The sequence below is a fragment of the Onthophagus taurus genome, chromosome 6 (assembly GCF_036711975.1).
Source record: "Onthophagus taurus isolate NC chromosome 6, IU_Otau_3.0, whole genome shotgun sequence".
NCBI classification, from domain to species: Eukaryota; Metazoa; Arthropoda; class Insecta; order Coleoptera; family Scarabaeidae; genus Onthophagus; species Onthophagus taurus.
Genome location: NC_091971.1, coordinates 20,714,001 through 21,256,482, shown reverse-complemented (window position 1 = coordinate 21,256,482; position 542,482 = coordinate 20,714,001). Strand labels below are relative to the sequence as shown.

General features: G+C 33.0%; 22 protein-coding genes and 1 long non-coding RNA gene across 35 annotated transcripts; 11 read left to right on the top strand and 12 right to left on the bottom strand.

The window, feature by feature from the left end:
• Positions 1–7,841: 7,841 nt before the first annotated feature.
• Positions 7,842–76,064, top strand: LOC111422679 (Dual-specificity tyrosine phosphorylation-regulated kinase 2). 5 transcript variants are annotated; one of them, XM_023055890.2, is made up of 10 exons: positions 7,842–8,007; positions 51,313–51,447; positions 52,230–52,425; positions 56,164–56,327; positions 63,630–63,907; positions 63,968–64,106; positions 64,918–65,089; positions 74,757–74,900; positions 74,961–75,443; positions 75,845–76,064. In XM_023055890.2, the coding sequence occupies exons 1-10, from the start codon at positions 7,927–7,929 to the stop codon at positions 75,976–75,978; spliced, it is 1,926 nt and encodes a 641-aa protein (XP_022911658.1). In that variant the 5' UTR covers positions 7,842–7,926; the 3' UTR covers positions 75,979–76,064. The 5 variants fall into 5 exon arrangements, with proteins under 5 accessions (XP_022911658.1, XP_071053228.1, XP_022911659.1 ...); XM_071197127.1 differs by lacking the exon at positions 7,842–8,007 and adding an exon at positions 19,716–19,919; XM_023055891.2 differs by lacking the exon at positions 7,842–8,007 and adding an exon at positions 40,597–41,113.
• A 7,863-nt stretch (positions 76,065–83,927) lies between these two features.
• Positions 83,928–91,044, top strand: LOC111422685 (dynamin related protein 1). Of its 2 annotated transcripts, XM_023055904.2 has the most exons (7): positions 83,928–84,278; positions 84,349–84,493; positions 88,417–89,771; positions 89,836–89,943; positions 90,093–90,333; positions 90,384–90,595; positions 90,647–91,044. In XM_023055904.2, exons 1-7 carry the CDS (start codon positions 84,177–84,179, stop codon positions 90,701–90,703), a joined length of 2,220 nt encoding a protein of 739 aa, XP_022911672.1. In that variant the 5' UTR covers positions 83,928–84,176; the 3' UTR covers positions 90,704–91,044. The 2 variants fall into 2 exon arrangements, with proteins under 2 accessions (XP_022911672.1, XP_022911671.1); XM_023055903.2 differs by lacking the exon at positions 89,836–89,943.
• A 6,943-nt stretch (positions 91,045–97,987) lies between these two features.
• On the bottom strand, positions 97,988–99,876 carry LOC111422693 (nessun dorma). The gene is made up of 2 exons (XM_023055911.2): positions 98,343–99,876; positions 97,988–98,283 (listed from the first exon to the last, which is right to left on the bottom strand). Exons 1-2 carry the CDS (start codon positions 99,797–99,799, stop codon positions 98,100–98,102), a joined length of 1,641 nt encoding a protein of 546 aa, XP_022911679.2. The 5' UTR covers positions 99,800–99,876; the 3' UTR covers positions 97,988–98,099.
• A 351-nt stretch (positions 99,877–100,227) lies between these two features.
• On the top strand, positions 100,228–100,947 carry LOC111422687 (ADP-ribosylation factor-like protein 2-binding protein). The gene is made up of 4 exons (XM_023055906.2): positions 100,228–100,293; positions 100,344–100,623; positions 100,682–100,778; positions 100,829–100,947. Exons 1-4 carry the CDS (start codon positions 100,287–100,289, stop codon positions 100,898–100,900), a joined length of 456 nt encoding a protein of 151 aa, XP_022911674.1. The 5' UTR covers positions 100,228–100,286; the 3' UTR covers positions 100,901–100,947.
• LOC111422686 (nuclear pore complex protein Nup93-1-like) lies at positions 100,942–115,975 on the bottom strand. The gene is made up of 8 exons (XM_023055905.2): positions 115,886–115,975; positions 115,595–115,761; positions 115,070–115,538; positions 108,659–108,801; positions 107,872–108,602; positions 107,450–107,820; positions 101,166–101,606; positions 100,942–101,112 (listed from the first exon to the last, which is right to left on the bottom strand). Exons 2-8 carry the CDS (start codon positions 115,756–115,758, stop codon positions 100,993–100,995), a joined length of 2,439 nt encoding a protein of 812 aa, XP_022911673.2. The 5' UTR covers positions 115,759–115,761; positions 115,886–115,975; the 3' UTR covers positions 100,942–100,992.
• A 438-nt stretch (positions 115,976–116,413) lies between these two features.
• Positions 116,414–143,947, top strand: LOC111422682 (MAGUK p55 subfamily member vari). Of its 4 annotated transcripts, none has more exons than XM_023055894.2 (8): positions 116,414–116,602; positions 130,045–130,166; positions 132,800–133,378; positions 133,436–133,904; positions 133,960–134,129; positions 143,268–143,441; positions 143,533–143,607; positions 143,686–143,947. In XM_023055894.2, the coding sequence occupies exons 1-8, from the start codon at positions 116,524–116,526 to the stop codon at positions 143,860–143,862; spliced, it is 1,845 nt and encodes a 614-aa protein (XP_022911662.2). In that variant the 5' UTR covers positions 116,414–116,523; the 3' UTR covers positions 143,863–143,947. The 4 variants fall into 4 exon arrangements, with proteins under 4 accessions (XP_022911662.2, XP_022911661.2, XP_022911663.2 ...); XM_023055893.2 differs by lacking the exon at positions 116,414–116,602 and adding an exon at positions 123,063–123,254; XM_023055895.2 differs by lacking the exons at positions 116,414–116,602; positions 143,533–143,607 and adding an exon at positions 123,063–123,254.
• Positions 143,948–145,092: 1,145 nt separating this feature from the next.
• On the top strand, positions 145,093–380,318 carry LOC111426445 (pseudouridylate synthase RPUSD2-like). 3 transcript variants are annotated; one of them, XM_071197032.1, is made up of 10 exons: positions 145,097–145,408; positions 304,523–304,609; positions 349,532–349,619; positions 366,284–366,506; positions 366,826–366,913; positions 373,474–373,694; positions 373,757–373,947; positions 374,003–374,230; positions 374,284–374,591; positions 380,083–380,318. In XM_071197032.1, exons 1-10 carry the CDS (start codon positions 145,166–145,168, stop codon positions 380,158–380,160), a joined length of 1,755 nt encoding a protein of 584 aa, XP_071053133.1. In that variant the 5' UTR covers positions 145,097–145,165; the 3' UTR covers positions 380,161–380,318. The 3 variants fall into 3 exon arrangements, with proteins under 3 accessions (XP_071053132.1, XP_071053133.1, XP_022916743.2); XM_071197031.1 differs by lacking the exons at positions 366,826–366,913; positions 374,284–374,591; positions 380,083–380,318 and adding an exon at positions 367,199–367,286 and having other exon boundaries at positions 145,093–145,408; positions 374,003–374,256; XM_023060975.2 differs by lacking the exons at positions 145,097–145,408; positions 366,826–366,913; positions 374,284–374,591; positions 380,083–380,318 and adding exons at positions 220,492–221,097; positions 367,199–367,286 and having other exon boundaries at positions 374,003–374,256.
• Positions 298,075–299,099, bottom strand: LOC111426459 (peptidoglycan-recognition protein SC2-like). The gene is made up of 3 exons (XM_023060986.2): positions 298,786–299,099; positions 298,400–298,726; positions 298,075–298,348 (listed from the first exon to the last, which is right to left on the bottom strand). The coding sequence occupies exons 1-3, from the start codon at positions 298,838–298,840 to the stop codon at positions 298,164–298,166; spliced, it is 567 nt and encodes a 188-aa protein (XP_022916754.1). The 5' UTR covers positions 298,841–299,099; the 3' UTR covers positions 298,075–298,163.
• On the bottom strand, positions 299,610–300,738 carry LOC111426469 (peptidoglycan-recognition protein 1-like). Its single transcript, XM_023060998.2, has 4 exons — positions 300,645–300,738; positions 300,292–300,506; positions 299,895–300,006; positions 299,610–299,840 (listed from the first exon to the last, which is right to left on the bottom strand). Exons 1-4 carry the CDS (start codon positions 300,697–300,699, stop codon positions 299,659–299,661), a joined length of 564 nt encoding a protein of 187 aa, XP_022916766.2. The 5' UTR covers positions 300,700–300,738; the 3' UTR covers positions 299,610–299,658.
• Positions 333,360–334,752, bottom strand: LOC111426478 (uncharacterized). The gene is made up of 4 exons (XM_023061018.2): positions 334,420–334,752; positions 333,998–334,120; positions 333,767–333,944; positions 333,360–333,707 (listed from the first exon to the last, which is right to left on the bottom strand). The coding sequence occupies exons 1-4, from the start codon at positions 334,535–334,537 to the stop codon at positions 333,593–333,595; spliced, it is 534 nt and encodes a 177-aa protein (XP_022916786.2). The 5' UTR covers positions 334,538–334,752; the 3' UTR covers positions 333,360–333,592.
• Positions 380,319–394,779: 14,461 nt separating the features above from the next.
• On the top strand, positions 394,780–428,249 carry LOC111426589 (Protein kinase, cAMP-dependent, catalytic subunit 3). Its single transcript, XM_023061197.2, has 6 exons — positions 394,780–395,118; positions 425,997–426,165; positions 426,707–427,062; positions 427,475–427,656; positions 427,756–427,833; positions 427,888–428,249. Exons 1-6 carry the CDS (start codon positions 394,938–394,940, stop codon positions 428,011–428,013), a joined length of 1,092 nt encoding a protein of 363 aa, XP_022916965.1. The 5' UTR covers positions 394,780–394,937; the 3' UTR covers positions 428,014–428,249.
• A 5,681-nt stretch (positions 428,250–433,930) lies between these two features.
• On the top strand, positions 433,931–435,384 carry LOC111426656 (retinol-binding protein pinta-like). The gene is made up of 5 exons (XM_071196687.1): positions 433,931–434,171; positions 434,226–434,385; positions 434,443–434,812; positions 434,881–434,989; positions 435,054–435,384. Exons 1-5 carry the CDS (start codon positions 434,033–434,035, stop codon positions 435,203–435,205), a joined length of 930 nt encoding a protein of 309 aa, XP_071052788.1. The 5' UTR covers positions 433,931–434,032; the 3' UTR covers positions 435,206–435,384.
• A 5,672-nt stretch (positions 435,385–441,056) lies between these two features.
• Positions 441,057–449,161, top strand: LOC111426650 (uncharacterized). Its single transcript, XM_071196524.1, has 9 exons — positions 441,057–441,273; positions 441,340–441,499; positions 441,554–441,923; positions 441,983–442,091; positions 442,148–442,298; positions 447,935–448,161; positions 448,212–448,371; positions 448,420–448,786; positions 448,843–449,161. Exons 1-9 carry the CDS (start codon positions 441,135–441,137, stop codon positions 449,101–449,103), a joined length of 1,944 nt encoding a protein of 647 aa, XP_071052625.1. The 5' UTR covers positions 441,057–441,134; the 3' UTR covers positions 449,104–449,161.
• A 53-nt stretch (positions 449,162–449,214) lies between these two features.
• On the top strand, positions 449,215–450,840 carry LOC111426684 (uncharacterized). Its single transcript, XM_023061317.2, has 6 exons — positions 449,215–449,401; positions 449,462–449,684; positions 449,748–449,828; positions 449,891–450,097; positions 450,155–450,295; positions 450,344–450,840. The coding sequence occupies exons 1-6, from the start codon at positions 449,319–449,321 to the stop codon at positions 450,563–450,565; spliced, it is 957 nt and encodes a 318-aa protein (XP_022917085.2). The 5' UTR covers positions 449,215–449,318; the 3' UTR covers positions 450,566–450,840.
• Positions 450,841–457,990: 7,150 nt separating this feature from the next.
• On the top strand, positions 457,991–460,973 carry LOC111426606 (triple functional domain protein-like). The gene is made up of 7 exons (XM_023061218.2): positions 457,991–458,140; positions 458,327–459,388; positions 459,484–459,556; positions 459,606–459,758; positions 459,808–460,453; positions 460,512–460,631; positions 460,698–460,973. Exons 2-7 carry the CDS (start codon positions 458,337–458,339, stop codon positions 460,766–460,768), a joined length of 2,115 nt encoding a protein of 704 aa, XP_022916986.2. The 5' UTR covers positions 457,991–458,140; positions 458,327–458,336; the 3' UTR covers positions 460,769–460,973.
• Positions 460,801–474,698, bottom strand: LOC111426597 (rhoGEF domain-containing protein gxcJ-like). Of its 2 annotated transcripts, none has more exons than XM_023061207.2 (9): positions 474,355–474,696; positions 473,982–474,125; positions 472,481–473,856; positions 472,257–472,427; positions 472,116–472,202; positions 471,722–472,060; positions 471,423–471,657; positions 471,317–471,370; positions 460,801–461,097 (listed from the first exon to the last, which is right to left on the bottom strand). In XM_023061207.2, exons 1-9 carry the CDS (start codon positions 474,452–474,454, stop codon positions 460,991–460,993), a joined length of 2,613 nt encoding a protein of 870 aa, XP_022916975.2. In that variant the 5' UTR covers positions 474,455–474,696; the 3' UTR covers positions 460,801–460,990. The 2 variants fall into 2 exon arrangements, with proteins under 2 accessions (XP_022916975.2, XP_071052607.1); XM_071196506.1 differs by lacking the exon at positions 460,801–461,097 and adding an exon at positions 465,008–465,217 and having other exon boundaries at positions 474,355–474,698.
• Positions 474,699–474,799: 101 nt separating this feature from the next.
• LOC111426663 (rho guanine nucleotide exchange factor 25-like) lies at positions 474,800–483,830 on the bottom strand. 2 transcript variants are annotated; one of them, XM_071196507.1, is made up of 6 exons: positions 483,537–483,830; positions 483,339–483,483; positions 483,141–483,287; positions 482,996–483,085; positions 482,140–482,170; positions 477,674–482,082 (listed from the first exon to the last, which is right to left on the bottom strand). In XM_071196507.1, exons 1-5 carry the CDS (start codon positions 483,632–483,634, stop codon positions 482,141–482,143), a joined length of 510 nt encoding a protein of 169 aa, XP_071052608.1. In that variant the 5' UTR covers positions 483,635–483,830; the 3' UTR covers positions 477,674–482,082; position 482,140. The 2 variants fall into 2 exon arrangements, with proteins under 2 accessions (XP_022917062.1, XP_071052608.1); XM_023061294.2 differs by lacking the exons at positions 477,674–482,082; positions 482,140–482,170 and adding an exon at positions 474,800–475,258 and having other exon boundaries at positions 483,537–483,824.
• Positions 483,831–483,851: 21 nt separating this feature from the next.
• Positions 483,852–484,976, bottom strand: LOC111426633 (uncharacterized). Its single transcript, XM_023061246.2, has 3 exons — positions 484,847–484,976; positions 484,452–484,770; positions 483,852–484,394 (listed from the first exon to the last, which is right to left on the bottom strand). Exons 1-3 carry the CDS (start codon positions 484,921–484,923, stop codon positions 483,852–483,854), a joined length of 939 nt encoding a protein of 312 aa, XP_022917014.2. The 5' UTR covers positions 484,924–484,976.
• A 4,790-nt stretch (positions 484,977–489,766) lies between these two features.
• On the top strand, positions 489,767–490,597 carry LOC139429992 (uncharacterized). The gene has a single exon (XM_071196523.1). The coding sequence runs from the start codon at positions 489,767–489,769 to the stop codon at positions 490,595–490,597; it is 831 nt and encodes a 276-aa protein (XP_071052624.1).
• Positions 490,598–492,559: 1,962 nt separating this feature from the next.
• Positions 492,560–495,128, bottom strand: LOC139429981 (uncharacterized). The gene is made up of 5 exons (XR_011640563.1): positions 494,988–495,128; positions 494,786–494,936; positions 494,641–494,730; positions 493,794–493,824; positions 492,560–493,736 (listed from the first exon to the last, which is right to left on the bottom strand). It is a non-coding gene; the product is annotated as an uncharacterized lncRNA (long non-coding RNA).
• A 60-nt stretch (positions 495,129–495,188) lies between these two features.
• LOC139429991 (uncharacterized) lies at positions 495,189–496,572 on the bottom strand. Its single transcript, XM_071196522.1, has 3 exons — positions 496,546–496,572; positions 496,106–496,453; positions 495,189–496,048 (listed from the first exon to the last, which is right to left on the bottom strand). The coding sequence occupies exons 1-3, from the start codon at positions 496,570–496,572 to the stop codon at positions 495,506–495,508; spliced, it is 918 nt and encodes a 305-aa protein (XP_071052623.1). The 3' UTR covers positions 495,189–495,505.
• An 8,767-nt stretch (positions 496,573–505,339) lies between these two features.
• Positions 505,340–507,937, bottom strand: LOC111426675 (pleckstrin homology domain-containing family G member 4B-like). Its single transcript, XM_023061306.2, has 4 exons — positions 506,953–507,937; positions 506,387–506,904; positions 506,085–506,336; positions 505,340–506,031 (listed from the first exon to the last, which is right to left on the bottom strand). The coding sequence occupies exons 1-4, from the start codon at positions 507,068–507,070 to the stop codon at positions 505,420–505,422; spliced, it is 1,500 nt and encodes a 499-aa protein (XP_022917074.2). The 5' UTR covers positions 507,071–507,937; the 3' UTR covers positions 505,340–505,419.
• Positions 507,938–518,444: 10,507 nt separating this feature from the next.
• Positions 518,445–520,462, bottom strand: LOC111426430 (centrosomal protein of 78 kDa). Its single transcript, XM_023060946.2, has one exon. It carries the CDS (start codon positions 520,371–520,373, stop codon positions 518,553–518,555), a length of 1,821 nt encoding a protein of 606 aa, XP_022916714.1. The 5' UTR covers positions 520,374–520,462; the 3' UTR covers positions 518,445–518,552.
• Between the last annotated feature and the right edge of the window lie 22,020 nt (positions 520,463–542,482).

Genomic DNA, 542,482 nt, shown 5'->3' with positions numbered 1-542,482 from the left:
AAAAATGAGGTGTGTTTGTAAGAAACTGCAAGAAACCAGCGATTCTCAAAATGTTGTTTCTCTCATTTATTCCGTATAAATAGTTATCGAATTTTCTAAGAAACATTATTTGAATGTATCATTATTCTATGTGTTATTTTGGTATGTTCATATATATTATAAAAGTGTGTTAAACTTTTACTGCTTTAAATGGATTTATCATCAAACATTTTCAACGTATTTTTATGCAAAGCAAATTTTGTACTTGTTTGCTCAAGCCGATCATATCCGCATGTTTGTATGCATTGTTATGTACTTATGTACTCAAGACGAATTGTTGCAAAGTGAGGTTAAAGTAAATTAGGGTTTCCATTCGGCTCAAATGCCGAAGATTGGGAGACGGGATTTACTTTTTACAAAAAAGAATGTAACATATGATGAAAATTTTTTTAAAATAAAAGTAAGAATGTGTTTTGCAGAAGGTTATAGACGAATGGGTAAATAAAATCAAACAGATGCTAAACATATTTGAAGACTGTTGTATGAATAATGATTTGACAGTATGGAAAAGAGTGTGTCCAAGAATTCATTCGCCACCTGAACTTGTAACACCCTATGACAAACAAGTAACACCCTAAACAAGAGGAAAATGAGTTAAAGGATTACCAAGGAGTGGAGACACAAATGGAGAGCATCAACGACAGGTAGGAGCGTGTATGGTTTTATGGGCAAGGAAAGGAATGAAAAAGTCATGATGGCAAAGAGTATATCTCTTGATCGCTTAAAAGCTTCGAGTGAGATGTGTATATGTCAGGTAAGGGAACATACTCTACAGCATATTCTGCTGTAGTGTAACAACTCTAGGAGGATAGAGTATAGGAAGAGGGTGATGAATGAAAGGAAGTACGAGACGAAGGGTGAGTTGATGAGAATTACAAACGATCGAATTTTGAATAAATTGGCCACAGGGATGGTTTTCATTTACGAGAAGGTAGTGTAAATAAGTAAGTGTAAAGGAGAAAATTATTATTATAGGGAAAGTGGTGCTTCCCGCGACTCCTGTTCTGAATCGGATGGTAGCGCATGGTCATCGCATCCTAATTTTTGTTAAATTTTCTTAATTCTCATTTTGTAATTTAGTTCATTTTCAGTTCATTGTCATTTTTGGTTTACATGATTTTGTTTGAGTGTGCTAATTAGAAGTTCATCATATTGTGCGCAAATTAATTTTGCAATTATGTAATTTATTTTAGTTTAGCTTCTTTTAAGTTATTTACTCAATATTTCAGCTGAGTTATGCATTAGATTTGATTTTGATTTATATGTTTAATTTTAATGTTAATTAATATTTGATAGGCGGAGGAAGTGGGCGTCGGCTGTGACAACGCCTTGAGTGAGGCACAAAGCTACTATATCAGAGGTCAATCCATTATCGATATTATTCAGGCCTCGATGAATATCTTCCACGAGATGAAAGATGCTACACCCGTTACCAATTCGCATGATTAAACTGTTTAATAACTGTGGGTACGAGACTGATTATAAACAATTTTCCGACGTTAAAAGCCTCTGGGTTGGATGGCGTTCCAAACATGTATACTTACCTGCAGATTTAACTCTAAAATTGTCAGAAATCAAATTGCTTTTAGATCTACATCCAGATGCTTAAGGTGCACGTCTTGTTTTATCAACGCTATGTCCGTGCAAACTCGCAAAATCAAATTTGGTCATCCAAGGTCTGTCCCATTCCAGATTTGTGAAACACTAAAACATGTCAAAGAACTTAAAATTAAAGCTAAAACTATTTACCTTTTCAAACAATAGTGTGTTTGAAAATAAAAATTCATATATGACACATAATCGATATATTAAGCAATTATGGAGTGCAGTGACAACGTTTCCGTGTTAACGCTACGAAAAGTTAAAATAATGGGAGCAGAGCAGCTGAATGTAACGTTGTCTATCGATGCCGTATCAGCAATATACAACAATCCACTATCGTTAAAGATTGCAAAATATAATGATGTCATTATTTTGGCACAAAAATATGTGTAGAAAAACGAAATGCATTTCTATAAGACATTAAAGGTAGACGCCCGTTTCGGTGCAAAAGATGTCTATAAAACGACAGAGACGAAAATATAGTCCAAAAACGAGTTATAAATATTACGCCAAATATCAAATAACGAATATCGCCAATGTTTTATTCTGTTATTCTTTTTAAAAGCCTCCACATTTCTATATTTATTTTACAGTTGTCGATGTAAGAATTTAGGGTCATAATGATATACTTTTATACAACTAACAAATATTTACATATAAAAAAATATGTCAAAATATGATATCAAAAATGATCTACCCTCTTAATACTTTACAATTTTTTCGTATAACTTTCCAATAGCTTTTCATACAACAACCAAAAAAATCATAAAATCAGTTCAAAATTAGCGTTTTACCAGCGGATTGGATTTAGCTGGATGTACCAGTTGACGACTAGCGATTAATCGTAAACTTATACAAAAAAATATCATTTACCGATGAAGATGTTTTTACTGAGAATAGATTCAATAACAACAACAATACACACAAAAGATAAAAACCTTTCTGAATTATGATGAAGCAGATTTAGTAATTCTAAAGAACTAAAACGGGCATATTAATTACTAGAACCATACTTTATACTAACAATAAGGATCTACAGGGCCAAATTAGACACTTTTAAAGGGAAACTCCTCTTTTTATAAGAGATAGAGGAAAAATGATATCAGTGTCTGAGGCTCGATTTTTATAACAAACTTAATGGAGAAAACCGCATATAGATATCTCTTACGGTTTCAGAGATACAGGGTGTTTTTCAAAAAAGTGCATTTTCGAAAAGTCGTCATAACTATTTTCTTATTGGTAAATCTTCCTTTCTGTGAAAACATTTCCAAAGCTACTTTTTATGTAGAATTCGATGGAATAAGTTAGCTTTCCCTCAAAGTAATATTTTAGCAGTTATTGACATAAAAATGATTTTTTTTTAATGGAACATCCTATATATTTTTGCAAATTCGACGAGAGCATAAAATTTCCTTTCCATTTCCATCTCGTTGATATCTCTCACACATCGATATGCGGTTTTCGCCATTAAGTTTCTTATAAAAATCGAGCCTCAGATACTGATATCATTTTTCCTGTATCTCTTATAGAAATAGGAGTTTCCCTTTAAAAATGCCTAATTTGGCCCACCCTGTACACTTAAGAAAGTTGTAAAGACAATATATTAGAAGATATCTAATATATACACGACACCAAAATATTTCACCGCGCTATCACTACACTAGAACTAACACTAGACCTAGAACTAGAAACCTTCGGATGAACTTCAATCTTGTTTGTAAAGGAGGTTGCAACATGGCATTCGAAAGTCATCCGGTTTTTCAAAAACGCACTGATCAACGTGAAAGTTTCCAGGTCTAGTGGTAGTTCTAGTTTTAGTTTAATAAACACCGGCCGTGACGGAGCCATGAAAAAGCCTTCGTACTTATAAGATTCCAATATGTTTTCCACATACTGTAAGTCGTTTTACAGTATATAATGCCCTGTGGGATGGCTTTATATACTGTATTCAGCAAAGTTATTCCTCTATAGGTAATGCTGTGGAATATATCTTCTTTCTTTTATACTGAGCATATAATTCCAGTGTTCCATTCCTTTGGTAATATGTGTTCCTATAAAGTGTATTGTGAATGTCTGACCGCAGTGTTTAAAAAATTCCGTCGGTAAACTGTCAGATCCCAGTGATTGTGTGCTATTATTATCAACTAAGAAAATAAGATAAAAGAAAGGTAAAAAACCTTTCTAAATTCTGATAAAGCAGATTTAGTTATTATAAAGAACTAAAACGGGCATATTGATTACTAGAACCATACTTTATATTAACAATAAGTATGTACACTTATGAAGGTTGTAAAGACAATATATTAGAAGATATCCAATACATCCACGACACCAAATATTGAAGAGATTCTCTATTCTTCTCTTATTCAGGGTTTCTTAGTTTTCCGGCATTATTATATCTTTGACTCCATCTTTCTTTTTCTTGCATTAAATGTTTAAACACTAACAGTCCCTGCAATTAAATAGTAGTTTCCTCTATAGTTTCTGCTGTCGAGAGGTTGGGTCCACGTGGCTTACTCATCTGGTGAGATTCACTTTATTTTATGTATCCTTTTATGTGGGAAATTAGTGCTTCTCAATGACATATTCATGAGAAAAAAACATTTCCACACCACCCTACAGATTTAATGAAAACAAACAATATGATAAAATCTTTATCATCAAGGTGACTTATAAGTACAACAATTGAAAAGTCATAGTAAACTGTGTAGTAAACGTACAATCTGTCAAAACTGTTGTAAGTGTTTCTTATCGATATTGCCCATCAAACTGATAGTTCATGATGCGTTTAAGTGAAAAACAACGAATAGAGATTCTTATGATGATTGGCTTCGGAGATCAATTGCTCAATCTACTGTGAGTAAGATTGAAAAGAAATTTAGAGAGGTTGACCACGTCAGGGATTTACCAAAAGGACCCAGATAAGATTTTGGAAGATACTAAACTAAACATCCTCTTAGCAGCTGAAGAAAATCCGCATGTCGCTCAGAGATAAATATCACGAGACTTTGATGTTGGATTAGGCACCGTTTCAACTACGTTGCGAGCACCTAAGTACCACCCTTACACACCACATTTGGTGCAGAAATTACTTGAAATCGACTTTGGCAGAAGTTTGACAATGTAGTTCATTGAAAATATCATTTTTTCTGACAAGGCGACATTCATCCTTAATGGTTCTATTAATAGATAAAATTGTAGGTACTGGGCGATAGAAAATCCACATTGGATGCTGGAAGAACACACTCAACATGGAAGTTAAGGTGTGGGCGGGAGTTGTTGGTACCCGAATTCTGGGACTTTATTTTTTTTATTTCTCTTTGGAGTTTCTTCAGTTAGAATTGGTTCCCACTGTAGTTGCCATCTTTCCCAATTAAGAGGATGGTGACTTACCAGATAACCGAATATGGTTCCAGCAAGATGGTGATTTTTAGATGCGATTTTGACTAACAGATGGATCAGAAAAAGGGAAAGTATCGATTGGCCGCCTAGATCACCCGATATAACCCCATTAGACTTTTTCTTGTGGCTGTTTAAAATCCAAAGTCTATTTCAACAGGCGGAATAATTTTAATGACCTAAAAGATCGGATACGTAACGAGATTCGTTTAATTCCTTCCGCAATGTTGAAGAATGGGCGACAGTTTGGGCATCTGCTTTAAGTTGAGTTTATTTGCCACGTTAGTTATTATTTGTTTTCTTCTGTTTTATTTAATTTTTGTATTTTTGATAATTAACCTAATAATAATAAACCTGATAATGGGGGATTTACTGAAAAGATTATTTAATTCTCTATCAAAATCCATGAAAATATACAGGATGTTGTATTTGATATGAAAAAGTTACTATCACTTCCGCCTAAACCGGAAGTGATATTTGGTTGTACTATACAGTACTATACGTAAAAAAATTACAAATCAAAATTTAAAATTGACCAGTTTGAACATTTTTGCCGAACAACAATTACTATAATTTTATCGAGCGTTCTAACATTCCAAGATTTCATTCGCATGTGCTTATTTCGTTTGCCAGGTCATCATTTGAAGTTCCGCCAGGCATTCTGCTCCTTAAGTTTCGTAGCAATGTCCTTTGTACGTTGTTGGACTCCTTAACCGAAGGGACTCAGTTTTTTATATGTTCAGATTTAACGAGAGCTAGACATTCATGAACTGGCTTTATAAACCTATTGATACCTACTCGACATTAATGACCACACTAGTGCTTCACCGACCATTTTTTAGCTGCTTTTTGGTTCACTCCTCCCGTCCCATCCTGAAGGCTGATGGCGGGAAGGAGTTTGTAGACCTCCAGCTCCAATAGCACTGTAGCAACTCTCAGGAGTGGAGTTCTTTTATATGGTATTACATTTTGGACCATGTATCAAATAATTATCTGATCTAGTTCAGCGGATCTTCTTCTTTATGAAAAGTGGTTCACCCAGTAAGCCCTTGAAATATTTATCATTCCTCCTGAAATATCTTACATAATTAAAAAGAATGATTTATCAAATCAAGCTATGCAATAAAATGCAAAAACTTTTCATAATAATCGCGATTAATTTTTTTAAATTATCTACATATACTTTACACCAACCAAAATAAATATTATTAATAATTTTCGACCTTCTGGAACACTGTTTTCCTTCCAATGATTCATTTCGGGTGTTTTTAAAAATAAATTACACCAAAAAAAATGTTTCATAATTATGTGCGATAACGAAAACAGTTTTATTTAAGATAAAAAAAACAAAAATAATTAAGAAATTAGAGGGCATTGAGACATAGGACAAATTTTTACGCATTAACTTATTTTTGTGGAGACCTCATGGATTACTTAGGTTATATAACCTTAAAACAATTTTAAATTAAACAAAAATTTCAATTTAAAAAAGAATTGGCGACATCTTGTGGAAAGTGACCAAAGTATTTAAAGTATTCAAAGTAGTGAAAAGAACCCTACCTCTAAAAATGTTTATTTAAAGTACTTTATTTCTAGATAGCGACAAAGTGTGTTTAAATTTGTAATCTGATATAGAGATATTACCCAAAATCCGAAACACTTTAGAGATTTATTTTTTGATTATGAAGGAGTAAACAACTTTATTACTCACAATTTTATATCTCCTCCTTTTTACATAAATAGGACAAATTAAATATTTACAAGAACCAAAACGACTTACGTCTGTAAAAAAAAAATAATAAGAAATAGGTGATTAAAATCACGTTAAGTTAATGACTTTTTAAAAATCTTAATCCCAACTAAATATTTATTTACTTTCACTAATTTTTGTTGTTATCTGAAATTCCATTCTAAAAATCTTTTGTATTTATTTTTTTATTGATTACGCATGTTTGTACGTAAGAATAAAACCTCGGTTAAACTTTCACCGTGTCAGGTAAACTAAGGGCTTCAGTCAGGGTTTCAGGAAGCCATCGAAAAGATTCGGTTTTAATTTTCAGTTGATGCGTTCTTGTGTATCGACAAATTCGTTATGTATTTATTTATTGGCGAGCACGTTTATATCTCATATACTCTTAGGTTCTCTCGCGTACAGTAATGAATAAATAAAAAATCATCGAGGCGATTGGGTTTAATAAACTTCTGCAGCAATAAGACTTCAATGTGGTCAACACACTCAATTACAAAGGCGACATATGGTTCGCAGCGATCACGAACAAGCGTCAATGACACGATTTTTATTATTATTTAAAAGATTTTTTTTAGATAATAAAAATAAATTGTTATAATTTTTTTTATTTCTAAGAAAATGTTTGCGATTATCTAATTGGAAAGAAAGAATAAAATTAACCGTCAAATTACTCATCGAAATTCTTTTAAATAGAAACACTCATTTTGTGTGCGTGGTTTATCACGAAATTTTTTGATGCTAGATAAAATTGTTATCTCCACACCGAATCAAGACCAGAGTCGAGTGTTATTCCTCCGTGGGATCTACTGTCGTAGACGTTTCAGAACGAACACATGTGCTTCCAAAAAATACAACAGAAGGAAAACCATAGTTCGCTTTCCGGTTGATGAAAGAAACAAAACCATTTTTAAAATATACAATGGAGGGATAAGGACCACGTTATCCCGATTTACTTTAACTCTTCATTTATACATCGAGTGTCGCTGAAGGAAGAACGTTTTCTCTCTCTATACTTATATGTAGTGACTGAATTAAATCGAACTTACAGCTGAAGTAGTTTATAAGTGTCGTTTCATAGCTTTTGTGATATTTTTGTGATAAAGTGGTTGCGTTTGATAAGAATAACTTTTTTAAACATGAAATATTTTTGTATTCCTTATTGCCAGACAACAGTTCCTGAAGATGTGTATATGAAGAAATCACTACCGTCTTGTTTGGTAAGTATTTTCTCATAGGATTTATTTATTTTCGTCTACCTTGTAAAAGATCAATTATACAAACGCAGAAAATATTTGTACTTCTACAATACACATACAGTGATGTGCAAGTTTATTTTCGGTAGGCGATTCTCTAAACAAAGAGTTTTCTCGTTGAACCGTTGAGCTGTTTGCAAGCTCGTTAAATAGATCAACAACAGTTCAACAGAAAAAAAAATTGAAAGGATAAACTCTTATCTGAGTTGGTGAGGTCATGTTCTTTGTAAACCTTCAACTAACAGAAAACATACAATGTTATTGTTACCATTATTATTATAACTGGAAAAAGAATTAAAAATTTAAAACATATTTTTTTTATTGCAAATAAAAGAAGTTTAAGAAATTTCAAAATCGTTTTTAAGAAAAGTTACTCAATTAAATTTTTACTTATCAATCAATCTATAGACTTGATGACGCAAATTCACTGCACCTAATTCGTGTCTATTGTAGTAACCGTCAATGGTGCCTAATATCACAAGTCCTTTTGTCAGTGAACGTTTTACGTAATCACTTGAACATGTGTGTGCACGCGAAAGCAAACGAGGGGGCTCGGACGCGTTCTAAATAACAGTACAATGATACGATAGATAAAAAGAAGTTAGAAAGCCGACGCAACTCGGAGTGTATTTAGGTACGAAATTCAATTCAATAGAAGCAAAGAATAAGTTGACTAACGAATGAAGAGACTTTAAAAAAATGTTAAAATTATGATTAACTAATTAAAACTAATTAACTAAACTCGTTTATAACTAAAAGTTAATTACACCATAATTTTCTATAACTAAAAGATAATATGGTAATATTACGTTGGGTGGATATTAAACGGAGTATATAGGTCGATGGTTACCGCTCCAAATGAGTGTAAAAAAAACCATCAATTAACACCCGTGTCAGAACATCTGGTTGAACCGGGTGTATAAACAGTTTGTAGTAATGTTGGAAATAACCAAATAGATTGATTATTTTTTATTGTAATCTGACTCAATATTATGTAATTTAAGATTTGGTTTTTCTACAAACAAATTTGAGATATCTAAATTGGGATTTGAAATATCATTAATTTATTCTTAGAAAATAATAAATTTACTGAAAATTTCGTTCTTAATTAAACGCCATATTCAGAGTCTCATTAACAATATAGTTAAAGCAATGCTTAAGCTTTCTTTTTAAAAACTATAAAACTTCTTCTTCAAAGCCCACCCCATTTATGTCAACAGAATCACGAATACATCAATTCCTTTTTTCATCCTCTTCATTTTCTACCATATTTTGGACAACAGCTACATATTGGTATAATTTTTTTCTTGGTAAATACATTTTCTTGATGTAGACGTTGGCTGCAGAACCGTCTATATCCTTTAAAACGCCTTCATTCGGAATTTTCTTGAAAACTTGTTCAGGATCTGAAGGAAGAATACCGGTTGCATAAACTTATTAAAACTTTTTTTATTGACTTTTCGAATTTATAAAGTAAGCGTAAAAGCTAATATGGAAGCTTATCATATGTAAAGACGTTATCTTTGACATTATCACCTATAAATATCTTGCGACCAGGTAAACGTTTAACGCGTGACAAAAAAGAACTGTAGGGCCAGTCTGTGTATGTTCCATTCATTCATAACAAATCATAACTTATTTACTTGTAACGGTTACTAAGGTTACAGCATCTATGATTACAACATATTTTACCCATTTGACCTAACTCAATACATTGTTGCCACACGTTTTCATCTTCTATAATCCTTTTTATAACAGCTTCAAGGGTTTCTGGTAGGTAATCTCTATAAAGACTCCCCCTTTCATTCATGTTTTCTTGACATGATTGCAACCTAAAAAAAATACTAGTATTCATCTGCTCAATAGTCATCAATATTTATGACATTGTTTCAATTTTTACAATGTTATGATTTTTCTGTCATATGGTAATCTGGAAATCGATGGATCAATGTCATCCCACATACCTGAGTAATCTGACTTCACATTATAAAATTTTATGTAACTCCGAAACTATAGATTCTATAGGTCTGCTCGATTCTCATAGAACACATGAAGATTCACCATATCATGGATATCATGTACAAAAAATACGGTTTATGAATATTGTTTAGATTCTAACTTACCAAACAAAGTTCGAGATTCATCAGCATATGTGGCGCTATACCCTGTGCGGTTCCTGGTCTCCCAATGTTTCCTCCTCCATTCATTCTTATTCCGTACAGCTGTCCTCCAGCCTCTAAATCCAACCATGGCCACAACCTCTGTTATCCTGTCCTCCTACCTGAGTGTATGCCTAGCATGTTTCTATCTTCCTTATGATTTGACATGCATGATCCTCTTCGGCATATCTGCATCTGGTGCTCGTTCTACATAGCCACTACATACCCATTGCAATGGGTGGGCTAACACTGTTCATGTTGGCGTTATAATCTACAATATATTTTCATTTTTTTTTCTTTTACTACCTTTCGTGCAATCTTCAGGACTGTGGTAATTTGATAAAAGGTACGTACATTTTATCTTTCCATTTTACTGCAAATTGTTTTGTATCATTTGTGTACCAGTCGAATTCACCTCTTTGGAGCTGCTTGTTCATTTTAAAATTAGGTAAATACTTTCGAAATACATTCACTTAGTTCCACATTGTTAAAAAAATTATCAAAAAATATTGTATGTTTTTTTTTGTTCAAGACTCTCAGCAATCTTGTACACAACTCTAGCACCTAGGCTCTGTCCCATAAGTTAATCCTGGTATTTTCCAACATAAATATCGAATTTCAAACAGTACCCGACTTATCGCAGAGGTTTCTTAGGCATATACTGTTTTAGCACACTTCTACCTTTAAATTTGATCATCGACTCGTCCAAGGTTAATACTTCACTTGATAAAAGACAATACTTAAAAGCTTTTTCTAAATGATCTAACAACGACCATACTTTTTTGCATCATAAGAAAGCTAAGGTATGACCTTGATTCTAGTCATGACGCAGAAAGATCAGCAGAATTAGTCGGCGTCTCGCCTGCTAATAGTCCATGTCTCTGCACTATAAGTAACTACAAGTGGTATAAGGGTTTTGTAAAGTATTAACTATGTTTTCCCACTCATGTAAAAACTGGAGAGTTGTATGCGCAACAGTTATTTATCAAGTTCACGCACCACTTCGAAATTCTCAGTGCTGTTTGCAAGGTTTTCTCTGATGTCATGACGGATACGCATCGAGGCAGTTACTGGCATGACCTTTATGTTTATTCCTGTATCCTCTAAGATGTCATTTTGTATTTTTATGCAGTATCTGATGTTTCTCATTCTTACCACGGTATCCGAGCTATTTACTGACTGTAATTGAGATACTAGGTATATATACAGGGTGTGAGACAGGGGCCAATTCTCTGTATTCGCGCCATGAATTGATGGTTTGGGAGAAACAAAAATACCAACCCATATTTAACCTTTTTATTAGAACAGGATTTTAGAATTCGTAAACATTTTTGGATCAGAACCCGAGATTTTCTTTCAAGAACACTAACTATCTCTAAGATAATTAAATGATTGTTTCTGTTTGATGCTAAAACAAGTAGTCTCTTATTGATGGGATTCATAAAGATCACACCTTACTTCTTGAAATTAATGATAAGATTCATGCAATTTGAATGCATATTTCCGTAAGTGAAACTGTAGCTCTCTAATACGTATTATGGCCATTGTTTCATTGATAAATTCTTCTCTGATTTGATATTCTTTCGCATACGTTAAACTTTTTGCGTTCTCAAACAATATAGTCAGAACATTCAATTACTTCTTATGGGATTTAAATTACCTGTTTTTTCTACAATCACATGTTCTTACACGTCTTATGGTTTTTGCCTCAGAGTGCCGATGATTTGGAAATATTGTCTAGCGGAATTTAATTAAAACTAAGAATATTATTATGTATTACATTTTATCCTAATTTATTATATTATTTTTTCATCTTCCATGCCTGTGCTTACTTGTATTCATTGATTGGTCTGGTATTTTTGTACTTCTCTTTGTATTTCTTTATTAAGTCTAACTTTATCGAAGCACTAACTTCTGTTGTCAGATGTGTCTTATTAAAAGTAATTGAAAAAAATGATTCATTTGAATGATACAATTTAAAGGAAGATATAAAAAATAATTTCGAAAATGGTTTCAAATTTATTGACACATTTCGGCGATGAAGCACATAAATATTTTATAATCTGTATGATATATATATATATATATATATATATATATATAGCATTTTATTGTGTCAGAACCAAGATTACAGAAGCAAAGGAAAATCATTAAAAGTTCCATTTTTGGAACACAAAAATCGAGACACGATATAATTAAAATAAAATGTAATACTTTCGGTAATTTGGCTTTGCAATATTCCACGTAAAACACTTGTTTAGAAAAAAAATTTCATTTAGTTATCATTTTCAAGATATTCGTTTCTAATGATTTCGATATACTTTAATTCTTTTTACGAAATCGAGATAGTATTGTTAAAATAAAAAATAACATTTTAAAAAGAAATATTTTGGAAATGTATTGCTCCTTATATTCGCTTTAATAATATTTGTCTAACGAAAATGCCTGAATTTCTTAACAAATAATAACTAATTTTTTTTTGTTGCGAGAATCGCTCATATAACAAAAGTAGTGATTCATTATTAATTAATCAAGATACACGAATATGTCCTCAAATAACAGCTCAATAATTTTTCCACTTAAAGCAATTTTCCTAACTTACAAATCACATTAGGTGTGGTTTTCCTACTTTTGCAATTAATAATGGAATATGAAACAATATAACCAACTTATATTGTAACTCATCTGTTTACAAAATATGCAAATATTTCCATGAAATTGTAACAAACTTTGAATTGAAAACGTGTTCAAAATGCGTCTAGTTATACTTTTTCCCTTTTTCATTGATCAAGTCACCTTAAAGAGAGATTTTATTGTTACATCTTAGATTAGAGTTAATGAAAAAAAGCTCTTTGCAGCATAAGTAATAATTGTGAAATATCTGTGAATAAAGTTCTACCGTACCGTATGTTAAATCATGATGCGTCAGCCAAGTAGAAAGCAGGAGTGTGTAATCAACATCGATTGAAGCTGCAACTAACTTAGAAGACTAAAGTTAATTAAAAAATGGCGTAGTCGTTTCAAAATACTACATTACTAAATATCGAATAGATTTTCATAAATAAAAGTAGCTTCTTTCAAACATAAACATTTCTGCATACAAATTGCTGGATAATATGAATATATATGACATGTTTATTCAATATTAACAATTAATTTCAGAACAAATTATGAACGATTATTATGCGATAGAAATGTTGTAAAGCATAAATTTAGTTCTTGAACACAAGTTTTTGATTAGAGCATTTCAGAACTCAACACAAACTAATATTGTTAACAGAAGTCATATTTATTTAAGAACCACGTCCATGACGCAATGATTCCATTAAGTTCCAGTTAATTACAGTTGCATCTCATCAAAATAACTCATCAATAATGCACAAAAACATAACCTAACCCAACCTGATTTCCATCTAACACAACATAATTTAATACCATCTGTAAGCTCAACTTAATAATTCCAAAATACAACTTTAACCCTGATTACAACTTAGCCCAATTAAATTAATAATTTCCAAACCACCAACCTAACATAATATTACAAAAATCCTAACATAAAATCAAACGTAATTCCAACTCAATCCAACCCCATCCCTACCCAATCATATATAATCTTACTTCACCGCTACTTAAAATGTATGCTTTCAAAATTTAATGGCAAACCCAAATTCATTTAATAATTTGCAAAACCGTAATTTAACCCTAAGCAACCTAAGCATTCAACTTTACCACTTCCTAAAATGTATACTTTCAAAATTTTTAAAGTTGTAGAGTTAAGACTTTCATTAACTTAGTAGACGTTCACGGCCGGTGATATTACAATTAAAACTAATTGTAAGACTAGAAATTTTCGGGTTATGCCCAGCGTCTATTAAAACATTATTTGATGTTTCGGATGCCATTTTTTAGAAACAAGGTCAAGACTAACAACATCGGTAGAAAGTTGAAATGCTGTGGTAATTAAGTTGTAATACCCAACCCATTTATGTATTATTGCGTACCTCACACTAATCCAACCCAACCTAACCCAACTCAAGTCCATCCTCACCCAAAGCTAATAACCCACCAAATAAATAATTTCTGAAATACCAACTTTATCCATCATAGCTAATTCCACCTAGACAATAATTTTTGGAACCACAACCTAAAAAACAATTTTGTTTTTTTCTCAGTTTGCAAAATCCAAACTGAGACCGCCCATTAAATAGCCGAATCAAACTTCATTTTTCCAAAATCCAAACTTAACTGTAAACACTACCTAATAATCAGCAAACTAATAATAAGCCCCATACAATTAATTTTATCTACACCGAAACTTAATGTTAAAGAAATCCGATCGTAAACCTAATTATAACTAAAGCCTAATTATTTTGATGAACACAAGATCGGCATCGGCGCTTATCAAAATTACTGATGACATTAGATCAGTAATGTTGTAATGACCACCGTTTGACCTTATTGGTGTTGCTTGATTTCAAGAAGGCATTTGATTCTGTTGATCATAGCTTGCTAGTGGCAGTTCTGTCTTCTGTAGGTTTTTTTGCCGAGCTGTGTCGCTTGGTTTCAATCATACCTCTCTAATCGTTCCTTGTGTGTACGTGACTCTCTTTTCCGTCTTCATAAATTTCATTACTAAGATAATTAAGTGCAACTTTCACCTATATGCAAACGACCTCCAAATTTATACATCTGCAGCTGCGGATAAACTTCCAGCAGCGGTAATGCGGCTTAATAGGGATCTGACTAGTGTTCTAGACTGGTCTACATGCCGTGGCTTGAGTTTGAATACAGCAAAGTCTCAAGCTATTATATATATTGCTTTCGGATCAAGACCTAACAAAACCTTTGCTAACAAAATTTTATTCTATCAATTCATATCAATGTCATACAATTCTCTTAAACAATTAAAAACTTGGTGATGGATTCTGCATTGCCCTGGCAGCTCCAGATTCAGTCTGTCTGCAGGAAGGTTTATTTCTGCTTCTATTCCCTACGCACACTTGGTGGTTTCCTTCCACCTATTGTTCGTCGCAAGTTCTGTTACTCTTTAATTGTCCTTTCGATTAGTCTCCGTAACAAATTAGAAAGGTTACAAAATAATTGTTTGCGCTTTATTTTCGACCTGAGAAAGTATGACCATGTTACACCATATCGTAATCATCTCGAAATACTCACCGTTGAGAAGCGTATATCCTTTCGCATATTAACTACCTTATAAAGATACTTTGCTCTTAATGTCCAATTTACCTGTTCACTGCATTTCAGTTCATGGCATCTCGCGGTCTTCCTACTAGAGCATAGTCTGATGTCCCACTCATGTTTCCCGTTCATCGTACTAAAATATATCACAGATAATTTACTGTACAAGCTATAACTCTATGAAATAATTTACCCTAAGAATGCTCGTAGCTTTTCCGTATTCAAAGCTTTGCTAAGCAATCACCTGTTGTCCCTCCAGTTGTCTGAGACTGATTTTTGAAGTCATCTGCTTCTTCTCTTTTTCTTCTTCAGCTTCCTCTTTATTTGAGACTGACAGCTTCTCTTTTTCAATCATTTTTTTTTCTCCTATCTTTTTCTATTACTTGACATGTAGACTTATTTTTTTTTGTCGGATGGCTCTTTTTGAAAACATCGCCTCTAGCGATAAATTGACCTTTTATTAACCTTGTGTTAATGTTATAAAATACTGTATATTTTTCTGTTGTTATTGTAAATCTTGGTGGCAATAAACTTATTATTATTATTATTAAAGCAACATAAAACAAAAATGTACAAAATCTCAACATAACCCATCTCAACTCAACTCCATCCATGTATTCAAACTCCAAACCTATATCAGAACACTGAATTAAACTAATATTTCCAAAATCCAATTCTAAATCTAATAATTTCGAAAATCATAACTAATCCATGTAAAATAGGTACTTTTTAGTCAATATCACATTTTTATGGACATGGTCCAAGAATAACAATAAGTAAAACAAATAAAAGTATAAATAAATGCTTATTCTAATGCTAGAAGTACTAGTTTTCCACCCTAGACATCATTTTGTAACACACAGTTTCACGTAACAATAACAAATATATAAAGATACGTTTGTTTACGGGATTACTTAAGATGCAATGGTACAAGGACGTACTTTCGAGATACAACTGTTTGCTTCTGCACAACTGTTTTAACGTTGTGATTTAGGAATAATTTAGAAAAGTCATTTTGAATACAGGATTTGAAGTCAATCAAATCAAATTCAACTACAAATAATTTTTTTTACCTAATATACAGGATGATTTATTAGTTCACTATCAAACTTTGACATATGATAGCTAATCCAATTACCAAAAAAATTGTTAATGAACACATGTCCTATTTTAATTATTTACGGAATTATAACACTTTAAAGTTTTAATTTTTATATCATAATTAACTGCTACATTTCTTTAAAACGCATAAATGTTACAAATATTGCTCAAAATAGCCTCCTTCTGCTAGAATACATGCTTCACAACGACGAAGTAAAGAGTTCTTTAGCCGAATTAAAATGTCTGGTTGATTTCTTATTTCAGTATTTTTATTCTGTTTAATAACTGTTCTCGTGTGTTAATTTCCACTTGATACACAATTTGTTTATATAACAAAAAAGAAATATCACAGACTTATGTTGAATATTTCGGTTTTAGAATGAACAAACTAGATAAATCATGAGTTCCTCATAAAGTTTATAAGTCCTGTGTTGAGTCTCTACGGTTGTGGAAAAAAGGAGAACGTACTGGATTAGACTTTGGTATTCCTATGATCTGGATGGAGCCTAAGAATCATTTCGATGATTGTTACTTTTGTGTAGTAGATGCTAAAGGTTTTAATCGAAATCAAACGTGGAGATATCCAGACTTACAGTCTACAAAATGGCCTGTTCTGCAGTGAAAATCTCCCTCCACCTATTTACGTTTAAAAAGTAATTCCATTGCCCTCAGAAACAATGATGTTTCCAAATTCACAGAAATCGGGACAGTCTACCAGTGGAAGTGAATGGGAGGGTAAAACATCTACGCCAAAGTTATTTTCTCAAAATGAACTCAGTGATTCAATAGGTGACCTCAATTTATCAAAACAAGGATCAAAACTGTTAGCCTCAAGATTGAAAGACAAAAATTTATTGGCTCCAACAGTAACAATTACAACATACAGAATGCGAGAAAGTGAGTTATTACAATTTGTTGTGAAAATGAAGGACTGGTGTACTGTAATGATATCGCGAAGCTGCTTCTAGACATGGGTTTAAAAGAATACAAACCTACTGAGTGGCGCCTTTTTATTGACAGTTGTAAAAGAAGTTTAAAATGCGTTTTACTGCACAATGGAAATAAATTTGCATCAATTCCGAAGAACTCAACAAAACTCAAAGAAGAATATGAAAATGTAAAATTAGTTTTAGAAAAAATTTATTACTCGGAGCATCAATAGCCGATCTGTGTGGATTTGAAAATGGTTAATTTTTTACTTGGTCAACAAAGTAGATACACGAAATACCCTTGCTTCATTTGTATATGGGACAGTAGAGCAAAGCAACTGCATTGAGAACAAGATGTTTGGCCTGTAAGAAATTCTTTAACTGTCGATAAAGCCAATGTAATAGGGAGTACATATTAAGTTAGGAATGATAAAGCAATTTGTAAAAGCGTTGGACAAGGAAGGAGATTGTGTTAATTACATTTGCAAAAAATTTAGTAAAAAGGTTAGTATGGAAAAGTTGAAAGGTGGAATATTTGATGGTCCTCAAATACAGCAATTAATAAAAGACACAGATTTTATTAAAGTTATGACCGTTCCGGAAAGTAAACCTTGGAAAAGTTTTGTGTTGGTAGTCGAAAATTTGCTAGGTAACCATAAAGCAATAAATTATGAAGAAACTGTACAAAATATGCTGACAAACTTTCAGACTCTAGGAGCAAATATGAGTATCAAGTTACACCAATATGAGCGCGGTTCCAGCAGGATCCAAAAGTGATGGAGGAAAGGTATCAGGGCCGATGGGATTGTCACATGATGGCAGATTACTGCTGGTCTTTAAAAAGAGATTGTCCCCTGAAAAATTATAAAAGGTGTTTTATAGAAGTATAACATATGTTTTCGACATTTTCTATTTTCTTCGATGTATCCTAATTTTTCAAAACAAAACTGAGATTATAAATATATTTGTTATTTTGTTTCTTGTTTTCCGATTTTTGTAATATAAAATGAAAATAAAAATTAAAAAAAAAAACGACAGCAAAATCATTGTTAGTTTCATGAATTGTGAGTATAAATATATCCAAAATCAATCTTATATCAAGGGCAACAAAACCACTGTAGACCAGTGTTATCTCCTGGCTGTAGAGCTTAAACATTCTGTTTGCGATACGGATGAAGGACTTCGCGGTTCAATACGCGCCATGCAAAATGTTGAGTTACATGTATGTTGTGTCAATCAATTGTATCAATGACAGCATTAATTACAGCTTCTTCGTCCTCTACATTAAAAAACTGAATAATATGGCAAATGACGCTGTGGAAATCATTCTTCATATTCTCGTACTGATTGTCAAGCATTTCCATTGCAAAAACCATACAAGAAAATTATATCAGCATACTCTTCAGTGCTATAAGCGTACATTTTGAGTTTCTTCTTGTATGTAATAATTAAACCTTATTTTGTTGACAACTTTGTTTTTGTTGAATATTTCATTTTACTGACTATTAATAAATTCGCTGCAGAAAACTTTAAAGTGTTATAATTTCGTAAATAAATGCAATAGGACATATGTTCATTAAAATTTTTTTTTTGGTAATTGGATTAGCCATCATATGTCAAAGTTTGATGGTGAGCTAATTAATAAATCACTTTGTATTTTTCCCAAAAATCTTATAATATCGAAATTTAAAATCAATACATTAATTATTTTGTCATCCACATCTTATCAGTAATCACATACTTTTAATCATTATTTTAAACAATAAAATTGAATGCTCAATAACAATTTCACAACCCAACCCAACGCAACAATAAATAATTTTTCTTCACATTCTTGTCTGAATCCAATTTAAAGTCAACTCTTTAATTATTATTCTGTCATCCAAATCTGATTGACGATCAAAAACGTTTAATAACCATTTCAAACAAAGAAATTGAAAGAACCCGAATCTCCGAGAAAACCAAAACAAAAAATTCTGAAAGAATCGTCTGATTCCGGACGCCTACCCGAAAAGAGTCAATAAACTCGGTAAAGGTTTTTGGCAAGACAAAAGATCCCGTATAAAACTTCCTTCCCGGTCCACTGCTTGATGCAGAGAAGAGGACTTTGTTATTACAAAGAGTGAGTTGGTTTGGTTGGTGTAGATATCGTCAGAACGGTGCAGCCGTGTTTCAAAACTTAAAACTCTTACGAGAGGATGAAAACGAATCAGCCGGAGCCGACGTTCAGTCCGGGTTTAGTTCAGTTCAGTGCGCGGTTTTCAGTCAGTCAGCGTCGAACGGTCGTTCGCGTAGCATCGTAAAGAAAATACTATACGATAAATAGAAAGGTTCAATCAGCTGTTGTAAACATTGCTCAAACAATATCGTTTGATTTAAAAAATTTAATTTACATCATTTTCGTGATTTATACATTAAAAAACTTTTAAAACATTTTTTTTAATGAATTAAAGTTGTGATTACTTTTGAGAAAATGTTGGTTTTTGAGGTAAGTTAAATTTTATTCAAAAACAAGTTTGTCTTTATTTTGAATTTATTAATAGAAATCGTAACGAAAATATGTACATTTCATACAATGTGATTGTATGTGAACGTCACTTTATTTATTATTGTTTATATCACGATGAACTTTAATCTTGGTAAATAGGAACTAAAAAATATAAACGCGTGTAATTTTTGTTTCTATTTTATCTTTTTTGAATTAACCTTTTTTTTTAATCGTAATCCGATCCAACAATACACAGTATCGATTTATTAGCAACATTGAAACAATGTTGTTTACCAAAAAATCCAATTCAATGTGGTTTTAATGAAAACGGGTTCACGTTTAGTTGAAGTGATTTGCAAAACGAGTATTTAATTACAATTTTTTTTCATCTTTTTTAAATTCAAGGGTCAAAAAATTCATAATTTTTTGCCGGCCAGTTTCCTCTTGGGCTTTGCCCAGGTAGTAGCAGACGTTTTATAACTGTTCAAGTCGTTTAGACCGGTTTTACAAGTGTCTGCCTATATCTCGTGGCTCTTGTGAACCAACCTGTAGGGCAGATGCGAAAAATTTTCAACGAAAGTTTAAAAGAAATCTGGAAAGATTTATTCCATTTTTTTTTTGTTAAATCATCCAAAATTGTATACACATAACTAAGACGATTTTGGATAAAACAGCAGAGAAAAGATTTTATGGCAATTTTTGATTGTATTTATAAATATTATGATGTGATTCCTTAAATTGATACTTATTCTGATATTACTCAATTTAATCAGTAATCTTTAATTTTTGTTTTTCGAGGAATATTTTGTATCAAATTCCATTATTTCTATACCTTATCTAAAAATACAGTTTTTTTAGCTTCAATTTAAAATACAAATCATTTTTAACTTTTAAAAATAAGTGAGGTGCCATTTTTATTTATTTATCAGCTATTGATAGTCTATTGATGTAATATTTCTTAAAATTTTGTTATTGGAAATTTTTCATTAATTACATGCTAAACTTTATTTATCACTTTTTAAATAGAGCTTTTTGTTTTTGTGAAAATGACTAAAAGTAATGAATTTAATACCACCATCCAAAGATTACCATCATTTTCATAAATTCGTATAAAATTGGTTTCTTAAAGCATCGTTATAAAATTTTTACTAACAAACAAACATTTTATTAGCTTTTCAGTGAAATATTCCATTTTTTAAAATAGCCATTAGTTTTTGAGATAATAATTTTTGAATATAATACCTACAGTTATCACCTTCAGAGATAGCATAATTTGCAAAAATTCGTATAAAATCGGTTTCTTAACACATCGTTACAAAATTTTTATCAATAAACAAACATTTTATTACCTTTTCAATGGAACATGCAATTTTTAAATATCTATCAGTTTTTGAGATAATAATATTTAAATTCATTACATACATTTATCAAAAATTCGTAATTTCTTATCGCATCCTTATACAAGTTTTACTAACAAACAAAAACTTTATTAACTTGTCAATGAAGCATACCGTTTTTAAAAATAGTTATTAATTCTTGAGATAATAATTTTTCAACCATATCACAATTTTTAGTTAATCAATTTTTGTTGATTATTTCAAAAAATTCTTCAACATTGATTTCAGTACAGAACGTTATTGACATTCTAAAAAATTGTTGAATTTTACTTTTCAACAGTACAATTCTTGAACTTAACACACATTTTGTTTTCGAAAATTATAAGTTAAAAGTTATAATTTCTTAAGACATCTTTATGAAATTTGGTTAAAACATGAAACATCTTTTCAGATTTTTAACAAAATTGGCCATTTTCAAAAATCCTTGTTAGTTTTAGAAATAATAAATCACTGTTGTAAAAATAAAGTAAATCACATTTTGTAAAAGTTCACCATTACTTAAACAAATCTTACTAATTTTACTACACTTTCCAGTAAAAGCATTTAAAAGTTGTTAGATATTTTGCAGGTGGTTATAAAGTAATTCCTTTATTCCGCTGTGATAGATTGATTTTAATTTTAATTGATTCCGTATATACTATATAACCGATATTCTGTATATACTTAATGTTAGCCTTACAAATCGTAAAACAATATGCTAAAGCGCAACAATATGTTAAAGCTATTTTTTTGCTCGCCTCCATTAACAAAGGAGGCATAATAAAAGAAATTGTTGTTAGGTATTATTATTTATTTACAACTATATTTTATTGTTTATGTGATAACGTACTGAAATATTTTGTAGCTTTGTCATCGCAAAACCTTTTGAAGAATTGTGTGTTTTCGTATTTATCGACAGAGGTTGGGACAAAATGAATTTTTTCGTTAAATCATAATATAAGTACTAAAGTACAATAAACATTAGGAAGTAGTTGCTGATGAGGTTTTAAATGTTTTCTTTTAAGACGTGTGATCAAATCATTCAACTAGTACTTGGAAGAAGCTTTTGGAAAATTTCAAGCTATTCATTTGGATGTTCTACCCTCGTTTTATGGTTTACAACACTCACGTTCTTATGATATTCTATGCATAAGTGTTTCCTTATGTTGTGATGTTTATCACTTATAATCTTCTCTTTGTTTTTTTAACAGTACTTTCTTTTATAGATGCAATCTTTTCCCTTCCTATGGGTTAATAACCTCAATTTCTCAGCAACATCTTTAATTTCAACTTTTAATTTCAAAATCGTTTTCTTTTTTTTTGTCTCCATTTCATTAAATACACCACTTTCGTCTTCACTTGAGTTTATAGAAAGCCTTTCAAACATGTTTAAGAACAATTTATTAAGCCACTAGAAAACACAAAACTAGTGAGTTATGACACGCATTCTTTGATAGCTTCAGGTGAACTTACCACGCCCTTCAATTGTATCCGCAAAACTTATTTGTTGAATAACTCGGGACTGCAGCAACGCAGAAACAACAAGTCTCCTTGTGCCTTTTATTCACATCTTAGAAAAGTCAAAACCTTTTTATTGCAATAGAACTGGATTTACAAAATTAGTCGTGGAGACTGTAATGGGAACCATCTCACAATTCTTATCACTTAGACATGGGCTGTTCTTTTGGTTTTGAGAATCCTAGTATAGTGATCAAGGTTACATATCAAAAAAGAGTTCTGAAAATGATATTAATATAATAATTCCATTCAGCATATACTGCCACTTCTGAATTAACATTATTGGAAAGATACAGATTACCTAAATAAAGCTATTATGGGGCATTTTTTAAACATAGCTTTATAAATTTAATCATATAGTTGACATTTATTGTTTATTTCAAGGTTATTTCAACCTCCCTTAGTATCGTCGTGATATTTCCCGATATAGTTTGTAATTACTTCCAACTTCACTTCTTTAACAACGCATTCACAACTTTGAATGCAGTTTCTTACAGATCATTCCTCAACATTATCCTTCATAAGTTTTAACATCGACCTTAACTACTCATAAATCGTCCTCCACATCTGCCGTAGTCATCTTTCATCTCTTTCCTCAAGATCATAATTTCATAACACATGATTTCTCAACCTCATCTGTGACACCTTTCAGTATCATCACTAACTATTGAAAACATCTGTAAAGGAAACCAAGTACCTTCCTTTAACATCGTCATCAACCACTCTTAATCTTGTTTATAACTGTTCACCCATCACCTCGGTCAATATCGACCTTAATATCTACTCTAACCACTTTCGACATCAACCCAAAAGTTTTCTTTCTGTAACAGAAATCCCAACGTCCTCTCAAATCTTGGCTCCCTAAGACCCTGATCGTCCCTAACCATTCTCGAAACTATCCCGGGCATTCTACTAGGCAATCCCTTAACATTGCTTTAACATTATTCTGGATTAGTGTTTGGTATTTCGGAACTTTGCCATTCTCAATATACATATACTTCCATTAATAACGATCAAGGTCTTCCTCAACCCTGTCTTTTTCGGCCACAACATTGTTCCAAACTCCTCAAAAAACCTCCTTGATATAACTCAAAATCATCACTTCATTTCCTCAGTACATCTTTCCTTCGATTATCCGAAAATCTTCTCAGACACCTCTCAATATTGTCTATAACTACTCTTAATAATATTGCAAACATCTGCTAAAATGATACCTAAGCCAATATATGATTCTTCAATAATAATTATTATTCTTCAGTGTTGCAGTAATGACATTAAAACTCAAGTACATAATCTTGGACCACATATAAATCGTTATATGTTAGTAAAGAGATTATGCAGATGGTTCTTTCCTTATGAAATAAGAAAACCACATCTTGATCTGTTCCAGATTACTTCCTACATGTGAATTACTGCTTTATAAACACGATGTTGGGAGACAAACAGCAAGACTGAAGTTTATTTTAATACTTATCTAGTTTATCTATGTTAAGCTTGATTGATGCAGTCACCTGTGGTTCAACTAGAATGTTTTTTCCCTTATTAAATATCTTCATTGTGTTGAACATTAGTAATGAACATGATGTATAGTTCTCTATATAAATAATATAATGCAGTTTGTGTAAGGCAGAACTTTAGAAACTAGAAAAATTACTTCTAGGACTTCACTACTTGTCATCAACGTTATTAGGCTTTTAGTTTATTGACTGTATACAATAATAACATCAGTTAAACTTTGAACACTGGAGTAATTATGGCAGAAGAAATAAGACTGTGCAATGATTTGTGTCTAATAGCTTAAAATTAAATGTTGTTAAGCTTTTAGGCCATCTCGTCCCATCTCCCTCTGTCCTCAGCCTCTATCATTCAACACGCATAATCCTTAAATTTTCCTCTGCTGCAATCTGTCATGTTTTTCGTGGCCTGCCTCGCCTTCTCATCTCTGTCGGCTTCTCATCATGCTATTCAACTCGTGGTTCATCCTGATTCTCCAGCAACCGTCTCCCTCTTAAGTAGGGCTGAAAATATGACAGAATATCTTTCGCTCAAACATTCACTCAGCGTGATCTCTTCTTTTATCGACCATGTTACAGCAATTTTTTCACGTTACAGATTTCTTACAGTAAATTAACACTTTGAGAGGTGTGATAAATGCACCAAACAGCGAAATAAAGTGATCTACACTGAATTACTTAGCTTATCCCACCAATAACTGAAGTTCTTCTGTCCAAGTTCTAAACTTTTGAAGTTTATCAATGTTACTTAAATACACTTTAGTATTATAATGATATTTATTTTAAAATATTCAATTGCTAGATTTAAACAATTACCTTGATATAAAATAAAAGAATTGTTTAGATTAGACCTCTGTTTATAAGTCAAGACTAACACAGTCTCGAAACAATCACAAAGAATCATTGGACATAGCAGAACAATAGTTCAATAATAACAGGTTGACAATAATACAGAATATAACTAAACACGTACGTTTAATAAAGGTTACAATGAAACAAAGCTATAATCCATCTAATTTCTTGGTGTACATCTCGACCACCACTATTTGTTGCGCAAAAATACGAATAACATTTTAAAAAACTATGTCATAATTTTGATTTTCAAACAATTATAAATGTGTGCTGAAAGTTACTTCTTGAAGTGAAACTAAAAACATTCTTCTTTTCTTATATACGAAAGTTCACAGATTTCCAAACATGACTTGTTTTTATGATTTATCTACAATTTAATTTTCATTGCGATTAACACCACTCATAAACGAATGGGAACAAAATAATCCTTAAGTAAATTGCGCAAACGTGTCTTTCCACCAGCAATTAGTATCCGCTTTTAATAATAATGCCGTTTATTTCACAATAAGGTTTTACACAATACCTAGTTTTAAGTTTCCCATAAAGAAATTTTTTATTTATATTTATTTAAAGAAAAAATTATTTAAAAAAACGTATACAGATATGAAAAGAATACAATGACTCATTTTCAAGTTAAAAAAAAATAAAAAAGTAAGTAAACAGTTATTTATACAACAATTATTATTAAAGCATTGACGTGAATCTGACTCAATTGAGAGTTTTGCCTGTGACGCAATTTAATCCGAACAGACGTCCAAGTTTTAATCATAGGATATCCAATGAAAATATGTACGCACCTTGAAGTTGACTGACTGGGAAGCGATTGTATTCTTTTTATAGTTTATTGGATGCCCTTGAAGTGTTAGCGTGATAATAAAGGAAAATTAAGGTGTTATTAAAAATTGATTTTTTTAATTTTATCTATTATTTTGTTAAATCAAGTTGATTTTTCGTATTCGTTAAAGTTGTAAAAGAATAGAGTTACAAATAAAGTTTACCAGACACTTGAGATTACGGATAGATTAATAACTCTTTCTATTAACTGTCCTATATGTTGTAATATGGATTAAACGCCAAGTGCATTTTGATTACTCAACCTACACGTTAAACACGTTCGAGCTTAGTAATGTTGATTGAAAAGAATGCCAATTTCGAAATGCGATCTATAAAGCGCGAACAAAGAGTTTTCTTTATCCGTTACATATTTCTTTATCTTCATTTTTTTAAATTAATGCCTATTTGTTTAAAATCAGATTTCGAAATTTTTTAAAACCTTTTAGCTGTATCAGATCAAAACGAAATCCCATTGTCGAAATCGATAAAAATTTCTTGTTCATTTTCGAAACAGAGAATTTCAAAACGGGTTTCAGAGAAAATCACCAACAAACTAAAATTTCACCGCTTTTCCAACATCCTGCGTTTAGAGTCACTTTCACACGTGTAAAAATTATTTTCACATTTTGCTTTTATGTGGTTAGCATTGTTAATTTTTTTTTACTAGTTTATGCTAAGTACATAAGATATAAACTGATAACGAATAGAATAATTAAATGTTTTGGAACTTATTTATAGCAAAATCTATAGATTAACCATTATTCATTCTTGGTTACACGCAACGTTGTTTGACTGGGAGTTTGATATAAAATGTTTCATTCATAACGGTTATTTGATTTATTAATAAAACTTAGCTTGTATTTTTTAAGAAGTATACCATGTTGTTAAGCAATTAATAAATACTTTTTAAAGGTTATTTATAATAATAACCAATACTTTATATCTTTTATCAGAAAAACTGATAAATGAATTGTGAATTCTTGCTGTTAAAATCAACAACTAACGCGTAGACTTTGAATTGTTCACTTTTGAATTCAATTACTCAAAGCATTTTGTGTTTGTTGATTTGTAGCACGAAATATGAGTTGTTGGGGTGCAATTCTCGAGTCATATTTCAATTGCGATAGATTCCAAAGCATTTATATTTCATGCTTTGTGAATAATTTGATATGAACTTCTTGCTAAAAGCAGTTTAAACCCATCATTTCTTCGTAGGCACTTTTAAATAAATCTTTCGACGCACAAAGATAAACATGTCGAGTGCTTTAGAAGTGAATTAGCAAATAATAGAAAATGTGTTAAGTAAGATCTGCATAGATACATGAAATGCAGAAAATTTAATTGCTTGTAGGAAAGGAAGCAAAGAGAATTGACCTGGTTCCTTTATCAAATACTACAGTGTCGCACAAAATTCATGGTTGAGTAAATGTTACGGTTGGTGAACTTACGAAAATTATAACATTGAATTATTATGCGATCCATCTTGATTAATCGACTGATGTAGCAAACGCTGTAGTCTCGAATCCAGTAAATGAAAACAATAATAAACTTGTTAACTAACAAGGATTCTCAAAGTCTTTATGGGCGTACCAAACAATACAATCTCTCATTAACTTAGGTGAACTTACAAAAAAAGATTAAATTGAATTACATTGCGGTACGTATTGATGAATCGATTGATGTAGCAAATACTGCAGTCACGTATGCAGGAACCCAAAGGAATCATAAACTATAATGCTCGTAGAATTAATCAATAAGAAAAGTAATTGAAAGAAAGAAAAAGCAGCGATGTTTGCTAATTACTCGGAAAATGCTATAAATAAATGGTATAAATAAAAATGCAAACTAGAATATAACGAATCTCATTGTCAAGTGAAAATTACGTTGACAAAATATGCAGAATATTCTTTATACAAATCGTACAAACAATTTTACCTTTACTCACATAGTAAGATCTATTTTCAAATATTTCCAACAGCAGATTATATATCGATTACGTTTTTTGGCATAAAATAAACATCTGTCCAAGTAACTGTGAAACAATTTTGGTCCGATTTAGAAATTTACATAGATTTAGACTTCGAGAATTCCACCTAGTCGAACGAGTTTACAACCAGTTGATACGCCTTGTATTATCTGGAAATCCCACTTCATTATAAAATCAAACCAAAGATATGACAGATTAATCTCTAATCCTTCACGCTTATCCCTTTCGAAGCAACACCGATTAAGAATTTGAAGATAATTCAGCCTGGAAAATAAACTTTTAGGTATTGCAGTAATGATGACTTCATAGAAACGACTTTTGATGTCATTAAGTTAAAGCTAGATAAATATTATAGTGTCAAATCACAACGCAGCAATGATAAACCTGCTATAATTTGACTTATATCTGATATTTTCTGTATAAAATTGCATGCAATATTATAACATCGACAACCATCAACTGTATAGAAATAATTGATGCCAATAACACAGGGGCAGTAAGACATTATTTAATTATTGTTCTAAATTATTTTTGGGTAAATGCCACAGAAGTGATTATGAATTAAAGAACAACAAGGCAGTTTTAGCGTTACTGTAAAGCTAGAAGTACTTGAGGGCGAGATCATGAAAGGACAAAAAAACACGTGCAACTTATTGATGTTTAGATCACCTTGTATGTATGCAAACGCAAATTTTTCATATCTGAAACAGATGGTTGCCATGGTTACGCTATGGCAATTAATCATTGTCTTAATAAAATATCTGAAACAATGTTTCAGCATCAAAAGTGACTTAACCCACCACCGATTTCTATTATATAAGAGGTTTTAAACCACTAAAAAAGCATGCATAACAAGCTGCAGTACCATGGTGTTAAGATTAGTTAATTTACATTAACTGCTGTAAGTCAGAACAAAGAACTTAATCAAGGAGTAACAATTTTGCCTATTGACTTGTAACTTATTAATATTAAAATCCTCCGATCAGTATATAATTTGCAGGTTATTTAATTAAAGTGTCCCGAATCTGTGATGTCTTGTCATAACATACCTGTCGAAACCAAAATGAAATAATCTGGCTCAGATTTTACGAAAAACAAAACAAAATAATTAAATTCGTAATGTAAACAATCAATATGTTAGATAATAATATAGTAGATTGCACAGCAGATTAAATTAGTTTATAAAAAGAGAGAAATTAATTAATGATTAAGTTAAAATTTCCCATTTAATCCATGGATGAACCCAAAAACATTAAAAAAGTACCTGGTATGACGATTTCGATAATAGAAATCTTTGTGTTCCGTGAATTTCAGACAGTTGTTAGCTTACAAGTCTATATCTTCCACTTTAAGTATGTTATTCTACTTAGGTGCACCTGGTGAATGTGCAATAACTACAGCTGTATCAACCTTGGTTCAGACCAAAATTTTTAAGAACATTATCCCACACTAAGTATGTCACTTTATGAATTCTGCGTAGTTGAGAATGTAGTATATTTTAAACTTAGAGATATTTTAAGATACATCATCCTCTAGAATCCTGTATTGAGGCAATCATAGACTATAAAGTGTGCTTCACCACATTACTCTAAGAGCTGGAATACTAGAATAAAGTAGAATCCACAGTGTTTTATAGATTCAGTATTGTTTAGAATTGGGGCTTATATAGTATTCGGTACACTATGCAAAATTTAGATTGTATCAGATTTAGAGTATACCAACGTCTAATTTTGCAAATTTAAGGTATTCGCAACTATGTACGTTATATATATGCACTAGTATTCGTCGTGGCTATCCCCAGACTACTTTAGGATGGAAAAGGATACTGTTCTGGGACTGCTCAAAGGGCGAGGTAAGAATAAGAAAGCCATGATTGAAGCTTTCTTAGGATTTTCATATTGCACGAAACAATATCGGCTGGCCAAAGTAGCCTGTCAAGTCACGAAATGTGGCATGCTTTAGAAGTGGACCCAGGGAGCGACGTAGCTCTTCGTCTAGTTTGTCAAAATATCTCTGGACATTATTGGATTCTGAGGAGATGTGGTATATTGCTGGAGTAGGAATTAAACGATTTGACTTAGCGTTACTAAAATAAGGAAATTAAGGGCTAAACCCAGATACTCCATCGTAGTATTGACGAAAGGAAGTGAACCTCAAACTCTAGTCATGTATAACGGAGGAATACTACCTCCGTTCCAAAATAAGTGTCCGAAAATGTAATTATGCATTTATTTACATAGAACACATATTTATTCATCATAGTATTTTTATGACACTAGAAATTTAAACCAGTGTCAATTACTAAATCTTGGTAAAAAAAAAGTTATTTTTATATATTCTCCGACAAGTATAAAAATTGAAAAAAATCATGTCAGAAAATATACGAAATTATAAAGGAGCGTTGAAAAAAACCAATTTAAGCAACGAGCAGCGACAAGGTGTCTTACAATATCCGCTGATGAGCAATGAAAAGTTGAAACACGGTGCAACTAAGCACTGCAGCACTAAATTCAACGTTTGTACAATAAACTGAATTTGGAATACAGCAAAACAGGATTATAATGTCGGATCTTGTACAGCTAACGTTGACTCAAAGAAAAAAGGAAATTCTGGAAGGAAACGTAAAGACAGAAAAGGTATAAAAAAGAAAATCTCGGAAGTTCTCAAGCACAAAGATCAACCATCTGCAGTCTTTGTAACAACATTAACGAGTCATTGGGAAGAGTGCACAGAATTTTGAAAATTTCAAGGACATTGAAACCTGTTTTGACTGATAACAATAAGAAGTGTCGATTAGAATTTGCAGTATGTTACAAGAACCTGACCTATATTTTCAAGAAATGTTAGAGTTTGTTCATATTGATGAAAAATGGTTTTACATAACCAAAACTAAGACAAACTGCTATCTTCTTCCCGAAGAAGAAACACCTCATCGAACATGTAAGAGTAAAAGATTCTTAACAAAAGTCATGTTTCTAGCTGCAGCGGCTCGTTCAAGATATGATTATAACAAAACCTCTGTATTTAATGGTACAATAGGCTTATGGCCTATTGTAACTCAAGAACCAGCAAAACGAAATTCTAAAAATCGTGTACGTGGAACATTAGTGACAACACCTGTTGAAGTTATTCGTCAAATTTATGTGGACATGATTACCAAAAAAGTTATTCCAGCTATAAAAGAAAAGTGGCAAAGCGAAGGGTAGCAAAAAGTTGCCCATCAAAATTCAACATGATAATACACAACCACATTGTAGTACAAATGATGGTGAAGTAATTCGAGCCGGAACAGATGATCAATGGAATATTTGTTAGCCACCAAACAGCCCTAACTTTAACGTTCTTGATTTAGGCTTATTTGATGCAATTCAGTCTATGCAACATAAAAACACAATGCATAATATAGATGAATTAAATGCTGCTGTTTTGAAGGCATGGGATGATACACCTGCACATAAATTAGACAATGTTTTTATGACACTGCAGAAATGTATGAAGTCCTCAATGCTTCATAAAGGAGGTAACAATTACAAAATCCTTCACACAGGGAAAAAAAATTACGGTCTACTGGACAATTACAAAGAAATGTAATTTGTTGAAAAAAAGCTGTTGAAACTGCGCGGATGACATTAAATAATTTATAATTTTTATTTAAATTATATTATAAAAATTTTAGTTCAATTATAATTTAATACAGTTCCGTTAATAAATTAAATTATAATAGTACTTATATTTTACTTTTTCCAACAGCTGAGAGTTATTTTTGGAACAAATAAAATATACAAATCGGACATTTATTTTGGAACGGAGGTAGTACGTGCAATCCATAAACTCAGATACTGTAAAGTCTTGCTTGTCAGAGTGTTTGGAATATTGTTGATATAAAATAAGTTAACTGGCTGTGATTATTTGAAAGCTAGTATACACTATCATATGCAATGTTATGTAAACTCAAGAGTTAAAAAAGAATTCATTTAGGAAGTTAATCAAAACTTGAAACGGAATGAAAAAGATGTTAAAAAATCAGAAATATAAATTCCTGTGGTAATCAAAGCTAGAGCAAGGATAATTATAATCTGAATTACCATGCCTCTAATTTATGATATAATTCAGAAAGAAACTTAAAAGAGGATTCTAAGAAGCCTGTGGAATGAGACCTTTATAAATAAGATTTCGGATTACTTCATGTCGACCATGGATAAGTTGCCACTTATCCCTGGTCGACTGTATTATAAAAGCGCTAGAAGAAACTGGAGGATAAGAGAGAATTTTTACTTTAATGTAACATTTAAGATGTGTCAGAATATGAACATAAAGAGTTCGAAATGACTGCAATAAAATAAATACTATCATCGTTATTTTGACTTTTAATTTAAATTATTATAATTCAACGATACAAATTAACTAAAATCTTCTGATTATAACATAAAATTTACTTTATGTGCGTGAAAAATTACATCAATAGCAACAAGTGAGTTTTCCTTTTCATTTTATTTTTTACAATTTAATTGATTTGCGCAAAGTCACATATTTTCTTTTACACAACATGTGCCGCCCGTATATCCTGTCGAAGTCGACCTTTAAACGCATTACTTCGCAACGCAAACTTCCTGTTATGCGATTGAAAACCTACTTAAAACAAAGACTTTGCCGCGAAATCGTCGAAAATATTTAACACGCGAGGCATTTCGGTTTCTTTCTAAAAAGAAGAGTTGACTGTCCTCGTATAAAAGAAATAGAAATCCTGAATTGGCAAGGCGACTTATCACTTTTCCTGGAGTGAAAGTCATCCGACCTGAACCGCTGACTGGTCACTTTGCTAGTGAAAATGTTTCTCTGTGTTTTAGAGATAACCTACATTACGAAATTTTTTTTATAAATACTTTTCTATTTGTTTCTTTTTAAGTAGGTGTAATCAACATTGACGAAATTACTAATCGGGTTTTTGTTTGAAAATTTGACACTGACACAAAAACCTATTTTTTTTGTTATTTGTTTCAATTGCAATTGATAAATATTTCGTAATTGATAAAGATAAGCGATAACCCTTTTGTTAGAAAATTAAACGAGTCGGTTTCTTTGTAAAATTCTCTTTTCCAATAACCGACGGGGACAAAGTTTTCTTTGTCCTCGCTCTCGGAAAAGACACGGAGATTACTGAAATGCACGTCAAGGACGATGTCTTTAGCCGTTTCCAAGTCTACTGCTGCGACCCACGCGTTTTACCTCCTGCTTTGTTAATTTTAGGCGTGCTTCTTGTTGCTGCTTACTCAGTTCTATCCTATGTGCTTCTATACATGTAGGTCAATGTCCCTCAATGTCATTGCACCGCCACGCATTTCGTTAGATTACGTCAACTGGAAACGTGTTTTCATTTTAGCGGACGTAACTGTACCGATTTTTCCATTCAACACTGAAGTATCAGTTATATTCAATTTAATGGAAAATAGAACTAACAGTTTCAAGGCGTCTCAAGTTCTTCTTTTTTTCAATTCGATAAGATACGCTACTGGGTTTAAATAAAACACAGTTAAAATGTACAATAAATTAAGAGACCAATTAATTTTTTTTAAGTCTTTAAGCGAGGTTGATGACCTATTTTATTAACGAATTAATTCGGGTACATCAGAAGAAAGGCCACTTAAGAGAATAAAGTGGGTTTATGTATGTGAGAAAAGCAAAGTTAACAAGTTTCAATCGCAACAAAAAAATTGTTTGACGTGTGCTCGCATGTTTACATCGTATTAACCCCCAATACCTCTTCAAGAATAAATAACAGTAACGATCTTTGAAATAGGACACCAGATAAATAAACGATAGAAAGAGGTTTCGTGAGTGCATTCAATTTCACCAAATTTTTTATTTAAATATTCCCGTTTCATTCTTTTTAACTTGTTTTATTTATGTATTTATATATTTCCCAACACCGAAAAATAACAAGAAAAGTGAACAGAAAAAAATACTTTCACTAAAAATTCCCCCTTAAAGCATTCAAATTGACTAAAAAGAAAGTTGTTTCTTACAAAGTTATTCTTAAGTCGAAAGAGTAAACCAATGCCAAGGTTAAGAAAACTAGTACAGTTCTGTGTACGTGAAAGTGTACCGGACAACTAAACCGTTGTTTACATCGTCCTTATTTGGGAACAAATTATTATTATTGGTCAGTTTTGTCAGTTATTTTCCTTTTTTAAATTTTTAACGATAAAACCAAATGATTAACCTTTAAACAATTTGAAAACCGTTAAAACCACTTCCATGATATTTTCGAAGAATCGTATTGCACATCTTCGACTTGAATGAAACAGCTTCGAATGTACAGTTTCTAAGTAAAATTTGCCCTGGAGGTGCAATATTTAAATTTAAATTAATGCAAGTAAGATTTTTTTGATCGAATTGAATCGCAATTCCATTTTCATTGTAACGGTATTTTAATGATATTCAATTACATTAAAGGCGATCTTTAGACGAATTCGATTTCGTTTTCATTAGGATTACAATTTTAGAAAATAATCCAGCAAAAGTTTTATTTAACATTAAGTTTAATAAATCTTATTAACAAGACTGTTTATTTTATACATAAGAAACGCTTTACGTTAGTACCATCATAAAGTTTAAGGCAATTACAAGCAAGATCAAAACATTTTACCCGCTTTCACCTCTCGTAATAAATTGGGATTCTCATTGTTCAATAATAAATATAAATTAAAATACAAACAAAAGAGTAGTGTTTATAAAAGTTATTGTAGTGATAAGTTCTATATTGGACATTCTGGCACGAATATCCCATAAAGATCTAAAGAACACACTACAAATAACTCTCCTACCTTTTATAAACATTTATAAGCAAACAATCATACAACGTATAGCAATAACATCATGTTCTTAAACAATTAAAAAGGTGTAAAAAGATGGATTCATTTCTTTTACTACAAATTTAATGTTATTAACTTTATTTATTTAGTAAATTAGATTTGGAAAACCATTCGTTTAAGTATTAAACCCGATTTCGCACATTTTGCAAGGCAAAGTGATAGTTACTGCGACCTAATCCTATTCGTTACCTTGTGGACAGGTAGCGTTACCTGATTATGCTTCAACTCCAAGTCAGTATTTGGAACCGAGTCAAAGGGCTCTCGACATGTCTCGTTTCGATGCAAAATATCCCCTACACATTTTCGTCTCGGTCGTAAGTAAATTTGAATGCAATTCAGCTGTCGTTTCCGTTTTCCGCTTTTAAGGGAGCTCTATTAAGACATGAATGGATATTTATAGAATTGTAGCACTGTGAGATATATAGCATCCAAAGTATGCTGATCATAAAGATCAAAAAACGAAAGAATGCGTAATATTTCTCCCTTTGTATGAAGAACATTAAAGAACCATCAAGTGAGTGTTCTTCCACGAAGTTCGAGTATTAAAAAAGATAACTTTGAACAAGTTTAAGGTAACAATAAGATCAATTGGTTGTGAAGTATAGTTGGATATTGCTCCATTGCAAAGTGATATTAATCATCACCAGTTCAAAGAGTATTTGATCAACCTATATGTCGCAGGCAAATGGTTATTTCAGCTTTTTCCTAGTCAAATACTGTCTGCCTAGGCAAACAGTAGTTCGTTACAGGTTTATCATTAAATGTTTATGCAAATACTATTGGACAAGACAAGAATAGTATCTGTCTAAGCTTGTCTTAGCCAAATACCATTTATTCGATACAATAAAAATAAAAATAATTCACAATAAAATAAAGTAACTCCTATCGTTATCAACCTACTTTTCTTAAATTAAAGTCACTAATGAGTGAAGTAAATTTATTTCTTGAAGGCTTAAATACTAAATACAAAAATTTACTTGTTTTGATAATTGTTGCTGCAATGGCATCTACTATTGCACATCATCTTATTTTTGAAACAAGTACACCTTTTTGTACTGCACTGAAATTTCGAAGGCTGGCACATATCATTTTGACATTCCTTGCCCAGTAAACAGTGACTGTGAAGCAGCCTGCAGCCCCTCTTAAAGAAATAAAGCATTCCTGGGGTTCGGTTGGGTTGAGTTGAGCTATTTGCCTGAAAATATTTTAGCCATATGCTATTTGCTTAGGAAAGTAGAATTTAGACTGAAATAAATGGAATAAAACTATTTGCCTAGGCAGATAGTATCTGACTAGGAAAAAGCTATTTACCTGAAACAACCATTTGCCTGCGACATATACACAGATCATGAAGATTTGTTTTATTGTCGTTTCTTCCTTACGTTACTTGGTAATATACTTCAAATTAAACTAATTTCATGACAATCAATGACAAAATTAATTAAACACGGTGAAATCTATCAATAATCAGTGATTAACGTGCTCTATTGTACGCAGAAAGAGAGTTTTTACCAGCACTTGAAAAGAGTATATGACAAGACAGCAAGAAATAATATCATAATGGGTTAATGAAATTATGAAGTGGGTATAAACTCAAACCAGTCTCTGCAAGAATAAGAAGAGTCAAAGAGTTACAAACAAGACGTAAGAGAGTTTGGAAATAATACTTGTAGTAATATGGGTGGGAGAGAAGAGATTCGAAAACTGTGTCAAAGATGTCACCATCTCAAAATTCATCAAAATACAAAGGCTGAAGGAAAACACAAGACTTCCAAAAAGATCGCTCAATGCACGAATGTAGGGAAAGAAATAATCTGTGGAGAAAGCACAGAAAACGCAATGAGCGATGACGCACGAGATCTTGTGGGTCTTCGGAGTTGAAGAAGAGTACTTGTAATCTCTTCTTTGTGTGTACAATACAAGAACACTTTCGGTGTGATTTCGTTTTAGTTCTTGGCAACAATACCACCTTTATAACGTTTCTTAGACGACCTTGCATTTCACAATCGACGTTTTGGCACACATCTAAGATTATTTTCTTGAACAAATAGTGGATCTACTTTTAGCTATCCTGGAGAGATTAAGGTCAGAACTGTAATATACGTTCTTAAAGAAGCAGGTAGTAGTTGCTTAGATATATTAAATGGAGATACTGAACCGACACCATCATTTATTTTAGACTACTATGTGGAAACACAGTTGCATTACTTTCAATTTGAATTTTGGAATGATTGTTAAAACGTTGAGTGGTAATACAAAAACTACGGATGCATTCATTGGAAAAAGCTTGTTTCTTGCTTTCGGACACAGATCCTAAGCGTACTAAGACGGATTTTAACAAAGCTAATTATGATTCTCACTGGAACCTATCTCTATAAACACAAGATATTGAAGATTGGCGGGACTTTACTGTGAACCTCGTGCCATGAATTCATATTCATATCACTAGAGTATAATCCGATTTTATCGAAAGGACGATTTCCGACGATTTAGCAAACGTAATGTTGTGTTACGTGTTTGAACGTGGCAAATTCCGGGATGCGTCAATTGATGCTAAGAATTGAACGCTATCCGTCTGAATGCGTGGGTAGCGAAAGGTTGGATTATAACTTTCTCTACATTGCAACCTGCATCTGGTTCCAAGAATTCAGCCAAGTCATCGTTGTTTGCTTGAGTTCGGACCAATGTCTCCAATACGTGTAACAGTTTCTGAAATTGCGATAGTATGTCAACAAACACATAACCGTTTCCAGTCACTTGACGTATAACCATTTTGAATTATCCGACAAAGTCTAATTAACGGAACTATCTTGGCGAGCACTTATTCGGTCCATCAAAATTATGTTATGAAATTATGGAATCGCTTTGTATTCAACTAGTTGTCTGTGTCGTAGACACCATATTTTTTCTACGTGGTTCACAATTTTTTAGGGAAAAACTCAGTGGTTGCCACACTTCATCAAGTTGCTATTCTAGGGTTATCGTAATGTTCCTTACAGTTGCTGAAAGATCGAAGTGCCTATTTCGTCCATTTAATTTTAGCTTTGCCTTTCAAATTCTCTTTTAGCAATTCGGTCAAATGTGATTGGATTTAGGCCGCTTGCCTTACAGTCTCATGTGTTTTTGATTGTGCTCATCTCTTGATAGTTAGATATATTTGAGTATAGGTTTTGTCTCTTCGCTGGAAACGCCAAATCACGGAAAGTTTAACTAGTTTTCCACAGGCGCATTTCGTAGGAATTACAAGGATTTCATACTCCTCCGATTGCTCAAATTTCCAACGCAGGTTGATGATCCTGGGTTCAGTGAGCATTTTTCAACGCAAGTGCAGTCATTGATCAACACGATCACGATGTCCTCGACTCATCCTGAGGATTACTTCTTGCTTCTTCAGACCTACTGATGCTGAGTCAAGACATATATGACTTTACCGTTATTATGATCAAGGAAGTAGCTGAGGTAATTGCGCAGCCACTGGCTATAATTTTCAATAAACGATGGAATGTTTCCGGACAAACGTTTTTGAAGGTTTGAACAAATTATCAAACGCCGTCTCTTAGACTATCTAGAGAAATATAACATTTTTGAGAATGAACAGCACAGCTGTAGAACGGGCAAATCAACAACATCGATGAAGCACACGATGATCATGATAGGGTCAGAATAATCTGTTGTGATCTTACAATTAGTCGGGCTTTTGATGCGGTAGATCATGCCATCCTGTTGTCTAAACTTGATTATTATGGCATCAGGGGAAAAGCAAATAGATTGCTAGAATCGTATTTATCCGGACGATGTCAGTGTGTCAGGTAGAACTCGGATCTCTCTGAGAAGACAAAATGCAAATGGAGTGTTCCCCAGGGATCAATACTTGACCCCCTTCTATTTATAGTTTGTATAAATGATCTCCCAAAAAATGTAGAGACATAACATAGCACTATGTTATGTCTCTATGCGGATGATACCTCCTTTGTAGTTTGAGGGCATGCTGCCGAGGATATTGAGAATAGTAGTAATGATACACTCGTCACTGCTGGTGACTGGTTATGTGCAAATTGGTTAATAATAAATAACGAAAAGACTCAAACACTAGACTTCTTCTACAAACAAGATAAGAATACTGTATAGCTTCTGGGCCTGATATTCGATACCTCATGAAATTGACACATTGTGCTACGCTGAAAGTCGCCAAAACGGCTTATTTCGCGTGTTTTCCGTCCCATCGTATCATGGCACGAAATTTTATAACAAGTTACCGAATTGTATAAAGTCTTTGAATTGTGTGAAGTTTTATAAAGAAATTAAGCAATTATTTCTAACTTGCGAAAATTTGTTTGATTCTGTAGTCTAGAGACTTTGCATTGTACTGTATTTTTGTATTGGTCTGTGTTCTTTTCTAAGAGTGTCGTATCTGTAGGTCACAATAAGTTTTGTCGCGTAGGGGTTGTACGAGGATCGGTGTCTAAATCGGAGCTGTTGCCTATCACCTTATAGCGTTTCTGCACTGATTTTGCTGCTGATTTATACACATACTTACATTTCACAATTATATACATATATATTCCCGAAGATGTACCACAGAAGTAATAGTACATCTTCGAAGATAACAATATCAACCAATGCTCAAAGATATCTCAGAGTTTTGACTGTATCCGATCTTCTGGTTCTCGAGTAACGATCTTGTCTTTTGGTTTTGTGTTACATCAATCAGATCAGTTTGTTTTTGAATTTTTTGCACCTCCCTGACGGTGAAGGGTTGGATTTACAATATTATTCTGATTAAATCAAGAATGCAAGCAAAATGGTTTTATTCAAAAATTATTTAATTCCTATGAAAGTTAGTATGCAGAAATATAGGTTCTCTTGTTATTTCTAAAATTAAAGAGGTGCCGTTCAAACACGTAATGATCCAGCGACTAGTGTTGTGACTCGCGGTGTCCAGTCTAAGTTTAGTATTGGCTTGCTTTGAACTTGGGGCTTTCCATACCATACATAAAGGATTCCCGTCAACTTTTGAAGGTTAAATAAGTTGGATTCCTTTGGGTTTCGGTTTGCATGCATTAGAATGTGTTAGCTTGCTTTGTAGTTAGGGATTTTCTGTTTTAAGTGTTAAGTACTTACTTTACTTTAGAATTTAATTGGAATTGTGTCAACAATCGAAGTAAAAATTGCTAGGGTAGGTTTATTTTGGAATTGGAGTTTCTATAAATAACTAAATGATAATAATTAAATGAATTGGATTCAACATCCTACAGAAATATTTCAATTAAACGTATTTTTTTGTACAACTCTGTAGTTGGAGTTAAATTTAATCACTTTATGTTCGTTAATTTTGTTCTTAACGACTTTATTCATAGTTAAGTAACGATGAAGTGCAGATTAACGCGTCTCCAAAACCAATTTTAAGAGGATACAAGAAGAGCCTTTTCTACACCTAATTGCTTTTCAAGAGCACATGCTTCCGTTGGTACGCCAACTATTTATAGATGCGTATCGTGTACAAAACGTCGACGAAGATGGTCAGGATACTAAAGTACCTTGGTAGGATACGGTTTTGTTATGCAAAGAAGGAATATATTTTTAATATTAGAGAAGGTGTGTTATTAAAATAAAAAACAAATTAAAAGGAAATTATAAAAATACACATTTCGAACCCGTTAAGTTGTTAAGTTTTCGATGTGTGTGGAATGTTCCTCGTTTTATTTTTCGTTTGGTACTCATGTAACGCTTGGAGAGCTTTTAGTTTTATTTACCACGCTAAAAATACTTGCGTTTGGATCGTGAAGCAGCCACACCAAGAGGTACTAAACTGTAAACTAAATCAGATTTTAGTTTTGAAGGTTACAAATCAAAAATCTAGAATCATCGAAATTTATAGTGAGTTTTTTTTGTACTAGATCCTTCGGGATGCTGCCACTAGTATCAGGTTCTCTCCAATCAGGCTCGGTCATGCGCCCCCATATTGATCGAGGTGGTTCTCTCTGGAGGTTGGAGTCTCCTCTAACATCTCCAGTTCAGTTCCATCTGACGAACGATACGGTTTACCCCATATAGGGGTAGTTGTTGTTTCTTTTCTTTTTTATTTTTGAATAAACTACAGATTAAAATCGTGACGAATACATCTTGGTGGTGACATGACGAAAAGATCGTCTCGTTGGTCTCATGGGCATTAATGAACGCCTACCATACATATCCGAGCCGCGGCGCGCGGAAGATGGGCTGGACCCGTGCCAACAACCCGGTATTCTCAACAATTGTTAGCAAATCACACTCTTAGCTCGTAGATGTAGTGGGGCGTGGAGCTTTTACTATCAAGGTGTTTCTTAGAAATTTCCTAGAAAATTAAATCTTTGATCATTTTTAAGAAAGTCTTTAAAATCGAACGTTTGTTGATTTAACTTAAAATTATCTTAACACAAATAAATTGAAATGAAAGTTAAATCTTAAATGTTTTAGGGGTTTTGAGAATTTTAAATTTGAAATTTAAATTTTAAATTTTAAAAGGAAAGTTCTAATATACACTAAGTTTGTTATAAATCCTTGTAATTTAATGTGAAAGAGAATTTTAAGGTAATAATGAGAAAATGGTAATCGATATTCTGGGAAAACTTGATTATAGTTTAATAAAAGTTGTATGCAGTAGTACCAAGGATATAACGGTTCAAGGAAAATACGAGTAAATTGAGTTTATAAAGTTGCCCAAAAGTTCCAAAAGTCACTTAAAGTTGAGTACTTTAAGCGAAGAAACGAACAGTCGATATACATATAAATGTTTGGATTTATGGACGGGTTATATTTTCCCAAAAATTATTATTGATGTAATCTTTGAGGTCGCACGTAAATGCATTAAACATGCAATATTGTAATTAATACGGTATTTCGTTCAGTTTATATTATAGGTATTATAGGTCACTATTTCATTTTTTTGTGGTTAAAAAAAATTGGAAAGTTATTATACCAGGCAACATCAATTATTTAGAAAACTCTTGCGTTTTCTAAAACGTAACATCAATAAATTTGCTACTAGATTTCGTGAAAGAACAATTAACGTCTAATTTCACTGACAATTAATAACGAATCGTATAAATTAAATAGAACCGGAGTCACGCCAGTTATAGAGAAACAAGCGGAAAACAATGATGAGATTTCGTTGAACCCACAATAACCAGTCTCCCTCTCTATAAATAAAACGTAACAAGCGCTGCGGAAAATTATTTCTGGTTCTATCCAGGAAAATGCAAAAAGGAAAAGGGAAATCGACAAACATTTTGGTTTTTATGAGTCACGAACTTATTACCGGGGAAGGAAACCATTTTGTAAAACAGCTTTGTTAAGTAATTAAGAAACGAAAAAGAAAGTATTTTTTAATATCTTCGTTTTATATGATTTGGATGGGAAGAACAAGAATCGCAGAACAGCTGTTATCGAGGTCTTCAAGTGAAAACTTATAATTCAGCCCGCGGTATAGAAATTTTCAACCTCAACTTTTGTATTGTAAAGAAATGAGATTTTAAAACTTGTAGAAAGTAGTAATCAACTACAATAATTAACTTGAAAAAAATAATCGAAAAACAATTTATCGACAATTTTTTATTTTATATTGTTGTTCTAATTCTTAACACCAGAAGCTTCATTTCAATACAAAATAAATTAAAATATAGTAAAACCTCGATATAACGGATTAATATGGGGAATAATTTTAATGATAAAGAAAATTATGTGTTAACAAACACTAAAAATCATTATATGTATAGGGGATATATTTATTCCGGGGCTTTATTAGTATTTTGAGTACATTTTTGAATTCTTTGAAATGTTAATTAAAAATGATACTCTTTATTAGAAGTTGTTTCATTAACTGTTCTTGAGATAAAAAGATTTTGTGTTAACAAGCACTCAAAATCGTTAAAATGGGGGATATTTTAGCCTATATCTTTTATAAAACTGAATATTCTCGAATTTTGAGTACATTTTTGAATTTCTCGGAGTATTTTACGTAATAAATCACTTTTAATCAAAAGTTGTACCACAAACCGTTTCTATGATAACAACGATTTTGTAGCAAAAATACAAAAATTGAAGATGTTGTAATTCTACAGCCCATAACATCTATGCCACTGACACAATTTTAATTTTGAGTACATTTTTGAATTCTTCGAAGTGTTTTAAATAAAAAAGGTACTCTTTGTTAAAAGTTGTTTCATTAACCGTTCTTGAGATAAAAAAGAATTTGTGTTAACAAGCACTAAAAAACGCTAAAATGAGGAATATTTTCATTCTGGAGGTGTATCTTTTATAAAACTGATTATTTTCGAATTTGGAGTACATTCTTGAATTCCTCGGAGTATTTTACGTAATAAATCACTTTTAATCAAAAGCTGTAGCACAAACCGTTTTTTTGATATCAACGATTTTGTAGTAAAAATACAAAAATTGAAGATGTCGTAATTATACAGCCCATAACATCTGTACCACTGACACAATTTTAATTTTGAGTACATTTTTGAATTCTTTGAAGAGTTTTAAATAAAAGAGGTACTCTTTGTTAAAGGTTGTTTCATTAACCGTTCTTGAGATAAAAAAGATTTTGTGTTAACAAGCACTACAAAACGCTAAAATGAGGAATATTTTTTTCTGGAGCCTGTATCTTTTATAAAACTGATTATTTTCAAATTTTGAGTACATTTTTGAACTCCTCGGAGTATTCTACGTAATAAATCACTTTTAATCAAAAGTTGTACCACAAACCGTTTTTATGATAACAACGATTTTGTAGTAAATATACAAAAATTAAAGATGTCGTAATTATACAGCCCATAACATCTATACCACTGACACAATTTTAATTTTGAGTAAATTTTTGAATTCTTCGAAGAGTTTTAAATAAAAAAGGTACTCTTTGTTAATAGTTATTTCATTAACCGTTCTTGAGATAGAAAAGATTTTGTGTCAACAAGCACCAAAAATCGTTAAAATGAGGGATATTTTCATTCTCGAGCCTGTATCTTTTATAAAACTGAATATTTTCGAATTTTGAGTACATTTTTGAACTCCTCGGAGTATTTTACCTAACAAATCACTTTTAATCAAAAGTTGTACCACAAACCGTTTTTATGATAACAACGATTTTGTAGTAAAAATACAAAAATTGAAGATGTCGTAATTATACAGCCCATAACATCTATACCACTGACACAATTTTAATTTTGAGTACATTTTTGAATTCTTCGAAGAGTTTTAAATAAAAAAAGGTACTCTTTGTTAAAAGTTGTTTCATTAACCGTTCTTGAGATAAAAAAGATTTTGTGTTAACAAGCACTAAAAAACGCTAAAATGAGGAATATTTTTTTCTGGAGCCTGTATCTTTTATAAAACTGATTATTTTCGAATTTGGAGTACATTTTTGAATTTCTCGGAATCTTTTACGTAATAAATCACTTTTAATCAAAAGTTGTACCACAAACCGTCTTTATGATAACAACGATTTTGTAGTAAAAATACAAAAATTGAAGATGTCGTAATTATACAGCCCATAACATCTATGCCACTGACACAATTTTAATTTTGAGTACATTTTTGAATTCTTCGAAGTATTTTAAATAAAAAAGTACTCTTTGGTAAAAGTTGTATCATTAACCGTTCTTGAGATGAAAAAGATTTTGTGTTAACAAACACAAAAAAATCGTTAAAATGAGGGATATTTTCATTCTCGAGCCGGTATCTTGTATAAAACTAAATAGATTTCAATTTCGAGTACATTTTTGAATTCCTCGTAGTATTTTACGGAAAAAATCACTTTTAATCAGTAGTTGTACCACAAACCGCTTTTATGATATCAACGATTTTGTGGTAAAAATACAAAAATTGAAGATGTAATTCTACAGCCAATTTTAATTTAGTTAAAGTTTGAATTCTTTGGAGTGTTTTAAATAAAAAACGCAACATTGTTAATAGTTGTATCATTACGCGTTCTTGAGATAAAAAAGATATTGTGTTAAAAGTAACAAACTTTTAGTTCAATAAAAATATACAACAATCTAGTGCTAAATAACAATTAAAACTAGAACTACCCTCCTATATTATACATCGTATAGGCAACTGAGATAATATATCGAGGTTTTACTGCATCTTTTAATTTTGCAATTTCCACACAAAAAAAAATTATAGAAACATTCCTTCAATGATAAATCCAGCTATACGCTACCATGACATTTCGCGAAGCATATCTATGCAATCATGTTTAAGATGGGGTCGGGTATTGTCTTCTCATGTGACATTACGTCCCGTTTTAAAAGTTCAACATCGACGAGTTTAAACGTGTGTAGAAAATATTATTCTTGAATGCACGCGTTCAAAATTTTTTACAATTACAATAACCAACCCATACACATATATCAAACAATAACATCGTGTGTTGTTATTTTTGTTACATCACTTCGTTTAACACACGCACTAAACCAACTGCAATGAATTAAACGAAGAAAGTAATTAAAAGCGAGTTTTTAACTCGGCCAGGATTAATTAAAGCCGATTGTGTTTAAGTTCGTAACAGTTTTAGATTCAACGCTGTTTTGTATCAAACCGTTTTTCGAGAGAAGAAGGTCGGTTAATGTTATGCAACTTGAAGTGGTCTTTGGTGATTTTTTTGGCACAATCCCGAGGAAATGAGCAATGTAAAGGTTACAAAACACTTACTAGGCACCGGGTTAAAGCCGCTTTTATTACAGTGACCTACTTAGGTGTGATTCCCCTCTTTAGATGACATTAAAACAGGTCAAACATGTAACCCTGATATTGTATAATGCCCTTTTATATTTAAAGAAATCTAAGTAATAAAGTAAATAATTTACTATACAGTTATTTTTTTTTTGTATTGGTGTTTATTTAGGTTTCGACCAGCTGGTATTTTGAATTGGGGAATGTGGGTCACAAAAAGAAACGGTTCCTAATATTTACTAAAAATTTCTCATATAAACCAAGAATATATCCGGGAAAAGTCAAATAACCCCGGAAATAGTCGAGTTTAAATTGAGTTTATGGGATTGTGGTTGGAAAAAATCTCATTTAGCGTGTGCATGTTAGAAAGCAACCCCCCCTTTAACTCCCTTTGCGGTTTATACGAGTGTAGGGCAAAGGTTAATTAAGCAATTTGCATGGGGAATGTTCGCACAATTTACAAACGATATGCATGTGTACGTCACTATTTCAAATTATACAGCTAGATCGAAAATGACTGACTGGAAAAATTAGATTCTATATGTATACTAAATAAAGGTCTGAACAGCTAATAACTTAACAGCTAAGTGTATCATAGCAAAACCAATAACTGACATGTTATAACTATTTTTGTATACTTTCTTTAATACAGGTAAGTATATTTAGTGTAATGATTTTTCACAACATTATCTCCAAACTATGTTAAGTAAGAAACCATAAAAGTACTAAACTCAAAACCATTTTTGAAATTAATTTTTTTAAGTTAACAAGTTACCGATTTACATACCCAATTTTTGGGGTTGTTTTTATAAAGTAGTTTTATAAGTTATAGGATATGGAATTATGTTTATTACAAACAATTTTCATCCAGAACATTTTCTAACATTTTTAGTTAGTATTATCCAAAAACGAGAATGATGCGCAATAGTTGGAATGAAATGGTTTATAGATTTATTTTTAGTTTAATATTATGAACAATTTTTATTAATATTGTATCCACCGACATTAATTTTATAGTTATACACCATTGTTAAATGTAAAAGGTTTAGAATGTTTAGGACGTTAAATCCGTTAGGTTGGTAATAATTATAATTGAGTTATAACCGATTGCGGATTATATTTTGTTTATTGATTTTGTTCGGTTTGACTGTTTTAATTCCATATAATCATTGCATGATCAAGCTTCTCCAGATATAGTTGACGAATTAACTGAACGCGATCAAAACGTTATTATTTGTTATTAAGGTTGTTAAATAAAATTAGACACAGTTACGTGATAGTATTTTTTTACAAGATTTATCATCATTCTATCAATTACTAGCAAGCATTCATCACTCCAAGCATTCGTAAGAAGCCTTAGAAACAGCAAGACACATTAACTCAAATATATTTATCGAAATAAAGTTGTAACTTAAACTTTATTTCGATACTTAACTACTTGACTAAAGCGAAATAATAATTTGGATTCGGCTTAAAACTATAAATCTTAAAAACGAAAAGAAAATCTTGAATGCGGTTTTTACCATTACCAAGAACACACTTATTTGATTTATTTAAGACCTCTATAAAATTTTAAGAAATGCAGTGAAAGTAGAAGAAATTTATGGAGATCTATAAAATACCAAGATAATTGATACAAAATGTTTAAAAGAAAAAGTGGATTTACGACAACATTGTTCAATCATATATCAAAAACCAAATAAAATTTATTTATAAATTTGTCATAGTATCTTTCAAAATATTAGAATTTGAAGATTGAGGAAAGCCTCACATCATTTGTAATAATGGCAAGAATAGAACAGAAGAATATGAACTAAAGATATTAAGCATCAAAATATCACTATTTGTACCGCTAATAGGTACCAATGGTGTTGGTATAGAAGATCAGGCGATGTCTAAAATTGGTTTCATTCCTTAATTTCTTAATGACTTCAATTCAATCAACTTTCAATTTTTACATTAGCTTGTAAACTTATAAGATTTAGCTTTTTGACTTTATTTTTTACTGAAGCGTTCCATAACATTTTTAAGAAGTGCTTGTACACACAAATGCAGCCGGTTGGTTTCTTTGAAGTCTGTGATTAGCTGGTAGTTGTCCAAGAGTTAAATGGTTCCATCATTGCTGAGATGACTATTCTTCCTTCACCATAGCTACCCCAAAATCACTGTGGAAGTCACTATTCTTTATATACCAAGGCACATATGCAATGTCCCTTAATACACCTTAATGAGTTGCTCATAAATCAGCAATTTATTATGCATTTTCAGCACATATTGTTTAACCATGTGCCAATACATTGTCGTACATTTTAGTTCTAGTTCTGTTTTCTTCATTTTCACGTGCTCTTTCCATCGTAATTTAGTATCCAAGGCCATGCCTAAATACTTGGCCAATTACTGCCAAGTGGCATATTGATAGCTTTTTCTGTGTTTCTACCCATAGCAAGTAGTGCACTATTATCTGTAAAGGTAGTCACCGTTTCAGATGATTGGGTTAGATCTCTCGTGAACAACAGATATAGGATTATAGGCCTGCTTACTTCTAGTATTGCGATTAAACGTTCCAGAAATAGTTGTTCAAAAAGTTTAAATATGCTCGGGAGAAATGGGGTTGGTTTATAGAAGATGGTCTCGTTTTGAGGTTTTCCTGAATTGGATGTCATTATATTTATTATTATTACTGCCAGAGTGAAGGGAGCGGCCTCTGTCGTCACAGCGACCTATAAGATCTATTGTAACTTAAGCCCTCTAAAAGTTTAGGGCAAATGCAGGTCTTTAATCAACCTTAGTATTGGTCCAATGTCTTGTTCCTTTATGTGGATAGGTGTCTAAAGAGCTTTACGGAAAATGTTGTGTCTTAGGCGGCCAAGTTTGATCCTCAGCTTGTCCAATGTGGAAGAGGTGGTATTCTAGGGGCGCTTAGCCGGTCAGGAAACCTGAGAACGTCCTTAGATCCCCTTTGCTGAGGCATAAAACATCTTTGGTTTTGTTTTGCGACGGAGTTATCATATTCTTCGCTTGTCTGTGAGCTGGAAGTTTTTACCAGCGTAAAGCCACATTTAAAGCCTCCCAACTGTTGATTACTTGCTTTAGGTGGCTTTTTGTAGTCCAAAATCGCATTGGGGTCTAATGAAGGGTGTTTCCGCAGCGTCTTTGGCGAGCTTGTTCGCTATAGAGTAATATCATTGCCCCTAGTGAGTTCTCACAAGTTGTTGGTACACTCCCTGATCAGTGCGGAGTAACATGTGAAGGACATGTTGGGACAAGTTTTAACTGGAACGCCGAAAATAAGAAAACTTGAAGAAATGTTTCCGGTTCTTAGATTCTCCATTCTTTCTGAGTCATCCATACTTCAAATCTGGTTTGAAATATTTGTGGAGACACTTTTTCTAATGAGTCAGTGTGGTCATGATATTACGCAATGTTCTTTTGCTATTGGAATCATTGTAACATTTGTAAATCTTTAATTTTGCTGCAATATCAAAGATTTTATTTCTACGCCATCCAGTCAGCGTTGCAACATTAAGTAGTTGTTTTATTTTGTTTTTGCCAAGCAGTTATTTGGTAAAGACAAGACATTAATATGACATGTTTTCCTATCTTTCATTCGTTTATTGTTTAGAGCAACTTTGGAAGCTGACAACAGATTATGTGTTCCAAAAACATAAAAGCTTCTTTTATGTACAGTTCTAGTTTAGCAGTGCAAACTCTTAGATAGATTGGGAAGATGTTTATTCACATGAATTGGAGACCACGTCCAGTCCTGAAGTGGAAGGCAGGTTCTCCATTCTTTCTGAGTCATCCATACTTCAAATTTGGTTTTCTTTAGATCATTGAAACATAACATTTGTGGAGAGATATTTTCTAATGAGTCAGTGTGGTCATGATATTACGTAGTGTTCTTTTGCTATTGGAGTCATTGTAACATTTGCAAATCTTTAATTTTGCTGCAATATCAAAGATTTTATTTCTACGCCATCCAGTCAGCGTTGCAACATTAAGTAGTTGTTTTATTTTGTTTTTGCCAAGCAGTTATTTGGTAAAGACAAGACATTAATATGACATGTTTTCCTATCTTTCATTCGTTTATTGTTTAGAGCAACTTTGGAAGCTGACAACAGATTATGTGTTCCAAAAACATAAAAGCTTCTTTTATGTACAGTTCTAGTTTAGCAGTGCAAACTCTTAGATAGATTGGGAAGATGTTTATTCACATGAATTGGAGACCACGTCCAGTCCTGAAGTGGAAGGCAGGTTCTCCATTCTTTCTGAGTCATCCATACTTCAAATTTGGTTTTCTTTAGATCATTGAAACATAACATTTGTGGAGAGATATTTTCTAATGAGTCAGTGTGGTCATGATATTACGTAGTGTTCTTTTGCTATTGGAGTCATTGTAACATTTGCAAATCTTTAATTTTGCTGCAATATCAAAGATTTTATTTCTACGCCATCCAGTCAGTGTTGCAACATTAAGTAGCTGTTTTATTTTGTTCTTGCCAAGCAATTATTTTGTAGAAACAAGACGTTAATATGGCAGGTTTTCCTATCTTTCATTCGTTTATTGTTCAGAGCAACTTTGGGAACTGACAACAGATTATGTTTTCTAGTTTAGCAGTACAAGCTATTAGATAGGCTAGGAAGATGTTTAGTATGTTTTATAGAGACCACGTCTAGTCCTGTAGTGGCAGTTAGGTTAATGTTAGTAGTAGATGAAGGTAAAAAATCTGTTTTTATGAACATGTTCTTATCAAGATAATCCATAAAACCATTCTTCAAAAGTCGTTAATAGCAGTTAACATTGTGCAACCAAGCGGTTAACGTTCCAAAATGCAAATTTGAGCTGGAACTAAGTCACAACTTTTTCAGCCAGCTGCGTAGTTCATTCTTATTTCCTTTTATATAAATTATAGCTGCTAAGAAACCTTTGTCCACAGTTACTTTTCATTTTGGTATTATGTTAGAAAATCTTTTTACATTTATCTTTCACACCTGTCTTTTCTCATTTTATTACCATATTAAATTATCATTCCTACGGTTCCCAAATTTTATTTAACAACTGATATCCATACATTTTCCTCACTTACTCAGTACAAAATAGGAAAGATAATCTTGGATAATTTTAGAACAATCATATTTTCCTTGATAAGTCTCACTTTTGTCTCCCAATCATTCCTGTTCGCTCTGCTATTCTAGAGACACAAAAATAAGGAAATTTTATGTAGTTGCTTTACTGCCCAAGATGAGAATTAATTGATTAACCCATTAATTTTTGTGATGTCTTATCTTCTCCATCATTAAAGCTATAGTGTCATATTCTTCTTTGATTTAGGTTCAATAAAAAGTTGGCATGCTTATTACCATTATTAAAAGGACACATTTCTGTAAGATCATGGTGTGGAAATGAATTAAGTTTCAATTATATTATGAAAAGTAGCTGAAGTTGTTGAAGATGTAATGAAAATAATTTTGAACTATTTTTTATAAAACTAATTATTTATTTTTGAAAATATTTTAGTCAAAACATTTTCGATCAAACTGTATTTTCATAACCAAATTTCATTTTGACATCAATCAAAACAGTGATAATTATGACAATAATACAATCCAATCAAAAAATGAATTATTTTGATTGGAACATTTTAAATGTACATAATTCTTATAATATATACAAAAAAAATCTTCCGTCATAATTAATTTCTTTTTTCTTCGTTTTAATTTTAGAGTCCAGCCTCGCATCATCATAAAGACGTATTAAAATACGGCTCGAAAACGCAATCGTCGTCGACGGGAAAGTACTTGAAGGTGTCTTCGAGAAACGGTATATCGTCGTCGAAGACGTCCTTGATTAATTCTGAGGTAAGTGAATAGAGGAGTCGTTAAGATTAACGTAAAAAATTGTGGTTAAGAAAAATTAAACGCGCCTCAACGAGTTGCACGTGAACCTAGGTAATATGGACAAGCCCAAAACACCCACTTTCTTCTTCTACCATCATTTTCCTTTTCAAATGGAGCTCGGGCGTCGATCATTTGCATTTTCCCGGTCGAGCATGAAACGAACTCGATTTCTAAGAACCGTGTGAATTAATACCGTTAATATTTATGAATAGTATTTATTAAACGTAAATAAACGAGGTTGGATTTTTGATGAAGTGTTCAGGAAAACCTATTTTCACATCCGAATTATTACTCATTGGATTTTCTTATCTATTTCGTTTAATAGTAGTTTGTGTGTATTATTTTTATGTACAAAGTGGTTCACTTTTTTTCGAATGAAAAGAATAAAAGTTATCGCAAATATTAAATTAGTCATTTGCCACTCGTGTTAGATAACGATATTACAACCATATTTTTCGTAGGAAATACATTAATTGCGTTATCGAAATAATATGGAACTCTTTTTGTTCTTTTTTCCTCTTCCTCTTTTTAATAGAGATCCCATCGTCCTACATTTATTCGTTTATCGACCTGTTATCTTCCATTCGCTTCCGCCTGACTTTCCCAAAAAACAACGTTTGACTTCCGCTTCTAACCCTTTGATGTTCAAAGTATTCACTGAAATGAATACTTAATTGAGCGGAAAATTCAATGAAAATGTTGTTCATAAATAATGACAGTTTATTTTTTCTATTTTATTACAGTTACCGCTTTTAGAAAACGGAAAAAGCGGTTCCAGATTAAATTTGCAAGTCGGTAGCACGAAATACGATCTTTCGCCAATTTCATCATCAAGAGATCCTTTTCCTTCATTAAATAACAACCAGAGGAGTCACAACCAATCATCTAATAATAATAAAGAAGAGGATAGTGTTCCAAATCTTCCATTAACACCTCAAGGTAAAAATTATCAATTTTTGCTTAAATAAGTATGAATCATATCGTATTTCCCAAAAATTAAAAACATAAAGATATAAAAGGTATGACTAAGATGAATTACTTCATAATAATAAATTCAAAGAATCTTAAAACTATTTCGGTTATTCACTTAAAGACGAACTATGGTCCGCTATCGAAGATAATAAGAGTTTAACCGAGAAGCAGATGTTAACCGCAATTTGCAATCTGTCGACCAATGTGGTTGGTTGTTTTTTTCAACCCATTTTAACTGGGCCTTCGTTGTTAACGAAGACGTTGAAGAACGCTAAACTTGTTATCATCTCATTTTAAAGTCGCCAAATGAGTCCTTAAGCGATTGCGAACGGCGTTACTGGAATGCTTTAACGCCACAAACTACGAATGTCTCGATTGCATAAGAAAGACCGAACCCAAGTGGAGCGAATTTCTTTGAGTTGGTCGCACGGCAAGGACGTTTTCTTGCATTCATTAACCGGAAGTGTTGTGAATGAAATCAACATAGAGACATACCATTAAAATTACATCAGAATATAATTTTGTTGTTAACTTTTTTTCTAATTAAGAATAAAACAATTTTTGTAGTTATTGAGATTACTTTATTTTTATTATTTTACTCGACCGGTTTCGTTGCTATGCGCAACATTTTCAGGAGAAATATTTGCATTTAAAGGACAATGACTTTTGAAGTTGTGGCAAGGATTTCTTCTCTATGCCATACTTAAAAGTTCACACTTTCATGTATATTATTATTATGCATTAATATAATGACTAAAATTATTACCAATGGAAAAAGTAACAAGTTGATGTAGCTGTTATGTTATCTTTTCCACTCCAATATACAAACAAATCATCAAGAGGATGGGTAGCAATATTATGTTTTGATTTGTACATTGATAAATGCAATGTTTGAACAATTAATTTTTCCAATACTATTGAAGTAGTTAATACTTATACCTACTAACTAAAAGGAAGTGTTTAGAACATGAATGGCTATCGTCTCATATTGATTCATGTCGTATTCTCCAAGATACTTAAAAAAAATTGAGTTCAATAGTCTCATAGCAGACATATCTCAAATCACTACTTTATATTCAGCGTTCATTTCGGGTTCAACCGAACATATAAATGAAATTAATACTTCCTTTCCAACCTGAACTTGATATTATTAATGATGTTGGAACTTCTCCAACACATATTTTCAATTATTCCATGAAAACATGTTTTCCAATTTATTTCGAAACTGGTCCAAGTCATGCTTATTGCTTCGTTATAAACACCTATTTGTCTTTGTGATTTTCGTATTATAGTTAATCTTTCTATTATATTATTTAATTTGCCATATTCACTCAAATACACGATTATCTCCAGGAACATCTTCACTTGCAATCTCATAATGATATAATTGATAAGAGTTACCGGCAATATAAGGACCTTTCCCATCGCGTATTGTGTGTACGTGCTGAGTCAACTCTTTCGCCTAGTCATTTTGCAACCATTAATGTTAGCTCACTTCTTGTTGTGCCCATTCTTGATATTTGATTCAACCCAACACTCTTAGAATTAAAGCTGTCGAAGTATCTTCCATAATATCAGATGTAGAGCATTTACATCTTCCTTAGGGTTAAGAAGAAACGGTGGATTTGTGTTGGAGGGACAATAAAACTAAAGCTGTGTTGTGACTTTTTTTAGATGTCAAGGCAGAGTGTAAAAACAAATAAAATGTGTCATGGATAAACAGTTATGGAGAATTAACTTGAAATGAAGATTCAGTTTGTTTTGTACAATTTGTTTTTTTTAATTTCGCCACTGCTATAACTTGACGCTCTTAAGATAACTTCAGGAAAGCACAATAACCACTTTTGGGGCCATGTTCTCGACGTTCCTCTCAGAAAATCTTCCTTTTAACAAGCGCATTTTGGTCTTCAATCTATTGTTCACGTTGAGCTGATCGGTGTACAAAAAAAAATGCAGAACAAATTGCGATCAACAGTATCGCCTTAATCAACTTGAGCAAGAAAATTAACGTCTTGAGACATTGTCATGGTATCACGCTGCTTAAAGCTGATAAACTTCAAATTGGTGGTATTAAAACTCATAAGAAGAATCAGGACTGCACGATCAATTACTAACCTTTGCTAAGGAGTAGTCAACCCGCCTGGCCAGCGTGACAAATTATTGGCCAAAAGTTTAAAGTACCTACATTTTAAGGCCATGAGGTTTACGAAAGGTTTAGGTCCAGCAATGGACGAAGACAAAGCCTTAGAGAGAAAAGCTGGCTTCCAGGACTACTGTTTCACACTTATAAATATTGCCGAGATTCCGAGATTCGAATAATTTAATTTGCTTCGGCTACAAGTGACCTGGGCTTCGTCAAGTGTAATTGTGCAATCTGTGTTGTAATGTTAGCCGAAGTTGCTTGCAGTCGAGGCATTGCAATGTGTGTTGTTTTCATCAATATCATTGTATAAAAAAATCACCTTCAATTTGCAGCATAAGGCAAATATTTCGGATTTATCCCAAATATAGTTAAAGAGCATTATCTATCCTTACACTAACAGAAAACTCCTCAAGCTATTTTGTTTTCATGGACCAAATCAAAGCATCATGTTGCAAGTTTTTAATTAGTAAACCTCTCAGATTTTGTTGAAAATCTACGTTGCCAGAATACGATATGTCACGATAAAGACCCGCCTTCTTTTTTCAACCTCAAGAAGTTAAAACTAATGCTAATTCTGACTGGATGACATTGTGAAGGTTATTCCATCGCAACACATGAATTATGCCAAATAAAGTCTCCATAAAAGTATTTAGAAGAGTATTGAAAATAGCGCTGAACAAATGTAATTTGGAAGAATACCATATTTAGTGCAAAAAATATGCAAATTTAATGTATATAGATATTAATTACATGTTAGATTCTAAGTTATCATGCAAAAATTCACCTATGTAACTCAGAAAAAGGTTATGTAGATCAAAATGCGGTGAGTTATATGGCAGAGATATTTTGTAATACTTACTTAACAAACATAATTATGACCACATTGAATTAACTAAACATTAGTTGAAGAACGTCAAGTGAATCTTGACTTGCCATTTACGGATGTTAACATATTTGTGGCATGTCCTGATATTCTTCTAAATTCGGTCAATGTATTTGTCATGAAGGACTTCAATTTAAACTTTTGAATGCGTCCAAGAATATAAATGAGGCCATTCACCAGTTCGGATCGCTATTACTTGATACTATAAATATGTTAAAGCAACTATAACAGATTTTTTATAGATTTTGAGTGCTGCTTACTCTTAATAAAGTATATTATAACCTAAGATATGAGTTATATCGGATCATCGAAGAAGTTGGGATACAACAAAATGAAGTGGGTTTTCGTTTATATAAACAATATAAAAATGAGTAGACGCAAAAAATAACTAAAAGTAACTAAGGATCATAAATTCATAAATAATGAACGAGCAAATAAAAATAAAATGAATCCAGTTTATCAATATACTTGTGCAGATTATTATTTTTTACGAATTTACAGAATTATAATGGCTTATGTCGCAAAACCCATATTTTTATGATGAAACTTGCTGAATTAGAAAATAAGTTTGAGTATATGCAAATTTGAGCTAATCACAAAATTTTGATACATTATGTATAACATTATTTTAAAATAATTATATTTTATTTATTAATATTTTCAATTTTTTGTTTTGCAGAAGCTTTAAAGCTTTATGGCCACAAACTAACTGAATACGAGCGAAGTGAAATTGAGAGATTTCCGAAAATATGGTATTTGGGTTTGGATGCTTGTAAAATCCATGGGGAACACGGAGGTTCTCAAAATGGGGGTTACGATGATGATAGCGGAAGTTACAACAAGGTAAGGTTTTTAAAACATATAAATTACAACATTTAAAACAAATATGTAGGAATTAGATAAAGGATCTTTCAATAAGAATACTTAAAATCGGCCATAACATGTTGTTAAAGCGACATTAGAGTTTATAAATCGACATGGAAGGTTATTCCGCTGAACAACGTGTGCAAATTATCAAGTACTATTTTCAAAATCAATGCTTTATTCGAGAAACTTTCCGCGCCTTACGTAATTTTTGTCATTGCCACAATCGTTCTGGCGAGTCGACTATTCGATATAGAGTAGCCAAATTCGAATCAATCGGTTCAATAAACTTTCAGCCGAAACTCGTATGTCACCAAAACGTTAAAGCCTACTGAAAACATCATTCTGTGCGCGAGAGTATTCCGAGGTAAATTTCTCGTAATTCACAAGTACTTCGTCTTTTTGAGATTTAACATAAAAAATTTTGCGGTGGGGTTAGCACTGCATTGATATAAAATCCAACCATCTAAGGAACTTGAGGTAAATGACCATAAAAACACTGAAAATTTACTAATTGAGCTGTCCACACGAAATACACCAACACCAAATACATTCCTAGAATGTGACAGTTTGGTGCGAATTTAAGTCTGGTGGAATCATCGGTTTATACTTTTCCCAATACGAAAATTTCATTTCTATAACCACATAACAGCAATCGCTACAGGTTGATAATAACGAACGTCATGTGGCCCAAACTGGATGATATGGATACCGACGACATGTGTTTCCAAAAAGAGGGTGCTACATGCGACATCTGCACGAGATGGTGCTATTTAATACCTTTACACCTCTTCGTTTTGGGCTATCTTAAATCACAGGTTTATTCGAGTAACAATTAATGCCATAAAAAGTTATTTCAAATAAAAGAAGTTGGGTTGAAATTGGAGACTCCGTATTAATTATTATTATTTAATTGTTTTTTTACTTTCTCGCATATACGAAATGTATAAAGTAAAAGTGTTGTAATCGTGCAAAAATTCAACCTTGAAATTTTGATGGATCTATTCGTATTCAGAGACCCTGAATCTACTTTAACTATTTTTAGCATTATATCTGTGTAAACACGATAACTTAGGAACGCAATTAGCTGGGAAACGAAATTTAGTTTACGGTTATTACGCTAAAATCGTACCATAGATCAGTATCAACTAAATCCGTCAACCGGAAGTAGCACTTAACCTGAATACATATCAAATCGTTTTCATACGAACTTACATTTTAAATAAAATTTCATTCAAACTGGTTATGTGGTACTTTATCTGAATGCACAATTTTTCATGTGAAGTAACTTTAGATTCATTCAACGAGTTGAATATTGCATAAACCTTTATCATTGTGAAAAACGATCAGATAAAAAACTTAATTAAAATCGTGTTACGGGAAGTAGTGTAACATATCTTGAAGTACCAATGATTACCGCTGAATTGGTTTAGAAACATAACGTATCGTATCGATATCGATACTGAGGAAGTGTTAACAAATAAATGAGAGAATAATTTAGTTAATGCATTTCAAAATCTAAATGATCCTGTAGTATAAAGTGCTCTTAAAAGCTCTAAAATAGGAAAGATGCCATGAAGAGGACCAATTAAAAGTACATCACGTTTAATATACGTTTTTACTATAATTTCCATAAAAAAGACTTCATTCAATCCTTCATTTTATCTTAGTTTTTAACTGAATATTTGAAAATGGGGAACAGATATCAGGGAAATAAGTTATAAGAGAATGGTCATAAAAGATGCCCTTTTACAATGTATATGCAGAATGTTCCTATGATTCCACACATATAATTTAACCATTTTTAATTAAAAAGAATTTGACATCCATTGTTGCTTATGTCATAAAAGATGTTCTCGTACTTCTATTATAGTTTAAAAGTAACTCTCAGAGTTAAAAAGGAATCACTCAATTTTTGCGTAAGTACATTGCCAAAAACTATGGCAGTCAATTAGATTCTTTAAATAGTTTTCCATGCTTTTTCATCTATATGTCTCATTCTTTCCTTTCCATTCAGTCTCTCTCCTCTCTACTTACCGTCATTTCCCGTTTTCAAATTTTTGTTCATGTTCCTGCTATTATGACTAGACACTTTTCAGTCTTTATCTTGCCTGTCTAGCCTCTTCTTTAGCCTTTACAAGTCATCCTCTCTCTCTCCAACAAGAGTGTTCAGTCCCTGTTAGTTTCTTTTTCAGTGTTCCTTCTCTCTGAGTAGTCTCTTTTTTCTGCTTCAGTTTTTCTTTCTTCTATTATCAGTGTCTTTCTGTTATTGCCAGTCTCGTTTCAGTCTCCATCCTCTCTATCCAATCTTTTTTTCTCATTCCAGTCCCCGTTAATTTTTTAACTAGATCTGTCAGTCTTCTCATCTTTCCAATCTCTATTTAGTTTCTTTCTTGCTATACCAGTGTCGTTTCTGCGGTGCCAGTCTCTTTCCTGGTATACCAGACTCTTTCTCCATCCTCTTTGCTTAGTCTCATTTTTTTCTTTTCAATTTCTGTTCAATTTTTCGCTTTTATTATCAGACACTTTCCAGCCTTAATCTTCTCTGTATAGCCCCTTCTTGCTTTTATAAGTCATCCTTCTTTCTGTTATCAGTCTCCTTCTTTTCTACCTTTTCTCTATTTAGTTTCCTTTCGGACATCTTGGTCTACGCCCAGTTTCCCTTTTTTTTCTGTCTAGTCTATATCATGTCTTCACAATCTATTTCCAGTTTGTATTCAGGTGCTGTATTCCCTTTCTAGTTCTTATTTATCATTACCAATCTCGTTCTAGTTTCCTCCCTGTTTACTCCTGTTTTTCCAGTTTTAAGTCTCTTCTTTATTTTTCAAGTCTCTGTTCAATAAGATTCTCATATTATCAGTCTCTTTTCAGTTACCTTCCTCTCTGCCCAGTTTCTTTCTTTTCCAAGTATCTGTTTAATCAACAGTTATTCTATAGAACAATGATAAGATTTTTATTGAAACAATTCTGATGTTGCAACATGGGAATTTGTACTTCTCGAAATCTTAGAAATGTACATTTCTAACAATGGTAAATTGATTGAGCTGGCTGAGAATTTTGAGTAACTTTGTTTCTGTACGGTCACAAGCTCATTACTGAAATAAATACAAAAACAGGAAATGAAGTAATTAATAAGTATAGTTATCATTAGGCAATGTTCTGGGACAATTTGTATGCAAGAGGTAGGAAACAACATTGAACCATAAAAAAGTATTCGATTCAAAGTTTCATTTGGCAGATAGTGTTTTACGTGAAAGATATACATGTGATATACTTCATCCCAATGGGTCATGTATATGCAAGATACTTGTGGTACTTTCAAAATATAGCACAACCATACATTTGGAGAACTAAAACGTCAGATAGTCATAATAGAGAATTTATTTAAAGTTTTGAAACCGAATAATAAGATGAAACTTTCCAAGTAAAGAATCCAACGATAGTAAGGAATTTAAATGAATGAAAGTGCAGGATAAGGAACATAGTAAAAAGTAAATGAAATGAAAGCTTAAAGAGTCATTTATAAACTGCAATATCTTTCTCAAAAGTTTATTTTATGTGTAAGAGAGGATTTGTGTGATGGAGAAGGTGATTAAAGTTTAAGAGATGGAGATAACCTAGAAATACCAAATCTTAAATGTCGAAAATCTAATAATTCAAAATAGAATCTGGAACTATTTCTGATGTAAGAATGATTTATATAGCAATAAGCCGATGTTAACGTGTGAGAGAATTAAACGATATAAAGAAGTATATAAATAGGAAAAAATATACCAAAAAATGATTGTTATATACCTCATACACCTTAAGCAATTTTTGATAAACTTACAACACTAGGAAAATGTTAGTAAATGAGAAAGTAACAATATTAAGCATTCTAAGAAATTCGTGAATCAACAACGGATGAAATCAAACTGCTAATCATTTCCGTATTTTTAAGCACTTCACGGATATATTTGTCATGTAGTTCAATGTTAAGACGAAAAATCGTGATTCATTCCTTAGAACAAAGAGTGATTGATCTTATGACTACGGTTAATCAAAAAAATAGAACAAATTGTTTGATATTAAACCAACCATTCAGCCATTGATCGTAAAACTGAATATAGTGAAAAATCGAAGCTGTTAAATGAGAAGGTCACAAAATAAGAAGACGATGTCGACAAGTTAATGAAGAAATAAAACATGTTCAAGAAATGTCGAGTGATGAGATTTCTCAACAAGACGTTTTAATATTAATGAAAGAAACGGTGTAATTTGAAATCCCAAAATTATCAGTTTTAGTTAAATTATTGAGTAGTAAATTGGTATTTATTTTCTTCGTTAAAGCCGGTATTACACTATTATAGTTCTATGTTATAGATCTATTATCAAATATTTGTAATATAAAGTTCAACAAGAAAATATTACAGAAAATATGTCGTCGATTTATACTACGTAATCATATTGTGATCATATTATTATACAAAATGGATTAGGCTTTGATAGGTACCTGTTTGAATTCAATAATTACAATATGTTTATTATTGTAAAATCAACGTAAAAAGCAGGAAAAACGACGCACGTCTCAAGACGGCTAAACCAGATACTTTCTAGTTATAGGTATAGTGTTAGTTCTAGTTTTACACTAACATTATCACTAAAACTAACACAAGACCTAGAACTAGAATCATTCGGGTTTAGCCGTCTTGAGAAACGTGTGGCTAAACCCGAATGTTTCTAGTTCTAGGTCTAGTGTTAGTTATAGTTTTACACTAGCACAATCACTAGAACTAACACAAGACCTAGGACTAGAATCATTCGGGTTTAGCCGTCTTGAGAGACGTGCGGCTAAACCCGAATGTTTCTAGTTCTAGGTCTAGTGTTAGTTCCAGTTTTACACTAGCACAATCACTAGAACTAACACAAGACCTAGAACTAGAATCATTCGGGTTTAGCCGTCTTGAGAGACGTGCTGCTAAACCCGATTGTTTCTAGTTCTAGGTCTAGTGTTAGTTCCAGTTTTACACTAGCACAATCACTAGAACTAACACAAGACCTAGAACTAGAATCATTCGGGTTTAGCCGTCTTGAGAGACGTGCGGCTAAACCCGAATGTTTCTAGTTCTAGACCTAGTGCTAGTTATAGTTTTACACTAGCACAATCACTAGAACTAACACAAGACCTAGAACTAGAATCATTCGGGTTTAGCCGTCTTGAGAGACGTGCTGCTAAACCCGATTGTTTCTAGTTCTAAGTCTAGTGTTAGTTCCAGTTTTACACTAGCACAATCACTAGAACTAACACAAGATCTAGAACTAGAATCATTCGGGTTTAGCCGTCTTGAGAGACGTGCGGCTAAACCCGAATGTTTCTAGTTCTAGACCTAGTGCTAGTTATAGTTTTACACTAGCACAATCACTAGAACTAACACAAGACCTAGAAGTAGAATCATTCGGGTTTAGCCGTCTTGAGAGACGTACGGCTAAACCCGATTGTTTCTAGTTCTAGGTCTAGTGTTAGTTCTAGTTTTACACTAGCACAATCACTAGAACTAACACAAGACCTAGGACTAGAATCATTCGGGTTTAGCCGTCTTGAGAGACGTGTGGCTAAACCCGAATGTTTCTAGTTCTAGGTCTAGTATTAGTTATAGTTTTATACTAGCGCAATCACTAGACCTAACACAAGACCTAGAACTAGGATCATTGGGGTTTATCCGTCTTGAAAGACGTACGGCTAAGTCCGAATGTTTACTATCTAGTGCTAGTTTTACACTACCACAATCATTAGAACTAACACAAGACCTAGAACTAGAATCATTCGGATGTAGCCGCCTTGAGAGACGTGCGGCTAAACCCGAATGTTTCTAGTTCTAGGTCTAATGTTAGTTCTAGTGACATTGGTAGGTAGCGCTAGTTAGCATAAGATAACTAACACAAGACCTAGAACTAGAAAGTATGCGTTCTAGGTCTAGTGTTAGTTCTAGTTTTACACTAGCACTATTACTAGAACTAACACAAGACCTAGAACTAAAATTATTCGGGTTTATCCATCTTGAGAGACGTGCGGCTGAACCCGAATGTTTCTAGTTCTAACTCTAGTGTTATTTCTAGTTTTAATTGTTATTTAGCGTTAGATTGTGGTGTATTTTTATTGAACGAAAGTTATATGCCTTCCACATGCCTTCTTTATTATTATCTTCAATAGTTATATAGAACTACTACAAAAAAAGAAACATCCTATATATAAACGTATATGACCTGCCGTAAGTTTTTGTGTATACATTTCGGTATTTAATTTAAAACGTGTTACGTATCTGGTTTTCGTCGTTTGCTAAATGTTAAGTTTACGAGACGGTTTCAGTGTTGGGATCTCGAGATTGAGTCACAGGGTGGTGAATAGTTTGGAACGTTTCGTCGAAAATAGAACCGTACGAGCGTTGTCGTGTAAAGTTTTCGGTCTTGCTGCCGTTCAAGTTGACTGACTCCAAGTTATGTGATCTCTCCTCTTCTCTCAAGGGGATGGTTCTAAAGTTGCACGTTTAATTTAAATCGAGACGAAATTGAAATTCTAACCGACACAGATCGATTAGATATACATATAAACCAATTTTACGAGTTTGCTTTACAAATTAATTTGATGTGATATTTATTTTTATGAGAGAGATTAAACGAGATAGTAAAAACGAGAAAATCTTGATGGTCGTTGAAAGTTGATTGATTTTAAGTCAATAATTTAATGTGCAATTTCATTTTTTTTGTGGTTGTATTAAGGTTTATGAAGTTTTTTATTTAATACCTAACAATTTAGTTTTCGTGTTAAATGGTAATTATTATGTTGAATAATCGTCCGCAGTATCGTAAAAGTGTTTCAAAACTGTACAAACCGTGAAATGTAGGTCACGCATGCGACGAAATCTCCGCACTGTTAAAGATTCCCTTATATACATTTTATGGGTGAAAATTACCATCAATTAATTCACCTCAAAAAAGAAGAAAAAAAAATAGTTTCCTGAAATTTTTTTGAACTTTCGATTAATCTTATTTGCTTCTATAAATTCCCCATTTAATTTTTGATATATTACATACCAGTAACAATAATAGAAATACCACTCGCAGCAGTCTAATTTTATAGCAAATTTAATGGGAGGACTCCAGGAGAATTATGGTCGTCCGTTCCCGAGAAATCCACTTTGTTTGCACGCATTATTCACGGCCCTATTATCTTGTTCATTTGCGTCTTCTCCGTTTCTCTTTCTCTCTTGCCTCGTTTCTCAGGATCATCTTTTTTATTCGCAGGTTCTTCACGACCAGATCGCCTACAGGTACGAGATATTGGAGGTGATAGGAAAAGGAAGCTTCGGGCAGGTGATCAGAGCTCTCGACCATATGACCAATCAGCATGTTGCCATAAAAATCATTAGGAATAAAAAGCGGTTCCATCATCAAGCGTTGGTCGAAGTAAGAATTTTGGATCATCTGAGAAAAAGGGACAAAGAAGCTACGCATAATGTTATTCACATGTTGGAGTATTTTTATTTTAGAAACCATTTATGTATCAGTTTTGAATTGATGAGGTAAAAATATTCTATTCTATTTTTATTTAATTAATTTAATGCGGTAATTTTTTGTTACAGTTTAAACTTATATGAACTCATCAAGAAAAACAACTATCAAGGATTTAGTTTAAATCTAATAAGAAGATTTGCAACTTCATTATTGAAATGTTTAAGGCTTCTTCAAAAGGAAAATATAATTCATTGCGATTTAAAACCGGTGAGTGTTTTATTTTTCGTTATTATCTATCACTTTATTAATATCCCAGAATTGGTTTCTGGTTGCCGTAATATAATTGTGTATTGTGATTCGTGCTATCGTTGAATTCGCGCGTGTGTATATTATCATCGTGGCTCCAACTTTTATCAAAACAAATACACACACCACTCGCGCCACGATCTATATTTTGCGTAATCGCCCTTACACGTGCCGTAATTAAATTTCACCAAACACAGGAAACAGAAGTCTATTTTCTGAACATTCCTAATCTTAAAATATCTTTAAAAACATTTGATACATTGACTTCAACTTTATTCTAATAGATTTAACCTCAAAAACTTGTGGTTTTTTATAGGATCTTTGACCCCAAAAAACAAATAAAAATAATTCTACACCCAATGTTTTATCAATTTAAACTCGTCTTTCGTGCTTGATTCGTGCTTCCTTCGTGGATCTTTCGTGGTTTCTTCGCCCACCATTCAAATATTCTTATTAATTCCTCGCGACCGTGATCGTGACATCATCGGGATGACTCTTTTCCGACTGAAGTTCCTAATTGCTTCCACGAACCCGTGCAGAGACACGCGAACCAAGCAAAACACGGTCTTCTTAGAAACAGAGGAAACGTTAATGATGGCCCCATGAGGCATTAATAACGCTTCTTCGGCCCGGTTTTCAAGTCGTATTGGTAAGGGCCAAGTGGCTATTAAAGAGGCATTTTGCGATACTTTCATACATGTTCGCGTGTTCGAAATGTAATTTTGCCTAGTTATTTAGAAATCACCCCTCTTAATCGTTTCCTTTCTCATAGGAAAACGTCCTTTTAAAACAACGCGGTTCTAGCAGCATCAAGGTCATAGACTTTGGAAGTTCATGTTATTCGAATCAAAGGGTTTACACTTATATACAATCAAGATTTTATCGTTCTCCGGAAGTTATTCTTGGACTTACTTATGGGACAGCTATTGATATGTGGAGTTTGGGTAAGTTCAAAATCCTTATATTTTATATTAAATAAATACATAAATCATTCGTTATCACCACAAAATTGAAATCACTGAAATTAGCACTAATAACTAATTTAGATTTCCTAAAAAACGATTATCTCTTAAACAATTTATTTTAACTTATTAATTTATTGATGAAAAGTTATTTACTTTTATCTTAAAAACTAAAAGATATTTTCAAAATAATTTTGTTTTGGCTAATAATAATTTTATTGGGACGTCATCGTACTTTGTTTTTGAGTTGGTGGAGTCAGTCGCGAATTGATTACTTTTATCTAATAATTTGTTGTTAGAGGTTCGATGTTAAATTGTTAACTCTGATAACTTAGGTTCACGTCATGTATAATACCTATTATGCTAAATATTGATTGTACGACTAAAATAAACGCAAGTTTTGCTAAAATTTTAATTCCTGCTTATTTGAGTCGTTAGATTAGCTTAACTATGCTTTTACTAATCATTATCTTCTGCAATCATTGTCTTCAAACTGATAGATCAGTTTTCTTCATTACCAGATTAATGGGTCAATGTGAATGATTAGTCAAAAGAAGTAGGTGAATTCTTCGTAGGCATTTTAGTGTGAAATTTTAGATAGGGTTAAGGGTTATGTTGCGGGCATTATGCTCTAATAGGTGTATGCGAATCCAATTATGTATTTGTAAACAGAGTGGTAGGTAATGAGCGTTAATGAACGTTACATTAAGTGTTAAGATAGTCGTTCTATAGGGTTACCACTTGCTACATCGAGAACCGATGAATTATATGACTTAGTTTGAAGTGCGCAACCTTTTACATATCTAAAGCTTCAGGTTCACATAAAAAAATTGCGTTATGCGGACTGTATGCATTGTATGCGGTTTATACGCATGGTAATGAGGATGCTTTGACATGCAAGCACACACACAAATATTTGTTGTCGGTTGTCGGTTTGCTCGTGAACATCAAAGGAATTTGCGACGCACGAGATTTGTATATGGATTATAGTTAGAGGATATCCCATCAAGTTATTGCATGGAAGAGAAATTCTGCTGCATACATAATAACGCACAATTTAATTAAAAACATAGCAGAAAAGGCTTTATTGGATGAAGCATTTGCACCAAAGCAGAAGGTTTATTGGACATTGTATCGCTAGATGAAAGGCACTTTAAGAACTTTTATACAAGATTTTTAATTGATATTGTTAAAGATGGTGTGGATGCGTTAGTTGAGTTACTTTGTAATGAAATACGAACTAGCTATCAAATATTACAATTCATTAAGTTTTGCATTAAGTCTTCACAATTCTACCCAAATATGAAATTATTTATTTTTAAAGTTAGCATTTTCTTGGTAAACGGATTGAACTGACTTATTTTTCTGTTATATGTTTAGCAAATATTTGGGTAAAATCTTCTTGCTCCGCTTATGTTCTTCATTTTTCTTTCCTCACATCCTTTTGCATTTACTTACTGGTATTGGCGACCGTGGTGAAGCGACGAAGCTTGTACCAAAACCATTTAAATTAAGACCAATCTCAACACTTTCACCTATATTTAAAGTAGGATCAGGTCCAATTTCATCGTTTATATTTAAAATAGAACCAGGCTAAGCTTCACCATTTACATTCTCCTTAACGCTGGAAAAAAAATATATTTTATTATTACACCTGCTAGAACAACCTATTCAAACCTACTAAGAACATATTGCACATCCAAATGAGCAGTGCGCACAACACACACAACACAATTACTTCTTGATAGTGTGTGGTAAGTTGCGTATATAAAATTTTCGAAGCACATTAAATTCTGTGCTCTTTTAACAAAAGTACAAAGTACAAGTTTATTCAAAGTATTTGCAATTAAAAAATTAAGTAAATAAATTATTGCACAAGTAATAAAATTTTTCTCTTATCAAATCTAAAGTGCCTTTTATGGCACTTTACGAGATCAAATTGATGATTTGACCGGCCTGTTACCCGGTCAACTTTCAATTTTCAATTTTAATGATAAAAAGAAATGTCAAAAATCATATTTTAACCCATCTCTTAAGTTCTCCTTGGTATTGTGTTCGATGTATTTTGAGACATTTAATTAGTCTCCTTCTATTTATCCTATGTATCCTGAGGAAAAATGTTCTTACTTCAATTCCTCGGGGAATAATATCCACTCTCCTTGCTCAGAATATGTGGTCGTTTAAATCGATAAAAATTCTGAAGACTACGACGCTTAAAGATCTAGGTCCAGAAGAAGATGGTCCTAATCACAACCATCGCCTTAGCTTCTATTTCACAGATGCAGTCGTGCAAAATCCATTAACTATTTGAATCTGTAATAATTGATGACAAGATGCTTTTTTGCAAAGTAAAACAAATCTTTGTCAGTCGAGAAAATATTCTCTCTAAAACAGCATTTAGCAAGTATAACACATATTTATAGCACTTGTGAACAGAAATAATGAAAAAAAAATGTTGCACATGATGCACGTCCAAATTAAAAGATGCTCAATTTGCAAAAATATTATATAGCGCAAAATGTCATGTTTCCGCTGATATACTTCTATATAAAATACGAAACAATATGTTAGTATAGTTCCTGGAAACATACACAAAGTACAAAATAACATTGGAAAGTGCTTTTCGTACAAAGCATGTTAAAGAACTTTACAAAATTACCATAGACCACATACAGAAATGCATTCAAGATTGCTTCTTATGGATTTCAATCGACAAAACAACAGATGTAACGGAAAGATTTGAGGCAACTATCATCATTGGTATTTTGGATCATGATGAACTGACTAAAAATTTTTTTTGATAAATACAGCCGTACTTAATAAAGCGAATCAGAGCACTATTACAAGACTTTTCGATAACTCTAATAAAGACATGATTTTACTGTTTGTATCGCATATTGCTCCCTACATGATAAATGGCACCTTGGCTAAATGATGAGATTAGGTCTCTCAGGAACATTATCGTGTGCTGCGCAACCGTTGTAATCATCAATGCAAAAACGTTACAATAAGACATTTTGGAAAACAATGCGATTACTTGGTGTTATAGTCTCCCACATCTTGTAGTGGTTGGTAACATAACAAGGCAGAATACTATTAATGAACTCCTTGCATCTACCAACGTGCTTTCTCTTTCATTCAGCTTGGTTACAGATGCTGAGGTCCGGAATAGTTTAACTTACTCCAAGTCCACTAGTGTCGGTGCAGATGGTATTGGACTCAGATTCCTTTTACCCATTCTGGATATAGTTATTACTCCCTTAACACATATTTTCAACTGTTCTTTTGAACAGTCTATATTTCCATCTATCTGGCGAATCGCCCATGTTATTCCTATCCCAAAAATTAAATCTCCGTCCCATGGTGGTGACTTTCGACCCATTTCTATTCTATCTACGCTGTCAAAAGACAGCGTAGATAGAATATAGATTGAGAAATATCTTGAGGAGTTTAATCTGATTAACAAGTTCCAGCCTGGTTTTCGTGGAAGGCATGGTACTACTACAGCACTGATTAGGATCACCGATGATATTAGATCTGCTTGTAATAAGCGTTGTATTACCTTGCTAATGTTATTTGATTTTAGTAAGGCCTTTGATTCTGTGGACTATGCCCTCCTGTTAACTAGGCTCTGCTATTGCTATTGAATGCTTTGTTGCATCTTAACAACGATCTCTCTAGCGTACTTGACTGGTCTAGATGTCATGGACTTAACCTGAATTCAGGTAAAACGCAAGCCATTGCATTTGGCACTCGCCCCTTGCTGGCACAATTTAATTCCTTAACTACCCTTCAACTGAGGCTTGGCGACTCCGTTATTCCGTTTTCTAATACGGTCAAAAATCTTGGTGTGGTAATGGATTTGGCGATGTCTTGGCGGCCACAAGTTCAGGGAGTCTATAGGAGGGTTTACTTCTGTTTCCATACTTTGAAAAAACTTCGCTGTTACCTTCTTCCTGTTGTACATCGTAATCTTTGCTATTCCCTCATTTTCCCACACATTGATTATGCCGATGGTGCGTATCCCGATCTGTCCACAGCACTTCGGGGTAAATTGGAAAAACTTCAAAACAATTGTATACAGTACATTTTTGATTTAGGAAAGTTTCAGCACATTACTCCATATCGTAACAACCTGCAGATGATGACTGCCAGAGTCGTAGATGATTTCGTAGACTTACTATGTTATACAAAATTGTCCATACCCGCACTCCTGCTTATTTGTCTGATGTCTTTCACTTTTTAGCATCACATGACTTACCCACTCGATCAATGTCGGACTCTACAATGTTTCCAGTCCATAGTACTGAAATCTACCACAGATCTTTTACAGTGCAGTCGACTGCGTTGTGGAACGATTTGCCTGCCGTTGTTCGCAATGCAGCTAGTTTAATAAGTTTTAAAAATGCCTTGATGTCTACATTTGTTATGAATGTACATATACAGGGTGGTTCAGTTTTTAATCGGGAAACTTTACTAGGACGTAGTACTTGCCAAAATAATACAAGTTTTTTATATAAACATAGGGTCGCAACTCTTTTGTTTTCGAGCTATGAGCGATCAAAGTTGAGCTAAAAATTTACATTTTATTATTTATTTCGGCTATAAGTAAACCGAAGAATTTGAAATTTGGTATGTATTTACTACTGGTTAACATCTTGTTTTCTAGCATACCTTAAGCTTCCCTAGCGCCCTCTAAGGGGATGAAATTCACCACCCCCTTGGTTCTTTTTAGAAGAACTTTTTAACGCAATGCAATATTAACATAGAAAAATATGGGTTGTACAGCTCATTCTTTAGTGGTTCTTTTTTGTCTCTTTAGTTTTTCTCTTAAAATTGATAGTTTTTGCGTAAAAAAATAAAATATGTTACATTGCGCGGCAAAGCGCTACCTACAAATAAAAAACAAAATTTTAAGTTGGCTATGGAAGATGTAAACTTACCAGGATTTTGGGCTAACACAATAACACAAATTATTTACGATTTCGTCTCTTGACTTGTTTTCTCATTAAAGTAATAAAAAATTTAATTAAATTTAAGTTAAAATAATCATTCAAAAGATAAGTAACATTTAATAATAAATTAAATAGTATACTAAAAAAATGGAAATTACAAGAGAAAAATGTTAAAAAACAAACAGAAAACTAATTAAGAATCAAAATGAAACAAATTTATCAAAAAAACTCATTACAAAAATAAACACAATTAATTTAAAAATTGTTCAAAATGCATGCCATTGTTATCAATGCATTTTTGGCATCTTGTAACAACAGAATTAACTGCTGCTAATATTTGAAACGGATTGTTCCTTAAAGTGTTAGCAGCGTCTTTTATTTTTCCCAACAGTTCTTCCCGAGTGTTTATTGGAGCGGCGTAAACTAGATTTTTCATATAGCCCCACACAAAAAAATCTAAAACGTTAAGATCAGGAGACCTTGGTGACCAGGCAACGGGACCTCGGTTTGCCTCTTGATAATTGACAGGACCTAGTCGTCCTATCCGTCTATGACCATGCACGTACGTTAGCGCTGTAATGCGATGGTGCCCCATCCATCTGAAGCCAATGTTGCTCCAGATCACCTAGAGGAACGTCCGATAAACATTCCGCCAAATCGTTTTGCAAAAAATTTAAAAACATCGTTGCGTTCAAACGAGGTGGCAAAAAATAAGGCCCACAGAGGTTATTATTAATGACACCCATCCACACATTAAAACTAAACTCTGTTTGGTAGGTTTTTGGACGTATTGCATGGGGATTTTCATGCTCCCAACTATGTAAGTTATGGTAATTTACGACACCCCTTCTTGTAAACGTGGCTTCATCTGTCCACAAAATCTTCTTACAAAAATTTTGGTCACGTTCAACAGACTGTACAAATCACCTACAGAAAGTTACTCTTTTAGGACCATCATCAGGTCTTAAATTTTGTACAGGTTGAAAACGATAGGGTTTCCTGTGGTCCTTCTTCAGAGTTCGTAAAATTGTACTTCTTGAGACTCGTAAATTTTGAGCTTGAAGTAGTCTAGCAGCTATGCGACTGCTTAATGTGCTGTCATTATCAAAAAGGTTTAAAATTGCTCTTTGGTTTCTGTTATTTTGATTATTTCGATTATTTTTTAGAAGAACTTTTTAACGCCATGGAGTATTAACATAAAAAAATATTGGTTATAAAGCTCATTCTTTAATGGTACTTTTTTGTCTCTTTAGTTTTTTTCCTAAAATTGATAGTTTTTGTGTAAAAAAATGGAATGTCGTGCCATGTACCGCCATGCTTAGCTAAAATTACTCTAAAAGTTGGCTTTGATTTTCAAAAAACAATTTATGTTTGTATTGAGACGAGCTGTTAGTTACGTTAAATCCTCTTAATTGTTGACAATTATTGAAAATATTTGTTGATTGTTATTAAGTAAAAGTATCATCATTTTTTTATTGTTGATCATTGTTTAAAAAACTACGAAAAATTGATCATGCCACGATTATTTTCGACAGAAGAATACGCAGACATTCATTTTATTTATGGTTTTTGTGATGGAAATGCGGAAGCGGCATCTAGAGAATACGCTAGAAGGTTTCCTAATAGAAGATGTCCTGATCCTCAGGTATTTATCAATACACATCAACGTTTTCGACAATATGGTTTAAATACCCAGCAAGTACGAAATAATCAAAATAACAGAAACCAAAGAGCAATTTTAAACCTTTTTGATAATGACAGCACATTAAGCAGTCGCATAGCTGCTAGACTACTTCAAGCTCAAAATTTACGAGTCTCAAGAAGTACAATTTTACGAACTCTGAAGAAGGACCACAGGAAACCCTATCGTTTTCAACCTGTACAAAATTTAAGACCTGATGATGGTCCTAAAAGAGTAACTTTCTGTAGGTGATTTGTACAGTCTGTTGAACGTGACCAAAATTTTTGTAAGAAGATTTTGTGGACAGATGAAGCCACGTTTACAAGAAGGGGTGTCGTAAATTACCATAACTTACATAGTTGGGAGCATGAAAATCCCCATGCAATACGTCCAAAAACCTACCAAACAGAGTTTAGTTTTAATGTGTGGATGGGTGTCATTAATAATAACCTCTGTGGGCCTTATTTTTTGCCACCTCGTTTGAACGCAACGATGTTTTTAAATTTTTTGCAAAACGATTTGGCGGAATGTTTATCGGACGTTCCTCTAGGTGATCTGGAGCAACATTGGCTTCAGATGGATGGGGCACCATCGCATTACAGCGCTAACGTACGTGCATGGTCATAGACGGATAGGACGACTAGGTCCTGTCAATTATCAAGAGGCAAACCGAGGTCCCGTTGCCTGGTCACCAAGGTCTCCTGATCTTAACGTTTTAGATTTTTTTGTGTGGGGCTATATGAAAAATCTAGTTTACGCCGCTCCAATAAACACTCGGGAAGAACTGTTGGGAAAAATAAAAGACGCTGCTAACACTTTAAGGAACAATCCGTTTCAAATATTAGCAGCAGTTAATTCTGTTGTTACAAGATGCCAAAAATGCATTGATAACAATGGCATGTATTTTGAACAATTTTTAAATTAATTGTGTTTATTTTTGTAATGAGTTTTTTTGATAAATTTGTTTCATTTTGATTCTTAATTAGTTTTCTGTTTGTTTTTTAACATTTTTCTCTTGTAATTTCCATTTTTTTAGTATACTATTTAATTTATTATTAAATGTTACTTATCTTTTGAATGATTATTTTAACTTAAATTTAATTAAATTTTTTATTACTTTAATGAGAAAACAAGTCAAGAGACGAAATCGTAAATAATTTGTGTTATTGTGTTAGCCCAAAATCCTGGTAAGTTTACATCTTCCATAGCCAACTTAAAATTTTGTTTTTTATTTGTAGGTAGCGCTTTGCCGCGCAATGTAACATATTTTATTTTTTTACGCAAAAACTATCAATTTTAAGAGAAAAACTAAAGAGACAAAAAAGAACCACTAAAGAATGAGCTGCACAACCCATATTTTTCTATGTTAATATTGCATTGCGTTAAAAAGTTCTTCTAAAAAGAACCAAGGGGGTGGTGAATTTCATCCCCTTAGAGGGCGCTAGGGAAGCTTAAGGTATGCTAGAAAACAAGATGTTAACCAGTAGTAAATACATACCAAATTTCAAATTCTTCGGTTTACTTATAGCCGAAATAAATAATAAAATGTAAATTTTTAGCTCAACTTTGATCGGGAACATGATTGAAGTGGTAACGAACCTCGAAAAAATTGATGTGTTTGATACATCATACAAAGATGATAACAATAAAATCAGACTTGATTTTCTTTACAACAAATTATGGATTCCTTAGCGCATCGATAAAAGCATCTGGTTTTTCTCTTTCTACACAGACTGATATACTGACACATGCTCAGGACTTAATAGCATGGCATAAACAGTGAAGTTGCTGACTTAGTCGAGAAAATTGTTATGGTCATTTTAAAAAATCATGATTTTTCCATTTTAAAGGAAATTTCGATAAGTTTGTGTAAAGAATCCAGAGAAATATACAAAGAATAGACTGTTATTTTTACAGCTATAACTTCAGTAACTATGGAACGAAGTTTTTCCATGTATAAAAATGTCTTACGAGCAAATAATGTTTCCTTTTTGACAATATAATTAAGATGTCTGTCATTATTGTAATCAAAATTTAAGTTCTGTTTTATTTTCTATTTCTCTCTAGTTTTTATAAGTCGAACTAATAAATATCTCGTATATATCTTGCGTTCAGGTAACTTTTAATGATATTTAAAAGTCTAAATCTATCCACACGGTTACGTTTATCTATGTCTTCATCGATAGTATTGATCGTAGAAGTTCTTTTCCTGAAGAGCTTTCCTGATACTGACTTTTTGTCCTCCATTTTCTGTTTTTCTACAAATCTGGCCTTCAAGATACCTGTACATCAATTGTTAAGTAATTCGAAATTCTTCGTTAGGAACATTAAACATTTCTGTGCTTTTTGGTGTGTCCTGAATGTAGTTTATTTTTGTTTGGGTACACTTCTTCACAGACAAGTGCATTAGTAGGGGAGCTTGTCAACAAGTTCTTCTCTTCTCTTTTGTTGTTCATCCTCGTAATTTTGCTTCCATATCAAAAACAAGTCTTAGTCTTCTCTTAAGAAGAGAAAAAGATTTAGTCAACTTCATGAACTTATAAAAAATTTATAAAAATAATTAATTGTTTAAAATAGCATTATTAAGTAATAATATCAGACTCCAATGGAATACTACTATAATACATAGTTAGTTAACAAAAAAATAAGAAAAGCAGGTGCTGTGGAAGTTGTCTCGAGTTCAGACTCGACAAGAAAGGTCTTTGTTTTGAAACTGTAGCAGCAAAATCGGCCGGGTTTTCAATAGATTCGGGGCCACCAACAACAGCTGGCAGCTGCAGCTGTCGCGACCACGACTACAACTACGACGACCACGTCGTGAGGTTACGTGGGCCCTCCATTCGGAATTGCATTAGGTCGCCCACGTGCACTCGGTGTCAACTACACTTGCCCTAAGAGGCCGCGAAAGTGTGGGAGAAATTACCCAAGAAATACTATCGCTTTGAATATGCTTAAATAAAAAGTTCAAAAAAAAATTAGTCATTATTTTAATTTTTTTCTTTTAATTTTTTAGGTTGCATCTTAGCAGAACTTTATACCGGTTATCCCCTATTTCCTGGTGAAAATGAATTAGAACAATTAGCTTGTTTAATGGAAGTTTTGGCACCACCACCTGATGATATTATCGCAGCGGCAACAAGGCGTCGTTTATTTTTTGGTAAATCAATTTTCAATCAACAAATTTTGTTTAATCTAAATCTTTTTATAAATATTTTAGATTCTCGTGGTAACCCACGTTGTACAACAAATTCAAAAGGTCGAAAACGCATCCCGGGTTCGAAAAGTTTACCATTAGTTTTACGATGCAACGATCATCTCTTCATTGACTTTATAACACGGTGCTTAGAATGGAATCCCAAGAACCGGATGACACCAGATGAGGCTTTGCGGCACGAATGGATTCAATCAGCAACCTCATCATCCTCGAATCATCATCATAAATCGAATGATTTGCGGCATAGTCAATCGGAAGCAAGTGTAACCCATGAAAGCAGCGCTGGTGGATATTCACATTCGAGTGGGAGTCGAACATCGGGAAGTAGTTTCGCACCAAGACCACATAAGTGTGTTGCTTCTGTGACAACGACTGCAACGGCGGTGGCTGTTCCGCCAAAAACTGGTGATAAATTGAAGGCCAAAATCGTGGAAACCAAGATGCACGATAGTAGTACTTCGATAGATTCAAATTTGAACGATTCTGGTACGTTTTTACCACCGATTTTGTAAAAGAAAAATTTCTTTTTGTTTAATTAAAAATTTGTTTTGATGTTGCATGATAAAAAAAGTGAAAAGAAAGAAAAAGGAAACAATAAGTCCTCTAGTACAATCAAATAGATATATTTCTATTTAAAAAAATTAAATAAAAATGCAGATGATAAAAAATATTGAGATTTGATGTTGATGATGATTAAAAAAATTGATGTGAAAATAATTTAATTTAAAAAGAATTAAATAAAATTCTTCCCATAACCTAAATAAACCTTTTCAACTTTATTATATTATAACAATCTCTTTTTAATTTATACTTATTTATTATTGTTTCTTTTTTTTTAATTCAAGTTTTTTCGACCTTAATTAATTTTTTTTCTTTTTTATTTTCAGGTTTTTTTACCAAGTACCCTTTCAACCCTTTTTTACCTAATCCCAATAATATAAGCAGTAGTAGTATGAACAAGGACTGTAATAAGAATGTTAAGCAAAGGTGTAAATTGTTGAACATTTACATTGAGGTGTAAAACGCTAACAGAAAGAGTCGTAAGAAAAGAGAAAACTAAAATGGACAAGTCGTCGCTCGCTATTGTCATTTCTCATGTTACTTCCTATGGAATTACGTATCTCATAGAATTATTCTATGATGTACCTATACTGTATTTAATTTTTTTTTAATTAGTTTTAGATTTTAAGAAGTAACTTTAGATTTCATGCTATTATATTTAAAAAAAAATCAAGAAGAATGAACCACCGTCATGTTGTTCTTGAAATAAGCTTTCGTTTAATTTTTCTATAACGTTTTTTAATTTAATTTGTAATTCTTAATAATCGAAACGAATATGATATTTCATTGTAACAAAACCTTGAATATAACTAATTATTAACATTGTCAAACAAAACGAAAAGGTTTTGACTAATATATTAGTTTTATTATAATAATTAATTAAATTAAAAGCTAATACAAATAATATGAAACGAACTATGATAAAAATCGTTTATTAAATACTTTTCCTTTAGTTATTTATTTGATCAAACAAAATGTGTTGCCTTACACACCACTTAGACGAAAAAAAAAAACATAAATTATATACGCATTAATATTGAGGAATAAAGGACATTAAAACAATTGTTGTTAAGAAGATATAAAAGATAAAAGAAATAAAGCAAGATAATGTAAAGCCCCATCCCCCTCCCTTAATGTGATATCTCTGATAATATTTAAGTAGATCCTAAAACAATCTTTGAAAAACATCATAAATAGGCGATCTGATTATTACGAAAATTACACACTTTTATAAAAAAATAAAAAGATTATAATGAAGATGACCACCACTTGAAAACTTTTACAAGTTTCTAATTACGCCTTTTCCTCTTTAAGAAACACGAAAAACTTCTGTTGTCGTTTGTAGCTTAACTTGTAAATGTAAAATATTTGTTGTAAGATAAAAAAGACTGAAATAGAAAAACTTGTGTTTTACTTACAAACCCCTTGGGTTATATAATTACTTTCACAAAAACAGAAAAATTATCAAGATGAGAACTCTTAATATATGGATGTATTCTGGGCAGATGTTACGCACATTTTGTTGAAGAAATTGCGTTTCCAAGCATCCTATATCCAATGAGGAAGCATAATTTATTTATTTTATATTGAAACAACTTTTTGTGCAAGTATCTTAAAAAGTGGTAATGCAGAAAAACCAAAAATACAAGAAAATAAAAATTAAAAGTGTAAGTAACATAAACGCAAAAGTGTAACAAAACGCCTCACTTTAACGCAAAACGCATATATAAATGATAATTATGCAGCTGTGATAAACAACAATGATAATGCAGTAATTTTGCAAGACTTCTTTTTTAACAAAGAAGTCTCACTTGTTCAGTTAATCAGGGTCGGATTTGGAGGTGTGAAAAGCAACAATTTTTTTCCGTCAAGTCTTTAAAAAATTTATTTCCAATAAATAAAATTATTTCAACAAAGAATCTAGTAATTAGTTAGCCGAGTTTTAGGGGTTGAAAGTTTGGGGAAAAAGTACATTATTGCATATATTTCGAAAACTAAAAGTGCTATCAAAATTTGATAAATTAAAACTGTTCTTCATTTTTAAAAAGCTTTCATTTGATGTATCATACATATACCACAGGGTGAAAAGGGGCGAACTACCCTTATTTTTTCGGATTTATTTAAAAACCACCCTATCGCAGCGATGTTATGAGGGTTAACATGTAACTACTTTTCGTAAAAATGATGTGATAATACAGTAAAATTTTTTGTGTAAAGTAAGGCATATACGACATTTGAGGGTAGTGGGGCTTAATTACCCCCTAAGAATTAATTCTATTCTAGGCGTTACTTGTCGAGTTTGGCGAAATATGTCACGGTATTTGTTTTATATGTGAAGCAAAAATGTTTGAAAACGGTTATAAGGGCTGGAAGTTAGTGGAAGAGGTAAATATAAAACTTATAGATAAATAAGATATTTTACTTTTTTATGAGTTAAAAATCAACTAACAAAAGAAATGTTAGAAAAATTCTTATATTGAATGTTTAACCACTTAATGCTACTGTTCTTCTATAAAGATATGCAGGTCGAGCGAGAGCGAGAGCGAAATGGTTTATTTATTTATTGACACACACTGGGGTAGCAACAGGACACAGTCCCACATAAAAGCTACTCCACTATAATACATTTTATATACAATAATTGTATGAACACAAAATTGAAAATCGATCAATTAATGGTCTTAAGCATATGTAACCAATCCACTTCAAGGCAGAACTCAAGCCGCTGCAACGAGATAATGTACTCAAAATCACACAACTGGTAGGGCGAGCACGGCATTACGAATAATTTTTTTTCAATAGGTTGTGGATATTTACTTTGACAGTAAATTACATACAGTGTAGCTATGTATTATTCATCTTATTACTGACAAGGCTTTAGCTCCTTTAGCTATGTCCCGATGTAACAGATAAAACACAGTCAATCAACCTTAAATGCTTGTTGGAAAAAAATATTGCCAGCATGCGTCAAAAGTGAAACTTTTATAGTAGAAAATCAGCTGTGTGTTCTGAAATTATAACTCATTCAAACGGCTGATATTGATGAATTGATGCGAGAAAGCCCTTTGGATGAAGATGATTTGATCGAATTTATGACAGTTTGTGAAAATAAAGAAATCGATAATGACAAGGTAGAAGATAAAGTTCAGCTATTAACGGCTGATTTAATTCGCGATGGCTTGAAATTTGCTACAAGTATGGAACAACATTTTCTTACTCATGATCGGCGAGTGTGGAAAGACATACAAGTTAATGGAAAATATTATACACGTGTGCTGTATAGCGTTTTGTTCAATCCTATTATTTAGAGAAAACCGTTCTTAAAATTCGATAATTCCTGAGCAATTTCATGTCGACATGTCGGCGATGACAGCAGTTTTTGACATTGTCATGCTCTTAATTGATATAAATATGTAAACATTACAGGGTTGGGCATTTTTGCACTACCACTAAATTGCACTACCACTGTTTATTCAGTGGTAGTTAAAATGCAAAACCATTACCACTGAAAATTTAGTGATAGTGAAAAGAATGCAATATCACTAAACTTTTAGTGAAAAAAATGCACTATCACTAAACTTTTAGTGAAACATGATCTTTAACTAAATACATTTGAATTTATATTTTGTTCGCTATTAGTTATCAACTATTTTGTTGATAAAAATGCTTCTTGATGTATAGGCGGTGTAACTAAACGATGACATTAAACCAATCTAGCGAAATAAATCACGACTTCTTGAGTTTCACAATTATACGCCAATTTTGTCAAAGCATTTTCGATGTGCTAGCCATACGCTCAACCTTTTGGCCACTACCGATTTTATAAAAATATTAGATGGCTCAACAAATCAGGCAGTTCATAGCATTCATAAAGCTACTTTCAACAGGTTAGAAATAAAAATTCGAGCTTAAATTTATTAAGGGTGCTCATTTAAAGCGCAAATCTCTCGAAAACTGGACAAACTGTGCAATTTTAAACCCTCGCAAATGAAATATCCAAATTTGTATGGAAAGTCTTTTGCACAAAAGGGCAACTTTGCGCGTCAATTTTGTCACGCAAATTTGTGCAGTGTGCTGTACAGCCCTTAATCAGCAATTTTGACGAGTGCCCTTATTATATGTGTATTAACTTTTTACATTTTACTTAACACAGGTGTACAAAACTATGGAATAAATGTAATAAGCCAAAATCTGAGGAAATAATAAAAACAGTTTTATCTTCGTATCTGGTTACGCCTTGCGTTACAAGATGGAACTCACTGTATGATTCGGTTCAGAAGCTAATAGAAGTCAAAACCAGATTAGGTGAACTATGCTACAAGCTGGAAATTTCTATTTTTAATGAGGAAGAAATTGAATATTTGGAAGAATATTCAAGAGTAATGCAACCTATCGCAGAAGCTATCGACTTCCTTCAAAGAGAACAAAATATGTTCTTTGGCTATTTCATTCCTACTTTCGTGTCCATCAAAATAAAAATGCGACGTTTAGCTTCCGAAAACTTGAAATTGCTTACGGAAATTAATATTCAAATGCAATCAAAGTTACTGGAGAGGTTTGAAAAATATTTTCGTTTGCACTCTGACTCCCGGGATGCAGTTATTGCAGCAATCATCATTCCCGACATCAAATTAAAATTTTGCAAAGTTTTGCTGGAAAGTGCTGAGTTATACACACTAGATGATGTTCGAGATAAAGTTAAAGACTATACGCTACAATTTAAAAGACAACCGGTAGGGGAAGAAAATAATTTACAGCCTTACATAAGTGCTAATACATCATTTCTCGAATTTGAAGACGAGTCCACAGGTGTTCGATTAAAAGAAACCAACCTACGAAATTTTTGTAAATAACTTCTTTTTTTTAGATGAAAATCAATATACATATAGACTCCCATGGCGGAGCTATAGCAACGGAAGTAATTTTGTACTTGAATGACGATGATAGAAGCATTGATGCTTTGCACCGGTTTCTTATTATAAAAAAATGTTTTTAAAATACAACACGCCTCTTCCTTTCTCTGCGCCAGTGGAAAGACTTTTTTCCTTTGCTGGTATTGTCAATCGATCGACAAAGCAAAATGATGCCGACCGTAATTTTGAAATGTTGGTATTAAAAAAAGCAAATAAAAATGAATTATGTTTTCCTACTTTTGGTACGGCATAATTAGAAATGTCTACTCAAAAATATGGTTTATTTTGAATAAATTTCTTTATACTGCTTCAGCTTTAATAGTCTTACTTTTATTCTTCAGCAGTGTTATGTTACTGACAATGAATAATAATGTTAATTATCACTAAAGGTTTTCACTATCACTAAATATTTAGTGGTAGTGCAATTTTTTTTTACTATTACTAAAGATTTAGTGATAATGTTATGATAATGTTAATTATCACTAAAGGTTTTCACTATCACTAAATATTTAGTGGTAGTGCAATTTTTTTTTACTATTACTAAAGATTTAGTGATAATGTTATGATAATGTTAATTATCACTAAAGGTTTTCACTATCACTAAATATTTAGTGGTAGTGCAATTTTTTTTTAACTATCACTAAAGGTATAATATTCGGTGATAATGAAATTCGTGTTTTAACTACCACTGAAGAAGTAGTGGTAGTGAAACGCTCATTGCATTTATTTTTAGTGCATTATGCCCAACCCTGGTAAACAACCATTTGTGTCAAATTATTAATTGTCATCATTATGCATAAAATTAATAAATTGATTAAAATTAATAATTTATGCAAGTGAAATACTTAATTAACTTTCCACGTGTGCTGTCCACCATTTTTTAGTTAACATCCGTTATGTTTAAACAAAGAGTTCTTCCTTTAAAGGTTTTATGTTTAGCTAAAAGTGGTTGAAAAAATTAGAGTGTTTCTATGAAAGTCAGCAGAGTGAATGCAGATAACAACTTTCAACACTCGTATCTAATTGTAAGTTAGAAACTCAAAATTTCGAAGGTAGGATTGACCAAAATAATATTGATTTCAGTGAATTTAATGTTTATACTTAGCGCCTGGAACAGTTAAAATACCTCTTTATTAAAAAAAATTGTTGGTAATAATGTTTCAAGAATACAGTGAAAATGGCAAAAAATGAAATTTTGCACAATTGTCGTAAATTAACGATACGTTCGACCATGGTGTCCAATGCTTCGAAATTTAGAGAATTAAATGTTCTACAGGATAGAATAGCTAACTTTTTTGTTCATATATAATTCTTTTTCGTTACGGTGCGATTAAGTGATTAAAAAATGGGAAAAATGCCAAAAAATTTGCTTTTGTTGAGTTGTTTTAGGCTGTAGCAAAATAACGGAGAGTCCGATTTATGCCATCAATCAGACGCGGCGCTACCGGGGGGTGCAAGGGGTGAACTGCACCCGGGCATCGCCTAAAAGGGGGTGCCGGCGCCTTTTTAATGTTTTCTTCAACAATATCTTATCTTTCTTTTGCAGTATTTAGACCTGTCAGCAGTAGCTAGTCTTCAAAAAGCAGTATTAAGTCTCCGCAAAGCAATTTTAGTCTTTAGAAAGCAGTATTTAGTGTTCCAGACGCTGTATTTAGGCCTGTCGGCAGTATCTAGTCTTCAGAAAGCAGTATTTAGTCTTCTAGAAGCAGTATCTAGTCTTCTGCCAAAGTTATGTATGTTTTCTCCAAAATATTTTATCTTTTTTTTGCTGTATTTAGACCTGTTAGCAGTATCTAGTCTTTAGAAAGCAGTATTTAGTCTCCACAAAGCAATTTTAGTCTTTAGAAGGCAGTATTTAGTGTTCCAGACGCTGTATTTAGACCTGTCGGAAGTATCTAGTCTTCAGAAAGCAGTATTTAGTCTTCTAGAAGCAGTATCTAGTCTTTCACCAACGTTATGTATGTTTTCTCCAACAATATCTTATCTTTCTTTTGTAGTACTTAGACCTGTCAGCAGTATCTAGTCTTCAGAAAGCAGTATTTAGTCTCCACAAAGCAATTTTAGTCTTTAGAAAGCAGTATTTAGTGTTCCAGATGCTGTATTTAGACCTGTCGGCAGTATCTAGTCTTCAGAAAGCAGTATTTAATCTTCCAGAGAAGTATCTAGTCTTCAGAAAGCAGTATTTAGTTTTTTAGAAGCAGTATCTAGTCTTCTGCCAAGGTTATGTATGTTTTGTTCTTGATACTGACAGCTACTTCTTTCTGGGTGTCTATCATCATCTTTTTGGGAGCCTGTTATTATCTGTACGGATCTTGTACTACCCGGTACCTCATTTCTCAACTGTTACTTTGCTATTGTGCTTATCCTGCATGGGCAAAGTTTCCGTATTGGTGATTTCCTGTCCTGTGCAATAACAAGACAAGTCCATTGGTTTCTTGTTCATATTCTACGCGTTCTTTTATTGAAAAATCATGTTTGGTTTATAATCAATTTTTTGTTTTCTCTGAACAGTAATTTCAGACCTCATGTGGACTTTGAACAATGTAATTCCTGTTTTTTGCTGAAGTCTAGTTTATAACTATTGCAATTTCAGACTTTTTCCTTCAAATTAACCTTCTGACCAGAGTATTCCCGACTATTCCCTTAAGTTTGGTTTTTCACCAGTATAATTCTTAAATTTTTGCTGAAGTACGGATTATGATTATTCCAGCCTTTTTTAAGTTTATTTATATTTCTTTGATTTGGGCGCTCCCGTCCCGCATTCCGCCCAAAATGCTTGGGGGGGGCACTCCGGTTCCCGCACCCTGGCGCTTCATTTGCTAGCGCCGGCACTGCCATCAATACCTCAAAATGTTCATCTGGATCTCTACTTTCATGTTCATATCACTACAGAAGCACACTATGCAAAATAAAAAATATACTGAACATGAACCGTTACAATGTTTTTTAATTTACGATTTACCACATTTTTGGGTATATCTCGAAAACTGGACGTGATGGAGAAAAACTGAAGACAGTTTTAGAAACAGCACAACATTCTACGTTATAAAAAAAATTAATTCATACTAAAAAGTTAATTTCAAAACTAAAACTTGAATGAATTGGTTTATGCAACTTACATTACATATAATAGTTAAGGTAAGAACCACATTTTATAGAATATTGGCAGCCTCTTAGAAATAAATTTGAGTGTAGATTATTTTTTATTTCTATTTTTATTTATTAGTAATAATGTCAATAAGATTGTCGAAATTGACAAAAATAAATATATTAAAGGTGAATTTTAATTTTGCCGTTTTAAAAATTTTAGCCTTATTAAGTATTAGCAAAAAAAGAATATATAATCCACTTATGGTTATTCTAGCAAGTAGTTCCACCGCATTATTTTATACAATAAATACAAAAGTACGTATAGCAATATTTATTTCTTATTTATTTCATTTTTAATAATTTTTTAAATATCCCGCTTTATTGCGTAACATTTTGAAGGCTAGCCAATATTGAAAATACCAAAACCCAACCTCAATTCTATAACCGTCAAGTCAACACAGAAATAATTGTGCTTTTTCGGAAATTACTTGAATTTAACAAGTTAACCCGTTTTTATTAACACGGTTAATTTATTATGGTGATTTCACCATAATAATACACGTCCGTTTAAAAAAAATCGATAGAGACATAACAAAGCCAAATTGACAAAGAGTTGCGTTCGTAAATTGACCGGTTTTAATTTTAACAGACCGAAATGGAAGCCCTAATTCCAGTTATTAACAAACTCCAAGATGTTTTTAATACAGTTGGATCAGATGCCATACAATTACCACAAATTGTTGTCTTAGGATCGCAGGTATTAATATTAACTTACAATTATAGAAAGTTTATTAAATTAAGTTTTAATTTTCTTTATAAAATTTTAGAGTTCAGGTAAAAGTTCTGTTATTGAGAGCTTGGTTGGAAAATCTTTTTTACCCAGAGGAACTGGAATTGTTACAAGACGACCACTTATTTTACAATTGGTTTATTGTCCCAAAGAAGATAAGGAACATAGGAATGCTTTAGATGGTAATGTTTATTGCTTATATAGAATGTATCGAGGTCATATGACTTCATAAATTGATTAGTTAAGAATGTGAAATAGATTTGATAAGCATTGATAAATTATTGAAAAAAAATTTTAATTATGCTTACTTTATATTGGATAGCAATGTTTAATAGCTTACCAATCTTCTCATTGGAATTGTTTGTACTTGATTATTTTGCACATAATATTGGATCAATTTGTGGCAAATTTTATCTTAATTTATTAATATCACTAATTAATTGGGCTCATTTTGGCACTTGTGTTATCCTCATTAGGATAACAGTATCTGAAAAAATTGTAAAAATAAATTAATACATTAATTCCATAATATGCCATTAAGTTGTAAAAATGAGATACTTTGGAACCATCTTTAGATTATTAAATTGAACTGCTATTAATCATGTATTTCATTTTGAAAAATTAAATAAGGCGTGTTTAATCTAGGTGGTATAAATTGCAATTCAAGCAGTTTCTCATTGAACACTGAAACAGTATTCAAAACGCAATTGTCTAACAGTATGTAATATTTGAAGATTTTATTGATTCATGATTCAACCCTGTATCAGTTATACATGGTTGCTTATAGACTTAATTGTTATAGAGTCACAGTTGCTTGAAATAAGAATTAGTCCAGGTTCCCTGAGTTGTTGAAAAATTTAACTGAAACCCATAAGAGAAGCTCATAAGAAAGCTTTTTCATGATGACTTGGAGTTCAACCTCAATTGTCAATTTGAGGTTTGCTATTTCAGACGGAAATAACGAATTTGATTGTTTATCTTGTTAAAAGTGGTAGATGGCATTCAGAACTACTTACGAATCAGCTAAAAAAACATGTTGATCTGAATATTTAAAATAAGGCCATGAAGTCTTCATTAAAAGTACAGGCTGCTAATTGTAAAATTGGTTTAATTTTGGAACTGATTTTTCAAAAACGGTGGTTTATAAATTATTCTATTGAGGTATCTTGGAGCACAAGGCTTTCTTGTTTCTCCAGATTTTTGACGCAGTAAAACTTCTCTCACCTCTTTCTGACGTTTTACAATTGAGATATTACTTCCTTTTCTTCAGTTTGAATTTTTGGCATTTCCAAAACTCTCGAAAACTTTGCATATGATATCTGCGGTATTGGCGGTGTTTAGATTAAACATCAATCTATCCATTATGTAATTTAGCAGTATGTTGGATACAAAAGATTACGCAGCAATACTTGAATTACCCTGCAAGGTTCTTTTTGGCTATGATTTATACTAGGCTGTGAAGGATAACCTGCTTTACTTGTCATTCGCGGCTCTTTATGAACTTGGGGTTCCAAACTCATCGAAAATCTTCCACTATTCTCTGGTATCTTATCTACTTTGCCAACGTCTTCTTTTCTTCTGGGTCATTCTAACTAGTATCCTGATCAAGTCCGAATCTTTATTCAATCGTTCGCGGGCAATCCATTATGAGACACATCGCAGTTTCTTTTACTAGGCGATATTCTTATAACAGCATATCACGACGACCTATCTACTGCCAATGTTCCTTTGTGCAGTGATTAGATGAATGCATGACTAAACACTTCCCAATTTTACTCACTTTTGGCAAAACTATCTTTCCACGATGGATCCATCCCGACGATTTTTTTTTCCATACTAAATCTCCTGTTATCGATAGGCAGACCATCTACATGAGCTGTAGTCCAATGTTAATCTGCTTCTTCACGTTAAATTTCAAGTTTCCTCAATGCCTGTAATGACGACCTATTATATGAGAAAATCGTGCATTGTCCTATAAGACGCATACCTAACTTTGTTAATTGTTAGCATTTTGGCTTGGCAACCAACTTTCTATGTCATCTTGAGTAATCTCAAAGTTCTTGGTTCTCTTGATATCATAGTCAAAAATGTCCCTAACCCTTTACATAATAAATAATTTTCTAAGCGTAGAATTCACGACTCTCCTGACCTGTTATTTCCAAACCTAATTTATATTTCTTTCCTGCTCTACTGCCACGACCTCAAGTCAATGTAGTTATCGACCCAATGCGGTTTGAGAGGTGACAGGCATTCCTGTGGCGTAGTTTCAATGTGCCCAGTCTTATTCGCTACACCTAATCGACTTCCTGTCTTACTTGAAAGTAAGCTGCTTTTATCCGAAGTGTATCTCCTCCACCTTCTCAGCCTTACATTGTAACTTCAGTTTCTTCCCACAGATGAATCATTGATTCTTTCTCGTAATACTTTGTACAGTCCTGTTCTCACTAAAAGAGTGGCATCGTCATTGAATGCAAATATCGAATTGAACTGGATATTTAAAAAATCTGGATCCAATCACGAGTCTTGCGAAACCTCCCTATCTTTTACCTGGCTACAGTAATTGTCCACCACAGAGTTGCATTTCATATTTATTTTTAATCTATTGAGTAGTTATCCTATTATTGGTAATAAACTAATTTGTCAAACTAACTGTTGCAATATTTTTTGTTGGTTAGTTAATCTAATTACATACGTCGTAGATCTAAGTTCTTCTTTTATTCCTGCTTCAACCCTGGGTTTTTGCCTGCTCAATTAATTTTCGACATTCCGCCCTTTCCCGACATCGTCTCCCTCCATCTTCTCCCTCGCCAACGTCTTACTTCCATTGTTTTCAGATCCTCCTTGAGGATCCAACCACACCCTCAATCTCCTGTCCATTGGTTTCTAGTCAAGAACCCTTTTTGGGATTCCGTTATCGCTCATACGCATTATACATATATCCCGAGTACTTTTTCTGCGTAATTAGTTAGTCTATTGTGTTATACCTGATAGAATTTTATAGGATACACATTTTAATCCGTCCCTTTTTTATGCATTGGTTATATGATTCCCATTCTTCAGGCAACTTCTGATATATCCTGATATTGTTGCTTAAATTGCGAATCCATTCCTCTCTAAGATGTTTGCCTCCGTGTTTCAATAGTTCAGTTCTGAATCCATCTGATCCTGGTGCTTTACGGGTTCTTCAAACATTTAATTATTTGTATCACTTCATCATATGTGGGTACTTTGTCTCCGTGTTAGGCAGTATATGTCGTCTGTTCTTGATGGCCTGTATTGTTTATTAAAACTGTTATGTTGTAAACTGTGTCTCCCCACGACTGAATATCTCCGAATATTCGTTATTTTCCAAGATTCGCATTGCAGTTTTCTGTGTGATTTTGACGACTTGCCATCTGCCTCCCCATCTTCTGAGTCTTTGTAAATGTATGTGCCATTTGCGAAAATAATGTTGTGCAGTTTTGCTTTTATCCTCAAAATGCTTACTCTACAGAGATAGACGAAAAACCCAATACTACTTTACCGCCGTTCTTTGGTATCATAAAGCCCATTCCAGGAACACCCACCGATGTTTCCTTCCTGAGTAGCACAGGATGAAATTAGAAGTTACGATTGATCCTAAACCTATTAATACCGTATCAAGGACATGAGAGTAGGATTTGTTGGCAAATCTGCTTACGATTCCTCGAGAGTCTAACTATTCAGTTTCAGTGGGCATTTCTCAGAATTTTGATGCAGAGTAGACATCAGCAACCTACCCCGCGTATGAGACTCATTGCAAACCTTCGACACCCACAAACCAAGGTTATTCACATAAATATTAATAAGCACAGTTTAAGCGATATGTTGACTATCATCATGAATAGTTTATTGTTTTAATTTAGGTCTACGAAGTTTTCTTTTAAAACAATAATGTGACAATCTCACCAATGCATTTGGTAGCTTATTACTGAGCTAAACGCATATTTAATTTTTAATTGACTTTTCTGTATCTTTTAACATACAATTCATATGAACTTTTCAACAAACAAATGGGTTCATAGTGTAATATAAAATTATTTAACCACTACATATTTGTAATTTGTTCTATAATTGTTTCATTTAGGAACAATTGAATTAGAAGACTGGGGAGTATTTCTTCATACAAAATCTCGTATTTTCCGTAATTTCGACGAAATTCGTAAAGAAATAGAAGATGAAACTGATCGAATGGCCGGCGGAAATAAAGGAATTTGTCCAGAACCTATAAACTTAAAAATTTTTTCAACAAAAGTTGTTAATTTAACATTAGTTGACCTTCCGGGTATTACCAAAGTTCCTGTTGGCGACCAACCGGCTGATATCGAAGCGCAAATTCGCGATTTGGTAACGAAATATATTGCGAATCCAAATTCGATAATTTTAGCGGTTGTAACAGCCAATACGGATATGGCCACATCTGAAAGTTTGAAAATAGCTAAAGACGTCGATCCAGACGGTCGAAGAACCCTCGCGGTCGTAACAAAATTAGATTTAATGGATGCTGGGACTGACGCCATCGATATTTTATGCGGACGTGTAATTCCGGTGAAACTAGGTATAATCGGGGTGGTTAATCGATCTCAACAAGATATTATGAACAATAAAAATATTAAGGAACAATTAAAAGACGAAGCAACATTTTTACAAAGCAAATATCCAACATTAGCAACTAGAAATGGTACTCCATACTTAGCCAAAACTTTAAATCGATTATTAATGCATCATATAAGAGATTGTTTACCAGACTTAAAAACTAGAGTTAATTTAATGATGTCACAATTTCAATCACTTCTTTCATCTTACGGGGAAGATATTTCTGATAAAAGCAAAACTCTCTTGCAAATCATTACAAAGTTTGCATCTGCTTATAATTCGACAATCGAGGGGACTGCTAGAAATATAGAAACGACTGAATTATGCGGTGGTGCAAGGATATGTTATATTTTTCACGAAACGTTTGGCAAAACTTTAGACTCCATCCACCCTTTAGCCGGATTAACAAAAATGGATATTTTAACAGCGATTAGAAACGCTAACGGTCCCAGACCCGCTTTATTCGTTCCTGAAGTTTCATTTGAATTATTAGTAAAGAGACAAATTCGAAGACTCGAAGAACCATCTTTAAGATGCGTCGAATTAATTCACGAAGAAATGCAAAGGATAATTCAACATTGCGGAAGCGAAGTTCAACAAGAAATGTTAAGATTTCCGAAATTGTACGAGAAAATCGTTGACGTTGTAACTCAATTGTTACGTAGAAGATTACCAACAACAAATATTATGGTTGAGAATTTAGTTGCTATTGAATTGGCTTATATTAATACGAAACATCCCGATTTTTATAAAGAAATTGCTATGGTTCCTACGATGATTAAATCTGGAGATAATAGAACTAACAGGCCAAAATCTATGTATGGAAAAATTCCAGTTGATGATCCGGTAAGTTTATTAATTTTTTTTGGTAAGAATAAATTTTATGTTAAAGTTAAATTCTTATTGTTAGTCAACAATACAAATCGCACAACCAAGCGTTGATCCCAACGACTTTTTTAATTATTTATTTCACATCTTACCTTCAACAAGTTATAATGAATTCATCAGTTTCGTTCAGGTATTTTTTTTTTGTTGGCGTTTTTTTGCAAAACTAACTATTTACCCAACAAACTAACTCTCAAAAAATTAAATAATAAAATCGATTGCTTGGTTGAGATTTTCACAGTTAATTTTAACACATTAAGTGGTTTTTTAATAAATTATTAGAGGCGTTTACCGACTGACGATAGAGATCCAACTAATTGGGTATCAAACCTAATTCCAAACGAAAATAAAGAAATGCAGAACCACCTAATGAATAATGGTGCTGAAGAAAATTCTCCTGAAGGTGATATAAGATCGGTTTTAAGTCCAGTAAAACCAGTAAATTTATTACCGCAAATACCACTTAATAATAGCAACTTTAGAAAACTTTCTGAGAATGAAGAACATGATTGTGAAATCATTGGTATAAAATTTAAATTTAAAAAGATATAAATACTAAAATATTTTTTCTAGAACGTTTAATTAAATCATACTTTTATATTGTACGAAAATCTATACAAGATACTGTACCTAAAGCTGTGATGCATTTCTTAGTAAATTTCGTCAAAGATAATCTTCAATCTGAGCTTGTTACTCATCTTTATAAAGCTGATAATGCCGATACTTTATTGGATGAGTCTGAACATATTGCTCAAAGAAGGAAAGAAGCGGGGGATATGTTAAAGGTAATTATAAATGTAAATATTTTTTTAATTTAATTATTATGTATTTTTTAGGCTTTACAAAGAGCTGCGCATATAATCAGCGAAATAAGAGAAACGCACATGTGGTAAAATCGATCGAATAAAATCACAAACTAGTCAAATACTTGTTGTGCAGATTACCACCAGTTATTTTCTCAAAAACTTTTAAGAAAATCTTAGATAAAATGAATTTGTTATTGTATCTTTACTGTTAATAAGCAATATGTGTGAACACTACTTAATATATTGCACCAGTTAAATTTGTAAACGAAATTTGTTGATTTAAGTGAATACGCTGAAATATAACTTTTTTTGTTGGTAATATATTTATAGAAAATTTGTTGGTAACCTGTGCGCAAACCAGAAATAAAGTTGTAACAAGTGTGTTAGTCACGATTAGAGTAATAATTGCAAAAGATTGAAACCGATTTTTTTTTCATGATTTAATTCTCTATTTTTTTGTAAGCTTCATAGTAAAATTAAATTTTTTCACGTATTCATTCCTCTCAACATTCATGAAATCATTAAAATCGATGTAGTCACGTATTATTATTGCATTTTTTGTATTATTTGTTTTGTTTTACAGTGATTACATTAAAAAGTAATTATAAAAAGTGTAAAAGTCTTATATTCTTTTGTTTAATTTTCATTCAAATAATTTAGAATCCCTGCTATTAACTATACAACCTATCAATTATTTTTGAAGCTCAACATCTTACCCACGAAAAATAAACAATCATTAATTATTTAACAGTTTTAAAATAACAAAGTTGTAATCTACTTTTTAACTAGATCTACTAAAAGATCAGGATTTACAACCCTTACAATCTGAATTTTAAAAAGGTCGCGCCATACCTGTATAGCAAATCTTTGACATATCTTAATCAGTGCATTAATAGGACCGCGCTTAGTCCGCACGAGGAAAGAATGCTTAGTCTAATTTGGTGTTTAATAAAATCGCATTGCAAATTGGCAGTATACAAGTTTTAAATATCGGTGTCAACGTTACAAGCAGCAGGAACCTCAAAGATGAAGTAATAGCTTAAACAAAAGAAGCTTGATACTTGGTTATCTGAAGGACATACAGCAGTAAAGGTAAAACAAGTATACAGCAGGGTGTTTCACGAGGAATGGTACATACGTTAATATGTTATAAATTTGTTCATTTTAAGCAGAAAAGTTTCTAAAAACATGTGCTCAATTCTCAAAGGTAACAGATACAGCCAGTTAATGCATAAATTGATATCACGGCTATTGTGTAACACTCATTTGTCAATTTTTGACATTTAACATTATTTGGTTGACGTGTCGACTAAATTATTGATAACCGGTTCTGTTCCAAGTACAAGTATGCATTCTCAACGTGCAGGTGCGCAAACTTAGAATGAAGTTGAACAAATTCTTCAGTCGGCAGAACGCAGTCCATCTACCAGTACAAAAAGACTTTCTGCTCGTCTTGGTATTCCTCATGTAAAAGTATACTCATGGCTTGTATCCATCCATGTTCAACCAGTACAACACCTTGAACCAACAGACTTTGCCAGGAGATTGGAATTTTGTGGATGGGTAATATCTAACCGCCGCTTGGTTCCTGTGATACTTTTTACCGATGAAGCTACTTTCACCCGTAATGGAATCAATAACGGTCGAAATGATCACCGTTGGTCTGAGCATAATCTGCATGCCAGTGTTGAAACAAATTTTCAGGTAAAATTCTCTGTGAATGTATAGTGTGGAATGATTGACAATAACTTAATTGCGCCTTTCGTACTACTCGGGTGTCTAACAGTGGACAGATATTTAGAGTTCTTGCGCAATGAGCTTCCAATACTGTTAGAAGATATTCCTTTGGCTACCAGAGCCAATATGTTCTTCCAGCATGATGGTCACTACGGCCCTGAAGTGACGCAATACCTGAACCAAACCTTTGCGGTACGGTGGTCGTGGGGGTCCTATCAGTTAGCCAGGTCTGTCATGGGACCTTAATCCGTTAGATTACGAAATGTGGGGATGGCTGAAAAGCGATGTTTATCAAGTAAAAGTAAATACGAGTGATGAGCTAATCGCTCGTATTACGGCCAGTGTTGCCCGAATCAAGGCACATTAGAATAAATTACTCAGCACAGTGCGTGATATCTTCAAGCCAAGTGCATCGAGTTAGGCGGTGGGATATTCGAACTCTTCCTTTAATGTTGGAATTTCGATTACACATTTAAATAAATCAGTTTATGCAGTAACTGGCCTCCAGTTTATGGAGCACTAGTTTTTAGGAACTTTTCTGCTTAAAATGAACAAATCTATAACATATTAACGCATGTACCATTCCTCATGAAACACCTGTATGTCCCTCGAAAGTCCGCATTTATAGAGAGAAGGGCAGAAAATGCTACCGCATAAAGAATCAGAACGACGGAGATGAAGACGTTAAGATCACTAACAGAATACAATTTGGGGGACCATAAAAGAAGTGAGGGTTTATATCTTTATTATTATTGCGCAGTATCTCATTGGGTTCTTTCCATAAACCTGTTTTGAATATCTGATTATTAAGATTTTCTTTAGGGGAATGTACTGTACCTTGGACAGGTAGTAGATTTACTTATAATACAAGAATCTATAAACTTAATATTTACTCCACTGCAAGGTATACACGACAGATGAGGTTATATTGTAGTGATAGTAAAAATATAGGTTGGGTTTTTGATTTTCGTTATTTTTAACGTTTTTAGTGTCGTAATAAAGCAAATTTTTAAGTTTGTTTAAACTAAGTATTTTCGCTCTATATTACAAGCTAAGTTAAAAATTCTTGCTCAGCTAAGTTCTGCGTCCATTTCTCTGTAATTTAAAAATAACGGCGATGCTTCTAAATATAACCTAATAAAACAAGAATGATTTTTAAAAACGTTATCAATCGTGTACCTTAAACCAATAACATGTTTGACCTTAGACCAGGCCAAGGTAATTACATTTAACCTTCCAGTACTAACATGATTTTTATAACACCAGTACTAACATCTGTTTGTCAGACCGCACCCACCAAAAAGTAAGGTAATTTTACGTACATAAGATGTTAAATCATAAGAATAATATGTTAATACGTTGCGGTAACATGCTCTAAACATAAAAAATTTTTACATCCAGTACACTTATATTTTGTTTTGCGATTCTTTTTTGCGCTGCATAAGAAACATCTACCATACTCTCTGTTTTGCTCTTGGGCAACAGTTTCAGGTCCCATGTTGCAGATTTCTTTTATGCACATTTGGGTTAAATATCGTACTTGTTGAGTTGTTACACGCCTCTTCAGATGATCTGTTACCAAATCAAATGAAACTTTTTCCAGAAAAACTCTTCGAAGAATATTTGCACCAGGATTTCTTGAATTGAACACAGAAAAAGCATTTATGGCAGCTATGATCAATACTCGATAAAAAATTACCATAGGCCACCTTCTTGTGTTTATGGCATAGTTATAGTTGGCACATAATTGGTAGAATGTGTCAACACCATCCTCCGTTTTGTCAACGAAGGACGCTCAACATTTGCTTTTTCCCTGTTCTCACAAAAGTTCTGTATCACAAAAGGGTCCAGAGGGTTGTTTTCCAACGCAAACCTCATTGTGTCATGTGTTATTCATTGTATAAAAAGCTTTAGCATCAACTAAAATAAATATTTAGATGCCATACCTCTCGAGTTTACGTGGAATATACTGCATTTCATCGACAATAGTATACTCTAATGGGGAATAATTTTTCTAGCAGTTAGAAATAAACAATTCGAACAAATCTCTTTTTATCCTCTCAAATCGGGTATTTTTATTATCAAACCTCAAATGTTTCGTTAGTCATCGTTAGTCTGAACATTTCTATGGATGTGCCATTAGTTTGCCATAAATCTTCAATGATTGATTTTACGCACGGCGGAAAGGTAAATGAGTCTGATCAATGCTTTTATTTCAATTATATTGGTAGTACCTAGTTTCTTTTCGATATTCACTAGAATACTGATGTTGATGTATAGATAAGTTAGTACATTCAACAAGAAGATTTATAATGTCATCAGTAAAAAAGCATAATCAAATATCCAAAATATTTTATGAAATACATGCTGGTCCTTTTACGCCTGCTAAGGTTGTATCATTTTATTAGATTCCATTTTGTTAGGTTGTCTTTTCCGATAAAGAAGGGTTCCATCAATTTTACCTTTTTGTTAGGTTAATTCTGATTGCAGTTCTTGCGCCGACTCAGAATTTTCTTCGCGCTCCTCTACATTATCTTTCTCCCTAAAATGATCATGATCATCTTGAACACTATTTTCATTTTCCTCCTCTTCTAATTGTTTCTAAAGTCTCCTCAATCGTCCTGATTTTTTTCATAGCTCCTCTCTAACAAACTATAATTTACTATTATTACGTAAACGTTTTATCAAAATATAACACAATTATCAAAAAGCGGCGTCATTGATGTCATTTGATGAGTCGAAAAATAACACAGTTTTGTCTTCAATTTGTGTTATAATCTCCCATACTTTACGTCTTCAGTAATAGTTTTGTAAATTGTAGGATTCTGTTCTTCCTCTTAAATTATGCTTTCTTGCAACCCAACTACATATTTCTCCATATCCGCTTAACTTTCATGTTAGCACTATGGAATATGCTTAAAACACTATTAAAAAAATATTTCTGATAATAACAAAACTGTATATTATACATAAGACATTGGCAATGAAATATAAAATTTTTAAGACATGAGTTTTCTAAAGATATTAAGGGGGGAAGTACATTTAGACGAGCTAAAATCAGCGTATTTTCAAGTTATTTTTTCGTAAAGTTGAAATTAGTTACAAACCTTTTTGATACCCACTACTATTTAGTGATGCTTTGTACTATAAAAATATGTACTCACATATTCTAAAACTCTTATAGGCGAACGGCAAATAGTGATCAGATAGGGGAACGTTACGGAGTGAGCGGTTCCGTTTCAAACATTCTAGCATCCGCTACAGTGGTTAGAATTAAAAGCACGTTAATGTTTCAAGTCGTAAAAACAAATTTTTTTCAATCACAAATAACTTGTTGGCTAGTCTGCAATACCCGGACCATATAACAGACCTTCAGCTTCTTCATAAAATTCACTTTCGATCGCCAACTTGTCTTTTTGTGCTTTTCGAGCTTCTTTAAACACAGATTCGTTACGTCGTTCCTGCAGAGTAATTTGATGTTCGTCCATTTGTTCAGCGTATATATTTTGGCTTGCCTCCCAATAATTAGATTTCATTTACTCATTATTTCCAATATGCTACTGTGTCCTTCATTAAATAAACTAGCCGTAATATATGTACTAATTTCCACTATTTTTAAGTCAGAATTCAGGTACTTTGGAGCCAATCGCCAAATAGTAGAGTTGAAACTTTCATTGGCATTTTGAGTGTAGCCCCCCAAACATCTTATTAATAAATTTTCTCTGGATAAATCTTCATAAATTGAATATATGTGTTTCTGAACATCTGGATGCTTCATCAAGGAATCCGACCTATTTGATTTAGCTTTTTGCCACTTGCACCAGCTCGTAGAGCACATGTTACCATTACCCAGATACTTTTAAATTCAAGATTGACCTTTCTTGCCTTTCGTTTTCTTTCTTTTCTTCTTCAACAGCTTTTCCGCTGAAATATTCGAACACCGATTTGGTGGCTGAATGCTGATGTTTAACAATATTATTGTTATATATCCATAAAATTGCAAAATAAATTTATTCCTTGCCTCCCAATGCCCAGCAGGCGCATAACAAAAACAATTCTACGATTTATTTCATAACCAGTTTGAATTAACGGTCCTGAATTTATGTCTTCGGCCACAACGACAAAGCAAAACGAGCTTGAACCCAAGACCTCTCATTCCATCTACCTCAAATTGTATGGTATCTTTACATTTGCAACAAATAACAACATTAGCCAAAGTATTGAACACGGTAAAAAAACTCTATCAAACGAAACGAATGTTGACTATTCGGTGCAATATGTTCAGTTCTTCCAGTGGATAGTTTTTTTTGCACTTGAACTATGTCCTGCAACTTCTTCTTCTTCTTTTTTAGTGTGCTGATTCCCAAGAAAATGGCGTTTTCGCGCCCTAGACGCATTACTACATTTCGGATAGGAAGACATTTTGAATATTAAGAGTTATATCTCACATTTAAGACTAAAGAAACTCAAATTTGGTGTTTTGAATTTATGCTATCAGCATAATATCCGATTTAGTGGGAGGGATGAAAATAAAAGCAATAATAGATTTTTCCCAGCGATAATTATTGCCAGTACAATTTCTCAGGGTCATAAAAACCATGAGAAATATCGGAAACTATACGACAATTTAAAACATCGATTTTTATGACCATCATAAAGAAAAGTCGGGCAGACAAGAACAAGATCTAATTTAAATTCGTTGAAACTAAAATTATTAATAAACCTATTATTTCTCTACAATTTGCAATAAAGGTGTGTTCCTTAATGCGGCCCTTAGTGAATAATCCCGTTTTTGTCCGTTTTATTCCCCCAGAAGTAAAGAGACGGAGTTATAAAAACCGGGAAGACTTGTAAATTGTTATCTATAACGTAGTTGTTAAAGGTTTATAACTTCTACAATTTAAATCATTTGAAATTAAAACTTCATAGAATCAAGAGCTTAAACAAGATATTGCTATAAAAATAATCGATTTTTTTTATCACGTGATCATGCGTGAGTCACATAGTTTATATGTATGATATTTACGAAGAACACGCACCTTTCGCTTTAAAATTTTGCTATCACATTTATATGATGTTCAGGCAACTTTTATAATTAAAATTAAATTTAATTAATTTCTTAAATTTTTAGTTTTTTGACGGTTCTAAATGAATTTCCCCCCTTAAAGCTTCTTGGTATGCTATTTAAAATTTTAATGGTTGTTACAATAAAAACTCAATATTTGAACATTTTGTTATATAGGGTGTGTATGTAGCTAATCATTGACTTTTGGTTATGATATTATATGCTTTGCAGAAACTTCAAGTAATTGGCTGTTTTGTCATGTGTTGTAAATATCTGCCTCGTGGAGAAGTTGAACCCTTAATTGTTTTCACAAAAATTAGTTCTATTATGGTACTTCATTAATCATTGTAATGACCAATGATTGTAGTTTTGTGGCATCGAGGTAAATCTGGTTATTGTAATTTAATTCAAACACTTATACAATAACTTGAGAATTATATCTTTCCAAGATCCATCATAAAAATATTAAGATTAAAATTAATAGTATTAACTCAATATAATAAAGAAATCATGTTCAAGATCAATATTTAAAACACCATAATAATGAAAAGACAGGAATAAAAAGGATATTTTGAGTGTTGAATAAAATATCAACAATTTTTTTTTAATAATTTAAATATTATTTTAACATTGCACTCACCTTGGGTGATTATAAAAAAATAATCATAAAAAATATAATTTTTAATTTACCACATGAATAACGGAATTATTTAAAGTTTCATCTTCAACTTCACTTTCCATCTCATCCGATTGTAAATCATTAAATAAATCTTTTACAGACATCAATTTAGCCATTCTATTTAAACTAACATCTCCTTTACCATTTTGATGTCCAAAAACATCATTCAATTTAACATTAGATAATCTAAAATTTTAAAAAAATCAATCAATTAATTAAATTGATATTAATGTATTAATAATTACTCTTTTAAAATCTCAAAGTTGCAAATTTGATGGGCATTAACCAACTTTGTTGTTTCAACACTTAACCCATACTCTCTGCAATAAGAGAAATTACTCTTTTCGATTTTTAAAGCACAACCTTCATAAATTTTCATTCCAAAATCAACATCATGTATTTCAATCTCTTTCATATTGATTTTTGAACCTGAATTTCCAACTAAAGCAGTTGAAAATCCTCGGAATTCGCAATTTTCCAGTGTAAGTTGACATTCGTTTAGCACGATAATCCCTTGATGATTTCCGATTAGTTTACAATTTCTAAGTGTTACATTTCCCCAACGTACTAAAATAGCACATTGGGATTTTTTCGTTTTTATAGTTAAATTTTCCAAAACAACTTCTCCCAAAAAATCTAATGCAATATCATCACTTCCTGAAGTTATTATTGTTGATTCTGGGGTTGAAATTCCTTTAATTTGACCACCCCACATAATTTTTCCCACACTTTCTAAATGATGAGTTGATTTATTTAAAAGGATTTTTTCAGAAGATTTTAAAGAGTCCAATGTATTTGTGAAGTTATAAGAAATTTTTAATGGTTCATTTGGGAGTAAATTATCGATTTCTTGGATTAATTCTAAATATTCTTTAGTTTTTTTTACTTGAGTTATAAGCCAAGTTGTTGGAGATTCATCAGAATTAGTTTTAATTAGCTCTCTTTCCATTTGTTTTATCACAACACCTCTTAATAAAGGATTTTCTAATATATCAATTTCTCCTTTTATTCTCATTATTCTAACATGCCATTCAACAAGTTGTTGAACACGTTCATCTTCTACAGAATCAGGATCAACATCTTCCTCTTCTAATTCAGCCTCAATTTGTTCTTTTCTTGTTTGTAATCGACGAGCTTCAATAAACAATGCTCGAATATACTCAGCAATAGGACGTTGAATAATTCCGTTTTTCATATCATAATATAATCTCAAACGGTTCTCTAAATGTTTACGAACCCAATCTGAAGTGGTATCATCTTCTTCAAAATCCCATGGGACTATTAAATTGTTATAAAAAAATCTAAATAAATCGAGGGCGTTTGCAGTTGATTCCATGTTTAGGGCCACCGTTTTCGCTTGTTCTTTCATTGGATATAAATGTTTTAAAGGCACCAAGTGTTCTTTAGGCAAATCTATATCATCTTGAACCGCAAAAATTTCAATGTAAGCGCTATGTGTTTCCACATCTACATCTTTAACGTAAACTAGGACTAAAGTAGGAAATGAGATCTTTAACGACTCGCACGTTGTCCTGCAAATCTTCCAAATCGCCTGCCAGCCATTGGGATCCAACATTAACTCTAAATAAGTGGACCAAACTTTTTGTATTTGCGCAACAGGTAAATTGCAACTACTGAAGATGTCTAAGTATTCTTGGAGACGTTGGTGAAGACTTTTATCGTACACAATAACATCTTCCATGATTATTAAATTATTTAACGCTTAAGAACGTGAAGAGGAACCGATTTTGTAACTGACAAAACTTTTTGAATTTGACGTTGACGTTTAGAAAATGATATAAAATTTTTATTATTTAGGTTGGTACTAAAAACGATAAATTATTTTTAAATTAATTAATTCGCACTAAAAACTCAACATAACGTTTATAATTATTCTATTTATGTATGAAAATAATTATATTTATAGTTATTTATTTATTTAAGTTACTTAATAAATTAAGTTGAATTATACTATGAAGTTGGTACTTCTAGAAATTTAAAAATTGTAGTTTATATATTTCCAAATTAATAATTAATCTAATTAAATTATAAAACAATTCATTATAATAATTATAAACATTTTTAAAATCTTTAAAACGTAATTTTATCTTGGTTGTTATGGCAACGTAACGGCATTTCAACAAACGTGAATTAAACGTCAAAATTTTGTAAAATCAACAGTTTAAACCATGAACGGTAAATAGCGCAAATTTCTTAATATATTAATAAAAAAAACCTTTTTTTAGACGATATCAACTTTACCAATCTGTGTATTAACGAATCAGATAAAAGATTCAATTCGATAATAGGGCATATAGAAGATATGCTGATGGAAGATGAGTTTTTGCGACTTCACGATGAGTTTATGGAAAAATATTGGCAAGAATTTGATGATACAGAGGAAAATAAGTTTGTGTACACCGATATATTCAAAGAGTATCAAAATACTATCGAGAAATACATTGAAAGGGGGTTAAATAACAAGTTGGAAGGGTTCTGTATGAAGGAATTCGAGGATGAAATGAAGTTTGTTACACAACTCCTTTTAATTAGATACAATATTAAATCTTTTTGTTTCATGTAGAAGTCGACAAAATGAATTTGATGGGGAGATCTTTGATTTGTTATCGTCTTTTTCGGATTTTCTTGAATTTAAGCAAAAATTTTTGGATTATAAAGCTGTAAGATTATTTTTATAATCACCTACAAGTTATTTATTTTATATTTACAGGTGAAAGAAGGGCAAATTATCGATTTTTCCAATTACTTTTATATCTCAAAATACGTAGGAAATGATAACTGATTTTGATGTTTAAATCAGTACTTAATAAAAATTAAAAAGAATTCTTATTAAGAAACTTTTATTCAAAATACAAAAGAAATATATAACAAATTTTAATGCATTAATATTTCCATTTGAACTAATCTACTATTTGTATCCCCTGGCATCCTATATGGTAGCATTCCAGTAAAGTTTGTAATGACTTTAGCTTGTTCTCTCAAATAACTTAATTGCTAGAAACAAATAAAAGTAATAAAAACGAAATAGACAACGAAAAAAATAATACCTTGTCAATATTAGAATCAATTCTTCTTTGCGGTAACAACTCTGTACTTTTCAACTTTTGATATTGATCGTATAAAATATTCATTGTTGCTAATAAAACATCGGGTAATACTTTACAAACGCTCACATTTAATCTCTTAAAACTGTTCACTCGTTCGTTAAGTTCGTTGGCTTGTAATGGAACCAATTGAAGTTCGTTTAAAAGTTTTATAGCCTGATTGAATTGTTTTGAATGATAAAAATCGAAAAATAGCATTAAATCTTTTAACGTTGTGAATGAGGCTGCGATATTTGCGGGACATTTGAAACCGTCGGAAGCGTATCTTTCAAAAACATCTTTTATTTTTCCTTGAATTCGTTCTCTTATTGATCCTTCTTGGGTTTGAAGATGAACTACTTGTGATAAGAGAGTGCAGAGAATTGTTAATACTTCAACTTGATTCTAAAAAAATAAAATGTTAATGTTAAGATCATGTAATTTCTGAGTTATGTATTTTAATTTTAAAAAATAAGTAAAGCTTCCTTATCAATAAATTATTTTTTATTTTGTTCATAGATTAACTAATGAAAGAATGTAGATTCACCCTCTAGAGTAGAGACTCTTTGTAAGGTAGAAAAATGTACAAATATTGTCTTAACCCTTTCAGGATCGAACCGAATTTGGTAACTGTACCTCAGGGACCAGCACCAAAGGCGATGTCTGTTCGTGCGGTTCTGGTAATTTGGTACTCACTGAATCCGCATATAATAATAATAATCTTTATTACCCCCACAGACATAAGTCCCATAACAAAGAATTACAAAAAATATTTGAAGAAGGTGACAATACATGAACTAATTTAATAAGTGTTATATAAACAGAACTAACACAATCTATTATCTACAAAATCGGCAAATCGGTAGCGCGCATGATTCTATTGATAGGCGAATGTAGGCCCCAATTGGTGTTACCCCTATGCGGTAAGAAAGTGTTAGTGCTCCTGGACTCCATTCTTGGTACTTGGAAATTTAATCGACATAGGACTTCAGGTGCTGTCACACGGCCAAGCAGTAAGTTGTTTACAAACGAAGCGCACAGTTGCTGTCACTTCCTATAGGAGGATAATGCCCGAATTCTAGGAAGTGTATATATTTAACATATTTCTTCTGCACCCTTTTTATTGCGGAGATGTTATTCTGAGTTGTTGGTCACCAGACCATTGCACAATACTCTAATTTACTTCTCATGAACGCTTTATAGAGAGTGGACACTGAGCTCAACCTGGCAAACTCGCAGCTGTTTATGACAGAAGACAGCTTACTTATGTGGCCGCTGAACAGCAGTTTAATGTCGAACCAAACCCTCAGATCTTTAACTTCAGACAAACGTTCAAGACTTGTATCTTCCAACCGATAATCATAACGAATATCTTTTCTTTTATTTGTATAAGTCATGATTTGACATTTTACAACGTTCAATAACAACCCATTTGATTGGCACCATGAACACAACTTGGTACAATCATTGTCCGATTCAATTGTTCTGAAAAGCTTCAGATCGACGGCATACATTAATGTTGAACTTTGTTCAAAAGTGGCAATTCATTCACAAATATCGTAAACAGTAAAGGTCCTAAACATGGCACACCACTAGTGACCATTATTTGCTTCGACCTGATTCCGGACAGCTCGATATATTGCGTTTGATTTGATAGGTACCATTTTAGAAGCAACGAAAGACTTAAATCGCAACCAAAGACCTTAATTTTTCGAAACAGAATATCATGGTCGAGTTGATCGAATGCGTGTAAAAAGTCAGTGTAAATAACGTCCGTTTGTAAACGGCAATTTAAGGCTTCGCAAACGTTTTGAGTGAAAACTGTTAAATTGGTGCTAGTGGAACGGCTTTTGCAGACTCCGTGCTGTACTATTGATTTTCCTCACAATGATCTGTTCAAGCAACTTAGCGAAATTATTTATAATAGCAATGGGTCGGTAATTTGCGGCACAATGTCTATCACCTTTTTTAAAAATTGGACAAATTCTGCTCTGCTTCCAGACCGGCGGAAAGTATGATGCCTTGATAATCAAACTGAACACAGTCTCTGACAAAAAAAGCCGGTATACCGTCCGGGCCTATTGTGGATTTCAATTTAAAACTCCTGAGTGACCCCCACAATTCCTCTTTACTGATCTCAGATATTCCAAAGGTGCATTATTAAAACTTTTGGAATTCATAAAGATTCCCCGATAAACTGTAAGAACTAGCAAAATGAGAAGCAAATAGATCTACAATGTCTTTGGTAGCGGTCGGTATAGTATCGCCATCCGATAATGTAATGGGAAGGTAATGATATTTGCGTGATGAATTTACAAACGACCAAAACTTCTCTGCATCGGCATTTACATCTCTCTCCACACATTTACATTACGCAATTTACATTCACGTCTGTAACGGGAGTACATTTGACGGTGAAACTGTGATTTAGTTTTTCTATACACTTTATGATGTTTTTTCTTGCTGAACAAGCGCCTCAGACCTTGTTGGATGTTTAAATTCAATTGTTCTACCACGTTGCTTAGGGATGTACTCATCCAGTAATTAACAAAGAACTCTGTAAAAATGCTCACAACATAGATTGACTGAATGCAGTGTTAATAATTCACTCCAATCAACCCTCGAAACCGCTGAATACAGCCCAACCAAGTTAGCTCATCGAAATGCATAGCTAGATTCTTGACGAATTTGATAACGACCCACATCCCCAGAAGGCATAGTCATGTCGATCATAAGTGCAGGATGGTAACTGTCGCTGCTGACAAGTTCAAATAAAGACTTAAATACGTCTAGTTGTACATCTGAAGAAACAAACACCAAATCGAGTGTGCGGTTCATATTGTGTGTCACATGATTAAATTGATCTAGATTGTTGTAACTAGCGAAGTTATCAAGTAAACAACTAAAGTCGCAGCATGGATCGGGATATTTTGGGATATTAAAGTCACCAAGAATAACAAACCAGACGACAAAACGAGTGCAGTTTCCAGATAAGACAGGAGAAGCTTAAGTAGCAAAGAAGCAATTTCAAACAGTAACCTGAAGTCTTAAAGCGAATTTTGGCAGAAACAAGATCAGTATTGACTAGAGAAGATAAGTTAAGACATAACACATCAGCGATCCTAGAGTCAACCGCCAGCAATACACTACTTCCACGACGTTCGCTGCGATCTGCTGTAAACATTGTGTAAGGATTAGGCAACATTTCATAATCAGGATCTCTCAGTATCTCTCAACCACGTCTCAGACAATGCGATAATACAAAAATCAGAAGCACAAACGGAGCTTACAAAATCTATCAGTTTGGTATTAAGTCCACGAACATTTTGATAATAAAGTTGATACAGGCTCTGTTGGGTAGTATTCAGTTTTTCTGACTGCTTGCTGATTTGCTTATAACTGGTATGTCATTCACATACTTGATGTAGAGATCATTTTCTACGAGCTTGGTACGTCTAGTAAACTCAATACGAAGATTTCGATCATATAATTGCTCACTGGGTGTTCAGTCACGATGAATGTAAATGATGAGGTAAAAATTGAGCCATTTTTTGCAATTATATTCTCCAAGGAAGTTATATCCACTGTTATTGCTTTGCAGTGGTGGATTTCACAAAAAAAACCTTCCTGATATTGAGAAAGTTCTTGAAACTTTAAAACAATCTTTATGTGTTGTTTGTTCTTCAGCTTCAATAGGCAGGGGTCTTCACAACATTTGGTCTCGTCCACTCCAATGTGTACAACAAATAAGGAGTAGAAAAAACCAGCAAATTAGTGTTTTTATAAAAACTTTATAATTCCTGAGTATTGTTTTTTTTTGATTATTTATCGTTTTTGTCTGTCTTAGTTTTTAGTTGCCTGGTTTACCAGTTTTTATATAAAGAATATGTTTATTTTCATTTTTCTTCAACCGAGCGAACTTTGATTGAGTTGCCACTCTTTTTAAGAATCTTCCCTACCATGTCTTCACAGGCCTCATGTGGTCTTCTTCTTGCTCTCCTCATCTGTATCCATGCCGTCCAAAACTTGTTTTATTTGCTGTTCTTCTTTAATCTCACTAGATGTCCCACCAACTCAAATGTGTACTCTCACACTTTAAAATGTTCTCTACTCAGTTTCTCAGATCTCGCTTTTGTCCCTCTCTGTAAGTATTCATGACTCGCTTTCATATGTCAACATTGGTCTGTATACTGCTTTATATACACTAGTATTTCTTTCTAATCTACCTATTCTTTCGTTTATATCCTTCTCCTGTTTTCATCAATTGTAACTTCCCAATACACAATACAGTAGTATTCAACCTGCTCTAACACTTCATTCTCAATTTCGATTTTCAGATTCCTCCTCGAATCTTCTCCTCTTCTTTTAATCGCCATCACTTTAGTTTTCTTCCTATTTATTCTCTTAATACTTGATTCCATATTGTGATATTTCTCCGAAGATCATCTTTATTCCCTGAAATTATCACATTATCACAAATGTACACTCCACAGTCTCTATTGTTCTTAAATTTCTTATAACCCAACCTTTGACCATACCTTGTTCTTTTGTGACATTCCCTCACTATATCATTCATTAACACTGTAAACAGGAACGCACTTATACATTACATAATGGGTAGGCGGACCAACCAACCTTGCACCGCGATGCTAATGCCCTGGCCACGAAAATATCGCCGCAAGCGTCAAGTCGTTACAGGCGTCATAGGGAAGTTCGCTGCTACTTGCAGCGCTACTTTGTGGTCTTGTAGATATAGACTTATACATTTGTTTTTGACGCTTGCAGCGCAAAGCTATTATACCCAGTAGATAATGTTATCAAATTTCACCGTGCAGTCCAATGATCTTAACGATCCTTAAGACTTTGATCGGTGAAAAATCATTCAGGTCCGTTGGGAAGACAAAGTGCGACCCAAAAATCAAGAATTTGATACAATTAACACCAGGGCAGTGGCATAAATCATGCTCAACCATTTCCTCATCCTCTGCACATATCGTCGGCTAGACACAACAGGTGTATTTGAGGTGTATTTTTAATCGACAGTACCCAGTGAAGACAACCATTAGAACTTTAATGCTGCTCTGAGCAAGTCCTAAAATATTCCCGGGTTTGACAGTGTCGATGTTAATAAACACCTTAGCATGTCTCATTCCAGGAGAACTGATCCACAGTAGGTGAAGTCTCTCTTCAATCCACAGTCCAATCCTATGTTTGGCCATAGCAAATGATACACCAATTGCTGGTTCTGGCCCTACAAACGCTTTAACGCTGCCATATCGTGCTAGCTCATCTGCCGCTTCAGTGCCAGCAACCCCAGAGTAACCTGGGATCTAGAATAGAGAAACTCTGTTATCACAACTCAGTGTGTTTAACGTTCTTTTAGTCATTAACCAGAGCCGACACGGTTTTCACGGCCTGCAGCGCCAGGAGAGCGGCTTGACTGTCTGAGAAAAATCGTACTGTCATGTTCTCTGTACTGCCAATAGCAAATACTTCCACCTGGATTAAGCTTGCTTAACCCGAGGTGTCTGGCAGTATACTCCTGTTCCGACCCCTTGCGGCGTTTCTCTTGTGGCTCCTCCTTGTGTCAAGCATTCTCTGGTCATCAAGTTTTCCAATTGTGCATTTTGCTTTATCACACGGTTCACGCTGTTTCTATAAATGCTACGGATAACTTTAGTCGACTAAGAAACAACACGTGAAGTCCATGCATCAGGTATGTCCCTTTTTCTTAGTTACTCTAAACTTATTTAATCCCGCCCTTGTAAATTCATCACTAAGTTCATTTTCTATCCTCGATAAACCTCTAATGACCTCTCTATGTTTATCAATCCAAATATTATGTTCTTCAGTTCCAGATTTTACTATAAGATTGATTATTTTACCGGTGTGTTTCCAGTTAAAGACACAGTAATTTCTGTAGATAAATTTGCATTTTCACCATATTTAATTTTCTCTTGTATTGCTTTTTTCTTTAATATATCAAACGCTTCTTTTGATTCTATGTAAATGTTTTCTAAAGCCACGTGATATAAAGTTGAACTAAATCCTGGCAACACGACCATAAGACCACAAAATAAATTTAATCACTCTCTGGTCACTTCTAATAATCTAATAACTAACATTAATTTTCTGTTAAACTAACAGAAAAAAGTTATGATAAAAAACACCTCAATTCATTTCTTAATTATTGTATCAGAAAATTATCATATTATTTTTAGATATAAAATTAATAGAATCATACTTACATTTGCAATATCATACATATCAACAGCATCCTCAAATAAACCTTTATGAACGAGTTCCCCAGCAACATAATCGGCAATAATTTCTGGTGTAGCTTCACAATTAGGAAATTGATCGAGTAAACCTTTCGTTCTAATTCCATTAGGTTGGATTTTCCCAAACATTCTTTCAAATTCGCGCGTTTCTTGAACTAAATCGCTAACACAAACCATATACATATTTTTATCATCTTGATTTTTAACTCTATTTAACAAATAAAAATAGTGTAAAGCTTCTTCTATTGCGGTCACCTCAAATTTACGAACATAAACCATGATTAAACGAACTATATTTATTCGACGACTTGGTTTTGGATCTGCTGGATCAATAAAAACTAAAAACAAATAATTAAAATAAATAATTTAAAAGTATTTAATTTATTTACGTAAAGGTGATGAATAATCACTTGGACCAGCCAATAAATAAATTTCGTTTAAAGCAATAGCCATATGAACAGCATGTACTTTATAACGTTCGATTCTTGCTAAAAATTCAATGGCAGCTTCGAATTGTCCTGTTAACATTAAAACTTGAAAATATAAATGGGGTTGGTTTAAAGCATCATAATGAGCTTCTCCATAATCATCGATAATAGTCCTTTGTAAATCATTATAATCGATATGGTCTTCTCTATCATATCCAGCCCTAACCAAACTTAATTTTAACCATAAATAATCATCAGCGGTTTTTGCAACTTCTGAGTGCTCGTCGCTAACATCGCAACAACCCAAAACAGACCAAACAATTCTTTTAAATGGATCAGTCGCGTTTCGAACAAATCTTCGATATTGAAATCGAATGTTGTTTTCTAACTTTTCAATTTCGTTGGTTGGACCTTTTGAAAGTCTCATTTCCAATAAGCCAATTAAATCTTGACATTCAACAGTCGATTTTTTAAGACAGTGTAATGTTGCGGATAAATCCCCGGCTCTTAAGCAGTAGTAGACGACAGGCCAAAAGGGTCTTTCTTCTATATAACCATCTTGAAGGCCTAAATAATCACCTTGAAATCGTACACCAACGAAACTTTTAACTAAAGGATATGTTCCGGGAATTCCACCTCTTTGAGCTCGTAATAAATTTTCGTTTATTATGTTGTTCATGTAAGTTTTATATCTAAATTGTGAAAAATAATTTATAATTAAGATTTTTTTTATTATTTAAAAATTAACCTATATTCAAGATATCTTCTTCCTTGACTTGCTAACATTAACACAACAGCATCTGTATTTCTACTTGCAACGGGATCACTTTCTTTAGGAAATGCAGGCATTTCAACCATATATCGCACAATTTCCCACATATCATTAACTTTCTAAAAAAATTAGGTACAATTCAATCATCATGTCGTTTAAAAATCGCAAATTTTTTTAATCGACGTGAAATCACTCAAGTAAGCCGTTACAAATAAAAAAAAATGTGGAAAAGTGCAAAACTCAAAAAATACGCATATTTTCGCGTGAAATACGATTATTTCTTAAGTTTTCGATGCACAACGACTAAAATGTAGTTGTTTACCATCTAAACTACAGCTAACTTAAAAGCTATGTATACCTGATGCCTTACCTCCCTCTTTAAACGTTACATTCGGATCCACCTAATTTACTGATTTATTTTAGAATTTTGTGTAGAAATTCCACTTTGAGTTAGGCTAATTAACATTTAAACCAGTGCGAATTTCTCAAATGTCGGGTTGAGCATGGAGCAGAGGGTGGGTTGTAAATTCTAGGTTGGGTTAGCCTGGAATTTGCGTCTGAAGACGGCTAAACCCGAATGTTTCTAGTTCTAGATCCAGTGTTAGTTCTAGTTTTAGTGCCATAAAAAAATGCAACATAGTGATATCTAATGCATTCATCATTCGGGTTTAGCCGTCTTGAGAGACATGCGGCTAAACCCGAATGTTTCTAGTTCTAGATCTAGTGTTAGTTCTAGTTTTGCAGTAGAACTAACACAAGCCTAGAAGCTAGTGCCTTACCGAAAATTAATTTTGAGCCATAACCGAAATTTAGTCACGGTCGTAGTTTCGGCCGCAACTGAAAATTTTCCTTTTTCCTGTCGTGATCATGTGTGTTGTCATGCCTTCCTTTCCTGGGTGACTAGTGCAGAGTTTAGAATATAAATCAAGCTCTTCATTCGGGTGTTTTTTCCTTTTTGTGGTTCAAAAAGTTTTTCATTTCGGCCATGGCAATATCTACATCTGCAGAAACCAAGTATTTGGATTTAATACTTGGGTCGAGTAACGTAGATGATATAAGAAAAGAATTTCCTTTCGCATAATCAAATTGTTTATTTAAAAATTCATATAGTTTTCTTTTTACTTCAGTAATGTCTTCATTTTCGTCTTGAAGTTGTAGTTTATTGTTTAGTACAGCTAATAATGGAATAATAATCGAAATACAGGCAGTACCAGAGGATATGTCGAGTGTAGCCTCATAAAAATATTTTAGCACTTTATTAAATTTTCAAAATGTTTCCAGTCAGTGCAGAAGAGTGTAGGTCTATGGAGGTATCTCCATGCTAGAGAGATTTATTGCTCTTTTTTGCTCTACAAGTCGCTGCAGCATTAAGTAGGTGCTATTCCATCTGATTTCTATGTCTTACAGCAAACAATGAATCAGAGGCCCACAATGACTTTGACAATCGGTCAATTTTCTGGATGCCTACTCGCTTCGATGAAAATGGCTTACACTTTTTCTCCAGTTACATACTAAAATTTTGTTCCGCTCATTTTCAAACAAAACATCTTTTATGACTAATTGCAGACTATACGCCATACAACCTAGGGATTATATTGCGTTCTCATAGCACATACCATATTGGCTGTATTATCAAATTATTATTCGTTCAATTATTCCAGTCGTTCAAAATTTCTCTAATATTTCATCTAATATTGTTGCGTCCAATTTCACTTTCATTCTTTGTGATAAAATGTCCTGTAAAGCTTAATAAAATTATCCATGCTTTATAACTTATCCATGCACATTTATCAACCAAATTCATGACCTTGGTCTTTACCTTGTCATACGTTTTTGGCATTACCGACGTTCTAAAATATTTTTCACTTTTTAAATTATATTTGTGAATAGCGCTAGGATCGCCAAAATTGAGACGTTTAAACGCCTCACCTTCCACCAACGAATACGGCAGCATATCAACCAATATAATATCCATGATAGCTATCATCCGTCCATCTGTGCACCTTTCGTCATTATGTCAGGTAAGATTGATAGCATGATAGCACAGTGAACTGTGAATTGTTACTTGTAAATGACTCTTCACGCTCACGTTTTTTCTTTGATTTGTTTTCGTCATTGTGGTATCTTAACATATGTTGTTTTAATCCGGACGTGCGGCTAAACCCGAATGTTGCTAGTTCTAGTGTTTATTCTAGTTTTAAATGTATTTCGTTTTTTATTAGATTGTGGTCTATTTTTACTGAAAGAAAAGTAGAACTAACACTAGACCTAGAACCAGAAACATTCGGGTTTAGCCGTGCGTCTCATAAGACGGCTAAACCTGAATATTTCTCGTTTTTGTCTAATGTTAGTTCTAGTGACAGTGGTAGGTAGCGCTAGTTAGCATAAGATATCACTATTTTTATTGCAACCTAGAAGATCTAGTGATAGTTCTAGTTTTACACTAGCACTATCATTAAAACTAACACAAGACCTAGAACTAGAATCATTCGGGATTAGCCGTTTTGAAAGACGTGCGACTAAACCCGAATGTTTCTAGTTTTCGGTCTACTATTAGTTATAGTATTAGCACAGAGTCTATTGACACACAGTCTATCTAACAACAGGTAGTCAATATAAGTACGAAGGCTTTCACGGCCGATATTAATTAAACTAAAACTAGTGACTTCACTTCAAACTTGTTTCTGAAGAAGGTTGCAACATGGAATCCGAAACGTCAAACATTTTTTCAAAAAACGCACGGCTTTACCCGAAAGATTCTAGTTCTAGTGTTAGCTCTTGTGATAGTGCTAGTGTTAGTTTAACAGGTAGTCAGTCATTATGCATCGAAAGCCTAAGAAAAACAAGGGTGTTTCATCTGTAAATATACGTTGTAATGTCACCTAGTTTAGTGAAAATAACTTTAGTTTTAAGTTGATCAGATTGATATTATGAATATCGCGGCTATAAAATAAACAATTCGTAGGTTAGGTGTTGACCGTTTTAATCGGAAAATGCATGGTGAACATTGTTTGTGACGTCACATCGAAACTTTAATGTGATTTTTCGGTATGTTCTACACTTTCTTTTTATTTTTAACGTGTTTTATGGGTCATTTCACATTGATTATCTTATATTGATAATCGTCGATATGATGATTCTTGAATTTTTCCAAAAATTATTTAACCCATTTAGTCCCATTGCTGTGAAAACGCACCAGCATTTTAAAAATTATTTTATAGCCATATATTTCCAGATTTGATGGTGCTAGCTGTTTGTACAATAACACTATAAGGTTGTTAGGCTATACATGGCAAAATATTTCATAATTCTTGCTATTTAAACCGTATATGCATCAATTCTTTTCTATTGAAAATTTTTGTTCAAAATATACAATGGAAATAAAACTATTTTTGGAGCATAAAATTCTTTAAAATTTTGGCATTTGCAAGTTTTTAGTGCATACTTTTCTCATGTATATCTTGAAACGCAAAATAAAAACTTGAATTGAATTTGAAAAACACCACTAGGACGATGTATGATGAAATATAAGGATTACATCATCTTTCCTATTATTTGCCCCTTTTAACCTAATAGATAATCACTTTCCTTAAATATAATGTGATAATCTGTTACGTTGTTGAACAATATTTTGAAGAAAATCATAAATTAGTTGCAAATTAAGATTTACGCAATAAAATAAGCCCTATACGACACTTAAGGGTGGCTGGGGTTAACTACCTTAACCAGTTATAGACAAATGTTTAAACGTACCATTCAATGGAGTTATTTCACTAATAATTTCAGGGCAGTGGTCACTCCAAGAATAAACCCATAATAATCAACCCATAATATCTGCTGATGGAAAACTTCTTTCCCTACTTTCAGTTGTTTTAAAAGAAACCTCTGACACCTTTGGACTGAGGGTAGCAAATACAATGTTTAAGCCGATAATATTTACGTTTTGGCATCAAAATCTGAAAAATTAACGTCAGCACATAAGACAAATTGGCCACAAAATGTATATTTTCCAAATACTGGTTCCAAATCATTATTAATATTTGATTTTTGGGTTGACCATTATCTTGAAGTTATTAGTAAAGTAACTCCATTAAACAGTAATTTTAAACACCTATCCATATATGTAAGAACAACCGGTCAAATACAGCCCTTAGATGGATTTGGTTTCAGGATATGGAAAAATTTTATTAGAAGATTCTCTGACCAAGTTATTTTTTACCAGTATGATTTCAATTTACATCAGAGGGATAATATATTAAAGTTGTAGTCCCTAACGCATAACCAATTGTCTTCACCTAGGTTTACAAATGCTTTTAAATACGCATGATTTGCAAGATATCTAGATGAGACCCGATCATTTTGAAAATCCCGTGAAAGTTTGCTTTTCGAGTGAAAAGCCAACATGTGATATCTGTGTGGATGTAGCGATCATAACATGTACATGGTAACGCCTAGAATAGAATTAATTCTTAAGGAAGTAGTTAACCCCCACTACCCCCAAATGTCGTACATGCCTTACTTTACACTAAAAATTTTACTGTGCGCCTAATTTTATTTATGGTTTTGTTTAAAATATTTTCAAAATACCTGATAGTTTTATCACATCATTCTTACGAAAAGTAGTTATAGGTTAACTAACCATGTGTAACACAGCAAAATTTGCTGCGCTGACACACTGATACTGGCGCACCTAAGTGAGTTAGCGCAATGTATCAACTCACTTGCGTCATAACGCAGTTGCTGATGCATTACATCCAAGGTCTATAGAACATAAGGTTACCTAATTCCCTATGCCTGTGTAGTATCGATTATTACACCGCAGATTGACGTCACTGGTTCGATACAGTCAGAGTAAAAGATAGCCTATAGGTGGCCTATACTGTGGTACAGTCTATATAAAATATTTAAACTTCGCATCGTGTTGTGTTGTTCATAGAACCAGCTACGTCACTGACCCACCTTGCCCCTCAGAAGAGGAGAATCGGCATTGGGTAACCTTATGTTCTATAGACCTTGCATCACATCTATCGCTCGTCGGTCAGCTGCGCCGGCGCCGCCTGCTGTCTCGTTCGCTTGTGCACCTGTATTATTGCACATGTACAGAACTTCTATGTATTATTGACTATAAGTTTTCCATGTTATACATGTTGTTTAATTGAATGCATTAAAATATGATTCATTAATTCGTGTATTAAGTTCTAGCAAATTCAGGTTTTATACGTGATTAAAGGCTAGTATTTTCACCTACATATCTGTGAATCTTCAATAGCTATTTGACAGATCTGTCAGATTTTTAGCCTTGTTAATCTCCGCAAAATGAGAATATGTTACGGTGGCGGTGTACAGGGTGTCCAAATTTCGATGGGTTTGCAGGGTATCTCAGTTATTATGAAAGATAGAAAGTTGCTTCTTTCGCGAACCTGAACTATTTTTTTGTGAAACTTACAATGGCGCAAACCAAATTTTGCCCTCTTCGTTTTTGATATACAGGGAGTGTTTCAAAATTTACGATTTTCAGACACCTCCTGTATCTCGGCTATCTGTAAACGTAAAAACGGGTTCTAATAGATTTTTTCACGTAGAATCCAATGGTGCACGTAGAATTTTTCTAGTCATCACGATTTTTGAGTTATAAAGAGCTTAGTATTTAGTATTTGAGTTGTGTTTATAACTCAAAAACCGCGATGATTAGAAAAATTCTACGTGCACCATTGGATTCCACGTGAAAAAATATATCAGAATCCGTTTTTACTTTCTTAATAAGTTTGCGAATAGCCGAGATACAGGAGGTGTCTGAAAATCGTAAATTTCAAACACTCCCTGTATATCAAAAACGAAGAGGGCTATGAAAATTTGGTTTGCGCCATTGTAAGTTTCACAAAAAAGTAGCTCAGGTTCGCGAAAGCCGCAACTTTCTATCTTTCCTAATAACTGAGATATCCTGCAAACCCATCAAAATTTGGACACCTGTACAGAACGTGAATATAAGGAGTACATGACGCGTTTTGTACAATGTCGCCTTATATTTGCTCATTTGAAGGGCTATAATAAGGTGATAGTTTATATTGCGATAATTTCGCAATATATGCAAAAATGTACTTTTTCCCCAAACTTTCAACCCCTAAAACTCCTTATTTTGGTCCATTCTATGGCTGTACTTGTTAGTTAATAAATTATGATCAAAATTTTGTTGTGTTGTTCGTTTATCTTACTAGTGGTGAATTTTTGCACCATCTCATATCTCAAAAACAAATTTTTTTTCAAACACCTGTGCGCATTTTTATATTTTTCATTCCATCTTAAGGAAAATTATGAAAAACCGATTTTTTTTTAATATAAAGCAGAGTGGGACTAAATGGGTTAATTTAATTTAAATCAATTTATTACCGTATTTTTAAACTCTTCAGCAGCTTTTGCAAATAAACTAACAGGATTTGGTTTACGCCCTTCTCTCATCAAAGCCATATTATACTCCATAATTTTTGCAGCATACATCGCCTCCTCTTTATCTAATATACTTGACACAACAACCGGTTCCATAAAAAGAGTTCGCTGCTTTGGCAAAGTTATAAAATTTCCAGATGGTCCAATCATTGCATTCAAAATCTTTAACTTTTCTTGTTTCCACTCCCCCATTTGATGCTCCCATGCTTGTTCTGATATAGTATTAAAGCACTTTTTATGCTCATCATTGATTACACTCAAAATACAATTTCTTGTTTCATTTTCTAAACAAGCCGTAATATCTACATCATCTACAGGTTGGACTGCTTCAAACGTTCGTTTTGAACTTATTAAATCAAGTTTTTGAGCTATTCTTGGCAAATCAATCCCTTTTGAACCCAACAACAGGTTACTACAAAATAAGTTATTTAAGTATATAATTAAAAAGGTTACAAATGATTTTATTACGCTTGGATATCTTTAGCACCAGTTTGTGCAACTCTATTATACAATTCATTTGAAGCTTCTAATACTTGTCTTAAAGATCTATCGACTTTTGGAAGTTCACTGGCATCTTCTATTTCTTGCGTGAGCTTCTCAGCTTCAAAAAGAAGATCTGAGAAGTCAGACATTCTCTAAAGGCGGTTTAAAAAGTGAGGTTAAGAATAAAAAGTTCGTTTTATTAAGTTGTTTTAAAGTGTTTCAAAAAAGTGGATATTTATATAATTATAACATGAATGATTTTAGTGATAAACTTACGATTTAATTATGTTTGCGGCGTTATTTTGAGAAAACTTTTAAAATCTTATAAACGGCTATATCGAAGTAGATGACGCTAAAAAATTAAGGTTATGTTAAATAAGTTGCATACATTTTCTGTTATTTGTAAATAAAAAAACGAATTTTATTGTAATTATAAGAATTTATTAATAACAATGAAATTTTTAAATTAAAGAATATTTTTGAAAATAATTTGACGTTTAAATGACAATCTTGTGTTGCTATGACAACTAAACAAAAAAATCTAAATGTCTAAAAATTGACATTTAAAAATGTTTAAAAAATTTCTTATATAATTTTAATAATTATTATAAAGTGTAATTAATTTTCAATATCTAAAAATAGATGTTTCAACGCTCGTTGAAATGTACACGCCGCTAATACAAAGAGGACAAAAATGACATCAATGACATTAGCTCATCAATAACATTGTAAAATGTAGGTCACTGAAATCGATCGTCGGGCCCTTTAAATATACAACACGTGGTCATATCTCAGATCGCGTTTAAAATCGCAAGAAATGCAAGCAATAACGACTCGACGAGAGAACGGCGAGATTCGTTCTAGAAAGAAAAAACGAAAACTTTTCAAAAATTCTAATTTTTTTCAAATACCAGATGGCGTCACTGTCACCACACGAAAGTTTGCGCTTTTTTGACCGGAAGAATTCGAACGGAAATATCATCACCGGATTTGGTAAGTAAACATTAATTGTTCTTATTAACAAATATTTACATTATAAACTTTGCAAAGTTGATTTTATATTTTAAGGAAAGGTGGTGTTGAATTTCGATTTTGTTTTAATCTTTTGGCGCCGATGTTTGTTTTTTGTTATTGAAATTCAAAGCCTACTTGGTGTGGTGTTTTAATGTTTTTGATATAGCTTACGATTATTATTACGAATTCTTTTTTCATTTCGGGTTTAAAGAAAGTTTTATTGATTAAACCTGGATGTTTGAAAGAAAAACACGTTTCTGGGTTGGGAAAAAAATTGGGGAAGAAAGTTTCGTGAAACTGTTAAATCGATGTTGAGTTTCGTGTCGATTCAAATCATGGCACGAGTCACGAGATTTAAACTCATAAAACAATCTTGAATAAGTTGAGAATTTCTTTAATTTTGTTGATTTAGGTTTTAATTTAAGCTTTTAATACTAAATTCTAATAACGATAAGTTGCAATCAATAACGTTAGTACGTGAATTGTTTTATTTAGATGAAGATCACTGTAATGATGCATGATTGCTGCTTATCAACATCATGTTCCACGAGTTGGTAAATATACTATGATAAATCGCCACACGCATTATCAACTTCCGCCTCTAGTTTGCTTAATATCGTCTTTAAAAGAAATATAATTCCATTTTAATATATTATTCCTTATAGAATTATTGTTGTAACATACATCATTCATACGTGCAGAAGGTGCTGTAATAGCACATTAAAAAACTAGTTTCGTAAGACATGATTGAAATGAACGAATTCAAGTTTAAAATCGAGTGGCAAAGCCACGAGTTTTTTAATTAATGAATGCTTTAAGTCTTATGAAACGTGTTTTTATGCTATTTTTTGTAATTCCCCCTTTAATCTTTTTTTTAACAAAAATAAAATAAACTTAACAATGTAGGGAAGTAGGTATGTAGCAGTTGGTAACACCGGAACACTTGAAAATAGAAATTTGAATTGACAATTAGAAATTGTCAAAACACAAAATGTGTTCACCTGAAAAAAATGTTTCATGGACACCTCCCAAAATAAAAGAAATTGCTCAGTGTTCAATGTTCTCATCATTGTGGACCTTGTATTCGATGCTAAGAACGTGTTTAAACATCCACAGACAAAAATGGCCACACTGACAACTAGAAAAATTAATGACCCAATGTCACCAACTTGAACTGGTTCCATAAAAAAACGATCAATATACAGGGTGTATCAGCTATGAGTGGAAAAATTTGAGGGGTTATAGGTCTCCTCTTTCCGAATAAAAAATTCTTATAACACAATGTTCCATTCTTTGCCATTCTTAAGATATGATACGATAAAGTTAAAGGTTCGAAAGTTTAAGTACTGCTTTATAAAGAATTATATTAAGCTTTAATTTGACACATAAAAGTCAGTTTTGAGATATTTTTTTAGAGGTTGTTACTTGTTTACTTTATACGAATAAATTTATCACTTCTTAATGTGAAAATTTACAAAAATTGAGGTTTTAATAAATAAACTTGCTTATTGTATCAAAAACAACAAAATTACAAAACTAGAAACAAATTACAAATTGCAAAGCAAAGCCTGCTTAGTATAATTCATTAACCAGTAGTACTCAAACTTGTAAACCCTTAACTTTATCGTATCCTACCAGAAGGACAATGAATGGGACATTGTGTTATGAGTATTTTTTATTCAGAAAGAGGAGACCTATAACCCCTCAAATCTTTTCTACTCATATCTGATACACCCTGTATATTGTCAATAAAATATTGTCAATATGGCCAATAAATATTGACAAACTATAATTGCCTCAGACTATCAATATTTATTGACAATCTACTTAGTTTTACGTTGGCATTCAAAGATGTCATATCGTCAAAAAGCTTGTGTAGTTATACTAGTTATATAGAGACACGTTTTCACAAATAAATTTGTTGAATGAGGTTTGCGTATCTACTCCAAAAGATTTTCAAAACTTCTTTCGCATGACTAACGCTTCTAAGATTATCAATACAATAAAGTCTACATACAGTCCGGAAAATGATAATATCTCAGCTCCCGAAATGTAATTCAATGAAATTCTTTAACAAAACGTGTAAGAAGTCCATATTATATCCATATTTTACATAAAAGCTATATAAGTTATTATTAATCAAGGAGAACACAAAACATAATCATATCTTTAACTTAAAAAAGTCTACATACAGTCCTAAAAAAAAGTCTATGAGTGTCCGTTATAGCTCAATAAAAATATATAACTATCTAGCGCTGAATAACGAATAAAACTAGACTAACACTAGCACTAGACTTACAACTAAAAACATTCCGTTTAGCCATGCGTCTCTTAAAACGGCTAAACCTGAATGTTTCTACTTTTAGGTGTATTGTTAGTTCTAGAGACAGTAGCGTAGTTAGCATAAGATATCATTATGTTGCAAATTTTTATTGAACTAAAACTAGAACTAACACTATCACTACAACTAACACAAGACCTAGAACTAGAATAATTCGGGTTTAGCCGGCTTGATAGACGTGCGGCTAAGCCCGAATGTTTCTAGTTCTAGGTCTAATGTTAGTTCTAGAGACAGTGGTAAGTAGCGTAGTTAGCATAAGATATCATTATGTTGCAAATTTTTATTAAACTAAACCTAGAACTAACACTAGAACTTGAAAGTATCTAGTTCTAGGTCTAGTGTTAGTTCTAGTTTTGCACTAGCACTATCATTACAACTTACACAAGACCTAGAACACTCGTGTTTTAGCCTACGAATACGCAATCAAGCTGGAAAAGGAAACACCCTCCTTCGTGGGATACAAACAAAATGGCAGGCGAAGACTGGATAGCTGCTTTTATGAAAAGAAACCAAGAGTTATCCCACCGAAAACCTGAAAATACTAGCCTCGCAAGAGCTATTGCTTTTAATCCAACTAATGTGAAACAGTTTTTTGACATGGAGAAATACAACTTCATGCCAGACCGGATTCTGAACTGTGACAAAACAGGAATAACAACTGTTCTACAGGCCCCTAAAGTAATTGCACAAAGCGGAAAGAAGCAGGTTGGGCAGGTGGTTTCTGGGGAGCGTGGTACATTAGTAACATTCTGCGGAATTATAGCGGCTTCTGGAGTTTCCTTGCCTACTATTTACATCTTTCCCAGGGTAAGAATAAAAGATGAATATCTGTATGGTTCAGCACCAGGCTCCGTGTGTTTTGGATCAAAGACTGGGTTTATGACTGCTGAAATTTTTGTAAAGGTGTTGGAACATATCAAGAAGCATAAGAACTGCAGTGCCGAAAATCCAATATTTCTCATAGTTGATAACCACGAGGCGCATATTAGTCTTGCAACTATTTATATTGTAGAGAAAACGGTATTAAACTACTTCTATTTCCGCCGCACTGCACTCATTAAATGCCGCCCCTAGATGTCATCATTCAACGACTTTTTAAGCATCAATCCTGGGACAACGATTAAAATAAATGACATTCTTCAACTTTCACGTGAACCATACTTGTTATCATTTACCCCTATAAACATCGTGAAAGCGTTTGCTAAAACAGGAATTTGGCCGCTAAATTTGGAACGAATTGAGGACATTGAAAGGGAGAAAATGATGAAACAAGCTAAGAAAAATGCTACAAGATAAGTGTTTCCAACAAAACGTAAGAAATCAGAAAAAAAGAAGGTGGTGTCAAAATTAAACACTGAAAAGAAAGTAAGTAAAGAAAAGAAATGGCAAAAGGAAATTCAAGATGATACATCTTCATCTGATTCAGATATCGAGGTTCCAAATACAAAAAAAGGCAAATATTCTTCTGATTCATCCCATCTAGAGAACATGGACCTAGAAGATGAAGAAACTGTTGTGCCAGGCTTACTAGAGTTTGAAATAATAATTGAGATCGATAATTACATTTTGGTTAAGTTTCCTACAAAAAAAAGCATCAAATATTACATTAGTAAAGTCCTAGCTGTTGAGGATCGATCTGATGAATATGAGGTCAGCTTTTTGAGAAAAAAGTGAATACAGGTTTTGTTTTCCCGAATATCTTGAACGTGTCAGTGGTCCCTAGGTTTGATGTCATTTTGAAACTGCCACAACAGCAAGATCCACTCAAGCACTACAAATGCAATAACTAAGTTTCCAAAATGCAATAAATAATTTTGGTGTCTTAGGTACCACACTGTCCGAACGTGCCCGGTCTCCCCTAAACTTAAAGTCTTTTTTAAATACAATGTTAACATTAAATTGGCCCCCATCTGGTCTAACGTCCGTTATAGCTTCATTTTGTTATAAACACATGATTTGTTTGATTGCAGCGCTGACTTCCTGCTACATTCCCGGTTCCCTTGCGGTTTCTTTTAACTTTTTCGCATTCGCTTTGAATTGTTGTGTACTAATAATTAATAGTATTAAATAATTTCCCTTTCGTTTTGAGCTTCCATATTCGGTCATTTACCGGAACGAAACCAATTATTGCGTTTTTATTAATCGATTCACCATAAACGCCGTTCCGCGATGTTTCCGCCCCACTGTAATAGAAATAGTATGTTTGTTTTATGATCGTGCCATTGCCCTTCCATTTTATTTCTTGTAGCGCCACTATATCTACATTATATCTATCGATCTCATCCGCAATTATCTGCATCATTCCGACCTGCATCATTATTTGTACATTCCACGTTCCAATCATCATATCCTTATTTCCTTGCCTTGTGTGTTTTATTTTCTCTTTTCAGAAAACCATTTATCCCGCTTTCTGTTGGCCCTGACCTTATCTGCCAAATGGGTTGGTTAAGACATCTTAGGTGAGGTTGCTCATCGCTTCTCGACCTATGGCTAAGATCAAAGTGTAGGTGAGGGTGTTCAAGTTACGAGGGTTAACTGCGTGGAAATATGAGGGCTTGAGAGGTTATGTACAATCTCTGGCTATGCAATTGTTGTGCGGTATCTCACTTGAACCTTGGTCGATTTGCATTACGTGAGTTGGCTTAATTATAGCAGGTGTATTATTTGAATTATGTTTTGCGATTTTATTTGTTTCTGTAGTTTCATCTTCTTCTATGAGGTTTCGAATCGATTGTCCATTTCTAGTGGTTTTGTTGCCAATAGTGACTGAGGTTTGTTTGATTTCTACCGTTAGCCATCTCAGGGCTTCTTAATCGTTTTTTGTGATGGATAGTTGTTCCCACATGAGTGATTACGCAAAGCGAACAAATATTTAAGAATTAGAGTGTAAGAATTGATGCTTATAGTACAAAATTACCAAATTAACGCATGAATCTCTTTCTAAAAATTCAGTTTTTTGTGGTAGCTGTATGAATACACGACTATATAAATCTTACAACGACTGCAGAAAATAAATATTGAGAACTAAGGAAAACATTTACTTACCTAATTAACGGAAACTCACCATAAAACTACTATCAGTTTATTATAATAAACGCTTCTGGTTAAAGTTTCTGTTTATAACGCTATACATAACTAATCATAAAGGTATTAGGAACCTCTACTAAATGTATATGCTAAAAGAAACGACTTTATCGTTACTATAGTTTGTTATTGACACTTTGTATCTATTATTATGTATTAAACATGCAAAATTAACAACGAGATAATAGATGTCAGAAAAGCTTTTGATGACGTCACTCCTTACTGTTGTATGTTTTATCTCGATGACATATTCAGGTAAACTATGAATATGTCATAAACGTACTTCGTATAGGCTACGATCAATATGTACGACAACTTATCTAGACATTTTCTTTGTTAACGATAAAATGAGGGGTTGTCCAGGTGTAAATTTATTACTGTGTTATTCTTGATTTACACATTTTGTTAATAGAGGTTATTTACAGCTAAAAGGTTTCTAGCTTTGATCGTACCTTGTTCTTAGAATAAATAAAGAGTTAGCAGCTTTTTTTCGAATGACTAAGATATATAACGTTACGCTATAAATGTCTTCGGAAGTCAATGTACTCACTCTAACTTCGTAATAAAGTTACAATCGTGACTGTGGCATAAATATTTTATTAGTGTTTATTAAATTTTACTCTACATATACAGTGCGGATGAAATATTTATTTGTTTTCCATTTCTTTATATATGATGTAATTTCTTATTATTGCCAAAAAATTTTATACAAATAAAACTTTTATATTTTTCTTCTATATTGTTATTATAACTACTTTTTATATTATTATTTCATAAAATGGGTAAATCAAAATCATGTTTATTATTACATTCGAACACCTCAAGATATTCTTAGACACCCCTTTAAGTACTGAAATTCATAGATTTTGGATTTTCCAACTCAATACTTTCTGAATACGCCTCTGTGTGGGAGCCCGTATCTATAGCAACGGACGGCCCATTTCAGTATCAGTCTGAAGCCAAACCGTGAAACGTAAAGATTAAACTCGCGTTCACTTCGACTACAAGTCTATTACTGAAAAGGTCACCTGAAACGGGTTCATTTGAATGATTACTGACATGAAGTGATACTAAATTTGAACAATTTAGCACTAAAAGTGCCCAATTCGTTGCGAAATATGGTAGGATTAAGTAAAAAACATCAGGATCAGAGGGATCTTTTAGCTGGGCTGAAAGAAATGAGCATCTGTAATCGATCTGAAACTGGTAGGTTAAGTTAAAACAAAATTTTTTTTTAATAATTTGTGCTTTATGTAAATTAAATTATGTGTATAAGTAAAAGAAAGTGTAATAATCGATTCTTAGGATTACCAATGATACAACAATGAATCGTTTGAGTGAGAATTGATAGCTGATTTTGAAACGTTTCAAGACACGCTTTCAGCACCGTGACGTCATTAATGGTACAAACAATAAGCAACGGTGTTCCATAAACAAATAGTTTCGTACGCCGTTATTTATGTACGATACATTCCTCCCAATGTATTTTTTTTTAATTTTAGTACTTTTTTATTCCAAAGGATATTAAATTTTGTAATCAAATAATCTTGCTCAAGTTAATTTCATAAAAATGACGGATTTATTTTTTTAAGTTTTATTTTGTTACCCAGAATTTTTTTAAAAGTTGTTGAAAGTCTTGGAAAATCGTTATAAGGAGACTCTTTGAAAAGGAATGAATGTGTTAATATGTATAAACTTCAAAGTTAATCTTAAGAAAATATACAGATGCTATTGGATTTTATCTCTCTGGTCGATAAAGCGTTAAGCGATTTGGCTTGGTTTGAGTCTCGTAAAACATGATACTGCAATAAACGAATTAAAGATCAAGCTTTAAATTGCAAAATGTTTAACATTGGAGTGTCGAAATCTTGTTGCAACGTGAATTAAATTTGTAGTATGATTTTAGTTTATTTTCTTTAAAGTCTTATTATTTTACCTTATTTTGATCAAAACAAAAACTTGTTTTTATAACTGAAAGGTTAGTAATAATAAGACGGTAAGATTGAGTTTTTGATTTGATTATCTTAATTTATTTTGGTATGTAAAATAAATATGGTGCCTTTCAAAAAATTTACCTGCGTTTAAAATCTATACTTTATACACCGGTCTTGTTCCCAATTTTATTTTTGGAAACAATGTAACTTGCATTTTACAGCTTTGCATATAAAATTTGGTTACCAATCTATTTTCGGTCAGTTCGTATTGAATTGTTCAGTTATATCCAGGGTAAAACACAAAATTTTATTGTTTTAATCAAAAAAAGCCAAGATAATCTAAAAGGTAATTATTTTTTATTGTAGTATATTTTTTTTAATTTATTGATATAGAAACGTCTCGTAAAAAGATTTTTGAAGCATTCCAGAAACCAAAGAGAGCTTTGTTTAGATTAATAAATTTTCATTTTAAAATCCATTTTTCAAAACAACTTTTTTTAAAGAATAGATCTAACCAATACCACCATCACTGTATTAGAACAAGATTCGTTTCCTCTTTTTTTGCTTTGGAAAAATAACCCTCCGTCCTATTTGTGACGTATCGGTGACGAAAAAATCTCTTCGAAACCTTGGCACCGAAATATGTCCGAGTAGTTAACTCGCTTATATTTGAACACTTAAACGTTGGTGGTTTGTTATCTTTCTTTTTTTACTTTTCGTAAACTGGAAGAGACTCGAAATGTATAAATCAGGTACGATTTATTTAATGTCGTTTACATCTCTTCGATAGACAGTTGTTTTCCCTTTCGATTTAAAAAAAGAACGTTTTGTTGCGTCAGCGATAATCAATTCTATGTCGACATCTACTTGTTAATACCTGGTCAACGATCAATCTTCAAAGTATCTTAATAACATAATATATATTAGTGTGTTGTGGAAAAATTGGAAATGTTTTGAGATTTTGCCATTCAAATAAATGAAGTGAAAATCTTTTGTGACGGTGTCTTTCAATCTCATTAAATAATTTCTTTAAAAAATAAATACATATTTGGACGACGAATTTATTTTTATTGTATAAATTCTCAATGTAATTTGTTTCCAACACTAACACAAAGTTGAACTTGTTTAAACACGACGTCAGCTGATGTTAACATCGCTTTACTGACGTCGTACTTGAAAAAATTTACACTTACAGTTTTATCTATGCGAAACAAAGTTCAGAAAAAATACGGGTTAGTAATAAAATTGCTGTGTTAGAATGATTCAAAGATCTATTATCGGAAAGCAAATTAGGTATATTTGAGTCTTATTAATTAAATTTTACATATGTGAGAAATAAAAAGATTAGTAGGTAACTTATCCATAAATGCTGACTCATTTTCCGATTTTTAAATAAACTTTGGAATTAGAAATCATTATTGTTCACCACTCCCAATGTTCATTCTAATGTTATATGAATGATAAATAGAAGTATAATTTTTGCCACATATGTTTATTGTGAAAATAGAAGGATGGTTCTATTGAAATAAAGTCAAATATTATTTATTGTTACATTTAATAAATTTTAATTTAATATCTTTCGTTGTTCCTATTTCATATGCGATTTATATAAGACTGCAAAATCCAGTAGATTTAATAGATTTCACAGTTAATATTATTACTGAATTTACTACGAGTAACAGGCGCGTTACTTACCGATTTCAGCTCTTTCCGCATGCGGAACAGATCATACTCATAACTTAACATCCGTTAGAGCGGAATGGTTCCTAATATACACTAATTACACATACTAATGAATATTTCATGTCGATGATGATGTGACTACTAATGATTTGATGGATCGTTCACGGACTGGAAAGTGTTGGACTTTATAGAGCTCTGATTAGCTCAGTGTGGCGAAGTTTAGAGGTATTCATGTATTTTCATCCTGCTATTCGGTTCTATGTTTATGGCTTCAAACAGAACCGTACTCTTCTCGAAAGCTGATGGACCCAGTCGATATCAATAACTCTTTAGTCCTCAACTATTTAGCCATAGAAAATCTACACCATGTATTCATAGAAACTCTTTGATCATGTTTTCTTTAAAACCCTCTTTAGACCGCCTAAAAACAGTTCGTTTTTGTTAAATAATGCTGCCTGAGCTACCCAATTTAGTTTTGAACAATGTTTTATTCTCGTATCTATACCATACGGGTATAAATCACGGTAGTACCAGCAAGCCGATAGGTTTATGGTACACCGTTTGATTGACCGACATTTAACTTAGCAAAGTGCAAAGTTCAATCGATTGGAATGTTGTTGGGAAAAAAAGTATTATACAATTATTTATAGTTTTACATCGATGTTCGCACAAATTACTTCAGTTTTTAGTCCGTCTTCTCCGTGTCGTGGAGACACTCTGCACAAACTCTATAGTGCGACATCATAGGGTAGGCCATCATCTGACGTAAAGTATTTTTGTAGAGGAGTGGTTTGAGAAAAATCAGACAAATAATATAAAGAAGATAAGAATATACAGGTGTCCCGAAACTCAACGTCAAGCGGGCGCCTGGTCATGAGGCCAACCCATACCTGTTCTGGTAAAAATGAGAAAAAAATTCCATGTCTCTTAGTTAAGTGGTAATAGACACACTTTTGAAAATGTTAAAAATCGGTCCCATACATCATATCTTTAGGTACTACAGTCAGAAATGTTCGCAATTTAATACTGATTTTTTAAATAATGTATTCCTTGTGAACCATGCTACTGTAGAAGTCACAAATCGTTAGTTTTGCAAAAAAATATATTAATTTGATTGAGTTCAGGTTGAAAGAATTTATGTCTATCAAGTTTGACACACGATTTCTAAAAAAAGGAGTAGTACAACACCCTTGGCAAGTAATTTTAAAAGATGGCTTGTTTAGTCAAGTTTCCAAAATGGTACAACACTTGTCATTGTTCTTGTCATAAAAAATGTTATGGCCTGTTTTTCTGCAAAAAACACGTACAAATAACATACGAAAGTATGAATTTTTTAAATAACGCGTTTTTTTGCAGAAAAACAGGCAATAATATTTTTTAGGAAAAGAAAAATGGCAAGTGGTTATACCATTTTGGAATCTTGACTAAACAGGCCATCTTTTAAAATAACTTGCCAAGGGTGTTGTACTACTCCTTTGTTTAGAAATCATGTGTCAAACTTAATAGACATACATTCTTTCAACCTTAACTCAATCAAACTAATACTTTTTTTTTTTGCAAAACTAACGACTTTTGTTGTTCGATTTGTGACTGCTATAGTAGCATGGTTCATGAGGAATACATTATTAAAAAAATAACTATAAAATTGCGAACATTTCTGACCGTAGTACCTAAAGATATGATGTACGGGAACGATTTTTAACATTTTCAAAAATATGTCTATTACCATTTAACTAAGAGACACAGAATTTTTTTCTTATTTTTACCAGAACAGGTATGAGTTGGCCTCTCACCTGGTGCCCGCTTGACGTTGAGTTTCGGGACAGCCTGTATACTTACTTTTGTTCAAGAACGTTAGAATATTTGTCTACTATTTAATTATTAAGTGAGAGGGCCCCAGTCTCGTGTCGACTTCTTATCAGAAAAAGGGACCTAAGACGATTGCCGTTATAATACTCGTTAACATTCGAGGCACCTAAAAAACTAAAAGGTGAAGCAACAAAAGAGCTGTGATTATCCAAATTCGAGGTGGGCACATTGCAACTGTGAAGGCATGAATAAAGCCAATTGAAAATAGCATTAAAGATTGCGCTATAAGCAGAAACGTCTTTGTTCTTGCCATGATTATATTCAAAGTAGCTTACAGTAATTTCACAAAATTCATCTATTACATACATCAGCATTGAGCTATAATTTAGTTTTTATTTAGTTTCAGAACATCCATTTCCGAATAGGTTCGTTTCACTATTTTTTTATTTTCACTGTCAATTCCACCAGTGTAGATCACACTTTTCATTTGTGTTCTACACATTGTGTCAAATATACTTAGGTTGATGAAGAACATGTTTTTTATGGCAGTGTGAGGCTCTCTGTTTATGTTCATCGTGTATATCAAAGTATGTGATTCAGTTTTCGTAATTGTTGGTGACTTATTTAAAACTTTTATGTTTTATTAGATCTGCACGTTATAAGTGACGGTAATATTCAGTGATAAAAATCATCGCTTCAAACTTACTTATATCCCATTTTATTCATTTTTTTTCATGTGTTTACACGAGAAAGGGAATAAATAAGAACAGAAATACAAAGTTTTTATTTAAAATTATCATTCTAATAAAGGAGCCAATTAGGTACACATTCATTCCTTTGTTTGATTGTTATCTTTCGGGTTTCAATCAAATGGGTGATACCAAAGGTGATGCAGTATTTATTTAGTAAACTACACTATTAGCGCAATACTAGTTGCCTATGCCACCTGCTTATGGCCCATATATCTTAACCATTAGGTATTTACACCTATTATTTCTGATTCATGAAGAAGATTTCCTTATTGGATTGTTCAAAAAATGAAACTTCCGCAAATAAGAAAGTCTATGGATAATCGTCATGCACTTTTTTAATGATCACTAACATTGAACGTATATAAAAAACATCATTATGTTGACGTAAACATAGATACTGATGCGGCCAAAAAGAGCAGCAGTATAATATGGCAACATTATCTGATACGTGCTAAGTTGATGGTTATTTCATCAGTATTTACGCTAATCCATTCGTTGTATATGAAATCCTCAAAGATATCTTAGGGAAGATTTGTTAAATCTAGTATGAATTCCTAGCGTTTTTAATTGATGATCACAAGGAATTGGAGATTTCTAATATTTGACGTATATGTGTATTCTACAGAAATCCTAGAGTTTTGTATATTAATTTTTCAATTTTAAAGATTTAATCTTCAGTTTATACCTCCTGTTTATGATGAGATAAAGATCTTGTAACCTACCGTATGTCTTATTTAGCGTTTTATTGATATAGTATTTCTATGTAGGTCTTTGGTCTAAATATATATCTAGATATTTGACAACACCATATTTCAGATTCCAATTCATGAGATGTTTAACCTGTCGAAAAGTAAATATTATGACCTCACATTTTCCCAGGATTTTAGTGAAAGAATTATAATCGAAATCCATTTTACCAGTATTTATATAAGGAGAAAAATATATATAGTTTTTGTACTTTTAAACTGGTCTTTAATTAAACAATAACATATACATATATGAGTCGTACTAGTTTCGGCTATGTGCCATCTTCAGAGCTTAATTTTATAATGTCGTGAAGGAGATTAAGATATCAAATTTTGTTGTATATATAATAAACGTACAGAACGTTTTTAAAATGTAAACGTGTAACTTAATTTATTTTATTTTGTAACTTCAACATTTTATAATGAATTCAGAACAGAATAAACTACTGAATGAAATTCTTAGAATTTGTATCAAAAATTCGTAAAGTTTCACGGTCGGTGTTATTAGAAATAAAACTAAAACTAGAACCGTACGACTTATGTCTTGGGTTAATGAAAACACTGTTCAAATTCAAAGCAAATTCGAGCAACTTTTGAACTTGTTTCATGGCATAACTGGGAAGGTTCTAAATTTAGTTATATTTCTCATTATTTGAATTCTAATTATAATTAATTATAATCACGTTAATTCACAAATAAAACATTTTGGCCATTTTCATGAATCTAAACATCACGTAAACATATATACAATAGCGGCCCTGTTGATTTTTTATGTATCGAAATTTACACTGACGTACTACTTCCTATCTTTGAGAAATGAATAATTAACGCTTTGAAATATTCTGCAATATTACTTTTTAAGAAATTATATTTTAATTTATAAAATTTGCAAATGTTTAATGAAATATAAACGCGTGATAAAGATTATATATTTTTAAATGTAATTTACTTAAAATAATAATCACCACATCAAACAACACATAATGACTTCGATTCTATTAAAAACAAATTAATGCAATCAACTAATTATTATTTAGAATTCTTTATTAATTAATTTAATTTTATTTTACAGCTGCCCTTCAGCATGTTAAGAAGAACATTGAAGCGTTCGATGCTCATAATGGCATAAAAGAAATCGATCTACTCTTTTTAAAAGCACTAATGGATAGTCCAGTTTTACAAAATTTAATGAAGGTATGTTTATTTCGAACGAATCTTAAAAAAAAATAAATCATCAAATTGAAAATGTTGTGACTGAAACTCATCAATTTCTTCCGAGTTACTACTCCCAATTCCTGTCAACAAGATCGCCTAATAAATTTCAGAGGTCACATTTGACGTCCGTTTATTATTTTTAGTGTTTGATTTATTCGCGAATATCCAGGCGAGTTTCCATAAAATCGCTAACTTAGGATGAAGATAAAAGGTGGTCTAAATTCTCTTTTACTTTTATAATAGATTTTTAATTTTCCCTTTCTTATTAACTTTCTTGGTAACTTGTAGCGCGAAACTCATTAAAGATTAAAATGTGTCCCAGTTTGTGGTAATTCTTAAACCCATTTATAATGCGCATGTCCGCGGTTTCTATGGAATATAACTTTCTCTGGTTATTTGAATTAGACGCTTCATTTGTAGCGATGCTAGTTTTGTTTAAGTGTTTAGTATTGTAAAAGCTATTTTGTTTAGTTTGTAGTGGATTTTAATAAAATTGGAGTGGTTTCGTTTAAAATTACCGCAACCTGGTTAGTATTGATCGAATTTCACCCAGTTCTGATTGTGTTGGGCAGTTTTTGTTTTGAAACTGGGGTAGTTTAGTTACCAATTGAGCGAAAAGGTTAGAATTTTTTTTATTAAACTTATTAGATTATAATTTTGTTTTTGCAATATTCAAGTAATTCAAATTTCGCGTTAATTTCAATAATTAGAATTACAAAAAAAAATTGTGTAGACAAAAATACCTTCAAGATGATTCAACGTGGTTCATTGGCAATTGTGAATGTGGTGACTCTTTCTGTCGGGTTTTTAATCATTTTAAACCGAGTCCATGGTTTGGATGAGGTGAAGTCACCGCGTGCCCCCACCTTTTGACTTTTCACTCAGTGGCCAAGCGGTTTGAACTAAGCTTGGAATCCCAACCAGTGAACTGAGCACCTTTGAAAACGACGCGGACAGGTGGTTGTTATTTTATTTACGCGAAAATCAAAAAAATTTTGAAAATCATTTCCAAAAAGATCACTTAAATTTAAAGGGTTTTTTTAGTATTCTTTTTGTGGTGTGGGGTTTCGTATGTGGAGAATCATTCTTGTGTGACCTCTACGTTGGAAATAGTGTTTACTCGCCCACAACTACGTAGACTGCTACCTGTTGGAACGGATATTTAAAAGGTCGCCTAATTTTGGTATGTACAAAAATATCCGCCTATTATTTGTGTAAAAGAGAAATTACGACTTTTTTTGTTGATAAAGTTGGAGTTATTACAGTAATAATAAAGGTAAAACAAATTGTTTTGTGAGAGAGCGTATCTTACTGAGCCACACCTGTGAAAGTCGCTTCAAAATTGTTGGCAACACTGTAAAATTAAAGTTGCGATTCTATCGGCGTTGCCTCTCTCTAAAAATTTATTAAAAAAATCAAAATTCTCCTAATTTATAATCACATGATTATTACTCATTTTTAATTACACATACTTTATTCATCAGCACAACATTCCTATTAGGTTACTCAACACTAACCTCTTTTAAGTCACATTAATGATTTAATTACCTTGGGCACTAATAACAAAATGAAGAGTAACTTATTAAACAGAAACAAAGGTGTTATGATGTTTTAATTATGTTGCAATTTCCAATAGTAGATCAAGGTTCTAAGTAATCGTGTTATTATCGAACAATGACTCGGTTAACGATGAAAAATAAATCAAAACTCATTTTGAGTTTATTATTTCTTGGAAGGAAATGCAACAGGAAACCGACAAATACACGAGCGGGGAATAATAAGCTGTTATAGTCGGTTTTTTTTTAAAAACCATCTTTTAAAAAATTCTACCTGACTACGACCCTAACGTTGCTTTATAAAGGTGTAACGTTCGTCTGGCGTCTGTTTCCTTTTTTGAAGAAGCCAAACTTCGGGCAGACGAAGTTCCAGACGGTGTAAAGCAGGTGTTAAAACTGTACTCATTGTTTGCCACAACCCCCGGGGTGTCTTCACCTAACGAAAAAAAGGGCGATTTGTTACAAATTTCTGTGTAAACAAATCCTTTGGATTTACAACTCCTACTAGAAGTAGTAGCTCGTAATTCATACCTGGAAAGATTATAAAGTAGAGTATGTTTATTTCTTTATTTAAAACCTTTTTATGATTTATAATTAACAATCCAAAATTTATTTCTCCTCCTGGTTAATGTTAATATCTTTAAATAAAAACCACTTTTATTGTTTTAAAATAAAAAATACCTAGAATTGTATTTTCTCCTTTAAAACCTAAACTATCAGCTATAAATCTTACAGTCACCCTATAAACAAACGTTTCTAATAGGGCGATTCGATTATGTTAAAGTCGTTTAGTGAAGCGATTAGCTGTTCTAATTTTCTCATGACGTTCTTAAACCCGAATGATTCACGTGTTTAGTTGTTATTCTTGTTAAGTCTAAGACAAGCTTAAACTTTTTACGTAGGTAGAACTATTTAATTTGTCACTTATTCGACGTAATCATGTAATATAAACGTTGTAAAAAGAGGAGTCAAGGTCGATTTTGTTATGAAAACACAAATACTTCTTTACTGACAATAAATTTTCTATTTTTATTCTTATTTTGTTTTGTTAAAAAGGTACAAGATCGTTTAGAAAATCCACCAGAATTACCAAAACCGGTGTGTTTTAATTGTGCGGAAACATCACGAGATATCATCACACTTTGTACTAAAATAAGAAATAGAGATACTAAAGAATTATATGACTTATTAAGAACCCCCCATTTAAAATCGCTTTTAACGATTCACGACGATATCGCGAAAATCTCGGAAATGCCGAACGCGGAGAAAGATTCTCCCGATGTGGAGACTTTGCCCGAATTTAACGGAAATGGCGAAACTATTAGAATGGTTGGATTGAGAAAGAAACAAGGACAACCTTTGGGTTTAACCGTGCAAGTTGATGATAATGAAAATTTAACCGTAGCAAGGATATTAGAAGGGGGAATGATTGATAAACAAGGATTATTACACATTGGTGATGTTATCTTAGAAGTTAACGGTGTTCCTGTTTATACTCCAGAAGATTTACAATCCGAAATTGCCAAAGCTAAGGAATCCGTATCTTTAAAAGTTGGACAAACCGATGGAGCCTCAACACACGCTTCATTAATTTCAAACGGAACATCCAAAAATGGAACAACTAAAAAATTAACCGTTAGTTTAAATTTAATTTAACCCAATAATTTTAATTATTAACTTAATTCCTTTTAGTGTTACATGAGAGCTTTATTTGAATACGTACCAGAAGAAGATACATTACTCCCATGTAAAGAAATCGGTCTCAGCTTTAACAGAGGAGACATCCTCCAAATTGTCGATCAGAAAGATCCAAATTGGTGGCAAGCAAAGAAAGTTAACGGTGATGGGAAAGTCGGTTTAATTCCATCAATTGAATTAGAAGAAAGACGAAAAGCTTTTGTTCCGCCCGATTACGACTACGTTCACAAAATTAGTATTTGCGGGGCAAAAATATCTAAAAGGAAAAAGAAAATTATCTACAAATCCAAAGCAAGCAGCGATTTTGATAAAGCCGAATTATTACTTTACGAAGAAGTTACGAAAATGCCACCGTTCAAAAGGAAGACTTTGGTTTTGATTGGATCGCAAGGGGTTGGAAAAAGGACCATTAAAAATCGATTGGTTAATAGTGATAGTTCTAAATTCGCTGGGGTTATTCCATGTAAATATAAAAAAATGTTTTATTTTTTTAAGTTATTTAATAAAAATTCTTTTAGATACAACAAGGCAACAAAGAGTTTTAGAAGAAAACGGACAAAGTTACTGGTTCGTATCTAGAGAAGAAATGGAAAATGATATTAAACATCATAAATTCTTGGAATATGGGGAATATAATGGAAATTTTTATGGGACACATTTGGATTCGATACGAGATGTTATTAATTCGGTTTGTTTTTGTTAATTAATTCTTTATTTATGTTATTGAAGCCGCGGGACTGGATGATATCATCTACACTATTTTTATTTTCGATTTAATCTAGCAATGAATAATTTAATTCAATATTAGTATTCTATACGCAATGGAAAATTTAGTTCAATAACAGGATTAATTGTGTAGTCGAATCAAATTCAGTTATTGGAGTATATATATCAGACTAATTTCAATGCAATAAGAAATTTAGTCTAATCGTATTAACTTAAAGAATACCGATTACACGATGTAAATTTATTAATTGAATTGTATTTATTGGTACTTTATGGTGGAAGTAGCACCTTTCAAACGTTTACTATCTAATTTTGCATTAAATATCGAAAGTAATTATCCTGATTGATATATTTACATTAACAAGAATTAGATATAAAGCTAAGAGAACCAATCTTTGCAAAGCAATCACTAAGATCTATTTTACCTGGATAGATAGCTGGGTTATATTTTATTTCTATTAAGGTACAAATATGTTGATTGCAGAACAGTGCTATGAAACATATTCTGCTGTTTTCCTATCCTCTAGGTACTCTACATATCATTAAATGGTTGTCCTCTATATAAACTCTCATTAGAACCTTGATGCGCTACCATGGTCTTGGATAAATCTATATATTCTTAGTTTCTACTATAGAGATATTGATATTAAAATTGCCATTTGTTAGCTTCGCCCAAGTAAATGTTTGTTACAACTTATGGATTGTAGTGCCAGGAGATCGGCTTGACTGGGTTTTAGACTGGGTTTAACCTGGAATTAAATTAAGCAAAGATCACGCTTTCTAGTGTTTTATTTAATATTCTCCAAAAATCACTAAGATAGCGAGCCAGTAAAGCCAGTTCACGCAAAAATTTAAACCTTTGAATATTTTAATACATAAAAGAAGTGTCATAGGCACATACAAATAATTTTGTAAAAAATGCTAGTTCTTCCTCTATCAAGCTACTACTACATACGTACTTATCATCTGACCACAATCACCTAGAAAAAATAAAGAATCTAAATTCTCTACAAATAAACTTTCCATGAAGTATTATGTTGTGTCAATCCAAAATATACAATTTCCTTCGCAATGATGTACGTTCACCTTGAATAGTTAGATGAGTTAATCGTCTCCACTATCTCTTTCTGGTGAGAGGCACAATTATTGACTTCAGTAGGCGTTCTTCTAACACAAACTTAATGATCATTAATTTAATGGTTCTCGGAAGACATTAAATATCTTCGATATGCATTCACCTTTGACTATTATGATAATTATCGGCTTCACATATTTATATTTATAAAGGATGTTTAAAAATATATCCGATGTTATTTATATCTTACACGTTCAAAAACAAATTATCGGGTATACATATATTCAAATATACTGCCAGTATATAAGTTGTACTTATTATACATCCTCTAACGTTAAAGAGAGATACATGATTGAAAGAATACAGAAAAACTTTTACTACAAAAGTTGGAGCAAATTGTGCCCTTAACACAATGGTCTGTAACTTTTTTGCTCCCAGATGCATCAATGTGGAGATTTTTTGAAAATGTGCAAATTACAAGAGCGTTGAAAAAAAACGGTATCCGGAGCAGAATACAGAAAAACTTTTACTACAAAAGTTGTAGTATTCTCTGGCTGTAAGAATTGGCTATGTTAAGACAAAATCTAGTGTTATTTGAAAATTTACGGGCCAGGCAGATCACAATGATGGTGTTATGAAGCCATAATAGTACACTGTTGACAAATACCAAATAAGGAGATTTTATACACTTCAACTTCGTGAAGTTCGTACTTATATTGATAAGAAACCCCAAACTCCATAGGGACTTCTTTACTATAAGTAAAATAAATGATACTCAATATGATGATGATATTACAATTTGGTTATAATGAACGTTAAGAGTATAACGATTCGGAGAGTATATTTTTTTAGCATCTGCCGAAGATTAGGTAAAGTATGTTAAGATATCAATAGACCCTATTCTTGTATATATTTTATCATCGTCGGCATAGATCCAAAATATTGGGACGACGAGCGCCAATTTCCACATGTTTGGAAAAGTACTTTCAGTCATTGAAGACTTGGAAAAAATACAAAATAGTGGCAGGTTGCTCAGCAATACACCCTTTTAGGAATAAAATTGAACTATTATCCGGACTAGGGTTAGAAAACTAGCTAAGATGCGATAAAGTATTAAGAACCGTGTCGGCAGTTCTTGATTGAATTGTCGATTGTACCATGAAGACTAGCATCTTGGACATGTACACCTTTGGATCATTAGTAAAAGTCGAAATCCCCTGAGATATCTTCAAAACCATTTCCACAACAAAAACTGTACAAATGGTAATGTTTGGTGATACGATCATCTTCGTCTCTCAGCCCTCTGTGTCCACTGCTGAACATAGGCCTCTCCTATATCTACCCATTTCTTCCTGTCCGGTGCTGCCTGCATCCAGTTACTAGCAAATGTCTCGATGTCATCCGTCCATCGAGTTGGTGACCTCCCTCTTCTCCGTTTGTCAGCTCGAGGCCTCCATTCCAACAGCATTTATCGTAATTTCTTAGCGATACTCCAAGTATTGATCTTTCCATTTTATGCTGTGTTGTTCTAACCCTGTTGGTAATACGATGATCATCTCCAATTCATATCTCATTACACTTTCTTTAAAATTTTGGCTATCAGCTGCTGTACCGGCAGGGTTTGTTTCTGTTTCGTCTGCGAACGTCTGTGCTGCTCGTAGCACAAAAGGATCACGAATTATGGTTCCCTGTTCTTGAAATGTTTCGATATTTTTAACATTTACAATAAATGTTTGCTGTTTTATACTCTTTTATATTGAGTCAACAAATATTGTAATAATTGTTCTTATGCGATGAATACCTTAGCTATCTTTGTGCTTACAATTCGGTTGATAAAGGTCGCGATTGCGTACTTTTCGATATTTGATCCGATAACATTGTACAGTATGAATCATGGTTATCTTCGGTGTTAATATTTGAGTTGTTTCTACCGATTATCTAAAATCCAGAAAACTTGACCAGCAATTTGCGTCCTATTATGAGTGACTATGTTTTTAGGACAAATAAATATTGTGATAACGCCTATGTAACGCCTATGTAAATCATGGTAAATAACTTGGTAAATCATATCACTTTTTGATCTTGGTAACAACCCAAATAGATCAGCATTTCATCACTTCTTCTTTATCACTATCTTATATTTTATCACCACTTCTTAGAGATGACTTGATACGATTTACAGTTTCGCACATATTTTGCTATGTCTCGGAATATTCTTGATAATAATAATAGTACCATGCGATTGTTGTTGTAGTTTTGACAATTTTTAGGTATTCAATGGTTGGTGCGTGATAATTTTCCTTCAGCACTTTAATTTTAATTAGTTTTGGGAGATAAAGCTATTATAGATTAAAAAGATAAAATTTAAAGTATCCCAAAAATGGCGTTACACAGTAGTTTGAAAATTTACATTCACATTGTTATTCTGTATTTACGCTGGTGGTATCTTGTACCTTGTTTAACTTTGTTTAATGGCTCTCGATATTTCATCTCTAAATAGAATTGTTGAAGACACTTTGCTCCTCTCCCAATTCTTCCTGATGGACGTTTGGAGTGCATCCACTGAAGAGAGAATCGGTAATTATGATAAAATCACGCTCCTTAAATATCGATCGCATCTTTTGTGTTCCACATACCACTGCGAGGCATTAGTAGCGGAATAAATTTTTTTGGTTGTAAAAAGATCGGGTCGCATAACCCTCCATGTACACTCAGTTGTGTCAATGCCCCACAAAAGCTTTGATCCAAAGCATTGCTTTGTAAGGTGAATTTCCTCGAGAAATGAGGCCTTGCCAAAGGGGGCGTATCGGTAAGTACGATTTTAAGAGAATTAAAAGCTTCATTTTGTTAAAGGGATAGAGGTCGAAACAGTGATGGCTCTGATTTTTGCGATTTCAAAGTTCGCAAAATCTAACTTTTCCATCCATCAATCGCATTATTACTCATAGATTTCGGAGATACGAACAGATTCTGTGGACGGTAGCTTTCTTTTATCGCTCTATAATACCTACATTTTGGAATAAAACATGAACAGGTATATTTCGTTGTATCATCGATAAATTTTGTATACTTTCAATAATGTTTTGCCCAATCATTCAGATTTCAGCAAGCGAGTAGAATTTTATCTTTATTTCATAACTTTTCCCCGTTTTATTCTATTAGCTATTAACCATTTAGTTTCGAACGACGGCAGCAAACGTTATTTGATACCTGATTCAACACAATCGAGATTTTCTTGAGGCAGGTTCTGCGATATGATGACGCATAGAAGAAATGTGCTTACCATATTCAATAAAGACATTTCTTTCATTTGTGTGACAACCTGGAATATTTTGGTGAACTCTATGTTACTCTTAACTGAATCTACTAGGTAAGGAAATATTTGATAATTTTTGTGTATCGAATATGTCGTCCATGCAACTATGAAAAATAAGTTTGAACAATTAGCGTTTAGCTCCATTATGGCTAGGAATGATAAAAAAAATAGTCTAATTAGTGTTTCAACTCCTGTTGTGCTGGTACCAATAAAAATTCCAGTTCAATAAAAGTTTTGGTCATTCATAAAGCTCCAATACAATGCATTGTATGGACTAAGTTTTCAATCAATGACAGCCAAATGCTGTGAATCTATCTAGAATACTTATATATTGTAACTAAAGTACTCATTCAAACAACAATCTAGTTATTGAACACGTCAATTACTGGAATTATTGCATTATTATTTTGTAAATGATTTCATCCAGCCATTTTTATCTGATCTAACATTGGAGATTAAAGGCAAATAATAGGATTGTCTATTTACACATTAATTCACCACATTGTACTAAAGTTAAAAACTTGTTCAGACAAGTCCCGTGGTAACGCAATGTTAGATTATATCTGCGATCTATTTAATATTACAGCAGACTAGAATGTTCGCTGGAATTATAGACTTGCTTGTAGAACTAATTGCTTACTGGTATTAATGTGTAATCTTCCTAAATCTGGTGCTTTACGAATAATAATCTTTATACTTTGACCGTTTGAGACGCAACTGGAATAACTGTGTACTTTTTAGAAGAGCCACCACGTGAGTAATTATTAAAAATGAAATTGTTGTGAAGCTCAGCGTCACACGAATGGAATATTTTTCTGTTAATTTAATCTTTCGATAACTTTTAAGCACATAGAATTGTCTGGTCGATTAGATCGTTATTGTAATTTCTTTGTACTTATTGTAAACCACAAAACAGTGGTTGTGAGCAACGATGCATAGTGTGGCTGCACCTCATAGAAAAAAAAATACTATGTATAGCTATTTTGTGGTTTATTACAAATTTTTTGAGTTGAAAAAATTAGGTGAAGCTAAATGACATATCGCAGTCCTAAAAGAAAACTGCCACAACTTAAAACATTGTAAATCGTTAATAAGATCGGATGAACAAGCCCATCAGCAGTGTCAAAGTTCTTGTTCGATTCTATATTTAAAAATAAGTTTGTCATAAAAAATATTATTTGTACTGCAGGTAAGAATCTTTTTACTACAGATCATATTGAAACTTATTTAAAACATCCTCCGAACCTATGCTTTTCTTCATCAAATTGAGATGACGCCAAAAATGGAAGAAATAAACTGATTTCAACAGGTAGCTTAAAAAAACAGATATATCATTGCGTACAGAACTGTAAGCAAAAACAGGAGATTTAAAAAAAAACCTAACTTTTTCGTTATTGTGCTGTCATTTGACAGATCAAAGGAAATGATTAATGCGTCAAAACACTAGTCTCTATGTCAGTCATGTGATGAAACTACACATTTCACCCCACTCTGATGTTTAACGAAAATTAAACCTGAACAGAGATTGTAATTTTTCTTAAACATTGGGATTTGTAAAGAATTCAAAGAATTGGCATGAAGATGTGGCTTCTTTGCCAATTTTGTTATCGATGACGAATTATTCCTTGCATTAATATTGTGAATATGAACATTCGTACAGTTACCTCATCGTATACAATGAAATCTGTTGTGTTCGTCAGTGGGAGGGTCCCAAATAGAACAATAACTGTTTATTTTAACACGTTTATTATAACAAAACGATAAATTACATATAATTTACTTTGTATATCATTTAATGTTATTCTTGACCTAGCACTAACACGCGGCAGACCGAACGATTCTTCTTGAAGCCCTCGAAACGTAGCGAACACGTTTTCTTTCGCTCATGCGCATATATGACACTCCTCCCTCCCGGATTTCTCGAACATTACAAACGTAATCTTCTAAATACTGAGGTTTTTTTCGTTTTCTTGTTGGTCCCTCTCTGGTTTCTCTTGGCCTCTATTGCTCCTGGTGGACTGGATTCAACGTTCTCTGATTGCTGATCTTGGCCATTCGTCTTGCTTGCAGATGACTCTTCCACTCGTCCACGTACTTGATCTGTGTGTCGCCTGGCAATGCTTCCATCCGAAAATTCCACTCTGTAGCTTACTGAACTAGTTTTCTCTGAAATTGAAGCCGGATCCCTTTCGGACCTGGAACACAACATCTAGCATATATTAAATTATCTGTTGCAAAAGTTCGGAGTTTTGCTATCCATCTTCGACTCTTGTTTTGCTTTCATTGATCGGGAGAAATCGGGTTTTATTTTATCCAAGAATGTTGTCAATCTTCGTCCCATCAATATCTCCGCGAGTGATTTTCCAGTTGTACTATGAGGTGTACAGGTGTCCCAATTTCGTTGTCCGCATAGGTTATCTCCGAAACTAAAAGAGATAGAAAAAAAAGTTGCTTACATGTCATGATTTCCTTTTTCGAGAAAATGCTAATGTCGAAAAACTCAGGTAGATACCTCAATATATTAAGGCAACACATTGAGCCTTTGGTCGACAATTTGCCATTAAATATGTCTCAAATGATATATTCTCAATATGACGGAGCACTAGCATATAATGCCAGAATTGTTAGTGAATTTTTAAATACAAACTTTGGCAATTATTTGATACATTATTTTCCATCATAGTATGTATGGTTATCGCCATAGCAACATTAACTTTTAAATACATACATTAGTATTAGATAGAACAAAAAGAATTGTCGTTAATTATTCAATAACAATAAGAAATATACTCAACAAACTATATATATTTGTTATCAGAAGAAAAAAACAAATTATTTTAGGTCATAGCCAACTACGATTTCTATTTAAAAAAATAAAGTTACTAATACTTATCTGATGCCATTCTTCTTTAGAAAATCTTTAAATTCTGCAGTGGTAAATGCTGTACCGTTCTCAGAGACGGTGAGCTCTGGCAAACTGTGATAATTGTCTCAATACTGAGATTGTTGAAGCACTTGACATAGTCTGAATTTGATGAACCTCAGCCATTTTGAATAAGTATCAACTGTAATTAGAAATGTCCTTCCTTCTACCAAAATCTACTTGTAATCTCGACCAAGGCGCTTTTGCCCACTCCCATGGATGTACTGCAAACTTTGCACGTATTGGCTTTTTACTCAATCTGCTTATCTATCCCCGGCCACCAAACATATGATGTTGCAAGGGCTTTCATCTTCACGATTCCTGGATGTAAAGCATGAAGTAGTTCTAGTATCTCTTTCCTCCCTCCTGGGGGAATCACATTGTTCCCCATAGGATACAATCCATGTAACATAATAATTCTTTGGCTTTTGCCACAAATGGTTGAAATTCTACACACACTTCCTTAGGATTTCGAAGCCATCCTTACCAACTCCATTCTCTTACCATGGAAAAGATTGAATCCTTTGCCGTAGCAATCGCTATATCTTTTTCTTCTATCATTTTTTCAGGTAAGTTTTCTAAAATCAGTACTTCCAATGCTCGTGGTGGTTCTCTACATTCAACTTTGAGTGGTAACCTGCCCAACGCATCATTTGCTAAATCATTCACATACAAATACTGATAATAGGCAAGAAAATGGACAGACGACGCTTGATAAAGTTTAAAAACGCCAAACTTATGATGTATTATCTGTATTTGTGTGTGAATGATTTAGCAAATGATGCGTTGGGCAGGTTACCACTCAAAGTTGAATGTAGAGAACAACCACGAGCATTGCAAGTACTGATTTTAGAAAACTTACCTGAAAAAATGATAGAAGAAAAAGATATAGCGATTGCTACGGCAAGAACCAAATTATTCAAATTTAATATATTGTTTGAGTTGTGATACTGTTCTCTGCTTGTTTTCAATGACAACAATAAATGAATATGTGGGTTTAAGGCAAGGACAGTAGAATCTAACAGGACTGATGTAGCATTGTTGTGACAACGTGCCCGCACACTACGTCACACCATTTTCCACGCCCAGTCAGCTGTTATTGTGTTCTATGCGTTTGCTGTATATTTTTAATGTCTATCATATAACCTCTAAAAACACACAGCAAACGAATGGAACTCAATGACAGTTAACTGGGCGTGGCAAATAGTGTGACGTAGAGTGCGGGCAACCAACCCGTAGTGGTCTACAAAACAACAATGGATGACACAGTTTAAATTTAAAAATTGTCTCATTTCCATGAAAGCTGTTTACAAAATGTGATAATGTGCTTATATTTCTTATATTAACCGTTACTGCTAACTGTTGAAGTCAATTAAATTTTCATCTTCTCGAAAGTAAATGGCTATTTTCTGGTTTTTTAAAAATATTAAATTTGTTGAAACGCAATTCATAAAATTTCCAAACTTAAAATCATCTACGTTACATTTATATTGTACAGTTTTTGTATAAGATTGACGTGGTTGGCCAGATTCCACAAAATATGAGAATTGTGCGTCAGAAAAATCAAAATAGTTTGTAGCTCCGATAAAAAATTACTCCGATGATGGTTTTTAGATTGAAATCGGTTTTCATACAAAATCACAAATTAGTTTACCGTGATAGTTAAAAGATAATTGGCATATGAAACAGAAAGCAAACAATGGGTGATTAGTTCTACGAACAAATCTATTACCAACTAATGTAATATTTTCTTACAAACAACCTTTTCATTATTTTATTTTTGTAGGGAAAAATGTGCGTTTTAGATTGCAGTCCACAATCGTTAAAAATCCTTCATAACAGTTCGGAATTTTTGCCATACGTCATTTTTATAGCTGCCCCAGGAATGGAACATTTAAAAACTTTATACGACGTAGGAAGAAGCACTACGAATTTACGATATTCCAGTAGAAACTTAGCGGTAAATGATTAAGTCTCAATAATTGTTTGTGTTTGAGATTGTTTTTTTTTATTTTCTCCATTTTAAAATTTATTTTATTTTTGCATGGTAGTTTGATCGCCAAAACTCGTTAAGGTACAGCTCGAGAAGAGCAAGAACCCTAGAATCTCTAGCTTCATTATACGAGGTAAATAATTTTCTTATTTATATAAAATTTTTAAGATTTTATGATGTATTTGTATTTGAAATAATTTTTTTGTAACAGGAGGATGATTTGAAGAAAACTTTAGAGGATAGCGCTAGCATGCAAAGAATGTACGACAAATATATCGATTTGGTCATCACAAATAAAGATTTCGATTCGACATTTAGACAAGTTATTGAAGCTTTGGACAATCTAACCACTGAGCATCAATGGGTACCGGTTAATTGGATTTATTAACTGCCATATATTAAAGAATCTCATCTTCGCACACGAATACAGCGAAAATAGTGATAAACAAAAATGGAATTAGATTAGATTTAGATTTATTTAAGATTTACTAATATTAATTTTTAAAGTTATAAAAACTTAATCATATACAAGATAAAAATGTACAAATATATAATATGTACAGATTTAATAAAATAGAGACGTTAAGCTTTAGATTGTATCCACACTAGAAAAGTCTGATTTTGAGAATATATATTTTTACATCACCAAGAAATCACCTAAAAATGAATGTAAAATCATTTATGTTATGTAATCTTTGTGTTAGAGTAACAATAACATCTTTATTTAAGCTACACATGTAGAATTTAGCAGCAACAGAAATAAATACGGACGAATAAGTTTAATTCTAAGTTAAGCTTGATGCAAAAAGAAAATGTAAATACATTCTTCTGCGAGTAAAAACGTACTACATCAGTTAAAAATTATTTTTTATTAAATACTTTTTATTCTAGATTTTTTGTTTTTTAAGTAATAATTAATTGTTATTTAATTTTATATAGTGCTATATTATTATACGATTTTTTTACAGAATATACTCTATCGCTAACCGTCCATGTGTTCAGGGATATCGTTCAATTTTAATATTTTTAATTATCAAATTATCATTAATTTTTGTTATCATTCTAACACTAGTTTAGATGGTACTCTTTTATTGTAGTTTATGTATTTTGCCCTGATTTTTATATCATCATGTATAAAGGTAATAATAAAGACTTAATTATGTTAATATTGCTTTTTATTGCACTTAATTTTTAGCAACACTTTTAACGTCAAAATTATTCCAGTTTTAGGTTAGATATCTGTCAGCCGTGTTTAAACGTCATCCGGTAGACGGCGTTAGTGCTGATAAATTTAGCAACGTGTGTTTCTAAAGTGAATACTCATTTTTATAGTTTATTGAATAAAACGTAGTGGTTTTAAATAAAAACATCTTCAAAAATGTTTAATTAAAAGTTATCGAGTGAATATTTGAGTTAACATTGTTCTTTACCGTTTTAGTAAGTTTGTTTTATTTTGACAACTGTACCTAACCTAACTTTTTATAAGATATAAATATCGCGGTTTTGTGGTAGATTAAGTTATCGAATATAGATAAAACATATAAAATAATTATTTTAATTAGATTTAAACAATAAAGTAAATAAAATTTCTTTTAAATCAAAATAAAATAACATCGTTAAAAAAATAAAGGTTCGCAGCTAACTTCACGTGTATTTTGGATTTGTTTAAAATTTAAAATTTTTTTAAGGTTATGATTTTTAATTTTCAAAAACAACCCAGTATTGTATTTAAAATTTGTTACAAATTCCTTAAAGGCTTTAAATTAACCACTAAGATGTCTCGTGCTAATGTTTACGTACAAACTTTTAATAATTCAAAATACTTTTCAATTAATTGTGAAAATAACGAGGAAGACGACGAGATACTCATAACGGCCAAAGATATGGTACCAAAAATTCAAACTGACGACATCGAATGTGGAGACGAGAGTCAGGTAAGAATGTTTTTAATTATATTTTGTTTGCCAACTAGATATCAGAAACAAGAACTTTTAGTAATAACTTATTCAATGGTTTTTGGTCCAACGAGGAAACGTGGCTATTTTTGATTATCCCGATAATAGCCCATTGTTGTCAACTCAAGCGTTACGCTTTATGTGAAATATTAACACCCTCACTGTAATGTGTTTCATCCCCTGTATATACGGCTTTATACTTTGTTGCGGGATGCTGAAATATGAAATAAATTCCCTCTTGGTTCGCTTTCACACGCGTGTTTCGTATATCATGAAGCTCTCAGAATGATTATGGTCGTTTGGAACGTAATGTTGAGTATAATAAATTCGCGAGTTATAACATCTTCTTGAAAATTACATTTTTTTTTGTATTAATACCTTATTTAATCTCTGGATACACGCGCGGGGAATCAGTTCGCGCAATTAAAAAAATAAAATTAATTAAAATTTCGTATTATTGCGTAAAATTTCTAATTACGCATTAACGCCATCTTTTGTTGACTAGCTGTTCAAATGACAGTATTTAAATGAATATAAATATTCGATATTGTTAACAGACACCAATAACAATTCTTGTGAAATGTTATGTATATGTTACAGACCATATATGTAAACAAGACCGTATACAAAAGGACTAGTCCATATGTAAATGGACTGAAATTATTAGTCTATATGTGTAAGAAGCTTGTTCTTTAATAAAAGGACTAGTCTATTTATAAACGGTCCATCTGCAAATACACGATATACATATTACTGTAATATTTTAAACAAAGAAAAAAATGCATTTTTTATTTATTTGTACAAGTTAGACTATTGTGGCATTTTGAGTTACATAATACATTATTTTTTCGACAAGCACATTTGTTTGACTGACATTTAGTCTTACAGTAACATTTTTTGAAACCTTGCCCATGCCCAGTAGATTGACTTGTAGCCCCCGATCTAAGAGAAACTTCCTTATCTTTGGTGATTTCTTCAATTTTCAAAATGTTAGCAGGACATATACTAAATTCTGAACGACTGTAGTATTTTGACATGACTCCTAGTTTTGTACCCAAGCGGTAAAAACCATCTTCTGTGGCTTCTAACACTACCGGTAAAACTGACCGAGCATCTCCCCTGCCACGATCGACATCTGGAACAGGAATCCTCACAGTTGATCCAATCTGTGGTTTTGGATGGGTGCTATTAATTTCATTCGTTTTGCCTGTGCTTGTAATCCATCATAAGCGCCCTTTCTGGCATTTGCTATGTTTCTATTGCAAAAATTGCAAATATTTTCCAAGGACGTGCTCTCATGTGAGGCATCACGATTAGTGGGATTGAAACAACTACCGCATATTTCATACAAGAGTGTTTGAGTGTTATTGTTATTTTCTAGTGGTACATTTTCGGTCGTTGCTGTTTGGTGCAATTGGGATTGTCCGGTTTGTGTGTTGTCAGTAACAACCAACGTAACCACTTCTTCTAAATCTTTTTCTGTTGAAACACCTTCCAGCGCTGGTTGCTCTGTTTCCAGTTGAACGGTTTCTGTGTTTTCAATCAGAATAGAATTAATCACATTTTCCAGATCTTCTTCGGTTGTTACGCTATCCATTGCTTCTAATGGAATATTAAAAGTTTTTAATCCAATTTTCTGTTTGTCCCCGAACATGGCCTCATATGGAGTCCTTTTTATTCCAGAGTGCAAAGATGTGTTCTTCATAAATTGTATGAATCGTAGACTTTGACTCCAATGCTCTGTTTCGTTTTCCAACATCCAAGTTGTTAACATGTTCTCCACGTCTTGAATAGCGCGTTCGACGCTACCCTGACTTTGACTGTGACGCGGTTTTCCATGGACCAGTTTTAGTTCAGGCCACAAACTTTTTAATTCTTCAATAATTCTATTGCAAAATTCGCGTCCATTGTCAGATTGCAAAACTACAGGAGCCCCAAATTTGGTAAAGATGTCTACAAGGTGGTAAGCGACTTCTTCTGCGCGTTTACTTTCAAGTGGTCGCAGAATAACAAATTTTGTTAAGTGATCCTGGTACACCAGGACAAATCTGTATTTACCATCAGCATGCGACTGATAATCGATTAAGTCTACTTGACATCTGGAATTCAGATCATTGAAGATCATCGGTTTTGATATAATTCCCTTCTTTTCCCTTTTTTTTTCATTTGACATGGAGCGCACAAGTTAATAAACAATAAAATTTCAGTACGCACTATATTCTTGTATTTTTCCTTTGTTTTTTTCATCATGCGATCTCTACCACCATGACCTGCAAGTAAAAAGTGATTTTATTAATTACCTACTCCATATATGACTCCAATTACAGAACATACCTGTGGATGTGTGTAGTTCTTGAAGAATGTTAAACAACTCGTCGTCATGGACGTAATATATTACATCAACTAAATCATTGTTAAGAGGCACTATCAGTTTTTCTACCCCCTGAACAGATAACACATCATAATGCTTTAAGAGCCAGTGCATTCTTGGACTTTTTTTTAGCAGCCTTAGCAATTTTTACTTCTTCAATGAGACTACTATATTTTTCTCTCGTTGAGCCGCGGTTGTTATCGGCAACGTCTTTTCTTCGTTCATACAGTTGTTCATAAAACCTATTTTATTTTTTTAATTTTAGGTTATATTACTATGTAACAAGTAACTATAATATTAACGTACCATTGTTTGTGTAATTCCATTGTGGAAATCTATTGCATTAAACAGTAAAAACGTTTAAATTTTTACGAATGTCACCACTGTGCTTATTTTGCTGCAAAATATTTTGTAAATTGGAGCAAAACGAGACAAAAACTAAACGGCAACTAGACACTTGCGATTGAACATATAGTCTAAATTACGGTAGTCCGTATGTAAATGGTCTAGTCCGTATATAAAATACCTCGTTATTTCCATACGGTCTGTGCCATCTAGACCGTATAGATACCGCCTAGACCGTATACTTACGGTCTGATTTCATGTACGGCCTGTAATATATATAAAACAGAACTTCTTTTTATTAAACTAATACTAGAACTAACAGTAGTTCTGTGAACCTGAAACCCGAGTTTGCGCGATCAATTTACAATCACATTCTACGTTTTTCAAAAATGTACTTAAACTCCCTTATGTTGCAAGTTCAGACTCTTCTAAGTCAATATTTATAATATATTCATCTCCAATATTGTTTACGTCGACATTTATTTCGCTTTGTGTTATAATATTAACATCTACTATATCCTTTTCAAACTCCGATTTAATCCCCTGAATTAATCGTTTGTGGGCCCCATAACAACCTTCATTTAGATTTACATCTTCAGTTTCTGAAAACGCTACAGTTAAGGTGTCACGTAACAGGGATTCAAATACTTTGAAAATAGTACATTTTGCAAGAAGTCCAACACACCGCAGAAAGAATTCTTTGACACGTGTAGAAGTATTACAAAAACATTTCCAGCGAGTGACAAGGAGAGAAGAATTCGAAGAGACGAGGAAAAAAGCTAATCAAATATGTAGAAGAAAGAAACGACAGTATTTGAATCATCAGGTAGAAGAGATGGAAAGGAATTTTATAGATAATAACCCTAGAAATGCATACAAGTACATAAAACTACTGAAAGGGGGTTTTAAACCCCATACCACATTGATGAGAGACAAAACTGGACATATAATCGCAGATCTGGCAAACACCAAACAAGCATGGCAAGAATATTTCCAAGATCTTCTCGGAAATCCAGATAACCCAGAAGAAATTCCCCACCAACAAGACCAAGAGCAACAACAACCAGAACAAGAGCAACAAGATGCGAACCGTCCTCTGATAGAATCACCTACATTACAGGAAGTCGAGTTAGCTCTGCCAGCCCAAAAGAATAACAAATCATCTAGATTTGATGGAATAGCTATGGAACTATATAAAACAGCAGGGGGGAAACTCTTAGAGCATTGACATGCAAAAACTATCTACTAGATTCACTATATTGAATCTCCCTACTGTGTACAATGAATACAGATATACACATAAGACATCATTGGTGATTACCACGCATGTTTCAGGCCAGGCAGATCCATTATTGACGTAGACTTTCGACAAGCCTATAACTCCATAAAAAGTGATAGGATATATGACATTATGAACGAATTCGGATTTTATTCCCATAAAATTAACCAGATCAGTGAAAACTGTAATGAAGGATACCACAGCATATTTCAGAATATAGAATCAGATGACCAACCCATTTGAAATAACAAGCATTGAAACAAGGTGATGGAGTAGCCCCCGTTCTCTTCAATATCGCATTGGAAAATGTCATGTCATAAGAAAATGTCGAACAATTCTTCCAACATCTGAAATAATAAGTTCTTCCAAATAGCAGCGCATGCTGACGACATCAACATAATGGGAAGCGTAACAACGACAGTGAAGGAAATATTCATCGAATGCTCATGAAAAGTGCTCAATGAAAAGTGGGTCTATCAGTAAATATGCAGAGAAAATCAAAGTATTAACTGAAACACGCTCAGGCAGAACTCTGCAAAATCTAACCATCGGGGATACTAACCTGGAAAGAGAGATATTTCAGCGATATTCTGAAGAATCAAAAAATCGCTGTATTTTGGAATCGGTTCAGGTACAAACGAAACCAAAGTGGTACAAACGGGTACAAAGGATTCTCTACTGAATGGTATTAATAAAATTACAATATCAAAAAGTGGGGTTCCGGCAATTTTTCAAAATGTTTTTATCTCTTTAGGTCCTGAGGTACAAACGAAATTAAAGGTGATACAAACGAGTACAAACGATTTTCTATCGAATGGTACTAATGAAACCAAAATATCGTAAATTCTGGTTCGAGGTTCACAGAGCTACTAACAGTAGACCTAGAATCAGAAATATTCGGGTTTCTCCTCTTCAGGCGGCTAAACCCGAATGATTAGTAACAGTGCTAGTGAGAAGTACAACTAACACTGACCTACAATTAAAATCATTCTCCTAGATCTAGTTTTACACTTGCACTGTTACTAGAACTAGCATTGTTACTAGAACTAACATTGTTACTAGAACTAACATTGTTACTAGCACTAACACTATACCTAGAACTAGAATTATTCGGGTTTAGCAGTAGGTCTTTTAAGAGGGCTAAACTTGAAAGTTTCTAGTTGTAGGTCTAGTGTTAGTTGTAGTTTTACACTAGTACTGTTACTAATCATTCGGGTTTAGCCGTCTTAACCTTCATCCTCCCAACCTATACTTCTTACGACAACTACGAAGTGGGGTGCATTTGTACCCCAATGTTTGAAGGCCTAAAACAAACTAAAATAGTCATTTTTTGTTATTGCAAGAACACTGAACTGTTATTAAAATCTAGAAAGACCAACGCTATGGAACGAAAACATTAATTAGCAGAAATATTAAATACAAACATTTAACAAGTTGAGCATTATAATTTTGCCAAAACATTTTTTTTGGGGAATGTGCATCACAAATAAACTTTTTGCACAGAGTACAGGCTGTCCCAATTTCGATGTCCGCATAGGCTCTCTCCGAAACTAAAAGAGATAGAAAAAAAGTAGCTTACATGTCATGATCTCGTTTTTCGAGAAAATGCTAATGCCGAAAACTCCGAACAGCTATCGTCTTTTGTTTTGCGAAAACGGCATTCGCGAATATCTCACTTATTATCAAAGATGGAGTATTATAAATAAAACATTACACATACTGCTACAAACTTTGGCAATAAGTGGAAACAATGTTTTCCATCATAGTGTGGTTATCACCATAAGGGTTTGTCGTTTTCGCAAATTATTCAGTTTTTGCTGATAGGGCGAAAACAAAAGACAATAGCTGTTCGGGATTTTCGACAATAGTAGTTTCTCGAAATACGAGATCATGACATGTAAGCTACTTTTCGTTTATATCTTTTAGTTTCGGAGATAGCCTATGCGGCCACCGAATTTGTACTTCTGGTACAACGTGTATCATAAGCTCTTTTAGTTGGTGTTGTATATATTTGTTGTTGCAACGACGAATGTTGTTTTCTTTTACTAAGTTCTTTCCCAACTGCAGCAGAAATTTTCTTCGTGCATCTTTATCATCCTGAATGCATTGATGGCAGCTATATCGAGAATATGACAAAATAGCGCCATGGGCTACCTGTTGGTCTTTCTTTGTTTTGAATATTGTAGAGCAAGCTGATCACCTACATCAACAGCTCCTTTGGTTTTGTTGTATGACAATATAATTTCAGGCTTGTAATCGTCATCTTCTCCTCCTACCTTATCATTGATATGAACGTTTTATTTTTCCTAAGAGTACCGCAGAGGGTCATTCCCTTCAGCTAAAGTTTATCGAATAATATCAGGCTCGTGAAAAAATTATCAGTAGTTATTCCATGTCCTGCTGGTAAGTGGTTTACTAAGTCTAGTATGACTCTCTCCTTGGGTCTTTTCTGGTTGCGCATTTTTTCTAAAAAATACCTGCATATTTTGCAGGTATTTTGCAGGTATCTTCTTCATATACACACGGAATGGACCTTTATCTCTATACGGAACAAGTTATATATGGAACACGCATATATGGGCACCTGGATTGCAGCTAATTATACATTTTGCAAGAAATATATAAAATATCTCTCTAATCGTGGCCAGTATGTCGTTTTCTTTTCTTTTTTCTCCAGTTTCGAAATTATCAAAACGAAGAAATCTAGCTAGAATGACAGCTGTATGGTAGACAGGATCGGCACGCAATAACACAACGACAAATACCTTATTACTTTTGAGAGCACCAATTGTAACTACAAGTCCAATATAAGCCAATATTTCATTATTACTTGTTGGAACAAATGTTCTTGGTTTCAGAGGATTGTCAGCATTCCATCGTTTGTAGAAGTCAGTAGCCTTACGGTTTGTTTCGGTTACAATAATATTTATAATTTCTGGCGTAAAAAGCACCAAAAATTCATCTATGATGCTGCAAATTCCAGAATTGTAGGCCGTTAGACCAGGAGTAATATTCAATATATTTGTTCGAGATCTCCTAACATTTATATTTTCTTTTTGTATTTTTTCACCATTCAGTGGCATCTTTAGCTACATACGTATATCTTTCGCTGCACCATCAATTTCATCTAAACTATCACTAGAAATTTCATCATGTGTCATCACTGACACATGATCAATTTCTTCGTTGCTGTTTTCTTGCAGAAAATCGGCGAATTCTGGATCATCATTATCCAGTAGTATCAACATCCCCTCTTCGGTAAGGTTCTTTGGAGCACGTATTTTCGGAACAGCAGCCATAATGTTCAAAACATAAGGCACTAATAGAAAGCATTACGAAGCGTACAACACAAGTAATACGTGAAATACGTGGTCAAGTAGAATTTCAGGAATGGGTATTCCCCGAAACCAAGCTGGGAAGCCCATAAAAACATGAGTGCAGTTTCATACAATCAGTGAATTACTATCAGAGAAATCGTACATCCATGTCCACGTAACATAATTCTCTCTACAAAAATAAATTTTTATATTTCCTACTTTGGCCCGCTTTTAACCATCTTCCTGATAAACCATCTGAGGGATAATTACCAGGGTTACAGCGATTTTAAGCGTTCTCATTGGTCAAAAGCTGGATTTATCTATCGGATAAATTTATCCAGAGGTGGTAAAAGTAGCCCTTACTGGTATTTTTATTAAATACTATTTATTTATAGGATGAGGGTTAAGAGACGTACGGCTAAACCCGAATGTTTCTAGTTCTAGCTTTAGTGTTAGTTCTAGTACTAGAGATTAGTTGACGAGCGTGATATAGTGTGTGAACACGTGTACTATGAAAATTAAATAAACCTCTACATTATTTGGTGATTTAAGAATTACCTAAATTATCTGAACGAACAGAGTAATAAAAAAGAATGAAATAAGAGGGGGCAAGAGACGTTATATTATCTCCTGTTCGTGCTGACTTGGTGTAATTTCCTAAATGGATTCGTTTTAATTTTCTTCCTTTTTCTTGACTCTTACAAAATCGTAGCTGCTTACGATTGATATTACAAAAGTGTAAATTTCAAGATGTTTTTTTTGCTTTGCAGTATTTTTAGAAGCAATTATTGTAATGGATAACGAGGGCCAACTTTTCTAATTAAAAGATAAATCAATGAAGTCACCGAGTTGTTTGTGAAACGCCGGTTTAAAAAAAATTGAATTTCAAAAAATAAACTTTCCTAATTATAAAAATTCTTTTATGCACCCGCCTTGTACCTATCTACTCTATTTTAGAATAGTGACGTTATCACGAATAGAAATCGAGAATTTTCCATTTTCTCGTTGCTTTATCCTCGATCTTCAATTCACGATGCGATCGCCTACACGCGTGCCCCATTTCCGGCCGGAAGTTGTCGGTCGAACCGTTGTATAAAGCTTGAATTTATCTTTACTTGATGTTAACTATCGACTCCTTATACAGGTATGTACATTAAATTACATTGTAATTACATTGTTTGGTTCACAGCTTCAATAATGTTAAATTTCGATACCCTTTGGGGATAACTCGGTTACATTTAGTACATTAGTTCGATGATATATTGAGTTCAATATTGATGGTCCGATGCGAATATAATGCAATCCATGCCAACAGTTCGAATTAGAGTTACATACCTGGGTTGTATACCGGTCTTTTGAAAATCGTCAAGCTGGTTGATGTGGCCAGAGTGTTTACCCTACAATAAGTTATCGCGGCATCTAGTCGAGTTAGAATTAGTTTATCTACATTAATGGACGAAGTAATCATTAATACCAATGCTACTATAATAATAATAATATAATAATATTATAATGTTTAAATTGCTTATGAGGTCGAGAGACAAGGGTCTTTCAGAGATCAAATTTGTTAAAAATGCCATTCTGGCCATTTTTAATATTATAAATAGCTAAAGTTGTAGTCTTATGATCTTGAAGTTTCAATGGATTTTAACACGATCTTAAAATGTGTTATACAAGATCTCTGTTACGCTGTTATGGGTAACTTTACCAAGTTAGATGGTATCTCCTTCTTGTCCTGTATTAAATACAACAGTGATATTTTGTGCCTGATAACATTTTGCAACTCTTTTCACGTCAGTTATTATTTCGTACATAATTTCGTAGAATCAAAGTTGAATCACTTTTGTTTTGCAGGAGTCTCATCACATTAGAAATGTCTTACTCTATCAAATGAAATTGTTTTCAATGGCTTTCTTGGCAATCGGTCTCATTATAAATATAAGGTCTATTGTTCATATATTTTTGAAGCCATGCTGCTCCTCAAAGATGCCGGAAGCGGAAATTTCTTCTTAGAGAATCTTAGCTTCAGTGCCGAGCTTAGAAGATTTATTCCTATATTTTGTTGAACATTTCTTCTAGGTCGTTGAGTAGTGCGTCCCCATCATCTTTTACCATCTCATTTGTTATTTCCTGTAAATTTTTGACTTTTAATTTGATGATTGCTTATTTTGTTCTTGCTCTAGTCTTGCGCCGGTGTTTTCTGCACTGTTATAGAGTTTACAAAACTGTTCTTCCCAGTCATTCAGTGCAGTTTTTGTATGTTTCACATGTTCTTTATTTATAATGAATGTATAATTACTGGTAATGAAATAATATTAATGAGTACACTTTTTTTCCAACCAACACATGGATGAGGCGATCTTACGTCATTAAGAACCCCGGGTAAAACAAATATATCTATAAAATAGCAAAAAAAAATGGAATAGAAAACGAGAAAAACATCACTGGCTTTCTTTGATGTGGACTGAGAGCTGTGTAATATCTTGTAGAATTGTTGTATGTCCTAATAGGAGATCGATATTGGTGAATTGGAATTTTCGCAGTTATCCCAGTAAAAATATTCTATGGCAAAATTAGAATATTGCTGGAGCATTCTTTAATCAAACGGATATGGCGTGGAATTGGTACATTGCGCTGTGAAAGTGATAAAAGCGGTCATATAATATTACTGGATCGTAGGTCCAAGTTATAGAGAACATCTTTACTTGGCTGAGCTTTCTGAACTCGTCTCGGGTTAGTTGTTCAGGCGACGGTAGTGCACACAATGTTGAGGCTCTTCATTCTCATTGAATACTACTCTTGTGAAGAGCATTCGGTTGAAGGAATATTTTGCCGTTGAATATCAGGTGTGAGACGACATACCTTTGCTTCTTTGACCAGATCGAATTAATGATGGATTGTACCAGTTGTCAAACCTAAGATTTGCAAATACATTTCGGAAATGTCGAACGATCTTCTTCAAGTGACTATGATATTATTTCGGGAAGTCCACATCAATATTGACTACTTGGCCCAACTCTACACAACCCAACTGTACATTGGTGGCACAATTTCTTGCCTGCCCTAAAATGACTACAGTTTCACTGTTAATGTAGAACTACCTCGCATGGAGTAAACCATTCTTTCCCGAAGATGAGTGGGCAGAATGAGAAACCACGAGGACTTTTCTTCGCACTGGACATCACAGAAGCAGTATTGGAGTCGGGTTTTATCTAGGACTAGCAAGGGGTGTTTTGTAGTTTGATCGTTTTTTTTCTTCCTTCTTTCTAATATCAATCCTTCATTTTTTCCAGTACGTGATTGACAGCAGTTTTTCATTTGATTGTTTATTTTTAAAAACTGGATGTAGAAGAAATGTGTAGTTACATAATTATTCTATGGCGTGTGATGCAAGTAAAATCTATTGCCAAACACTTAAATTACTTTTATTAGTACCAGTTTTGTTTAATTAAGTTACCTTTAACGTTATTGGTATTATTGTACCATTTATAGCAAAATAATGTAGGAGACATTTTTTTGTAAACATAATTTTTACAAATATACCTATTTAGAACTTCTTTTTGCCTCAGCTCCATAACGAATAACGCATTACTCCATTTCTAATAAACTCCTTAAAATTACGTAACTAACAACGTGTTAAAATACTCAAACCCGCACGTGCCTAATGTACCAAAACGCTATTCCATTAGACAGGAATCCACATTCATGGAGCAAACGGAGTTGTTAGGTTTCGACGTTATTCAAAACAAGACTGAAGTTTGGAAATGCATAGGAATAGACATAATTTGAGAGCAAAAAAACCGTTATTAAAAAAACGATAATAGTATTCGATGTCACCAGAAAAATGTATAGCCTTTAGATATGTTATGATTGGTTCAAAATAAATCTGGAACTATTTACGAATTACGTACGATAGGTTCGTTGGATGTTATCGACAAGTTAATTAAAAGTTGTTATATAGTGATTTAAATCAAATTAAAGTTATTTGCAGTGTCACCAAGTTTCTTCAGCTTTATCTCAAGTTGATAAATTGACAAATATATCGGTAGCCGGTCCAGAAGTTTATGACAACGGGTCAATTAACGCTGAAAGCCTTACCGTGTAAAGCTTTGTCTTGTGCAGAGCTTTAAAAGAACTAACAACTGCTACGACGACAACGACAATGATAAATTTTCGTATTATATATTTCACACACGTTGACATGTTATTTCTACAAATTGTTTCGTGCATATTTTACAAGCAATTTCTCTCAGCGTAAAAATCAATATGTGATTCGGTGCAGGAGGTTTATGATGTCAAAGGTGAAGAAGGTAGTATTGAAATTTTATGATCTCCGGTACGCCGTACATGCATTCAAGTTTTCAAATTCGATCAACTTTTCACGATTGAACTATTATCTATATTTTACTATTTTTACAAAATGAATAGAATTCTAATATCTATTACGGTTTTTTGGAGACCTTTATGGAATGTACAGGTGAAAGAGCTGTCGTAATGTAAGCCACACCAGAATACAAAATGTGGAAGGGTCTTTTCAACTTTACCGACGATACGCGAAAAGCCCGACGCGAAGAGCTTTTAACTGGCACGGTCCGGCATTTCACGGTCTTGCACAGCAGACAGTTTGAAAAGCTTTGGACTCGAAACAGGCGCCCGAGATTATTTATTAAACGGGATTTTTTTTGTGTCACTTTACATTTGAAATATTCACAAAACAAATCTGGTGTTGTCTACACTTAATTCTTGCATTTTTTTAAATATTTTCTGCATATTTCAAACTAGTATTTGTCTTAATCAATCTCGAATGTTTTTAGTTTTAGGACTAGTGTTGGTTCTACTTTTATACTAGCACTAACACTAAACCTAGAACTAGAAGCTTTCGGGTTTACCCGTCTTGAGAAACGTACAGCTAAATTTGAATGTTTCTAGTAGTGATGGAACGGAATCCGGCAACTATCCGGTATCCGGCCATTTTTTAAAATCCAGCCGGATACCGTATAGTTACCTAATATCCGGCTTTGACCGGATATTAAAAACCTATTACTTAGTACTCCACTATTACCATGAATTAGTATCTCTTTTACGTGTTGGAAACTGCACATAATAATCAAGTTCAACCCCAATAGGACTTTTTTCATTGAATACAACATCATTTATCATCAGCAACCTCATTGTAACAATCCCAATATGATATATAAAATCTCTTGTTACAGTTTCGTATAGTTTTCTTCTCTTCGCTTGTAATTTATCATCATATTCCATTACTAACAGAACTGTCGCTGTTATCACTTTCAATTATTAATTAAGGTATCCTCTTTTTAATGCAAAAAGCCGTTTTGAAAAATCACTTTCAGTTCTTGAGAAATAAATTTTTGAAATGATCGACAAGAAGAAGAAAACAAATTTTATTCTGTACCCACTACATAAAAAAAATAAGAATAACAATAAAAATATCTATATGTATATACAACAAAAATAAAAAAGTTAAGGGGTGAGAATAGGGCTACCGACCAAGGTCTTTCTGCCCGTGATTTTTGTAGTCGGCGGCTTGTTTCAGTCTTCTCTGACGGCCAGGAGTTTTTGGAAGAGAAGTGGTGGGTTGTTGCGAGGGTGGAGTAATCGAGGCGATATAAGCCTATGTTGCAAGGCGTTGGTAGGAAAATTTAGAATGGATTTATCGGACAAAGATTGAAGACGGGTATGGACGGGGTATATCGGTAAGTTGGTATAGCAGATCATTACTAGGGTTAAAGAGGGGATTACGGGGGTTCCTAATTCGGGTGATGGATCTCAGTGCAGATCTTTCCGCTACTTCCAGGTGGTACTTCGTTCTTCTTGGTGCATTGCTTAGCAGTATTGATCCATATTCTATGATGGGCCTGCATATGGTCTTGTAGATGTGCGAGGCACATGAGGTAGATTCCGCGACCGCTGAACGAGAGAGATTTAAAGTGTTTGGCGCGTGTCTTTACTTTCATCTTCACCTTGGTTGCATGAGTGGAAAACTTAAGCGTTCTGTCAAGTATTATGCCAAGATACTTGCAGGTTGGTGAGACGGAGATTGCCGTTGATTGGTTTGTAATTGTGGGAGAGGGAGCGCGGGGTGAGAGGAATGGGACAAAAAATTGTGTTTTTGTGGGATTGAGTAAGATGCGCCATTTTCGGTACCAATTTTCCGTTTCGTTTATGAGCGTCTGCAGCTTACGGACCGAGGAAGTGATATCCCTACTGTGCGAGACCAATGCTGTGTCGTCGGCGTAAAGAAGTGCGTATGCAGTGAGGTTAAAGGCGTCTGGGTTGTCGTTGTAAAGATCGTGGCAGAATAGATTGTATAGAGCGGGAGAGATAGGCGAACCCTGAGGAAGGCCTTGCTGAGCGGAGAAGCTGTGGGAGGAGTGATTTTTCAACTTCACGATGGAGGAGCGATTGGACAGGAATTGGTTTATCAGGGTTAGAAGGTAGTATGGGGTTTTTAGCTTATCCAGTTTAAATAGCAATCCTTTGTGCTACACGGAGTCAAAGGCCTTTCGGACGTCCAGAAACACTGATGCAGATTTTAGTTTTACAACACGTGCCTGGTAGTTGGAAACCAGAATAGTTAGTGGCTGGGACGTTGATTTGCCGGATTGGAAGCCAAATTGGTAAGGCGGAATATTCTTAGCGTCTCGAAGAGTTTTCCAATTACGGGGAGCAGTGAGATGGGGCGATAGTTGGCTGATGATCGACAATTTTTTCGACTTTTGCAATTTTTATCGATAACTTGCAAAATTCGCTATAAAATCAATCTCTTTTAGGATCCTTCTGGAAATATCACCAATTATTAATTAAAGTATCCTCTTTTTAATGCAACAAGCCGTTTTGAAAAATCACTTTCAGTTCTTGAGAAATAAATGTTTGAAGTAATCGACAATTTTTTCGAATTTTACAATTTTTGCCGATTAAGTTTTAAAAATTCCTATAAAATCCAGTTCTTGGAATATGAGTATGAAAATTTCCCAAAATGTTAATAAAAGGGCCCTCTTTCCAATGAACCAACACGTTTTGAAAAATAACTTTTAGTTTTAGAGAAAACAATATTTGAAGTTTTGATAAAATTTTCGATGTTGCAATTTTCATCGATAATTTTCAAAATTCGCTATAAAATCAATTTCTTGTAGGATCCTTGTGGAAATATCACCAATTATTAACTAAAGTATCCTCTTTTTAATGCAAAAAGCTGTTTTGAAAAATCACTTTCAGTTTTTTTGAAATAAATTTTTGTAATGATCGACAATTTTTTCGAACTTTACAATTTTCGCCGATTAAGTTTTAAAAATTCGTATAAAATCCAGTTCATGGAATATGAGTATGAAAATTTCTCAAAGTGTTAATAAAAGTGTCCTCTTTCCAACGAAACAATACGTTTTGAAAAATGTAGCAATTTTTATCGATAATTTTCAAAATTCGCTATAAAATCAATTTCTTGTAGGATCCTTGTGGCAATATCACCAATTGCTAATTAAAGTATCGTCTTTTTAGAGTTGCTTCGTTAGTTAAATAAGCATCCAAAAAATTTATTTTGTATCTTGGATCCAAATAAGTTGACATATCTTATCAGCTTTCTTATTAATTTCATTTTTATACAAATATCGCAATAATGTGCCAATATAGGGTATCACTTCAGAAATGCACCAGAAATTGTAACTATAATGGCCGAATTGATATGCCGGATAACCGGATATCCGGTCGAAGGAGATGCCGAATATACGGTATCCGGCTTTTCGCAAAATCACTATCCGTTCCATCACTAGTTTCTAGGACTAGTGTTAGTTCTAGTTTTATACTAGTATTGTTATTGGAACTAAAACTAGACCTATAACTAGAAACTGTCAGATTGAACCGTCTTAAGAGACGTACGGCTAAACCTGAATGATTCTAGTTCTGGGTCTAACCAAACAGCCACATTAAACAGCTTGTCAGCTCGGACATAACAATTTTCCAAGTAGAAGTTCACAAGTTTCACAGGACGCCTTAAAGGCAATTCAGGCGTAGACGTGTGACTCTGCACTGATCAGAGAGTGTACTAGCAACCTGAGATAACTCGCTAGGGGCAATGATGTTACCCTATGGTGGGTTCCAGGTCACAACAACATTGAGGGCAATGAGAAGACGGACAAGCTGGCCAAAGAGGCAACGAACACGCCCATCATTGGAGCTCAACCTGGCTGTGGACTACAAAAAAGCTACCTAAAACCAATAATCAACAATTGGGAGGTCTTACAGGTAGCCTTACGCTGGAAAGAACTTCCAGCTCACAGACAAGCAAAGAATATGATAACTCCGTCGCAAAACAAAACCAAAGAGGTTTTATGCCTCAGCAAAGGAGATCTAAGGAAGCTCTCAGGTTATCTGACCGGCCATGTGCCTCTAAAATACCACCTCCTCCACATTGGACAAACTGAGGATCAAACTTGTCGATTTTGCAACGACGAGTCAGAAACAGCTGAACATATACTGTGCAATTGCGTCGCCAGAGGACGTCTAAGACACAACATTTTCGGTAAAACTCTCTTGACACCTACCGACATAAAGGTTCAACACCTCAGGGCAATACTAAGGTTCATCAAGGACCTACATTTACCCTAAACTTTTGAAGGGCTAAAGTTACAATAGATCTTATAGGTCTCGGTAACGAGAGGGGCCGCACCCCTCAGCCCGGCAGCAATAATAATAGTTATAGTTTTATACTAGCATTGTTACTACAGCTTACACCAGTCTTAGAACTAGAAACTTTCAGATTGAGCCGTCTTAAGAGACGTACGGCTAAATCTGAATGATTCTAGTTCTAGGACTAGTGTTAGTTATAGTTTTATACTAGCATTGTTACTAGAACGAACACCAGTCTTAGAACAAGAAACTTTCGGATTTAACCGTACGTCTCTCAAGACGACTCAATCTGAAACTTTCTAGTTCTAGAGCTAATGTTAATCGAAGTTTTATACAAGCACTGTTACTAGAACTTACATTACTAGATCTAGTGTTACCTCTAGTTTTAGTTGTTATTGAACGTTAGATTGTTATATATTTTTATTGAACTAAAACTATCTAGTTTTAATTGTTATTTAGCGCTGATGTCACGACCGGGCCTCCGAGGTATGCACCTGTTCCTTGGATGTAGCAGTTTTCTTAGATTATACCGTCCTTGGTATAAATATAAAGCTACGTACACTGAACGCAATTTTGTGGATAGCAGTCCGAATTTGTATGAATTAAAATTATTTATCTACGACTGCTTGGATAAGTCATCATTATCGCACTCATTTGGGGTGATTTGAGTTACGTAATGAAGCTCATTACCGCACTGGTTTCATTACGTAACGCATTTTTAGCCTAATCAGAACAGACTTAATTTATTGAAACGAGCAACAATACAAAAGAAAAAGTGCTATCTACTTACAGAGAAACAATACTATTTATTATAAACATTAATTGTTATGTTTTTACATTTCAAAACACTTATTCCAGATGAGTAAACATGTTGTTGAAACTGTTAATTCAAAATTGTCAACAATCATTTTTGTCATCATCAAATATTTTTATAAATGTCAAATAGACTTTTCTAAAGAAATTGATTTTTTAGTAATTTTTAGCAGTCGTAGATAAAATGCTGTATATCACACGTGGACTAGAGCATAATTACAGTACTCGTGTGATTACACGACTCGGTCTACGACCTCGTCGTGCAATTCTCCTCACTCGTACTGTAATTATGTTTCTAGCCCACTTGTAATATAAATAACTATTATATAACGACTTTTGGGTATAACGAACACTCGCTTCCTCATATTAATTCGTTGTATCGAGGTTTTCCTGTACTTCATTCCGATTAAGTGGAATGTTGTTTCAACTAACAATAAGCTATGAAAATATATCGGATGAAATGTTAAATTAACACGTCGGCAATAAACCAATCATATCTCTGAACTGAGTGAGTTATTGTTTGGTTGTTTTGCAATCACAATCTACTAACATCATGAAAATCCGGAGTTATTCACACCACCAAACAGGTAATCGAACGGTTATTGTTATGCTGCTTTGGGGTGAAACTAAAAAAAATTATCTGCATAGAACGTTAACGCTGATGATGGCAGAAAATAACCAAACTTGATACTGAATACGATTTGTTGACATTGTGAGGTACACATAATGGACTATAGATTTTTTCAGTTGGTCGTTAATTTTCGAATAACCGGTAAATTTTCCAATTCGCATTCTCTGACGACCGGCAATGGCGTAAAACGATCGCGAAATAACCTATTAAAATTGATTTAGGAGTTAATTTTTTTACATTTCCAATATTTATAGTAGCTTGGTGTAAAATTGTAAAACGTTGTTTGACACAAATTTGTTAAAAACAAATTAAAATAGAAATAACAACAAAATTAAGGTTCGTTTAAATTAAATCATGACAATCAACGGGAGTCATCTACGTAAAGCAGAAGGTGAATATTTTCAATCAACGTCTTCTAGGAAGGAACTAATTGCCCGGGCGTAATGAGAAAGAGGCGTAACGATGAGGGGGAGCCCGTAAATGGGCGTCGCGGCGCCTCCGAAAGACGTTCGGTCGAAATGAAGGAGTCTTTGTCCCGATTGTCTCGATGACTGAGACTGCTTCGAAGCGAGTCGCGGCAAATGGGGTGTTTATGGGTCGTAAATTTGCGTTGGGGCAAGATGAATGAAGATGGCGACGGTTCCTGGAATTCAATGAATTGAAATCGGGGGCGCGCGCTAACGCTGTAGGCTTTTGGGATGTTTATCCATTTCCATTGCTGAGAAACCTTGTAAGGTGTTTCGGCATCTCGCGCGAGCACACAACTACTCCCAAGGATTATGTAAATTCCCGTAATGGGTTTAGCAGTAAGCGAGTAGAAACCCTGTTTTGTTATGGTGTGTGAGTGTTGTAGCTATAGATGTTGGTGTTGACACATTTAAGAAAATCCAGAGAATAGCACGTAGTAACACTTAATTTAAAACGATTTTTTATTGAGAGATGTTCTTTTGAAACGATTTCAAGAAATTATCATGGGGAGAACATCCACAAAACGTGTTCAGATTTAGAGACTAACCCCGGACAGTATCTCTAACAATTTCGAGTAATTCCGAATAATTACTTCCGGGGTACGAGTCCAGAGGACACTCGAGGTCCTGCCATGGAACAAGCACGTCCTTCGGAGGTCCCGACGTGAGGAACGCAATGATTGTCCACGGTTGAACGTAGCAGTAAACGTAAATTGTCCGAAAGTTCTGTTCCGCATACACTATGTGATTCCTCAGTTTAAGTTACTTTATGTTAATTCGTATTTTAAGGAAAGTTCAAACATTACCTCGGTATTCATATAAAATTAGTTTTAAGATACGATCTCGTTGATGAGTAAGACTTAAGATTGTATAGGATAAAACCGTCTTTATGACAAGAAACTTTTATAAAACGATAATAGAGTGTATCCATTTTATCCATCCCTAAGTAATAATTTTCAAAACTTCTCAACTACTTTGTTAATAGTTTGCCTTTTTGCCGTTTGTGGCTCGTACCCAGAAACTTTTCGGTGGAAAAGTTGGGCCGTTTAAAACAGCGGACACCGTCGTGTTTGCAATTCTCCAGGTTCGTTACGAGGAGTTTTCTACTGCTGTAAGTATTTTGACCCTTGTTCTACCCGCGTGTAATTAATTGATTTTCCCGCAGACCATTTCGAACGCGTTATAGGGGTCTCTCTACCTATCTGGTTGTAATCCATTAATAATAAAAATCATACGATGAGATAGTGCCATTAAAGGTAATTGATATAAATTTATGTGATACGTTGACTCGACGTTTTGGTATTCACTTCCATCAACTTATAACCGCAAATTTCTAACTGATTTCAATCCAGTGTTTATCTTCACGACCGGAACCCACAAGACGAATAATAAGGGTTTTTGAGCTGTGTGGTCAAGGCAAATTTGCATCGCCAACGAGAAAACGTAGACGATAAACACGTCATTAGGGCGAATTGCTGTAGTTTGGCGACCGGCTAATCGCCGGTACACCATCTTACTGGCCATCCTTCAAGCGGCGCTATGGATATTGTTTAGACAAATGGACGTGCGATTAAAAATCAATTTGATTCCCTAACGACTCGCCTTATGGAGGTTAATGCAAACTGAAGGTGACTAGAATTTCAATGGCCGTCCGCCGGCATTTAAGGAGTTAATCGACTTAACTTTGTCAATGTCTCTCGGTTGACTGCTCACCAGGCGAGCAAATAGAATTGCTACGATAAGCTCCAAAAATACATTGCCTTAATAAATTCGCGGGGCAGGATTTTCCCCTCTTCTTTCAAGTGGACAAATTATAGGACATTCATCTTAACAGTCACTATCCTTTATTACACAAATTAGCACTCTCTATTTTAGACGCTAATTATCTCTCTTTTGTATGATAATTTTTCTTTAAACATTAATTTCTTGTTTACATTTTCATTTCAAAAACTTGTAAATTATTCATTCGAGAAAAATTCAACATCCCGAAACCTTTTAGCCTTTTCTCCTGCGTGTTTTCTCTCGTTACATATTTTATAAGAGACGTGCATAGCGAATGTGTGTATTTTTCTCACTTCATAGAGTACGTGCGCATATTTCACCGCGCACTGTAAAGAACCGAGCAGGAAAGAATTTACCGAGTTACGATCCGAAACTCTAAAAAGAAAGAATTGAACGAGTTTTAGTCAAGGGGTCAGTTTAAAAATGGAATATTAGGTTCATGTTTTGTACGTTCAAGAACAAATTCCAAAACTAAACTATAAAACGGACCTGCACGGCATATTTTACGAAATCCCTGCACCATTTCGGATACCAACTTCAACCCGTCGTACGTCTTCTTGGAGAATGTCGTGCAGACGGTTGATAATATCTTGCATTATGAACGATCGAGGTCGTGTATGACTTACACGCCACCCTCACATTCTCGTCCAAACTCATTACCAGTTAGATTAACCAAGTCAAAATTTAAGATTAAAGCTTCTAACAGATTGTTATTTTCTTTTAACTACTTCGCATATACGAATTATGTAAAGAAAAAGGATTGTAATCGATCAAAAATTTTACTTAGCGGTTTTGATGGATGTATACATTTTAACGTCAATGTATGTGCGATAACTCAAAAAACAATTTAGGTGGGAGTATAAAGTTAGTATATGCTTATTACACTAAAATCGTAGATTTATATCAAACTCGGGTTAAATAAATTATTTCATCTACATTTGCACTTTAAATGAAGAGAAATTAATTACTTTAATGTTGTATATGCTTTTATAATTATGGTATACTCAAATTGGAACTTCACAAACCTTATGGTGTTACTCTGTCCACACTGGCTTTGGTTATATACTACATTTACATTCCCTAGATGTTTCTGTTACATGATTAAATGGTGAGAAGTTTGGGGAGTTTTGGGGATCAAGCTCTTTCTCGCCCTGCTATAGTAAAGTTAATTCAAAAATTTTGAAAGTCTCAAACAAGTTAGTGATGTGTAGACTCTAATTCGTGTTCGTTCGGTATCTGAGAGTGTACAAAAACCCAGGTTTGTCTATTTCAAGATGTTCATTGGACTTCCAGTTTGCACCATATTTAGCTTTGCATAACGATTTTGCCATAAAGACTTGCAGAATCCAGCTGATGCAAGAATTAAAGCCATAAGATCACGGAGAACGCCGTATATTTGCTGATTGGAGGCTCGCAATTCATGAACCAGAAAAAGATTTTTTTCATAAAATTATTCTGAGTGATGGGGCTCATTTTCATCTGTCTGGTTATGTCAACAAACAAAATTGTCAGATTTGAGGTTCTGAAAATCAAAGACAAGTGGTCGAGCAAATCCTACTTCTTCGAAAATGATTGTGGCGCTACTTTTGCAGTAAAAGGATTGCCTTACCAAACGGTGATAACTGATTTTTTTGACCAAAATTGATGTTATGGATGTGGACAGAGTTTATTTTGATCAGGATGGCGCAAGATGCCATACTGCTCGTGAAACAATTGCTCTATTGCGTGAAAATTTTCCTAAACGTGTAATTTCTCGAAACATAGAAGTCAGGATCTTGTGATTTAACAACATTCGCTTTTCCTTTAGGGCTATATTAAAGATTCAACTGCTCAAAGACAACATAAGAGCTGTTATTCATCAGAAGAATGGCCGGCTTTAAGAATAGCCAGATATCATGTTCCATTATTAACGATTATATCTTTGGCGTCAACTGTTTTATAATCGTAGTATAATCGTATAATCCTCTTGGCTCTTATTTCATTTTTAACTAATCCATCAGAGGACTAGCTGGTGTACGGCATATTTGTTACATACTACGCCGTTTTATCTTCAAAACGTCAAATGTAGCATACTTCAGATTAGCCCATGTATTAAGATCGCAAGACTTATACCGGCAAAGATGAGATAATATAAACAACCATTAGACGAATTATGTCGTATGTTAGAGAAACATGGGTCCTGTCGAAGAGATTAAGTGATAAACTTGACATCTTTGAAAGAAAGGTATTGCGTAAAGTCCTGGGATCAGCGTGTAGAGCTTTTCAAAGATACTACATTCTCGGAATTCATCAAAATACAAAGATCAAAATGGGCCGTACATATGGTGAGAATGGGGGAAAGGAGATTTTCAAAAAGGGCACTCATAATGAGCGAATGCAGGGAAGGTGACGCTGAGGAGGCCAGGGCCCGACATACGCTATGGAGCCATATAGGAAAAATGATATTTTAAAGAAGACATAAACGCTAATAATGTTTTGGTTACAAGAGTTAATATTATTTATTCAAACCTCACAGTACACAACCATACCTACTTTGTTAGCTTTAAGAACATAATCCCTAAAATATTTCATTCGTTGCCTGTTTTAGAAAGATTTTCTATAAAATTTGTTCAATTTAAAGAAACAAGGTTCTTTTAAACATCAAGGTTTAAAAGAATATAAATTAAACGAAAAGTCACATTTCGGAAGACGCATGCTCAACTAAAATAGACAAAACCTTCAAATTGAAACTTTACGAAGCATTCAAAATTGAAAAAGTCTGAACCAATACAAAAAATTAGCATAGACTTAATGAGATGGTCATTTGGACAAAACCATTAACCTTTTCTCCTTTTCCTTGCTCTATATTCACGATCTCTTAATGTTAGTAAATCGGAATTGCAACGAATCCACTACAGTAAAGCCATTCAAATCAAAATTTGTGCATACCTTCGAAGAAGGCGATGAACGCCGTAGATTATTATTTGGTCTGACTATCGGGGAAAAATGCATTGAAGAACGAAATTTTTATAAAAAGGTTGTGTTTTCGGACGAAACATCTTTAATAATAAATTATCGTTACTAGTCCACGGAAAATGCAAATTTTCGCATCAACAGTAAAACACAGTATCACCAAAAAGTGAATGTGTTTAGGTATTATTGGGCCTTTCTTCATAGAGGGGCCGTTAAATCAGTATTCTTATCTACAGCTACTTGAAAGGTTCAGGGAAGAATACTTAGATGACATGCCGCTGATAGAAAGTCGGGCAATTTACTTCCAACACGATGGATGCCCTGCACATTCTTTAGCACGTGTACCTGAATGGTTAAATTTAATATTTCGAGAAAAGATTATATCTAGAAATAGTCCAATTGCGTGGCCTCCAAGGTTTCCCGATCTTACAATATTAGATTTTTTTATAGGGTCGCCTTAAACAACTAGTTTTCGTTGAACCAATACTGAACAATCGAGAAATACTAAAAGAACGGATAACAAATGCTATACGACAAATACGCATTGAAGAAATTCAGAACAGCTTTAGAGAATTTAGGCATCGTATAGAAAAGTGAATAAATAAAATAAAATTATACAATATTTATGTTATTTAAACTAAAATGTGATGATTATGTAAATAAAAAACTTTGCTTTTCAGAAGGGTATTTTTTATTTTCGGCTCTACCGGTTTCGACTAATTCTTTTTAGTCATCTTCAGGAGCAATAGCCACCTGTTATACAATTTAAAAAATCACATTAAAAACTAAATTAAAATATATAATAAATTTTGTTCTTCAAAAAATACATGTTTTTAGGTTATTTCAAAAATTAACTTACGTCTGTTATACTTTTAATTTTCGAAATCTGGAATCATCTCTTCTTTCATCAGTACTTTCTTGAATTATTCGTTCTTAAATGTTGTTAAAATTTTCTCTATTTTTATGTTTTTCCTTATTTTTAGTTCACGTTGAATGTTATTATTAGTAATGGTTGCTTTATCTTTATTTTTAGGTTATGTTCAACCTTGTGAATGTAGTCGTGTATTCTTTAAAAATTTAAATAGTTTAAAATATTGTGGTAAGGTTAGGTTGGCTGAATATATTTTGTTATCTTTGTGGTCACAATTAGCATAAATATTATTTTCCTGTTATTATATGAAGCTTCGTTAATGTCGAGTGAGTTCCTGGTGCTTGAGTCAAGGTTTAAAAATTCAATGTCATGTTATGTCAAGTTAGCGTTTTAGTTAGGGAAATAGGGAAAGAAAGGATAAAAGGCAGGAGTAAGGAGAGGAGTAGTTGCCATGGGACCCAGATAGTTGCGATTTTAGAGTTGCAACCATGGCTTTAAAATCCTCGTTCTTCTGGGGGTTTCTTTTTAGGGAGGGGTGTATGGTGTTTTTGGCTGAATATATTTTGTTGTCTTTGTGGTCATAATTAGCATAAATATTATTTTCCTGTTATTATATAAAGCTTCGTTAATGTTGAGTAAGTTCTTGGTGCTTGAGTCAAGGTTTAAAAATTCAATGTCATGTTATGTCAAGTTAGTGTTTTAGTTAGGGAAATAGGGAAAGAAAGGAGAAAAGGCAGGAGAAAGGAGAGGAGTAGTTGCCATGGGATGGTTCATGGGATGGTTGAGTAGTTGCCAATAAAATGTGATGGTTCAACCAAAGTAGATAGATTGTTCTGAAATTTTCTATAAGACCATAATTTCTCATTTTGAACAACTTTTTTTAATAAAATTTTTCTGTATCCTGAACAAAAAAACTAAAACTGTTTTTGATTCACTGTCAACGCCGACTTTGTTCTTCTTCACACCAAGAAGGGCTTAATTCCTTAGCCTTAAAATAAAATTCAAAAATTTGTAAGTCATTATACCTCTTGAAACATCTATTCTGGGACACACTGTATACCACGCATGTGCTAAACATGTCTGTGGTTTCATATAATAATGCGTGACTTAAAAATATTGTCTAACACGTATGTTTTGTTGAAAGGTTTTATAGTTTATTATAAGAACAGCCATCGTAGCTTATATAATACAAACTTTCATAGTATACATGAAAACTATATGTTTATTCGCTATACTGACGAGATACATAAATAAATATATCTTCAAGATGATTTAATTTTTCATTTTCTTATTATTTAATGCGTTTGTAGATCTTGAAAAACACCATTTTAAGAATAAGAAACATGCCTATGTTGTATGAACTATGTTTATAAGGTAGAGTAGAAGTACCGGCTGTACTTGTTAACTAATTGTAGTGTAATTAATATCGGGTATAGCAGCCAAAGCGCTGAATTAAAAGAAAACTATCCTTTTATAACGTTAAGCTTTCGGTCTTTATTTAGGTCTTCATCAGAACATTACATCTACAATAAATCAAAAAATGAACAATGACAAAAATTAGACGCAATAAAACTTACGGACAGAGCGCCAAAAAAGGTGAATGGTATTTGATATCTCCCAATACTACCAACTGTAAGACGGCCTTTCTAGAAATACTCGAGTTCCTCTTCGCCTCCTCGACCTTCGTGTACGGTGGTCAGTGTTACCAACAACTGTTCGGTACTCCCATGGGCAGCCCCCTAAGTCCCATTTTAGCTCAGATTGTCATGGATGATCTGGTCACTAAAGCCTTGTCTGGGCTATCCTTCAGTCCTCCCTTTATTTACAAATATGTTGACGACATTGTCTGTGCTGTCCCTTCTGATGGTGTCATCACTATTCTTGATGTGTTCAATGCATATAATGTGCGTCTTCAATTCACTGTTGAGACTGAGTCCAACTGTTCAGTTCCCTTTTTGGATTGTCGGTTGTTCAGACAACCTGACGGTGCCCTCCTTATCGACTGGTACCGTAAAGAACAGCATACATTTTATATATTATTTCTCCGGCCATCCTTTACACCAGAAGATCAATACCGTGACTGCCATGAGAGACAGAATCACCAAGATCTCCCACCCATCCCTTCGAGAGAAGAATCTGAGAACTCTTAGCCAAATGTTTTATAATAATGGTTTTCCCAGGTCACTTGTTAACAAGCTCCTGTTTAATGTTATCGGAAATATTAATGTTTCTCTTACTAGACCTGTGCCGTCTCGCGGTGAATTGAGATTCTCGCTCCTGCCTTTTATTCCCCAATTGACTAAGAAAATGGTGTCCATTCTACATTCTGACAATGTAAAGATTGCCAAATATAATTATAGACCTTTGCGACAGCTTTTCACCAACCTTAAGGACCCTACCCCTACCACTTTGAAGTCTAATGTCGTTTATAAAATTCCCTGTGGTGTGTGTAATGCCGTATATGTGGGTACGACTCCACAGTATCTAAAGAAACGCCTCAGTCAACATGAAATGGATTGCCGTAACCACAGGGACAATAAGTCTGCCCTAGTCAACCACTACCTTTCCACGGGTCACAAGTTTGACTTCGATGCGGGTTCGATACTCTGTCAAGAGCCCAACTATAAAAAAGGCTTTTCCTTGAAATGGTGTATATCAATCAAGAACAGTCATCTATCAACTCAAGGATTGACACCCAAAATTTGAGTAGCATTTAAAAATATCTTTTATCCAAGAATGGTCACCCCCCCATCCCTGAAGTTTCGGGGATTTTCTTTCAGCTTTGGTCTTTTTGAGTTCTTTTGAAATTCCCGCTAGTTTTCGATTTATCGACCCCGTTATACGCTTGCGCGTCTTTCGGTAATATGGCGTACGTCTTTTTAGCGTGTTTGTGCGTTCCGTTAGCCCTTGGAGTTTTTGGTTTTCTCCTACTTTGTGGTTTGGTTTTCACCTGCCTTGTGACTTTTGTTGGTTTTTTGACGCCCCCGTCGCCTGGTTTTCCAGTCCGTTTGCTGGTTGTTCAGCGGTCTTCAACCGTTGACATGCTCTTAACCTCACTTTTTTTGGCGCTCTGTCCTTAAGTTTTATTGCGTCTAATTTTTGTTATCATTGTTAATTTTTTGATTTATTGTAGATGTAATGTTCTGATGAAGGCCTAAATAAAGACCGAAAGCTTAACGTTATAAAAGGATAGTTTTCTTTTAATTCAGCGCTTTGGCTGCTATACCCGATATTAATACACATATTAATTACACTACAATTATGTTTATAAGGATATGAAACAAAATGAGTTGTTAGATTAATTCATATCATGACTTATATCATGATATGGATTAATACACGTAATAATATCTGATATGAGCCTGATATGAACCGGTATATTATGAGTTATGATCTAAGCTATATTAATGATATAATAAATTTAATATCATATGTCCTAAGATAATAAAATGTGATATGATGGGGTTTATGTGATACATAAGCTGATGAGGTTTGAGTTGAATCTTTATGTGATCTGGAACAATATGAAAGATTTGCAGACTAATAAATTATGACTATGATTTGATTGATGAATGCAGTTTCATGATTATCAGGATATTAGAAAATGCATATTACGTTAACATCTACTAATCCAGAAAATGCACAAGCACTAGCTTAGGTTTCCATCAATCACCATTAATGACGTCAAGGTACCATCAACCTAGGCATAGCTTTTAACCTACCCCGGTGAGATTAATACTACGCATCATTAATGCAATTATGTATTTTACCACATGTTCCTCAGGATACAACTAGAGACACAGTACTTTGACCATCCAGCATTGATTCGTTATGATCTTGCACGGATGCAAAGAAGTCGTGTATCCACACCTCATAGTTAAGCAGAAGTGACACTCCTGAGCGCTGAAACGGTCTTCTATGGGATGTCTCGTTGTACGTTAATAAGAACATTAAGACCGTCACAACACGTGTTATCTCATCTGTCGGAAAACTCTGACGGAATGTGTGAACCGAACCTATCTACCACACATGCGTTTCTGCAACATGCTGCTCTTTACTCATAAAGCAGAAAATGGGATAGTGATGATTCAGTTGTATGGGTCGATAATATATTATGGTGCTCCTCGAACATGAAGTAGTAACTGGGTGTTTTAAGGTGTTAATTTTGACGGCACTTTATCACATCACATATTGAATATTTTTCATATTAACTTACACTCTATATAGAGGTAGATGATTAATATCTTGTTTACATTTTTATGATCATGATAAATAAACAGGTATAAAATTCTAATTTAAAATTCAAATGGTCTTATCGGAACTAGTGTTTTAAACAGAAGTTTTAGCAATGTTTTGAATTCGATTTAAGTTTGCAAATGTTGTTAGTCTATCAAAGCGAGAAAGTTGAGTATAAACCACTCGAGTTAATTTTGTTTTATAAGAAAAACTAGGATATATTTTTGATATTTGCTATAGTGTCTTTGTTAGTATGCATTTTTACATAGATATAGTTTTAACTTGTGCGTCAACAAGAAAGTGGCGTCCGATATAACTTTTAAATTAAAATTGATAATCCCGTAACGGAGGCATCTGTGCTGTTCAGCCCCACCTTACTCATATCTGGCCCCCTCTTAATCTATTTTCGCCGGTCCTCTGGGAAAACTTTCCTTGGGGAAAACTTGGAGGAGGCGCTCGCGTCCTTCAGCTTTCATATCCGCACGTTTCACGGCACGGTGAGCTTGCGAATGCAAGAAACATAAGTTGGGAAGTAAGCGGACCACAAAGAAAAGGAAACGAAAGTTGGGAAGACCCTTATCCACGTGCCCTAATAATTTGTAAGACCTACTTTTTGTAGTTTTGTTTTTCTGATTTTAGTTTCTAAATTAACAAATCGAAATAATTACAGTTTGGCATCGGTTTCGGAAGAAGTTATTTCTGATAACAATCGCATCGAGGAACTAGACCGAGGTGATCTACAGTGTATGTAATAAAGCGGGGACGAATTCAACGGGTCCAGCCCACATTATTTCTGTACTGCGCCAGGTCGTACTGGTCCTAACTCGTCGGATAGCGAAACGCGCCGCCTCGTCTGGGAATTTGACTTGTGAAACGTCGGTCGGACGTTTGATTTTCGACACACCACAAGGAAAATAAAAAATCTTGGCACATACTGTATACATGAGGTATCTAGCGCCATCGAATTGTATTTGTATAAATTACAAACACGTGCCGTTGACTACAACTCAAAAGAATTAGAACTTTGAAGGATAGGAATAGTTTTTGTTGGTTATAAAAAAATAGATCTTTGTCCGAGTTTTTTTGGAAGTCGTCCAAGAAAATTCAGATAATTTTTTAGCGTGAAATTATTTTAAACTTTAGACTTAGGGGATCACGAAATAGGCAACGACTATTACACTAAGTAGTTTTTTATTTAACTTTTTTTAATGAACTTCAACTTGGCGAAGATCATTGCCAAGATTCTTTTCGAGTTTTTTCTTGTTTCCTTGTTCTGGGATCATGTCGCATATAAGTTCCTTCGGGCGTATTGAATACTTTCCTTCTATGTGCTAGGTACACGTAAAATACATAAAACCCTTTCAACGATGGAATGAACTTTGAAAATTGAATTTCTGAACTAGAAACCATCGCGAATGGCAGCAGCAAACCGTTTAGAAACTGGAACGCAACCACGAAACTCGACGTTTATAACCAGGCCCTTCCTACAATTACAATAATCGCCCACCATCTTACCGTAGACGGTCGGGAAAGGGCTTTAATTAATACATTTCAGTCGAGCCCAATCTGAATGGTGTACAGTCCTGCAGACAGTTTCCAACCCGCTTTAATTTACAATTCCAATTAAAGACGCGTGCGGTTCGTTACAAACCGTTGTGGGAATATTACAAATTACAATATAATTTTTAAAAACTTCATTACGTGTATCTAACTATCCAAATCTAGGTTAAACTTGCTATATAAACTTATCAACAATGTTGAGTTGCTCCGATTATTATTGACCGGTCTCTTCTCTTTCTCTCGCATAGTTTGAAAATACTCAAAGATAAACTCTGCGGAAAGTTTCACCATATCTCTTTATCCTTTTCGGTACGATACCCATCTATAAAGCGTTTTTAGAGAACAATGCTTCAACGTTTGAAAACGGTTCTAGTTTTAGAAAAAGTTTCAATGAATTGAATAGAAAGATACGATGGAAATTGTCGTAATTGTTGCGTGACTTCGCATGGAAACCGTCGATATGCTGACCAATCGATAGCAACACGTCGCTAAATAGTACTGGAAGCTGATGGACCGTGCGGGATGACCCCCCAGCGGAGGTCACGACCCGGTTCTAATCGAAAAATGCATTTTGTATGACTAGAAGTCAAAGCTGCTATCCAACGATGGCGTCTCGATGCATCGTCGAGTTCATTTCACGTGGAACTTTGACAAAGGACTACGCTAATTGGGATTCATTAGTTGAATTAGCTCTCGAGCTATGCGTTGGCGTGTTCTTTTTGCATCACTCTAATTCAAACTGAGCAAATTAAGTCGAGGTTGTGGTCGGATTAATGCATCTGACTTTTGATGGTTTTAATAAAAGTTAAAGTTTTTTAAGTATATGTACACAGTTAAAACTTGATATCACTTGATATATTTTAACGGACCTCGTTAAATAAATATTTTTAAGTCATATTATTATTGTCTAAATAATTAAATTAAAATCCATTCTACCAGTTGTTAATTATGAAAAGTTAAATAATTTAAATGTTCTTAATCTGTACTTTTAAACTGGTTTTATTTCATTTTAATCGTAATTTTAGTAGTGACTAGTTTCGGCCCGGCCATATTCAGAGGCTCTACAATAAGATTAACATTTTTTCAATTTAATTATTTAACAAACAAGTTAAAAAGGATTACTTACATTCCACAAGAGACCACAAAAAAGTTATATCGCTAAATATTAACTAAAAATACAATAAAAAAGGATTACCTACATTCCACAAGAGATCACAAAAAAATCATATCGTTAAATATTAACGATATAACTCTCTTGTGGAATGTAAGTAATCCTTTTTATTGTATTTTTATCAATTTAACTTTAATATCACTTTTCAAGAAGCTTGTTTGTTTAATACTTAAATTGAAAAAATGTTAATCTTATTGTAGAGCCTCTGAAGATGCCCACGTGCCGAAACTAGTCAGACTAAAATTAAATAAAACCAGTTTAAAAGTACAGATTAAGAAAATTTTAATTATTTACCTTTTCATTATTATTATCTATTTACTACATCAGTCTATTTAAATATAAATGATAGCGCTCATAGATAGAATCCAATTCAGGCTATTCCCCAATTTGCTCTATTCCATGTTCATAGATAAACTTTGGGTATTCCCTTACTTTTCTCTACGATGTATAAATTACGGACGGTAGTTCTGGTTTTAATTGTAAAAAAATTGAATCTTTTTTGACGGTAAATACATGTTAATAAATTTAATGCGTTTTGTGATATTTTTAATCTATGTTTAATTCGTAGCGAACAACCTGAAGACGATTGCAAAAAAATCGAAACCGGTCGTTGAGAACAATTTTGAATAAAATTTAATCTTCAGTGATACATTTTGTATTATTTTTATCGATTACTAGTTTTAGTTGTCATTCAGTGTTAGAATATAGCTAACTACAACAATATGTCGCTGTACTTGTAATTCAAATCCCCACATCTGTGTACATGGAGTAGCAGTGCTGCCTACGTTTTGCGGTCCGCCCATTTCGGACTTATGCCTTAAACCTGTTTGGAGAAGACAAACACAGTCCATAGATATTCTTTGCAATATACTACAAATTGAGTACAGAAGACTAAATACGATTGGCAAAAGATTGGAACTGTTTGCAGATGACGATACGACTGATAGAAGGCAAGATTTTCCTTGCAATATACTGGAAATTGCTTGCAGAGGACTAAATACTGTTGGCAGAAGACTAAAACTGCTTGCTGAAGACAGATACTGCGTGTTGTAACTGGATACTGCTTGCAATATACCCTCTGTCTCAAATTATAGTATACATTTCTCTTTACAATTTGTCCCAAACTATGGTATACAAAACTTTGAAAACTGCTTCATTGTATTTGTAAAATTAGTAATTCAATTTGTAACATAATTTAAACATACATTAATGAAAATTTTACACATTTAAACACAATTTAGCTGTTTCAATGGCAGTTTGGTTACACATGATAGAAATGCCCTTCGCACCGAAATTTTTCTTTATTTATGTGCTCAATTTTATAGTTGTTGCCTCCTGAGGCCATCTTGGTTGACTCCATGTACTTTTATAGTGTCAAGAATACGTTATCTAATTTTTCTTTAGTTAATGCGTCGAAGCCACTTTCAACACAATCTATTAATTCATTCATAGTTTTCGGCGATGTTTGGTGCTGCAAAGACTGAATAGCATTGAAGAAGCCAAGGTCTAAAACATTCAAATCAGGGCTATTTGGTGGCTGTGATTTGAATTTAATACACTATCCATTTCTTAATCCTTCGGCCAGCAATTATGCATCGTTTTCATAAGAATGCGGTTTTGTATTATCTTGTTGAACATAAATTGTCTTGGCTTTATGCGTTTTTGGGAATTTGGATCTAATGGCTGGTAAAACGTTATCGATAATCATCTTTTTGCATTCTGTTGCGTTAAAAGACTCGATGTTTTTGCTCACCATTGTTCCTCTTGCCCCGTTCTTGCTGTTTCTTTTTGCATGTTCTTTATAAACAAAAGGCCAGAGTTCTATTTTGCCGTCAAAATACTGCATTATGGCACTGCCATTGTGTGGTCTGGCCATTGCAACCATAAACATAACTTTAGTTATGAACCATTTGTTTTTATACAGCCTTTCTGGTTCTGCTTCATCCAGCGTGACCTAATATGACCTTTTAACTTACGATAAGTAAAAGCACTTTTGGTCTATATGTACGTAGGGTCGTACATAGCCTCAAAACAGAGATTTTTTTTAACCTTCGACAAACAGAACTCTCGTCTCGTTCTTTTGTTACAGTCCGTTATTCTTTTAAAGTGTCGTCACTCTTTGAAAATACGAAAAACGGTCGATTTTGGAATGTTAATTGCAAACGACAAACTCCGAATTGTGCCACGGCGATTAAGTGGAGTTTCTTTGATTTTATCCAAATTCTCCGAGTAATACTTGCATTTTCCAGTACAATACCTTTTTCTAGAAGCCACATTGAGTTCTTGTTGTAACAAGAACTGTAAAGTTCCAGTACGCTGTTCATATGTTAGTTGCTTCGTCTTTACGTCTCTTTTGTACATTTCGTGACAAATATCTCCCATACTTTTGATACAACGGGTATCTTGTAATTGTCGGACAAATTGGTATTTCTCAACTGACGCATACGTAACAATTGAATTGTTTTTAAACATTGCCGCCTAATACTTTATTAGAAACACAGCATGTAGATTATATTAAATGGGTAGAAACTCGTTAATTCTCCAAACTTTTCTTAATCCATATATTTTAGAGAAATGTATACCATAATTTGGAAGATAGGGAGTACTAGATATTGCTTGTAGAAAACTAAATATAGTTGGCAGGGAACTACACTTACTTGCAGAAGACTAGATACTGTTAGCAGAAGACTAAAACTGCTCAACTAAACCCGAATATCTCTAGTTGTAGGTCTAGTATTAGTTCCTTATGAGATTTCGTGATCAGGCTTATAGTAGATTCCGCCAGAGCAGGTGTCACAATCACTTCCAGTATTATAAACAACTACGTAATTACACTAAGTCGGCCATTCTGAGAGAAAAACGGGCGTTTTTAAACACATTGTTTCAGGAGCGATCATCTCGTGATCTTTGGATGAGTTTTAGGAAATTGGGTGTTGTCAAAAATAAGACTCAAGTATTGACTGATACTGGTTTTGATGCTGATACTATTAATAATTTCCTTCTCAGCACTCAAACTAATTCAACGGGAAGTGCTGAGTTGATTAACTTTTATTGGAATAACATACTTCCACAAGTTACAGAAAAACTAACAAATGAAACTGAAATTTTCAATATTCTATGTGGTATTTTCTCTCTATCTTGATGATTATAATGTGTTGCCCAGTTGCCAGTCTGGCTTTCGTCCGGGATTTAGTAGCGCTACTGCGCTTCTGGGTGTGACGGATGAAATCTTCAAAGCAATTGACGACAAACGGGTTACTAGCTTAACACTTTTGGATTTTTCTAAGGCTTTTGATAGAATACATCATGATACTTTAGTGGCTGCGCTCCATTATATAGGTTTATCTTTAGGTTCGATTCATTTAGTACAAAGTTATTTGTCTGGACGAAAGCAGTTGGTTAAACTTAATGGTGGTACATCCAATACCGCAGATGTTATATCGGGTGTCCTTTAAACTGTGTGATATGGAAGACGCTGAAAGCAAAATTAATCATGACTTAGTTAAGGTCGAAGAACTTGCTGGCAAGCTTTGTCTACGGATTAATTCTAGTAAGTCATCGGTTATGGTTTTTGGGGATAGAGCTTCATCCGAGTTTGTAAAAACTAACTTGCAATTGGTGATGGGTGGAAGTCGTCTTAGCTTTGGGGAAAATGTAAAAAATTTGGGTATATGTTCCGATGAGCGCCTTCGCTTTGATGGGCATGTTCGGTCCCTTCTACGGCGAGCTTACTCTACATTAAGGTTGCTTTACAACAACAGATACATTTTGAACCAGAACCTTAGAACGCATCTGTGTGATGCCTTGGTGTTGTCCATCTTCAATTACGGTGACGTAATATATCACTCCTGCCTTGACAGCGTTCACACTGCTAAAATTCAAAAGTTACAAAACTCTTGTCTGCGATTTATATATGGTATCCGTAGAAGGGAGCGCATATCACATACGCTGGCATGGGCTGGTTGGTTGAGCATGACACGGCGAAGGACTCTTCACTGCTTATGTCTCTACCACAAAATTATCTTACACAAAAATCCGCTTTACATTTATGATAAAATTAGCTTTCGCACAGATATCCATAATATTAATATTAGGCATAAACATACGCTAACGATACCTCACCACCGCTTAGAAATTTTCAAACGCAGCTTTACGTATTGTATGCCTAACTTATACAATTGGCTACCTGATTCCTTCAAGAGTCTTTCTCTGATTTCCTTTAAGGCAAGGGTTAGGGCTTATTTAAGTGAGCGGCAAGTTGACTGAGCACTCTTCTTCTTTGCTTATTTTGAAACGGTTTCATAGCCGGGGGGAGGATTGGGGGCTGACAGAGATTGAGATTTATATATGTATGCTTGTTATATGTAAGTATGCTTCTTATTGTGTATTTTAAGTTTGTTAATTTTTTTTTGCGCTTATAATCGGCTTGATTTCATTTAAATTTTATTTTTCAATTTTTGTCTTATTATTTTGCTGAGGGTCATTAAAAAACAGTGCGACAAAGGTTCCTTGGTCACTTGGTTGACGTGACATGACCCTCTTTAACCCATTTAGTCCCAAGCTGCTTTATGTTTAAAAAAATTGATTTTTTATACTTTTCCTTAAGATAAGATGGAATGAAGAGTATAAAAATGTACACAGGTGTTTGAAACAAATTGTTTGTGAGATATGAGATGGTGCAAAAATTCACCACTGGTAAGATAAGTGAACAAGAGCACACAAAAATTTTGATTATCATTTATTAACTAAGTAATAAATTAGTCGTAAATAAATAATAATACTAATACAACATTATACTAACAAATACCAACTTTAGTATAAAGTTTAATATAAAAAATATTTAAACTAAAATTGGTGCAAAAACGCACCAATGGGATTAACAGTATAACGATTTATTGTGATAGTCCGTAAAACACTCTACATGTAAATGAACATTATACTTACTACACATATGTATAGTATGTTTATGGCATATTTTACATCTTCTACGAGCTTTAGAGTCGTGATTCTTTATTAAATGGTCATTGGAAGATTGAAATTCTCTGTTTGACCTCGTGTTTCGTTCAGTATTAGGTGTTGCGTTTTCATATTTCATTAGCCGAACTGCAATATGTGATTTAAAATCCAATTGTGCCATTTTAGTATTATTGACAGTGTTATATAATTTCCACGCGTTTATTATGACAGTATCCAATGAATTAATAAATAGTGGCCACCACCACTTCTTTCCTAATACTCTTGTTCTATAGTTGGCTATTCCGTTATCGTGTAAATCTACACCACCCATGAATTTATTATATTCTGATACCGCATAAGGTTGATTAACTAGTGTTTCCTTTTTTTTCTTTCTGTTGTACCTCTTAATTGATTGTATTGGCTCCACATTCAAATGGTTAGTAATTACAGTGACAACGGAGTTATCATTCCATCGTACTAAAGAAATTTTTGAACAGGTATCATAAGCTGTATCAAAAAAACCCCTTTCCTTCTTTGAAGTACATTTTATGTTTTCTAACGGACAATTTTTCGTTCTGTTATCGCGTACAGTACCGGTAGCAAAAAAACCTTTATTTTTCAATTCAACAAACAAATCAAACGATGAAAAAAAATTGTCAAAAAATATCCGATGAACATGAGGATTTTTCACTACAGAGAGTAATTGCATAACTACTTCACCACCCAAGCCTAATTTTGATTTTCCCGTTTTCATTGCGGCTCCAGCGTAAGGTTCAAAATGAAAGAAATATCCGTCAGATGAACATAAACACCAAAGTTTGAAACCGAATCTTACCGGTTTCCCTTTGATAAACATTTTACATGAATGGCGCCCAAAATATGAAACCATTTGTTCATCAATAGATAAATTGTGACTAAAAACACCAAATTGTAAATTTTTTTTGTTTATAAGCTGAAGGAATGGTCGTATTTTTGCAAATTTATCAGATGGATCTAATAGACTGTTATCTGAAAAATGAAGGTTTCGTTTTATGTTCTGAAATGTATTACGACTCATGGTTTTTTTGACAATTTCGACCCCTTTGTCTTCTTCATTAGACCAAAACATAGGAATTGTTGGTAATGTGTGATATCCAGAAAGTAAAACAATACCTAAAAATTTTAATAATTGTTCTTTGTCTAAACGAAAGTTTTGTCGATTATTATCGTGTGCGTATTTTAAAGAAAAGTTAATAATTAAATTTAGCATTTCATCATCGAAATATAAAAAAAATAATTCCAAAGGCGTCTTTTCCACAAGTTTTTCTCGAAGAACATCATGATCTAAAGATTCGATTGATAATGCGAAGTGTGTGTAATCGATCTGACTTTTTTTCCATTTTATATCAAATCTATTTTCTTTTTCCTTCATAAGACGGCGTTGTTTCACCGCGAGGAACTCATCGTCTGAGGAATTGTATTCGTCTGCATTGGGTACTTGTACCTCGTAAGTACCGGCGATGTCTATGTCCTGAGGACAATTCATAGACATTAAATTTTCGTCGTCTATACACTCCTCATCTGTTAGGTAGTCAACAGGAGGAGGAATATAAACAGCATCCACGACGGCTAAAGTCAATATCGAATAAAAATAAATTTTAAACCACAACAAAATAATATAAGAATTACCTCCCTTTCTCTCTATTTCAGTTCATTAACAATTTCTTCTAGAGAAGCATCTAATTCCCTTTTTGTGAGAAACCGAGACATTTTGCACAAAAACACACTCTTAACGCAGTATTCCATAAATGACTAAATTCGTTCGGAAATTCACCTAACAGACGCGTCTAAACTGGTTTCAAATAATACGAAAGATGATGCAATCCTTATATCTCTTCATACATCGTCCCAATGGTGCGTTTTTGCACCATTAATGTTTCAAGTCGTATTTTCAGAATCCATATTTTTATTTCGCGTTTCAAGATATATATGAGGAAAGTATGCACTAAAAACTTGCAAATGAAAAAATTTTGAAGTATTTTATGCACTAAAAATAGTTTTATTTTTATTGTATACTTTGAACAGAAATGTTCAATAGAAAAGAATTGATGTAAATATGGTTTAAATAGCAAGAATTATGAAATATTTTGATATGTATAGCTTAACAACCTTATACTGTTATCGTACAAACAGCTAACACCTTTAAATTTGGAAATGTATGGCTGTAAAATAATTTTAAAAACGCTGGTGCGTTTTTACACCAGTGGGACTAAATGGGTTAATCGGAACTACCTTTTTATAATTTTTTCTATTTGTACATATATTATATCTTATCCGATTAATAAACATTATTATTATTATTATTAGTTCTAGTTTTAATTGTTATTCAGCGCTAGATTGGTATATATTTTTATTGAACTAAAATTGGAACTAACACTAGACCTAGAACTAGAAACATTCGGGTATAGCCGTACGTCTCTTAAGACGGCTAAACCCGAATCTTTCTAATTCTAGGTCAAGTGTTAGTTCTAATATTAATGTTAGTTCTAGTTTTAGTTGTTATTCAGCGTGAGATTATTGTATATTTTTCATTCAACTAAAACTAGAACTGCGTCTTTAGACTCTTTAAAGTGCAAATTAAAAATTTGTCATATAACGAATGTGCGTTATCCAACCCGATAGCTCTCCGAATTTGTGTGCATTAGAATTATTCATATAACGGACTTGTGGCTTATATCGAGGTTTTACTGTATATGTTTGTGAGTAATATTGTATAAATATCTTTCCTTATAAATATCTGTTCTTATAAATAATTTCACCATAAAGTGACATCTAAGTTTCGACATATTAAAAAGTGTTGGACAGAGGTTTAAATTCTTTGGCAGTGTTGAAGGTGCCATCCGATTTTTTGCTATTATTTATAAATAACAAGAGTCACTAAATAGATTGTGGGAGTTATTAAGAAGCAAACTGGCGAGAAGCCAAAAGAAAGGAATTACTTTTTTCATGTATAGTTTTATTATTATTAAGAAGTTGTCGGTGTCTTGCAGTTACTTTTAGCCTATACTGTTGAGCGAACTATTGATGGAATTATCGGTTTATTTTAGTTTATTTCTGTTGGCTCTTCAAGCCATGCTAAGCCAACTACGTTTTAAGCCAACGTCTGATCTATTTTGTTATTGCAACCGCCATTGTTACGTGCCCAATTTATGGCGTTGTTTAGCAAATATTTTTGTTCTCTTTGATGTAACGTTTATATTCTTGGTTAAGTAAATTTTGTAATTTTATTTTCTAGTTGAGATTTGATTTTATTTTTGTTTAGAGGTATAAAGTTAAATTGAGTGTGATTGATCAACTTGTTTTAATAAACAATCCTGTTCTTGACAGTTTATTGCGAGAGACGAGACGTTTCTCCTCATAAAATACGTCTGAATTTCAAGGGTGAGCGCCCTGATTTAACCGAGGCAAGTTGAAAGGTTGACGACCAAACCCGAGCGGTGACCGATGAAGCTGGGGATACCTTTGGGATACGAAGGGATAATTTGCCGTTGGTTTGAGCAATTAGGAGGTGCACTTGGTGATACGCACCCAATAACGTCCCAATTTGCAAGTAGTAATGGACGATAGATTTGTGGGTCATCATCGTTATCTGCGTATCTCATACTGAGCCACTACGCATTAATATGTCAAGTTAGGTGCACGATCAATTGAGCTATATACGTTACCCATCAGTTTTGGTATAATCGCTGGACGTCAGTCAATTAACGTGGGATATTTAGTTCGGAAAGCGCTTAATGGAGTCCAATAGTGGAAAAAGGGGACGTTAATAGGACTTCGTTGTCGGCGGCTTTTAAATTTTATGACTCTCTCTTCATGATATACTCGACAGTAGTACGTTGTAAACGTCATGTGAAACGTAATATGTGTGTTAAGTAAAAAGTAAAGTATGATGTAAGTTTTGGTGATGATTTGCGGCAATAACGGCAGATTGTGTGGTATCACTTATCACATCAAGCCTGTGTATCCGTGTGTGTGGGAGAACGTTTATTAAACTTCGTAAACTCGTGTATACTAACCCGTTTTATAGCGACAACGTCGACGAACACCATTAGGTGGACATAAATTGTTTGAATAATTTCTCACTTAATTAAATAGTTTGTGTACACGTCGCATCGTCGGATATGCATCAGCGAAGAGGTTTCCTTTGACATCCGTTGTTACACTAGGCGTCCTTGCGTCGCCCGTCCTACAAAACGTGTCAATTTGTCTCGAAAAACACGAACGTGCTAGAGATAGAAGGTGCGATGTCCTTCGTTAGTAACGATCGTCGATCTGGATCTTACCCTGTTTTGCGACGACGAAGTATTTTCTGAAGGGTGGACGTACAATTTGCGTCACGCTAATGAACTTCTGGCTAAAAGACCGCCTTTCGTGCCAAACGCATTAGTATCGAGGGCGTAATCTAAATTACCTGGACTGAGGAAATTGCGCGTAATAAAGTAGTACGTTTTAAAAATAAATTTCTTTTAAACAAAGGAAAATTGTTTAAATTGAAATTTGTAGTTTAAGGTGTTGAGAATTTTATTGCCGGATATAAACGATATATAGCATTAAATTAAAGATAAATGGAAAAAAACAGTCTATAAATTATACAATATTTATGTTGAACCAACCTTAACCTTTTCGCTACCGTTGTAATTTTTATCCCAACCGGCCTAAATATAAGCTAACACCCACGCAGCGTGCCTAAAATTAGCGATACTACGATCCATTGAGTGGGGATTTAGGCAAAAAAAGTTCATTCATAACTTTTCTTGTTTACAACGTCGCGGCGACCTGTTGACCAGAAAATTTCAACACTTCCAGTTACAATGGAATCTTTCCCTTTGAAAATAAAAAGCACATCATGGTTGTTATTGCGCAAACTTATGTTAACAGGAAAAATAGGAAATTTGTTGTATACATCCCTGTTAAAAGGCAATCATAACCAATTACTACCTCATTAGGTAATCACAAACATTACATCATCATGATGATGACTCTCAAAAGTAATTTACTTCATGTATAGCCTTGCGACATGCTTTAATGACTACCCGGAATAGTATTAAGGAGCTTCGCTTTTAAAGAGCAGGTCTAAACTGAATTTCGTGCACAATTATTTTCCTATTATATTACCAGGTTTATTAGATAACGCTACAGGAACAACTAACAAATTACCGTTATCAGCGCGAGAACATCTTTCTAGTTCGTTTTATGGTGAAACAATAGCTGGGATAACATTTTATTGTACTCTTTTATTAATTGATATAGGGTTTTAACATGTTTCGTAACGGAATCTTTTTAATACCCTTCCTGGTTTATTAAAATATTAAATTTTGCAATAAATAAGTCAAGGTTTATTTATATTTTAGCAATTAAATTAATCGAACGATGACATCAAAATCGTATGTATCCACGATGTGTGTTAACGATTGAGCATAAAGGCCATCCTTTCTTCAGTCGATGTTTTCTTTTGTTGGCACATTATTCTAGGTGGTGTGTTGAATATAATGTGTCCTCGAAACGATAAAACAACGTTCTTTAAACAATGGTCGATGAGCATCTTCAACCTCGCGTATCCGGCGAAGAATGACTCACACCAATAATTGCATTAACTCATTATTAATTTTTTACATCAATAACTTAGTCTTACAAAAAATCGTTTCTCTTTTAACATGTTTATTCCTTGACAAGGACGTCCGTCGTCGATATCGTGACTACTTAAGCAAATCTTAATCATCGACGTAAAAAGTTTTTGTTGATTTTACGTAGGTTTTATGATACTTGGCATAGTTTTGTTGGTAAATTGGTAGATATTTGTAGACTTCGACAAACGTTATCTTTCGGGGTATGCGCAATTAGTTGAAGAAATCCGTAACGATGGCTTTAATAAACTTAATGGTTTTACGATAATATTGGTTACAATTTGTATTTCAATTTAAAATTTTATGTTAAAAGTAAGTGATACTTAAAATTAAGAGTTTCATAAATAGCGTTCATTTCTCGTTTTTTATATTTTATCGTTTGTGGTTTCTATTAAACCTATAGAAATAATGTTAATTAAAACAATTTTTATTGTGTGTGTATGCGCATTTCCGTGTTAGATATTAATTAACTTTGACGGTGGGAAACAAAAGCGAATTAAAACTTCATACCGCCTCCAGAGATATTCCTCGATTATTATTATACGAACAATGTTACTATCATTACCTTTGTACCTACCCTTTCTTTTTACTCAACTCCCTTTTATACGAATTCATTTCCGTTGTGGACGTCGAAGCCATCCCTCGATAAATACGCCCCTCTCAGGCAGACATAACTAAGTTTGAAACTCTATTTGCAGTAACAATGTGTACATAGTGTCAGGTGGGTAGCTCAACAGCGGCGTTACACTTGCAATATTAGCCAGCTCGTAACTAAACTGCTGCTCTTGCAGACTGTGTGATGGTGGTTGGCTGCTTGTGCGAATATTCGCAGGAAGAACATTATGGCAGTACCTCTACAAGACACGACCGGTAATTGTACGCCGATGTCTCTCTTTGACAATTAAGGACAATTCGACCGCTGCCTGTTTGGCTTGTTTGGAAGCAACACCTGTGCGTGACTTCAAAGACATCACATTATGATGGACTATGCGTGTGTTAAAATTACTAGAATTATTATTGTACGTGTTATTATTGAAAAAGTATTTATCGCTATTTTTGCCTATAAATAAATAATTGAATTTGACTTCAATCTCTTTAAAAGGATTTCTTTATTTTCATCGAACATTTATGAAATAACGGGAATATTAAGCAGAAGATTTAAATGTAGGATCGCGGAGTTTGAATTATAACACGTAAATTCCTTAATTAAATTAATAACAGACGCGCGAATTTATACTATGAAATACACTTCCTACTGGGGTAATTTCTCCTCTGTAACTCCTCTATACCCAAGACATGAATCGCAAGCTTTTATATCGCTTGAGGATTTTTCTTTCTTTTCCATAAAGCTAGGTGTCTAGTTGAGAGAAACTTCTAAGAGTAACTCTCGATATCTACTTTTAACTGTGTGTCCACTTGAGACTGTTTTTTGGCGTAGATTAGAGCTGGGTGTCAACAACTATCAACATTTGTTATCAAATTGTTAGTTATTTCGCATACTGGATTCACAAAAAAGTGAACTCGATTGCTTTAATGACACTTATAAATGCAAACTATAAGTTTATTGTCGTGCACGTGATAGCTTAATAGTGGCTTGGCAGTATTTTGGAAAATTATTAGAAAATATAAACTTAAACGCCTCAATTGTTGAAACAGACTAGATATTGCTGGCAGAAGTCTAAGTATTACTAATGAAAGACTAGATGTTGCAAATGAAGTACATCCTTCTTACAGAAGACTACACACTACAACTAAAAAAACCAAACATAGTTAGCAGAAGACTTAATTTTACCGTTAGAAAACCAAATCATATTGTCAGAATACTAAATATTACCAATGATAAAAATCCCGTTTAAATTTCTGTCCAATACTTGTTAAAATTGCATCCCTCGCTTCCCAATTTCTATGTTCTTTAGATTTGGTATTCCAAAGAACTGAATTTTGTTCATACACTTCAATTAATTCAAATATGTCTTCTTGGGACTATTTTCTTTTAGGTGTTATCTTTGAACATCTGTTATATTGAGAAAACTCGCAGCAAAATTCGAACCGTGTTCGTTTTTTGACAGTTACTCTCACGATAGATATAATTGTGCGTGTCCACTTGAGTACAAACCTCAACCTGTTCACTCTCCTAAAGTTGGTGGGGCTCTCTGATAGTTACTCTCAGATGCGTGTCCACCAGAAAATATACTCTCGATAGCTTCTCTTGAGAGCATTTCTCGCAAGTAGACACTTAGCTTAACAAAGCACAATAACAGTTGTGACTAAAAGAGTTATTTTAGTTGCACAAAGAGAGATTATTAAGTTCCTTAAGCTAGGTGTCCAGTTGAGAGAAACTTCTGAGAGTAACTGTTGATATCTACTCTCAACTCTGTGTCCACTTGAGACTGTTTTAGCTCTCCGAGAGGTTTTATAAAACATCCGACAGCTTTCTCTCAGGACCGTGTCCACTAGTGATATGTGTCCGTGCTATGGAATCTTTCAGTGTTTGGTGTGTAAACATTGATGTAAAAAAATTGCAAGTGCAATAGTGTTGTACAAAATTAAAAAAAAAAACAAACGAAAAAATAAAAAGATGCTGTTGGGTGAAACCATGGATTTGGCGTAGATTAGCGCTGGGTGTCAACAAATATCAACATTCGTTGTCAATTTGTTAGTTATTTCGCATACTGGATTCACAAAAAAAGTGAACTCGATTGCTTTAATGACACTTATAAATGCAAACTATAGGTTTATTGTCGTGCACGTGATAGCTTAATAGTGGCTTGGCAGTATTTTGGAAAATTATTAGAAAATATAAACTTAAACGCCTCAATTGTTGAAAGAGACTAGATATTGCTGGCAGAAGTCTAAGTATTACTAATGAAAGACTAGATGTTGCAAATGAAGCAGATTATTCTTACAGAAGACTTGACATTACTACTACTAGAATATGAAATACTGTTGGTAAAAGACTAGATATGGCTGGCAGAAGACTAAGTATTGCTAGTGAAAGACTAGATATTGCAAATGAAGTACATCCTTCTTACAGAAGACTACACAGTACTACTAAAAAACCAAACACTGTTAACAGAAGACTTAATTTTACTGTCAGAATACCAAATTATATTGTCAGAAGACTAAATAGTACCAATGGTACAAATCCCGTTTAAATTTCTGTCCAATACTTGTTAAAATTGCATCCCTCGCTTACTGATTTCTATGTTCTTTAGATTTGGTATTTCAAAGAACTGAATTTTCTTCATACACTTCAATTAATTCAAATATGTCTTCTTGGGACTATTTTCTTTTAGGCGTCATCTTTAAACGTGTTATATTGAGAAAACTCGCAGCTGCTCGCAGCAAAATTCGAACCGTGTTCGTTTTTTGACAGTTACTCTCACGATAGATAAATTGTGCGTGTCCACTTCAGTAAAAGTCTCAACCTGTTCGTTCTCCGAAAGTTGGACTCTTTGATAGTTACTCTCAGATGCGTGTCTACCAGAAAAAATACTCTCGAGAGCATTACTCGCAAGTGGACACCTAGCTTTAGTCTAACGTAGTGATAGTTTCTGAGTTAGCGAAGTTTCGTAAATTTTGCGTTGTGAATGGACTCTAATTGGAGATCCTTCATAAGGGCTTCTTCTAAACTAGAAGTTGCCAATATGATTGTTCTTCTGTTATTGTAGATAAATCTGTGGGCGTTAAGTGCATTTGATGCGTCTGTACATTATTTATGGAGATGCTGCAATTAGGGCTGATCTGAACCAATATTTTATCTTGTAATTGACAGACTTCTTGTTGATCTTGACAAAAATCTGGTTGATTTGCGATTATCTGACATGAGATTATATGGTGATAGGGAAATAACTCAATATACAGATAGTCCTGGACATATGTCTCCCCTTTTATCTTCCACTAGTGTCGGTCTTGCGCTGAAACTAGTGGAAGATTGTTGAATACAATTCTTCCCAGCTTTTTCTGTAATGTCATCAACTCACCTCATGGGTGGTTTGGTTGTACATTTTTGATTTCATTATTAGCACTTTACCTCCTCCTGTAGTGCTATATGGCCCCTCATCTCTACTTCGCCCTAGTAGTTCTTTCTATTTGCTTTTCTAATTTCTTCGATTGTTACTCTATCCCTTAGGCTTATTCCCAGCATCTATTGCTCTTTGTGTTGTTTTTAGTATTGTCTAGTATGTGGGTTTTATAATTAGCGACATTGTCACGATTCCATATATTAATACTGAGAATATACACATATCAAATACCTCTTTTTTCAGGTTTATTGTTTTTTTTTGGGTTTTTAATTATGAATCCTAATTTTAAAAGTGTTTGTTTATTATGTAATGCGTCTATCTCCAAAATATTGACAACAGTAAGACAGACAGTTGACAACAATAAGGCTGCAACTCAGGCATCATATCTATATGTATACAGTAAAAACCCTCTATATAGCAAACACCGATGTAACGAAGTTGTCGTTATTGCGAACCAAAATTATGCCACAAATGTCTTCAACACATTTTATATGGACCGTTTGTCAGTATATCGAAATTTCATTATAATGAACTACGAACAATTATTTCATCCATAGAATATAATTTCGATGCAAACTATTATCGTAATTGCGAACACGAAAATTTTCCTTGTCTACTCAGTCTAGGCCATATTCCAGCTAGTTTTTAGCTTTGGAAGTGAACGAGTTACGACTTACTTGCTTCGCGACCGTTTGGGGTTGAAGCCAAGATGTATCAAGATGTTTTTAATATTGATGAGAGTGATATTTTGTTAAATCTAATGCCAAACCGTACTTTGGATTTTAATATCAAAAAATGTTATGGGGCACTAAAAGCAAAGAAAGAATAACAGTTTTATGTTGCCATGCTGACTGAAGTGAAAATTTAAAACTATGGATAGTATGAAAATCAAAAAACCCAAAATGTTTAAATAAATTCGATCGTTCCCTGGGTAACTTCTGTAGCATTTCGAGAATGGCTTCTTCGTTTTCAACGTAACAAGGCAGCTCTAAACAGAAAAGTGTTGTTAACAATGGACAATTGTTCAGCACATATCGTTATGGGTATTGATTTGCGCAATGTTAAGGTCGTTGATTTTTCGGCTAACACAACAAGTGCACTGCAAGCTCTTGATCAAGGCATAATTGCGGCTATGTAGAAACGACATCGTGCACGGCTTGTTAGAGCAGCAATTTTGGCAATCAGATCATTAGAAGCTTTTTACTTATATGCTTTACTCATGCATAGGCTGAATTTGCTGATGTAGAATGGGAAATTATCAATCTTGTAAGTTCAACTGATGCAGGTTAGTTTTAATGATTGACGTCAGCGTTGATGGTGCGATAACGACTACGGAAGCAGTAGACATAGACTTAGCGGTAGTGAATGTAGACCAAGAAATTGAAGAACACGATGAAGAAGAAGTTAATATAATAGCACCTTCAAGAGCTGAAGTTTTAGCCGCTCCTTATACAATCCAAAAGTGACACAAATATTATTACTTATTATATTAAACTTATTAGCCCATTATCATCCATTATAACGAATTAGTTCGTTATATAGAAAATACGAACACCTCATTATAACGAATGGTTTCCTCCTTGCGTGTTCGCTGTATCGAAGGTTTACTGTATATGTATCTATATCTATATGTATGTCGCATCTTTCTTTTATCGCCCTTATATGTTTGTTGGTCGATCTTATGAAGAAAGTCCTTGGATCGATCTGAGGGAGTTCATCTGTACCGTGTTTAGTTTCTGCTTTGTTCTCTGTTTATCTGCTCTTGTCTTTGTTCCGCAGTGTAGCACTGACCAACAACCGCCTTGTATATTTTGATTTTACTCTCTACTTGCACATATTTGTTTCTCCAAAATGATTGCCTGAGGAACCCTGCGATTTTTAATGCTTTAGTCGCCTAGTTTGTGCCTTATCTAGGTTGTGATCACCTGTTTTATGACATCGCCTTCCAACTACAGCTTACTTCATCGAGTCTCTTTAGACGTCACTAATGTTTTGGTTTTTTTCTGTGGAAATTCTCATATTTGGAGGTTTGATCATCTATTATATTTTTCATAATTCGATTCAAGAAGAACGGGTTCGGTGCGTCGCCCTATCTGGTTCCTTGGGACTCTGAGATTTCATCAATGGCATCATTGATGTGATGAGACATGTAAAGGAAGGTAGAAGTAAGGGCATTTTCCTGCAACTGAAAGATGATTTAAATAACTGTAATTATTTTTCAATGCAAATTGATGGGTCAAATTTTTTTGATAACGCTCAAATTTTAGTTTTTTCCGAATGGTTGTTAGTGATTTTACATTCAAGGGAAAACTTTTTATATATAGTTTTTCATTTGAATTAGGAATATATTATTTCGTCTGGAAAACTTCCTATGTTTAAGATAGAAGATTTGATAACTGATAGTGCTCCAGTAATGATGTGTTCTGATAAAGGTCTCGAGGCATTTTGCAGCAAATTTTCCGCAATTTCTCTCTTATAACAGTCTCTGATTTTGGTCTGAAAACGACCTGAAATAGATGAAGCGCTTAATCGCTGGTTTTCGGAAGTTAGCCAAATAGAAGTAAATGTTAGCGGACCGTATTTAATAAAATTAAAAGCACTAATTTTGGCGCCGAAATTAGGACACGAAGATTTTATAGCAAAGAAAGGTTGGATTTCTCGTTGGAAGATAAGACATGGCATAAAATTTAAAGAATAATACTTAGGGAAGGGTAATAAAAAATATCCGATTACAATTTTTATATTCCAATACTCCGTTTATAACGCAACCGATCGATATGGATGTTAACAAAAATTTTAAGCTACGATATCGTAAAGATTTAGAGCAACATGTTATTGAATAAATAAAAGAATCTTTATTGACATCATTATCAAGGTTATTTCGGATGTAAACGTACTACAAGCGATACAATTTGTAGTTGGGACAATCGTTTAATTGGGACAAATTAGGCGAGGTCTGATATGTCCCGATGTGCACTTTGATATTAATAAGAATAATAAAAGCTATTTAACAACCACGTTATTAGTGCTCCAGACTTGTCTTCAAAACACTACAAAAAGAACTTTCTATTCAAACTTTCTGTTTCACAATTTTTAAACAATTCCTTCAAGGTTGAAATGATACCAAAACTCTGCGGTCTAATAGAACAATTTAATTCCTTTCGTGGCTACACACACAAAATAGCAGCTTAGAAAATGATTACAATAAATCAGGTTATTGATAAGGTTTTATATAAACAAATCTGAAAATGTAATTCTGATTATTCATCTTTATTGAATATACCAAAAATTATAAAAATAATGTCTACATACTAATAAATTTCCAAGGCAGCTATTCACTAAAACTAAAACATGGATAATATAAACCTAATTTACAAATCAGGAAATTTAGTGGGAAATATCTTAACTAATAATGAGAACATAGACAAATTAGACAATAATGGTATTTATAGATTAGAGTATGAACCTTGTGAAGCTATTGGACCTGGCAATTAAAGCAATTTAAAAAAAAATATTCTAACACATAATGTTTAAGTAGCCAGCAACAAAAAAGAAAAAAACCATTGTACATGATGTTACGTATTCCATATAACCCTCCCAAACCCCCAAACAGACGAGCATAGAATTTAAAATAAGATTTTTACATCACACCATTTCTGAAATCCTATTTTCTCTCCTTTTCTATCCCTTTTTCCTTCTTTTGATTTCGGCTTCTCCCTATAAATAATTTAATACAACAATAAATAGTTAATAAAGTGTCCCAAAATTAACGCAAGATTTGCCGCCATTCATGCAGTAAAGTGTTGACAACTCTAAAAAAAAATAAATCGACAGTTGACAGTTTAGGCTTAGTAGCGTTACACAATAGAACAACGTGTCTTCATTATTGAACAATATTTCAAAAATAATGACTGCTTGGCGGCCGCAGTTCGAAAATTTCGTACAAAATATGGTCGGAATACTGTTTTAACTTCGTCAACTGTGAAGAGATTAATTGAAAAATTTCGGGAGACAGGATCCGTTGGAGACACCAAACACACCGGTCGTCCAAAAACAAGCCGTTCAAATGTCAATATCGAAGCAGTACGTGCGAGTGTCGGCGACAATCCAGGAAAGTCAATTCGGCGTCGTGGACAAGAATTGCAAAATTCAAGAAGCTCTCTACAGCGTATACTCACTAAAGATCTGTGCCTACATGCTTACAAAATTCAATTAACACAACAACTGAAGCCCAATGACCATGCACAGCGTAGAGAGTTTGTTGAATGGATTATTCAGCATCAACAAATGAATGCTGATTTTTCGAGCAAAATCATCCTAAGCGACGAAGCACATTTTCACCTTGATGGGTTTGTTAATCGCCAAAACTGCCGCTTTTGGGGTTCTGAAAACCCACATGTGATTGTCGAAAAACAAATGCATCCACAACGTGTCACTGTTTGGTGTGGATTTTGGGCTGGAGGCGTAATTGGACCATACTTTTTTGAAAATGAGGCTGGTCAAGCAGTGACTGTTACTGGTGCTCGATATCGCGACATATTAACACAGTTCTTTTTGCCGAAATTGAATGATATTGATGTGGCCAATATGTGGTTTCAACAAGACGGTGCCACATGTCATACAGCCCGTGAAACACTTCAATTACTGCATGAGACATTTCCAAGTCGCGTACTCTCTCGTTTCGGTGATCAAAATTGGCCCCCTAGATCGTGTGATTTAACACCATTAGATTTCTTTTTATGGGGTTATTTAAAATCACAGGTCTACGTCAACAAGTCCACAACCACGCGTGCATTAAAGGAGGAGATTCAATGTTGCATCAACGAAATTCAGCCACATTTATGCAGAATGGTCATGGAAAATTTCGACAAACGAGTGCGTATGTGTATGCAAAGCCGTGGAGGCCATTTGCCCGATGTGTTATTTCATAAATAACCCTATCGTATGTACTTTATGAATCAATAAAAAAATTACAATCAAAAGACTAAAAACTGTGTTTTCTATTTAATTCAAATCTTGCGTTAATTTTGAGACACTCTTTATAATTCAGTCAGGACTGAATTACACTGATTGAAATATCAATTAAGTCCATGCTTGAACTGTTATTTTTAGTAATTTTTTTCACGGTCTTTTATTACTTCTTCTTCTTACTTTATGGACTACCCCTGTTTTTTCGTTAGGAGATTTTTTTTTGCCAATCTATCTTCACTCATCCTTTCAACACGATCTCTCCAGTTCTTCTCTTCGGTCTTGCCCATCTAACTACAGCTTGTACCTTGCATATCTCTCGGATCCTCTCGCTACTTACCTTGTCACGCAGGCTTAAGATTCTCCTCCATGTGGCTTTCATGACTTGTTTAGTTGTTAATGTTTGGCTCTTGTCTCGGTTGCGTATGTTAGCATTGGTTTTGCACAAGTTTTATAGGTCCTTACTTTGCTTTTTACCGTCATATTTGTTTCGCCATATTATGTCCTGTTCTTTACTTATTTTTGTCTGTTTTGTTATTTTCTGCTTTCATCTTTGTGAACAATTTTAGAATACTGCTCAAAAGACTTATTCCTCTGTAGTTTCTTGGAGCTTGTTGCCGTTCATTCTTGAGTATTTAATCATCTCGTTAGCAATTTCGTCGTTGCCTGTCTTTTTACTTACGTTGAATAGTTCTATCAGATGAAAGTTCGTGTTATGAAGGAGATGATGAACATGAGAAGGAAACTCCACAGTACACTGAAAAATGAGGAGTAGTATAACAAATTGTGTAATAAAAAAAATATTAAAAAGATAGAAATTTTGGAATGAGATGTTTAAGATAGAACTCGCTCCATAAAGCCTAATTTATAATATTAAGCATTAATACGTAGTTTAAATTTAAAGCATGGTTTTGTATGCGCATAGAATATTTATTATTGTTTGACATAAGTATTTGATAAGATTAGTTACAATGTAAATTTTTAATTTTCAGTTTTATTTCCTGTCTAAAAGATCTTTTGCAGGGACAATTGTTGGATGATACAATATATGTATACTATTAATTTATGTACATAAATGTCTATTTGTTAATCGATATATTACTATTCAAGTGGAATAGTAATAGTAAAGTAGCCACTTTCAAAGGTGTTTGTCCTCTAATTAGTATGTGGAAGTATTGTTGTTTTTCTACTTCATTCTTTATATGTAAATTGTATGAGTAAGCAAAGCAACTTCAAGCTAATTTCTCGTAAAATTCTTGGTATTTTAAAATATCTTAAGAGATCCTTCTGATAAATGAATTTGGCCCAGAACGATTGATGTTAACTTGTCTTGCAGTGATCCCAAATCGTTTATTAACTTGTTGTCCTTGATAGCATCTTAGCCGTCTAAATTACCCAATATAGCCTTTATAATTGATTCCAAGAAATCAATTATTCCGCTGGGATTTTTCACACTTGGAGCGATTTGTGGTTTACCAAAATGTAATTGGTATAATAAATCTTTAAGATTTCTCATTAAGCAGTAATGACATTCTTATTTTTAGTATTGTATTTACGGTATTATTTTTGTTTATTTTTAGCATGGGGAAATAAGTTTGAAATTATTAATATCCAAACCACTACTTTATTAACCTTTTATAAATATTTTTCTTGACTTCGCCCTTCTAATTTAGTGTTTTTTTTTAATCCATAATAAATGAGTACCATTAATACACAGGGCGCCTTGTACCCGTTACACCCAAAAATTGCTTTGAATTTCTTGTGGAATTCTCTTCCATTTTAGACCGCCAACATTTTCGTTTCAGTTGTTCAAACATTTTTTGTATATGTTTATTGTCGACCATCATATCTTCAATTTTGATAGATATTTTATAATACTCTAGGATTGAATTGTAGGTTTGCTATCAGATTCTATTTTCTTTTCATTATTACGACATAACAGTCGTCCTGATGCGTCGGCTACTTTTATTTCTTCTCGGCCAATGCCTTGTTCTGTTTTAAGAACTCCTTGATGTTCTGATGAAGCGTTCCAATTGACATTTCCTTGACTATTTTTAATGATGCTTCATTATCCAAGTTACGAGACATAAAGTTGTCTAAATTTATTTTTGTTATAATATTCAAATCCTTTAATTTAATTTTCGACAGAGCGTCCAGATTAGCGTTGAATTTCCCTTTTGTATAAATATTGATGAATTTTATTTCTCTTCTAATTTTATTCTCCACCACAACAATTTATCCTTCAATCACCACAGCCCAACTAACTGGCAGTGCTCGCTGAACATAGAAAATGTCTTACCACAAGTATATGATTTGAGCTGTTTAACAGCATTGCAAGGAAAAACTAAAAAGAAACTTCAGTTGTCATATACCTAGTTTCGTTACAAAAAGTGCATGAAGTGCGTAATAAAACCAAGCAAATGATTTTTTCTTGTTTGGTTTACTCATTTGTCCGTTATTACATCTTCTACACATTTAATTTCATTGTTTAGAAACTCTCATTTTTGTACATTGATTTTAAACTTTGCTGAATTTAATCGATCGAAGACTTGAATTCGGTTTTGTAAATGCTTCGGAAATGAAGAGAAATAAATCATAAGATCTGAAATTGAACAAGACAAGTGTCTTCTAGAAGACCGCGTAAAACTTACTCCGTCAAACATTGAAAAGTTGCTGGAGCATTTTTCATTTCGTAAGGCATTCTTTTAAATTCAATCTTATTCGGTACCGAATCCGATTTTTTAAATCCGCGGAAGTCATGTTAACATGGTGGAGTATCCGAAGTAAGTTATTAAAATAGCTAAAATAGCTGAATGAAAAGGGGAGGTTTATCTTCAATCATTTAAGCCATTGTTTCCCAACATTTTATATATTGCGACCCATAAAATATAAGACAATATAGTTTCAAAAATAAGAGCTGAGATGTGAAAGGTATCAATGTAAAGAAACATAACATTTCTTCTTGTATTTGTTCGAATTCAAAATCTATGCACCTGATATAAACTATTAATATTGCATTTATTGATTAGGATGGCTGCCTTAATGTTTCAAGTAATTATGATTCTATGTCATTGGAAATAGCCACAATTTGTAGATTTACAATATTATTAGACATAGGAATATTAATAATTTTTGCAAGAAGTGCTTCATAAAATTTGTTTTGAAATACAAATACAATCTGTATTTCATGCCCGGTTTCTGTAATACTCGTCTAATCGTACTTGCGTTTAGTGTATTTTCTTATCTATGCTAAATTCGTTCATTTTCTTATGAAAAAATCTACCGGTTTTTCCTCATAATTGTTATGTTTCGTTTCTAAATATCTCAAAAGCTTATTAGCTTTTATGTTGCATTATACAATACATTGCTACAAATAACACATTCAGGTATTCCAATATTATTTTCTTTTTGCAAGTAAAATCGTAATTTAAAAATTTATCTAGCTAACTATAAGGATTTGTTCCTGCCCTTGCCTGTTTTGATGTGCAGGATTGCACATTTCTAGCTCCTTTTTATATCGACATTTTTTATCTTATCCCTCTTGATCACTTCCTCAACCCTTCTAAGATATTTCACCTTACCCACCTGTAATTTCTTCTGTTCTCTTTTTGTAAGAACCCAAGTCTCAAATCCAAACGTAAGTATTTATACATTACATACCAGTACTAGGTATCTCTCTCTCTCTCTCTCTCTCTCTCTCTCTCTTTATTCAGCATGTCTCGTCCATGTACAGACATATAATAATAATACTTTTATTCACACATTAATAATAAAAAGAAAGAAAACAATCAATAATAACAATAAAATAATAATAAATTCTAAATATTAACACAATCATGTAGGTGAACCACAAGGGAGTTCAGGTGAGTGGTACAACCACTCTCTGGTTTACAAATATCCTTTAACCACAGGAATGCTGAATATATTAATTACAAGCTTAAAAATATAAAGGAAAAAAACAGAAAAAAAAACAGAATATAAATAATAATATTCAATGCGCATGTGCTTAAAATTACAAAAATTACAAAACGCTCATCATTATTAAGACTGCTCCTCAAACAAATTCCGAAATATGGCGCGCACTCAAACTCCGTAAACTCTCCGGAACGGAACCATAAAGTGAATAAATATTATAACTAAAAGATCTTTCAAACAAAGTGCTAGAGTGAGCCGGTGGAGAAATTAAATTTCGGTTCCGGATATTGACGGAATGAATGTCACCACGAAATCTAATCTTCCTCAGCAAATATGGCAGTTTACCGGTACTCAGCAATCGGTGAAAGAAACAGAGAGATGAAAGGAAATAACGGCCACGCATATTTAACCAATTTAGGTCTACTAAACGATAGGAGACTCTATCATATTTACAAATGCCGTAAATAAATCTAATGCAGCAGAACGCTTGCTGCACTCATTGGATCCTATTCGCGGTAAAAGCATCAACACAGGGCCCATATACCGACGCACAGTAGTTAAACAGTGACAAAATCCAAAAAACAGACAAAGCATTTTCTTCATAGCAATACTGAGAACAGCTCTAAAAGTATATAGAACCTTCAAGTTATAGAAGGCAAGACCAATTATTTTAGATATATAAGAGCGATATCTGAAGGAATTATCCATCAATAGCCCAAGATTTTTAGCTTCATTCACAACAAAAGGAATTGAAAGATTATTAATATTAATGTCAATATTTTGACATAGGTGTTCAACCTTCTTCTCATTACCAAATAGTAACACAACACTTTTTGGAGGATTTAACTTTAAAGAATGAGCAACCGAAAATGTATTCAAACTACTTAAGTCCTCATTAACCTTTGCCATAGTCGCAATCAATTCTTCTCGGGCAAAATGCAAATATACTTGTGTGTCATCCGCATACATTTGTATCTGTCAATTTTTAACACATTTAGGCATAAAAGCAGTGTATATGCAAAATAATAAAGGTCATAAAATGGAGCCCTGCGGTAAACCTAAAAAAATCATTACTACAACCTATATTGCGCAATATAGCTAACAAAATAGAATGGTTGACAGTGTCAAAAGCCTTACTAAAGTCCAAAAGCACTAATATAGTGAATTTATTATCATCCCTAGCCCTTGTTATATCATCAGTATCCTTATTGTATCATCAGTAACATTTAGGCCCACTACTACCACTCATAGTTAAAGTCTCTGATAGCGTTATCTATCGGATAGCTTAAAAATTGGTTACTACCACTGTATTTATCTTATAGATACCGCTATCCAAGGGATAACTTTTAAAATATCTGTAACCCGTGGATTGGGTGTCGGATAAGTTGCTATCTAAGGGATAACTGAGGATATCTAACCTCAAATAGGATTTATACTGACGTATAAAATTCGAGCGTTTTACTATTTCAGTTAAAATAAGAAAAATAATATAAATTTAAATAAAAATCTATTAATAATTAACATTAGATAAAATCATCATGGATAATTTCTTCGACATTGGAGATAAAGAACAAATTTTTGAAGAAATCAATGAATTATTTCCTGTAAGAAGCGAAAGGATAATAAGGAGTAGAGTTGAATTTATGACGAGATTTCGTCTCTCGAAAAAAAGTTTTCATCACCTTTTGAATCAAATAGAAGATGTAATAAATCCTCCATCCATGACGTAAATAATTTGTTGATTCCTATTATTTAATGTAAAATTCATCAAAATTTTAGTAATAATGCTGTACAGTCGTGTTCACGGGAAATGCGCATTCAAGGTCAAGCGCTGTTGCTATCCATAGCAGATTTTGCAGGAATGAGTGTACAATTGGCATCTTCAGTCGTTTATCATGTTAGTTGTGCCATTATTGTTTACCATCACATTTAAACATACAATGATTTGAATAATACGAGATATACATACTTGTTGCTTTCCTTGCCATGTAACTGCATCACTTTTTTTGTTTTCTATTACGTTTTTATGTTTGATAACAAATTCAAGAAGATGTTCGCATTCTTCTTTGGTGAAATTGGTGGTTCGTCGCCTTTTCTCAGTCTCCATTTCCAAATTTTAAGGTTAGAACAGATTAGAATATCATCAAAATACCTAATAGTAGGACTTTTAACCACATAGAGCTGTCAATTTAACATAATAGATCAAAAAATCCCTAGATTCCTTGGTTATCTCAAGGATTTCTTAACTATGAGGTAAATGGAGGTGGTAGTACGCACGACCATGTTATCTACGAGATAAATTGTATCTTATGGATAGCTTAACTGACAGATAGCATTGGTTTGGTAGTAACGGGCCTTAATAAGGTAGTGGCACAACTGCGACCAGGCATAAAGCCCGACTGTCCATCAGGCAGAATGATATATTCATTTAAAAATTCCCTAAGCTGCTTATTAATTTTTTCTACGACTTTACTCAACGTAGGTAATATACTACAACTCTACTCTACAACTCAGTAGGCGAGGTCACCTTAGGTAAAGGCCTAAGTTCTTCTACTGTTGGCTTAATTTTTTGTCATTGATTTCTACTAATATCTTCATGGTAGTGCTTAGAAGTGTTGTACCTCAATAGTTGCTGTGGTACTTTTTGCCTCCTTTCTTATTGTAAATATATGTAATTGGCACTATTAGTGCTGTTTGCCATTCTTTTGGTACTCTTTCTTCTTACCAGACTGTTCAGTATATGGTATGATACCGCCGACATCAGCTGTTATTTCCTATCATTTATCCTTAGTGCAATTTTTTCATTGTTATTTCTTCTTCTGTTTCTATTTTGATCTATTTTGATATACTTTGATATGTATTTTGTAGAAAAGAGTCTGGTTCTCCTTACTATTTGCTTTTCCCCAAATTAATTCAAAATTTGTCTTTTTGCCTTTTCCAGTTACCATTTCCTTAACTTTTTTTATATGCTTTATTACTCTCTGTAGTTAGTAACTTTCTGTTTTTAAAGGTTATACGCTTTGTTCTTACTTATTATGTTATTTTTCTCTTTCGTTCTTTTTCTTTATTTTTGTGGTGATTAAATAGTGATCGTTTCCTATTTCGAAATCTCTTCTAACTATTGTGAATAGTACTGCATATCTATTACTTTTTTCTACAAGTACGTAGTCGAGGGTAGATCTTTTATTTCTACTTTCTATTTCCCTTGTTGATTTGTGTATGTTTTTAATGTTTAAATAACGCATTTATTACTATCATATTTTGTATTATACAAAAATTCAACGATCTTCTGCCATGCTTGTTCCTTTCTTTGTTTGCCTAAATTTCATCTGTATATTCCGCCTTGTCTTCGTAATTTGATCCATAAACTATTATTATTGTCTTTTGTAGCAAGTTCATAGGATTAAAATCTAAATTAACCTCTATTTCGATTTCGTATAGTAGCCATATTCGTAAGCTATAGTAGCTATATTCATTGCCAACAAATCCTCCCCAGAAGATGAGGTCCAACATACTCGCCATCGTTTTAGTAGTCTTCCCTGTGATCTTTTTCCTACTGGGTTACTCATGTTTGCGTTTTTAATGAATCTGTTTTGCGTCGTCTTGCATACTTTTGATATGTTTGTCCCAGAATCTTCGTCTCTATCTCACCCATCTTCCTATATTCTATATTGTTGTCTGTAGAGTCCTGCTTGTATCTGGTCTTGTCTCTGCCGCGTATGTTATGATGGGTCTTACAGCCGTTTTATATATCTTGAGTTTGCTTTCGGTATAGAGGTATTTGTTCTTCCAAATAACTCTTGCAGTCATCCTGAAATTCGAGGCGTTTTCAATGTTTAATCTCTCATTTCGTTCAAAAAAATTCCATGACTCTTTATTCTTTCTCTCAAATATGTGAAGCGATTCACCCATTATAGTCTTGGAGTCGATTACTAAGCATTTGGTCTTCTCGGTGTTAAAAGAATGTAGTAACCTTTGCAGGTTGTTCTCAGAATCAGCAATAAGGACAGCATCATCAGCGTAGCAGACGGCATGGAAGAATGTGTTTTCCATTTCTAATTCAGCTGTTCTGGAAAGGTTATATATTATCTTATCCATTATTAGATTAAATATGAAGGGGCTGAGTGAGCCGCCCTGTCTCATTCCTGTGTTTATCTGATTTTTGTTTTACACTGGATGTTAATGTCGTATATTAGTCCATGGTTTAGACCTTTCGTTCTCATTATTTCTAAGACATCCTTTAAGCGCACTCTGTCAAAAGCCTTTATTTATCATATCGACAAAGCACATGTCATGTATGCAGGTTTATTAAGGAATTTTTCGCATAGTTGTTTGACAACAAATATTGCCTCAATAATGGATCTGTTCTTCAGAAAACCTTGTTGTTCTTCTCGTATACTTATGGTTTTGGTGGATTTCTCCCAGTATAATTTTTTATTTTTATTTGATACTAAAACTTTAAATTGTGTTGGTAAAAATACGGAGTGTAATCTTGAGATGTTGCGTTTTTTTCGCATATGTCATCTTCTTCTTCTTCAGCAAGGTTATTATCAACCGTTTATTCGCCGTGTGGGTGTTGGGCAATAATATTATTTCTTGTATTCCCCAAAGGTAACTCTATTATTCGACACCCATTGTCTCTTTGGGGTTGGTTTATTTATGGATGATGCTGGGTCGTTTATTGTTAATGTCGATTTCCATTGATGTGGGTTTAATAGGCGATATTATAATTGTGCTCCAGCATAATTATAACGGTAGTTTGTTTGGTTGATTTGGATATAACATTGGGAGAGGTAATATTATCGCAAAGGGGATGAATATATTTTCATGTCCCTGTTGTGATGCAAATGTTATTATTATAGAGTATTTGTTTTGCGATGTATCAACAACATCTTTGCATTGATGTTGCAAACAAAAAGTTCTTTTTATCGGTTGTGGCCGAATAAATGAATAAAAATTTGTTTAAATTTCAACACGAGAGTAAATATTTTTCAATTAGAAATGTGTAAGCGATGCTACAAGTTTGATGTGTTCTTAACATAAGCTTTTTTAAAAGTGTTTACTTGTTGTAATACAAATCACGTAAAATAACGCGAAAATAAGTTTACGGTTGAGTGCAACTTGATATCGAGTATAGTTTAAATTACAACATATTAAAATAAATTCCTTAACTAACTTAATAAAAGAAGTATTTGTGTTATAAAAACCGCCAGAACAGCAATGTCTTTGTAATATCGTGTTAATACAGTTCAGGCTGGGGTAATTCTATAACACGTTGTTACATAAAACTTTTGTTGATTTTAAAAATAACCAAACGTGATTGTGAAAATGGTGTGAAAAGCCGGGCTAGCGACGTTAAATTTTAATGTTAGAAAAGTTTACGACCAGACTAAAAAACTTCTGACGTCCTCGCATTGTAAATCATTCCAGGATACTAAAGAATAAAGACTCGAAAACATTTAAAAATTGGCATTCTTATATCTTAAAATAGCGCACAAGATAAAAAGACAAAAAAAAGTATCACGATGTATCTATACAACGGATGTTTTATTTCAGTTTACGTGTTAAACACATCATCTGTTCTCTTTTTAGATACTCTCGAAAGCGATTATGTGATTCTTTGATTACCTTTGGTGAGTCGTTTGATTGAACCCGGAATAAAATCTTTAAAAAGTAAAAAAAAAGATCTCACTTTAATATCTGTATTGCAATCTTGGTTGCTGGAAAGGAAAACTTAAATTCTCTTCTAGTTCCATCTTTTATCTTTGGTCGCGAACCATAAATTCCAATGAAACGTCGCGGCGTCGTTTGCACTGGCCGTAAGTTTCTACTCCGCGCGTCCCTCTACAACCTCCCCGACTTAATAACTAATCTAGACAATGATAAAACAAGATTCCAACTCCGGCAGACAACAATACGATTAACGGGCCTTAAAAATGACTGCTGCAGCGCGAGCAAAGCTGATTTGAGTTTACGGAAACTTGGCAGTGCGCGTCTATCCGGCTTAGGACAATGCCATTGGGCCGTCTCTTCCCTCGTTGAATTCGGTTACTCAAAGTTTTACAGCCCTTCGGGAATCCGTTCGCATCGATTTCGCCTAAGGGTGTATTGTGTGGGCCGCAAAAGAGAATCCGCACACAATGAGAGAACGGTAAGTAAATAAGACACGTTCTCTCTTCTTTTCATAATTAACAAGTGAAATTACTCAATACAGAATGGATAAGAAAAAATAAATGGAAGGATATAAAGAAGATTGAAAGTATTCCTGAAATGAATAAAAGAAATAATACTAGAAGAACAATAAATAAGGTTGAACTTCTAAGTGGGGTTGTATGGGGTCGGGTATATTAGAATTTAGGCTCTATGCCAAAAGCTATAGTAATAGATAACAACTCGGTGGTACCTACACGTGTAGGGCAAGGGTTATGCATAATGTTTTGCGGGGGAAAGGGCGGATCGATAGGCCTTCGGTGGTAGAGGCGAAATCTTCAAGTTGACGTTTCACCATAAAGCATTATCGACCGGTTGAACTTTTGCGCTTGGCCAGAACGTGAACGCGAACTGCAATGCGGACAGGTGTTGACTATAAGTGTTTTCTGGGCGATCAGGGAATTTTTCAAGGATCGTCCAGGATAGAAATAGACGCAGAATAGAGTGCTGTTTAATTTGCGTTTCGTGAAATGAGCCCGCCGCAATATTTTGTTTGAAAATACCGGAGCGGGACGCGTCGATTAACTCCTAACTGTCTGACGACTAAATATAGATCGCGAGTCGGTGAGGTTTTCTTCCTCACTAAAAAATAAAAACAGTGCCGCTCCCGTTTAAACAGCACGTGACTAAAGTACGCCGTCGTCCGACTCGGTTTCGATTCGAACGTAATCGGATTTCTTTTCTTACAACGGGCTATTTCTCTTTGATAGATTGTGACAGATGGGCCCGAACATGCCAAGACAATCTGTTTTACAACTGCACAAGTAGTAATTGTTCTCGAAAATATCTTATGCAAGCTCGACCGCCACGACGGCCGGTTAGGCTCAAGCCGGGACTACATTATTAATTGGTGTCTGCTACTAGAAGTCTAAAAATAATAGCTGGCAATAGTGTACCGGCCAATTATTTAAAATAAACCACCATCACAATACCATCGCATGTGTTGTTTCTAATTTTAGCAGCTCAACGATTTTCGGATTCGCTCGGACCTGCCCCCTTTTATCTCGAGGCGGCGCCGCCTCTGGCCGTAACGAGGCCGCGGAAATAAAAATTACAGGGGCGAGTTTACGAGATTTTTGCGGCCGACAGGGTCGCACTCGTAAAATTATCCTCGCGGCCTGTAATTCCAGGTTCAATGTGTTCAGGAATTTAATCAAAGTTTACTAATGATACTAATGACGTTATCGAGCTTGCGCCAACCGAACCGAGAAAAGACCCTCTTCACAAACACAAGACTAAATTAGAATTGTTAAAACTTTATAAAAACTTGTCTGACGAGCAAAACTTAAAATTTTGTTATACACAATGTACAAAGTAAGTTCATAATAAATCTAATTTAATTTTCTGGTTTATTTAGTCTAGTAATCTTTCAGTAACATCTCTCTTCCTGATCTAGAATTGGACAAAAGCCATCGGCCTTTGACTGCTTTAGGTTCCTGCCTAAAATAGATCCAGGTCAAGCCTCGACTTCACTCGACCGCCACACGACCAAAAACATCTAAATTAGCGTCGCGAATAATGGATATGAATATTCATGGTATTTCAGGGAGGCCTAGTCGCGGACGAGTGATTAATCTTATGACGTCACCTGGATCCTCCTGCTCCTTGAGCCCTCAGGAACCGTGGGAACGTACCATCTCCACAGTGAATTTAACTCTGGATTACGCATTGTTGCTATTAACGATGATTATATTACCACCATTAGACCATCTCTAGCAGGATGTGGTTATTTACTATTTATTAATGATCGTATTTTATACACGCGTGACTAATTACAAGTGATTTGTCGCTGCAGAGTAAATGTTCATTGTCTTTTGATTCACTAAATTATTCATTTCAGTACATTAGTTTTATATATTACGAACATTTATTTCGGTGCGCGTCTTTTGTAGGTGTGCTGAAGGTGCGCTTAAATATTTATACTGCCCAAATTATAAAAGTTAAACAACTTATGCAGCATTTTGCGGTTTTACCCAGCAGGTTATTTCCTGGATTTTATACAACGTATTCACTTGAAACAACACGTTTATTTATATGATTCTAAGTAATGTGTTCCTCTTTATGCTTTTATTTTTTTGGAATTCATGTTTAAGTTTAATCAATGATGTTAGAATGAAAAAATGGTACAGAAACAACAATTTCGTTCATTACTACATTTTTTATAGTTCAATTTTGTTAATAATAAAAATTACACGCATAAAATAAAAAAATTTTACTTTACAAAAAAGTTTAATTGATTTCAGCAGGTTCGGTTTCGGTCAAATATCCATCACAAAAAAAATACAAAAAGATTTTTTGTAAAGTAATTGGATTTGAATTGAAACGATTGAAAACAAAATTTATACCCGATGTTTTATAAATCTTGAAAACCTTTTTGAGCTCGTTCATTTTACGACACATTCTTCAATTTCCCTGCAATTAAAATATCCAAATTACTGCTAAAACGACAGAATAAAATACTTAGCATTCAATTCAACACTTTATGTGGGAAAGATACTTAACATATCCATTAAGTATAATATATTTTTATGAAATAAATCTAATTTCCTTTGTTATTAGTTTTTAACGTACTTCTCACATGTGACAGAAGATATAGGTTGTATGTTATATGATCTTGCAAAAGGGATTTATACAGATAGTAATTAATGTTCCCCTGATCACAGCAGTCACAGTCAAGAGTATCTCTTTGCCCGATGTGGTAAACGTATGCCTTTACTACTGCGTGTCCAGTACAACAAGCTAGCTGAAAAGGCGAATTCAATAGGAAACAAAATGATGGAGCATAAAGAGTAAAATGCGTAGATTCAGATATCACTAGGACGATCTATTAATTCCTAATAAGAGAATAAGGGAAACATTTTGACGGAACTATTTAAAAAGATATTCTGAATACGTCCGACTAATAGTTAATGAGAACCATGACTTTCATTTTATATTACATTTATATAAATTACATATCTTGTAGGCAGATCAACCGTTCACCGCGACCCTAAGGATCTATTGTACCCCAATAGATAACGTTATCAAATTTCACCGTGCAGTCCAATGCTCTTAACGAACATTAATACCTTGCTCGGTGAAAAATCATTCAGATCCTTTGTGGAGATAAACTGCGAGTCGAAAATCGAGAATCTGATACGATTAACAACAGGGCATTGGCATAAAACGTGCTCAACCGTCTCCTCGTCCTCATAGTCGGTATTCAACATCATCGGGTTAGGCCCAACAAGTTGAGGTGTGTCTTTAATCGGCAGTGACACCCATTAGGACTTTAATGTTGCTACGAGCAACTCCTAAAATATTCCCGGGTTTGACAGTGGCGATGTTAATAAACAACTTAGCGTATCTCATTCCAGGAGGGCATTTCCACTGGTCCAGAGTAGGCGAAGTGTCTCTTCAACTCATAGTCCAATCCTATGTTTGGCCAGCGCAAATGATACACCTGGCTCTGGCCCCACAAACGCTTTAGCGCTGCCCTCTCGTGTACCATGACCTAATAATACAATCGTCCTATCTATTTTGCTAATGCAAAGGCCCAAATAACTACACTCACCGATATCAGATTAGTAAATAGTTTGAATATTTGCAAATTAAACTATATCATCTAAGTAGCGGACAATATCTGATCTCTCCATATCATTAATAGAGTAATTTGAGAAATAAATAAGTTCCTTCACGTGTAAAAAATGGCACTTATGTACAAGGATGTATAATTTAACTTATCATCTTCGGTATGCTAAAATGTGGGAACCAGTGGAAACAGAATACGCAAAATATTAACGATTACCAACGTATGATGCAAAGAGCCACTCAACCTGGCAAGCAACGTATCATGATGTATTGTACTAAAAGTGTTTGAAAAATAAGCTTTAAGTTTAAGACACGTTCAGTTTAAGACACAGCCATTACATCGGCTTTCCTCATGAACACAGCCGTCTTAAATATGTGGATAATGTGGGCACGTTTCCATAATCTTGAAAACAGACGAAGCAACAAAAAATCGTCACCAGAAAAGATGAAGAGAACACTTCCATAATATACCTAACCCATCATTTAGCACTTTAATGCCTTTTCAATTTTCTCTTTAGATTACATGTAAGGAGCGAGCAATGTTTCATCAAATATCGGTATTTTCTAAAATAATGTCTAAAATTCCTCCACTTCACATTACTTCATTGTGTTGGTTCAAGCCCAGAAAATTACAAAAACTAACAAGTTACTGTCTTAGTGCAACATATTCAAGAAATAAGTAAAGAAACTTAGGCTAATTAAAGACACCCACATTAAGTACTGGGAGATCCAACACTAACTCTTTCAGTATGTCCAGATAAACTCAGGCGTATATAGAGCTACGATACAGAAGTTAACACCAGATTAAACGCAGTAGCACATCCACGAAAACTACAGCTTCAATAACACAAAACGTATGTAACGCCATCCAACGGTTTAACCACTGCATTTGGTCTCCATCATGATCCGTTTAAAATATTACAACGTCCATCAGCTCTAAAGATAACATTACATTACATAGACTACATATCGGGTAGGCGGACCAACCAACCTTGCACCGCGACCCTAAGGATCTATTGTACCCCGATAGATATCGTTATCTAATTTCACCGTGCAGTTCGAAAAAGTAGTTCAATGCTTTTAACGACAATTAATACCTTGCTCGGTGAAAGGTCATTCAGATCATTTGAGAAGATAAACTGCGACCCAAAAATCGAGAATCTGATACCGTCTCTGCTTCTTCCGCACATAGTCGGCATTCAACATCGTCGGCTAAACCCAACAAGTTGAGGTGTGCTTTTAATCGGCAGTGCCCAGTAAAGACACCCATTAGAACTTTTATGCTGCTACGAGCAAGTCCTAAAATGTTCCCGGGTTTGACAGTGGGGCTGTTAATAAACACCTTAGCATGTCTCATTCCAGGAGAACTGGTCCACAGTAGGCGAAGTCTCTCTTCAGCCCACAGTCCAATCCTATATTTGGCCATCGCAAATGATACACCAACTGCTGGTTCCGGTCTCACAAACGCTTTAGCGCTGCCCTCTCGTGCTAGCTCATCTGCCGCTTCATTGCCAGCAACCCCAAAGCGGCCCGGGACCCAGATCAGAGAAACTCTCTTATCACAACTCAGTGTGTTTAACGTTCTCTTACAATCATTAACCAGAGCCGATACTGTTTTCACGGCTCAGCTCCTGGAGACCGGCTTGACTGTCTGAGAAAATTCGTACTGTTATGTTCTTCACCTCTCTCTCAAGAAGGATTTTAGCACCCATGTCTATAGCAAATACTTCCGCCTGGAATACAGTACAGTACGTACCCAGGCCGTATGCTTGCTTAATTCGAGGTGTCTGGCAGTAAACTCCTGTTCCGACCCCTTCCGTCGTTTTTGATCCATCTGTGAACATGCAAGTATCTGCCTGAAGGCAGTACAATCTGGTATCGAGCATTAATCACCAATAGTGATCCCGCCAAGTCTGTCGGCATTGATAACACAGTATCTAGAGTTGGCGTTGTGCTTATCGCACCAGAGATTGCCAATCCAGCTACCAGTTGAATTCGTGAAAGATTACTGATAACTGAAGTGTGTCGGACTTCCCTATACCAGGCTGCTGCTCCATATGTGATCATAGGTCTGATCACAGTCACATAGATCCAGTACAGCCTTTCAGGGATAAGACCCCAATTTTTTCACAAAGACTGCGACAAGTCCGCAAGGATAGTCTAACTTTGTGCAAAATTGTCACAAAATGTGAATTCACAAAATATCAAAATACGAAGAAGATTATTTATCTCTTAAGTACCTGTGCGCTGCTGACTTCACTCGTCTAACCATTTTATCTTAATATAACGTACCATCCTTATAAACAATATCGTTTCAACGTTCAGAGTTTACGTTCTTCATTAATATCCTGAACCAAGCGTAAATAAAACAAAACAATCACTACTAGACCTATCAAAAAAATCTGACTGGTACCATAACCGCGTGTTTATCTTAATTGTAAAACAAGCAATGGAAATTAGGAATTTCACTAGTGTTGTATCCATAGTTAAACATAGTAAAATATTTTTTGTTATACTAACGAATATAGTAGTAAAAACAAGACTGAATTGTTGCTCAGTCATAGATAAGTAATAGTAGATGAGACATAGGTTACAGTTGCCAATTATTATTTGAAGAAGCCTACTTATTTGGGTTAATTAGTTAAAACAGAACCAGTGCCCGATTGGAGAGAGCACGGATAAAGCCTCCCACGAACAGCTGAATACTACTGGGATCAGTTTTGTGCCCACTACTGTTCACATATATCAATAATCTGCCTTTCAATAAAAGTTATGTGTCTCAAATTGAAGTAGTATATGTGCACGCTGATTATTGATTTCAACAGTACAAACTGTACAGTAAGTAAAAGTATGCTGTGACATGAGTTTAGAAATAGTAGTAATTTGTTTTCATTGGAATAAGCTGAAATCAATACTGTGAAAACATAATACTTAGAATTCCAGAAAAGAATGACCCAACAGTATGTAACATACTGTTAAGTAGTTGCTTCCGTCCTTCATTCTGACCGCATATTCTGCCCTTTGCAATCTTTGGACCTGAATCATGTAATTGAAAAGCTATGGTTCATTATACTACCTGTATAGTTCCTGATTATATCTTATTCTCTATATTTATATTATTTTCATATATTGAGGTTGCAATCTCAGGATTTTCCTCTTGAAAACACCTATGCTGTTTGCAAAATTGTGAATTAGTGTCCAGATCTTACAGCCATATGTCATTATAGGTCTTAAAATTGCTTTGTAGCTCCAGAACATTATGAATTTTTAAGGATTGTTACAGGAGACCCAGCATGTTGTCGGTTTACTTCCAAGCATATAATGTACATGGAAATTTTACCTGGCAAGGTTTTCACCTCAGTGAGATTTTCTTTGCGTGAGTTCTTTCGAGGAATAGAAGGGGCACCTGCAAGATATCGCTTTAGTCTCTGCCAGTCTCCTGACAACATATTGTTGATAGCGAAGGTCCATTCTATTCGGTCCAAATCTAGTTTGCTTCAACAATAAGCGTGTGTTAGCGGTGCTCAACAGCCAGACTATCAAGCCACCTCTTGAGTAATTTCCCCTCATAATAACGCCATCTCGTCCCCACTGAGCTGCTAACTCCGCTCACAACCACATTGTACTATGTTTTTTGCTTTGGTTGAGAAACAAACTAATGAGTGCCGTTATAGCTCATCTTGCATCCTCATTCTTTTCCGAGAAATACTTACTTTCAATCAGAAATGGAGAAGAAAGCTTAGATATGGACAAAGCAGCTACCTATGTAATGTTTGTAGATGGAGAACTGACCTTCAGTTAGTATTTGTTTATGTTTTCTGTTTCATAGAACTTACGAATTGAGAAGAAATACAAAATATTCATCAAGGTGCTCCTGTACCTTGACAATCCAAGTGAAATTAGGGGTCAGCGAGTACTGGAAATTAGTTTATTAGCAACCGCCTTGCCCTCAGTTAACTTTCACAGTTGCGACAGAAAGTTTCATCATAAGCAGTTTCATCTACACTTCGAGTTGGATTTTTAATGTGATTGCCGCCTCAAGGTACAGACAATTAAGCTAAGATGTACCGCACCTAGCGCTCAAGGCAAATTATTCGACAATAGCAATCTTCACCATCTAAGTTGTCTCCGTAACAGCCCTAAGCCATGTGACGACAGTTAGATAAGGAGTTTGTGTATCGACTAACAAGTTGAGATCCGACACTTTTGGTATAGTTTATGCCAGAAAGCTCGAACTCGGAGTGCAGCAGAACAAGTGACTTCACCATCTGACGAAATATGATGATGAATCCTTGAATCAGGTATTCATTTCTTTGATGCATATTATACATTTTTCCCAAAGGCATCAGCGAGTAAATAGAGTAAATAGAGTTATAACGGTAAAAAATATAAGAATTAATCATCAAACACATTCAAATTTATGTTTGAGATTTGTTTAGTAGATGAACAATGACCAACTCAATACATACTCCGCGTAAATTTTTTTTCCAATTTTCTTTGATTTAATTTTTCATTTATATTATTTGCTTTTTAAAATAATTTTACATACCTTAACATTTTAGTATAAGAATCAACACAGTTATAAAATAGAAATATACGACTAACAAAACAGCAGAATATACTGAGTGGTTAAGAATAGATGTAAATAGCAATAATGTGTCACGAACACAAAAGGGTGTTCCACCATTTCTCCATTAATTCCAATTAATGTATTTGCGTGCAATGATCGTGCACTTCAATTCTTGGCATAATTTACATTTTTGGCAGGTCAATCTGCTTCAAAACCCATCTTCATTAATCGTGGTATAATTAGACTTTCACTGCTATTTATTTCCGGGAAGTTTATTCTGGACATTTTGACTGTAAATAAACTGCACGTTGTTTTCCGAGGTCTTGCAGTTTTTTAGTTGCCATTACAATATTGCGATCTTTATACTTAGCAATTGTGTTACATGTGACTAAACGGTGAATATTTAATTGGCGTGAAATGTCCTGTTATTTAACCAGCATCGAAATGACCTATAATTAACTTCTTCTTATCGTCGCATAAATATTTACCTCTGGGCATTCTGTATTTAAATTGAAACGTTAAATGATAAGGTCTACATGTAATCGTTGCATTAAAGATTTTATCTATGTTTTAATTTGATTTTCTACTTTTGACAAACACTGTATATGTTGTAGTGTTGGTAATTCGACTTTTGCCCTAAAGATAAAAACAAAGGACAATAACTTTAGTCTGTGTTACGGGTGAGCACTCTAAGGGAACTTTTATCGCTTTATATCGTTTCTTGTCTTCGAAAAGGAGTCCTACTGCGCAGGCAGTAAATTCGCGCGAACCCTTCGCCGTCGTGTTTCGGCCAATTTCAGGTATTATTATCGGGTCGCCGACGGTTCCTGGGCGTTCGTTCGATTTGAGGGCGTCGCTCGGGCGCCATTTTCCAACAGCCTTTCCAGTTTATCCGCACGAAAGCATCCGTTTGGAGTTGATCGCAATCGGCGAAATCTCGAGATTTATGGGTAATTTAATTCGAGCTGGTTCCGCAACTATGGTGACACCAACAGCTCATTACGAACCGATCCGGACACGTTTCGAGTAGAAGTCTACGATAAGATAACATCACCTGTAATCGAAACAAACCATTCCCATAGGATAAACAAATAACGATTAAGGATCTGGAACTCGGAATAGAGTTGGAAATGAAGATATACACAGATTGCGTATTCGTTTGTAATTTCAGACGCGGTGGTTCAAGCAAGTTCGTCCAGACGCAGATGCGTTCACAGCGACTTTATGTAACGCGTTATAAATAAACATGGTTACTTTCTGCACCGTCTGAATGACGGGAAACGACAACAATCCTCTCTGTCTATGCATGTGTAATGGTACGCGACCTTGCAAATGAAACTAAGTATTCGAAGTGGTCAAGTAAACGCGGTGGTGTATTGGTTTATAAAACCCCATCTCGTCAATATGGTAATTTTATAGATAAAAGGGAAAAGGTTTTTTGTGTTCAACAGTCTGATATCATCTTATATTGCGTGAAATAAGATGGTAATTGTTTGATTGGTGTAAAATTTATTTCCTAATGATAAGACATGAAGCTGTTTCGAAGTATATTAAATTAAAAACTTAATTAACACTTTTTTCGTTGTTTTAGAAGAGGTACAGTAATATCTCGATATAACGGATCTTGTTAGAACCGAGTTCGGCTATAACGGACAATGTAGTTTTAAGTCATACTCTTAACATTATCTATTTAATACATCAGTATATTTAAATATAAACTCATAGATAAATAAGGGTATTCCCCGAGTTGCTAATATGATATATAAATCAAGGACGGCAGTTCATGTTTTGATTGTCTTTCAGCGCTAGATTGTTGTATATTTTTCATTGAACTGAATCTAGAACTAACACTAGACCTAGAACTACATAGATACATTCTGGTTTAGCCGTCTTAAGAGACGTACGGCTAAACCCGAATGATTCTAGTTCTAGGTATAGTATTAGTACTACGTTTAGCTGAATAAGAATTAAAACTAGCATTTAATAGATGTAATACTATACCTAGAACTAGAATCATTCGGATTTAGCAGTACGTCTCTTAAGACGGCTAAAGCCGAACGTTTCAAGTTCTATGTCTAGTGTTAGTGCTAATGTTAGTATTAGTTCTAGTTTTAGTTATTTAGGGTTAGATTGTTGTATATTTTTCATTAAATTAAAACTAGAACTAACACTGTCACTGGAAATAACGCTATACCTATAACTAGAATCATTCGGGTTTAGCCGTCTTGAGACACGTTCGGCTAAACCCGAATGTTTCTAGTTCTAGGTTTAGTGTTGGTTCTAGTTTTACACTAGTATTGTTACTAGAACTAACACTATACCTAGAACTGCATACTGTTGCTATTGTAATAAAATATTTTGGTTTAAAATGCAACTTTACTATTCAAGTATAAGAACAAACAATGTCATATTTTTCTAAACCCATTAGTATAAAGAGAAATCAAGATAGAAAATGATATCAGATAACTAAACGTGCTGATGTCTAATGAACCTGAACTAATGATATTGGTTAATTTACATTTTAAATGAGTTGTACTGGTACATTATCTGATTATTATAAATTGGTTCCTGTAATTGGGTTTGGTATCTTTAAGATTGTGACAAGTTTTTGTGCGATTCCCGGAATATAGATTGATTCAACACTCAATTCTTAGATATAGACAAGTTTCAGCAATCAAAGTTTATAGTAGTTTATGGAGTTGGGATCTACAACATCTAAGTTGTTAGTCTCGAGATCCTTATTATAAAAACTGGTTTGAGAGATTGGGGTCTATTATGTCTATACTGTCAAGATACATGTTTTAGCAACAATTATGCCATCTTCATAAATTTACACAACCAGGACGAAGATTGTTTCGAAATCAATATGCCATTCTTATAGTTTACAAAGTTTTCTCTATATGATGCTGATTTTGAATGAACCTATATAAATTCTTTGTTAAAGAAACTGTATCAAAAACGTACTCTATGAACAAACATAACCACCTATTATTACCATCTGAACTTTCAAAGATTACGAGTTAAATCATAATAGAGGTGAAAGTACAAGTAGCGAATAAGGTTCGTTAAAAATGCGGTGGTCAAAATTGAAAATAAGAGGATTTAAAAAAAAATGATTCGAATGGAAGTTCTAGGTCTAGTGTTAATTCTGGTTTTACACTAACTCTGTCACTGGAACTAACACTATACCTAAAACTAGAATCATTCGGATTTAGCCGTCTTGAGAGACGTTCGGCTAAACCCGGATGTTTCTAGTTTTAGGTTTAGTGTTAGTTCTAGTTCTACACTAGCATTGTTACTAGAACTAACACTATACCTAGAACTAGAATCAATCGGGTTTAGCCGTCTTGAGAGACGTACGGCTAAACCGGCTAAACTAGTGTTATTTCTAATGCTAATTGTAGTGTGCCATGCACCACACAAAGTGTGCCATGAAAAGTTGTTTTTAATAAAATGATTTGTTATATAATTTACAAAAAACAGATTAAAAAAATAAATTATCCATTAACAACCTAAAATGTGGTAGAATAAAAATAATTTTTTAAAATTCAATAAAAATATTGTACATGATATTGTACATCATCGATTTCTTAACTAGATTCGGTATCTTAGTTGATGTTAAGAATAAGAAATTAATCGATAAGGAAACAAAAATTTTCTCTATTGGTTCTTGTATCAAAAGCGACGTTCCATCACCCAAAATTTTCTTCTTTGAATCAAAATTTTCAAACATTTTAAAAACATTTCCAAAATTAACTACATCGCCTGATTTTTCATCTCCCGTTACACACAACACTAAACACAAAATTATTACTAATTCACATCTTCCGTTTTGCCGGCCTCGACGTTTGGATGTGCGTAAGCTATCAATCGCTAAAAAAGAATTCGAACAAATGGTCGCTATGGGCATCTGTCGACCATCTTCTTCATCTACAGCATCGCCTCTTCACATGGTACCTAAAAAAGATTCTGATGACTGGAGACCATGTGGAGATTACCGCCAATTGAACAACGTTACTGTGCCAGATCACTATCCGCTACCTCATATACATGATTTCAACATTCATTTGCACGGATGCAAAATCTTTTCTAAAATCGACTTGATCAGAGCGTATCATCAGATACCCGTAGATGAAAAAGACATACCAAAGACAGCTATTACAACCCCTTTCGGTCTTTTCGAATTCGTTCGTATGCCTTTTGGCTTCGAAATGCAGCGTAAACATTCCAAATTCAATGAAGTACTTTCAGGACTAACCTTCATTTTTGTATATATAGACGATATTCTTGTAGCAAGTCGAAATGAAGAAGAACACATACTTCATTTAAAACAATTATTTCACAGATTAACTTCCTACAATATCAATATCCAACCGAAAAAATGCATTTTCGGTGTTAAATCATTGGATTTTCTTACTCATCATGTTTCATCCGATGGCATTCGACCATCGCAATCAAGAATCACAGCCATAACATATTTTCCAAAGCCAACGACTCTAAAAGAGTTACTAAGATTTTTGGGAATGTTAAACTTCTACCATAGATTCTTACCTAACATTTCAAATATTCTTGATCCCTTATACACACTTTCAAAATTACTTCACTATCAAAAACAAAAAACAATTTCATCAACTTCTTGGACTCTGCAACACGACAACGCTTTTTCTTCAGCCAAAAATGTTCTATCAAAATCTATCTTTCTAGGACATCCCTCTTCACATGCTATCCTATCATTGTCAACTGATGCATCTAACACAGGTATGGGAGCTGTTTTAACGCAAACCGTCAATGGAAGGTCTCAACCATTAGCGTTCTTTTCCAAAAAATTTAATTCATGCCAAACCAAATATTCCACTTTTGATAGAGAACTTTTAGCGATCTACTCTGCTATCAAATTTTTCAAACATTCGTTACATGGAAATAAATTTACAGTATATACAGATCACAAACCCATTGTCGCATCAATTTTTTCGTCCACAGACAAAACTCCTCGACAAACCCGATATCTAAGTTATATTGCACAATTTACTTCAGATATCAAATACATCAGAGGAAATTCAAATATTGTTGCAGATACTCTATCCAGAACAAACATCGGATCTATAAATTCATCTTATCCAGATTTTCTAGCCCTTAACAACGCTCAACTTGCTGACACAGAATTGGAAAACTTACTAAATAAGCAATTTTCCAACAGTCCTTCGAAATCTTATCGTTTAACACATCAAACAACATCACAATCCGATATCAAACTGTGGTGTGAAACCTCTTCATCATCTCCAAGAATTTATATTCCGCAACAGTTCAAACAAGCAATTTTTGACAAAATTCATAGCTTATCTCATCCCAGAATACGTTCCACCATTCATGCAATCAAAACAAGATTCTTTTGGCCACACATGTCAAAGCAAATTCATGTTTGGACCAAAACCTGCTTGAAATGTCAACAAGCAAAAATTCAAAAACATACAAAATCGCCAATCATCAACATCAAAATTCCTAAAATTAGATTTGATAATATACATATCGACTTGATTAGACCACTCACTCCGTCCCTAGGTTGTACTTATGTACTTACAGTTATCGAGCGCTTCACTCGATGGCCAGAAGCTTTTCCGCTGAAAAATATCACATCTTCTACTATAGCAAACACACTCTTCCGGCATTATTTTAGTCGATTTGGTATACTTACCACAATAACACATGATCAGAGACGGCAATTCGAATCAAACCTCTTTTCAAAATTTAACACATTACTTGGCACACGACAAATACATACATCATCTTTCCATTCCCAAGCAAATGGAATGTTAGAACGATTTCATTGATCATTGAAGACGGCTATCATCGCTAAAAGAGACTCTACTAGATGGAACAACAATCTACATCACTTAAGGAAGATCTAGGTTGCTCCTCAGCAGAACTGCTTTACGGGCAACCACTAAGACTTCCTGGAGAGTTCTTCATACCTACTAATCCATCTATTGCCTATAAGCCTTTCCTCTCCAGTTTAAGAGACACTTTTTCAAAATTAAAACCAGTGAATACGTCTTTTCACTCTATTCAAAAACCTTTTATTCATAAAGACTTGCTCAAAGCAAATTTCGTTTTCATTAGAATTGAAGGTTTGAAACCGTCGTTATTTCCGCGATACGAAGGACCTTTCAAAGTTCTGACAAAAGCAAGCAAATATTTCGTAATTCAGAAAGGCAATGATAAAATTATTGTTAATATCGATCGCCTTAAGCCCGCGTTTATCTTTAATGAAAGTATTAAATTTAATAATTCGGAAATAGATAAACATATGTCATCCCCGAATAGAAAAGTACATTTTAACATATAATCGTTATTTTTTATTACTACAACATATTACTTTCTTAAGTTGTACCATTCAGTGTCTTCAGACGTTCGCACGTTTAAAATGGACAAAACGGACTTTTGGCAATAATGGGCACTCCCTTCCCCGTATTAGTCCGTTATATCGAGATTTTACTGTATATTAAATTTAATTAGCACTTTTGTCATTTTTTCAAATGAGGTATATATATACCTTGCATAAGAAAATGAATTGATTTCATTTTATTACTGCTATTAAAACTTAAAAAGAATAATGAAAAGTGGTTTGTTATCGTTGTAACCGCAGTGGAGAGTGGTTGGAGCTTGAAACTGTAAAGTTTTGGAAGCGCGCGAGCCGACGCAATGCCTGAGCTTAACCTAACCACTCGCACCTCCTGTTTCGCAGCACTCGTCGTTCAGTCGTCGGTTCGCGGCCGTCGAAAGCGTTCGTACCTCAACCATATATAACACGGAGAAACACGCGTCAGTTCATCTTCAAGTATCCACGTACGAGAAAATTACGTTCTCGACGATTCTTTTCAAAAAAGAAAATCAGTGTTTCCGTCTCCTTACGAGAACCCCTTTTAAAAACACCGAGTGCTGAGAGAATTTTATTCGGTATTTACATGATGCGCCCCCCTCGTGTATCTGTTAATTTGTTAAACGGTTGACGCGATGTTTTTCAGTCGTTCGTCAGTACGAGTGTTTATTTAAATAGTGTTCCTTTGTAGTAAAATTAAATTAAAAAGGGGGAATCGTTTTTTAGACGCGTAGTCAGTTTTCGTATATCGATCAAACTATCGAAAGATAACGATGCAGCACCACCCTGGGACTTGGTACCTTCCATGGGGGGTACCCTTGCAAAAAATGGTGGCAGTGCCCATACATCCCGCCGGTGCTATGCATCTACAGGCTCCGGTTCACGTTCAACCGATGTTAACTGGTTTGCCGGCTCCTTTGGCAAGCCTGAGGACGTTTGTGCCTCAACCCGGTCTCAGGCAGCCACAAAGAAAGGTATTTTTTGGATTGTTTTGGTTGTATTTTGATTGCCGAAAAATTTTAATTTATTAGAACTCGCTTCTTGGAAGATGTGTAATTACCTGAAACCTTTTTTAGTAATTTATTATGCACCAATCTTTCTGTTATAAATTTAAAACCTTTTTGTATTTCTTTTTACTTTTATTGTGTAAAGTTATTTTAAAACTTTTATTTTTAAAATTTTCTTTTAAATTTCATCGACAAGGATTTAATGTTTCTTTTTATTACCCATTAACATTTTTTGAACTTGTAATGGTAACACCTTACGCAATTTTTTTAAGTAAACGTTTGATTCGTGAATTCACCTTGGATTTTGACATCGAAACCTCTAACAGCACCTCTTCCAAGTAGGGCATGCAAATTATAGTTTGCACTTTCACCCAAATACCTGACTGTTATTTAATGATTACATGTGCAATTATACGTTTGAAGTATCCTCATTTATGGTAATTATATGAAATTAATGGTTATTAAAGCATCAGTATATTTTTAACATTTATTTTCGCTTATTTAAGGAAATTTTATTTAAATTATTTCGTGAAAACGATTTATCCTCTCATTTTCAATTTTGACCACCGCATTTTTAACGAATCTCATTCACTACTTGTACTTTCACCTCTATTATGATTTAACTCGTAATCTTTGAAAGTTCAGATGGTAATAATAGGTGGTTATGTTTGTTCATAGCGTACGTTTTTAATACAGTTTCTTTAACAAAGAATCTGTGGATTATATAGGTTCATTCAAAATCAGCATCATATAGAGAAAACTTTGTAAACTCTGAGAATGGTATATTGATTGCGAAACAATCTTTTTCCTGGTTGTGTAAACTTATGAAGATGGCATAATTGTTGTTAAAACATGTATCTTGACGGTGTAGACATAGTATACCCCAATTTCTGAAATCAGTCTTTATAACAAGGATCTCGAAACTAACGACTTAGATGTTGTAGATCCAACTCCATAAACTACTATAAACGTTGATTGCTGAAACTTGTCTATGTCTAAGAATTGAGTGTTGAATCAATTTATATTTCGGGAAACGCAGAAAAACTTGTCACAATCCTAAAGATACCAAATCTAATGACAGAAACCAATTTATAATCAGATAATGCACCAGTACAACTCATTCAAAATGTAAATTAACCAATATCATTAGTTCTGATATCTTTTTCTATCTCGATTTCTCTTTGTACTAATCGGTTTAGAAAAATATGACATTATTTGCTCTTATACTTGAATAGTAAAGATGCATTTTAAACCAAAATATTTTATTACAATAGCAACAGTATGAACGTTGTATAAACTTTTGGTTATAACTTTTCGATTTCTGTACTCTTGGAACAATAAAACAAATTCTTTTCTTTAACTTTTTTTGGTAGATTGGTTAAATATTGAAGCATACAATATACTATTGCTTAACCACCATGTTCTGCTAGAATTTAGTACTATCAGGAGTAGTTTTGTTTCCAGCTATAGAAAGAAAGGTCAAATTATATGTCTGAATTGACCTCTGGACACTGTATTTATTAGAAAAAGTATTGCTGAACAATTTTGCAAGTCAAAACTACCAAGTACAAACTTCATTCTAGAATGCCATCCCCTTGCTATATATTTTTTTGTGATTATGGTTGCTTTTGTAAATTTCTGTAAAACAAATTCTGGAAGCTCCTCTTTAATTGCTGATGACATAGCTCCTTACAATGTTTTTTATATAATCTACACATTTTTGTTGTAATCAACTTACTATATGTTTTCATTCCCAGTTACTGCTCTTAAATAGCAATTCTTCTCTGCTACCCGGAAAGCACATACTATCTTCTGATATTCGCCTTTTTTGAACATTTATTCTGTTTTTCATTTCAATATGTTTACTAAACATGGTCTGACATACTGCAATTCCACCAACAAGTGAGGGAAATAGAAAGTACTGCTTGGTAAATTTTATTCAGTGATTATCTTTATCTGATCTTAACCTCTAAGTATATTTTTCACTTTTTGTCGCACAGATATCAATTCCACGATTTTACTTTTCGCTGGTTTAGTACACTTTTTTCTGTAAGCAATTATATCGCTTTTGTCTTTATAGTTTCATCAATGCTTCTGGTATACTCTTTCCCTACATTTTTGGCTACTATTCTACACAACTTACAACTTTCTCAACTTACATTTGAGAAATTTAAAAATCAAACTTAACAAATAATGGATTTGTATGGATTATTGAAGCATTATAATACTAACAATTACACTGTGCTGCAAATTTTAACTTCTTTTTGTGTACAGTTGATCAGTTGATTGTTTTTATTTGTTGTTGCCTTCATTTTTTGTAACACGTCAAGTTTTTTTTTATTCGGGTTTCGTACAGCTGCGAGACTCAGAATTTTTTTATAGGAAAACTATAGATGCAATGAATTTGATATTTGGCACCTTAATATAAGGTGAGGAGATCTACCTTTTAGTGCTAGTGTCATGTTTGTACCACTTCCGGTTATACCGGAAATTGTTACTAATATCACTGTTACTAGTATTCGCTGATAGATAAAAGATAAAAGATGCCCAGTTTGAGAAACGTCTTTTGCCAAATCAGCAAATTGCATGGGACAGTCTTAAAGCTGTTATAGAACATTGTCTGGGTGTACATCGATCTGCAAATTGGCGATTCCTTATTTCTGATATGTTGATAGCTTTCAATAACTGAATTTGCGAATGTCATTAAAACTCCATTTTCTCCACCATCATTTGGACCACTTTGAAAGACAAATTGAACATTGATGTGATGAACACGGTGAAAAATTTCATGAGATAATAGCATCACTTGAAAGTTGATTCAACCGAAAAAAATTAGATTCCCTGTTAGCGGATGTTTGTTGGAATTTAATTGAAGAAATTGATGACGATGAGTGAAAGCTGTTAACTAAATGTTATTTCTTCACCTTATATCAAGGTGCCAAATAGCAAATTTATTGCATCTACAGTTGCCTTATAAAATCCTATGCCCAGCAGCAGTGAGACACCTGAATAAAAAAAACGAAACGTGTTACAGAAAAATAGAAGGCATATTTGAAATCAGTAATCCCAAATTAACTCATCAACTGTATAAAAATCTTGCAACACAGTGGTATTAGGAGTAAGTAATTACCAGGAGGTGGGCAGACCTTGCTGATTGCATATCTTCTGCTACTGTTTCGGGTAGTTTACTTCTAATCGCCTAGTCCAAGTCTAAACAAAATAAAACATAATAAAATTGCATATTGAAAAGCAGGATTGAAGATGAGTGAGAAGATCAGGTAGATCCACTATTGATTATCAATTTACGTTATCTATTTGTGGATCTAAAAGAACTTGACCGTATTTCTCTAATAAAACTGTTACAATCTTCACAGTAAACTTGATGCTGAAATATCCCACAACTGCAGCCAGTCAGTTGATATTGGATATCAACTGTCATCTATTTTATTCCACTGATTTGTTCCTTACTGTGCCTAAATTTCTCTGATGATTTTGGGCATTCGTTGGACATGATAGTGTCCTGTATGTTTTCAGCTTTCAGGTGTTCACCTTTATTGTTCGGAGAAGCAACAGGCTGAAGGGTGATATTTTCCGACAGCGTAGGTCATCACCAATCTCACAATCGTCTTATAGATCTTCAACTTACTTTTTATTTGTAAATATTTGTTGTAGATATTTCAACCACATAACCTCTTATCTCTTCTAAATCTTTTTAGTTGTTTGGCTATTGTAAGGAACTGTGTTTTCTGTACTGAGATTTCTCTACAGTTTTCTCGAATTTAAACAGCATTCTTTGGAGGCTATCTTCGTCTTCAGAGATTAAGACTGCGTCTCCTGCGTAGCATATAATCCTTTTCACCCAACTTAGTGCTCCTTGTATATTATTAAGAATTTTGTATTGCTTCTGGATTAACTTTGCTATTGTTGCATATATTAGCTCTAGCAGTGAGTTCAATAACATTCTCATTGTTTTTTTTACAAAAGATGTAAGGTTCTTAAAACACTCATGCTGGATTGAATTATACACATGACGACTTATTCAAAATGTTAAAAATCTTCACTTTACACTTAATTCTTTAAAAGAATTTTTCTTTCATTTTACTATATTGATTTCTTTATTAGTTGATAAAACGGACGAACGCTATGAGTTGCGCATTGTTGCCAGTACCTGTTGACTCATCAACTTAGAGTGCAAAATTTGAATTCTGAAGTTTGTTACTATATACATTTTTCTTGATATCAGATGACATATCTATTATACGTCTGTGAACTCGTTGGACAGCGGGATCTTGCTTATTTTCATTGCTGCTTCGTTTCCTAGCATTGTCCTGTTCATTTGGTTGCTCGCTTTGCAAATCACTGACTTAAATCAAGACCAAAGCTGAGTAAATTGGGGGAACTCGTCAATTTAACTTCATATCTGAAGCGGTGGACAGAATACAGTTAAGTACTATTCTTTACCTAAATCGGTAAATGACATGTTATTACTGACATTGAAAATTTTGGAAAGAAGAACCCTTGACCTTGATGAAGTTTATGAGTACTTTATCATGACCCATAAAAGACTAGTGATTGACTATGAAAGTAGCCTCGTGTCCACAGACACTCACATACAAGACATCCATAGAAGTAACTTAGATTAATGACCTTGGAATAGGGAACACTTTTTAACACGAGATCAAAAAGCTGGCGAATCTTTCAGGCTACTAGAATTTGTAAAAAAATGGTGGATATTTTTCATCGCTTAAAAATTGTTTATTATGTGTATAAACAACAAAGATAATTTATATATTAATAATAATACGAGTAAAGTTAATTAGATTTTGGAAACAACAGTATCAGTTACAACAATTGCATATAACCCAACAAACTATTTTAAAAATAGGTACGTTGATTAAATATGAAATTGGTGTATACAATTCTGTTTGAATTTAATCGGTTGGAACGTTTTAGGTGAGAAACGAGAACAGTTCATCTAAATTTCAATTATAATTTCAAATATACAATATATTTTTGAATTTTACTGCGAAAGCCGATCTCAGTCCATTTCGTTTCAACACCACATCCTTAATTCAAGTTATTATTAAACTCAAATAAACATAGTACTACTTCTAAAGTTTTCTAAGCGTTGTTAATATGAAAATTTACGGGCGCCAAAATGAACGGAAAGAACGATATCGCGTCGTTTCCTGTGCGTTTAATCGTTGGATTAATTCATTCTCTAGTTCTGGATGACACCCAGAATGGACGCTGTCTCGTTGAATCGTCGTCGTAGTTGCGTAAATTTCTTCGAACGTTTAGACTCGGATCGATCGTTCGAAAACGTGCCACGTTTAAACATTTGCCGACAGATCGATAATTTAAATCAACAGCATTGTCTTCCATCAACGTCAGTTCTTAAGAAGAACACGGGGTATTTTTAGAGCTTGCATAAATGCAATGTGCCGTGCGCGGAATGATTAAAGTTAATGTGAATTTCTACAGCGTACTAAGAAAACGTACCAAAGTGAAGTAACTAAAACGATAAAGTCGAGCTATTTTAAAACCATAAAAGATTATGTTTGCTATTAATTAATTAAATACACGTGCTGACACGGTGTTTATTTTTTCTGGCGTTTTTATGCTTGTTGAGTTTTTAACGTTTGGTGATTACTGAAATGACCTAATAATCAATACCTGTATTTGGATTGTTGCTATCAAAGGGTTTTTCATTTTCTTGTTTGCGTTTCGTACTAAAATTAGAATCACATTGAAACACCCAATACTATTCGCGATTACGATGTTGGACCGCATCAAAATTTCGCATTCCAGCTTTAATTCACAATTAAATTTAAATTGGAAAAGCATTAGTAAATGACCTGAAACGGGTCGTGCGAATTAATTTACACAAATTGGCGCAAATAAAGTGTTCGCTGATGAGAAGAGGCACCCACAATATTATAATTATTATTATCATTAACATTTCGGACAAACCGTATTGACCTGCTGGTTTAATTCTAATTGGATGTTGAGTCAAAAATGTAAAAAAAATAATTATCGGTGGTGAAAATGTTCGAATGCGAATTTCGTCAAAACTTTCTGTAAGCTTGATGCATTCTGTTTGTTGTTTATACGAGATATAATGGAACGGAGGCGAAATGTATGTGACTTGAGTGTGGCAAACTTGACACTTTCCGAACTGTTTACATGCGTCGCGTGCATTATTACCGCAAATTCCTCAGAAGCAGCTCAACGGAATAGTTAACACTACTCTGATATAACATACTATCCGTATTGAGTGGAACCTGCCATTGTTCTATTATTCATAAACTTGTCAGAATATTCTACGTACTTGGGTGTAGTTGTTTTAATATAAACTTTTTACGAGCATTTATAATAAAATGATTATATATTTCGTTTCAACACTTCATATTCAAATTTCTATTTCTTGCGCTCGTAATAAAAATAAAATAATATAAATGGAAACACAAGGTTATCGTCAAGAAGATGCACCATTTAATAATTAAAATACCATTGCTAGATGCGTTGGTAAACCGCCAACCAAAAAACGTCCGTTTTTATGGTCAGAGTGATAAAACACAACTTCAACAAGACCGAGCGACCAAAGTTCACTTGGCTAACACTTCCAAACTGTCTGGCTTAATTGCGTCATTATACTGGAGGTATTTGATTGTCACTACGTTACATAGAAGCGACCTGGTTGTTTAACACGGCTCGATACTCGAACAAACGTGTAATGTTTTACTTTGTTATATTATTGTTATAATACTTATACATCAAATGCCAGTGCGATGACAGTAACAAATTTTAACCCATCTTTCAATCTACTTTAGAAGCGGATATCTTCGTTGTCTTTAGAGATAGCGGAAAAGTAAATACATCACTAGAAAGCCTGATCTTTTCTTCATCTAAAACCATTTTTGTAAAAACAGTTTTAGTAACACGTTTTTGAAGCACATTTAATCACTAAATCTATTTGGATGACAAAATGCACCTAATAACTGGTCACCTAAAACTCCGGTTCATATATTAATACTGAACCGCCACTGATGATGAGTTACTAGCATTGCATGGGGATTTTTATCGCTCAAAATGTTCGTATTGTGGATATCAATAATGTTTATGGGAAAGTCGACGTTTAGTACCACTTCCTGTATGGCCCACCTACAAAAAATTTATTGTTTTTCGCCATCATTTTCTGTTAAAGCTTAAAAAGTGTTGTAGTGATACGGATAAAACAACTGTTCCCTTAAGATGTAGTGAACGATTATTTTCTTGTACAGAAATCCTTCTAATGCTGTATGAGATATTTTCATCAATTCTTCTCAAAACTGCCTCTTCTACATGCATATTCCACATATACTACATGAAGGGTTTGATTATTATAACTGGGTCAACTGATGCAACTAAAACTTTGAATATCTCAACAATGGTCTATTTTCGGATCTATGTTTATTAAGCTTTTTTTGTCTATTAGAGAATATGCTGGACATCTGTATAACTTTAGTAGACCGCATGGTAAAAATGAAAAAAAAAATCGACAAAAACACCAAAATCGAAGGATAACAAAACTCAAATACATAAAATCCACAGAGCAACATACAATATAGAAGAATGAGAACGGAGGATCACATAAAAGAATTACAACAAGAATATATAACTACAAAATGGGATATCCTGGGACTAGACTAAAGGATGAAAAAGCGATCCTATTAAAATCTGGACATATCCTATTCCAACATAATTCGGAATTAAACAACAGCGTAGGAGGTCTAGGATCTGGTGACCAAATATTGTGTGATCTTCGATAGAGACATAACATACGCCAGAAGCCTAGAAAACACATTTTACACCATAATCACCGCAGATGTTAACGCGAAAATAGGCCAAAAACGAACTGATGACAACAAATACATTGGAGATTTTGGATTGGGAGAGAGGAACCAGAGAAGAGAAATACATTCTATAATAAAAAGAGTAAACCAAATTGGACATGACTTAGCTCAGATGGTAGAACAAAACTGAGAGAGACGTTGTACTATCTAATGACAGAAAGATATGTAAAGACACTACCGTGCTACCATTTTAATACTGGCATCGATCTTTGCATGGTTCGGTCACGTATAGAAAATAGTATAAAACTACAAAAAATGAAACTCTTACTCCTAAAACAAACTCCCAACAATGGAGGTGCTCGAACTCAACAAAAAACATACCAAAATTAGCTAAAGAAAAAACTAGAACCGCTAACCGCACTAAACACCAAAGATATAATCGAAACAACATGCAAATTAACTGATGACATAAGAAAAGTCAGAAAAAAAAGATTTGTAATAGAGTTAAAAACATAAAAGACACAAAACGTGATCCAATAACTGTACAACTAATGGAAAAACGAAGGAAAACGCAGAAGTGTACAATAGAATACAAAAGTATTAACCCCATTATCAAAAAGAAAATACTAGTAAACCTAAGAGCAGACCAAACAACAAATCCTAGAAATTATAGACAATAACATGAATATGATAATACTAAGATCAAATTTAGCCAAATGAAAACCAAAGGAAATGAAAATAAGGGATAAAAATGACGAGAATGATGAGGATGAAAACATTCTATCTGCTATACCAAAACCGGAAACTGCAGCTGGAAAGGTTCTAGACGTCAGTTCAGAGGACCTTCTCGAAATATCCATATCTGCGATCTTGCCGTTTGATAGCTGAAGAACAAGAAAGCTGGAATAGCTGAAAAATGGAATGTAGTACCTTTGAGGAGGCCCTAAAATTGCTTTTAAACAAATGCCTGCTGGAAGGAAAGTTACCCGAATCATGGAAAGACTGTCGACCACTTGCAAATTATTAGAACACTAATAGAAAAAAACCACAGAATATAATATTCTTGACATTTATCGAAAATCACAAAGCCTTTGATGGCATTGGGACCTAGTCTTTTCTGACAGCACTAATAATACAAAAAATAATAGATAATACAAAAACAGAGAAAATTCCCCTTGATGAATGATCTTGTTCTTGGAAAATGTACTTAAACAATTGGATTGAGAAAGTATGGGTCTGAATGTGAATAGTGTATTCATTTAAGGTTCGCAGGCAATATTGAACTGGTCAGTTCAGACATAGAGGTACTGGAAACATGTTACAAGATCAAAACTAACATCGATCAAAACAATGATCAACATGCAAAGTGATGTTGCCATTGACAACGCCTCCTTAGAGAATATAAGCCAGTACATGTATCTTGGTCACATTATTAAAATTGGCGAAGAAAATGAAATATCCGAAATAAAGCGGCGAATTCAACTATCATGGGCAGCATTTGGAAAACACAGTTTTATATTGAAAAACAAAAAAATACCGAGAAGCCTAAAACGAAAGGTGTGATAGCTGCATACTGTTTTACTGTTTTACCAAAGAGCGATAGAAGGAGCAGTGATCAGAAGAACACAAGTAATAGAAGTTGAGTCGAGTGACGAGGCTTAATTGGCAATGTTTCGGGCATGTGGCAAGAGAAAACACAGAAAAGTGGACACAAAAAATAACCATTTGGAGACTATTAGAAACTAGAAGAGGTGCAGGAAGACCGCAAAAGACGTGGATCGATGGTGTGAAGGGAGTGGCGGGGAAAGAATGGATAAAAACAGCAACAGACAGAAATAAATGAAGTCATTTGGAAGAGGCCTAAAGACTGAGGAAGAAGATCGCATAATTTTTTTATATGATACGGGTAAAATTCCACGATCATATAGAATCTATAGAAAATTTTCCGCTCTGTTGTGTTAAGAAAGGTCAATCTACAGATTCTATGTGTAAGGTTGTTTATTAGGTCTGTTCTTTGGTCGACGCCGATAGATATTGACCGGACATAATACGAATTTAGTTAGATAGCTCGAAGTGTGCTTCTTTTAAATTGCTATAACTTTTTTTTAATTCGGTTCCATAACGAGAGCACACGAACTTGAAGTTTGATAATTTTGAGGTATATCCGGTACACGGCGACGATCTCTACGTTTATTGCTGTCGTCGCAAGGGTACATCAAATAGTAGTTTTATAAAAGATATTTTATACTACAGTTTATAGTCCTTTAACTTCCATTAGGTTAGATCAAAGTGTAACGATACAAACGAATTGACGACGCCCTACGTCGGTGGTGAAATTACGTCAAACTCTCGACACCCATACCCCACAGAGTCCGACCGCTAGTTATCTCTATCTACAAGACTTGCACCGGCAGCTTCTAAATTAATCAAGCACCGTCGCCAAAACGGTACAAAGTAACCTATCCCGTCTCTATATTCTCAGAGAGAGAGATATCTCTTTATACGTTACTGAAACACAGTATCTCGTCTAAATTAATTCGATGTTAATTAACGTTGAAAAGTTACACCATCTTTTCAATAAAATGAGCTGACAGTTTTCGTTTGATTAATCAATCATTTTTTGAAGGTTTTGATTGAAAATGTGGTTTTTACTCGCACAGTCGTTATTCCAATTTCAGCAAATATTCGATTATTGTAGTGTAAATTGTTCGAGTGTAGATAACATCGACACGCACGTAGCCTGTAATTGTACAATGGAGGACAGACCATTGTGGTGCAATTCGACGCCAATTGAAACCAATTCGGAGGAACGGGTGAAAATCGTAAGCTTTCACAACGAAATGCGAAACCGTAACTCCCCAAAGGAACGAATAAGTAACATAACGTACGATAGCGAATTGGAATACATCGCAAGCTGCTGGGCGAGGAAGTGCAAAATCAAAATAAATAACTTCGGTTGTACCGAAAAGCTTCCTTACGTAGAACAAAATTTCTTTAGAACAAAAGGATTTCGCTGCTCGGACTGGAAGGTACTTGAAAATGCAATGAACTTTTGGAAAAAAGAAAATGACAGAGCTACCAACAATTGTAGGAAATTTTCCGACTGTCGGAGTTTAATTCAATACAGAAATATGATCGATAAATCCGTGGCTGTGGTTGGGTGTATTAGAATGCAAATTTCCGTTAATATTTGTCATATTTTTTGTAATTATGGAAAATTAGCAATCAATTTATCCAACGACCTTCAATTAAAAACTGCTAATAACAGGAATTTTAAAGAAATTTTATGGATTTTCACATTTTGTATAGTAATCATAACTTTTTTTATTTTATTATCAATAAGTATATATTTCTTTAAAATAAATATTCTAAAATGATACAAAACTTTACGTATATCGATTTAAAATGGTTTTAATGTCAACTCAGAAATACACAAGAACTCCATCAAAAGTACCAAAGCTTTTAACAAAAAAAGGAAACTTCGATATTTCCAACAAAATTTAATTTTAATTAATTTCATATTATTTTCTCCTCTTTATATTCACTTTTTAACGAGTTCAATATACCACTCAGCGACCTTTAAAGCCGGATGATGTAACGATAAAGTAGGTAAGCAGCGCTGTGGCATCAAGAGGAGGACTCGTTTCTGAGGAAGGTGAAAGTTATTTTGAAAGACACATCGAGAGAGACTCATCAGGTTTATACACGTTGTGGTAGGAAACAGGTTTTATGAAGTGTTTCTTTATCTTGCGCAAGAATCGGTTATCACGTCAGAGTACAATTGGTGCAAACGGATCAAATAACAATCCATAGAGATCGATATCTTTAATAATAGTGCGTGTCTTAGGTCATTCAAAAAAAAAAAAGAAAAAGTGGAACACACCATTTCCTTTACTTTCGTTTGTTACTTAACAACAAAAAAATTGTTGGTTACAACTCAAGGCTAAAAAAATTTCTTGATTATTTCAATTCCAAATTTGAATTGAAAGGTTTTTTTTAGCTAATAACAAATTTCGTTGTCTGGACATTTAATGGGGTAATTACTTTATGTTCCTTAATAGAACACTGTAGTTATGGCGTCCGCTAATGAAAATTAGCATTAATAAATTTAAAGCACGTGCCATTAAATGTACTGAACGAGCTTAATTATTGTCCTTGCGTTGTGCTAAAGTGACAAAGTTTTAATTCTCACGATACCTGCATTGCGGCCTGTTTCGATAAGAAAACTTTTCGGTATATATCGTGCTAATGTTATTTAGTCATTTTAGCGTCAAATGTCATATTGCGATATCGCGTGATGTGGCATCAAACCATTATCGTTGGATTCATTTTTTAATAGTTATTTTATATATCAAGGTCGTGATAGGTTGTACTCCTTTTCTTAATTATATAGTTTTATCCACGAAAAGTGTTTAAAAAATGAGATTTACTCAAACGTTTCTAAATTTAGAACATGTTTAGTAAAGATTCCATTTCAAAAAATAAAGATTAAAGCTTTCGTTTTAAAAAAATATTACATTTAATTTTTATTATTTAAGGAAATCTCCAGTATGTAATATTTTTCTAAAGGGTCTGCTGCTTTGTTGTGCTGCAATATGCTTTATAACAAGTTTGAATGGAAAGTCTTCTAATTTCTTTACGGGTTACGACCACTATCAAAGAAATCGAAGTTGAGTTGCGTATACTACTGTGATAATACGTAATCGTAAAGTAGTAGTCACGCATCATGCATATTTCTTTAAAATTATATTTGAGCAAATTATTGATTATAACCCAAAAAAAAAAAATAGAAAGAATTTTTTTAAATAATTGATTTTGAATTGAAATGATTGAAAACAAAATTTATATCCGGAGTTTTATAAATTTAAAATACCTATTCGAGTTTGTCCATTTTACAATGTATTGTTCAATTTCCTTGCAGTTAAAATAGCCAAATGAATACTCATATTTTTTAAACAGATCAACTGCTAAATAAAATACTTGGTATTCAACCAAACACTTTAAATGGAAAAGCGACTCACAAGAGAGTCATACGCACCAATCGTGTTAACGATGCTTAACCTACCCATTAACCATTACTTTTAGATCAATTTGTTACATTTTTATGAAAAAATCTAAATTCTTTTGTAAATAGCTATTTGTTTTTAATGGAGCTCTCACTTGCAAAAGAAGATATAGATTGTATGTATGATCCTACAAAAGGTACTCATACGATTATTTCATTAATCGTCGTTAATGTTGTGATTCGTTATCCTCAGTTTTTTTAACATGTCTGACGCAATCTTGCTAGCTTTGTGGTGTAACTGAAGTAATTGCTCGACACAAGTTGGGCACGTGGCTAATTTTAAAGGTGTTGTTCATTGTCACTTTATTTTTAACGTAAGCGTTCAATTGCGTTAAATTTACAGTGAGCCAAACTGGTAATCAAAGGAATTTTACCTCACAGTCTCCAATTTGTCGCACTAAAGAATGCAACAGTTAACATATCTGATAATGATGAGGATGTAATAGTTGTAAAAGCTGTGTCCCCTTTTATACATGCGGTCGTTGGACTTTTAATATGTCTATACCATAATAACAAATCTCACAAGAATTATGGACAACATATGTCTGACTCACTATTCGTAATGTTGTCGATGACTTATAGGTGATAATCAACATTAGCCTTCTTTAATAATTCTCACCAATAAAGCATTCTTCTGCACCCGGTAGAAAACCATCCTCGGTGCCAACGTGTAAAGTAATGATTCTTTGATTGGCGCCTGATTATCTTTTTATCCCACCTTTATGGCCATTAACCTTTTCAACAACACCACGATATTCTTCAAAACTGTCTACATTTTCAGGAGTTACTCTTTTCACCTATTCATCAAAACTTGTTGCGTGATTTGCTTCACATTAACTTTCGCCTGTATCAAAGATTCTCCATCCCATAACTTAGTAAACTCTTTAAAAAAAGCTGGCCTATGTGCAGCAACATTCAGGTGTTCCATTAAAATCGGTTATCGTTTAATTTTTTATAAACAAAATGTAGTTTACTTAACCAACGATACAAACTTTTTAAAGAAATAGCTGGAAGTCTTGATACTTCGTATCTAAGATTCACGTTCATTTGTTGAGCTGTCTGAAATCTTTTTGTAAGGTAATTAACAGAATACCAGTCTTCTTATGACTCCTTGCAGTTCTTCATTGCATTCTATGTCCTTTCTGCCCGATTTTGGAATTGGATTCTCTAGTTATGCATTCGTGACAAGTTCGCTTGACGTTTGTATTGGCCCCATGGTGTTATAAGAGTTAAGTCAAATTAAATCAAAATGATAATTTCGGTACTGCAATGAAATATTAAAATAATCCTGTAACAAAATAATAATATAAATCATATAAAATAAATACATGTCAATTGCTTTGCTAGCGTCATAACTTTCTCTCTCTGCCATGTGGCTGCAATCCGCTATCGAACTTCCTTCAATTTTTGCCTCTATACTTCTCTCTCTTGCTTCTTTCTTCCAATTCCTATATCCCAACCGCCTCTTCCTATCTTTTCTATGGCACCATTCTATTTGTTGGCAATCTAGGGAGTTTTTCTTCTTTCATCTTCGAAATATGATCTATCTATTGCAGTCTCTGATTCCTTGAGACAAAAATTACCCTCAATACTTTTCTTTTAAATATATCAATATTGTTTGTATATTTTTGACTTAAAATCTATGTTTCATAGCTGATGTTGTGTATATTGTTCTTCAACTGAACATGTTTGCAAAGGTAAAATATGCTCTGTTAGCTAACATACTTCTCCTTCGGATATTTTCCTCCTCTCCGCCAAGGCTTGTTATTTCCACTCCCAACTGATTATACACCTTTACAATCTTGATTTGGTCCTCCGTAATCTTGTTAGCAATAATTTCGGTTTTGCTTTATAGTATGACTTTCGTTTCTTTCAGATTCTTTATAGGTGCAGGTGCACGCTGCGCAAAATCTGATTCAATTCAGAAGTTATATACACTTTGATTGTAGCAGTAATCAATGAACTACGCATTAAATAAACTTCTAAGAAAAAGTGCGCAGCTCCTTACACTAAACCATAATAATAACACAATTAGCACATTTATGAAATATATGAGATGATTAAACCAAAAATTGAATAATAATCTATTATTAATTTTGACATAGAACAAATTTTTGTGAAGTGGTTTTCGAAATTTTATATAGTACTTGTAATAGATATCAACAGGTGGCGTTTACTAAATAATTCAGTTATTATTTAACTAATTTGAAAACGCTTTCAAAACAGAGATCGGAATGGAAATAAAAATATAATGAATCAAATTGTTGTCTGTTCGATATTATAAATTTCGATTTAGCTGAATTTCTACTTGTTTTATTACTGCATAAATTATTTTATGTATTAATTAATCATTGATTTAAAATATTCACTTGATTAGGATAATTAATGAAATGAGTAAATATTTAACTAAAATATACTCGATTATCGAATAATTCAACAAAAATGACCACATATTCTTAATTTTATTACATAGTGGGATTATTACTAATAATTGTAATTACTTTACTCTGTGTATTTGGTATCTCTATATAAATTCTGGCATTTCACATCATGAAAACTTTTTAATCTTGGCTGAATATGTAGAAATTTAGATTGCATCTGAAATTGTTTGTGTCGTCAAAAATCTGTAATGTGTACGAAGAGAGGATACATTTTTTATGATCGGACTGAGTTTCTAAATCTTCTCAATAGGCATTATCTTCACATCGATTACGAATTTTTAAATCATGTACTAAAAATCAGTTAAGACAGTCTTAAGTATGATTCTAAGTAGTGGATTTTGTGATTTATTATTACTATGTTCCTAGGAGCACTTGCAGCATCTTTGAGATAGATATTAGAGATAATCACGTTCTTCCCAGACGTGCATAAACACAATCAAGCCGACAATAACCACTTTGATGAACTTTGAAATCCACCATAATCCCGAATATTTATAATTATTTATTATTATGATAGATTTTATTAAATTGACAATGAATACAGTCTTTTACCCATTTCTAATAAATCCTGAAAGATATATTATCTGTGTTGGCGAATCAACAGTTTCTCTTTAGCTCCCAGCTTTGGAGAAATTGAAGATATTTAAAGGTTTTTGCAGCTTTCTCTGTAATTCATTTCTGGTAACAAACATAGAATTTCTTTTTAGTTGCGGAATATTAGGTGCATGTTAAAAGAATTTAACGTTTTACTTAGTACGTTACCGCACTGCTTAATCGTTCAGTAGACTCACTACTATTGAGGTTTTCTTTTATAAATGGATAATATAACTATTGTTAGAATTTGATAACTTCCTAAACTGTTTTACAAAGTATTGTCTTGCTAAATAATAAAGTACGTATTTTCGAACGGAAGAAAGAACTGAGATATATGTATACTTGAAAAATTCGAGAAACTCTGAATCCAAGTTAACTCATAGAAATGGATCATACGCAATGGTAGCATAACTGAAGAGTTGCTGATCATCAGCTACTGCTATGCGTTCTAGAATTTACAAATTCAGTTTCTGAGCAAACTATACTCCATTGATTCCGAGATTGAATAATTTCTTGAACTTGTGAATTTCTCGAACTCGAAATTCCGAATTCTAGAATCACACACTTTATAGCTATATAGATCTTATGTTCCAAAAATCGACTTTTTTATATTTGAAGTCAATCTTGAGTTCTGCGATGTACAGATTACCTCGTTGATTGATAATCAGCTGTGGCTACGAATGTTAGAATCAATCTGTGATGTAAGATAAATCTTTTCATATCTTGGTAGGTTTTGGTTGCTCTTTTGATAGATCTTCTTGTACTCTCTCATGAGAATATTTATAGGACGCAGATTTGGGAGTGGTATATTGCTCAGTAGTGGGACTCATTCCACTGGACTAGATTGATAACCCTTGCAATCATTCCCATCGTATTATTGAGCTGAGCATCGATTATGTGGCCACGAGGACTATTAAGCCACACTGACGCACTGTATTTAGTGGTTGAGAAGGCAATGCTCAGGGTTATTCAGTGCAGGGTGGAGGCCGATGCTCCCCATGTTGTCCCATAGAGCTTTTGTATAATATTGTTCCTCGTTTTTAGTTTCTCCGCTGTTTTCGTTACATGTTATTTGAACGAGAGCGTTCTATCTAATGTAACACCTTATAATAAAAATATTTTAAATAAATATATTTAAAATATATTGTGTTGTGTATAGGTAGGAACTAGAAAAGGAAACCACATAATATTTATATAAAAGAAATACAACTTCCCATTAAAAAAAGGAATGTGTTGGCTATGTGGAACAGTGTATGAACTCAGGAGTTAGAAACATAAAAAAAAGAATCTTGGTGGACAGAATAGATTAATCAATAACTGAACACATTGACTGCCGTGTGTATCAAAACTGGTACACACTTCTGTAGTGTAGCAATGCGCGTGATATACCCGGGGCAGTCAACGTGTTAATAAAAGAAATAACAATTTTCTACGGAGCTCTACGGAGATTTGTAGGCAACCTATTAGCACAATATATCAACAAATAAAAAATCGCAACATATATACTGGCGAGTATGGGCCAGAGAGTTGGTGCAAGTAGCGTAAGGCTAAAGCCAAATAAATTCGACCACGAACCGGCACTTTATTCAGATGTCGCAAATGGTATAAGCCAATTTACGACAACTTATCTCCAAAGAATTATTAGAAAAGTATTTGGGTGATAAAGTATAAAACAATAACGAAAAGTTGATTGTTCTATCTGGAAACTATCTTCTAAACATCTACACTAAGTTAATTAATTATCGTACCCGACGTCATCATTGCAAGTATGCAACCAATATCACAGTACGCGTATTGCAATACCAATACTGTGATATTGGTTGCATAGTTGCAATGAATATCAGATTTGGGGTTGTATTTAAGTCACATAATTGTGACTACACATACAGCAAACAGCATTTTTAAGGATGGCTTATTTGCTATTTCAAAAATTATGTTGTTTCAAATAACAAACGAATTAAACAACATGAATAAGACGAGTTTGACATGTTATGTCGCTGGCATAGTAGATTGGCTGTAATATTCCAGAACATAGTCTTGAGTTCCAACAATTTAGTTTACGTCATTCCAGTTTTCAAATGATACTGAGTTTTGATTACCAAAACTGTATGAACAACTGTATGAAGGCAGTTGAGATAATACTTTAGTTTATTTGTCATTTTAAATCTTTGAACTTGTGAAATAATGCCTGATATTACTTTTTCTTCTTTCATATTGCATTTCAAACAAATTTTGTTGGGGAAATAAACGCCGTTCTCCGATTTCAGGTCGTAAACACTCAATAACTTTTGGTTTGTTTTAATGGCTATATTGTTCTAAAATAACCACTCAAAATTTGAACCACGTTAATTTTTAGTTTAGGTTTTTCCACAAAGTTAATCGCCCACAGTTTTAAAAACAAGATCCACAATCTACAATTTCTTGAATGCGGCGTCTAAAAATTTAGTACAACTTAATTCAAAAACAAAGTTGGAATGCAAAATTATTCATTCATTTAGCATTAAAATGACTTTACATATAGAATTTTTGTTTAATAACTTTTGAGCATCCTATATACTCGCCAAATTTATTCGAAAACGTTTTGGATACAGCTTTCTTTTTGCAGGTTGGTGGTTCGACCGCGACTCAATCCCCATTTTAAATTCGCACATAAATAAAATGGTACACGCCTTTTCGACATTTTTTTCTTTGTAAGTTACTTCACTGCATTCTTTCGTCCGGTGGATCCCAAACAGACCAAAAAGTCTTTGTTAAAACCTTCTACGGTTCGGCTGTTTTCGTGACCTTCGCATAAAAAACCCACCTAATTGAATTCGAAAATGTTTGCCTTCTAAAAAGTATCGTTAAGAATAAAAATAAAATGACATGAAATTGTTTTCCTTTTTTATTTTTAAAATGTTATTGTTATAATAACTTTGGTGATATTAATTTTGGGTGTGTGGTGCATAGGGGTTTCTGTAATTTAAATCCTCATCTACCACGTCGGCTTTGATGTACCCGAGTATGCAAATGCACGTGTAATGGAATGCGCTGCGCACGTGTGTCAAGGGACTCAAACAATGTGGACTGGGTTCTATCTTGGTTAGAAAAAAAACCTTTATTACTTGTGTAGTTGTTTGTAGATATAAGTGAAAAAAAAGCGTCTTTGAACTGTGTAAGCTTCGAAATATACGTTTTGTAAATTTTCTAGTTTTTTTAACCTGGTGTTGCTAAAGAGGATGTTAATTTTTTGTTCATTTTTTTTTGTTTAAGTAACTGTTTAGAACTTGTTAGGTTTTTTGGGTAAAAAAACTTTTTAACATCATCTTATTATAAATCAATCTACGTTAATATCTAATAACCTTGGTTTGTGGCTATTAGAAAAAATAAGCAAGATCAACACGATACTACGTATTTTAATTATTTAACAACCGTGAAGACCTTGAATCATCAGTACAAACATACATCTTTGATTAGATGACCTTAAGATTATTGTTAAAAGAGGCTATTTCGATTCCACTTTATAATTTTCGCTTCGGCTCATTACTATTTAAGTTTTATCTCGACATTGATTTTATATTTTTATTTTCAGGTGAGTTTCGTTCTCTGGACGTTCGTTTGTCGGGTTACTCGAGCGTACGTGCGGAAATTTTGCAATTCCTCCCCATTTGATTGGTAAGTCAGTATGCAAAGATATTCCCGGTTACATTGAAAATACATTAAGAAGTGCCATTACCGTTCCTTCGCTAAACCCAACTATACTCTATACTTGGTTGGGGCGTGCATCGTATAATCCCAACTAGTAGTAACCCGCGGGCCTCTTTGAAATCAATGATTCAAGTGTATACAATTCCGGTTCCATTCAAAATCGTAATCTTTACTGTAACCGCAGCTAAATCAACTGTATCGTTCCTACCCGATCATAAATAAAGATGAATATGAGAAGCATGGATATTAGAAGCACTAACCGTCAACACTTAACGTAATTTAAAGCTACCTAACTTCTCGCTCTTTCTCAGGCAGCTTAAACATACTCTCACCATACGTGGTGTTTCATCTTGTAATTATGACGTACGACCAGTTTCTGCTACCAGAAGGGATAGAACCACATTACTCCGTGTCTATTTAAACACATCTCGCGATCCACCGAGAGTTCCACTTGGTTTTCTCGTTTTTAAACGCAGAACTAAACGCAAATACCACCGGTAAATATTGACTTTTCGCACGTTGGTGTAAATGACGAAAAGCATCAACCACTTTTGCTCTCAAGTCGAACCGAGAAAACGAAATAAAAGAATCAAAAAAGAGAATAGTCGACGACGTGTAATATACGACGCGTTTACATTTAGACGTCAAAGCAGGCAATTTTCGTTAATTATTAGCTTCAGGGGGAAAATAGAAACCGCGAATGAAAATAACTAAATTGTCCCTCTAATTTAGGACGAGTGTTATTAAAACGCGAATTGCGAGACGTTTTAAGTGTTTGTTTATTGCTTTAAATGACTAGAATAACCTTGACATGTTATTAATTTTGTTTTTATGAAATTGTCTTGTAATTTTGCAATTACAAGGCTGTTTTGATAAAAGAAAGTTGATCATTTCCAAACTCAGAGTTTAACGGTCTTAAGAGACGCACGGCTAAATCCGAATGTTTCTAGTTCTAGGTCAAGTGTTAGTTTCATATTAACACTGTCACTAGAACTAATACTCTACCTGGAACTAGAAACTTTCCGATTTAGCCGTCTTGAGAGACGTACGGCTAAACCTAAATGTTTCTAATTCTAGGTCTAATGTTAGTTCTAGTTTTACACTAGCACTGTTACTAGAACTAACACTATAACTAGAACTAGAATTATTGGCGTTTAACCGTACGTCTCTTAACCCTTTGTGTCCCGACGGTACTTTAAAGTACCGGTAGTTTTAAACACTCATTTTAAATCATTTTAAAAAGAAAGCATTGAACTTTAATTTAAAATAAGTCTCATTCCTTAATTTCAATAAACACGGCTTTCAGGAATTGTTAAATTTGCATCTTTTTTGACTATTTTTTTTCTCAATATTTTTCCAATCCAACCCAACAATTATTATACATCATTTTAAAGAGCACGCTTTGAGCTTTAATTTAGAATAAGTCTCATTTCTTAATTGCAATAAATACGGCTCTCAGGAATTTTTAAATTAACATCTTTTTTGACACTTTTAGGTTATACGAGAATGTAAGTTTTGTTTCAACATTTTTTTTCTTAATATTTTTCCAATCCAACCCATCAATTATTATACATCATTTTAAAGAGCAAGCTTTGAGCTTTAATTTAGAATAAGTCTCATTCCTTAATTGCGATAAATACGGCTCTCAGGAATTTTTAAATTAACATCTTTTTTGACACTTTTAGGTTATACGAGAATGTAAGTTTTGTTTCAACATTTTTTTTCTTAATATTTTTCCAATCCAACCCATCAATTATTATACATCATTTTAAAAAGAAAGCTTTGAGCTTTAATTTAAAATAAGTTTCATTCCTTAATTTCAATAAATACGGTTTTCAGGAATTGTTAAATTAGCATCTTTTTTGACACTTTTAGGTTATACGAAAATGTAAGTTTTGTTTCAACATTTTTTTTCTCGATATTTTTCCAATCTAACCCAACAATTATTGTACATCATTTTAAAAAGAAAGCTTTGAGCTTTAATTTAAAATAAGTTTCATTCCTTAATTTCAATAAATACGGTTTTCAGGAATTGTTAAATTAGCATCTTTTTTGACACTTTTAGGTTATACGAAAATGTAAGTTTTGTTTCAACATTTTTTTTCTCGATATTTTTCCAATCTAACCCAACAATTATTGTACATCATTTTAAAAAGAAATCTTTGAGCTTTAATTTAATATTAGTTTCATTCCTTAATTTCAATAAATACGGCTTCCAGGAATTTTTAAATTAGCATCTTTTTTGACACTTTTAGGTTATACGAAAATGTAAGTTTTATTTCAACATTTTTTTTCTCAATATATTTCCAATCTAACCCAACAATTATTATACATCATTTTAAAGAGCAAGCTTTGAGCTTTAATTTAGAATAAGTCTCATTCCTTAATTTTAATAAATACGACTTTCAGGAATTTTTAAATTAACATCTTTTTTGACACTTTTAGGTTATACGAAAATGTAAGGTTTGTTTCAACATTTTCTTCTCAATATTTTTCCAATCTAACCCAACAATTGTTATACATTATTTTAAAGAGCAAGCCTTGAGCTTTAATTTAAAATAAGTCTCATTCCTTAATTTCAATAATCACGGTTTCCAGGAATTTTTAAATTATCATCTTTTTTGACATTTTTAGGTTATACGAAAATATAAGTTTTGTTTCAACATTTTTTTTCTCAGTATTTTTCCAATCCAACCTAACAATTATTACATATCATTTTAAAGAGCAAGCTTTGAGCTTTAATTTAGAATAAGTCTCATTCCTTAATTTCAATAAATACGGCTTTCAGGAATTTTTAAATTAGCATCTTTTTTGACATTTTTAGGTTATACTAAAATGTAGGTGTTGTTTCAACATTTTTTCTCTCAATATTTTTCCAATCCAACCCAACAATTATTGTACATCATTTTAAAGAGAAAACTTTCAGCTTTAATTTAGAATACGTTTCATTCCTTAACTTCAATAAACACAGCTTCCAGGAATTTTTAAATTAGCATATTTTTTGACATTTTTAGGTTATACGAAAATGTAAGTTTAATTTTAACATTCCTTTTCTCCACGAACACAACAATTATTATACATTATTTTAAAGAGAAAGCTTTGAGCTTTAATTTAGAATAACTCATTCCTTAATTTCAATAAGCATGACTACCAGGAAGTTTTGAATTAGCATCTTTTTTGATACTTAGATTATGCGAAAATGTTAGTTTTTGCTCAATATGTTTTTTCTAAATATTTTATCAGATTTTCGTCGTTCTGTAGCTACAGGTCTGATAAATAAATATTCAAATTTACTGCGTGCACGAAAATGTTGTAGCGCAAATTCAAAAGAAAGAGGAAGCTGTGAAAATTGTTCTGCCAAAGCTAGACCCCCCCCAAAATGTACTGCGTGCAACGTTTATTTATGTTGTAATGAAAGAAAGATCTGTTTATCTGAATATCATAATGTGGTTTAGCTAAAGCAAGTGTTACTTATTTTCTAACATAATAAAAAATGTATTAATTTTATATTGGCAATAAAAGTTTTTGTTTACTGCAACATGACTAAAATATATTTTGATGCCTGATGGTACTCTCAAGTACCATTATCCCCCTGGAATGGGGGGATTGCGTATTTTGCTAAAATTGATTCCAGAGCTCTTTACTGAGTGTATTTTGATAGCGTTTTAATTCTGTCACAAAGTTTCAAAATTTTTTGATTTCTTGGAACACAAAGGGTTAAGACGGCTAAACCTGAATGTTTCTAGTTCTAGATCTAATGTTAGTTCTAGTTTTATACTAGCACTGTTACTAGAACTAACACTATACCTAGAATTAGAATCATTCGGGTTTAGCCGTAAGTCTCTTAACACGGCTTAAGCCTATAATGCAAATGGGTTAACTTGTGTGGATTTAATACAAAAAAGTAAACCATGAAATGTGGATAATAAATTTTAGAGTAATAAGTAATAACTTCTAATTAAGGTCATCTTTTGCCCGACGATCTTTTCTATTGGTAATTTCTGACTCAAAGTCCGCTGCGTGTGACTATGTAAGCGCGTGTGCTGGAAGGTTAAACAATAATTTTTGTAGGTTAAAAAAAATTTAATACTATACACATCTGTAAAGCTTGAAACTTACTACTCGGCCTTGTACCTTCAAAATTTTTCGCCTGCAATAAACAACTTTCCAGACTTTGCTGTAAACAACTATTTTCGTTTATAACGTTTTTTAATTGCTGTTAATTAGACTTCCAATTATTTTATTTTATAACAACTTAAATATTTTAAAAATAAAAACAACACCGTTCTATGATCAAATAATCTTCCGCAGAGCCAAGTATTCGTTAATTTTCTACGCTTCGCGGACCGAAATAGTCAGTTCGCTAAGTTTATGGTAATTAGACAAGACTCAGTTAATTGAATCTTCCAGGTATTGCAACCAACCTTCTGATTACTCGGTCTAGAAATTATTTAACATCTAAAAAGAAAATTTTAAAATATATATTTATTTTTCAAGTATGGTCTAAAACCTGTAAATGACCTCGTAAATTTTCTCTATATTCTTGAGTTCTAATTCGGTCGAACAAACCGTGTCCAGAAATAGAAACGAGTTTCTACGATTGCTGTTTACGATGTCCGAATTCGCATTAAACCTAAGTAACTAAAAGGTGAATGGAAAAAAATTGGCCCGAAAGCCGTGATCTATCGTTGCCGTATTAATAAAGTGAAGTCGACGTACACTTGGCTTACAATTCAAGTCCGTCACGAGTTTGGACAAATGGACTTTACGTGGAATGGTGGTTCGTTTTTCGGAAACAGCAAAAGACCGTTTATCATCTTGGGAAAAAGATGTGTTTATTTTCGAGACGAAACGCGTCAACGCGGTGTCTTAACAGTTATGATTTTTCATTCCCCACAATCCAATTCAAAAAATTATTTTTAGATGGCTTTAAATAGACCGTGATCTTTTGTAAAGTAATCTTAACAACTTTAAAACCATTTGTTCCTGTCACATTTATGTTTTCGAAGATATTTTAGCTTTCATTTAAAAGTCAAATGATTTCAACTTAAGTTACTTCTGAGTTTCTGTAGTTATATCGAATATCGTCGTTTGATAAAATTGAAAAATTTTTATTTTAAAAATTGTTTCTCGAATTCAACGCGATGTTTTACCAGAAATAATTTTGTCGAAACCGCGCGGAAATCCGTTCAGCCGTTTTCGAGATAACATTGTTTTGGAAAACCGCGAATTTGATTTATTTTCTTATTTAAGTCGCGATAAAAGAAAACTGGGTAACTGTAAATTTTCAAATCCACATATGTTCCGTAGAAATGTTCAGTGGAAATAGAAGTTATTTTTTTTCAAGTATCCGTTATTAAGATGGGGAGCTTTTTAGATATGAAACGGATAATAGGTAACTCTTGATTTCGGTGGAAGGTTTCTTACATAAATGAGTTTTTAAGTAGAACCACGTTTCGCAAAGCATTGCTGCGAATGAATTCTCATTTTAGACACAGTAAGAAACACTTTAATCCCAAAAAAATCGATTTTTTAAAGTTCAAAGGTAGCGTAACTTTTTAAAGTGGAAAATTTAAAATTGATTATAAAAGGGGGGTTTTATAATTGAAAAATATAATTATAGCAAATTAGAGATAGTTTATATACCAAATGGTGCTCACGTGGGCACGAAATAACTCTTGTAAATAAACTGCTACTCCGTAGTATTGTGTAGGTTTGAAAATAAATCTGGCACCAATTCGTATTTTTCTTCCGCGCCATAAATTTAGATTTAGTAAAAAAAGCCTTTATAAAACATTATTATATTTAGTATAAAGATACGTTTTCCACTTAAGCAAGTTTATGACATACGTAAATTAGATACATCAAATTAACTATTTGCGCGATAAAATATAAATAATTAATGCTCTATTTAAACTGCAAATTTATGAAAAAATGTTGGATGTGTTTATATAGCTCTAATTACACCTCTAAACACTACTACTTATCCCGAATATGCGCTTTCTGGTATAGTGAGTATTTCTCCCTTCGTGTCAGATACCTAAGATACTGCAGTTTTTTGATATTATTTGTATTGAAAAGTTTTTTTCTCCTATCTTCCTCATATCTTAAACTAAATGAGAAAAAATCACAACTTATGCATTCATTAAAACCTCATACTTGAATTTTTGCACGATTAGATTGTTGGATGAAATGCATAATTCTTCGCATGAATTTAAGTCACTCCTGATTTCGCCCTTAAAGTGGTAAGGCGAGTGCCACAAAACTCTTTCTTGTCAATTGCTTTCAACTTCAAGCGTTTCAATTTCTTCATGTTATTGCAGCTTCTTAGGAATTATTATTATTATTATTGCTGCCGGGCTGAGGAGAGCGGCCCCTCTCGTTACCGTGACCTATAAGATCTATTGTAACTAGCCCTCCAAAAGTTTAGGGCAAATGTAGGTCCTTGATGAACCTTAGTATTGCCCCAAGGTCTTGACCAAGGTAGGTGTCAAGAGAGCTTTACCGAAAATTTTATGTCTTAGACGGTCTCTGGCGACGCAATTACACAGTTCGTAGTCCTCAACCCGGTTGGGGTCCAATGAAGTTCGCATTCGCTATCATTGCCCCTAGCGAGTTCTCTCAGGTTGCTGGTATACTCTCTGATCAGGGTGGAGACACACGTGTAGGCCTGAATTGCCCTTAAGGCGGCCCGACTGTCTGTGAAAATGTTTATGGATGCACCTTTCTGTCCCTTCTGTAGGTTCAAAACGGTGCAGAGGTTTATAGCAAGAACTTCTGCTTGAAAATAGTTATGTCCGAGCTGTGGGGCAGTTTAATGTAGCTATTTGGTCCACTGATGCCAATACCTACTCCGGATCTAACTATCTTTGAAGCAACGGTGTACCAGGCTAGGGCTCTTCTTTTTAGTTGAGGCCCACCCTTCGCATAATCATCCCTGCTTCTAAATATGACCTTATACGACTGTTTGAAATTGTATTCTATCGGTATAAGGTCCGTTTTAATTTCAATCAGGTGATTTAGACATGGGTCCTTGAGAATTTCGAGGTGTCCTTTGAGGTTACTCTGCATCAACTTGAGTGAAGAAACTGTTCAGAAGGGCTTCCAAAGCAGCCGTCGGACAAGATCCAGTTGCACCCGTTATATTAAGACATGCTAACCGCCGGATTTGTGCCAGCTGTTGTTGTGCTGTCTTATGTTTTTTTTGGCCACCAAACCAGTGAGGCGTAGGCTACGTAGGCCCAATGAGCCATTCGTGGTTTGAGACCCCAGTTCCTTCCTAGGAGCCTGCGGCAAATCTGGTTTGCCATGAAAACCTTTTTCCTCGCCTTGTCTAAGTGTGAGTTCCAGTTTAGTTTACTGTCTAATATTACCCCTATGTGTTTAACATCTGTTCTGAGGTTAATAGTTCTGCTTTCAATTGTAGCTTCCTTCTCCGAGTGAAAGGGACTATTTCGATTTTATTTGGATTGATGCTGAGCCCATTGCTTCTACACCAAGTGCTGGTGAGTAGTAGGGCTTTCTGCATTAGTTGAGTTATGATTGTGTCATATTTACCTCGAATTGTGATTACCAGGTTTGGCATAGTGAGTAACTTTGCTTTACTTTTTGCCATTCTGGTTGAGAAATTATCTACGAATATACTATATATTATAACAGAGATAGTTAAAAACGGGAGTTAGGTTTATCTTAATCGTCCATCTTCACCTGCAAGTCCATGTTCTTTAGACAGGAACAGTTCTTATCGAATTATCCCTCCAGGTTGGTTTTATAAGCTATTTCAACATCTAATAGCATCATAATAGTCTGTTATTTCTTCTTATGGACATGTTCTGGTGTGCTAATGAGATGCGCAACTTCTTCAGGCCTCTTTCTTAGATTTCTTCTCTAGTAGTTCCAGCAGAATTCTTACCATAATTTTAAATAACCCGACCGATAGACTGATTGTTCCAAAACGGGTTGTAACGAATTTTTGCTCAATTTTAGAATTTTAACATGTTAAAAGTATCTTTTTTAATTCATTATTCCATTAACATCATGACAGTGTATACCGTCTATTTCTGGTGCTCTTGTGGATTTAGTCTGTCCATTCTTATATCTGTTCCACAATTTTGAGTCCTTCTGGATTTATTGCCGGGGTGTGATTAATTGCAGTGCTGACTACGTTTTGAATACTTTCACCAAGTACTGTCTCATTGTTCAACTGGAAACTTTCTAAATTGACTTGAATACCATATTAGGTTCTGATATCCTTCTTAGCTTCTTCATAAATAGGTCTTGGTTAAGGGCTTCAATCTCTAGAAGACTGTTTTTCCACATTCTCACTTTATCCAGTACTTTCTAATTGATATCTGTAGCTAATTGTACTTTTTTGTGATGAAAATCTATTGTTTGGTTTATTGTCATTAAATTTCACTACAAGTCGATCATCTTTCCCAGCAGCCCATCTTACCAAATGAACCTTTTTAATAATTAATTAATTAACAAATTATTCTTACGACTACCCACTACAGTCATATGAACAATGCTGGAAACACTACAATTACCAAAATTACTGTGTGGATGATTTTTATATTATTTAATGTTTAATGATCATAACATGAAAATTTCAAAATTTCCTTTCCTAGAATATCTCCTTTCCAGAATTTCCTAAACTAATCCTTAGCTTGCTTAATCCTAAGTAAGAAATCTTAATCCTAATCATACATCGTTTTTGTAAAGCTGGTTAGAAAATAGATAAGACTAGTGGAAAGAAGTTTAGAAATTGTAGATTCCGGGTTCATCGTAAGGTATTGAAGAAAATAAACTCGAAAGAACGATGAATAATTAAATTTATTAATGTAAATTCGGTGCAATTGTTTTGTATTGGGTTCTGATGTTTTTCTTTTATATATTTATAAAAGATTATATTTAGCCCCGAGGCTAAATTGATCAATACAAAACAATTGCACCGAATTTACATTAATAAATTTAATTATTCAGCGTTCTTTCGAGTTTATTTTCTTCAATATCTTACGATGAACCCGGAATCTACAATTTCTAAACTTCTACACGCGGAGGTATCCGTCATTATCCGGACTATGAGAAGCACTATGCACAAAAGGGAACGAGCCAGAGATACATTGAATTTTTTACACGCCGCCATACGTTTACAAGTTACACCGAAATGTTTCAAAATCAAACTTCCAAAGAAATTTAAACACATGAAACCTGCTATGGAGGCTAAATTGATCAAGAAAAACATCATAGTGGAAAGATTCTCGATTGGGTAATAACACCTACACAGGTGTTACAAATTTTTAGGAGGAGTTAGCAGAAAGTATTTTATGCAACTATGTAGCTACTTGAACCGGTATGACATGAATTATTTCCACACAACTTGATCAAAGTTAGACGTAATGGTGGACTTTAAAAATTGTATTGTCTGCGGTTTTTTCATGCACCACACACTACAAGCCCATAGAGGGCGCTCGTCGTAACGCTTCATACATCAAACTTCACAACACAATTCATAGAAAGGGCGTCGCCACCTTTGATGAGTTCATTATTAAATTCAAACGCGGTGTCAACTATCATCAGTCATACCAACATATCCCCCATTTCCTACCAACCCAAAACACTAAAATCACCAGAAATCACTAGGATTTTGGCTGCCATCTTGCTGTTTCAACTAATCGGGTTTAGTTCCACTGCCACCGTTAGGTGGCACCAATTTTTTAAAATTTTCTAGTTACTTTTTTTTAAAATCACCAGATCTCGTTACTTTTCCAATACCAATCTAATTTTTTCCACCCGCATTTAAGTTGACACCACTCCCTATACTTATAACATTGGAGCGAGACGTTACAGGGGGATAAACTTCCGCTGCAGAACTCTCATTATTACTCTACTTTAGAGCCTTTAAGAATTTGGCGTATCCTAGGATAATATTTAACTAAGTTTTGTTTAAAAGCAAACAAAAAATAATCAAACAATAGCTAGCTTCCTAACTAATTCTAATAGTTGTCTTCAATGACTTCCTAACCGAAACTTATTTAAAACGCGCTGAATCTGCGACTGTGACCAATAAATTTAAGTTCAAAGGAAAATGTGGACAACGTTTTTGAAGTGTGTCCAAAATGTAAAATTAATGAGATCTGCAAATCGTAAACTATCAGCTAATCTCTCCAATCTGTAATAATACATTTTGGTGTGTTTAAGTGCTTAATTAAGTGCTACAGATTTTTTTATGTTTCATAAGTGGTGTAAGAGCAATGAAATAGAGTCACACAAATCCTTTTGTTTGCACATTTTGAGTAATTCAACATGCGAAACAACGGAATGTTCCAAGTTTGATATCAAGATGGGATGTTGTCGTTTTTAATGTACAGAAGATATGTTCCTAAACAAAACATAGCGATGTTGAGCATGTAAACGAGACGCAGAAAAAACAAAATCCATATAACTAGATATTTAAGTTCTTTATCATCGATAAAGAAAATCAGTTGAGGTCAAACTATATCGGGTATTTGCCAACCAGTTATCAAGCAGTTATTTGTGTTAACTATAAAAAACACTATAAAATCTTTTGCCAACAATTTTAGATGCAGTTTTCAATCATTTGAAAAGTTTTTTCATAATTATGCACTAATATTTTAAAAATGTTTAACCAATACTCAATCATTTTAAGCAAATTGGAACGCTATAAACCTATTTTGAAGGGTTATAGAAACAGTTTTTGATTATTTTAAACTACTTGGAATAATTATAGGTAGAGCAGTTTTTAATCATTTAGATAGATTTCCACGAATACCAACTAATTTTCAACCATGTTGACTTAAACTTAAAGAACAAGTTCTCAATCACTTAGATAAGTTTTCTATGATTAGGAATCAGTTTTTATTACTTTGGCTGGTTTTGCTTAGATATTAACCGATATTTTAGATATTTCGACTAGCAATAAATTAGTTTTGAATTCGAAAAACAAGTCTCTAATCATTATAACTTTTGCAAATAATTGCAATATGTACTATAATAATTACTACTAGCTATGAATCAGTTTTAAATCGTTTAAACAACTGTTCAATGATTACCAACCCATTTTGTATGATTTTGAATAACCTAAAATGACTATAAACCAGTGCGTATTCATTTGAACTAACTTTCAATCGTAGTTGCCATATTAAGGATTTATCAATCTAATCCCGTTATCATTGGACTCTTCATGTAGACTATATTTACCAATTATTTCTTAGGATTGAGGCTCTTTTCGAATTTTGGCATTAAGACACCTAATGTAACCCAATGTAATCTTGACGTCATTCCCAAAGCATCTTCGGTAAGTCGTATCGAGCTCTTCGTAGACTAGATCTTTAATATCCTCTTCTTTTTTATTAGTTGGGGCGTGGGCGCATAGGATACTGTAGTGGAAGAATTTTCCTCTTAGCCTTAATGTACATAATCTTGGATTATATGCATGGAAGTCTATTATTAGGTGCTTAATCTTTTTATTCACAATGAAACATGTGCCCAATGCATGGTTCTTTTTCTCTGGTATATCTGATCCTGTCCACCACATCTCTTGCAGAGCGATGAGTTTATATCTATTTCGGTCTAGAGATTTTGGAACGCATCTGCGTCATAAAGAGATCTCATGTTCCATATCGGAATTCTCAAAACGTTTCCTTTTTCTTGCGCAGTCGTCTTTTTTTGATCGGGTTTCCGAGGCTTCTTCGATTCTTTTAATGTGACAAAGAACAAAAAATGTGGAAATACAAAAATATCATAAATGGATTAGAACATTTTGAAACACATAATTATTTTTACACTCCATTCCGTTCCAATCTTTAGTAATTGTAATGTTGCACATAGTCCACAATATTTGGCTGAGTGCCATCTCTATCACAATAAACCTAGTAATCATCGTTAACTATTAACATGATATATTATCTTCTACATAACAATTTTCAAAATGGAATGTTGTCTCTAAGTAAAGAGGGAATCAACCTAGTTAACTGTGAGACATAATATTAAGTTAATACATAATTCTATTTAGAGCGATTTTTAAATTTCAAACAAAGCTTATATTATTACATTTAATCCTATTCGTAAAACTTTGTTACTTAAAGCAGGTAAAGAATACCTGCTTTAAGTAACGACTATAAATTTTAAAATATTTACCATTAAAAAAAAAGATGTAAAGAACAACCGGATGCAAGTACACCAACAAATTTTAATATGCACGCTGTGATGTTATTACGTAGCACCTTATAACCTAAACTATCCTTGCTATAAAATTTACATTAAACTTAATAAAATACTATAATATTTGACGCCCTTTAGTTCCAAAATATCAACTTTCTGGACCGCTTTGATGTTTAGTAATAAGAAATACTTTTCGCATACGCTACATACATTCAAAAAGCTATAACACGGTAGGAAACCCATTACGCTTTTGTAAGTCTAAAATGTTTACAACTTCGGGATCGTTTGAAAGGTTTTTTTTATTTTATTTTTTTTCCAATTAAGTTTCTTTGTAAAGAAACTTAATTGATTCATAACTCACACTATTCATATCGTAACCATTAGTATTAATGCAAAATTTTAAATTTAAACAGACGAATTGAGAACAAAACTTGTTTTTCTTTCTTTGTCGATTTCTCTATTGGCCGATCTTGGGGCATATTCTTTAAATAACGACCTATCAATACGTTCTGGACAATGTCCAAGTATTCAATTACGCAATGTAGACATTCGTTAGCGGTTTTACTTTTGAATGTTACCGCAGCAAACTGAAAAGTCTGATGTTTTATATTTTAATTGGAAATCTTTAGAAGTTAAAAGCGAAACATAATTAACTGTCGCAAGAATCATTTTATTTCATGAAAAACACACTTTTAGTGTTTTATATTTTAAAAAGTAAAAGTTATAAATATTATCATTGAGGTCAATGTGAAATTACGTATGAAGATATTGTGTAATAAATTCGAGTGAATGAATGAATAAAAAATTGAATAGAAGACTTTAGGTTTAGAATTTAATTCTAATACAATTTCGTAATTATTTGTGATTTTTTTTGATAATGTTATCATCATCATAATCAAATCTTTTTATATCCGTAAGTATTGAGATTCCCCCCTTTAGTTTTCTATTTAACTGTTTATTGTCTTCCATCCGCACCATATGTCCATACCATCTCAGCTTAACATCCTCCACCATTTGTAAAACGAGTTTCGTGTTTAATCTTCTTGTAATTTCCTCATTTTTCACTGGTAACCTCTAAGGACGTACCTCAAATATTTCGTTTCCATAACCCAATTTTCGCAGCCATGAATCAAGATAGGTATACGTACCCATAGTTCTACATTTGTTGTAATTTCCTTATGTCCTAGAAATGATCTTTCGAGCATCGAACCCCAGATGTTTGTTCTCTTAATCCGTAGATTTTCCCAGATTATTTGTCACTTTGAGCTTCAAAGGCTTTTTGCATCTCATTAAAACGTAGATACAAGTAATATACAAAGAATAAGTAGTGAACAAGCTTCTTAAGTCACAAAGAAACAACAACATGGTCGGTATTGATAGCCTTTTTCCAGAATTGAATTGCACTCATTATTTTCCAAAACATGGGGAGAAGAACATGTCCCAACCGATTGGAAAACATGAATTATCTGTGCAGTCTACAAAAAGGGGGACAAGCTAACCTGTGAATATTATCGTGGTAATACTAATACTACTATGTACAGCTTACCAAATCCTCACCCACATTCTTAACAAGCGCTTGCAACTCATCACAGAACACTTAATCGGCGAATAACAAGAACTGGCAACAAAGCATATGACTCCATTAATAGGAAACGACATTACCAAATACTACATAGCTTCCGCATTTCTTCTAAAAAGAAGGGTTACAATGAATTCAACAATGGTGACAGTTCGAATACAAAATAAGTTAACCGACGTATTTGATATAAATAAAGGGCTAAAGGGCTAGCTTCGACATTGTTTATCTTTGCTCTTGAATGCATCAGTCAACTAGATGGCTGGAAACAAACTCACTAATAAATAAATCCGTATAAATAGTAGTCTATGCCGATGATATTAACATCATGCTTTGCAAGACAGACGACGCGGCAATTTCGTAGCTACAACCTAAAAGGGAAACAAAAAACGAAGACACTGAGGCAAACGAGAACACGAAGGAATGTAAACAACATCATAGCCGAGGAAAATGTTGAAGAAGTGGGGAGCTTTACGTACCTGGGAGTCAAACTCAATACAGAAGGATTGGATGAACCAGATATACCAAATAGAACAACGACCGCGAACAGAACTTCCTTTGCTCTATCAAATGTATTTCTTTCCAAAACTGAACAACTGACATAGATTAAGACAAAGAACGCAAAGAATAAGCTGGAAGTATATGAAAAAAAATGCTAAGAAAATGAGGAGAACCTAACCTAACCATTAGTCATGTTGCTCATACTATAAGGTGTTGGTCATGTGACATGAATAAGTTAGACAAGAGACTAATTGTAAGATAGAGGTCACGAGAATGATGGGAGGACAATGTGATGGATCAATTTAAGCTATAGCGTCATTGGAGAGAAACAGCTACAAACCTTTTTATTTTTGACTAAAAGTTTTCAGTTATTTAAACGCATCACTTAGATTTAACTCTATTATTTTCAATAATCTTATTTTTACTATAGCTTCATACACTTTTACCACAGTACGTAAGAGCAATATCCATCTGTAGTTATTACAATTTCTAGAGTCGCTCTTTTTGTAAATAGGTAATATTATTGCTTTAGCCCAATCGCCCGATAGTTTCTTTAGTTTCTACGCCAACCCAAGTAATTCCGCTACATCAGTGTCACTTAGGAATTTCAACATATCTGGTGGAATTTCGTCACAACCTACAGCCTTCCTCAGCTTCAAAGATTTCAACTTACTTCTTAATTCTTCCAGTCACTTTCACCCGGCACTTGGACACCAAACTGATTTGATTTTTGTAAGTCTCGTATTTTTCCTTGCTAGTATCTGCTAGATAGACTCTTCACAGCATCTTCTTCTTCTTTATCTCCCCCTTAACTTCGTCATACCACTAAGCAGTTTCTGCAGTGTTTCCATAAATATTGCCCATCTTCGATCCAGATCCTCGTTACATGTTCTTCTCTTAATCTGTATATCGTAATTCTCACTTGTTTGGTTCTTTAACTTTACTAATTATGTCTGATCTTTCATTTCTGGAAACCTTGAAAAGCGCTTCCAAGCGAAAATGTTCGGATCCAATCTCAAATTCCCTCTTTACCCATGAATCTTTCACTTCTCCAAACATATCCCTAGGTAGGATTAGGTAGTCTATAATTGAACTTTCTTCCCTGCTCTTAACTTCTCTGGTTATTTTAACACATTTAAACACAATGGTTTTGTTTTTGCTTTTATCATACTCCAACTGCAAGATATTCCAACATTTTTCGTTATCGTCAGTTCTGTCATTTACATTGTGTCCATAACATACAATCAATTCTACAGAGTACAAAACTCAAATTCGATCCCCTATAATCTTTCTGATATTGTAGTCCAATTCCTGCATGCCTCCAAACTCTTTTCTCTACTCTACTGTAAATTAACGTTAGTGCATTCTCTAAGCTGACATATTCCTGTCCTTTATATTTAATTTCAGTCAGAAGAAGTATACCTATTTTAGATTTTTCTGATTTTTACCATTCATCCCTTTGCCACACGCTTTGTGGCATCCTTCTATTTCCGTAACCATTTTCGGTACTTTCTTTTGCATCAGACATCATCAATTTTTCAGTAAGCATACCTTTTCTCAGTTTTTTGAATTATCTTTTCTTTGAGAGCTTCTGATACCTTACTTTTTCCTGTTTACCTTTAATATCTTCTTCCAGGTTCCTTATCTTCTTTTCAATTGCTCTTTCTTTTTCAGTGCGATCTTTATGTCTGCGTTTAGCTCCAAATGCTTCTGATTTAGTTCGTTCATGTCTTCGCATAATCTTTCTACTACCCTTTGTGTGATATTTTTTCCCTTTATTACCATGTTGTCTCTTCGCGATCTTTTCTTCTAATTCTTCTAGATTTCCTTGTCATCTACAAGCCTACCTCCTTCTATATTTCCACATTTCTTCTTTAATCCTTTAATTTTCTTGTTTTAATACATACATTTTCTTATGGTAGATTTGCTATTCCTTGTAATTTACTTTCTTCAGCTTTCAGTTTTGCTCAGTTTAGCTCATTACCTACTTACTATTTTTAAAATTTTTCGAATTTACTTAATAAAATCGACTCTTTGGGGGTTAGGTTCTTTACTAATAATAAGTTAAATTTATATTGAAGAAAATGTTGATTGAAGGTACCTCGGTAAAATTACGCCCTTGATATCGCCTAAATTTTGAGTTTAGATGTTAAAAGTAACACACCCGTCACCGCACAGGTATGTACTCCTGATAATTTGTTAATTTTAGAAAAATATTAATCTCCGAAAACAAACAAAGGAATATTGTATATTATATAAATGTCTCTTTTAAGATTAACCTTATTTTTGTGGGAAAACTCTGGGAAGTATTTTATAACACCACCATAAAATTTACTGATGGATAACTTAATATAAATATTTATAAAAGGCGATATAGTGTACACGTTCATTAACATAGATAAAGTTAATATTTCAAGCTTTTCAATGATCGCATTTAAACTAAGGAAATAATAAACTAATCATTTATTATTAAAGATCTATTTGATTTTATAGGATTACCTTAAATTAATTTTGTTTTGAGAACCTTAATTTTAATTTAAGTTGAATAAATACAAAATATTTATAAGTTCGTGAGTTTTTCGGCAAAACTTTTAAGCGGATTTTTGTACGTCTAAAAACCGGACGGTGACGCTTTATGCTAAGCTGGCCCTTTAGCTTTTTTTCTGGACTTTCAAGTGACCACTCGAAGCTACTTTCAGAGGTATTAAAGTGTCCCCGTAAGCTCCTTTTGTCGAGCTATCGATTTCTTTCTCTTTATCCCAGGCAACTTTAATTACGAGCACGGTTATTTAGTAAAGTACCAGCTTAGCTGTGAAATGATTTAAACGAAACACGATGGTTTATTAAAAAAGAGTGTGTTCGGTATTTTCTGTTATCCTTTTTTGTCGTTTAGAAAAAAGGGGGAGTTAACATCTGGGTTCATTGTCAAAGTCGGGCAATTTATAACTTGTAATAAAAGTTTGGGAGACGCACATGTAAATTTGCGAATTCAATTCAGTGACGGGCCTACTTCTTAATACTCTATGCAAAACAACTTTTTTTTTCATTCTCCCCTTTTTTCTTCTTAGAGAAAATTGGAAATTTCCGACCTTTTCGAGGATGTATTTTTATCCCCTTTTATTTACTTGAAACATTGTATTTATTAAAAGGGTATGGATGATTATCATAAAGATAATAAGAATAAATATTTCAAAAAAAAATGAAATCGCAAAACGAAATTGGAAACAAGGAAATTGAAAACAGAGTAATTTGCGAACTCGCCCTGAAAATTTTATGAAGTAATCGTGGGGCTTGAAATGGTTGAAGCTATAAAAAGGAAAGAACTTTATCTTCGGCTTCTAAATTAATTTTGAAATAATCTCAATTACGCCATAAAAATATTTTTGATTTCATCTATGTATGAATAGCTATAAATGCCGTGTTCTATGAAGTAGAAATAAAGAAATCGGATATGTGCATTTTGATATACGAACACCAAGGGGGACCCGATATATTGAAATCGAATAACTCTGCGGTTTGATCTCAATTTAAAAATCCCCATGTGCTTGCTACGAACAAAAGCTGTGCCAACAGCGGAAAGAGGAAAACGCGGGCGTAAACCCTCGACCATCTCTAAGAAATAAAATGAAATATCACAAAGCATTATCCTTTCCCGCAAGCTTTAAACGACTGCAAATGCTCTCTCTTACGGCGCCAACCGCTTTCAGGTCTATTGTGGGCTAAAACGCGATAAATTCTCATTTTTAGAGCTATTGTTGTCGTTTAGCTGTGACCACGACTATCAAAATGAATTAAGACAATTTTATTTTAGATAAAAACAACCATAGAAGTTAATTTAGATAGTAGATTGAAATTAAATGCGAACTGTTTAGATATACATAAATTTTAAATTACATACAGCTGTTGTATCATGAAATGGGTTAAATTACAATCGAAATATACCAAGGGAGGGGTTCATTCGGGCAATGAGCAGATTTCCAATGTTGGCCCTATGCAAATTTCACGTATAATTGTCAGAATGGATTCATCCATAAACATAGAGTCTATCGTGTGGCGGAATTAACAATTTTACGACTACGTAACCGTTTCAAAATCTGCGCACAACGAGCAGAATGCTTTCGAAACCATCGTTTCGCAATTAGCAGCTCTTCCATGAGGAAACGAACAAATTAAGATAGAATGGTTGAAATTAGAGTTGATGCTGTAGGGTCGATAAAAGCACGTGTTGCACTTTTGGCACAAAATCTCTCTCGTACAGAATCCGAGAAATTCCCTCGTCGTTCCGTATTTATTCAAACCGTCCAAGCCCATTGAAAAATAATCACGACGATTGTTTGTTGTTGGAACGTTGATTTTTCAATTTTCATCTCTGTATCCACCTGTAGCATCGAATGGCGGTTCATTTGTATGCACAGATAGAGAGCATAAACGTCCATGTAGAGTTTCAATAACAATTAAGAAGGTCGAGCCACGTTGGCTACCTTATACGAGCCGTTGTTGGCAGTTTGGTACATTAAGCAATTTCGAGGAAGCTATAGACGTTGAGAAGCCGACGAGCTCGAACCTGTATAAGGGCAGTATATTAAGAGGAAACGCGTACAGGTTTCCCAATAACTTGCCGTTAAACCATCCAGTGGAAGACGTATCGATTGGTAAAGCCGTACGCGCCGCACGCGTGTCGAATACATCCAGTCTTTTAATGAGGCTTTGAGGAGAGAAGAGAGTCCAAATTGCCGCAAGAGGAAAAGAAGAATGTCCCCTGTGGGTCTAAAATGTTTCCGAGCGACATTCCGCGAGATATTAGAGTTGAGTCGGTTAATAAATTTCAATACTTCTGTTTATCCGATCAAAAAGACTTATTGTTAACTGATTTTTTAACGCAAATAAAAAATACATAATATATACATAATTTATATTAAATAAAATTTACAATTATATTATAATTTCTTGTATGAGAAGAAATTATCAGAAATCTTAAAGGCTTTAAGACTCTTTTTGGGCTCAGTAGTCTCTTGTATAGTAGTAAACTTTATGAGAGGTCATTTAAAAGTAGTGCATTTTAAAACAGATAACTTAAAATAGACTGTATTATTCGTTTATATAGTCTTCTTTTGCTTTGGTCCTGACAAGTTTTGTTATATTTATGGATAATTTGTGATGATGTCATAGTCCAAAACATTTTATGCAGATGTTACGAACCCTTATTTTATGTCTTAACCGGAGATCAAGACGAGAAGCTTGACATGTATGCTGTACCCGGTTATTGCAAGGGATAAAAGAGTAGAGAAAAACTATGCCTTATGCATTTCTAATGGTGTAGCGAGAACCCAGCAATCATTTTGGTATTCAATTGGTATTTTTGTATGACACAAATTGAAGGTTATTCCAAATATAGATCGAATATCCAAATTTGCCTTCTACTATGCGACACAATTAACATTTTTGCTTACAATGTTCCTCAATTTGAATCAGCAATGCCAAGTCCATACATCACTCCCTTTTCCTCTTCATAAGCATAGTTTTCTTTCTATCTTAAATTTCTGTGGACAGCTCAGGTATCTTTTAATTCGGTAGAGCTGCGTAGGTTGACCAATTCAACTCTTGCCTAATGCCACCGCTGCACGTATTCAGTTGTAATATTCTTAACTCCCATTATTTTCAAAATGGTTTTAATTCTTCATTGAATTTGCAAGCACAATAAGCAGTAATCTTAATTGTTTACTTCACAGAAAACATATACTTAGGAGCAAAATGCCAAAAATATGCATTATAAGATTTGTTGTTAATCTGGGTTATCTATAAAACAAGCTATCTGAGGTACGGTCGTCATAAATTAGTTTTAAAATAATTTGAGCCTTTACATCTAATGCTGGTGAGTGACAAAAATCCTTTGAAATGTTATCCTCTTCTGTCTTGTGATATTTACACCATGAGATTCAAGTCCCTGGTGGGCAGAACGTATGTTGAGAATTGGTATCGAGTATATCTATTTCATTTCTTCAACAGAGTCAGGATTTCATCATCATTACTATAGGAAGAAGTATTTAATACTGTTTTAGAAGTTATTGTGTCGCCATCACCAACATAATATTAATACTTGATCTTTCAAACATATCAACTATAGCATTTACATTGCTGCCTTGGTGATTTGAACTACAATTTTCTTTATGATCTTCATATCACGCATCATATTCGACAGTATTTTCTTGGGGACACCATTTTTCACATGCTTTGTATATATTCGATTTAACCGAAACATCCCGTTTTTGGAAAACCACTTAAGCTAACATAAAACAATAATATATATTTTATGAAGATGCATGGAGGTTATTGTTTGATTAGGTATCGGTTAACCTACACTTCATGCAGGCTCACAAAGAATTCTTATACCCTTGAGAAGACCAGATTGTTGTAGTGAAGGAGTAGATATTGCTAATGTCTATCAATCCATTAGCTAATGTCTTCCATCCTTACATACTGCTGGTAGAAGATTAGGTACTGCTGGAAGAATTCTATATACCGGTGGTAAAAGATTACATATTACTGGCAGAGTACTAAATGCTGCTAATGGAAGCCCAGATACTGCTGGCAGAAGACTATATATTGCTGACAAAAGATTAAATACTGTTTGCATAAATTTACATATTGTTGGAAAAACACTAGATACTGCTGATAAAATACTATATACTACCAATTGAAGACTAGAGACTGCTACTAGAAGATTAAATACAGCTTTCAGAAGACTAAATACTAGTAATTAATGATTAAACATTGTGATTACATAAAATTTTATTAATTTATCTCTATTTAAAGTACTAGTTCATATGAAAAAATTGCAAGTGTGCATACTTTACTTGAAAAAGCACATACGTACTTACTAAAACATTTCTTCTTCTTTTGTTCTCCGTGTGGTAGGTAGGCCCAGCTTGTTTTCTTCCTATCAGCGTTTTGGTGGCCTGTCCTGATTTATTTTTCCCACACTGTTATTTGATTTGGCACTTTTTGCAAGAATTCAGACGTTCATTCTGCTTACGTGTTTATTCCAGCATTTTCTTCGGTTTTTATTTATTTAACCCCATCTTATATGTTGCTATGTTGTCGTAGGTCTTCACTTCTTCTTGGAGGTGTCTGGTCTTGTTTCAGCCGCGTGTGTTATTACGGAGCTTATTGCTGAAGATTCTTTTGAAGATTCTTATTTTCCTTTCCACTTGAAGGCATTTGTTCCTCCATACGACATCTCTTAACCAACTTGAGACTTGGGATGTTTTCATTGTTAGTTCCTGAACTACACTGTATAGATTTCCAGAGCTTGTTATATCAGATTGTTATGATGATATTGTTTAATGATCTACTGGTCGATCTCGTGTTTGCAGCTTATCGTAATTCTCTTAGTATCACAGTTGTTTAGATCTCAGAAAAGATTTTATGGTTGTGGTATGTTTACAAAATTGCAATATGTTCGGAAATCGTTTACAGGGTATTTTGAATTTTATTCTTGATGGTGAGCGGAATGATGACCACTCTTATCTCAATATAATTTTGGGTTAGAAAATTAACGTACAATATTAACATGTCGTCGTTGTAATTATCTTCAGTTTTTGAGAAGAACAACATGTTCTGCAAAGATCTTTAATACTAAATTAAAAATTAACTATAAAAAACTATAAGAAACTATAAACTTCCGGGTTATGCCGTGTGTCTATTAAAACACATAAACGACTATTCAAAAGTGACTTTTGAAGTTGTTTCTGCAGACGGTTGCAATATGGCATTCGGAACGTCAATCAGTGTTTCAATAGACGCAAGGCATAACGCGGAAGTTTCTAGTTTTAGTTTTAGTAACACTAAACGGGAAAGTCTACGAACTTATATGGATTTTCTACTGTTACTAATGGGCAAACGCGGCCTTATCTAGTCCTTGCCGCCAACGCTTCATGGTACGGTAAAGATTGTAGCTGTGTAGGTGGTTCCTAAAGTAGGGTAACAGGTTATTTGGAATTGACTTTTTGCATTATATGGGTTAGTTCTAATTCCGTAGAAGATAACTACATATTCGATAATTGTTTTTGAAACTTAACTGCATTTTTAGTTAACCCATTTTTATTTTAACACATTTAATGTAACGCCACAATTAACACCTAAAATATGACGTTAATATTGTTTTAAAAACACCATATTTAATTTCCATAAAAATTGGAAAATGCTTAAGAAAATTTTCTTTTTATATTTGATGTAAAATATGGTTAGGATTACGGTTAAAATTGGATCGATTTGATACTTCCATCATATCGAAATTTGCCAACATTTGATGAATATCGATTTTCAATGATAATAGGAAATAGTTAATGAAATTTTCTTTTTGTATTTGATGTAATAATAGCGGGGAATATATCTGGTTTTGTCAATCTTTTAGACTTCATTTTTAACATTTCTGCACTACTAATATACAATATACATTTTTGTTACCGAATAACATATTTTTTTATAATAAATAATAATGCAAAATTAATACTAAAAAATAATTTTCCATACAATTTTTAATTATTGTTTAATAATACACTCCATAACATAGCCGATAACTTTGTAATAGTCTTGATTTTATGACTATAGTACATCAGAGCAATATTTCCAGTTTTCATGGTAATGGTTTTATAATAAATGTTTCCTGATACAAAGCAAATAAATAATAACTAAACTAATATATTTGCATTGGTTATTTTAATATGGGGCCATAATTATATTTATTAGTTCTTTTATAACATCATCAGCTGTAGTATTGTTGATGTTCTAGTAATTCTGTAATTACTAATTCATTTTATCGATAATATGTTTTTCTGCTGTAATATCAGGTTATTAACAACATACAATTTAATTAATTATATCATTTTCGTGAATGAATCGAACGAATGTAATAAAGTGTATTTATTCAATTAGGTATATCAATTTTAATTTGTCATATGAGTTATGGTACTTCAATATTTCATTACATGTATATAATTCTGTGTTGAATTTGGTTTTAATCTGCTAATTTACAGATTTCTATTTCTGTTAATTAAATTTGCATAATGTAATTTTTCTTCAACAATTTTAATGTTTCAACCACCAAACAAGTAAAGGTACTAACTTTATATTCACAGATCCTACAGATAATGATTAGAGAACGCGTGATTTTAGGACTTCCAGGAAACGAGAGCACGAGTTAATAATTTGGAACAACCTATCACACACCCGGAAATAGGTTGCCCAATTTCCGTTCGAAATCGAAATTTGACATGAAGTGGCCCTTATAGAAAAATCAATTTCGCGTGGCGTCATGACAAATGTCAATTTACAATAGATCAAACCCAAAACATGTACTTAGAGATATTACTTATTACTTTATTTATATTTCTTGAGTTGCTCATATAATATATGCGGAGTATTTATATCTTTATATCGTTCCCTCTTAATGGAGTATTTAGGAGGATATATTGAAGAATATATTAGAACTCGTTATGTATTTTCCAACTCACCCATACTGTTGTAGCTTGTATACGCTCGGTTACGTTCTTTGACTCTTCATGATGCTAAATATTATCTTTCTAAGTGTAATAAGGGCCATAAGTGGTGTGTAAATTAATTTAACCTTTATTGCTATAAAGCATAGTTTTCGTCTAGAAAGAATTTTGTGAATGCTTTTTCTGTGATTGGATAGTACTTTTTATTTTGTCAATTGCCTCTCAATTTCTCTCCTCATCTTCCCATTTATCACCGTGTCAAACGCAGCCTTCAAATAACTGAAAAACTTAAAAAACTAAAGCTTTATTGTTTTCTGACCCATCTTCCGAGCTATCAAACATTTCAGTACATATATTCCGTGATTAAGTCGAATTCAACTACCTCACTTATATTTTCACTGATTTTGTATGTTGTATTCTTCTGTAATTAGCTACCAACTCCATTAACTAGAAAACCATCCTCCTCCATATGCTACAATTTAAATCCTGTTATAGTTTCTCTCCCACTACTTTCGTTACTTCCAGTAATGCCTCATTCTAAACTCTGTATTCTTCTGGTACCTTTCGTTTCATCACGGAGCCTCATCTTTATCTTCCTCTTTTGGTGCCATATCAGATCCCACCAACATTGGCAATCACATCGGCGAGTTGTTCGGCTTTCGGCTAAACTATATAGGGCGTATTCTTTAACTATGACATTTGTTTCCTTTCAATTTCTCTACGGCACCTGTCTCTTCTAAGAATATGCCCTAAGTATAATATCTTTCTTATCTTAATAGTTTTAAATAATTTATAAACGGCATTTACCCTATTTAACACTACTTCGTTGCTCTATATAGCTGTTCAAAGTATTCGGAGTATTCTGTTATGCAACCACATCTCCAATGGTTCCAGGCGATTGATCGTCGCAGCCTTTAGAGTTCAGGTTTCAGCTTTAATTCTCAGAAAAGTTGTACAAATTGTTTCAATTTTGCGCTTAATATCTTTATCTGGATCGAATTGTTTCGTGGTATAGCATCCAAGATAACTGAATTGGACAACTCTCTCAATGTTTTGATCTGTACGGAACTTCGGCGTGCAGTTGGCGTCTGAATATCATAAATTTTGTTTTAGTAACATTCATTTTTATACCCATTTTATGTCCTGTCACATTTACACAATCCAACAACTCTTGAAGGCCTTAGGTGTTGTTACATATGATGATCGTGTCGTCGGTCAATCAAGTAGTGTTAATTAGTTAAGCATTGATCTTCACTCCAAGGTCTTTATCTTGCAGAGCCCGTTTGATGGTAAATAATAGTGGGAGCAGAATTCATGCTTCGTTGAATGCAGCATTTGTCGGTTAGTCTTTCATCGATTCGAATTACTGCTTTCTGTTTCGAATGCAGGTTCGCTATGATACGCGGATATCTATCATCGATTCCCAAGTTTCTTAATATGTTCAAAAGCTTTTCATGCTTAACTCTATCAAAAGCTTTTTCATAATCGATGCAACATACAAAGATATTTTTATGTTGCTTGCGACACTTTTGGAGAAGTATCTTTAAGGCAAATTGGATTTCATCTAAGTCCCTTTCGCATCGACTTCTTATTTTTCCATGTACTCTGCGGAGAAAGACTTTCAATTTGTGTCCGCCGTTTCTTCGAAAATGATATAAAACAGACTTCAGCTATTCCTTTTATCTACACATAGTTAAAAAGCTTAGTTAGAGCTTTTTTGTGATCTTCGTGGATCGGTTGCAAAAGTTCTGTTGGAATTTTGTCTGCTTTCTTGGTTTTATGACGTGTAGAACTTCGGATTTTACGATTTCTGCACCTTCGTCTTGGTTTACATTACCCTGCATGTTTAGCCTATCATCTACAAACAATTTAGTTGCATATTTACTCCATATTTCAAGAACTTCTCGTTCATCAACAATAGTTTTTCCCACGCCATCCATAAATTAGTGGCCTTCTTATTATATAACCCAACAAATTCTCGAACTTTCTTGTACATGTTGAACATGTCATGCTTTCTTTCATCCACTCTGTTTAGTCGTATTTATGGATGCTCAGGATGCTCATATTGTACCAATATGCCCTATATATCTCTATGTCTTCTTCTTTATTTCGGTTCATTATTTCCAATCCATTCTCTCCCTTTAATATTCTGCACTTTATATTAAAATTGTTTCATTACCAGCTAGTGCTTTTTTATGGTGTAGATACTAGTTCTAATCATTAAATTTTTTCTGTACAACTTCTTCATTATTTCAATTACACTCTAATGAATGGGTTGAATCAGGGCGGTAACATTGGAGGAAGATATAAAACAGCAGTGTTCCCGTTATTAAATAACAATGTTTCACCTAGTGCATGAGATGGAGCAGTATCACGAAGCAATTTCCCCAGATTTATTCTAGTTTCGATAATCAGTAATCTGATTATAAACATTGTAGACATTTCGACGTAGCACCTTGAAATCCTTATTAATTAATAAGGATTAAATTATATTAAGATAAGCTCTATTAAGTGTTGACCACTTCAGTTACGCTTAGCCATGTCGATATTATTCGTCTTAATTTCTTTGTTAGTCGTGTTATTTTATAGCAATTTCTAAGATTTTGCTACTTATATCACCGAATTTTTTAAGGAAATCCCGTTTGCATATATATTATTTCCTTCGGGAAATATCTTTTCGTAGGTATGAATTTATAATAATACAAACATGTTTTGATACGATTTGACCCACTTCTTGCAGAAATTTTGTTGTAATGCCATAGATATCTTTTGTATTTGTTTTCCTCCTTCCTATTATTTTTATTATCTCTACCATCAATATGTTCAAAACGTGCAGGATTGCTTGTTTGTTTTTCTATTTAAGTGGATGGACCGATGTTGTTTCCAATTTTTGATTTGATTGATGTTCGACGTTTCCATATTTATAAAATAATCGTTTAGATTACATTCAATGATGTTTCAGTTTTATTACAGAAAGTTTGTCTTTGCACATTTTTCCTCGAGGTTTTGTATAATTATCTGCTTCTTTTTGACTAATCTGAAGAAAATAAGGAATTGATTGAAACTTTCATTGGAGAAAACTTAAAATATTTTACTTGATTCGATTTTTAATTTTCTCAAATGCAGACGGAGAGAATATAACATTTCATTCATTTATACGATTTCGGGGTTGCCCATAAAAAATTCAAGTCACGTATTCGGTTCTACCGAAACATCCATTAAAATGTGTAACAGATTACGTTAAACATCTCCCTGGTGTTTTGACAAATTGGGCGTGCTATTTATGAGATGCTTACGCTTATAAATTTTAAAATTATTTTTAATTCCGTACCGGGAATAAAAATAACTAGAAACGAAAATTGTTTCTCATAAAACTTTACGTTTAAACGCTTACTACTGCTCCCTGGGAATGCAAGTGGCATAAAAAGTTTTAAAATTGTAGTTGCATTTTCTGTCGCGCCTTCTCGTAATCTCCACTGTAATATTATCCGATAATTCTCTTCTTAATTTTCGCTCCCGTTCTCAGTTCAACAACAGTTCTTTTCATTAAACATTAAAACTTTAAATTTTTTTCATTCGTTATTTTAATAAATTATTATACTGGGTGTTTAAAAATTGTGTTCGGATATTTTACCCACTTTTAGTTCTCATCAAAATAAACAAAAAAGTCTTAGTAAATTTAGGTCCTAAAATCAATTGTTTCAGAGATATAGTTGATTTTACGTTGCTTTACAATAAAGTCCATATCTAGTCGTTTAGTCGTGTTACCCATGCAAAAGTAAACACATTTTGTCTTTAGTTATTGTCAATCTCACGTCACTTTCGCTGGTGTAGTTGAGTGCTTTTATTTCATGTAAGCATGAATGAATACACAAATGCAGAAATGGCAGACATTCACTTTATGAAAGAAAATTATTGAGGTGGTTGAGTGATTTTGAGGAGGTATTGACTGAGTTGTTTAAGAAAGAGTCGTTCATTGCCAATATCGCCAAATCAATATCGTCCATTCTATGGATGGACTATGGGATGAACTCAGGGAATACAAGGAAAAGGTTAATATTCTCGAAGAAAAGGTTGTAATTTTGGAGGCGGAGGTTGCTCGTTCGAAGTCCGACAATACCGTATGTAGAGCAGACCATGAAGAAAAACTGGATCAATTTGAGCAATATACTCGATGGAATAGCATTCGAGTTTTCGGGGTAAGCGAGACAGACAATGAGAACATCGAACAAGTTGTATTAGATATTATTAATAAGAAAATGAACCTCGCATTGTTACCTGATTCTATCGATCGTTGTCATCGAGTTGGACCGAAGCGAAATGGAAAAAACCGACCTATTATTATGAAATTTATAAGTCACAAGACCAAAGATCGCGTATTTTATCATAAGAAACTGTTAAGAGGAACTTAGTTTATAATTCGAGAAGACCTTACGCACCACCGGATTTGCGAATTGAGAAAGCTGGAGGAAGAATATGGTAAAAGAAGGGTGTGGACCCGTGATGGAACTCTGTATGCAGAAGTCGACGGACAGAAGAAAAGAATGTTGATGTAACCTTTTCGATCCTTGCTTTTTTCTCTTTTTATTTTCGATTGACGAATCTAGTTGATTTGTTACCTGGAGGGAAAGCACTCTAGAATGTAGTTTATATATATTTAAATCTTTTTCAACAGTTAAATTTCATTTAATTGTACAATATGTTAATTAATTATCGTACCTGACGTCATCATTGCAAGTATGCAACCAATATCGCAAATCGCTTATTGCAATACCGATACTGTAATATTGGTTGCATATTTGCACTTATAACGTCGGGTACGATAATTAATTAACACAGTGTACTTATTTCATGTTTACAACATGATTATAGCATCCATTAACATTAGGTCGTTGCTGCCTAGTATTGCTGAATTTCGTGAGTACGTTACTGATAATAACTTTGATCTGGTATTGGTTACGGAGACCTGGTTGGCGGATGAACATACGAAAGCGGTGTGTTCTATCGAAAATTATACATTTTCGAAATTTATATTAGGAACTTATATAAACACAACAAGGTTAATATAAAAACATGTGATCATTTAGAACAGTATGGATCGCTGTCACTATTAACAAAGTTAAATATATTTTTGGTGTAATGTACAAGCCCCCGACCGGAAGTCTGCCATTATTCTTTGAGTCTCTCGGGGAATATTTAAGTTTAGCTATACTATAATGTAATGAACTATTTATTGCCGATGATATAAATATTGATTTGTTGCACCCTGAAAGTACATATTCACGTATTTTCCTTGATTTGCTGGAGTCGTTTGGTCTGGTTCAACTTGTTAATCAATCCACCCGTATTACACTTAATTCCGAAACTTTAATAGATATTGCTGCATGTTCATGTGAAGAATTCACCCTGGTTGGTTTACATTCACTACCCGACCTTTCACATCACGAACTGGTACACTCTCATTTGAAAATTGTTAGTACAAACGCTGTTCCTACATTTCGAACCTATAGAGACTCTAAGAGGTTTAATCTCGATCTGTTTAGAATTATTACCTTTACAATTAATTTTTGAAATTAATGGCATTGATGAAAAAGTGAATTATTTTAATTCTTTAATAATAGATTTATTTGATTTACATGCGCCACTACAAACGAAAAGATTTTCAAAAAACCTGCTAAATATAAGCGTATAAAACATTGAGAAGACACGTAACAAATGCCATAAAAACTGAAAAAAAGTGTGTACTTTGAGGGGGCAACGAGTCAACTGCGACATCTGCGATGTGGCCGGTTGTTCGTGATTTCGGAGTAATCAGGAATAGAGTAGACACTTTGCCTATGCATTTAAGAAATGCGTACGACATTAATAACCACTTTCTCCAGACAGGTTGTTCATTAGGAGCACCTTCAAGTGATGTTATGCACTCAGTAGTACTTGCAGTAACAAAAAATGTGAATTTCGATTTCGAAACTGTACATGAAAACGTTGTTGCTAGTTATTTGCTTAAAATGAAATCTGATGCTGTCGGAGATGATGGTATTTCGTTATCAATGTTATCAATTTCTAATCCCCAAGAGTACAAGGATTTACGACCTATTAGCATTCTCCCGGTTCTTGCAAAGGTTATGGAGAAAGTTATGAACTAGCAGATTAGAACTTTTATTGACAGCTATAATATCCTACCTATAAATCAGTCTGGATTTCGTAAACATTATGGTTGTGAAACAGCGTTAATGCATATTACCAACGACATTCTCCGAGCAATTGATGAAAACGATATGACTGCGTTAGTTTTGTTAGATTACTCAAAAGCTTTCGATACTGTAACTATTCCTTGTTAAGTTCTGTCTTAAATTTTGTTGGGTTTAGCGCTAATGCTATATTATTGGTTTCCAATTTGTGCAATCTATTTGTGCAATAGATAGCAAAAAGTTAAGATAAACAACTCTACAGCGCTACTTTTGTTTTCATTATATACATCCAAGTTTTCAAATAGTTTGAAACACTGTAGCTGTCATTTTTACGCAGATGATCCCCAATTATACCTGAGATTTGCTCCCAGTGATGTGTTACTGGCTGAAACTCTGTGCCAAGTCGTCATTGATGCTTTTTGGTAGGTGGAGTGCGAAAGGAACATTCTCCTCAATCCAGTATAGAAGTGGATGGTCAGCGAATTAATGTAGGATGCTGTTTTCGTAATTTGTTATTGTATCAGGATTCAGATATTAGATTTAAAACACATATTACATAGAAAACCAATAAATCATATGCAACGTTGAAATTAATTTATGGCATTAAGCACACAGTATCTAAAACTACACTGTTAAAACTGTGCGATACCCTTGTACTTAGTCATTTCACTTTTTGTGATAAGGTTTTTGGTACCTGTCTGGATAGCGCTTCAGTAAGTCGTGTACAGTGGGTACAGAATGCTTGCCTTAGGCTTGTATACGGTTTAAAACGGTATGATCATGTGTCTCATAAATTAATAGATGCTGGTTGGTTGAATATGTCCAACAGAATAAAGTTGCATTTGTTATCATTCTACCATAAGCTTCTCATGTTGAAGAAGCCCCCGTACCTATACAACAAAATATCATTTAGGACAGATGTTCATAATATCAATATTAGAAATAGAGGTATTATTACATCTCGTAAACACGAGACCTCGTTATTTGAACGATCCTTCACTTATTGCCTTCCTAAATATTATAATCCGCTACCAGGCTCTTTGAAATCTCTAAATTTGAATGCGTTTAAGAAAAAACTGCGACAAATGTTAATGGATGAATAATTTGGCGTATAATTGCTGAGTTTAGCATGTATATGTATTGCAATTAATATATATTGTTGAGTGTTAGAGAAGAACTTGATTTCCGCCCTACATATTGCTTTTGTATAATTATTTTGTCATTATTTTTGATTAATAAAGCCATATTATTATTATTATAAGTTGTAGAAGCTTGCACAAAATCTGATATTCCATGCTATTGTTTTATTCACTGACGAAGCTTCTTTTACAAAAGACGGAATTTTGAATTTTAACTTGTAACTTTAGCCCTCCAAAGGTTTAGGGCAAATGTAGGTCCTTAATGAACCTTAGTATTGTCCTGAGGTCTTGAACCCTTATGTCGGTAGGTAACAGGGTAGTTTTACCGAAGACGTTGTGCCTTAGACGTCCTCTGGCGACGCAATTGCACAGTATATGTTCAGCAGTTTCTGACTCGTCGTTGCATAGTCGACAAGTTTGATCCTCAGCTTGTCCAATGTGGAAGAGGTGGTATTTTAGGGGCACATGGCCAGTTAGGTAGCCTGAGAGCGTTCTTAGATCCCCTTTGCTGAGGCATAAAACCTCTTTGGTTTTGTTTTGCGACGGAGTTATCATACTCTTCGCTTGTCTGTGACCTGGAAGTTCTTTCCAGCGTAAGGCTATCTTTGAAGCCTCCCAGTTGTTGATTATTTGTTTTAGGTGGCTTTTTTGTAGTCCACATCCAGGTTGGGGTCCAATGAAGGGCGTGTTTGGATAGGTTACAAATATGGTTAATGCTTGATGGCGCGCCTGCACATTTTGCGATCATTGTTCGTAATTTTCTTAATACTGAATTTTATGGTAGATGGATAGGAAGAGGAGGTTCAATAGTTTGGCCACCTAGATCACCTGATTTAAATCCTCTAGACTTTTTTGCATGGGGTTAGATAAAATCATTAGTGTATTCAGCAGTATCCAGCAAAGAATACAAAATGCATGTGAGACTATTCGCCAATCTCCAGGAGTCTTCGAAAGAGTGCGCGATTCTTTTGTGCGAAGATGTCAAGCATGTCTTTAAATGGAGAGAGGTCATGTAGAGTACTGCTTATATCTTCGAAACCAATGCTTTTAGGACTTAGGTTTACTAAGACTTTTTTGTTTATCTTGATAAGACCTATAAGTGGGCAATATATCCAAACACAATTTTTAAACACCCAGTATAGAGTTATGTTATAATACTTGTCTATTATAGATTGTATGGAAGATTTATGGATCATTTTCAATAGTTGAAGTGTTCCGAGGTTAGGATTTGATCAAAATGAGATCCGATTTGCTCTCGTTCTAGTTTCCGTTATCAAGTGGACTAGCTTATATTCGAATTTCCGATCCATTCTCACTTCAGGGATTTGAATGGCGTTCCGGGCGGTCCACGTTTTACGACACATTATCGTGCGTTTTAAGCACGAATCGATAGCGAACGGGACGCAATTTATGTCCCTGTTTACATCTGTATAAATCCGGGCGCAATGGGAATAGGTAGGTAAATTTACAAAACCTGTCGAGTCTCCGCGACGTAATCGAAATTCGAAGAGACACGTTGATTATCTTTTTGTTTTAAATGAGAGTCAGTCCGATTAAAGCAATTAGTTTAAATTGCGTGGAACGCGGTTTAATTCTTCTTTTGGGCTGGGTGACATTTTAATATGACTTGGACTCCGACGCCGCCGCCACCGTAAAGGTGGGTACCGGATCGGGAGCTTCGGAGGTAATTAAAGCCGTACTGGAATCGGAGAACGGATGCCGACAATTAAATTCTAAAACTGTAGCTCTAAACAAGGTCGCGTAAACGGGAACGGCTTGCCAACCGAAAAAGGCCAAAAAATCCCATCTTGCTAACTCGTACCTGGACGAAACACACGGGGTTAAGGGTCGGGAAAACTTGGAACAACCATGTTGGATAATTAAATTCGTTAATTTACTAACACGTCGACAATATTTTTTCGGGATTTTTTTACGGGTGTGAAAAGTTAATGTAATTAGCTTTCCTACATGCGCTGATTGCAACCATTTTTTATATTCGAGTGCTGAAAAAACTGACACTAGATTTGGCATTTAAAAATGTCACTGTGTCATCATAACGGACGCTAATTTTCCGGCCGATAGTAACCGCCCTTTATCTACTGCTATGTTCGGTCGATTGAAACGTCGGTTAGCATGTAATCTTTCCGGATCACTGCTCTGTGACCACAACAGGGGAGTTGAGATATTATTTCTGATGCTGTATCGATTTTCCTTTCCCCACCATATTTGTTTACTTTTTTTTATTAAACTAGTATTTTACATAATCGATTTGGAAACAATGCTTTGTTAAATCAAAATAAATGAACGCCACGCAGTGACAATACTCACTAATTGTATACGTTTAGCAAAGATTTATAAACAAAATGAGCTGTAATTTGCGAGTCGCTAAGGGCGCTAATTACGAACCGTCTCAGATCTCGTAAGATCTTCTCCCTAGATTGTGCAGGATAAAATGAGGACGAGGACGGGGTTAATTTATGCGTCGTCGTTCGTAGGGATGACGTCAATCTCTGTAACTACAAGGCAACTATTCGACTTAGTTCTCCGAAGAGTTAGTAAAAGTCGTAGAAGAATCGATAAGTCGTCGAAGCCGCATAATGGAATCCGCGTAAACGGAAGTTGGCTAGACGCTTTTAGAACTAATTAATTTGGTTATCTCGCCGAACTGAGACGACTTCCGTAATAGTTATTCGACTAGATTTCGGTATGGTACCTACCATAGACCAAAGGAACAAATAAAAAATAATTTAGAAAGTTGTAGTGAAATACGGCATGCTGGGTAAACACGTAGAAGTCTCGAAACTTTGCCACACGTACGTGGCGTTAGTTTACCCAGTTCTTTCCTTCAACTCCTGAAGGATTACACGGTGATTTATAAAATTGGCGTTTCGTAAAAGTTTGCGTCCGAAGGAGGTCAGTTTTTTTTTCTGCACCTTTTTTGTACCGCTTTAGGTAATAACACTTCAACCGTCCTTCGAATTTTCAAATAAGAAACTTTCAAAGGACTTTTATCTAGATGTAGATTGTCCTCGAAAAACAGACAAGGAAAAACTAAGAAAGACGTTGATATACAAAGGGCGCGGATTAATTGTGTCATTTTGAACCGAGGGTCGAAACACAGAACCATTTATCTCAATCTAACCTGACGATAAACAACACGCGATGTTATTAGTTTTCGAGTTGCGCGAGCATCAAAACCGCTAATTTTGTTATCGTAACTCGAATAGAATTAAAATGAAATTGGGTTAAAAATTAGGGAGTCTTGTCAAAAATCGTATCGCGATACAAGGGACAATATAACCTCGATATAACGGGCCTCGTTATAATGGACAAAATATTTTTAAGTCATACATCTAACTCGGGTTATTTCCCAAGTTGCTCTATTCCATGTTTATAGATAAACTCGGGGTATTCGCCGAGTTTTCTATACGATATACATATAAATTAAGCATAATAGTTCTAGTTCTAGGACTAGTGTTAGTTCTAATACTAGTGTTAGTTGTTATTTAGACTTAGATTGCTGTATAAGTAATCTACAACATTCACTACTCCTTTCGGCCTAATCGAATTCACCCGAATGCCATTTGGATTGAGCATGCAGCACAAACGTACCAACGTTTTATAAATGAAGTTACTACTGGTTTAGATTTTCTGTTCGTGTATTTGGACGATATATTAATTGCTAGTAGAGATGAGGAAGAACATTTATCTCATTTAGAAACCTAAAATGTTAGGATATGAATTTTCTAGATAGTTAATATCTGCACAAGAAAAGAGTATCCACAACAATGTTTGTATCTCCTTTGATGAACCTAACATCTGAGCAGTAGTCATGTAGTCAAGCTACCGACATTGCCGAGGAGTCTTGTCAGATTTTGAATAAAGTAAAGTTATGATTGGTGATCTGTATAAATAATAAATTGGTAACCTTCTAAAAAATGCTTGAAGTGCTTAACTTCAAGCATTTTTTCCAAAGACTTAATGATTATGGTATTACCATTAAACCTACAAAATGTGTTTTTTTTGGTGTTAATTCAATAGATTTTCTAAGTCACAACATCACTTCAACAGGTATTAGCCCATCAAAAGATAGAATCAAAGCTATTTCAAATTTTCCCACACCTAAAACTTTGAAAGAACTTGAACGTACGTTTAAGAACTTACGTATGATCAATTTTTATCATAGGTTTGTGTCTCCTTTCTCTTCTATATCTTCTTGCAAATGATCCTTGAATATTAAAACAGAAAACTATCCAAGATTGGTCACAAGAATGCTTTAATAGTATTCAAGAAGCAAAAAAATCTTTAGCAAATTCTACAATTTTATCTCACCGTTGTAAGTCTGGCCAATTAACTTTAACAACAGATGCATCGAATTATTCTATGGGAGCTATTTCATCTATCCCAAATTAAGCACTTCAAGCAATTTTTAGAAGGTTACCACCTCACTTTATTCAAAATCTGACAAAACTCCTCGACAATGTCGGTAGCTTGACTACATGCTCAGTTTTGCTCAGATGTTAGGTTCATCAAAGGAGATACAAACATTGTTGTGGATACTCTTTTCTTGTGCAGATATTAACTCTCTAGAAAATTCATATCCTAACATTTTAGACATTAAAATCGCTCAAAATAATGATCTAGAACTTGATTATCTTTTAAAAAAGCAATTTAGTAACAATTCTAAAAAACTTAAATCACAACAAAAAGAAATTTCAAATTCAAAGCATACGCTTTGGTTGTGAAATTTCGACACTTTCACCCCATATATATGTTCCTAAAGAACTTCGATTCATATTTTTTCAAAATTTTCATAACATCTCACCAGGTGTACGTACAACTCAAAATTTAATTAAATCCAAATTTTTCTGGCCAAAAATGAATAAGATCATTTATATGTGAACACAAAGTAAAATTAACAAACACACAAAGTCTTCTATTAGTAAATTTGCTATACCAACAGGACGGACGCTTTGAACATATACACATTGATCTCGTAGGTCCATTACCTCCAACTGACGGTTATTTTTATATTTTGACTGTTATCGATCGATATACTAGATGAAGCTTACCCACTTAAAGATATTTCCGCTTCTAGTATTGCAAAGGCACTTTTCACAAATTACTTTTCACGATTTGGAATTCCACATACGAGGAAGACAATTTGAATCACAAATCTTCTCACAATTTAATAAATGGATTGATTCTCAACTAATTCATACGTCTTCGAATCATCCTCAAAGCAACGGTATTTTGGAACGATTCCATAAAACTTTGATAATTACTATTTTATCAAGAGGAAACAATAAATGTTGGAAAAATAATCTTCCATTCGTTTTGCTTGGTCTTAGGTCTTCCTTAAAAGAAGACTTAGGTTGCTCCTCAGCTGAATTTGTTTTTGGTCAGCCGTTACGTCTGCCAGGAGAATTTTTTGTATCATCTCATGATCTAACTGATATAGATCCTTTATTAACCGCTTTAAGAGAAACTTTTTCCAAATTAAAACCGCTACCAACTTCTTCTCAATGTCCAAAAAACTTTCCTGCATAAACATCTGATAAATCAAATTTGTCAGGGTCATAGGGTCTAGGATTAGTTTTAGTTTTACACTAGCACTGTTACCAGAACTAACACTAGACTTAGAACTAGTTTCATATAACGGACTTTTGGTTATAACGGACACTCCCCTTCCCGTATTAATCCGTTGTATCAAGGATTTACTATGCTCCTGAAACAGTATCTGACCTGGTAAAAAGCAACATAACAGTTTGCAAATACAATAAAATTTACGGTGTACCTTATTGTTTCGTTTCTGCACTATATACAGTGGCTATAAAGTTTAATAACGCTGAACCATAAATAGACCAGCATTTTTATGGAAATGTCTCACCGGGTTGCAATCAATATCATTGCTTTGTACTTACAAAATAAAAATAAAGTAGGCATTGTTGAAGTGGTACTTTGAGTTGGCTGCGTAAAGTTGGCAAACGCATTTCTTGTCCGTGATTAATTATGTGGTGACACAGTAATTTCTATAAAATATATTCTTAGATAAATATTTAAGAGCCTAACATAAGTAAGAAGAACAAAAAAGATACATATGTAGTTTAATAATTTGTGTTGTCGTTATTTAATAAATGTTATAAAAGATTTTGGAATGGAAAAGCTTAGATAAGCGTTGTAGAAACATCTAAAGTAACAAAAATACTGCACGTATACTCCGTGGTGCAAAATAAGGTACAAATACAATTTCCGGTAATGGAATTTAAACACAACCTTTATTCGCTTTGTTTACCTTACGGAATTGGCTGTGCATACTCGCGATACTTAGAATAAATACAGTATAAGTGCTTTTCATTTTGCAGTAAACCTGGATCCGTAATAAACCTATATGCAAAGCATCACCAAGCGAAATAACCAATAATCCAGGAAACCAACAAAGCCGAACACAGCGACAAATCCGATATAGTTAATAGTAATTACTCAGTCAGTTTACCAAAGTACAAATGTTGTAAGCAAATTTGGTTGTTATCACTCGTGAACGCATCAAATTTAATAAGTGATTTTACACGCTAATTGGGCGCAAATTTTAGGTGACCTATTAAACTTTGACGTTGCTGGTGTGATTTAATAACTCATTAATCCAATATAGCAGAAATTGAACCGATAAATTTAAAAGTCACAACCGTTTTTCTTTTTAAAAAAAGGCTATACGCTTAAAAGAAACCCAGTTTGTTTGTAACGACGTATCAAATCAATCATTGTCAGCGTAGCTTCCAGTAGCAATTTTTACACCACATAGGAGGGGTGCCGTGCGTACATTTGCATCGCTATTAGTCCGTAGACGGACCTAAATTATCCGTTAGGCGATTTTTCAAGATAAGATCGGAGTCGTGACGCCAAAGCTTCAATGATCGATCTTTTTTTCCATTTATCCGATATTCCTTCTTTTGATACCCTTTAAAAAAGGTTCAATTTACTTCGAAATAGAGGGTTACGTAATTAGTGTCTGATACAGAGCAGAAGGTTTCTATTTCGGATACAAAATAATGATGGAGATAATCCGGGAAATCTCTTAAACTTCTTTGTTGTAATGCGTAATTGATTCCTTAAGTGAATACTTTGGGAAACCCTATGCTTTTTCCACCAATGAAACTCGTCCATTCTTGACCCTTCCGTAATCTATTACAGTCACCAGATGCCATTCTCTGGACGCTAAAAGAAATGTACGAGGGCAAAACCGAACGGTTTTTTTCTGCGAAGGGTTTTCGAAGCAACCAACAAACCTGCGAGTGACTTATTAAATATTAATTTCACTTCATTTATCTGTACGTGGTAATTTTTTTATAACTATATCAAAGTTATACTGCATATATAAGAATTAGCTATGGCCAAATCAATATGTTCAAAGGAACTTTTTAATTTAAAATTATTTAAAGTATGTAACATAAATCCTAGGTATCTGCTTCACCAAGCTCTATCCATAGCAGTTAATACGCGATATTTTCACATGAGTTCAAGGTGCCCTATTCTATCAAGTATGCAAAATGTTCCGGGATCATCTTGCAAACATTTTGCACCTTTCTTCTTCTTAATCGTCATAATCTCATCCATCTCATCACTCCCATATTGGTTATTTTGTCCATCCATAAATTTTACACTTTAATAAGCTAAAAGAACTTGAAAAGAATCATTAACTCTCGTTTTATATTTTCAAAATTAATTTCTCCCCTTCCATCTTTAAAGGATTGTGCAATTCTTCCATGTTTCCAGTTTTTATGTTATTTCTGTGAATATTTTCCCATTGTCGTCGTACAGCACATTACGTTTTGACATTTACACACTCTCAGTCATTTGACATTATTGTGTATGTTTCCTTGTAACTTCTCATATTTTTGTTCGTGTTTCCTTATACTATTGATCATTCGTTCTTTCGAAGCTTTTTCTCTTATCCATGAATTCTTGCTTTTCTTTAGATCTTTCTTTCCAGGTTCCCATAAGGATGATTTGATCTCGCACCAGTTTTTATGGACTTTTACTTGACTTTAATGATTTAAACGTCTGTTTGGTTATTTCCCAGAATAGCTCAAATTCGGTCTGCGACAAGGACAAAATTAATGACGATGCCATCGTTTCTTTTGATATCACATTCCACTTGGTAATCTGCAATTTGTCTGTTTTCATAGTTTTCTTGAATGTTGTCATAACGCTACTACGAGGAAGCTGGTTAGATTTTTTTCTTCATTAGGATTAGGACCAAAAGGCATTTCCTAATCCCTCCACAACTTTAGAAGACAACTACCTTTTCGGAAGCTAATAAATTTTGCAAAATTAATACAACTTTCCTTCCTTATTTTTGGGATTACTATATTAAAGCAGAATATCACGATTCAAATAAAAAAAGAGAACTCAATTGTCATAATCTTGAAAAAATAATATTTAGTTCCCTAAGGAATTGATTTTTTTTCAAATACATGGCTGCTACTGTTACAGATGTAACAGATAATATAATTAGTCTAGTTATGTTTTTTTTTATACCGAAGAAAGTGCTACTATTGATACTGACTATAATTATGCAATAAATATGTAAATACAAAACAAATAATATATTTATAATTACTTAGTAAGGTTTTAAGTATCAATCTTATTTCCCAAGCGAATAGGTCAAAAGGTTTTTGAGGTTAATGACATGTCTCGATGATTTCCGCTTAGAAAGGAAATGATTGTGAACTTCACAATTTTTAAGGAATACCATTTAACAAATCAAAAATTCAATTTATGGGAATTTACGAATAAAATGTTAAATACTCTACATTTGACACTATGAGTGCACTCTTTTAAGTAGCTTAAAAACATACCTTATTTGAGGAAATGTCGATGATACGTACAGACCAAATAGTGTGATATTATCTTTATAACTTTTATTACTTAATTTACGGCTACTGTTCTATAAAAGTCCTGAAAAATATGACTAGTTGATGTATTATTTCATCCATGGATCAATGTGGTGTAATTGTAGGTACTCTTTATCTTATAAAATAAACTCATTGATCTTATGGTCAAGTAATTTACAACATATAATTAATGCAATAAAAATCGAGATTTAATTACAGATTTAAATCTTCGATTTCATGTTTCGAGGAATTATTTAAAAACTGGTGTGGTGTCAACTTAATATATTTTGAGGATGTATTGAGATATATTTGTTTATTTTTTCTAGAATTGTTATTTTCATTAATGATTCAAAGTGTAATTATGTAAATCGATAACAAAGTGCAACAATTTTCAGGTCATCGCTTTCAGACCAAATTAATTCCAATGGCAAATGAAATAAGGTTATCTAGCTAACAAAACCCTCGACGGTTTGGCTATATTAATTCTTTTTATGTTATGATGTTCTAAAGTTGAAATGTAAAACGCCATAATCCCAATCCATAAACTGGATCAATGAAGCAAGTTGAATTAAAATTTTATTTATTTTTTATTGTTTTTATGGTAATATTTTCCCCAATTAGTTCAATGAAAAATGGCATTACCATTAAATAAAACTTTTTGTTTCAAAATTAACGCAGAAAAAAGGACTCTGTCTAAATTTGTGTATGTAATTTTAAGTTTGTGTATGGCAACTAATCAGATTAGAAACTTCTATTCTAATTAACTACAAATATCGACTGAGTTATCGAATTATTCACATCATCATGTATTAAATATATTTGAATCTTAATATACGTGTGGTCACGTTTATTCTAACACCTGGTCACTAATAGTATATTTTAGGAGTAGAACTAGTACAGCTCATATTTACTGGTGCTCGTAAAATTGGTTCTACGTTAGATTCTATATTTGGATGGCTTCTACTTGGAGCAGCAAATAATTTTTTGTATACTATTCATGGAACCATCATTAGAGTCTTGTATGTGAATCATTTTTAATCTCTTTATCATTTAAAGGTAACCAGTCAGATTTATGGTAATTATAGCAACAATTTTGGTTTTTAGACAACCTTCTTCTAATATAAAGCATTTATATCCCCAAATCCCTCGTTCCCTATCAACTCACAGTGACAGTTTTAGTTTTTCTTATGTCCTTTGCGTTAATATTTGCAAATGTGTTATTTTTTCACTACTGTACAGGGTGTCCAAATTTCGATGGGTTTGCAGGGTATCTCAGTTATTATGAAAGATAGAAAGTTGCGGCTTTCGCGAACCTGAGCTACTTTTTTGTGAAACTTACAATGGCGCAAACCAAATTTTCATAGCCCTCTTCGTTTTTGATATACAGGGAGTGTTTGAAATTTACGATTTTCAGACACCTCCTGTATCTCGGCTATCCGGAAACTCAGTAAAAACTAAAAACTTTTTGTAGAATTCTAATAGATTTTTTCACGTAGAATCCAATGGTGCACGTAGAATTTTTCTAGTCATCACGGTTTTTGAGTTATATACACAACCCAAATACTGAATACTCAACTTCTAAAATACGTAACTCTTTATAATTCAAAAACCGTGATGATTAGAAAAATTCTACGTGCACCATTGGATTCTACGTGAAAAAATCTATTAGCGCCCGTTTTTACGTTTTCGGATAGCCGAGATACAGGAGGTGTCTGAAAATCGTAAATTTTGAAACACTCCCTGTATATCAAAAACGAAGAGGGCTATGAAAATTTGGTTTGCGCCATTGTAAGTTTCACAAAAAAGTAGCTCAGGTTCGCGAAAGCCGCAACTTTCTATCTTTCATAATAACTGAGATACCCTGCAAACCCATCGAAATTTGGACACCCTGTACATATATATCTACATAGATATCGAACTGCGTTCTGAAAATTCCTTAGAAATGTCATATAAGAATAAACAGGTTGAAAACGTATAGATGAGAGAAATTGTTCTAAGGAATGCTGTATCTCTTAATATTTTGCTACTGTTTTTTAAACCGATGTTTCCCCACAAATGGCTTTTATTCTAGAACGCTTGCTGGTGCCATTATTGTAACAGAGATGATCCTGTAAATGCAATAGGTTATAACAAATGGGCATTCAAAAAATGAAATTTAATACTGTACGGCTTGTAAGTTAGTTTACACAAAAAGGAGCTTATGTTGGAAAAGTCAGGTATACTGTAGAAGAATCCAAGCGGTGATGTTGAGAAACATTAAAAATTACGCTTAGAGTTATGAAGCAAGAATGATGTTTATATGTACCTGTTGGCAAAGATATTGTTGGGGACTAGATCAGTTTTGATTCCATATCTATGATTGCAAGGCCATGGACAATATTTGAGTATATTAATGACCTTAACATCGTCCCTGATATACAAGTATCTCGAACGTTAAGTGATAACAGGGACATGTGTCTATGAACATGCCGTTATCAGGCTACAGCGTGGTTTCGTGATGGAGACTTATTTTAAACGCCCAGAATACGCGCACTAAATAAGACAAATTTGTAAATGATTTGTGATTTGACACATGAAAACAGCAGTCAAAACGATAACACATTCTGGTCGGAAAGATGAACCGAATCTTCGGATATCATGTAAAACCGTGAAGCGAATTGATATCATTAAACGATTATGATTGGTTAAGAATGAAATCGATAAAATAGATGAAGCGTAGAAATTCTAGTAAAGTAGATTTTCGTTATTGAGTTACTAAAAATCCTCGTGAAGTCCACCAGGATCTTTTCACTGTCTAATAGCCATCGTAGAACATGCTAGAGAATTCTTTTTGTTCCAAAATAAGAGAATTTATTACAGTCTATACATAGGTTATAGTTCTCGTTAGCTTGTGCGAATTCTATTGGTTAAATGAACAAAAAAGAATGAAGAGTGAAAAGTAATTGAAAGTACAAAGGTTTTTGAGCAACTTATGTTTAGACAATATTCTACTTACAAAACTATGAACTAGTGTGAAAAACAAGCATATTAAGTAATTTGGTTGATTGTGATGGTGTCGTTATTGTTTGCTTCTTATTGACCAACAGATTGCTTAAAGTCTAGTAAGAAGCTAATTCTTCTGACTTACGCTGGATAAATTTTAATTTTGCAACAACGAAGTCGGGCTAATTTTATATAATACAGTCATTTAATACATTTGGTGCAGGTTCAAATAAGAAAGTCCAAATACATGATGATTTTGGAACTGGAATGTTGTCAGTTATGCTAGTATAATTAATAACAATTCGATCGGTTATATTTAATTGGCTCCGTTCAGATTATTAGTGCACCAAACTTCAAACAATTAATTCTTTTATGCATTCAATTCAAGAGATCACTAACATTTTTAGTACCGAAGATACATTGAAAATAGTTGGTTGATTGATGTATATCTGCTTGTCTTAAAAAATTGTGTAATTATTTAGGATCTTACAGATAATTTTTGATAGGTATAACAGTTAGAGCTCTACGAACGTTCTTCTGTATATTCTGTATATATTAGAAATATGATGTTTTGCAAATTGTGGATTTACTATTAATGTCCTAAATTAACTTTTCATTTCGATCTAGGCTACTCGAAATTAAGTTCTTCAGATTACATGCAGTTTTTAGAAAAATTTGCATATTCTGCGTTTATTTGAATTTAAAGCTTTTTAAGATTGAACTTTATTGAGTTAGGGATTGTATTCAATAGTTCATATTAGCCCCTAATAGACAAAATTTGATATCAATTTTAGTTCCACTCTCTTTGACAACAAAGGACTGATAAATTAGTTTCGTTATCATTGTTGATGTTTGATTGATTTACCTTTAGCTTGTGATGTAAGTCATATTCAATACAACTCGACAGGGTATCCTCATCACAGTAATGAACATTAAAAATATATTAAGATGTCTTTCTACATACCTCTCTTCAACAATAAAACAATAAAAACCTTAAGAACATTTAAAACATCCTAAATAGGTTGTTTTATTACACTCGGTTATTAAACCGAGTGTAATTTATTTTAATAATTTATTAAAATTTGTTTTTATCTACGACTGCTTGGATAAGTCATCATTACCACACTCATTTGAGGTGATTTGAGTTCATTACCGCACTGGTTTCATTACGTAACGCATTTTTACCCCAATCAGAACAGACTTAATTTATTGAAATGAGCAACAATACAAAAGGAAAAGTGCTTCCTATTTAAAGAGAAACCATTCTATTTATTATAAACATTAATTGTTATGTTTTTAAATTTCGAAGCACTTATTCCAGATGAGTAAACATGTTATTGAAACGCACATTAATTCAAAATTGTCAACAATCATTTCAAAATATTTTTATAAATGTCAAAATAGACCTTTTTAAAGAAATTGATTTTTAAGTAATTTTTAGCAATCGTAGATAAAATGTTATATATCACACGTGGACTAGAGCATAATTATAGTACTCGTGTGATTACACGAGTACTGTAATTATGTTTCCACACTCGTACGGTAATTATGTTTCTAGCCCACGTGTGATATACAGATACTTATACACTGAGCAATGAGTTAAATTGTAATTACGAATGAACCGGAAGCAAAAAGAAATAATAAAAACTCATTGTATTATTTTTATTACTTTAATTAAAAAAATTTAGAGTGATTGGTTAACTGAACATAACGAGATTCGATAACAATGTTTATTACCACACCCCGCAGTGTCAGCGTAGTAAAATTGCCAATTAAGAACTAAGGCAGTTTAAGACGAACATGCATATTTGCTAGGACGCAATTAAAGCCCAGTACTGGTAAATGCTTCCAGTGTAATCTCTAATTACCATTAACCAAGTTGAGAACGAGATCGCGTAGTTGTGATTATTACCCAAAGAGCAGTGCTTTGTTCATTATTTTCAAGTGGAAATTTTACAGTTTTAAGTAGGATTAGTTTGATAAACAATGGAAACAGTTCTTAAAATGTACACTTTGGTTTCTGATTTATGTTCAAGGGAATCTTTAGTATTCTACGGGAATCTTTTTCTACAAGAATATTACCACGGAATTTACAGTAATTTGGTACTGATTTGCAATTCAGTGCGAATCTACCCAGAAGTCGCTTAAAAAATTAATTGTTGGCAACGAGGATTTCTCTCACGTTGGGGATCTTATTCGTATTCGGAAAGCGTTCCCTTTCAAATCATAAATTCAGTTTCATTCTATTTCGCGAACTTGACTTTTGCGGGAGGTTTCAATTTTTTATAACATTTCGGTTATTAGAAATGAAGGAAAAAATCACTACCGACCTTTGTTAAATGTCACAAACCTCATGGTAGTTGTATAAAAAGTAAATAATAAAAAAAGGATGAATCCGATAGGATGTTTTAATATTTGAAAAGAAACCTTTATAAACGTGTATATATAGTGACGGGTTAGTTTATGTATTGACCTTTAATCTTTTTTTCCCCGACTTCAATCGACCGGCACGTTTAGATTAAAAACGCAATATGGCCCTTGGATCGTCGGAAGACCCGTCCATTGATATGACTCTCAATTTCCCGTCTTGGTTGGCCTCATTTCCTCGCCAAAATAAACAACCCCTTACACCCCTCTTCCTTCAGACATCGACCTCTTCCCATTTCTCGTTCGCGAACCAGGAGTCCTATTTGCGTAAAGGTAATCAGGCGAGAGGGTACTTCGAGAACGAATTACTTTTGCGGCAAAAGTGCACCTGCAAATCAGGTGAGCGTATTTGAATTTTCCATTGTGTGGGGCTTTTGTTCGAGGATTCTTTATCCTGGTACGCTTTCAGGTGACACTCGCGGTGCTTTTGTCGCCTTTTTCCCCACACCCCAGTTCGACGATATCTTCACATTTTTCGCTTTTTCGTTGTCCCTTTCAACAATAACAAAATGGGAAAGATTTAAAGATAGTTTTTCTATTTTGATAAATGTTTAATGGCGGAGAAAATATTAAAAGATTAGTTAAAGTTATCGTATTGTGTGTATCTTATTGCGCCAAACTCCTCACTCGCTAAATAAATGTTCCAAGGCTGCCAACGCGATTTAGAACAATTAGTTAGAGTCAAGGGACTAGGTTAAAACTAGACGGGGAGCAGGTGCATCCAAGGTTGATTTATGTTCACTTTATGGACCTGGGGAATCCTGCCACTATTGTCTACTATATAGTTACGTAAAGTTAAATCTCGAAATTTATTTTAGCCTTATATTTATGCAAAAAAAAAGTTGTTTATAAATGTTCGCTCCGGCGCATCCACCATTTAAACCCATTAAGGAGAACACTCTATTTACATGTGTACATATACAGCAATAAGTTTACCTAATGTATTCAGGTATGGTGGAACTTTACTCAAAGTTTACACAACCATTTCGACAGAAGCCGTTATCTAACTTTCTATTATCGGCGAAGTCGGTGAAGAGACTACTTCCTCGTATCTTACTAGGTTTCAAGCCAGTCATTCGAGGTAATTATGTGCGCTCGTTACGCTCATTATTTACGTTTACTTCTGTCATATTTTCAAAATTAACTGCGTTACGTGCGACGCACTTTGTCTCTGGCAATAATAACAGGTGGTGGAACCCACAAGTCTTGTTAGACGTCTCGCATAAAACGGTAATGTCTCCAGTTCATAGTGTTAAATTAGAACATGGTTTCTTTGTTATATCGAAAACTATATCACCCAATTCGACAAATAAAAAAAAACCTACGCGTCACGCTCTGACGTAAATCAAGGCTCTTATAAAGGTGCCACGAAAAGGGACTGTACACGCACACCTTTTGTTAACGGAATGACAAATGGTGAAGGAATGGAAAAAGATTGTTAGCGACACCAAAAATAACTCAAAATTATAACATTGATACAGTAAGAAATGAAGAAGCTATAATTTATTTTTTATCTTGAAAGTTCTATCGAAGGGATCGTTTAGAATAAGGTTGGATGTAATATGTAAAGGGGAAATAACGGAAACATTTCGATTTGTAACGTGCATATTCTTAAATCTAGTGGAACAATGTCGGAAACGCGTGTGTGGCATTGGAAGGCCAAAGACGTTAGGGGCCCATAAAAAACCGACTAAGGTGAGTCGGGAATGAAATATCGATCTAGACAACCCTGGTAGTCGCAACTTCACCCCAACTTATTGTGTTGCAACGGTAGTTTTTAGTTCTTCGTACAGAAAATATAACCTCCCTCACCTGATATCTGAACGACCGCCCGCACACGGCCCTTTGTGATTTACGAAACACGATCCCATCGTGACGTCGAAAGAAAACGACGTCGACGGTAGATTTTTAATTTTAATTGGACGGTGTGAGCTCGGGATTTTCTTTCTTTGTACGTAGTAATTAAAAACCTTTTTATTGCATTTTACTTAAACGATACTGAATTCTACGACGGCATTCATTGCTGAAAGGCGCCCCATATTTTTCGACCTTAGGTTTCCAGGGAAGCGCTGACGTATTTCTTTTTTTGTCACCTTTTCGTCTTTAGAATTTTTTAACCGCTTTTTTTCTTGAGAGGGTTTTTATTGATTCTGTTACGTTTTATTCAAGAGGATAAGAATATAATAATTCATCTTTAATTAAATCAAAATTAAAAAGTATCTAGATCAAAATTTATACAGTCCCAATTGAAATCTAAATCCAAACGCTGTTCTAGTTTGAAATTCGTATTAATCCTACGAAACTAAACCGCTTTCTGTCACTTCAACTACTGGACGTTATCAGAATCACACACACACACTATCCTCCAATTTCAAATATTATACGTACTACCGTTGGAGTTCATGGAAATTTAACTAGGGATAATTAGAATGATCCAGCATTGATTCATTACGAACTAAAATTCCGTTTTTATATCTTAAAGTTATTAACTATTGAGACAGTAATGAGTAATTCAATATCAAACACCGGTTTATGCTTGATTGATTATTACCAAACATTTACCAGTAAACCCCATCGCCGAGGGATTGTAATGTAATACGTGCGGTTTTGTTCCATTAGTGTCGGGATGTCAAAAATCAGCAACTACTGTTTAGTTTGGAACTCCAGGAATAGCTCGCACTTCGCTTTTAGAGGACAAATGACGGAAACGTATTTTGTTACGTTAACATCGTTTGTCCAGTTAAATATGTAACAGTATATTCTAGGTATACGACCCGAGTTAACGTCACAGTGATTGCCAATTATAGATAAACATTAGCTGTCGATCGTTGTCGTGATATATCGTCAGCTAATTGAGTCGATTAATTTCAATTGACGAGTCGAGGATTCGACGATAACCTTGGCTATTGTTACTTAAGAGATTGTTTAACGATAAAGATCTATTTATATATCTATGATAATAATATCGATTTTATTTAAACTCAAATCAACAACGGGAATTGTGTGTATAATTTGTCACACCTCCTGGATACGTCCCATCAAATTGTAATCTCTGGGTATTTGTCCTTGGGCGACATCAAACCCGTTAAGTTGTTGAGTTTGAGCAGTTGTACTACGAGCAGCAGTAGGCCGTATAAGCCCGAGTAACGTTGTAATGGATTTGTAATCTCGTATGAGTTTGGAGAGAATGTGCATTAAATAATGCTTTAGAGGTTGTTTCGTGATAATGATCTATTTATATTAAGTGGAATAAACCAATTAATTAATCATTGAAAATAAAACAACTCATATGTTGTTATCCGATTTTCATTTATTTTCAATTGATTGCATAACTACAGTTAAACGTTTTACGTTGATTTGACATTTTCATTTGCGTTAAGTGCTATAAAATGTCAAGTACTTATTCACATTTAGAATATACCTACAGATATGTTATTTATGATATGGTTTTTGTAATGGGAGTGCTACAGCTGCTGCAGATGAATATCGCCAACGGTTTCCAAATCGCAGACATCCTAATAAAAACGTTTTTATTAGTGTTTTCAATAAACTGCGCGAGACCGGTACACTTCCCAGCGTTAAAATAATATCTGAACGAGCTATTCATCAATGTTTAAATGAAGTAGAAAATATTTTGAATCTAGTAGAAGAAGATGCAACGAGCAGCTCATAAAGAATTGCTGTTCAATTAGACATTCCACAAAAGGGAGTAATAAACACACTCCACGAGCAATGCTTATATCCATACCATTTAGGTAAGGTGCAACATCTACTGTCAGAATATTATGTTAAACGAGTCGAACTTTATCGGTGGATAAATAATGATCATGACAGATGAAAATCCCCATGCAACAATCGAAAACAACTTTCAACACAAGTTTTCGATAAATGAATCGCTTCACAGGAAACCACTACCTAGAGTTTTTACAATATGAAGTAAGTGATTTACTGCAGGATGTTCCTCTAAACATTAGAAGGCAAATTTACATTCAACACGATGGATTTTACATTTCGCTCGTCAGGTCAAGCAACATTTGTACGAAAGGTTCCAAAATCTCCTGTCTCGCAGCACTTGATTATTGTTTATGAGGCTGGTTCAAAAGTGAAATATACAAAGTCAAAGTTGTCACTAGGGATGCACTTCTTAGGCGCATTCTAAATGTTGCAGTTAATATTAAAGAAAACCATGCAATTAGAAAATTAATGGCGATATTTCCGAACAATTATTAAAATAACGCTGATGATCAATATTTGATGTTAAGCTATAAAGTTTTGTTTAATTGTTGTTATGCAGTAAGAGTTACGCAATAAAAAAATAAGAAGCAAATAAAAGAAAATCCAATAAGGACATATCATTTTTTTACATTATTTTTTAGTGTACAATACACTCCTAAAGTTTGGTTCGTTCCTCCCGACTCACCCGGTATATTCATTTCTACATTTCATCTATTTTTACATCCTTCTTCTTTCATCCCTTACCCTCTACATATTTGTATCCCATTTAAATCTTGGTATCAAAATTCTTTATGCTCCCCCTCATATCGGAAATTAGCTACTTTTTCTATCATAATTACTTAATGTTACTTTATAAATTCTCTATCATAGCATATTACCAGATATCACAGCTTTCAACTTGGTTCACCATTCCCAAGGTACAACCCTCTTTAATATTATGTTTCTGGCCGAACTGTCAGATATTTTGTAACACAAATCCTTGCTAAACATATTTTTGCCCTATGCAAAAACTATTTGGTTTGCTTTCTTGGTTAAACCTTCAAGGTGTGCCATGTAGACATAATATGTTTAAGTGTTGGGAAAACAAAAACTTTGATAAAATGTCAGTACTCCCAGGGCTATATGTATCGTTTTAACCATTAACCTCGTGCTCATTTTAGTGTGACTATGGAACAATAAAAAGCTCTACATATTATTGAAATTAGAAATCATGTTCCTTAATAAAATTTACATCCATAGTAGGAATTATTTGTGTGACACTAATGATGTAGTGCAGTTTTTTATTAAATCAAACAGTCCTTAAACAATTACCATTTAGCCATTCACATAAATTGATGTTTAAATAGATGCACTTGTAACAATTGCCCCTTGGTAATTGATCAAAATTATCCTAAAGATTCTTTTTTTACAATATTGCTTTTTATTTCTTCAAGCACTTTACATTGTCTTATTGTACTTGTATTGCAAGTAATGGGGGATACTTTCTTTAACGTATGAAAACCAATTTTATATAAAATCGAATTAGTTTGATTAAGCAGGAAATAATGGTGTCTTATTTCTTGGATTTTTTGCTTCAATATAAGCCAACATGTCTATTTCCATCTACTACTATTTATCCAGTTTGTTCATATTTTGATTTTCTGTTTTTCCTAAATGGACACTTTGGAATTCGGGACACAGGGGTCAGGACGGGCAAGCGTGATAGCCACGGATCGTCACCATTTCTTAAAATCAGTCGTTTCATAAATATTTCACGGACGAGATGCCCTGTTGAAACTAGATATTATGAGAGTCCTACTCATTTTCCTCCATGTAGGTGACAAAAGGTGATGAAGTATAGCCATGTAGCGTTCTGAAGTCACAGTCATACGCCTACCCTCTTTATGTTTCAAAAAAGTTAGATCCCATTAAACTTTTAACAAAGCACACCACCCTGTAACCTTTTGATTGTGAAAAGGTTATCAATTCAGTTGGGTTGGCAGTTGCCCAATATCGACAATTTTGTCGAGAGAGCTACCCGTGGAGCGAAAGTGAGTCATTATTACTAAAAAAAAAATACCTCGCCGGCAAACGAACTATTTTGAATACAGGTCATGTTAACTAAACTTCCCATCTTGGGTTGCTACAAAATGACGGGTTAAATGACCTTCCTCCACTGAACCACCCCAAACCACGACTTTTACAAATTGTTAATTAGTCCTCGCCACCTTGTATATTCATTGCTAATATGGTTTGGAGAGCCATGACGTGATATCATCGAAGCTGTACAGAATAAATGAATTTTAGGATACTTCTTAAACATTATCAGAAGGTGTATGAATGCAAGATAAGTCAAATAAATGAGTGCTGTATACAAGATAACCAGGTGTTGTGTATTGCTGCAATAGCATACCTGGCAATAATAGTAAATAGATGGGAGAAAAAGGAATTAAAACAAACTATGCAGCTACTATACACAGTCGTCTAAAAAACGGAAGCGATTAGCGTAGATATCGCATTGGAAAAGATCTGACCATGTTATTTAAATTTGGACTGTGAACAATAAATGGCTTGTCTAAAATTCTGATGTTTTCATATTAACCATTCTATATATGCTGTTGTTTTTAGCCAATGTTCCAAAAAGCGTTCTTTATTTGCTGCTAAGGTCTTTCATAGATAGTAACATTCCTTTTTCCTTCTTCTGAGCAAATCAAACGAACATTTTGTTTAACATTCTGTTTAAATAAATGTTCCATTTCTGGTTGGTTTCTTTTCCGCATAGCAAATTTGCAACATTAATAACATTGTAGCAAGAGAGATGAAATCTCCTTTTACAGGACGTACTCTTAGTTTTAACCCATTGCTGATGATGAATTTCTTTGGAGCAAAATAATAATCGCAATAATTTACTGAGTCGCTTCCTGTCATGTGATGGTTGATAGTTAAATTGAGTAGAAAAGTGGTGAGGGAGGAAAACTAAAAAATTGAGTATCTCAGCGAAAAAAGTAAGATTGAAATATGAGGTAATATCATTGAAAAAAATATATTCCAGCAATGGAAGGAGGCAACGAAGGGTTTTAAAAGACTCTTTTTTTGACCAAATAATAATACAAAAAAATAGTAATTTGGTCAGTTAAACAAGAGGTTGACATTTGAAAATACATAAATGAGAATGTTGAATGAGAAAGAAAAAAAACTGGTTGATTAAGATGATGAACATGTGGAAAGGGCAATCTATTAGTTAAAGAAGAATGGTGTTTACAATAAGGCTGAACAGTAGTCAATATGTTGTACAAGAAATTATATAATTTTTGATTAAGTTAAATTGTATTATATCACATAAAATTGAATCTAGTTTTGCAAATTGGACTCCGTGTTCCAATTGCCATTCAATATGCTTGTGAATCCGTAGAGTGCCCCGGTACACGTGCACATTGAGTTAAACAACTACGTGTACATAACTTTTAGTGCATTTCTCTATATTATAACTATTTGAAGAGTTAACACTTAAATTTGTATATAAAATTTCAAGAATTACAAAAATTTGAATGTTTACTGAAAAATGACTGGGTTAAAAGTTAGACCTTTTTGATAAATTTGGGTCAACCTGTTATATGCAGCAATTCCTAATGACTTATTATGCCATACAATACATCATGCTGTAGAACTAAACTATTCATAAAATTTATGTGGTATATTTATGACATAGTTAGGGTATCGATCAGAACATTGCTGCGAAACAACATGTAACAAACCATCGCAATGATTTCGGTTGTATTCCAAAATTTGCCGTGTGTATTTGGTGCATTCAAATTGCAGAAAAGTATATATTTCTCCCACAATTATCTAATTTTATGGAAGCTATTATAACACTAAGCACATGAAAATCATCGCATATGTTTTAAGATCTAGAGTATTTCTTTTGTTTCAAGACAGGAATTGATAGACATGACAAAACTGTCCAGAACCTCGAATTAAAGTCATTTACTCTCCTAAGCGACCTTCACTGAATTGAGCATTACATATCAGTATAGACAAAAATTCCAAATCGAAATCAAAGAGTACCGCTAGGAAAGATGAAGTAAATAAGTTAGTCTGACTCTGCACCAAACCAACACTAAATCAGAATTTCAACACATGCGACAGATGGTATTTTTTTTCTTCAGAGTGTAAATATTTTAGTATATATAAAACAATGTATAAACCGATGGTCTAATTAAGAACTTTCTAAACACAAGTAAACTTAGTCATTCACACAACGTGCACTATTGTTGCAACATCTTTTTATACAAATATAACATCGCTTTTCACTCTAAATCAACTTAATAAAGAAGCACGAAAAAGGAATTTACAACAAAGGTTGTTGTCAATAAAAACATTATGAATATTTTCGGGAAAAAGCGCTGAAATTGGGCAAAAAAATAATTTTTACTGATAAATCTAAATTTGAAGAACACCAATTTCTTATTTTTATTGCAAATATATAAAGAAGTTTCATATCTGATAGGTCATATAGCTGTGTAGTAAATATTAACAATGGACAGAAGAAAATTTTCAGGAAAAATTACACTAAAGCTACTTTTATTGTAACTTTTTGTGCAATTACCTCGAAATATACGTTAATTTCTTGCTGTTTCGAGAGGGCGCAATGAGCTTCAATGTGCGCTTTTATACTACCTTTCATTGTAATATTGCTTAAGTTTGCGAAAATTACCATAACCGTCCCGTCTTTTGCTTGTAGTGAGTTTCCCTTTCTAATTTCCGTGTTTGTTAACAATTCTGCATCCCACTCCATCTCTCAGTTCAAATTCTAGAAACAAAAAAAAACAAAAAAAAGTTCTAAGAACAACCTCCTCGTAGCTACACTTCTAAATTAAGAAAATCATATTTTATACCGAATTATTTCCTTTGCTGTGGTGTACACTTTATTGTATCCTTACATTGATATAAAGAATGGAATAAATGAAAGAATTGATGAAAATATGTACATTGCTTTCACTATCTTACAGTCAAAATCTGTTATCTTAGTATATTAGGTAAGATTCTTGAAAGATTATTTTGCGGACGACTCTTGAATCACAGAAAGAACCTTAGGTGGTCTACACCACGAACAATAAGTGTATCAAAAGGGTGTCACCAAAGAAAGGTATTTGGATACACGTAATAAAAAAGTGATATAAACTTTATTCATATTCAGTACTTGGTAGAGCCTCCATGTTGGGCAATTACAGCCTCCAACTTCCTTGGCATACTTCTTCCTTGCATGATGGTATTTTCTTCCACTTCGCTTGGAGTTGACACGTAAATTCTTCCTTCGATTTTGGGTGATTGTTGCATCTCCTAACTCGGCGATCAAATTCAATGGGTAACCCCGTTGTTATCGTACCAACCATGGGTCTACTCCGTAACGCAGAGCTATAACGTAGGAAGCACATTGTTATCTAAAATTGTGCAGTATGCGTCGGCAAAGGTGACAACCTGACCATAAACCCACCTCCGACGAACTTTATTTTTGGCACAATTCGTTCTGCAGCAGACATTCTCCAGAATCCAGGCCCTACACGGTAGAGAGTAAACCTTGATTTGTTGCTTCAGAGAACCTATTTCCATTGATCTACGGTCCACTGTCGTCGTGTTCTACAATAGATTACATGAGCAGCTCTATTTAATGATCAAAGGGAGCAGTACGATCATTAAAACCAAGCAGATATGCTTTCTTACGTATGGTATTTATAAAAACAAAACTTTCAAATGCCTAGTGAAATTACCTGGCGTATATGGTCCATCGGTTGAGTGTAGTGATTTCGAATTACTTTGGACAGTACTCGCCGGTCTCTGTCCCCCAGCTTTGTATCTGCCAACTCGGGTAACATTCCGACAATCACTCACCATTCATTTCTGAATAATATAGATAGGTGACTACAGATTTTAGGTAATTCGACTCGCTAGATATGCTCCTTAAGTATCGGCTCTTTCTGTGATATCCGACGATTAAAGTAGATCATGCACGTCTATTCTTTGCCCTTAAGTCTAAAATCAATTCTAGACAACATGTTTTTTTTGCTGGTCGCTCGGTGGAGAGTAACTTGCTTGAATATACCCAGTATATCTTATCTACTCTGGATGATTCTTGTCAGGTTGATTCAGTTTATACGGATTTTAGTAAAGCTTTCGACCGGGTGGATCACAACTTACTTCTGTTCAAACTAAAGAAGTTTGGTGTTCAGGGAAATCTTTTGCAATGGCTTGCTTCCTATCTGAAGGAGAGATGCCAGATTGTTTCGGTTAATGGTTTTTTCTCTAATCCTGTGCCGGTTCCTTCTGGTGTTCCACGGGGTAGCCATCTGGGCCCTTTATTGTTTAATATTTATGTTAACGACATATTTGACGTCGTTAATTATGCCCAATGTTTAATGTATACTGACGATTTAAAACTCTTTCTCCGTATCTCCTCACCTCTTGATTATTCTAGACTGCAATCTGACTTAAACAATCTACTTGCTTTTTGCTTAAATAATCGCCTTTCATTAAACTTATCAAAGTGTAATGTTATTTCCTTCTCAAGGAGGGTGAACACAATCCACTACAATTATAGCGTCGCTGGTGAGAGGTTGCAACGTGTCTCATTTATTAGAGATTTGGGTGTTACATTTGATTATAAATTATTATTTGATAAACATCTCGATACTGTTGTCTCCAAAGCCTGGCGTATGTTAGGATTTATTATGAGATCAACGGTAGCTTTTTCAAACATTGCTGCAATTAGAAATCTCTATTTTGCCTATGTTTACAGCACACTTAACTTCTGCAGCGTCGTTTGGAATCCTCAGTATTTCTCGTATAAATCTAGAATTGAGCGTATTCAATCTAAATTCCTCAAATACCTTTGTTTTAAATTTTCCATTCAATACATTGATTACAAATCAACTTGCACTTCTTTTCGTATGTTAACCCTCAAGCAGCGTCGCTTTTGTGGGAATATATTATATTTTTACAAACTTTTGAACAACAAGTGTGATTCTCCAATGCTTGTTGGTTCTATATGTGTTCACGTTCCTCCGAGATTACTTCGCTTTGATTTTCTATTTATGACACCTACTCCTAGAACCAATGCCTGTCAAAACTCTCCTTTATTGAGAATGGCAAGATCGGCAAATCGTGTTAACATAGATCTGTTTCAGCATTCTTTCTATGCATTTAAAAAACTGCTCTTTGCTGCAGTTGGTGTGTTGCCTCGAGCGTTCATTTGATATTTGATATATGATATATTTATATCACCTAAACTTAGTTTTAGTTTTTTTCCTTTTGAATCACTTTTGTACCATTAATGTTAATTCATTATTATTATTATTGTGAACTGTAATTCTATTTTATTTGTATACAATTGGTTGTTTGTGGTACAGTATTATTGGGTTCGACCTGTTTCTGTATCTACATGAAATAAATAAATAAATAAATTACACTTTTCGTGATATCAGATAACTCTGCACTATGGAGGACATAGCGTCTTGCATGTGAATAAAGTCAATCTTGCAACTAGTGCTGATCGGCGTTTCAGGCGCATTTAGTAACTTATATCCCTTTACAATGTTGAAGGAGCTACAATGCCCAGAAACTCTCTTCAGGTGTTTTAAAATTATTACCATAACAGACACACGACAATTAGATGTAATTTAACATCGAATGGTGACAAAATGTTTACTGAAAATTTATCCTTAAGGATCGGTCTGTCGACCGATCTTCTACGATATCATTATGAAAAACCTATTGAGAACACTTGACAGCAAGAAAAAGATAATTGCTTAATGATAATTGCTTAAGACAAAGGCATAAAGTGAATACAAGAATAAGCTAAAGTAATTTAAGAAAACAACTATGGCGGTGATGAAGGAAACAGTGAAGAGGATAAATCCAATGGGTAAATTTTTGAGCACATTTTCTCTCCTCTCCGATTTATTCGATAACAATTCCTCATTCCAATTCTTTAATTGTTAATTTTGTCTCTGTGATTTAGTTTCTGATACCATCCTGCTGCACTGTACTTATTTTTAAGTAAACAACTCAATGTATGATTTCCTAAGTTTGCTTGTTTCTCCTAATTTTCCATAATGACCAAATTACTATCTAATATTAGTCGCTTTATATAATGTTGAAATAGAAATATGGGATTTCTCACCACGACCAAAATTATTAATTATATTTGATTAAATAAACGTAATCAACATTACAATTTTTTATTAAACGTCAAATTTTTAAGATTTGTCAATAAATCATATAATATCAGAAATGGTTTGTGTTATAAAATATTTAAGGGTTAGAAGTCCAGTTGGGCCATCTTTGAATGGTTGCGAAGAGTGTGTTTCCTGGACAAGCTGTAGCAGCTCCTTGACGATGTCCCATCAATCTATAATTCCTTGCAATTTGTCCTTGAGCGACACCGCAAGCGATAAGTTGTTGAGCAGCGTTTTGAGCGGCAGCGGTTGGGTTTCCGGCTTCAAATAATATTATTTTTAAAATACTCAATTTTTATACTTATAACTTACAAGTAAAGGTTCCAATGAAAGCAATTCCAATACTTCTTGAATTGAAGTTAACGGTGTGAGCTCCTTGTCTGTTCCATCCTCTACCAGTGTAAACGTTACCATCACCACCAACAACGAAATTGTATCCAATATCAGCCCAACCGTTTCCATCAATATGGTGGTTTTGCATGCTTCTCATAATTTGAGAGCAAGCAGCAATGGTAGTGCAAGCACCGGTAACGGTGTGATGGATTACAACGTGGGTTGGTGGGAAAGTGGGTAAAACAGATGTACTTGCGGCTCTAGCTCCCCATTCTGCCCTAGTTACAATTCTAGGACAAGATTGGCCTAAACAAGTAACCAAATTTAAGTCTCAACATAAAAAGAAAAGCAAAAAAAAAACTTACCAGCTGCCAAAGAGAGAACTCCTAAGAAAACAACGACCGCTGCTACAGTATTCATCTTGATGAACAGATTTAAGATATTTGGATCTCCTTTTATATACAAGATATAGATATGGATCTAATCGATGTTTCTTTGTTTAAAGTATATCCTCTTAAAATACCAATGTCGATCAGTATCAATGTATCAAAAATATTGCAAAATATATGTCCAAAAATGAGTATGTGTGTAGTGCTGCGCGCAAATGAATAGGTTTTAATTCAATTCAAGTTTTTTGCGTCGCTTGTAAACCAATAAATCTTATCGTGGTTTTATGTATGTGGTTTTCGTGTTATCGGAAGAACACGCATAATTAAATTATTTTGTTTTGTTTAGTAAACTTTAAAGTTGAATTAAAACACGCTTAAGCTATCAAAACAAATTTTTTGTTAATTTATTATCTTGAAACTTGTTGAAATTTAAACGAGAAGACGTATTAATCCTGTAGAAAGTTCTTCGAGGGTGTTGGAATGAAGTTTTGGCAACCTTTTGTACATTTTAATTAGAACACGGGCCTAGATTAAAATTTGAATTAAAATTTGAATAATTTACGCGTATTTATTTGCCATCTAATTCGCTAATGCAGAAGTATCTCTAACCCTCTTTTATCCACCCTCAATGATAAACAGCGGTGGCGTCGTGGCGCCACCGTTCTAATCTTACTTATGCAAATTACAGTTGCTTGTTCATGGAAATAGGTCATCGCTTGGACATTTCTTGGTGTTACTGCTTAAGAAACGACTCTCTCCCGTTATTATATTAGCCCGATGATAACAGCAAATGACTCGGAAAAGATTTTATACGACTTTTTTATTGAAATAAATAACACATAATATAAATTAATATGAACTCCATTGTGGCCAATTGCGAAGTTCTTGATAAAACTCTTTTCCTGGACACTTTTTCGATGCTAATTGACGATGTCCCAATAATCTATAATTTTCATGTAAAGATCCTCTTTTTACCGCGCAATAAATAAAATCTTTTAAAGCCTTTAATGCTTTATCATTTGGCAAAGAAGCTAAAATTAAAATAAGGTTGATTTTCGATTTTAAAGTTGATAATTTAATCTTACATGTGTAATCTCCTATAACAGCGACATGAATGCTATACGAATCGTATCTCGGAACTATTTCGCTTGAATGATGCCAACCAATTCCTTCGTATATGTTTCCGTCTTGAGCTACCTAGACAAGAAAATGAAATTTTGTGCAAATAGGTTTTATTTGAGGTGAAGAAAATGTGTGGGATGGTAATTTGGGGTAAATTATGTACAGGTTGGCCCAAAATAGTTCAATATTCATGGGATCGTGCCAGGAGTAGCTTGTGTCTCTGGGTTATTGTTGGGGTTTCCTAATTTATATGAATGGGTGTCGTACGCGACAGCGAATTTAGATGAGAACCGAGAGAACAGCAACCGGTTGCCGATGCCGCTGTACACTAAACTTTTTTAATTAAAAACTTAAACTTACCAGAAAATTGTATCCGATGTCTGGCCATCTGTTGACTGCTCTATGTCTTAATTGAAGTGATTTAACGACCGTCATACAATCGTCTTTTGTTAAACATATCGGTGTATTGGAATGATGTACGATCACATGGGTCATGGGATATGTCCCCATGGGTTTTGCCTCATTTGGTCCCGCCTCCCATTCTTTTCGAGTTATAATATAGGGGCAAAAGGCACCTGTGGGATAATAAAGTATGATCCGAATGTAATTCTTGACTGCACTCGTGGGAGAGCATTGACCCTTTTAGACTGAAAGCATTTCGCTTTTCCAAGCCAAACCCGTTTTAACGAAAAAAAAATTATTTGAAAACTCACCAGTACCCACGACGTATATGAAAATATTCAACAGTAAAAACGAGTTACTGGACATTATCGTGATTGAGTCGGTCTCGTAACATCAAATGCTGTTTTGATATTTACTTGGTCGACGTTATATTCAGCCGGTTTTTTATGAAACGTGTTGTGATTTTTTTAAGAGATAAATATGCGCAAGTGACTCGTCAATGAACTTATTTATTATTTATTTTCCTTAATTTGGACGATAATAATGTTGTAATATTTACTTAATACAGTAAAACCTCGTTAGAACGGACTTCGGATATAAACGACAAAATATTTTTAAGTCATACTATTAATATTATTTATTTAATACATCAGTATATTTAAATATAAATGTTAGCGCTTATAGATAGAATCCAACTCGGGTTATTTCCTAAGTTGCTCTATTCTTTATTAATAGATAAACTCGGGGTATTTCTCGAGTTGTCTATACGATGTATAAATCAAAAAGATAGTTCTAGTTTTGATGGTGTTTCAACTCTAGATTGTTCTATATTTGTATTGAACGAAAAGTAGAACTAACACTAGACCTAGAACTAGAAACATTCGGGTTTAGCCGTACGTTTCTTAAGACGGCTAACCACGAATATTTCTAGTTCTAAGTCTAATCTTAATTTTAATATTAGTGTTAGTTCTAGTTGTTATTCAGCACTAGATTGTTGCATATTTTTCTTGAACTCAACGTAGAATCAATACTAGATCTAAGAGTAGAAAACGTTTCTAGTTCTAGGTCTAACTTAGGTTAAAAGTTTCTGAAATTCCCAAAATTCACATTCAACGCATGATTAAAAGCCTTTATTAAAAGCCATTAGTGATTTAACTTCAACTTGTCAAACTTTGTTTCAAACTGTAACACAACAACACACATCGATAACATCTATTCATAACAAAATAAATAACTTACAACAGAGTGTTGAAGATATCAATTCTTTACAACGTCAGTGTTGTTCATATTGTCGTTACAATGACAATTCATCATTTCCTTCACAGAATCGTACTCCTTTTCGAGACCGTTCAAATGTTTGCAAATTTCACAACACATATGGTACCAAAACTTATAGTTGCGAAAGCACTTGGTGTAAATTCCATAATTTAATAAAATATAAACAAGATTTTGAAGAAGGTAAAGTTTCGATAGAAAAATCTTTACCTTCTTCAAAATCAATTAATCTCCAAAAGTGAATGTAAGAAAAAGAGACTTGTTGACCATCTCCTTCTTCTGTTGCTTCACCTTTACACATGGTACTGAAAAAGATTATCAAGAGTGGCGTCCTTGTGGCGACTATCGTCAGCTAAATTTACAAGATTTCTTCATGGTTGTACAATTTTTTCAAAACTCGATCTTGTACGAGCGTATCATCAGATACCACTAGACGATATCTACAAAACCGCTATCACTATCCCTTTTAGTCTCTATGAATTCACTAGAATGCCATTTGGGTTAAAAAATGCAGCACAAACATTTCAACGTTTATTAACGAAGTAACTTCCGGTTTCTTATTGTCAGTAACGACAAAAATAATAAACACTTAATTCACCTTCGACAACCTTTTGAAAGATTAGATAGTTTTGGAATCAATATTAAACCGTCTAATTGTGTTTTTGGAGTAAGTTCAATAGATTTTTTAAGCCATCATGTATCTTCCAAAGGGTTTCGTCCAACTCAATCAAAAATTGAAGCAATAAATAATTTTCCTCAACCTCAAAATCTGAAAGAACTCCACAGATTTCTTGGAATGATCAATTTCTATCACAGATTTGTTCCCAATTTTTTAGAAATTCTTGGACCCTTACATTCTCTTTCGACCACTCTTTGCAAAAATAATCAGAAGCACAGTCCGTGTGGACAAATAAGCACTCTTTTTCACGTGCTAAAGATTTCTTATCTCAGTCCATATATATCACGCATCTGAATCCTTCAACCAACTTGACATTAATAACAGATGCCTCTAATACAGGTATGGGTGAAGTTTTGTTTCATGCTATTAATAATACAGCACAACCCGTCGCTTTCTTTTCAAAAAAGTTATCACCTAGTCAAATGAATTATTGAACATTTGATAGGGAACTTTTAGCTATTTATTCATCTATAAAATATTTCAAAAAATTTTTATACGGTAACCAATTTACAATTTTCACTGATCATAAACGATTAGTTAATTCCATTAATTCTAAATCAGATAAAACTCCAAGAGTTATCTTCAGTTATCTTCATATGTATCTCAATTTACTTCAGACATCAGGTATATTAAAGGCGATTCTAACATTATTGCAGACACAATGTCAGACATTAATATAGAATCCCATAATTTTTCATATCCTGATTTAAAATGACCTTCAATTACAACATCTCTTACAAGCCCAATCTCGAGGTAATACTAATTTTACACTCGTCGAAGAAAAGTCAACTTTTCCTGATATAACTCTTTGGTGTGATATCTCAACATCCATTCCTAAAATTTATATTCTTGCGTTTCTTTTGGCCTCACATTAGAAAAGACATTTATCTTTGGATTAGATCATGTATACCATGTCAAAGAACTAAAATTAATAAATATATAAAATCTTCTATACAGCATTTAAATGTTCCACAAGGAAGATTTGAACACATACATATAGATCTTGTTGGTCCTCTTACTCCTTCTTCTGGGTATTCATTTTAACAGTTATTGAACGTTTTACTCGATAGCCAGAAGCATTTCCAGTTATCGAGACTTCAGCGACTATCATAGCAAATACACTTTTTCAAAATTATTTTTCACGATTTGGTATTACGCACACAATTACTCATGACAAAGGGCGACAATTAGGGTTTCAATTTTTTCAAAATTTTCCGTATTACTTGGTGCTACACAAATTAGTACTTCTGCTTACCATCCGCAAAGCAATGGAATTTGGAGAAATTTCACGTGGAAGTAGCAAAAGGTGGTTTCACGATCTTCCAATAATTTTATTAGGACTCAGATCTTCTTTTAAAGAAGATCTGGGATGTTCTGCTGCTGAGCTTGTGTTTGGACAAACTTAAATCAATTCATTCTTACATCAAACTCTTCGATAGACACAGATCAATTTCTTATTAGTCTGCGGGAATCATTTGTAAACTTGAGACCAACTCTAATTCAAAATTAAAACCTTTTATACACAAAGAATTGTTTAAATCTATTTTGTTTTTGTAATAAAAAAAGAATCTTTATCATCTAAATTTGAAGGTTATTTCAAAGTTATCAAGAGAATGGATAAATACTTTATTATTCTAAAAAATAATCACCACACTTCAAACTCTATAATTGGTTCTAGCTGTTAGTTCTAGTGACAATGCTAGGTAACGCTAGTTAGCACTAGATATCGCTATGTTGTATATTTTCATTGAACTAAAACTATAACTAACACTAGACCTAGAACTACAAACGTTCTAGTTCTAGGTCTAGTGTTAGTTCTAGTTTTAATTGTTGTCACGAACGGGCATGTGCTACATCCCAAGAACAAGTGCACGAGCGAGTTGTGCACTTGTTCCTGGCATATTCTCTTAGATTTTACCGTCCTAGTTATAAATGTAAAGTGCAAATTAAAAATTTTTCATATAACGGATTATTAATCCGTTATATCGAGGTTTTACTGTATTTAAGAACGTTTAAATCCTTATATGATAATTTTTTTCTAACTTAAATTTTTGCCTTGACCTTTAAATCTTTCGTTCACTAACTTTTTGGTATGTACGTAATCGAAATGTCAGGGTCATATAATCACATCGTACGCTATAAATACATATGGGATTAATATTAGCGTTAGCAACTTAAAATTTAGATTTTTTTTTTGCTGTTGTAATAAACCTTGTTTTTTTCCTTCTTTTTTAGATCGGCGAAAAAGACAAAGGAAAGCTTACTGGTGGAACGGAAAAAAGAAAAGCAGACGATGGAGAGCCAAACAAAGATCTGAAAAAGGTAGGTTCAGTCAATGGAATTTCATTTAATTAAATTGGGAAAAAGATATAGTTTTGTTTATTTATTCCCTTTTGCGTTGAATTAAAAAGATAGGCGATTGAACGAAATACATTAAACTATTTAACAACGATTTAAAAGAATTTTTTTGTTATTTTTATTTTGTTGTGGCACAATTCGCCGAAAAAATAATTAAAAATTCCTAGCAAAAATGTTTTTTTTTTGGGGCAACAAAATTGACCTATATAACGACATACGCGCCGAAAAGCCTTGGTTATTTAATCTACAATTATACGGTCAACATGAATACAAACACGATACATTAACCCGTACAGATGCAATAAAAAATCGAAATAGCGAAACTCCAATTATCCCCTTTTCCATGGATACGGTTCCATCGTTGTGTCCCAGTCCAATGGTTTTCATCGACACAAAAAAAAGGTTTCCGTTATGCGGACTTTGAAGGTTCGGATGGTGAAAAACTATTACTGGAAAACACTCTCGATAAATACCGCGATAAAATCTATCGACGTTTGGTGTTCCGCTTTTGGTTTACCGTGATTTTCACATTGTTCCTTTCTTTCGCAACGATTCTTTCTATTTTTTTAAACGTGTCAAAGGATGTTCAAATCTCTTTTTGTATAATGAAACTTTTTTTTAATCTTCGTTTACTTTTCGTATTACTCTTTACAGTTGTATTATTTATTTCATTTGTCTTGCGCTTCTAGTTAAAGTTTTGTTGACTTTATGTGGCTAAATCTGCCTAAATTACTCCCGTTGTTTGCATGTTTAAGGATTTTCCTGTGTTTAACTTAAGAAGTACGTCTCTTGCGATAAAGCTATTTACCCATAAACTGGATTTTATGAAACTTTTTTTGATAATAATAATTTATGATATATTTAGATTGTGTTTAAAAGAATAAACTAATTTCCTTAAATAAATATGGTAGAAATGTAGAAGTCTAGACTTTACAGCTGACGAAAACGGATTGGAGAGCTCTTCGATTTGACATGTTCAACCATCCCGTCCATCTCAACGTTTGTGAGATACACTGTTAGTCCCAGATACCGTAGATAAAGGGTAAACACACATTTTGAACTCTTTGAAATCTCGCTTTGTAGATACCATCAATACATGAACCGTACAAAACATTCCCGTAATTAAAAATCGAGTGAACCAGCACATAACAGAAGCGTATTCGAAGTTGTTCCTTCTTTTTTTCAGAATTTACGTTTAATTGTCAACTGTAAATCCAATAAAAAAATATTAATAGTACTAGAGTATTATTAAACTTGAAATTTACGATAAAATAAAACAAAAAGGATAAAACTCAAAGGGAAAATACAAAATAAAAAAACTATTATAAAAATTGTTGCGTCTACGAAATCAACTTAATCGTTGCGACGCTGCCTTGGTCTTCCTTATATAATTCTCCCCAAAAGGCTGTTAACAATTTCAAATCATACTCAAACCAGCGTTTTCTTGGTTTGGAAGATCTTTCACAAAAGGGTTACCCAAGTTTTTGAGGCAACAGCTTTTTTATTTAATCCGAGCTTCAAAAGAAATTTCAAAAGTATTTCACATGCACTTTGTGAATTTGAAGCATCTAATGTTGAATGAGAAAAACATGTTTGCATCGACCAAAAATATACAATACGCTCCAATCGATATGCAACTTAGTCGACCAAACGAATGTATTACAAGCAGAAATATCCACTATGTTACAAAACAGATCAATACTTTCATCGATTAAATCCATTCATTAACCATATTACGTCCAGTTTCTTCTGAGAATGGTTGGAATCATCGGTTTTAATGCGAATTGTCAAATTATAGATAAAGAGTTAAAGCAATAAATCGACATTTCTTCTCAAAGGTTGTGGTTATAAATAAACTTGGTGTGACATGATTGTTTCTTCATACTGAGCAACACTAGTGGAATTTCTTTCCGATTCTTGCAAATCGTACCAACGACTGTATATTTTTCAAATCACGTACTAAACCATTCGTTGTGAAACAATCATAGCACGTGTTTTTCTACTTATTTAGCCTTAATACAAAATCTAAAGATTTACTCACATATTGCTGGTTTTGATGAAATGTGCTCTTTCCTGGAATGTGTAATCATTAAAGCCATTTATCGAAAAAGGAAGTGAATAGTTTATCTCCTCTATTGTTCCCTGTTTCAATCGCAAATGCTATAACAAAACTCCAACGTCAAAATCAGCTAATAGAAGCAATCAAATGAACGCCATACAAATTCGTCGTTTCGTAGCTCAATAAACAATAGGAATACGGAGAATGTGTCGGATATATGAGCAGCGGAAAACATTATAGGTCTTGACGCACCTTGTCTGGCAGTAATGAAAGTAGAACTGATATCAAAACAATACTTTAGTATTGTATTGTTTTGATTCTTCGGCAACAACACATCCGACTCTAAAACCGAAGTACCAGATAAGCCAAAAGGCAAAACTAAACGCGAAAAATTAATATGATTCAAATTTCGTTCACTGCGCCAAAATACTTTGTTTATTTGAACGTAAATAACAGATATATCATCAGTTATTATTGAAAATTGTGTCAATTTATCATAAAGCCTGGAACAAAGTGAAGTGATTCAAAATTCATTTTGGTAGGAACAACAAAAGATTGGTTGTGTTTTTTGTACTTTTCCATCACACATTACTTTGAAAGTTTTATGTGACTCTGCCATTCTACAGAATTCGATTACTTAGCGTTAAATATATCCAATATAACATAAATTTATTTTAAAATGTGTAGAACTTAAAATCTTATTTAAAATTGTACAAATCGAGGCATAGAGGACGTTGAGTGAAACCAAGAACGATGTTCAAATGTATCAGATCTTGCCAGATGTTAAGAGAATTTGGTGAATAATTAGTAGAAGTTCGGGACAAAGTTAAAAGATGCTTGGGATGACATTGAGGCTTTTTAGCGACGATATTGAAAGACATCAGGGATGACGTTGAGTATGTTGGGGCCGATATTGAATGATGGCCTGAATGATTATATAAAATTGTAGGGAATTGCAGGTTGGCACGATGTTGAAGAGTCAGAGATAATATTAAGAAATGTTGGGAGCATGTTGAAAGGGATAACATTGAAATGTGCCAAGAACGATATTTAAGGATAACCTAGACGATGTTGAAGTAATCGTGGAACGGTGTACTGGGATGTTCGGAGCGATATTGGTGGTTGTCAAAATCAATATTGTAGGATGTGTTGAGAGGTACCAGATATTATACAAAAGAATATCTCGGGTTGTTATAAATAATATCGCAAAATTCCCACAATATAAGAATAATATTGGATCTTTGAGACGATGGAGAGAGCTGACAGGGATAATATTGAAGGTTGTCTGGGACGATGTTGAGGAGTACCAGAAGCGACATTGAAAAATAGCCGTAAATATATTGAACGATAGGCAGGATGATGGAGAGGTATTCCAGGAGTGATAAGAAGGGATACCCGTTATGTTGAGGGTATTACAAACATAATTAAAGGATGTTTTGACTATTTTAAGAGATGCCAACTTGGCAAGATGATGTGAGGTACCAAAGGTAATATTAAAGGATGTTCGGAACGGTGTTGAGGGATATCTGATTAAATGTTGTGGGGATTCCTGGATGATAGCCGTAAAGATATTAAACAATAGCCAGGATGATGGAGAGGTATTCCAGGAGTGATAAGAGAGGTATTCTTATTGGATATGATTACGCATATCATTAATACATATCTCTTCGAAGCCGTTTTCCCTGACTATTGGAAAATTTCTATAGTCACTCCATTGCCGAAAGTTAACTCTGCTATGTGCTATACTGATTTTACAATTAGACCTATAACCATTTTACCTGCTCTTTCTAAAACACTAGAAAAAATAGTTTGTTCTCAGTTACGTGAACACCTATTGCTTTATGACATCATACCTGATAATCAGTCAGGGTTTAGACCGGGTCATAGTTGCAATACTGTACTAATGGATGTTGTGGACGGTGTGTTGCGGAGTGTCGACAAAGGAAATATGCATGCAATGATATTATTAGATTATTCCAAACCATTTAATATAATAAATCATCATTTGTTGTTAAACGTTATGCACTACATTGGTCTCGGTCAGACGACAATTGATTTTTTGAAACATTATCTTCTGAAAGGAAGACAACATACGAAAGCTAAAGGCTTATTATCTAAACCAGAATTTGTCTCTAAAGGAGTTCCTCAGGGCAGTATATGTGGTCCTTTGTTATTCATCATTTATAGTAGTATGTTTTACAGGGACTTGAAGCATTGTAAATACCATGCTTATGCTGATGATACTCAGTTATTAATATCATTTCCTCACAGCGAGACTAATGTTGCTGCTGTCAAAATAAATTCTGATGTGCAATCACTTGTTGACACTTCTGAGGCGCATGGCTTAAAACTAAACTACAGCAAATCTAATGTGATGGTATTTGGTAACAGTAATCATAGGAAATTTGTTAATGACAATCTTAAAATTTGTGTGAATAATCAAGAACTACAACACGTACGCACTGTGAAAAATTTGGGTTTGTAATAGATGATGATTTAAAATTTAATTCACATATAAATAAGCTACTATAGAAATCATATTGCGTATTAAAATCCCTTTATCCATATCAGCATGTATTAAATGAGAACAGTAAAAGATTACTGACTGATTCTTTGATTTTATCCAATTTTAATCACTATGACTCGGTCTATGGTGCTTGCATAACTGGGGATAATCGAAGACGGGTATACTGCGTCCAAAAATGGTTGCTTAAGACTAATTTATGGAATTCGAAAGTATTGCAGAATCTCACATAAGTTAAAAGAGTGTGGGTGGCTAAATATGTATAATAGGATCATTTTTCACAGGGGTAATAAATCTTAACAAGTAGTAACAATAAATCTTTCACTTATTGTGTGACAAACTTTTGGAATACCCTTCCTCGTTCATTAAAAATATTGAACCTGTCGAGTTTTAAATATAAACACAAGTAATATCTCTGTGAGCGACAGATGGAATCAATTTAGATTTTCTAGAGTAAAATTTTAATTTTTATTTGCTTTAATTGTTATTCATGCATTCAATTTTTGTTTTTTTTGTCTTATGCGCTATGTTCATTACTTACTTACAAGTAATATGTTGTGTTCATGGAGACTGGAGGAAGAGTAGACCTCACTACTTTGTGGTGTTGTCTGACCCAGCCACCTGTTAGCCTTTGCAATTTTGATGTAATTTTGTTTTTTTTTGTTTGTGTAACTTTATACTTATTTTTTATTATTATTATTGTTAAGGGATGCCCAGAATGTTGAGGGTATTAGAGACATAATTTAAGGATGTTTTGACTATTTTAAGAGATGCCAGGGACTACATCAACTTGGCAAGATGATGTGAAGTACCAAAGGTAATATTAAAGGATGTTGAAGGATATCTGATTAAATGTAGCGGGGATTCCTGGATGATGCTAAGAGTTATTTTGGATGTTATAGCGGGAAGACATGTTTAGGAATTTCAACGGCGACATTTTGATATGTCTTTGAAAAGACTTTGGTATGTGCCAAGACAGATTTTAACAGATGGTCGAGGCAATGTTGAGGTATTCTAGGAGCGATGTATGTGCGGAACGATATTTAGGACTATATTTAGAAGTGACAGGGATTGGGAAATGTCGACGACGATGCCGAGGGATAATATAAATGAAATTAAGTGTTATTCGGCATGATGTTAAGGAGGGCTACATTCTTATTCTACCACAGCTTTACTCTCAGCTTGGAGTTTATTTAGCAGATTGACACCTACGAGATTGGGATATTATATCTAGAATCAGAAAAACGTTTGCAATATTGAAACATGTGTATAATATTATAACCCTATTGTCTAGGTTGGGTCTAGGTTGAGTCTAGGATAGATAAACAAAATAATATTTGTGTTCACCAAGTACAGGTCAAGCTATATCATATCATCACTTTAAATAGAAGATGCTTGTAAGTCGCACCCTTTTCCAGGCCATCAACAGAATATGAGGCGGTGAAAAAATTAAAAGCAGAGACAACTAAAAGAGTTACTCCAACTAAATGGTTTCATATCAAAGGACATCCAACGGGTCGGTTTTTCTTTTATTGTAAGTGTTACAAAACATGCAGCCAGAGAACAGGAAAGAGACGATTGCAGTTAGAAATCGAACGACGAATAATTATGTTTAAAGAAATGAAGGATGTAAATACTGTTCAAGAAGGTTCCAGTATGTAGTTGTATTTGTTGACTATATTATTCTATTGTTTATAATGAATTTGATGTAGAAGTTTTAATTCCATACTCCGTGTTTGAGATTTTCATTATTGATCCTGGTTACCAAACTAATACATCGAAGTGTGTCAAAGGAATTGTAACTGGTTATTCCTTTTTAGTCCGTGCTGATTTTTATCATTAAGTGCTGATTGTTTAAATATTGTAAGAGATTCTGAATCTATCTAAGCGGTATCCTGTAACATCATCATATAAAAGTTAACTCGTCGTTCCATATAAATAATTAAATTTTCGTCCCTCCGCAGGATGTTTCATAAGCACTTTGGTAAACATTGTTCCACGTCAATGCTGACTAATGTCTAGATAATACATACATCCCTAGTAACAGGTTAACTGTCGCAGCAATTTTCGTAATACTGTCAAAATTGTTTTGTGACCCGTACGAAGTACACGATTAAATTTCTGTTTCAATTTAACAAGTATCATTGCAGGTACTCAACCGAAAACTCTTCACATGCTTCGTGCTTCTGGAAATTTGATGTGGGAAAATTAATTTAAATAAGTAAAACGTTGTTTAATAAATTTTGATTAAATTCTAGTTAGGTTTCAACAATACTTTTATACATTTTAAATGTATAAATTAACCGTATAAATTAGAAAAATTAGCGGCTAAAAAGATATGTTTATACTAACATTAAATCAATTTGCTATTTCAAAATTAAAATATAAAAGCTTTTTCAATTTGTCATGATCTATAATTCCTTGAGTTAAAAAGATTTGTTGCAGGCGTAAAAACTCGTAAAAAATGTTGCCAACGTAATTTTCCACTTCAAACACATTTAACCTCACGATATTCAGAATAATGTTGGAATTCCAAATTTGCTTCAGCAGAACGGTTGATTATTTAAAAAATTCTTCATGTTTATTATATATAATATAATTTTATTTAACTTTATTATTATGTTTAAACAAAGCTTAACTGACGTTCAAATATTACCTAACATTAAAATATAATTTAGGAATGCTTCATCAGCTTTCGTTTAACTTGTGTATGAAATAAACGTTGTTATCTGAAACTATCAACAGGTAATTTACACTTAATATACTTCATTCAACAAATAACTAGCGTCGGATTAGCAAATGATAAGTAAACAGCTTTTAAAACTTTTATGCATTGACCTAGTTAATATAACCAACAATAGTAATAACTAATAATTTAATTTGTTAAATATTTTATTTAGGATCTCGATATACATTACGATAATGCTGATTCATAACCTTAGCGTGTCACATGTTAAGGGACGCTTATCAATAAATATAAAATATACCAACATTAATTTAAAACTAATTCTGTTTTATAAGCGTTATTAGATTCGATATGACGGTAATAGATCATCAGATTTTATTATTGACTAATGAATCTTGTTAAGATTGAGATAAATTAACTTGACCCTAGTTGAACTTTATAAAACAGGTATAAATTACAGGTTCAAAAGGATTTTCAACGATTTAATTCAAAGTTCAAGTATTTCACGCTCGTGCTGGGTCATACAAATAAGTAATTTCGACAGAAAGGTGAACCTAGTTAAGGATGAATACAAGCATTTTGTGGTAGTCTCGCTCCAATCAACCAAACAATGCTATCGATTAAGTCAAGCAACGTAGTTGTCCTTATTCCATTCAACCCAGCAGAGTTGCTCTTCATTAGGCAAATGATGGTCCGCGCAACCCAATGCATTAATTTGTAGCGATAGAAACGTTTATTTTGAATGATACAGCGTTGCTTGTCTTTAATGATTTAAACATTGTTATGAAAGTAAAACAGCTACTCTAGGTAATATCATGCATAATGTATGTTTAATTAATAACTGCTTTGAAAATAAAAGAACCCCCACTTTAATTCATTTAGACCAGATAAAATTGTAACTGTAAATTAATTAACCGAAAAATACATAGAAAATAATAGCAGAAATAACCTATAAATATTTTCGAGTGTGCTATTTCCTAAACATAGATCACAACCTTAATTTCCACAAATTAAGTTAGGCAGTTAAAATTTCTGGAATAGTCCTTGCGCTCCAGATATTTCCTGAAGAGTTCCTAATATAAATAATAATATCAGGAGAAAATCCAAAGAGAAAGAAGCGGCAGAGAGATGTGCTAGAATAGAAATGCTACAAGCCAAACACGACAACTTTAATGTTCATAGAAAAGGGAGAGAGATAACGGGAACCTTTAGAAAACGACAGCAGATGGGAATCATGGACTCAAACGAGAAATTAATTATAGACAAACATGATATTAAAAACTAGTGGAAATTATATATGAAGCCGACTTTTCATGATCAAAAACCGGAAAATACGCAGCCTCAAAAGTAACACAACATACTGAAATATGAAGTAGAACCAGCAAAAAAGCAAATGGAAAGTAGAAAAATAGTAGGACCAGATAACATCGAGGCTGCATTTCTAAAACCACTAGACGAAAACTTTTTAACACAGTTTATAACTCAGGAAATATCCTAGAACAATGGCTACAAATCAGAATATATAGCGTTGCCCAAAAAGTCAGGAGCAAAAAAGTGCGGGTAATATCTTACTATCAATCTAATGGGCTATGTGCTGAATATGTTTTTTAAAACAACTCTTCAAAGAATATACAAAAGGTGCGAAGAACAAATATCAAACAATCAATTCCTCCACTCAAGTCCTAATCCAAAGATATAGAGATAAATTGGTAAACTGTAACGTATATGCTTGTCTAATGGATTACGAAAAACCGTTCGAGTTGGATGACAAAGACCTCAGCATAATTTCAAATCTCAACTGGAATAAAACTGCGTGCATGAGAGTTGATGGGGAAAGTGAAGATATTGCGTGGAGTTAAATAAGGCTCGGCAAGAATCTTTAACACTTGACGGAGTAAATTAAATTATTATATTTGCAGATGATACTATGGTGATGACAGTCAACAATATGAACTTAATATCAATGTCTAAGAAACAAAACAGATGATAATCGGCAAAGATAATATCAATGGGACGCACCTTTATATTAACGGGACTCGATTAGAACTTCACGCGTTCTAAGTACTTTTACCTGGAAACTATAATATTCTGAATGAGCAATGGACTAATACACAAAAAACAGAATAATATAGGAAAAGCGTTGGCACTTTTCAATAAAATGAGTAAATTTTGCATGCAATCCTGGATCTTGACAAAAGCCACAACTAAAAAACTGGGAGCCTTGAGATGTGGTTGTATACAAGTATGCTCAAAATACCGCGGACAGCTGACATGACGAACAAAAAAATTCAGCAAAGAATGAAGAAGGAATCGTAAATTATGTATACCATCAAACGCAGAAAACTCGAGTACCTGGCATTGTTATGAGAAATCAGATATTCCGTGCACCAATCCATAATGCAAGGGAAAGTCAAAGGAAAGTAGAGGATTCGGCAGAAGAAGAATCTCGTGGCTGAAACCTTAGAACTTGATTTTGGAAAACCTCAGCAGAATTGTTGCGAGGTGCTATCAACAAAATCATAATATAATTGCCAACATTCGAATCGAAGAGGCACCTTAAGAAAAAGAAGAGTACTAAATAGTCCATGCGTTTCAGGAGCATAGGTAGTAGCACAGGTACTATGGATATTCGAAAGCTCTAGAAAGCTAGTGTTGATTATATTTTGGTGGTTAAGAATATCGAATATATTTTATATGGCTTTTATAATTTACAAAAATTGAGGTTGTACTTCTTATGTAATAAATGACACACAAATGAATTTATGAGAAATTTTCTACATCAGCACCATTCTATATTACGAGTTCAATCTATAAATTACTATCTGGATCTAAAGTTATTTTGTTCATAGACGGTGTTATGAAAAATGTAAGATTTTCTTTCTCTTTCTAAAAGACTTCTCAGCTACATTGCAAAACAATAAAATAGTGGTATACAGAAGAATTACCGATATATGTTAAAACCAAGGCAATGCGTCCAGTTTTGCATGGCAATAAGTTGATATATGAATATCCAAAACAACTCAAAAATGTGCTCATTTCAAAGAAAACCTATTTAAATTCTAAACACACTTGTGAACTTAAAAATACCTTGAAAGGAACTAGAATAGATTACAATAAATTTGAAAAAATAACAACTTAATATGAACAGGTACAAATACTTTTTTATAAAGAAAGAAAAGGATCAAAAAATCTAAATTAAAGAAAATCCTAACATCATACTAGTATGAAAGTTTATGTTCTCTACGAAATTATTTGCTTTACAAAATTGCTGTTAGGATGCATAAATGATACAAATCTATAAAATTTCTTTTTGCTATGACCTTACAGAAATACTACCACAATAAATAGGTATTTAAGAATAACTAATTCCATATAACACTCAATAAACAGCGGCTTCCATCATTTTAACACGCTAGGTCTCATGCATAAATGGGCGGGTTATTTATTTGAAATTGCACTTAATAAGTGCAACATTTATGACTCAACTTAGTAACCCTCAAACTACATCTATATTTATTGTGCATAGATGAGCAGATAACTAAATCATACCTCCCTCTTTTAAAAATAATATTAGTAAAACATTTTCATTTCAACTGGTTTAGCTATGTGTTTAAGGTAGCCAGAGTACAAATGACTATAAAGAGAATTAACTCGAATAAATATTCATTGTCGGTAATTTTTATGATATCAACCAATCCTTTTTATGTTTATCGCAAATGTTCTCTAAAAGCCATCTCATCAAATACTAATGACCCAACCCAATGATTATTGACCATCGTGGTCGATTATTTCACCATTGGATGAAATTGTATCTAATAGCGTCATTAGTGTACTACACTATAATTTTGTTAAGTGCGACAAATACGTCATCTACGTTTTCCTTTACTTATGTGAGAGAATATGCAAAAGCGAATTTTTCATTAGTTAGATAAAGATAAACAAAAGTTATATTTTAGTGACCCTAATCGCCTCTTTGATGAATCTATGGTATTCTGAATTCTCCTAGCAGAACCTAAGCGGGTGCAGCCCATTATAAACTTTAGTTCTAAATCGGTGAATAGAAAATATCACTTTACCTAAACATACATAGAACCTTTTCCATATAAACTTATACGTTGCCTATTCCACATAGCTTATTGGATGTTTCAGCCATATTTTGAAAATACTTCAATCTGTAATCAATGAGTACTTAAGAAGTTAAGTATTAAGTGTTTTCGGTTTCCAAATCGGTTAGTCAAAGTATTTTGGTATGCACCTCGTTATGTGAGCAGAGCAATCAACTCTGCTACTACATATTGCGCCTATCAAAGTGAATACTTCTCTTGCAGTGTCTTTGTATAATAGTACTCGAGATCACTAGCGTTCTGGGTACTATGTTTGTCACCTACTCCTCTCGTTATATCTTGAAGATATTATCAGATATAAAACAGTTTCATTCAAATCATGTTATCCAAATCACTTGATGTGTAGCTTAACCGCACTTTATTTTTGATAGTCTTAATTAGAGCGCCTTGTCTGCAAGAGACTTCGGCTGCTATATGTTGTGTTAAGATAAACTTCGGGCTCAGTGTATCTAGAAGTAGTCTAAATAGTAAACTTCACCAAAATACAAAAATCTTTGAAATATAGATGAGAAAATTATACGAGAGGATACTTCGTCTGTAGCAAGGAAAATAAAAAATCGTTAATGACATCTCATTTTTCAACTGTACTGTTAAAATTACCAGAAATTGGAAAATAAGCAACCAAAGGTGCAATAGAAAATTGGTAGTCCTTGCGACAGCTATAAATTGGAGAAATAATAGCGGAAACTGTCTTTAATGGGACACTATGTCATACGACTAGCGAAGTTTTTCTAGGAAGAGCAGTTCCACTATATTTGCATTTAAAATGTTATTGCGTATTAATTTCGCGTATTAAATTACGTATTATGTACACTCAAAATCGAAGCGATGAAGAGAACTGATTTGTTTACGTTTATGCTATATAGATTGCCATCTTAACTTAATTGATAACTCAAGTTTTCGCATGTAAGAACTTTATGTTCATGTAGAAAATTTGATGTCAATTATTCCATTAATTATTATTAATTATGAGGTTCTATTGTTATGGAATCTCACTCTAGGCAAACTCATAAGATTATTCTATGCAGATAACCCTAAGACATTTCGAAAAAAAAACGGAAGGTGAATAAATACCTTCTGGGATTTAACATTCAAAATTTTTCTGAATATATTATATATATGCCGTGTTACGATCAGTGATAACTTATGGCGCTCAATGTATAGAATTAAACACAAAGAATTGGTGTATGCCATTACTCTACAATATGATACTGCAACACTACAATATATCTTGTGCAATATTGTATGTATCAATGGTAACGTTTCAGCTTCAAGCAATCTTAGGGTAAAATATCGAAATCATATATCTAATTTTTTTATTTATGTAAGGTCGGTTTCGACCAAGGCCGTACAATTGTTCCCACATCAATATAAAACTAGTTAACATGTGATGTAGCGGCTCAGATGCAAGCGACCTCGGCTTAAACGAGAACGAACAATGTATGCATTTCCATGTATGCACCTTGGTCACCAATTGTGTATCAATTATAGCACCTCAGCCGCAACCGACCAACTTAATAAGCATATGCTATCTGATGCAATATTGTATCTATGTGGCATCAATGGTGACCCTTCAATAGAAGCCGATACCAGGTTAATAAAGCGAAATTATTCATTTTCTGTTATAATTTATAATTTAGGTGGTCGCATTGGGAGCAAAGTTTCTTTTATCTAATATTCGGCGTTTTGTCTAGTAGGTTGAGATTATCATCTCTGTAGTTTTTCTAGCATCTACTGTCATTAAATGTTAAGAGTCCTCACGTACTAATAGCTATTAGAACCTATTCTTTCTTTTACATATGCAGGTTATGAATCGTAATTCGTATGTTGGTGTCTTCAATTTTGTATTAGCCGAAGTTTAGATTACAAGAAATAGAGTCCAACGACGCCCCAGGAGATACCCCTTTCCTTTTTTTCATCGCCCTAGTTGTTGTTATCCTACACATTCTTCAATTAGTTCTATATTAAAGACTGTTCTGATTTTTTTTTCAATCTCTTTATTTTTATCTTTACTCCTCGTTGGTATTTAATTTGTGCTACGCTAATCTTGCTTTTATCTTTTTCCGATAATACCCTCGATTCGCATCTGTGCATCTGAGCAAGCTATACATACATTAAAAACATAAAAGAATAAAAAACCTCTTACTTGCCTTTTATTATTTTATTCGAAACTTTCGAGGTACAAACCTCATCCTTAGTCGAATTAAAAGAAATCAAAATAGTCACAAAAATAGTTATATAAAATTGTTAAATTGAAAATAATAAATCAACTTACTAATAAATTTCCTTAAAAATATTCTAAAAACTTATAATCAAATTTGTGTAGCTAGAAAGCTCGAAATATAAAATGTGGATGTTGTTAAATACATATTTTTTTACGTTTTAAAAATGTTAACATTAAAATTAGACGCACTACAAAATAAAATAAACATACACTAATTTGAATGCGTTATACGGACTGACATAACATGATCAAAAATAGGAAAACTCGCCCACGAAACAAGAAAAACAAGAAAAATTTCAAATTAAAATTCTTTAAAAAAGTAAAAATCGGGCTTTGAAATAATTGCAGTTGATCATTTAGAAGATTGATGTTATTATCTTTTTTATGTTTTATAATTTCAAGAATTTCTATGAGATCCAGTTTGTAACTTTTTCCACATTTGTGAAGTAATTTTATTTCATTATAATTAAAAAATCCGAATAAAATAATAAAAAAGCAAGTAAGAGTAACATGGATAATGTAAATAAGGCTATATATTAACTTATAAACTTATTCTATTGTTTAATTCTACATCCTATCTCCCAGTTAGTTTTATATCAATCTCTAAACGTTGGAAACTGTTAACCTGATTTGCTAGCTCTCCTTCTACTCGTATTTTCAATTAAGCTCATTTCATTTCTGGATAAAACTTTATTCCATATATTAATTATCCAAGTCATTAATTAACAATAAGACATTATCTGAAACATTATTTCTTTCTAAATTTGATTATCTTACATACATTGGTTGTACTAGTTTCTGTATCTGTGTGATCAATTCTTCTATCAAGGTTATTTACTGATGGTACGCTTTTTTCGGATACCATATTTTTCTTATTACTCCGTTTCTCGTTCTCTTGTATAAATATTTAGATGCTCTAATTAATTTCGGGTATCAAAGGCCTTTTCCATTTCTAAAATCGTTATATATTCTGTTTCTTGTCAAAATTCTATCAATGGTTTCTTTTATTACAAATATCTGGGCTGTAGTGCATTTCTTGTTCCGGAATCCACTTTGTGTATTTGATAGTAATAGTTCAATTTGTTTTCTAAATGCTTTTTCTGTTATTTTTTCAAAACTTTTTAACAATATACCTATAGTTCTTGCAGTCTTTCTTATCATTTTTTTGCCACTCTTTTGCCAATTGCTCTTCTTTCTATACTTTGTTGCAGATCTATAAAAATAGTAGAATTCTTTCTTTTTCCATGTTTTTGACCATTTCAGTTGTTATATCTTCAGTTGTTTTATCGCATCTATTACTTCTTCTCTTATTATTTCTTGCTCAACATTTATTTTTATTTGCTTTCCCTGCCGTGTCCTCTGAGATTTTGTAGGACTTTGCGGAACAGTTTTTGATTACTTTTCCTATCGTTCTCTAATTCGCATGCATCATAATTGGTGAAAATATAATATTTTTCTGTTATATTGTTATTGAAATACAATAACTAATTCAACAATGAAAAAATAAACTACTAAAAATTACTCAAGAATGAGAACCTCCATCATCTTGAAGCAGGAACGGAATCACAATTAAGAAACTGACACTTGGAGGGCATCTCAATCTGCTCATCCACAGTAAAATACACCCTGTACATGCAGAGATATGCAGTAGACTACAAAACTTACTTGATATGCACAAAAAGGGCTATCAAGGGGCTGTCACTAATTAGCACATGAAGTAATAAAAATCAATTAAATTTTCGTGCCAAAAAATTGCAATACTTCGAAAAAGATGAGTCGCCAAATTGGAATCTTAACAAAACAAGTGGATGTATGCAAAAAGTCGGTACTAGAAACATCATATCCATGCATAAAGAATTGCAAGTTTTTATATGGTTTTTCCCTGTGAAACAGACAATCTGTAACAGGAAAGTTAAAAACTGCATCACAAGGTAAATGCTGTTTGGTGAGTAAACGTTATTTCTTCGATTTTAACCCATCCCTAGAATCGCTAGAAGACCGCAGTTTAATTAATTGTTTGAAACTTTGAACTTTGAAAGAGGGCGAATGGCCTGCATGAGGCAGGTATTCCATTTCGTGAAATTGGTCGAAGATTGAATCGAAACCCTTCAGCAGTGCTTCGAGCATGGACTGCATGGTCTGGAAGCGGACATCCTCGAACGACTCACGAACATGAAAATCGACACCTTAGACAAATGAGTCTTAGAGACAGATTTCGTTCTTCGGCTGCAATTGGTGTTGACTGGATGAGAGATGTTTATGACGTCTTCCTTTGACGCAACTTCATAAAAAAGCCAGACTTTATGGTGCCAAGAAAGACAACGTTAGATCGATAAATGGCATCACATAAAGTTTAGCAACGAATCCCGGTTCTGTTTGTGGCAAAATGATTGACAGGTAATGGTAAGAAGATTCGGTGGCGAGCGGCGCAGTTTAGATTTTGCCCTTCGAGGTTGTCATCCCTGTCAGTTTTAATACACACCGATACATCCACGAGGTTTTACAGCACGTTGTCATACCCAGGCTAAACGAAAATCTTGACATCATGTTCCAGCAGGATAACACCCGACCTCATATCGTCCATATATGTCAGAACTTCCTACACGAAGAAGTAGTAGAAATTCTTCCCTGGCCTGATCGCTCTTCGGATTTAAACCCGATCGAGCATGTGTGGGATACGATGGGTCACAAGATACCATTGATCATCTCATTCAGAGCATGTCTCGTAGAGTTAGACAGTGCATAAACAATCATGGGGATGTAACATTTTATTGACATACATTGTTGGTATATTTTTTTCAATTATTAATAAGTTTCTTATCAATTTCTTATTCCTCAGTCAATTTCCAAGCATTATTGTACCCAAAAAGGCCTAATTCGTGAAATCTTCGCTTGCCTCTTTCGAGATTTTCTATTTTATAAAGGTCATCATTATATTATATTTACTGACGTTTCTTTGGCCTTTGTTTGAAGTTATATAAAAGAAATTTAAAAATGTATTTCTGGAAAATTTTTAAGAATCTTAATTGGTTTACCAAGAACGACGTTGAGCAGGTAAAATTATTTTATCTTACCTAACATATTAAAAATATTAAAGAAATCCATTTTAACCTATCTTTCGGACGAATTTCCTTAGAAATCTTGCAAAGATGATTTAACCTGTTCTTATCACATTCAAATCAAGTCAAACGCCGTTTAGGGATCTCATTGTTCCCTTCCTGTTCGTAGAGAATGAGCATTCAACCCTTGTCAAGGTTCTGTTTAAGGGTTTTAGCCCTCGAGATTGAAAGGGTCGCAAGGAAGGAACCGAATAATTGACCTTTTAAAATTTGCAATCCTCCAAGTCGACCGCGGAATTAGTTATCGATTGAGAAAATTAATGAATGATTATATATTGGGGTACCTTGGAATTTAAAGTAACGTTGAAACAATTTTTTTTCTTTGAATAAATTTAATGGCAGACAGAAAATATTCTGTGGCTGTGATGTATTGATTTTCCTATGAATAAATACATCCCATTCTCCCAGGAAACACTTCTGAAAGCGAAGAAAATGTCAGCAGGGTTCTCGATTCAACGGGAAAATGTCACCAAGAAAAAAAAGTGTCGGGTGAAGTGATTTACGTCTTTAACAATAGGGTTTTCGTGAGAATCATGGTCGATACTATACCATGCGGTTTTATATCCCAACATTTGTATCCAATTTATCAAATCGCTTCCTTTACGCCTTATCTCGTTTAACTCGACAATGCTTTTTGTTAAAAGCGAAATAAAAAGTGTTAGAAAGTTCAATACGTATTCAACAAGTAAGGATAACGACGAAAGAGTACGGTTTGACGTCGACGCCGGAGAAAGGAAGAACTAATAAAATAGTTACAAAGAGGAAAATTTTTAACGGACTCCGAACCGCGCTTCCTAAATATTCATGAACGACTTTTAGAACGAACTTTTTATTCTCGAACTGCAGCGAATTGTTGAAGCATTTGATTACTTAAAAAACAATAAGAACGAAATAAATATTGGAATTGCTGGTAGAAAACGAAAAAAGCAAGGGTGGTTTATTTTTTCGAAATCATTAGTGACTTGGCTCGCTCTACGAAGACAAATTGGAGTTAGGAGTTTTGGGGGTTAGGAACTTTACCGGGGTCGTACATAAAAACTTTCTTTTCTAACAACGTAACGGAACACGTACACTAATAATGTATAATCAATTCAAATACAACGATTTTTCCTTATCGTACAACCTCAATACGTCGATTTCAATAGGAAAACTTATATTGATGAAGCTTCTTGGATTTTTGCCAAAATTGGGAGGAGAAACAAGATTAGCATGTGCCCACCAAAAGATTTATTATGGCAATCTATCACAACGCGTAACTTCGAAAGATACCCGGAAAATATCAAGTTCGTAAAACGCGAACGCGTGTGTCAAAGAGAGGCTCGTTTTACGCTCATTCAACCGCGTTTAGTACCGTATTAAAAGCTATCCGAATGAATCCTTAAAAGTTGGGAGTGTCAGTAGCGTTGGTTAGGCCGTTAAATCCATCTAAATTAGCTTTTAACGAGTTTAATTTACCCTTTGGCTAGGTTTCACGTTTACGGTTTTGCTTTGATATTTCAATAACTCTTCGATGAGGCTGCTATATATTACTTTCGTGTTAGCTTTACCCCGGCCTATATCGGTTTATATTTAGATTTCATTTTGCTAAGTTCTTTCTAGAATGTAACTAACATGTATAGAATATTTTATGTTTAAGAATGGGTATTATTATTTATTTTGAATTATGTTAAGAGGATTTCTTTTATGTATTTTATGTTTTCTGTACGCAGTAGAAATGGTTGTGGTATATTTAAAGATGGGTCTTTAGAATTTTTACACGGTTATTCGCGACGATATGAAAATTTTATGGCGTCAGGATCCTTGTAGACGCAAAAAGGCCGCTTTTTCGCATATCCAAACGTAGTGGGTAAAACACATTTTACTGCGTCGTCCCTTCGTGTAATTGCCGGAGTTTTAAACGGCAAACCGCGAGGACCTGCACCACACGGCCGATAAATACGGACCGTTCTCGGACGGTAATTCCATTTTTAATACGGTGCCGCCGTTTTAGGAACAGCGCGCCTCGTAAATTCATTTATCTCGGGCAGTTATGCGTTGGGAAATTATGCTGAAAGCGCAAGCGCCCCTGAAGAATTTTGGAGTTATTTGCATATTACCATTACGGTACGGTAGGAAGGTAGTGTAGACGATTGTCCCAGTTCATTTGCATAACTCATTGAGTTTTGGATTTTTTGAGGAGGGACATTTATTATACTGTTTAAAAAAAATTTGTATAATAAAATCACAAAGAATCATCTTAAAATTGCTTTACCTAACTCGTAACGAACAACTTGATATTTTTCTTTCGTTTCGTGAGACCATGATTTACGTTGTTTGTAATAAATTTTCTGATTTCGAGTACTAGGCACGCGTGAGGCAGAGTTTGTGAGCACCGGAAATGATGATATATTGGGGTTAGTAAGGTGGGGTCTGCGTTGCTTGCTTACTAAGCGAAAGATATTTCGCTTCGTAGGTAACTGAAATGTCCTACTAGCAAAGAAAAAGCGCACAGAGAAACATTTCTAGTAAGCCAAAGCGAAACGATAAAAAAATATTAAACCGGCTGTAGGTATCCCTTTTGCGGTTTCAACTAACCTTTACGGATACATTTCAATCGATCCTTCGGCCGACGACGTCCAATCGCCCGTGTAACAGAAATTTTATGATGACGTATTTTGTGGGCTCCTTTTGGGAATAATAGTTTTCGTAGAAATGTTCCAGGGGTTATCCCTCGTTTTATTTTTGAAGCTCTTTGTGACTTTTTCTTTCGACTTTCGTATAAAAAGAACATTTACTAAATGATGTATAAAAAAAAGATCAATCTAGGTATTTTTGGGAATCCATCTTTTTAAATTTACTATGTTATGAAGAGAATATGGTTTTGTTCGGATTAAATCGGTCGTATTTATTACGATTTAGAGCCTCAGCCGTAAACAAGGCCTGCGGGTTGGACGGTCGTCATAATGAAAAAGGGCCCCAAAATTCGCATCGAGGCCGTAGAAGCGTAATGAAATAATCCCCCTCGCGCCGGCCCTGCATGCAACTGACAGCGTTGGATTTACGCATTTTGATATTGTCCGCGAACCGAGCGGCCGCTTTTACGCCAGAACGCGGCTAATTCGTCGACGGCTTTGTGATAGGTTGCCTACGAAATGCGAATTCGGATCGGTGATATGTTTGATAAACGCTAAAACTAACATTCGAAGTGGATTTCCCACTTAAAAAAAATTTTGAAATGAAATTTTATCAAAAAAATAAATCAATGCGCTGTTGTATCCTTGAACGTTTTCGTGAATGCAATGAGGTACTGGGTAGAGTACGTCAGAATGCAAATCAGGTGAACATCAGAGATCCCTGCAATGCAGTTGTCTTACGGCCCGTCAGATTATCGAATGGGATATTCGTACGTGGCAAAATCTGAATATGTTAACCTATTTGCGGATGCTACCGCTCTCGCCTCCGCTTTTGTTCGCATAAACAGTTCGTCGCGAAATATGGAAATGGGAACCTCTCCATTATGCTACCGAGCCAACCGACGACGTAAGCCTGTCGTCGGAAAAATAATTAAAACGCCCCCTTTACCCTTACCAGGGTATAAACCTCATACCTCTTTGAAATTTTTCTATTACGCTTAGTATCGCGTGACTTATTAAGAATCATCTATCATCGTCAAGAAAGAAAGAAAAAAGAAACTACCTTCATAGTGAAAATAAATATCGAGGAAAAAATTGATATATCCTAATAGAAAATTCACGGTGTGAGTTCGACCTCGGGGGCTTCCCAGGTCGGATGGAAAATTCATGGGGAAGCGACAAGCCCAAAGTCTCGGGCATCGCCGATATCTAGGGAACAGAACTTTGGCAATCTTTAGGAGACTCCCGCTTCACGGAGAGTTCATCATAATCTTGTATAATATTCATGGGCTTTGAATTCGTAAATTCTCTCTAATAAGACCCATAACCGGGTATAACGTCAAGTCTACGTGTACATACATACTAAAGTTACTTAGGATGAGAATTATTATACAGGATCTTTACTCAAGGCATAAAAGAATAATGTGCTGCTTATCACAACCAATGTTGTATATTTATACATGACCAATAGGTATACATAGAAGTTTGTATTTAAAATTAAATTGAATACAGTAATACCCCGACTTACGTATTTGTCCGTTATATTTTTTGTCGGGTATTCCCCTGTTTCGCTCAATAGCGGATTGAATCATAAAATTTTCTAGCTCCGTCAGTTTATGCGAGATCTTTGTAGAGAGTTGATTAATATCTATTATAAAACGCGATTTTAAGTGTTTTAGAATAACGTAAGTATTTTATTATGTTATACATACTGCATACGTAAATATTAGTTGAAAAATTAACTTTTTTTCTTTCATATTAATTATTCGTTTCTTCGAATTTTCCAAAAAAACGCAAAACCTTAACATTAGAAATAAAGCAAACATGTGAATTAGCAACAAATACAATTTATCCTATACTACTGTGTATACAACAATAAAAGACAAATGCAAAAATGCTCAGCCGTTAACTTCTAATATAATTCGTAAACGACATAGTTTGATAGCGGAAATGGAATCTTTACTTAAAGTATGGTGCGAAAACCAAGTAAAAGTCAAGAATTGTCCAGTTGACCAAAATACTATATGCAATCAAGCCAAACAGATTTTCGAAGAACTAAAGATATGGTTGGTGACGAAGCAAAAGATGAAACCTTTTTAGCCAGCAACGCTTGGTTTTGTCGTTTTAAAAAAGATGCGACTGGCACAATATTGCACAGAGTGGAGAAGCAGCAAGTGCAGATAAAGTCGCTGCATCTACTTTTCGTAGCAAATTAAAGAATATAATACAAGAAAGCGGCTATAGTTCACCGACTATATTCAATGTAGACGAAACGGGCCTTTTCTGGAAGAAAATGTCGCAAAGAACTTTTATTGCACGCGATGAAAAGGTGTTTCCAGCATTTAAAGCAGCAAAAGACCGATTAACGCTTATGCTCGGTGGAAACGCTGCTGGCGATTGTAAATTGAAACCATTATTGGTGTATCGATCTGAACACCCCAGAGCCCTAAAAAATAAATCCAAATCAGGATTACCAGTAATTTAACCGAAAAGCTTGGGTTACTGCTTCTTTATTTGAAGACTGGTTTCGGAATCACTTTGTCCCGGAAGTTGAACGGTACTATTCCTCTGAAAACATCGCATTTAATGTGATATTAATTATTGATAACGCAACTGGACACTCGGCAGCTAACCTTATCAACTATGATTCTTGCGTGAAAGTAATGTTTTTGCCCCCAAATACGATTAGTTTACTTCAACCTATGGATCAAGGTGTTATAAAAACATTTAAAGCTTATTACACTCGACGATCATTCGCAAAATTAACAGAAGGGCTTAATTGCATACAAAATGATATAAAGGTTTTAGAAGAACAGATAATAATGGAGAACGCATTATGACAGTAAACAGAAGAATAGAACAATCAATTGTCTGCTGTCAAGAAATTCTACGTGAGAAGAAAAAGAATTTATGTCGCCAAACTACCATCACTAGTTTTATAAAACCGTCCAATTTAAATGACTAAATCTAAATAAATTAGTCTACAAAACATAAATAAAATATTAATTTTTTTCTGGTTTGTTTCATACTGTTATTAGAATGCATAAATAAATTTGATTTAGAATGTTTCCAGTTTACCTTTTGTTGTACATAAATTTTGCTTCAACCTATCCAGATACTCGACTTACATAATTTTCGACTTATGTAATCCTACCTGGTCCCACCTATTACGTAACTTCGGGGTATTACTGTATTGAATAATAGAAGTTTGTGGTTTTATCTTCTTATCCCCTAATAACTCGAAATTGAAAGAAGATTATTTTCCATCGCATTAATTTATATTTCCGTTCTTTTAAAGATCAAAGCCATAAGAATAGTGATAACTCTTAAAACTGTAAAGTTACTTCCCGTAAAAATATGGTCTAAATTGATTAACGGCGTAGACAATAGCCAGTTCTTTTCTGATTACTTTGTAACTGATTCTTGATAGATGGGGAAATCCTATTAATTAAAAATTAGAATCATTATGGGCTGCCCCATAAGTCAAATTGTTACTATTTGTGCTATCAGGTCTTTGCCAGTCGATCGGGGCTCCCCTTTTAATTATATTAGTTCAACAGCTTCAAAAACCCACATCCAGTTCAGCATGGATAACAAACACAATAAATTCTTCTTTTTTCGGTTTGTTGATTACCAAGAAGGGCAGGAATGAATGTCCTCTTAGTACAAAGTTATGTGTTAATAAGAGCCATCGACAGCCTTATCTTCGAATGATTTTTGTTTTGCCCTGAGCAAGTGTACTAAATATGTTGAGCTTCTCAATGCATTGTTTCATGTATATGTTACAGGGAAAGTCGATTCTGCAGTAAAACTTAACTCGACCGACGTAAAATCGACTCTTACTAGTCTTTTCAGTTGATGAAAAGTTGATTAAAAGCGAAAAGTGTTGAATTTTGATCAACATTTACTAGTCAGAGTTGACTATACCTAGGGAAAGTATACTCTCACTGTCTTGAGGTAGCAAAAGTTAACTTTTTACAAGAAAAGGGTCTACTAGCTAATAAAAACACAGAAAAAGACAAAACCTTTATTAATACATAAAGAGATAGAAATGTTTATAAAAAACTAATAAAAATGCAAAACATTTATAATACTTATAGATAGAAATGTTTATCATTTATTACAGCAAGGCAAAGGTTTGTGACACTTTGAGTTGTAAAGCACATCTTTCTTCTTACACATGCACTTCATGGATTTGCATTTAGTTTTGCAAAAGCATTTAAAAAATCTTTGTCCACTTCCAAGTGATTGTTAAAGTGCAACGGTCCTCACAGCTATTGTTTTATCCATAGGAACTTAATTTTCTTAAGGTAAGCCATGTCTCGAGAGAATACGGGGAGCTTTTTATACCACTATGCAATGCACTGTTTTTCATAAATTGAATAAACTTTAAGCTTTCACTCCAGTTTGATGTTTTGTGATCTTGCATCCATTCCATATTCTCTATGTCCTGGTTGGCTCTTTTGACGCTACCTTGACTCTGACTATGTCGCGGTTTGTTGTGCACCATTTTGAAGTTCGGCCATGTATTAATCAGGCTGTCAATAATTGTATTAACAAATGCTCTGCCATTGTCTGACTGTAAAATACAAGGAACGCCAAACAAAGTAAATATATCAATGATATTATTACACACTTCGTTCGCAGTCTTTGATTTCAGTAGTCTTAGCACAACAAACTTTGTTAAATGGTCTTGGTACACCATTATAAACTTGAAGTTTTCATCATGTTGCAACTGAAAGTCAATCAAGTTCACTTGACAACGTGAATTCATTTTCTTGAATAACAAAGGCTTTACAACTTTCTTATGTTTCAATTTTTGAACACAAGGTTCGCACAAGCTGAAAAATACTAAAATGTCCTTTGTTCTCGATCTCTTCCTTCATGTCCAATGGATATATGCGCATCATTAAGAACTCCAAACAACTCTTCATCAAAAACATAATACCTTATTATGCTGTCGTGGTCTGTGACAGGGTGTATTAATTTTGTGATACCCTTTAATTCAATAATGTCATATCGTCTTAAAAGCCTGATATCGTTACTTTCTGTAGATTTTTCACTTTTTGAATGTAGCCATCATATTTAAATTTGGTCAATGTCAGTGAATTAACCTTGAAAGTCGAGCGGTCTTGCTGCAGTTTTTCACCAAACAGTTCTACCGTGGAGTCTGACATAATGACTCTTACTAACAATCGACTTTCCCTGTAACACATACATATAAGTCATATAAGGTAGATATAGTAAAAGTATGATCTGTCATCCTTTAAATTGTGTATACAAAATTCATTGATTGTTAGCTGTGTTCTATACAATACATCTTGCACAGGAATATGTGGTAGATGTAGATTTTGCATGAAGTCAAAAATTGAGAACAAGTCAATTATCTTGGTTTTTACATTTTTCAGTAAGTTCTTTTAAAGTAATATAAAACAAGAAAATGTATTTCAGCTTGTCTTGTATTCAAGCAAGAAAAATGTTTGATCATTAAGCTCAATCAACAAGCCTTGGTGAAGTGGTGAAGCATGCCATTGCTGCAAACAAGTGGTTACCTGTGATCATCATATAAGCGATCATTTCAGATCATTTATGGTATCTATGATCGGTTTTGTAATCTAAAATCACGCGTTGGCATACAACAAAATCACTTTGTCTTGTCTTTTGACCCATTTTGACATTTTATTTGCAGTTTAATTTTGTATATTTGTTGTTTAATTTCACTAATTGTTGTTGACGAATATCAGTATCCGTTTCACCTATGTTCCAAAAATGCACAACAAAACTTTCTTTCCGTGAATGTTTGGCTTTGCTGTTGATTTCGGTGGATGTCCTGGACACTATAGAATACAAAAAGTCCTTCTTTTCTGTCGTTCCAATAAAATGTCCCTTTTCTATATGCCATTCCGTCGATTGATTTGGAACCGATATTAATTCTTTCTGGATTTTGCCCATTCGATGTAACCGTAGTGAAGCGGGTAGAGTTACGGTCAACCTGTCGACATTCTTTGTGAATCAATTTTTGAACATCAAAATCTGCAATTTTGAAATCATTTACGACAAGTTCTTTCGGACAAGGAGTGATTGCCATAAACTTCTGCGACCATTTGATGAATGTGGGTGACAGTTTTTTGTAAGTTACACATGAAAAGTAAAGTCATAAAAAGAGACTTAATGATGCTTCAAAGATGAAAAATCCCAAAAGAAGGCGAGCTGGGCTATTTTATAATGATATATATGAGGACACTGAAGGATTATGGTATGGAGCAGGCACAATGTGTTTTTGAATAACTTAAGATGACAATAATAGAGATACCATAAAAGCAATTTGAGCGTCCCACAATAATTAATTTCTTTTGTCATCGTAGTTAGTTCATAAAAGATAGTTCTCTGCAGTTATTCTTGATTTTATTTATTATTCTTTATTTCTACCGATTTCGATGGATAATATACGTCATCTTCGGCAAACTGCTTCTTAGAATGGTCTAAAATTCAAATTAGATCAGTACACATTTATTTTTTTAATCATTCTTAACATATTTTCTTTGTATTTTAATGATCAATTACAATTATCTTAAATAATGCTTTTATAAAAAAGTTTTATATTTCCTCCTCTATAAAATTCGAACGCAAAAGGATCTTACAACGTTTTAGGTCTCTTGCTTACCCCACCCCTATCCGTGTCATCCCTATTTCTACGTTTCCGCTTTTTTTAACTAACTACTTTTTAACTCTTACCTCTTAAACCAAATCAAACAATTTTTGATGCATTCGTAAAAATATTAAAATAGGAAAAACATTTTTTATGTATCGCTGCCAACTTTATTTTAGTTGGTTAAGTTGTAAAATTGGTAAACATAACCTACATACATTTTTTTTCGCGCCAGCTCAAGAGTTGTTATAACCATGCATACATTTAAAGTTAAAAATGTTGTTACTGAATTTTCAAGTGTGTTTTCATAATTTAAAAATGTTTTTACTACACTCGGGTCTTGAGGTAAGTTTTAAATTTTATTTTTGATGTAGTTAAAGTAATTTAATAACCTAAACAATTTTTATAATCACAAGTTACTAGGTTACTTCTATTTTTCCTGAAGATGATACATTTTAGTGAAAACCGGTAGAAATAAAGAATGATAGAAATAAGATAACTATGAACAATTACGGTTATCGGGTAGTGATATAAGGAATTTTTAGAATAAAAGATTGGGAATGGATTGTTTATCGATACAAACTTGCTATCTTAATTATCGCTTAACGCTACCTTAAAATACATATTATTAATTGGGGTCAGCGCTTACGTTTGCAAATAAGTCTATTACACACTTCAGCCTCGAGTTATCTTTAACAACTTGAAGATTATATCGCCTCGGCAATAACTTCTGAACTTGTTAAAGATAAACTTTGCGTTCCTTGTTAAATAAATAATTATCTATATTTCGTTAAATCGTAAATGCAGGTTTGTGTATTATCTGATTTGGCTAAATACCAAAAGGGGTGACAGAAAATAATTGATGACCCATAATCGCTCTTTGTAGCCTTTTAATGAAACACACAAAAGATAAATTGACTTCCTCGAAAATGGGTTAACAACAACGGAAAACCGAAAGCCGTGCCTCCTCTATCGTTTTTGGAGAGGTAGAGAATTATTCGCGCGACGAACGCCTAAAACTGAAAAAAATGAGAAAACTTTACTCGTCGCTGACGTTCCCGTGATACATTGTTTTATAATGGAACGAAAAGCGCGAACTCTGACTCTCGGACTAACCCAGTATTTGTGTTTTGCCAGTTTCTGTCGCCAGATTGCGCAGCGTACTAGCCCGCATTTTTTTACTGAAACCAAGCGCAGCGTTTCCATTTTTTTGTCATGACATTCCATATTTTTTTAATATCAATGACCGTGTATGTCGCGGAGCTTTTTAAATTCCACGCGTATCGCATCAGTTTATAGTAGTAGTAAAAAAATAACTATCTAACGGCAAAAAATAATACAGGACTTGGTTTTAGTGATACACGTTTTATAAAGGGTAAAGATTTATTGGATTTATAAATGAAAATAATACAAAAATCTTAAGAGACGCACCGCTAAATCCGAATGTTTCTAGTTCTAGGTCTAGTGTTAGTAGTAATGCTAGTGTTAGTTCTAATTTTAGTTGTTATTCAACGTTAGATTGTTGTATATTTTTCATTCAACTAAAACTAGAATTAACACCAGACCTAGAATTAGAACCATTCTGGTTTTTTTAGAGTGTTTTTTTAGAGTTAATTTTATTCTATTATTTACTCTACTTATGGATAAACTCTATTAGAGATAATTTTGTCAATATACTCTAATAGATTACAGTTTCCTCTTGTAGATTTACGTTAAACATACCAGAGTTAAAATTTAACTCTTAACAGTGTTGAAAGTTACTCTAAATCCAGAAAAGCTCTAACAAGTTCACAACCTTTCTTGCTTGAACACGTGTTGATGTGACAACAAGGCGTGTTGTTGAAAATAAATGCATTCAAAGTGCAATTTCCTAGTAAAGAAGACTTAGCGCAAACTTAGCGCAAACGCAATTAGAGGCTGATTTTTATTTGGTATTAAAATCTGGATTTATTTTTTAGTTTAAGTTTTCTTGTTAGTAGTTTCAGTGTTTTGCATTAAAAATGACACCTGCATATGATTTCGTTTTATGATTTCAGTATGCTTACTTAAATATAGCGACTTGGTATATCTTAAGATAGCATAAATGCAATTATTTATTCGATTGTTCAGTTTTTACAATAATAAACCTATTTTGTGAACACTGTCTATTTTCTTATAACTCTATTTAGAATATACCTAAATCTAATTTTGAGTATAGTGCTAAATCTACGTAGATTATAGCATTCTATTAACAATATACCAAACACTAATTTCGAGTGCATTGTAAAATCTGTATAGATTATAATTTCAACTCTACCGAGATTTAATATGTAATCTGTGTTCATTCATCGTAGAGTTAATAATTCACTTTACCATAGATTCATTTAATCTCTAAAATTTGCTCTAACAACCGATTGAAATATTTACTCGAAAAATGAAGCATGTTAGATTTAAAATATAGTTAGTTATTTTTTACCGTGTAAGACGGCTAAACTCGAATGTTTCTAGTTCTAATGCTAGTTCTAATGCTAGTTTTAGTTGTTATTCAGAGTTAGATTTTTCTATATTTTTCATTGAACTAAAACTAGAACGAACATTAGACCTAGAACTAGAACCATTCTGGTTTAGCCGTACGTTTCTTAAGACGACTAAACCTGAATGTTTCTAGTTCTAGGTCTAGTGTTAGTTCTAATGCTAGTATTAGTTCTAGTCTAATAACAAAGGACTGACTAGGTTTTAGTGATACACAGCTTTATAAAGGTAAAAATTTATTGAATTTATAAATGAAAATAATATAAAAAATCTATTAAACTATCTTAAAATTTAATTCCTCTCGACCTGAAACTCGAATATCTCACAACAGCATCAGGTCAATTGTCTTGAATTGAATTCAGCGAATCGTAACGACGGATGATCGAATACCGTCAAAGCCCGGAAACAAACGGGCTTCTCGTCGAGAGAAGATTACGTCTTATTGGAAATTTATGTCTAATTTCCATTTTGTGGAACGAATTGTATCGCCCAAAAAAAAAGATTCGGCTACGTTTTTATTTCTTTCTTCATCAAGTATTCGCAAGATGTTAATACTAAGAATAAACCGAACAAGGCGTATTGAATAATTAAAACCCAAAATGCTAATAAATACGGAATACGGTCGCAATACGGCCCAATTGTTGGATCATAATTCGGTTGGTACTCTTTGAAAACGTAGTAACTTCCGGTTACGTGCCATACTACGTAAAATGCTATTGTTGAAACCATTATGTTAAACAAGTAGACATTAGTGGTAGCCAATAGAGCTTTGATTAGCAAACCCACAGCACCTGAAATTGCACATTGCGCTGACAATACTCGATCTAATTGTATAAATGTTTACCTCCGACAATCAGATAGATTGGTATCATTCTGCTGATCGAGCAACTGTTTAAACTGTACCATCCCAATACAAACATTGCAGCTAAGACTAAATATACCAAAATTTCAGATCCGTTTAAACTAGCTAAAAATAAAATATTAAACAACAATAAGAATATTAACAAGAGAAAATGTAATTTTTATTTGTAATTTCTATTTCTAAAGTCAAAGTCGCACTATTTTAACATAACAAATGCAGCACATATAATATATAAATTTACAACCATCATCATTTGGCAGCCTTTATTGTAAAAAATATAGTGCATGTATAATTTAATTTAACAATATATAATAATATACACTTTTGGCAGGTTTTTTAACCATCATTAAAATAGTCTTTAAATATCCATGACAGATTTTAAAGAAAATCATTTAACCACTTACGTATTCTTTTCGGTTTTTCCTTTCCTAAAGACATATGAGATTCGCTAATTTTCAAACTGACTTCATCCAGTTGTCTTTCAACATCTTTTTCTGTTGTACTACACTTTCTGTCGCCCATAATGTACTAGACTAAAACGAATCGTAATTCCACACGAAATAAACATACAAACAGTGCTGCCAATTGGTTTGTTACAAAACGGATATTCAGGTCCAGAAGTCTATTTTCGTACTAAGGTATCTCTGCTGAAGGATATATTTAGACTTAGTACACCGTGTTCGATTAATTGTTCGCTTCTAGGCTAACTAAACACCAGAGCTCCGGCTGGCTGGGCTACTGTTACAACGTTCGATCGAGTTTGTAATCTATGTGAAAACAGATTTAGATAATGAACGATTTAGTCACAAATCCGCAAATTTGATGGATTTTATTGGATTAACATTGTTTGTCAATGGTACTGTGTCGATTTTTCTCATTAAAAAAAATAAATAAATCATATATGCAGTTTAAATATTGCGTAAATTGAAATTGATTTGGAATCTTTTTTAACTCTCTTTGAGATATTTTAGGATAATTTTTAAAAATACTACTTGAAATTCAATACTTCTCTATTTCTGTACCTCAAAAAGTTAAAGGGAAAAGTAACATTAACCTAGATAAATCGAATCCATTTACAACAAGGTGACTTTACGATGCGATGAAATTTCAGCTTGAGAATGCTTGGTGGTGTGATAACTAAAGTGCTTTATAATTAAAGTGTTTTATCTTTATATATCTCCTTTAATTTTCATTAATATTCGAATTCAATTAAATCAAACATTACTTTAAAAGAACTTAAAAATATTAGAGTACCATTAAATTGTTTACTTTTAACTATTAATTCAGACTTCAAAGTAGAGAAGAAGTAGTAACAGTCTTAATTGAAACGAAGACGGAGATAACTTTAGACTTTTCATATTCAGACTCTAGGAAAGTAATGATAATACCAATTAATTCATAAAGAGTAATAAAATAACTTTATTAAAATGAATCCGTATATAAATAATGCTTTTATGGTTCATTATGAACGATCTTTTTAATAACGTAATAATCCATCTACTTTAAGTATCGAGTTATAAACGATTTTAATTGAAAATGTTTATTGTGCGATTTAAAAGATTTTCGATTTATATCTAAAGAACTTTTAATGTAACGAAGTTATTTATGGATAAGTAGCACCTTCTCGCGTAATTATAGATATTTTTATAAATATTTTAGATAATGATTTCAAAACAAAGACATTAGCTGCATTGATGAGTGAGGAATGAGTGTATTGGATTTGTGGAAAGATGAAAACCATTTCTATAAACAAACGAAATATTAATCCTTTTAACATTGATGAACCCGAAATGAATTAATAAACGCAATAAGTGGTATGCAATTTGTGTCATACAAAGGACTTAGTTAGATTTATCATGAGAGTAATTTTAGACAAACTGGTTATGTTACTGTTTTAAGTAAACCTATATTAAATTTGTAAGTGTATATTTGAAATGCTTCGCAGCTGTGAGTCATCTTCGAGTCTGTGAAAAATATAGGGTTATATTGAGAATCATTGGGAGGCATTGAAGCGTATTAGGAGCTATTCAGAGTCAGTGATCGATATTAATATGTATTGTGTGCTATAATAGTCAAAAGTATTGAAAGTAACGAATTGCAATTAAATATTTCTAAGGAATATAGAGTGACACTGGGATGTATTGAGATATCTATCTTATTATCAACGACAGTGTTCAGGTTTTTTTGAAAATTTTCGACTTTATGGATCGTTAGGGTGGCATTATTTTTCAACTTGATTTTTTTTTAACATACACATTTCTCTGTACAGTCATTTAAACGCATTTAGCTGTGCTAAAATGTCCCTTTAATTGCTAAATACAAGGAAAATTTGAAACAAGAATGCAAAAATCAAACAACAGTGTTCAAATTAAATTGTCTACCTTTGAAACTCATATTATATTCTGGAAAGAAGGAACTCTTAAAAACTTTCATGACGTTGTGACCTACCGTTCGACAAGTTTGAAGTCCTTGTTTCTTAAGAAAGTTGTAACATGGCATCCGAAACGTCAAACACTTTTTTTAGCAACGTTTTGAGTTCTAGGTCTAGTGTTAGTTCTAGTGACAGTACTAGTGTTAGTTCTAGTTTTAGTTTATAGAACTTATCATTATTATTGGACGTTTATCTTGTCAGTTTGTTACTCTCGTTTCATCTGAGAGTTTACCGAAAACCTCTTTCCTCTTCAATTTCTTTTGACAAACTTCGTTAGGAATTCCTCTTTGATTAGTCCACAACGTTCATATACCGACTCTGCCAAGTCAAACATGCCTACTTCATCACGACGCGGTGAAAGTTTTTTGTTTCCTGAAAAAACAAGTAAATGTCGTTCATACCGTTTTGGCTTGGCAGCATCGATATATTGCAATTCGAAAGATCTTTGCGCAGTGTTACGCTATTGTAATCATTATCAACGTACAGAACTCTTTCACAATCCTTAAGGTTTTTGAGTAACTCCATATCAATATTATAGGTATGGCCGGTAATGGCAGAATTGATTTTACACCGGGAATTTTTAAGTTACACGTATAATCTTCATTCGTGCATACTTTATTGGTATTGACTTCATATTTATATAACTTTGCTGGAGGATCTTGCCGGAATATGAGCTTACCTCGCCATGGTCTCATCAATGACAATCTCCTCATCTGGAATAAGGATGTTTCTAAATTGTTGACTATACATTTCCACAATATTGGAAAGATCATTGTTGTAGGCGATATGTATGCACTTAAACAACGTACCGAATCTGTTACGTATCATTCATTATTACTACATATCATTATTAGACTAATACAAACGCATCTGAGATAGCTTATTGATCTGCTTGGCCTATCTCCTTTGCATTTGCATATAGAGAAAGTGGCTAGAACTACCATTTACAGATTTAAGCAATATGCTCAAAACTGTTCTAACATGTCCTACCAATGGACTGCGGAAAATCTTATAAGCACTGATATTGTGCTATCAATGCCGTCAGATTTGGCATGATACCAGTCTGCTTGATACCAGATTGTGCTGCCTCCTGGATCGAAAACGAAAATTCTCTGGTTCAGGCAGATATTTGCATGTTCACAGATGGATCAAGAACACCGGAAGGGGTCGGAGCAAGAGTATACTGCGAGACACCTCGGATTAAGCAAGCTTACAGCCTGGGTACGTACTGTACTTTATTCCAGGCGGAAGTATTTGCTATTGATATGGATGCTAAATCCTTCTTGAGAGAGGGATGAAGAACATGACAGTACGATTTTTCTCAGACAGTCAAGCCGCTCTTCAGGTGCTGCAAACCGTAAAAACGGTATCGACTCTGGTTAATAACTGTAAAAGAACTTTAAACACACTGATTTGTAATAACAGAGTTTCTTTGATCTGGGTTCCAGGTCACTCTGGGGTTGCTGGCAATGAAGCGGCAGACGAGCTAGCACGAGAGGGTAGCGCTAAAACGTTTGTGGGGCCAGAGCCAGCAGTTGGTGTATCATTTGCGTTGGCCAAATATAGGATTGGACTGTATATTTTAGACTTGCTCGTAGCAGCATTGAAGTTCTAATGGTTGTCTTTACTGAGCACTGCCGATTAAAGACATACTTCAACTTGTAGGGTCTAGCCGATGATAATGAATGCCGACTATGTGCGGAGGACGAGGAGAGAGTTGAGCATATTTTATGCCACTTCCTGCTGTTAATCGTATCAGATTCTCGATTTTTGGATCGCAGATTATTTTTGGAACATTCGTTAAAAGCATTGGACTGCTCGGTGAAATAGATCCTTAAGGTCGCAGTGCAAGGTTGGTAGGTCCGCCTATCCGATATGTAATTTATGTAAATGTAGCTTATTGATTCTCATAATGAACAAAATTTATATGTATAAACATTATCATTTCGACGCTGCTAGTATCAGTCCAGTCGTATAATAATTTTTGTGCAGCATATTTGTTGGTTTTCAACATTATAAAGTTGATGATTTCATTGGTTATAAGTTGTTTAAATAATGAAACTTTAACGCAATCTTAAAATCTTTTTTAATGAAAGCTATTTTGTCCTAAATGGCAAAGTAAATGGACGAAAGTGCAGATTTTGGAGTATATACTTAATTCAGTACTGCAATTTCTATGCAATATGCAAACACAAAAAATATACCATTTCTTTTCCTCAATGGATATTCTGCATTCACTGAGATTTTGTCATTTAAATTATCTTGTAAAATTTTAGTATTTGTGGCTAACATATTAATATTATTTTTTAGTGGAAAAATTGTCTGAACGTTAGAATCTACGTTTACAATTAGCGGTTCTATTATTAGCTGAAGCATATTCTATATCACCTCGTTTCTATTTCATATTAAATTCTGCATAATTTTAATTTTGCATGAAAAATGAACTATGAGCTAATAGTGAATATTTCTATATCTGTTTTTTTATAATTTCGGAAATCCAATAAGCCAGGTTTGTTAAGTCTAATGTAAAACTTGAAATCTCAAACGAAGGATTTTTTTGTACAGCAACAGCAAGTTGTATACTTCATAGTGTAGTCATAGCTCCTTATGTATTGGAATTGTTTTTGTTGCTAATACCTATGGAACACAGCAGCTCATCTATATTGCCAGAACTATTCTTTTTCCGAGAAAACAATATGGAATAGTGCTAACTAAAAATCTGGTTTCTAAATTTCCAGTAGTGATATTGCACAAGTAAAATTGCATTGAATATTTTTCTAAGAAGTCAAGTAAAAAATTCAGTCTGCAAAAATAGGGCGCAAAATATCGAAGAATTACAAGAGTAAGGCACGAATTATCTAGTATTCCTTCCAACACCATTTTATATTCTCCAGAAAATTTCAGTCGCGAAATTCATTACTATCAAGAGGTAAACGGTGTACAATTTGAGTACCTTATAAAATATTTTGCAAAGAAAGTAGTTATTTATTAATACACCTTCACTCATCTTCTTTTAGAGTTACTCCAAATGACACGACTTTATTACATACCTAAACATTATGTGGCGAGTAAGAAGTTAAATATTATGTAATATACAGGATATTCCACTTATAAAAAAAGTTACTTTATGTCTCTATGATCAACAAGGATCAACAACCTACACATTATTTTTCTTTTTTGTATTAAACAAAAATCTGAGATTACAAATCGACCACTTCCATACTTACTCCATACACGTTATAGTACTGTAAATAAGTGCACTATATTTTATACTCTTTTACCACCTCTTTTACCTATTAGCGACCCTATGAAATACACGAATCCCGAATATGTAATCCTTTTAAACGGGCGGTAAGGCTAAATGGATTAAAGATGCAGAGAGGAAAGCTGATCAGTACGTTTTTTATAAGACTTAAATCCTCGAACTACGCTGGAAATTGCTGCAAATACTTTAGATTTTGATGCAGTTTTGTGCAGTGGTAGGATGGATTAAAATAAGGTAAACGTATTTTTATACATGCACTAGAAGCTAACGTTAAAAAAGTGACTCACTTTTGATTTTCACCTTAACACACTCACGTGAGTTCGTTGAATTAGTTTAATTTGTTGTTTGTTATCAATTGAATTTTAATCTCGATTGGTTTTGTTTTAATTGGAGTATCATACAATTTAAGTTCTTGTAATTTATAATTTAATTTACTTTTATTTTCTTGATTCCACGACATTTTTGTTAATAATATAAATTAATATAATATAATATATAACGACATAATATTGATTTATCGCTTTGGTTAATCATATAGCTACAGAATTGAACGTTTTCGTTTCCATGTACTTTTTATAAACAAATCTTTGACGTCGTGCCTGAAGACGAGATCTAGTTCTCGAAATATATGTAGCACCGATTACTTAAAATAAATTAATTTTCATCGTTTTCATCCTTGAATTTTATTTTCATATGCAATAAAACTGCTTGTGCTAGTTATAAGCACAGACAGTTGAAATAAGAATGTGTTTTACCAATATTATGGTTAATATTGATTTTCCGTTTCGCTTTATTCCTGGTGAACTACGAACGTTTTTTCAATTGCATTGTTGTTCAATATCAACGGCTTCTTGTATCCCGAAAAGTATGGGTCGGGTTGGATTACATTCTTTTTTGTTCCATAATCATAGGATGCAAAACCTTTCCCTGATAGCATTGTTATTTTTTCTATTTGAAACTAAACTTGATTAAAAACAGCGATATCAGACATTTTAAAAGAAATGCGATATTCTGTTTCTTGGGTCTCGTAGTCACTCATTACAATTATTTATGTTTTGAACGGTAGAAATTCGTAATATATTAGTGGTTGTTAATGTCCGGAGTGGTATTGCACAATTTTTTCTGCGAGAGCTTGCAATCTAGGGTTTCCCCATTTGGTGCAGTATAGTTAAAGTTATGTTTAATTTGTACTCTATTTTAAAACGCTAATTGTTTTAAATCTGTTTTCTATCTTTTCGTAATTGAATTCATTTTACTATTCTCACTTTTCAATCAATCCTGTCTAGTGAACGCAGTTTTCCCTCATTGTCCATCAGTAATTTATTTCATTCCTGCCATTCCACTTTGTTTTTCTTGTTACTCTTATTAAACTCTTAATGTTGTAAATAAATATTCAATAAACAAGCACATACAAAATTATGTGCGATAAAGGGTCATGAATATAATAAATGATATTTGTCGTTATCTCTACAAAAAAAGTTTACCCCTATCTGTTAGAAATATCATATAATTATGATGGCGATTACCCTTACCACTGCCTTCACCCCTGATTATTAATGGTCTATTAAGATACTCTAATTGAATGTAGTTTTAGCGTTTACATTACTTATTACTTACCACATTCATATTTCGAGATTATTTTGATCCATTTTTTGAAATTTTATCGAATGTCTGTGAATGACATCGATGACTAAATAATTAGCACTGTCCGACTGGGGAAAAGCATACAGGTAATATTTTTAAAAATGCATTCATTGCGGAGAATAACAGATTTCGAATGCCAGCAGTAGATTTATAGCATGGTTCAGTTTTTTTAGCTTGACTTTAAATTGACATGTGTGTATATGGGTATAAATCAACAACGTTTACTTTTCGAGATACAATGTGTTTCAAATAAGTTTTCAAATAAAAATTTGCTAAAATATCATATAGGTATTTTTCATAAAGCTACTTTTGATATATATTTCTCTTTTTCTAAATTTATGTACAACAATTAAAACTGGTCTACTTAAATTAACCATTAAAATACACTTGAATTCTTGCAACTTACAATAATGTGTACCTCGATTTCTTTCTTTACCGTTGGGATGGTTAGGTAGGGCATTTACCATGCCACCTAGTACTTTGGTTTAGTCTGTCTTTATTACTTGCATGTGGTTCTCTTTCGTATACCCCCAGAGCTGTATATCATATAACCATAAGATATTAAGATCTGATTGTATGATGACAAACTTGTATGATCGAATCTTTATCAAACTAAAGGCTTTTATTGGCTTATTATACATAGTATTACAAGCCGGGTGTAATTTTCTTCTTCTATGACTCCACAGGCCAAATCGAGTTCTGGCCTCCCTTTACCTTTGTGCCCACTTTCTCTATCCAACGCTGCAATCCTTTAACCCTGAAGGCCCATGACTATATAACCTTTTTTTTACTCTCATCTTTGTTTGTCGCTGATGTGTTGTGATCCGATTACATGGACTGGTGTGAAGTGTGCTGCGTGTACTAATCCTCCATGATGACGTTTTGTGTTTGTGTATGATCTGAGCGTCCTTGTTTGCGTTAATACCTTTGTTTTTCCTGTGTTTATCTCCAAATCCCGTACCCTTGCTTGGGGTGTCCATTCAATCGAGAGTAAGCATTTTCTGCAGTTGTACTGTTTTGTTGATCAGCAAATTTTCTTTTCTGATGTTTATTGATGTCTTATAACGAATTAACGGGTTAGGTTGAATAGAGTTATGCCCAGCTCGTCCTTCTGCTCAGTCCACATTGTGTAAACAACTGTTAGTTTATTATTTATTCATATCCTTGGTTCAGCATTCTCTATTGTAGCTGTATTCTCTACTGTTAGTTTAGGTGACACGGGCAGGGCAGCTCGTATAGGATTTGAACGAGTGTATATCTATTACATCATACGTATTGCATTGGATCTGATTTGTCGTGGGTAATTGTGATACCAATAACAATCTATATCAGATATGATATAGATTGCAGTTACTCATTGATGATGTATGTAAGCATCTCTGTCGTACAGAGACGGGGATTTCACGGTAGTTTGTACCGTCAAGTTTGTCACGTGTTATTTGATGCAGGTACTTTATTGTTTTTTGGACTTTAGTGACTTTGATTTCTTCTAATGATAATGGTTCTATTTGTGTTCCTGTTTCCAAGAAACTTCCCTCCTATTCATACTGCGGTGTCTGTCCAGATCCCATTGGATTGTATAATTACTGTTTTCAATGCTTATACTCACTATTTGGCCCTCCTTATTCTTGCAGAGACTGGTTTGAGGTTGATGCCCAGTTGTTAATTTCTTAAGGTATTGACATCCTCTTTTATTATATTCTTCTTAAAATCCACTTAAATTCCTTCAATCTGTCCGTTCACATGTTTTCTTTTTTCCTTATAGACAATTTGTTCGTTCTTCATCTCAAAGCTTCGAAATGTATTTGCCTAGCCTTTGTTTTATGGCTTCCATACACTTGATATGACTCTTCATCAAACTATAATGCTTCGCTTTTTGATTCCCTAATATTGATTCTGCAGTATCTGTTATTGCCTTTTTAATAATAATAAAATAAAAATATTGTGTCACTATTCTTCTACTGGTTGTGCATCTAGTTCTAGTTTTCTAGTAATTTTCTTCTGGATACTACTGTATTTCTGGGCATTTTAGGTTTTCCGTGTTCAATTTGTTAATTTATCGTCGCTGCTCGTTCCTTGTTGTTTATTGTCCACCCGAACATCGTCTGCACTAAGAAATTATCCCCTTCGCGTTTTTACGTCCGATATGCTGCTTGCTGCCATTGTGTTTATCAGTATGTGATTAATGTGACCAGATTTGATTGACTATATTTCCATCGAGATCCACGTAGCTTTATGTACATTTCTATGCAGGGATTGTGTGGAACTTATGATCGTCTTTTTACTGTTTGAAAAGTTTATCAGAAATTCCTTATTTTCATTGGTTGCCTTGAGCAGAGAGTGTCGTGCTGTAGTACCCATGAAGTGTTGTTCTTTGCCGATCTTGCCATTCACGATGCCCATTGAACCCCATGAACTTGATATCATTTCTTGGTGTCTTGTCATATACTTGTTCTAGGTGTTGGTAAAAATTTTCTTTCTGTCTCTTCCTTCTCTGAAGGGCAGTGCATATTAACTATGATTAAATTAAAGAATTTTGTGTGCATATTTTTGCATTAATTACTTCCAAATCTAGAATGGCTGATTTTATTTTATTATCCACGATAAATGCTGTACCAACTTTTTTACTTCTTCTTTTCTGTCCAGTTTGCAATATTATTTAATTCTCTCTGTTTTGTATATCTTTTCCCAGTCATTTAGTCTCTTGTATAGCCATTATGATTAATTTATATTTATTCAATTTGTTGAGTATTGCAACGAATGGGCTTGTTTAACGTTCTTACATTCCACGTTCCAAATGCATATTCCATGTTATATAGCGTAAATCTACTTCAGGGAATCCATCCATCGTTCCGTGGCAATCCAGATTACCACAGTCTTCCTCAAGGTTTGATCCCCATTTTGGAGGTGAGAGTCGAGATTGAGTACGAAAGGTCAAGTGATGCTAAGAGGTAATTACTTTTTACAATTCTATCAACTTGAGCTGAAATATTAAACCTTGACCGATGGTCATATTTTTCACAATGCTAAATATGAATGGCATTCATTCTTTTCTGAGTTTTTCTAAAAACGTTATCCAACCAATTAATGCGTCTAAACAATATTTTTTTACTAAACATTACGCGTTCTTTTTCAATATATTTACAGTTGCCATCGTTTTAGTGGGCACTTTAAGTACTTAAGTACTAATTATAAAATTGTATTTCGTTTGCTTTACGTGTGCCAATGAGCCGAATGGTTGAGAGACAAAAAATTTTATAACGATCCGTTTTACTCATATTAAATGTTCTTGTTCATATTATTCCTGATCGATCGACCTGTTGCGATCGCGTTTGAGCTATATGATTTATTATTTACCACATGTTTGTATATACACGTATTAGTTTATTGTTATTTTGACATTTATATCTTCTTGATATTAACACCGATTATTTTTTATTATTACTATATTGTCTAATATTACTGAAACTAACCGAGCACTTCCTACACGATGGAGTTCCAGGGTGTTGTTACATAGTAGATTAAATGCATGTAGATAAGGTCATAATTACGCTTAGATCCCCACGGTGTTGTTCATTTGATTCAAATCCCTAACAATATATTTTTAATAAAAGTTAGGAGGAAAATTTGATGATTTTGACAAGCAGTTATTGGATCATAAAAAGTTTTACCCGGACGTTAAATTTTAGAGCGGCGTCATCTGTTAAAGCGTTCGTCCGTTTGATAATAGAGCACCAAGGCAGATGGAATAATTAAGTTTTCGAAGAGTCTCGCGCGCGCTTGTAAGTAACTTTGCGTACATGAAATTTGTAGACAGCTTTACTGCATTTCTCCCACGTTAATTGCTAAAAAGGGAGTTGAGGGAAAGGGGTTGTGCCATTCACTTGTTAAAAGGACTTAATTATTCCTGCTGAAATTGCAATTTCATCTAGATTCTAGATAATATCTTGATGTCGTCTCAAGTTTTAATTTATAATTATCTTAATTTAACTTTGCAAAAACGATCTAACAACACAAACTGTATTTCATTTTCATCAACTATTTATATTCTATTTCAATTTTTTTTTTATTTCACTCAAATAATTTCCATTTTAATTGGTTAAAAAAACAAAAAATAAACAAACCACCGGATGGATTTTCAATACTCTCCAGTTTAATTCGTTTTGACCATTAAAATAGCCTCGCTTAACCCAAATCGATTATTTCGTCGAAGCATTTCCATAAAAGCTTTCAACAAAATTTAAGAGGGATTATTAGAAACACGAAATGTTAATGGAAATTGTCGAATATCGACATCGGGTTCATTTATCATAGCGAAAATTCGAAAATCTGTTTGAAAGATGAACGTGTGAACCCTAAACACGTCGATTTCGACTTTCCCCTCAGTTAAACCAGCTTTGACGGCTTTACTACATTTCAAATTAACGTCATCATTTTATAAATGTTATTATTAAATTGCAATTATTAAAAGATAATAATTTATTGTATTTGCCAATTAAATAAAATGGAATATTAAATACAGTAAAACCTCGATATAACGGATTAATATGTAGAAGGGAGTGTCCGTTAAAGGCGGTAGAATTTAAGAGGATTACTACATCCTGGGAACAGGTACACAGCTCGAAGGCTCGTTCGTGACGTCAGAGCTGAATATCAATTAAAACTAGAAGTAACACTAGATCTGGAACTAGAAACATTCGGGTTTAGCCGTCTTAAGAGACTTTGGCTATTAAGATCTCCAGGTTCATCATGGTGAAAGTTAATTGAAAAACGACACAGGTCGATTCACAATGATTGTTTATGAAAAGATGTTAACATGAAAAACTGTCATGTGGAATAATCAAAGAAATATTTTTTAAAATTGTAGATTTTTTTAATTTTAAAGGTTTTATTTAAATAAGCTCTCTAACTTTTCAATTTTGATTCTTTACCATATCAGAAATACTAACAAATTCAGCTTGAGACATTTCCTTCACTATTATATAGCTTAACGGTTACTTTAGCCATTTTTATTAAAGTAACCCATTGACTAGGAGTATAGATTGTACCTTGTCGTTTTTTTTTGAATTCTCGATCACTGCATGCATGCTATCACCTTCGTTTAGGCTATGTCCTTTTTCTAAAAATCGGTGCGTTATCTTAATTTCAAAAACGTTGGCAGCATAAGCAAACATAGAAGAAAATATAGCAATTTCTGTTTTGCCCTCCAAAGTTATCAGAATAGAGAAACACTTTGTTGACTACCTTTTCTTTTTGTGTTTCCAGAAAGTGTAACAAACAGCTACTTATCTCATTTGGGCCTCGTTTTGCAATCTCTTCGTACAAAACATGATTATTACCCATATCATAAATTGTAGAGTTGTATGTGGCTTTTGTAATAAAAGGTACTAACTTCTGACTGAGGAGTTACCAATACCTTTTGAAGATCGAAGCAAACCGTTTGATCCTCACCTGCCAAGTTTTTGTCTTTATCTTTTAAAGACTTAGCTGTAATTTTATTATTCAAGTGCATATCGTATTTTTCTTGCATTTTGGATTTTGCATCTTTATCTGCTTTTTCATAAGCAGTGCAAAGTTGGCACTGATCTTTCTTGGGCTATTTTCGTGTTCAATTCCTAAATTTAGTTCTCTTTTAGTTTTTTTTGTCTTTCCAATCATTTTCATTACGTATGCGTTTTCCACCTTGTTTTATTTTTATGTCATTCTTCACTTTTTCGTAGTTACCACATAATCAGGATCAACATCCGGTGAAACACCTCGCAATTAGAAGCACATTTTTTCTTCGTGGAATTGATTAATTTATCACATACTGTCCTTCCTGCAATATCACTCTCTATATTTACCGGTAAAGAACTTTCTCTTTGATTTTTATATCATAGCTTGAATGAGCATCTGAGCATCTGATCCTGTTTATAAATATTAATTGTACAGGGTGTCCAAATTTCGATGGGTTTGCAAAGTATCTCAGTTATTATGAAAGATAGAAAGTTGCGGCTTTCGCGAACCTGAGCTACTTTTTTGTGAAACTTACAATGGCGCAAACCAAATTTTCATAACCCTCTTCGTTTTTGATATACAGGGAGTGTTTGAAATTTACGATTTTCAGGCACCTCATGTATCTTTTCCATCCGGAAACTTAGTAAGAAAGTAAAAACTGGTTCTAATAGATTGTTTCATGTGGAATCCAATGGTGCAAGTAGCATTTTTCTAGTCATCACGGTTTTTGAGTTATAAACACAACTCAAATACTGAATATTCGACTTCTAAAACACTTAACTCTTTATAACTCAAAAACTGTGATGACTAGAAAAATTCTACGTGCACCATTGGATTCTACGTGAAAAAATCTATTAGAACCCGTTTTTACGTTTTCGGATAGCCGAGATATAGGAGGTGTCTGAAAATCGTAAATTTTGAAACACTCCCTGTATATCAAAAACGAAGAGAGCTATGAAAATTTTGTTTGCGCCATTGTAAGTTTGACAAAAAAGTAGCTCAGGTTCGCGAAAGCCGCAAATTTCTTTCATAATAACTGCGATACCCTGCAAACCCATCGAAATTTGGACACCCCGTACATAATGACAGCAGGAAACTGTAGTTTATTATGTACTTACCACAATTAGTGTAGGCTTCAACCCTTTGTTTTGCTAATTTTAGAATTATTTCTGTATTAAGAGACGTACGGCTGTCGACACTGTTAACCCCGGAAATATCTTAGGACTTGCTCGTAGCAGCATTAAAGTTCTAATGGGTGTCTTTACTGGGCACTGCCGATTAAACCCACACCTTAACTTGTTGGGCCTAGCCGACGTTGTTGAATGCCGACTATGTGCGGAGGACGAGGAGACGGTTAACCATGATTGATGCCACTGTCCTGCTGTTAATCGTATCAGATTCTCGATTTTTGGGTCGCAGCTTATCTCCCCAAATTATCTGAATGACTTTTCACCTAGCAAGGTACATATTAATGTTTGTTAAGAGCATTGGAGTGCACGGTGAAATTTGATAACGTTATCTATCGGGGTATAATAGATCCTTAGGGTCGCGGTACAAAGTTGATTGGTCCGCTAACCCGATATGTATTTTATGTACAGTGTGTTAATTAATTATCGTACCCGACGTCATCATTGCAAGTATGCAACCAATATCACTATATATGTGCTGCAATACGCAAATCGAGTATTATAAAATAAATACTGTGATATTGGTTGCATACTTGCAATGATGACGTCGGGTACATTAATTAATTAACACACTGTAAATGTAATGTAATGTAGCTCTACTTTTAGTTCTTAACTAACATTAACACTAGACTAACACTAGGCTCAGAACTAGAACTAACACTAGACTTAGAACGTAGTAGTTCTCTTAAGACGGCTAAACCCGAATGTTTCTAGTTCTAGGTTTAGTGTTAGTTCTAGTTTTAGTTCAATAAAAATCTAGCACTGAATAATAATTAAAACTAGAAGTTCCGTTTTTGATTTATACATTTATACATCGTATAAACAACTCGGGGAATGCCCCGAGTTTATCTATGAACATGGAATAGAGCGACTTGGGGAATAAGCCGAGTTGACCGCTAACATTTATAATTAAATATCTTTATATATTAAATAGATATTATATTTATATATTAATGGTATGACTTAAAAATAGTTTTGTTATATCACGGTTTTACTGTACAGAGGGGTTTTTAGAGAAAAATAAAAGGTTTTTAATATTTTAAAGGTTCGTGAATATTTTATGGGTTGTAAATATGTTTTAGATACGACTATGAAAATTTTAACTGATGTTTCTATTTGTTGATTCAAACTATTGGATTGCAGAAGTTTACGGCTTTACGGTTAATAATTTATGGTGGCATATATTTAAGGAAAATTTATGACTATGCATTTTATTATGAATTTTCTCGGAATAGGAAGGGCTCTTTTTTCCTGAAACGTTGTAAACACACACAATTACCATCACTGATAATTAACGTAGAACAATAGCTACAATTAAGGGTGAAAAGGTTGGAAAGAGCGTTACGTCACTCAAAATACTTAATTAAAACGGTACGGTTAGGTGTAAGCAACGGGGTTCAAATTAAACTGGTTGTATTCCTTGATTTTGTTTGTGTTTTAAATGAAGTTTTATCGAAATAAGTTATTTTAATTACTTTTTTCTATATTTTCAGGCAAAATTAGAAACAAAAGCTTTAAAAGCAAAAAGACCAGGATTCACGGACGACCGTTACAATGAAACATCGTACTACATCGAAAATGGTAAGTAGAACATCACCAACAACTTGTCTCGAAATAATCACGTTCTATCCCCCTGGATTTTCTCTCATAATCCTTCAGATTTACATTTGACGTACACTAATAGCTTTGGCTGGTATTCATTTCTCGTGCTTCCTGGTTATTTTACATAATAAGAAGAAAAAAATCCATATAAGCCTACCCCTGCTTTTTAATTTTTCTTCTTCTCCCATTTTTCTTGTCCCGTTTTTTCGCTTGCGTTGTTATTTTTTTGAAACATCCTGAAGTAGTAACCCGCTGTAATGTTGGATTGGATTACCTCCAATGCGCAACTGTTTATTACAGTCGTAAATGAAACCGCGGTAAACTGCAGAGGAATTTATTTTTAATTTGGACAGGCGATAAAAAACGGGGTCTACCGGCAAACGAATAAATCATCTCGTTAAGGAAAAAGGGATCGGGGGCGGAGATGATGAAATTGCAACCCCGGTTAGTTAATGACGTGCTTTACGGTTTTATTACATTTACATAAACTATGAGGTGAATACTTAATTTTTTTTATTTTATGGTATTTTATTATATTGCCATTTTTTATTTAAATCTGCTGGGTGTATAAAAATCCTATGCCGTTATAAAAGGTTGAAATAAATTATAATAGAGAAGGAAATATTAGTTCTCGGTTAGCCATTAATATCCGTTTGAAACCTTTTAAAAAATTTTAATATTATTAAAAATTAAGTAAAATTATAGCCGATTTCCTGTTGTACACTTCTTAGTTCATCTCTGTTGCGCTCTAATATTCAAGTTCATAAAGTTAATCTTAGGGCAGTCATTTATAGCTACACAAATAAGTTTATTAAATCCAAGATCATTTTACTCTCGTAAAGCACTACATCCTTGAGGCGACAAGGATAGGGATCTAGGGATCTCCAGAAATCACTTGGGGTTTAAGTGATTTAGTTGAAACGACGCATCAAGTGAAAATATTTCTTTAGAACAAGGATGTGTATCTACGTAAACAAAGATGATTACAGTTGAGTATTGTAGTATTTTTTTGCTAAAGTAAGATTGTTAAATATTAAAATAGCTGCATTAATGAATGATGATTCCTGTCTAAATAATCTTCGTTAATTTAATTTCTGAAAAATGTACCATAAAATAAATTACGCGAAGACAATTAGCTGAAAATAATCTTAAACTGTATGGTAAATTTATATCTGACGTTTATTGCATGCAATTTATGTATGTCTGTCATGTGAACTGAGTAAAATACTGCCGGATATTTTTTTACTAAATTGGTATTTTTATTTCAACACACGTGTTCAAGAATTGTTTTACAACGGAGTGATTTAGTAAAAATATCGTCATTGAGACATATGTGATGTCAAGAACTTCTTATAAACAATATTTTTGGGCAACCGGTTGAAAAATCAGTCCTCGAGAAATTTTTCCGCTTCTATTTCGCGGCTCAGTGCGCGAAATAAATCCATAACGCTCTCGTAAAAAATCATATACAGTGTTCAATACGTTAAATTTTGTTTCCTCTACAAAAATTGTATTCTTCCAATAGTCGATATTATCCTTTTCAATATTTTTTTTGGAAACATTAAGATTTTTTCACTTGTATAGAAAACTATTTTAATAACTTGGCGTAGGGTTTCGGGGTGTACACATTTTCCTCCATTATTTTTAAATTAGCTTCAAACTTAGGAATACTTAAACCGGGATTTTTGTTAATTTGTAATACTTTTTCCGCCTCACTTACAGTACTTGGTGCGCCAGTTACGTTACATTTATCTTTGAACCACTTTATTCTGCCATGTACGATTGATCGACTGATCTTCATAACTTTACAAATGTACCAAACGGATTTTCCTTATTCAGGATAGATAATAACTTACCGTCTTATTTGAATATTAGTTTCTGTCATTTCCAGAGCTCAAATTTCATTTTCTTTAGTTTTAAAATGTATGTAAGGTAACAGAAAATACTGCTAAATTATTGAAGGTAGTGCCTCCTAAGAATACTTTAAACACATTAAATATGATTCAACCATTTTGTATGGCTTTGCAATTGCCATACAAATTCGTGTGTTTACATCTAATTATTGTTAGAAACAATGGACTGAAGATTCCTAATTTATAATTACCGGAATTGTTGCGATTATTTGTCTCCAAACTGAACACAAAGATGTCTTCAACTTAATAATTTATTTGGAACTCAAACAGATTTCCCAAATTTACATCTTTAAATCAACAAATCAAATTAAATTCTAGAAATCTATAACACAAAGTTTTTCTTCCAAGCACCACACTGACCTTTCTACAACAGTGTTGCATTAAAACGCGTATTTAAATCGCAAAAATCTTGTCCAGAGAAATGAATAATGAATAAAAGCAGCAACTCATGTAAAATTGAGTGTGGCCCATATTTTAACAAAATATTGATATCTCATGTTTTACAAAATACCGCCGATTCATCAATTTAATAATACTGCTTAATTATAACGGGGGAAGAAATGTGTCAAAAAAATTGTATCAAAAATGGTTCTCACTAGCTTTGTATAAATCAGGCGGCATGTCTGATTCTGATCAAGTGTTACTCTTAATCCGAGAAATATATAAAAGTTCGTATGCGCTGAATCATTGTCAAAATCACGAGTTTCTAAATAAAAATGAAGGAAACGACTCACTGCCTTACACTGGCTTAACTAACAATGGAAAAGTTCTTATTAGATTTATTGAGTTCCAAAAGATAATCCAATTAGTGACCTCAAAAGCAGAAATAAACCCGTCAATTATCATGTAATGGTAATCTGTTATCATCAACACTATTAAATTAGAACACCATTAAACATGGTCCTTTAGAATTTTTTCTCTTACTCCTTATATTTGAAGCATGAAGGATTGTTGCTGGTAATATTAGCATGCCTTGATGTTATTTCCCACTATTACAGATCAAAATCGCCTTTCCTCTCTATCTGTCAGCGTGAAAATATAGTAAAACCTGCTTTCTCAGATTCGAAACTTTATATCATGAAGAATCCTGAACTATAATTCCGTAATCAACATAGCTCAAAGCAGTTATTGTATGTCCTCGATCAGACTGAAATTTCTGCACTAGAAAGATTCCTTCTTTCTCGTATTCTCAGTATAATAAGAAAAAGCATTATTTATCTGATATGGATATAAACCAATGATAACTATTATTTTTATATGAAAAAGTTGTGAAAGAATAAATTGTCGCGCTACCTGTTCTAAGGACACATCAACGTTATTTCATTATGTTGGCAACACCAACTTGTGCTCTATCATAGAGAACTGGTCTAAATTGCATTGTTAAATTTATTTAACAATGCAATTTAGACAGGAATTGAATGTGCTAATAATCTTGTTCTAATATTACATTGTTTACCAAGAACATGTCCGATATTACACCGTACTTTCGAAACAACCCTGATGATTTAGTTTCTGCAGTAATCTATGTTAAGTAATATGTATACATTATATGTTGATCTGTTTCGAAACATTATATTTCATTATGGTCACGTCCAAGCATGGGTTTTATAAAGGGATGTTTTTCTGTTCACTCCATAATTACTTTAGTCCTGTGAAATTCTTTAACTTGTTGAGGAGACAGTATCTGCCATCAAAAATGCAACAAGCTTTGTTGCCAGAATATCAAATAATTTCTTTGGTATAGAACTCGTTATTAACAACAAAGTGAGGCGTCAAGTTTGCAACTAGATCTTTTCCAGCATTGCTTATATAATATGCAATGGCTCGTACACTAACATTGCATCCTAAGGGTTTATATATTCGTATAAATGTGCCGAGTTTTTCAAATTTTGCTTCATTGTAGACAAACCAAGCCTTAAATGTGTTTCTACCAAAAACGTTTCTATTCGAATCGTAACCAAAGAAACATATTTTCTTTATTTTAATATTGTGTTAAGCTTTTCATCAGCAAATCAAGACAAATACATATGTTATATATGTAGTAAATAATAATGAGTGCTTTGAAATATCATTTTATATCTCTTTAAATATTGAAACGATTGATTCCACACATCTATTAGATAATTGATTTGCAAAAATAAGTATAATTCCAAAGCATTCAAAAATGTTCATGCGATTTTTTCACTGTTTTTTATCTATGTCATAAAATGAAATATGAAATTACACGCATAAACAACAATAAGTCATAAGCATATAATGCCACTGCTACAAGTAAATTTGGCCTCCAGTCGAAAGAATTATCACGACCACATATTCTACTATTTATATCACTAAGCATTCGCAACAACATAAATCACAATAATTGTTGTAAATGATGTGGAGAACTGTGGGGGCCGGGTTGGCGGTACTCGTTGGCTAAATCTAAACCGCGAAGCATATGTCTGGGATTTTTGATTTATATGTTAATTGAATAATGGATTATTTAGGATGTAGATTATTTTTCATTGGAATCCCATCATTAATTAAAATGAAATAACAAAATGGAGAAGAAAAGCTAATGAAGCGGTGGTTAATAATGCATTGAAGAAATTATAACAATTACCACTTTTAACATTATGACAGAAAAATCCTAATAAGTATTGGTTATCTAATCAGATACCTAACAATATGTTCTTTAACAGATAAACACAATATTGAATACTTTGCACGAATTTATCGGAATTTTTTGTTCCTTCAACAAGGTAACCAAAAGAAAACAGTCAGAAGAGTGTTAACTGTTATTTTATCTCAAAGAAATAGAACCAAAGAAGTCAATAAGAATAGCAATGTTATATTATATTGTAAATGTTAATGTATTATGAATATTGAAGGTTTCTATCAATATGATTTAGTTGATACTCTACTTATATCGAATGTGAAATTAATCTTTTATTTAAATACTATCATAATATAGTCACTAGAAATTAAACTCGTTAACCTATTGATGTTCATTTTTGAGAAAACTTTCTTAGGATATGTATGAAGTACGAATGCGTTTCAAAAGCGCGAGTACTTAAGTTATGATGTAGCGTTCTAATCGATTCAAAAGCGTACACGAAACTGCTGCACGTCAGAAAAATACTCATATGAAAAGTATACACTAAAATTCGTGCAATATCTACTCTGATGAAAATTGTACTAAAAAATAGAATTTGTTTCACACTTTTCTGAGAAATTTAATGTTTGTCTACTTCTGGGTTTTCATATTCATTATCTATCATGGATGATTCTTTATTCTACAAGATGATTCAAAAAACTGACGCTGACAGACTTCAAGGGCAGGTAATGCATCAAACATTAAGATGAAAAGTCTTAATATACATGGGGTCGCAAATGCCTCCTTAACGAGATATAGCGGGTCAAAGTTTCTTTAAAATTAAACATTATCTGCAATAAAAAGCCCTTTTTTAAAAATATTTTCAACTCCACTGCTAATTTTGTCAAACGGACAGTATTTTCATGTAAAGTGATCAATTATCTATCAATTGGTCTCTTACAAAACTTTGATTAAAGCAACAGTTTTTGATTGAATTAACAAATTTTCTACAGACGTGTTTTTCTTAAAAACTATTGCTTTGATCAAAGGTTTGTAAGAGACCAACACGCGTAGAGAGCAATGGCGTAGACAATATTTTTAAAAAGTGCTTTTTATAGCAGATAATCTTTAATTTTAGAGAAACTTTGATCCGCTATATCTCGCCAACGAGGCATTTGCGACCCCATGTATATTAAGACTATTCATCTTAATTTTTCATGCATTATCTACTCTAGAAGTCTGTCAGCGGTTTTTTGAATCACCCTGTATATGTTATCTTTAGACCTGATTTGTACACCTTCCTCCGCCATTTCCAGTCGATTTTTAACACCCAAATTTCTATATGAATGCTCTTCTCCTTCATCTTTATCTTTTATTTCATCTATCCAAAGCACAATTCGAATGCCCAGATGACTATCTGATGGCTTAACCTTCTACTTTATTAATTCCTTTGTTTTTATGGAACATTTTCTATGGCTGTTTACGCCGTGAATCAGAGTTCTTTCTATAATAATTCCTTCGGCTCAATCAACAAAGATATCTTAAATTTACATGTAACAAATCGCAATACGTTTTTCTCATTGTGTTATCACCCCATAAAGTATTGATAGCTATTGTAAATGCTAAATTAATGTAGAGCGTCTATAAGAGTATACGAAAACCTAGTGATTTTCAGCCATTTCACTTTAATAAACGTCCACCAATAAATATAACAACACGAAATAAAAAATTGAGATATTGTTAAGATATTGTTTTGGTTTGTTGATAGAAACATCAAGATATAAGCGTCAAACACTTACGAGACCTGTCGTGATGTAAATGTCTAGAATGTAACGTACCATAACTTCCAAAAAGAATGAGCATCAAATGTCAAAGATTATAAGGTGATGTGCCTCTATTAATTTGTCGTTCTCCATAATCTCACGTAGATTAACTGAACTGACTGAGTAAAAGAAGCATTTCAATCGATACGTTTCATATTAAATCAACAAATTCCATTTAACTCACCATCCTCGATTTGAATAAAATGTGGTACGTCAATATTAAACTAAAAAAGGTGTTAAATTTTTATTCAAAATTAAAAATAAATGTCAGGAATCGACAAGTTTTCCTAGAAATTCTAATTTTAACGAAACTCGACAATGAAATAAACATAATATAAATACTAAGCAGGATTTTTACTAAAATAGTAATATTTATTTTATTACTAGGTCTGTTATTATTAGGTTTCGTTTATAACATAATCGCCTTCGGATGATAGATTAGAAACGAGTATTACAAAAACAAAGTGAAACTTTGAACATTGAATGATTTCAAAATTGTTGTTTCATGTGGATAAAAATAAATCAGCTTTTATGCTCTTTATATTTATGTAAAATATTTAAATACGTAACGAGCTTAAAAAGAGCTTGTAATTTGATTAAATTTTCATTTAAATTCGACTACAAATAATAATTATAAAAAACTAATTAACTACAAATTTCATACATTGTGATATTTGTGCATTGTATATTATGTGTGACATTTGTTTTGTATATTTTTAAAATTTAGTATGTGTCATGGCACTGCGATAATTTTTATATATTTTTTTTGACGATGATTGATGGCGATGATTTATTTTTAATTTATGATGAGTAATTTAGAAGTAAAATTTTTTAAAATATACTAAATTTGTATAATTCTTTCGAAATTGTATCCAAATAAAGTTACGTTCGTATTAAAATTCGGTTACAACATTAACAGAGTTTGTGTCAAATTAACAACATTTCTAAAATGTAAGAAAAAATTAAATTAAATTTTCTTAAGATATTATTTTGAAAGATTGTTTAAATTAATATCATTAAATTTGACTAAATAATTAATAGAGCTGCTTCAGTCTTCGCTACCATCATCAGGTGATCTACGAATAATTTATGACAAGGCACATAACACTCAAATTTAAACGTATCACAACTTAGGGTTGAATAAACACTTCAGAATAAATTAATAAAGGAATTATTTATGAATCTCGGTTTCTCTTTGAAAAGTTATATGTTACGTCGCTAATGCAAAGATAATTAATTAGAATTTTAAAAAAATGAAACGATATTAATAACAATCTAATAAAACGATATAATAACAATAACCAAGTACTTAATAACATTGACACTAACAGTGTATTAATAATTACTATATTTGTTGAAGGAGGCAATAACAATAATATCATAAACTTGTGATAAATTCTGTTGCTTGGTGTGAAAATCCAACAGGAAATCCCTGTTGACTATATATCGTGTACTATATACCACATATTGTAAGCCTGTAATTTCCAACTCATTAGCTTTTAGCTCCCGTCTCACTACTTTTTCTAATCTCTCTCCGGTCATTCTCCCCACGTGGTTATTCAAAGCTCATCTACGTTTACGTCCCTATCTGCGCTTTCCACCTCACATTCATGTTTTATATCTGTCTTTCTTTTTCCGTATCTTAAGCTAGGTGTCCACTTGAGAGAAACTTCTGAGAGTAACTCTCGATATCTACTCTCAACTGTGTGTCCGAGAGCTTCTATTAATAAAACTTCCCAGAGCTTTCTCTCAGACAGTTCTCTCAAGACAGTGTCCACTACTGAAATGTGTCCGTGCTATGGAAAGTAAAATTTATTTTCTTTCAGTGTTTGATGTGTGTAAACATGGATGTAAACAAAATTGCAAGTGCAATAGTGTTGTTAAAAATATGGTGAAACCATGGATTTGGCGTAGATTAGAGGTTTCTGTCAACAAATATCAACATTCGTTGTCAAATTGTTAGTTATTTGGCATACTGGATTCACAAAAAAGTGAACTGGATTGCTTTAATGGCACTTATAAATGCAAACTATAAGTTTATTGTCGTGCACGTGATAACTTAATAGTGGCTTGGCAGTATTTTGGAAAATTATTAGAAAATATAAACTTAAACGCCTCAATTGCTGAAAGAGACTAGATATTGCTGGCAGAAGACCGATATAATTACTGATAAAGGACTAGATGTTGCAAATGAAGCAGATTCTTTTTACAGAAGACTTCACATTACTACCAGAAGACGAAATACTGTTGGTAGAAGACTAGATATTGCTGCAAAAGACTAGATATTGCAAAGAAAGCACATCCGTCTTACAGAAGACTACACACTACTACTAGAAAACCAAATACTGTAAGCAGAAGACATAATTTTACTGTCAGAAGACCAAATTATGTTGTCAGAAGACTAGATATTACCAATGGTACAAATCCCGTTTCCCGAATCCTCTCTTTCCGATTTCTATGTTCTTTAGATTTGGTATTCCAATGAACTGAATTTTCTTCATACACTTCAATTAATTCAAATATTTCTTCTTGGGACCATTTGCTTTTAGGTGTTATTAGGAACCGTGTTCATTTTTTGACAGTTACTCCCACGATAGATAAATTGTGCGTGTCCACTTGAGTACAAATCTCAACCTGTTCACTCTCCGAAAATTGGTGGGAACTCTCTGATAGTTACTCTCAGATGCGTGTCCACCAAAAAATATACTCTGGATAGCTTCTCTCGAGAGCATTTCTCGCAAGTGGACACCTAACTTTAGTCTGTACCCTGAAATGTTTCTGAATATCTTCATTTCTGTTGTTCGCACGATGTTTTTCGTTCTTTTGTTATCTGTTTTTGTGTCTACAGCGTCTGTTATTGTGGATCTAACACAGGTTTTGTTATTCCAGATAACGTCCCGATGACGTACATGATATTCGACTGGCTATGTTTGCTTGGTTTTTTACTTCCTTTGTTCTATTTTGATATGAGATGATTTGTATGCCAAGATAGTCAAATAACATGACTTGTACTAATGCTTTGTTTTCAACAACAAATTTGCATCTCATTGGCTCTTTAGATACAACGTTGGTTTTGGTTTTTGTGGTGGATTTAGTTTTCAGCTTCATCCATATACCAGACGTTTTAATTTTGCCTGTTGTTAGTGAGTCCATTATCAAATGGAACAACTGCGGGATTACAGAGTCTCCTTGTCGGATTCTGATAGCCGTTTGTATTTCCTGTGTCAGACTTTGGTCAACTAGTAAGTGGTTGTATTGTGCTTTAATTGTTTTATGATATCTATTATGGTTTTCAGCACATGCTTCCTTTTTAGGATATCACATACGTCATTTAATCTTACCCCGCCAAACGCTTTGATGAGGTCTATGAGCCTTTTCTACTACTTTTCCAACCACGATTGATTTATTTTTCCTGAATCCCTGTTGTTCCATAATATTTGTGAAAAGTGTCATGGTTGAGCTTAATAGGGTTATACCTGTATAATTTTCTGGTTATTTCTTATTCCCTTCTTTGAATATGGGAATGGTTATGCTCTTGTTCCGTTCATTAAGGACTTCTTTGGTTAATAAGATTTTATTGAAAAGCTTTGTAGTTCTAATATTAATTGTTGTTCTCCATATTTGAACTGCTTATTTGGTATGTTATCTAGCTCTGTTTTTATTTTTTATTGAGTATCCCATCGTCATTTCAGCTTGTATCTCTGGAAATTCTTCGACATTTTCCTTTTCTTTTCCACCCTTTCCTTCGTCCTCCTTTTGATGGACATCCGCGTACAATTGATCAAAGTAAGTTTTCCAGCGAGACTCAACGATTTGTTTTGTTTGGGTGTACTGTACTAATTCTAGTTTCTTTCTTCTTATCATTCCCGATACCTTCTTTTGTGTTCCGTATAAGTGATGTTTCATTTCGGAGGTGAGTCCTTCTCAAAGTTTCCATTTTATGTTTCTAATTTCTCCGTTGACTCTGTTTCTTGTTTGAATATAGTGGTTCTTTACTTCTGATGTTTTGTTATTCCTGTATCTTAAGTATGCCTTTCGTTTTTCCCTAGTCAGAACATTCACATCCGGTATGTACCATTGTTTGTTTCGAGAATTTTTATTTACTCCCACTTTTCTTAGACTCAACGCATCAAAAGCTGCGTCAGTAATTTTTATATTTTGTCTGCAGTCCCCTGACTCGTTTTGTTCTTTAATGCTGTTTCCTTCAATTTTTTGAATTAGTGGAACTTGATGTAGTGCTTTTATTGTTGGGGCTCTATAGAATCCATCCTATGTGATTTTTTCGGTCGGATCATGTATCAGCAGAGGTCAATCTTCTCATTTTCAGTATTTGAGTTGGGTGTATATATAGTTGTGTCTATCGTTCAATTTTTCTTGTCGAGAATTCTATGAGTATGTATTCTTATAAAACTTTTTATTCTTTCTCAATCGAGATACAAACATTTTGTTAACTAAATAACATGATGAAAACAACTTTGGATATTATATTTCGACAAATCATATTACTTTAATTAATTAAGCTTTATTGTAAGATGTAATACATAGATATATCGAAATCCATACAAAAGACATAGAAAGGAAACATTATGCCTATTTTGAACCTGTTACAGCTCTTTATACCCGACCTTGCCGATATCGTATTATTCAAATACATATAACGCATCACATTGCATTGAATTCCGTTTTAATTAAGGTTACGTTTATGATACTACTCATTTTCCCAATAGTGATCAAAGGGAGTGATACACATCGCGGTTTTATTTTAATATTAATCTCTAACGAGTAACGTGATTATAAATGTTCTAGATATTAGAATGGAACAAGATGTATTAACAAGATGTTGTAATTATATTATTATATATTAGTTAGACTTACGTTTTAGATATCAATCGTTAAAGTATCTCAATGTATTCATATGATATAATATAAAATGTTCTGATTTGGTGTTAAATGTTTGAAGTATTACCAATTAACTCAATGATAAGCGTTGCATATATTGGCTTAAGTTAAGTTATATCGTATTATACTCCTTATTACTTAAACATGTGTTTAAGATATCATATGTGAAAATATCTCAATATATCCAAAAAAAAAAAGCTAGAGTCCAAGTCTAGATTTATCCCATTAAAACTTTTATGGGATTCCTAACCTTCGTGATATTGTGTTATTTAAATATTACACGTCACATTGCATTGAATTCCTTATTAACTAAGCTTTCCTTTAAGATATTACGCATTGAAATATCTTGATTTCCCCAATAGTTATTAAAAGGGATGTTATAGACCTCGGTTTCCTTCATTTTGAGGTACTTACTAACCTGTTTATAAATTTTCATTAGAATGGAACAAAGCGTATTACGTTGTAATCCATATTGGTTATTCTTTCGTTTAATACATCAAGTATTAATATAGCTCAATGAATCCACATCATATAACATAAAACGTTCTGATTTGATGCTAAATGTTTGAAGTTGTAGCACTTAATTCAATAATAACATTAAAATATATAACATTAAAAGCTTTAGTATTTCAGCTTTCTTTTAAGATATCATACATAGATGCAAGAGATAGAATCCAAGATTATCTTTGACCGATGAAAGCCTTTCTGAGTATCTCAACCTTCCCAATACTGAGATATTCAAATATAACGCATCACATTGTGTTGAATTTCCTATTAAACAAGCTTACTTTTATGATAGTATTGCTATATCTTGGCTGCCATATATGAAAATATCTGAATATATCCAAAAAATACAAAAGTTTGTGCAAGTTTTGACATCTTAACTTAGAAGTTTCGACCAGTTGAACATTTAATTTCGTCTGTATAAATCTTGTATAAAAGTTCTGTGTACTAGATTAAGGCATAGTAAGTGTGCTTTCCTGATGCATCTGAGTTAATGTCCTCTATATTTTACTTAAATTCTATATTACTATATCTTTGATATAATACAAATTTCTTTTTCGATTTTTACATAACAATATGAATTTAAAACTTTTCGTATACCATAAACCTTTTTAAGTAAAATAAATTTCGGCTGTCACTGGAAATCCTAAAAATCCTCTGTTTAGAATGATTATAAATCCTCGGAAATCCTTTAAAATTCCTCGAAAATTAGAAGTGCCAGAAACGCTTGTACGAACAAAAAGCTAATAGATTTCATTTATTAATAAAGACTTTTTGGCATAGATCTTCTTTTTGGCAAACGTCTTTCTATTACGCATTTTTAGAATATAAAGAAGAATAATGTTTTGTTAATTTCAAGTGATACACATAGCTATTATTATCATTTATAGTCAATTCTATTGAAACTGAAGATAATTTGAAGGGATTCATAAATATACTGATGTACATAATCTGAAATAAAGACAACATTAACATTACTTTATTAAAAGAATTTGCCGAGTAGGATATTGCTAATAAAATTATTTCAATAACAACAGCCAGTGATGAAATTCTCTCTATATAATCATACGTTTTGACGTAGCGCTGAAATTCTAGAATTAAATTAAAGCTTCCTGGAACATAATTTGGAACTGTTTCAATTTGTACCGCAAACGAAAGCGTAATTGTATATACTACAATATAAAATATGCAAAGCATGTATTTAATTCTTAATTAAAAAAATATTTATACTCTTAAACTCCCTCAACGATCACATTTTTTTAAATTTCTATTTAAATCCCTGTGGCTATATGCTTGTGGGAGATTAGAACTTGTACTTAACTTATAAAATGGTGGTTTTACCTGCACGTGATAGGTTCTTTATTAGTTTACCTTGGTATAAAATAAAGTTTTGTTAGTTGAAGGATCAATATCTCTTTTTGAAAAATGGTTCGTGGCTTTGAAACAGTCGCGAGCAGTAAACCGTGTCAAAAATGTGTACACCATAAATAATTGTAGAAAAAATAAATTCAGGTTTACCATGAAAATCTTTTGAACATTTTTTCCCATTCTTATACTTTGGTTACATTTTTGCGCTTGAAACATGCTTGGTTTGCTTACAAAACTGAACTATCATTTCACAATGAATGTAATTAATTTCGCGAGTTGTACCCAGTATTGTTGTTAGTATAAAACCGCCGAAAACAACAGGTAACACGTGTAGAGACCTGAAAACAATTCGGGTATTGCACCGAATACATGATTTGCTGCAAGAAAACAGTCTTAAATTACAGTAATCAGCTACTACATTTGAAAAACAATTCCAGAATTATAACGAGCCAACATTTTATGGCAAAAAAATCGCTTACATTAAGCAGACTTAATGTCAAAAATTACGTTGGCCAAATTCCGTAATTGCACCGACAGAATTATTGGCTGTAAAATAAGCATTGGTAAAACTTTAGACTTAAAGAAAATGTTTGGAATTGTACTGGATAAACGATATATTGCAAGCAAAAGTTTAGAATTACTCCTATTAGACTCGAACCGTCAACAGCAAAGTCTGAAATGAAACCTTACAGAAAAAATATTGTGTAGTTACTAAAGCTAGAATGCAAATTTCAAGAAAATGCCAGGAATTACGCTGATCAAATTCAAAACTCCTAGAAAATAGTTAGAATTATTCTGGTCATCCTCCCGTTTTGAAAAACATGCATAGAATTAAACCAGACACCATACAATAAAATAAAGCTTAAAACTGCTGCTACCACGTTCAAAACTTCAAAAAATAACAAGAACTATTTTTTCCTAGTCTCAAATTAAAACAAAAAGTCTAGATTTACATTGACAAAATTCTATATACAAGAAGAATACCCTAGGCAGTTCCCAAAATTGAAAAACAAGTCTTTAATTACTCTTTCCAGGCTCGAAATGAGAATTAGCCGACTTTGAAACTTAATAAAAAGATCTGGAATTACACGTGTAGGTTTCTAGACTGTAGAAATAAGTGTGAAATACGTTGATATGATTCTAAACTGTAAGAGGAAGCCTTCTATTGAATTTACAGGAGAATTTAGAGACTTGAAGAAAATGTCTGGTATTTCATAAAATAAATGACATACTGCAAAGAAAATCTGGAATTGTTGGGACTCCTCAATTCAAAAACAAGTCTGGATCAGGCACCATATAGCAAGAAAGGCTTTTGAATAACTTTTGACTTAGCACATAACTTCAAGAAATATCAGGAATTACACTGTCAGTACACTGTCAGTATTTCAAAGTGCAAGAAAATGCCTGGAATTGCATTGGCAACATTTTGAAGTGCAAGAAAAAATCTATAACTACACTGATTATTCTCCAGACTTTAAGAAAATGTTTAGAATTGTATTAAGTAGATGACACACATGAAGCAAAAGTTTGGAATTATTCTAGTTGGACTACAAAACCATGCTTGGAATTACAAAGACCAGATGCTATACAACAGTTTGGGAACAGTTTGGACTTGCTGAAAGTAAAGTTGCAACTTCAACAAATCGCCTGGAATTACATTAACTTATTTAGGACTGTAATCAGAAGGCTGTTGTTACATTGGCACAAAACTCAGACATTAAGAAAAGTTAAAAACGTTAATAGAAATCCTAACTGGAAAAAAATATTTCTTATTATACTGATCAGTTTCTAAAATTCAAAAACCATTCTAAAATTATTATAACCAGACAATATAAAAGAAAAAGAACTTTGGAATTATTTTTATCTGACTCAAAACTTTAACTAACTGTTTAGAATTATAGAGGCAAATCGAAACTAATGTCTATAATTATGTTTCAAGACGCCATATTTTAAGAAAATGTAAGTACTCAGGATAGATATCATACCGCAAGGAGCTGTTTGTAATTATACTGACAGGATTCGATACTTACAGAAAAATGTGATGTCTTACTAATAAATGAATTCCGCTGAAAGAAGTCTAGAACTGTCTAGTCAGACTCCTCACATCAACTACAATTGTGGGTATGCTCAAGGCAGACTCTACACTTCAACAAATAGTTTGGAATTATTCTTGTCCAACTCAAAGTATTGAGCAAATGTATCTCTTACTGCAAGATAATAAAAGCTTTAAGATAAAAAAGCTACTTTAAGAAAATGTTTGGAAGCATAGAATGTAATTAATTCTAAATTGTGAGAAGTTGAGAATTACGGCAACCAGATACTACACAATAAAAGTCGAATAACGCTATCCAATTTTTAATAGAAAATCTGTAATTGCACTAACAGAATATTTTCAAATGCCTTAACCATCACGCCAACGTCAAAGTAGAGTTTTTAACAAGCGCGTGATATGGTCTGGGATAATATAGCAAGGAATTTCTAATGGTATTTTGTGGAACAATAATGTCAAAATACTTTATCATAGCTATAACAAGAGTTTTTATGAACAATCCATACCACTTAACAACATCGGTGCTTTACTCATTTCCCCCAAATTCGTTGTGATACCATTTTACAACCAGTATCTGAGAATTTTTGAAACAAATTTAAAGTCGATACCTTAGAATTTTACAGCATTACGCAAATGAATACAGTATCGAGTAATAAGAAAATTACGTTAGTTTATGTACTATTTCCTTCAGTAATTCTTGTATTTTAGTATAATATCGTTAGAGAATATATTGAACGCTACAAAATCAAGGAAGGACTTCCGATTAGGATACGCTATATTATTAAAGAAGCTGATATTTCCTTGATTTGACTCATTTCAATATTAATAACGTCATTTATTATATCTACAGAAAACGTTCTTGTATATTAATACTAATTTTATAATATTAGTAATCCCAGTTGATTCTTTTTATCCATTTATCTAAAAAGAGGCTAATTTTTATTTTCTTATAGATCCACTCCATAAATAATCGTGAGCGACAACAATTCGCAAAAGAACCTAAATATCTTCTAAAATTACTATTATACATTTGCCTTCATAATCTTATTTTTAACCACGAAATAAATTTTACACAAGACTTATTTTCTAAGAAATCGTTTGGTTTTAATCTAACTAAATTCGAATTGTATTATATTAGCAGTAAAAGCACGTTCTCTTACTACACATATATTCCAATGAAAATAATATAGGTATTGTTATATGTATTAACTTTTTTGACAGTTGATTTAATTAAATAAATATATAAATAAATGGTCTATTATTTATTTCATTGAGGTGGAATTTTCCAGTTTGTATTTATTTTATATCTCCATGGATATGTGTTAATACACTTTTAAAGCGGTGGGTTTAATTTTTAATGAAAAAAGAGATTTATATGGAATTAATTTTTAATGTGTTTAGTACAAGATTAAAAAATTAAATACACTATCAACACAAACTCTTGATTTTAAATAGTAAACTTAAATTGATGTAACTTACTTAAAGTTAATAACCTCTTTTTTTTCTTTTAGGTTTAAGGAAAGTTTACCCCTATTATTTCACGTTTACTACGTTCACGAAGGGTAGATGGGTGGGCGAGAGAATATTAGATGTATTTGCACGAGAATTTAGAGCGCATCCAGCGGAAGAGTATGAAAGATGCATCCAAGCGGGTACGCTAACGGTTAATTACGAAAAAGTGCCCACCGACTACAAATTGAAGCACAATGATCTCCTTGCAAACGTCGTTCACAGGTTTGTAACTTTTTTTTTGTTCCTCTTATTTATTTAAATCAAATCAAATTAAAATTATTTTATGATTAGGTGTGTACATAATCGAATTTTAAGAAAACCTCATTTTTTTATTTGGGGGCTTTTATTTGTAGTTTTTGTACAAAGAATGTCTTTATTTTGTTACTCTCCCATCCAGTTCCAGTAAGTTAAAAAAATTGTTAATTAATAATTAAAAGGATCAATTTTATTGATCTTATCGTCGTCGGATTTCGACGATTTCCTTAAGTTATGTGTACCTAGAGACGTACATACGTCACACCGAAGTGATTCAATGTTACAGACACGAAGTGCCGGTCACTAGCCAACCGATCACCATTGTACACATGGACGAGGATATTGTGGTGGTCAACAAACCTGCCTCTATCCCCGTAAGTGGCCGACAAGACTGCCATTATATTATACATATTCTGCATCATACTGTTTTGCTTTATGTAGTTAGTATTTATGTTCCAATTCATGGCACGTTTCCTAAACTAAAAAAATTAATTTCCTTCTAATTTATTGTATTTTAAATCCAATTTTAATTTATAATTTAAATTGGGTTTAAAAAATTAATATTATAATATTAAACAATGCATAAACTAACAAACCACGCCTTGTATAAAAAATACAAGTCGAAAACTCCTCTCTCTGTCAGGTTTGGTTATTTGCAGACACGAGACACCCGTGTTAGCAAACCCAATCAAGCTAATTCATGTCGATGAGGACATTGTAGTTTTGGATAAACCATGCTCGTTACCGGTGAGTAGCCCGAGAAAAACGCACACACTAAACCACCCACGTGCCGTACACGTGTGTTAAAAGGTGTTTTCACCAGGTCACCATCCCCCCATATTGTAGGTTTTCACCACCGCCAACCCCTGTTTGAGGAGAATCAAGGGGTTTTGTTGTTCAATCCTCAAAAAAAAAAATTAACTACATATTCAAATTGTATTCGTTGTACAATTCTGTTAAGAACGATTTTTGACTTGACCATTGGCAGATCCATCAACAGGGACAATGAAATCTGCTAATCAATAAACCAAATTAAAACTAAACGAAGAGTACGTTTCTTTTTTTGCCTGGTTTAAAATTTGTGGTTGTGAGATTTTGTTTTTGTTAATTTCATTAATTTGATGATAAAATTAAAAATATGTGGAATATTTAAGAAAGTATTAGCTCTGATTGGGTTTGTACTTGTATATCAAGCTTATTGCTTAATATACCCATTAAACTATTTGATGTTTTCCTCACTAACATTGTTGTTTCTAATATTCATTTAAAAGTCTTACTAATATTATTGTTTAAAGATTTTAATAACCTTTTAAAATCTGTATACAATGCAAATATCTTTTTGTGCAACCACTCGTAAAGTAAGACCTTCATGGGCTCTTAGTAGACCGGAAAACAAAATTTTATATTCGCTAATAATTCAGTGCTCGTTATAACCATACACTTTAACGAAAGCAGAGTTTTTTTAAAAACACTCATTATTTTGTTGATAAACTAAAATTACGCGTGTATTTTTGGTTACACAAAAAATATTGCGTACATCATGGTAGTGGAATTTTATTCGAGAGGCCAAGATTATCTTTCTCTCGACTCTAAAATTATATTTCTCAGCATTGTTGTACAAATAACCATTAAAATTAAATGTATATGTAGGGTGTTTTAAAATTAAATACTAAAATATAAAAATAAATAATAATATGAGTTGATGTTAAGGATTTGTAAAAAGCTATTATTAATATTGTATAATCGATAAAAATTAATAAATTATTTAAAATATGAGACAAATTGTAACAGCTGGTTGAGTTTAATTAAATATTTTGTTTCAAGAGGTGGTTTTGAGAAAAATTTTACTTTTTGATCACAAATCTCACTCTATTTAGATGTAATAAAATTGGGCGATAAACAGTTACTTTGTGAATACACCTAACGAAAATATGCACAAATACAAAAGAAAATATCAAAACTCTATCATAACTTCCGTGGTTTTGACAGCTAAAAGCTCTGAAGGGATGTTTCATTTTTCCCCTCCATATTAGAGGTTTGAGTAGGTATTGTGTATTTTGTGGAATTGTCTCACATTATAACAATTTTCTAGTTGATATCATTTACAATATCTGTCATTAGCTCTTACAAAATCATCAAATCTAAGATAATATATAGAAAATATGGAGCGAGTCGAACTCATGGTAAATGTTATTTTATTATGTAATCTTAACACAGCAATTCAATAAATCCGTAAACCATTTAAAGCTAAAAGTTCGATTTTACAGATTTCAGAATTGGTTGCATTCTTCATTTTCTAATTTATTGCTTTTCTCCGTATTTCTTCATTAGTACGAACTATTACTTTATGTACTAAATCACATCACTTACAAGTGGCGAAATTAGTTACATGAATCAAAAACTTGTTTTGATACAGCTCTACTACCTGGGTGAAAATATGCGTTCTCTTTTATCTTTGATACATGTTTTCAGAAACTATAATTTGAGACCTTATTCGAACGAATGTAACAGATAGAATGCCTTTATAATTGGTCTAGAACATCTTTTGTATCGGTGTAGAATTGGAGGATTATGAGACATTCTAGTAAATTGTATGGGTATTTCACAATTTGAACCTATCAACAATAATATATATATATGCTATATATATGCTTCTTTCAATTTCTTTGGAGTCCACTCAGTCGCTAGTCAGTAAAAGTGAGTTAAGTCTTCACTCTCCTCAACGTTCTAAAACTTCTTTTAAGTGTTGGCAAGAAATGTATACAAAAAACAAAAATTCAACTTCTGTCAAAGCGTTATGAAGTGTTAAATCTGTTAAAATTTGAATCCCTTGCCAATATTGTAACCATGTGTCAACTTCTGCACCAAGGTTCTGTATGGAATGAAGTTAATTGTCTGATTGTGGTTTACTCATCAAATATCTTGTATGCACGGATGTTAAAATCTTCTTAAGAAAAATTCCTCTGGAGCACTTATGCACGTCATTTCAATTAGGCTATTTTACAACACTTTGAAGAGCATTGACGACAGGCTCTATGTTCGAACTATACTTTGCTATTATAACCATAATAACAATGATGTTTGATTGCGACATTGTCAAAATAACAATATTCTTAATACTTGCAGAATAATTGTTAATTTTCCAAACTAAGCAGAAGTCATTAATAACTAAATTCAGTCTATGTGATGTACAATGGACAAGATTGTTTTCCATTGTACCGATTGTTTTCCAACCATTCTTGGAAATCATCAATAGTTAAATCAATTAAACCCAAACCCACGAGTTAGTTCATGTCTGATATATGTTAGACAATTCGTCAGCTAAAATAAAAAAAATAACGTGAGATTTCATGATCTAATCAATTAATTTTAATATTTCCACAAAATTTGCTGACTGAAATTCCTTATATTGTTATTGAAATGATAGCAAGGAGTGTCTTTCAATTCTCCTCCACCTATCTGGAGGTGGAAATGTCATGTGTAAGTTTCTACCATATTTTAAAATTGTGTATGTGTAAGCGACCATAATTTCCCTTTTGAATGAAGTTTTGAGTCGTCTTTAACACCAGTCTTGTCTAAATAAAAGTCTCAACATAATTGTCTATTGCTATTGATTACTACGAGGAATGATCTCATATATTGTTCCATAAATCAGGCACCACTTCAGAAGATATAAAAAGTTTGACTATCTGAGGTAAATCTGGCCTCGCTACATAATTTTTCGTTTCTATTTTATAGGAATTAACATAGACTCCATACTCCTCCAACTATCAACGTATCAAAAATATGCAAAATAAAATCCAAGATTGGAATTTGAACAATACCTATGTTACCTAGTCCTCCACTACAGCAACTTCGCTTCAACAATTTCAGAAATCTATTCAACACCTACTCAAGATAATTACAATACATACAAGTTCTTTTCTTTTATGAGGTTGAAAATCCTAAGAAATACGTTTTGCCAAACTTCCTAAATTTAACATTTCGCTTTTAAAATTATGTTAACACGTTTTTAGGCAAAATTTGAATCCTATATTATTTTGAAGATATTGAATCTAATCGACAAAATAAAGCGGGCAAAACTTGCAGATGACTCCAATTAAAACTTATCGTAATGATCAATCTCTATCACAAGAAAGCAAATCGAACAACTCCACAGCTGTTTTACTTATAAACTGGTACAATGTTAACAGTAGTCGATGAAAATGTTTGAAGCTGCAAAAGTCCTAATGGATGGTATTTTAAATATTTATGCACGGTAGATGAATGACTAATTCAAGCATGCTTCGAAATCATCTAATTCAAATAAATCACTAAAGCAGAATATTTCCCTTAAATCTAAAGCTTGGTTAGCTTAATTTTAGTCACAATATGCTCAAAATATAAATTTGTTCTTGTTCATAGCAAACAAATCTAATAATGTAGCTAATTCATCTAATTTCTTCTTGAACAACGAGGCGCGTCTTTGTCATCTAATGGCACTCTGGGGATAATTTTAAATAACCTTAGTATCCAGATGGTCTAACTTTTAATTTTAGAAGTTTTGGAAAATAAGGGTGGTAAGTGGACTTTTTGTATTTTTTGCATAGGCGGAAATTGCTGTTAAAAAATGATAAACTACTAGCCACTGTTAAAGACCATTCTAATGATGTATTTATTCATAATCTCAAAAATTGTAGTAAGCAATTGAAAACATAGACCAAAAACGATATAAAAATGTTAAGAAATACTGTTTTAATCTAAGTATCAAAATCTCGATCTTAATTCTCTGAATATCAAAATGTTTAACTAAATCGTCATCTAACTAATTTTAGTCTAGCTAAGGCAGATGCCAAATTCACGTTTTATTGGGCTATAGACAACAACTATCGTCTACTTCTTCTTTTATTAAGAGAAAGTCTTGTTTTTTCTATTATAAATTACTAACCCTCTGGAAAAGCGGATGTCAAACTTTCATGCCATCTCTTGGGTGGTCTGCCAGAAAGTCTCTTCGATATGGGCTTTTCTTCTTTTGTCCACTTCGCTTATCGTCCTCCATTCTATCAACATGGTCACTCCAGTATCTTTGTACTGAAGTAGTGAATTTAATAGCATCCTAGATATATAGATCCACTCCCAAATAAATGCAATTCATATTTATTCATATTCATTGGTTTATTATATACTGCCATCTTATATCTAGTTAGATCCTTCGTTGTTGCCAATGATTCTGTATTGCTTACAGCAGACGTTGCTGATATTTATATAGCTGTCATGGTAGATAGTTTTCATTTTCTGTCAAATTTTCTTTCTGTTTTAATTGATATATTGTCCATTCTGTTACCTCGTTCAACCTCTTTAACACTTCATATGATTTTGTCCAGACTCTTTCTCTCCCTGACTACTTTCAGTGCAGGTATATCTCTTGTGCGTTCATTATTTGCTCTAATTCGTGTTGGTTTCGTTCAGTTATTCTATAATTATACTATAGTTAGGGCTAATATCGTGGTCTTGTAGAATAGTGAGTACATCAGGAAATCTCACCCTATGAAAAGCCTTTTTAATTTCGATAGTTGCATGCTTATTCGGTAGAGTTATAGTCAAGGTCGTTTTTGTTTGCCTTCTTAAAGAGTCCTCGAGAGATAATTTTTTGAAGCAGCATATCTCTCCCTTAAACCCTACTTTAACTAATTTCTTCTTGAGTAACGGAGCTTCTTTGTCATCAGTATGAATGATATAAAAACTCTATTAAATGCTGCTAATTACAACGAAATTTAGAATATTCATAAAATCAAAACAATATGGACGTGATTTTAGAATTTTTAAAGCTTTGGAAAGTAAGGGTAGGAAGTGCACTTTTATAGTAATATGTGGTTCCAACACTAATTGTCAAAAATTCAAGGGATCAAACTACAAGTTGTCTTCGGGTGTCAAAATTTCGAATAGAAAAAATAAAACAATTAACTAGTCTTATATTTAAAGTTTTGATCTTTCAAATTCTATAATTCGTATAAGACGTCTCTTACGGTCTATATTATGCGATCAATAACTTTATCAAGACCAACAATAACTTCCTAACATCGTCTTAGTTTAATTATAATTTTAGTTAATAGTTTAATTATAACGAAGATGTAGAATATTAATGTTAACTTTCTGCAAAACTTTAACTCAACTTGTTATTTTATATCATAATATTTTTTCTGTGTCTAAAAGATTTTTACGTAAGATTTTATTTGGTAGAATACATCTGAAACACCCTACGTATCATAAATAAATAAGATGTAAAAATATCTAATGAGTTTCTAAAACCCATTTAATATGGATCAAAAGAATTTTTAAAATATTATGTGTGTTATATAACGATAATTCAAAAAGTATTTTTACATCTTTGTATAATCTGCTTTACGTTACATTTACGACTTATTTTTTCCATCTAAATAAGAAATAAATTCTTAAATAAAAATAAAAGGTAAATTTTCCTTAAAAATTCTATTCTCTCTTATAAAATTTATGTTCCGAACTTAATTCCTTCGAAAATATGGCTCCAAGAAGTAGCTCAACCCAACCGAACCTAACGTAGAATTCCCTTCTTGCCACACACACATACACACACACTAATTCTTCAGGCTCAAGTCCAGTTTTCTGCTCGGTAAAGTTTTATCACGAGCTTCCAACAGGTTAGTGGGGCGAACTGTGGTTCCGGTGCCATCGAATTTGCATTTAGATCCACTATTATTTCGCCTACGTCCACGAGAAAGATTAATTTTTCCCTACAGTCAACTTAATCTACACATTTTACACCCATCCCTTATGTTGATTCTTTGCATGAATCGTATTCACCATCCGCAAAAAAATTTGTTTTTAAATCTTTTCTATCGCTCTTTTCTTTTGCTTTATCTTCCGAAATAATTTCAAGTTAAAACAAAGTAAATAAAACGAAATTTTAAATATTTAGGTTCATCCTTGTGGAAGATATAGACATAATACGGTAGTCTTCATTTTGGCTAAAGAATATAATTTGAAGAATTTAAGAACTATCCACAGGTTAGATAGGTTAACAAGTGGGTTGTTATTATTTGGAAGATCACCGAAAAAGGCACGACAAATGGAACATCAAATAAGAAATAGATTGGTACAGAAGGAATATGTTTGTCGTGTTGAAGGAGAATTTCCAGAGTAAGTACCTTTTAAATTCGAATTCGATTTAAATAGATTGAAATAAATTTCTTTGTACACAGTGAAATAATCGAATGTAAAGAACCAATTGAAGTTGTCAGTTATAAAATCGGTGTTTGTAAAGTATCACCAAAAGGAAAAGATTGTGTAACGATTTTCCAAAAATTAGGATACAATGGGAGATCTAGTATTGTTTTATGTAAACCAAAAACAGGTAGAATGCATCAAATCAGGGTCCATTTACAATATTTAGGTAAACTAAAAAAATTATTAGTTCGAAGCAATTATTAATTCAATTTTTATCTTAGGTTATCCAGTTGTTAACGATCCTTTGTATAATCACGAAGTTTTTGGTCCAATGAAGGGTAAAGGTGGCGATTTAGGTGGAAAAACCGACGAACAACTCGTCAGGGATTTAATTCATATTCATAACGCTGAAAATTGGCTCGGAATGGATGGAGATAGTGAATTATCAATGTTTAATCCGAGAAAAGGAGATTTAGATGATTCATTAGTTGGTGCTTTAGTACCAAAAGGTGATTTATAATTTTTTTTTTTTAATTTTTAATTTAAAAATGTTATTTTTTAAATCGTGTGTTAGGTGATGATGATGCAGATCCCGTTTCAAGAGAACCATCTCCATGTGAAGACCGATGTGAAACAAGTTCATCACTTTCGTGTACATCACCACACCCTCTTTTGGTGTCTCCATTAACCAATTCAAGTAGAAATGATGCAAAAGTTACGGTTGCGACGCAAACTGGACATGAAGCACCGGATCATTCTTTTAATCCGGATAAAATGACGGTGGATAAACACTGTTATGAGTGTAAAGTAAGATATAGAGATCCAAAACCACAAGATTTAGTGATGTATTTACACGCTTGGAAATATAAGGTATGATTTTAATTTAAATTAATTTAAAAAAATAACACTGATCGACAAAAATGAACTTTTAATTTGTCACATGAACTTTTTTGGCATTTTTTTACTTTATTTTTACTCCCTCAGATGGAAAACAGGTAGAAAAATTTGCACCCACATTTCTTTTGTGACAGGAACTTGGCCGAGACTTTATTTGCAATTAAATTTAAAAAAATGTAAAACTGAATGTTAAGATTTTCTTTTCTTCTCTTGCAAACGTCCAACAAAAATCTGTCAACATACGATATGGCTTACTACATATTATATGGCTTGGTATTGTTTTCCATGCTGGAAATATCATGATGGAACTTTCTCCATATTCCTGATTAACATTTTTAATAGTCTTCAAATCAAATTTCTTCAACGAAACACAACTTTTCTTGCAGTATATTATTTTTATATATTATTGCAACAATTCCCTGATTTGAGGTTCGACGAAAATTCCTTCCTTTAGTTTTACGTCACTTCAAATTCGATGTCCGAATAGGCTCGGAAACCATAAGAGTTAAAAGTACTATGGTCTTGTGAAAATATCATAAAACCTGCAAGTGCAATTATGTTGGTTATAATAATAATAATCGTTTATTGTGCCATAAGCTTCTCCTTTTATACTCGTCAAAAATACATTAATAATTAAAAATCAAAAGGAGGTAGATTACATCATATGATTGGTGTAGCGTGCTGTGGCAGCAGCTCCATTTAAAAACATAAAATTGTAATTCATTTGTTATTATTTTTATATTTGCCACACAATTGTTTTTGAAGCAAAACAGAACAGACGCAAAATAAAAAGTCTGTCAAAAAGTTACTTTTATAATTGTATTATTATGTTGGCTAATACTTCATAGCCACAATTGGTAAGGGTTATAAACCCACTACCACTACTATTACCAACGCTTATTACACATTTATACGAACACGCAGCGTTTCCCTATATTACAACATTACTCTGCAAAAACTCGTCAACAGAGTAGAACGCCTTTACAATTAGATACGACCTGAGGTTAGACGTTAAACTAGCCAGCGTCAAGTCAAGAACGCCAGCTGGCAGCCTGTTATATAAGCCCTGACCCATGTAATTCAATCCCCGCTGCCCTCTAGTCAATTTGCGATCTGAACATGTATATTATCTCTTTTACGAGCATTGTAGTCATGAAGATCCCCATGAGTAGGCATCTGACCAATACGTTTATGTGCATATATGACTGAAGAACGTAAAGTGAAGACAAGGTCAGAATCTGAAACTTAATAAACAAAGATCTACAATCTTCAGCATAATCAAGATTACTCAGCACACGCACCGCCCTACGCTGAAGTCTAAAAGCATATTGACTTGCAGGGCTGTTTCCCCAAGCCAAAATAGCATAATTAATATAGGAGTGAATAAAGGCATAGTATGCAGCTTTAAGGACTCATCCATCCACAATCTTAGATATCCTACGCAAAAGGTAAACACCACTACAAATCTTACTCCCAATAGGACATACATCGTGGATAGCAAGCGAGTGGCAATAGACACACCCACTCACATTACAAGCAACAATATTCTGTAAAACCCAGCTACAATCCTAGAAGTAAAGCAATGACTGTTAAGCCGCCACATAGTTTAAATGAAAATTGTGTTCTTAAAGAAATATATCTTAGATAAAACGCATTACATGTGGTCAACTTGGGGTTTGTAGCCACAACTGAACTTGTTTATTTATTTTTTTTTTAAGAGTTTATTGTATACAGTAATTGTTTACAATTCTTTACATTATTCAAATATTACTTTCACTCTCTACCCTCTTCCTCCATTTCCACGCCCTCGGCTCCTCGGCCCAATCATCCCCTCACCCATCCCTTTGTCTTGTCACCTCCATCACCATTCTCATCCATCGTTTCCCCTCTCCCCCCTCTCCTAAGATCTGCCTTCGGTCCATCTCCTCCTCCCTCAACTCCCTGCACCCATTCAGCATGTGTTCTAACGTTTCCCATTCCTCCCTGCACAGCTTACACCACCTCTCCTCATCGGCCATCCAGTATTTGTTGGCTCTCTCCTCGTTTCCACAACGGAACCTAGCCACCAACTTTTTCCCTTCCTCATCTCTTTCCAATAACAAGTATCTAGGCAGCCCCTCCGTAATTATGTCCCTGTATCTTTCGTTATACCTTCCCTCTTTTATTTGTGTCCTTCTTTCCTGTCTCTGCACAGCAACTGAACTTGTTTATAATAGGCCTGTTTTGAGTTCAAGAGTTCTGTAGTTCTGAACAGTTCTGAATCTTTCTGCGTATACATATTGCATATTAAATGTATGCGCAGAAAGGTTCAGAACTCCAGAACTCTTGAACCAAAACAGGCCTAATACGGTGCGTCCGATGGACGCCGGTAAATAAGCGACTATACGTGAGCGTCAATAATAATACAAAAAATCAATATGGAAATTTTAACACAATGTTCATGTTTTCTTCAAAACAATGTCTTTCTTGATAACTAATTCACGAACAAAGTGAAAACGGCTGTCTATGTGTTTACTTCGTTTATGAAAAACTGTATTTTTACACAGACTGGTCGCCCTTTGATTACCACAATATACGATGTTAGAGGATCATACAAATATTTCGAAACCTGTGTGTGATAACAAACGTTTCATATAAACTATTTCTGAGAAAGATGTATTTTTCCAGTGGCATCGTCTTGATGAACGTTAATTCCCAAGATATTGTTAATTGGCCCTAGGCTGAATAATTCTGTTTTTCATTTTCTAGGGACTCGATCTTCTTTGACATTAAAATCAGATCATCAACGTAATTAATCATGATTACTCGATCATCTTTTTCACCAAATACGTAAACACATGGATCTGCCAGAGTACGAACACCTACGTTTCCTATACTTCACGCATCTAGACTCTTGTACCACTCAGCGTATTGTATTCTTTTCTCATAGCGGTCAGTTATCATTTCCTCTTACCACGTGTGATGCTGATTGGGGATCTAAGTTTTCATTTCTTTTCGTGTTGTAAATTTTTGCTGGGCGACTTCGTTTACCTGTTCATATGATCTTTCGACGGTCAGGTCCTCTTCTTTTGGGCTCTTCTCTGGTTGACTAATCCTTGTTTTTATCTTATCTAATTTCACTCTCTTCTTCTTCAAAATAGTCTACCAGGATATAATTGTCACCTTTTGGTTGGAATTTGCCTCTATTTCAACATTTGTTGAGAGCGTTTACTTTACTACCAATATTTCTCAATAAACCAATAAGCTTTTGCTGTGTCTAAGCTTCGAATGGAGTATCAATATCAAGACACTTCGTTGCGATTCAGTTTCATAGGTATGCTGCCGTATTAATTGCTTTGGTCTTTAATGATTCCGGGAGATTTGCTTGCAGCAAAACACATCGAACCATCTCAGTCATCGTGCGATTCGCGCGTTCAGCGACTAAATTTGTTTGACAGGTACTCTCTTCTGTTATCTATTCGAAGATTCTTTATTCGTACAGTACAGCTTTTAAACTGGTTTTTGATGAGTCTATAAACAAACGTAAATCGTGTGGTTCAAATTTAATATCTATCAAGTTCACGACCGAAGTTGTGCAGATTGCAATAAACTAAATTTTCTTCTTCTGAAAAATCTAAATCCTAATAGTCCAGACAAGTATACAAAAGAGGTCCAAGAATAGATCCTTGTGGTACACCCGACGATAAACTCAACGCACCCGAGATACTGTCACCAACAATAACTGATTGTCGACGATTTATTAAATAACTCTGTAGCAATTCAACGGCCACGTCATTCAGACCAACAAATTGCAGAAGGTTGATTGTATCAAATGCTTTGAAAAATGTACAAGACACAAAACTGTGGCATTTCCCTTGTCTATTTCAGACACCACATAATCTATAATGGAAATTAATGCGGTGGTACAGCTGAAGCCAGGTCTAAATCCAGACTGCATTTCTGGCAAGATATTGTTTTTGTCTATAAAATCACGCAGCTAAAAAGCTAGAATTTTTTTATTTACCTTCGATAGTATGTACAGGAAGGATGCTTATGGGCCTTAAATGCATAAAATCAATAGGGTTCTTAATTTTTGGTAATGGTCTAACCAGAGCAATCTTCCACGCATCATTCTCACTTATACAAAAATTTACAATATGAGTCAAATATAAAAGAATATGAGGACATGATAACTTAATTAAACCATTCCATCTATATCCGTAGAATTACTTTTTATTGAAGATATTCTTTTCATAATATCAATGTCATTAACTGGAGTAAGAGAAAAAGTTGCATTAATCAACTTATTATTGCTATAAAACTCATAAAGCTCATTATCCACTGATGTATTTTGCGTTATGGAGTTTACAAAAAAATGGTTTATATATGGTACATAGTTTTACCTCTACTAAATTATATTTGTATAAGAAGAACAGTAAATTACCAAGTGATGATAAGACAATCTATGAAATTATCCTCTCAGTCAGAATCTCGTATTCGAGAATCGTGCTTTCATGGGTTGCTTTCCAGAGCATATCTCCATTCATCCTTGTTCCCAGCCATCTTGATGTGCGTGCCATACTTTGTCCCGTGATGTTTGTGATAAGGTACTATGCCCTCTAAGATAAGTCTTTTGAGACTGTTTGTTCGCAACATGTGGCCAATAAATTTTGCAATGTTTTCAACCACCACGACTAAGTTGTGGTAGTCTGCGCCAGCAAAATGTCTCCGCAAATGTCTCGACTTTATTTTCGTTGTTTTAAAGAACACTGATCCGTAAAGAAAGATAGAGTAGACCAACCTCCTTACGAGCCTTATTTTCGTTTTCAAAGAAATTGCATGATTTTTCCATATGTTTGTTAGTCTAGTCTTGGGTTCCTTCGCTGAAGCCTTATTCGTTACTTTTTGACTTTTTTTTGATTACTTTTTTGACAATTTTAAGTCAACAACCAGATCGTTGAGATCAGCTTTTGAGTTAGTAAATGAGGTTCTTTACTATTAGGTTCCAACTACATGAGTGGTTGTGTTGCAGAACGTACATTTACATATTTCCCAGTATGTTTCAATGTCATATTTATCTCATTTATATTAGTCAAAAGTAGCAATCAGATACGTGGTCTAAAACCATATATCGCGTTACTTTTGCCCAACCTGTAAGATTCTTTACGCATGTCGTACAGCATATATCAAGTACCCAATCCTTATCTTGATGAGCCACAGAGAAGCCAAAATAATCACGATAACATGGTTTCATGTGTTTAGTAAAATTTCGTCGCAAAAACTGTTAGGATGATTGACGCCCTTCGCATATTGAGAAACTAATATGAATTAGCTTATGTATGCTAAACTCTAACTTATCACAACAAATTTGTGGGTGACAGAAAAAAAAATAATTTGTGTTTTGTAATGTGTGGAAAAAACTTTGTCGATCAGTGTAATTTTTAAATAATTTATAAATAATTACTAGTTTTTTTGTTTACTAAAGGGACCTGGTTGGGAATATGAAACTGAATTACCTGATTGGGCGAGAGTTGACTGGATTGATCCTGAATCATCCGAGTGATCTTTCTTTATGGATATAATACACCAAGATGTAAAAATGTTTCAGTTGTTTTAGAGTTGTTTTTTTTTATACTCGTGTATATTTTTTGAATCTTTGGTTTTAATTTTAAGTTTTAAAAAAATGAATTGACAACCAACAACAATAAAGTCAGAGTAATTAAAAAGATAAAAGCAACAAAAAAAAAGATACTCTAGATACACCTAGAAAAAAAAATAATAATATTTTTATATTGTATCAAAAAAAAAAGAAGAAATAATTAAAAAGAAAATTAATAAAGTTAAAGAAAAGAAAGTTATTTCAAGTGCCATGTTACCCAAGAAAATAAAAGTATATTAAAAAAAAAATTAATAAAATAAAAAACAGGAAAAGTCATCGTAAAGAAAAAGATAAACTTGTTTTTAAGTTATATTGAAATATACTATTCGTGCCTTGACATAATAAAGTGTTGTGAACAAAAAGAACAACAAAAAAAAAGGTTTTATAATATTGAACAAAAAAATAAAATGGAAGAAACGTAACTGTGAAAATATCCGATTTTTAACCATATCAACCAAGTAGTCAAAGAGATCTTTGCTGATAATTTATTATCTAAAATGAAAAGAAAAAGTATAAAATTGATAAACTTTAAAAATAAGAATAAACAATTATTAGCTAATTATTTGTTCAAAAGCACTGACTGGGATTGTTAAATTTAAAAATATATAACAGGAATTTTTTATCTAGTATAATAATTTCACAAGTTTACATTATTTTTGAATATGAGTAGTCAATGAGTGTTTTTAAAGTCACATTTTTGTGTTTATTTTTCACAGGCATATACATCATTTTGTTGATGTTGGATAGTTTTCATTATGTTATGTACAAGTGGAAACAAACACCCATAAACTTTGTTAATCAATTTGTTGATTAACAAACATGATGAGCCAACAAATCGCTCAAATTTACCTTTATAAAAGCTATCCTTTAGAACTTTCAGTCTGTTTTACGATGTCATTACAGATTTTTTTTAATAATTCAAATTTTCTGACTTTAAGAATTGATATCTAGGAATTGTTTTTGAAGTTATATATATCACTTTAATATCAAAAAATATCAAACATAATATAACATCTATGCATAAATCCTTTAAGTTCATTGATGTGAGTTTCAATATATTAATAATTCCTAGTTTGTTGTTTATGAGACAATTCCAAAATTTGATGTTAGCCTTTCTGTATTCACAAATCTTGAGGTCCACTGTTAATCTTTAATGTGCTGTATATACATAATCTTTCTCCATTTACTTATTTTTGCCTATCCAACTTACTGTCCTAATACTAATATGTCGCCTAAAGAAGAATTATCTAATTCTTACCATAGACAGAAACAATATATTATGTGCAAAAGCAATATATTTTGTGTGAAAACAGAATATGATATTCAAAGGCAACGTATTATGGTGACAGCGAAAATGTTTTGGATAAATACAAAATGTTATGCTCTCAAATAGAATATAGTATTCATAAATACTATTGTGAACAGCAAAGAATTATTTGCATTACATTAAGAGCAGAAGTCATATTATAGAATAGAACATCACGCACAGAAAAGTATCATAACCACATATATTATGTATACAATATGTTGCATTAAAACATAGTATCTGAAATACAAGTAAAATATCAAAGGCAGATCAAAATATTATGTTCATCATAGAAGACAGAAAATTATCAGACGTAAAGCATAATAATATAGGGAAAAATAAAATATTACATGAAAAAACTTGCTAAGTTTGATTTAAAAAATGTTTCCTTAATTACATAAACAACTGATCTACTAATTTTTAAATTTATTTCAACTTTGTGATGTTCCATCTTTTAGAGCTTGTCAATTAAATCGCTTTGACACCTATCATTCATTTCATTAAGCATCATTGGCTTTACCCATATTTACATATTTATATTTACTTTTGCAAAATTCATGAATTTAAAAATACGCCAAATATTTTGGACATTTCGAACTATCTTTAAACCCAAACATACATTTCTATATCCAGTTGTTTTTGAGATAAAAACTAAAAGTGACTAATACTGATTCTTGAAAAAACTTCGAGATTGTTAAATAAGAATAGTTCTGAGAGTAACACTTAAATATAAATATGATTTTGCATGATTAAAGCACACACAGCCATTGATGTACTTGAGAAAAACAAAACTACCATAATGGATATCCTGTACACTCATCAAAACGTTGTGATCCAAATTTAAAACAATAATTAAGAATAATATATTAATATACTAACCTAGTAAAAAACAATAATCTTCCTCATTTAGATATGGTTTCATAAGGTTTGATTCCTAAGATAAAACATCCGCTCTGCAAAAAGAATAGAGAAAACAACGTCTTAACTTAAGTTATTAACTCCAACTGTCGGATTTATTATGCTAATAATTTATAACAAATCCTTCTCCCCTAACCACAGCCAAGTATCGTCTGAATATCCCGATCATAATCTAAAATTATATCGTTAATAAATTAATGCCCCAAATAAAAGGCGTATTACATTGAGGCGAAAAAGACTTTGAATAAGTTGACATATTTTGAAATAACTCTTCTAAAAACAATTCAAACAATTTATGTGTTTGGGTAATTGAATTCAACCGTCAATTTTACGCTAATACTCTGGTTGAGTAAAATTTCTTGACACAATTAGTAATAAAACATCTTTATCACTACGTCTTTATTATGCAGATTATTATGTAGATGATTATGCAAATTTCAAGCGTTATAAAGTTTGTTGTAAAAATTTGACAACTTTTTTACATAAATTAGACCTGCGATCTCAGCAAAGTATTTAGTATAAAAAATATTGTACACCAAATATTTTTAAATAAAATAAATAAGAAATAGCAAAGAAAGAATTTCACAAAACTTCGATTTCTATAACAATCGCACATTTTTATTTGAATTAACATCTTTGTAATGGAAATATCTTGATTGAGATTTTTTTTTGGCAACATACTCTTTTAATTTGGATCAAAAAGGTTATAAAATTTTGTTTAAAATTACTTTCGCGTTCTATTAATAAATTCTCTTGAGAACAAGTGAACAATTAAGGTAAGAGAGAATGTATTTTGATAAAGAAAAAAATACTGATCATGCTGATCATGTCGTTAAAATACTTCTAAGTTGTTGCTCTAATTGGATAAATTGGACAGTTAAAATACCTTTTAAGTTCAAAATTTTAAATTTATAGAAAATACAAACCTAATAATAATGAGTACATTTGCCAAGAAAGATTTTCTGATCATTACATTTAAACACTATATGTATGTTTTCTGATGACACGCCTGCATCTGCTTTGCTTCTCTCTCTTGAGTAATAACCCATTGATAGAATCGATCATAACGCAATTCAGCATTATGTTTTAAGAAATTTTATTCAGTTTTATTCTGAACAAGCAGAATATTTTATTCGTTGTATTTGCGTTATGTTTATCTGCCAGGCATTATTTATATCTGTATCCACACAGCCTACAATATAAAGTTATATTCTTCTCCTATTATAATATTTCACCACACATGGTTGCTCCACTTAACTTTTTGTTTGTTGGGAATACTGTTTAACATAGTTTAAAAGATTAACTCCAAATACATTCTCTGGTTATTTCTAATTTCATTTAATTTAATTCCTTTATGATCTTAGAATAAGTGAAAGCACTACCTAGAATGCGAGTTACTCTAACAGTTCTGGTTCTCAGGTTTTGTAATAGAACAACAGAAAAGAAATTATCAAAGAACAAATGAGAAAATGAGTTCCTTTTATTTTGATCTTAGAACATGGGCATATTCCTCGAACTAATTTATATAGCTTCGTGGATTAATAAACATAACTTGCACATACATAACACATAGATATAACAGTCTCCTTTTCTTAACTTAGTTTTTCTCTGGTTTAATCGAATTTGTCAAAATAATGGTATGAACAGGCATTCAAAGGCTGTCAAATTTGAACAAAAAGAAGGCTTAACACAACAAAGCAAATTAGGATATCGTTATGTGATTGAGAGCAAGAAAGCAATAATTGAATTGTTCTTGATAATGTTAAAAACCTTAAATATTTATTATTTCGGACGATTGTCAAACATGTCACTTTCTGCTTCTAGACAAACAGTTGCCCGATTTATCATGGATAACGCACTCTGTGCAACATGTTTCTATCAAATACGCGAATCTGAATCAGTGGATTCAAATCCGGAGAGGTATAAGACCATAACATAGGTCCATCTTTTCCAATTCATGGTTTGAGGAAATTTTCATTTAGGAAACTTTTAACTTTTAGTCCATAATGATTCGGTGCTCCATCATGTAAGAGCCTTAAAAAGAAAACACTAAAAAATTGAAGATACAAAGATCTCACAAAGGTGTGACCTTTCGCTGTGACCTTCAGAGAATGTTTTCAATCAAATGTGGATCGTTATCATTACAACTATGATCGTTCATCATCTGGGACTTGAAATTTTTGGCACCTAAATGGACACAAATAATTCCTTTTTAATAATTTTACCCTATTGGATGCATAGCCCGCCGTTTGAAGTACACAACACTAAAGGCAATGATACTTATTATAATAATTAATAACTATTTTAACTTTTTCATTTAATAGTTATTGAGATATCAATTTTTAAAGTCAGCTCTTACATTTCAAGTATATCGTATAAATTGTTATTTATTAAATTGGTATTGTATAAGAATTTTAAAAAATTAAGTAGTTAATGAGATTATTCATTATGAATTGTAATTTTCAATTGCAATCTTCGTTATATTTATTCCCATTTTGGTTGCAATCTCATAAATCTGATAACCGTCAACTAACTGACCAGATAACCGCAAAAATGACTGATGGATTTGATTTTAACTCATAACAATACTTAAAAAACACTCTTGATAACTTTTGTCCAATTATTTATTTGTAAACTTGTGTTGTTAACGATCAAAATTTTATAACAATAACTTTATAAATCTTAATAAAATAATACCTTGTGATCGAACCTATTTTGAAAAAAAATTTATTATTTTCTTCTTATTTTTAATCGGCAGTGCTCATCAGTAAAAAAACTAAATAAAGACATAATTCCTAGAACAATTATTGTAGTTTTTTAAGATGCGTGTTGTATTTTTAATTTTAAACGAAAAAAAGGGAAAAAATGTTGAACTATTTTTTATTATTGTGATTGTAGAACAATATTTTATAGGGACCCTTTTTCTGTATCGTATCTAGTATTTTTGTTACTTATTTTGTTGATTGTTTTTATTTTTCCTTTAATTAATAGGCCAGTATACTATAATTATTATTATTATTATTAAATTGTAAAGAAACGCACTAAATGTAAGGTTAACTTAGAAAGAAAAATCTAAGAAAGAAACGCTAAAGAAGAAAAACCAATCTCAACGTTAAAGACAAAAATAAAAACCACAAAAATTTCAAAAATTTATGAGCTTAATAAAGAAAGCTGTCTTTTACCTAAGGGGCTAGGTTTTCTAATTTTATAAAAAACCGAAATAGTAGAGAGCGCAAATCGGGTTTTTATTATTATAAAATGATACAATCAAAAAGAAAAAATAAATAAAAAAGCTTAGCGCTTCCAAAATTACAATTTATTAATTCAAGGATACAAAGTAATTAAAAATTTTAAAATATTAATTATAAAATAGAAAGATTTTTTTTAAAGAAAACTTAGAAATTAAAAAAAAAGTATATACGCAAAATGTAAAAATAAGGATATAAATATAAAAAAATATGTGTATTAATACGGAATTAATTAATTATTATTATTGATTAAAATGAGAGAAAAAATTGAATTAAAAAAAAGAAGAGTGTGTGTTAAAATTTTAAAGAAAAAACACAAAAATTAATTATAGGATTTTTGATGTTTATATTTCAATTTTAATTATAAATTCCAAAACATTCTTTTTTGTTTTATCAAATTAAATTAAGACGATTTAAAACCTATTAGGTCATTTACAAAATTAAAATCGTCACGAAGACATTATTATAGTATTATTTTTCATTTTATTTCACCCAATTTAGTTTAATTGAATTTAGTTTCATTCTAAAAGTCATTTTCTATTGGTGGCCTTCTTCCTTATTAAGTATTTGAGAAAGACAATAGCGTCATTTAGCGCCCACGCTTGCCAACGTTTTATAATCGCAATTCCTTCATCTATCGAATAAAACGATTTAATTAAAAAAAGGAATTATTAAGGAATTCTTTTTTCTTTATACTTTTTATAACGAGAGATTTTTTTGTTATGTATACAGAGTGTTTTCGGATTGTCTGCCAATAAGGTATAATTAATCAAAAATGATTATTATCGAATTAATTGTTGAAATGAATGTCCATTAGTTTAAGTTAGAATATCATAAAGCGAAATACCAAGTTCTCAATGTAATAAATTTAATGCAAGAAGTTTGTAAACTGTAGGTAATTTTGTCTTTGTGATTGATTGTTAATAAAGTTTTTTTTAAGATTAAATATTTAAAGAATTATAATTATGTATGACAAATTTAATACATTGTAGACATTAATTTATGAAATTTTATTTTTCTTTCAAATTAATAATTATAACATTACAGCAGCTTAATAAAATATTAAAAATTTATCATGATTAAACATCAAGGAATTATGATAATTTTTATTTCAACATAATCTTGCACATTTTTAAGTCAGCTGACCAGCCATTCTGTTTATCAAGCGTCTATTAAAAATGTCAGGCTAAAATTTTATTAATCCATAATCAAGTGCTACAATTACGATCTCTAAAACACGGCGTAACAAAAATTTAAAGTAAGCATTTCTGATACTTCTGAAGAAATGCAAACGGTATAGGCCCAGATTTAACAGTCATGTTTGCGGCTTTTCTTGAGATTAAATATATCAGAAAATAACATCTTCATCAATATGAGACATTTCTCCTACTATTAAAGGTATCTGTAATCACTAATTTCTTTTAATCTTTTTTATGTTATACATGAAACTAAATATATTCTCTTCTTACTCTTCCTCTTTATTTAAGGCTATGTCTTTTTTGTCTGCTTAATTAAGCTTCTTGGGATGCTGAAGTCCATCATTCGTGCCATTTTTGACGGTCGTTCGACAGATCTATCGAACTCGGTTTCTCACTCTTGGGTCATTTCGCCGAACACTCGTCATCCATCCTGTCCAAGTGGTCTTTCCAACATCTGTGCCTCCTTCGCGCAAATCGCACATATCACTGAGCTTTTTATTTGATCTCTCAGGATTACTCCTTTAATCGTCTTTATCGTTCTAATTTCGGAGTCTTCCACGATGGACTTATGCTGAAGTTTTCTATATAGATTGGCTTAAATCGTTAATGTTCTTATAACCAGAATCTGGCTGGGATCAACTTCCCTAGTTATAATATAACTGATTGTCGAGCTGAAATTGCTTGTATTACCAAGGTTAAACTTGTGCTGCTCTTTATGATCAAAAAACGTATTACTGATCCCTAATTCATTTTTTTTTACCCATAAAGAATATTTATGGTTTTTTCGAGAGCTCGTCTAGTACATCTTGTAGCTACCTGAAGAATACACTTCCGCCTTCTTTGGACTTTGCTATGTCTGGAGCGTACATACTCACGTAATTTGTTCTCTCTGCATCGATCTTCAACTTGATGTGGATAATATTACTATTTACACATTGCACCTCTTCGATATAATCCTCAAATTTCTCACACACCAACAGGCCTACGCCGGCTTGTGCCATTTCATTCTTTTCTATCCTTCCAACAGTGTGCAGATGTCGATTCTGCATTTACTTATCTCCGTAATAATCTCCTGATCCTTTTCATTCCAGGATGTTACGTTCCAGGAGCCATGTCTGTCCATGTTCTGGTGCTCTATTAACAGTTCTGTGAGCGGATATTAGTTTTACAGTAGTTGATGGCTTCACTGGTTGGGACTGGCACTGGCAGTCTCTGGAAATCACTCAATGCATTTCAGCTGTTCCCAGAGGAGGAGTTAAAATATGTTCTGATGATGTTTAAGTATATCAAATCTACCTTGGCACCTTGTGCATACATTGTTAATAATCATTTAAAACTCATTTCAAAAGTTTTTCAATAATCTTATCTTCCCCTTTGTAATTACAATTCGTTATTTTACGTTATTTTAATTCGTTACTTTAAACTGTTTCTCCATATTAATTTCCTCAGCTATTACTCTCGCTGTTACTAAAAATGATTGGTAATCATTTTTTCGATAATTATTAAACCACTGTGCTTTTGTCTTTATAAGAGTGCCATATTGTACGACAAGACACCTCTGATTCCAGCCAGCAAACAGAATGTATAGCTTTTTATAACAAAGCCAAAAAAAGTTTTCTTTTGAACACAAGACGGTGTGCAGCCTGTAATGATTGTAACGATATCTGCTATAATCCCCACAAGATAAAAAATAACTTAGTGGATCAATTTCAAGTATTCGTTTCTGAATACCACTTTTTCCTCACAAATGTTGGTTCCATTATCATAACTTTCTCCTCTGCAGTGTGCCATAATAATTCTTCTTCTTTGCCTTTTTCCTTATACCTTACGGCGTTGGGTCCTCGGTTCATTGTTGGTACTCTTTTCTATTCAGCGCCATCCTCTTTACTTCCTCAATATTCCATCACCTTTGCTGAATCGCATTCATAATGCTGTAGAGCCATTTCATTCTCCCTACTTCCTCTCTTGTGGTTATATTTCTGACTCTATCTCTTCTGGTTCTACCTATTATTCGCCTAGATACCTTATTTCTGCAACTGATGCTTTGGTTTTGTGCTTATCCTTGCATTGACCAGCCTCATATATCAATGTTGGTACATATACTGCTCTGTACAGGTCGATCTTTGTTTCTTTACTCAACTTGGACGTGCTGTTTCTTATTTCCTGATTTATTGTCCCGTCATTGTTCATCACTACTGCAAGGTATTCGTATTGATTTTCGTCTTTTCTGATTTATTTGCTAATCATCATTATTTTACTTATCTTTACGTTTATTTCTATTCCTGCACATTGTACATTAATTCCATTGTTGACTGCGTCCTGCAACTTCCTGAGTGTAAATTAAGAATTTTATCCATGTTGCAAGTTGGGAATATATTAAAAAAATATACTAGAAAAAACTTCTTTAACTTTTTTTTTAACAAAATAAATAATCACAACAAAAACATTCACAATATAACTCAAAGTATAAAATTAACGTACGGCGTCAAAATGTATTAAAATTTCCTGAATGTGTCCACCAATAATACTATGTCATCCGCATACACAAAACTTTGGAGGCTTGTTTCCTCTAATTCCAGGTTTGCTATTCTAATTCTGTGTTAATATAATTAAACAATCTTTTAGCTGTGGTTTCTTTTACTGTTAAGAAAGCAAATTAAATAAAAATTAAATGCAAATATAAATACTAACTCTCCGGAGGAATTTTTTCTTAAGATTGTTTATGTATCATATTTAGATTATAGTATATCTTCAATAACAAGCCGGTTCGAAGAAACTAGCCTGGAAGTATTCGCTTCGAGCTCGCTGCATTCGAAATTTTTAACATCCGTGCATCCAAGATAAAAACTAGAATCTATACCATAATTTTAAATTAAACTTCGGTTTTTGCACTTTAATGGATTTTTATTTTTAATTTTCACTCAACCGGTTTCACTGTGTTTATACAGCATCTTCAGGAGTTATCGTCAATTCCTTACAAAATATACATTAGATTCATTCATTTGGCACTTCCTCACTTGTTCCTACCGTTAGATCATGTAAATGATTCCTTTAAGTTGTGATTATGAAAGATTAAAACATTTTAGATAATTGAAGCGTCATGGAGTCATGGAGTCAACTCCATGACTCCATGACACATGGTAGTAAGTTAAGAAAATTCCAATAGATTGAGCACTTCAGAACGCTTTGAACAAACTGAATTTTTTTCAGTAGGAACTCCTCCTTTAGTATTAGCTGAGGTCTACAACGACTGACCAGCGACTGAGTGGACAATTTTAGTCTTTATGTGACTTACCATTGATTGTGTAAACTCATGTTTTCCGAGATAGTGATCCATCAAACTAAATCTATAAAGTTGTCGCTAGTTTCATTTAAATCTGACTGGAATATTAATTTCATTCTTTAGCCTCTGAAGGCCTAAGTATGAGATGCTATAAAATTTGTAATTTCTCAAATGTCTCTCCAGTAATGTCTTCCATGCTCAGCTTGAGTCTGGGCTAAAGAGCCAATATTGGTAAGCTTTTTAATTCCTTCTTTAAATTTAATCATTTCAACACACAATCTTTGTAGAGTCCGCTAAACACTTCTTTTTCACTGGATGCAATTCCACTGTTTTCTAATCCCAACACGCCACGTGAAAAACAACTATGTTGAAGGAATATTTTCGGCAGGTTAGGGTTGGAGTGCAATAATGTGTCCTTGTACTTTCAATCAAAGAAGGATTTTTAGAGGTATCTTGACCATCACTATTTATACATTTATATTAAAACCCACTAATATCTCCTTCTATCTACTTTCTTTTGCTCATTTCCTTTCTGACCCGACTCAAAGTTTCTACGGCTTTATGATCATGCGAGTTTAATAAGTCCTGGTAATCTAATAATATAAAATTTATTAAAACTTAATAGCATTTAATATTTTTTATTTACCTAAGTAACTATAAATAAACAAGATATCTCGTAAAAATAATTACTATCTCTAAAAAAATAAATGAGAATTTTATTTACCCAATGTATATTTTATTATGAATTAACCAAATTTATTTTAATGTTACAGGTAATAGCTAATGATAAAATAAGACGTTTTAATTACCTTTTTTCTAGTAGAGTTGTTGCATAAGATTCCTGCAAGAGCGAAGCCCCGAGCCATTAGTAGCAACAAGCTGAGAATTCACAAGCCAAATCGACATAAACGTCAAAATGGTCACTTTTTACTTAGTACTACAGCGTTTAACAGGATTTTTAAATCTGCATCCAACAATTAAAGCGACATAACCACAAACAAATTTTAATCGTTAATTTTTTAGCATAAAGTTCATCTTTAGCTGAATCTGAGACTAATATCTCGATTCAATACTTCATCAAGCTGTAGTTCTGATACTTTGTTTACCAGGAAACAGTTACTTTTGCAGTTTTAATATGTAATTTGTATGGAATAACGGTCATCTTCATAGGCTTCCTAATATGCAACGGTGTAACATTCTATTTCCTCATAAATTTTATACATTAATCCCAGATTTAACAATCCTGGATTACATGCGATGGTATATCCTTAAATTGCAATTGAAAATATGACTACACTGTTAAAAAGACGCGTCTCTCTAAAATGACTTTCAAGTGCGCTATTTTGCGTAACATATTAAAAGAAACCCTTGTCTTTAGCTGAACTGCTAAAAGAAAACCAAAATGATGATAGTAATGAAGTCTCGGAAAAGATGCGAATGTTTCCACCAAAAAATTCAAGATGGTGAGAAAAAATCGTCAAAGCCACGAAATGTCTATATGATATCTCGATAAGATAAACTATCATATTCCGATATTATATTTCGTAATTGATTAAATTTAGCATTGTTTATTTTACACATGGATTTACAAAGGTTTCGATCTCAAATTTCTTTTATAACGATTATAAACGTAATACAACAGAATATTTCTGTTCCCTTTAAAATTTCACTTTTATGAATCTCTGCAGTCTATAAAAAGAATCGTCCAACGGAAACACGGTGAATAAATTGACATCAAGTGAAAGCCGTCTTGCGGAAGTTTGTAGCCTCTAAGCTTTTCTATAAGTTGAAAAGTCTTTGAAATATTGTAATATATCCCGACATTTCAGTGCCATTTCAAAATATGAAAATAAGGATGGCTTTAAAAGTATTCTTATGGAGCTTAAGTAAAAGTTATGTTTATTCAGCAAACCTTTTATACTTCGTACCATTTACAACTTCACGTTCTTTTGTATTTAAATCTTTAATGATGTTTTGGAGAACTATGAATAATCATCAAATTGAAATTTATTAATAGATTATTAATAGAGAAAATTGCTTAAATTACTAACAATATTGTGACAAATATATTTGTGGCATATTTGTATAATAAAGTATATGAGATACAAAGACCATCAAACACAAATGTTTGATTAAAAAAAGTAAGTTTATAGATACTTCTATTAAATATCTACAACAAGTTAAAGCGGTTGAATCAATACCGGAATTTCCAAATACCAATGAATACCGAATTACTCATTACAATTCTAATTTAGAAATCATCAGACAATTAAAGTAATTGCTCATACTTCTCGTGCTATAACCCTAACTCGTCAAATTACTAATCAAATTACAGTCAAATTGGTAAGGAGTACTTATTTTTGCAAATAAAAGATTTATAAATTTAGATATGTAAGATTAATTACACTTTGTACACTGAAACTCAAGACATTCAGTGAACACGTTTTCACATCTCTTTCACACTACAACTCCAAATCACTTACTTTATAATGAATATCCCATTTTCGTTTAATGTCATATCAAGCTATTATATGCCTTGCTGATTTCTTTATACTTTTGTTCCCCTTATCACGATTTGATATCGATTGATACACCGGCCGATAAAAAAAGTTTTGTAATGAATATAAAGAAAAATAACAAAATAAACAATATGTAAACAATGTGTATAAACAACAAAAATATTTATTTGGAACACTACATCTGTCATCATCATTGAGCAATTTTCTAATTTGTAGTCCAATAAAAATGTCTTTTTAATTTTGCGCCACTTAACTGGGGAGTCTTGTCTAAGATATTTAAATCTTTCAGCCCAAATTTAATGTGAAGAGGCTACAAGAGGCATCCACTTAACATTGTGGCATTTCTTTGGCTAATAAGTTCCAACTGTTTTTTTGACAACCGTAAATCATTTAATTTACTTAAGAGCATTATCTCCCACAACAATGTTTTGCCAATATAAAGCTGTCTTATATTACAGGTCTTATGGCAGAATGCAAATTTGAATATTCAATATTAAAAATGATATGTGTGTTCTCGCTGGTGCAACTGCAAAAAACACACTTTTTCTCTTCTCTTTCATTCACTGCATCAACAACGCTGCACATTTCCCGAAAATGGCTTCTAACTTCATCAGATATTTTACAAAAACATAACAAAACTGGTTAGGAGAAAGTCTTTCAAGACTATCATTCTATGGTTAGTGAATATTAAAAATACCGCCCTACCAGCCTTCATCCCTAACTTTAGTCGAAAACTTCACTCATATGGTCTGTCGTTAAGTAATATTCCAGATTAGCTGTCCGTCTATGATTTTGAGCAAATCTTAATTGATAACCAAGAATAGTAGGAAGACCTTGAACAATAAGCGCTATAGTAGAAGTGTTAAAGTGTCTTTGCGTAAATGAAGACGTATTTTTTGATATTTAAAAAGCTACCATAACTGACATATTTAGTAAACAACGTTGTTATGAAGTGCATGCAGGTGATTACGCCTAATTAGGTTGCTATGTTTATGGAAATAAATACTTATTTGGGATTTGGGACAAACCTGAAGGATAAGATCAAAATTTCACCTTTCATATTGGACAAACTTATCTATCCTTTATTGCAGGGGTACATATGAAATATCCTTCAGCCACCCTGACTTTAAGACACAGTTTATTTTATTATAAAAGCTGTTATAAGTGTTGTTACTACTCCGCATATTCGGATTTCACATTTACTACTTGTCTTGTACTTCACATCTATTTATGTTCTGAATGAAATAAAACTAAAATTACTTTCATGCAGTTGAATATTTATTGTATTTGCAAAAATAAAGCGGGGTATAACGAGGTAATTGTAACATATTTCAACGCGATCGTACCATCTTCAGAGAACTTGGCAAGTAACACAGAAATAAAGCTCAATGAAAAATACTAAATTTATTTAGCAAATAAACATTTTTTGATTAATAATGCCTTAGGGTCAGATAATCAAGTAAAGAGAAATACAAAGACACAAATAACCCTTGATTTATGGCTTGTTATAATCTGTGATGATTATATTGTTTATTAAAAAAATAATATTAAAAACAAAGAAAAATAAAAGAATTATTATGTATGACAGGATTTTTAACATTTAAGATTTTAATATAAGAAATTATTATTCTTATTAGTTTTATTGTAGTTTCGAGTGTGTAATTAAACGATGAATATTGGTAAAAACATTCTATTTTATTTATTAATTAATCCAAATATTATTTATGGTTAGATAATTTTAATCCAAACATGTCCAAACATTTTTTTTTCTTCTAAACTCATTAATCCGTATAATCCTATTTTATTTTATTATATTTTATACAGTTTTTTTTGTAACGTTTATTTATTTATTACAAAAAAAAACAACGCATGTCCCTCACACGTCTATAAACGCGTTTTAACACTCGACACTATACTCAAGCAACACTCAAGCGTTTGCGTATACAAAACGGAAGAAAAAAAATTTCATTTTTAAAACGTTTTTAGCGCACGCGCTCGAAATTTTGCGCGAGACAGCGTGGGTAAAGAGCGCGATTTCAAACGGAGTTCGCGGCATTCGTGGTCGAGTGTCGCCGCGATTGAGAGCTTTCACTTTATATACGAGGCTCTTTGAAACAACATTTTAAAGACAAGAGAGAAATAATTTCAAATTTCTACAAGAAAATTAATCGCCAAAACGATTTTAAGTAACACGTGTTAGATTTATCAATGACTGACTGTTTGCTGCAAGTGCAGCAGGACTTTGACCGTCCGAGAATGGCAGATTCAACAAAGATGAGATCGCGACAAGAAAGTACCGAAAGTGTCACCTCTTCGAATGCCACCGAAGGTTCTTGTGAAGATGATAAGGATAATGAAATGGATGATTTACATATTATTAAAACAGTGGGTGAGTATTCAAAGAAAATTTAAAACTTTTTATTGATTATTATTATTATTTTTTGATTAAGTATTAATTAAAACTTAAAGGGCGGTGTTAAATAATTCAAGATGTGAGTGGTGTTGCCCCAGTTCTCACGATTTTTTAGATATTCTTGGTTTCATTGTATCGATAAACGTGTAATGACGTACCATTCCTATCACTTTTTGATCAAATATTTACAAGTTACTATTTCTGAGGGCTAGGTCAGTTCTAATTAAGTCTAAAACTTTTTTAAATAACCTTGCAAATTTTCATTCAAAAAAACCGTTTTTTTTTTTAAATTTTTTTCCTTAATAACAAAATTAAGGTAATTATGAAAATTTTAAAATAGATTATTTAATTGTTACATAATTATACTTTGATAAACAAAATTGCTTCTAAAAAGTGAATAATAAAAATCACGGTATTAAATAAGGAAATTAAAAAATTACTTTGCCGGGTATTTAAATTTTTAAAACAATTATAAGCTATCTTTATAATCTTTTTATCATCTATTTTGTAGGGTTATCTTAGAGTGGATATAGTTCAAAAAAGTTTAATCCTACTGAAAAATAGTAGATCATATTTAAGTATAGTTGCTTTGTGACTTTTATCCAACAAAAATGCTATTATTTATCTTAATCATTGAAAAAATAAAACTAAAATTAATAATTCACAAAGTGTTAATGATAAAAGCTGCATCTTAAGAACTAAAAATAAAAAGTCATAAAAACCAGACAGAAAACATTAAAAATCATATAAATAAAAAATATCTTATTGTTTTCGGTTAAACTTTTATTACAATACTTCATTTTTATATCTGAAAACATGATCTCAAATGTTAAAAATAAATAGATAAATTTTTAACAATTACTATTCATTATGTAATTACTTTATGTTTCTTAACTATACACTGAAAGTTTTATTTTGTTATACTTCATTATCTAATCTAATTTATATGTTAAGCTGTTTTGTTTTGATGTGATTTTTGCGATTTGTGGTTGTTGATATTGATCTAAAAACCGAAACCTCTATACCAAAGTGTGATTTCAATTCCTTTGTTTATATACGCAATCTTGTAATACGAAGTGGACAACATTATCAATGATATCACTTCGAAAAACAAAAACATTTTAATGGAAAAGAAAGTTAACAATTTATAAAATTTCTTTTTATTACGATTTATTTTTTAAAACTTAAATAGTAATCTTTTTCGTTGTAAAACTTACAAGTTTTTATAACATCTAAAATCCAGTATTAACGAATTTTGTAAGGTCGTAGTGAACGAAGAAAGTGTTTGGCACGGATTTTGTCTTTCATTTTCACTTCAATGGCGTGTACAGAGAATTTTAAGCATCTATTCAAGGTGATTCCGAGGAAGTTAGGAGGATGATTATCAAGTATATTCTCAAATATTTAATATTCAATTCATCTATGGACGCTGCGGCTATGGGATACAAGTTAGAGTTGTGAATACGAAGCCAGAATAAGAGTGGCATTTGCTATTTGCATTCTGGCTCTAATACTACTCAAAAGGATCCGAGCTGTAATCGGATAGAGATAATAAAGATTCACCTAAGATTTTGGTTGATTTGATATTAGTTGTAGAGCCTCGGTCACAAGCGAACTCGCCTTAATTAAGCAAAATCCTACTGGCACTGTTTTGGGTTTAGCGATAAGGTTGCTTGCAGCCGAGGCACTGCAATGTATTGACCATCTTCCTGTTGATATGATATTAATTGTAAAAGTTCGGCCGCAAGCGATCTCGACTTAATAAGACAAAAATTCAATCGAGGCGTTACAATTTTTGACATGAGCTTAATCGATCAAAATCCTACAGTCATTATTCTTAGTTTAGCCGAAGTCACTTTCTATATTATTAGGAAACGCTTGAAGCCTTTGAACTGATGGGGCCAAAATAAAGTTATCCTATGCCATAAGGTTTACGGCAGATGCCATTACCTGATATTGGAGTATTGTTATAATTAGGGCATGGTAAATATGAATTTTTCAATTGCATAATACGGCGGATGATACGACGGGATTTTGCTTTTTATTTAAATGTGTCTTAAAAATCTTTCCCATTAGGGGCAGTAATGAGAGTAATAAAAGTATTAACTAATATTACAATCAATAATAATACTGCCCGACTGAGAGTACACCTAATATTAAAGATGTAAGAAAGAAAAAAAAATGGTGCCAAAAGAGTCTCCTGGGCAACACCAGAAGTAATACATCTCAATGTAAAACGGTAACTGATGCTCATAGTTTGTGGTCTGTTGGAAATGTAAGATGTCCAATCTTTTGGTCATTTTCCTGTGCTCCATATTTTGATGCATCGATCTAAAAGTATTTTACAATCGGATTGATCAGCACTTTGAAAATTTCTGCCTCGATTTGATCTACTCCAAAGGCTTTATTTGTCTTTAGATGAAATATAGCTTCTATCATTTCTTCCTTCAAGATCTTTTAAGAGAAGTTATACAGATAAAGAATAATTGATAGAATTATATATATCAGAGGCTTGGAGAACACCCATCAATGCATTCATGATATATTAAACATTGTAAAGATAAGTGATTTTAAAATAGATTCCGGTTTTTGCAGATCGCTGCACTCACATGGTGGAGTCGCTATTTATGCTAGAGAAACAGTATCCCTCAGGCCCTTATCGTTTCATATTGTGAGTTACTCAAATGAGATGGACTTTGAGGTTGCAGGGATTAATTGTAATGACATACAAATTGTAATCGCTCTCCTCGGGGTAGTTTTAACTCTTTTATGACGAGATTGGACATGGTACTGAGCAAACTAATGTTGAATAGGAATATTGTGCTGACCGGCGATTTTAATGTATCGGCTCTGTTCTTTATGCAGATCTTATGGCTTGGTCAGGACAAATTATGAGAATACCAGAAACGATGCATGTTTGGACAACGTTTTCACAAATATTCGAAAGTGTTTTATTTCTCCAGTGTTGTTGATCCAAGCTTGTCCGACCACTTGGCTATTTATTTTAAATGTATAGATTCGGTAAAGCCCTCAGTTGCAAAAAAAAAAACAACCTATAGACATATTACAAAGCTTGGTCTATTTCCTTTCTATAATAATGTTGCAAAGATAAACTTTGAATTCTTTGAATTTGATGTCTAATACTCATTCTGAACTAAATTTGCATTGGTTCAATCGTGACATTAAATATCTTAGAGAGAAGTTGCACACATTAAATGATTTTCATAGGCGTTATCCTGAAAATGTTGGGCGGCACGATATACAAAGGCATAGGAGGCTGTATCGTGAAGCAATAAAAATAAATAAAAAGAATGCTAATACTATATAAAAAATGCTAAAAATACTCAAGTTGCCATGTGGAAAGTATTTAATAGCAACAAATTATCAAATAAATCTCCCATCGATGAAAATGTTAATGCAGATGATTTCAACAGGTTTTTTAGCAACGTTGCTGGGAGTATTATTTCACCCATCTCGATTAATGTGAGAGATGCTAAAACACGCAGCTATGACAATCAACCTGAGGATGCCGCCAGGGTTAAATTTAGGTTTGCGGAAATGAGTTGTATCCAGCTACGTGATGTTCTCTGTTCTTTAAAAAGTTCATCGAGTAAAGATGCCTATTCATTGAACGCTGCATTGGTGAGGACTGTTGTTGATCTTATAAATATTCCTCTATATAAGTTGATTAATCAGTGCATCGTTTCCGAAACTTTTCCTTCCTGTCGTAAGGTCGCGAGAATTGAGCCTGTGCACAAAAAGGGGCCTAAAAGGGGACAAATTAATGATGTTGCGAAACTATAGGCCCATATCCATTATACTATTTTCGGTAAAACTTTTGACACTGTGCTGAAAAATCAAATTGTGTTTCCTAGAAGAAAACAGTTTATTGCACTCTGCCCAATTTGGGTTTAGGAGAGGTATATCGACATCTGCTGTTGTCAGTAAACTTATGGAATTTGTGTTGCGTTGCTTTGATGATAGGTTATATGCCCAGGTATCTTTTTACAACCTGACAAAGGCATTTGACTGCGTCTCCCACGATCTTCTTCTGCGTAAGCTCTGTCTGCTTCATTTTGATAATAACAGTGTGAGTTTAATAAAATCCTTAAATCCTTTTATCAGTTATCTGGTAGTTTGCCTATCAAGTACGGAGTCCCTTATTATTCATAATATTCATAAATGATCTGTTAACCCATTATTCTTTTTGCCGATGACCCCAGTGCATTGCAGAAATCTGGTAACCTGTGTGATCTGGAGCAACTACTTGATAAATCCCAAAAAAATATTTTTAACTGGTTTTCTGAGAATCGTCTTTGTGTGAATGAGCACAAAACGCAGTCCCTAATTTTCTCATTGAGTCCCCAAACTTTAAATGACAATAGCTCAGTTAAATATCTCGAAATTTACCTTGATGCCAAACTTATATGGGAGGAGCATGTTCTTCATTTGATTAAAAGGTTAAATACCAGTATTTATTTGATTCGTAGCTTAGTGAGAGTGGTTTCGCCGAAGATGGCACTTGCTGCCTATTTTGCACATTTTTATTCTCATATGACGTACAGCATTTTGCGTTAGTCGCTTGTCTTTGCAGAGCAAAGTTATTGAATTTGGAATTTTGATTTTGCCTTGTGCGTATATTTTCAATTGTTTACTGTTTATAAAGAATAACTTAAATGGTTACAGCAAAAATCGGGATTATCATTTTTATAATACTCGGAATAAAGGTGACCTTGTTTCAGATTTTACTCGAACGACAAGGGCTAGATATGGCGCAAATTTTTACGGTTTAAAATTATATATCTAACGCTTTATCAGAACGAGTGAGAAATTTGGAAGCACTGAAATTTAAAGTAGTATTAGAAAGGTATTTACTTGATAAGGCCTTTTACAGTGTGGATAAATTTTTAACCAGTAATTTTACTGAATTGATGTGGTCATCTCGCCGTTTTCATTGTCACCCATCAATTTATATTTATTCACTGTTCGTTGTTTAGCTGACTGTTTTTTTGTCATAACAAGAAACTATTGTGTTTGTCTAAATAATGTACATTTATATTCTGTATTTTCTGCTGATGTATGACTTGTGAAATAGCTTCGGCTGACATATCATCAATAAACAATTAGTATTATTATTATTATTAGGCAGAAAATTTCGTCATCGAAGCCAAAATAATCAGGGAATAGGTTACAGATATTCTGTCTTAGGTTGTCCTTATAAAAACATACCTAAGACATCCTGCGATCTTTAATGCTTTTGACTCCTGGTTTTGCGCTTTCTTGAAAAGCTTGGTATATATTGCTTGAAATTTCGTCTTCTAGGTAGGTTATCACTTCTTTATGAGTTATCTAGCAGCTCCAGTTTGTATCTTCGAGGCTTCTTAGATCAAATATTTATTATTTATGAAATGTATACTGTTTTGCAAAACAAGGGTATCGTTAATTTAAATATGCCACTTGCAGTTGGAAAACTTCAAATCTTAAATTTTAATATTCTTGAGTAGCCTAATAAATATAACGAGATATCTTACGTTGTTTGTACTGAAACTTAAATTCAGGTTTGTGTCATAACAAATGTAGGAGCAAATGTGATGTGGACAAAGTTTGATTTGAGTTTTTGGCAGAGTTTGGATTACAATCACTGATAATGCCAGCAAAGTTACGCGTTGTTGGATATGTAATAGTAAAGTGGAATACATTGTATAAATGTGAGTTAATTTGGGGCAAATATGTTGATATGTTGCAGTAGTTTGTAGCAAAATGTATATAACTCAAAAACTTAATATTATTTTCAAGAACGGATTAAATCATTAAAGTTCGGAATGATTACTTCAAGAATCAATTTTTAACAATTTTTCAAAATTGACATTGAAATGAGTGATTGTGTTGAAACATTTCTATCTCTAACTCAAACAAAATTTTTAAAACCTCGATACCTACATTAATGATTTTTTTGTATAAATCTGGTAAATTTCACGAAATGAATTTTTGCATTGGAGATTATTTTTTTTTATTAACTATAAAATTATTAATAATTTTTGGTGATCTTTAAATATTCTGTTAGGTATATCTAAAATAAATAATATATCACACATATTTCCGAGTACATGTATTGCAAAGCACTGTATATATCTTGTTACAAGAGAGAGGTGGAATTGCAACATTCCAAATACCTCGTTCCTTTCAGTCAATAACACCGGACGTTAATCATTATGCTTTTTTAAATTTAATAATAAAAGAAAATAATTCCCTCTTATTTTAATCCACTTAGTATTACTTCTATTAAGACCACCTATTTTTAGTGATTTTATCCTAATTACCATACAGTTTTATAATTCCTTTTAAACATTGACCTTTAACCGTGAGAAAACGATCAAATGTGGGTTGAATTTTATGTATGTAAAATTAAAATTCCAAATGTTTTTCGATTTAATTTTAGTTTTACTCTTTTTTTAAGTTTTGAGTTCTGAAAATCTTATAATTTTTTTTTATTTATTTTAACGTCTCAATAACAAGATTTATACCCTTCTTTGAGTACCGAATTTTATCGTATTTATTTTAAATTTAGATTTATGTTTCAATAAAATGAATTAAAAGTCGAAAAAAAATGATTACGTGCCAGAAATTAAAAAAAATTATCAGGATATCAATTTACAGACCTTATCAAATGTTTTTTGTAGTGTGAATAATAATCTATGGTAACTTGTGAAATTCTTGTCTTATCTAAAACCTCTCGTATTTACGATTATAAATTATTTTATTGATATCGTCAACACGGAAATATGAATAAACTCAATAAATATGTCGGATTTTTTTTTATTTTCCTTTTTAATGTGGGTGTGTAAAAAAATAATTGATTCATTCATATGACCAGTCATCTATATATATACTTATTCTATTTTTATATTCTTATTTATAGACAAGTTGCAAGTAAGCTTTAATTATAGCCAATGTAACTGGATAATTTAGTGTATAATTTAATTAGTCGCGTAATTAACGATTTCAACTGTAAAACTGAAAGATTGCACAGCTTTAACGTTGTGTTATTATAAGAAGATGAAGGGTCAATGTGCTCAGTACATTTATTTACAGAGTTGACCTGAATGTCCAAGCACTTATTGCAAGAGGACTAGAAATAATCGTATAAATTAAAATGTAGATATTGCTATTTTATTATTTTTATTCTAACAAAATAAATTAAAATTGATGTTTTTACGTATTTGTTGTTGTAAATCGAATGGAATTTTATACTTACAATTATTATTGCTCGTTTTAATACATATAGAAATTTTCAATATTATTGGATGTAAAGATAATAACGGAACTCTGCAAAACTGGAATCACTAATGAAACAATAAACTACTAATTCAATGTATACTCAGTCAAGATGGAGCTATGCTACGATAAACAAGTAAACTAAAAATCACAAAATTTGGAGATGTGGTCCACCAACTGCAAAGGGCCATATACCACAAATTCAGGTATGCACATATCCTAAATAGTCCGAAGTCATCGAAGAAAAAACTTGCGGTAGTCCAGTGAAGATCCCACCAAAGTACATACCTATAGTGAGACGTGCACCTAACTGTGAAGCTATTTCAATAAGTTAAGCTATACCAATTCAACTGACTCGAAGCTGTCCAGTAGTTGAAGCAAACCTAATCTACCCAAATCTTCTCCAAATTATGGGATTAACCTAATTCGCAATAACAGGCCAAATATAGAATCCATATACATATAGAGTTGCTGGAAAATCTAGACTGGAAAAGATTAGAAACGAAGATATAAAGGATATAATGAAAGTAAAATATGACATTGTGGATGATCTAAGAACTGCCCAACTTAGACAATACGGACATGTACAAAGAATAAGTCAAGACTGACTATCAAAGGAAGTACTACTGGACACCACAAGGAAGAAGACGTAGAGAAAGAGTACGGAGAAGTTGGAAAGGAGCTATTGATGAGACATGCGAGCGAGAGGGCTGGAGAAGAATCCTTCTAAAGATCTCTGAAATGAGTGATTTCGTCCATAAACTCATATCGACACTCTACTAACCAACGAAACTCCTAAGGAGTTTTAGGGATAAACTACATGGGGCATAAACAATATCCTCAGATGAAGAGCGTAGTAATAATCGTATTCTTCTTCTTTTTTGCCTTTTCCCTTGTACCTTAAGGCGTCGGATCCATTTTTGCAACTCTTTCCTATTCAGCACCTTCTTCTTTACTTACTTACTATTCTTTCCCCTAGTTCTAGGTCTTCCCCCTTTTCTCTTCTCTGTTCCTCTTGTCCCCATCATCCTTAAAGAGGATGATGTAGTCATAATTAATTAATCAATAATGCAAAACTCTATTCCACATGCTGTAATTAAAATTAGTCACAACTTCATCAACGCATCACAATCAAACCGTCGTTCGATGAAGTTTGCTGCCTTCTTTTAAAACTTTCCACAATCGCTCTTGATAAAGTCGTTGGCTCATAGAATAAAATTATCGTTATCAAAACAGCTGCAGATGTTAAACAATCAGTTAGATAAACTCAGTTTAAGAGATTTCTTTAAAACCCATATAATAAATGGACGAAACAATATAAACGAAAATGTGCGCAATATACAAAATTTTTTTATTCCGACGAATCGTCTATAAATGTTATTATATCGTCGTAATAAGATCTGATTGCTGATAATTTTATGTTTGGGCATGTTGTTTTTTTCTCGTTATCTTTCCTTTCAAACTTATTTTACACCATCCGTGATAATACGATACCCGGGATGTTGTACCATGACAACCTTGGATACTTCTTCTCCTCCTTTTAAATCAATATCTACATGTTAATTATCAAATACATGATTCCAGTCATTTTCCAATGTATGGAGTTTATCTTCTTTCCATGCAGTCGCGAAATTAAATCTTGATGATTTTGAATTCTAATTTTGCTTTCTTCTCTTGTGGCTTCTTCGTTTTCTTCATTCTCCAATACTACCATTGTCTCTACAGCTGTTACATGTATTTACATGTTTTATCTACTGTTGGACATAAGCCTCCCCCGTAAACCGCTTGGTCTTAAATCGCCATGATAAAGGAGGGTTTTGGCCAATAATTTGCCACGAATATTTTTATTTAGTCGATCTTCTAGAGAATAGTACCAGACTTGAAGGACGGATGCGACCATAACTTAGTCCAAATATACAATAATTGGTGTAGTGTTATTGGTGTTATTAAAAACATACACTTCAATTTGTCATATTTTGGGCGACAAATATTTTCAAATGGATAACAATACGCGTTGTCTAAAAGCAATAAACATTTTACATCACGTGATAGTATTGCAAGCTTTTCCTCCTGAAATTTTTGGCTGAAAATATTATCTGTGAATTATACCTTTTCAGGGTTATAGTATGAAACCGAAGTCAACATGTCTTCCTTCTAAAATTGTAGGTTTATGTGATTTTATAACGATATCTGGCGTCAGGCTATGCGATAGCCATTGGCGTTAGCACAAATTAGTGCTGATATTCTTTCCTTATCGATTATTCACACGTCGATACACGTCAGCTTGTATTTTGTCAGACAAAACACGCTATGACAGATCAGTTTCGTCGGCATTATAATGCTGGAATTGCAATAACATATCGTGATTTATCAATTGTATTAATTTGTCATCGAACATCGAATAGAACATCTATAAGCACATTAAACGGTTTAAAATAATATGCTTATTTGTTAAATATACGTGTAATATTAATATGACTTAAAGTATTTCTTTTTCAATTCGCTAAATTTAACATTAACTGCATGAAACTTCAATGAATCTTCAATTTATAATAATTCATAAGAAACTTCTTCAAATCATAAATTCTGTCAACTTAATTTTACTAATATCTAATTGGTTTAATATAAGACACACTTTCAGAGAATATTTTTCGTATAATACCAATTTTTCCATATACTCATAGGGCACATATAGTTTAAAAATATTTGCAAAAAGTCCAATGATAGATGACGAAATATGAAATTTGAAAAAGCGTCTTTCAAATTACGGCTGAATCTTCAGGATAAAGTACATTCGATTACTCAATTTTATTAAAATATCATGTATATTGATATTGGGTTCAACAACCCAACATCACGCAAAAAGAATCGGATAAATCAATCAATAACAGCCACCCCCAACCTAGGGTCAACTTACGGGTTTGGCGGTAAGCCTTTCTGTAAGAATTTTAAATTAAAGCAAAATCATTTTTGAAAATAACTTAATCTTTCATACAGAGAAATGAAAAAAATGTTGTAAAATAAATTTTGATATCGTATTGAATGATTTTTATAATTTCACCTTACACTGTATAAAACAAAATGGTTTTAAACGGGTTTTACACTTGTTTTTTAACCTTTAACTATACGCATCCAGAAATAAATCGATCTTATTACATCTCATCTCGACACTACACTTACCCATGGTCTACTGCCAGCATTTCAATTTCCTAACTATGACTTGATTTACAATGCGCTCCTTGTATGGCACCATAGTCATAATCGTTATATTGGGCGGATTGATAACAATTTACTATTTTTTGATGCTCTGAAGTTTGACTAGATTTCATTTTATCGTTTACACAGACAGTGATGCATGGATAGAATACTTAACCACACTGTAGGTGGAAATTGAAGAGGATGTTCTGGAAGGATTTATATTCTTTAAGTTGAATGTACAAGATTTGGGTTTGTTATTGGTGTCTAATTTTTTACAGTAAGCACAATCTTTGTAATTAGCTCGATGTTTTTCCTGAAAGTTCACATATTGCGGTGGCACTTTTTAGAGTTTGGTGCAATCTTTAGTGAGATGGATTACATTTTACACATCTGAGAGAGAATGTACAACAATTTTTTTATATGCCCGTATATTTAATATTTGCGGCATTGCATTAATTATGGCAGTTTTTGTCTATATTAGTTAACAACTATTGCATGTAGTATTTCCTTCATTTGAAAAATTTCTCGTCCATTGTCATTTGCAGCGAAATCGACGGTATAAATAGTCATGAGTTGTTTGTCTTTATTTTGTAACTTAAAACATATTTAATTAGCAGTTTCAGTCGATTTACTTACTTCATTTTCTCGTTCATCTTCTTTTCGGGAGGTTAAATTCATACCTTTGTATTTTTTCCCTAATTGCTCAAAATAAATAATATTCTTCAAATTGCAAGTGATTTCAAAATCACAAAAAGTTTGTTGCAGCTGTTCTAACAGAAACTTCATTTCTTCTGAATTATCATTAACAATAATTTGAGACAACTCTTCTTGTATAAAACGTTTTGAATCCCTAATTTTAAATTAATTTAATTAATCCGCACCTTAAAAAATGTAGTATAATTTAAAAATGATTTTATATTGAATCGATCAAATTTTTACTTTTATGTTAGATGTTTTAGACTCCATAATAAAATAGCACTATGGTGTTGTTATTAAATTATAAGATATATGGAAGAGTTTTCTGCGCATGGTATATAAACTAGCAATATGTGTAATTAAAGTTTAGTAACCACTTAAAGCAAATTATAACTTTTCTCGAGCAAGATGAACCTTTAACTACAATGAATTGAGTACACAGTAGGATAAATCGTTGTTTTGTTAGCCAAAACTTGGTCATTAAAGTAGAAAATCGGTATGTTTTATATGTATATTTTGACGAAATCGTGTTACGAAATCGTTTTATCAAGAAAATATATAAAAAAATAGATTGAAATATATGTGGAGATGAAATGTGTATTGTAAAGTATCTCCGAACTTTTTTTTGGGTTATGAAACGGTTATCTTTGATTCTGGCTTCTTGCCATAAAATTCTGTTGTTTTATATGTATAGTCTTCAAATTGGCTAGATTCTATAGAAAATCTATTACTATGGAATGAATTTGACACTGAGGATTGTCAAATTCAATAAAAAAAAGTAGTGTAAATATAAAGAATATTGCGGTGGCATTTTTTTATCTGCTATATAAATATTTAATATAAATTAATAATATAAATATTTTCTATCGATTTCGTAATCTTTAATATCCTTTTTATGCTTTATAAACTTAAGATCTATTAACAGTTTTGGAGAAATATTGTTTTTAAATCGTAAATAGATTCAGTCCACATCGAAGTGTCTACATAAACATATTTGTTTTATTAATTTACAGTCATTCAGAAAAAATACCGAAAATTTCATCTATTCTTGATGCAATAAAATAATTCTCATAATTTTCGTAACACATTCTTAAATAACTTTAAAAGTAAGAAACTTCAAATGGTGCGGTAATGCGAAATTCTCTTTTAGCTGCGTTTTATGCCCTCATACAATTTTTTTATGGTTTGAGACGAATAGCGTCTTAAAGCAAATTCTTTTTAATACCGCTAAGTACTACTTTTATTTTTGTTGGAATATGTTTAAAAAAAGGCTTTTGCCAGCTAATAGCGTTTCGCAATATTATCCAACTCAATGCTAAAAATCATTACTAAGTACATTTATTTCAATATTTCCATCGTATAACCAAACATTTAATATATTTGTTATCAAGATTTCTTTATCAATAAAATTTTTATAATTAATCTATCTTTTTTATCGTTAGCATATTAAAACAGTACTTTTTTTGTAATACGCGACGTAATAAGCGACTATATACCATAATATAACGATTTAATCCAACAATACGATTTTATACAAATGTTAGAAGATATTTACAATCTTTTGAAATTTGAAACTGACGACCTCGCCTTCATGAGGTTAAGCCGAGGTCGCTTGAGACTGAGGCTTAGTGATTAATATCATATCTATCTGCAACTGGTTACCATATCGTAGCGCCTCGGCCTCAAACGGCCTCGTCTTTATCAGGTGAAGTTGCAGATCTTTTAACTAATTAAGCCGAGTTCGCTTGCAGTGATTAATATTATATCAACCTGAAATTTGTTACCATACTGCAGCGCTATATCATGTGAAATAATCTTTAGGTAATCATGTTGTAGTATTTTTCGCGTTTCCATTTTGTTGTGGATGCTATTAGGCTTTTCAGCTTGAAAAAAATACAATTCGATACTTCTTTTGTGATTCGCCATAAAGACTAACTGAAATAATAATTGAGATTAAGATTGATGAGTAAAAGATATGTTGAAACATAATCTGTTTTATCAAGAAGCCTACAGTTCTTTTTATGAATTTTGGTTATTGATTTTTTGACCTAATTTTACTTGTTATAGTGACCTACACTTCACTTTCTCGCATCTTCATACTAAAACATTAATTTAATATAAGAATTATGGGTTTTATATAATTTCTTCTTCTTTTTAATGTTTTGCAAAATATTTTTAAAAACTAACAATAACTAATTTGCTAATTTGGAGCAACATTTATTTTTCAACTTCGGTATTACGAGCATGATACAGAAAAACTTTTACAACAAAAGTTGTTGCAAATTTTAGCCTTTACACATTCCTCTGTAATACTTTTTCCCTCAGATGCATCAATGTAGAGAAATATTCGAAAATATGAAAATTAGAAGAATTCGTAGTTTCACAATTGGTTACTGGAGAAAAACGATGTTCCGAGCATGATACAGAAAAACTTTTACAACAAAAGTTGTAGCAAATTTTAGCCTTTACACATTCCTCTGTAATACTTTTTCCCTCAGATGCATCAATGTAGAGAAATATTCGAAAATATGAAAATTGGAAGAATTCGTAGTTTCACAATTGGTTACTGGAAAAAAACGGTGTTCCGAGCATGATACAGAAAAACTTTTGGAACAAAAGTTGTAGCAAATTTTACCCTTTACACGTTGCTCTGTAACACTTTTGCTCTCAGTTGCATCAATGTGGAGAAATATTCGAAAATATGAAAATTGGAAGAGTTCGTAGTTTCACAAGTTGCTAATGGAAGGCAAATTAAATGTTTTTGCCGTGTGTAATTAGAATTAGCCTTGTATCATTTGCGTATAGGCATAAATATGTAGCTGTCTCAATATATTGTATTAGTGTTTGGGTGGGCTTTGGGTTGGTAAACATCGTAGCAGTAGATATTACACAAGGTCGGTAATAAAGAAGATCCCTACAATACTGCTTGGAGAGTAGAGAAGGAAATGATATGAAATTTTTTATTCTCATGTTGCAGAGATATCCCCTCTACATTTTGAATACTAGACCCTGGTGCCAAATTTTATCGAATGGTTTGTTTATATCCAAGAACAAGGTTGCGATTTTTCTGTGATGAATTTTAGGATAATTAAAAAATTAAAAGATTAAGAGATTTATGGGAGAGACTGGTTAGTATCAGGTTTATGGATTTCTATGACTGTGTTCTTTCATCCATATTGGTGGAAATATGAAATTTTGATTGTGTTATACACTTGTGAGCTAAGTTATACCAATAACTTCTTAGTTATAAAATTAGACCTGAGGGATGAATTTTTTTCCTTAACTAGATGTTCGTCATATTCTTCTTGAGATATTTCCGGTATTTGATTGTGTAGTGTTTGGACCATGACGAAAATTTTTACGGGTGCTCTAAATGTTATCAAACCTCAAAGAGACATCATGACTTTAAATTAACCCATTTAGTCCCACGCTACTTTATATTAAAAAAAAATCGGTTTTTTATAATTTTCCTTGAGATAAGATGGAATGCAAAGTATAAAAATGTATACAGGCATTTGAAAAAAAAATTGTTTTATGAGATATGAGATGGTGCAAAAATGCACAACTGGTAAGATAAATGAACAACAACACAAAAATATTTTGTTTATCATTTATTAACTAAGTAATAAGTTAGTCATAAATAAATAATAATAGTAATACAACATAATACTAACAAATACCAAGTTTAGTACGATGTTTAATCTAAAAAATATTTAAACTAAAATTGGTGCAAAAACGCACCAATGGGATGAACAGTATAATCATTTATTTTGATACTTCGCAAACCACTCTTCATGTAAATGAACGCTAAACTTACGACACATATATTGACGCACTATATCCATAAACGACTATTTCTAAGGAAATCACCGAGTAAATGCGTCTACACAGTTTTCTGATAATACGAAAGATGATGTAATCCTTATATCTCATCATACAACCCAATGGTGTGTTTTTGCACCATTAATGTTTCAAGTCGTATTTTCAGAATTCATATTTTTATTTCGCGTTTCAAGATGGTATATCAGGAAAGTATGCACTAAAAACTTTTTCAATAGAAAAGAATTATTGCAAATATGGTTTAAAAGCAAGAATTATGAAATATTTTGATGTGTATCGCCTATCAACCTTATAGAGTTATCGTACAAACAGCTAGCACCTTAAAATCTGGAAATATACGGCTGTAAAATAATTTTAAAAACGCTGTTGCGTTTTCACACCAGTGGGACTAACTGGGTTAACAATAACTTTTATATTTTCTGAAAGAAGTTGATGTAAAATTTAATTTGGTATAAGAATATTTCTTAGCTTTCATAAACCAGACATGAACCACTTTTTTTAATTTAACATTTTTTCTCTACTCTAATTTTTAAATAGCTTCGATGGGCAGATATCTTCTATAAAAATTCTTTCAAATCTAGACAAAATCTTTTATATTCATCAAAAAGAAAGTTTAAACTCTAATTATCATTCTTAATTTTCGAAAATATGATTTTTTGAATTCAGCGTTTTTCGTTATTGCGATTTAAACAGAAATTTGCAATGGTGTCTTTAAGTTTTTTTTGATGAAATCTACTTCTAATTAAAATAATGCGATATATGTTTTCTAATAAATTAAATATCTCAAAACACACGATTTTGCCTCGAAATAAACTCAAAACATTACGAATTAATTTAAGAAGAAATCATTGTTGTATAAAAACAAATTTGTTTTAACAAAAATACCTAAATTTCTATTCTAGCAAAATGACTGCAGGTGTTCGCTGAATTTGCCAGCACGCGGTCTTTAAACTTCTTTCGAAAGTAGGTGAACGGTACCTTTAAATATACACACGGTCAGAAAGATGTTTCATGTTAATTTCAAAATAATTTTCGAGAGGAACTAAAAAGAATGCATAAATTTCGTTTTTTTGTATGTTTTATTGATTTTAACAATCACCCATTCATTATAACTTGGAATTTATATGATATGTTATATAAGCGATCGTGGGTCTGAAGAACAATTAAGTACCTACATAAATCAATCGTTTTATAACCTCATCCACACGAGGTTAACAATAAATCATAATCGTAACGGCTGCTATGTTTAAAGTAACGAAGGAAAATGAGTCATCCAAAACCCAAAATTGCTTACTTTTACAATGTAAACAATTATAATTCGTCATAAAAAAAGTTCTAAACATACGAAAATTAAATCAATTGTTTTAATCAATCAAATAAAATTAAATAAATTTCAAATTTTATTAAAACCTCCACGTGTAACGTTTACTTAAGCATTTCATTTATTGTAAATGATGGTTGTTGTTGCCAAAAACTCTGTACCATGATCTTATTCGATAGAATAGATTTTATTTCGTGTGGGTAAATTCCAGATTTAGACCAACAACGAGGACGAAATCTCCTAATGAATCTAATAAATTTAAAATAAAATCGACCGTAATATTAACTTTATTAAGGTAGAAACGGTTTAAAACCGCAAAACGTTAACCATACATACATATAAGTTTATAACTGCAAAACGAAGAATCAATGTGGGTCAGTGGTATCTGAGACGACTTAAAGGTAAAAGCAGCTACAAAGTGTTGTAAAAGCACTAAACCGAAGCATTAGACCCCGAGCCATATGCTCTTTTACAATATAACCTTTACCGGTTTTGTGCGGAAGAGAAAGAAAAAACTTTCTGTGTTTTAGAGAGTAGACGTTAATTGCAATCGGAAAATTGATTCAGAAGAAAAATGAGGAAATTTATTTTGTTCCTATTTTAAGTAGAAAATTGAATTGGCTATCGTTGAAACGAAAAAAAATTAAAAGCGTAAATGCATTTGGAATTGATCCAAATTAATATTTTCCCAAGTTAATTATAATGACTATTAAAACATCACGTTTAAAATTTTAATTTGAGTGTAGAATTTTTTTTAATCCCTCAACCATTTCGGTTTATTGTTTTTGCTTTGATTTTATTTTTTTGGTAATTTTATACGGTTGTTTGGGTTTGAAAATTTGTGAAAATCAAAGTGCTTTGCGTAACTCAAAACCGCCACAATGGGGGCCCTAACTAATAACGTCAGAGCGAGTCGGGAAAGCCTATTTCTGATTTTTCAACAACCAATATTAATAGCCTTCACGGACGACCTCTTTACGGGTGATTGCTGGACGGATTGGTGAAGATTGCCCGGGCGTACATACGGACGTCAAAATGATCGTAAATCAACCGATTCTTTAACGAATAAACACATAACACATCAAGATGCAAATTCTATTTTTAAAACGTACCGAGTAAAAAGACGTTTTGTATTGATTTATTTTTAAAAGAGTGTATTTGGACGTCACTATTCAAACGTTTATTTACCATTATAAAGCTTCAACAATGATAAAATGGTATTTAAATTTCGTACAAGAAACAACTACCTTAATTATTGAGGTTAACTTTTACTAATTTTACTTGCTTTCTTATGTATCTTATTTTTTAAGTTTTGTTATCTCTTTTGTGTTGTCTACAAAAAAGGTTATTTATAATTTTCCATTTTACATTTTACATTTTTTTACAGTGTTACATACCGTTTGTTGCATGAAGTAAATTTTATAGTTATTCTTAGTTAATTATTTCATTACTTCCATTTGACTTCGTTAACACTTCACTTTTTCTTCAATATGCTCATTTAAACTTGTATTGCCAAATATTATTTTTGACTATCGCCTTCATATGGATGGCGTCAATGTATAGTATTACTTGTTGGAATGGGGATCTGTTTTCAAGGTATTATCGCTAATTCAATGGGACCTTTCCTACCTACTAAGTCAATTCTGGTGTAGCTTGAATATTTGAAACATCCTATATCCATCAGAATCCAGTGAGGGTTGAAAGGTGTCTTCAAAATAGAAAGAAAATCTTCTGATACAACGACTTCATAAGAAGTCACGAATTTGTGCAATTCATTCATAACTTTGTGGAGACAGATTGCATAGGTTGGACTATTTACTTGGAATTTTCATATCTTTTCTCTTCTAGAAGTGTAAATGTCTTAACTTAGCTGGAATGGACTGTATAAGACATTGTTCAGCTCCAATGACTGTTGAAAAATGTGTTTTTGGCAACCGTCTTTTTATTTGGTTTATAACGTCTACAATACATCTAAATCTATATTCAAAGGAGAATAAATTGACTTTGTTGGAGTAAATATGTTATGTTTTAAATATAATGACTATGTTATTACAAAGTATTGCATTTCGAAAACATCAAAATTAATTTATACAAAACTATAAACGACCGAAAAACAAATTAAATCTGAAACATTATAAATAAAATCTCAAAAACATATTACATATTGAATGATGATCTTGTTTTATTCAGTTTTTTATGTTTGCGTATTCTCTTTACGTTACAATTTACAGCTTGTTTACTCGTTAAATATTCTATTATTTGATCTTTATTGGACAATACCCCAGAATCAAACCATTGCACTTTCATTTCCTTTGTTTTGTCTTTTTTCTCGTAGACTCTTTCAAAAACGGTCGAATTTTAACGTGTTTTGAATTTTTGAAGATGTCTTTTTTATTAATTAAAGATATCATGGGAATGAGTTGTCTTTTTTCTTATAAATGCCGAAACAAATTATATAGTCAATAATCAAGACGATTATGGAACATAGTGCAATATGATGAAAATCTAGTTGAATTGAATATCATAATCAATATGATTAATGAATGTTGTGATGTTGAAGGGTTTAGTAATTATTGTTGAGTTGTTTGTAGCCTGTCTGCTTATTATTGTTTTACATCGTTTCATGATTATTATAAGCTCTATGGAACTTTTTGTTTACAGTGTTTATATTTAATAAATAGTCTTAATTAGTGATCTGGTATGTGAAGTTTTTGCTGCACCTTAAAAAAATAAATTAGCACAACTCTTTAACTAGATGCTGCGGTCCAATTTATTTACGTCTTCTTCCAATAATATTAGATGGATTGTAGGTTAATGCAGGTTCATCAATACTGTAAATGTTTTGCACAACCTGTTAACTGGTTTACTTTCAAGTTAGCTTCAGCTATCTTTGCCATTTTTCCAGACGAAGTAATATTATATGTCAAAAAATATGTAATACTATCGTAATAGTTTCTTTTCTTTAGTTTTGAGTAAATTTCAGTGTCAGTTCCCCTACATTCCCTAAATCTAAATTGATTCTTAGGGGTAGCCCTTTCTGTTTTACTAATTCTTGCTGTCGTTCTAGGAATTCTTACCACAATTTTTGATGACCTAGACAATAGACTTATAAGCCACGTGTTACCAGGCTGTTATGCATTTTCCACGATATTGGAGCTGCTATCATCGTTGTTTTCTAAGAACCCGATATTTTCGAAATATTCTATTTTGTATTTTCAAGAAGTATCTAGAGTATATTGTTGCGAATACCAACTGTCTTTAATACTTTCGTTAATTGCTCTCTTATACATCGAACCAGATGTCCAAACCATTTGTTAAAAGTTCTGCGTTTTCAATGATGTCAAAATCTTTGGAGAACACTGGAAAATGGTTTGAACATACTTCGTTAACATATCAAAATCGATAACATATCCACGTTCCTTTGTTAGATGTACTCTCGTCGCATCTTCTAGCCCTAGATGTCGACATTGCTGTTTCTGATATCTTCAGTCACTCAATACTTTTTCCCTAGTGTTCACTTCAAATCACTACCACAGATTATTTTCCTATTGTGACTATTTTCTGGATATACCTACCTATCGTTCTTCTATTACTTATGTATTTTTTAAATGTCTTTTTGTGTATCAACATAATTTCAATGGTCACTTAAATGATTAAGAGTATAAAAAAGCACAAGGTTGTGGCAACAAATACATTCGGAAACAACATATAACACAAATGGCCTTGAGAGATAGTGACTAAATTCGTAAATTTGACGCTAAATCACATTCCATACAACAACTTTGATTAACATATATGCTATCTACGTTTGCGGAGGGATATTTTACAATGACACAATGCAGTATTATCAGCAATGCGTAAAAAGGAGCTTTCCGTGTTACTCGATGAAGCAAGAGATTAAAAATGATGTTATCTGAAACATGCGACATTTCGTGTAATACCAATGTTTACAGCGGTAAACTTTATTGATGTGATGAATCACACTTTTTCTATTTGTGTGTTTATTATAAGAACGACCAATTTTAAAGTTGATTTACAAATGAGGCTCTAACACACCTTGGTAATGTTAATCACAACACAAATTTGATATCGCGATATATTGTTATGGGTATATTATTCAAAGTTCTTTTCTACCATTGACGTTAAAGGTCAAAAATAATAAAAACTTATGAAAAAAGCTAGTGCCATCCATTCTCTTGTTGATTTGTTGGCATAAACCAACGACTTAAAAAGAAATCTAACGACGTTCAATTGCATGAGCAAATTAGACCATTTATCGATACTATATTTTTACCGAACTTTCACTTCAATAGATCAATTTTTCGTCCAGCGTTGTGGCATATGGCACCATCTTGTTAGAACCATATACACTGATGTCAATTCTGTCCAAAAATAGTCTTTCAACATGTCACGTGAGCGAACTCTATTGACCGTAACATAACGACCACTTTCTTCGAAGAAAAAATAACATCCAATCATACTGTTAAATAACGGATATTTTGCTTCTTGATAAACCCATTAAGCCAAAAATTAGCTTCATCACTTAAGATGATTTTTCAATAAAATTCAGGATTTCTTACAAACTTTAGCCCAATCTGAGAAGATTCAGCGCTTGAAATAATCAGTAGGCTTAAATTCTTGCGTTAATTTGATCTTGCGAGAGAATAAGTCAAGATCTCTATTCGACATAGTTTGAGAGACTCCCAATTCTTGTAAACGGTGTTGAATTGAGTGATATAGCTTATTTTGAACTTCACCACTTATAGCTACGATACTTTCGGTACTTCGACCGAATCGTTGTCACATAGGCATAGCAACATTCAATAATGAATACCTCGATCTAATTTATCCACATGGTTTTCTTCTCTTCTGTCTCCGAACGTTGTGTTGGTTCAGTAGTTTCGCACATAAGAGGAAGTATTAACAATGTTTCGCATCATTTTATTCGGGAATATTGACCTTCTGGAATTCACTTGATGATCAAGTCACTAGCACGGAAGAAACATCAAAAATATATTTGTTTCTTGATCTTATTGTAAATCACTGGTTTGTTTGAGATTCAGCTAATAGAGCTATGTGTATTTTAGGGCTAATTCCCCTATTTTCTTTTTGCATGCTGTTTCCACCTATGTTTGGTATGAAGAATTATGCCTAGGTAATTGAACGTGAATGAAATTGGTATTTGTACAAACTTTACCAATTTGAAACCAATATTGTAGCAATTGAAGTTTGTTTACTGTAATGTCGCTTTAACTGTTGGACGCAGATTTAAAAATTCTGTTCAACGGTGTAGCTAAATAAAAGGTGATCAATTTGGCATTTGTCGACTCTGCGACAAATAACATATAGTGTCAAATGCATGTAGATAAGTACAAAAGATCTTTTCAACATTTTTGACAGTGAGATAATAATATATAGATAATATCAAGTATACTTAGACAATTTATACACATTAGTCAACAATTTTTGTACATTTAGACTTATTTTGCCTTTTTAATATAACACCAATAAATTCTAAATCTTTTTGACATTAAGATAATGATATATATATAAACAATATCAAGGGCATTTAAGCTATTTGTTATAAGTTTGCCAAGATTCATGGTCGTTCCCTACAGTTTCTGGCAGTGTAAACAAATATAAATGATGTCGCATGCATCAGGTTGCATTAGAAGGTTTGAAAGGACAATTGGAACACTTTCCAATTTTTTTGATAATGAGATAATGATATATTAATAAAATCAAATGCATTTAGACAATTTGTAATAATTTTTCTGATATTTTTTTTGCAAATTTAGACAATTTTACATGATACCAAATACATTTTGACAACATCGAAAGATCTTACCAATATTTTCTGCATATTTACACAATCATTAAATACATTCAACAAGGTTTTTCCAACAGTTGCTACCAATTTAGATTATTATACATGATATCAAATGCATTGAACATTTTTGCTTTGAAATTCTGCATGTTTTGGTTATTAATGCTAACAAGTACTTCTCGTCAGCCAAGTCTTCGTGCCCATGTTTTCATCTAAAGCCCGTTCTATGGTATTGGTTATTCTATACACTTTGTCTATTGTTGATCGCATTTCCTTGAATTCAGATCTGAAATTAGGTTATTAGTTGCTATTATTGGCCTCAGTCAGGAAAGCAGTAGTTGCTCGAAGAATTTTGTGACTATTGGTAAGATAGAAATCGCTTATTATCATCGTTAAGTTGATTTTCTGACTTTAACAACATAATAATCTCTGCAACTTTCCAGCATGCCAATATAATTTTGTATGTAAGGGCTGCATTGAAGAGGTAGGGCAGCATGATTACACCTTTTCTAGGCCCTAGGATTTCTCTTGTGATGATGTCGACTCCATGTTCTTTCTTTGGATTCAGATCAGTTCTTATCTCATCTGTTATATCTTTAGGAGTAACTGATGTGATTATTTTTTGTGATTTTATCGGTATACGTAAGCTAAGTAGGTCGGTTTTCATGTTGAGTGGTACTTGCTAGTTGCACTTCCTCATTTGGATTGTTTTGCTCAATTCTCTTTCATTGGTCGTGGGTAGTCTAAAGTCCCAATTTAAGTGTTTGGCGGTATATTTTGAAATTAAATAAGATTTTTGTATTTACTAAATAATGTTTATATTGATAAGGGGTTACTAAAATAAATGTAAAATTGATTAAAAATTTCTTAGTAGTCCAAAAAAAATTGGAGTATATTTTATAACGTTTTATAGATATTAATAAACCTAAAACGTTAGACGTGCATTTATTAAAAGGTGTTTGACGTTTCGGATACAATGTTGCAACCTTCTTCAGTAACACGTTCGAAGCGAAGGTTAAACAAGTTCATTGCGTTACTTTAGATCTAAACTAGAAATGAAATCGTTATTAAATTATTTATTTTTCATTGTTATAGAGAAATAAGTTTCTCTAATAAAATAGTCATAATTCGGAAACTTCAAAGATGAGTTTGCAAAAATGAACAAAAATAAAATTAAACCGACTACCATAAAGGATTTAAAGATAAAGTTTATGACACCAAAAAGTGCTTGTGATGCGCCTTTTCCTTGAAACTTCACGCGACCATTATATGGGTCAATAAAAAATTACGTGACAATAATAGCACAGTCTCGTTTCGCGGAAAAAATTACCAACGCAAAACATGTTTTCATGGATGTTATTTCCTAATGTAAATGAGAAAATAGCTTATGAGAAGTAGTTTGTAATTATATATGTAATAGAAAATAGGAAATAAAATTTTACAACTTCAAAGATATTTTCTTTTTAAATAAAGCAAATAAACGTCTGAGTCAAAGTTTACAACCCGATAATTTATCTTTGTCCGGTTTGTTTAGGAAAACTGTCAATACTCCCTAATTTGTTTGAACGAAACTCTCGTTAGAAATATCTAATATTGAACTTTAATGTTAAAGGTGTATTTCGATGTGCACGCGAATACTAAAATAATAAGATTTTCTTAGATGAGTAGCTTTTTATCGATTGTGGGGAAAAGTGAAGAAGAGAAACTGAAATTTTCCGGGAAATCTGTCGAAAACGTTTAATAACAAATACATTGGGTGTATTAATCGTTACACAAGTCTTTTAGTTTGTTGATATTACTTTTAGGTGGATTTCAGATTCTATATAATAATATTTTGGTTCGGTGCCGTTTCGCAACTGACTTGTGTTTTGGTTATTTTCGTCGTCCAGTTCTTGGATTTTGTTGCCACACAGTCTATATCTCTGGCGCATGTATGTCTAGTGTTCAGTCTCCACACTTCACTTATATTTAGATTAGATAGTGATGTGATCAAAATTCATTTCAAAAATAATTTTAGAATAAATTTCTTAAACGAAAATAACAGAAATGTTTGTTATAAAACCCCTCTTATTTTTAATAAGGTAATTGAAGATGGATTTGGATAAAGGTATATTTTTGAAGATAACGAAATGATTTATTACATCTCAAATTTCTATTTTACAACGATGTTAACATTATTGTTTTGGCAAACACAAAATTCTTCCAAAACAAGACAACAAACAATTTGAGGAAAAACAAATACAGTAAAACCTTGATATAACGAATTAGTACGAGAAAGGGAAGTGTCCATAATTTGCACTTTAAACTGTTTGAATGAATAATTTTAATGCACATAAATTCGAACAGCTATCTACACCGTTGCGTTCTTTATTAATTAGTTCTACTTGCTGAATAACAATGAAAATTAGAACCAACACTAGACCTAGAACTAACACTAGGTCTAGAAGTAAAAACATTCGAGTTTAGCAGTGCGTCTCTTTAAGATTTTTAAACCCGAATGTTTCTAGTTCTAAATCTAGTGTTAGTTCTATTTTTGGTTCAATAAAAATATACAATCATCTAGCGCTGAATAACAATTAAAATTAGAACTACCGTCCTTGATTTATACATCGTATAGACAACTTGGGGAATACCCCGAGTTTATCAATGAACCTGAAACACAGTAGAGATGTTATTACTAGTATTTTCATTTTCCTTTATTCCTCTGTTCCTAGTGATAGAGCAGGAATCACAGAATGTCAAAATTGGACGATTTTTCTTAATAAAATTAGCTATAACATAAGTACTAAAACTGATCGAGAAATACGTTATTAATAAAAGATATCCCTAATGCATCAAGAAGTCATAATCCATACTTATTTCATACTTATCTATCACCAGTTTCTAGTGATATAGCATAAATCACAAAATGTCAAAATTGGACGATTTTTCTTAATAAAATTAGCTATAACATAAGTACTAAAACTGATAGAGAAATACGTTATGAATAAAAGATATTCCTAATGCATCAAGAAATCATAATTCATACTTATTTCATATTTATCTATCACCCGTTTCTAGTGATGTAGCATAAATCACAAAATGTCAAAATTGAATGATTTGTCTTAATAAAATTAGCTATAACATAAGTTCTAAAACTGATTGAGAAGTACGTTATGAATAAAAAATATTCCTAATGCATCAAGAAATCATAATCCATACTTATTTCATATTTATCTATCACCAGTTTCTAGTGACGTAGCATAAATCACAAAATGTCAAAATTGAATGATTTGTCTTATTAAAATTAGCTATAACATAAGTTCTAAAACTGATTGAGAAGTACGTTATGAATAAAAAATATTCCTAATGCATCAAGAAATCATAATCCATACTTATTTCATATTTATCTATCACCAGTTTCTAGTGACGTAGCATAAATCACAAAATGTCAAAATTGAATGATTTGTCTTAATAAAATTAGCTATAACATAAGTTCTAAAACTGATTGAGAAGTACGTTATGAATAAAAAATATTCCTAATGCATCAAGAAATCATAATCCATACTTATTTCATATTTATCTATCACCAGTTTCTAGTGACGTAGCATAAATCACAAAATGTCAAAATTGAATGATTTGTCTTAATAAAATTAGCTATAACATAAGTTCTAAAACTGATAGAGAAATACGGTATGAATAAAAGATATTCCTAATGCATCAACAAATCATAATCCATACTTATTTCATGTTTATCTATCACAAGTTTCTAGTGATCTAGCATAAATCACAAAACGTCAAAATTGGCCGATTTTTTTTGATAGAAGTAACTATAACGTAAGTACTAAAACTGATGCAGAAAGACGTTATGAATAAAAAATATTCCTAATGCACCAAGAAATCATAATCCATACTTATTTCATATTTATCTATCACCAGTTTCTAATGATATAGCATAAATTTTAAAATCTCAAAATTGGACAATTTTTTTTGATAGAAGTAACTATAACGTAAGTACTAAAACTGACGCAGAAAGACGTTATGAATAAAAAATATTCCTAATGCATCAAGAAATCATAATCCATACTTATTTTGTATTTATCTATCACCAATTTCAAATTATACAGTATTAATCACAAAATGTCAAAATGGAACGATTTGTCTTAATAAAATTAGATATAACATAAGTTCTAGAACTGATAGAGAAGTACGTTCTGAATAAAAGATATTCCTAATGCATCAAGAAATCATAATCCATACTTCTTTCATATTTATCTATCACCAGTTTCAAATGATATAGCATTAATCACAAAATGTCAAAATTGGACGATTATTCTTTATAAAATTAGCTATAATCTAAGTACTATAACTGATAGAGGAATACGGTATGAATAAAAGATATTCCTAATGCATCAAGAAATCATAATCCATACTTATTTCAAATTTATCTATCACCAGTTGCAAAGGATATAGCATTAATCACAAAATGTCAAAATTGGACGATGTTTCTTAATAAAATTTGCTATAATCTAAGTACTAAAACTGATAGAGAAATACGTTATGAATAAAAGATATTCCTAATGCATCAAGAAATCATAATCCATACTTATTTCAAATTTATCTATCACCAGTTGCAAAGGATATAGCATTAATCACAAAATGTCAAAATTGGACGATGTTTCTTAATAAAATTTGCTATAATCTAAGTACTAAAACTGATAGAGAAATACGTTATGAATAAAAGATATTCCTAATGCATCAACAAATCATAATCCATACTTATTTCATATTTATCTATCACTGGTTACAAATGATATAGCATTAATCACAAAATGTCAAAATGTGACGATTTTTCTTAATAAAATTAGCTATAACATAAGTACTAAAACTGATAGAGAAATACGTTATAAATAAAACATATTCCTAATGCATCAAGAAATCATAATCCATACTTATTTCATATTTATCTATCACCAGTTTCAAATGATATAGCATTAATCAGAAAATGTTAAAATTGAACGATTTGTCTTAATAAAATTAGCTATAACATAAGTTCTAAATATGATAGAGAAATACGTTATGAATAAAAGACATTCCTAATGCATCAACAAATCATAATCCATACTTATTTCATATTTATCTATCACTAGTTTCTAGTGATATAGCATAAATCACAAAATGTCAAAATTGGACGATTTTTCTTAATAAAATTAGCTATAACATAAGTACTAAAACTGATAGAGAAATACGTTATAAATAAAACATATTCTTATTATATTTTATATATAATCCATACTTATTTCATATTTATCTATCACCAGTTTCAAATGATATAGCATTAATCAGAAAATGTTAAAATTGAACGATTTGTCTTAATAAAATTAGCTATAACATAAGTTCTAAAACTGATAGAGAAGTACGTTATAAATAAAAGATATTCCTAATGCATACTTATTTCCATAATCCATGATAGAGAAAACTTATTAGAGAAAAATTTGCTATAATCTAAGTACTAAAACTGATAGAGCAATACGTTATGAATAAAAGATATTCCTAGTGCATCAACAAATCATAATCCATATTTATTTCATATTTATCTATCACTAGTTTCTAGTGATATAGCATAAATCACAAAATGCCAAAATTGGACGATTTTTCTTAATAAAATTAGCTATAACATAAGTACTAAAACTGATAGAGAAATACGTTATAAATAAAACATATTCCTAATGCATCAAGAAATCATAATCCATACTTATTTCATATTTATCTATCACCAGTTTCAAATGATATAGCATTAATCAGAAAATGTTAAAATTGAACGATTTGTCTTAATAAAATTAGCTATAACATAAGTTCTAAAACTGACAGAGAAATACGTTATGAATAAAAGACATTCCTAATGCATCAACAAATCATAATCCATACTTATTTCATATTTATCTATCACTAGTTTCTAGTGATATAGCATAAATCACAAAATGTCAAAATTGGACGATTTTTCTTAATAAAATTAGCTATAACATAAGTACTAAAACTGATAGAGAAATACGTTATTAATAAAACATATTCTTAATGCATCAAGAAATCATAATCCATACTTATTTCATATTTATCTATCACCAGTTTCAAATGATATAGCATTAATCAGAAAATGTTAAAATTGAACGATTTGTCTTAATAAAATTAGCTATAACATAAGTTCTAAAACTGATAGAGAAGTACGTTATAAATAAAAGATATTCCTAATGCATCAAGCAATCATAATCCATACTTATTTCATATTTATCTATCACCAGTTTCAAATGACATAGCATTAATCACAAAATGTCAAAATTGGACGATTTTTCTTAATCAAATAAGCTGTAATCTAAGTACTAAAACTGATAGAGAAATACGTTATGAATAAAAGATATTCCTAATGCATCAACAAATCATAATCCATACTTATTTCATATTTATCTATCACTAGTTTCTAGTGATATAGCATAAATCACAAAATGTCAAAATTGGACGATTTTTCTTAATAAAATTAGCTAAACATAAGTACTAAAACTGATAGAGAAATACGTTATTAATAAAACATATTCTTAATGCATCAAGAAATCATAATCCATACTTATTTCATATTTATCTATTACCAGTTTCAAATGATATAGCATTAATCAGAAAATGTTAAAATTGAACGATTTGTCTTAATAAAATTAGCTATAACATAAGTTCTAAAACTGATAGAGAAGTACGTTATAAATAAAAGATATTCCTAATGCATCAAGCAATCATAATCCATACTTATTTCATATTTATCTATCACCAGTTTCAAATGACATAGCATTAATCACAAAATGTCAAAATTGGACGATTTTTCTTAATCAAATAAGCTGTAATCTAAGTACTAAAACTGATAGAGAAATACGTTATGAATAAAAGATATTCCTAATGCATCAACAAATTATAATCCATACTTATTTCATATTTATCTATCACTAGTTTCTAGTGATATAGCATAAATCACAAAATGTCAAAATTGGACGATTTTTCTTAATAAAATTAGCTAAACATAAGTACTAAAACTGATAGAGAAATACGTTATGAATAAAACATCTGTATCAAGAAATCATAATCCATACTTATTTCATATTTATCTATCACCAGTTTCAAATGATATAGCATTAATCAGAAAATGTTAAAATTGAACGATTTGTCTTAATAAAATTAGCTATAACATAAGTTCTAAAACTGATAGAGAAGTACGTTATAAATAAAAGACATTCCTAATGCATCAAGAAATCATAATCCATACTTATTTCATACTTATCTATCACTAGTTACAAATGATATAGCATTAATCACAAAATGTCAAAATTGGACGATTTTTCTTAATAAAATTTGCTATAATCTAAGTACTAAAACTGATAGAGCAATACGTTATGAATAAAAGATATTCCTAGTGCATCAACAAATCATAATCCATATTTATTTCATATTTATCTATCACTAGTTTCTAGTGATATAGCATAAATCACAAAATGTCAAAATTGGACGATTTTTCTTAATAAAATTAGTTATAGCATAAGTACTAAAACTGATAGAGAAATACGTTATGAATAAAACATATTCCTAATGCATGAAGAAATCATAATCCATACTTATTTCATATTTATCTATCACCAGTTTCAAATGATATAGTATTAATCACAAAATGTCAAAATTGGGCGATTTTTCTTAATAAAATTAACTAAGTGCATATTCCTAATGCACCAAGAAATCATAATCCATACTTGTTTCATATTAATTTATCTATCACCAGTTTAAAGTGATATAATATATCACTTTAAACATTTTAAACACTTTAAACATGACAAAATGTCAAATTTGGATACTGATTTTTTTTAATAAAATTAGCTATAATTTAAGCACTAAAACTGATAGAGAAATACGTTATGAATAAAAGATATTCCTAGTGCATCAAGAAATCATAATCCATACTTATTTCATATACAAAATGTTAAAATTGGACGATTTTTCATAATAAAACCAGCTATAACGTAAGTAGTTAAACTATTGGAGAAAGATTATGAATAAAAAATATTCATAATGCATCAGGAAATAACGTTGAGAAGGAGTCGTTGAAGTTCATAAAACTAATATTTAGTATCTATTATTTTGTAAATTTCCATGGAGCAACACGTAAATTCTTATTTCAAACCTTGTAGTACTAGTATCGGTTAACACCTGTAGAATACAGCAATTTGGGGAATAATTCAAGTTGGATTCTATCTACAAGCACTAACATGTATATTTAAATATAAAAATTTATTAAGTAGATAATACTGATTGTATAATTTAAAAATATTGTGTTTATTTTATCCGAAGTATTGTTTTATCATTTGGTCAAATAGATATCATTGACTAGGAAAATTTTATTTTCCTAAAATAACCATTTGTTTACGCCATATTTTTATAATTGCAAAACAAGATTTTGTAGGTTGTAAGAAAATTTACTTTGTTATTTTTTAATTGTTTAGATAAGAACGTTAAGGAACCAAACAGTTTTAACAAAACAATTTTATAACCAAATTCCCTTTTATCATTCGCCCAAAAATTTATTTCAGGAATATAAATCGCGTTTAGTTTCCCTGCTTTTGTATTTGTGGGCGTTTATTACTATATCATTCTCTTAAAAAAATTCTACTTAATTTTTTTTTTATTTTTTAGGAACTGGTACATTTGGGAGAGTACTTTTATGTCGTAATAAATCCACGGATGAATACTCCGCAATGAAAATTTTAAACTTAGCCGATGTTATAAGATTAAAACAAGTTGAACATGTTAAAAACGAGAAGAATATTTTATTGGAAATCAATCATCCTTTCATCGTAAACTTGTAAGTAAATCTATTTTCTCTCAAAATCATTCGGATATCTTACTTTCACCGACCTTCGACACAAAGGCTAAAATAATCAAATAAAAAAAAACTCAACTATACGAGAGGAGAAAGAAATATTGAGATATTTCTTGGTGAAAGTTTTCCGTCCATAGCTCTCGGTTCTGTTCCGCGAATGCGAAACTGGTTTCTCTGTGGCCACGGGCTGTAAACTTGGTAAAAGTCTCTGAGATGATGTCCATCCTGTAATAAAACGCATCTGCCTACAGGAACGATGAAAATAGTTTGTTTTCAAGGCGACAGAAAATGGTGATCGCAAGAGAACGTCTCTGCCAAAAATACGCGCCGCGCGAAAAACTGTTCACATTCGACGTTCGACTAAACAAAATGCGTTAAACCACCTGTTTTTTGACTTGTATAAATTGGTTTTTATTTTAAAAATAACTCCGAACTTAATCATTAATGTGTAAAGCTATGGACGGTTTAAGTTAATAAAGAAAACGTTTTTTATTAAATTTTTTTTCTTTACTTTCTTTAACAGATTTTGGTGCCATAGAGATGATACAAGTATTTATATGCTTTTCGAATATGTTTGTGGAGGAGAATTATTTTCGTATTTAAGAAACGCAGGAAGATTTAGTACTCAAAATGCAAATTTTTACGCTTGCGAAATTATATCGGCTGTAGATTATTTACACTCGAAGAACATTGTTTATAGAGATTTAAAACCTGAAAATCTTCTTCTTGATAAAGAGGGTCATTTGAAAATAACCGATTTTGGATTTGCTAAGAAATTAACCGATCGAACGTGGACTCTTTGCGGAACACCTGAATATTTAGCACCGGAAATCATTCAAAGTAAAGGACATAATAAAGCTGTTGATTGGTGGGCTTTAGGTACGTTTTCCATTTAGATTTAAACTGCGTCATTCATATCGTTTAAAATTATTGAAGTCTACTACAAAGTATTAACTTCAAGTGTAGGCTTATTAAAGTCCATTAGTACTGGATAGAAAAGCCTGTCCAATTGACGTCAAGTAAACTTTTTCATATTTCACGTGTTTCTTTTGGCAAAGTTACTACTTACACAATGTGCACACGAAAATTTTCTGTAAATTTTATTTTGTTAAGTTACAAAGCATTTTTTTATAACTGGTAGTAATAATATTTATCGTTTTAAAAGTGTAAATCATGTTTACTCGTGTTATTTAGTACTAAAAAATCATAAAGAACAAATACATAATATTTAAAAGATACAATAATAAAGTAATGTTATTGTCCGATATATACAACAATTATTTATTTATAGGAATTCTTATTTATGAAATGTTGGTTGGTTATCCACCCTTTTACGACGACAATCCATTTGGAATTTATGAAAAAATTTTAAGCGGAAAAATTGAATGGGTTAGGCACATGGATCCCGTTGCGAAAGATTTAATCAAAAAATTATTGGTTCAAGATAGAACGAAGAGATTAGGGAATATGAAAGTAAGCATTACAAACAATTCTTTATCTATTATCTTGTTATTTTTAAAATTTAAAGTTATTTTTAATCAATTCTATTTATAATAATTTTTACTCTTTTAGAGTGGTGCAGATGACATTAAAAGGCATAGATGGTTCAAAGGAATCGATTGGCAAGATGTCATCATGCGTAAATTAAAGGTAATTTATTAATATTAAAGTTAATTAACTAAATAATTTTTAATCTTTCTTTAGCCTCCTATTGTACCGAAGATTTCTAATGATGGAGATACAAGTAACTTTGATGAGTATCCGGAAGTTGACTTTAGAACAGCAAGACCTTTGGAAGAAGCCGAATTGAAGCAATTTGAAGATTTCTAAAGGGAAAACGACGGTTTTCTTAACTATTTTAATGTGATATGTAACAATAACCTGGTTGACTTTTGTTTTATTATTATAATTTTTTTTATTAGTCAGATAAGTTTTTGTTTGTTGATTTATTAGTGTAAATAACTAGTTAGGGTGAAGTATGTGATGTGTGTGTACATAGAAGAAAAAAATTAAATTATACTTCCTTTTCAATTATTTTCAATTAATTAAAATGATTTGTAAAGTAATACTCTGTGTGTTATTAAATCTTTATTAAGATTCATTTTAAATATAAATCCCGAATCGTTCTAACAAAATTGTATTAAAATCATTAAAATTAATTATAATGGTAACATAAGATTTCTTCAGTGAAATAGCATGGTTTGGAACTCCGCTAAACAGTATTCTTGTTCCTGGATATACATAGTAATTCAAGCCAAGATGGTTAGAGGTCACGATGCTAAATGGCATTTTTCGAAAACCCACTCGCTATTTATACTTGTGGGTTGATTTACGTCAAGTTTCCAACCTTGGCTTACCTTACCTATGTTGAAAATATGAAATGCCATAATAGAATTAAAAACATTGTATCAAGATTAATCCTGGACTACAATGAACGACGTCTTATTTTATTTCTGCACAATGTAATAAAGAAGATTCAAAATCAATGTCTAGAAGATACAAGTTCATCAGACGAGTTAACCGATATAGACGAAAACGATAATTTCGTCAACGAAAACTTATGCCTGGAATAAATAACCGTTTCTAACTCACTGAGATTGTCCTTCGCAAGCTGGAGCATAAACGAATTTTTGCGAAAGAAATACTTGCTACTTGGTCAGATGGTTAGCCTCCTATATGCGGGGAAAAACTCAGTTAGTGTTAATCAAAAGACATAAATTTAGTTCTTTTTCAATGCCTTCGGGTATACTGCAGGACAGTCACTTAGGACCCCTTTTGTTTAATATTTACATTAACGATACATTAGCTGTTTTGAAACAATCTCACTCTTTAATGTATGCTGATGATCTTAAATTATTTACGGGTGTGTCCTCACCTCTGGACTGTTAGGGGTTGCAGCGTGACGTTGGCGCTTTGCAATAGTACTGCGACTCGAACCTCATTACGCTCAATTTGAGCAAATGTTATATAATTTCTTTCACAAGAAAGTTGCCATGTCGAGAGTATCTCATATTAGAAATCTTGGTGTGACATTCGACCACAAATTTACCTTAGAGAAACACGTTGACGGGGTGGTTTCCAAAGCTTGGCGTATGCTTGGCTTTGTGCTTAGAACAACAAAAAAATTTATAGACATCAAAGCAATTAAATTATTACATTTTGCATATGTTCATAGCGTGTTAAATTTTTGTAGTTTGGAATCCCCAATATCAATTTGATATATGTAGAATAGAAAAATTTTTGATGCTCCTCAGCTACAGGACTAACGTGGATTATGTTGAGTATGAACCTGCATGTCGTAACTTCAATCTCGTAGTGATGCGTTAACATACTACAAAATCATTAATAATGTAATTGATTCTCGTCCTCTAGTGTCCTCTCGTCATATTCCTCGTTCAAATACTTTTCAAAACTCTCCTATTCTGAGAATGGGTCGCACTTGCGATCATTTTCAGCGCACCGGCTGCGGCTTGGGGATATTCCGACATATTCCGTATCTCCATTAGGGAATTTAAGCGCTTATTTTCTGTCGCTTCCACTTCCTCTAGTCACCTATTCTGACTTTGTTGGCTGTTATTTTCTTTTTGTTTTATTTTTATTTCATAATTATTAATTTGCCGTAAAAATTTTATTTCAGGACCATACCTAACGATGGACAAGCAACCGTTGGTGTACCAACCAGCAAAATATGAATTGATATTGCTGATGATGCGTGAGGGCGACATAAAGTACATGACACACTATATTAGAGCAAAGGCTCAACAAATCGAATCTAGCACTTGGTCTTAATGGTGGCACAATCTATTTATGAGGAAAATGACGATTCCAAATTTTCTCATTACGTACCAGCAAAAAACTATATACTGTTAATTGATATCTACATACTACTGCCAGAAGACTAAATAGTGTTGGCAAAGGTTAGATGCTACTTCCAGGAAACTGGAACTATACTTTGGAACATACCGTTTGCAAAAGACTAAAAGACTAAATATGTGAAATCCATGACCACAACCTACTGGTAGAAGATTAGTGCTAATATAAGATTGCATACTGTTGGCAGTGCACTAAATACTGCTAATAAATACCCTCACTTTAGAGATCGATAACTTCATAACCGCTCGATGAAAAAAATTGTCATAAAGTTAAATCAAAAAATTACCCGATTTTTTACGGTACCGGCAACTTTGTCAACTTTAATGCAAGAATACGGGATGAAGGGGATAAGTTTTTGAATGGAGAAGGAAGAGATATGCTGAGTTGGGTAGAGGAAAGGAGATGGGAGATACTGAATGGGAATAGGGAGGAAGGAGATGAAGGGGAATATACCTATACGGGGCGTCCGTGATACATTATGTGGTACTGGACCAAGGAATGTGGGAGAGAATAGAAACATTTAGGGTTGGGGCGTTGGTAGAGTCGGATTACCAGCCGAATGGTCCAGAAGGAACGAATGGTGGGATAGGGTATATAGAGAGGCCAAGCGAAAAGCTAGAAGAAAATTGTCAGTGGCTGAGAGAGGAGGTAGCGATAGATAGATATATAGAGGCCAGGAGAAAATACAAAGAAGAATGCAAGAAAAAGAAGATGGAGCTGAAGTAAAGGGAGGCTGAGAAGATTAAGGAGTTGAAAGAGGAAAATGAGGTATGGAGATACTTAAAGACAGTGAGGAAGGGAATAGAGAAAATCAGCAGAGATATACAAATGACTGAATGGAGAACCTACTTCATGGGTTTGTTGGGAGGGGTGGAAGAGAAAAGACTGGGAGAGGGAGAGCGAGGGGTGCAAGGAGGAGAAGAGATAACACTGGAAGAAATGGAAGAAAAGGAAGCAGTGTTGAGGGGACTGAAGAGGGGAAGAGCGCCTGGAGAGGTTGAGATCCAGAATGAGGCATGGTTGGAGGCGACGGAGACAGTGTAGAAGAAACTATGGAAGGTAATCAACGACGTATGGATAGGGGAGAGGTTCCCGGACAGGTGGAGGATGGGGATAATATGCCCACTGTATAAAAAGGGGAGTAAAAGGGTAGTGAGCAATTATAGAGGGATCACCTAGTTGGGCACAACTTTCAAAATTTATGCAAAGATACTGCTGGGGAGGTTGGAAGAGGAAATGGAGAGGGTGGAATTGGTGCCGGATGGGCAGGCGGGATTCAGGAAGGGAAGAGGGGCAATTGATATATATATTGATATATAGCGATTTAAGCAAATTATAAATTAAAAAGGGACAGAAATAAGCCATGCGGGAAGAGGAGGGTTTCCTCCAATCCGAAAAGATGGTCCTGGTGGGTGATCCAGAGACAGGACGGCTTGCCTTATTTCTTTATGTAGGTAAGATAAAGGCGCGACGTACTGTCTGGAACGCACCATCTTTCCGATTGAACGGAACTCCCCTCTCCCCACAGACCTTATTTCTGTTTCTTTTTAATTTATAATTCGCTTACATCGCTCTAAAAACATTAGAGAGACATAACTTTGAAAAACTGATAACGGTATCCGATAAACGTAATTATTTGACATATTTTGGTAAAAACCGCGTTGAAATCTGCCAGGTCGTTTTCGAAATAACCACACCCTACTAAACCGAGATTTTCCGCGAAACTACCTATATGGAATATCGATAAAATAACATATGCCCCACATTAAGAACACATCGGTTTACCACCAGTTCAAATTTTCGTCAAATAGTTTTGGAGAAAAAAAATCGCAAAGTGGACAAAGTTGCTGATACTCTCAAAAATCGGATACTTTTTTCATTTAACTCACGATAAAAGAAAAACCGCGGATCCGAAAATTTCCAAAATAACATGTGATATGCACAAAATGTTCACTGATTACAATAAACTTTATCGCAATTTTACCAAGATATCGATCTCTAAAGTGAGGGGTCTTGACTTTTTGCACGGATAGTAAATATCCGTGTGTAATATGTGTAATATTATTTAAAACGATAAAAACTTTTTTATTTTCTGAGGTGTTTAAAATTATTCAAAGTTAGCCAAAAAAAGTGTTAAAAAAATGGTGTACGAAGTTGCAATAAAAATCCTGTTCCAATATCCCGTTTTCAAGAAATCGGGACTTAAAAAATTTAATACTATAAATGACACTATTACTAGACTATGTTATTAACAAAACTAGTTACTTTTATTACAAATTTATGTGGTTTATTTTATATTAGTCAATCAGTACGCTGTGCACTTTTTCAGCAAAATTTTAAATTTCAATACGTTATACGGATAAAAACGTAGGAAAAGTAAAAAACTTTTTTGAGAAATAATAATAAAATGTTTAATTTTATCAAGTATACATGTTTCGAAACTGATGTTTCATCTTCAGTACCTAAATTTAAAAGAAATAAGAAACAATTAACAAATGTTAAACGGAACGTGTTAATACGGTAGGAGAAATCGGACTTTGAAAAAGTGAACTTACTTGGATTAATATACAATAAATGGAAAAATTATTAGGTAGTAGGTGGGGTTTAAAAATATATCAAGATATCTTTCTACTTTTCAACAGATAAAAAATTATCATAAATAATTTTCAAAAAATTATAAACAAAAAACCCTTTCAACAATCTAGTCAATCTTGGAATACAAACATACAATGGGGTGTGGTTTAAAAACGTTTTATGTCGGTACACGTACGGAATACAGAATGATGAAAAATTCTTTGAAGTAATCAGTTAAAATTTATGGTATAGGCGGGTGTATTTGTTATCTAATAATTCATTTAATAGAACATTGGTGTTATCCTTGGAATGTTTATAGATCTCATATTCTTCCAGTAAGTCCAACTTCAAAGATTTAGGTTGGTGATGAATGAGTTCTGTATTGTTAAGATTTATTTTATGATTAGTTTCATTAATATGTTTGAAATAAATCTTAACAATACAGAACTCATTCATCACCAACCTAAATCTTTGAAGTTGGACTTACTGGAAGAATATGAGATCTATAAACATTCCAAGGATAACACCAATGTTCTATTAAATGAATTATTAGATAACAAATACACCCGCCTATACCATAAATTTTAACTGATTACTTCAAAGAATTTTTCATCATTCTGTATTCCGTACGTGTACCGACATAAAACGTTTTTAAACCACACCCCATTGTATGTTTGTATTCCAAGATTGACTAGATTGTTGAAAGGGTTTTTTGTTTATAATTTTTTGAAAATTATTTATGATAATTTTTTATCTGTTGAAAAGTAGAAAGATATCTTGATATATTTTTAAACCCCACCTACTACCTAATAATTTTTCCATTTATTGTATATTAATCCAAGTAAGTTCACTTTTTCAAAGTCCGATTTCTCCTACCGTATTAACACGTTCCGTTTAACATTTGTTAATTGTTTCTTATTTCTTTTAAATTTAGGTACTGAAGATGAAACATCAGTTTCGAAACATGTATACTTGATAAAATTAAACATTTTATTATTATTTCTCAAAAAAGTTTTTTACTTTTCCTACGTTTTTATTTATTACTAGAGAAATATGGAGAATTTCATCCCATTTACGTTATACGGAACTTTTCAAATGTTTTTTTCGCGAATGGTTTATATAATTTTCTGAAACTTCTCTAAAACATAACAATAAATTTCAATAGCATGATACTTAACTATTTTTCTATTACATCCAATACCTATTAAATAGGATACAAAGACCAAAGTTTTTACGATAACAATTATTATCAATAAAATACCATTTATCTGATAATTTGATAATACATAATAACTCACAGTTACTTTTATTACAAACCTATGAACAGTTAAGTTTACTCACACGTGTAACACCAGTACAACATTGAAAAAGATCTTGTAAAAATATTCATTTCGAATTAAAAATGTCTATTCGACCACTTTCCAAGGAATTACAAGCGAAAGCAATCGCTGAATTAAATGAAAATCCCAAGAGGATTCAAGAAGATATTAATATAATTAAAGAATGGCTTAAACAACAAAGGCATTTTAATGCAAGAATGGGTGAGTTTATTTATTATCATAATTAAAAAATTCTTGTATAACAATTCTTTGTAGATGATCAATTCATTTTAACTTTCTTAAGAGGATGTAAATTTAGTTTAGAAAAAACTAAATTAAAATTTGAAAATTTCTACACAATGAGGACTTTAATTCCGGAATTTTTTGAAAATAGAGATCCTTTTTTACCTGAACTTCAGGCACTTTTAAAAATTGGGTACGAATTATTTTTATTTAATTAAACATTTTTTTAAATTTTTAAATATCTTTTCAGAGCTTATCTTCCTTTAAAATCAGCCGGGCCAGATAGTCCAAGGTATATTTTATACAGATTCTGGTTAGCAGATCCAGCTATTCATAAAGTCAGAAATTTATTTAAATTAAATATGATGATTTCTGATATTTTGTTGGATGAAGATGATCAGATAACCGTTGGAGGAATGGTTGGATTTCAAGATGCCAGTGGTATAACCGTATCCATGCTGACACATATGGATTTACCAATCATGAAGAAAGCAATGATGTTCTTTGAAGGAGCTTTTCCACAACGCCCTAAAGTTATGCACTTTTTTAATCCTCCTTCAGTTTTCGACACAATCTATAACATGATGAAACCTTTTATTAAGGAAAAAATGCAAAAAAGGGTAATCTTAAATGTTTTTAATTTTTAACTCCAATTTCTAAATGATGTCATAATTTATTTCTTGTTTAGATGATGTTGCATAGAACATCCAATCTTGAAGAAATGTACAAACATGTGCCAAAATCGATTCTTCCCACTGAATATGGTGGTGATGCTGGCCCAGTTCAAAATTTAGTTGGTAATATGAATAGTTACTTTATTAAAGTAGTGTAATTTATGTTCATGCTTATTTCGTATAATAGATGAATGGAAAAAGAAGGTTGAAAGTAGAGCAGCTTGGTTTAAAGATGATGAACAGTATAAATCAGATGAATCAAAACGAGTTGGAAAACCAAAAACTGAATCTGATCTTTTTGGAATTGAAGGATCATTTAGAAAATTAAATGTTGATTAAAACATAGATTGATTCTTGCTTTGCTATTACAATATTCTTATTGTTCGGATATGTTTTATGCTTTTTAACTTATTAATGTACATAGTTAATTTGTTAGAGCGAGGCATGTAATTTGTAACAAACGGAATAACTATAATTTCAGTTATTTTCAATTGATAAATATAGTTTGTAAATTAATATTATGTGTATTATGTGCCCTTTATTACTATAATGAGAGTATTGTGTGGAATAATAACGTCCGGGGCTCGCGCCGGGAAATTAATACAAAAACTGGTCATTTAAACAATTTAATCTGAAAATCACTTCATTCTTCCAATTCCAGTATCATGTTGAGTAAGAACATTTTGAGGTCTTATTACCTGTACATTTTTATAAGCAACTCTCTGCTTCGTTTGCTTGCATCTTCACATTTTTAGCTTTGTGGTATGAGCTAGAAACTCATCTGTAATCTCTATCAATAATCTCTTTATAGCTTTACTGGTTGGTCACTTGGTTGTAGAGGCAGTTTTGAAATGCTGTATTGAAATGGTGAAAGTACTGGATAGTTGAAGGATAATAACTATTTAGATGATGCTTATGATGCTCCATCGAGCCCCCTCATCCTTGTTCTTAACAACTTCATCATCATCAGTTAAGTTGAGTGGCACTAACAGTATATGATTCGATAACGAAGATGACGACGTTTTTATGAATAACAAGCAAAAATGCACTTCTTTTTACACTACGCAGCTGAAATCAACTTCTTGTAGTAACTATGTATAAATGTTGTTCTATTCATTTTTAACAGGTAGGTACGTGGCGACTGGCGAAACATTCACTTTCATATTTTGCAAATCGTAAAGAGATACTACAGAAATCATCTGGGAGCAATGAACAATACGAAAAACTAAACGAATTGACTATAAATTATCAAAGAAATTACTTTTTGCTCATTTCTGCTGAGCTACCGACGTAGAGCATATCAAAAATGCAACTGCAATCCCCATAGGTAACGGACAGGTGGAAAAATTTAACCGAATACCTAATAATGACAGTAAGAAGAAAACTAAGCTACGAAAAATTCCATTCACTTTAAACACTATGAAAAACAAGAGTACCCAAAAGACATCTTATGAACTTATATTTGGATTTTACCCCCGCAATATTTTACGAAACCTTGTAATTATGGCTCTTGAAGAAGACCAAGATTACGGGATTAACCGATAGGAAACATCGAAAAAGTACAACAAAAACAGAAAGAGAGGTGACATAAAACATTAAAAACCTCGGAACTAGGAGATTTGGGTTTGATTAGACGAGATACGACAGCTACAGGATAGTCTAGGGAAATGATGCCATCATACAAAGAACCTTATCTTGTGATTCGTAAGGTAGCAAACCCGAATATGACAACTATCGTATGTGCGCTATAAAACTTAACACATAAGTTAAAAAAATTAAAATAGGACATAAGTGAGGACATGAACGTAATAAAATTATTGTTGATATAATAAAACAAAATCATTGGAGTACATGAGGTTAGAATTTTGTTAAAAGAGTATGTGATGAGATTGAAAATTGAATTTCGGCCAGGTAGATCAACTACGGACCAAATATTTGTTTTATGCCCGATCTTAGAGAATGATCAACATCAAGTCCGCTTATGAGAGCATCATACTACCCAAACTGTATGGTCATGCCTTATATAGCATCAAGTATTTAAAAATTTGTGTTTGGTATCTGAGATTCTGCTGGAACATTCAATGAACCACGTTGAAGTGCTTTGCCTAAATTTGAATTTTAGTTGGTTGTCGTTTAAAGTGCACTCAATATTATTTTATTTATATGTATGTGTTTTTAAATTGTATTAACATGTTTTAACTTATTATATATTATAATTATCGATGTTCTTCAATGTTGACTATTTGGCTGATGATGATCATTATTAATTGATCGAAACCAGTACCAAGTACATTTAATATAAACAAACAGAGGCTTTAAGAGTTTAATTTAAATTTCCCAAACATTACTATTTGGCCGAATAGTAATGTTTAATCTTTTGGCAATTCAAATAAATTTGAATTGCCAAAAATGCCCCGGTCGCTATTCTTATTACGGCAGGTAAAATCACGTCACGGTCACATCACCGCTAAGTGTAAATGGATCTTTATACTACCCGTGGTTATGTGTGATACGGAGGTATGGACAATTAGTAGGCAAGATGCCGACCTCCTGCTCTTCTTCGAGATTTTCGGGAGAAAAGTCTTTCACACGATTTTCAATGGTACGTGTGAGAACAAAATATGGCGATGCAGATACAACTTTGAATTATACCAACTGTTGCAGAACTAGAAGAACTAGTTTTCATGACTACAAATGAGGTCATGCGTTTGCAATGGGTGGGTCATATGGAATGACTACCAGACACATATATGTCGAAGAAAATCTTACATGCTAAACCACAAGGAAGGCGGAAACAAGGATAAGAGAGCAGAAAGAATAATGGAAAAGCAAAAGCTTTAATAACTAATGAAGGATTCAACAACAACAACACACCGTACAGTATCCATTATAAGAGAAAACTCGTTATCTCTAAAGATGTAGTTTTTGAACATAACAAGTGTAAATCTTGATAGATGACTCAAACGGACAAAATGAACTAGAAAAGCTAAAAAGGGAAACGAAGGACAGAAAGAAAACACAGGTGATTAATGCTATAAAAGAGCAAACACTATCACTAGAAGAAAACGATGTTTTGGCAAATAAAATAAATTGAAGTAAGAGACGATCAGAAAATATTATAACTGGATTTTTAAATTAAAGGGGTATGGAACATTTAAGGCTAGACTAATTGTAAGAGGGTTTGAACTAGGTGTCAATGATCGAAATTATCGATTGTGTCAATACTCGAAAAAGTATTTGGATTTTATAATAATGTTTAATGTTGGATCTGTAAGTTGGAAGTAGTCAATTGTTGTACTTTCCACAATCGAGGCGGAGTACATTTCAGCAACCGAATGCTGTAAGAAAGAAAACAACAAATATTTTTCTTAAAATAAATCACCATATCACCATTTCTATTCACGTGACTTATTATAGAGTAATTTATAAATATAATCAGGTTTATCATCAAATTGCCGTACAAAACAGACTTCTTAAATTGACGGGAATCTCTGTTTGATTATCTTGTCCTGATAATTCTTGTAAATTAAGTACATACTGTACTAGGAAGCAATCTGTTTTATTATTGTCCCAACTTGCTGCTATCTTTATTCAGAAATGGTGAATACTTCAAGTTACTAATTGGTAGATAAGGTTCGTTATCGTTGTTATCATGAAAATGTACTCCAAATATCCAAATATTAACTAAAATCTGGCAATGTTAACTTATCTCTGCAGTGGAACTATACAGAAGATTGAACGATTTTGTTTATACATTTTTTGTACAAAGGATACAAATGATAATAATTTCAACTATTATAAACAATTAGGTACGCAACTATACTACCGGTCTATACATCATTTCCTTCGAGATAAGCGAGCTCGTGAGATGTGGAATGCTTTTGTTACATTCGGTGTAGTTCTAAATAAAAATCGCTCATAAAATGTTCCTGTTCATATTGGCTCAGCTAATTCAATTAACCATTTTTTTTGTCAACTCAAACTGTTATGAAGGAGAATATTGATATTATTTTTAGATTGGGTTCTACCGTAATCCCTCAAGTTAGCGAATGTTTCCAGATCTCATTGACTGATGAGAAGGAAATTTGTAAAACTCTGAATTGTATAGCCTGAGGATGTTACAATTGTATTGTACAGCAATTTTGCCCTATTTGTGTCATATCTTTAATTGGTGTATCAAGTTTTCAATTATTCCTGATCAGTGGAAACTTGCTGTAGTTATACCCACTGCAAAAGTAAATAATCCCAGGGAGTTAAATGATTTGAGGAGTATTAAGCATTCTACCTATTTTATCAAAAATTTTTGAAAAGATTGTGGCTACTCGCTTACGAACATATTTGGATAATTTCAATATTTTACCCCAAAACTATCAGGGTTTAGTCGGGTTTTAGTTATACCACGGCGTTATTAGATGTTGTAGATGACATCATTTCGGCGCGAGATGATAAACTAGCTGTAGCTAGCGTAAACTAACGCCTTGCTTGACTTCTTCAAAGCTTTCTATACACTCCATCATGATACCCTGCTTGCATTATTGCACCATGTCAGGTTCTCCGATAGCGCTGATGATCTTATGTCACGGGTCGCGCACAGTTTATCAAATTTAACAGTGAGCAGTCCGGTAGTCCCCAGGGGTCGGTGTTGTGTCTGATCCTATTTTTGATATACACATCTCGACAGTGTAATACGTTCCAACACTGCTCAGCTTATATGTACGCTGACGATACTCAGTTACTCTATAGTTTACACATAAATTCTATTAATGTTGCTTAAAAACGAATAAATTCTGATCTGGGTGCACTTACCAGTGAAGCCAACAAACTATGTTTACAGATTAATCCAAAAAATCTATTGCTGTGCTGTTTGCGAATGATAGGATATTTGAATCAATCAGAGATAATTTAAATATCGTCATCAACGCCAATAAAGTTGGACATTCTTAAAAATGCACGTAATTTGGTAGTTGTATTGGATAGCGATCTAAGGTCCACCCTTAGATTGCTGCATGGCTTAATTTTGGCGATGTGCTCTGTCTAGATAGTGTAGATACGTGCAGAATACGGTCTTGAAGGCCGAACTAGGGTGTCTCATACTTGATAGTGGACTAGCTGGCTAAATATGCCCCAAAGATGTATTCTGCACACTGTATGTATGTTTCATCGCATCATTTTATACAAATATCCTATGGCTATATTTTCTCTCATGTATTCATATTATATATTTTACTTTTTATTTTTCTCGTTTTGAGGGGCGATGAAAAACAATAGTATCTACATTGCATGGGTACATATTGGCTCGTCTTTTTTCGCAATCCTTAGCATTAATGATTGTTTTTGCATTATTATTATTATTTTATTTATATAATTCTGTATTGTTTGTAGGATTGTCAATAAATAATTATAATTAAAATCCATTTTAACAGTTGTTTAATTGAAGAACATTCTTCAATTTTAACGTGTTAACTTGTTATTTCGTCTTAAACTTAAAAGAATTTTATTTGAATAATAAAATTACATTTATGAACTTAATACTTTGCGATATGACCTTTTTGTGAACTCTTGTAAAATTAGTTTCTGAGGATGGCCATGGGCCGAAACTAGTAAGACTTAATTATTAATAAAACCAGTTTCAAAAGTACAATACTGAGAAAAGTAAATTTAATTACCTTTTCACAAATTGTCAATAAAGATTTATTATTATCTGTAGACTCCAACAAGTCTTTCAATTAACTTTAAATATTTTCTTGCATCTACCTACAATGGTTTGGAACTCCGCTAAATACAATCAGTTTTACTATTCAATTGATGATGGCGACATTACACAACATTACAAAACGATTTGAAATGAAATGATTAACGAGTTGATGAATTAACATAACAATAAATAAACTATTTATTCATTATCTGAAGATTTTTTGTAACTTAAAAATAACTAATATTTTTGAAACAAAACATTTTTTTTTAATTTAAAAATATTGATTCTATTTTTGATAAAAAACTATAGATTACATTTAAACATATTATTTTAAAAAACATACCTAACGATTTTTTTATAATACTTTAAATTAAACGATACAAAGAGCATCTTTTTTTATTATAGTAATTATTATCAATAAAATCCCTAAAAATACACTTATCTGATAATTTGATAATACACAAAAGCTGACGGTTACTGATATTGAAAATTCAGGAGTAGTAAAGTTTATTGACACGTGTAACATTGAGTGGTGCAACATCGAAAAAGATCTTGGAAAAGTCTGCATTAGAAATGGCTATTCGACCGCTTTCCAAAGAATTGCAAGCGAAAGCAATCGCTGAATTAAATGAAGATCCTAAAAGGATTCAAGACGATATTAACATAATTAAAGAATGGCTTAAGCAACAAAGGCATCTTAATCCAATAATGGGTGAGTTTATTTATTGTAACAATTAAAAGAACACGAAATAAATTCTTTTATAACATTTATTCCTAGATGATCAATTTATTTTAACTTTCTTAAGAGGATGTAAATTTAGTTTAGAAAAAACTAAAAATAAATTTGAAAACCTTTACACGATGAGGACTTTAATCCCGGAATTTTTTGACAATAGGGATCCTTTCTTACCTGAACTTCAAGCACTTCTAAAATTGGGGTAGGAACTTTTTAATTACACATTCTTATTTAATTGCTATCATTATTTTTATAGAGTTATTCTTCCGTTAAAACCAGCTGGTCCAGATAGTCCCAGATATCTTTTATTCAGATTTTTTGTGGCAGACCCGGCTGTTCATAAAATGAAAAATTTATTCAAATTGAATATGATGATTGCTGACACTTTGTTGCACGAAGATGATCAAATAACTGTTGGTGGAATGGTTGGATTTCAAGATGCTAGCGGTATAACTATGTCTTTTTTGACACATATGGATTTGACAATCATGAAGAAAGCAATGATGTTCTTTGAAGGAGCCTTTCCTCAACGTCCAAAAGTTATGCACGTTTTCAATCCACCTTCAGTTTTCGACACTATGTATAATATGATGAAACCTTTTATGAAGGACAAAATGCAAAGAAGGGTAATCTTTAATCATTTTAATTTTCGAATTTTGTCACAAAATTTAATTCTTGAATACAGATGCTGATGCATAGAACATCCAATCTTGAAGAAATGTATAATCATGTTCCAAAATCAATTCTTCCAACTGAATATGGTGGTGATGCTGGTCCAATACAAAATTTAATTGGTAAAATTACTTTTTTATATAATTTCATTAAGGTTAACATTTATTTCGATTTATAGATGAGTGGAAAACTAAGATTGAGAGTAGAGCTGCGTGGTTTAAAGATGATGAGAAATACAGATCGGATGAATCGAAACGAGTTGGAAAACCAAAAACCGAGTCTGATCTTTTTGGTATTGAAGGATCGTTTAGAAAATTAAACGTCGATTAAAAAATAATTAGATAAATAATATATAATGCTCTTGGATACCTTTTATGATTTTTTTCATATGCTTTTGTAATGATGGTTTTTCTTATATTGTAGATGTAGATATAAATGGTCCCAATAAAAATCGCTATTTCATCAGAGACTTAACCTTGATTACAATTTTAAGCCAAACTGATACAAACTTTATCATTACGTACCTTTATCAGATAAAAAAGTATAAATCATCATTAAACTTGAAGAGGGTATTCTTCCTAGATGTTTAGTTTTGTTATCAATTGAGAAACAAAAATGTCTGTGCGACCTTTGTATCCTAAATTAAAGGTGAAGCTGTAGCAGATATGCAAGCTTGTTGATAAGCAATTTTTGTTTGAAAACAATTGAGAACAATTCTTAAAAAGTTTTTGAAGAGACCCCTTTTCACTGGAATTGTAATACCTTGTAAAATTAGTGTAAAATTCGTTATGTTGATTCATTTCTGAACATATTTCTACACATATTTTTAGCATATCAGCTTTGTTTCAATTACTAATTGTAATATAGAAAAATCAATGTACATTTTTATGTGGTTTTTTTTGACACATATTATGACTTAAATATCTTAAATTTACCGTACAAGGTATTGAAACAAATAACAATTTTTATGAAGAATTTACAAATAAAAAGCCATACGATCTTCTCAATATCTTCATTGGAACAATAGCAACGAAAAGCGGAAAAATCCAAGTCTTACACAAAAGCCTGAATCCTATTAATCATACAGGGTTAGCAAAGCTTATAGAGTATCTTTCATTCAATTGGGAGTTTGAATATTGGATACTCCTTCTACTGACGACAACATGATGTTAATTGATAATGAAAAAATTATATGTGCGTCACCAACATTAGCTTCATTACTATTAGAAGAAAATGAGGTATGTTTTCACTAAGTTTTCGCTCGCAGATCACCTACAAATGGCTCTAAACTCCGTCGTGCCTCGTCCTCCAATTCCAATCAGTAAGAGAGTAACTATAGAGTAGATAACAAAATAATTCTATCCATTGGAACCCCGCATAACACTTTCACTAACAAAGGAAGTTACATGTTAACCCTCGTAACATCGCTGGGGTTGATCTACGACGAATGAGAAAAACACTTAATTAATATATGTATTTGAATGCACTACAAGTATATTTTTTAACACCATCAAAATCGATAGGGCGGTTTTTAAATAAACCCGAAAAAATAAGGGTAGTTCGCTCCTTTCACCCTGTAGTGTATGTATGATACATCAAATGAAAATTATTAAAAAGGAATATCAGTTTCAATTTACCAAACTTTGATAGCACTTTTCGTTTTCGAAATATATGTGAAAATGTACCTTTCCCCAAACTATCAACATCTAAAACTCAACTCAGGGGCACAGTAACACAGTTGTGTTACTTCCCTTGTAAGTGGATAGATTGGATGGAAGAATCCTCACATGAACCATATCACATACGTTTCGACCAGACCCTTGAACATCAATAAAGACCGGAACAAATAATAATCAGAAGGAGAATATGCTGGGTATGGCAGTATATCCTATAAAAGCTGTAAAAGCTTTTGGCGAGTTATCACCTTTTCTATTGATCATATCTTGCTTCAGCAGCCGTAGGGGAAATGGACGCGGAAAAAGCATTGGTGAAACAATCCATTAAGACTCTGCTAATTATGGTCGTGATGGATTCTGTTTGGTCGATCATAGCCTTGAATATACTCTTCACTACAGTATAACTTACACAACTTCCGAGGTTGATGCAATCTATACTTACTATCTAAAAGCGTAAACACCATATATTACTGTAATTTTCTTAGCCGGGGAAGCCAAGACAATTATTTATCCAGTTTTATAGTAACACAAACATATATGTAGTGAAGAAGAATGCTAAACAACTTTCTTCAATAACACCTCCACGAAACAGTCTGCTTATATATCCAAAGAGTTGGAAAATGGTGCAGCAAGAAGAAAAGAATACAATGTTGAATGAAAATATTAACTCTTAGCTGTAGTAAACGGTATTAAAAAAAAATTAAAAGCAGTAAATACAACGAATAAACCTTGGTGACTTTTTATACCGAAACTTTACCACCCTACATTTAGAAAGGAGCTAATCAAGGGTAAATTAAGAATTAATAAGGTATATAATGATATGATATTAGTGCGAACGAAAATGGGAGTTAAGGTAAAAGAACTAAACGGAAAGATATAAAAATAGAAATAATTCACTGCTTAAAAAAAGGAGATTAAATGTAAATGAGATATATCTAAAATAAACGAAATTCTAGCTACATTACAAAAAAAAGATTTCACCAAAAAAGTAAATATCTGGTTGGTGGATTGTGCGGATTATGATCCAACGGTGCCGCTAATATCCAAAACGAAAAGTCTAGCAAGAAATCCAATATTCTTATTATTTGTGGCAGTCATAGTAGGGATTTCTCATCGTCGTGGACAATCGGGCATAGGGCCTGAATATTCTATCGCGGATGTGGATAAACTTACGCCGACTTTCAGTTTTCCGGATTATTTAGTAGTTTTTTTACGCTTCAAATGATGTCTTGCGTAGTAACCCGGTGGATTTCGGAATGTTTAGGATTATCCATTCCTTTGCTTGCAACAACATGCCTTCAGGGAATTAATCCTATATCTACCGGTTTACTTGAGCAAAATGAACCGATTGTATGTCTACCTACTTTATCTGTATGTATGTAGTTTCACGTGGGCGCGAATTTTTTCACAACACTTAGGCCCCAATGGGCTCTTTGTAAATCCCCACAATTAACAATTCATTCCAGGGACAGAAAACCAGCTCAATGTTGTAATGATCCTTATATCCGAAATTTGGGGCCAAGGTACGTCAAAAGTGGATTCCCTTAAGTACTCGAGGTTGGGACAGTCACAAACAATATGAGTCTCGTCTTCCATTTCATACCCTCTACAGAGGGATGTATTCGCCAGCTTCATGTAGAACATGTGCTTACGTAACCTGCAGTGTCCGGTTAGGAAGTGGGTGAGGAGCGTCAAGTCACTTTTAGATTTCCTTAGGAACTGAGTAGATCTCTTCCGGTCAGGGTAGAGCAGAGTTTTCTTTGCAAAGGCACCTACTGCTGTTTCATTCTATCTATCGGAAAAAGCTTCATTAGTGGTACAAACGGTTAATTCCCTTAATTCCTATATGTCCTTTTCGTCACTTTATCGTGACCTTGTTATATACGTTTGCGTCCTCAAGTGATTGCCGACAGGACTTCACTAACGATGATGTAGTTCGATGCCTACCAACCGCCAGCATAGCCTGTCTGCTGTCAGTGCAGATTACAACGTTTCTGCCGACTTTAATGGAGTCGATGATCACATTGGCTGCCATGTTCATAGCAGTTATTTCGGCTTGAGGAATCGTGCAGTGCGACACTAGCGAAATTAAACGGTGCAGCCATTTCAATGCCAAAGTGTGGCTTGCTTAAGACAGTAGGTATGATATAGTCTGCGTTGACAGGAGGTTGTTTATGAACAGCTTCCAGAGCTCGCTACGGACTATTCCCATTTTTACAACCAGCGTGTTGTCCACTGATCGCAATCGGAGCAACGCCATCACGGTCACCTCCCTGATAAAAATGTCTCGGGGTGTCGATTTCATAGCGCCCGTAATTAACAGGCGGGCTAGTCGTTGCAATTGATGCAGCAATTTAGCACTATATACATGTTTTAGTGCTGAGCACCAAACTATGGCTCCGTAAGCTGCCATCGGTCTTGTCACATAGGTGTAGATCCACATTGTAACCCTCGGAGTTAATCCCCAAATATTTCCAATTGTCCTTCGACACTGGGTCAGTACAATCGTTGCTTTTTTGGTTTTGCAACTAATGTGTGATTAATGTGCGAATTACTCATTTGTCCAAGATAACACCAAGATATTTCACCTCTGGAGCAAAGGTTAATGAATTATTGCAGCAATTGGGTGGTGTTAAGTGTCCCAGTTTCTTCTGTTTAGTGAAGAGAACAATCTCAGTCTTTTTAGGATTAACAGAAAGGGTATGTTCTAAACACCATCGTTCAACAGGCTTAAACGCCTGCTGCATTCATGTAACAAAGAAAATCGTCATCGGCGTAACCGACTATGAAGAGATGTTTATTATTGAACTCGCGAATGGGATCATCAACCGTTAAGCACCAGAGAAGCGGTGAGAGTACTCCACCTTGTGGGCAGCGTTTAGCCACAGCTCTCTGTACTCGTGTTCAAGGCGAAAGCCTTAGCCTGAACAACTATGCTTCCTAGCACTGCTTGCACGATGCGCTCCACCACCATGTGTAGGGCGGTATCCACAGATTTACCTTTGATGTAGGCATGTTGATGCAAATGCAAAGAAAACGCTTTAATACATATTCTCTAATGTACCTAATGATCACATAGTCTATCAAGTGTCTTTAAAAGAAACGATGAGAGACTAATGGGTCGAACCTACTTCATCTATTGGGTTTCCCAATGAATCATTTGTGTTATTATTTATATTACCGGTGGAATTACAGCGTAGTCGGAAGAAACAGATGGGAGTCTGAATCTTTGATGTTGATTCTAGTTTCGTGGCAAATAACGCATGAACACGCACCAGTTATTCACATGAATGTTCAATCTATTTTTAGCAAATTTAATAAATTTGTCGCTTGCGTTCTTAATTTGGCTGAATACACAATAGCATCTCGTTAGTCTAAAGTACACATTAGAGGTGGTGTCTGAGATGGAGTTCGAGACTTGCTGTGTTATTTTAAATTATAAACAATTAAAGATCGTGCGGTCAGATTTTTTTTTGACCTTAGTAGGGCGTTTGATTGATGAGAAAACAACACCTTTGTGCAATAAGCTAAACTGCATGAGTATACGAGGTTAAACCTTAAATTGGATATTTTTTTTCGAGTCGCTCCCTCAGAGTGGTGTGGTCAAACGTTTGTTCGGATAAGTCTTTCATCGACGTGAGGTTCCATAGGGTTCCATTTTGGGGCTGTTGCTGTTTATTTTTTATTAATAACTTGCCCAATTTTCATGAAAATTCAAAGATTGTTGTTCAATTCAAGGATTATGATGAATGTTGATAAAACGGTTTGTATCAATTTTTATAAGCGTTGAACATTTCCGAAAGAATTTGAATTGGCGTATCACATTTTCTTCCTTGATGTGGTATTAGATTGGAGGCTATCATTTGAAAGTCACATAGAAGCGGTGTGCAAGAAAATGCTTATTATACCATATGGAACTGTGCTAGGATCTGTGCTACTTTCTTTGATTCATGTACTGATGCTAATAAGAGACTAATGTAACTCCTATAAGTTTCTGTATCTTGAGGCTGATATTGTATATTGCTTTTTATTGGGAACATAGAGTAAGAGAAAGAAAGAGGTACGGATATTCATTTAATTTTATAATTTTGATTTAAATTCGTCGATGGTACAATTTCAGACTTAATTGATCGTTGGAAAGCAGATGTGAGAGTTATGCTAAATGATCAAAAAAAGAAAATGGAAATGGAATACCGATGAGGCATTTATAATCAGCCTGATTTAATTATTTTAATTAAATTTAATTAGTCTTACTTGTTTTTGAAATAAAATTGATACAAACTTATCAGTACATTTTTTTTATCAAATAATACAAGTATCGAATTTATCAGTGCTTTAGAAGGTGTCATTCATTTCAGAATAGACTTACATAACAAAATGTCCGTTCGACCTCTTTGTCCAGAACTTCAAGCTAAAGCTATCGCTGAGCTTAACGAGGACCCAAAGCGAATCGATGATGATATTCAAGCTCTTCAAGATTGGTTGGAAAAACAACGACACTTAACACCAAGAATGGGTAATTAACTAAATATTTTGAGGTGAAACCATTAAACCAGAAATTTCCAGATAAACAATTTTTATTGACATTTCTTCGCGGTTGTAAATTCAGCTTGGAAAAGGCTAAAAGAAAATTAGAAAATTTATACACCATGAGAACGATGCTTCGCGAATTTTTTGATCATAGAGATCCTTTCGCACCAGAAATACAAGCAATTTTAAAAGCGGGGTAATTTGTGAAACAAGTTATTTTAATTATTTTATTGATTTTTTTTAGACTTTTTCTTCCATTTGTTAAAACTGAAGGACCCGATTCTCCTCGAGTTTGTCTTATGAGACAAGGAGATCCAGCTATTTATAAAATGAAAGATGTTTTCAAAGTTAACATAATGATATCTGATATTTTAATGAATGAAGACGATCAAATATTAATTGGTGGTATGGTTGCTTTACAAGACATGGAGGGCTCAGGAAAATTTGGAATGTCTCATATAGATTTCCCTCTTATGAAAAAAGCAATGACATTTTTTGATGGCGCTTATCCCCAAAGGCCGAAAGTTATGCATTTTATCAACATCCCATCGATTTTCGATACCATTTATAATATGGTGAAACCCTTTTTCAAAGAAAAAATGATAAAAAGAGTACTATTTTTAATTATTTCACTTTTTTTTAAATTTTAATTGATAATCTTTTTCAGTTCGTGTTTCATAAAACAACTAACATGGATGAAATTTACAAACAAATTCCAAAATCAATTTTACCAACTGAATATGGGGGCGATGCAGGTCCTATTCAAGATTTAATCGATCATTGGAAAGCAAAAGTGGAAAGTTATGCCGAATGGTTCAAAGAAGACGAAAAGTACAAATCTGATGAATCGAAGAGAATTGGAAGACCAAAAACTGAAAGTGACTTATTTGGAATTGAAGGCTCCTTTAGAAAATTAAACGTTGATTAACTTTTTATTAACTTAATAAATCAAATTCTTGAAATAAAAAAGATGTTTTTTTGTAACTCATCGATAACAATTGGAAATATTCCGAATTACGAACAAACGTGCACAGATAAAGCAACCTCGCACAATAAAACAAGATAAAAGATAAGCAAAATTGTTTAGCGATTACCACAAACCGTTCGGTTAAAGCCGTTATAAACGGCAAAAAGTACCTAAGGATGGAGAAAGAAGTTACTACAATATTTACTTTGCAAAGGTATTTAGAGAATAATTTTGAATTGTATAAACCAGAAGAATACAAGTAAGTAAATTAATTTATTCGTTTTTTTAATAGATAAATTAAATATTTAGAAACTTCTAGCATTATAAAAGCGTTTTATGAAGAAGAACAAGATTATGTAGATCATTTAGAAACTTTGGAGAGTCAAAAATTTGAATTAGCTTACATAAATGTACCTTATTATGATTTGGAGAATTTATTTGGTTGTATCACTGAAATAAAAAATTTTCATCGATTTGAATTACCTGAATATGCTATTAAATGTTACACCATCGAAGATATTTTTAATTATTTTTTAAATAATGTAAGAAAATATTTTTTAATTAATTAATGTTTTTTATAAGATTATTTTCTATTATATTTTTAGAAAAAGAAATTACGTTATTACATTTTAGATCAATTCACAAAGTTTCAAGTCAAGTTTTATGGGAAAAAAGCTCTTTACAAGGTAATAACTTTAATAACTTTAAGTTGTTGTTTTGAATTATAAACTTCTTTGCACTGTTTTAGAGATTCTATCAAAATAACATCGATTATAGTTTAACTCTCCCTGAAAGAAAAATTATTTCTATGATAAAATATCACTCATATTTAAAAACTTTTGATCATCTTAAAGATTCTATTATTTTATACAACACATTGAATTATTTTCAAGATATTTATAAACAGATGCAATATGTTAAACAACTTGCTGCTATTCAAAACATTTCTAAATATGTAAGTTTTTCATTAACTAAATTAAAATTTCCCAACGAAAAATATTTTCTTTTGCAGATTTGTTTTTATTACGACACATTATGTATCGATAATTTTAATATTTCAATCGATGGAGCACCACACACAAACTATAGGGTTTATTTTTTGGATGAATTGATTTTGTTAACAACTTTAGTTCAAGAATCAAAACTACACATGGTAACAAAAATTAATTTACATTTCAATCGTAAAAGATAATATTTTTAGCATAAAATCGAATATAACATTCCAAACAATAAAATACAATTCTCCGGGGGAACTCCAGAAGATATGAATTTTGAAATCGTCGAATACTTGGAAAATAATAAAAAGAGAACTTATATTTTTACAGCAGACAATGCATCAATTAAATCAAAATGGGTGGACGTTATCCAAAATGTTTTATACAAACAATTTATTGAACAAAAGCAGAAAGCGAAAACTCCTTAACTATATTCCGTTTTTGATACTCTTTGTTATATAGAGCACCCTGAGTGTTTAGACGATTGTATTGTTGGCGAATTTGTTGATCGATCTGCGTTGTGATGAAATTTCTTTTCTATGTCTGTAAAGTTGTTACTATGTTAATTTATTGTCTATTTTTAATAAATTTAACTTTTTAACTTTTGTATTCACATTTTCAAGTTTACAAGTTTTAATATTAATAGCATTTGAATTTGTAACATATTCAATTGAAATTGTAATAAAACACGCTGTAAAACCGCTTTCGATTTAACGATTTGTGTAAAAAAACATTGCACAGATATTTTATGACTTGTGGACCTTAAAGTGATACGCTTAAAGTGACACAAAACAAATTTTATACTGGCTTCTGTTCTTTTCAGCATTTTTCGGCATTTTCAGAACTGCTTTAATGGTTCCAATGTGTTTCCATTAAGAAATCATCAAGAATATTTATACTAACACTTTAAAGAGGATTGACAACAGGCTCTATTTTCAAACTGTATTTTGCATTTATGACCTTGAAAAAATTAACATTTCCTCAATACTTGAAGATCAATTTTGAATTTTCCACATTCAGTATAAGTCATTTATAACTAAATTCAGTCTATATAATGTACAATGGAAGATATTGTTCTTGGGGAGCTATATTTTATACCGCTGTTGCACACATGATTCTTTTTAAACCATTATTGCACATCCAACAAACTCAAGACCCAGGAATCTGTCCATGATTAATACAGATATATTAGGAAAAGATTGGATTACTATTATAGAATAAGTGACACAATAAGGTGGAATGGGACTAAGAATTCGGTTTATGGGAGATGTTGTAGTTAAAAGGTTAACGATTTTGGACTGATTATGTATATCCATATCGTGTGCGACGATATATCATACATATCAGCCTAAAATAGGGAGTGAATTTCATTTCAAAGACGTTGATTGTGAATTTATTTATCATGACCAAAAATGAAGGAGGAACATTGGAGGTCTTGAGTAACACCAATGAATAGAATTAAGGTCCGCACGTATATATTCACAACATTAATATTGAGTATAAATACATACTCGCGATATCTTTCACAGCCTAGCAATTTGGAATCGCAGCTTTATTAGCAAAATTATGGTTCCAATTCAGTGAATTTCTCAAAAAAAAAGTTTTGTTGTGTCTGACAATGAGAGAAAATATTGATTCTAACAAATTATAAATTAAAAAGAAACAGAAATAAGCCATGCCGGGAGAAGGGGTCCAATCGAAAAAGATAGTGCGTTCCAGGTCCAATACGTCGCGCCTTTATTTTATCTACATAAAGAAATAAAGTCGCGACGTCCTGTCTGAAATACACACCAGCACCATCATTTTCGATAGGATGGAACCCTCCTCTCCCCGCATACCTTATTGCTGTTTCTTTTTAATTGCTTTATAATTCGCATTATTCGCTCTAAAACAAAATAGAGAAACATAACATTGAAAAATTGTTAACGGGATTCGGCAAATGCAATAATTATTCGAGATATTTTGGGATATTTTAAAACAACATTATTCTCTATCAGTTAAATAAGACAAAATTAGACATTTTGCTGTACCCCTTTGTTTCACTGGTTGATAGTTCTAGATACAATTCATCTACACGCTTACCTTCTTCGTTTAATTCTTTTATTATCCCTGCTATCATTTAATGGATTACACCCTTGGATTTCTTCCCTTCAAATAAGTGTTTTGACATTTCGAGAGTATATTATTTGATTCCAGAAAATTGACAATTCTCGTGGATATAACCTTCTCAAATACGTAGGAGATATTTGATATTAATGTTATAGGTCTATACTTGTCAAACAGCTTATTACTTCACTTCTTATGGATCGTAATGACTATGACTTTCTTCCGTTGTTTGGGAAACTTGCCAAGTTCCATGCTAATATTACATATCTGCATCAAGGGTTTACTTAATAAGATAGGCTACAACTTTTAATAACATTACCAGTATATCATCATGTGGCTGAAGTTAGATTCATATTCGAATCTGTACCAGATTCAGATTCATAAAATTACAGTTGACCAGACAATTATTAAACATATCAATTGAAAACTCGTTTTCTGCAACTAAAGAACTTGTAGCAATCTGCGACTACCCTGGATAATTCGAATAGACCCACTAGTATGTTCCCTGTCTACTCCACCCCCAGATTTACGTAGAGGCAGAGTGATGAATATTTGAATACTCATCGATTTTAATAGCAAAGTTAAAAATTATTTTCTCATCAACTAGAGACTGCAACACCCTGGGACTAGTATAGATTATTGCATTAGGTCCTCTGGTATCCTTCTAACCCACCAGCATCCCCAGATTTGCCGTAGGGTGAATTTTTTAATATTCCTCGTTTTCAATATCAAATTTAAACATTATTTACTCAATAACTAGAGACTGCAGCACCTTGGGACTAGTATTATATTTAAAATTTATTCAATATTTAGTTTGATATTATATTCACATGGCTTTTACTTCTCTTTTTAATGAAACTTGAACGATTTGGATTCAGGGGACCAGCCAAAGATATTAAACATCTTATAACACCTTATTTAAATAATAGGTCACACTCTACTAAAGTTAATTCGAAAACATTAGCAGATAAGTGGTTATCAGACTACTGCATCGACGTATTTACGTTTTCATATTGAAAAAACATGACTCATTATATTTATTACATAGATACTATTTCAGTGCAATTTATGTTTTTCGGAAACGATTGCTTAAATTTAAAAGTATTTGTAGAGAATTTAAATAATTATAAGTATATATTTATTCCATATAACGTAAACTGTAGTCACTGGATATTAATAGTCCTAGGTATGACAGAAAAATTAATTTATTTACTCGATTCCGGTCAAACAAATATGGACAATAACATATTTAAGAAAATTAAAAAGTTTTTCCAAAGGTGTAATAAAACAAAAAGTCGTAATGAACGAATGAAAGGTTGAAAAATGGCTAAAGACCACAAATATCCTACACAAACGGATAGCATAAATTGTGGACTATTTGTTATACATTTTATGAACGTTATAGGAGAACGGGGCATTATTAATGATGTTTTTATATAAATAAACAAGGATAGAAGGATACCAAAGGACCTAATACACTAATCTAGACTAGTCCCAGGGTGCTGTAGTCTCTAGTTATTGAGAAAATAATGTTTAAATTTGCTATTAAAAACGAGGAATATTAAAAAATTCACCCTACGGCAAATCTGGGGGTGCTGGTGGGCTGGAAGGATACCATAGAACCTAATGCAATAATCTAGACTAGTCCCAGGGTGCTCCAGTCCTTAGTTGATGAGAAAATAATGTTTAACTTTGCTATTAAAATCGATGAGTATTCAAATATTCACCACTCTGCCTCTACGTAAATATGGGTTTGAGGGTATTCGAAGAGACAGAGAGTCTATTCGAATTATCCAGGGTAATCGCAGATTGCTACAACTTCTGTAGTTTCAAAAAATGATTTTTCAATTGATATGTTCAATACGTGTCTGGTCAATTGTAATTTTATGAATCTGAATCTGGTACAGATTCGAATATGAATCTGACTTCAGCCACATTATATCATCTGTTCTTGCCGCCTGCGTGTTTTTCAAAGCAATTATTATTTTAAAAATTTTAGTCTGTCTTGGGATGCAAATAAAATATATAGTCTTTGGACATATATTTGTTTTGAATTGTTTATTTTACGTAAGCTACTACCTATTTTTGTTCATATTTACAACAATATTAATAAAAAATTCAGAGAACTGACTATCAGTTCCACGACCCGGACCGACCCCTTTTTGTCTACTATTCTATAATGAGTAATTGTTTATAATAATATCTAAAATAATGTATGTAGATAAGCAACCAAAATAATCGAGAATGTTGAAAAAGCAAGATAGTAAGCTAATTGAATCATAACATTCATGTTTTAACTTACTTGCGTTATAAAAAATTATTCATTCATTATCAATAGTTTTATCCATTTATATTCTTAAAAATTTTTAGGGTAAGAATTTTTTGTTAATTGATGATTTTTGAGAAGTTGGAGAATGATTACCCTTTGAGCGAGCGCGCTGTCATATAATTTATGACAACAGGTCCGTACTAGTCTTTTTTAATTTTCGCGCTGCCGCGTTTCTGTTTCTTCCGGAATCTGTTCTATTACTCATTTACAAGAAGAAAGTTTAAAAGCATGAACTCGTTGTAATAAGATTTCTTGTGTAACCCTTTTAAAAACAAAAATTATAGTGTTAAATTCAATTTTTAAACATACATAAAAATTATATATGTATATAGTTTAATTACGGGTACCCGATTTTGTTGCGAACTCCCCGGCTTTTACTTCTGCGGTGAAGGGGGGCGAAATTAACCAATTCTGTACATTGTGAACACCACAAAGTACCTAGGACGTGTTGTGACTATTCAATATTTAGCCATATCCGATTGCGGACATTTTCAGCCAAGGGACGAAATTGTTTTTTTTTAATTTATTATTGTTTATATTTGTTTTTTAACATGTTTATTTATTTATACATGGTTTACTGTTGTAGCATTTAGACTTACACTTAAGCAATTTTTTCGAACACGAACACGATTTATTTCCACAAGCATTCAATCAATCACATTTTACAAAGTCTTACTTTAATCCCGATGAAATCATTGCTTTTTCTCGAACTGTCACTTTCTTATTGGGGACATCAGTTACATTTATAAACCTATTAGGTGTTAGTTGAAAAATGCATTTCTTAAATATAACTTATCTATCCAGCGTACCGTTATTAGTTGCAACAGAAAATATATTTGGATAAACTTCTTCCGTTATAACAGCTAATATATTTCGAGGACCTAGTCGTCCACGATCCAGACGTGGAATGTCTATCAAAATATTGGTTCCGATAGAGACTGGTGGAAATTTCGCACTCAAAGGAAGATGTTTTTCCTTATATTCCTCATTGTAAACAAACTCTGCGATGTTCTTCCATTACCAAAATTGCTGATAAATTTTCATTGGTGTCTTCGTCTGTACATTCTCTATGTTTGATTCGACATTTTAGTTAATTTTACGTAAACGCTCTTCAAGTTCTTCTTCGGTCGTTAAATTTTGAACTGTATCACTTGGTAAGCATGAATTCACGAATCCATTTTATGTGCAATTCCAAACAAAACTTTCTACAGGCTTCTTCTTATTCCACTATGATAACTCGAATTTTTCGTACTTTCAACAAATCGAAGACCAGTTCACTTCGTCGAATTATTATCTATCATCCAAGTTACCAAACTATCACGGTCATCTTGATTAGCTCATTCAACAGAGCCTTTTCTTTGGGAATATCGTGATTTTTTCGTGTATCTCTATCAGGTTGCGCCTGCATGTCGATGAAATCTACCTGTGAATAATTTATTATACCAACGTTTTATTCAAACTATTTTCGTTATTGGAATTTTTTTTACTAGATTTTTTACCAAATTAATTTAAAAATTACACGGATAGTTAGGTTAATTGAGTTAAAAAGCAAAATATCATTACAAATATATTTACTTACTTGACATCGTGAATTTAATTGTCTTCACGACAGTTCTTTTTCCTTTTGCTTTCTTCTTCAAAGCATAACCTTTACAAAGGCTTAAATAAATATTAATAATTTTTCGTGTTATGTTCAATATATTCTATTTATTTCTGCTTCCATCGCTTTTTCCTATTTATGACCTAATTTTTTATGCCTTGAGTCTAAAATGTTTAATTCGCTTTAGGCAAGAATTTAATTGGAGAATCTATAAAAACAATTGAATTGTAAATTGATAGAAAAATGAAAATTACTCCCGTAAACGCCCCACAATTCCAAGATCTTGTGAAGGAGTATGTTGTAAGTAAATTCAAAAATAACATAAAACAAACAATACCCCCAATCAATACTAAAGGCAACACAGCCTCTGACAACCTTAGGACAAACGTGCTGATTAAAAGATGAAAGCTTATTTTGAGTAAAATTCGTAACTCCACAAAACTCAGATCTCATTTGACGTTAAATTTAATTTTTTGTCTTTTGAGAAAATTTTGAGAAATGCTTTGAGCAACATCGTTCTGCAAAAACCTTCATTCCACGACTTCTTCGTCGTGCTGATGAGAATCAGATAGTTCGAAAACTGCAAGCAAACTGGGAACACTACACCCTGTGTAGAACTGCACATTCACAGAACTACTTTGAATGAATTCCATTTTGTCTTCGACGCAAACTGTTTCGCATTCGTCAAACTGTTTCACTTCGTCAAAAGCAAAACCTTTTCCAGATTTGTGCAAACTTCGCACTTTGGAAAGATTTGGCAAACAAAAGACTAGTATTTCAGAACAACAGCGTTCAGAAAGCATCGTTCGACAAACATCACAGACTATATATTTTTTTGTTTCGACTTCGATTGGTCTCTTCAGCTAAGCAAGTTCGTCAGGAAGGCAACACAGCCTCTGACAACCTTAGGACAAACGTGGTGATTGAAAGATGCAAGCTTACTTTGAGCAATAAATCTAGGTTTCAAAAAAAATTGCAATCAAATTTAACCCTCTATTGATGTGACCCGTCGTTAAAGGGTTAAAGGTCTGACCTTACCAGTTCTTGATCTTTCTTTTATCTTCTTTTAAACGGGTTCCTGATAACACATGGTGAAATTTCGAGATGTATGGTGAGGTACATTAAGTTCATTCGTGTACTTATTTGATGTGTTTAGGTTTCCAGAAAAATAATTTGTTTCCCAAAAAAATACCGTGCTTTAAGACCTAAGGATAGCAATCCTTGTATTAGATTAAGGAAATTTAAATTAGGATTATGTTTTTTTTATTAAGGAATGAATGACACATGGAAAGAACGAATTTTTTTTTAAGAGATGGAATGTAGACTGTATTTGCTTAATTTTATTAATAAAAAACACTCACCTCAGTTCATCGAGGTCTATGGCCCAAAATAACGTTTAACAGGTGAAAATAAACGAAAATCCGAAATTTAATTCGTAATCGTAACTTAAAATATTAATATACGCTCTTTACCCATGTGAGATGGATGATGAAATGGACCCAAAACTTTTCAAAATGTCTAAATTTGTCAAAATATGCTCACGAGGTGTTTCCTCTTGGACAACTTATTAAAAGAGACCGTTTCAAAACTCGTTTCGCCAAATATACTCCAGGAAAATCAAAAACGAAACAAACGATCCGCGATCTCACGTAAGAATAGGAAAAATAAACGAGAATTTCGTAAAAAAATATAATATATAATCAAATAATCCCGAACTAAAACATTTAAATAATTTAAATTGGTTAAAAAACACGTGTTATAAAATCGGGCGTGCCGGCTCAACGGTTAATTCTTTTAGAGAATACCTACTTTGCACTTTGCGATCTATTCGTTACATAGATCGGCAGACCGATCATATCCTCCTGAAAGTATATAATTCTAATTGCAGCGGCATAAGTCTTCATTATTATAAGAGAGTTTTTGGGGAGATGATCCAGATCTAACGGAGATCGCGAGCAAATCAAAAAAGTGAGTTACATTATTTTCTATAATATTAATTATTTCTTTAATTTGAATCCAAAAACGAATTTACAATTTGATTCGTAGAAATCTCCTAAGTATATCTTATCTCATGAGATAAGTTTTTATCAAAAATGTTTGTTATTACTATCCATCTACGTATCATGGCTTTCCCAATGTAAAATAATGTTTTAGAGTCCAAAAAATGGATTTACTTACCTCAATTTTCGAAGATAAACCGAAAAAAAATCGATCTTCAGGTAAGAGTAGAGATAAAGGTGGAACGGAAGTCGTTAAAAAGAAAAAAACGGTCAAATCGAATGCGTCAGATAAGAAGCCGAAACCAATTCTTAAAAATAATACGGTTATTAATGGTGATAAAGACAATGGTGCTAAAAATGTTGTACGACATACGAGTTTTGATAATAGTGTTAAAACAAGAGAGAAAGAAGTTGAAAATGGTTTTAAGCAGAACGATTCAAGAAAACGTTCGGAATCAATCAGAAAGGAAGAAGTTGTGGAAAATGAAATTAAAGCTGAACCTAGTTTGATTACGAATAATAATTCTCCGGGTGATAGTTATAATAATTTTGTTGAAGATTCCTTTGAAAATTCATTTGAAACTTGTTTGGAAGTATACAATGACTGTGTTTTTGACGAAAAAGATGCCGCATTTGGACGGGAATCTTTCACGAGTTTAGACCAGGATTTTTTCGTGGAAGCCTATAATAAAGAAGGTTCAGAACTAGTTGAAACTTGGATACAATTATCGTTTAATGAACAAGAATCTGATGAATCTTTCCCACAAACGTTTGAGGAAATCATTTTTGTATCAGATGACGAACGCGATGATTTTTTTGAAGCTTATAATTCGCGGGAGTTTCAGTTACGAAAAGTTAGATCCAGAGATATAGCTAAATATGGACCACAACATCACAAAGAAAACAAATTAGAACCTGAAAAAGTTATCAAGCGAGAATTAAAAAATCAAAATAGTATGGAAGCGGAAAATATCGAGGAAAAATCTATACTAGGATTAATTAACACACCAGGTGGTTCGCATATCGGCGATAGAAGTAGTGTTCAAAGATCTACTTCAGGGGTTTCTTCCAGAAGTAGCTTTATGTTTAACTCTGTAAGCCGAAATAATAGTACCAGCAGTAGAGGATCGTATTCTTGTAGTATTACAAATGATTTTATTGAAGAAGATGAGAAAGATTTTCCTAAATTAGAAATACCTTTTAAAATTCATTCAAAGTAATTCTAAAGTTAACCTCGTTTTATATTATTATAACACTATAATAATATAATCCGAGTTGTCATTATTTTTAATATTACAATTTAATTTTTAGGGCTGATATGATTATTCAAGAATTTTTAGAGACTGAGTACACTTACATTGAAAATTTAACAATAATAAAGAACGTAAGTTATTTAATAAGTATTTTAACAATTTATTAAGTACTATTTTTAGGATTACATCAAATATTTTAAAAAAATTAATTTAGACGCAAGTCGAATGTTTGGAAATATTGAAGAGATTTTAGAAGAAACTAAAAATTTCTACTGTTCTTTACATCTATGTGCAAATGATTGCGAATACATTGCAAAAACTATTGAAGATTACGTAAGTAACATTAAATCAACACAAACAAATCTTTTATATATTATTTTAGCGCTATTTATTTGAATTGTACCCAATATATTCTTTAAATAAACTTAAAGCAGATAATCTCGTTCAAAAAAGATTCAAGCCAATCCTACAAGAACGTCAAAAAATTCTTGGGCACAAATTAGATTTAGCGAGTTACCTCCTAAATCCCGTACAAAGATTGGGTCGTTATATTTTATTGCTACAAAATTTACAAAAAAGTATTCGAAAACCTGAATGTTTGGATAATGCGATAAAATTACTTGAGAAAGCGATGAAAAGAGGTAACGATTATGTTGCGATTGCTTCAATTTCCCAGTGTACAATCGATTTGTATAAGAAAGGCACTTACATTGATCGAGAAAAATTTACTCTTTTAAAACCAAAAAGAGAAGAAATTGTTGTGTTTCTATTCGAAAATACCATTGTTCTGACATTGCCACAACAAAACACTGAGAATTTCGTTTATAAAAGCAGTATTGATTTGGATGATTTACAAATTATTCATAGTGAAGGCGATAAGCAAGTTTTTCAGCTGAAAAATTATACTAAATCTAAGAAAGGTAATCAAGAATTGAGTTATACTTTGGAAGGTAGAAGTGATAAATTAACGGAAACTTGGGTTCAGCTGATTCAAAGTAAACTTTGGGAACAATTACAACAAGTTAAAGGTAATGAGATTTTGTGGGAATTAGTTAAGAGTTGTCAAATTTTTATTTTATTTTTTAGCTTCAAGTAAAACTTATAAATTGCCAGAATGTAATGGAAATAAAAAGATTTTTAGTTCAAATTCGGTTAAAAATGATAGTGGAAGTGGAAGTCATTCAAAGATGGGACGAGCAAGTAGTGGTTAATATCAACGATTTTATTTTATTATTAAAGTTAATCGTAAATTTTAAAAATGCTTTTTTTTAGATCGGAATAAATCTAAAGCAAAAACTAAATTTTATGTAGAAGAAACTATAAATGGTTATGAAACGTTGTAATTAATTTAAAAAGTCACAAAAAAAGGAAGTAATTTAAACATACATTATTTATTCAAATTTTATTTCATAAAATTTATGAAATTACAAAAAAATATCTTTTCCCATTTTTTTAGTATCCTTAATTGGAAAAATTCAGATCACAGCAACTTAATTTAAGGTTAATAACGTTAAGTACTATAAATTAATAAATTATTTTTATATATTACTCTTTTCTCATTTCTTTTACCGGTCTTCGTCTGTTACATAAAATATACTTTTTCTTATCGGATTTCGAACAAATTCAGCGCTCATTTTTTTGGAGTCTTGTCTCGGCAGCGTGTGTACAAAACCTAAAATAAAAAAAAAACAATGTAATTTTATACAAGTAGTGAGTCTTTCTCTTTTATTTTTATTTTCGTAAATTTCATAATGATTTATTAAAAAACCATTTACTTTTTTTTTAAATTAAGTGAAAACTGTTGCTTAACTCGAAAACTGAGTAAATGTCTTATGATGTTTAAAAATTAATATCTCAAAAACTTAAAGATATTTAAAAAAACCGTTTGTTTCGTTGGAATGCCTATAATTTGAATTATACGTGTTGATAAATTAATAGTGACTTATTGAAATTCTAAAACTAAAAGATATTTTGAAAATCTGTTCCATTCTTATTCGCAATTTGTATAATAGACCTACTTATACAACCTTCTTATTGTCTGAGAAGTTGCAAGAGATATTGGTTTTACAAAAGCTTTTGTGAGTATAATGAATACATTTCAAAAAAGGCACAAAACCAGATGTATTTTAAACATGATCTATTAGTTCGTGTAGCGCAAGCAATAAATATTGCAAAATAAAACCAATGTAGATAGTTTTTATAACAATTTAACCACAGAAACTGGTATAACTACAATTCAGAAACCCAACAAAGTTGTAGCAAAACGTAGGAATCGACTGGTTGAAGCAATCATTTCAGCAAGAAATGTACGTTAGGGTTCATAGTTTTTGCAGTAAACACTAAAGCAGATACCGTTCCTCCAGCAATGTGGTATTACAACAATTTTATATAAGATGGACTAGCCCTAGGCGAAACATTCCTATTTCCCAACAAAATATTGTTAAGCGAGGCAGCAAAGAAAACGCACCCGAAAGAAAACCAATAAGACATATATGAATATATGAAATGATGATAAATTGAAAAGCTCTAAAGCCAAAGCAGTAAAGGAATATAAGTAAAAGAAATATATTTTTGTCTTATTTGCGTCTCACCACAGATGTAAATTGTAAAAGAGAAACCACTTAGAACATACAACCAACTTCAAAAATTGTATCAATCAACAAGTCTTGAAGCAACGAAGTAAGTGATATTGAATGCAATGTAAAAAAAATGAAAAGCAGCATCAGCAGACTAAAATACTGCAAAAAGCTTTCCAGATAAATTAGCAAAAGTCCAAAGATCGAGATACGTTCTTGTTTTGCAGTAATGCATCTGGATAAAATGTTGAAACTTTTGTTAATCAACAAATCTCTCACGAACTTTAAGAGGCAAAAACATTAACATCTTCCGGTTCATCGGGAGATGACGGATGATCTATTTACAAATTGGTCCAACAACTACTTTGTTCTTGAAGGCCAGAAATATACCGGGTGTTTCAGAATTGCATGGCGCTATTTCAGGGATGTATTCTTCAGCACAAAATAAACAAAAAAGTTCAGGTAAACATATATCCCAAATTAATTTATTACCGAGATATTTAAAGTTGAAGTAAAATATCTAAAAGTTGCGTTCATTAAGTAACCATGGACAACAATCGCATATTGTTTGTTTGCTTGACAGATATTAAATATCTACTATTAAATGTGTTAATTAGTGCTTAGCACTGTTGGTGTAATGGTTTTTTTAGTGCTGCATCAAGAATTTAATTTTTTATTATATATCATGGGAGACAGCACCAATTTGTTCAGAACAAACAGACATGTTGTTAATTTATGGCGAGGTATGTACATAAAAATGAAGCTACCACTGTTCGATGGTATCGTGAAAAATTTCCCGCTAGAAGGATATCAAATCGTAAAACGTTTACAGCCATTGAAAGACGTCTTAGGGAAACTGGCACGCTAAAACCTACACGAATAAACGCTGGTCGACAAAGATTTCGACGAACTGCTAACGTTGAAGAATTGATACCCGATGCTGTTCAGTTATCTCCTAGTACTAGCACCAGAAGATTGTCACTTCGTTTCGATGTTTCGAGTAAAAGCGTATGGCGTGTATCCACATCACGTTACAGATGTGCAATATTTATTACCAGAAGACTATAAGAAGCGCAGAAATTTCTGCCAGTGGTTAATTCGACAATGTACACGAAACCCTAGATTATTAATTTTCGAAACACCCATACTTGGCGCGAAGAAAACCCTCATACGACTGCTTCTACTCATTACCAACATACTTTTTCCTTAAATGTCTGGTGTAAGCTCCTAGAAGACGATTGCCGATAGGCAGGGAATATGATTTATGCATTGGTGCCCCTTCTCACTTTTCTTATCTTGCCACTGATTATTTAAACAGAGCATATGGTAACCGATGGATTGGTCGAAACGGACCTATGAAATGGCCACTACTATGATCTAATACCGTTGGATTATTTTGTGTGGGGCTGGATGAAATCTATGGTTTACTCTACGTCTATCGCCACCCAAGAAGAGCTCACAAATCGCATCATGGAAGCCGCAGTAGTTATCAATGGCTGTCCTGATGCTATAATGTTGCATTCAACAAAACGGGAACCATTTTAAACATTTACTGTGACCACTTCATTGACAAATTAAAATTTTTCATTTTCAATATCTCGGTAGTAAATTAATTTGAGACATATGTTTATACGAACTTTTTTGTTTATTTTGTGCTGAAGAATACATCCCTAAAATAGTGCCGTGCAATTCTGAGACACTCTGTATATACAAAATACATTTATGTATTGTTGTGGTCGTTCCAAGATATCATTCGTTTTTCCTGTTGGTTACCTTTGGAAAGGAAACTTTACTTCTCCATCCGTGAAGCTCTACGCATTACCATAAATACATTTAGTAAATATATAGTAAATACATACAACATTTCAAATTCTACGGTTTTCTTATAGCCGAAATAAAGAATAAAATGTAAATTTTTGGCTCAACTTTGAGCGCTCATAGCTTGAAAACTAAAGAGTTGCGACCCTATGATGATATAAAAACCTTGTGTCATTTTGGCAAGTACTACGTCATAGTAAAATTTCCCGATTAAAAGCTGAACCACCTTGTATAAAATCTAGACTCCCTTCTACCATAGATGTAGGGATTTACACCTTTCTGGGAAATTGTCCCCACTCTTTTTGATTTCGGTCTTCTTCGTTGCTTCATTCCAAGTTTTTTCTTCTTCCTGTAGAAACACAGCAACCACCACAATCCAGCTTCTCGGTCTCATTCTAGTATTCCTAACCTTTACCTGTCGATCTGAAGGCATTATTTCAATTTATTTGAACACTGGCACAACATTTAACTTTCGCCTGATATCACTGTTCTTTATTTCATCCACTCTTTCGATTTTTGAATATTTAATTTAATTTCATATTTCATTAAGTAGTGTATTATTCCATACTGTGAGGTTGTATTGTAGATTTTGCCATTACCACTACATCATCCGCATTTGCACATTGTCCCAGATACACTTTGTCACTTTTTGTAGGTTTTGGTGTCCTATTAGTATTATTCTGTTGTTTTTGTCACATTCCTATATAATGTCTTTCATAAGTACCGTGAACAATACTAGGCTCAGTGTTCCTCTCTAGCGTAAACCTTTATGAGTAGTAAATTCATCCCATTTTCTGTTATTACTTATTATGTAGTTCGTGCTGTTCTTATACACACTTTAAATCACTATCACTAAATTGTCTTCGTAATCTTTTTGTAGATATGATGGATAGATATTTTTTTCCATTTTACATTCTTGATCTCTTATACTATGCCATACCTACTTAAAAATGATATATTATTATGACGTGCTCAGAAACCAGAAGTCTAGAGGGGGATATACCCAGCAATAGAAAGGATATTCTATGGGTGATATTGATTTGATGAATGAACTGTAATGACACCACTCTCTCACTATCTAGAATTTGTGATGGTGTAAGATATGATACTGTTATGTGTAAAAAATAACTAAACTAAAAACTAGCTAACATTTTTACTTTGTCTCGTTTAATAAAAACTAAATTAAAATGTGTTTCACTTGTGTATTTTAATCCCTTGTGTATACAAGGTATTAATACATTTAATGTTTTATAAATGTAATATTTTATAAACATATTTTTATATAAAAAATTTATGAAAATATTTCTAGAAATTATATGTAAAAAACTTCGCCCTCTATGGATTAAATGGGATGGGTGTGCAAACCTTCCAGTAGCGTGAAAACGCAGCTACTTCTCCCTAAAACAGTTGTTTTAATTTTTAATCAAATATTTAATTCTATTTCACCGATATTAATCCATTCATTTGAAATATTCATAATTTATCGCAGATTAATATACACATAATAATTATTATTATGTATATATGTATATATTGACATGTATACTTTATTGTAAATATATACACTTTATATACCTAACCAAACAATGAAAAGCAAACGTACCAAATCGTCGATGTCGTCATGTTTAAACATAACATGAGTAATTTACACTCTCAGTATAGTAAGATAAAATCTAAAAATAAAGATGACAAAGCAAAGCTAGATGTATGGCTTGAAACTATTATTCTGTATATGATTATGCGTTCAACAAAGTAGAAATGAATTTTCTGCCAAACACCATGACTTTATATAGAGGGATGTTATTCACAGAAGGAACCATCGATTAAGCTGGCGGAGGAAACTCTGAGTTCAAAGCGTACGTCGATGTTAACAGACGATTTAATTGCTGGTAAACATTTTTAGTGAATTAGTTGTAAATTTAAGTTTCTCGCAAAAGTTTTCTGAACCAAGCTAACATAAAATTTGACCCATGATTTTTGCCAGAAGGAACAAATGTTCCTTTATAGAGAAATGGAAAAATGAAAATAGAAATTTTATAATGTTGTGCATTATTTCGAAATTTCATAAATTGATGTTTTACATGCATGTATTACAATAAAACCAAAGAAATGTGAGTGGGGAAAAGCTCAAGTTGTAGTAAGATTAATAAAAGCCACACTGACAGGAAGCATGTCAGCGTTCACAAATTCAGCAAATGGGATACGAAAATGTGAATATGAAGACTCAAAAGCTAACAATATAATACTATATTTATATATTTGAGAGAAAACTATTTACAAGAATTTTGGACTCAATTCAACAAAAGAATGAGCAGAAAAGTCGACACAACTATGTGTTATAAAAGATATTATATAAGTTATATAAAATGCAATCAATGAGTGGAATCGAAAAGAATGCAACAGAAAAGATGAGAAGAGATGGTTGATATTGATGCAAAAGAAATGCTAGAATGCATGATTAATTATTAATATTAAGTATCGATAATTATAACGTCGTCACATTCGGATCAGCTATATCATTTGCTGACAAATAAACATAATTTCTGTTATTTGAAACTTGAAAAACAAGAATAATTATTTTCTTAAACTTATAATATTGCCCATACCCATAATACGTTTTTGATCTGTTATCAATTGAACATTATGCTATTGAAATTAACATTATAATAATCTTAGTTCAATTCGATAGTAATTCAGATAAGTATCCACGTTTTTTCTAGAAGTAAAAACGTGCTATATTATATTTACATTTTTTGTTAACACGACATACATATGATCGAACAAATATAAACAAAATATTATCACCTAATCAAAACCTATTAGAAGATTAGCATACTTCAACAGCAAACATTTCACTTTAACACAGCTTGGCAAATCTATCTTGAAAGAGTTCACCCTTTTGAGGAACCTCAGCCGCAAGCGGCCTCAGCTTTACCAAATACACTTATGGATTGTTTGAATACTTAAATCGAGGTCGCTTGCGGCCGAGTATATTTCTATTATACTAATACTAGAACTAACACCAGACCTAGAACTAAAAAGTTTCGAGTTTAGCTGTGCGTCTTCAGACTACTAGAGTACTTTGAATCAAATTCTTTATGTATAGTTGTTATCTACCTAGTTTCTGGCTGGTGCCATCATCAGAGACAATTGTGAAGTTATTGTAAATGACACCTTCAGTTATTATTTATTAAACACATTGAGATGTATATCGTAATACAAAGTAGATAAATACATATGGATATGTCTTAGGGTGTGTCCACACATTGCGCGGCATTCGATCGTGGCTGCATCAGCGACGTAAAGCGAAGCATGTGGAGGACGTCAACCGAAAGTTTACAATTTCCCACATATTACATAAGAAACCAACTAACCTCCCTCTCAACATATGTTCCAACGTCTCCCAATGCTCGCTCTCTTCTCATTGCCGTAACGGAATCTGGACTCCAACCTGTTGTCTTCCGTGCTTCCCTCCTTCACCAAGTATTTTAGGAGACCTTCCTCATTGTACCTTCCCTCCCTTATCTGCATCCTTCTCTCCTGACTCTGGATGTCCCTATCCCTGCAGCTTAACTGCCTCTACATCTCCACCTCCTCCCTTCTTCTGTTGTTTACCTCTGCTTCCAAATAGGCTGTCCTTTTGTAATATTCCCTCCTCTCTACTTTACCATATCTAATCTTCCCCTCCCTAACTTCCTTCGAATACTCCCCCAAGATCCTGCAGTATGGTCTTGTGTCTATCATTTTTTCATATTTTACTGCTGTTCTGGCCGCCTCCACCCTAACTGCATCCACCTTCACTTCCCCCCTCCCAATGCACCCCGGTGTCTCCCTCGCCAGACCCAGAACCCACCTCCAGTACCGATTCTGTACATTGTCCAGAATATCCTGCCTCTTCCGTCCCTAAACCTCCTCATTAAACATAATCGTTTTCTTTCTGATATCCCTTTCAAACACTTTTTCACCCCATCCCCAAACCTGCCCCATCACCTTACTCGCCGTTTCCGCCATCTCCCTCACATGCGCTACCTCCTTGCTATCCTCCTCGAATCTGTACCCCAGATATGTGAATTCTCTCACCTCCTCAATCTTGGTCCCCTCCCATCTCCGTTCCTCCCTCCTTCTTCTCCTTTCTTTGCAGAACTTCATCATCTTTGTATTTGCTACATTCACCCCCAACCCCTTCCCCCTGAAATACCTCTCCAAGGGCCCCACCATCGCTCTCATCTCCGCCGTTTCTTTCGCCCCAACCATCATGTCGTCCGCGTATGGTAGCACGTGTACCTTTTTACTCCCTACCACCACTCTTCCCATTTGCTCCTTCTCCAGTCTGCTTTCCAAATCTACCGTATACAAGGCAAAAAGGCTGAGGCTCAGTAGGCACCCCTTTCTCAGATGTTGTCCAAAACGCTCCTATAGCGGACATCTGGACGACGAGATCAATCTGTGAAAAGCCTTTACAATCCGAGAAAGCCAGGAATGTTTGTAAACCTTACAAGAAGACTTTCTCGGGTTGTTGAAGAACAAAGAACAGAGCCATAAAAACGACGACCCTTCGTGTTTCAACGGAAACTTTGTTTTCTTATCGACAACAGGAGTAAAGTTTTATTAAACAAAAAAAAGCTCTCTCTGACTATCTGGGTAGCGAATGGGTCAGACAAATTATTCCCAGAAAACTTTCGCCAAGATGTTCCGGGACTCAACATCGCAAACAACACGTTCGCATGTTCCACCGGGGACAAAAGAACCAGGATCGACTCGGAGAAGTCAGTTAGAGTCAGTAGTTTACAGTTGGTCTTTGACACTGCGACGAGCAGTTCATTCCTAAGCCGCGTCACAAAGAGGGCTCCAGAACAACAGTTCTTCGAAGCGCGTTGATTTTTAATTGTTACTTTTTTGTGGTTTTAAATAAAATTACGTTGTTGAAAAAAAATTGGTTTTCCATAGTATCAGCCCCGCAGCTTCGCTTATCGTTTTCGTTATCTAATTGTAGCCGTCGATTCCTTGTACATCCCTTTCACCCTCTTCCTCAGCTGCTCCGTGACACCCCTCCTTTCCATCTCTTCCACAACTTCTCTCTATCCACCCTATCAAAAGCGGCCTTCAAAGCTATGAATAGGGCATACTTATTCAACTCTCTATCTATTTGCACGTTGTCAATCGCCCCTCTACCCTTCCTAAAACCAGCCTGTCCATCCGGCAACATCCCCCCAATCTCAATTTCCTCCTCCAACCTTTCCAACAATATCGTCGCATAAATCTTGTACGAGGAGTCGCGTAGGCTGCTACTCCTATAGCTCTCCACTGCTCCCTTACTTACCTTCTTATACAATGGGCATATTATACCCATCATGCAACCGTTCGAAAGGGTTGCAACCCTTCCACACAATGTTCAACGTCTTTAACTGCTTCCTTCTTACCCCTCCAGTCACCTCTAACCATATCTCGTTCTCTACCCCATCCTCCCATGGTGCCGTTCCCCTCCTCAATCCCATCAACATTGTTCCTAACTCATCCTCCGTAATTTCCTCGCCCCCCGCAGCCCTCTCCTCCTTCTCCACCGCCTGCAATTTCATAAAGTGTAGATTTCCCTCTTCCCCTCCATATATTACCTTGTCGTTGGTCTCGTCTTTATTAGGTAAAGTTCTAAATCTTTTAACTAATTAAGTCATGGTCCCAATATGAAATACATACACGAATACGTAAATTACATATTGCAATACCAATACTGTGATATTGGTTGCATACTTGCAATGATGACGTCGGGTACGATAATTAATTAAGACACTGTATGTTTGCAAAATGTTCACGAAGATCGCGAGCAGTTCGTGCACTCTTTCCGAGAATTTGACTTAGTTTGTGTAGATGCCGAATTGTTGCCATTAACATTTTCGATATGCAATGGACAAATGAACACGTTTCAAAATTAATTGAAAAATATCATGATTTGATTGGCAGAAAACGAAAAAAGAGCGAAAAAATGAAAAAGTCTGGTAACAGAGGATCTCTATAGAGCCACGTAGTTTGCTTTTAAGGCCTTTTCTAATCTGGAAATCGTAAAAGCTAAAAGTCGTAATGACACTACAGGCGTTTCATGTGGCGGAATTGCATTTCTGTACTTAGTACCTTTTTGAAATGTTGGGTCCCATTAAATTAAGTAAATGTTCAAAATCACTTGTGGACATACGATGAAAGTTTCTAAATCCACATCCATCTTCTATTCTTAAATCTGTCAATAAGTTAGTACTAGTGCTTTGCCTTCTCTTTTGAAAAAGACGTCTTTGCTAGTAGTGACGACGTTATTGCTGTGTAGATCGAGTATTAATAACAATAAAGAAAGCACAGGTAAGAGTTTGGCCCGCTTCGTTAAAGCGTGATATTCTCTCATGAAATACGAAAACGTACTGGAACATTTTGACGAACAATACTAAATAAATATTTTGTTTTTATGTAGACGTCAACATCCAATTGTTCGCGATATGTTTTCGAGCTCTGTACGAGCAAATGGTGTAACTGTACCTGTATGTTTTAATATGTTTCTTGGTGGGTACGCACCTTTAGTTACACTATTTGTTACAGTGCATATGACCGTCACCGGCCAAAATAGATTTCTCAACCTGTACTTTCCTAATATTTTTGTTATCTTCATAGATAACAATGCACTTTCTTTTTAAAAGTGATTTTATCAAGCGATTTATTGACGATTACATATTAATAGATTTCGTGATTTTTTGTTATCACTCTTTTCACAAAAATTAACTTAAAAGATAATACCTTAAAACCTCGATATAACGGATTAATACGGGGAAGGGGGTGTTCATTATAGCCGAAAGTCCGTTGTATGAAAATTTTTTAATTGTGACTTTATATCTATTTATACCAAGAATCTAAGAGGACTGCTATATTCCGGGAATAAGTGTACAGGTCGAAGGCCCGTTCGTGACGTCACGCATGGGCAACTACTATTTCACACTTTGAATTAGCAAAGTAAAAATATTGGGGTTTAGCCGTACGACTCATATGATGGCTATACACGAATTTTCTAGTTCTAATGTTACTGTTAGTTGTATTTTTTATTGTTATTCAGCGCTAGATTGTTGTATATTTTTATTGAACTAACAGTAGATCTAGAACTAGAAACATTCGGGTTTATCCGTAACCCGAATATTTCTAGTTCTCGGTCTAGTGTTAGTTCTAGTTTTAATTTACTGAAAAATATACAACAATAGCTGAATTATAACGCTGAATAATAATTAAAACTTGAACTACCGTCCTTGATCTATATATCGTATAGACAATTAGGGGAATAACCCAAGATTATCTATGAATATGGAATAGAGCAACTTAGCGAAATACCACACTTGGATTTTATCTATGATCAAATTAAATAGATAGATTGACTTAAGAATATTTTGTCTGTTATATCCGAAATCCATTGTGATGAGGTCCGTTACATTCAGGTTTTACTGTATTAATGACTATTTCAAAAGTATTTACCTTTATTTTCATTTGTAGGACTTGGAGTTAAATTTGTCATAGTTTTTCGGTTTTCTACAAAAAAAAACGTTAATAATATAATAATTTAGTTTCCAATTATTCTTACGTTTATAACTATTCAATTGTACCCATAAAATATCTCGAATTTTATTCACCCAAAGATTGCATGTTTTACTATTTACCGCTTCTATTTCAAAACTTGTATTATCCTCAAAACGATTCGTTTCCATTTTACTCTTTGGAAAATTAATAAGCGTAAAAACGTTTGAATTGGTTTGATGTTTTAACGATAGGTCAGATAGCAAAATGCTATCTTTGTATTCAAAAATATCTTGTTTTGCCTTTAACATAAAATAAAAAATAGGTTAACAATTTTATTCTTCTAAAATAAACGAAAAAACTCACTTTACTTTCGACTGTGAATACAACGACATCTTTAAACAAGAAAATAAGACTTCTATATTTTCTTTTAATATTGAAACTATCTTTTAGTAAAAGAGGACCTTTATTTGTTAAATTAATTGGACAATTACGAATTGAGTCGATGGCTAAAAGCCGATTTGCTTCGGATATATTTTTGTCGATAAAATCAATTGCTTTTTCTAAAAGAGTCGTTTCTTCACCGTTTTTCTTTAAATCTTTTAATAAACTTTCTAAAAGAAGTTTATATCGAGTCGTTCTTTGTACTGGGGTTAATAAATAACTGTCGCAAGTTTTCTTATCGTTTAATTGTTTTTGACGCTCCTAAAATAAAAGGAAATTTAAAAAAAATTATTTCAATGCGTGTAATTCTTTTTACTGATAAAGCTCCTATGTATTGTTCGTAAATATGTTGAGTTTTGTATTTATTTCTCATGTAATCAGAAGATAATAAAAATATGTATTCCTAAAATTTATATTTAAGTAATTAATAATGCACTTAATTTATGTGGGAACATACACTTTCTAGAAATAATTTTGCAATTTTTTCAACGGAATAATTACATTGTAGTAGTCTCTCATAAAACTTTTGATTTGCTTCAAAAATGTCTTCAATATTCCCAAATATTTGACTAATACCCATTCCGATTTGTTTAACATTTGGGTGATTTTTAAAATGTTTTAAATATTGCTACACAAATAATAATTAAAATAACGTAATTTTTAACACTAAAAATGTCTTACATGAATAACATATTCTAATCCATCCAAAAATTTTAATTCGGTTTGTTTCAATTCATCTATAATGTGTTGTTTTTTCGGTGAGGGTAATAATTTAGGTGGAATTCCTCCGGGTACTTGCAAAAATTTACCATTCAAAACGGATTCGTGAGTAATCGTAATTCTTTGGTTATTATCCTTATCGCAAACCGTCCAATTTTCGTATGCATGATTTATTTTTTCCTTAACGTTTCCGTTTTCGATTGAGAAATTTTCGTAAACTTGTGCGTCATAATCGTTTTGATTCAATCCTTCATCTTCACTCTCAAAATTTCTAAAATCATCTTCCGGTTGAGTAATTTTTAAAAGAATTTTAATATCTTCCGAATCGTTTAAATTTACATTCGAATTTGAACTCGAACAAGTTGATTCACAAGAAAACCGATTTTCATCTTTATAAACTTCGTTTGGAATCAAAATCGGTTCTCGTTTTAATATTAATTTATAAAGAACGTTTTCTTCTTTATTATTGTATGTTTCTACTATAAAATCGATTGGTTCTAACATTTTTCCAAAAAAATCATCGTTTATTTCAAAAGAAAAGTTATTTAAAATTGAGTTATCTGAAGAATTAATTGGAGTCGGTTCAGGTGATGATATTTCTTGGTTTTTATTGTCGTATGGGTAAACGACGTTGTCGATGTTATCAGGTTTCTTTTTCATTTTTCTACGTTTACTCGAAGAACGATTACTTTTTACAAAGTTAACACTTCTTCTAAGATTTAATTCTTTCCTTTCATTTTGGTCTAATTCTTTTGCAGAATCATAAAGGTTATTAAAATCTGTTTGAATTTCTTTTATACAATTTGATATTTCTTTATTTTCTTCATCACCACATTCTTCCACATCATTTTTAACACCATCAATATTGACCACGTTTTTATTAATACATTCATTAATATTTTCGTTAATATTTTCATTAAAATTTTCATTAATATTGTCATTAATATTGTCATTAATATTTTCATTAATGTTTTCATTAATATTTCCGTACAAACTTTCATTTTCATTTTCATAAAAATTTTCATTATCATCTTCATCGATATTATCAACAAATAAATTAATATGACTCCAACTTTTTTGTATATCCTTCATCATATCTTCACATTCTTCAATTTCATTTTGAGAAATTTCAATTGAAGTATCTTCTTCGATATCATCCTCGGAAACATCGCCCTCAATGTACTTGATGATCGTGTCCATAACAGATTTTCTTGTTTTTTGGATATCTTCATAAGAGTGACGATGTCGTATAACACCTTCTTGTTGTTGAAAGTTGTTTTTTTCTACCATATTAATTGATTTAGTCGGTGGCATGCTTTTAATATATTTAGGACCGTCTAAAAAATAAGAATTACAATTTATCATTAATTTTGATAATTTTTTTTAATTAAGTAATAATCCAAAGATAAGATTAATTAATTTTTGTCAAAAACATCTTTAGAAATGAAAAAGAAGAACTTACTTGATGGATTTAAGTCTATCGGGTTTGTAGAGTTTTGAAACAATTTCCTCCTTTCAGCAACAAGGTGTTCCTCGTTTAACTTTTTAACTTCATCTTTTTTCATCCAGGAAGTAGACGAAGAATGTCCACTATCGTTGAGTGATTCTATCACAAATGATTTACTGAGTTTGCTAACATTACTCATTGTAAACTATTTTTTTTGATTTTTTTAATACAACACATTCCACATCGCGGCTAACTTATACTAGTAATACGACAAATATTTTAGGGAGATAGAATTTTAGATAAAAATTTTGATAAGATTACGTTACAGAGAATTTCATTAAACGGGTTTGGCTTAAATCAATTTGTTTCTGATTGTTTGTATTCTTACCTTTAAATAAATGTTGAAGAACACCACCAGACTCAAAGAAATTAGTTAATACACTGACAGAAAACGATTTACGACGACTATCACGACTTGTTACACTCATATTTATTCATATCCGTTCTTATTATCTGCTAAATTCGTTCCTTACTTTGTTTATATTATCACTAAAGTGAGATTTAAATATAGTCTATCTTCCTGTTGATTTAAGTAGTACTTATATTTATTAAATTAACTTGTACTTTAGATTTACTTTAATGGTTAATGATAAATAAAATAAAAACGTTAACGGATTATCATTATTTTTTTAAGTAACTGTTACCTTTCAAGAGAATCGTTCGTGTAATACTAATTAATGTATTTTTTTGTTTAGGTCCGATTCGATTCGAATACAAATTACGAACAGTTACGACATTCATGAGGTCAGACACAAAAAGTAAAAACAGGAAAATTTAAATACATTTCCTTTAATCACAATCATAAATTATATAGAAAAGAAATAACCTCTACATAATATCTTCTTATTAAATTTAAGTTAAGTTAATTCTGAAATTCAAACTCGTCTCGTTTCCGTCCATTTCTAGATTACAGTTTAACAAAAAACTTCAAGGTGTCTATAATAAGAAGACTAGATATATTTCTTAACGTCCATCTATCGATTCACAGATGGCACATCTTAACTGAACAAGTATTTAACAAATGTTTACAAAATTTCTTATCAACTCGATAAATTTAATTCAGTTGCTATACTTTCCAAGTAATTTATCGATTCTATAAGAATTTTATTGTCTGAGTTTGTTTGTTGTTGCAAAAGTTTTCTAAGGATTAAAATGTATCTTGTTAATCTTTGAAATGGAGTTAAGAGTTGATCTACTAAACGGAAACTGTCGCCCAATTGTTTTCTTCTCACCTAAAAATAAACAAATTAATATTACAAATTAAAATTTTCTAATTAAAACTAGTCTTGATTACTTTAAAACATTAAAAAATCGTATAAGAAACCAGCATGACATAAAAATTGATAAAATGTAACTAACGCAACCTTTAGCACACATTGAATCTTTAGAGGAGGTAGAAAATTTGGGCACCGCTCTTAGACTTCTATCGTTCAGAATATCCAACTTTATGCTAGAGTGCAACAATGCCAAGACAACGGCATTAGAGTGGAATGTAAGAAACCAAAGATTTACAAACCAAAATGTGTTAGAAACGACTTGCAGCAAATGCTAAATAAACCACAGCGAAAAGACTAAACATGGAGATATCCGAGGAGGGGACTGAAACAATGGTGATATCAAAAGAGCCTGTCAGGTGCGAATTGACAATGAATGATCGCCCCATTAGACAGAGCCTGCACTGTAAGTACCTGGGCGTTGATATCTCTACCTACAGAAATTTCCACCAGGAAGTTAGGGCACAAGTCAACAAAGGCTTCAGAATATTTGGACATCTAAGACATCGCATGGAGGAACAAATATATGTTTAAGGAGAGCAAAGTCCGCATCTACAAAATAGCAGTGGGGCCGGTAATAACTTACGCATGGGAAACTAGGGCGGATTTTTTTTATATTATGCTTAACACAATTGTATAACACCTAGTAAATACATACTAATTAGCTACTTATTTTTGACACAAAATTAAACAAAATCGAACGGCTTTGATGCGCCACCGATGCTACTTCCAAATCGCAATGGAGGTCAGTGTTTCTTATATACCAAGGTGCATTCACTATGCACCTTAGTACTTTGTTTTGGAATCTTTGAATCAGACTTGTATTTGTTTTGCAGGACAAATCTCCACAGTTGGATTCGGTATGACCATTTTGGTTTTAATACTTGCTTGTATATTAGCAACTTGTTTCTTAGTGATAACGTTGATTTTCTGCCAAAAAGCCAATATGCCAATATACGTTTCTAAATTTGATATCAAGTTCCTCACGTTTTTTTTTACGTGAGCTTTCCAGTTTGGCATCCAGCGTCATACCAAGATATTTTGCGGTATCGGCGTAAAGGACTGCATTGCCATTTATGTGTACTGGGATATAGTTGACTTTCTTATAAGTAAAGTTTATGTATGTCGATTTATTTATATTTAATTTTATTAGCCATCGTTTGGCCAAGTTTTCTATTGAACTTAAGGCCAATTGTAACTTATTTGTTGCAACTACTTCATTTTCTGCAACAGCAAAGATCGCTGCGTCATCTGCAAATGTAGCTGTTAATGTTTTTGGTATCTAAGGAAGGTCGAATGTGTAGAGTAAGTACATTGTTGGGTCAAGCACACTTCCTTGAGGAACTCCGGCTTGTATTTCATGTAGTGCCTTTTTATAAGCCTTTTCGTATTTTACTCTAAAACATCGATAGAATAGAAAGATACGATTTTAGTAGTTGACTATACGTTGATGGTAGTATTTGGTCTAGTTTATAATTTAAACCATCTAACCAGACTTTGTCGAAAGCTTGTGCAACATCCAAAAATACGGCAGAGCAGACTTTATTTTCTTCCATTGCTATTTCGATAGTATTTGTTATTCTATGCACTTGGTCTATTGTTGCATGTTTAATCCGAAACCCAAATTGATGTGTTGGTATTAGGCCTTTTTCTTCTATGTAAAAGAGATTGGGCTAAGAGCAACCAAGAAAAAGTGAATTTGTTTGCTGAACATCTGAAACGAACTTTTACATCAGACAATCCAGCAACTATGTTCCTAGCATGATTCAAAGTGATCAGCAGAGTAATATACCATGTGTAAGAATGAAAGAACTGTATTATGAAATACAAAAACCAAATATAAAAAAATCAGTAGGGTATGACTTAATTAATGGAGAAACATTGAAACATCTACCAAAACGGACGATTACAAAACTATTACACATAGTTAATGCTGCTTTTAAACAGAAATACTTCCCAAATATATGGAAAGTTGCTAAAATAATAATGATAGCAAAACCTGGTAAACCCCCCACAGATTAAAATGACTAAAACTACGGCATGCCACCGAAATGAGAACGCTAAGGACGATTAAAGGAGCAACCCTGGGAGATTAGATAAGAAGCTCAACAACACGGGAGGAACTAATTGTATCTGATGTGGTACGATTTATGCGACTATAAGTGTTGTTCGAAATGGCCAAGAGTGGGTGACCAAGCTCGAGGAGACCTACCGAACAACTGTTGAAAATGTGGCACGAATGCTAGACTTCAGCATCCCAAAATTCCTGATGAAGCAGAAAAAACAAGACATTTAATTTATTTTTATTTTATTTTTTTATTTAATTCAAAAATACAGCACAAAATAAATGTACAGAAAAGAGATAAAAAAAAAACAAAAAAAAGATTTCTAATTTTTTAAGACAAACTGAAATCCAAAGGCACAAATTTCAACTAATTTTCATTATTAACTAGTTTACTGGTCGATCTAAGTGTTAAAGCACTTGTTGATCGTCCAGCAAACACTATATTATATTAAAGGAGAACTAATTTGTCCAAGCACCCTGAAAACGAAACTCTAATCTAAAATAATAATTAACCTAATCACGATCGTACAATTTAATACAATTCACGTAAAGTAGTACCCGAAATGAAATCTCTTACCTTTTTCAAAAATACCTTTGGAGGAAGAAATAGTAGTATAGGCAACAGTTGAAGATTGTAGTTTAAGAGAAGATAGTAAACTTTATGAACTATGAACGAAAAGTTAGCCTATCACAGCCTTCCTACGCACAGGAACATTTAATTTTTGCAACATGTTGGATCTGGTAAAGTAAAGATGGTTTGGCAACACAATAGGTAAACAGTACTTATTTTTATAAATGCATCTACAGATAGCAGTAACATAAAGGTGTTTAAGTGTTAGAACTTTGGTTCCGCAAATAGAGTATCACTGGGAAACCTGCTTGGTCTGAATAATGAGATCCGTAGTATTGATTTCTGAACCACTTGCACATGAACCTAACAAGCTAACAAACCAAAGCACCGACTGAACAAAAGAATAATAAAAGAGTTTTAGATACCGCCAATTTCTCAACGTTAAGAATAAAGATAGTAATCTGCGGATATTCTTAACTACCAAGTCAATATGAAAATTCCATTTAAAGTTGGCATCCACTATAAGTCCCAAATACCTGGTTCTGTTCGCTCTCTTCATAATACCACAGCAAGAACAATTACGACCACCAGTTATGTAATCCCTATTATAAACACGAATCTCATTAAGATTTAGAGGGTAATTGTAAGTTTGGAACGTAAAAAAGTAGGATTTTGTGGGATTCAAGAAGAGATAGTTATTATCCAGCCAGTACTTAATAAAAGACTATAAGACTATAATATGTCTAGTAGCAGAAGTAGAAACTTTGGAAAGCAGAAGAAACGTGTCATCGACGTACGACAATAATTGTGCGTCCATAAATTTATGAAGGAGTAAGTCGTTAATACACATCAGGAAAAGACCCAGGATTGATTGGCACTCCACAGGGTACATTGCGACTATCACTGTATTATTGATTTATAGCAGCATCTATTAGATAAATAAGAACAGACAAGATCAAGAAACACCTCTCTAACACCATAGAAATCCAATTTGGCAATCAGTATATTATGAGATGAGCAACAGTATCAAATCCCTTAGCCAAATCCAAAAATATTCCTATAATGGGAGTAGAAGTACCCAATGCATCACCCCCCTTCCTTGACGAAAACCATACTGACAACTGGTACCATTTTGCTGGAATTTAGAAAGTGTTCTAACTGATCCTCTAGCATTTTGTAAAAAAATTTTGATATGAATTTTAGCTTATGTTATGCTTAAAGTTCTTGTCGTTGTGTGTTATACTTCAACGACAGATAAGAAATATGCATTAAATTCAATAGCAATTTTATGTGGGCTTTCCAATGTGTTCCTGTCCCCGGGCCACAATAACACATAAATGCAAAAATTAAAGGATAAACGTACTAAGAAACCAGTATTTCCTAAACAACCACAGGGCAATAATAAACAAGTGTCAACAGTCAACACAAGTGCAGAAAATGTTCTACAGTAACTGGTAATTTTGAAAACAGTATTAATAATAATCAAGCCAAAAAGCAACAAGAAAACGTCTCCATTAAAAATTCTCTTCAACAAATAACGGTGAAATGAACTAAAATAGATGAACCAAAAATTGCAAGGTCAGGTAACCTTGTAAGAGGCATTATTAATCCCTGTAGCAAAATATAATCCAACTATTGACCAGATTCACAGAATCATAGATATAATTGAAAAGTTGCTGGAAGAAAGAAAATTTCATTCCACTGTATTCCTAGATGTAGCTCAGGCATTTGATAGAGTGTGGCATGTGAGACTTCACTACAAATGAAACAAGCTCTTACGAAACCCTTATGTAGTTTTCACAACTCCTAGGAGTACTGCTAAGGATTGCGAGGGTTAATCAGGACAACCCTTACTCTAAACTTAAAGGAATTAACGCAGGATTATCACAAGGTAGTGTATTAAGGCCAGGCTGCTGCCTACTGTATACCAGTGATATTCACTTTTACCTATGATACTGCTATAATGGATGTTATGCAAAGATAACGAAGTAGGTGCAATAAACCAACAACATCAATTAATAAGATTAGCAATGGAGAGTCAAGTATATGAGGGTACATCTGCCCATATTAATTTTATAAAAACAGAAGGGACCAAAGATATTCCCGTCAGCATAAACATTACGTAAGTACAATATGCTGACACAGCAAAATGTTAGGTACAACACTAGACATTCTCAAAAACTATCTGACAAAAAGGTTTCTGTTTTGAACAGGTGATTTAAGCGAATTATAAGTTAAAAAGAAACAGAAATAAACCATGTGGGGAGAGAGGAGCTCCATCCAACTCGGCTGGTGTGTGTTTCAGACTGTTCGTTGCGACTTTATTTAGCCTACAAATACATAGAGAGGCAGAGACAGAGATTCAAACCTCAGGCCACACTATGCAGAGACACAAAGGGGAAAATAATTAGTGATGTCGAAGAAATTAAAAAAACTTGGAAGGAATATTCAAAAAATTGCTGAGAGTTAAAACAGTGGTAAATGAGAAAGAGTACTCGCAAGATGAAGTGTGAGAACAACAAAATCATGAAGGGTACATGAAGAATGAAACTCACAATATAATAACGTCATTACAAAATAAAAGAAGTAGAATTGATAGTATTCTCCCAGAACTGCTCAGAATGAAAGGCGAAAGTGCTAAACAAAATGATGGACGCCATGAACGACCTTGAAAGATGATAGGGATAATTAGCGAGGTCAACACTATAACTGGGACTTTTCAGATCCAATGTTGAGTATTGCTAAAAACGATTTTAACAAAAGACAGATCTGATTTTGAGAGATATCAAATAGGGATAAAAAAACTTTCGATGATGAGGAATATCATAGACGATGTTGAATAAGACTAGGGAGTTATTGAAAATATTTGATAATATTGTAGGATACTAGGCAGGTGTGCATTGTAAAGAACCTTCCTCCATCCACCTCTTTCACTCCCTCCGGTTCCTGGCTAATTCCTTTATATCTGCTAGAGTCTTATCCTTATTCTTTGCTTCAAATGCCTTTTTTAGTATTGTGTTATGTTCCATTCTAATTATGTGTGTGTACCAGTTTAGTTGCTTTCTTTCTATTTTGCTGATTATCTCCTCTTCATCCTTTCCCAGTCTTATTTTCTTATTACTTATCCTATCCCACTTTGTTTTCCCCACTATTTTCCGTAAAAATTTTATTTCCCTTGCTGTAATCTTTCCTTCTTGTTTATCTTGGAGTGTCCATGATTCACTGGCATATGTTAATATTGGGACTGCCACCGCGTTGTACACATTCAATGTTATCTTTCTATTTATCTCCTTCATCCCAAAAATTGTTCTGTTTAAAGTATGATGTACGTTGTTTGTTTTCCTTATTCTTGCATTTATGTCTAAATCTTTCCTTCCATTTTGTGATATTATATTGCCCAAGAACTCATATGATGGTACTTTTTCTATCTTTTGTTCCTTAATAAATATTTCTTTCGGGTTATTTCTTATTTCCTTTTTATTTATTATCACGATTTTACATTTATTTACGTTCAATTTTAGTCCCATCTTTTCAATTTTTTCTGTCCATATTTCAACTAACTTCCTTGCCTTTTTATGGTTCTCTGCTATCAGCACTATAGTCGTCAGCATATAGTAAATTATCTATTTTTAGTGGTTCCAAACTTTTATAACCTATTACTGTTTGACATTTATTTGTTCTTGTTCTTGTATTTTTTATCACTCTATCCATTAATATTGTAAATAACAAAGTGCTTAGGCTATTGCCTTGTTTTATTCCCTTGCTCATTTCGAGTATCTTCTTTTTTATGTATTGGTAAGATGATATTATCTTCCCAATCTTTCAGGACTGTTTCCGACTCCCATGCGGCCCATGGGGCTTATATATACTTAGAAGCCACTCCTTCCCTTTTATTCCAAAATGTTTTATCATCTCCGTGTCTATCTTGTCTTTGCCGCAAGTCTTGTCTGTTTTCATCTTCATCCATGTAGTTCTTCCATTGTTATCTCTTCAGTTGCTATGTCCATAGTGTCTTCTGTTATTTCATCTTCTCCTCCCACCAGTGATTGTGTCCGTTTTCCATCTTTGAACTTTTCTGCATTAAAATCCGCCCATATGTCCAGAATTTCCCATGTAGTTGTCTTTATCTTATTCAAAAGCCCCAATCTAAAAACGAATTAGCAGAATATGATTGACTTCACCAGATTTGGCTACAATTTTTACCTCAAGATGGAAGTGTGATGAGGCACGAATACTAAAATTTTAAAGAAATAAATAAATATCTATAAAAATAAAATAATCTAAAAAACGGTCTGCGATTTCCGCTAGCACTGTACAGAAAACTACGAATACCTCACTGTTACTTTTGTTGCTCCGAATACGGAATTCTACGCCCTTGATTCAAGCAACAATACGTGATTTATCGCCAGGCTTGACACCTATTTAAAGGTGAGAGTTAGATCGGAATAGATTGGTGGAAAGGTTAGGTTCTTCTGCCAGTAAGAATTCTAATCAACGACGAAGAGAGAACGCACAAGTTTCTACAGAAGACTTTGTGTTATTGCATTCTGCTTCTGAAATACGGCCGTAAATGAGTTAGCCGGATCATAAATTTTAGGGTCTATAGGAAATAGTTAACAAAACAGCTAAAGAACAGTTGTGATTTTAACTTTCCCAAAATGGTCATTGACATATGACGAAAATATTAGAATTTTTCGAAAATGATAAAAAAGAAGTGATGGTTGCTGAGTTTTTCATCAGATGTGCAGGGTCTATCACGACGAGCTGAGTCTACATGTAACCAAATATATGTAGTCTGATGTACAACGAAAAAAATCTTGGTTTTTGACCAGTTAGTGGTAGAACGAAGGTAATGTCTATGATCTTAGTGTAACAATAAGTTCCATTTGAGAAAGAATGTGATTATTATTGAGTTTGGGCTACATATTCCCTTATATCTAATGATATAAATACTCTTGTTTTGTTTTAGAAAAATTAAAATTGCTGATTCTTCAATAAGTTTCATTAGGACAAAATATAATAAAATATTTTGAAATTAACAATGACGATTTTTACTTACCTCAACTAATTTCTTGTATTTAGTAGAAAGTGTATTAAATAAATCGTACATTTCACTAATATAAATTTTGTAATAATAAAATAATTGTTTCTAAAACAAAATATTAACGATAAATTAAACATTTAAAATATAAATTTATACTTACATGTTTCAAAAAACATTGTGCTATTTTTTCAGCGTCTTTTCGATTATCTAAAAGATCCACATAAAAAGTTACTTGGTGCCTTCCTAATTCTTCTAATGTTTTAAATATATTTTCATTTAATTCTTGTTTGAAATAAAAAATATAACTCTGAAAACATTTTGGTAGTATGACATATCTTTTATTAAATTAAATAAATACCCCAATTATATGTCGTAAAGTTTGAAAGTAAGTTTCTTCGGTGTTTAAAAGTTCTTCAATTATTTTGGAAGATTTACATATTTTCTTAAAAGAATTTTTTTGGCATACGTTCTTATTAATATATGTCCAATTAGCTTTAGTATTCCTAATAAAATTGAATTGAAAGACGATTAATCATTAAGAGATAAAAATTATTACCTTAATTTTCCTGCATCAATTTCACAAGAAATACTATCAAAATATGTAATAAGATCAACAATATTTCGTTTGCCATTTAATTCATCACTTTCGTTCATATTAAACTATTTTATTTTGTATTTTTTAACACAATAGGTGTAGATTACTTCCCACTAACATTACGTATCACCATTATTATTCTATTTTCCTTGTTGGAATATTATCTTATCTATTTCCTCGTAAAATTGATATCGTTAATGGAAGTATGGTGGAATTAAAAAACAAGTAAATGAATTTATTAATCAAATTTTAAGAATCTTTCAATTTTTAATGTTTTTAATTTATTAAGTACTGAATACTATCCCTAAATCTAATAATATTTTGACTTTGCGAATTTGTGAGATCTCGAAATTTAATTATTTTAACACTATTATTCTTATCTTTTACACTCAAAATGAGCTTGGTTGAATTGTCACAAATCTCAACATCAATAAGATTTGATGTTAAATAATGTTTTTTATACGTTAAATAATCTTGTTTTGCCATCGTAGTAAAAAGAAGAACCTTTTCAAATAGAAAAACAACCATATCTTTCTTATCAACTTTAAATTCGAGTCGCAGTACAAGTTTTCCTCTAGAACTAAACGGAACATTTTTCTCGATATCGTAACTAATATCCAATTGATGTTGATATCCATTAATTAAGTTATCCCATATGTTAATAGTTCCTTCTATAGCCTTTTCTTCCTCTTCTTTATGATTAAACGAATGAAGTAATATTTTTAAAAATGTTGCGTGAATAAGAGTTCTTGATTTAATAGAATCTGTTAAACAAGTTGTTTGTCTAAGTATATCTAAGTATATTTTAAATAGGTAAATCTAAAAAATATAAATTGATTAATTTATTTAAGTTGTATTAAAGAATTTGTTACTTACATTTTCTTCATAAACACGAGTTATTTTGATTAAATCATAGTTAGCATCTTTTAAATTTTCTATGAAAGATATTGTTAACTTATCAATTGAATTTAAACTGGATGCTATCATCTGATTCGAATCTCCTTTATAAGCTTTAATAAATTCTAAAAGTCTGCTGTGATAATTTAATTCATTTTGTATCATTTCTTTTATCGCTCGAGCTCTATCAATTGGCTTGTAAGAACTATTTTTTATTCCAACAAAAATATCGCATATTCCTTCTTCAACATTATCAAAAATAGAGTATTCTTCGGGATTTTCTTCGATTTGTTTAGATCTGTTATGTAAATTAATATATTTTGATGTCTTGATAATTTTGATAAATCTTTAAATAAAACGATTATATTATTTACCTGCTTAAAAATCTAGTATTTGTTTTTAAAACACTAGTGCTCTCAACCACATCACCACCGCCCAATGTATACAACATGGTTAATAATTCATAGAACGGGACCAAACTGGTTATTAAAATTCGTAACCCAATAATATATATATAGGATAGTTAATACGGTAGATATATTATTTTTACAAGATAAATCCTAAATATTTGATAAGGTTACTAACAATAAAATAATACAATTTTCAGATAAAATCTCATTAATTTCCGGTACATATTTTAAATACCGGAATTATTATTCATATTTAAAAAAAAGATGTAACATACAGGATGTAGTTAAATGGATAAAAACCAGAAAAAAGAAGTGGAAGGAAAATAACTTCTACGTTTCGATTTTTTGTAATATTAGGGCAGGAAAGAGAAAATGATTAAAAATACATTCTGTATACTGATGAAGCAGAAGACAACACCTGCTCAACAAAAGTATTGCAGTTACGTGGATGTAGGTACTGACTCTCATTGAAAGCGTTAAAAATACAGAACAAATACAGAGTATTTATTCAGCTATATACTACAGTTGTACGATGGTCACTTTTAATATAAAAATTGTAATATATCATTCGTCATCGACTAGAACAGCATATGAGGCATATTGATGCTTTCAGTGATGTTAACTTCAGTCAATAGTACAAACGATAGATCATCCAAATGTCTCACGGAACTTGATCCGTACGCAACGCTTGCCCAGAACAGACCAAGCATCAAAAGGTGTTGTGCACACAAAAAATGCACAATTGGTCAATTATTTGTTTAAAGAGTTATAAGTCCATTTTACCAGTATTTGTAACAAGAAGAAAAAAACATGTATAGTTTTTGTACTTTTAAACTGGTCTTTAATTAAATGAAAAACATAAGTCTTACTAGTTTCGGCTATGTGCCATCTTCAGAGACTATTTTATATTGTCATGAAGTAAATTAAGACATCAAATTTTGTTACATTATAATAAAATGTTTGAAGTTATCAAATAAAAATTAAATAAATTATGTACAGAACACGTTTACATTTTAAAATCATAGAACGTTCTAAGTCCTTATGTTTTTCTATATAGATCACGGTTTCTTGTAATTTCAACACCTAGATATTTAAAATGCATGACTTGAATTTTTTATCGACCTTGTCTGATCTAGTCTGTTTTGGTCTGCGGGTGACATCTCACTTAACTTAATGGCCTTTAATCTTCATTCAAAAGGCGAAAAAATAAATTCGAAAATAACCAGTAATGCCCAAAAATGATTTGTAAGTACCGGAAATTATGTTACATCTACTTTTTTGGGAGGTGGTCGAACGTTGACTTTAAAAATTGAAGTACTATTCGTGAAGTAGGTGGTATAGACAAAATTAAGGTGACAAAATTAGAGAGAAGTAGGGTAGAGACGAAATAAGTTTATCAAAATTAAAATAAATGCAAATCGGATATTTGCTTCAATTGCGCACTAAGAATTTCTTCGCAGAAATTCTGGATGCCAAAACATTGAAAAAAGATAGAATTTGTATTTACGAATTTTTTTAATTTGTATAATGGAGAGAAAGACTGGAAATTTTGAAAGTTATCGAAATTCAATCCAAAAATGACCTACTCTGCTGGATACTTATCACATTGATCACTACTATCTACCAATAAGGACTATTAATATATTACTACAGTAAACAGAAAGTTTTCGGCAAATTTACGAGAATTTGTATTCGAAGAGTTCAAAAACTATTGCACAAAAGAGCCAGAGTACCACAAGAAAACGAAGAAGTTGGAAAAACACAACCATAATATGATATCTCAATTCCTTATCAGTAAAAGAACAGCTTCCTCCTCTTTTAAAGTATTAACCGAAATCAATATGTGCTAGTACAAGATTTAAACTTGCAAGAATTATGAGAGGAAGATATGATGCAACGTCTAGATGAAGAACGTTCTCAAATACGATATGATGCTGCAAACCAAATCAAACGAATTCAAGATAATAACAAAAGAAATTATAACATATGAAGAAAGAATATAAGGTAATTAAAAGAATAAATAAATATAAAATATAAAATTTTAGGTATTTAAATAAAATGAAATAACTTCTTTCTCGCTAAAAAATTTAATATAATCAGTACCGGTTTCGGCCAATAAGCCATTATCAGCTGAATCTACCAATTAAAAATGAATAACAAGAAATTATTTTAAAACAAATGATAAAACTTACTGTCAAAAAAGAACAAACAAGAACAAAAACTCAGACATAAGTTAAAAACTTAAAAAATGTTTAAAGTAAAACTAAAATGAAAATTTTTAAATATAAAATAAATATACAAAATTATAGACTTACATGGTAAAATAACAAGAAAAACACATTACAACGGCAAATGAAATGACAAACTAAAAATAAATGTATGTAACAAGACTGGAATAAAAAAAAAGGTTGAAATTATATCACAGTGTCACCAAATTTAAAACCGTACCTAAAACGTAGTGAAGTTTAGTCATTATCCGAATCGCATGAAGATAAGAATGGCCAAAATGTAAAAATGAGAGAGAGGATTATTAAGGACGAGGGTCGATCGTCAGCAGTCATTGGGTAGAGCGTGTGCACAAAATACTTATAGCGTAAATGAGAGATAGCGGTGTTCAAAATATTATATATGACTATTAATAGTTGTGACACATAAACTAAAGAAACCTCTATTTATTGTTAATGATTGAGAAATGGTTTATTTTTGCAATCGAATCATTCTTGTGGTAACTTGACATGGTTTTCCCTGGATGCATCACAAGTTGTATTAATCGCTTGTTTCTAAGATCTTTTCCCTCGTCTGTAGATCACAGAATACTGCACAGAAAATAATTGATGCCAGTGTTGATGGAAAACACTCAACACCGGTAAGAGATATTTCCTTAGATGCTGACGCTTGTTCTGGCCTACTTTTAGATGAATTAGGCGATATAATTTCATCATTTGAGATGAGATGGGAGATTGAGAAGGGGGATTCGAAAGTAACACAATACAGTTTTTTGTGCAATACTCCAAAGTCTTTAAAGTAATTGAACATGACAAATTATTTAATATTGATAGCACTCTGTACAACGGTGATGAATATAAATATGTGTTCAATAAAGTATAGGAAATAAAAAAGGAATGTTTAGTCTTCCGTCCATCCTGATAGGTTGGCAGTATCTGTTGATCTTACCGGTTTATCTCATATAAAACGCTAGTGTTACCGCAGTGGTAGAAACACAAATAATGGTGAAATAGTATTTCAAGGCGTCAATCACTAACGCACTCCTTTCCACTTCCACTGAAGTTAGTGCCTGTCTACCTGTCTTACTACAACTTTGTCGGGTTTCCGAACTGTAGTTACACTGGTTTCATCAGCATTGTAGACGTTTGTTGTTTTTTTGAAAATGCTATTTTTGATATTAAATTCTTTAAACTGCAAACATGAAAACCATTTAATGATTGATTCTGAGTGCTTTCTGCAAACAAATGAATTCTTTTATTGTGTAGATGTCAGTGAAATGTCTTGCTTATTCCTGCTTAGTCCATCTTGTTTTGTTACATCTCAGTTAATCTAACGACTATATTGAAGTGAACCAATTCCTACATCCTACTTCTTACATCCTGTGATGTAAGTACTTTATAGTATTTTGAATTGAAAACACTAACTTTAGTATGCGTGTTGGCACTGCCAGGTTCTTTTTCTAGCATTAAGTTCAGCTGATTTCCTTGAGTAAACGAGAGTTTAATAAATAGTGTGGTTTTGCATCACACAAACACATTATTTTGATCCCATGTTTCTTAGGTTTGCTTTTAATGTACTGCCAAACTATGCAACAACCCCTAAATTCAACAGCATATCATCTACGATGACATATTAGCAACTAAAATTATTTTTGCAGTTGTTGCTTATATGTATTTGACATTGCAGCAAATCCATCAAATTATACTATGTCAAATCGGAGTGTTGACGATCTTCTGTGTACCTCTGAAAATATTAGACTTTTTGTATCTTCATGAGTTTATTTGAACACACCGTTTAAAATCAAAAGGCACAGAAATGCTTTTAGTTCAATTGTATCCAAACGTTCTACGTAACTTGGTCTGTACGCAACGTTTGCCGCCATGATTTTTGATCAGAAGAGACCAAGCACCTTTTATTCCTGGCAGGCAAAAAATTATACTTGACAGTGTAGTCTTTGAAAGAGCAGGGAAATTTTTAGACCACTTGAAACATTTGCGACCATAATAGTATCGTGCAAGACGTTTCATGGCATCAGAGAAGTCGTCATAAAAATATTCTGCTAAATTTGCAAACTACTTTCTGTCAGAAATTTTATAAGAAATATTTAACGTAATAATAGTCGAGATCCCGCGGGGGAGCTGGGCCCCCACCGGGCGCGTCCCCAGGTGGCGGATAGGGGAACGCTCGCTTCTTCGAGTATCGGGTTAACCCGACGCGGACCAACCAGCCTGACTTCTATAGTCTGTTTTTTCGCCAGGACCGGCACGGCACCGGCTTGTTACGTCTCTTGTTTTTCGTCCTCTTTTTCGTTTTTATGTGATTGGCACGTATTTTGGAAACCCTGGGAGTGCTGACGAAGCCTCCGGTGTCTCGGCCGGAGGTGGAGGAGGCTGATGTGAGCTTGCTCTGCCGAGGGGGGACTGGGTACGTGTCAGAGGCCAGCCACTTCGGGCCCTGATCAGGAAGTGTGCGATGGATTTAAGGGTCGGAACTTACACTGCTCCGGGAGGGTTCCGGTTCGTCCGTGTTTTTCGGAACCGGATAATTGAAGGTCGGGCCTCAGGGAACTGGGGTAGGTTTCTATAACCGAGGGTATACCCGTTCCCGACCATTTCAGCCCGCCCCTTCTCATACGATGCGCTGGTGAAACCGAAAAGAATGGCAACTTCAACGAGAAAACCCATTCCAGAGGCGCCCGACTCTCAAAAAATGGACAAAACCATCAACCAGGAAAAGGAGGTCATACCCCGGTTCCTGGTGGTTAAACCGCTGAAAGGAAAATCTTTCGAAAAAATGAGCCCGTTTGCTTTGCAAAAATGTTTGTTTGGTAAATTTGGTGGCTTTAAGTCTATTAAAAAGATCGCGGAGGGTATCCTAATGAAAGCTGCGTCGATCGCTCAGGCAAAACGCGTTCTCTCCAGTGAACGCCTAGGCGATATCGAGGTGGAAGTGATCCCACACAAAACACTTAATGTTACCAAAGGTATTGTCTATTGTCCTGATCTCCTCAATTGCACTGAGGAGGAGATTCAACAAGAAATGAAGGGGCAAGGTGTGATTGAAGTGAGGAGAATTAAAACCAGGAAGGCCGGATTATTGGTAGACACACCCAACCATATACTTACCTTCAATAAAGCTCTCTCTGCCAAAAAAGGTCAAGGCAGCATTTTACGCCTTAGAAGTAAGGATATATATATACCCGCGCCAATGCGCTGTTTTAAATGTCAAAGGTTCGGCCACACATCCTTGCGCTGTGAGGCCGAACAAATATGTGTTTGTGGAAAGGCCGCGCATGAAGGTCAGCCTTGTGAAAGTCCCCTTGTGTGTGTGAACTGTGGCGGACCGCACTCGGCTCGGTCGAGGGTGTGTCCTGTATATAAAAAGGAAGTCGCGATTCAAGAAATTAAGACGAAGGAGCGGCTAACGTATGCCGAAGCGAAACGTAAGGTGCAAGCGATGCAGCGCACGCCTGTTTCGGGAGTGTCGTAATCAGCGGTTGTTAGCACACAGCCCAAGTATGATAGCTTGGTGAAAGATCTCATCCCGGCAATAGTTGCTGCTATCAAACCGCTGATACAGCAAACAAGTTCTCCCAGTCCGTTCGTTAAACCAGCGACTCCAATTTTTAAAACACCACAGATTATGGACCTCCCGGTGGAAAATGTAGAGAGAGCCAGTCAGGCAAACCTTTTCCATTTCGAGTCCGGTTCGGACAAACGGAAAAGAGAAGGCAACCAAACGTCATCGACAGACGAAATGTCGGAGCTGTCCGTTGACTCAAAAACGGGTCTGCACAAGAAAAAGAAAGGTTGGCAGAAAGGTAGACCAAGAAATCCGACACTGACTTCAGGAGACGACTTACCCACTGCGGTACAGTCATGTTTATTTACACGTGTCTTATTGTCTCATATACATTCTTTGTTTGATTGTTATTTATTTATTTATTTTTCTCTTATACTGATTCAGCATTTCTCTTTTTACAATAAAGTTCAACACGTCAACCATTAATATACTTCAATGGAATTGCAATGGACTGATTCAACATTCTGCTGAATTAAAAGTGCTAATGAATCAGTACTTACCCTTGTGTGTATGCCTTCAGGAAACCCACTTAACGCCGGAACGAATCTAGTTATTGAAGAACAAAATATAATCCAACTATTGATCAGATTCACAGAATTATAGATATAATTGAAAAGTTGTTGGAAGAAAGAAAATTTCGCCACTATATTCCTAGATATAGCTCAGGCATTTGATAGAATGTGGCATGTAAGACTTCACTACAAACGAAACAAGCTCTTACCTATGTATTTTTCACAACTCCTAGGAGTACTGCTAAGGATTGCGACGGTTAATCAGGACAATCCATACTCTAAACTTAAAGAAATTAACGCAGGATTATCACAAGGTAGTGTATTAAGGCCAGGCTGCTGCCTACTGTATACCAGTGATATTCACTTTTACCTATGATACTGCTATAATGGCTGTTATGTAAAGATAACGAAGCAGTGCCAATAAACCAACAATATCAATTAATAAGATTAGCAATGGACAGTCAAGTAAATGAGGCTACATCTGCCCGTATTAATTTTACAAAAGCAAAACGGGCCAAACATATTTCCGTCAGCATAAACATTATCCAAGTACAGACATTCTCAAATACTATTTGACAAAAAGATTTCTGTTTTGAATAGGTGATTTAAGCGAATAATAAGTTTTAAAAAAACAGAAATAAACCATGCGGGGATAGAGGGGCTCCATCCAATTCGGCTGGTGTGTGTTCCAGACTGTACGTTGCGCCTTTATTTAGCCTATAAATACATAGAGAGGCAGAGACAGAGATTGAAACCACACTATGCAAAGACACGAAGGGTGAAATAATTAGTGATATCGAAGAAATTAAAAATACTTGGAAGGAATATTCAAAGAATTGCTGAGAGTCAAAACAGTGGTAAATGAGGAAGAGTACTCGGAAGATGAAGTGTGGGAATAACAAAAACATGAACTAATACGGTTGTATTAGTAGATGAGTAGATGAAACTGATAATATAATAACGTCATTACAAAATAGAAGAAGTAGAAGTGATAGTATTCTCCCAGAACTGCTCAGAATGAGAGGTGAAAGTCCTAGACAAAATAATGGACGCCATGAACGACCTTGAAAGATGATAGGGACGATAATTAGCGAGGTCAATACCATAACTGGGACTTCTCAGATCCAATGTTGAGTATTGCTAAGAAAGATTTTAACAAAAGACAGATCTGATTTTGAGAGATATCAAATAGGGATAAAAAACTTTATAGATGATGTTGAATTAGACCAGGGAGTTATTGAAACTATTTGATAATATTGTAGGATACTAGGCAGGTGTGCATTGTAAAAAACCTTCCTCCATCCACCTCTTTCACTCCCTCCGGTTTCTGGCTAATTCCTTTATATCTGCTAGAGTCTTATCCTTTTTCTTTGCTTCAAATGCCTTTTTTAGTATTGTGTTATGTTCCATTCTAATTATGTGTGTGTACCAGTTTAGTTGGTTTCTTTCTGTTTTGCTGATTATCTCCTCTTCATCTTCTCCCAGTCTTATTTTCTCATTACTTATCCTATCCCACTTTGTCTTCCTCACTATTTTCCGTAAAGATTTCATTTCCATTGCTGTGATCTTTCCTTCTTGTTTATCTTGGAGTGTCCATGATTCACTGGCATATGGGAGTGAATTAATATTGGGACTGCCACCGCGTTCTACACTTTCAATGTTATCTTTTTATCTATCTCTTTCTTCCCAAAAATTGTTCTGTTTAAAGTATGATGTACGTTGTTTGTTTTCCTTATTCTTGCATTTATGTCTAAATTTTTCCTTCCACCTTGTGATATTATACTGCCCAAGTACTCATATGATAGTACTTTTTCTATCTTTTGTTCCTTAATAAATATTTCTTACGGGTTATTTCTTATTTCTTTTTATTTATTATTACGATTTTACATTTATTTACGTTCAATTCTAGTCCCATCTTTTCAATTTCTTCTGTCCATATTTCAACTAACTTCCTTGCCTTTTCATGGTTCTCTGCTATCAGCACTATAGTCATCAGCACATAGTAAATTATCTATTTTTACTGGTTCCAAACTTTTATAACCTATTACTGTTTGATATTTATTTGTTCTTGTTCTTGTATTTTTTATCATTCTATCCATTAATATTGTAAATAACAAAGGGCTTAGGCTATCGCCTTGTTTTATTCCCTTGCTCATTTCGAGTATCTTCTTTTTTATGTATTGGTAAGATGATATTATCTTCCCAATCTTTCAGGACTGTTTCCGACTCCCATGCGGCCCATGGGGCTTATATATACTTAGAAGCCACTCCTTCCCTTTTATTCCAAAATGTTTTATCATCTCCGTGTCTATCTTGTCTTTGCCGCAAGTCTTGTCTGTTTTCATCTTCATCCATGTAGTTCTTCCATTGTTATCTCTTCAGTTGCTATGTCCATAGTGTCTTCTGTTATTTCATCTTCTTCTCCCTCCAGTGTTTGTGTCCGTTTTCCATCTTTGAACTGTTCTACATTAAAATCCGCCCATATGTCCAGAATTTCCCATGTAGTTGTCTTTATCTTATTCAAAAGCCCCAATCTAAAAACGAATTAGCAGAATATGATTGACTTCACCAGTTTTGGCTACAATTTTTACCTCAAGATGGAAGTGTGATGAGGCACGAATACTAAAATTTTAAAGAAATAAATAAATAGCTATAAAAATAAAATAATCTAAAAAGCGATTTCCGCTAACATTGTACAGAAAACTACGAATACCTCACTGTTACTTTTGTTGCTCCGAATACGGAATTCTACGCCCTTGATTCAAGCAACAATACGTGATTTATCGCCAGGCTTCACTCCTATTTAATGGCGAGAGTTAGATCGGAATAGACTGGTAGAAAGGTAAACTTCTTCTGCCAGTATGAAGTCTAACCAACGACGAAGATAGAACGTACAAGATTCTACAGAAGATTTAGTGTTATTGCATCCTGATTCTGAAATGCGGCCGAGTTAGCCGAATTATAAATTTTAGGGTCTATAGGAAATAGTTAACAAAACAAAACAGTTGTCATTTTAACTTTCCCAAAATGGTCATTGACATATGACGAAAATATTAGAATTTTTCGAAAAAGTTAAAGAAGAAGTGATGAAGACGTGTGCTGTTAAATAGTAGAACCAGATGGTTGCTGAGTTTTCCATCAGGGTCTATCACGACGAGCTGAGTCTACATGTAGATAAATATATGTAGTCTAATGTACAACAAAAAAAATCTTGGTTTTTGACCCGTTAGTGGTAGAACGAAGATCATAGACATCACCTATGATCTCGCCATGCCTCACTTAGTGTAACAATAAGTTCCATTTGAATGTAATATAAATAATGATATAAATACTCTTGTTTTGTTTCAGAAAAATTAAAATTGCTGATTCTTCAATAAGTTTCATTAGGACAAAATATAATAAAATATTTTGAAATTAACAATGACGATTTTTACTTACCTCAACTAATTTCTTGTATTTAGTAGAAAGTGTATTAAATAAATCGTACATTTCACTAATATAAATTTTGTAATAATAAAATAATTGTTTCTAAAACAAAATATGAACGATAAATTAGACATTTAAAATATAAATTTATACTTACATGTTTCAAAAAACATTGTGCTATTTTTTCGGCGTCTTTTTGATTATCTAAAAGATCCACATAAAAAGTTACTTGGTGCCTTCCTAATTCTTCTAAAGTTTTAAATATACATATTTTCATTTAATTCTTGTTTGAAGTAAAAAATATAACTCTGAAAACATTTTTGTAATATGACATATCTTTTATTAAATTAAATAAATACCCCAATTATATGTCGTAAAGTTTGAAAGTAAGTTTCTTCGGTGTTTAAAAGTTCTTCAATTATTTTGGAAGATTTACATATTTTCTTTAAAGAATTTGTTTGGCACACGTTCTTATTAATATACGTCCAATTAGCTTTAGTATTCCTAATAAAATTGAAATGAAAGGCGATTAATCATTAAGAGATAAAAATTATTTCCTTAATTTTCCCGCATCAATTTCACAAGAAATACTATCAAAATATGTAATAAGATCAACAATATTTCGTTTGCCATTTAATTCATCACTTTCGTTCATATTAAACTATTTTATTTTGTATTTTTTAACACAATAGGTGTAGATTACTTCCCACTAACATTACGTATCACCATTATTATTCTATTTTCCTTGTTGGAATATTATATTATTTATTTCCTCGTAAAATTAATATCGTTAATGAAGCGGAAGTATGGTGGAATTAAAAAACAAGTAAATGAATTTATTAATCAAATTTTAATAATCTTTCAATTTTTAATGTTTTTAATTTATTAAGTGCTGAACACTATCCCTAAATCTAATAATATTTTGACTTTGCGATTTTGTGAGATCTCGAAATTTAATTATTTTAACACTATTATTCTTATCTTTTACACTCAAAATGAGCTTGGTTGAATTGTCACAAATCTCAACATCAATAAGATTTGATGTTAAATAATGTTTTTTATACGTTAAATAATCTTGTTTTGCCATCGTAGTAAAAAGAAGAACCTTTTCAAATAGAAAAACAACCATATCTTTCTTATCAACTTTAAATTCGAGTCGCAGTATAAGTCTTCCTCTAGAACTAAACGGAACATTTTTCTCGATATCGTAACTAATATCCAATTGATGTTGATATCCATTAATTAAGTTATCCCATATGTTAATAGTTCCTTCTATAGCCTTTTCTTCCTCTTCTTTATGATTAAACGAATGAAGTAATATTTTTAAAAATGTTGCGTGAATAAGAGTTCTTGATTTAATAGAATCTGTTAAACAAGTTGTTTGTCTAAGTATATCTAAGTATATTTTAAATAGGTAAATCTAAAAAATATAAATTGATTAATTTATTTAAGTTGTATTAAAGAATTTGTTACTTACATTTTCTTCATAAACACGAGTTATTTTGATTAAATCATAGTTAGCATCTTTTAAATTTTCTATGAAAGATATTGTTAACTTATCAATTGAATTTAAACTGGATGCTATCATCTGATTCGAATCTTCTTTATAAGCTTTAATAAATTCTAAAAGTCTGCTGTGATAATTTAATTCATTTTGTATCATTTCTTTTATAGCTCGAGCTCTATCAATTGGTTTGTAAGAACTATTTTTTATTCCAACAAAAATATCGCATATTCCTTCTTCAACATTATCAAAAATAGAGTATTCTTCGGGATTTTCTTCGATTTGTTTAGATCTGTTTAGTAAATTAATACATTTTGATGTCTTGATAATTTTGATAAATCTTTAAATAAAACGATTACTTACCTCCTTAAAAATCTAGTATTTGTTTTTAAAACACTAGTGCTCTCAATTACATCACCACCGCCCAATGTATACAACATGGTTAATAATTCATAGAACGGGACCAAACTGGTTATTAAAATTCGTAACCCAATAATATATATATAGGATAGTTAATACAGTAGATATATTATTTTTACAAGATAAATCCTAAATATTTGATAAGGTTACTAACAATAAAATAGTACAATTTTCAGATAAAATCTCATTAATTTCCGGTACAGATTTTAAATACCGGAATTATTATTCATATTTAAAAAAAGATGTAACATACAGGATGTAGTTAAATGGATAAAAACCAGAAAAAAAGAAGTGGAACATATAGAAAGAATAAGTAAAAAAAAAATGACAAGAATTTGTATGCGTGGACGACCGGAAGGAATGAGACCACAAGGACGACCACACAAGATATGGATTTAAAGTTGGTTCTCTTCGTCTGCGGAATAAAACCCATAACACGTGGGTTGATAAACAGGGATTGTCCCTAGTCGAAAGTGGAACAAAAAGAAGAAAATAACTCTTACGTTTCGATTTTTTGTAATATTAGGGCAGGAAAGAGAAAATGATTAAAAATACATTCTGTATACTGATGAAGCAGAAGACAACACCTGCTCAACAAAAGTGTTGCAGTTACGTGGATGTAAGTACTGACTCTCATAGAAAGCATTAAAAATACAGAACAAATACAGAGTATTTATTCAGCTATATACTACAGTTGTACGATGGTCACTTTTAATACAAAAATTGTAATATATCATTCGTCATCGACTAGAACAGCATATGAGGCATATTGATGCTTTCAGTGATGTTAACTTCAGTCAATAGTACAAACGATAGATCATCCAAATGTCTCACAGAACTTGATCCGTACGCAACGCTTGCCCAGAACAGACCAAGCATAAAAAGGTGTTGTGCACACAAAAATGCACAAAAAACCGAAAATTCACTGGTCAATTATTTGTTTAAAGAGTTATAAATCCATTTTACCAGTATTTGTAACAAGCAGAAAAAAAATATGTATAGTTTTTATACTTTTAAACTGGTCTTTAATTAAATGAAAAACATAAGTCTTACTAGTTTCGGCTATGTGCCATCTTCAGAGACTAGTTTTATATTGTCATGAAGTAAATTAAGACATCAAATTTTGTTACATTATAATAAAATGTTTGAAGTTATCAAATAAAAATTAAATAAATTATGTACAGAACACGTTTACATTTTAAAATCATAGAACGTTCTAAGTCCGTATGTTTTTCTATATAGATCACGGTTTCTTGTAATTTCATCACCTAGATATTTAAAATGCATGACTTGAATTTTTTATCTACCTTGTCTGATCTAGTCTATTTTGGTATGCGGGTGACATCTCACTTAACTTAATGGCCTTTAATCTTCATTCAAAAGGCTTCATTCTGAGTTGTTCCAAAACAGAAATGTTGATCGTCTTGCAACAAATCACTTAACGGCTTGGCTATAAACAAATAACATTTCCCGAATATTCGAAAATAACCAGTAACGCCCAAAAATGATTTGTAAGTACCGGAAATTATGTTACATCTACTTTTTTGGGAGGTGGTCGAATGTTGACTTTAAAAATTGAAGTACTATTCGTGAAGTAGGTAGTATAGACTGAATTAAGATGACAAAATTAGAGAGAAGTAGGGTAGAGGCGAAATAAGTTTATCAGAATTAAAATAAATGCAAATCGAATATTTGCTTCAATTGCGCACTAAGAATTTCTTCGCAGAAATTCTGGATACCAAAACATAGAAAAAAGATAGAACTTGTATTTACGAATTTTTTTAATTTGTATAATGGAGAGAAAGACTGGAAATTTTGAAGGTTATCTAAATTCAACCGAAAAATGACCCACTCTGCTGGATACTTATCACATTGATCACTACTATCTACCAATAAGAACTATAAATATATTACTACAGTAAACAGAAAGTTTTCGGCAAACCTAGGAGAATTTGTATTCGATGAGTTCAAAAACTATTGCACAAAAGAGCCAGAGTATCACAAGAAAACGAAGAAGTTGGAAAAAACACAACCATAATATGATATCTTAATTCCTTATCAGTAAAAGAACAGCTTCCTCCTCTTTTAAAGTATTAACCGAAATCAATATGTACTAGTACAAGATTTAAACCTGCAAGAATTATGAGAGGAAGATATGATGCAACGTCTAGATGAAGAACGTTCTCAAATACGATATGATGCTGCAAACCAAATCAAACGAATTCAAGATAATAACAAAAGGAATTATAACATATGAAGAAAGAATATAAGGTAATTAAAAGAATAAATAAATATAAAATATAACATTTTAGGTATTTAAATAAAATGAAATAACTTCTTTCTCGCTAAAAAATTTAATATAATCAGTACCGGTTTCGTCTAATAAGCCATCATCAGCTGAATCTACAAATTAAAAATAAATAACAAGAAATTATCTTAAAACAAATGATAAAACTTACTGTCAAAAATGAACAAAAAAGAACAAAAACTCAGGCATAAGTTAAAAACTTAAAAAATGTTTAAAGTAAAACTAAAATAAAAATCTTTAAATATAAAATAAATATACAAAATTATAGACTTACATGGTAAAATAATAAGAAAAACACATTACAACGGCAAATGAAATGACAAACTAAAAATAAATGTATGTAACAAGACTGGAATAAAAGAACAAGGTTGAAATTATATCACAGTGACACCAAATTTAAAACCTTACCTAAAACGTCGTGATGTTTAGTCATCATCCGAATAGCATGAAGATAAGAATGACCAAAATGTAAAAATGAGAGAGAGGATTATTGAGGACGAGAGTCGATCGTCAGGAGTCGTTGGGTAGAGCGTGTGCACAAAATACTTATAGCGTAAATGAGAGATAGCGGTGTTCAAAATATTATATATGATTATTAATAGTGGTGACACATAAACTAAAGAAACCTCTATTTATTGTTAATGATTGTGAAATGGTTTATTTTTGCAATCGGATCATTTTTGTGACAACTTGACATGGTTTTCCCTGGATGCATCACAAGTTGTATTAATCGCTTGTTTCTAAGATCTTTTCCCTCGTCTGTAGATCACAGAATACTGCACAGAAAATAATTGATGCCAGTGTTGATGGAAAACATTCAACACCGGTAACAGATATTTCCTTAGATGCTGACGGTTGTTCTGGTCCAATTTTAGATGAATTAGGCGATATAATTTCATCATTTGAGATGAGATGGGAGATTGAGAGGAGGGATTCGAAAGTAACACAATACAGTTTTTTGTGAAATACTCCAAAGTCTTTAAATTAATTGAACATGACAAATTATTTAATATTGATAGGACTCTGTGTAGCACGGTGATGAATATAAATATGTGTTCAATAATGTATAGGAAATGAAAAAGGAATGTTTCGTCTTCCGTCCATTCTGATAGGTTGGCAGTATCTGTTGATCTTACCGGTTTATCTCATATAAAACGCTAGTGTTACCGCAGTGGTAGAAACACAAATAATGGTGAAATAATATTTCAAGGCGTCTATCACTAACGCACTCCTTTCCACTTCCCCTGGAGTTAGTGCCTGTCCACCTGTCTTACTACAACTTTGTCGGGTTTCCGAACTGTAGTTACACTGGTTTCATCAGCATTGTAGACGTTTGTGGTTTTTTTGAAAATGCTATTTTTGAAATTAAATTCTTTAAACTGCAAACATGAAAACCATTTAATGATTGATTCTGAGTGCTTTCTGCAAACAAATGAATTCTTTTATTGTGTAGATGTCAGTGAAATGTCTTGCTTATTCCTGCTTAGTCCATCTTGTTTTGTTACATCTTAGTTAATCTAACGACTATATTGAAGTGAACCAATTTCTACATCCTACTTCTTACATCCTGTGATGTAAGTACTTTATAGTATTGGCACTGCCAGGTTCTTTTTCTAGCATTAAGTTCAGCTGGTTTCCTTGAGTAAACGAGAGTTTAATAAATAGTGTGGTTTTGCATCACACAAAGACATTATTTTGATCCCATGTTTCTTAGGTTTGCCTTTAATGTACTGCCAAACTATGCAACAACCCCTAAATTCAACAGCATATCATCTACGATGACATATTAGCAACTAAAATTATTTTTGCAGTTGTTGCTTATATGTATTTGACATTGCAGCAAATCCATCAAATTATACTATGTCAAATCGGAGTGTTGACGATCTTCTGTGTACCTCTGAAAATATTAGACATTTTGTATCTTCATGAGTTTATTTGAACACACCGTTTAAAATCAAAAGGCACAGAAATGCTTTTAGTTCAATTGCATCCAAATGTCCTACGTAACTTGGTCTGTACGCAACGTTTGCCACCATGATTTTTGATCAGAAGAGACCAAGCACCTTTTATTTCTGGCAGGCGAAAAATTATACTTGACGGTGTAGTCCATGAAGAAGCAGGGAAATTTTTAGACCACTTGAAACATTTGCGACCATAATAGTATCCTGCAAGACGTTTCATGGCATCAGAGAAGTCGTCATAAAAATATTCTGCTAAATTTGCAAACTACTTTCTGTCAGAAATTTTATAAGAAATATTTAACGTAATAATAGTCGAGATTGCTAGGAGGCAGATGTGCGAATAACTGACTGAGCAAACCCTGGGGAGCATTATATAAAGTAGAAATGTTACTTGAAATACAAAATATTCCCTTTTTAAAAATAAGACTGAAATGTAGTGTACATGAATGAATAAATCCCCGATGCATAACGTTCAAATACTATCACATATGAGACGCTGTGATTCACTCAAAATAAAATCAGATATGCGACATTGAGTAGTGAATACACGAGGGTTAATAAGAAGAATTTTAAAATGTTTTTATTTAATCTATTACAAATATAGATAGGATTAAAACAAAAAAGAAGTAAGCTAAATTAGAAACATTGTCTGTTTGTTAGAAAGAAAAAATCTTGTTAATATTTGTAATAGATAAGAAGTACATATTACAAATATTAACAAGATTGCTTGTTTTACTTTCAACACCTCATCTTTCATATGTAGGTAAATTTAACAATTAAGGTGCATTTCTTGAACCTCAGTAGCATTTTTGAACTATTTTTAAAAATCCGACCAATTTGATATTTCAATACTTTATTTCATGCTTAGTTAATAAACGATAGGACCCACAGTAAATACCATTTGTTTTAAAACAGATTATTAATTGTCTGTTGCACATCGCCATTTTGAATCTTGCTTCTGAATATTGTTGAATTCAAGACATCTTTTATATTTAAAAACTTTACTGCAAACTTTAACCATTTGATATGACAAAGCTGTAATTTCTGTTTCTTTATTATAGTATATTTAGATGTAATCGTGGAAAACATATTTTTTATTTTAATAATCAGCTTATCTATCAGGCTCGTTATTAATGTTTAAAGATAAAGAGAATATCACAACATTCGCTCATGAGCTGTATTTTTAAATCACTGCACTTTTTTAATATTTTATCATCTAATAATAGATGGGTATTATTAAATAAAGGGTGACATATAAACATTGTAAAAAAAGTTAAGTGTTAGTCACTTTTATGAACTCAAGAGGTTCAAATCGTATCAAATCGTGTAATAATTTAGGTTATAATAGGTTTTAAATGAGTAATAGTAGTAAGTAGAGACATTTTATCAAGCATTGATTATTTTTATATTGAAATTTGTTGTTCGAGTCGCCATCTATAAGGCAATTGCTAAAGTTTTATACACTTTTAGAAAATACACTTTTATCTACACTTTTATCTTAATTTTAGGCAACCTAACTTACATCTTTTTATTGCAACTATTGTTAAATTTTGCGAATACTGAATCTTTTCCTATGCTATATGAGTATTAAATAACATATTTGCAACAACGTTTAAATGGCTAATCTCTTTTACAATGCCACTTATACCAAGCTTTAAGTTTCTCAATTTATTGCTTATTACTGATATTTTATGCCTATGTATTTACTTTTCTATAAATATGTAGCATGATGTGGACCAACGCAACCTTGCCCGGCGTGTAAAAGATGATGATCCACTCCCTTAACCTTTATAAATACAGACTGGATAAGTTTCTAAAGTAAAGGTGATGTTTACATATTACTTCCTTGGATGGGATTTGAACTTAATGTTTAAAAATTCTAATAAAGCAACAAATCTTTATCAAAATAAGATTTACTCATATATTTATTCCACATATCGTTTATTTTGCTAAATGCGTCACTAGTGTGTATGTGAGAATAGGAATTTTCAATGTAAGTAATGCGTTTTTAACCAATAGAAACATCACAACCATGAACCGTTTCCGTTTATCAACATAAACGAAATTTCCTGGTGAACGTACCCAATATTTAAATTTGATTGCATCGGAAAGGCCAATTTTTCTTTACGTTTTAGTTGACGCCAACACCGTTAAACTGGCCCCAAGGAAAACACTTTTTATAAAGACATATGGCCAAACACTGGCCGTGAAAGCCCACGTACTTAAAGCTTAATTCTTTACTTTACTTTCAAGTATAATGGCTAACTTAGAAGAGATTAAGGAACGATTGAACGAATAGATTAGTAACTCGATATCTAAAAAAGGAAAAAATCATCAGTTATTTAAAAGAGAAGAATGTTATTCCTTTTTGTGAAAAGTTAAAGAAAATATAGAGACGAGTTCTAGTAAATCCCCTGAAGAATATGAAGGATTAACGAGATTGACATAATAAAACTTGGAGGTATGGAAAAACGCAGGCCATAGAGGACGACATAAGTTAATGCAAAATATAAGAACATTAGAGAAGAAATTGTTGATCATCTTCTGAACATATTTGCAATTTTTGGAGATCCTTGCATTTTGCAAAGCGACAATGATAAGGAACTTGGAAACAATGTTACTGCAGAAATGTGTGATGAATTCAAAATCGTTCATGGGAAACTTAGACCCAGGCAATCACAAGGTTCGATTGAAAGGGCCAACCAGAACATAGAAAACATGTTGCGTACTTTGCTTGAAATAGATAATACCACAAAATGGTAAGAAGGACGTTAATTTATCCAATCCATGAAAAATAGGGCTTACCATTCTGGAATAGATCGCAGTCTGTATGAGCTATATTTGGCTATAAAGCCAAAATTGCCTTAAAAACAAATTGCCAACAGATGAGAAATCACTACAGAGCAAGAACTTGAAAGAGCACTAAAGACATCGAACTTGAGGCAACGTGAACTAACAGCTATTGGAAGTTCGGCTATTAATTTAATCACAACAGGAAAAACTGGTAAAAACGAACAAGTTCAAATCAGTTCAGAAGAAAAACGTGATATCACCTTCTTACTCAATAAAAGATCTACAAACATTGGAGAAGCTCGAAATTCTGCAAAACAAGTTAAGAAAATGTTATGCTTTTCAAAAGCAAAGCAAGTAGTAGCTATAGTAGATCATGTACTAATAAGAATTCTGGATGTAGGTAGAGGTAAAGCAAACAGCCGGAATGTTAAATCTATCCAATTCATGTAAAATAGAGCTCACCATTCTGGAATAGATCGCAGTCCGTATGAAGCTATATTTGGCTATAAAGCCAAAATTGCCTTAAAAACAAATTGCCAACAGATGAGAAATCACTACAGAGCAAGAACTTGAAAGAGCACTAAAGACATCGAACTTGAGGCAATATGAACTAACAACTACTGGAAGTTCGGCTGTTAATTTAGTCACAACAGGGAAAACTGGTGAAAACGACCAAGTTCAAATCAGTTCAGAAGAAAAACGTGATTTCACCTTCTTACTCAATAAAAGATCTACAACCATTGAAGATGCTCGAAACTCTGCAAAACAAGTTAACAAAATGATTTTCAAAAGCAACGTGAGTAATAGCTATAGTAGATCATGTACTTATAAGAATTCCGGATGTAGGTAGAGGTAAAGCAAACAAGCGGAATGTTATCGCAGTCTTAATGTCTATTCAAAATGAAAAACTCTATAAACTAGGTATAAAATACGGAATTTTTAAACCAGCTCTATACAAGAAAACAATTTAATATTAGCAAGGAAGCTTATTTTTCGATTGACGATGTTCCTAATAATGAAATAAAGTCCGGTTGTACAATATACCGATAATCTTCCCGACACCGTTATCTGGCCGATAAGTTAGTTTCTACTGTATTACAATGTACGGATATTTTTGTAGGTGAAATTATCGGCAGGATAACTTTTCGGGTAATCAGCGGTGCCGATAAAACAATTATCCACCAGATATATATGATTACCAAGGTTTTTATATAAAAACTTTTTATGGTTACTGCATAGGTTAACCTATAATATCTACACGTACGTTATGTCAGTTGTGTGTCGTGTTTTTTTTAAACAATTGTCATTATTGTCAAAAACAACGTTCAAATTTCAAAGAAAGACGTTAGCATTACCAACCTACGGCACAAATTACTAGATATGTGGAAAAAGTGTTACCAACTGACTCTTATTTCGCCGATAGCGAAGAAACCGACAAGTTACCGAGTTTTGTACTTACAAAAACAGTTTGTACAACAGCGAATATCTTTATCCTCCCGATAACTTTATTGGTCGCATAGTTATCAGGTAGATTTATCGGTATATTGTATAACCGGCCATTAGTTTAAGAGAATATCCTCACTTAATTCAAAATTAGGTTGCTAAGGATTTCAATATTGCTATTTTATGGATGGATGTAATTCAAATCGCTGTATATGTATGTGAAAAGTCACAAATAATTTATAATTCCAAATGCTATCTTCTTGTACAAATAACACTATAGGGTTACTATTCATAAAAATTGGATTTATTACATCAACCATAACATATACATGATTAAATTTAATTAAAACTTAAAACTAAAACTAAATCGGTTTGTCCATATTTAAATTTTCCTTTACTTTTCTCTTACAAATCATTAATTGTTCCCAAAGTAAAGATTCGATAACTTCAACCCATGTATTTTTAATTGTAGGATCCCTAGTTTCCAAAATATAAGCGTTCTTTTCATTATTATCACTACGATTATGAAAATCCATCAATTCAAATGAATGTTTAACCTCCGAAATTGGACGTATATACAAATCTTTCATGAAAATACTATGAACGTAAGTATAACGTTCTATATCTTTCGGAATAGTAAAAATGACGACTTCTTGAAATAAGAAAACGATTATTTTAAAACTAGTGCTCATCTTTCGGATATAAAAGGGTTGTTTCATGATAAACCCGCCGTAATTTACTAAACTTTTTGGTCGATCTGTGATAGATTCAACGATTTTCGTGTCGCTTTTTGAAGTGGTTAGAAGTTTTTTGAAAATTAATAAAACTGCGTTTACTTTCGTTGATGATATCCGATTTTGTTCTAGATGAGTTTCGAGATTTTCTAATAATGAAATGTATTCGTTTAATCGTTGAATTGGTAATAATAAATGCTCCTCTAATGATTTTACGTTTCCCAATTCTTGTTGGCGTTTCTAAAAAATAAATATTTTTATTAAATGTTTTCGTTTTTTAAATTCATATTTACTAAAACTTCAAATCTATGTTTGATGGTCAAAAAATCAATTGCATCGTTGACGTTTAAAATATAATTTCTGTACAAAGCGAATAATTTCTCGTTTTCAATAAAGTGGGATGCAACATCTTCGATGCTTTTGTATGTCATCAGTTGTTTGTAAAATTCTCCTTGTTCGAAATTAATTTGTTCGATAATTGTAAAAAATTCGTAAATTTCTGAGAAATTTTGAAATGTTTCCCTTTTAAAATAAAGAACGTAATTCTAAAAACGTTAAATTAAAAATAACATTTTCTTTGTATTATTAAACTTACATGATACAAATTGTGTAAATCACCGACATAATTGTACTCGCTTTCAATGAGTTCACATATTAAAGAGTGATATTTCGGTGTACAAATTTTATTTTTATTATCAGATTTTATTGTGCTTTCAACATCTTTCAGGTTCTCGCAAACATCTTTTACGGTTTCATTTCCGCATGATTTAAACGTTTCGAAATTCGATGACTTTATCTTCATTCTTATAGAAAGCACATCGGATTGTAAATAATCATAAATCGTATCGATGTTGGAGGTGTCGTGATCCTTTATTCCCTTTTTGCTTATAAAATCCATTAATTTATAAAATGTTTTCCCAGTTATTTTAAAATATATTTCAGAACTTGCATGATCTGTTGATGATTCTTCAAATGTTGATGATGATTTAACATTGTTTTTAGGTAGTGTTGGGAAAACTATTGGTTGTACGTAATAATTTTTTGTACAGTACGATGTTTGTTGTATTTTGAAGTCAATTTGCTTCTCTATTATATTTTTTAACTGATGGAAATCTAAAGATGCATTAATATAGTAAAGTACATTTAAAAATTATAATTTACCTTTAAGATTTTGGCCGTTTCTGTTTGCTCCTTCCATGTTTAGGAGTTTTACACAACAAGTAATTTTCCTTCTACACAATGGTTTACTAATAGGATGTGGTTTACAGAAATTAAACATATATTGCGTATTATTCAGTGTATGACGTCAAATTTTTATATCTCTAAGTAACCCACTAATTGATTACAACTGAAAATGTATGTAATGTTTAAAAATAGAGGACAATATTTTTCTCCTCCAACAAGAAGGAAACGCAAAATCATCAAATAGAAACACAGTGTGAGTTAATTGGTCACCTAGGGGTGACGGTCAGCACCCTTAGGGTACTCTTGGTAGTACGTGCTTTACGTCAGCTGACCCAGCTTACCAACCCCCTTCTATTTCGTTCGTTTTCCATCTCGTTTCCACTGGTGAAAGTTCTATTCGTGTTTCCACTCGAGACCAATCTATTGCGTGCCAAGTACGTCCTGGCCAGGTATTACGAATATATACAGCTCCATTCCGCGGTAGCGTTGAAGTTCTCAATGCTAGGTTACTTTCCTTATCTGTAGTCCACAAGGGCGGAAAATTTATGTGTTTTTGGGGGGATAGAAAAGGAAGGGCTGAGCCCGTTTTTAACAACAGTCTGGTAGAAATGTGATTGATGTAGTATTGGGCAGTTTGCTATTATGTAGAAAAAATGAGTTACAATGTTTTTTTTTGTGTGTTGTTAGGGGATGTTCAATTAATAATTATGAATATCGTGCGAATACGCTAACATCGTTACCGTTTGTTAACCGGGTTTTATCCGGAATGTAACGAGGTTTTATTGGATTAGCATCAACAATGGTCCGGGTTCGTCCTCTGACCGGCTCCTCTGCTAATTGGGGATTTTAATTGCTCTATTTATTTGACACTGAGCCGGTATAATGCCGTTTTGTTTGCGAATTTGAAATCTGGAACGACATTGCGTTTTCCGTACGATTTTCCATCCAATCCTTTACGGTTTCTACATCTAATCACGGCTGTCTGATTCAATACCCTAAAACTTACTTATTTCTACTACAACATTTAAAGCTGTTAAATACAGCATTTAATACCCTTGGTATTCTATTGTGTGCTAATTTTATTTTTTTTTTTGTTGTTGCGTAGGTACATTAACTGTGTTAATTTTTCGTAACGGAAAGTAGTAAAGTTGCGTCCCCGTTTGATATGGTAAAACGACGCCCGACGTCGCGGCGCCTCCCCCGCAACGACGACGATGGCTCCGACCGTCTGCTTCGCGTGCTCTAATGTCACTCATTTGCCCGCTTTATCGCACGATTATTGCTGCAGGTATTGCGGTTTTACTGCACCACTGTCCCCCACTCCTACACGAAAATTTCCACCCTTGAATGTATATTTTGGTCCAAATTTTACTGCAGAAAATATACGGGGTGTTATAAAGTGTTTTAATTAGGGTTTATGTGTTGTATACTGGGACAAGTTTTATAATGGGATAATCCAAAATTTCCACCAACCATAAACATAAAAACTTTTAATAATATTTATATCGATATTATCTCTAACTCTTAATGAGCGTTACGGATTAACATAACACAAATTCTGGATTGCAAATAACTTTCTTCAAAATTAAAAGCGAATCTCAACACAGGTTAAGAATATGCTAAAAGCTAAAATGCTTAAAATTTCTGATCTTAATTGACCACAAATCATTAACAATGATACTGGAAAGAAATGATACTATAAAAGAAGGAAATAATATCAAATCGGCAACAAAGTGGCAATATATTATTCAATATTACTTTATGCTAGTTATCTTAGAGGATACAATATTATCGTTCAATACACCAAACGTGCTAGGTCATAACGAAGCTATTTGAGTATCACCAAAATCAGTAGGTATAATTGTTGTAGAAATATGTATAGCTATGTATACTACACTGCGTGAAGAATTACAGAAAAGTAAGGAAAAGATATCAATTATTAAAATCATTTTGCCGTTACTTAATCACAACATATTAAAAATTAGAAAAATATTCGGAAAATTTAAATCGTTTTGTATTTGTATCGGGGGATTTCACTTTGAACCTCGTTTCTAACATTTTTAAAGATTTTTTCAATAATAATAATACTACAGAACATTTAAATAAATTACTTAAACATGTCGTTTCTCAAAACTATTGTTCTTTTAATAATGAATTTTACCATATCAGTGAAGGGCTTCCTATGAGCATGCCCTTATCCGGTCTTCTTTCAGACATCTGCCTAGATCATGTTGAAAATAACTATATAATTAACAACAATAATGCTTTCAAAAACCATATTCATAAATGGATTAGATATGTTGATGACGTCTTTTGTGTTTGGAAATATTAAATAAATATTAAATAACTTATTTCCTAAACTTAACTTCACACTTGAAATCGAAAAGAATAAAACGAAGAATAAAACAATTAATTTTCTTGATCTTGCAGTTACTAGAGATAACTCCGAATCTATTACATATGACATTTTTGGGGAGCCAACAGTTATTCCAACTACAATTCCCTACGACTCTTCCCACCCAATGTCACACAAATTAGCTAATTTCAGATTTTTGATAAATAAAGCTCTTGACTACCCTCTATCTGAGAGAAACAGAATAAAAGAATTTAACTACATCCATAACTTAGCTTCTCACTTTGGTTTTCCTTCTAATGTCATCAATAAACTACATAATCGAATACAACAACAGAAAGATCCCTTGTTCATTAAAATTCATAATAATTCTATTATAACCTTAGCTTTTTCTAACAATAATTCTTTACTTACCCTTTTATCTAATTATCACTGCAAACAATTTGATGTTCTCAAGGAATGTGGGGTGTATTCAATCGGATGCTATAATTGAAACGGTATTTATGTGGGTCAAACTGGCCGTAGACTGGAGAATAGAATTAATGAACATAAAACTAAAATTCAATCAAATATTTACAAACATAGAGTTAAAACAGGATATAACATAAATTTTAATAATATTTCACTTATTCATAAACGCCAAAAGCGCTATAAACTTGATCTTTTGGAATTGTTGGAAATCCATAGACACAATAACAATAATAACTTTACTTTACTTAATGACCAAATTCAAAACTTATATAAATCTATTTTCAAGTACCTAAAATCTGATTTTTAAAAATATTTTATTTCCCCGTTTTTTAAATTTAAATTTCATAGAGCGATTATATTTTTCTCTCCCCTTCTCTCTTTTTTCGATTTTTCTCTCTCTCTCTTTTCCAGTTTAACAATAATTCTAACTTGATCTCTTCAGTCTCGCCTCATCTCATCCCACCAACACATCTTTAATACGATCTTACAGATTTATTCGAATTTCTTTTTAATTATTTCCTAATACCCCTTTATATAAGGGTTTAGTACTTAAATTTTTTATTTTTATTCAGATTCCACACTTTTGAACGACGCCATTTTTAATTTCTTGAGATTTTCTTGAGTTTAACATCATTTAACTTTATATACCAACTTTTTTGAATTTTATCTTATGGTTTGTACTCATTATAGTTGTCGCTGTTGATGGGGTAACCCGAAACTGGTACGACTTTATACAAATGCAAGTTAGAAGTTAATATATGGTTTTTATTTGATCATTAATCTTGCAACATAGATAACTCTTTCAGTTATACTGAATGCCCATAATACTACATCACAAGACATGATTGCATATTGGTGTATAGGGTACTCAAATTAATTTGTACAAAATCGTTGTGCAAAGATCCCGTTTGGTCTTCAAATAGAATCTTATTAAAGGGATTATTATCAATCGTTGCCTTGTAGCCGTCTTTTCGATAAGCATGTGTGCAAGCATTATAGACGAATATCAGATGTAGGCGTTTTGGGTTTATACAACGTTTGGAAAATTATTATCGCAAAAATTACTTCAAATTCCAAAGACTCGAGACTTTACCTAATAACAAGAAAAAGTTACAATTTATTATTGTTGAAATGAAAAACAGTGATATAACGAATTTTTAATTATCGAGTTACTCGTGCCCTGAATTTGTATCTGACATATTACTTAGTGGATTTGGTGTGTGAAGAAGTCTAACTAAGATTCTCAGCATGGTGTTATTTAGACAATTGTTTAAGAAGGAATGAAGTATATGTGAATATTTCTTCTTGTAGAGTTTATAATGATAATATCATTAATGGATCTTGGAGAACAAGTGTCTAATTGACGTCTTTGTAGCTTTCCCACTCTAAATTCTTGTACAAATGCAAAAATTGTCAGAGATGATTACAGCTTGGAAAATCTATCTTGGCCGGTAAAGGTCAGATGCGCCGTAGCAAACAAAGGGCGATACCCACGAAGCTCATTTCGCTGTTATATTTCACGGAGTGTGTATCGTATATAGTGCCCAACAAAAGTATTGGTGTAATTATTTCATATAGGAAGTATAAGAGTATAGATGGGATACGGATTTTTATTTATATAGATAAAACATATCTACATTCATTCTAAACCCACGAGGAAAGTTATCATCCCAGGTTCAAATTCCAATACGGGCCTTCGGAAATTAGATGCGTTCCTATAGCGTATGCAATGCTGCCTAATTTACCGTATAACAGCATGTAAGTAATAAATAATGTTCCATACCATGACAAATAATTAAGAAAAGAACCTATATTTACAACACGTAAGGCTGAAATGATGCAGTGGTTTCGACTTCGAAAAATCAACATTTATGAGGAAATGACAAAACTGGAATTGTATTGTAAAACAAATCAAAAAGGAACCAACTACAGAGGTATCATAATCAAGTACCAATAGACAACACAAATACAGAAAAAAGTCTACAGTTAAGCAGTTACTAGTAAGTCTGAATACACTATTGTTAAAGTCAAACCCAAAAACAAGAAAAAACGTCTTCATCCAAAACTCTCTTCAACGAATAATGGACGAATTAACTGAAATGGATGAACGTATTAGTAGACTTTGCCAGTCCCTCTAAAAAGTAAAGAACAGCTAGATAATGAAGTGAATTCATTATACAATTGCACAACAATCTTTACAGGATAATACTCTAGACATTTCAATTATCGAAGGTAGTTGTTACTACCTAGTTAAGAAGAATCTGGCATCAAATTAGATTACCAGCCGACAAAACTATTCTCAATAATGCCACACAACAACTCAAAACAGAACTTCGAGAAGTTAATGATAGTAAAACTGATTATTCACCATACAGAGCTACTAAGAGGCTAAGAACACCAATCAAGGAGAAAAATATACTTCTTAAATGATTAAAACCGATTATTGAAAAAAACGCTGTAATCTTAGACCGCTAGCTTGGCTTCAGAGAGTCACTCTGCTAATTAATTAATTCTCAGTCAGTTTTCACAATAGTTGAAGACTTCGATCTCCAATCGAGGCTTCAGGGTTAATCAGGATAACGCTTCCTCTTAACTTAAAGCAATTAACGCAGGAAAGCCATAAACCAGTGTAGTAGGGTTGGATTGGTGTAGGTAGAGTTTTGTACCTACTATATAACAGTGATATTCCTGAAGTAGATCATAATGAGATAGCCATTTTTATCTAAATCTGTCCATATCCACCTGTGAAGTATAAACAATATGCGAATACAATGCTTGGACAAAACTCCACCCTGTCAATACATATCAAAGTATTTTTGTACAACTAATTTTCAAGCCTATATGTACATATGGCAACTAGCTGTGGAACTGTGTTAGTAAGAACAACTTAGAAGTAATCCAACAATACCGAAATAACGTGTTAAGGAGCATTGAGAATGCCCCTAACACATGAACAGCGACTTCTTCATCATAATAATGTCCAAGCCAGCCAAATCCTCGACCTAGTAACCAGATCAGAAAATTCAAGAGAATCTTAGGAAAACGATGAAGAATCCTAGGGAGTAGGTTCTTGGATATAAGTTTCAGTAAATTTTCTTTTGTTGAATAATTAAAGTTTCTATGACCATTCCATGTGATCACATGAGTCTTTAAACGTGATGTAACAAAAAAAAACTGTAAATTTTTAATATCCTTAAATTATCAAACCTTAATAGATCACAAGTTTAAAATTATAGGAATGAAAGTTTTTGTAGTTAAAAGCAAGAATTTTAATATTTATTTTATTGAAATCCAAAAGTTTCGGTGTGTATTCGTTTCGCAGATAAAAATTAAATTTGGTGCTATACAATTGAAGTGGTTTTCAAATTTAAAGTTCCATTAACTACCATTGAATGTATTGTTTATTAGTAGTGTTATATAGAAAGCAGTGTAAGTTGAGTGCAACGTACTTCAGTAATTAAATATCCTGATGTTTAATCGTCGATTTTTAAAGTTTAATATATTATGCAAAGTGGTCACCGTTAAATCTCATGACTTAGTGCAAGCTATCTTTCTGTTGTATGCTCAAAAGGTTTGATTTCGTAAATACTAACCGGGTTGGATCCTCATCCGCATTTAGTAATCCTAAGTTCGATATTTTGTGTCGCTTTCGTATCCAATAATAAAAATCTTGGATTCACCATGAATTTTTAGTATATTGAACCGACTTCAAGTATGTTATAAAACATTAATTCACATTTATCAGATCCTCCTTAATCTACCAATTAAATAATTGAAATTAAATAATTGAGTTTATTTCAAGATATTTATTCATTTAAAATTTTATGTCAACTTTCTGCAAATTTTATAACAAGTACCGCGGTTTAATAAAATCACCGAGTTGAGTGATAAAACGCGGCTTGATATTGCGGCATTAGAATTATAATTCTATATAGAATATAGAATTAACACGTAATTCTCTTAATCATCTCAATAACAAAAACCCAACTACAATTAATTTCGATATAAATGAACCATAGTTGAGCATCCGCGTTACGCAATAATTATATTATCATGTTGACGCTATTAACTCGTTAGTAATTAATAATATATGGTGACATCGCAAGTCCGAAGCAGGAAATAGAAGCTGAAATCAGAAACAAACTCCACTCAGAGAGTGAGAAAAATAAGTATAAGTAAACACTAATTTTAATATCGAAAAATCCCGGTATAGAAATTTAATTACAAAAATTAAAATGAAACTATTACAAAATGTTAATAATTCATGTAAATTTAGGCTAAAATTATTGAATATCGCTGAATTAGTGGTTATGATGCATTAACCAGTGTCAACATCACCGAAATGCATGAAAATTTGGGTCACTAACGATGGAGTTTCGATACATTATAATAAAATCGGTCTAATTAGAAGCAATGAAACTCCGCATCATATACAGAGTGTTTAGAAATTGGCGAATAATGTACACGTAGCTACATTCTACAATCGACTCTGAATCGAAAATCTTAATGTTAAAATGTTGCCAAATATGTTTTTAATGAAGATATGATAATGAAAAAATGTGAAAAAAGTTTTTAAAATTATTTTTATTCTAAATTACAGCATATTTGTCAACAGATATTGAATATTAATCATTATTTATGGATAAATTATTCGAACTTTGAGAACTTCAAGGAGACGTATCGCTACGTTTACATTATCCGCCAATTTCTGAATTCCCTGTATATTTGAAACAAGTAAAGGTTATTATATTAATTTAACTTCCATTTAATTGGTAACTACGATAAGCTATACGAGTATATTTGGAGACATAATTCGGAAGCTATTCGAAGCTATTGAAGAGATTGGGACTCATTCGAAGTTATCTGGAACTGTTCGGCATAATGTGGACCAGTTAAGAATCAACTAAAGTTCAGAAATTCGTGTATTAAGAGACATTTGAATCAATTAACTTTTCAATACACGCGCAAGGACTATCTGTAAACGCAATTTGAATTTCTAATTTCGCATTAGAATTAGACCGCGTTATGCATCACTTGACTAAGCGACAAATGACGTTAAGAAAAACGGGATTTTCGTTTTCATTTCTCTAAAAATATAAGACTTCTCAGAATAGACAGACTCAAACTATTCAAAATTGTTTGGCGCCTGTCCATTTTTATCACAGAACACTGATGACAGCTATTACCTGCACAGAAACTAACTTCAGATTTAAAATGTCAACCTCAATTTTGTCATATTTGTAATCTTCATTAAAAATCCTTTAAAATGAGTACAAACACCACATATTTATCTTCAATATTAATGAAGTTATGGTTAACTTCCGGTTAAGAATGTCAATTTTGAGACATTTGTAAACGTCGTGAAAAATCCTTTAAAATGAGCCCAAACATGATGTTTTAATTGTAATATTACTCGAGATATAAGCAACTTCCGGTTTGAAATGTCAATGTCATTTTGACATATTCTTAATTTTTATAAAATGCCTTAATATTTGTCACAAAAACAGAAATATAACAAAAAAAAAATTAAAAAATTAAGGTTGGTATTAATATTTAAAAATTAAATTGCTATCTTCATTGTTGCTAACTTCGGGTTTAATGTTTTTTTATTCTAACATTTTTGTTTTTTGAGATAAGTGCGTCATCTTTGGACTCATTTTAAAGGCAAATATGTCAAAATTGACGTTGACGTTTCAAACCGGAAGTGATTATATTTCTATTAATATTAAAGGTAAATATGTCGAGTTTGGACTCATTTTAAAGGATTTTTTATGAAGTTGACAAATGTCAAAATTAAAAGTTGAAAGTTCGGACTTTTTGGTTTTTTGAGATAAATGCGTCAAGTTTGGACTCACTTTAAAGCTTATTTTATGAAGATTACGAATATAATAATAAAATTAAAGTTAACATTGGCAATTGAAAGTTTTTTCACGACTAAACCCGAATGTTTTAGTTCTCGTTCAAGTTGTAGTTCAATAAAAATGTACAATATAGTAATATCTTATGCTAACTAGCGCTACCTACCACTGTCACTAGTACTAACACTAGATCGAGAACTAGAAACATTCGGATTTACTCCCACGTCTCTCAAGACGGCTAAACCCGAATGATTTTAGTTCTAGGTCTTGTGTTAGTTCTAATGATAGTGCTTGTGTAAAACTAGAAGACGCACGGCTAAACCCGAAACTTTCTAGTTCTAGGTCTAGTGTTAGTTCTAGTTTTAGTGCAATAGAAATCGTATCTAAGTCGGTTCATAGACGTATAATGTAAGTAGTAGTTTTATACGTAGACGTATAAAATCGTATAACGTGATTGGCATTTAGCTTTATCCTTTAAAACAAATAGTATTTTAGGTCTTTCGGTGTTCTGCATTTTTTCTAAGATAAGTTACACCTTTACCTATCAGACAGCACGAAAATCTCTAAAAACTAAATAACAATTCTAACAAATATTAATATTTGTGAAATATTGTTCATACAACTCAGACATATTCAGACACGAAACTTTCTAGATCTAGTGTTAGTTCTAGTTTTAGTTTATAAGTTAATCCTAGGTTTAGTTGTCATTCAGCGCTAGCTTGTTATTTATTTTTATTAAACTAAGTATAGAACTAGCACTAGACCTAGAACTAGAAAGCTACGGGTTTAGCAGTGTGTATTATAGTAAAATATATTATTGATTTAAAAATGTTTGTATTCCATCTGTTATTTATAACAGTGTCTACTTAAGATAAAATCTCGGGATTTTTCCAGACAATGTTGATTACGTCATAATGTACAATTTTTAAATATTTGATGTCACATAAATTTGATTATCAATTTATCAATTAACTTAATCTGAGATTATGTATAAAATAATGTATTTGACCTATTATACCATCTATAATTAATCTGGAAGATTAAGTTGATTTGATGCTTTTTAATGTAAAAGATAATGGTACTTGAACGATAACTATAGAGTGACTGAATTATTCCGCAACACCCTACCCATATTTCAACTAGGAAATTTAATATCCCGAGCCTAAGCGTTGCGCCAAAAACGTGAAACACGTTAATATCGAATCTGCTATATATTACAACACTCTTTCCCACTCTCGGCTTGATTTATCACAGTTTCGTGTGTTTCCCCTAAAGAATGTATGCAAATTCAAGTTACTTATAGGCGAAGAGAAAACCGTTTGTTGTTTTAACCTTTATCCTTTAGTCCTTTTTATTGTTTTATCGGGATTATTTCTTTAAAAGGAGTTTGAAGATTTCTTTTAAGATGGTTGTTGTTTGTAAAAGTAGATTTAGAGGATAGAAGGGAGATATAAACACGTTAGACTAGAATTGTTGGTATGTAACACGTGGTTCGCCGGATATATTTACATATAAATTATTGTCACAAATGAGATTTGCAATATAACGTTCCTCGCGTTTTGGGAAGTCGCGGCACGTATCCTGCAATATCTCGGAAGGATCCCGGCTAGAGGCAGAGCAGTGCGGGCGGGAGGTGACTTCCCCCCCGTTTCTCACGCCTTTGTGACACTTGTCCCGGGCGCTAAACTCGCGCCGAAGTCAACTTTTTACTTAGACTGACGGTTCGGCTTCCATTGAATTACGTTCAGAATGTACTTGTTGATGGAATATTCAGGGCGCACTCTTTCGACAATATATACACATTTTTCACCGCCCGAAACGTCTTATCCCGTCATAGTTTTTTGGTCGATTTTCTTACACGCCGACGACTGAAATATGTGAATGTTCTACGTTGATGTAAATACATCCATAGAATATTTACACTACAACTATACATTGTATTTTCAGAAAGTTTTATCGTTTCTCTTTATTTCATTTTATTTTTCTTTTTTTTTTATTTCTGGTTGGTATTTAAAAGGGATTGTTGGGAAGAGAAAAGAAGTGATTTGTCAAAATACCCCAGTCGATTAGTTCTGGAATTTAATGGGACAAGTACCGGAAAGAGGAAATGTGTCGCGGAAGAAGGGTTTACAGTAGATGAAGCTTGAAGCTCCCGGATCCACGCCCAGCATATTTTCGCCGAAAATTTGCAAAGAAAGGGCGCTGAGTTGATCACGTCCCAAGGAGAGCCAAGATGGATGCCTGGCGTTTCCAGCATATATATATAGGCGAAGGAGAGGCGTCGCGACGCCCTCTCGGAGTCCTTGGGTCCTCGTTCGAAAAGTCATTCTCGAGACCTTCCACCAACCTGTTTAGTATGCATACTACGCCCGTCCAAGTCTCAATCATCAGTATACATGGCGTAAATGTCCCTTACGTTAGCGAGCTCTTTTCCATTACGACTTTCAACTTCTACTTCACCCCTCTTTTTTGTGGGAAGAGAGGAATCTCCAAAAGAGGACGAAAGAAAAAAAAAGCGTCCAGGAAAATAACTCTTCCTTATACTCGGAGACCCTTGTAATTTATGAGTATTTGTAATGCAGTTAGTTCATTTTCTTACTTTGCGCGTTGAGTGTTTAGCCGGCGCGACAAAATCGCGTTCCCCTTTTTTGCTCGAGCTCCAGGAAAATAGCCAACGAAAGCAAAACGGCATGGGACAGTGAAAAATTACAACCAGCACCGCGTAAAGCTGTTTCAACCTGTTTTTTTAACGGTTATACAAAGTACTACATAAGAAGCGCATCGTCTCAGAATTAAACAATTTTAAATGAATAAAGTTTTTATAACACAAAAACAACTTATTATTGTTTCAAAACTACTATTTATTTAGACAATAAAATCTTCAATGGTATTATCTAATGTACAATAGGTATTTTCCTTGACTTGTTGTTTTCCCAAGTTCTCCTATTAGACTGTCTACCGCAATCGAGACCGTCGAACTTAACGTTGCTCTTGAAGCTCTCCATGAATTTTAGCAAAGAGGAGTTACTCGCAGAGTCGCTATCGGCGTCGTTTTCGTCCTGCTCACTTCCGCCATTGTAATATTCTATGATGTCCCTTTCACCCTCGCTATCCGATTCCTCGCAATTCCTATACATAAGATTTTCGAATAAACTCTGAGCTACACTCTTCTCTTGCTTATCATCTATCGTAAATACAAATTCTACTTCTTTATCCTTCTTTTTCTCGATTTTATCTTCATCGAAGTTATGATTTGGTGATTCTTCCGGAATGGGATCGATAATGTCAAGGGGGATTTTAATATTTAATGATTCTTTCGTGCGTGGTAAACTATTTTTTTTATTTACATCTAATTTAATATTTTTCTTATCTAAAGATTTTCCATTTCTAGTTGATTCCAAATATTCTAATTTTTTTTGTAACTCTTTATTTTCACGTTCTGTTTGTAATCTTTTAGCAATTTCTTTTTGTAATTGAGCTGTTAATTCGATTACGTCTTCTTTTTGTGACGACAATTTCGATTTTGCGATCGTACAACAAGTTTTTATTCTTCTTATTGGTATCGAATCGTTACTGGGTTTCTTGGGTACTTGCTTCACCGAGGCGGATTTTTGACATTTTTTGGTTAAGTTTGTTGAAGTATACGATGAGGTATCTTGTATCGAATGGTTGTAAGGTAAACTTGTTGCAGTCATACACCATTCGTACTCCTGATCGTAATTGAAATGTTGTTTATTTTTTAAAATTTCTAAAATTTTCTTTACCGTTGCATCCGAAAGTAATTCATTATGACGGAAATCGGCCACTTCTAAAGATTTTGAGTAATCAATAACATCTACTAATCGTTTTGAGATATTTTCCGTGATGTTGCATCGTTGCATATCGAGAGCTTTAATCCAAAGATCGTCATCGAGTTCATTTAGAATGTGGGTAAGTCCTTCATCGCCGATGTTTGGATTACAATTTAATGTAATTCGTTTTAAACCGGTCATAAGATCAACGTCGGGGTCTTCATATCGTAAAGAACAATGCCAACTTTCGCTGTAGCGATTAATCTGTTGATAACGAATTACTTGTGCTAAATATTGTGCGCTCATTGAACCTAATCCACACGCTGTAAGGTTAAGGACTTCAATGTTTGGAATGTTCTTTATATAACTACATAATTGTTGGCAGCCGTTATCTCTTAATGGACAATATTTGAATGAAAGTACTTTTAAAGATTTGCTTTTATTTAAAGCATCAAGAAGGGGTCCTAAATATTCGCTACTAAGTGGTATACCGTCCAACTCCAAGTACATCAATACTTGAGATCGCGCAACAAGATGCCTAAGTGCGTCGATTAAAGCAGTCAAAATAAAATGAGTGTAAAGATATCCCCCTTTCCTCCTCATCTCTTTCGCCTTTTTTTCAGTATCGATTTCCGTTAAAAACTTACACTCAACTTTACATCTGATGGCCACCACGTGTAGACTGCTGTCCTGTTTTAGAGCGGCCAAAATAGGCACCCAGTCTTCAACTTTGATACGATCGCAAGTGAAATCCAGCACGGTCTCGTTCTTAGGCCTTGCCGGTTTGACGTTAGCCAACGGTGTCAAATTCGATCTTCTACAAAGTTCCCCATACCAAACGTAGAAAACATTACTTGGTTTCGGGCATGGTACTTTAGGCACCGAGTTGGTTATCGCGCCTGTCTTTGATTTCACCGACGACATCGGAAAAAGAAAGGCAGATAACGAAATAGTTTCTACTGAAAATGAACAACGAAAATGATTGACATATCAAGTTGAATTTTTTTAAAGATGTGTGTCAAAAGAATAAAATCACTTTGATCTTTCGATTAATAAAAATAATATAGGAGCACTAGAAATTTTTTTTCCGTAAAAGTGGTTGTATAACTTTCAGGAGAAAATCGAATCATAATAAAGTTATGTTTCATTAAACTACCGGAAGACTACATTGGATTTGGAAGATCAAAAGGGAACGTGGTGTTTTTTTGCTGTTGACGAAAACCCAATTCCCTGTTGTTTTGAACTGGAGGGTCCGAGAAGAGAGGCGCGGCGGGTCCACATATAAAAATCATCGCATAAAATCAAAGTCGAAGCCGAGAGGGCAACGTTGTTTGTTTGCATAAAGACGGCGACGGAGGAATCCAATAAGGAAACTCGGCGTCTCCGATGGAGCGTCGCACGCGTCGGTCCTCCTCCCCATTTATATGCAGATCCGGGCATATTCCGGATCGGCCTCAAAGTAAGACGACGCAAGATTTATTAATTTGCATACCGTCGGTCTCGCGAGGTCTGGGTCGTTTGAAGTCGCGGACCGCGCCACTTAAATTATTCATAACATTGTCACCCGCGTTCTAAAATAGTGCCTTCCGTCTTGCTTAATACCATACCGGAATCGGTTTCCCCGTTTCCTTTCATATATTTCAATATTAATGCTCCCGCAACTGCGTACGTGAACGTCTTCAAACCTCCCCAAAACCAAGATTGGTCTTGAAACACGTCACGAAAAGTCGTATCGCGCTCAGTGTAAATCACACGGAAATACAGAAAAAGACGTGTCTTTTTAGATATTTACATAAAACCTCGTCGTCGGAATTTCAAAATGTTTTTAATTCCAGGAATGAAGGTTGAGCGTTCGTTTCCTCCCTTCGGCGTTGATTTCTGTTAGTTATTGTCTCTTCTTGTTAATCTCGTTGAAACCTCGACGATCGCCTCCGATGAAATAAAGCGTTCCACCGTCGTCCTCGAACAACCCTTAACTCAATTGAAAACATCCCACTCGTTAACCTCTCCCAATTAAGCAATTTCCCGGAAAATTTCCTCCATCCGGAGTCAGAGGGGCTAAAACGCAGAGCTCGCGTCGTTTTGTTACCGTTTTCTGTCGAAACGCAGAGAAACGAGTTCCTCTGCGCCCTTCGTTGTTCATCAATGCGCAGCACTCCTTCGGGATTTAGGGACGCAATACTCCTGGCTAGGAGACATCAATAGTAATTATCGTTAAGAACAACGAATAAACGTCCGGGAATCGAACAGAACAGGGAATGGAACAGAACGGAATCGAAACGGCGGCACCCGCAATAGGGTTTTGGAATCCGATTAATATGTTGATTGAAACTAATGACTGTGTCTTCATTGGGAGTTGCAGGGCGCCATCGCTTGCTGACCTGGCGCTTTCCTCTATCGTATTACGTGCACGTGACCGGCACGTAGAACGCCGTCGAGGCTTTAAACGGAGGGTCCGCAATGCGAACAAGAGCTCGGATCGAATCTTGGATATTTATTTCGTGTCGGTTTGCCAAAACGAAAAATCCGTCCGTTGCATTCTTATCTTTCTCCTCGTTCGACGGATTCCGTATGGAATCGACCTACCAACCGTATCGTTACGGTGCGCTTATTATAAGATTTGTTTCAAAATTGTATTGCTTCCGTAGCAATTTCGAGCCTTCACTTGATAATATCAAAAAATCCGACAGGGATCACTTCACAAATAAAAAAATAGATGATTTGACTAGATTAGATAAGGATTGAATATGTTAAGAATTACATAACACAAAAAAATAACGTTTGTTTATATTAAGAGTTGTTTATACATATACCAACAAAATAGAAAGATGACAATTACAATAAGTGTGAATTTAATAATTATTGTGAAAGAAGGGCAATACAAATTTTGATAATATTTAAAATATTATTATCTCATAAACTAATCATTGTTTTTTAAGTCGGTGTATTTACTTGAACAGTTGATAAGATGTTTGATAGTACGACAACATTTTATAAATATACCTCAAGAAGTCGGTTTTTACAAATTTTTAAATGAAAACAATTTTTAACGATTTTCAAAATTTGTACGAAAGTGGTAATCCTGAGATTATAAATACACTCACTTTCACCTGAAATACACTACCCATTAAGAATTAGACTACAATTTTGAAACTTCGGTAAAATAATGCTTTATTATCAACTAAGAAACGATGAAAGTTTAGTTGAAAAAAAAAAAACAAAAATTAACATTTTTCAAGAAAAAGCTAGCAGTGGGTTGCACCCCCACGCGCAGCTTTCCATGCATTAACTCTTTTAAACGTGCTCTCTATTAAGTGGTAGATGGCTCTTTTCTAGATGGTGTCGAAGTTCATCCAGATTCTCAGGAGGTCTGGGTACTTGTCTTAGTCTCCGACCCATCATATCCCAGACATGTTCAATCGGCGACAAGTACGGTGATCGTGCAAGCCAGGGCAAAATATGCAATCCAACCTGCTCCAGGAATCTTCTTGTAACCACAGCAGTATGGGGTCTTGCATTATCCTATTGGAAACTGGCATTCTGCAACGTCTGCATGAAAGGTACTAACACCGGTTCCAGAACGTTGTCGATGTAACGACGTGCGTTTATTATTATTATTATTTACCATTTATTGCCACAGACAAAAATACAAAATTACATAAGATACACTTAACTTAAACTGTATCAGCAAATGGATCATTTTATCGCACAAGCGATCTCTGCCAAATGACTCAACAGAACAAACAAAAATAAAAATTATATTTGCTGAATATGGCAAGTAGTGACAATTAGATATTATTAACATCACCAAATAAGGTTAAGCAAGAAAAGAAAAACAAAGAGAAAAATAAAGAAAAGACACAAAAAGAGAGATAGAGAGCGACTAAAAGAAACTAAAAGAATCTGCCGGATATCAGTTGCCAACAAGTGAGAGCAGTTGAAGAGAGGAAAAAAGAGAAAGACAAAGAACAAAGAATCAGGAAACAGCCAGTTGAAGGGCAAGCAAGTGGCTCTTTAAAACATGTCTAAAATTAGTAATTCTAGAAATATTACGAATTTCAGAAGGCAGTCGATTCCATAGCGCAATCGACTGTACTGTAAATGATCTATGATAAATTTCAGTGCTATGAACGGGAAATGTAAGAATAGTATCAGAACGGGAACGAGTAGCAAGCTCATGAGTTGATAATTGCTGGAACCTATCTGATAAGTACTTTGGGGTGTAGTTATGATGAAGGATTTTAAATAAAATGGTTAATAAACGAAAGGATCTACGTCTCTCACAGGTTAACATCTGAATGTAATTGCGATACGGCGTTACATGGTCAAATCTATTTAGATCAAATATGAACCGGATACAATTATTTTGTAGCCGCTGCAATTTACTCAGAAGAGTCACCGAGAGATCGAGATAAACCGCGTCCGCATAGTCGAAGTGAGGAAATATAAGAGAGTAACAAAGATTACGACGCACCACAGGAGGAAGAGAGCAGCGAAGTCTTTTTAAAGAGTGGAAGCAAGCATAGACTTTTCTGCAAATATGTTGAATTTGCGGTTTCCAAGACAGTGCAGAATCCATAAGGACTCCAAGATTTTTAACTGTGTTAGAAAACCGTATGACATTACCATCCAGCATCAGATCACTGCAGGCAGATGGATTAATCTTACCAAGTAATTGACGAGTTCCAAACACAATAGCTTGCGTTTTAACTGAGTTCAACTTAAGTCCGTATCTCCGAGACCAGTTCAAGACGTTAGATAGATCGTTATTAAGTCGCACAATAGCTGCCGGAAATTCAGCAACAGTAGTAGTAGTATATATCTGCAGGTCGTCGGCATACAAATGATAATTACACGAGATATAATTAGTAACACTATTAACGAACAAAGAAAAAAGTAACTGACCCAATACACTGCCCTGAGGAATACCACATTTGATTGCACAAGCAGAAGAAATTGAAGAGTTAGCGCGTACGCACAAGGAGCGATGGGAAAGGTAGGATTGAAACGAAGAAACACAGGGGGGAGTGAATCCGTAGGCAGAAAGAGACGCTAAAAGAAGGCTGTGGTCGACAGAATCAAAAGCCTTGCTGAAATCGAGCAGTACCAGCACAGTAACACATCTGTTGTCGCAGGCATACCTAATATCATCAGTAACTTTAATGAGGGCAGTAGTTGTACTATGCCCACTGCGAAAACGCGATTGCAACTCATTGTGTAAATTAAACCTCTCTAGAAATCCTTGGACTTGTAAATAAACTAAGCGTTCAAGAGCTTTTGATAGTACGGATAAAATTGAAATCGGACGGAAATTAGTGTTACATGAAGAGGACTTGGATTTGGGTATGGGAACGACATGAGCAACCTTCCAGACAGAGGGAAATAAAGACCGCTCAAAAGAAAAGTTGAAGATATGAGTTAAGGGAGGAAGCACTATATCCAGGATAGGAAAAAGAAGGTTGAGACCGATACCATCAGAACCCACGCAAGGGTACTTCGAATAAGTCAAAGCATCACCTACTTCGATCGCGGTCACAAGCGTAAGAGAGAAGGAGCAAGATTTAAGAGAAGTAAGAATTTCATTAATTGTAGCCGCCTTAGTTACGTCATCGATGATCAGGGGAGGCTCTGCAAAAAAGTTTGTCATCGACTCACAATCAAGATCCATCTGGACAGACGGAGAATCAATCACTCCGAGAGACCTCATAGTCCTCCAAAATGTTCTCGGCGCGACTCCAGACAGCCTCTGGTAGAAATAAGATCTCTTAGCATTCTTGCATTTATGATTACAGCGGTTGCATAAAATTCGATAATTTTCCCGATTAGCACTAGAGGGTGTACGTTTAACTACGGACTTTGCACGGTTACGCAGTCGCATAAGAGATCTTATCTCATCACTCAGCCAAGGTGCAGGCGGGTGCCTCATCCTGCGTTGCCTAAGTGGGGCATATTTATCATAGAGATTAATGATTTTGGAATTAAAGTAGTCCACTTTAGCATCAATATCTGTTAAACGATACAGTGGAAGCCAATCAATCATCAGTGCATCTGACAATAGCAAATTAGTTTCAACTCGCCCTAGATCACGGTAAGTCACAACACGCCGAGAACGACTCAGATGCTGCACCCAATAGATTAAATCATGGTGTGGTTTAATGTGCCTGGAATAAATGTAAGGGGTGACCTTCGTCCAGCACACATCGGCCCCAAACCATAACCCCAGGTGATAAACAAAACCTTGATTCATCACTGAAGACGATGGCATTCCATTGATAAACCCACCCTTGCCGTTCTTGACACCATGCAAGTCTGGCTGCTTTATGGGGAGGTGTTAATGGAAGCCAAAAGTAAGGACGGTATGAATGAAGCCCAAAGGAAGTGTCGATTCAGAGTTCTCGTTCAATCCACAGCAATCGATCTTGTTGTTTGAAATCGACCCATGGTAGTGATCCGCCTAAGGAGTCGGTTTTCACGTGCGTTGCTTCTTCGACGGGTCTTCAAGCAGAACGGCGCCTCTGAATACCTTCTTCGGACCATAAAGACCATATCCAAAGTCATTGATATGGGCAAAATTTGTTATCAGTTTGACAATGAAATAAAGCGACATTTTATGGGCAAAAATTCATTAATTGCTAGGAAGAAAATATTGAAAGTTGGAAATAACTTGGTACAGGAAACATAACAGTTGAGTCTTTTCGGCGGAAACTTTCATCGTTTTTTAGTTGATAATAAAGTGTTGTTTTACCGAAGTTTCAAAATTATAGTTTGAATTTTAGTGGGTGGTGTATTTCATATGAAAGTGAGCAAGTTCAATAAAGGTATTGAAGGTAATTGAAGATCGTAAATGGATGGAATGCTAACATAGTTGATTTCTATGATAACTCGAAAAGTTGGTATCATAAAATTGGTAATGTCATTTAAAGGAAACCCCACTTTTCCAATTTCTTAACCTGTGGATAATTTAAAAAACTAAGAAGTTATAAATGATACCACAATAGCTGATGGAACAGAAAATCGTACAGAACTTGATTTCAACATTTGATGGTGACGGAATAACACTAACATACCAACCAGTGACAGTAACTAGTCCGAATGAGTTTATTAATAATTTTTATGAGGCATTTTCCCATCTCTTCGTTGTCTTTAGGTATAGCAGAATATTAAATACTTCATCTAAAACAGGGTTTTATTCTGTCGATATGTTGATATCAAGAACGTCAAATAATAACGAATGTCGTCATATACCGAATACACCTCAAAATGAATTTAAATTTCAAGCCTATATGCGGCCGTTATTGAACCGAATTAAAAAAACTTTATCAATTCCAATTTATGCCTAATACACATAAATGTCTCACATTCTCAGCGCAATATAAACAATGGTATAATGTCTTACTACTTCTTTTTTATTACTTTGTGTATTATATGACGACGTACAAGAGGTTTTATTACAAACATCATCAATTTCCTGTTAACAAGCATTCTGCATGATACAGCAAAGATGTATCTCGATTAACACCTAATGGATCAGAAATATAACACGAATGTGCGTTTATGTTTGTAAAAGGCTAAAATCCTTGTTGTTATTTACATTTAACAGCAGAATTAACGTTGATATCTCCACAGCTGGTTACGATGGTGTTAAACGCATGCTATAAATGGGGTGGGGAAAAACAAGAACATCTAGATAACAATTAACAACAAAATTGTTTAGATATTATTAATAAAGCTTTTGTTTCAAATACGGGGTGGTCCATTTAACGTGAGACAAGTGATTATCTCAAAAACGGTTCATTTTACATAAAAATGAACCAAATGAAAGTTGTTCTGTGCGAAGGGGGAAACCATATGACGATAACATGTTTTGACCTTGACCTTATTTTCAAGGTCATATGAAGGTCACGGCCAATTTCTTAAATGGCAACCTATCTTTTTGATTTCAAAATCTGAATCTATGGTTAAAAGTAAAATAATTATATAAAAAAAATTACCGTGTGGTTTTGCCAGTACGACGTAAATTTCAAACACTCTCTGTATATCAAAACGAAGAGGGCTATGAAAGCATAAAAGTAGCTCAGGTTCGCGAAAGCCGCAACTTTCTATCTTTCATATTAACTGAGATACCCTGCAATCCCATCGAAATTTGGACACATCCTGTACATACATACAGTTCATTAATTAAAAATAATAGTTATTAACATAAAATATATTGTTATTTTAAATATAATTGTGGACAAGATACCACAGTATGCTTCATTTTCATCCACTTACAGATTTTCTTCCATCGATTTACTCAAATACACTAATAGTCAGCATTACTGTATTTCATTCCATTCTCTCAATTTTACTGACCGAAATTGTTAAATGTGGAAATTCCTTTACTTAACTTTGTGTGTTTGGCTTCGTAATGTAAATTACATAATTAATTAGTGCATATCTGTATTGCACATCGGTAACAATCGGATCTCTTCGAAACATTTTAAAAACGAAACATCTCTTCGAAACAATGAATGCTAACATTGCTGCGCTTAACATGGCAAAACTAAAATCGATGAAACCTTTGTAAATATAAACCATTTGAAATTAAACATATAGTAGGGTAACAGTATCCAGATCATGTCTATGTAGATATAAATATTCCACAACAGGTAGCAGTCTGCTGTTGGAGGAAGTGATATTACACCTGCATAGTACCAGATGCGTTTGTTCAATAAAATAGGCTTTTTTTTTACTACAGTACCAGTAATGTCTAGGTACAAAGTAGTCTTCACGTTTCCAAGCTCCATTCAACGAACACCGCTTTTAAGAATATCTTGAAGGAGATTCAACTTAATGATAAAGACTGTATGATTTTTCATATGTTCTCCAAGAAATATTCATTCTGCACCTTTCACATAACATATTAACGGTTCTGTATGGTTAAAATTGTGAAAACTGATCCTCTGAAAATATAATTTGGTGCTTCTTTCGTTGTAGTTTCTTTATTAAGCGCTATCTTCAAAAATTTATATTGATACGTTTAGAGAAAAAGTTCATATAGCGAAAATTTTCCTATCGATTCTATAATATAAGGTATCGGAATTTGTCCGTATAATATAAAGAAGGTATTACCTTGAAAGTGATTTAATGCGCGACAAAATCGCCCCGGTAAATCAGTTTTTACAGAGAAAATGGTTTTAAAAATCTGACAATCGATTTTTGTTAAGTACCAATAGAAAGAGCAGAAAATTTAGGATATAATTGATATGAGTTGTTTATTAAGCCCAACCCGACGCTAGCTATATTCGTAATCCCCATAGTTATATAGCTCAGAGTGTCAATCGCGATACACTACAGATGATTAAATAACATCATACAAATATTGTACAGAGAGGCTAAACAAAAATGCTAATGAATCATTCCCAATAGCTATCGAAAGTTTACATCATATCCTGTAAAGAAATCGAACAGCTGAATAATGTGACAGCTAATGGGATAAAATTATCAATTGTACTGTAAGAAAAGTACTACATTTTATTGCAACTTGCGGTTCTGAACCAGTATTTTCTTAACATGTTGTTACAAAGACTGGCAAAAGAAGTTAACCGAGTGCTGAAGCAATATTAAAATTGATGTTGACAAATTTTTTGTATGCGGAGCTCAGTCATCCCATTAAGCTTACATGTAATGTTTATCATTACATGATCAAAGAATAACTATTTTGAGTGATTATTCCATTTTGTTCTAACGGTTGCTTTCAATCATTTGTATTTGAAAGCAATAAAAGTAGATGTTATACTACTTTTATTATGACATTTTGATGAAACATTAAAAAACATTTTTATCTGTAAGGTTAAGAAACACTGGTTTAAATTGTTACTAACTCTTTAATAAACTAAACTGTAATGCTCCCGTATTTTTTTCTCTAGTGAATACGTAATTCTTAAAATCAGTGTACTGAGCGATGCAATAGTACAACATTTTTATTTTCAACTTTTATTCTGGCTACGTTTAACGCTTTTTTTCCTCCAGCCACTATATCATCTACTTACTTAGTCCATCTTAGACTTTTATTGAATATTTCATGACGTTCATACACTTGTCCTTATAATATATGGCCCGATTATCGACACGGGACGAGTAACAGAGTACATTTAAGTAGATCCATGAGGTATATCATTTTTCAGTACACCTATGTTGAACAATAGTTTGTGCCTCGTAGGCTTAACCTCTGATACTATTGAAAGGACTCAAACACAGCAACTAAGTGCTTGCGTTAGAAAAAGACGTTTTTTCTAAGAACGTCTGGTTATGCGACGTAAAGCATCTTTCTTTATAGTTTGGGTAATTCCAGCGGTAAACACTTTCTTATGTCTTATTATATGGTTTAAGGCCTTTTAACCCCAGTACAGTTCGTATCAAATACATCACATTAGATCCATATGATAAGAAATACAAGCACTGTATGTATAGAGCATCGTCGAAACCATGAAAAGGTCAATCTCGGCTTTTGTTGAATTTAAATCGAGTATAGGTGCAACTCGTCATATTTTTATTTAGCCGTTATACTTCAAATTTGACGATCTCTTCATTATGACAGTTTAAGCAAAGTCGAAACAAAACACTTTTTTTTCAACATATCAAATATCTACCCTTAATTTGTTATAAATAATAATGTTATTTATAATTACCTTTTTTAGAAAATGTTCTAAATCCATAACAAAACTATTTTTGTAAACTAGATTTTGTTACTTTTTCTAATTACTTCTATAGTTTTACAATAACTTTCATGGTTTTATGACTTTACAGTATTTACGTCATATTTTTCACTGTGGTTTAAGAAAGTATATATAGCCTCAAGACTCGCTAGATGAGATGAAAATCCATGCCTACAATTCCGTACCTTCGTGTACGGATAATTGTCTGTTCTCGCAATGTCGAGACGACACGGGATTATTCTGAATAGTAATGCTGTCTTGCTTCACTATTTAAGGTAGTACCTTATATCGGATGTTCTCCATATTGTACAATCATATACTGAACCAGAATATATGGCATGAGATTCAAAAATATTACAAGTTGCTAGCGTAGAGTTTACAGAATCCCTTTTCAATTTCTTAATAAATACGGATGGTATGTTGTATCTCTTTTGGGTGGAGCCTAATACTCCATGAAAACCAAAATTTTTAATAAAACCCTGTTTAATTGCCACGTTTTCTTGATGAATTGAAGGGAATAAGTTAACAAAATTATTTTATGACGCTACTAACGTATGAATGGTTAAAATCATAATGTTCGAACTTGATGCTACCCCATATTGATATGACACATTAACAAAAAAATTAAAATTAGAAAATATTATTAAGCATTTTAATTACATTATATCAAATTTGACATTAACATTACATTTTAGCTTAATTTAGCAATTCTGAGTTAATCAAGGAACATTTTTGCATCAGTATCTATTAAACATTTCAAACCTTCACATCAATATAAGGATGTAATGGAACTTGTGAATAGACTTTGTTAGATATTGTAACGGTGGTAGAACTTGGAGGTTATTCTGCGATAAGTCCGGAACAGTAGTGCTTTCAACGCGGTGATTTGTTTCGTAAAATTTGTTTGCTTGTTTATATTGGTCGTATTATTATACTTGTGTCTATCCCTTAATCTTCTCTGTTTCTGAATTCGCGTCTATGCTTCGAAAACATATTCATTTTCAATGTACTTATTAATATGCTTAATTATATAGTTAATTAATATACTTATTCACATACAAACAAAACTTTTCAATATTATAGAAGAATGTTTGAGATTAGAGTATACTAAATTTTAAGTTTCCAGGTTTTGACGTTTCTTAAAATCGTAATCAAATTTTACATTTACAACACATTGTTCTTCCTTTGCTTGTGCAATTAGCCACCTGCGGCGACTTCCCTGAGGCACAGAAACGACGAAATTACTCAGTCAAACCGAATCTCATTAGATATACGACTATCTGGTCCCGAAGCCTTTGGATTTCTACCAGAACCTTTTGCAGGATTCTTGTACTTCGTTAAATAAACCTGAACACGACAAACATTTTGTTGATTTTATATATTAGATAGCACATGACTTCAGGGTTACCTGAGCAATACTTCTACGACATTCTAATTGACTGACGTTCTTTCCCATGTTTCTAAAGATTATCCATGCGTTATATTGTAAAATAACATTTGGGCGGGGAACATGCACATGTTTCTTTTCACAGCAAGAAAATCGTTCTACGTTTTTTATGGATGATACTCCAAACTGAGTACTAGCAACCGTTACTGCTTTGTTATCGAGCTATCGTACATATTGAATTCCGGAGTTTTTCTCTAAAACAGACGAGCAATCTCCGCGTTTTTGTTTTTTTATATTTTTTTTGTCTGTAAGTGGGCATTTCCTTGGTAACCTATTATCTCTAATTGTATCAGTTGCCCCGTAACCGTTTGCTTGGAGGGTACATAGCAGATTGCTCCCAGTAAATAGGTTATCAAAGAAAAAATTATAACGAAGCATTGATCTTGATCTCAACTCGTCTATCATTTGTACCAAAGGAGCGGCACATTTTCCAAACAAAACTTTATAATTTGGGTTTGCTCTAGGATTTCGACCCTGGTAGATCTCAAAATTAATCAGATATTCGGAAGAAGCATTTAAACTCCAAACTTTGTAACCAAATCGTATTGGATTGCAACGGATAAACTCCTAGCTCAGATTTGATTCAGGAACAAAATGGTTTAGAAATGTATCTTTTAAATAATATGAAATAGGGCGCAATTTGTACATCTTATCCGTTAAGTCTATATTATTATTATCGGCAAAATGAATAAAGCGACATTTATATATATAATAATAATAATAATATAGTGTATAATAATATAATTGTAATTTTTGGATTTGGAGCGTTTTTATACAGGGCATAATTTCTTGTTTCTTTGAGAATGAGTTCAAGAAGTTCGTCTGCAAAAAATTGTTCGAATAATTCGTGACTGCGTGGAAATGAATAATTTGAAGGCTGAATATCACCATCTACGCAAAACCTGGTTTCGATTGACTTAGTTACTATAGTCAAGGAAGATACTATGGGGTGAATTTTTTTCTGTTGAGTAATTGGCGCTCTTGGCGAATTGGTCTCAGCGTAATTAGTTTTGTTTTCAATATCAATCAATTGCTCAGACAAACTTCTTCATTTGTATCTAACCGGCTATTATTGGTAAGAACAACTTCAGCAGCCGCATTTAGTTGTCTTGAACTTAGGTTATCAATCCTCATCTATTCGTCCTCATCACCGGAATCTTCGTCTGTGAGGACATGACTATGGGGGCGTTCGATATATATATCGCTAACAATGTTTTCATTGTCTGAGTCATATGCCATATCAATCGCTTCTTTTAACATTACACCACCACTGAAAGTAAACAAAATACGTAGCTAAAAAGTAACGTGAATTCTGAGGTGTTGTCAGACCTTCCACGCCAACTTCTTCATGAAGGTCACAGTGATCCTCAGTCTCCGAAGAAATGGAAATATTACAGGAGGACTCAGAGTCATAGGAAATTCTTCGTCTTGCCTTTTCTGAAAAAATTTTTGTAACTTGATTTAGTCCAGGGATCGCTTCTGGTTGAATATCCGAAACGGAAATGCTTCTACCAGGTAACACACTAATTTTTTTCCATTGTTGCTTCAAACTAGCCACTTTTGAAGCGTTTATAACGAGTTCCATCTGGTCCACCTCTCCTCCAACTGTCGTATAAATTTACGACTTTGTAAACCATGTAGGGTGGCAAAACATGATAATTGTAGATTGTTTTGTTGAATTTATAATCCGCTCGGGGTATTTGCAACCTCGTTTTGTAATGATTTTTTTATTACCCAGATTATCGACTAAATTCGATTCGTCGTATTTCCATATTTTTCCTGGTTCAACTCCAACTATTTCTCCTTCTAACTTGTCAAAAAAGGTGTTTATTATGTCAGGAGCGATAGTGGCCCTAGCGATTTTAATATTAGCAGCAAATCGCTATGTAATTTCGGGATGTCGTTTGAAAGTCTCACCCATTCCGACCCTGGCAAGTTATCTGTGTATTTACGTACAGTAGACCCCTTTGCTGTTTATATATTTTTTTTATAATTTTTTGCAAGTCTAGTTTATATAAATAGATTTATTACTCTCCAATAATAAGAAAACAATAAAAGAGTACCACAACACCTGCTGAATCACCAGTGGCCAAAGTGACCCATGAAAATCAATGAAAGCGTATGGGTGACTTTGGCTACCCTTTAGCAGCTAAGGATAAAGATTTAACTCGATGGTATATGAACAGAAATCTGTTAGAGAGACCTACCAACGTCTCCTTTGATCCACCGATCATAAATAATCGTAGTTTCCCTTGTATGGGCAAAGTTATTACTACTAAAAATTCGCACATTACTACTAAAGCCACCCAAGTTTACGGTACTGATCTTCGATTACCCTATTTGGTGGGTTATCCTTTTCGATTTAGCTTGCTGAACGTTTTGTTAATTCGAAGAGTATCGTATGCTATTACCTTGCTTCACACAATGGTGGAGATGTTGGAGATTAAAATCTCTTCAAAGAAATACATGAACTCTCTTCATTCAATATCGGCGCAGCAGTATTCAAGATCAAGAGTGTATGAGTAGTTGGTAATAATTTCAGCAATTTTTATTGGATATTCTTGAAGTGCATCTACATTCCCAGATGCTAATTCACCTTTAATTATAAACTGTGTGAAGATGACTTGAAACCTTTCCAAATTTTTCCATTTTTGAGTTTAACCCTCTATCAAGGTCATTATCCTCGTTTTCTTTCTAATATACAAGCAGTATGAAGTTGCGCTAGTACCTTTAATAGCGTATGCATCTTTTACTCTTTCTCCATTTCGAAAGCGATCCTAAATTTTTATTTTGGTTACTAAAGATACAATTATAAAACATGTAATTAAGTTATGAAAAACATTCAGAGACAAAATTTCAAACAAATCGGAATTACCGGAAGTGCAACTTTTTCACGTACCTAGTAATTTTCATACAATCTGGTAGTCTAAATTGAAATAAATTAATTAAATGTTGTTTAAGCCTTTATAATTATGATAAACATTCACATATAAAATTTCAATCAAATTGCATATCCTGAAATTCCCTCATTTTCAATTTAATACTGTATCATAGATGAAAGTTTTGTTAATGTAGTTAAAAAAATTCGAGAATGTTCGAGTTTAAGTTAATGTGTAGTGAAGACTGTGAGGAGATTTGATAAATTTCATACAGATATTTTAGACTTAGGATGAATCTATGTAAACGATAGCCACATTCATTATGAATATTACACGGTGTTTATGTTGTTTTATAAAATTTCTAAATTGAATAAATAAATACTATTATTTTTATATTGAATACATAAACTGTTTTACAAATTGGAGTTTTATCGTTAAATTTTAACCTTAAAACAAATAAACGGGGAAACAGGCGATAAATTAAATTTTGTTGATCAGATTGGTAACGGGAACGAATCAAAAAGTGTAGTATTTACACTAACGAAAATCGGTTACAAAGCGAGATCAAAGCTGTTAAAAATCGTGGTTCAAATTAACCGGTGGAACGCGGTTTTCAAACGCGCGCTATTTAAATATCGTTTGCAGAATATTCGCGAATCTTTATTGATTTATCGTGCCGTTGAGATTTACACGTCGGTCCAGGCGCAACCGATGCCTATCGATGGAATTTATACAAAATTGGATCGGACGCGTGCCAGTGTTTAACAGGCGCGAATTGATCGACTTTCGGATTACGGGAGCGTATTACAATAATGTATAAATGCGAACCGCGCGCCATCGTTCGTTCGTTCAACTACGAATTTGCGTTTTCCACCAACAACACCGAGTTCGATTATAAAATATGGCTATTCGGTTTTACGCGAAATTATTTCCGCTATTAGTTTATAACTAGTCGAAATCATTTTCGTTAATTTAATTCACCTTAACAATGAAATATTGCAACTATCAATTTATACTTTATTAATTTATAGCGTTCACCGTACTTTATTAAAGAATCTATCAAATTGTTACCGCTAAATCCACTTTAAAGCGATTAGAAGGTTCGTTTTCTCTTAATCGACATGGTCTCTTTTCCGCGCTCTCAGGTTTCATTTGGTCCGTGGGTAAACAATCGGGTTATTTCTTTTTCCCTTCATCCCGCGTAAGAGCAAACAAAGAGATATGTTGCCACTAAACCGGGGCGTACATGGAAAACCGTTTAGTCGGGAATAAAACTGGGTGGGCCTCAGCAGGATGTACGTAAGGAAACGCCCTAAATCGCCTCCTAACGCTCATTAGGCGAAGGGAAAAAAATTTGTGGAAAAGACGACGGTGGTGAAAAATGCGACCCGCCCAAGTTTCGATTGTGAGACAGCTCTAAAATATGCTTAAAGGGCAGTTTCGTAAGCGGATCACGCGCGTGGCGCACATAATTAGCATATTACAGCAGTCGTTACTTAGTCTCCCCTTTGCAAGAGACGCGAAGAAGGTAAAATTCGGGACCCAAAATTAGCGCTTTTTTAAAATTTTAATCAAAGGTTACGGAATTCAATGAATTTATTAGACTCCTCTCTCTTCTTTCTAAACTTGCTGGGTTTCCATAAAGGAGAAGATTTTAAATTAAGTGTGTTGCTCGGAATAAAATCGAACTGAGATGGGAATCAGCCGAGCCCCATTGAAAATTGTATGCATACCACTTCGCCTGCGAACGCGTATCCCAAAAAGAACCTGACGAAAGAACGAAGAAAAGACGAACGTCTAAGAATCGGCATTCCCCATTGTCGGTCCCCAGAGAGCTTCAGACGACCTGCTGAAGAGAGGTCGGTCCATTACGGAATGCTAATTTCTAATCGATCTTTTCTCACTTTTCTACCGTTTTCTATTTTCTACATATATAAACCACATTCTCATCTCCTTAACAATCGTCAACACGAACTCGCATACATTCAATACGACCAACATTTTTGTTGCTTTTTAAATTGAAATCAGCTCACGTCTAGCACAAACGCTGATCTAAATAATGGTTATCCTCTAAGGACAACCGGCGAAACGAAATGTTATCAGCGTATTTAAAAACGATTTCCGGTACGTACATGTGATGTAAAATAAAATTAACAAGTCAACAGTACGATATACGCAAGATAAAAAGTTTTGAGAAAGAAAACACGAAGGAAATATAACCGTGAATTGAGGGGAGGAAGTAAACGCGATCGCTTAAAATGATAGGAAAAGGTCTGTGTCAGACGACGACGTTAGGCCTTTACGAGGTTGACAAAATGGCGAGCACGCAAACTGTAAAATATTTATATTCTGTTGCGCCATACGCTATTTATAATAACCGCGGCCCTACAGCAGTAAGCGTCCATAAAATTTTATGTCGTCGATACCGGCGGTCATAAAAATTTTCCCTACAAGACACGGTCGCGACTCAAACCATTTGCGTGTAAACTTAAATTGAGTGATCGTCAACCATTTCTTTCAAATGTTTTAACATTAAACATATTTAAAAATACATATTTTAACCGTGCACTCAAAATTCTATGCAGAAAAAATAATTCAAACTTATCAAGTTAACGTCAAATAATACATTACAATAATTACTATATTATTATTTGCGGAAAAAGGAAAAGTGTATATCACGTAATCCACAGAAGCACAAAAGAAACATTTAGATTATATACAGGATGTTCATTTCAAAACTTTCCACCTCAATTTCTGTAAATCCGGAAGTTTAAAAAGAAAATCGCTGAAATAGGTAAAGAATAAAACCAAGGGGGACAACTTTTTATGCAAAAATTGACTCACTTCGGAGCAATCGGAAATATTTAAGAAAACTAAACACGTATAATTATGAATTAAACTAAATTTTATTGAAAGTATTTTACATTAAATCTGTATGAAAATTACTCTTGACTCGAATGGCCAAAAAAAGGAAAAAAAGAGACGAAATTTTCCTCTTTCTATAAACGAGTTATAGGCAGGCTCACAGTGCGAGAAAAGAATAAAATAAAAGTGCAATTCTAAACATAAGTTTATTTGGTTATAACTTAAACAACTTTGTGTTATCCACTTAACAAAGTTATTTAAATAAAACAGCAATAATGGTTTACAGTTTGCAGGAAAGGATTGAAATTGTATTAATGTATGGATCCCAAAATGAATGTGCTCGACGAACTGCCGCAGTTTTTAATGAAAGGCATCCAGATAAGAACGTATCTCATACATACGTCCTGAATCTCATGAAGAAATTCACTCAGACTGGGTCCGTTGCCAACATAAAACATAATGAGTCGAGAGTTTTGAATGAAACCGCTCAACTGGAAGTGTTGGGTCATTTTGGTATCAACCCCAATACTTCATTGCGTCAGGTATCTCGTGCAACTGGTATATCCTTGGGTTCTGTTCATAAAGTTGTAAAACTTCACAAATTCCATCCTTATAAATTGAAAATACGTCAAGAGCTAACTGAAGACGATTTTGACAGGAGAATACAGTTTTGTGAAGAAGTGACCACTATTATTAATAATAACGTTTTTGTGAAAAATATCTGCTTTAGTGATGAATGCACTTTTTCTTTAAATGGATTTGTAAATAAACATAACTGCAGATATTGAAATAATGAAAACCCTCATCTGACTGTAGAAGGGCATACACAATATCCTGAAAAAGTTAATGTATGGGCCGGCATTTTGGGAGACCAAGTGATTGGTCCAGTGTTTATCGATGGAAATTTAAACGGCGAAGTGTACTTGGATATGTTAGAAAATACTATCAATCCAGTAATTACGGAAGCTCTCGAGAATCAGTTGGATAGAGAAGAAAATGCCTTACTTGATGAGAATGAATTACATTTTCAACAAGACGGAGCTCCTCCTCACTATGTTCTCCCAGTACGACCGTGGTTAGATAATACGTTTCCAAACAGATGGATAGGACGAAGAGGTCCTATAGAAGGGCCAGCCAGATCACCAGATTTGACGCCATTAGACTTTTTTTTATGGGGTCATTTAAAGTCTGTTGTATTTACCCCTCAACCTCAAAATTTAGAAGAACTTCGTCAGAGAATTACTGCAGCTTGCCGTGGAATTCAAAGGGAAGTTTTTGAAAATGTGCGCCGTAGTTTTGAACAACGGTTGTACCAGTGTTTAGCTAATAACGGACAACACTTTGAACAATTATTAAGTTGATTTTCTCTGCAAAACGTTTTTGTACATAATTAAATAACTGAAAATAAAATAGAACGTTTCAAGCAGTTAAAAGTTGTTTAAGTAATAACCAAATAAACCTAAAAGAAAAGAAAAATGAAACAGAAATCGTTTTTTCTAAATATCTCTGACAGACGCCAGGCAAGCTAGCCAACGTATAGTTCATTTTATTTCTATAATACCTATCAAATTGTTGTAAAGTTGGCAAAATTAACAGGGAGTTTTGTTTTATCATGTTTTGAAATAGATATGTCACACTGACGTTTGAGTTTTCGTTATTCAAAAAGAAAAGGCGCATAAAAAGTGTTATGGGGTGTTTATTTGTCATTTATTTACCTAGAAAAGGTATTTTGTTCTATTTAATTACTTTGTAGCACGTTTTTACAATAAATATGTACTTCGTTAAAATCGTATTTATCTAAAAATATATTAGTATTTTAACCTCAACTATTGAGTTACTGATAATTTTACTAAAAATCAGGAAAACAACATAAATTTTATAAGGGTACTAGATAATACCAACAGAAACCCTAAAAAAATTACATTGACAAGTATTATAGAAAAAAAAACGAACTATAGGTATATCATTGTCAAAATAACCTAAATATCAAAGATTTCGGATTGCTCCGAAATAATAAAGGTTTAATGGTCGTTGTAAAAACGAACATGGTAATTTAATTTTATAAATTAATAATAAAAGATTACTTATTCTTGCTTTTAAGAAGGTGATTAAAGTTTTTAATATTAATTAAAGCGGGAAATACAAAACAAAAATTTCGAAAACGAATCGATCAATTTAAAAAAAAAAAATACTAACATGTAGTACCTTAAAAGACCTTTAAAATGAGGTATCACTTGACACCCCTTTCCATTTAAGATTTTTAAGGGGTTGGTTTCTGGCGCCGGGGGGTTGAAGTGAGTGAGTCAATTTTTACATAAAAAGTTGTCCCCCTTGGTTTTATTCTTTACCTATTTCAGCGATTTGCTTTTTAAACTTCCGGATTTACAGAAATTGAGGTGGAAAGTTTTGAAATGAACACCCTGTATATTAAAAAGATGTGTTAAAAACCTTATAAGGAAAAGCTTCCATCAATTAACTATATTTTCTTCGTTTTTGTGGAAGATTTCTTGCTCTCTGCCGTAAGTAATTATAGAATTATCCAGCGTTTCCTTCATTGTATGTTTCCTCCATGTACTGCATCTTGCAATATGCAATATTTACCGGGGTTGTTTAATAGGCACCTTATACAACTTAAAAGATACAATGTCGGAATTGTTATAATTAGTTCACCGTTTATAAAATTCCATCACAAACAATTGTCGAAGATTTCTTTTCGCCCATTTCTGTGAAAAAAGTATTCTGTTAGCTTGCGCAGAAGCACTTGCCAGAGTTCTTATTCTTCTTATACATTATATAGCTGTTTAACTTCGTAGCTATGTTATCTATACTTCCATTTACTCCACTTAAGCTCTCAATTCTTACTTCTCATCTCTTTATTAGTTATTTGCTACATGACTTTATGCTTGTTAACTATCATATTAAAGACTATTTCATTCATAACGTTAACAGCCAACAATAATTCGGGGTTTTCCGTCAATTGCGAGTATTTCAGCGGTTATTTGGCCGTAACCATGAAAAACAATAATACGAACCTTTGTATTATCGCTGTAATACGAACATTTGTATTTTCGCTTGTTTGACATTTAATTAATTTCTACTAATCTCTACTATTGCCTTAAAAAACACTATTCGACTTTCGGTCTCGTGGTGTTTCAGGCAATACGTCGAGTATTTTCGAGTATTTTCGATCATGTTGTTGTATAATGTATGAATATTAATTGTTTTGTATTAAAAATTTTTCAATAAACAATCCGATGCTCGAAATTTGGGTAAAAGCTTGCAATAAAACTTATTCAGACCATCAGTCAACTTGACTGGTCCAGTCAATTTTCAAAAAATTCATCTTGGTGATCTACGAGGAGTCAGTTTGGTGTTGAAGAAGGAGAAAATAGGAAAAACTGGAAAAGAAAACGTTTGTGGTTCATAAAATACCAAAAACGCAAAAACATAGAAGAATTTGTCACATTAAATAACATCAAACCATTGCACAATACAGTAATCTCACTGACTTAAATTCACCAGACAGGAAGATGAATTCTTGAACAAAGGTTATAAATTTGCAATCGAAACAAAAGCCGATCTACATCTCACATCAATAGAATTTGACGTTATTATAAGAAACCATCCAGAAAGGTCCAATATTAAAAATTAAATTATTTCGCTTATTAAAAAGTCAGAAAAGAACAATAGAATTACGAAGAACATCTCTATCATAGAACAACATAAAATCATTAAATCGATAAAGAAAAAACTCACCAACAACAATGCTGTATTCGTTAAGGAAGATAAAGGAGCATCAATTGTAATCACCGATAAGGAGCAACACATCGACAAAAGTTTCGATATGAGAAACAACAATTATAAAAAGCTTGAAAAGTCTCCACTAAATACCAGTATCAAGATGACAAAAGAAATTATCAAAAAAAGTAAAGAGGTTTTAATTCATTTTTCACCACATCTTAACACATCACCAAACAACATATATCATACAAAAATTCATACATATGAGTCCAAAAATCCCTAGATTATATTCATTACCTAAAGTACATAAACAAGGTATGCCAATACGTCCGATCACTGCATACATGAAGTCTCCTACATCTGAGTATTGAATATTTTTCAACAAGTCGATGTCAAAGTTTAATATAGTATCAAAAATTTAAGGCAATTTATTGAAAAACCCTCAGATATCTATACAACAAATACAAAACTAATTTCTTTCGACGTTACCAACTTATATTCTAACGTTCCGATAGAATATACTTTGAACTTAACAGATATAATTTTTAGAAACCATTTTAAAAATGATAAAATTGTCTCCCAGCTTAATTTATTACTACAACATGTAGTCTCTCAAAATTATTGTTGTTTTCATGATAAATGCTATGAGATAACCGAAGGACTACCAATGGGTATGCCCCTTTCCGGTAATCTATCTAATATTTTTTTAAATCATAGCGAAGAACAATACATATTTTCACAAAAAAATACATCTAAACATCACATTAATTTCCTCAACCTAACCTCGACCATTACTCTGGAAATATAAAATACAACATCTTTAGAAAACTTTCCATGATATCTACATAATACCTTACAATTCAGAACACCTTTGTCTCAAAAGCTTTCTAGTTTCCACTATTACATCAATAGAGCCCTAGACTATCCACTATCAAATGAAAATCTCACTATACTGAATTTAATTTTATACAATAATTGGCTTTACATAACGGGTACAAAATTAAAAAACAAAGGAACTTTATATAAAACAAGAAAAAGAAACAATATACAAAGCTGTACCATTCAATCCATTACTCATCAAGCGACGGCAATCTTTGCTAAATATAACATAACGTTAGCTTTTAATAACAAAAACTCCATACTTAAAATGTTATCCAACCACCACCTAAAAACCAACAACAACATTTTACAACAATGTGGCATTTACAAAGTCAATTGCACACAATGTTAATCTTCATATATAGGACAAAGGGACGCCAACTAGACCTGCGCTTAAAAGAACATAAAAAAAAGAAAACTCTAACATCTACAGTGTGTTAATTAATTATCGTACCCGACGTCATCATTGCAAGTATGCAGCCAATAACGCGATTCGCGTATTGCAATGCGAATACCGTGACATTG

Bases quoted from the DNA above. Each gene is read 5' to 3' on its own strand.
- LOC111426478 (XM_023061018.2), bottom strand. From the start codon at position 334,537: ATGGGCGACAGAAAGTGTAGTACAACAGAAAAAGATGTTGAAAGACAA. The intron at 334,121-334,419 runs GTAAGTGGTTAA...TTTTATTTTTAG, and splicing joins GGAAAAACCGAAAAGAATAC to CTAGTTTAAACGGATCTGAA. The intron at 333,708-333,766 runs GTATTTATTAGC...GTTTATTCTTAG, and splicing joins CCGTATTGCGACCGTATTCC to TATTAACATCTTGCGAATAC.
- LOC111426430 (XM_023060946.2), bottom strand. From the start codon at position 520,373: ATGTCGTCGGTGAAATCAAAGACAGGCGCGATAACCAACTCGGTGCCT.
- LOC111426469 (XM_023060998.2), bottom strand. From the start codon at position 300,699: ATGTCCAGTAACTCGTTTTTACTGTTGAATATTTTCATATACGTCGTG. The intron at 300,507-300,644 runs GTGAGTTTTCAA...ATTATCCCACAG, and splicing joins CATATACGTCGTGGGTACTG to GTGCCTTTTGCCCCTATATT. The intron at 300,007-300,291 runs GTAAGTTTAAGT...TTTCTTGTCTAG, and splicing joins ACATCGGATACAATTTTCTG to GTAGCTCAAGACGGAAACAT.
- LOC111426606 (XM_023061218.2), top strand. From the start codon at position 458,337: ATGGATTTACTTACCTCAATTTTCGAAGATAAACCGAAAAAAAATCGA. The intron at 459,557-459,605 runs GTAAGTTATTTA...TACTATTTTTAG, and splicing joins ATTTAACAATAATAAAGAAC to GATTACATCAAATATTTTAA. The intron at 460,454-460,511 runs GTAATGAGATTT...TTTATTTTTTAG, and splicing joins ACAATTACAACAAGTTAAAG to CTTCAAGTAAAACTTATAAA.
- LOC111422679 (XM_023055889.2), top strand. From the start codon at position 41,045: ATGAACGCCTACCATACATATCCGAGCCGCGGCGCGCGGAAGATGGGC. The intron at 51,448-52,229 runs GTAAGTGAATAG...ATTTTATTACAG, and splicing joins CGTCCTTGATTAATTCTGAG to TTACCGCTTTTAGAAAACGG. The intron at 75,444-75,844 runs GTACGTTTTTAC...TTTTATTTTCAG, and splicing joins TTCAAATTTGAACGATTCTG to GTTTTTTTACCAAGTACCCT.
- LOC111422687 (XM_023055906.2), top strand. The intron at 100,624-100,681 runs GTTTGTTACACA...TGTTTCATGTAG, and splicing joins GAATTCGAGGATGAAATGAA to AAGTCGACAAAATGAATTTG. The intron at 100,779-100,828 runs GTAAGATTATTT...TTATATTTACAG, and splicing joins AATTTTTGGATTATAAAGCT to GTGAAAGAAGGGCAAATTAT.
- LOC111426445 (XM_071197032.1), top strand. From the start codon at position 145,166: ATGATTTTTAATTTTCAAAAACAACCCAGTATTGTATTTAAAATTTGT. The intron at 145,409-304,522 runs GTAAGAATGTTT...CTTCTTTTTTAG, and splicing joins AATGTGGAGACGAGAGTCAG to ATCGGCGAAAAAGACAAAGG. The intron at 366,914-373,473 runs GTAAGTGGCCGA...TTAAATATTTAG, and splicing joins ACAAACCTGCCTCTATCCCC to GTTCATCCTTGTGGAAGATA.
- LOC111426589 (XM_023061197.2), top strand. From the start codon at position 394,938: ATGACTGACTGTTTGCTGCAAGTGCAGCAGGACTTTGACCGTCCGAGA. The intron at 395,119-425,996 runs GTGAGTATTCAA...TTTATTTTTTAG, and splicing joins ACATATTATTAAAACAGTGG to GAACTGGTACATTTGGGAGA. The intron at 427,657-427,755 runs GTAAGCATTACA...TTACTCTTTTAG, and splicing joins AGAGATTAGGGAATATGAAA to AGTGGTGCAGATGACATTAA.
- LOC111426684 (XM_023061317.2), top strand. From the start codon at position 449,319: ATGGAGAAAGAAGTTACTACAATATTTACTTTGCAAAGGTATTTAGAG. The intron at 449,685-449,747 runs GTAAGAAAATAT...TTATATTTTTAG, and splicing joins TTAATTATTTTTTAAATAAT to AAAAAGAAATTACGTTATTA. The intron at 450,098-450,154 runs GTAAGTTTTTCA...TTTCTTTTGCAG, and splicing joins TTCAAAACATTTCTAAATAT to ATTTGTTTTTATTACGACAC.
- LOC111422685 (XM_023055904.2), top strand. From the start codon at position 84,177: ATGGAAGCCCTAATTCCAGTTATTAACAAACTCCAAGATGTTTTTAAT. The intron at 89,944-90,092 runs GTATTTTTTTTT...ATAAATTATTAG, and splicing joins AATTCATCAGTTTCGTTCAG to AGGCGTTTACCGACTGACGA. The intron at 90,334-90,383 runs GTATAAAATTTA...TATTTTTTCTAG, and splicing joins ACATGATTGTGAAATCATTG to AACGTTTAATTAAATCATAC.
- LOC111426597 (XM_023061207.2), bottom strand. From the start codon at position 474,454: ATGAGTGTAACAAGTCGTGATAGTCGTCGTAAATCGTTTTCTGTCAGT. The intron at 471,658-471,721 runs GTGAGTTTTTTC...TTTATGTTAAAG, and splicing joins TATTCACAGTCGAAAGTAAA to GCAAAACAAGATATTTTTGA. The intron at 461,098-471,316 runs GTAAATACTTTT...TTTTTATTTTAG, and splicing joins TCCTACAAATGAAAATAAAG to GTTTTGTACACACGCTGCCG.
- LOC111422682 (XM_023055893.2), top strand. From the start codon at position 123,167: ATGGTAGGATTAAGTAAAAAACATCAGGATCAGAGGGATCTTTTAGCT. The intron at 123,255-130,044 runs GTAGGTTAAGTT...TTTATTTTACAG, and splicing joins CTGTAATCGATCTGAAACTG to CTGCCCTTCAGCATGTTAAG. The intron at 133,905-133,959 runs GTAAATATAAAA...AAATTCTTTTAG, and splicing joins ATTCGCTGGGGTTATTCCAT to ATACAACAAGGCAACAAAGA.
- LOC111426633 (XM_023061246.2), bottom strand. From the start codon at position 484,923: ATGTTGTATACATTGGGCGGTGGTGATGTGGTTGAGAGCACTAGTGTT. The intron at 484,771-484,846 runs GTAAATAATATA...TTTACATAACAG, and splicing joins AATACTAGATTTTTAAGCAG to ATCTAAACAAATCGAAGAAA. The intron at 484,395-484,451 runs GTAAGTAACAAA...TATATTTTTTAG, and splicing joins CTCGTGTTTATGAAGAAAAT to ATTTACCTATTTAAAATATA.
- LOC139429992 (XM_071196523.1), top strand. From the start codon at position 489,767: ATGGCAACTTCAACGAGAAAACCCATTCCAGAGGCGCCCGACTCTCAA.
- LOC111426656 (XM_071196687.1), top strand. From the start codon at position 434,033: ATGTCTATTCGACCACTTTCCAAGGAATTACAAGCGAAAGCAATCGCT. The intron at 434,172-434,225 runs GTGAGTTTATTT...AATTCTTTGTAG, and splicing joins GCATTTTAATGCAAGAATGG to ATGATCAATTCATTTTAACT. The intron at 434,990-435,053 runs GTAATATGAATA...TTCGTATAATAG, and splicing joins CCCAGTTCAAAATTTAGTTG to ATGAATGGAAAAAGAAGGTT.
- LOC139429991 (XM_071196522.1), bottom strand. From the start codon at position 496,572: ATGTTGTATACATTGGGCGGTGGTGAT. The intron at 496,454-496,545 runs GTAATTGAGAGC...AAAATTATCAAG, and splicing joins ATACATTGGGCGGTGGTGAT to ACATCAAAATGTATTAATTT. The intron at 496,049-496,105 runs GTAAGTAACAAA...TATATTTTTTAG, and splicing joins CTCGTGTTTATGAAGAAAAT to ATTTACCTATTTAAAATATA.
- LOC111426675 (XM_023061306.2), bottom strand. From the start codon at position 507,070: ATGTTTAATTTCTGTAAACCACATCCTATTAGTAAACCATTGTGTAGA. The intron at 506,905-506,952 runs GTAAATTATAAT...ATGCATCTTTAG, and splicing joins AAACGGCCAAAATCTTAAAG to ATTTCCATCAGTTAAAAAAT. The intron at 506,032-506,084 runs GTAAATATGAAT...TTTATTTTTTAG, and splicing joins AACATAGATTTGAAGTTTTA to AAACGCCAACAAGAATTGGG.
- LOC111426459 (XM_023060986.2), bottom strand. From the start codon at position 298,840: ATGAATACTGTAGCAGCGGTCGTTGTTTTCTTAGGAGTTCTCTCTTTG. The intron at 298,727-298,785 runs GTAAGTTTTTTT...TTACTTGTTTAG, and splicing joins AGTTCTCTCTTTGGCAGCTG to GCCAATCTTGTCCTAGAATT. The intron at 298,349-298,399 runs GTAAGTTATAAG...TATTATTTGAAG, and splicing joins TTTCATTGGAACCTTTACTT to CCGGAAACCCAACCGCTGCC.
- LOC111422693 (XM_023055911.2), bottom strand. From the start codon at position 99,799: ATGGAAGATGTTATTGTGTACGATAAAAGTCTTCACCAACGTCTCCAA. The intron at 98,284-98,342 runs GTAATTATTAAT...TTAAAATTTTAG, and splicing joins AACTTTGAGATTTTAAAAGA to ATTATCTAATGTTAAATTGA.
- LOC111426663 (XM_023061294.2), bottom strand. From the start codon at position 483,634: ATGAACGAAAGTGATGAATTAAATGGCAAACGAAATATTGTTGATCTT. The intron at 483,484-483,536 runs GTAATAATTTTT...CAATTTTATTAG, and splicing joins ATTGATGCAGGAAAATTAAG to GAATACTAAAGCTAATTGGA. The intron at 483,086-483,140 runs GTAAGTATAAAT...ATTTTGTTTTAG, and splicing joins CACAATGTTTTTTGAAACAT to AAACAATTATTTTATTATTA.
- LOC111422686 (XM_023055905.2), bottom strand. From the start codon at position 115,758: ATGTCTGACTTCTCAGATCTTCTTTTTGAAGCTGAGAAGCTCACGCAA. The intron at 115,539-115,594 runs GTAATAAAATCA...CTTATTTTGTAG, and splicing joins GGTGCTAAAGATATCCAAGC to TAACCTGTTGTTGGGTTCAA. The intron at 101,607-107,449 runs GTAAGTATGATT...TTATTTTTTTAG, and splicing joins ATATGTATGATATTGCAAAT to AATCAAGTTGAAGTATTAAC.
- LOC111426650 (XM_071196524.1), top strand. From the start codon at position 441,135: ATGGCTATTCGACCGCTTTCCAAAGAATTGCAAGCGAAAGCAATCGCT. The intron at 441,924-441,982 runs GTAATCTTTAAT...TCTTGAATACAG, and splicing joins AGGACAAAATGCAAAGAAGG to ATGCTGATGCATAGAACATC. The intron at 448,162-448,211 runs GTAATTAACTAA...AGAAATTTCCAG, and splicing joins ACACTTAACACCAAGAATGG to ATAAACAATTTTTATTGACA.